The sequence below is a fragment of the Thermobia domestica genome, chromosome 1 (genome assembly GCF_964235325.1).
Source record: "Thermobia domestica chromosome 1, izTheDome1.hap1.1, whole genome shotgun sequence".
NCBI classification, from domain to species: domain Eukaryota; kingdom Metazoa; phylum Arthropoda; class Insecta; order Zygentoma; family Lepismatidae; genus Thermobia; species Thermobia domestica.
Window position 1 is genome coordinate 322,418,872 of NC_137454.1, and position 576,716 is coordinate 322,995,587.

The 576,716-nt window shown below is 35.9% G+C and overlaps 4 protein-coding genes across 10 annotated transcripts in view; 3 read left to right on the forward strand and 1 right to left on the reverse strand.

The window, feature by feature from the left end:
- The first annotated feature begins 5,444 nt into the window (after nt 1-5,444).
- On the forward strand, nt 5,445-154,192 carry LOC145667947 (venom allergen 5-like). Of its 2 annotated transcripts, XM_081735374.1 has the most exons (7): nt 5,445-5,581; nt 33,238-33,381; nt 43,022-43,156; nt 101,584-101,772; nt 114,395-114,479; nt 128,154-128,334; nt 153,764-154,192. In XM_081735374.1, exons 2-7 carry the CDS (start codon nt 33,325-33,327, stop codon nt 154,086-154,088), a joined length of 972 nt encoding a protein of 323 aa, XP_081591500.1. In that variant the 5' UTR covers nt 5,445-5,581; nt 33,238-33,324; the 3' UTR covers nt 154,089-154,192. The 2 variants fall into 2 exon arrangements, with proteins under 2 accessions (XP_081591500.1, XP_081591506.1); XM_081735380.1 differs by lacking the exon at nt 101,584-101,772.
- Nucleotides 154,193-172,089: 17,897 nt separating this feature from the next.
- On the reverse strand, nt 172,090-193,711 carry LOC145680846 (uncharacterized). The gene is made up of 5 exons (XM_081751962.1): nt 193,576-193,711; nt 181,246-181,464; nt 177,433-177,651; nt 176,466-176,688; nt 172,090-172,302 (listed from the first exon to the last, which is right to left on the reverse strand). The coding sequence occupies exons 1-5, from the start codon at nt 193,709-193,711 to the stop codon at nt 172,251-172,253; spliced, it is 849 nt and encodes a 282-aa protein (XP_081608088.1). The 3' UTR covers nt 172,090-172,250.
- Nucleotides 193,712-209,802: 16,091 nt separating this feature from the next.
- Nucleotides 209,803-335,725, forward strand: LOC145662871 (venom allergen 5-like). The gene is made up of 7 exons (XM_081728833.1): nt 209,803-209,937; nt 227,613-227,755; nt 234,185-234,319; nt 247,107-247,295; nt 279,102-279,186; nt 311,789-311,969; nt 335,300-335,725. The coding sequence occupies exons 2-7, from the start codon at nt 227,699-227,701 to the stop codon at nt 335,622-335,624; spliced, it is 972 nt and encodes a 323-aa protein (XP_081584959.1). The 5' UTR covers nt 209,803-209,937; nt 227,613-227,698; the 3' UTR covers nt 335,625-335,725.
- Nucleotides 335,726-365,898: 30,173 nt separating this feature from the next.
- Nucleotides 365,899-576,716, forward strand: part of LOC145662879 (venom allergen 5-like) — a 235,656-nt gene continuing 24,838 nt past the window's right edge. Inside the window, exons 1-6 of one of the 6 annotated variants that reach the window (XM_081728883.1) lie at nt 365,902-366,000; nt 467,123-467,424; nt 476,462-476,605; nt 495,666-495,800; nt 540,892-541,080; nt 568,282-568,366. In XM_081728883.1, coding sequence (XP_081585009.1) covers nt 476,549-476,605; nt 495,666-495,800; nt 540,892-541,080; nt 568,282-568,366 — 466 coding nt within the window. In that variant the 5' untranslated portion in view covers nt 365,902-366,000; nt 467,123-467,424; nt 476,462-476,548. Of the gene's footprint in view, nt 366,001-370,260; nt 370,692-466,828; nt 466,963-467,122; nt 467,425-476,461; nt 476,606-495,665; nt 495,801-540,891; nt 541,081-568,281; nt 568,367-576,716 lie in introns of those variants that run through there. The other 5 variants (XM_081728846.1, XM_081728872.1, XM_081728893.1 and 2 more) reach the window with 5 other exon arrangements.

Consider the following 576,716-nt stretch of genomic DNA (forward strand, 5'->3'; position numbering starts at 1 on the left):
TTTCTTAGGAAGTTGACTGCCATATGTATGCACACGGCTCTCCCGTGCAATGCCTCGTATATGATTTTCCATACACAAACAATATACAGCGGACTCTTTTTAATTCGAAGTCCAAGGGGACACGAATAAGCTTCGAATTATCCAAAATTCGAATTATCCAACAACATTTGTTTACATATATAACAACAAACAAACCAAAGTACTGTGCATCAAAAACATATTCATATGGTGTAGACTTTACCTTTAAAGCAGCTTATTATTTGCGTGATCGAATACCGCAAACTAACAAATGACATTGTCTCCACATAATTCAAACTACTTGTACAATGGAAAATATATTTACGTACAACACTACAACATACATTGAATAGCTCAAACAATTAAACACCAGTAACAATTTGAATATTCTGTTCTCACTTTTAAGAAGTCGTAAACCTCATTTGCTTAAATTTGATTGTTTTTGTACGATCAATAAATCCTGAATTTCATGTATTGCGTGGAATACGATATTAATAACATTTGTTTGACTTTATCAATAATTCATCTAAAATTTTCAACCAATTCTAAAACGAGATGAGATTGGCACACGTTCTCAATCTTTACTTCTTCCCCCACTCACCTTCATCTTTAGCATTACATAGATTTTCTATTTATCTTTTGTATTACTCTTCCCTATGGCTGCATCTGGATAACTGAAAACACGTTAAAACTGTATTTCTCTGTTTACATCTGTCCAACATTAAAAATTTTCAACTGTATTTAGTTCGAATTATCCAAAACATAGGTTCAAAAGTTCGATTTATCCACGAATTTTTACTATTGTTTTCAATACAGTTTTCAAGGGGAATGGACTTCTGTTCGAATTATCTAATATTTCGAATTATCCAAGTTCGAATTAACGAGACTACACTGTATTCCAAGTTTGTTGTGTTCGTGTTATAGGTGTGTTTGTAATTAGATGCATATGGCGTAGAAGTCAAAATTTAATGTCCACGCTAGGTATATGCAAAACTATTGACAAAGTAATTTATGATCAAAGAAATTTATTTCGCTAAAACAGAGGGCAAAAATAAAGAATTACTGGCGGATTGTTGCTCATAGTGCACAGATGATAACGGTTAACAGTGTTAAATTTAAACAAATGGAGATTTAATTAAGCACGAATTTAACTTACAGTGTACGGTGGGGAAGGCTCTGGAGTTCGCTAGGATCGTTACAATATCGAACACCGTGAAATGCACTGCAAACCTGTCTGCAAGCTCCTCGTAATGTTCAACAGATATTGTGAATTGATGCTGATTTCAGTGCAAACCTACATAGGCCTACGCACTTCAATACTCAACGCAGGTGCAGACTATTCATGAGTTGCAGTATTAAACTGTCTCACCTACTGTATTCTCCTAACATAACATTTTTTTGGTATCTCAACCACTTGCTAGTAGGATAGCTTTACCTAGAGACCTCTGTTTAACCTGGCATTGGATGTTTCACTTTCTTACCTTTGGAGTTGACAGTCATCGCTTGGACATTTCACACGCAAATATCTAATATTAACAACGTTTCTTCTATAACTTACTAATATTCTATTACTTCTTTGTATTATGCATTAGCTTGGCTAGGCTTGTTTAAACACTTTTCTCTTTCCACCTACTTATTACCTATACCATGGTGGAAAGACTACAAGGTGGTTGTATGCGCATGTCGCCTGGAGCGCTGTCGTGACTGTGACGTCATCTGGTTTGCAAGGGATAACGGGAAAAGGCGCGGCTTTAAGTGACAAGTGGAAATTCTTTGTTACTTTGTTATGTTAAATAATATCGAGAATGCCTAACTGTGCAGTGTACGTCTGTAATAATTATTACAGAAAAACTAAGGAAACTAATATAAAATACTTTAGATTTCCTCAAAAAGAGGGGGAATGTCTCCAGAAATGGATTTTAGCTTGCAGGCGACAGGACAAAATAAACCTAAAATGTGGTTTTACATAAAAATAATAAATAAATGCAATGTTAAATGAAGTTATTAAAAAGCGATTTCATTATGTAGTTCCTTTTTAGTATTAATAGTGTGTAATAATAGTATATCGGACTACAGCAGCTTGTGTTGATTCTGCATACAACAATCCAATAGTACGAATTAAAAAGACGAACTTTGAGGCAAGACCCGGATTTGAAATCATGAGGGAGGGGAACCGACAGAGGTGATAATTTCTATCATCATTTCCTTCTACATAAGATATTGAGACAAAATTTTCCCCACAGACGCAGACATGTAACTCGAGAAGGGAGGCACGATGATCTAGGAGGCTTACCTCCCTCGAGTTACGCAAATGGAGAGCATTGAACGCGTTAAAGTAGTTCAGGTCCCATTTCATTCTGGAGGTCTGCAATCCCTGTAGCCTCGGTGCTGAAACGGGACGTTGCACTTCAAATTAACTAACGAATGGAAGGTTCGTAATAACGATTAACGGTTACAAAGATATATAACAATGCATTAGATCTAGAAAATAAACTATCCACCTACCATGTCAGGGCGACATTGTCGGGACATTTTTACTCTCAGATTTTGAAATTTTTGTTCATTTTAATCATAACTTTGGATAATTATATATACATATTTACGGGGCCCCTCCAGAATTACAAAATTAAGAATGACTGCAGTAAATTTAAAAATATGGTAGATTCTCAACCAATCAAGGACGCACGGTGGCTCAGTGGCAGAAGGCTCACCTCTGGTGCAAGGGGTACTGGTCCGCTTCTCGGTCAAGTGAGTTTGTGGTGGACAACATCGTGTCCGTGAGTTTCTCCGGGTACTCCCGCATTCTCATTCCACCAAATTTCACATAATCATTTACTTGCATTTATCTTTTGCCTTTAGTTCACGGGACAGAAAAGGGAAAACTTATCAAGAAAATAAAGAAAATTATGTAATTTTATGGTTTATGTTTTCTAGTCTAGCTGTAACACCCATACATCGTCTTCACCTACGCCTAGTACCTTGTTTCTTGCTTGAAATAGTCATGTTGTTGCAATTTCTTTGTTTGAGGTGCTGTGTATATACATATTTATTTCTATATATTTCTAGAACTCAATAGTATATGTAACGTTCTATTTCGTACAAATGTTTAATAATACAGTTTGTTATGGCGTAAATTTTGACACTAATATTCAAAGAACTGTCAATTTCACCAAACCTTTTGTTCAAATACAAATTCTATAAATAAGCGATCAGCGATTTCAAATAAGATGATTTATATATCAAAAATAAAAACGATGTTTCAAATATTAAATACGTGCGTCCCTGCTCAATAAAGTTTTTAACTTCCCCTGAGATTCTGATGAAACTTACGTGGGAGCAACCTCTTTAAAAAATGTCCAAACATAACAAAAATATACGTACGTACTGTACATCTCTGTTTACGAAAACCATGAATTCTCCCTTGAGATATTCTAAAAATTTCTATGGGGTCATCAGTAAAGAATTCTCTTTCAAGAAAATAATAGTAAATCAAAACCGATCAATGTGTTACGAAAATATACTTGAGCATACATTAATATATAATAATGAAATGCATTAACGACACACTGTGTTTTGTTTGTTTCTAGAACCACTATTGTGGTTGTAAATAGTAGTTGCTGCAGCCATAAGCCATGTCAGCTATTACACTATAAATTGTCAAAAAGTTTCAAATTGTTTTAAGCACATTGATATGCACTATAGTTTGGAGAAAATGGCGCAGACATAATGCCCGAAATCGCCCGTGTTAAACTAATTGTTCTTCAGCTATGAACGTTGTACAATTAATATTAGTATCATTAAAAATGTCCACACTAAGAAAAAATTCGTAACACACTGCAAAAGAACTAAAAACGAACATTTGTATAAGAATAAAATTGAATTAAACAGGAGTTCGAGATGGCTGTTCCTACATCGAACGCCATTTAATCTCGAACCGACACACTGTGTTATAGATTATTCAGGCCTATACATACTTCAGATGTTTAAAAAAGAAAAGAAAAGAAAGAAAGAAAGAAAAGAAAGAAAGAAAGAAAAGAAAGAAAAAACAGAAAATGCAGTGAGCAATATGGGCTTGTTCAAGCTTCAAAGTTGTTTAATATGAACTGCTATTGCTGTTTCTTTTGCTATTGTAAATATCTTCCTTTGAATTCACTTAGCTTAAGCATTGATTACATTATGTTTATATAACTATTGTTTATACTTGGACTAAAATTTTTACTTTGTTGAAGATCACTATAAATAGAAAAGAAGTTTGCGTGTAAGATACTGCAACGAGCAAGCGCTTGTTAAAAGTTCATCTGACTCTCGTTGGCCACGTCTGCGACCAAGATGACGTCATGCGCCAGAGCGACAAGAATATAGCACTGCATTGCATCCACCTTGTAATCTTTCCACCATGACCTATACCTTAACGTTGGATAAAAATACACTAGCTCTCACCGGGAATCAAATCCAGAACCAATGCACTTCAACCGTTTGGGTACAACGAGGCACATTTAAAAACAAGTTTCGATTTTGTTAGGAAAATTGTGATTTAAAAATATATTTAAGAATGGGTACGGATGAAACGCACTGAATTTTCTCGCTCGAATTCTTAAACTGACTCGTGTTAGGCTGCAGCTATTACTGAAACATTTATTTGGGAAATGCGAATAAAATAATGTGTTTTGGAAAACTTTGTTCGAAGCAACTTATGTGCAAAACTAAAGTACCCATTGGTCATATTTCTATTAGAAATAACTTATTCATATATTAGAATTATTAAGGAAATAATTGTTTGTGAACTATGAGCAAAAGCGTCTGGGTACTTTCTGAGAAAATCGTCAAAAAAGTCGTCCCTAAGAATTAAATATCCCTTGTATATCTTTTCAGTACAAACGAGTTATGCTATTTATGAAATACGAACAAAATTGACTGAATCGTTCTCGACAAAATCGTAGGGTAAATCTTACTCCGAAAAGTAATATACCACTTCTAGCTTTTTAGGATGATGGAATTATATTATAACATTAGGTTATTTATATAACATTTATTTATGAAATATGAACAAAATTGCGTCAGGCGTTAATGAGAAAACCGTTAAGTGGGCCTCGCTATACACCTACACTACACTTACACTTTCTGTTACATTTACACGTACATACATTCCCTTCTTTTTTATACGCTTTCCTTTTTCATTTTATACTTCCCACTTACCCTTAATTTTTTGCCCTGTTCAACTTGGCTTTTCGCCCTCCATCCCTGTCTGAACTTCTTTCCCGATTTCGACCTTTCCCTGACTTTGACTATTATCCTGACTTGTTTCCTTTCTTCCCGATTGTGTCCTGTATTTTATTCTATTTTGTTTTTGAATCATAAATCCTCTGTTTGAGGTACACATTTGACCATTTAGCATTTGTAGCACATATGACTAGTGAGCTGGTGCACCTATCTATTTGACTGATAATAGTCATAAGACAAGACAAGACAAGAACCATATAACTATACAAAACTATATAAACTATATAACTATAGAACTATATAAAACGATAAAATTGATTAATTCTGGATAGAAACGTGAAAGGTAAACTACTTAAGTACAGATTTTTATTTTCATTGTATATTCTAAACATGGAGTCCTAGTTTAGGTTTCAACTAAACCTCATTAAGCTCAATATAATTCTTTGAACGCACTTCTTTATATGGTTCTATAATTGTTTTCTGGTTTGGAAGACGGAATTTTATCTCCTTGTTACATGTTAGTGTAGATGATAAAAAGGCCTATGTTTAGCCGAAGTGGTCCAGCTCTTAAAAAAAAAAAATACAATTTTGGTACCGGTAATTTCTGTTCACATTAGGTTAGTTTATGTTAGGTTAGGTTAGGTAAGTTTAATTTAGCTTAGGTTAGGTTAGGTTCATGTTATGTTAGTGTTAGGATCCAACATAGTTTTCCAAAAAATGATTGGATTTCATTTATTTCTACTAATATTAGGTTAGTTTAGATTAGTTCAGGTTATCTTAGGTTAGTTTAGGTTAGACTAGAGTAGAGTTGGTTACACTATGTTAAGTCTAAGTACTTGCATCGTCTATTTCTCCTGTAAATTTTGTTTCTTTACGAGCTTCTGATCCCCTTCTGCTAAACATACTCCGATAAAAATATTATTCCATGCACAGCTATAAAATCTACGAAATAAATTTCGTTGGACATATCTTTCTTTTAAGCAGACAATCTAATGCTGGTATAATTTTGGCGCATCACATTTTGGAAGATTTACAGCTAAAATTCAATACTTTGCATGAAAGTACATATTTATCAGGAAGAAATTTCCGTGCAGTTTTATTATACTGACCCATAGTACAAGTAGTAGTATCAGGGCCGGTTGTAGACATTTCTTAAATGTAAGCAAACAATATTTAGGAGCCCCCAACTTAATGATAATAGAAGATTAAAAAGTTGTAATGGGCAAAAATTCTCCAACTAATTGTTACAACTTGAAATTTGTTCAATATATGTAGTCTCCCTGTGAATATTAACGAAAAATGATGAAATTATAAGTAATTGACTGTGAATGAATGCTGAACAAACTTCCTGTTTTAATAATTAATAGCAGTTTTTTATTATTAAATAAACTCATGGCAAAACTAAGATATATACCTAACGGATAAGATGTGTTTTGACAAATATAATTTAAACACAGAAGTCGAAACAGATTAAAACTTATAAACTTCAAGTCTAACACAGATTTTATTTGGTAAAGAAGTATGCTCTCACGCTTTATTAAAAGCATAATTACATACAGTGGTATTTTCTAGTGATACGATTATAGTAATTAGCTTAATTTCTTGTTTCCTTTTTTACTGAAAATTTCATGTTAAAAAGTTCACTAATCTGACTTTATATTTGGCACAATCTCTTATTATTGTATCTACCGATTTCATTGAGTACGCCATTTTTAATTACCACCAAAGCTAGTCCATTTAATCGTTCCTGAAATATAGTTGATCTCAAATAATTCTTTATTAATTTTTAGCTGAATTGTTTAATACACAACAAATGACAAGCGTGTGTTTGCCTTAATCGATATTTAATTTATCTTCGATCCAGTGCCGGAACTTCAAAATTAGGCCCCCCTCCCCCGCAATTTTTCAGGGATCTTTAGACCTATAATTCAAATCAGTCCTTTCATGCCTCTTTCCAACATAGACACTTGAAATCAAGGAATGAGTAACACAATGTAAACACAAGCACCCAAGATACACCCAAGCAGTAGCCTACAAAATGCAAATAATTTTGTATACTTGCCCCCTGAAATTGTGCTAATTTTTCTAAAAATTAAAAATTCTGGAGAATCTACTCTGGGATCACCTCCGTCGGTGCATCCCTGAACAAGGTAACTAATAATTAAGACTACTTTGCATTAGGACTATCTCCAAATGTTTAAAAATATCACTCCATCTAAGTTTAATACGAGAGAATGGATTGATAATGATTATTATAATACATGTAATACAACGAGCATATGTATAAGCTGTTGTGATTAACAGTGAGAATCCTGAAAAACAGTGTTACTTATGTGCCTAATGACCTTTTGATTTCGATTACAACTACCCTTTGAGGTATATGCGCATATACTGCGTGAAAACTAATTGTATTCAAACGAATTTTGAAATACATTAAATTTAACTCAGACCCGTAACTGAAGAGGCCGTATCCATTTAATTTTAATGTAACCTGAAAGTGTCCTGAACCAGTGGCGGCGGTTGGACGTTAAAAGTGGAGGGGCAAGACATGATCTGAATATTTGCATATAAATGTTAATTTTCCTGCTTGTTTCTAATATTTTGTTTGACGAAAGGTTGTATAACTAATAGGATACTATATTTTTCAGTTAAAATACCGTATAGGTATATAGTATTTCATATATAGTATTTCATATTTTATTAAGTAAATTGACAAGAGCAACGCCAGTAGGTAGTAGCCCTTTGTACTCTTAAAGAACAAAAGTGTAAAAAGAGATTTGATTCCTTGCTCATGAACATCTTAAAATTCTGTTGGGAAACTGAGTGATCAGATTATTTGAATAACAAATTTGCAAAACAAATAAATAGAAAGGATAATATTAATCATAGTAATAAATAATGATGCTTGTTTTGCAAAAGTCATATTGAAACAGGGATTAATGAACAATTTAATTTTTAATTCCACACATGCTATTAAATGTATGTTATTACTCTCAGAAAATGAAAGACAGTAAATACTACAAGCATATGCTACGGTACGACATTTAAAGAAATATTTGCTTTTACAACTGCCAGAAACATATTCGTTGCCATTAGGTGCAGTTTTCACTTTCTTGGAGCACATCAAAACACAACAATACTTAGATTCACTCTATACTCCAGTTATACAAAATAACACTAAAACCTACAATTATGTTCACTTCACTAATTTTAATTGTATGTACACTCGTACACCCCTAACACCCACTTCACTCATATATTACACTACAAAACAATGGAAAAGATAGAAGTTGTTTCTTATTACGCTATTTTCCCTTACTTTAGAAAGAAGGAAAGACATTTTAGGAACTGTCAATTTTTGTGCAATTAAAAAATAACTTGTGAAATACTTTTTTTTCTTCTTTTGCGAAATGCTCTCTGAATTAGTTTCAATGCGGCTGACTGACATATCGAGCCCTTGTAAGAAGTGAAAGTATGCTAAAATTGTTGTGCTCCAATAAGTTAATTTTGGGGTTATTTTCTGTGGCAATTAAAACGAAATTCCTGTTGTTTTCTTTACTCCACGGGAAGACAACCAATACATACTCACGGAACGGCAAATATATGGCACCATTTTATCTATGAACCAATAATACATACAAAAACTTTAAACTTCTAAATGAAACTATATACGTTAATGGGTTACTTCAAAAAAGTGCGGGGGCAACTGCCCCCTTTGCCCCCCTAATCGCCGCCCATGTCCTGAACATCAAATAAATCCTGAACCTGCTGACGGGACTAAACATCAAGAGCTTCTTGGAGAAGCTTAAAGCAGGCCTCAAAAAGATCCAAGACGCCAAAGACCAAACAACCAAATTTACCACCATCCTAGAAGTTGTAGCTACAGTACTAGCGAAGGATGATGGCGCAAACTAAATCAAGAATAAACCGAGACATCAGAGTGGCATTATGGAACTCAGAAGGTTTAAGCAGGCAACGAGCAGAATTCACCGATTTTCTTCAAAGGAAAACGTATGGCCCTACTAAGCGAAAGCTTCCTGAAACCCCAGCACAGCTTCAGAATCATGAACTCCACCATTCATCGGGCGGATCGTCTAGACAGGAGAAAGGCAAGCACGGCGGTGAAAAACCAGATCGCCTACGACAGACTGTCACTACCAACAATGCTGTCCATGGAAGGAACGGCCATCACGCTTTACTCTCCAGACGGGCCACTACACATAGTAGTAGCATACAAGACTTCAACTTCTCCGAAAACTGGGACACCGTGGGCTTATAGCAGGAGACCTCAACTGTAAGCACTCGGCCTGGAATTCAAGAACCTCAAATGTAAATGGGCGCACACTTCACACTGCTCTACGGCAGTTGACCACCTGCTGCACCTCCGGAACGGACGTTCTTCCCATGAAAGGGATGACTGCAAGACGCCTTATATGACCCTATCGGCCGACAGAGCAATTCTAGAGGAACCCAGCGTACCCCATGACCTACAGTCAGACCACATCCCGGTCATGTTCAATGTAACAAGACAACATGTACCGGTTCGCCGACTTCCAAGAAGGTTTGAAACGGATTGGAACGAGTACACCCGCCAAGCAACCGAATTGGTCGATCCAAGACTACCACTCAACAGCCCGGATGACATCGACGCAGCAATCCAACATCTCACCACACCCATCAAGGTGGCATACGACCGTGCAACAAGGGAGCAGCAGGCCAGGGACACGAAGAAGCCAGAGGATCTTCGCACCACCACATTGATTCAAATGAAGCAATGGGCAAGGCGAAAGTGGCGAACAACGAGACATCCTCAGTACAAGACTGTGGAACTCCATGAACACAAGAGTCACGCATAGCATCCAACGAATGGAACACAAAGCTCCTGACAATGGATGTACCATCGCCAGAATACTGGAAGTTCCTACGCAACATGGCAAGGCCGCAAGCACCACCACGCATCCAACCACTCCGCAGCTCACAGGGCTTGGTACACGAGCCAGAAGCCCAAGCCACGCTCTTCGCTGATCACTTCCATTAAACCTTCAAGGAGAACACCACCCCTCCGGATGCTGCGACGGAAGAAGGAGTCTAGCAGAGTATACGCACCATCCAAGAAGATGCACCTTCTCCACCGGAAGATTTGGCAACCACTCGAGAAATCCAGCAAATCATCCGGAAACTACACAACCACCGAGCTGCGGACCCAGACAGAATACCTCCACAAACCCTAAAGAAAGCACCAAGAAGAGCCATCGTCCTCTTGACCCGGATCACGAACGCAATACTCCAACTGAACCACTTTCCAGCTGAATGGAAGCCCGCCTCACGATGATCCCGTAGGCAAAAGGAACCAGATCGGTCCGATCAGTCTCCTCTCTCACCTTAGCAAGGTGGCACAGAGAGTAATCCAATGCAGACTCCTGACCCATGTGAAGAACGAAGATCTTCTGTCATCTCACCAATTCGGATTCCGACCAGGACATAGCAGAACACTCCAGTTAGTCCGCGTAGTTTACCGCATTACACACCAATTCAACGACGACGGCCACACCCCAGGACTTTTCCTAGATATCGAGAAGACCTTCGACAAGGTGCGGCACCAGAGACTTCTACACAAGCTCCATCAGGCGGGCTTCCCAACATACCAAGTCAGACTCAATACATAGTTACTTCACCGGAAGAAGATTCAGAGTCTCGCACCTGGAACACACATCAGACTCAAGACCGATTAAAGCAAGAGTACCACAGGGGTCATGCTTATGGCTATTGTTGTACTCACTGTTCACAGCTGATACACAAACTACGCACTCCACAATGATGGCCACCCATGCGGATGACACGGCGATTTTTGCTAGCAACCACAACCATCGCTACGCAGAAGTCGCCATGCAACGACACATCAATCAGCTGGAAGAGTGGACACGAAGATGGAAAACCAAGATCAACCCTACAAATACAACCTTAGTGGACTTCACAAGGAAAACAAAGAAGAACTACCAGCTAACCTGGTCAGGCACCCAGCTCACTCTCCAAAACGAAGCAAAATACCTGGGGGTAACATTGGACAGCAAACTCATTTTCGCAAAGCACATCTCCAACACCGCCGACAGAGCAACGCAAAAAGTCCGATGGCTTCTACCAATCCTCCTGAGGCCGCAATTCGAACTCAACACCAGAATTAACATCTACTCATCCTTCATAAGACCGACGATACTGTATGCACACCCGGCATAGGAGCATGCAGCTGAAGTTCACTATCTAGCACTTCGAACAATCCAAACCCGAGCAGCACGGGCTACAACGGGTCACTCACGAGACACGCGTATAGCACAAATTCACGTTTACATGGAACTACCGATCCTCCGAGAAACAAGGGAAATCCTATCCAGACGATTCTGGCATGCAGTAACACATGAGAATCAGCTTGTGACAAACTGATACTGGAGACCTACGACGACGAGTCTATAGGATGCCGCGCCAGCCATGAAATAAGAACAAAGCCAAATAAAGCAAGAGGGCCTGCGACAGTTGCGGTCCCCCAACGACAATACGTACGCAATCAAAAGCTAATTCCAAAAATTCAAAAACAAATGAAAGGCAAGGGCATATGCCCAGAACTTCGTTCACACAAATCCGCCAGTACAAACGAAATGAAACGTACAATTGAATGATAACCTGTGATTTAAAGAATTGTGATTTTTTTCATAATGTGTTTTTTGATGTATATTCTCAACCGTTAAGGTCGTGTTTGAAGGAGCAATTCCAATTATTTTAACCAATTTGTAATATTAACCAGATTACTATAATTGACGCACTCTGTTTCATTAACCGAGTAGTCGGTTGTTCCAACATGCTAACTAGGTGACGGGTTACAAGCTACGGTTGGTAGTGGTAACTATGTGATCGGTTAGCGTACCCCTGTGAGTTATTACACAGTAACCTAGCAATATCATCCTGTAGCGCAAGGTTGCAATCACCTTCTCTGTTAACCTTTTTGGTTTGGTTGCTGGGACACATGGCTTTGTTGTGCCTATATTGACAAACTAACTTGGTTACTGTCCACCTTTTTCTTGTTTACTAGTAATCTTTCTTTTCTGCGTGCGGCTGCTGGTCGAAAACGCAGCAAGCTGCGTTGGTCCTTTTTTTATTTAAATATTTTCTAGGGATGCGCACGAGTCGAGTCGAGTCGAGATTTAAGCCTGTCTCGACTCGTCTCGAGAAAATGTCTCGACTCAAAAATATGTTGCTGTCTCGACTCGTCTCTAGACTCGACAGTCTCTGTCTCGACTCGACTCGAATTCGAGTCGAGACGTCTCGAAATTCGAGTCGAGACAAAACATACGAGTTAAAATATACACACACATCAGCCAGACCGTTATGACTACCTATCTAATTGTTAGTATGTCCACGTTTTGGCACGAATAACAACGGCAACGCGTTTTGGCATGGTCGCAATGTTCCTCGGTGGGTCGCTGGAGAGAGTTGGCACCACATATGCACATACAGGTCATCTAATTCCCGTAAATTCCGGGGAGGGTGTGATGCGCCCTCACGTCACTTTCAATCACATCCCAGAGAGTTTGGGGGCCAGCACATCACTTGGAACTCGCTCCTGTGTTCCTTGAACCACTCCATCACACTCCTGGCCTTGTGACATGGTGCATTATCTTGTCGAAAAATGCCACTACCGATGGGAAACATGGCCGTAATGAAGGGGTGTACGTAGTCTGCAAGCAGCGTGCGAAGCCTCGGCCGTCATGGTGCCTTGCTCGAGCTCTACTAAACACATGGATGCTCACCTGAATGTTCCCCAGATAATAATTAAGCTGCAGCCAGTTTGTCTCCGTTCCGCAGTACAGATGTCAAGGAGCTGTTCCCTTGGAACACGACGGATTCGCACTCTCACATCGTCATGATGAAGAAGATATCGGGATTCATCAGACAATGAAACGCTCTGCCATTGTTCCAAGGTCTAATGGCGATGGTCCCGTGGTCATTTCAGTTATAGTTGCCGATGTCGTGGTGTTAACATTCGCCATCGTTAGGAGTGTTCGGTGCACTGTGTGTTCAGACTAGTGTTGTGAAGGCCTGTTAAAAAAACGGAAATTTTGGGTAAAAAAGTTTTTTTTACTGTTTCCCCGAGCTGGGAAAAAACAGAAAATTTGGGTATTATCAGAATCTTCATTTTTGTTAATCACAGAATCATTTTAGTTAATATGTTAAATCAAACATATATTTCCTAGAGATATCTTCATTGTTCTATGTAAAATTCCGGAATTTTTGAAACCATTAGAAAAAATCATTTATTCGGAAATATTGGCAGAAACAGGAAAATGTTGTTTAAAAACTATTTGTTGGCCTGATGCTAGTAATCTTACTTGCTGTAACATGTCTGCAACATATACAGTGGGAAGTCGAAAATCCGAACTAATTGGGACCACAGCTATTCGGATTTTCATATTGTTCGGATTTTCGAAAATGACCAAGAAAATGCCATTTAGGCTTACATATACTCTACGGTATGTTCTTCTATCGATACAGTGGTTATTCAGTACATACAGTAATTACAATACCGTACGTAAGATTACTTACATTTAATGTTTCTGAAGAACTTGCTTGTATTCTAAATAACACTGTTCTTGTAAGTCACACTTAAAACTTTTAGGCCTACGAAAAAATAAAAATAAAAATACATGACAAACAATTACATATAAATGAACTTTTTGTAAAATCAATGACTTCACATAACGTCGATGGACACGCAATTGTTTGTTTATCGCCAGCGTTAAGACAAAATGTAAAAAGCTTCTAGGGACCGCGTTCGGATTTTTGACGTTAGGATTATCGACGTCCTACTGTATATACAATGTATTTCGCTAACGGAAAAATACTTAAAGCAATAGGTTTTAATTCTACTTTACACACATATACCGCACAAGTGAGTAAATTTGAGCAGCGAGAAATATATTAAGTGAAACTTCCGTTAGTTATTATTACAGAGTAGCAGAATATCCGTTCTTCGCACGGGGAGAATACGTTTCATTTTGAACACAAAGGGCACCAAAACTGTCACCAATGAACTTGTGGAGCCCCCAAAACTATGAATTTGACATTAATATCGATAATTTTCAATTATCTTTACATGTCACCATCCTCCTTACAGTACTAATGGGGCTGACTTTGTGGATTTAAACAGCATCTTCTGTTCATCTCAGCGAGTATGGATTCGAGGCCATTTTCGATCATATATATATATATATATATATACAGAGGCGGATCCAAGGGGGCTATAGCCCCCCCTTCACACTCAAGTATACACTGCATAAAATGGGCTTCAATCCTGCTTTACACTGGATAAAACTGCAAACTATGGTTTAGCCCCTCCCTTGATCATATCCTGGATCCGCCACTATATATATATAATGCTCAAAAAATTAGGGGTTCAGCTGAAATATCACACAAGACCTTAAGATAGTGTATGAATAAGCTTGTGTTTGACTCATATATATCATACAAGAAGGAATGCTTTAAGATACACTAAAAAAGTGGGGCACATAATAGTGTTGGGGCACGGACAACCTTGTTCACATGGCTCATGACACAAGACGATTATGTGTGCTCCTCTCGAACTGCTCACAAACAGGCAAGGCAACAACACTGGTTGTTCCTTAATATGTCACATGATAACTTCGAATAGCCAACAGAGCCTCGCACCTGCGTGGCATGGATTCAATCAGATTATCGACGAGTTCTTGGGGGATGTTTTGCCATTCATCCAGAAAAGCGACTTCCAGCTCTGGAATGGTTGTTGGATTTACTGGCCTAGCGGCAGTTCGTCTGCCAAGCATATCCCAGACATGCTCAACTGGAACGAGATCCGGAGAGCATGCTGGCCACTTCATCCGAGAGATACCCTCAGCATCCAGCATCTCATCCACTAACCGAGCTCTGTGAGGACGAGTATTGTCATCCATAAAAAGGAATGAATAACCAATGGCACCAGCATAAGGAAGAACAAGAGTTTTCATGATCTCATCCCTATATCTTAGAGCCGTCAAAGATCCATTTCGGATGATGTGGAGCTCAGTACGCCCACCAATGCTGATTCCTGCCTACACCATCAGTCCACCACCATGATACTGGGATCTTTCTCGCACAAACATGGGATTGTGTCGTGTTCCACACTCTCCAGATGATTACACGTCGATTATCAGGCTCTACACTGAATCGAGACTCATCAGAGAACAAAACATTGCCCCATTCATTGCGTCCCCACTTACGATGTTCCTCTGCCTACGCTCTTCAATCAACACGATGTCGTGCAGTTAATGGGACACACACCATAGGCCTACGTGCGTAGAGACCACCTTCTCGAAGGCGATTGCGGACCGTTTGAGTAGATATTGTGCGTCCTGTTGTTGTTCGGAAGGCTCGCGGGAGCAGAGTTGTATTCTGACGCCGGTTTCGACGGGCTGTTAACAAGAGATAACGATCGTCTCTGGCTTTGGTTGCTAGTGGACGGCTCTGTCCTTGTCTTCTTCGAACACTTCAAGTTGTTTGAAATCGATTTCACAATCGGGAAATCACACTTTGTGCCACTCCTATGGCATGTGCCACCTCCCGCCATGACTGACCAGCTTCCAACCTACAGACAGCTCGCCATGCCAACGATTCTGGCAAATTACGTTGTTGTGCAATTTCACTACGTAGATTTGTGACGCACTAAACACAATGAAAACAAAGGTATCCTGGAGCTGGAATGTGTTGGTAGCGCTACATTACAAAATGATATCTGGTAGCGCCACGTCACTGATCACGTGCACAGATGTTCCAAACGGTTCGTTTGCAAGTTGGGCCTTTATGATTTAATCTGAACTGGACAAGATACAGTGTTCTCACATTATTCGTAAGAAGTTTTACATGTGTTTTCATCTGATTCTCTAATTTTTTGATCAGATATATATACATACATATATGTATATATTAGCTAAATATACCCATTCTTCGCATGAATGTCAAGGCCTGTGGAAGTATTACTCTCATTTCCGCGACCGCGAAATCTATGGATCTGAGAATAAATCGATCATTTTGGATTACTTTTAGATGTCCGCTGACTCCTGTCCCGCATACAATGGTAGTTGAATTTGCAAGTGATCGCTAATGAAAGTGTCACAATTCATCTCAGCGACTGCCAAAACTATGGATTTGACACTAATATCGGTCTTTTTGGATTACTTTTACTTGTCTCGGTATCACCCCCGGGGACTTGCGGCCCACATACAGATGGTGATCAGAAAAATGGAAACACCTAAACGAAATTGCAACTTACCAGATTAATATGGTGTCGGGCCACCTTTCGCCTTCAGAATAGCCTTGGTGCGACGTGGGATGGAGGATAGAGGTCGTGAATGGTAGCAAGTAGAATTTTACACCATTCCTCGTACAGGGCATCGGCCAGTTCTGTGAGAGAGGATGGAGGTGGAAATCGTCGCCGGAGTCGTGTTTCCAAGACAAACCAAAGATGTTCAATTATGGTCAGATCTGGGGATTGGGCGGGCCAGGGGAGGTGTTGAACTTCATCCCGATGTTCCTCAAACCACGCTGCAACAACGCCAGCTGTGTGAATGGGTGCATTATCATCCTGGAAGATGTCATCAGTGTCCGGGAAAAACATCCAGACCATAGGATGCAAGTGGTCCCCTAAAATTGCGACATAATCGTTGCCAGTGATTCGTCCGCTAAGTGTGACCACAGGACCCAATGAAAACAATGATATTGCGGCCCACAGCATCACCGAGCCGCCGCCATGTTTCACAGTTGGGCGGAGACACTGCAGATCATAAGCTTCTTTTGGGCGTTCTCCACGGCCCGTGGTTGGGAATAGGGTGAAGGATAACTCATCCGACCATAACACGTTTCCAGTCCTCAACGGTCCAAGTTGCATGGTCGCGGCACGTTATGGTCCCTGATGAGTGGTTTGGCCCGTGCAACACGACCCCGTAAGTTCATGTCATGTAATTCGCGGCGGACTGTGATTGTCGAAACAGGGTGGGGGAGGTGCTGATTGAGTTTCTCCGTCACTTGCTCCGCAGTGGCACGACGGTTCTGCGTGACAATGCGCTTTAACTCCCGGCGTGACCTGTCACTCATGATTTTCTTCCGCCCACTGTTCCGCTTCCCCGATGTGGTTTTCCCGTGTGTTGTGTAGGCCGTCATCACCTTCGACACTGTCCCACGCGACACGCCTAACACAGTAGCCACTGCCGTCACACTCACTCCATACAACCGCGCACCAACAATTTGCCCTCTTTGAAAATCTGGGAGGTCTCCCATTTTACACTACCTCCGTCTGCTGCAGCCACTGGACACTGCTGTTCTACTGCGCCTGACGTAGTATGGAGACCGACCTAACACACCACCACCAGCGGTCCGGCGCTGCGGGCGCCACGACACCACTGCCAACCCATACATCTGACGTGTTGCCAACTACAGGTGTTTCCATTTTTTTGATCACCATCTGTACATTGTAGCTGAATTTGCAAATCAGCGCTAATGGAAGTGCCACTATTGATCTCAGCGACCGCGAAAACTATGGATTTGACACTAATATCGGTCATTGTGGATTACTTTTATATGTCTCGGTATCTCAATTCCCCTCCCTGGTGACCCCCGGCCCGGTGCCGCATAGCATGAATTTGGAAGTTAATGCGATCGGAGTTTCACCATTGATTTCAGAGACCGCGGTTCAACACTAATATCGGTTATTTTCTACTACTTTTACATGTCCCAGTAAACGACCCCTGAGACCCCTCTGGTTCGAATTTTGACAAAATCGTTTAACTCTGGTCTTGAGCCTGGACCAAGGTATTCGTGACTAAAATTTGGTAACTCTCGGTCAATTTGTCTGGTTCCCAAGCCGGTTCCGGTAACCCCCCCTGAGACTCCCCTGGTTCGAAATTTGAAAACAACTTTTCGTCTGGATTGGGGCCTAGGCCAAGGTACCCCTGACCAAAATTTGGTAACTCTCGGTCCACTCATCTGGTCCCCAGGCCGCACACAGACAGACAAACACACAAACAAACTCTTTTATTTTATGTATATTAGACAGCTGAATATACCCATTCTTCGCATGGGGGCAGTATTTGGAAGACAACGCCTGTTGAAGTATTACCATTCATTTCTGCGACCGCAAAAACTATGAATCTGACACTAATATCGATCATTTTGGATTACTTTTCCACGTCTCGGAATCCAACCAGGGGGTCTCAGGGGGCGTTTAAAGGGAAATGTAAAAGTGGTAGGAAATGGCCGAAATTACTTTCGAATTCATAGTTTTCGCGGTCGCTGAAATCAATGGTGAAACTCTCATCGCATTAACTTCCAAATTCACCCTATTCGGGCCGGGGGTACCGGGGGGCGGATACCGTCCCCCTGAGACCCCGCTAACTCCCGGCCCGCATACAATTGTAGCTGAATTTGCAAGTCCTCGCTAATGAGAGTGTCACCAATTATCTCAACGACCTCGAAAACTGTGGAATTGACAGTAATATCGATCATTTTGGATTATTTTTACATGTCTCAGAATCCCCCTGCTGACTCCCGGCCTGCATTGGGGGTCGCGGTGGCTCAGTGGTAGATCGTTCATCTCTGGTGCTTGGGGACCCGGGTTCGATCTCAGCCCCTGCGAAGTGAACTTTGTGGTGGACGAACACCGTGTGCGTGGGTTTTCTCGAGGTTCTCCCGTTTCCTCCCACTTTCTTCATTCCACCCTTTCACTAATCTCTCATCATCACCGTCTCCTTTAACCTAACCGGCATAACCGTGGGACGTAAAACTTAAAGTTTTTTTCCCGGCCTGCATACAATTATAGCTGAATTTGCAAATCATCGCAAATTGAAGTGTCACCATCGATATTAGCGACCACGAAAAAATGGATTATGGATTTGACACTAATATCGGTCATTTTGGATTACTTTTACATGTCTTTGTATCCCCCCTTCCCGTTGACTTCCGGCCCGCATGCAATTGAACTGAATTTGCATATTATCGCTAATGGAACTGTCACCATTGATTTCAGCGACCGCGAAAAGTATGGATTTGACACTAATATCGGTCATTATGGATTACTTTTACTTGTCTCGTTGTCCCCCCCCCCCTGGTGACCCCCGGCCCGAATAGGGTGAATTTGTAAGTTAATGTGATTAGACTTTCACCATTGACTTCAGCGACCGCGAAAACTATGATTTCGACAGTATACTAATATCGGCCATTTTCTACCACTTTTACATGTCCCTGTAAGCGCCCCCTGAGACCCCCTGGTCTTGATCTGGGGCCTGGGCGAAGGTACCCCTGACCAAAATTTGGTAACTCTCGGTCCACTCGTCTGGTCCCCAGGCCGCATACAGACAGACAAACACAAACAAACTATTTATTTTATTTATATTAGATGATAGATTCTTGCAAATTATGCCAGATTTTCATATTATCTTTCCGAACTAATTTTAAAGACCCGCTCCTACTTATCTTTATATATATACACAGTATATCTATATTTCTATCTATCTATATCTATATATGTATATAACAAACGCAGGAAATTACCCCCTAAATAACGCTCCTGGAGGACCCCTTTCTCAAAAAAATTGCTGGGGGAAACACTTGTAGAAACTTCAGTTTTCGTGCCGGACGATTACCGAGATCTGGTGAACAAAAAAAAAAAATCCTTTGGCGATCGAATTAATAAAATAGTTCTCTTCAGGTTAGTATTCACTGAGAAAATTGTTATAAAATTTAAATTTTATGGGTAAATCAGTAGACTTTGAATACATCCACATCGTATCCACTGAGTTGCGAAATTTTGTACCTCCAGACATGGGCGGCCAAAGAACATTTTCTAGGAGGGAATCTTCAATGTTTGATATATTAGTCTGGCATTTAATGTGCATGGTTTGTTATATTACGTATACATTTTCGTGAGCCAGGAAGGTTCATTCTTATCAAACACGGAGATTATGAAGAAGCATATCTACTGTACAAAATATAATAAAAACATCTCTTTCGGATTTCTATCACCCCGCAGTCCAACCCGAGAGGGAAACATAAAAGATAGGCTTGTTGTTTTTAAACAAGATAACGTGCCTAGCGAATGCTTTACATTGTGAAGATTATATTAGTGAAAATTAAACGAATATATGAAATGAAATTTTTGAGTTTTACGTCCCATGGTTATGCCGGTGAGGCTAAAGGAGACGGTGATTATGAGAGATGAATGAAATGGTGGAATGAAGAAAGTGGGAGGAAACGGGAGAACCCCGAGAAAACCCACGCACACGTAAACGAATATAATTTTACAACTTAATATACATAGTACTAAATGTTGAGCTCACAGTTGCTATGTGGTTAGCGTATCGTCTTTCTCGAACGAGGTTTGATTCATGGTAGGAGCTCATGTGTTTCAAATCCGACGTTAAACTGTACGTTCACGTCTTGTAGAGCTTTGCTCCTGAAAACGACGCTAAACTATAATCTAATTTAATATTACTAAATATTAAAAAATAATGACACCAAGGTGACGTCAATTTGGCAGTCATCAAATCCATTTTATAATTTCACTTGATCCAGTGGATATTAATATAACAATTACAAAACACGCGCATATAAATACTCAGAAACAAGCACATACACAAATATGAACACTTCAAATCTATTTAATACATCTGATGGACTGCGCTGCATCAAGCACTGTTATCTTCGTCATCATCTTCTCTTGTTTCTGCATTATTTGATTCATCCAGAGATTTGTTATTTGTAAGCATCATTCATTTTTGCATTTTCGGGAGGGTTCAGTGTTCTTTCTTCATTTAAAGAGTCGGTTCTCTGTATTAGAAAGTGAATCAGGATAGGAAGGGGGAATTTATACTTTATGAATGGATAACATTTTAAGAAATATATACAAAAGATGTCGCTTCCGACGCAGCACTGAAGCATTTCTTTTAGCGGTCATACCCTCTACTCTCTCAAGTTGTAAAGTGAGAAGGGACAGAAACATCCCAGACACTCAGGGTTCAGTTGACAATAATAAAACTATGGGTAAGTAAACATCTTGTGCGGCGTCACGTTTTGCTTATTTTTGAACATTTCTGTGAATTCAACAATACAACAGCGGAAATACTTACTGGTTTTATTACTCCAACCATCGCTTCAACTAAGGAATAATTCCCAACGGTCAGTGAACCATCTAAATTTTCGTTCTTTTTCTGTTCTCCAGAGGAAAGAGTCAGATTTTGCCAAGATACTAAAGTCAAGATGCTAGATGCTAAATAGGAGTGAATTATGCTAGATCTAGCACCAAGCCGTAGCCCGCTTGTTTAGATAATTGAATTCAAATATCAATTTACTGAATGCCCATATCGTGTATGCATGCATTTGCATGCATTAATTAATAAGTAAATAAAGTACACACAGAATTAATTATGGCAGTGATAAACGGTGTTTATTGAAAAAAAACCCTCTCCAAACAATGAAGATTAATTTTAGACTGGAGAAATGGTTATCCTTCGTTTTCATTATCATTTGGCCATGAAACAAACGCCTGACAGATATACAACCCCTATATACAACTATGTGATTTTGGAATATATAACTCATAGGGTATGATGCTGTACTTTTTCAAAAATTTCAGTACTTCTAGTAAATGAAATCTTTAGTTTTACATCCCACGCTTCTGCCGGTTAGGCTAAAGGAGACGGTGATGATGAGAAATGAATGAAATGGTGGAATGAAGAAAGAGGGAGGAAACGGGAGAACCCCGAGAAAACCCACGAGCATGGTGTTTGTCCACCACAAAGTCCACACGGCGCGATCTGGGATCGAACCAAGGACCCCAAGCACCGGAGGTGAACGCCCTACCACTGAGCCACCGCGCCCCCACAGTACTTCTTGTGTACCCCTATAAATGTAATAAAGAACTAATGGCCATGTTTTTTTAAATAAAAATATTGAATTAGAACTGGACAATTTACATAAAATTTGGAATCGACAAATGAAAACGGCACGTTTCCAGAACTAATGTTTTCGAGATCTCATTGTTGAAATAATTGGAGATAAACATATAAACTTTTCTTTGAGGAGAAACATATACGCGTGAATCTAGTATTTTAATATCTAGATAATAATTGGAATAGTTATATTTTCGAGTGCTATTTTTTAATATTCGCAATATTGAAATTTTTGAACTTACATTTTTCGCGTGTTTGAAAAAAAAGAGATATCATTACTAGTAAAATTAACCTAATACAAACATATTTATTTTTTCAATTTTTCCGGAAAATCGAAAAAAAAAGTTTTTTTTAAAAAAAAAACAGGTTCAAAATTTCCGGAAATTTGACAACACTAGTTCAGACACACTTGTACTTTGCCCAGCATTAAACTCTGATCTTGGTTCCGACGCAGTTTGCCGCCTGTTCTGTTTTACCAGTCTGCCCAGCCTACGACGTTCGACATCTGTAATGAGGTGGGGGCACCCAACCCCTCGACATTTGGACGTCTTTTTCCCTTGGTTTCGCCACTTGCTGAAGACAATCACCACAACACTCCTCAAACACCTGACAAGTCCTGCAGTTTCCGAAATTCTCGTGCCGAGTGTTTCTGAGCGAGCACTTTCTTCAAAATAATATTAAAATTTATAGAAAAAATTTCGAGACATTCGAGTCGAGTCGAGATTTTTACCAGCTGTCTCGACTCGACTCGAAAATTCGAGTCGAGAAATACGTTTGTCTCGACTCGTCTCGAATTTTACAAAGTGTGTCTCGTATCGTGCGCATCCCTAATATTTTCCCTTGTTTTTAGATGTAGAATCACCTTTGAAGTTTTTTCAGTCTTGTTCTTTTCCACCATATATATACATAGGGTGTTATTGAACTATCCCGACAAACTGTAAGAGATGATTCCTTACATCCAAATGTTCATATAGATCTATGGCAAAAAGTGCATAGTTTCAGAGCTAGGGCTGTCCAAAATCGTGAAAAAGCTAAATTTGATTAGGCCTTATTTCGAATTCCAGAAACTGTGGATGGTGGTTTTTATCTGCATAAAGGAAGACACGCATATATAATACAAAAGTCCATAATTCATCAATTGTCAATAGGTGTAGAGGGTACTCCCGATAGGGTGTAATTCTCAGATACGTTTTCAATAGAGTTTTCAGATATACACTGATTACAAGAAGTGTCCATAGTAGGTAGGATGTAAACCTTGACAAGAATGGACATCCAATGCTTCGGAGGGAAGGTGGAAGTGTTAGGGACAGACAGCTCCATGTTTCTTTGTGTTCGGACTAACGTGTGATGTTATGTATTTCGTCACGGTATATTTCACGTTTTCTTCACTTATAAGCATGAAAGAAAACATCTCAGCATGCGTTTTCCCCAGTATGAGAGACAGTGCTGCTGACGATCCCTAACACTTCCGACATCGCCCCAAAGGATTCCGTGTTCGCTGCTATCAAGGCTTATCATTTGCCTGCTTTGGACCAATCATAAAATCAGAGCATATTTCAAAATTCGATTGATGGCATGTCTGGGAATTTCAGTTTGAAAGGAATAATCTGTACACCCATTGAACATCATTGAAATATGCATTTTTGGATTGCGTATGCGTGATTTCCTTTACGCTGACCACCATCCAAAGTTTCTCGAATTCGAAATAGGGCTTCTTGAAATTTGGTTTTTCGCGATTTTGGACATCCCTAGCTCTGAAACAATGCACTTTTCGCCATAGATCCAAATAAACTTTTTCTCTTGTTTTGTTGTGAGGAATCACCTTTTAAAGTTTGTCGGTATAGTTCATTAACACCCTCGGGTGTTCTAAAGATGGCGCCCACGGATCACAGGGCAATATTCTGCAGGTCAAAATAAAGCAATATATATATATAATTATATACTTTTCGGATGGTCGTCTGTAGACGCGATTTCCACTATGTTGCCACATCGCATTGCAGATAAAGGAGCATACAATTAACCTATTACCAATAGTTACATCGATTCTTTCATTGGCAGTTAAGGTCTATAGCCGTCGATACTAGCACCATCTATTAGCATCGGTACAGAAATAAAACTTGCTAACAGAAGAACAAATATTTACCAAGTTAAACCAAATAGTATCTACCAAAATACGTATTCTAGCTAAATCAATGTAGTTGTATCTAGTAATTAATCCTAAATAAAAAAAAATGTTTAAAAAAGATAGTGACTCAGATCCAAAGACTTGTTAAATTCAAATAATAAACTCTACTTCATTGCTCATACTTATATGTTTTAAGAATACCTCCCTGAATTCTCTGTAAGATCTCAAAATATAGGCCTATACAGGTGTTAAAGTGCGGGGCAACGCGGAGGTACGCCGTCCCTTCACTTCCCGAAAATATCTGTGGTGTCTCCCCACTTTCTAAAATAATTAGAATGGGCAAATCTAGGCTCGGAGGTCGGCGTGACGTCATGCTTCCCCCTACCTTTTCATATTCACTTTTACCCCTGGGCCTATATATAAATTTTAAATATTCCTTCTAAAAAAGGCATAATTACATGATATAGATATTGGAAGTAATTACATTTATTATATAATTAGATCGTAGTAGAAAAAATAAAAATAGAAAACAGTGGGATTTGAACCACGTAGAAATGATCACTTAAAATTGTAAAATAAATGTACAAGAAACATGACTTATCACGCTCGACTACTAAGCCAACTCTAAAATAAGATGTTGTTTCACTATATTCTATATAATCTATACAACTATCTTTAGCTCTTTTATTCATTCATTACTGTCTTTGGTAAACAAAGTACATAAATTACCTTATTCTCAGGCAGTAAAGATTAAATAAAATTTTTGAAGGAAAATTTAAATATATTTTATGTAATAACAGAATATTTGCAATTCCAAAATTAGAAGTGGTGGAATGAATCTGTGAAGTTGAAACACATTTCAAAATTTAGAAAAGTAAATGAATATAATTGAGGCCCATTCCGGAAGAAGAGCACATAGACCGTTTCCGTGAATGGAGAAAAAAGAACCTTAAAGATTTTATCTGAGTATATAACAATAACACACGCTTGCAAACACATATAACAGGTTTTTTAATATAAAAGGCCTATTCGACTAATAAAAAGGTTGTATTAAATGAAAAATATATATTATTTTATCTATTTATAAACATATTTGTATAAAATGTTATGTGCCTTTTTTTCGAAAATCCTGGTTGGTTCAAGAAACAGCATACTATTAATGCATTACATTAATGAATTTATTTGAAATAAATAAAATATAAGCTATTGCACATGGTAATAAATGTGTTATGGATTTAGTCCTGTTCGTACTCAATCAATATACAGTGAATCAGGTCGCTGTCTTCAGCTGACAAAAACTTCATTAAGGATCGAACATCTTTCTGTTTATGTTCGCTCACTCCAACAAAAGGGTACTTTTTGAAAGATAAGAAAATGGGACATATGTTGGCGTGTGCGTGTTAGAACACAGCAGAACGCCTGATAGAGTGTACTTCATCATTACATACTGAATGATGGTATAGTTTGGAGATTTTGGTGTTGGGTTTTAACGAAAGCAAGGGGCAAGAGCTGTGTCCAAATCCTTAATAAAATTTTTATCCGTTGTCAGTTCAAAAGGAGATGGATTCTGTCGACAAGTATTGATGGCTTCTAACCATGGCTTCGATAGTTCTGACCGTAGTCAATCTCCAACATTAAAGGAGATAGACTTAGTTTACATTCACTATTAGTCGTCTGTGATTTGGAAATAAACTCGTCCTTCAAAGTTTTGCGTCTATCATCTTTCTTTTTATGAACTTGATAATGAACTTTACAAGGGTCACTAGGATAGCTAATATGTTTTTAGTCACATTCAGCACAAAAGTCACACTTGTCAGTTTTAGATTTAACAAATCCATACCGAAACTGCTGCTAAAATATTTTAAAGTACTTCACATACGATAGTTTCAATGCTTCATCGGTTTTATCCTTATAGTACCCTCGAAACATTGTGTACAATGTAGTGATGGTAAGATGTGAGTTTTCAAAATATTTCAGCTTTGATTTATGTCCACAATAATGACTTTAATCACTTGGAAACAACTGCAGGTGACTCTCCATCAGTTCTTAGATTATTAGATGTTTATTAATTTGTGTGGACGATTACTATATGTACCTCGTCTTTCTTGGAAATCAGCTCCATCCATATTTTGTATTGAATTACTCGCAAACGTTTCACTGAAATATTAAATAAACTAAGGATAAATTTCTGAAATAGCACAGTAGCCATTCCACCATCCCTAGCAAAATACAACAATGTGTGGAGCTGTGGTTTCTTTTCCTCACGGGTATATTTTGTGCTTTCCGACTTACTCATACACCATGCTAGGAACGAATATTGAAAAGACTTTTCTTTGGAACTATAAAAGGAATCATACAAATTAGACTGAGTTGGAAGGGAATATTTCGCATAGCACTTGTTTTTACAACACTGAGTAACCAAGGAGTTCATTCTTATTCCAGTTGAAGTTTTTTTCACCACAAAACTTTTTAGTTTTTGATTCTTCAAGTTTTAAATTCATGTTACTATAAACTACACGCGTCTTATACACAGGTTTACTTTCAGTATCCATTTTAAATTACTGCTACATTTTTGGGTTAATAATCACATCAAGGATTACATTAATCACATTGCAAGGATTACATTAAAAACCGCTGCTAAAGTCTGAATGTAAGCTGTGCGCCAAAATAGTGGTGCAAAGCCTTACAAAAATAATATTGCCAGGCGGCCAAAAATAAAGATATCGAGATAAAATTTTCACAGCACCTACAGTATAACATGGCAGTTCGTTTTAAATGATTTCCGGAAAAAGGGCACATAGGCTTATGTGCCCTTCTTCCGGAAAAGTCCTCAATTGTTATTTAGATAACTTTATGTTAACTTCTGTCTAAAATATAATTCCCATAAATTGCGAGCTCCTTCAGTAAAAAAAAAAGAGAACATTTATTGCGACGTACTTTTTAAATCATAACTTAAGTACCACGATGTGCAGTTTTACGAGCTGTCGTCTACTTTATGGTATTATTTTATTTCATTTTCTCTTCTTGATATCTAAATCCGTGCAGGTTTACTTTCGACGCACCACTCGAAACAATTGTAGCAGAAACATAATTCTTTCACTAATTTCCTTCTTATTGTACACTAAAATATTTGAAAATATCTCGCTTAACATAGATAAGATTCAAGGAGGCTACCAGAAGTAATCATTGAAAATTAACAATTCTTTTACTATTTGCGTATGAATACGGCTTTCGAATGTATGGCATAAAAACTACAGTGCAAAACCACAAACCAACCTGTGCTAGGTGAGTACTAAAATGCACGAATGCTATCTAACCGAGTCAGGGCAGGGCAAAGATGGTGTGCCAAAGTGGTAACGCGGGAGTGCGTTCGAAAGGAGTAGGCGCATTGGCGATGGTGGGTTTTGGCAATGATATAAGTTTCAATAGCACTTGGCATGGTTTCATTCTAGTAACGCTCGACTTGTAAACATTATATACAACTTCTGTAAACTATGCAGAAATACAACGCCGGTGAAAATAGCAACTAACAGTCACCTTTCTAATGTACTCACTTATTTTATCCTTCCTAATGCACTTGTAATGGTTTTACAGTAGTAATCATACTTGCATATCTAAAATACAGCTGCATTACTTTGTATTTAATTCTGTCGCCTGCAGAAATTTGTTACTTATAAATGTGTCTTTTCATGCAAAGTATTCAAATTTACCTGTAAATCTTCCAAAATGTAGTGCGCCAAAACTAAACCTGCGCCCTTTAATCCATTCTAGAGTGCTATTATCTTGGTGCATGTCCAAATAATTGTACAGATCAATAATATGGCTGCAAACTGTGCAAGCCTTAAAAATATTGTGAAAAACATACACCAGCCAGAGGCGTCATTTAGGGGGCAGGAAGGGGCAATTGCCCTCTTCTGAGATTGAGATTTATATAGATTTTATCAATAGAATAGTAGTAAATCAGTGAAAAACGCGAAATTTTGTTTGTATCAAGAGGTCTTGCCTTCCCCCCAAGCGAATTTTGAAATGATGCTCCTGGCACCAACTCTACAATAATTCTATATAAAGTCCCAATCACGACTGGACGAAACTTGCGAGTCTGTGCAGGGTTGAGCCTGTAGGGAGCAGGCGAAAAGCGACAGCGTATATAAGCGTAACTACTAAAGATGCTTTGGTAACCACAGTAGCTACCCATACTATGACTTAAAAACACTATTCTCTCTACTAAGGCCAAAAGTGTTAGAAATCTATTACCTTTCTCACTGGCCTTCGTGAGAAAGGAAATTTATGTCTTTCTTTAATGTATGTTGCTATAATATCACCTCGTATATCGAGTATATGTCTCCCTTACATAATTAATGTCTTATTAACTGATTTGTTTAAATCAATGTGTATCGAAGCTGTGATCATTTAATTCTTTTAGGAATACATTATTTAAATACTTTTAATTCTCATTTTATCTTCCCACTCGTACTCCCTAAGTTCACTTTGCCAGATGAGCGAGATCCCTTGGTTCAATCCCACCTCGCACCAAGTGAACTTTCTATGGACAAACACCCTGTACAAAGTTATCCTCTTTCCTTCCAATTTCTTACTTCACATTTCGTTCACTATCATCATTGTCATCGCCTCTCTTTACCTCGGAGCAAAATAGTGGGATACTAAACTGAAAAAAATGAAATCCACAGATATGTCATGTTTTATTCTTCTGTATGTAGAATGCACAACAAGCAATTTCATGCTAACGGTTTATTACAAGTTGAATAGTTTTTGTATGTACTAAAGAAAATATAATTTTAAAATCAGTTTACAAAAATGAAAACACTGTTACTAAACGAAACAGGATCGCAGACTCCGGAGGGGCACTCCGTACAATTTTTGTAGTTTTCTAAGCACCCCACAAAAACAAACAAAAATTATGAAACAGAAAATAAAAGAGCTAAAGCAAAAGAAAGAAAACTAAATGATAATCCAACGTAATTCCTAAATGCACAATGGATTCAGTGCACAATGGATTCAAAACCACTTTTGGTTATTTTGGTGATATTTTATACAGTATAACCCGTTAACACGAATTCGCTTAAGGCGAACACTCGGTTAGGACGAACAAAATTTCGGTCCCGGCATCGCTGTACGTTATCTTATAGGAAGTTTTATCGGTTAACACGAATTTCGATTACCATGAATTAAGAACTAATTTTTAGTCCCTTGAGTCAGTAAAGGTTTTCATTTAACACGAACTTTCAATCCTTTGGTATTTTTTTTTCAGATCATGTTTGTTGTTTCAGATTTCACTCCAGATCAGTTTTTGTCATACAGTATTTATACAGACGAAATCTGTCTTGTAAATAAGAGAAAAACCAGAAACAAATATCTTTCGTCTCTTATGAGGTTTTGATTCTGTCTTCCGTCAAGCGCTGAACATGCAGGAGCTTGGCAGACGAGCTTCTGGCGACAGCTCGAGAAAAAACATCTTCTCTCCCCTGTAACTCCAAACTGGTGACAGCAGTCATAAATACCTTTCCGTTACTAGCGGTACCCAACCTGCTAGCGGAGTTATCAATTTTATAACTTGACCTGGATTATCTGCGTGTAAGCTTTTATTAAAAAAAAAAAATATATCTTCGAAGATAGGATAATAATCTTACTGTAGTGTTTTCACTTTTCAGAGGATGGTACCGAGGCCGAAGCTAGTCTCGATCTCGATCTTAACTCGAATTTGAGACCGAGCCGTGCTTTTCGAAATCGAGACGAGGCCGAAACTCTCTGCCTCTTCTCGATACAATTCTGTGGATGGTATCAAGACGGAGAAGAGTCTTGGTCTCGTCTCGATACCATCTCAAGTGTTTTCTATGACACATAATATACTGTAGTGGTATGTATAGTCTGTATACTGTAGTGCATATGTATTGAGAAAATGTGTTCGAATAATAAAATTTTTGTCCCCGGTTAACACGAATTTTTTTAACACAAACTCCTGATTTTTCAGTCCCTTGGAATTCGTGTTAAAGAGGGTTTACTGTAGTTAAGATCTTTGTATGAAGCTGCCTTCATTGCTTGAAAGGTTCATATCCAGATATTATAAATACTTCTTATATTGTAGAAAACTGCTCCTTTTTCCATGTATACAAACTTTGTCATATTCATCGTAGTAAGCCTTTACCAACGAGGAGAATTAGTTTTGTGCATAGAGCCAGTAATTTCATTTTGACATTGTGCTGTCCAGTGGCGGATTAAGGTTTCTGACGCCATTAGGCACTCTGATGTAGGGCGTCCCCTCCCCAACATACACCTACGCACTTATCATAAAACACGAGCACAACTCATGTTTAAAATATATACATACTAGTATACAAAAACTCCGTTCATCACATTACATAAAACAAACATTTATGACGCTTTGAATCTTACAGTGGTTATAGGCTACATCCTTACATGTCATAATTTGGATGGTAACACTATATTTTTATCTTTGAACATCAACAGTTAGTGGAAATTGTAGGATATTTGTTACAGAGTAAAACTCTTCTTCCTGGCTTTAGCGTCTGCAAATAAACTATCAACGAGTTCAAAATCTATCTTTCTTAGCAGTTCGCTTCCAATACACATTTTACCAAGAGCTGAAAGTTTTTTGTGGTACATTCTGGACCGTAAATGATTCTTAACGCGTTTTAACGCAGAAAAAGATCTTTCTTCACTGAAGAGTTTGAAGTTGGCGCAGATATAAACATTCGTAAGCAAATATGTATATTAGAAATGATGGTTTTAAGTTTCCTTGTCCGAAAGAACTTCAATACTTTAGATGGAGTTTTGATGCCTACACTACACGCATTCAAGTGAGCTTTGAAATGAATACATTCATTCCAAAAACTGTCATTTAATGGAGAACCAATGCATTCGCTTTTGCTCGGATGGTTTCACAGTCCATACTATCCAGTTTTGCGAGGAAATTAAATTTTTCATCTATCGTGTTGTGTACCTTTTTCCTTGTGCACAATTCAGAGATGGGGGAATCCACAATTGCGTTAAATGCCTCCATACGAGATCATTCTCTTCCTGTAAACACGTATTCTCCCTCTTTTGTTTCATCAGGAGCATTTTTCCTACTTCCGTCCCTTGTCATGCAGATATTCCTGACATCCACTTATCTTCTTTGCTTCCTCTTCGTATGTATCGAACTCCGTACGAACAATTTGCAAATATGCTTCCAGTCCTGCAATTAGTTATGTTGCTTCACTGACATTAATATCTGTTGCTTGTAGTTTTTTATTGTCTGCATCGAATCGCTCCATGATCTTTGCTCCATGATCTTACACATCAATGCCGACTTTTAACTGTCGTAGTTTTCGCCAGTAATCATCAGCACAATACGAGTTTATGGTTTTTCATTGTCATCTACCGTGTAGGCGGTCGCCAATCTGCACTCACCCTTGGCACCATGCCTGCCAGTAGAGACTAATGTAGAGTTCATATTTGACCTTACTTATATCCTACTATATGAATAGTATTGTTATTTTTAATAGGACGTATAAAATTATAAGTAGCCTATAAGACGTCAGATAACAATGTAAATACGGAAATTGCGATGACATACAAATTAATTTGCAAAATTTTGATGTGGAGGTCTACTGTACGAACAAGTCATAAGTGCATCAGGTTATCATCAGTAATTCACTTTTCTTCAGTAATTTTCTTACCTTCGTTTCTGTAGTAGCATATGAGCCTCAGCATGAGTATCGGTATGACTACTTTCAAAATCTGTTTCACTATTTCGTTTCTAACTTTTTCCCTGTGAGTCCAAACTGTTTTTTTTTTTTTTTTTTTTTTGCCGGTCGTCTCAGTCGAACTTTCGGAATTTTTCAGCCACCGGAGTTACTGCAGAACTGCACGCATTAACCTCATTTGTACCACTGTCATTGATGCTCACGTTGAATTATTGCGGATGTCATCCGGAACTGTATCGTATCATGTGCTGACATGTTTGTTGTCTTATCACTTTCTCTGTCACCATAAAACGTTTCGAGTTTAGGAATTTTCTTCAGTTGCTCTCTTTCGTTTTCCTCCTCTTCTCTGTTTAACTTGCGCCTTTCTGCACCTAATAATTTCATTCTTAAACCACTCATAGTGATTCAATTATCGACACTACGTGTGCATAATAACAACGTAAACATAGAGCTAGATAACATTGTCTCGTTCTTTGTTATGCGAATGTAGGCCTACTTGAAACAAAAGTTGAAGTGCAGTGCTCCATCTACAATCCTTTAAAAAAATCCAAGTCGACAGCGCCCTCTGTTTAGTTTTTTAATCTGCTAGAGAACAGAAAGCAAGAGAATACGATAAGCGTACACAGGTGGGCGCGTCAGCAAATGAAATTGAATCTTTACTGACACCAAACCTGCACAGCGCTTTTAAAAATAAAGTGAAAGTGCAGCATTAGATTAGTGCTTTATTCTAAAATTATAAAATAACCCTATTAAGTGATCTTGTAAACAAAGACCTATTTCTCGATAACTGATTTTTTAAAATATATTTTTCTTGGGCGCCCCTTTACCTGTGCGTTAATCCGCCACTGGTGCTGTCATTTTGGACACATTTCTTATTAATTTGGTAAACATTTGCTCATTAAAACAAGTGATCAAAAGTCGTTGCAGTTTATGTCTACAAAAAATGTAAAAATTTTTATACTCTGTATATTCTAAAATCGAAGAAAATGAGGTAGATTAAAATTGTAACGTTTTGTATATTTGTGCCATCACAGGATTTGACTTAAAAACAATTTTGAACCGTGAGTTAATAAAATAACTCTTTTAATATTACACAAAAAGCCGTTACATATAATATTGAAGATGTTAATAATCGAGATATTAATCCTTACAGTTCATACTAACAAACCTAAGCGAGGGGCTTGGCTTGAGTAGCATAATACATATATGAAAAAGCGGACAGATATTCAGACATTGAGATATGTCGTTGCATCGATTAGCATGGTCAGTTAAGATAGCACTATTGTTGTGCTTACTGGTAAGTTTCATTTATTCTCTATTTAATTTATAGGATTATGTAAAGAGATTTTGTTAAGGACTTCTGAATTCAGTTTGAATGGACTAGAATCACTGCCTGTTGCTATGTCGATGTAATTTTTTTTCACAACACGCGCTAAGAAGACTATGTATAAGACAAAAAATATGGTGTATTATGTTCCGTATTGCTAAGTTTCTAATTAAACGAATATTTATTTATTTTATTGTTTGCCACAAATTTAAAGAAGAAACTAGGGTGGATCGGCGTCGGAAAGTGGAGCTCGCATCTCCCAGTTCTTCGGAACTGCAGTCAGCCATTGGTCCTCCAGGTTGGAGGTTGGGTAGGGCTGATTACCCTGCCAGTAAAACTCATCGCTCGATAGTAGCAACGCAAGCCTCGGATGAAGCCCGCTAGATTTTTGGATTTCGTACCACTGCTCTTTCCTGGATATGACTGGATTATTTGGATGATGCTCGGACCTGGGATCATGAGACGGCGGAGTGAAACGTGTGCGCAACCAGCGGGACCGGATGAAGTGATGCTCTGAAAGGGAACACTGGGAGTCTGCGACACAGGGATCTCCAATGGAACATGGATCTCTCCCCTAACACGGTGGGACGTGGGTCTTCTCAAGAGTACCCATCATTCGGCGGTGCATGTGGCCCTGGCCCCTTGTCAAGCATGACTTGGGATGACGGCTTAGCTTGCTGACAAGGGTTATGCAGGTAAGACCTGCCAGCCTCGTTGGCCGCTATGGAACTCAGACGGGGAAGTGGAGAAGATTTTGGACTTATGGCTTTGCATCACCCTACTTCGTCCGCAATTCCTAACCAAAGAAAAGTAGATGAGAATAAAATCATCCCTTGTTATCTAACAAATTAAAGGCAAACGTACAGAGACAGCTGGTTCTTTAGTAAACCTGTCGCCGTTGGTTTTGTATCGCCAACTCTGTCACATCGCCACGGGCTCTTTCCGGGATGGCCATATTAAGAAATTACGTAATGGCACTGTACTTGTCCATACTATCAGTGACAAACAGTCGCGGCTGCTACTGAAATGTGAGTCCATCGGTACCGTTCCTGTCCTGGTTGAAGCTCATAACCAGCTCAATTCTAGCAAGGATGTGATCACCTGCCGCGAATTGCAGGATGTGCCTATTGATGGAATCTGTGCAGAGCTCCGCGACTTGCATGTTACAGGAGTCCAACGGATCCACGTTACCAAGAATAGGAAACTATAGGCGACACATTCATATATCGTCACGTTTGACCTGCCAACCTTACCTCCTGCTTTGAAGGTTGGCTACCTCCAGTTGAAAGTCAGACCATACATTTCTTTGCCGCTCCGATACTTCAACTGTCAAGGATTTGGCCATTCTGCGCCTTGTAATAGGACGGCCACTTGTGGGAACTGTGGTGGCCCTCCACATAGTCCTGCTCCATGCACGATGGATCTGAAATGTGTCACTGTAGTGGTGTCCATCCTGCTTGGTCCAAATATTGTTCCAAGTTCAGAGAGAGAAGGTGATTAAGGACCTTATCGTGACTGAGAAGATATCTGCAGCCGAGGCCCGCCGTAGAGCTGCGGCTAAGGTACCTTTCAAAACCAGTTTATCTTCCTTGGTGAAATCCATGAACTCTGTAGGAACTCAGGCAACATATGCATCCACGCAGACAAGCCTTGTTCCAGCTTCTACTGGCTGTTGCACTTGTGGTGCCGTTTCAACGTCTCGTGCGACTCCATTGACTCCTGCTGCCTTTACTGTTTCTGAGCCTCGGTCGCCCGCCAGTGCTACAGCCTTGCAGTCCTCTTGTAAAGCTACTTCTGTTCGCTCACTCCGTGACCAGTTTCTTTAATCTTCTATTCCTCGCACACCTAGCAAGCCTCCGAAGAAAGAGCGACAGAAAAAGACGGTGATCCCAACTTCCCATTCAGCATCTTCTGACCACGCTGGCAAGTCTAAGTCCTCCCGTAAGTCCTCTTTGAGCCCTCCCGATGCAAAGAAGATTAAGCAGAAACCACGCAGTCCTTCTGCGAGTGGTGTTTCGTCTATGGAGGGGGTGGAGGATGACGATCCAGATGCATTTCAACTTGTGCCTGGTCGTAAGGGGAAGCTTGCATCGAAACTGTTTGTTATATATTTCGCTGTTTGTTAACTTATGGCTTACCCAGTTTAATCTCAATAGATATTGCTCTCACCACGCGGAACTTCGTCAACTCCTGTCAATGTTGGATCCAGTGATCTGTCTCCAAGAGACGCACTTCACGCCTACAACCACCTGTTTAGTCGCCGGATACACGCTATATCGTCACAAGATCACGGATGGTCGTAAGTCGTCGCTATTGGAGTATCTGACTGCTACCATTCCTCGATGCTACATGTCACGAGTCCTCTTCAGATCGTTGCTGTCCGTATCTCACTGCACCAGCCTATCACCATTGCTGTGCGTACATCCCCCGCACCGATGCCTTTACTGCAGCCGTTCTGGAACATGTATTTCACTAGCTTCCCGTCCCTATTGCCTTCGTGGGTGACTTCAACTCTTATCATGCCATATGGGGCTCTTATCGGACTGAACCTCGTGGTCACGAGATTGTAGCTTTTCTGGCCCAGCTGAACCTGATTCTGTTGAACGATGGCAGTCCCACACACTTCACTACTACTACTGGGACCTTTTCTCATCTGGATTTGTTCTTATGCAGCCCAGCTCTGGGAGCTCAACTTCTATGGCGTGTACATTCTGATCTTTGTAGCAGCGATTATTTTCCACTGGTATTTACAGGGTTTCAGCTCCCCCCAGCTGCACCGTCGTCAAGATTCAATCTGCGCCTAGGCGACTGGGCACGGTTCTCTGCCAGCTTTGACTTCACGCCAGATCTGCATCAGACCGTCGAGGTAGTGTGCGGCTTTTCAGCGGAGTATCTTGTTGGCAGCAGTAGCGGTCATCCCCGCCCACCATGGCTTCGGTCGCAAACGCGTCGTTTCTTGGTGGTCTGCATAGATTTGCCAGGCTATCCGTGCACGTCGACGAGCCTTGCGTGCTTTTCGTTGTGATCCTAGTGATGCTAAGGTAAAACACTTTCGCTGCATCCGTGCCCGAGCTACATTTGTCATTAAACAGGCCAAACGAAGCAGCTGACGCGTGTATGTGTCTTCACTTTCTGCCCAGAGTTCAATCTCTGAAGTATGGGCTAAGTTTTGTCGTCTACAAGGGCACTCTCCTTCTAGTGGGATTTCTGCTTTGGTTATTAATGGACTCCTGGTCACCAAGATATTATCTTTTCCGAATTGGGTCAACATTTGGCCGATGTTTCCAACTTTGTGAATTATCCAGCGGCATTCCTGCCCATCAAACATCGTGACGAGCATACGCCTCTTGTCTTCCGCTCTGCTAAGATCGAGAGCACAATACCCCGCTTACTGCTGCGGAGTTACCTGCTGTTCTACGCTCCATGAAGGACACTGCACCAGGTCCGGATCATATACCTTATGCCATGCTTCGGCATCTCCCGCCTGAAAGTCACGGCCATCTTCTAAATCTCTTCAACCGGCACTGGCTGGAGGACAGTTTTCCTGGTGCTTGGCTTGAGGCTTACATTCTTCCGATTGTAAAACCTGACAAGCTTGCAACGTCTCCTGCAAACTACCTACCCATCGCCCTTACCACCTGCCTTTTTTTTCGCCCTTACCACCTGCCTTTGCAAAGTTTTGGAAAACATGGTCAACAACTGTCTTGTTTGGTTCCTTGAGCATAACGACTTTCTTTCCAACTTACAGTGTGGCTTCCGACGCTATCGCTCCATGGCAGATCATCTTGTTCACCTGGAGACTGTGATCCAGGACGCCTGTCGCTACCGTGAACACGTGGCTATCATTTTTGATTTCGAGAAGGCTTATGACACTACTTGGCGCTATGGAATCCTGAGCCAACTGCATATTTGGGGCCTCCGTGGCCATATGGCTGCTTTTCTCCAAAACTTTCTTCGCAAGCGTTCCTTCCGAGTGAAGATTGGATCCACCCTTTTTACGCTGTTTCGACAGGAGATTGGAGTTCCGCAAGGCAGTGGGCTCAATGTAACGTTGTTTGCTGTGGCTCTGAATAGTGTGCTGCACGAACGTACACCTTTTATTCGTGGTTTGCTCTACGTGGATGACTTCACGATCTACTGCCGGTCCCATGATCTTCGCACAATTGCAAGCCAATTACAACTGACGCTCAACCGCCTGCATCAGTGGTCTCTTCGCTCTGGCTTCAAGTTCTCCTCTGCCAAAACCAACTGTGTGCACTTCTGTCGTCTCCGAAACTGTGCTTTTGATCCAGATCTTTCGTTGGGATCTGATCGTCTCCAGTATGTTGAGTGTATTCCTGGACCTCCAGTTTGATTACCGTCTTACTTGGAATCAGCATGTTCGCGCCTTGAAGTATAGCTGTCTCCGCTCCATAAACTTGTTGCCCCTAATTTCTAATACCACCTGGGGTGCTGAACGTGTTGTGCTGCTTCGCCTTTACAGTAGTCTCATTCGATCGAAGATTGACTACGGCTGTGTGGCTTATAGTTCTGCTCGTCGCAACGTACTACGCCACCTGGACATCGTTCATTATCTGCGTCTGCGAATTACACTGAGGCATTTCGTACGAGCCCCATCCTTAGCCAGTATATCGAAGCTCACGAGCCGTCTCTGTTTTCACCGTCGCCAAGTCCTGCATCTAAAATATCTACTTCATCTGAAGGCCATCCCTGATCATCCCTCTGGGTTTACGTTGGAAGCTGGTCCTCTCCTTCAAGGTTATCAGGCACAGCCTACAGTCACCAGGCCTTTTGGAATCCGTGCCTTGGAGCTTCTGGCAGATCTTGGTGTCGAACTACCTCCACTTGCTGTTTTGGGTTTCCAGCCAATTCCACCCTGGCAACTGCTTTCACCGACGATCAATTTCTCTTTGGTGCAGTTCAAGAAGGCCATTACTAGTACCAGAAGTGTCCTCAGGAATTTCTCTCTCTCATGGCCTCCTATCCGGGCTACCGCTTCATCTTTGCCGATGGCTCCCAGCAGGATGACTCTGTCGGCTGTGTTTTTGTTCTGGTAGTCCACTGTTCCCGAGTTCAGCTTTATCCCTTCTGCATCGACTACACCGCAGAATTGGTAACCATTTTAGAAGCTCTTCAACATGTTCGTCGCCGCCAGCTTCGCACTATTGTGATCTACTCTGATTCCAGCAGTGTCCTTTATAGCATTGCCGATGTCTCGTTTCCGCATCCACTTGTCCAGCAAGTACTACTTCAGTGCCATCGCCTACTTACTGAGGGCTATGATCTTCGGTTTTGTTGGTGCCTGGCCATGTTGGCATTAATGGAAATGAGCTGACCGACGACGCTGCTACGAAGGAGGCTGCTCTTCATGGTCGTCGTTGCCGCCTCCCTGTTCCTAGCACTGAGATTCTTCAGGTATTTTCTCGTCTTCTGCATGAGCGCTGGCAGTCATCATGGGATCAGCAGATCAACAACAAACTCCATGCTGTGAACCTCCGTCTTGTTGTCTGGTCGTCGAGCTCCCTCCCTTCACGATTGGCTCGTCTTCGGATGGGTCATAGTCATTTGACACTCGGATACCTTCTACAGAGAACTCGTTCTCCTGGCTGTCACATCTGTGGTCAACACTTGACTATTCGTCATCTTGTGGACTGCGTGCCTCGTGCGCCTGTGTGTGCTCAGTTTGGCCTGGCTGCTGACCTCCGAACTCTGCTCAGTGATGATCGTGCCATCGTCTTGAAGATGTTCCGATTTCTGTGACATCAGCAAGTTTTATCCGCCATTTGACTTTTCTGTTTGCCTCTGTGGCTGTGCAGTGTTCTGTTATGTGGATGCACCGCTTTTAACGTTTCATGCATTATTTATTATTTTATCTTGTGCTTTTCCTTTTCTGCAGTCAGCCTGGTGCTCTGCGTGACTGTTTAATGTATTCCTTATGACCTCCTCTATGGACAGTACGTTCTTTTAGCTGTGTGTTTTTGTGTCTCTTTGCGTTTACTGTGTGTCCTCCTACCTAGTGATGGGTGCTAAAAGACCTTCGTTGTCCGCGCACCCACCCCAACCTTTTCAATTCGATTCAATTCAAACTAGGGTGGAAAAGACTATTCAGTAATGAAGTGCAAATCAAAATTCAGGTTAGAAAGAGTTTATCTTTTCCCGTTGATCACTTTGTAAAGCTAAGTGAGGTAAGGGACGTGTGACTCAACACAAAAATGCAAAGATGGGTTTCTTGACAGTTTGACCCAGTTGCAGATATATATATAACCTCAAACACCAAGAGAGGGTGCTGATTAGCATTAAGTGACAAAATCGGTACAGTCATTTAAAAAGACTAGTAGTGCGAAGGCCGGTAGCCAGCACAGAAGTGTAGGGGGGCCAATGGAAGTTAGGGATGTCCCGACCCAACCATATTATACTTCATCACCATATCATAGTTCATTTGGAAGCCTACCGTGAAAATTTTTGGGGGGCCCGGTTCACCCTAGCCCCCCGTGGATACGGGCCTGCTAGTACGCAAGACAAGACGAGCACAAGGGAAGGCACACCAATTGGAGTGTCAGCAGTTGTTAGCAAGAACTCAAAATGAGTACCATGTAGGTCGATAAAACACTGTGAAAACTATCAGTCTGTCGAATTCTTCACAAAAAACATTAGCATACATACAAGATCCAAATGTTGCAACACTTCGGTGATGATGACTAACCACCGCCTATAATTTTGTAAGTTGTTACAAAACCAATGAAGCATGACTTTACATCAACTGTTTTTCTCAGTAACTAATCGTTGATTTAGTTAATGGATAGACTAAGAAACCAAACTGGAGTTATTAGAGTGATTCAAATCCTTATAGGATTATCATTCGAAAGTGCAGAGATATTATAAAATCATGGAATGGTGCGAAATTTTTAAGACTTTTTTTCATTGAAAGTACTCTTACCACAGATTGTTACACACAGTTTATTTAGGAAAACGTGTTTCCAAACATGTCCAATGAAGCTTTCCTACTACTTTTTTCAGAACAATGTCCCTCCTAGTTAAGGGTTCGTTAATAATTAGGTGCCAACTTTCCTGGTGCATGGATTGGTTGCTGTGGTTTCGTTGAGTGGTCACCGCGTTCTCCAGACCTAGCACCGATGAATTTGTAAGATACAATTCGCACGTTTATATATTCTAAACCAATAATAAGAAATGATAGTACTGTAAAATAAGGTCCCACGAGTTGACGCTGAAATCTGATTACCACATAGCACATCTGATAGAGCATCATGAGAAAAAAATGAAAATGAGCAAAATTTAAGGTGCTATGGTTCAGAAGGATGGGACCTATAGGGCTTTAACATTTGAATATCCTAAAATTATATCATGGAAGTATATGCATGGAAATAATGTCTGGTGAAGGATATGTTAGATATCCGAAACCATAATGCATCATATTTTAAAATACAATGCATTTTAAGTAAATATTTTGAAAACCGTTAAAGCAATCAACAGTTTGCTTGCTTTCCCTCTTGCAATCAACGGTTGCATTGGTGTTTGTACAATGGAGAAGAGAGAAAAAACATTGTTACTGCGAGAATAATACTGTATATAGTTTTCGATGGACTGTCGTCTACCTTGACGTGGGCGGTGCCTCTGTTACAGATGCATGAACTATTCCTAGTTGAAAAGCTTATAGGACACAGATTCTAACGAGGTAACGTTTGCCCCTCCCTTGTCCAACCCGTAAAAGAAGAAGAAGAAAATTTAAAACGTCAGAAAAAGTACATTTTTTGGAAATTTGTGGAGATAGGCACCACGGTTATTTTGTCATACGCACGAGGAAGAAGTTATCTCGTTGGAATCTATGTCCCATATGTTTTCCAACGAAGTATGAGTTATATCTCAGTGAGAATTGGGGAAGTCGCTAAGGCTGCCAACGTCCTGGTAGACCAAAATATAGCGAAAAATATTACAGGTGAGTCTCGTAGGATACACGTTCGGAATTTTTTTTCTCACTTCGTATTGAACTTTCGCTCTTCATTTTTTTTTTTACATAATTGTACTAAATGTCTGGCGTGCACGTGAGAATTTTTTCCTCCGTATTACAAGTAACAGTGTTTCCAGCCTCTCACAAATTTCCAAAAAAGAAAATTTCTCATTTTTAAATATCGTCTACGGTTGTGGTACGGGGACACAAAAGTTTGCTCATTATAATTTGTGTTCTATAAGCTTTACAATGATTTATGGTTAATGTCCCAGTGACAATTTATAAGGGGTCCTAGGGCCACCAACTTAAAGGTACACGATTTTCTTGAAATCCCTGTCGATCCTGTTTTAATTAGCCTTAAGAAAAGCTTAGAATTAAAGCAATGCTAGCAAAACTCTGGGGTCTAGGAAAAATAATATAAAATAAACAGATTCCCGTATCATTTGGCTAAAATATAAATTAGAAATGAAGATCTGGGTGAAATCATATTATTTTGTTTTTGTCATAATTATGAAGGTTCAATTCCTGGTCTTCGAAACTAGAATTACTTCTAGCTTACAGTCATTACGGATTCAGTAATTAATAAAAAAGAGGTCATATGTACTTATATAAAACATGCTTATGCAATCTGTAGGAGAAACTTAATACTTAAATAATGGTAATTATTATTATTACCAGTGGCGTATTTAGGGGGGGCTTCCGGGCTTAAGCCCCCCCGAAATCTTACTTACTATAGTAAAGTATATGAAATATCTTGCAGAATTTTCACATATTCAGGCAAAGCCCCCCCCGAAAGTTAGCAAAGCCCTCCCCGAAACAAAATCGTAAATACGCCACTGATTATTACTATTCTTTGCTAATGAGTTTTATATATACTTAGCAGTTTAGCAACCGTTTGCTCGCATACAAAATTCATAGGTATTATGTTTAAGTTTAGTATTTTTCTTTTGAAATACTCTAGAAACAATATGAAAAGGAAAAACTGGCAACAAGAAAACTCACCCTCACCGACTTTCCTTCGACCAGCCATGAATAACTCCCATATTGAGTTTGATGACAACCTCCATCACCCAGTGTGTGCGTCGCCATTGGATAGCAATTGTAAATGAGGATAGTGGTTGGGTTTTCTTGGGATTCTCCCTTTCCTCACAGTTTATTTATTTTTCCATTGCCATCCATCTTATAATCACTATCTTCCTGAGCATTGACGTATAATCATGGAATGTTAAAAAAAAAATATTAGGACCAACTTTGAAACCAGATTTTGGAAGATTAGTTAATATCATCTTAGTTGCAGTCCTATTACGTGACCTTTGAGAGATGCTCTTAATTTACCTTTGTACGGAATCTTACCATTTTTAAAAAAATCTAAACTTTTCAGACTAGAAAAATGGTTCTTTTTGTTAGACTTGTAAATTTTTTAACTAAATAAGAATTTTTGGATAAGAAGGTTTTCGGTGATCGAAAAAGATACCAAACAAAAATTCAAATACGTTTTTCTTCATAGAACCAACGTGGTGGTGAATCAGATAGTATAAGTGGGTGAAATCACCCAAACAGGTAAATAGAAAAGGCAAGTTGGATAAAGGATAAATTTTTGTTCAAGAAGTAAAATTTTTATTAGTGCTTCATTGTTACTCTCAGGTGCTGCTGGAAGGATATTTTGCAATTGAGATCACCATAAATATAAAAGAAGAAGTTATAAAGTTAAAAAAGAAATTGAATGAGCATTTTTGTAATATTTGCACTCGTCCACATGTTTTGTGTCCAACCAGTGAGGTAAGGTTTCATAAATTATTTTATAAGAGTAATTTATTCTATTAATAATGTAAATGTCAGTTTCTCTATGATAGATAATTAAAAATACGTTTAAGAAAAATAGCAACCCGTATTCCATTTCGTGTGGTACCTGGATTTAACTCCAGGCGTGAATAAATGTGATACAGATTCGATTTTAGTTAGGCGATAGCATTTTGTGCTCATCGTAAATTCAAATCCTGCCTTTTAGTTGTCCACTTATAACGCGCAATTCTTCTGAAATTACTAATTGTGTACAGTGAAACCTGTCAACTTGGCCACCTCTCTAAGTTGGCCACCTGCTTATCTTGGCCTAGTTCTTCTTGAACCTGCATTTTCCTATAAGATATTCATTACTTACTACTCTATACGTTGGCCACCTGTCAACGTGCAATCTCAATTGTCAACTATTGGCACCTGTCTGTCTAGGAAGCTGGCCACACTGAAACAATGTTTATTCTATGATGATAATGATAAATTTATCTGCGTATCATGGCCAAGCAAAATACCGCTTTATTATTTTTCTTAACTCTTTCGAATTCCCATATGAGAGGCAGATGTTCTGTATTTGTAACTGGAGAAAAGAAACAAGGATTCCCGCGATTTGCTCTTGGAGGTGAACGGCGAGAAGACTACTTTGATAAAAGGGTGGTGAAGGAAGATGTGAATAAGAAAAAGCACTTACAGTAATTCAGGAAATGGTTGTACGTATTTGTTTACCCTGACTGTTTTGGTAAAACCATTAGCTATATTGGCTCCTTTCATCAGTGGGGAGCTTTAGTAATTCCGGAAAATGCTCAAGGTTAAAACTAACCATCTCAATTGTTAACTATTGGCACCTGTCGGCTTGTCAAAAGATAGTGGAGTATTTGAGATATGAATTCCCTCAAGATTTTTTCAAAATATCTTTTGCTCCGAGGGAAACACTTCTAGCTCATTAAAAAGAGGTAGTTAACTACAACATTAAAATGTGCATATCTGCCAAAAAGAATAAAACAAATACGTCTAGAATGAACCACCAGTCAGTAACAACTGAAAACAAGTCATATAAATTACATATGAATTTCTCAATTTATAACGTAGCTCTTCTTGTTTTCAATCTGAATAACTCATTGTGCTATAATATCAATTTCAATAAAGTGCGGAAAAATAAACAAAACATACTGCGTTTTTTCTGTCGAATAAAAAAAAATATCCCGAAGTAAATTTCAAAACAATATTACGAACTTCCCATATTTTGTTCTTACGATGTTAGGCATATATATATAAACGAGTCAGATTCCAAAGGCGTGTAGCCACGGATGAAAGGGGGCCCTGTTTATCCAAACTATTTCCAACTCCAAAATGAGGTTCGTCTCGTATGTGTTTAATAAACTTATTTAATAGTTAAAACAAATGAGGGACGTTTATAATAAAATATGAAAATTAAAAAAAATCAAACATCATCAATACAGTTTCTGTACCTAATGAAAACAACTAAAGTTAATCATATGCTTTATATTCTCATTTCCCTAACTGGGAGCACATCGTATGAACTCACTACTAGATTATTGTATAATAATATCTGAGTTGATATTTTTTCAAGTTTTTTTCTTTACTATTTTAACCAATATTATTACAAAGTCAGATAAACAGACTGCTATAAACAGTATTTGTTTTCTTATAAATAGCTTATTGATTCATCTACAATCCGGTTTTCAACTTCAGTACTGTCAAGATCCGTCTTTTGATAAGGTAACATCGTGAAAATATAACATGTATATAGTACGTATGGTGAGTTAAAATGCTTTCATATTCTGAAAGAGATCATTTGTTCTCAATTAAATGTGTGAAAAGCTTTCCTCCACCTGAAGGTAATGTTCCCCTAGAACAACCTGCTGGTTACTCCCATGATTATTCTGTAATAAAAGTTGAGTTCTATTCCCAACTTGAAGAAAAATCCACTGGAAATTAGACGCGGGACTCATCGCTCGTTTTACTAATTGTTTTATATGGAAACCTTTAAAAGCGTGTATCATAACAACCAGTTGACATAAAAAGATGTAGTTTTCACGTATTACAACGACTCACCAAAGGTAGCCGTTAACCCTGGTTCAGTTATATAATATAAGTAGATCTTGAGTGGTAGTATTTGTTTACACATTAAAATATCTTCTGTGAGTACATTTACTTGTATTCTCACCTTTTATACTGAAATTACAAAACGGTGATACGTATTAAACAGTTTTATTCGTTGATTCTTTATGAACGAATATGCACATAGACTGCTTTCCAATCGTACATGTTTGTTAGGTAACTATCAACAACTACATAGCAACTAATTATATAATAATATATATTTCTTACATATATTAAAAACATTCTTCTTTTGTTATTTTTAAATTAACACTATATCAGGTATAGTGCTTGTGTATGAGCACTTTCTGCCCAAGGTACAGGTAATTATTAAACGATACAAAGTATCTCGTTGTATAAAAATGTCGCCCGACGATGGGACTGAATATAAAAGTTACAAGCGAGCTTGGCTTTTATATTTAAGAACCACTGGTCCGTTTACAATAATGGTATTACATTACTTATGTCCTTTACATTTTGATCGGCCCTCGTATATATATCTTCATTAAGCTTCATATTTATAAATACATTTATAATAAATCTTTCCTTCCATTATCATTTATCTTTTATTATAAAAACGTCGTCGTTTAATAATCTAATCAAATGATGGGTGCGAAGTCAAAATCGGTAAAAGGCAAATTACTTTTTAAAACATAAATCTCAATGATTAACAGTTTCAATCATTATTACAAACGGTGATGTAAAGAAAAAAATGTTTGATCTTTCCAGGGCGCATTATATAATAACTACATTAGATGATGTTTTAAAATATACATTGTATCAATAAAGCGTCAGAATATAGAAGAATCTTATTCGAGTAATATGTAAGGTAGCGCATAAAGACAGTCGTCGGATAAATAGCTTAATAGAATGAACCTTATTCTTAACATAATCTTTGACAACAAATTCTCAACACAGATCCATATAATATAAATAACCTTTGCTTTTAATCAATCACAAATCGAATTATAATTCTTCACATTAACAAGAGAGAATTAAAATCATTTGAAAATTATCATTGGTTAATGAGAATTAAAGAAAATTAAATTGAATAAAAATAAAATAAATGTTCATGAAAATCTATAGCTGATATGGGTTTAACCCTTACTTCATCAATTGTAGTCAGCTTAAATTCGTATTTGCATATGATTCTAATAAAGTACATTGTACAGCACAATCATGATTAGGTTCCGTACTATTTTGTACATGTATTGCGTCGTGATTCTGATTTTGATACGAAGTGCCATCTCTTGAACAACGATTATGTCTATACATAGGATTGATAGCATTCCTAGAATTTCGCCATGTATTTTGATTGTTTTTGTGTCTACTTCGGTTGAGTGATCTGACATAATTATTGTCACGATTGGTTAGGTTAGGTTGATTACCAACATATCTTTGCCTATTTTGCTCGTTCTGATTGCTTAAATTCACTCGATTTATGTTGTGCTCCGTATCGTTCACACTACGGATATTTAGATTCCGAACAGGTACAAAATAATCTGAATTATTTTTACTTTTACCTACTCCTGCTTGTTGATTCAGAGCATGGTATTGAGTTTCATAACATTGAACAAGCATTAATAAGTGGTTGAAACTCATACACTGGGTAGAAAACAGGATCTGTTGTAACTTGAACGGTAACAAATTTCGAATTGATGCTATGATTCTAGATTCTGATTGCAATGGATTTACGACTTTTAATTCATTGTATGTATTTACAACAAACTCGACAACGGATTTGTGCAAACGAGGATTGAAATGTTGGTTTCTAATCGTGGCATCTCTATTTGCAAGCAAAAAGTCATTTTCATAATTTGCGATTAGCGCTGCTTTAAACTCCTCATACGTACTAACGTGATCTCGTACTGCTTTAAACCATAAAGAACATGGTGGGAGTAATAAATGAGGGATTAATTTCATATATTGTGATCTATCTATACACATTATATTGCACTCGTCCTGAAATTTTTCTAGGAAAGAAGTAGCATTCTCATTACACTTACCACTGAACTTACTCATGGCACGTATTTCACTCATCTTTACGCTTAACTTTACCTTCCTTTTATCATTCCGTGTTCTTCTTGAGTGACAATTCCTATCTATGGCGTGATGTGTAGTTACACCGTCTCTTTTCCGCCCATCTGAACTCCTCGGATGAATTTCTTCCAAAATAATGTCCTCATCAGATACGGGTGAAGGCGAGGTCATCTCTGGCGAACAAGGGAATTCCACACGATCATTAATCGTGTTGTTGGGGTACGTGTTGTCCTTGATCTGTAGTGTCCTAATTTCCTCTTGTAAGATAGCTATCAACTGCGTGTTCGCGCGTATCTGATTGGAGTTATCCGTGACCTGGATTTTTTGTTGACGTACAGAAGATTCTATTGCTTCTAAATCCCTTTTTACACCACTGACTTCTTGGATTAGATGGCTGTGACTATCTTGACAATCCTCAGATATTCTTTTTAACTTTTCGTCAAACTGTGAGGTGATGTCATTCATCGCCTGAAGAATAAATTGTTTCGTCTCATCTGACTTCTGCTCCATCGTCTGCTTTATGGCTTCCATATCTTCTTTTCGGCTTTGTTCTTGCCGTTCCATATCTTCTTTTCGGCTTTGTTCTTGCCGTTGTAAGAGTAGTAATATTCGGTCTTCTAGTGTCATTCCTGGTGCTGCACTTTGTTCACCATTATCACTATCACTGATTTCTTTTTCCATTGTTTCCCCGTTCATATTTCTTGAGATTATTCTACCACTTCTCAGTCTTGTCAAGTTCGTAGTCATTAACTTTTTTGCAGAAGTAAATTCACCCTTACTTAACTTCGGGAATTGAATTTACAAGTTCCCGGGTGAGGTAAACCAAAATTTTTACAACGACTCACCAAAGGTAGCCGTTAACCCTGGTTCAGTTATATAATATAAGTAGATCTTGAGTGGTAGTATTTGTTTACACATTAAAATGTCTTCTGTGAGTACATTTACTTGTATTCTCACCTTTTATACTGAAATTACAAAACGGTGATAAGTATTAAACAGTTTTATTCGTTGATTCTTTATGAACGAATATGCACATAGACTGCTTTCCAATCGTACATGTTTGTTAGGTAACTATCAACAACTACATAGCAACTAATTATATAATAATATATATTTCTTACATATATTAAAAACATTCTTCTTTTGTTATTTTTAAATTAACACTATATCAGGTATAGTGCTTGTGTATGAGCACTTTCTGCCCAAGGTACAGGTAATTATTAAACGATACAAAGTATCTCGTTGTAGTATGTGTTCGTAATTCTCTTCTCTACTTCGTAAAGTGAGCAGTTGATGTGCTAATACAATATTTCTAATAAGCGTCTCTGGTATTGTCAAGATTCGCAGTAGCGCGAGAAGTCAGAGTGCAGAACTGCTTGTCGCGTTTTCAACACCGCTCAAAGCCAATTGGACGCCGCGTGAAGCCAACACAAGGCCATGCCGCTTATCATTTGAAACACACAATAAATTTAAAGTTGATACCAGATAAAGTAGTCGAAATATTAATCTTTAAATATAAATTGTTTATAATACAAAGTGCCGACAACTGAAATAATCGTACTTAATACTCCGTCGGTCTGGCTATCAAATGTTTCCATTTCGAACATTGTTTCACAATAGTTGGTATTGTGCAAAAATTATTTTTAGTTTCATTTCTAACTAATTTCAAATGTTCTCCATACTTGCTGATATAAAAATAATAGTTCATAACTCAAAATTAAAGATTTACCATCTTTAAATGGAAAGTAAGCACTAACAAGAATATATTTTTTGTCTCTTTCTGTTGAAGTAGTAAGGCACATGCTTTCTGCCTACATGACATGTAGTCCTGGTGTAAATACCCTGTAAAGGCATTTCGTCGCATAAAATCCAGATTAGAGATCTAGATTTCCAGTAAGCACTAGAACCTGCTTCAAAGAGCTTCGTGCTGAAAAGAACGGTGAACCTAAACCGAAAATAATACAATTTTTTTAAAATTTTAATTTATACAACGAAATACATGTCAATAAACAAATTCAAAATCTCCGGTTCAAAACGTACAATCCCAAAATAATTATCTCGATTTTAAGTCCTTATAACCATGTTATGATTATGATTACAAACAGATGTTACTAATACACGCTCAATGATGAATTTTTGAGTAGTCATTTGATGTGTTTGATAAGTATAACACGAGTTATAGGCAAAATATCCAATCTGTACTCTACCTCTAGTCAGATATTTTGCTACACTTAAAAGAGTTAGTGTCAACGGCTGATCTTATACGTTCAGGAAAATCGTCAGATTCGAAAAAAAATATGCCCTGACTCCTGTTGTAAATTGTTGAAATAAATATGCCAGGGATATGTAGATATTGCACATGCCCTGATATATATATATATATATATATATATATATATATATATATATACACTCCCATACATGTGTTGACCAGTTGACCAGTGAGTTGCATATCCTGCAAATAAGTATGACGTAATTCACTGCATGTCAGAATTCGTGGTTGCGTTATTAATTGTTTCGTTGATAAAGAAAGGTGTAAACACCAGCAAAAGTGCATTCACAATTTCTATTTTGATATCCTGCATCGTTAGACAACCATTCAATACTTTACGGTTCGCAGGTTGAAAACTACATAAGACGTTCTACAAGTACTCTTGTTTGTTCGAATAATGTCAGTGTAGCAAACTAAAAAAATAGAAAAATATCCATACCATTGAGACGAATAAAAAATCGGTTAGAATGCACAGTATGGTATTTACAGTGTGATTGGTTTCATGAGTGACTTACAGAGAAATTTTATTTAACCTTAGATATACCAAGGAAAAATCAATGTTGGTCAAACATTCATTTTATTTCACAGGTTATAGCAGTTTGTAAAATCTCCGAATGTTTTACATTATTCGTTTCAACGTTACCTTGAGTTTTGTTAGTTATCACTTTTAGTAACTCTACTAAAAATTTATGAAAAAATATCAGGTCCAGGTAGTTTGACTTCCATCATTGCTTTGTGAGAATATTTTTTATCAGCAAAATCATCCTAGCTTTTATTTTTTAAAAATGTATTATTATTATTATTTTTCATTTACACATTGAAGCTAACAAGAATACTTTTGGTGTTCTATTACTGATTTCCAGTGTGTTCGGAAAATGAAGCAGAAAAGAGAAATAACACAAACTAAAAAAAAAAGAATGACAACCTAAGATCTGAAGCGTGTCAGTTCAGTTTGTGAAAACCATTGCATCAGTAGAAAACATGTTATATGATTTAAATATGACAAATAGCCATATTTCGTGTGGACATAACATGAGTTTGTGTAATTTAATCTCCAATTAATGATACAAGCATGTATTTATTAGAAGTATATACCATATCAAAAGAATACAAGTTCTCTCTTGTAATACTTCGTAATATATCATTCACTATCTCTTGCTATATTATAAGTAATCGAGAACTGTAATTTCGGAAAGAAGAATAAATAAACATGAACTAAAACGTAATCAAATATGAATATCGACGAATGTTTCGGATCATATTTCAATTGGAGATATCTCCAATCTCTTTCTCTCGGTAAACATGATGAACTCATCTCTAGATGGAGAACTTTGTGCAAAGAGAAGTCATCATACACCCTCCAAGAACAAATTAAAGTTAAAAGTATTAAGTTGCCTTTGAGTATATTTGAACCCATGACCCCCGGATTTCTAACCAAGTGCCTATAATATCTAGACTATTCTTTCACTACTGCCGAAGTCTCCCAACTTGAGGGTTCTGTCATGAAATAATGATCGGAGGAAGAAAGAATGGAAACAAAACTTTGAGTTACAAAAAATAACTGAAACCTTTGGTTTGCCGAATGAAGGGTTAAGTACCCAAGTCTCAGTTAGGACAACCCTTTTGAAGAAATCTGAGTGTGACACAATATTTCTTTTCTACCGTAGAAACCTGTGTATCTTGGTAGGTATTTAATTAATTACGCTGAAATCTAAAATAAGAGTCTTGTGTGGTGAAATAATACATTAGTATCTGTCAAAAAGATTTTATCGCGGATCTGCATTGTTTAACCCTTCCTGGAATCTATGTTATGAACAATCAGTCCATACAATACGCATACTCTTCGTAATTTAATTATGCATAAGAAAGCTATTCAAGTTGCAAATATGAATAAAATAGTTATTTCTATTTATTTTAATCTTGTAGTTTAGACAACAAGCTGTAAAAATAAAAAAAAATGAGAGCAAATGTTCATACTTAGCACTTAACGTTAATACAAAAAATGTATTACAACTAGTCTGAGATATTATGTTTGTTACAGAAGTTTCTCTGTGTATCGTTGGGTGAATGGATAACGTACTTGAGCAGTGAGGTAATCATTAGGTGTCTTGTGTTCGAACCTCCGCACCAGCTTTCTTATGATTCCTTTTTTCTAATGCTTATTTAAAAAGAACCACAAATAGAAGGCAAGAATTTAGTCATTTGAATTTGGAGATGACCACGTAAACCTTGTGCTTCAGTACTACTTGTATGTCAAACAAACGTTTGTTTAGTGGCGGATATAAGTCCTTGACGGGAGGCAAAGAAACCTAATGTGAACACACTAAGGACGAATCTTTTACTGTGTAGTAATCGTGGTGCAGTGGTCAAATCGCTCGGCCAGTAATCTAAAAGTCGTTCGATCGAATCTACGGAGGGCAAGTGTTTCTTTTTAGTTTAGAATTTTTGGTGGCGATTGATCTGCGATTACACACATATTTGTTTTCAGTTTCAGATTTTGTATGCTCGGATGTTTCAATACTTGTACTACCAAATCTTCAGGTATAATAATAATAATAATAATAATAATAATAATAATAATAATAATAATAATAATAATAATAATAATAATAATTTCGTAGAAGATTAAAAGTTAGGAGATTATTATCGGTCAGATCATAACATTATAAGCAGAAATGTGACATTTGGCAAGAATATTTCGGTTTTGTTTGGTATTGCCCACGAGAAGAGGAATTTCTCATCTCGTTTCTCAAACAAAACAAACAAAATCGAGACGAAAAAAAACATTTTACTTTCGAGATAGGACAAGGCTAATTGTCGTCTTGCTTTAGAGGTGAGAATCGAGACGAGACGAAAAGTATCATAAATATTTCTCGTCTTATCTTGATTCTCGAAGTAGTGTATGTCCATTCTTTAAGCACCGATTGCCCTGCAGACTGAATCTTAAACACTATTTTGTTACTTTGCATTTCTGAGCTTATCAAATTATGGTCTGTGTACGTATTTTTGTGGCAAAGCTTTTGTAATTACTTCTGCATATCCTAGAAGTTAGTTTATTATATCCCTTACTTTTCAGTGATATTCAATTATTTTTATTACAGTTATTTTCCTTAAAACGTACAATAGAATACTTTCTACATGAAATTTTAGTGGAACCTTTCGTTCACAATTTTGGTAATTGCAGAGGTGTGTTCTGAAAATCCAGATCCCTCTCCGAAATCCCAATTTCTCTGTAAGTTTTGCCTAATTTTAAGGCAATTTTATAAAACTTTTATTATTATTATTATTATTATTATTATTATTATTATTATTATTATTATTATTATTATACGTATCTTTGGTGTGGGAGATCAGGGTTTGATTCCCAGCTGCAGATCATGTGCCTTGGGGCGTACATTCAGCTGTAGGTTCTTCTCATATAACCTCGCTGCTGAGAGAGGCAATAAACTCAAAATCAAATATATTATCGTTACTATTATACACATCTTTGGTGTGGGAGACCCGGGTTCGATTCCCGGTGGGCGCTCATGTGATTCGGGGCCTACGTTAAGCTGTAGATTTACTTCTCATATAGGATCGCTGCTGAAAGGAGCGCTAAACTCAAAATCAAATATATTATTATACGTGTCTTTGGTGTGAGAGATGTGGGCTTGATTCCCGGCGGGAGCTCATGTAGTTCGAGGCCTACGTTAAATTGTAGGTTTGCTTCTCATATACCCTCACTACTGAAAAGGCGCTAAACTCAAAATCTATTATTATTATTATTATTATTATTATTATTATTATTATTATTATTATTATTATTATTATTATTATAAGTAGGGAACTGAAGAAAGATTTGAGGGTACTAAATTTGGTGGGACATTTTATTTCTTCCCAGTATGGACTTTATTGTTGTTTTGGTATATCAGAACCATCTTAGATAGGTTTCTACGACCATGTCGCATTTTTTCACTTAAAAGTCTTAATAGCTCTCAATAGTATCAGCGTTTGCTAGAGTGTATCTCACAAGAATGCACTCACCTTCATTAGACATTGGCCATCACTTTACCCCGAACACTCTCACTTAGTATTTTACGAGAGGAGATGAAGTGTGTTCTCTACTGTTTTCAAATCGGTTTTGTCTTAGGCTCAAAATAGTGGATGTAAGCCATATATTGAATTACGATATTTTATTTTAAAAAGCTTGGTTGTATCCTCTTTTTAAAGATAGGTGATGTGTTCAAAAGTGAGATCTTATTATATCCCTTACTTTTCAGTGATATTCAATTATTTTTATTACAGTTATTTTCCTTTAGAAAAACTTGTCTGAAGAGAAATCAAAATAAGTTGAGACCATAGTGGGACACTATTTAGTATATCTTAGATCCTGAGCACGGCGATGTTTCAACTTCGAGGGGAAAGATACACCTAGAAAAAATACTGAACTCGCTGCCGACTGTAATCAGCATTCAGATTTGGGAACCTGCCTATTGAATATTTTGCTCATGCTCTGCCACACATTTGTGTCTTCAAAACATCATCAGAGGATGTAACTTCTGATGCAAAATCCCCATAATTTCTATAGCACGCCTAAAATTTCGATTTTGCAATACTATCACCATTGCTATACATCAATGTTTTCTGGGTCAGTATTATTGAAGGTGCAGTGCAGCGAAGTTCATTAACAATGAACCTTTGACCTCTTAGAAATCTGCAACTCAAATTCTCACAGTACCATTAAAAGTTGCACTGTTCCCCAAAAATTGACACATATCTAGATGGATTTTTTAGGTGATATCTTTTTAGTAGAGGTACCCAATAGAAGCTCGGAAATGCGCACCACAGAGCCGGATAGATTACGATGAGCTATCCGCTCTCTTCGACTCGGCTCAGATGAACCATCCTTTCGAGTCGGCTCGGTTGAGGTGCGCCATCGACTCGGTAGACGTGATATACAGTATAAGCGGTCTTTCTGAGGTCGGCTCTGTGGTGAACAAGCCGCGAGCCGACCCATTTAAACCAATTGCACAATTAGAGTCGGCACGTTTCATTCAACGAATTCAAATGGACGGAGTTTGGTCAATAGAGGTTATCGCGTTTATGGAAATGACTATATGTCCGGCTGAGTGAGTCTTCTTGTATCTGATCTCTCCTTAAAGAAATCCTTGGTTCGGCTGTGAAGAGGATTGTTACAAAACAAAGTTCTTTGAAAGTCAGGTGTAAATTGCCAACTCGATAAATTTCTTGTATAGCTATCTTAAAGAATTCATGGATTTACGTAGTGTTTAGTAGCTTTTATCGGTTCAGGTGAGTGCGGCCATGATTTTTGTTGGACATTTGAAAAACAAACACTAAAACCAACGATGTTTTTTTTTATTATTATTTGAAAATAAAACTTCACAGGTTTTGTTTACAGCACCATGTTGTGCATCCATTCAGCACCGCAGAATTTTCATTGAAATAAAGATGTTCAAGTGACAATTAACTCACATTTTCTTTACTCTTAATGCACTCTGCTGTTCTGTTGGAGATATCAGTAAAGTGTTTAATGAGTATCAATTTGGGCAACAACGACACGCTGATGTTCTCTCATGCTTCACAGCATAAACGTGAACATTCATGAATTATGAATTTTCTAAAAGTAGTACAAACTTTTGAATATATATAGGGTAATTTGAATGATGATATAGAAATATAGAAAGCAAAATGATGATATAGAAATATAATTTGAGAAAAACGTGAAATATCTTGTCAAGCGAAGCTACAATAGCTAGCTACACATTTTGTAGCTCTAGCTGTAGCTGCGCTACAAGTCTAAATCTGTAGTTTGTACCTGTAGCTGAGCTACATATTTTTATAGTGTGTAGCGAATTTTGCACTAAAGCTACAAATAAATATTTTCCAGGACGCAAAAGTATTTTGTAACTCCAACTTTTCCTCACAATTTTTAGTAAATTTTTGTATGATGATAGGGAGAAGATATGATTGTTTTCTGATTTCTGTCTCCAGTTATTTTACAACAATATTACAAGAAAATTTTCTGAAAGAAATTGCGTATTGATGATCGGTCAGAAGGATAGTAACGACTCATATACATTTTATGGGGGAGAGAGTAATATATATATATATACTTTATAAAGAACAGACAAATGCATACTTTACTGTGAAATGCAAATTGACAGACAAAACTTTTATGTAATATTTTAACCAAAGTTTTAAGTTCAGTTACGCATTTAGATGCCATGACACACACACACACACATATAATATATATATATATTATAATCCATGATGACAAGTAAGCTGTATTTGCGACAAGAGCTTAAGTAGCGAATACGTTTCTGGAAAACTAGCTAATAGTTGTTGCGAGTTACATTTTTATCATGTAGCTGTAGAGCAGCTACTTTTCAAATGTAGCTTTCCGATCACTGCTCATACTAAAATAATGTTGGCAAATGCTTAATATACTATATACTTACTTTCTACGTGTGCCTCTCGGGTCTATTATAGGCAATTTCGCTTTCCTCGGTTTCAAAAAGCGATAGAAGAAAATTTATCACCTTTCTCATTTGGTTTTCTGTATGCTCAGAAAACTCTTAAAGTTAAGGATATGATTTAGAGTACTCGGGTCATAACCAAAGAAGGGGCAAGAAAACAATGGCCCTATTCACCTGAACCGATGAAACTACTAAACACTGCTTAAATCGATTAATTCTTCACGATTGCTATCCAAAAACTTTATCGAGTTGGAAATAGTGATGTCAAGCGGCTCGCCTCGAGCCATGAGCCACCGGCTCAGCTTGAACATTGGCTCAGTTCAACCCGACACAGGTGAGCCATTCGCTAGAACGGGGTAGATTGAGATGAGCCACCGGCTCGGTCGGCTCGGCGAAGCTAGGCTCAGGTGAGCCATCGGCTTACGCCTGCTCCATTGGGGTGAACCATCAGCTCGGTTCGGCTCAGCTTAGGTAAGATATTGGCTTGAGGCAGCTCGGTTGGAATGAACCATAGGCGTGAGCCGGCACTGTTGGATGAGCTATTGGGTCGGCTCACTTCTCAGTTCGACTCGTTGGTGACTGAGCCGGGAGCCGAGCTGGTTTAGCTGTTGACAACACATATACTTTCAATCTGGAAAACACCGATTTAAAAGCAGTAGAAAACACACTTCATCTCCACTCGCAAAATACTCATGTGTGTTTAAGGTTAAATAAAATATCTCTTTAACTCTCTCATTATATCAATTGCTCTCTAGATACTAAACGGTGTCTTCTAACTGATATTTTTCGTTGCAGAAGCATTTATATTTTTCTATTTTTTGAAGTTTGCTACACTGACATTTTTAAAACAAACTAGAGCACTTGTAGAACGCCATATCTAGTTCTCAACCAATAAACCTGGGCAGTATTGTTGGTTGTCTAACGTTGCGGGATATGAAAATTGAAAGTGTGATTGCACTTACTATGCTCGTGTACATAGAATAGCTCTGTTATGCATTAGCTCACACCAAGCATCAATGTTTACATTTCCACGGATATGCACCATCCCGGTAGGTTATATTCCGGTTGTCCATATTCAGATACATAGGCTACACTCACTAACAATACGTGAAAAGTCTTTTTATTAGAAGATGCTACTTGGTGTAAGAAATACCTTACTATCTTCCAATTTATTATTGTTTGCAAACCAATCGCATGCATCATGGTCGTGTGATTTGGGTCCCTGAACAATACACACTTTCTAAACCTGGAACTCCCAACTATTCATAATACGCTGATCATTGTGCTCTTCACTACCTACAATTAACATCAACTTATCATACTGATTTGCTGCGTGATAGAAGGAAAGAAACACGAATGTTTTCAACTGTTTCTACGTATATAGATGGTCGCCCCATAATTATATACTTGTCCAGCAGTACCTGAAATGAGTTTTGTTAAAATGGTACTTGTTCAATATTTTGGCACTTCCCGAAAGCTACTAAATTGTGTTATAAGTAAATTCTATTACAATATATATATATATATATATATATATATATATATATATATATATATATATATATATATATATATATATATATATATATATATATAAAATTGAAAATCACTATGATTGTGACTAAATCTCCTGAACCGACCGACGGATCTCCATCAAATTTGTAACATGAATGAGGTTCGAGGCTGGGTTGGTTTTAGGGTATTCACTTTGTTTGTATAGCTCAGGGGGGAGGAGGGGATATATAAAAATAAATAAAACTTCATAACTCCTGAACTACTCGACCGATCTTGATCAAATTTTCTACATAGATGAAGTTCAGGCCAGGGATCGTTTTTATGATTTAAATTTGACGAAGCAACATAAGGGAGGAGAAGGAGGGGGAAATATATAAAATCAATTTATATAAGACTGAAAGTGACTATTTTTGAAACTTAATAACTCTTGAACTATCCGATCAAAATCAAATTTTCAAGATACATGAGGTTCTCATCTGGAAACATTTTTGTAATTTAATTTTAACGATAGATCCTAGGGGAGGGGAAAATGACGTATAAATAAAAACAAATGAAATATATTAACTTTTGAACCACCCAACCAATCTCGATCAGATTTTCACCATACATGAGTTTAGGGACAGGGATTACTTTAGGCTATTCACTTTGACGATGCAACGTAGGAGTGAGGGAGGGGGAGAGAAATTTAAAAATGATCAAAAATGACCGATAATAGCGTTGAGTCCATAGTTTTCGGGGCCGATGAGAGAAACAGTGACACTTCTAATGATGTTTCAATCCAAGTTCAGCCCTGACAGTTGGGGACGGGAAGGGTACAAAGTAGGAGAGGTTGATAAACATTTAAAGTGATAGAAAATGACTAATATTAGTGTCGAATCTATAGTTTTATGAGCAGCTGCGATTAACAGTGACAATTCTGATGCCGTGTGCCGCAGCACGCAGGAGGGGGACCTATATATAATAATGATCGAAAATGACCAATATCAGTGTATAATCCAGTTTTGGGTTCATTCAGATGAACAGTAACATTTCCGATCTGGTTGAAATCCAAAATCATCTCTTCCACTTGGAGATTGGGAGAAAGAGATATAGAACAATGATTGAAAATGGCCAGTATCAGTGTCGAATTTATAGTTTTCTGGATCACTTAGATTAGCAGTGATCCTTTCGATCCCGTTTAAATTCAAATTCAATCCCGCAACTTGGGGGAGGGGGAGGAAAAGATATTTAAAATTGATCGAAAATCACATATGAGTGCTGAGTCCACATTTTTTGGGGTCGCTGAGGTGAACGGTGGCTCTTCCGATGCCATGGTCCGCAACATGGGGGAGGGATATATATATATATATATATATATATATATATATATATATATATATATATATATATATATATATACATAGATATAGATATAGATATAGATAGATAGATAGATAGATGGATATAGATATATATATATATGGTCCAACATGACCGATATTAGTGTTGAGTCTATAGTTCTTGGGGTCGCCGAAATGAACAGTGACACTTAAGATGCTGTTTAAATCCAAATCAGTCCCACATCTTGGGGAAGGGGGAAAGAGAAATAAGTGAAACTGATCAAAAATAACCCATATTAGTGTCGAATCCATAGTTTTCGGGGTCGCTAAGATGACTGTTGACACTTTCGATGCCGTTCCCCGCAACATGAAAGAGGAGAAGGGGGAGTACAGTGGCGGATCAAGGATATGATAAAGGGAGGGGATAAACCGCCGTTTTATCGAGTGTAAAGTAGAATTGAAGCCCATTTTATCCAGTGTATAACTGAGCGTCAGCTGGGCTATAGACCCTATAACCCCCTTGTATCCGACACTGGAGGAAGATATATAAAAATGAGCAAAAATTTTGGGGGTCGCTGAGATGAAGAGTGACAATTCCGATCCCGGTTAAAACCAAATTTAGCACCGCAGCTTGGAAGAGGGGGAGATAATAAAATGATCAAAAATAACCAATATTAATGTTGGATTCATGGTTTTTCGGGTCATCGAGATGATCAATGATCTTTCCGATACGGTTTAAATCGATGCTATTAAAAACGAAAACAGCATATTTCACAGGTGCTAAACACATGAGATACGGAGTTGTGCATTTAAATTTTCATTTCAACCCAGCGAATCGTGTAATATATGCTAGTAGGTAGATATTTTGAATTACTGTATTAGCAGTAGATGTTTTGAATGACTGTATTAGCAATCAAGATACTACGACTTTTGTAGTCCATATCTTATAAACATGGGACTTCAGCTATTTCATAATCAATGCCTCTTATACAAATTACAGTTTGCAACAGTCATAACAGCATTTTCTTGTCCATAGTATCTGTGCCAAAGCTATCGTGAATTCATCAGCTTATAATTAATGCCTTATATGATATAATGATGGATCATTTATCTTGACGCTCTTGTAACTTTAATGGATACAAAGTGCGGAAATTTTCTATATAAAAACCTCAAAAAGGGAACATTGTTTGGCATAATCTACAATACAATCAAGTAACACGGATGGGGTAAAATCACAAACGACACGGACGAGGTAATGCACACCCAAAGTGCCTTAATGTTCAATATTAAATAGTTATTATATGATATATTTTGAACATATAGAAACAAAATTACAAGGAATTGATACTCTCACTTTATTTAAAGGAATTAATTTAGAAAAAGTGTTTACATAAGTATCACATCCAATTGCGTAGATGGTTTTCAATAGGATTAAGGATGATAATGCCGTTTACAGCGTTACGGAGATATAAAAAAAAAGTTAAATGCGATATATTGCTCAACATAAGAACTACGTAAGGAAAGATTTTGTTAGCCTTTAATTTAAACATAAATTATAATCTGCCCACCAACTGGCACTCTTTCTAAAAAAGGTGCTTGTAAAGCGAGGGACACTTCTCGATGGTACAGCCATATGGAGATTTACGGCTAAGGTGCTCCACCAACTTAGTCCGAAGCATTTTCCGGGAAGTATGCAACCAAGTTAGCTGTAAAGGAAGGCGGGTGGCATAATCGCCAGGAGCTGAAAATTCCAGTACACTTGGGCGAAATTCCCACTACTGTCTACAGCATCATTTCTCCAAAACGAAATAAATCTTAGACGTGTAGTTCTTATGGCAACCATATTACTTGATATTTGTCCTATTTGAGGCGACAAAAAGAAACAAAAAAATTAAAATCCAATCCTGCTGCTGTTGGAATGAACACTCTTTCAGTCGTTTGATCTGAAATTACTTTGCAGAGTCTGAATAAATATTCTGTCACTTCACGAGGGTAGGAAGAGCAGATACCCCCCTGAAAACACACACATTTATCAAATGCTTAGTGACAGTGAGCCCATTGGTATAGCACTTTTATGATTTCAAGTTTTGCTCCCAAGCCATCTTATGTCATAGCTGATGACCTTGGAGAACAAGAGATGCAAATATGATGAAAGAGAGATTCAGTCACAAGCGCAAATTTAGAATTTGAGACAAAATGATCGGATAGCATCCATATTTTGCCGAAAATTTTGGTTTTGTAAGTAGACATGTGAAAGCTCACCCGAACCTGAGGGCATCCCACTACCAATTGTTGAATTTAAATGGAGAACTCAGTTGAGAGTATCAGATGATTATAGAGGGGGAGAAACATCATCAGATATGGGAAACAAACAATTAAAAAATTGAAGCGCCATGAGCAGGACTTGAACCATCAAACTCACTATTATCAAACAACGACTCTACTCTCTCATCCACGGAGCCACACAGAAAGGTAGTCAGTCATAAATCAGACACAAAACGTTTGTTACTTGCGAAACGTTTATTTGTAAGGGGGAAAGGTAAACAAATTCCCCGTGTCTAGTTTTCTTTCCCTGACACTAACTTAATTACTGTTGTTCCAGCCTGAGAAGAATATTTTCCACCCCTCCATAAACTTTCCTAACAATTTTCTTACATTTATATATAGCAGCACAAAACATTTATTTATGTCTGTTCTGCACAATTATACTTACACAAAACAATTACTTCCAATTCTATTAATTCCAGTACCAAGTAAACAGAAATACTGGATATGAAATTCTATATCTCGCCAATACTCTTGCAGAAAATATCCAAATTCAATTTTTCTATTTGAAACACGGGGGACATACACGCAAGTTGCGCCCATGAGATTTATTTTGCGGAGGAGGGGACAGAAATTTACATTGAAAATGACAAAATCGCACGTTTAATTATAACAATTTTATTTTTAAGAACCCCAAATGCGAAGGAGAACGAATGTATTCTCTTTGGCTTGAAGGAATAAAATTATGGCTGAAGGTAGAAGTAAACAGAGACTGATGATGTTTAGGAAGAATGCGCCCTACCAAGCAGTGGCGTAGCCAGGAGGTTTGGAACCTCCGGACATTTGCACAAGTTGTTAAAATAAGGCCCAAGGGTAGAAACATACCGAAGAGACCTCGCGATCGAGGTCGAGGTGTCACTCTCGATACTGGCACAAACACATGGATTCAAATGCGGAATATGTACGCTACATTGCGACCTAGAGGTCGAATGCGAGGGTGAATCAGTGGTCGGGATGATAAACAACCGAGTAGGTTTTTGCATCAATGTTCAGCGGAAGCATCGCTGTGGCTCATGTTTTCTTTGGTTCTCCTTGAAGCGCTGCAAGGAATAAAGTCTTCATTTGTTTAAAATTTCGTCTGCAGAGGATTCTGTATGTCTATACTCGAGAGGTTTCGCTGGACTGTTAAATGTGATTATGAAAGACATATTAATAGAACTAGTGAGGAATGTTCCAGCGAAATGAGATAAGAAACACAAAAACATCACAGACAAGTTTAAATAGAGAATGGAAGAAAATGGCAACTGAAATGTGAATGTCGGGTAAGTTTTCATATTTATTTGAGAAATATACTGTAGCTTATTAGAAAAAAGAAGCTACTGTTAATTATATATATGCTTAAAAACTCCACTTCTTTCCCCCAATTCGGAGATTAATAAAAACGGTTTCTTCTAAATTCATTACCGATATAAGGTCAAGAATTACCTGTAAAGACAGGCACATATCCATAGCGAGAAAATGTCGTATAATGGAATTGCAGTGACGAAGCTTCATTTGCTACATTTAATACCGCCTCCAAACCGAAACCTCAAGACATACCTGTTTTTTTCAAGCCTCTGGAGGAATGGCCACCCCTGGCCTAGGAGGGAAAACGCAGTTTTTAATTTGCTAAGAGCTGGCCAAGAATCTAAGTTCTTTCCCCTCCAGAAAATCAGTAAACAAAACATTGGTTACTACTGTGTTAGTTAAGATTTATTTGAAAGAACCGTCTGCTAAAAACTACTACCAAATAATCAGACATAAAGCATAGCTAATATTCAAAAATGTCCGAAGCATGTAATATATGTGAAACATAACAGAGAGAGAGAAAGAGACAGAATTAGTCCTGTACATAATAGTGCCCTTCGGTTATAATTTTAAACAAAGGAACACTTTCCACCTCATCTTCCTGATCTTCCAAAAACAGCAAGCGGCACTACAAACTTATCTGTTTCTCTGTGCGTCTGTGATTGTCGGTCACTGACATACATAGTTCATGCTCGATTGTTTCATTCTGAGAAATTTACTTAAGGGAAAGAAACATTTGTTTCCAAAAAAAATATATACATATATTGTAGTTACTCATCCGAAATGTAACGCGAAAAAAGTAACGCAAACTAGGTACGTTGCTTAAAAATTTCTAACGCGTTACCCTTACAGTTACTTTGGAAAAATGTAACGCGTTACTAGGAAACGTTACTTAAAAAGTAACGCGTTATTTGCGTTACGTTACTTCCCAAGAGTGGTCTCAAGCTTACTTGCCTTGGGGATGAACCAGGCAACCCACCCATCAGATAGTTCAGTAGGCGGGGTCTCAGTTTCGATTTCGTTCAAGGTTACTGGAAATAACTGTACACACCTGTTCACAAAAAGCTGGAAACTCGTTCAGAAACTAAGTCCGAGAAAGTGAGCCTAGATCCATCACAATTCCCGCAGATCTATACACAGGGAATTGAATGTTCCCGCCGTTCTTTATATAGACACTAGCTACAAACCGTATTGTCATCCGAGCGATGTGAAAATGTAAAAACAAAATCAAACTACTTATTTTTGAGATTAATATTGATTGCACACCTCATACACAGTTCCAATATGCAAAATCATTATTTAAGTAGAAATTACTGAAAACGACAGAAAATGGATATTTAAACATCCAAGTAGAAACCTGTGCTGGAGCGATTCTATCAGTGGCGGCTAATGTTAGTGTTGCAGCGTTGCAAAACGACCAAAGTATTTCAAGAAAAAAATATTATTATCAATAGTATTAAAGAACAGAAACAAATACTTTTTAATACTCGCATATATACACTTTAAATAACATATTTTTTTACTTCCGTAACTGCCCGTTCCGTTAATCCGTTTTAAAAAGCGAAAAATAATCAGTCACAGAGTCTCTATTGTATATTGTGTTGCAGCGAGCAAACAACGACTAGATTCCTTCAGCGTGGCATTGGAGCAAATGTTAAGTCTCCTTTCCCCTATCTCAGAAGTTAAAGGGACTGGTGGTTGCAGAGCTTCTGCAACACAGCACGGTTTCCAGTGAACGAGAAGGTTTCTCGCGCTAAATAAGATTTCTGAATTTTCTTTCACTAGCAATTAACGAATTGAATTTGTTTTTATGCATTCATATTTTTGAATTACGGGATCATACTGAAGCAAATCAATATAATGACAATTAAGAAAAGTAATTGCAGAATTACAAAATAAGAAAGAAAATATTTAGTAGAGGAGAAAACAAATGAAAGTAGTCCCGCATTTACAAGTCAATTCTTAGCTTATATTGATAATGAAGGCTTTTTCTACAGTAATTTGTGAATCAAATATTAATAAGTCAGTATGTAGAATCGGTCCCCCCCTCTGTGGATGGTATTTTAGTATAAACATATTACTTTTATAAAATAAGTATATTTTATACTCTTGAAAATTTACACATAAAACTGTATGATGGGGAACTCCACATTGAATTTGGGACTAGTTAGCAATGCTCAGGGGCGTAGCCACGAGGGGGGGTCACCGGGTCCGGACCTCCCAAAAATTTCGAAACTTGACTAACATTTGTAGACTTTCTTAACGAACTATACTTGTTTAGCAGAGAAACGATTTTTGTAGGCTAAATATTTTATTTTACACCTCTTCATGAACTCTTCTTTTCTTATAAAAATAATCGTTCTATCATTTTTTCTGAAAAATATAGGTGACAGTAAGTAAGAATTAGTTATTGTCTTTTCGGGTGCAGTATAAGACAGGTTCCATATTATGTAGACGTATTGGACCTCCCTCAAATACTTTGGACCCCTCCCAGTTAACATTTCTGGGTGTAGAACTGGTAGTGCTCTTTGTTTTGATGTTCTTTGAATTTTGGCTTCTGTTACATGCTGATCCTTCATCTGGCGGGTTTCGAGGTTTCCTTTCCAGAACATATCACATTGGTAACCGTTGTTTCGCCTCATGTGGAAGTATATTGTGTTCATCGTGCATTGCGTAACAACCAAGACGGATGATTTGGAATGTAGTTTTTCTTTTACGCACATGTGTGTGTGTGTTGATGTATGAATATGTGACATTCGCAAATACCAGTACCTCTTTTGTATCAGCTGGTTTGGTTTTTAATTATTATGTTTAATTTTATTGTGTGTGCTTTAATTCTGAAAATAACCTACAAATTCTGAATGAATTGTACCCCATGACTTCTGTAAATAACTTACAAAAACATTTACCAGCTTTCAACTAAGGAAAAATTTGCAACTAAGGCTTAGACGAAACAAGCAAAGGGCAATTCAGAAGAGTGTTCGAAAAAAAATCCAGTTTAAATTTACAGGATATCTTGTGGCAGTAGTGTTGTTTGCACCAGATACATTTCCTAAATTTATTTTAAATTTTCCTGGATAAACTGTGAATAAAGTGTGTTCAATGTACATTTTTTATAACACTAATCTCTGTTACGAACTCTCTTCAGTCAACGCTAAAGAGGAATTCGGATCACTGTCAGGGACTGAGTTTGCTAGAATGAATTGTTCGCAATAATCTAGAAAAAATATTTAGTGAATCTGCAAAGTTTCTGAAATTAATATTAATTGTACCTATAGTGTCAGCAAAAGACGAAGAGTTTTTTTCCACATGAGAAAGAATTGACACTTTCAAGGAATTGATTGTCCCAAGAAAGGTTATCACCATTGGTTATGCTTTCCATCGAAAAAGACCTGACAATAAGAATACTAGAGTTCAACTAGCATGTATTAGACAGATTTGCTCCAATCAAAGACAGGAGAATGGACTTACTAATTAAATAAGGTGACTAATCGAATAAAATGTTCTGCATTTATTATTTTTTAAAAACAGAATTTTATTTAATTTAACATGTCACATAGCATTTGCATCTAAAGGTATGCTGAGTAGTCAATGAGTCAACTTTATATCTTCTGTCTCTTATCGTTCGTACTGCAACACCCGAAACCACAATCCCCCGGCCGCCACTGGATTCTATTATCAATATTATAACACATTCTCATGTAAGTTGTGTCTGTGGTCAAGCGGTTTTAGTACTGCTATTGACATTTCTGAAACGAAGGGCGATGGTTCGACCCTCCGTGCGGAAAGTTAAAGTTTCTCTTCCTATTTTTTAACTGAATATCACTCATTCTAGCTTTGGAACTTCTTGTATAAAATAGCAGACAAATTCTGACCAAAGCATATATTAACTAGTAAATAATAGCGTTACAGTTTCGGCAAATTAACTTTGCCTTGATCAGACACATTATCTGATGTGTCTGATGAAGTCAAAATTAATTTGCCGAAACTGTAACGCTATTATTTACTAGTTAATATATGCTTTGGTCAGAATTTGTCTGTTGTTCTATTTTTTAAATTTATGAGAACTTTTTTATAAATATAAATTTCTACTGTGAAGTGATTGGAAACACATTATCCGACAAACTGTCACTTTTCAAATCCCTGTTCCATTTACTAACACGCCATGTTCATAATTTATATACAAAAACGCTAAAAATGAGAATATGAACACAGTTGAATACCTAATACCACATGTCCAAAATGAAAATTATTCATATATATATTTCGGGGGGCTTTCCTAACTTTATTCTTGGAAATGTGAACATTCTACAAGATATTTCATTCACTTTACAATATTTTATTTGAATAAACAAAATTTCGGTGGGGGCATCAAGCCCGGAAGTCCCCTAAAATACACACACATATATATATATATATATATATATATATATATATATATATATACATGTATTTTTTGCATTATAAAAACTTAAGGTACCTCATAATCTGGATTCTTATAAAGCAATTTGAACAATTATTTAGAAAATATGTACTACTTAAAATCGGATTAAATCGCAATGCCAGTAATCTGTAATGTCTTACATTTTTATTTATTTACATTGAATGTCTACTTGTTTTATACTGTATAGCATAAATATTAGCTGCTACATAAGAAACAATTATCTATAATTGAATTTAAGTAGGAAATCGATATAGTTATTATAAGAAGTTTGTGAAAATGAAGTGTATAATAATGGTTGTATCTGAAATAGATGTTGCGTACTGGTGTAGTTGGTTACCCCGCCAGCTTTGGAATACTGGGCTCTTCAAACTGTCCATCTTTAGGGATGCACAGAGTCGAGTCGAGACAGAATTTTCCTGGCGAAATTCGAGTCGTGACACAGCTCTTCCAATAAAAAAATATACATTTTTCGAGTCGAGACATCACTTTTACAGCATATTGTCGAGACGAGACGGCCTCAAATTATGTCTCGTGCGCATCCCTTTCCAACCTACCTAGATAAATTCAATTTTGGATACGAATATTCAATTTCTTTTAACGTTAATTGTAATCTACGATACAGATTGAAGTAAGATATTGGCTTGAACTGGTTGAAGTGGTTTATTACCCACTTAACCTTCGTATACTGCAATGTTATCTAAGTTTGGCATAAATATTTATTATTATTAGAATGTAAACAATGAAGAATATATATTAACACACAATGAGGAAGAACTCAATGCTCGTAGTAATTAACAAATTGGTTGCATGTTTATTTAAAATTAACTTTCTTGAAATCTAAATCATCATTATTAGAAAGAAAGCAAGAGAAACGTTTTGTTAATTTGGACATATTATAAGAGATTGAGGAATGTGTATGTAATCGAACAGAATATATGAAACTAAATGGAATGGCATGTGGAACTGTACTTGAAAGAGGATAGGATGTGTAAATGAAAAATTAAAGGAAGCAATGGTTAACAGCAGTAGTCACTACTTACAGCAGATGAGTGAAATTAGCCCCCCCCCAAAAAAAGTTCAACAATTCTGAAACATAAAGGCGTCACATTTTCTTTTTTACCTGACAAAATTGAAAAATGGATTTTGCATATTTTTCGTCTATACCCCTTCAATATAGTTAGCTAACAAACCAAGTACGATCAACTGACTGGGCGTCACGTGAGTGAAATTTATATAGGAAGTTTCGATACAGCGTTCACCGAAGTGACGCAGACGTGATGAAGCTTCTGGTAGGTCCTATTTCGTAATGGATTTTAGGTCAGTGAGATTTCTTTATACGTATCAGAAAGCTCTTTAACTCCATACTAAAGGCGTGTCATATGACTTATTCAAATCGTCAGGTATTCGGATAACCATGAGCCCAATTCGTTTTGCTTCACTGCTCACAAGTTTAACGTGAAGCAAATTCTTACTTTCCCACGGAAGCGTAAACTGTTTGAATGCTCATTTTATTATGGGTGAAATTTATAATTCTACAAGTAATAAAATTTTCATGTCCTTCTCCGAGATTCGATCCCTCGTCCTTTGGCTCAGCAGTTCGACACGTAGGCAAATAGACTAATTGTCGTTGTGTAACACCTTGCAGGAAAATCGGTTTCAACTGCACGAAGGAAATTGAGGGCATTGGTTATAAAGTTCGTATTACTACTTGCTGTTTTTGGAAGATGAGAACAGCCTTAGGGAAATCACGTGTACTGATTGCAAGCACCTGGAAGATTTTGTCGTAGATTTTAACAGCTCCAAATCAATACACTCAGTGAGTGAATTAGGAGTGCAATGATACTGGTAGTCTATTTTACTTTGATTGGTGTTGTTTTTAAAAAGATGGAGAACGAAAATATTTTACCGTTCCAACATTTGAAAGAATACTTTTTTCTTAAGAGCTGAGGATGATGGTGGACAGAATTTAAAAGTAAATAGTCTGAACTGCCCCGGCGGAAAATATTTATCAACAACTAGGGTGCCATAATTATCGATTTATAGTAAGGGATTAATATGAATAAACTGTGTTCTGATAAGCAGGCCTACTTTATTACTAGAAAATAGTTTGCTGATGGTATGTAATATTGAAGTTCTTTCAGATCAGTTTGCTTATCCCAGAGATTATAGAGTTTGAAATTAGCTTTAAAAAGCATGTATCGATTTTAGAGTTACTGGCAAGTTTTGATTCACTCCCAGCTCATGTGTTCTCATTTTATTAGTTGTAGTGTAATGTTTCTCTATATTCTGTATTTTTCATTTTACATAACAACATTGTTATTATTATATAATTAGTTTAGCAGAATAATAATAAGCAACCACTTTTTCTAACGCATAGGGATGAGCACGAGTCAAGCTAAAACTCGACTCCACATGAATTCAAGTCGAGTTTCGAGTCAAGTCAAAGGTAATATCCTCGAGTTGAGTTCCTAGCCGATTCAGTTTTTCGCGTCGAGTTTCGAGTTCAGTCGAGTTTGATAAATGGTTCGTTCGTTTTAACTCGTCTTGAAATCATGGCCTGATTACACTGCAAAACGAAAGCCATGAGAAATGTAAGCTAAACAGTAATATGGAATACTTTTAGTGTTGCTCACGAGAGGGGACACTGCTCGCATCTCGTCTCGTCTCGATAGCGAAACCACAAGAGATTTTTCATAACAAACTCAGCTCGGATCGGCTCAACTGAGAAGATGGCTCGAGCCGGCTCACTTGGGGTGAACCATCGGCTCGAGCTGGCTTGGTAGGGATGAGCCATCTGCTCGGTTCGGCTCAACTGAGCCGAGGGCTCTACCCGAGTCGTTGGGTGAGCTGTAGGCTCGGCTCACTTCTCGGTTCGGGTCGATAGTGAATGAGCTGTGAGTCGTTGACAATTCTAAACTCGGACCGATCAGTTTTGAAGACATTTGGCCAGTGCGCTATAACTTTTAACAGTGTTTGGCTCGAGGCCGAATACTCAACGTAGAGCCTCAGCCCAAATTCAGAAGTTAGTGAACAATGTCCTTGACTCCTATTCTCGACTACCGAGGTTCTCATTTCACTAGTTTTTTAGTATTCAAATACAAACCGCCTATCTTTCATGTTCATGTTTACATACATAGTTGTTATAATTAATAATAATAATAATAATAATAATAATAATAATAATAATAATAATAATAATAATAATAATAATAATAATAATAATAATAACAATAATAATAATAATAATAATAATAAAAGATGTAGTAGTAGTAGTGTCATTGATAATAATTATACTGTCTATGTAACATACTTGAAGAATGTACTCGAAACTACATACCGGATTTGGCTCGACTCGACTCGAAACTCGACCCCAATTCGAATCGAATTGGAGGAAAATTTTCGAGCCTAGTTCTCGGTTCGAGATCAAAGATGTCTGTTTCTAGTTGAATCGAGTTTCAAAGAAAATTTGCTCGAACTCAGTTGTGTCCATCCCTACGAGTAGCAACACAGTATGGCATTTTAGCATTGCTACATTATATGTAAATGTTCATATATTGGTAAAATGTTACCGAAGAGACCTCGTGATCGAGGTCGAGGTATAGGTCGCGGTCGCATCCTCGATACTGGCACAAACACGGTGCCTCGATACTGGCACTGTTCACTGGAACAAACACCCATGTGAATTTGAAACACATAGATTCAAATAGGTATGCTCATGCCGAAGATGTACGCTACATCGCGATCTAGAGGTCGACCGCGAGGGTGAATTAGTGGTCACGATGATAAACAACCGAGTATGTTTTTACATCGATGTTGAGCGGAAGCATCGCTGTGTGTCATTTTCTCTTTGGTTCTCTCTGAAGCGCTGCACGGAATAAAATCTTCATTTGTTTAAAATTTCGTCTGGAGAGGATTTTGTATGTCTGTACTCAAGAGGTCTTACTGCACAGTTAAATTTGATTACGAAAGACATATTAATAGAACTAGTGAGGAATCCAGCAATATTGGATAAGAAACATAAACAACATCATAATAGACACGTTTTAAATAGAGAATGAAAGGAAATAGCAACTGAAATGTGAATGTCAGATAAGTTGTTCATATTTATTTGAGAATTATACTGTAGATTATTATTATATAAAGCAATGGCGGTTACAGGATGGGGGTTTTTGAGCTGAAGTCCGTAACGTGTGGAATTTCTACCGAAAAAAAATACTGTTAATTATATCTATGTTTAAAAACTCCACTCCTCTCCCCCAATTCCGAGATTAATAAGACAGGGTTTCTTCTAAATTCATTACTGATATTTAGGGAAAGGTGTTGCCGTGGATTCCCGCGCCTTTTTGTTATCTAGAATCGCTAAATAGATGCCTTATTTCGAAAGTAGAGTGGAAACATTAAAATAATGAATAAATATAAATGAAAATAGTATCAGTAATAACAATCGTAAATCTTGAGAGCTTTGGGGGCTGCAGAAAATGGTTTGGGGGGCCGCACGCGGCCCACGGGCCTCTATTTGCACAGCACTGATCTCGACCTAGGCATCGAGGTAGCGACCACTACTTAAACATCGACCTCGATCGCGAGGTATGTCTTCACCCTAAGATTCCGGTTTTATTCAAAATTTATCCGGGGCTGAACCACGGACTCCCCCTAAATGAACGTTTAGCCAGCAATCCTCCGAAATTAAATCCTTCTATGTATGAGACATGCAAATCAGTGTGGAATTCATTAGAGGAGGGAAGGAATCTCGTTAACAATTTAGGCACTCCTTTTCTGGTGGGGAAAGGAGAATAATAAATTTGAGAGAAAGTTCGTCCAACTACCTGGAGGGATGGTCACCCCTGGCCCAGGAGGGGAGTTTCAATTTTTAAGTTGCCAAGAGCTAGCCAAGAGTCTAAGTGCTTTCCCCTCCAGAAAATCAGTAAACAAAACATTCTTTACTACTGTGTTAGTTAAATTTTATTTGGAAGAATTGTGTCTTCAAAACTACTACTAAATAATCAGTCATAAAGCATAACTAATACTCAAAAATGTCCGAAACATGTGATAGTTGTGAAACATAAAAGAGAGAATTAGACCTGCAAATAATAGTGCTCTTCCGTTATAATTTTAAACAAAGGAACACTTTGCGTTAGGTTTCTTAGATGAGTGGTGAGCGTACTGAATTTCTACATAGACGGTCACGGGTTCGGGTCCATGCAAAGGACATTGTTTTTTTTTTAGCACATTTATTCTGAGCATTCCACAAGTACTGTTAGGACTTATATATAGTCTCAGGGAGTTTGAACCGAATTTATTTTCGAATATGAGACTTCTTATTATATGTTTTTCTTTTACTTGAATATTGCTAATTTGATTTCAAAACTTGCAAATATTTATAAGAATTGATGTAGTGTTTTATTGTACTTTCTGTCCTGATAATAGTTCTAAGACAAATAGATCCACAAATTCCGAGGGTGCACGTTTATAACAAATACCTCAAAATGCCAAATTGGTATTTAATTAATATTATAATCAATAATAAGGATCTGTGAAGCAACAACACGTGAATAGCTTAGGCCTGTCTACGGAATTAGTATAAATGAAGGGGAAAAAGTGGGACCATGGCTTCTCACAACGGGGGCAAGGGGTCGAAGTTGTCCCCACTCTGGATTTGTAAAACAATTTCGGTTCTTTCCAGATACGTGTCAAAATACATTAGATTTACTTACATTCTATACTAGTATTGAAGTATTTACTGTAGTTATGCAATGTGCGCAAACAATAGATGAGGTCGCTAGTTCCATACGCGCCGAGTGGTCTCTGTAGTAGACAAACATGGTGTGATGGGTTTTATTATGGTTCTTCCGTTTCCTCCCACCCTTTTGATTCCACCATTTCATTATTTTCATCATTGCTGTCTTCCTTAGCCTAGTCAGCATAATCATGGGACGAAAACCTGCAAGATTTCATTTTACATTAAGTATTATCTGATTCAAGGTCTGTGTATTCGCAACATAGGCTACGTCAAGTTTCTCAAAGACCACTTTCAGTGACCATGCTTCCTAATTCATGCCTCCATTGAGTTTCACGTGGCAGACATGTTCATCACAGTAAAACCAAGTGAAATTTCACCACTCATTTGCAAAATGATAAAATAATAGAAACTCGAACGTGGGATTGCTGCGTGGGAAGCAAGGAGTTTTTCAATACGCCATTACGACACTCTGCGATACATCTAATTTATATTCGTTTTAATTTGATAAAAATAGCGTACTACTTTCCCACAAACATCACACGACTTGCTGCCTCCAAATTGCAATTCACGTGGAAAAGTATAATATCTTTTCTCACGAACATGAACAATATCAGAAACGTCTGACGATTAGGAAAAAAAGCAGAAAAACCCATACCCAGAATCGAATATAGCACCTTCGGAACTGGAGACAGCCACTCTAACCACACGACTACGAAACAACAACTTCACAGCGCCCTTATTCAATTATTTCTAGCAACTATTTCCAACCACAAAATTATCTATTACACGTAACAAACAGCGAGGGATCATTTTGTTTATTGGGCACTTACATACATAACATGTAATGTAGTCACCTTGTTAGCAATGTTATGTTAGCTATTTTATCATACTATACACGCGTTCTGTTAAAACACTTTGAATTGTGCTACGAGAGGAAAAGAACGAAACGGTAGTAAAGAAACAGAACTGTCATAAATCACAATATACAAATCACAATGAAAAACCTTCGTAAGTTTATAATATAGCAACGAAACTTCCCGCATCTCAAGTCAATATGTATATAGTGTAGTGGTTACACCACGAGATTCCTGTTTGGCGGACTCGGGTTCGAATCCACGGTACTGTAGCTTGAATTTCTTCCTAAGTAAAAACACGTCATTCTTGAAAATATCTGCAACGCAATGTAGAAATCCGTCAGTTTCATGCAGAAAAACAACAATGCAGAAGTGTCCTATTCAACAACGATAGTGTGCAAGCCGAGTTCAATTACCTGGCATTTAATACATCCTACCATCATATCTGAGTGAGCTACTACTGGCCTTCCTTCCAGTGATCTCACCAATAAAGTGAAAATGACATAAAATTAGCAGAGGCAAACAGTACTTCCACATCATTTATTTGTCTATGTTTTCTTTGTAGAAAAGTTATTTGACAGTTGGCTGTACACAATATTACCAATATAGTTTAAAATAATTTGATCAGTCCGTCATTGTAGTAAATTTGAATTGCGAACGTGTAAGGGATGGGGGTACATTTTGTATTAAGAAATTGGTTTCCAACATTCGTCAATATTCGCATTATGTAAGTATGTAAGTGCCAAATTTCACAGAAGTAAATCCCCACGTTAAGCGGGTTTGCATATCCAGGCTCCTAACTATGAAAACATTTACGATCACTCCAACCTCAATCATTTCACAGATCAACCTGTTGTATATAAGTTATTAGGACGTAAATTTAAATGTAGTTAATAAGAAAAAGACTTTTATGCATTGCAAGACCTGTAACGCCCAAATATTCACCACAAATTTATAGTCGTATTTACATAAACAAAAAAAAGTGTGGAGCAGTAAACCACTTTACACAAGTCTAAAAAAAGCTCAGTGAAGACATACGAACTGGTCGAGTGGTTTGGGTGAATAGTCTATCAAACAGAAGTTTATGTGTTCAAACCCTGTAGGAAGTATTCGTTTTTTTTTTCTTAAAGGTCTGTTCCTATTTTCATCAGAGGACTGAGAACATTTCTTTGAATAAATATTTGGCAACACCTTTTCTCTCAAATTCGATTAGAAGGGAACATTGTATGAATTGCAAATCTAAAATCCACAGCTGAAAACAAACTATTAAGTATGTTCAATATTTCATTATTATCCTTTGATTTGTAATGAAAAACTAATTATAAGCATTGATGATTTCACAAGATTCTCCCCGGGTAATGATCAATATATTACAACGATAACGTTGTATGTTTCATTTTGTTTTATTATCAATCTGTGTCTATTTAATGAAAGGAATCAGAGGCGAATTATGTGAGCAATATGATGTATAAGGAAAAGAAAGATATATTGTGATTTCGAATTATTATTTAGGTAATCAGTAACAAAAATTAAGTGTGTGTTGATGTTTCTATAGCAACGTCGTAAAATAATATACATATAGGAAGACATATTAACGAGTAAGGAAGGGAATGTATGAAGGAACAAATATTTTTATTGTATATGTAGAAAAGTCGATTATGTACACTTACAAGTGATCAAATATTAAACGACAGTTAAGAAAGGGGTTAAGTTCCAAAGTTGGGCGTCCGTTTCCAGCAAAATTTTTAAAATTTACAGGAAAGATATGGATAATTTGATCGTTTGTGTGCTTGATAATATATAAGAGTCTCGAAAAATCTGTTTATTTGTTATATATAAGCGGTTATAAACATGGGACTATACGACGAACGGAGGGAACTACTTGGCGCAAGGTAACCGAACAGTTGCATTGTGGGAAAGAAACGAGCATTTATGTTATCAACATGGCGAATGTACAAGGGCAATGAACTAACAATTTTAACATTTGTGAAGCAATATGTTGATAACGAGCAAAATCTTTTAAAAGCTTGTGAAGAGCACGGATTAATGAACCTAATAACAAATTGCAGAAAGTGTGCAGAGGAGATAACAGCGAAAAAACGTGGCGAAAGCGGACGCCCAACTTCGGAATAAATGCCTAAGAAAGTGATGCAAGGCGTGTAAATTATTATGAAGATTAACTTTTAAGGTAAAACGAACCAGTGACCTCTTACAATATGAATGAGAGAAAACTGATATATATGAATGAAAAAAATATTATTAGTCCACTTTGAGCATGATCGAAGATATGACCACGAAGGGGGAAATTTCTGTCGACAGGGTCTCAAATTCTCCTACATGTCATGCCGTAAAATCGTCACTGTTTGAAAGGTTTCCTTAATAAATACCTAGGTAGGATATTACATTTATTTCTAATTCTACGTTTTGAAATGGCAAAATTATAATTTTAAAGAGAATTATAATACGATAAGCATAAAGATTTATAGAGTTAATGAAGTAAATATTATTGTGTAAGTTATTGATTTCTAATCGGATTAAAACAAGAATATTCGTTTGCATCGCACTTTAAAGTAAATCCTCTCTCTATATAATTCTTACTGGAAAGCATGTTTAATTCCAATTACGTAATCAATATTTTTAACAATATATTTTTATTGTAATATTTTTACTATTCAATGTCGTATACACTTAATTTTTCAAAGCAAAACCTCCAAATGTATAGTGGGCTAGTGAATGTTATCAAATAAATCATCATTTAGTTTACGTAAATACTGCAACGTCTGATTTGAAACTTCATACTTCAACTACTACTACTACTACTACTACTACTACTACTACTACTACTACTACTACTACTACTACTACTACTAATAATAATAATAATAATAATAATAATAATAATAATAATAATTATTATTATTATTATTATTATTATTATTATTATTATTATTATTATTATTATTATTATTATTATAAAATCATAGCCATATCTTACAAGAATTTCAGGCTTACTCAATAAATGAATTCAACGTGGTCTCTACTTGAAGTTCTATTTATACGAATCCGATAGAATTGCGAAGAGAAACTTCGAGAACAGGTAAAAAAAGATGTTACTTTGGTGGGATTAGAACTAACCTTTAAGAGTTCTTTACAATTTACAGACAAGTGCCTTACGCTCTTTGTTTCTTTTCTTTAAGTTAACTGATTCGCTGAACGTATCTGAGTAACTTGTCTCTATTTTCTGCTCGATTATACACGTTTTACAATAATTTCATTTAAGTTTGAACGCCAGGAACACGAATGCAAAACCATCTACAACAACAGAAATTCCTCTACCAGGAATCGAACCCGGGACCCCGTACATCAAAGGCACACGTGCTAGCCACTAGACCAGCGTTAAGAGCGAATGAAACGTACTTTGAAGTGTCTGAAGCTTATGCTTATTTCGCCCTGATGTAATAATTATGTCTATTGATGTTTTTTGTTTACCTTATTCGTTACTTTAAGGAATGATATATGCTATTCGTCCATAAATATTATATAAAGTATCAGAATTATTCATGATCTTTCATGGAAATTTACTGGTGCATGCACAGTAGACAGAGAGTGTAATTGGAAGGTGAGTTCAAGAGAGATTATGTATTTCGCCGACATTATTTAATAGCTATGTAGAAGAGATAACGAAAACGAGTCTACATAACGAAGATGGAATTTCGGTATTAGATAAAATGATGAGGTGTATACGGTTTTGGGTTAATATGGTTGTTGTTGCAGAATTTAAAAAGAAAATTAATAAGATGTAGAAAACTTGAAAACGGCTTTGTGAAGAATATGGGATGAAAATAAATGTTGGATGAAAGACAATGCTTCCATGGTGATTGAAACAAAGAGATCGGTGTCAAATATAGAAGTAGAAGCGGGAGAAAACAACAACTGACTAGTTAGCGAAATCTGAGTAATATTATTAGTGATGATACGACATGCGAACGTGAAATAAAAGCATGAAATGGCGAAAGAAGCCTTTAGGATGAAGAAAATACTATTTTATGGGACCTTGAATAGAATTGAAAAAATAAAGACTCACAAAATGCTTCGTTTACTGTATTTATAGGGCAGAAATATGGTCATTACGCAAAAATTATGAGAAACAATTTAAGGCTTTCGAAATATGCGCGTGGAGAAAAATGGAGAGAAATAGCTGGGTCGAGAGGAAAACGAACGAGAGAGTGTTAGAAATGGAAGGAAAAAATATTATTAAGAAGAGAAAGAAAAAATGGTTGGGATATTGGTTAAGAAGGAGCTGTTTCATGAGGGATGTGCTAGAGGGTATGGTGGCAGAAGAGATAGGGAGGGGTCGAATTAGACTATATATACACATAATTAGACTATTGGCAATATCAAAACAGAAAAATCGTATGTGGAGATGCAAAGGTCATCAGAAAATCGTGGAGCATGGCAGCTTCTCAGCCGCGGTAAGTGATCTGCTGGTAATGGTGGAATACTTCTGATATAATGATGCTGATGATGCACAGTAGAAACAGGAAGATCCACTTTACTGTCATTGCTAATACGAATCGCAATGCAAATTTCTAAAAGTTGTAGATAACTATCTGTTACTATGCGAGGGGAAATCATAGGTCGAGTAACTATGGGACCAACTGTCATTCAGATAGCTAGGGGTATAGGCCGTGACAAGAAAACAGTGAAGAAATTTATTTAGTGATATGAAGAAAGTGGTGAATATTTCACATATATGCCAAGAACTGAGAGACAAATAATAATAATAATAATAATAATAATAATAATAATAATAATAATAATAATAATAATAATAATTATTATTATTATTATTATTATTATTATTATTATTATTATTATTATTATTATTATTATTATTATTATGGATATTAATAACAGTATTAAAAGTTTTAAACTAATAATAAACTAACTTGTAGAATATGCATATGTAATTATAAAAACTTTTCTACAACAATATATACACAGACCGTAATTCGGTGAGCTCTGAAATACAAAGTAACAAAATAACGTATAAGATTAAGTCTACAGAGCAATTGTTACTGAAAGAGCGGCATACACTATTTCGAGAATCGAGATAAGACGAGAAATATTTACGATACTTTTCGCCTCGTCTCGATTCTCATCTCCAAAGCGAGACGATAATTTGAGTTAGCCTTGTCCCGTCTCGAATGCAAAATGTTAAGTCTTATCCAGATTTTGTTTGGTTTGTTTTAGAATCTAGATGAGAAATCCCTCTTCTCATGAGCAACATTAAACTAAACCGAAATATTTTGCCTAATAACACGTTTCTGCTTGTAATGGTATGAACTGAGCGATAATAAGTTTCTAATTTTTAATCTTCTACGAGATAATTATTATTATTATTACTATTATTATTCCTGAAGATTTGATGGTTCAAGTACTGAAACATCCGAGTATTCAAATATCTGAATATAATAAAACATGTGTCAACGCTAATCAATCACCATCAAAATTGCTTACGCAAATTTAAAAAATTCCCGACATGGATTCAATCCAAGAACCTCCAGATTATTGGTCAAGCGCCTTGCCCACTGAACCACGATCATTACAGTGGAAATGATTTGTCTTTAGTCTGGTTACTTTAGGTTTCTTTGCTTGGAAGGTTCTAGATTACTGGTCCCCCATGTAGGTTAGTAGCTGGGTTGGTTTGTTTCTGTACGAAATTTTATACATTTAATTTACACAGTATTACCGAGCGAGCGTTAGCAAGTGAAGGCGGGTTAGAGCCCCGCAGGGCACGATGTTTTCTGTCTTTCTTACTGCTCAATGGGAAGGGGGACCAGTAATCTAGAACCTTGCCTTCTTTGCCTCAGCTTGCAAAGTTGTATGTTATTTTTCTTCCTTTCAAAAAATCTCTCGTATTTCTTTTATGATGATATAAGATAACAATCTTCGGCAAAGTTTATATTAATAACATGAGTTGTTCTTAAACTTTTGGTTCACAAGTTTGTTTCTTCTCCACACGAAACTACAGATATGTCAGATTTAATTCTCATACTCTGCATTTGTTGCAAAAGCAGTCACCATTACGTGGTCAAAGATTTATGTCCGCCACGTTACATTTGCCTTTTTTCACTATGAGGTACACTTGCAAACAAAATGAAAACAATATATGTTATTAGGGACTCTCTCAAGACAAAACTGGCAAAAAATTGTGGGTGTCCCAGTTAGTCTCCCACTAATTTTTTTTTGAAAATTTCCAAAGATTTTTTGACCAATTTTCAACTCCAAAAAATTTCAAAAAAATATTTTCCGAATTTTCTCTTGTTGATAACACCTAACATGAAAATCGGTTGAGCCGCTCAGGAAAAAAAAAGATAATTTCTATTTTCCTTCCCCCTCCTAACACCCTTCCAAGAGCGCTTGGGGAGCTGAAAATTTTGGAAACTGAGTTTCTCATAAATGTTAATCGATACTGTAAATTTGGTGCAGATATGCTGGGAGGAAGATTTCACATGCTTATTCCGCTAGGCCCTTTACTACAATGACGGACTGATCAAATTATTTCAAACTATGTGGGTAATATTGTTTACAGCCAACTGTCCAATAACTTTTCTACAAAGAAAACATGGGCAAATAAATGACGTGAAAGTACTGTTTGCCTCCGCTCATTTTCTGTCATTTTCACTTTATTGGTGAGGTAACTGGACAGGAGGCCAGTAATAGTTCACTCACAAGAAGAAGGCACATTTTGGTAAGTGAACTTCAGAACTATTTTTTGCGAGGTGGTAGTGCACATTTAAAGAGTTAATATTACAAACTGGGAGAGCGCAATGAGCAAAAATGACGTAGAAAATCCGTCTTAAAGTTTTCTACTCGACGCATATATCGTACGACGCGCAAACTTATCAAACGACTGCGTGGCAGAGTGAGAAGAATCAGTGACTCAGGTGCAAAGCGTTACGGGTTCGATTCTCCTTCGAGTCAAACTTTTTTGTTTCAACCAATAAAGTAGGCATTTGTAACTATAAGTAAAATATTAATTCACCATATGTTTATAATGAATAAAACGATAGAAATTTTCAATCACTTGTAAATTCTTTTGATGTTCCATTTTAACTACGAACAAAATTTAATCTCTTCCGTGAATAATATTGTCACTGCAGTCGTTGTGTAAAAAATGTTCTTGAAGCTTCGTGTCTACACGAGTTGACAGTGTGAGAATTACAAGGGAAATGAGGGTGAAATCTGCGTTAGTTATAGCAACACCCAGTGTTAGCAAATGGGATTTTCTCCCTCAACTCCTTTGTAAATCGCACACTGTCAACAGATGTAGACACGAAGCGTCAAGAACATTTATTACACAACGACTGTCGTCAAGGGTGCCGATCATGGGGGCGACCCCCCAAGTTCATGTGGGCCCCATGTATTTTTATGAATATGTATTTTTATTGTTACATGTATTGTTGTATGTATTTTTTTATAAATGCCCCCCAAATTTACAGAGAAATCGGCGCCATTGACTGTCGTAGCCATAATACAATCGTGATATCGGTATATTTACGGAATAGATTCAATTTTCTTGCTAGTTTACATGGAACATCGAAAAATTTTACAAGTGATTTTAAAATTTCTATTGTTTTATTCATTATAAACATATGGTGACTTAATATTTTATCTATAGTTACAAACGGTTACTTTATTAGTTGAAGTGAAAAACAAAGAAAGATTGACTCCTACGGAAATCCAACCCGGGTACCTTTGCATACAAGTTGCGCACTTTATTCACTCTGCCAGGCCGTCCGTTGATATACTTGCGCGTCGAACAGTATATAAGGCGAGTAGAAAGCTTGTGAAGACGGTATTTCTCCCTTATTTTTGCCCATTGCGCTCTCCCAGTTTGTAATATTAACTCTTTAAGTGTGCATTACCTCCTCGCAAAAAATGGCCCCGACATTCACTTACCAAAGTGTGCCTTCTCCTTGTCAGATACGTTGGTAAGATGTTTGAAATTCCTGGTTATTGAACTCGGCTTGCACACTATCGTTGTTGAATAGAACACTTCTGAATCCACCATTGTTATTTTTCTGCATGGAACTGACGGATTTCTACATTACGTTGCAGCTATTTTCAAGAATGTCGTATTTTTGTTGAGGAAAAAAATTTAAGCTACACTGCTGTGGATTCAAAGCCGAGTATGCCGAACAGGAGTCACGTGGTCTAACCACTACACTACATACATGTTGTGTTATATAACATATGTTGCGAGAAGCTTCGTTGCTATATTATGAACTTATGAAGGTTTTTCGCCATGTTTTGTATAGAGTGATTGATGACAATTCTGTTTCTTTACTACTGTTTCGTATTTTTCTCTCGCAGCAGAATTCAGAGTGTTCTAACAGAACGCGCGCATAGTATGATAAAATAGCTAACAAGGTGATCGTAAAATGATCCCTCGCTGTTTGTTACGTGTAATAGATAATTTTGTGGATGGAAATAGTTGCTAGAAATAATTGAATAAGGGCGCTGTGAAGTTGTTGTTTCGTAGTCGTGTGGTTAGAGTGGCTGTTCTAAATTACGAAGGTGCTGGGTATGGGTTTTTCCGTTTTTATCTAATCGTTTCTGACATTGTTCATTTTCGTGAGAAAAAATATTATACGTTTCCACCTGAATTGCAATTTGGAGGCAACAAGTCATGTGATTATGTTTGTGGGAAAGTAGTACGCTATTTTTAACAAATTATAACAAATATAAATTTATTGTGTCACGGAGTGTCGTAATGGCGTATTGGAAAACTCCTTGCTTTCCACGCAGCAGTCCCATGTTCGAGTTTCTATTATTTTATACCTTTTGCAATTGAGTGGTGAAATTTCACTTGGTTTTACTGTGATACACATTTCTCTGTCATGAAATTCAATGGAGACATGAATTAGGATGTACGGTCACTGAAAGTGCATTTTTGAGAAACGTGATAACCTAAGTAGCGAATAAACAGACCTTGAATCACATAATACTTATTGTAAAATGAAATCTTGCAGGTTTACGTCTCATGACTATGCCCAGTAGGCTAAGGGAGAGAGTGTTGATAAAAGTAATGAAATGATGGAATCAAAGGAGGGAGAGGAAACGGAAGAACCCAAGAAAATCCACCACACCCTGTTTCTCTACTACAGAGACCACTTGGCGCGAGATAGGATCGAACTAAAAACCCCACTTACAAGAGATGATCCCTCTATCATTGTGCCATAGCGGCTCGCAATAGTTAATGTGAAAAAGCTATTATTTAAGCACATTACATAACTACAGTGAATGCGTTCAATACTAAAGTATTTAAGTAAATCTAATATGTTATGACACGTATCTAGAAAGAACCGAAATTGTTTTGCAAATCCAGAATGGGGGCAACTTCGACCCCTGCTGTGGGAAGCCATGTCTCACTTTTTCCCCTTCATTTATGCTAATTCCGTAGGCAGGCCTAAGCTATTCAAGTGTTGTTGCTTCATAGATTCTTATTATTGATTATAATATTAATTCAATATCATTTTGGCACTTTGAGGCATTTGTTATAAACGTGCTCCCTCGGAATTTGTGGATTTTTAATCCATTTCTCTCGGAACTGTTCTCAAGACAGAAAGTGCAACAAAACCTTACCTCAATTCTTAATAAATATTTTTACAAAGTTTGAGGTCCACACACCGCGAACCCTTCGCCTGGTTATCCCCTGCTCCCAGAGACACTTTTAATATCCTACAATTTCAGTAAATATTTCCTTCGTAATATATACTTATGCTAAATTTGTATGAAATTCCTCCAGGGGTCTATGGTGTATCGTACGAGCTAACAAACTTTTTTCTTAGTTACGTTTCCGCACTATATTTAAACGTATCACAGTAAGAATCAAATATTATAGTACCACCCGACTGCCGTCGCTGTGCAAAATTTCATCATAATCTGACGTAGGACAATGAGTGGATTTAACGTTATAAGTTTCAAAATAAAATTGGCAATATTGCAAGTAAAAGAAAAACATATAATAAGAAGTATCATATTTGAAAATAAATTCGGCTCAAACTGCCCGAGACTACATATAAGTCTTAACAGAACTTATAGAATGCTCAGAATAAATGTTGCTAAAAAACAATGTCCTTTGCGTGGACCAGAATCCGTGACCCTATATGTAAAAGTCCAGTACGCTAGCCACTCATCTAAGAAACCTAAGGGAAAGTGTTCCTTTGTTTAAAATTATAAATGAGGGGCACTATTATTTGCAGGTCTAAATCTCTCCCTTTCTCTCTCTCTCTCTCTCTCTCTCTCTCTCTCTCTCTCTCTCTCTTATGTTTCACAAATATCACATGTTTCGAACATTTCTGAATATTAGCTAAGCTTTAATTCTGATTATTTAGTAGTAGTTTTTAAGACACGGTTCATCCAAATAAAACTTAACTAACACGGTAGTAACCGTGTTTTGTTTACTGATTTTCTGGAGGAGAAAGAACTTATACACTTGGCTAGCTCTTGACACCTTAAAAATTGAAGCTCCCCTCCTCGGCCAGGGGTGCCGTCCCTCCAGATGCTTCAAAAAACAGGTATGTCTTGAGGTTTCGGTTTGGAGGCGGTATTAACTGTAGCAAATGAAGTTTCGTCACTGCAATTCCATTATCCGACATTTTCTCCCTATGGATATGTGCAAGCCTTTACAGTTATTTCTTTATCTTATATCAGTAATGAATTTAGAAGAAACCTTTTTTTATTAATCTCGGAATTGGGGGAGCGGAGTGGAGTTCTTAAACATAGATATAATTAACAGTAACTTCTTTTTTCTTTAGAAATTCCATAATTTACGGACTTCAGCCCAAAAGCCCGCTTCCTGTAACCGCCACTGCTTTATATAATAATAAGCTACAGTATAATTCTCAAATAAATATGAATAACTTACCTAACAGTCACATTTCAGTTGCTATTTTTTCACATTCAGTATTTATAACGTGTCTGTTATATTTTTGTGTTTCTTATCCCATATTGCTGAAATATTCATCACTAGTTCTATTAATATGACTTTCAGAATCAAATTTAACAGTGCAGCAAAACCTCTCGAGTATAGACATAAAGAATCCTCTGCAGATAAAATTTTAAATAAATTGAGACTTTATTCCGTGCAGTGCTTCAAGGAGAATCAAAGAGAACATGAGCCACAGCGATGCTTCCGCTGAACATCGATGTAAAAACCTACTCGGTTGTTTATAATCGCGTCCACTGATTCACCCTCGCGGTCGACCTCTAGATTGCAATGTAGCGTACATATTCCGCATGAGCATACCCATTTGAATCCATGTTTTGTGCTAGTATCGAGGGTGAGGCCTCGACTTAAACCTCGACCTCGATCGCGAGGTTTCTTCGGTATGTTTCTACCCTTGGAATTTATTTTAGACCAAAGAGAGCACACTCGTTCTCCTTCGCATTTGGCGTTCTTAAAAGTAAAATTATGTTATAAATAAAAGTGCGATTTTGCCATTTTCAATGTAAATTTCTGTCCCCTCCTCCGCAAAATAAATCTCATGGGCGCAACTTGCGTACATGCTCCCCCTGTTTCAAATAGAAAAATTGAATTTGGATATTTTCTACAAGAGTATTAGCGAGATATAGAATTTCATATCCACTATTACTGTGTACTTGGTACTGGAATTAATAGAATTGAAAACAATTGTTTTGTGTAAGTATAATTGTGCAGAACAGACATGGATAAATGTTTTCTGCTCTATATATAAATGACAACCTCCTCAGTTCGTGCCTTTCAAACGGGGATGTAATCGTTGAACTGAGAAGATCACCTTCCACTCACCATCTAGAATGAGTGGGTACGTTCCTATTTTCTATGCAAGAGGTAAAACATTTGAACCATGTTCTTATAGGAATTAACTTTAAAATGACAACTCAGAGATTAAATGGATATTTGACAGTTATATTTCTCATTACTTTGTGTTGCGGTGTAAATGTTGTGTTCTAATACGGATATCTAGAAAGTTTGCCAGAAGAGTAACGCATGCCAAGCATTGAGCAATTGATCACTGATTTTGAGGTCACACATACCTTGAATGTTGACTTCCGTTTACGGTCTTCGGCGGTCCTCTCCTGGGCTGGTCTCTGAGTGTCGATATCGCCAAGTTGATATCTATCCTGGATCGGTGTCTCTGTGGTCAAGACACGGCTAACATTGGTGACGTTGTTTCTCTGACCAATGTCCTCAGCAACTAACTCCCAAAATTAGTTTGTTCAAGATAAGCGATTTGAGACTCCCGTCTCAACTTCGTAATCGGATCTGTACTACTAAGTCACATACGAACGTCTCCGTTGTTTAGGAACTTCTTCCATCTAGAGACCTCTCGTCCTCTGGTTTTGTTCGAAATTCGTCCTCAGGAATTTGATGGTGTCGACTGACGTCAAGCACGTGTGGCCTTCTTTCTTTTGGAAAACAAGCTCGTTTCCTTGTTTCGCGAACAACAACTGCAATACTTGGAATGCTCTGATCTCATGATTCTAGACAATTTCTACATACCCGTGAATGTGTTTCGTGTTTACAATCATTATACAATAGCAACTCGATGGATTCTACAAATTGTTCTTGCTAACACATTTTCTAAATTTAGTTCCTGCATTCGCAGACAACAAATAATGTGCTTTACTTGTTTTTAATAGCTGACAAAAGAATTATATAAATTTCATGAGAATTGCATTATTAAGCATCTTAAGCTTGACATAAATTATATTCATTATTTTTCCTTCACCAAACACAAATTTAAAATCTTTCATAAATCCAATATTTCCGAATAAACATAAAATTAATCATTAAATTGTGAGCTTTGCTATCTGAAAATACAGGCTCCGCCACATGCCCCTTCTTGAGAAATTGTTAGCTACGCTAACAAACTAGATCTCATCGGAGATCGTGATTAAAAAAACACTCTGTAGATATATGAAAAATAATATGAAAATACAACATGAAATTAAAATATAACATTAACAAAAATAAAGGGTGTATAACAACATACATAAATATTTATAAGTCGCTTAAACCATTTCCAGACCCCAAAATTTACTTAATCTATCAATATTTAATCATTTGATTTGGTTAAGATATGATATACAAAATATACAATTAAAAAGTTTACGCTCACTCCATGTCGTGAGTACAACAAGAATCAGAACGAAAGCATAATTTGTTCTGTGTTAATTGCGTCTGAGGTAGTTCTTATAATTTGCATTTAAGCTTATCTGTTACTAGGTGAGCCGTGAAAATTTTCCATTGCTTCATTGTACATTCTTGCCAACTTGAATACTTGTTGGCTGGACGCGCAAAGTTTTTATTTCCACTTTTTCCACACTATATTCATTCTTCGTTTGGAAAACGAAACTTCTACACTAATAATAACATTATATGCACTTTTGTGATACTGTGATTGACAAAAATAGGTATTACTACATCATAACTTTATTCATTTTAAAAATAATAAACACTATATTTTCACTGGGAAAGAAGAAAATTGTTCTCTAGGCCGTTTGCAACTCCGGGGGAACTTTTAGTTGTGACCGCAAATTCAGCATTTTTGCACCAAGGTTAATCCGAACTTCCGTTGCAAGTTCCATTTGGGCGTCGCCTCGGTTGAAAGTTAGCACAGTGTTGAAACACAATGAAAATTTAACAGAATTTCCAACAGTTTTGTGTTTTAAAGTATTATCACGTCGCAGGGGAAGAAAGACTCCCTGTTGGCGTTGATCGTGCGTTCACTTTTTGCAAGATTTTCGGAATTTATCACAAAAATGTTCGATTCATTATTAGTGACGTGTCCCGTTTTCGTTTTGTGGTGTTCATCTAACCCATTATTTGGAGTGTGGTCTTCTTGTGTAACCTTAATTTCAGCATCATTGCTAGTGCCTGAATAAGTGTTGCTACAATCTGGCAAATTATAAAATATTGTGTTATTAGTGCATTGTGTTGTGTTATTTAGTGAATGTGCTCTTTTCTTCTTTGGTATTGTGACATATAGGGGAGAAAATTTTGAATGAACGTAAGTTTCTGAGTTGTCTTTACCTCTTATATCTAACTCAATACTAGATCTTACATTACCTTTTCTATTTCTATTTTCGTATTTTCTCTCTAACTTACGTAACCTTACTAAAATATAACTCGTAATAATAATTACAATAACTAATATACTTCCTAAAACTATTGTGGATGTTATAAATAAAATAGTTTCGATGTCCATTTTTCCTTGTTTTGGTTATAATTTGAAAATAGACGAGAAATAGATAAAGTCGGGATAGGCCTACTTAAAAATTGTAGAAAATTCTATTTGCTATAATTATTTTAAATAATTATTATTTCTAGCTTGTGTCTACTACACTTTTTGCGACTACATTTCGCGTCTTATTGAAGCAGGCTTATAATGTTCTCTTCTTTGTCTAACACAATTTGCTACATTCAGAGTAATATTCGTGAAAGACCAGTAAAACTGCAAAAGTGTGTAAAAACAGTGCTAAGCATGAACTATAGCTTTTGTTTTACACGTAAAATCTCTTGTTTTCGTCGTATTTATTCATTAAAAGCTGTGTTAAAATATACTCGTTATAACTCCATATATTTACACTTATATATATTCTAACGTACGTATTTCTACTATTTAAACCTTATTTTAATAATCAATATACATAAATATCATTAATTTTATTTAATTAAATTATTTTCCGTAGTTTAAAAATATATGTATTTGCTTTTTACGCTGGGCTTTGCTTGCTCGGTAGGATGCAATGCATTTCCTCCGTCTCTCAGATATTCGTAACCACTCGGACTCTCTCGGACCTGTTCGCTGTCGTCTGCAGTGTTCGCTATCGCCTGCAGTGGAGAGTAGATCTAGCCTCTCAGTGGGTCTCAGTCAGTTTTTAACCTCTTGGCGCTCAGAACTTCCGGATGGTCTTGACGCAAATGAATACAGACTCATGTATAATTATTGACTGTAGCGCTTGCAATACACATACGATGATTAATTAAATTATTCCAATCAATATTTTTACTCAATAACGATTGAGGGGTCGCGGTGGCTCAGTGGTAGAGCGTTCACCTCTGGTGCTTGGGGTCTCGGGTTCGATCCCACCCCCCGCCAAGTGAACTTTGTGGTGGACAAACACCGTGTGCGTGGGTTTTCTCGGGGATCTCCCGTTTCCTCCCACTTCATTCATTCCACCATTTCATTCATTAATCATCAACACCGTCTCCTTTAGCCTAACCGGCATAACCGTGGGACGTAAAACTGACAGATTTGTTTTCATTTCATTTTTTCAATAACGATTGATTATTACCAATTATATCAATAATGTATAAATTTATTTTCTCTTCTTTTTTATCTTTAAAAAAATAATTTTCTGTACGGAAAATAAACATTAAATATATTTAGCTCATTGTATTCAACTATTCTTCTGTACACTTCGTGTACTACTTCTCGTTGTATCTATGCTTATTCATAGATATTAACCCTTAAGTTTACAATGTAAATATTATAAAAATCTAATTATTATGTATTTTCTAATAATAATCGTAGTACTTACTTATACATTAACCACTAACACAATAATAATAATATATTTCTCTATTATCTATTTTTATCTATTAATATTATGAACTATTTATTACTATTATTATTATTAATTTTCTTTTATTTTCTACTATTATTTTCCTTATCCCTTTTAAAATTATTAGATGATCTTGACTTTATCTATCCTCCTTTGATGTTACTATCCTAGACTTATCTAGGTTATCTATTCTTATCTATTTCTATGCTTATTTTTTCGTTTTACAGCTGGAACGTAAATGGGACATCGTTCGGTTCGGTAATTCATTACGATCTTATACTACGTTCGGTCGGTTACTATAAACTATTATGAACTATAGACTTTATTTACTACTATCCATTCTTATATTTGGTGATGGTCTTTACTGTTGGTGATGGCTGGTTGGTGAGTGCTTAATGCATGTTTACTATGCAACATTAATACTTCCTAATTGTTTTGTTTACTTTTTTTTAACGTTTTTCCAATTCATTGGTTTCACTGTTTACTACAAAATTTTCTACGTGAGTTATCGTGCGCTAGAACATGAAGAAATTTTGTATTGTTTACTGCTATTGATATTATTATTATTATTATTATTATTATTATTATTATTATTATTATTATGCTTCATTATTTTCTAGTTTATATTTTCTCAGTGATTTATATAGTTTACAATATAATACCATTAATGCAACGACAGAAACTACCAAAACAAATATGATAGCTGCAATCACATACATTATGTAATATTGTTTTCATTATTAATTGTGGTACAGTTGTGTCCACTTTTAGTTTCAACAAATTTTTGGCTAGAGAATTTAATTCTTCAGAATGTAAACTGAAGTTTAACTGTTTTTGCGTCCAATTTCCTATTAGATTTAGATGTTTGTTGTTGACTGAAATTACTTTTTTCGTCGGTATGGCTAATTTTCCAAAAATTAAATTATCAAATTGGCTATAATTAATAAAATACGACCAATTGTTACCAAACATTACTTTTGTCGATGTAATCTCGTGATAGTTACCTAACTTAGTTATGTATCCTTCTAATAGCGAAGAATACAATACACCAGCATGAGTATATCTGTACACTACATTCCCTAAGTATCTTTCTGTTCTCTGTTGACAACCATGTAGTGATCCATTGAAAACAATATTATTAAGACATTTCGCTTCATCATCCAGTGTTATTAGTTCGCAAAAATAAAGAAAGCTTTTAAATTCACATTTGGATCTGTCCAAAGTATGATATGTACCATTAGCCAAATATACAGCCTGAGGCAGTTCATAATAAATACGAAAATTTCTAATCAAGTATCCCATAGAAATAACATTATACATTCTTGACACAGTGTTTTCATAAATGATAGGCGTTTTCAATAACAAGTCTATGTTATTTTCATTATAATGGTACTTCATCAAATATATTGATGAAACTCGGTAGAACATACCTATGTCTGATCTATATATTGAATGTTTTAAAATATCATGGGTACTTATAAATTTATTTACGTCATTATTTGATAAAATGTGATACGATAATTGATTATTTAGGACATCATTGATTATCTTAGTCACTCTTTCTCTAGCCAAGTGCGAAAATAAGTTTGTTAAAATCTTCCGGTGAGCTTGCTGCAAGTAACAATACGTTTCTTGCAGTTTGCTTCTTACATTTTGTAATATATGATGTACTTTTACTACAACTTCATGAATTATGGAAATTTCTTGGTTATACGAGTTTTAAGTTATGAATTTCTTTAGCTAACAAATTTTCATGCTCAGATAATTTCTGAACTGATGATGATAATTGTTGCGTATGAATTAAATTATATGCTGATAACCCAATAGAACTGAATCCTAATAAGAATGACAAAATAGATCTTTTGGTTCTCATTGAGTCAATACACTTCGAACAACCATTAACAAATACAAAATGGCACGGGATAGAATTAATGATGTTACTCCTAAATTGTTTCTCTCTTTCAGCATAGTCTTCCAAAATGTCATAAGTTTCACTGCATACGTTATGCATTGATAATGCTTCGTGGAAATTTACGTGCATTCTGATTGTTGTGTATACCATGTTAGAAGCATGTACCACCAAAGCGTCTTGTGTTAATGCTATCTCTACGTCTTGCATTGTTAATTGATGATGATCATCCTTTCCATATTCAAATATAAACAACCAATTTAGAATGATGAATAATATTCTTGATTCCATTTTACAATTATTTCCTTTTCCACTTTCGTATAACAGTTCTGAAATTAATAAAATCTACAATTACTTCTTTGCCCTATTCTTATTTATTCATTTATTATTATGTTTAGAAATACTTTAATGATTTATTGATTTATATGTACTCAATATTTTACTTTATGTTCTAGGCACATACTCGACATATACTGAATACTATACGCATATTGCATATATATAATTATTCTGAAATTTCTAATAACTATAATCCAAAAAGTGTCTATCGATTCGGGAATTCTCTGATGGAGATTAGCATTTCCTCCAATCTCGGAACAAGGGTTTGGTTGAGAAAAGTGCCCCCTGACTGACACTTCATCGGTAGACCCAATTTGTACCATAGTTACATTAAACTCTAACCAAAATAATTTTTTTCAACCTTTACTATTCGCCATCTGAAACTTGATCGTTATCACCAAAGTTTTCGTCTTTGTTACCAACAAATAATTTCAACTGTCTTATGTCTATAGTATCTATCTTAGGTTCACCCTTTTTAGTTTCGTACCGAACTTTATATGAATTATTATTGACCTTGTCAATAATTACACCTTTAATGTTATACCTGTTACCAAAACATGCAGGTAGTCCTGCTCTAGGCATTTCTCTTATTAAAACTATTTGACCAATATCGAAACTCGGTTGTTCAAATTTCTTTTCGATTTGTTTCTTCTGGGCTCTAAATTTCTTTTGTAAATTTTTATACTCAAGCTGACGTGCATCTTTTATGCCTTGAAGTCTCACCTCGTTCTCAACAAACTCGCAAGGGATATCTAAATCCTGTTCGAGAAATGTTCGTGGTTCAACTCCATGCAACAAGTAGTACGGTGAAAAGCAGTACCATCATGCACTTGTGTATTTATTGTAAATATCAAACTAGGTAATATTTCGTCCCAGTTTGCAAAATCTTTGCCTATATAGTGTTTCATTACTTGTTGTAACGATCCTATGGCCCGTTCTGCACTACCAATACTATAATGAGCACTCGTATTAGCAAAGTGTAAATTCATGCCTAATTTTTTCGACATTTCTTCCAATATTTTGCTTTTATGGGATGATAGTCTATCCAGATGGAGCTGGGGTGGGACTCCGTGTTTGGTAATGAGATCCTCGAATATCACTTGAGCTACAATACCTGCTGTTATCGCAAGTACTGCTCTTGCAATAATGAATCTCGTTGCATTGTCTACAAATACCAAAATATATTTATTCCTATTATTACGAGAAATCTTGAATGGTCCGACTTCGTCCATTACTACAGATTGGAACGGTGCATATGACGGATACGTTTGGACACGGAACGATACTCTGCCAGTTTTCCTCTTCTGCATTTGGCAGCTTATACACTGACCTACTTTATCTATAAAGAACTTCTTCATATTCGGGAAGTAAATTAACTTCAGCGCTCTTCTATAACACTTGGTATACGAAAACTTTCCACCACCATATATTGAACAATGAAGATTTCTAAACACTTGTTCTCTCAGAGTATATGGAATACACAAAAGTAACTTTGTACCACTAGCCATACGTTGTGTCTTATACAACTTATTAGCCTTAATCGTGTACCATCTGGCCTGTTTTTCTGCCTTGACATCTGCTTCCTCTGGATTTTCAATGGCTTTCATTATTGGACCAAAAAACGAATCTTGACGTTGCAATTCCCCTACATCAATATCTATGTCAAAAGTTAAATTAACTTGTAAATCTTCCGTGTTTACTTTTAATGTTTCCAAATCAACATCGTCTATAGTTGGTTCTATATCTGTGTTCCTGGACAAAATATCACTAGGATTTTTCTCTCCAGGACATTGCACAGGTGTATACTTGTATTGAGCCAAATCAAGACTCCATCTTACAAGCTTTGGTGCTAATTTAGGCGATGTTTGGAGATATTTCAATGCTTTGCAATCGGAGTACAACTCAAATTCTTTATTGAACAAATAGTAGTTGAAAGCTCGCAAAGAACTGATCACAGCTAAAATCTCTAGTTCTACGATGTGTCTAGTTTTCTCCTACGGTCTTAGTACTCGACTGTAATACGCAACTGGTGTCCATTCACCATTTGATTGCTTTTGCATGAGGACTCCACCAATTGAATTTGTTGATGCATCCGTGTACACCCTTGTTTCCAATTCCTCCCTAAATGGAGCTAACAGTGGTGCATTCATCAACGCGGATTTTAACTTCTCGAATGCTTGCTGATATGTCTCATTCCACTCAAATTTATGTCCCTTTTTTAAGATCGGCTGGAAAACTGATGTAATTTTAGCATATTCTCTACAAAACCTTCGAACATAATTTGTTAGTCCAAGAAATGTCTTTAGCTGTTTCCCAGTAGTTGGGGGTTTGCACGCTTTAATGGCCAGAATAATTTTTGGGCTCACTTCGTAACCTGCATCACTCACTATATGTCCAAGGGCTAAAATTTTCCTCTCAACGAACTGACATTTTTCTACGGACAACTTGAGACCGTAGTGCCTCAATCTCTTAAACACAGACTGTAATATTTCAACCATTTTCCCTTGTTTATCCGTGTATATAAACACATCATCCATATAGTATGATACAGACTCAGGATTAACGTTGGCTAGGGTCATCGCCATTATTTTAGTATATATTGCCGGTGCCTGTAAGTATCCCATAGGCATCACACGGTATGAGTAAGCTCCTACGCCAGGTATATTAAAAGCTGTATAATCTCTAGATTCTTTTGAGATAGGAACTTGGTAGTAAGCGGATTTCACGTCCAAAATACTGAAATATTTGTGACCTCCCATACATGTTAAGATCTGATAAATGGGTGGCAAAGCTATGCTATGTAATTTGACACATCGATTTAAAAATCTACAGTCCAAAACTGCACGGATACCTCCAGAAGGTTTCTGTATAAAAAGCATAGGAGAATTGTAAGTGCTAGAACTTTCCTCAATAATATTTTGTTTAAGCAAAATATTGATTTGCTCTTTGACCTTATCTTTAAGTGCTATCGGGATGGGATATTGATGACGTCTAAAGGGGACTTTAGTTTTTAATTCTATGTGGTGTTGAAAATGCTTAACCTAGCCTAACTCGTCCTCTTGCCAGGCAAAGACATATGCATACTTAAAACATAGATTTTCAATCTGCTTCTTAATTTCAGGTTTTGTTTCTTCTCCAAATTTTAGTCAAGACCTGTCAAAATTTTTCCTCGACTTTAAAACACCTTCTATTTCCTCATCCGACAATCCTTCTTGTTTTAACTCTTCTTCATCAATACATTCTACCGCCTGTCCTAGCGTTACATTAGCTCTTAACATTACAAATTTGTTGGACGGATTTACTATCTCTATCTTGTTATTTTGTTCCGATAAAAGTACACGTGGTATCAAAACATTATACTGGCGCTCTATATTCCTATCCGGTTCTAACAAGGTCCTTGTTATTCCACGAATTTATTAAATTGACCTCTACCGTGGTTTTCGTTCTAGGTAACAACCGTACCTTGTGACCTAAAACCCATTTTGGTCTAATGCTATATTTTAAACCAACTACTGCATTATCTGATACGGATACGGATTCCTGTCCTTCAGTCTTTCTAAATCGTGGTTTACCAAATCTCTGTAGCGTTAACTTGTTTTCTCCATAATTAATCTGACAGTTCTGGTTCTTCAGAAAATCATTTCCGATCAAAACCTGATACGGAAAATCTCTAACTGCACGAAACTCTAGATGAAACGTCTGACCTGCCATCTTAAACTTTAAAATTGCTACCTTATTCACAACTAACACATTCTGTGTTATACCACGCATTCTCGTCGATTTAGAAAGAATTTTAGCACTGATCGATATATGTGATCCTGTATCAATTAATGCATATTGTTTTCGCCCATCTACTTCAATCGGTACATATAACATATCGTTTTCATTTACTATAGAGGCTACAATTTCTTTAATTTTCCTCTTATCTCCTGTAAATGCGCCTCTGTCATTTACAGTGTTACTTAGTTTAAATTCTGTGGGTGTTGCGGATGGTAATACGTCGTTCCGTTTACCTGATTCGGTACAACCGGTACATACTGAACTTGTTGTTTCGCCTGTCCTTGATTATTACACCACGACTGACAATTATTTCTACTTACACAACAAATTCCACGTTGTTGCCAAAAATTCGTTCTACGTGCACCTCTATTACCACGCCAATTATTATTTCTGTTTCCTCTTCTATTACTATAATTCCCATTTCCTCTATTCCGATTGAAATTATTATTATCTCTATACCAACTCCTATTGTTATTGTTTCGAAAATAATTACGTCCTTTAGTACTAAAATTCCTATTTCCTCTATTATTGTTCCCGTTCTTCTGTTCTCTAGACGAACTACCTTGTCTTTGTTCTTTATCCTCATGATCTTGAAATTTAGCGGCTAAAGTTAATTGTAACTTTTCAATCTTCTCTAATTCGCCTAATTGAGTGATATTCTGAGGCTCTTGTTTGACTTTGACTTCGTCTCTATTCCTAATTTCCTTCTTTAATAGTAACTTATCTACTTCTAAATCACTATTTTCCCCTTCTACCTGCTCACGCATTTTCTTTAATAGATCTTTAACCGTGACCTTGCCATTTTGTCTTTTTACACGTTTATCAACATTGGATTTATTCTTTTCTATTTTCTGAAAGTCTTCTACAAATTTATCTATCGTCGAATATGAGATTGTTCCTACTTTCTCCAAAAAGTATGGCTGAAGGCCTCCTACGATAATTCCTATCTTCTTTTTGTCATCCATACTTGGATCCAATCGCTCACACAAAACCAACATGTCATACACGTAGTTAATAATAGGCTCATCCTCGAGATGCAACCTTTCTCTAATCCTTTCCTCTATATCCATGGTAACGTTAGTCCTAGTAAAGTCCTCAATTATGTTTCTCTGAAGTTCCTTATATCCTAAATCATTTACATTCCTTCGTTTCAAAAACACTTTTATCCATTGCCTTCCATTTCCTTTGAATACACTAGGCAAAACTTCTTTCCTTTTCTCTTCGTTTACACCTGCCATTTGACAAGCATCATCGAACTCGTCAAAGAACCCTACAATATCACTATCCGTTATCAAATCAAATTTAGGTAACTTATTCACGTCAGAATAAAACATTACGTTAGTCGTCATTTTGCTTTCTGTTGATGTATTATTCTCACTAATAGTTTGATTATTATTTACTATACTACTTTCAATACGAGAAATAGAATCAAAATCCTCCGAAAATGATTTTGTGACAGGACTTGATAGAAAATTCTCAACCGGTTCTACTTTTAAATTAGGCTTTTTACACTCTTGTTCGGCTACCTTCACTTGTTTCTTTTTACTTGAAGTTGCAATATTAAATAAACTACCTACTTTCACACCTCTAACTGCTTTCTGTGCCCTTGTGCGAATAACGTCACTCATTTATCTAATACTATAATTAATCACTTATTCTTATTCTTATACCACATATATTTTCGAGCATCTATGTTTCAGAGAGGGTGGGTGGGTGGGAATTATTTTTATCGCTAAAACCGAACAATTAATCCTTAAACATATTTCGTGAGGGGCTAAATTACAACTAATTAACAGTACAACTAAAATGGATCTCAAACTTAAATATTTCTACCTAAAACTATTATTAACCGATCGTAAAACCATGACCTTAGAGAGAGTTATTAAAAGTAGTAGGTAACTCGGGCTGGACTCGAACCTAATACGTAATCCACCATAACATGCCACTAACCAATGTATATACTAGTGAGGGCGGGCTTGTGGGACTTATATTTTTTATGTACTGAGATCAGAAACCCACAGCATCTCCAACCATGACAACCTCCTCAGTTCGTGCCTTTCAAACGGGGATGTAATCGTTGATCTGAGAAGATCACCTTCCACTCACCATCTAGAATGAGTGGGTACGTTACTGATTTCTATGCAAGAGCTAAAACATTTGAACCATGTTCTTATATGAATTAACTTTAAAATGACAACTCAGAGATTAAATGGATATTTGACAGTTATATTTCTCATTACTTTGTGTTGCGGTGTAAATGTTGTGTTCTAATACGGATATCTAGAAAGTTTGCCAGAAGAGTAACGCATGCCAAGCATTGAGCAATTGATCACTGATTTTGAGGTCACACATACCTTGAATGTTGACTTCCGTTTACGGTCTTCGGCGGTCCTCTCCTGGGCTGGTCTCTGAGTGTCGATATCGCCAAGTTGATATCTATCCTGGATCGGTGTCTCTGTGGTCAAGACATGGCTAACATTGGTAACGTTGTTTCTCTGACCAATGTTCTCAGCAACTAACTCCCAAAGTTAGTTTGTTCAAGATAAGCGATTTGAGACTCCCGTCTCAACTTCGTAATCGGATCTGTACTACTAAGTCACATACGAACGTCTCCGTTGTTTAGGAACTTCTTCCATCTAGAGACCTCTCGTCCTCTGGTTTTGTTCGAAATTCGTCCTCAGGAATTTGATGGTGTCGACTGACGTCAAGCACGTGTGGCCTTCTTTCTTTTGGAAAACAAGCTCGTTTCCTTGTTTCGCGAACAACAACTGCAATACTTGGAATGCTCTGATCTCATGATTCTAGACAATTTCTACATACCCGTGAATGTGTTTCGTGTTTACAATCATTATACAATAGCAACTCGATGGATTCTACAAATTGTTCTTGCTAACACATTTTCTAAATTTAGTTCCTGCATTCGCAGACAACAAATAATGTGCTTTACTTGTTTTTAATAGCTGACAAAAGAATTATATAAATTTCATGAGAATTGCATTATTAAGCATCTTAAGCTTGACATAAATTATATTCATTATTTTTCCTTCACCAAACACAAATTTAAAATCTTTCATAAATCCAATATTTCCGAATAAACATAAAATTAATCATTAAATTGTGAGCTTTGCTATCTGAAAATACAGGCTCTGCCACATAAATGTAAGAAAATTGTTAGGAAATTTTATGGAGGGGTGGAAAATATTCTTCCCAGGCAGGAACAACAGTAATTAAGTTGGTGTTAAGGAAAGAAAAACTATACACGGGGAATTTGTTTACTTTTCCCCCTTACAAATAAACGTTTCGTATGTAACAAACGTTCTGTGTTTGACTTATGACTGCCTACCTTACTGTGTGGCTCCGTGGATGAGTGAGTAGAGACCTTGTTTGTTAATAGTGAGTTTGGTGGTTCAAGTTTAGGGCGCATCAATTTTTTAATTGTTTGTTTCCCATATCTGATGATGTTTCTCCCCCTCTGTAATCATCTGATACTCTCAACTGAGTTCTCCACTTGAATTCAACTATTGGTAGTGGGATGTTCTCAGGTTCGGGTGAGCTTTTACATGTCTACTTACAAAATCAAAATTTTCGACAAAATATGGATGCTATCCGATCATTTTGTCTGAAATTCTAAATTTGAGCATGTGACTGTATCTCTCTTTCATCATATTTGCTTCTCTAGTTCTCCATTGTCATCAGCTATGACATACGATGACTTGGGAGCAAAACATGAAATCATAAAAGTGCTATACCAATGGGCTCACTGTCACTAAGCATTTGATTAAGGAGGACGGGGGTATCCGCTCTTCCTACCCTCCTGTAGTGACAGAATACTAATTCAGACTCTGGAAAGTAATTTCAGGTCAATCGAATGAAGGTGTTCATTCCAACAGCAACAGGATTGGACTTTATTTTTTTGTTTCAATTTATGTTCACAAATATGATAAATATCAAGTAATATGGTTGCCATAAGAACTACACGTCTAAGTTTTATTTCATTTTGGAGAAATGATGCTATAGACAGTAGTGGGAATTTCGCCCAAGTGTACGGGAATTTTCAGTGCCTGGCGATTATGCCACCCGCCTTCCTATACAACTAATTTGGTTGCACACTTCCCCGCAAATGCTTCGGACTCAGCTGGTGGAACACTTTAGCTGTAAATCAACATATGGCTGTACCATCCAGAAGTGTGCCTCGCTGTACTATAAACCATAGTTTTCAGATTTTTTTATAGAGAGAGATTTATCTAGATCATTTTGACCCGTACTTAAATTTAATATCTGTTTCTTCAGCTCGGGACGAGTAAACAGTGACAAATATGGTAACAAGTTTTTGATTGTTTTGAATGTTTGTTGAATTATTTTAGATAGTTTTTCACATGTAGAAGAATTTTAACATAAGTCTACAAACATCTCTATTGCTGAACACGAATTCATATAAATTACGGAACATTTCTTATACTTCGTACTACGTGTAACATTTGGCAACTTATTTACGTCTCTGCTTTATCAATAGTGTCATTTTGGCTCTATCCTAGCAAGAACAATCTGGAGAATTAAACAATAATTAACTAAAACATTTCAACAAGTAAAATTTCAATAGAGATTTAAAATTTAGGATTTAGAACAAAACTTACAATTCGTTAGAATGAAAATATGCTGCTCTGCTACCCCGGAATAACTTGTTCCTAACACCTTCCACGGGTAACGTTGTTAGATTTGTCTTGAGAATTCGATATATATATAGGGGGCGGTTGCTCAGTGGTAAAGCATTCACCTCCGGTGCTTGGGGTCCTTGGTTAGATCCCAGCTCGCGCCATGTGGACTTTGTGGTTGACAAACACCGTGCTCATGGGTTTCCTTGGAGTTCTTCCTTTTCCTTCCACTTTCTTCATTCCACCATTTCACTCATCTCTCATCAGAGTCTTCTTTAGCCTAACCTGCATATTCGTGGGACGTAAAACTTGAAGATTTCATTTTTCTATTGTGCTATAAATGTCTGGAGTTCTTAGAAAAAATTGAGTTCTGCTCAATGCTGCTTTGATATAATGTTTGGAGGATACTATCAAGTAATCTATAGAAGTATCAGGTATACATGGTAATTTTCAACATAAAATAGCAACACGAAATACGGCCGCTAAAACAGCGGGACTTTCTCATTAGTTGCAGTGGAAAATGACTTAGTCCGATTTATAGTGACAGGCTTCGACTCATTTTAGGATTTATGTCTTCTAACGAAACTCCAGAGGGTAAAGGTCTATACAGATGACGAAGTTATTCAATCATTTCTCTAATAATGAAGACACATTTAAACAAACTCCTTCGCTGTTGGAATGAAGATACTCAGATTTTTGGAGATTTAACAAGAAAATCCATGAGGATAATGGCTGATTCTCTTATTTCTGGTTCTTTCCTGTGAAATTTGCTATTTGTACTTGCTAAAATATACCCTACATCTACAAAAGAGAGATGAATAGCTAGGCTTCAGCATAATTACTCTATGTAAAATCGTTTAGAAAATATGTATCGTAGTTGATACGTAATGTTTATACTCAGTAGATGAGTTTGAGGAAATAGTATAATACTTTCTTATCTGAGATACTTCATTCAATGTTTCCAGTCACTATACAACATCAAAAGGCGATGGATAACTTTTGTGACTTGCGTACCAACCTAATGCTTTAAAATCAAACCTGAGAATGTGTTAGACTAGACAGTAACCAAACTGCTTAATTTCTTAATCATAAGGTTAAAACAAATACTATTGCAGGGGAGTACTATAACCTTTTGCCCTGGAGATTGGCTTCTGCTGGACGCTGGCTACGTGACTTAAAGGTATTTACAATACAGTAGCTCCCAACTGAACATGCAAGGGTTGCGATACGATATTGAGTATATACAGAAGGTGTTTCAAAACAACACCGACAAAGTTTGGGAGGTGATTCCTCACACCAAGATAAGATAAAAATTATAGACCAACCTGGGTGCATCAATGCTTCCTTTCGGAGTTATAGGCTGCCGAAAACGTGAAAAAACTAACTTTAAAGGTCGATAGCTTTAAAACTATGGGACCTACCGTAGTCGGGTCAAGAATTCATTTAGGAACTAGTATGTGCCCTATCAAAATATCAAAGTTTCAGAGTCCTACGGTACTTCCGCACTAATTTTTATAGAGGTAGTTAATGAGTACTTCAGATTATAAGCTGGTAGCTAAACTCTCTCTATAAAAATTGTTACCTGAGTACCTTAGGACTCTGAAATATTAATTTTCGGAAGGTCATTCCCTCAAAGCCAAGTCTGTAATCCATTGCTTGTATCCTATATTTACTCAATCCTTAAGTAGGCCGTAAATAATTTTGTCCGATAATTTCAGATACGTAACAAGTGTGTGAGTATGACAATTGACACAATGACTGGTTTTGAACAAAATTATGTTGTGCACCTTCATAATCAATTACGAAATAAAATTGCTGTTGGAAAAGAACCGCTAGATAGTGATGATGATGATTACAAAATTGCATATAAGAAATTTACATGGGGAGCAACTTCAATGATGAAGCTGGTAAGTATAATTACTACTTATTCGTAACTTAATATGAGCATAACAAATAGTGTATGTGTAACTGTTAGGATTATGTGTTACTGCTAGAAATATATGTGTGTCACGTTTATTAGAAGTTACGGTTGCCATATTTCAAAAATGGAAATCCGAGACGTTACTAAATTACGAGAATCTTTGAAATGCTTAAAATGAAAATAAATGTTTATACTAATTTACTTTCTTCCATAGATAGAGTTGTTATATTATTACGTAATCACATTTTGAGTCATTTTAGTAGACCTCCTCCCTAGTTAAGCTAGCGTAAGCAGATGATTTAACCAAAGTAGCATAGATACCAAACCACGAGCGCACTTTTTCCCTCCACCCCTAACTGTCTAAAATTATGAAGCCGCCACTGACCACAGTACTTTAACACAGAAGGATATCATAAAGTGAGATTGGGCAGGGTGCTTTGCGCATAGGCTTTTATGACACTGTCCCCATGGCGGGGTGTGTAATCAATCTTCTAGAACATATCTCTTATCGTCTACACAACTTAAAGCTAACTTATTTACTTGTATACTGAAAAAATCGTGCTTATAACTTCTGATTAAATTCATCTTTTCATAATATTCTTTTTGGTTGAATAACAGTCTTTATAATCGTTAAATGAAAGTTCTTTACTTATAACATTTTTCTTAACTCCTTTTGCTTTTTTTTACATTTATCTTTTTCGAACTTGATTGAATACATTTTCGATCTTAAACCAACAAATTCTTCTATGGTTGTTCCTTTAAGTTCATCTTTCATCTTACCAAGTATTTTCTTATTGACCTGTGGTATCTTATATCTGTTATCTATAGGGTAATCACTCGTGTCAAAGTAATCAATATAAATTTTTATATCCTCGTACACATCTTCTGTTTGAATATAATATATATATAGCTGTCAGTATCTGTATAACATACTTTTAATTTGCCTTGGTATTTTGGCTTCATCACATTATAATGAAAGACATACATTAAATATTTCGACAGATCTAAGATACTCATTCCAACATATATTGGTTTATTGAAAGTTAATTTCGTTTTATTGATTATAATTATACATAGATTCTCTGTATAAATAATTCTATCTTTAAAATTTGGTTTAGCAACTAGTTTTTCTACTCTTGTTGGATCACATTCTTTTTTTATTGGTTTACATCTTTTTCTAATATTTTCCATAGTCTTTCGAAAAACTGAATTTTTCATTAGCTTATAACAGTCTTTTTCAAAGTCATTTGTTGCTCTAGTTCTCATCTACGTGTTAAAATCTATGTAATTTTTTTTAACAAATCTGATTGTTGAAACTATTACACGACGAATTTTCTTAAGTTTTAATCCAAGTGATAAACATTGTTTTAAGTTTCGATAGTTTATTACATATTTTTCCTTATCGTATAAAGTTGTTAACAGTTTTGAGTGTTTTGAACCAGGTGGACACATTTTTCGAGGTGCTAATGGGTAGGGTTTGTGATAGTCATGTAATTCTTTAGGCTATTCAAGATCAACTTCTAAAATGTAACCATTATCAGAATCATCAGGTATATTTGTGAAATTGTTTCTTTTATCTCGTCTTCACTTAACCATCTAAATCCCTTAAATGGTAAGTATTGACTCATTGCCCATCCATACAAGTTGTTAGCATCCAAGTACATTAAGTAAGAATCTTCTTTGTTACCATCGTAACCTTTCATATACTTATTGTTTTCTTTTACATATCTTTACTACATTGTGAAATTCCACCTCTTACGCCTTTCTCTATCATCAAGACCATATTGTAATCTGTTAGTAACTCTAGTTATATATTTGTCGTCTTTAACATTGCATCCCAAGCTAAACCTGGTGCTGTCATATACCAAGCTGGATCAAGACCATAAGTTTTAAGACATGCTTCTCTAAAGTTCTCAAACACATCTGCTAATAACAACACATCAGTTTTTAGATATAGTTCATGGTACTTTTCGAGATTATTAACTTTAAATGCTTTCCATTCTTTCTTTGTATGCTTATAATCCTCAACACTTATATGTGTGTTATTAGGCTTGTTGAAGAATGCTTTCTTTGATGGTAATTGTCTAAATTTATTCCAGTCACTGAAATAATCGTACGGGTAAACACCTTTTCTTTTACAAGGTTAAATTTCCTTTCGATACGATAGAACTGTTGTGTGTGAGTCATTTGTTCTCTCGTTAGGTTTGATGATAATTTGTCTAAACTACATGTCATAAATCTAAATGAATCTACGAATTTTAATTTGATAGTTCCAACTTTTTTACTGAATGACATGTAACGTTGTTCATTATTAGGTATTAATTCTATTTGTTCTTTATTACATCCTAGTTCTTTTATGAACAAGTGAGAGTCATATCCTGATAATTTATATATAATCACTGTTCAAACTTAGGTATTCTAACTTTTAAATTACAGTTGTTACATAATGCAGCCACAAACTCTCCTGTTATATGATCGTGATGTTTAACTTTGTGGTTTTATGATATATATTTTACTTTACAGTAAGAGCCGGATTTGGATTTGTTGAAATCTTTTATCTGTTTACGTGTTAATGGTAGTTCATTATTTTGACTATATATGTTCGATATTTGTTTTGCTTCTTTCTTTAACATTCTTATGAACTTCTTAATTGCATCTTTACCTCTATACACGACAGGGTCTATTTTACTTCCATCACTTTTTACAATATAGTAACAGAATCCAGATGGCTTGTGCTGCTGATATTTTTTGGTATATGATTCATCTTCTGGATAACATTTTTTACATCCCATAACCTTATGTAACAGACATTCAAAATCAGCATAAATCACAAATGGCATCTTCATTGTATATTGATAATTTTGAAATTTAACGTATGTATCTTCTGTCTTAGCTGCATTTCTGTCTGCATTTCTATCTTAGCTTCTTGAGCAGAACAATCTTTTTCGTGTTTATCTAATGCACTTTGCGAGTAAAAGTATAACAAGCATCTATCACATAAGTATTTTCGTGCTCTTCATTTAGTTATTTGTGTACTAACTAATCCACTTAGGTCTTTAATCCAACAATAGTGTGTTTTCTTTTTTTACATATAATAAATCCACATGTGTGTCTTTTTTGTTTTAGTATGATATAAAACGTACACTATATTTTCTCCATCATCATCGTATGTATAAACGTTAAATGATATATTGAGTCATCTTTCAATTTTTGAGATGTCACTTAGTTTTACAGGGTAATCGATACTTTTTAATTTTTTTCTAAGTCTTTAACAACAGGCTTGTACTTTGATGGTCGTTGTGGGTCTTTTTCAACAAGATGTAATGCAGAAGCAATTGAAACATTTTTCATCTTTGTTCTTTACATTGATAACAGCCTGTTTTCTTTTGATTTCATTTGGTAGTTCTATGTATGATGATCCTCTATACGGTGCATATTTATTAAGAGCTAACTCCAGGTAGTTTATATTTGTAACAGCCCATCCAGAATCTCTAGCTTGGAACTCATCCATTCTTGTTCTGAATTTTTATTTAGCATCATTAATGAACTCTTTTAGATTGATTAATTGAAATATCTCTTTGTTATTAATATTGAAGTAAAAGTTAGAATTTCATTACCTTTCTTATATTGGTAATTTATAAGGAGATTAGCCTTTAACGATCTACGTTTTTGTAAGCTGATGTTCAATCTATTTATTAAAACCTTTGATGTTGAATTGATATATTGTTCTAGAGGATCATGTTCTTTATAAGTTGTTGTAAATCTCCATGTTTCTAATCTTGATTTGAATGCTGAGTTTTTGAGTTTTACGATGATTGGTAATGATTCAGGTTTTACTGTTGGTTCTTGAAATACGTCTTTTATTAAATGGAAACAGTTTTAAAGCTCTCTTCCTACCTATTCTCTTAGGTTTTGGTTTTTCAAAGATGTCTACTTGGAACGAAAATGTTTGCCTAAAGTTTAATCTGTTTTGTTCATCTTCATGTTCTTTAATACGGTCTATCAGTTCTGCTTTTCTTAATCGGGAATAACCTTTTATCCCCTTTCCTTTACATAAGTTTTTTTTAATTCTACTACTGTATGTTTAACTAAATTATTCATTATTATTCCCTCGTTTTTTATTCTATAAAAATAATTTTAATCATTTTCGTTATCTAATACAACAGCTAATATTCATGTAACGTGGGAAATCTCGATGTCTATTAGTATATTGTATTAGAATATGGCTTTCATGGGAATACCCATCAAAGTTATTAGTGATATAATAAAAGTTAATTCATTTTCGTTTCAATAATATAAATTTCTTGGTATTTCTACATCTGTGAACACTTCCCAATCAACTTTGTTTTTAAATTCTATCATGAATGATTTAGATAGTATATTAGTTCTATTATCACAATATTCTGCTATTATTCCCCAATCTATCTTGTCAGCATATCCCCTCATAATAGCCTCTGATAACTCTTGATGATATGATAAAACATAAAAGTCAAATCTATCATCATAATCTCTCATCTAAAAGGCATTGATGCTCTGATATTAGATCAAAGTTAATTTTATCATCGTATCTTCTAATCGAATCTTCAGACAAATTACCTATACAAATTGTATCCCAGTGTTCTTCAGTTAACGTTTCTAGTATATTAAAATCCATAGCATTAGACTTTAACATAAAACACTCTAGTTCTTTATTGTTTTCTGTTGTTGATTTTTTAAATAAATGATCTAGCATGTCTAATGATTTATTAAAATTAATTTTGTCTTCGATATTTAAATAATTACACACGTTGTCAAATATAGGCTTAGCAGCAAGTATCGACACCATCCCTTTGATTATAGAAAATAGAAAAAAATAATCATTTTCGTTATCTAATACAGCAACTAATAGTCATTGTGACATGGAAACTATGATGTTTATTAGCATATTGTATTAGGACAGGGCTTTAATGGAAATAATCCATCAAAGTTACTAATGATCTAATGAAAACTAATTCATTTTTGTTATTCTTTCTTCAAATTTACCTCATCACCATCATTTGTAGGCTCAAGTTCTTTGTCACTATCCCAATTTGATTCTGGTGTATATCTTTCTAGTACTCCATTCTCTTGTTCTTTTAGTAACATTTCCTTTTCTTTTAACAATATCAGTTTTTCTAATAACGCTTCTATTAGTTTAAGATCATTATGAAGAAGTTTAAATTGGTGGTTAATTAAATCGCAATACTTTTCCATGTTTATTATATAGAAATTTTTTACCCATTGTTATGAGGTTACGTTTTACAACTAATTACCATAAAAGACAAAACATATTAAACTACAACTCTAACCATTTCTTGTCTTAATCAGATGTTAACCGATCATATAAACAATCAATTTCTTTAACCAAATCTGCTGCTGATAGGAATGTCCAAAACTCATTACCCTTACCATTTACGAATATCTAGTTCTAAACACAAAACTCATTATTAGTTGTCTCTTATACTTAAAAACAAATCAATAACAATCTCATCATCTTCATCGATATTCTTTAAGTCTACATGACAACCATGCGAAATAATACAATCACTTTTCTTTTGCTTTATTTAAAAGATTGATTGAGTTTGGATCTTTCGTTCTAGACAATACAACAATGTCTGGATATTTTTCTTGAAGACATTGTAATCTTGTCTTTATACTACACTCTTGAATTCTTCCAACCCAATATCTGTAACTCTCATAGCTCTTTACTTGTTCTCTTTTGTGTGTATCGTAGTTTTCTAATATATTTTGTAATTGAGTAGGAGATAGATTCTTTCCAATGATAATAATTTTGTGTACTTTTTGTGGATGTTCTGTATGTTCTGCGGCTATTGACTTGAGCTCTCATATTTCTTGTGCTTGTTCTTCGTTTTGAATCCTTAATATCCCCATTGATTGTTCAATTTCTTCTACTCTTGATTGTAATTCTTCTTGGTTTCCTTGAATCTGTTTAAAACTAGAAACGAAAAAATCTTCGATTATATCATAACACTTGTCATAGAAGTCTTGTGATAACCAAAAAGCATTAGAGAGAAATATCTTCTTGTATACATATGTTCCTGAGATGATCGATTCGATTCTTTGTCTCCTCCTTTTACTAAATATGTGGTGAAGCAACTCCTGGAATTCCAGGAGTTGAATTTCTTATCATAATACTTTAATACTTCTTTTGATTGCTTATTTTCTAACCAGTTACCAAACCTTTTACCACCACTCTGACATAATTTAGTAGCATTGAAATATCCTGTACTCTTATCTATAATCAATTTGATACCGCCAAAAATACCATACCAATAATTGTCTTTAATCTGCTCGTAACAAATAGCGTTTAAACTAAGAGAATTTTCCATAGTGCTCATATTTGTTGTATAGAAAATAATTTTTTATCTTTATTTTCCTCGTTTTTGCGAGTTTTATTTCGTAAGTTGCTTTAATGAAAATCCTAGAATTAGAAGGATTAAGTTTTTGTTGTAAGAATTGATACGTTTTCTAACCAGCTATCATAGCACTTGTTATAGAAGTCATGTGATACCCAAATGATAATAGAGAGAAATCTTTTTTGTATACATATATTCGTGAGATAGTAACATTTGCTTTTGTATTTTCACCACGCTTTACTAGACACTTAGAGCGACTCCTATGATTAGAGGAATCGCTCATTTCTAGATCATAATAACTTTCAATATCAATAGCTATCTTTGTCCTGCTCGTAACATACCTCATTCATACTAGCCTTTTATGGTTATTATTCCACAAAATACAACATTTATATTTACATTAAAACATTACTTTTATCTATCCAGCTATTACTTGAATCATCAAATCCTAACCATTTAACGTATACTTTGTTACATTTCTATTTCAAAACATTTTCCACCAAGTATTCATCTTTATGTTTCGTCTTAAATAGTTCTGGTTCGTAAAATCTACCTTGAACATCTTCTTTTAAATCCTTTATTATATAAGTAGGTGGATTAGATGGAATAACTTCGCTAATAACAAATACTTCTGTTGACCAATTAGGTGTATATCCTTTCTCAAATAACCCTTTCCATTTACTTATACGAACATAATCACCAATCTTATACTTCGGCTAACACTTATATTCTTTCTTATACACTTTTTCCAATATTGTTTGCTCATTCTTCTCGTTAACTTCTATAGGCCTCAAACCAATTGTTCTATGTACACGATTATTATATTCGCTAACTAGTGTAGGTAATATATGTATCCATTTATAATTTCCTTGTGTTGTAAATTTCTTCCACATGTTTTGTTTAAGTGTTTTATTGAATCTCTCAACAACAGAAGCTTTCTTACCACTATAGGTTGAGTAATGATTAATCTTATTTTCCTCCATCAACTTCTTAAATGCTTTATTGTAAAACTCTTTGCCTTGATCAGTTTGTAAGTTATTAGGTTTTCTCATTCTTAATATGGATTCAAATGCTTCTCTAACATTCTTTCCGCTCTTATCTTTAACAGGAAAAGCAAACGCATATTTTGAAAATACTTCTATAATCGTTAGCAAATACTTATAGTTTTTGTTTAACTTGGAAACAACTTTTAATACACCACTATCCATTTCCACAAGATCTGCTTGCCATAAATCATCTATACCTTTAACAATAACACTTAACCTAGGATAATTCTTTCTGGAAGGTTTGTGAAGTTCTTCTATAATGTCTTCTCTAATACCTTTACCTTCTTCTAGTCAATCTTTCCTTTTAACGAATTGAGATTTAGTAACACCACATACAGAACAAATACCTTCCTTAATATATCTTCCATTCTTTGTTTTTTCTATTCTAATGGTATTTTTCTTAGTATCTGTTGATTTCTTACACTTAAGAAAATACATCCTGTTTATTATATAGAAATTTAAAATTCATCATTACCTAATACTACACTCCTAACATTATCATCATCACTTGATTCGTTTTCATCTTCTTTTTCTATATACATAATAAGCAAAAATAATTTGCCATGTTTTAGAATCTTTGGATAGCCTAATTGTTAATTGATCATTTATATTAAAATGTAATGGAAAACTTTCAACTAGAGCGTCATTTAAAAATATGTCTATAAGATATAAATTGAGACTTGATTCTATATGCATTAACCTACCTCTATAAAGAAATTTGTAGGCGGCAGCTAAATTATATACAAAAAGATTGGATTTTCAACATCATCTTCTGCCAATCAACATGGTAATTCTACAGTTTATTTTCGTACAAACTTTTCTTTTGCTGATTCAAGCTGTTCTAATATTACAGCATCTTTTTTATCGATGGCATTAGATACATTAACCAATCTTTTATTCTTAAAATCAACCCAGGGTGTATAATTAGATTTAAAAATTTCTTCTATTTTTATTTTATATTCTCTAAGCTCTTTATCTTATCTTAGATTATTTTATATTTTATCTTTCCCAACAAACGTTTGTAATAGCATCTTATTGCTTTCCTTACTTTTAATGTTAACAAAAATATCCACATTTATTCTATACCAAATGTTTTTTACGAAAGGTCTCTTTCTACATTACAACAAACAATAATTGTCGTTCTTCCATAGCAGAATATTTATTTGTTTTAATAGTAATTATATCGTTCTTGTTAAAGCTAAAAGGTAACTGTTCAATCAAATATCGCCCAAATATATATATATAGAAAATATTTCAAAGCTTAATTCCATGTGCATTATTTTACCATTATAGAGAGATTTGTAACCATTAGAGAGATTAAATATTCTAAAGATTGGCTCCTTAACGTTTTTAGCTCCCAATCGATATAATAGGGGTATAGTTTCTTTCTGCATTATTAATTTTTCGGTGTCTCTTTAACATCTGAAAGTCTTTTTGTGTGGCACACATCTTAGCGTCAATCGCATCTTTCGTGATATGTGTGTCTTGCAACGTTTTTAACACATCTTCCAATCGTTTTTTGTCGTTCTCTAATTGGCTAATAATACCGGCTTCTAATGATTGAAGTTGTTTTACGTTAACAACATTATTTAAGTCCTCTAATAGTATTAATTTATCTTCACTAATATTAATATCACTTAGGCTACTTTTAACATTACCAAAGATATCCGTATTTATTATATACAAAATTTTAACTATTTAACAGCGAGAAGAACAGTTATACGAGCTCCACCAAAATCAATAAAGTCACCATTCTCATCTCGAATTGAAACTTTGAAATTATTAAATTTGTTGTGATCTATTGGGAAAAATATCTTTTTTCTAGGCTCGTATATAATTGGTGCTCTAATTTCTGCATTTGTTCTAAACGTTGCAATTAAATCTGTTTCTTTATGTGTTGTACCATTCGGTTTTAAAATCATGCCTTCTGCTAAATCACAGTGAATATTTATAGTATCGAATGGGTGAAACTTTGGCATCTTATCTCCAACATGTTCTATGTTTTTAGCCAAGTTTTTCTCACTAAAACCTAATACAGTATTAATGGTATCTAAGGTTATATCACGATGCTTGTTAAATATTTTAACTCTATTTTTCTCTCTGTCCTCGGTAAATTTAATATTTTTAAAAACATCGAGGGAGTATGGAAGATTTGATTTAATATATTCTTCTAATTCTTTTAAACTATATTGACCAGGTTGAACTATGAGTTGCTCTGAAAGTACATTATTATCGCTACAAATTGTCAACTTATTATTTTTTCTGTAATTTTTGGTGTTAAATATGTTGTATAAAATCCCGCAACAACTACTTCTAAATCGTTTTCAAATGGATAATGCAAGTATATGCTTAGTACAGATAAATAACCGTTTAAATTAAATACTTACATTTATTATATAATAAAAATTGAAATGAATAAATGGGATATCCAGGTAAGGTTATCAGCCCAAAGTGTAAAAATGAAGAATAGTAAGTTTTACCTGATGATATAAGATGTGTAATAGTTGGTCCTAGTGGTTGTGGTAAAAAACACACTAATGATTGATAACTTTTTACTAGCGCCAGGTTCGCTTAAATATACAAATCTTTATATCTATTCTAAAAGTCTACATCAGCATATAAATATCAACAGCTAATACAACTTTTCCAAGACATAGAACGAGATATTAATAACACAATTGCAATTGTAAAAGGAAACAACGAAGAGATTATTCCGTTAGATGACTGTGAGAACAATTCTGTGGTAATGTTTGATGATTTCATTTTAGAACAACAAAACAACGTTAGAGAATATTTTACTCGAGGTCGCATAAAGGTTTGAACTGTTTCTATCTCGGACAAACATATTCTAAAGTACCAAAACAGGTAATAAGAAACAACTTAAATTTTCTTTGTACCTTTAAACAGGATAACACAAATTTAAAGCACATATATGATGAATTTGTTCGATCTGATATGTCGTCTGAAAAATTACCATCACTCTGCAATAAGTGTTGGGAAGAAGAGCATGGTTTCTTAACAATAGATATGACTAGGAAAACGAATAATGGGACATACACAAATAAAATTTAAAACTTTTTAAAACTAAGTTAAACGTAGATAAACGTGTATGTTGTATTACGTTAGGTTACGTTTCTATTTTTTCTTTATAGAATAAATGAGTCAGTTAAATGCTGCGTAAGCTAAGAAATATATAAAGTTAAAAGAAGAACTTGCTAAAAGATTTAAGGAAATTAAACAGGCAAATCGAAGTAAATATGAGAAATATAAAGAACAAAATCAACCTGTTATTGATGCAATTAAAGATTTAGGAGAAGATATATCAAAGTAGCAGTAGAAAATAAAAATATAATTCAACAGTTAATTCCAGTTGTAAATAAAAGCGCGAAAGTAGATTCAAGCTTATTAGTAACCCCTCCTATGTATGAGAGTTCAATAAGTGAAAGTGATGCGTCTAGAACAGAAGAAATAAAACATGAAAAAGCAAATTAGGCATAAAGTAGAAGGAATAGAATAGAACTACCCATTTTGGTAAGATTGCTTCGAGATATTATGCAATTGGAGATGATAAGTTTTGGAATACAGCCATATGGTGAAGATCGAAAAATCATACATATGATAGGGGATACGGAAGTTAAAATTCATGGTGATGATTTAGTTATTAATAATCGACAGTACACAGGAACAGAAGGTTTATGGAAATTACTAACAAAACATAACCCAAAAAATTATAATGAAGATGGTCTAGAAAAATATACACAAATAATCATTGATTCTAATGTAGGATTTCATAACAATGATCCAAATACAAGAACACAATGATCTAGTAGAAGCGAAAAATATAAAGCAATTATTAAACCTATTTGGAATGAATATATAAAACCAACACTAGAATCAACACCGCCAAGAAACAAAACACCAAATTCTGGAGAAGGAATGAAAATATACTACGAATTACCTAAAGAATATATATGGATGGATGATGTGAGAAAGTTAATTGATCGATTAATAGTTATAGATGGAGAAGAAAAAGCTGTAAATGATAACTTTTACAATTAGAAAGTAGGCATAATGGATATGATTAATTCTAAACTGTCACAATTTATTCCTAATGATCCAAAGGGTATATGTTATTTTACAAAGATATTGAATACGTTACCAACAAAAGTTTGGAATAGTGAGAAGTATGGAAAAGGACTAAGGAATAAGAATTTAAACATGAAGGGAATACCAGAGTTACATATACCAGGCTATGAATTTTGTGGACCTTTTACGAAGCTACAAGAAAGGTTAGAAAGAGGGGATAACTTACTAGATATTAACCCACTAGATGAAGCTTGTAGAAAACATATTTCCTACAGAGATAGTAAAGATACAGCTTCTAGACATATTGCAGACAAAGAATTAGAAAATAAAGCATGGAAAAGAGTTTTTGTTAAAAATGCTAATCTAGTAAGTGAGAAACTACCTGCTCTTGGAACTGATTTAGCTATGAACACAAAAGTAAGATTTGGTTTAGGTTTATAAGTTTTTGTATATTTAGGTTTATATGTACTTTCTATGGAATTTTTTCATAAGTTTTTAATTATATAATAAATATGAACTTGAAAAGTTTTACATTTACAATTCCTCAGGAGGAACTTAAAGAATTTAGTATTGATCACATTCTAACTAAGAAACAACTCAAACAAAAAGAAGAGAAACTAAGTAAAGAAAAATGTTTGTCTTTATCTCTTACTATACCACAAGTTAAGAAAATAAACAAAGAAATGAGGACAAAGTTCACTATAAAGGTTTTATATTTACTATTCCAACAATTTTAGCTTCAATAGGTGCACTTGGATCTGCTACTGCTGTAGTTGCTACTGTAGTCAAAACGGTAGAAGATGAAAAAAAGCAGAATTAGAAGAACAAAAGAGACATAGCAATGGAAGAGAAATAAGGTGGTAAGCTTTTAAAAAACTTAAAGCTCGAAAAAATAAAGAAATCGAAGCCTTAAGTAATTTGGATCTAATACATCTTGTTAAGCAGCTTAGGATAAGAAACTTTAGAGGTGTATTTATGAGTGATAAACATACTAGGATAAACATACTAGGATGTGATAATCAGTAACATACTAGGATAAATACTATAATTGGTACTTATATATTCGTTTGTATTCCCCTAGAAATGGAATGACGAACTTGCAAGTATGGCTGAGGTATACGTACGTCACTGTGTTGATGATCCTGATAGCGTATGCATGGTAACTCGTAAGTATCCATGTTCATACTTATTAAGTGAATATAGATAAAAGTAAATTAGATGCCTTTTGCACCGAGGTTATGTGAAACCTGAATTTACATATTTAATGTATATTGCAAATCACCCACTTTCCACCAGGAATCAAATCTAGGTCTCGCAAACGAGAAAGGAAGCGCTCTATGACATTTTCTTGGAAATTAAACACATTTTAAATACATTTGTTTGGAAAAATCTTGTATATATGCTGCAATTAATGATTTTCCTCCCGTGTTATATTTCCTTCCCGTTTTTGTCGCTCCACTTTGCGCATCCCATTCATTATCATAGGAGAAACAAGAAATGAAGTTGATAGCGAAGATAAAATAGCAGAAAGATGACGTAACATTCAAACGGGACAAAAACGCAATATATAAATATCAGAAAGAGACAAACCACTGAATAGCGTGGGAAGGAGCAGAGGTCATAGAAGCAAATAACATGACATTGGTGAGAAAACGGAAAGAAGCCAGGGAAATTATGAAGGCAAGAGACAAGGTGATGAATTGCAAATGCAGGATTCACGATAAATAAATAGGAGATAATTCTACTTAAAGAAGAAAAGAAAAGGAAGAAGAAAGAAAGAGAACAAATTAATAAGGGAACATAACAAGAATAATTAGAGGACACGAATGTATCAAGCAAAAACGTATATTTGTAATTGAACATGTGGGTAGCTGTACAAGTGAAAGCGAATAACACAAGTTATACTTTTAAATGAATGTGCGGAGCATAATTAAAAATTGATCTCCTGGAAGTATATAGAAGGCGATCAACTCCCGAGTAGTCAGAAGGAGTAGAAGTCCGATGAAGACACAGTTATTGTGTTGAAACTGTTACGTGATTGTATTTTATATATATTGTCTCATAGCTTTGCTTAGTGTATTGTGTTTCGTTTGACAATATGAAAACAAGCCCTGATAGAATAATTATGTTTAGTAGACTATATGGACACTCATTTTCAACCAAGAAACGCATCATTCATCTCCAGTTTCAGATTCTTCATTCAGTTCCTTGACTGGAAATTACTTCAAATTCATATTTCTTTATCTTCTGTTACCAAAACCTCCTGAGAAACATGTTTGCCAGGATGTACTCATTCACGTTTAATATTTGCATATCCCAAAGTTCCATACCCTCACGTATAAGCAATCTCTATAAATACATGCTTCATTCACAGCTACGTGCTATTGTGTACAAACATTTTTACCAGTAGACGATTGAAGAAGAACACCAGGAAGTCACAATGTTGGATCGAAAGGGAACCAAAGATGGACGACCCTCTCCTCACCTATCATCCCTTCAGAGGACACCTATAAAGAGAACCACAAGCGGACAGAAGCATCAGTCTACAGAAGGACATTAACCTACCAATGATCTTCTGGGGCCGCAATGGGCTATGGAGATGCCCTCTAAAACTTATCTCTGGAGGGCAGTTAGTGAAAGAGATACCCTACAACCACCTTTCTCGCGGGGCTGCAGTGAGCTACGGACTAATCCTATAACTTTCATGAGGTTGGAGTGGACAAAGGAGACTCCTTATAATCCCCTACCCTGGAGGCTGCAGTGAACGAAGGGATTCCTATTAAAACCTAAGACTAATAGAACCTATCTTTCCGAAGCCACCACTGTGTGCTGAAGATACGTTTGATATTAAAAACATGTTGTATATGACAAGGAAACTTATGGAAGGTATGGCCATATACACAGCGCATAGCAAAACATGGTCGTTGAAGCACAATAGTGGTTGAATGACGAAGCTACAGAAGCTCTCTTGTGGATAAGCGGCTAGCGTTTGCGCCTATGGCATGGGAGGCTGGGGTTCGATTTCCGGTGGGAGCTCATGTGGTTCGGAATCCACATTAACCTGCAGATTCACGTTTCATATAGTCTCACTGCTGAAATGGACGCTAAGCTGAAAATCAAATCAAATCACGAAATCAAACGAAGCTACGGGATAAGGACTGTTGGACCTTCAAGCGTATCGCAATAAGATTCTAGTGTCATTCAAAACAATGAGGTGGAAACAGTAAAAGAGTATTCATGGACATATTGCTATTGACAAGCAGCTAATAAATTACACGAGTGCACAAAGGTAACTTGCAAGATACAGTGCGAACAAAAATTGGACGTCGAAGGACTATCAACGTTTCTTTCTTTTCGAATGAATCATTCTTTACACTCTTTCCCAACAGCGAACACTATTTATCTGAAAAAACCATCTGAAGAATACGGTACGATGTTGAATGTATGGTGGCGTCTTTATTATCTGAGGCTCTATATCGTGTTATTCGGCAGTCCTCCTTGTCGCACTGTACGGTCGGATCACAGGACCGGTATGTAGAGAACTTTCGTTTAATAAGTTTCACCCAATGGTTCAAACTTTATTCTCAGACTCAACTGTCATATTCCAGGATGATAATGTCTCTATTCACTCTACAAGTCCTGTTCACAAGTGGTTAGAGCACACAATGATGAGGTTCAACGTCTTCCTTCGCCAGTAATCATCTTAAACGGAATATTTTTGAGTTTCTATGGCCTTTTTGCAAAACATTTTACGGTGTCAATTTCCAACTCCGTCATCTCTACCTCAGCTGGCTACTAATATGGAAGAAAAATGGCTGAAATTCCACTCACAATTATTCATGACTTGTACAGCTACCAAGAAATGTATCTATCTCCTAAGTGCTCTAATTCCATTATTTGGGTCCAGAGAATTTGCAGTTGTAAAAACGCCTTGACAGATGTAACACAACTTACACGTAAGTTTTCTCGGCACTGTCACCAGTTGGTAGCACTGATCCAGGTGTTTATGCAGTTAAAATTGTAGAGTAGGTGACTAACGAAACAGTTCTCCATTCTAAGATGAATCTCGAATTGTGTTGACCAATGAACATTATATTAATCTCAATGTTGCTGTGTTTATAATGTATTATTTCATTATATAGTGTATATTCAGAGAAATAAAAAAAAAACTGACAACGCATGAATCAGGAAATGCTTGAAAGTAGCTGCAAATATTAAATCTAGAACACCTGCAGGAAATAAGTTTGTAAATCATTGCCTCCACTGATAGAACTTCTCCAATTATCCTCTTTCCAACATTTTTCCTTCTGGGGAAGAGAAATTCTTGCTTGTCACACTGAGCATGCATTGCAATTGAAATTGAAACAGTTCAAAAAGTTTGACCCGGGCGGGGATTTGAACCCGAGTCCGGCGAATGGAAGTTCAATGCGCTACCTATAAAATACAATACAGAAGATACTAATGCTCTTATAACGAGACGTTTCTTATGTGAGTGTCACAATGACTTATTCGAGATTTCCTTGTTTAACTCAAAAATAAGTTATATGGACCTTCCCCAGTGACGAAAATATCACAAAACATTCTTCAAGTTGAGGCTATATAACATTTTCTAACGATTGCCCCGATTCACATTACATTTCTTCCCCACCTTAACTTCTAATTTCCAAAGAAGAAAAGACGTCAGATATTTTTGCATTCTTCGAATTGTATCAGCACGTGTAGAAATAGAGTTCTATATTTATCTTCCGTAAGTACTAGTTTATTTTCTTATATTTTTATGAGGAATTTGTGGCAGAATAGTAAAAACTCAGTTTCGAGTGGTAAAGACTCACAGAGACTCGGGTTCGAATCCATCGTGGCAACTATTTTTTAAAATCTTTTTTATGAGAGAAAGTATTGTTTAAGTAATTTTGTATTCTAATTCAGTCACTCCATTATTATTATTATTATTATTATTATTATTATTATTATTATTATTATTATTATTATTATTATTGTTGTTGTTGTTGTAAAGTAGACTTGGCTACATATTTTATATTTTATGAAGTTGCTGATTGGATTTCAGGTCTTTTTCTTGAACAATCAACACATATTAAGGAACTGGGGGATAATATCATGTTTTTATTTGTTTGTTATTTCCACGCTATACCAAGGCTGGATACTGCCTTTGACCTTTCTATATCTACAGGAAGTATCCTAAAGGTTTTGATGATCATAAGAAAGTAAGTTAATAAGTGACGAGATCAATAAACTTCGCTTATTAACAACATTTAAAGTATGAGATTGTCGGAAAAGTCATGACATATTTTGGTAAAATATGAAAAATGATGATTTGTGGCTATACTAGAGTTACTCGGATTCATGGAATGGTTCTGTCATGAATAGCTAAGAGGTATTAATATTATGAGTATTAATTTTGAGTATCACACTGCTCTTTGTTTGGTTTGGTTTTACAGATTTGACAACATATAGAAGATGCAAGAGAAAAATAGCATTTTCACCATATTTTATTGATTTACTTCAGAAAAGGGAAGAACGCGCGAAGAGTCTGTGATTTTTACTACCCTCAATGTTTTTGTGCTTTTGTCCCTGTTTTTAAAGTGTTACTGGAAAAACTGTTGAATCGAGTGAAACCAGAAAATTAAGTAAAACGCTTAAAATAGGAAAAATAAGGTACTATGTTTCAAACAATTATATGCATGTTTTCCCCCGAATAGTATTTTTACCCCTTGCTGCTATCGATGGTATGAAAATAAAATACTACACATTACTCCATACCATTTCGCCAGTAGGTTCCTATTTGCCGATCAGTTAAAACAGTATTCCTGGACATCGTAGCGAAAAATCTATTTGTTTTCTCGTGCATTGTACGAAAACCACACAGAGTAAACGCAGTGAAAACGAAACAAGGAAAGCTTCAATGTAACGTAAAGTGCTTTGACTCTCTCGAAAAATCACTCAATGTATCGCTTTCCTTGTAATCAGGTCTTGACGGGGTAATAGGTAACAACGTGGGCACAAGTTTATGGGGTGCTCACATCGATTCCCGCTGAAGATGTTTGTTTTATTTTCTTTACAGCAATAGAAGTCTTTAATTATTCAGTCATACGAGGAAAGGAAATTTTGTAGAAACACAACACTTCACTTTGGTATTCACATCGCGAAGAAATATTACCATTTCTTGAAGTTCAAACCCTAAACAATATTCAGTGTGTTGTCGTTGGGAAAGCTCCATACTGTAGATCTTAAAGTTACAAGTTTCTGACAAAAACAGAAAATTTATTATTATTATTATTATTATTATTATTATTATTATTATTATTATTATTATTATTATTATTATTATTATTATTATTAAACTGTTGGTAGGAACAGGAGAGGTATACTTTATACCAGATGCTTCTTGGGTTTTCATATAAACATACTAATAATATCACATTTGTTGATTGACAGATAGAATCATTATTTTGCGACAAGAAGAAATGGAATATAAATATTTGCTAGCTGGTAACAGTAATGAATTTTATTTCGCCTTCTTCTAGATGGGTTGAGTTTACTATGAGTTTAACGTCCCTTCAGCAGAGGGGCTATATGAGACGGGACACGGAGTCAAAGGCAAAATAAGTGAAAAAGGGAAAGAAAACGAAGACCGGACAAAAAGTGTAGGTTACTACGTGACTTGTTTAAAGAAACAGTAAAATGGAAAACAAGAGGATTGCGCTCATTGTTTATAGAAAAAGGAATAAAATATAAAATGCATTGAACAAAAGTAAAACCTTTGAATTTGTTTGGGCGTGAGAGAGAGAATTTTTCACTCGCGTTCACAAACATCTACAGAACATAATGAAATAAATTAAAACATCTCTCTTTGATATATTGAGGCAATAGTTACCTAACTATTAAAATATCATAAAACACATGCATGAAAAATACATGAAAATGTTTTCTATATAAAAAACAAATGATATTACTTCACTCTTATCAGAATTCTAGTCGAATTTCTAGTAATAAGCATACCAAAAAATTTAATTTGCCTCAGAACTTCAAAAGAAACAAGATAAAGAAAAATGAACGAAATGAAAATTTCATATAGGACTACATTAACAAACTGTATTTTAGTTTTCCGCAGTTGTGCTGGCTTTGATACAGAGGTGATGAAGGATGATGTATATAATTTATGACAGAATGGGTGGAATATTTCATGTGGGAGGAAACGGGAGAACAACGAGAAACCCCACGAGCACGGTCTTGTCCGCCACAAACTCACATGACGGAACCCATGGAATCAGAGATGAGCGCTCTGTCACTGAGCCTCCGTGCCCCCTATGACTATCCAGAAAAGAGAAAGAAGTATAGAAGTCAGTTTATGTTAGCATGGAGACATTAAAACAGCATAATCACCATTTGCGGCAATGACATTAGACAGGCGTTTCCTCATGTTGGCTACCAGATTGGAACACATTACCGAATGTACTTGGAAATAATCTCACAATTCCATCACGTGAGAATGAGGAAGTTCCTTGTCTCGGTCCTATGGACGTATTTCCCATTCTTGAACCATAGTATCCAAAAGAAGTTCTGTGGGATTAGGATCAGGAAATTTGATACGCCAATGAACAACACTATTGTCATGTACAAAAAAAGAATTCCTCCTGTTACAGGAAATGTCTTTGAAGGGACGGCAGCAGCGTGTTCTCTAATAATTGAATAAAGAGGCCATCCTCCCAGAAACATGTAGGAGCTCACTATTTCCCGCAGCTTTCACATAACTCCAAGATTGAGCTGAGACTCGGTCGGATTGCGAAGTTCCAACTACGTACTCCAAGTGATATCGTTTTTCAAATATAATATTACTCGGTATAATATTACTCTTCCGTGTTAGTCAAAACGGAATACCTTCTCGTCAAAACAGATGAGTAGGTTCCAATATTCTTGGCGACTGAGCCCATTCCAGACACCTTGCCTTGTGCTATTCTGTTAAAATAGTTTTATTTGCGGGATGACACAAATTAAAAAATAGTGATCGAACTTGTAATTCTAGCCACAAGAACGACTCTATTCAACTTGTCATCTCACTTTCCTATCTAGAAGAAGACCCTGGTCGGATTCCCGGCAGGCGCTCATGTGGTTCAGATTCCACACTATTCAGTAGGTTCCATCTCATATGCCTTCGCTGCTGAAAGGGACGTTAAACTCAAAGTAAACTCAACCTATCTATCGAAATAAAATTCATTACTGCTACCAGCTAACAAATATTTATACTCCATTTCTTGTCGTTAAACAATAGTTCTGTCAACACATAAATGAAATAATATTACGTTTATATGTAAACCTAACAAGCATCTGACGTAAAGTCTCTTCTGTTCATACCAATAGTTTCGACTAAATGGCTTTTTCTTCCCCTCTTTTGTCGTTCTAGTAATAATAATAGTAATAATAATAATAATAATAATAATAATAATAATAATAATAATAATAATAATAATAAATATACTGTCAGAAACTTGTGATTTTAAAACCTATACCGTAGAGCTTTGCCGACGACAACACCTGGACATTCTTTATAAAAAGACCGAGAAACATTATCACTAACTTATTGTTCACGGTTTGAACTGCAACAAATGATAATATATCTTCGCGGTAATATGAATACCAAAGTGAAATGTCGTGTTTCTAAAAAAAAAATATTTTTTCGTATGACTGAGTAATTAAAAAGACTTCTATTTTTGTAAAGAAAATCAAACATACGTCTTCAGCGGGAATCGATGTGAGCACCCCATGTACTTGAGTCCACGTTGTTACCTATTACCCCATTAAGACCTGATTACAAGGAAAGCGATACATTAAGTGATATGTCGAGAGAGTCGAAGCACTTTACATCGCATTGAATTTTTCCTTGTTTCGTTTTTATGGCGTTCACTCTGTGTGGTTTTCGTACAATGCATGAGAAAACAAACAGATTTTTCACTACGATGTCCGCGAATACTGTTTTAGGTGATCGGCAAATAGGAAGCTACTGGCGAAATGCTATGGGGTAATTTATAGTACTTTATTTTCATACCACCGATAGCATCAATTGGCAAGATACTATCCCGCAGAAAACACGCATATATGTATTTGACACAGTGATGTGGCCAGGATTTCCTAATGGGGGCTCTGACATGAAATGCTGTGGTTATCACACCGGACTCTGGAGCAATCTTAACTATTTTATTGGCAATGTATGTTGGTGTTTAAGTCAATAAAATGAATTCAAATATAGCAACTTTCCTTTCATTATGACTTCGACTATTATAAAAAAATGCATATCCACTATTATAAAAAGTACATATCCAATAATGTCTTATAAAATGTTTTCCAATTCTGCGTTCCTTTCATTGGTGAATCAAAAAGCTCCAGTGCACAGTGGTTCCAACAGGCACAAAAGCCCGACAAAAATGCAATTTTTAAAGTACGAATATCCTCGCTTTTCGACTGCGTACTTTCTCTAGTACGTGTGTCAGTAATAAAACTGAAGGGCACGGAGAGATAAGCCTCATGCCAGAGGGCGCTGATAGCTTGAAGTACTAGGTTCTGTGCGTGTGGTTTGCTCTCTGGCGTTAGTGTGGTAAAATACACGTTGTTTCAATAAAAGATACTGTCATCCGTGATTATTATTTCTGATGATTATTGTGTTGTATCAATTGACTTGTGTATTTTCTCTGATTATATCCATGAAGTAATGCATTTTAAGGTACACTGTTGGTTCTTGATAAGTTAATAAGTCCTATTCTTGTAATTATGCAAAGCTGTAAAATTTTCCCGATGTTTCCCGATGCTGAAATCTACTGTTATATGTTATACGATTTTTCTAGATCTACCTCCTAAAAAGCAAATTACGATGTCCTGCAATTTTAAATTGTAAATAGTATATGCCTATTCCAAATGAAGCAGAAGGAAAGTTGAACTCTGTAAGAAAACAAGAAAGTCATTTCTATCGATTTTTATTTAAGCACGGGTGTTATACTCCGTTTCCAATTGAATATAAACTGTCATTGTTCAGAATTAAGTATTGCAACAACATATTATTACAGGTAAATTTTCCTATACACAGGTTGAAAATGGAATATCGACGCCCACGTTGTATAGGATTTTACAATTACGTTCTGGTAGAAGGAAAAAACAAAGGGCTTTCTTGTTAAACCACCTAATACAAGAAGCAGGGAAAGAGGATTCAGACAAATAGGAACATATTGACAAGGATATTTCGCGATTTTGTAGCGAGTTGTTTCGCCAACTGGACAAGGTCGGTAGGAATTCACAGACATTCCTGAAAAACAACGCAAGGTGGTTCGACCAAGACTTTACTTCGCAAATTAATGTTCAAATTCTATCTTTCTCTACTTGTAACAGAGCAAGCGGACTTCAATTAAAGTTGTGTTAGACAGAGGAGAAAACTGTGGATCCGCGAGTTTCCAAGAGTACAGAATCTTAAACATTTGTAGCAGCTATGAAGAAAAGAGGAAGTGGCAACATAGACTCTGCAAAACTAATTGACGAAATTCAGATATCGTCTACATTAGTAATCAAAATTAGGAGAGCTTAACAGTCTGTTTCGAAAAGCCAACCTATTGGGAGCTACACAAAAGGTAACGCATTAGCTCTGTTCATCATTCTTTTTGTCGTTCCTTTTTGTTTCATCGTTCCTTACTTTTTTCATTTCTGTTTCTGAAGGTTGGGTGTCCTCGCGCCCCTTGGCACCGTGCCTGGTTTGATAGATAGTGCTAAGGAAGGTTCTTTAAATTATTAACTTTAAAAAAAATAAACCAGGGCCTGAAACACTAGATTCAAGTTGAGAGGAATGGTTGTCCAGTGCCGGTCCGTAGAAAATCAGCACCCGGGGCAAGAGTATAAAACGAGGCGCCCGCAAATATGAGTGAGGTCACTAGACAAGCTGCAAAGTGGTCATGGTTAGCGCGAAACGTAAGAAAATTTTAAAATATAAACCCTGCTTTTCCTTGATTTTGAGCACTCTTTTTACTTTCTATTTCTTTTCTTTTTCCTTTGAATTTACGTTCCCCACTTTGGCGCCTGGGGCCGTCGTCCCGCTCGCTCCGCTCACGGCACGGCACAGTGCCCGTCAAGGGTTCGAAGCCTTCTAAAGGCCAGTTTCTCCTTCATGTCCTTGCGTGTTTATATGTCTTTTGTTTTTCAATTTAGTGTTGAATTTTCTGGACTATTCTTTCTACATACCACTTTACTATTTTATCATGATTGAAGTCTGAGAGTTTCGTCTTTATTACATTGAAATCGTAAAAGTGTGTAATTTACTGAATTCTCTGCACTTCCACTTTTTTCCTTCTCCCAGAAAAGTGATGTCTTAGAGTAGTGGTTTAAGCGTTAATTTCCTTAATGGTAAGGTTGCAGATTCGATTCCCTCTGAGAAAATTAGGGAAATTGTTATCATTTGGAATATTGATACCTCTGACGTATGCTAACATGAAAAAATATTCAATTTCTCTGGGCCTAAGAGTTGAGACAGTTTCTTCACAGGTGAAACGCCAAAAACACAAAATTACATCATCCGTATCAACCTTGAGTCGTACTGTCTGGGAATGTAACGTGGTTACCCAAGAATTGATGAATGCTTAAGGCTCATCCTTACTGTTAGTATGGGCAGAAATGTGTTGTTTCCTAGGAATTGTTCCTACCTGTGCAGAAATTGCAAATAGTGATCAAACCTACAACTCTAGTCAAGAGAATGATCCTATTTAAGATGTCTCCTCACCTTTCTACTTAGAAGAAGGGCAAAACAAAATTCATTACTGTTATCAGCTAACAAATATTTATACTCCATTTCTTGTTGTCAAAAATTAAAATTCTATCTGTAAATTCATAAACATAATAATATAATTGCGTTCATGTATAAACCTAAGAAACATCTGACATACTGTATATCTTTTCTGTTCCTATGAATACCTTCGACTATGTGACTCTTTCTTTCTTTCTTTTGTCATAATAATAATAATAATAATAATAATAATAATAATAATAATAATAATAATAATAATAATAATAATAATAATAATAATAATAATAAAAGAGTAACAGAATTACAATACCAATTACGTACTCAATACCTTCCAGTAAAGAAAAAATAATAGTTGCCACGACGTGATTGGAGCCGGGTCACTGTAATGTGTTTTCTGCTGTTACACCTCACCATACATTTCTCATACGAAGATAACAAAATAAACTAGTAGTTATTGAAGATACAAATGGAACTCTTTCTACATGTGTTGATAGAATTCAAAGAATGTAAAAATAATTTCTACCGTCATCTCTTCTTTGGAAATTAGAAGTTAAGGTAAAGAAGAATTGTAATGTAAATTGGGACCATGACTGAAAAACGATGACGTAGCCTGTATTTAACAAACGTTTCGTGACATTCGCCTCATTGAGAAAGGTCTATATAACCTGTTTTTAAGTGAAAGAAGGAAATCTCGAGTGAGTCATTGAGACACTCATAGAAGGAACGTCTTCTTATACGAGCATTAGTATTTTATATAGTCTTACACGCAACCATTTTAACTAGCTAATAGTTTGGCTGGAAGATGAAATTTTTCAGTAGGTAAGTTGTTAGCACACTGAACTTCTATTCGGCGGACCAGGGTTCAAATCCCCACTAGGATAAAACTTTTTTCAAATTTTTCAATTTCAATGCATACTCAGTGTGGCGAGCAAGATTTTCTCCTCTCCAGAAAGAAAAAGATGTTGGAATGTGGAACCTAGTTTCAGCAGTGGTTCTAGATTTGATATTTTCATCTACTTTCAAGCATTTTGTGTCTCATACGTTATCAGTACTTTTATTTCTTTGAACATACAGCATACACATACAGTATATAATGAAATACATACACAGTAAAAATGAGATTAAGATATGGTGTTCATCGGACAACATGCTCCGAACCTTAGAAATTCATCTCAGAATTGAGAACTGTTTCGTGTATCATCTACTCACAATTTTACTTACATAAAGACCTGACTCAGTGCTACCAACTGCTGTCAATGCCGAATACTTCCTTCATTGTAAGTCATTTCCAAACAAAATCCGGGGAACTATGGAGGCTAGAGGTGGTATTACCTGGTATTAGTTCTGTTCTGCGGGGGACAATTTATTTTCTCGTGTGTGCTTATATATTTAACGATATAATGTATTGAAACAGTAATGTGTATAATGACTTAGATATTTACTTATTTTTAAATTGTTAAAATGCGAAATTAATAATACTTTTTTCATGCAATAATAATGGCTCTCTTTAGTACCAGAGATGTTGAACTTACAAGGGGTAATTCCGATTTCGTGAATTCAATTGCTGAAAGTGATTGCTAGCACTGGATTCAGCACCAAAAGGAACAGAGAAAAGAGGGTGTTTAGTGGGAGAGCGTATACAGGGTGGGAGATAAGTGAAGGCAAAGTGCGAAGATAGAACGTTGAAAATGTCTAGAAATCCAATATTAATTTTGAGACGAATAGAGGAATTGAGGTCAAATGTTAGATATGAGGAATGCATGTACAGCTCCACTGTATAGGAGTATGTGAATTTGGTGGACATCTAAAAAGCTGCCATGTTGGACTTAATGCATGAAAAATATACGGGAAAGGGGTCATGTAACATATGGTTCTTGGTGCACTGTGCAGGTTCTCCAAATACCATATCATAAACAAGGGTGTGAAATGAAGCAATACGGGACATTAAGCCTCTCGGGTGTTCTAAACACTAACAACACATTGTTCTGAATATTACTGATGGTTGAACAAGATAGACAATGTTTGCACTGTCAATATTCTCTGTGTGGAGAGAAACTAACCATTGATTCTAACAATAATATTAACCGTACACAATAAACAACATTCCTAGTAAGAGGTTTAAGGGATTGTTGTAAATAATCATGCTTATGCACACGAGACGAGACGACAAAACATGCACGAAATCATACGAGACGAGACGAAGTTTATCAACTCCAACATCATAGGCCGAACAAGACGAGTCAGACTGGCCTGTATTGAAAAGGAGATGAGACAGCCCAAATTATTGTCTCGTGTGTAAAACTACAATCAACAGTGTTTTAAACCCCAATTGTACGTAACGTTAATCGGTTGTGAGAAGAGTCACCAGTGTTACAACCGGAACCCTTAATGGGAGAGGTGTCTTTGTGAAAGGTACAACACCAGCATTCATCCAGTGAAACTAGTTCTAATTCCGTAACACGTTGCAAACATTAATCTTGATTTTCCAGGATTCGATTTTATCTCTTTCTACTTCTCGTGCATACAATGTGCTCATGGACCGTACTACAGTGTATTTAGTCCCTCATTCAAGTCACCTTTACGGCAGTATTGATACATTGCCATAGCTTGGAACACCTCCTGTTACAGAGGTCTCAAACTGTATTGACCACTATTGATTTCATTAGACGATGTGCGTCAAAGGTCATATCACATTACCCCTTTCCCGAATATTCTTCTTGCGCTAAGTCAAAAATTGCGGCTCTTCAGATGTCCCCCATGATTCACATTACGCACATAGAGTGGAGCTGTTCATGCATTCCTCATATTCAACATTTGACCTCAATCCCTAGTGCTGAACCCAGTGGTTTCTGTTAAAGAAGACCATCATTGTCAGCAATTGAATTCACCAAATCGGAATGGTCCCAATATACAGCAGAGTAACCTACCTCGCAGAGAGAGCTCGAAGCTAACAACTGAGACGTGAGCAAGAGTTTTTATATGTTAAGTGTTAATATCTCAGGATTGATGCTAATTATTGTCTGTGATTACAAGTTTTGGTTATTTACAGTTAATTATGACACCCTGATAACAATGCACCTAGTGTTTCCAGACATATTAAATCCAGAAATTATGGGACAAAAAAATATCGATCAAGGAATGTTACCACCTTTTAAAAGCTGGAAGGCCTTTATGCGGGAAATAACATATGAATTGAGATACCTGACAAATGATTTGATATCAAGTTCTAGGTGAGTAAATATTACAGGTCATGTACGTGTCAGCTTTTCATAACAGTAATCCTATCCTATTTTCCTAACAGGTAGAAGCGCTACGCCGAAATGAGGAGACGCACGACAAGTTTCAACAATATTTATACACTTATGCACAGTGGTGCTATTCTAATTTTTTAACAACCGGTTCTGTATATATAAAGTTCTAATTTTATTGATTAAGAGCATTTTTCATTAAATAAGTACAAGACATAACTAAGATATATACATAAAATGTATTTTGACAAGTACAATTGGAACATTAGAGTCGATACAGAATAAAACTGATGAACTTGAAATTTAATATTAAAACAGGTGTGATTTGACAAAGAAGTATGCTCTTATGCTTCGTTAAAAGTATATTTACGTAGTATTTTCTAATGATACGATTATGGTAATTAGCTTACTTTTTCGTTTCATTTGTTAGGGAAAATTTCATGTTAGAAAGACACTGTTCTGGCTTTCAACTTGACAAAATCTTTTATTATTGTATCCGTATCCATTTCATTGAGTGTATAATTTTCAATGATCATCGAAGCTAATATATATAATTGATCTAAATAATTTTTTATTAATTTTGGCTGAACTCGTTTCATACTCAACAAATGACAAAAGTGTGTGTCTTAAATTATATTTAATTTGTCTTTGATCCAGTGGCGGAACTTCAAACTAAGGTCTTCTACACAAAAATTCTCTTCAGGGCACCTTAGGCCTATAAAAGAATTAATTTCTTTCATGTATCTTTCCAACATAGAAGTTCGAAATCAGGCAATGAGTAACTCAATGTAAACACAAACAGTGGCGCACCCAAGATTTCTCTTTTGGTCTGAAGATTTTCTGGAGAAGCCTACAAAATGCAAATAATTTTATGTATTTGACCCATGAAATTGTGCTATTTTTTAAAATAAACGTTCATCCAGGGGGATCCTGACTCCCGGACCACCTCCATTGGTGCATCCCTGAATACAAGTAACTAATAATCAAAACTCGACTTTGCATTAGGATTACTATCAAATATTTAAGAATATGATTGTTATACTGTTATAATATTATGAGTATACGTACACGCTGCTGTGATTGACAGTGAGAATTCTAGAAATATGTGTTCCTTAAAATCTTAATGACCTTTCGATTACAGTTACTCTTTCGAATTATATACAATATACTGCGTGAAAACTCATAGTGTTCAAACACATTTTGAAATACATTAAAGGGCATGGGTGGATCAGTATAGTCATATGGCCCCAGATGAATCTTCGAACGACAAGTGGGTGGTATGTAGGTACTCCCAAGATATATTAATCCCTCACATTTCAAACCTCAACTCTCATTGGTTCATGAGAAATGGGGCAAGATCGGAAAAGTGGGATTAATTTATTTCTCAAGAGTGGCTCGATTAATTTTGTTCAAACTTGGATATATGTATAGGTGTATACAAGGGCTTTGTCTGAGAAAATTAACAGCTCCCCCTGACCATTTCCCCCCTAAAAATATCGATTCAGTTTTTTGAGCCCCTTTTGTTCTATGATGTCTGCGAGCACAATTATGAAAAACTAAATTTTAGATGTCGCTTTAACCCTGTAATAACATATATTTTTTTTTTCAAAATTGTATCGTGGGTACGCTATGGTAAAATTAGGCAAAATTAATCATACAGCACGTATAAGGGAGCAAATGCAAGAAGAACAGTTATTGCTGTAGCTTTGCATATTTGCTAAGTGAATTAATGAAAAATCACACCTGAAGTGTCGAATTCCCTGTTCTTTTTTCCGAGCGAGCCATTCTTGAGCAATAAATTAATCCCATTTTTCCGATTTTGCGCTATTTCTCATGAACCAATGAGAGTTGAGGTTTGAAATGCAAAGGATTAATGTATCTTGGGGTACCTACATACCAACCAGTTATCGTCCCAAGATTCATCTGGGGCCATTTCACTATACTTACCTACCCACGCCCTTTAACTGAGACCCGCTCCTTCACGTGGCGCATCCCGCGAACGCGTAGTTCGCAGGATTCAAGATCCAGCCCTGATGGTATGCATTTCAAATACAAATAACCCTCAATTCTACACTCATGTGATTCCAGTTCTCATTCTTGATATCTGGGCATTTGAGATAGACGCTTGAGTTTAAGAAATAAACGTATAAACTCTGAGAGATCACACTTTAAACTTTTAACCCTGTAGCTGTAAAAATTTCTAAAAACAAAGATAATTAAAGTAGAATTTACATCATAAGACGGTAAAATTTACTGTTATGTTTGAGTTTAACAAACGATTCTGCGAACTCAAAATGTTTTAACAACCGGTTCTAGCGAACCGGTGCGAAAAGGCTGAATAGCACCACTGCTTATGCATGAGAGCATTTACAGAATCCCTGATTCCCATTCATAAACCTAAGCGTTTCTTCATCTCGTCGTTCAACGCGTTTCATAAGCGTGTACCCCGTACTATGTACCAATACACAACGAGGCGTCAATATAAGCTACTCACTGTGTTTAGTTCTACTAGCCACAACAAATTTAAAGACCAACCACAATTATTTCTGTGGGACACTCTATGGTTTAATCACATGCGACAATTATATATTAGTGTCGCGAGGTGCTCATGCGCGACAAGATTATCAGTTGTAGCGTTCACGGCGGATGTGGCGTATGGGGCACATCTAAAGTACTATTGGCATTTACCTCGTATAGTCCTCAATGTATTCTTGTACGTAGAGACTCAGCATAATGTTATGGTACATTACGCCTCACTTTCACGAATGTGCATGAACAAGTCAGGTGGAATCTTGTATGTAACATATATACATCACTATCTGTGTGTATATGTATATTATAAGGTATTTGTGCTTTCTCTTAAGTGTTATTCATAAACTTAGTAAAGAAAGATGTGGCACTCGCGAGTACCTTAGTATAAAGCTCTCTAAAATACTGTAGCTCACACCGCTCTACACAGAAACCTAGAATCTCAACTACTAATATGCTACGTAAAGCATGGTTAAAATGTGGACTTGCCAAAAGACGTAATCTCATCTACTCGTCATACGGTCAACTTTAAATCCTCCGCGTTATTCTCCTTCTCACTCAAACTTTTATAATGCTCGTTACTGTACACCACAGCATAAACACAGAGACTGTAATTTTCGTACTCTTTGTTTATTCCCATTGCTATCAACAAATTGTTTGAGCCATACAATACCATTCTAAAATAGACAGGAAAGTAGATCACTGACAAAAAAAAAAAAAGTACTACATCGAAAAGAAGTAAGCAATCTTTTTATCTAGCTTGAGAATACACAAGGGAGGTTAGCTTGAGAGGAAGAAAAATAAAACTGCAGATTTATAAGACAATATATAAGCTAGGGATGGCCAATTCCGGAATTTTTACTTTCCGGAATCCGGAAAGTAGAATCGGAAAAATTCCGGAATTTAGAAGATTCCGATTTCGGAAAAATCCCGGAATTCCAAAAAATGAATTTCCTTTTTGTAATCCTAAGAATTTTGTTCAAATGCAAACGAACAAATTTCCTTTTCGTAATCCTAAGAATGTATGATGCAAGTTAAGCTGAAACTTAGATCCTGAAGTATACACTACTCAATCTTTCCATGGTTAATGAGATGTAGTCCAAAAGTACGATGTACTCCTAATATTTAATTTTTTTTTTACTGTGATATTGTCCAGAGATAAGACATATATCTTACCGAGATAAACAAAATGACATAATTAAGATATCATGCGTAGTATCCGTGAAAGTCATGAGAAACGAATTTTATGAAGTTGAAATATGCGTAGCTTGTTGCCAATGTGATGCAATTGATAACTTTTATGCTGCAATATTATTATTATTATTATTATTATTATTATTATTATTATTATTATTATTATTATTATTATTATTTTGTTTCTGGAACCCCATTTTGTTTCTGGCACATAAAATTTTATAGAGCACGCAAAATACACCCAAATTTTGTACACATAATCTGTATTATGTTTACCAGTGCTACATACCATGAAATTCAGATATATGCATACTTAGATAAAAATAATTCACATTCTCAAAAATAATTCACTCCAAATTCGGTCGTTTCAAAAGTAAGGTGGTAATGTGGAACCCCACTATCAGTATACTTAAAGAATTCAAAATTTTACCAAATGAAATACAGGCTGCTATATACAACAAATGTATTCGTTTATTAAGGTATCTAGGTTTATATTTCCCGTAATAGGTCTACGAAAGGCAATCCACACTATTGTCGATCATGTAGAAAAAGCTCTCTACGGTCTATTTACTGACAAAAGTCACAGATGTATATGTCCTTTTCACATTCCGAACAATCAACATGGCACCACAATTCACAACTTGCACATAGAATACACAACTCGCCTCTAGTGTCTTCAGAAAATGACTGTCTGCAAAACATACACGCTGCATTGTCAGTGTCGGGACAAATCTGTCTAACCAGGATACTTAAAGCTGATTCTCCAGAATCAATTGATTCCTCTTCAGACGCAGATGCAACTTCAATTGACAGTTTTCGTGTACATTTAGTTTTTGTCCTTTGTTCTGCATCTGTTGCATTCTTCTTTAATTTGAGAAGATTCTTCAATGGCTTTGCATTGTTTCCCTTAGCGTCGTCCAATGTCCACTTCAATGCTAACTTGGAAGGTGCAGCTGTAAGAACGAATGCACTGGATGCCTTCCGTCCTCTATTAGAATGCTTTCTCGTAAACTCAGGCATTGAGCTGATTTCTTGAGGTGACACGAGATCACTTATGAAGAAACTAGCTTCCTGTTCCCTTCGCTCGAACATCTTTGATTGCATGAATCATATTTTCACTATTCCATTTCTTCAAAACACTTTTCGGGTTTGGGTCTAGTTGTTTCCTGGGCATCTGGAATGACATAAGAACGCCAATTAGTGATTTGTGGAAAAGTTCTGAGGGTTCCACTTTACCAACATAGATAGGCTTCCACATTATCACCTTCGACATATTGGATTTTTACTTCTTCTTACACCTTACTTTTGAAAGATAACTTAGGTCATTAAGGAAAGGAAAAACCTATAACTATGATAGATTGCGATAAGCAAATCATTTGGTATATATAATCAGTAAAAGTACATCAAGTTACAATACGAATATTACCTTGCAAAAAGTTCACTAAAGAAGGAAATCAAAATAACTTCCTCCGCACACACATGTCTCATTAAACTGAACTCGAGCACTACAGTGGACTGTTGGACAACTAAATCCATAATTTCTCGCTCTCTCCATTAGGCTGCAGCGCTTAGAAGATGCGATATGCAGGGGTTCCACTTTACCAGTAGGGTTCCACAATACCACATTTACCTCTATTATTAGTTTACGTACTGTAAAATAAAAATATGAACCGTTAAGTAGCAGCTTTTATCTATGTTTTTTTTTTATCTTCTAACAGTAATACACACACTACTTGTAAATACGCAATGACTATCAAAGGCAAGGGCATATTAATGTAAGGAATACTTCGCAGACTAGCAATAAATAACATATAAACAATAGTTGCAAAAAAAGAACTATAATCTGTTTCACGTAACCTGATAGAAAAAAGTTGTTTTATCCCCCACCACGCTCAAAAACAGGTGAATGTTGGTGTTCCGTCTTCCACCATCAGCCCTCGCACACGGAAGTATTTAGTGTATCTAAATATGTCTAAATAATAGATTATAACTTTCACAATAACACTACGTATTTTAAAACACTTAATTATATTTGCCTGTATTTGTGAGGTAAGTAACATGTGTTATTATAATGGAAATTTTATTGAACAGTTATATTGTTTATTTTCCTTCTTCTTGGCAGTCGGGCTTGAGACATAATGTTGGAATAGCAAAGGATGGTAGGGTTGGTAATAGAATGGGTGTTTACTTATTAATACAATAATTTCATCGAAAACCGAAAATGAAATCTTTATAAGATTTATGTCCCACGATTATGCCGGCTAGGCTAAAGAAGACGGTGATAGTGAGAAATCAAAGAAATGGTGGAATGAAGAAAGTGGGAGGAAACGCGAGATCTCCGAGCAAACCCACGTAGACGCTGTTTGTCCACTACAAAGTTCAATTGGTGCGAGCTAGGATCGAACCAGGGACCCCATGCACCACAGGTAAAAACTCTACCACTGAGCCACAGCGGCCCCAAGCGTGCAGGATAGTCTAATGATGTAACAAGAGTTGATTAATGTATAAGGAAAAAAGAGTAACGATGAATACGAGTTTGTTCAAATTTACAAAAATAACGAATGCTTTGGTTTAGGGCTCAAAGGCTCATCGTAATAGAAACCAACATTTCCATTAGATTTAACATTTCCATTTTAACCTGCGAAAAGTCAATGTACCATATTTGTTATCAACCATCCTTCGAAGATCCGCTTTACATTGTCCGGAAGCCGAAAGCCCACCTAATAGTCTCTTTCTAATAGACTTTTTGAATAGGACTTGGTGACTTAGTGCTTATTTCCCATACAAGCAACGTGTCATGCTTATCTTATACATATTAACTTTACTATTTATATTCGTTGACCTGTAGTTGTTGTGAAATAAAAGCTTCTTTGGCGTTTTAATTCACCTGAATGTATGCCCATTTCACTCCAAATATTTTTATCAATATTTGGTTTTCGAAACCCCTCATTCGCGTTCTTGTATTCGTGTTAGGGATCAACTTCCATATTCATACACAACTGGGCAGATTGAGGTCTTATTGATTTTAATGTTTTCGATATTTGTTAAGACAATAAAATGTTGTACAGTAGGGTAAACTTTAGCATATAAATAATATGCAATACTTTTCTACACGACAAAAATTTAAAACAGTCGTTGGTTGTTACTCGCGGTTGATAGCTAAACGAACAGCAGTGTTTTCTCAACATGAGATGCGAGCGAATTGACATACGAATTTAGAGTTTACTCGATTCTGTTTATTAGAAAAGCTTCCCTCCCTGTGAGGGTCAGTGACTTGTTTTCCCCTTCTGCAGTGGTAAGTGGTGGGAAGTAGGAGAGTTTCCTATCAGGTTGCCTGGAACAGACTTTAACTTGGGCACGTTAGGCAGCACATCCACATTGCACGCACATAAAGTTCGCGAGAATTGAGGGACGCATTGAGGCTAACAAAGAGCGTGGTGTTACCGTGTTCGTTTGGCTAATTTTAATAAGGTGAGCCTGATGTATAAAGTTGTTAAAGTTATATTATTACGCCAAGAGCAGCATGATGGAGACATTAACGTTAATATTAATGGTATTAATGAGCACTTACATTGTATAGCGATTAACCTCATTTTTGAGAAGATTCTAGATGTGGGCCTATTGGCATGCAGTTACTAGACCGATACTCATCATTTAAAAGGTACAAGTTATCTGTGGAGTACTAACGATTTGCGTCACTATTGAACACTAACGTAGCACTAGCGACGTGTCGAAATTGGGGTCTGACGTAAGTGGCTTGTCAGCTGATGGCGTGTTGTTTGCCACGACTCGATTTTTGTGTTGTTTGCCACAATTTTGCCACAGTCTTTGCATTCCGATCTTATCACATCTGATTATCATGAAGATTCTTGTCTTGTCTTGTCTTGTCGTAGACCATTACCGGTCAAATGCGTAGGTGCACCAACTCGTTAGTCATGTGTGCTACGATTGCAAAATTGTCAAATGTGTACCTCACACGGAGGATTTATGATTCAGGAACAAAAATGAATAAAAGACAGGACACAATTGGGAAGAAAGAACACAATCGGGATAAAGGTCAAAGTCAGGAAAAGCTCAAAATCGAAAAAGAAGTTCAGACAGTGAAAGAGGGCTAAAAGCCACGTTGAACAGGGCAAAAAGTTAGAGAAAAGTGGGAAGTCTAAAATGAAAAAAAAAAAAAACAAAGAGTAGAAAAAAGAAGGGGATGTATGTACGTGTAAACGTAAAAGAAAGTGTAAGTGTAGCGTAGGTGTATAGGAGATCCCACTCAACTCTCTTCCTCCTAGAGCACCACCACACACGAGGCACTGGCCGTAACGGCACCTGTCGAACTCCGTGAAGATTCACACACACTTGAATAAAAAGGATGGGTTGCCAGACACTTTTGATTTTGATCCCTGAAACAAGTGGTAAGTGTTCTCACCTTTGGGACAAAAGAAGCCTCATTAGACTCTCGATGTGGAAAGTTACTTTTGTGTTCTGTATTTGATTTTTAGAGTTTGTATTCTCAAAAGTTTTGTTCCGATATGCCATCTAGTAGAAGAAATGAGTCCCGTCACACATTTCTTTGATAAATACTACTAATACTACTAATACTACTAATACTACTACTACTACAAATAATAATAATAATAATAATAATAATAATAATAATAATAATAATAATAATAATAATAATAATATACACTTTTCATGGAAAACTAAAACTTCTATTACTATTTCTAATAATTGTTTTCAATGCATGAACGTATATAAAATATTAAAAATGTTATTATTAAAACAAAACTATACTTCTAAAGATTAAAAATGTTCTTATTTCACGAAGACCATTTGTTAACCTCAGATTTATAAATACCATTTTTTTAAATATTTTCTTATAGTATGTAACAGCAGCAGGCAACTATACTTTCCATAAAAACAAATGTAAACATAAGATCACACTTCAAACTGATGAAATGCAGATAATACTTCCTGGCATGACTACGAACGCGTAACAATCCCTTCTAATTTTTTTTTTCTCAAACTATGATTAAATATAAATATATCTCAATAGAATCAACCTGTACGAACTCATTAAAACGTAATAAGCAATTGAGTACTGTCTAATATCAAACGAGCAAAAACGTAAATCAACTAAAATTGCTTAGGTCAAAGTGAAAAATAGAAAATTCAGATCTAATTTAAATTTTGAGAATAAACTAAAACACTCCTAAAGTCCCTTTGGAGAGAAATGTCTAATGCAGTGGTTCTCAAACTTTCCGATAACGCGAACCCCTTTTTCATTCGGAAAATAATCTGAGGACCCCCTTGCAATGCTACCTGAAATTTCACATAGTATTAAAATATACTAATTAGAATTACCAGTGATAAGAAAAAAATCAAGAAAAATAATGTAATAAGTAATTTATTCTAAAGGTACATGATTGTTTCGTAGTGAACGAAATTTCAATTGAAAATATAGTAACTTTCAAGACTGGAAACTTTTTTAAAGGGGAGGGAATCCAGTTGATAAATTCTTAAATGTGGGGTCACTAATATGAGAAATGAAATTCTTTGTGTTTTTCCCATACTTGCATTAAAATCTGAAATAAGTTTTGTCACCATCAATCTTAGGTCCCATTAAGACGATTTCGCTTTAAAATTTTGATACAAATATAGCAGAAAAATCTGCTCACAGAAGTAAGTGGTAGGGAAAGGCATCAAATGTTGCAATGTCTTTTTAGACAACTCTTCATACAGAGTACACGCAACCAAAAGAACGAAGTTCATTTTCTTTAAAAATATATTTCTACGAAGTACTACAGGATAGTTAAAATAGCTCTTCTTGTTCTGTGTTAGAGAGATTCATACGTTGTACAGTCACGAAAGAAAGTATTATTCAGTTGACAAAATTTCTTTTCATAATAACTCGACAAAAAATTAACTTATTAGAGTACCGATTTTGGCAAGTTATCAAGTTATAACCATTCTAAGGACAGCAACAAAAAGGTCAAAATTAATTCATTTGTTCCCGAGTTATTGGCAAATGAAAATTTGTCAACTGTCAAATACTTTCTTTACCGTGTGTATGTCATGGATTTCTACATTAGTGAAATGATTTTCAATCCAACCATTACCTGGTTGTGGAACAGGGAAATATTCCCGAAAACTTGCAGCTAATGCTTTCAAGTAACCTACAAGTGTTTCGTGTATTTCAGCGGAGCTTTTTCACTTGAAGAGTCACTGAAATCCTTGAGCACTGGAAATGATGAATAGTTATTGTTTTGCACTCGTACTGCCCACAACTGCAGTTTCTTGGTCTTAGAAATATTTATTGCATAATACCTGCAAGTATTATTTTATTACAACACATTTCAACCTTTAGGCCTCGCGGACCCTCTAGCTAGGTCCCGCGGACCCCACTTTGAGAATCACTGGTCTAATGAATACTCAAAACTAGGGTTACGGAATAGGAGCAGTACCCAATAATGTATTTGGAACCATTTGTACTCTATTTATTCTGCTTATAAATATAATAGATCTAGTTATTATGATATAGTTATCTGGCAACCCTCAGCTCATGAGTCGATTTTGTATAAATCTTCATGATTATGATATAAGATAAATCAGAGAGAACAATACCGTGACAAACTACACAAAAATAAGTCGTGGCAAACAATACCTAATGTGTCAACTTCATGGACATTATGTTTTCCTTATTCATAGAAGGTTTATGTCACCCTGGGCAAACATGAAATTCGGTGCCCCCTAATTTATATGTTTATCTATCTATCTACTCCCTTTTAGGCACCCCTCCAACCACACGCCCGGGGCACGTTCCTTCCCCCTTAGCAGTGGCCTGTATTCATATATCTCTATATTTGAAAAAAGTCCTGACTGAGTGAGTGTCTGACTCACTGATGAACTTTCAGGCCAAACAGCTTATGCTAGAAACTTGTAATTTGGACAAGACATACAGTAGGTACCAGTACCACTAGGAAAGGATTTTTGGAGATTCGACGGGACAGTAGCAGGAGAGGGATGGCAATTACTTTCTTAAAATGCCCAGATTAGTGTTACCTACGAAACGAGACGAGACGAGAAAAAAGGTTTATTGTCTCGTCTCATTTTTTGTACAAGTATCGCCTCGATTCCTAAACGGTTCTCTCTCGTCTTAAATCGATTCTAGGCGAGCCCTTTTTGTCTCCTTTCGAAAATTTCTCATCTCATGCGTCGTAAATACAGTAGACTACCAACTATCCGGTCTAATGTTGCCGAAGGGCAAGCCGGATAACAAGAATGCCGGGTACATTGGAGTACTATGATTGTTGCTCCACACATACCATTAAAAACACACTTTTTTAACATCACATTCCGTATTATTAATATTACATGATTACTTAGTACAGACAAGTAATTTATAAATATTTGTTAATATTGTAACATACGTTTAAACGATATTACACGAAAAGGAAGTCAAAAAGAATAAAAGGACAGAATAAATTTAATAATATCTAATTTAGTCGCAGGAAACATGTAAAAATGTAAATTAGGAGCACTGACATACTGCCGTAAGTAGTACGGATCACCCTTAGCTCCTCGCGATCAAAATTAACTAGGCCTAAAAGAGTCAAAAGATATAGTTTCTAGTTGTAGAAAATGTCCTTGATCGATGACTGTTTCTTCTTGGCACAGTCGCGTTTCTACGAAAGCGTTACAAGTTTAGTAAATCATTTACAAATCATTTCTCACTTTATTACGGAGTTTTCTCTCTTTCTTTCTTTTCCTGTCTCTTAACTAGGACGAATAGTGCAGGGTCTACTGTACTTTACCTTTGGAAATAACGCAACAGTAGTCTTTGTGGAATAATTTATTAATAGGATCAGTGGCGGTTCATTTCTGAACCCAGCATGAAGTATGCGCAACTAGCAATTTGCTTTGAAGCTATCCGCATACAATATTCTGATGGACTGTAGGATATCCCCGTGTACAATTCGCTTGATTTGCACAAAATTAATGTAGGAATTCGGGAACTTCTACTTTGACACATATCAGTGATAATAAAATATGCTCTGAGTAGGTGGGGGGCACTTGACCCCCGGTAGCTGAAAAATCGCCTTTTTTTTCCATGGTCTCCTGAGAGCAAGGACTCAATTTTCCACTGTCTCACGATACGCTATGACCCACGCCCCGTCAGCTCACGATCTTTTACGACCTCCATTTTAGGGGTGTATTCATTCCCTTTTATGAGCACTTTTTAGGGGGTGTACTCGTTCCCTTTTATGAGCACATTTTAAGGGGTGAACTCGTTCCCTTTTATGATCGTTTTTCCAACCCCTATCTTAATTACGAACACATAGAAGAGCAGATAACACATAAGAGTACGTAACACACAGCAGAGGAGATAACACATAAGAGTACGTAACATAACAAGGGTGTAGTCGTTTTCTTTTACGAGCATATTTTTCAACCCCTATTTTAACATAGGAGATAACACATAAGATTACGAACACATAGCAAAGCAGATAACACACAAGCCTACGTAACACTCAGCAGAGCAGATAACACATAAGAGTACGTAACATAACAAGGGTGTACTCGTTCTCTTTTATGAGCACATTTTAAGGGGTGAACTCGTTCCCTTTTATGGTCACTTTTTCAACCCCTATTTGAACATAGCAGAAATTACACTGAGACTATGAACACACAGCAGAGCAGATAATACATAGCACAGCTAATAAAAGAGTATGGCTCATTTTTCAACCCTTATTTTACCATAACACATATTACATAAGACTACGAGCACATTCTCCAACCCTTATTTAAACATAGCAGAGAATACATGGAGACTACGAACATAGCACAGATTACATAGCAGAGCTAATAAAAGAGTATGGCTTATTTTTTAACCCCTACTGTAATATAGCAAACACCTATGTAACATAGCAGACAATGAATACCAACATAATAGAGGGGTGTACTAGTTCAACCCCTATTTATACATAGCAGAGGTAATAAAAGAGTATGGCATATTTTCCAACCCCTATTCTAACATAGCAGAAATTACACTGAGACTACGAATACTCAGCAGAGCGGAGAATACATAAGATTCGTTCCACCCCTATTTGAACATAGCACAGCTAATATAAGAGTATGGCTCATTTTTGAATTCTTATTTTACCACAACAGAATTCACACAGAGAGTACGAAACATAGCGAAGATTAAACATAGTCCATTTTAGGGGGTGTACTCGTTTCAACCCTTATTTTAACATAGCAGATAATACATAAGACTACGTACTTTTTCCACCCCTTATTTACCATAGCAGAGACTACGAACACAGAGTAGAGCAGATAATCTTTAACACTTTTCCACCCCTGTTTTTACCATGGCAGATAATACATAAGACTACGTAACATAGCAGGGGTGTACTCGTTCCAACCCCTATTTTAACATAGACAATGAGCACATTATAACAAAGATTACTGAACCGTCCACCCACGTCCATCCACGGTCATTTTAAGGGGTGTATTCATTTTCCACCCTTATTTGAACATAGCAAATTCATTTCACCCCTAATTGAACATAGTAGAGATGTATTCGTTTATGGTGTATTCCTTCTCTTTTATGAGCACCTTGAACCGGCGACCCACGGTCTTTTACGATCTCCATTTTAGGGATGTACTTGTTCCCCTTTTAACCCTTATTTCCCACAGAGGCTACGGACAAAGCAGATTACATAGCAAACGGGGTGTATTCGTTCCAACATAGCAAAGAATTCTTTTTTACCTGGGTCTTATAGTTTATGTGGGATACGCCCTTTCTATGACAATTTTAACCGATTTGGATGAAACTCGGCATATGGGGGTTTTCGACCATGCTGATCACGAATATTATATTTATTTTTACCTGGGTCCTATAGTTTATGTGGCATACGCCCTTTCTATGACAATTTTAACCGATTTGGGTGAAACTCGGCATATAGGGGTTTTCGACCATGCTGATCACGAATATTATATTTATTTTTACCTGGGTCCTATAGTTTATGTGGGATACGCCCTTTCTATGACAATTTTAACCGATTTGGATGAAACTCGGTATATGGGCGTTTTCGATCATGCTGATTACGAATATCATATCTATTTCTACCTGGGTGTTAAAGTTTGTGGGATACGCCCTTTGTATGACACTTAAAAGCCAATCACTCATAAACGAAGCAACATATTGAGGTGGTGTTTCCACATTTAGCAATTGGTCATTAACTACTAAAAGTTCGAAAAATAATTACCATCGAGGTCAAAGGTCAAAATACTTATAACCTAATAACTCGAAAAGGGATCCTCATATTGAGGTGCTGTTTCCAAATGTAGTAATTGGTCATCAACTACTGCAAGTTCCAAAATAATGACCATCGAGGTCAAAGGTCAACATACGTAAAACCTAATAACTCAAAACCAGAGCCGCATATTGAGGTGGTGTTTCCACATTTAGTAATCGGCCACCAACTACTACAAGTTCCAAAATACTGATCATCGAGGTCAAAGGTCAACATACTTAAAACCTAATAACACGAAAACTGAGCCACATATTGAGGTGGTGTTTCCACATTCAGTAATCGGCCACCAACTACTACAAGTTCCAAAATAATGACCATCGAGGTCAAAGGTCAACATACTTAAAACCTAATAACACGAAAACTGAGCCACATATTGAGGTGGTGTTTCCACATTTAGTAATTGGTCATCAACTACTACAAGTTCCAAAATAATGACCATCGAGGTCAAAGGTCAAAATACTTAAAACCTAATAACTCAAAACCAGAGCCACATATTGAGGTGCTGTTTCCAAATCTAGTAACTGGTCATCAACTACTACAAGTTCCAAAAATAATTACCATTGAGGTCAAAGGTCAACATACTTAAAACCTAATAACTCAAAACCAGAGCCACATATTGAGGTGCTGTTTCCAAATCTAGTAACTGGTCATGAACTACTAAAAGTTCCAAAAATAATTACCATCGAGGTCAAAGGTCAACATACTTAAAACCTAATAACACGAAAACTGAGCCACATATTGAGGCGGTGTTTCCACATTTAGTAATCGGCCACCAACTGCTACAAGTTCCAAAATACTGATCATCGAGGTCAAAGGTCAACATACTTAAAACCTAATAACACGAAAACTGAGCCATATATTGAGGTGGTGTTTCCACATTTAGTAATCGGCCACCAACTACTACAAGTTCCAAAATAATGACCATCGAGGTCAAAGGTCAACATACTTAGAACCTAATAACTCAAAACTAGAGCCACATATTGAGGTGTTGTTTCCACATTTAGTAATGGGCCACCAACTACTACAAGTTCCAAAATAATGATCATCAAGGTCAAAGGTCAGCATACTTAAAACCTAATAACACGAAAACTGAGCCACATATTGAGGTGCTGTTTCCAAATCAAGTAACTGGTCATCTACAAGTTCCAAAATAATGATCATCGAGGTCAAAGGTCAAACTCTCAACGGAGCCAAATATTGAGGTGGTGTTTCCACATTTAGTAATAGTTCGTCAATCACTGCAAGTTCCAAAATAATGACCATCGAGAGCTAGTAAACGGAGCAACGGATAAATTTTGTACCAAGCAGAAAAATGTGAAGAATGAATAAATTTAAGTGACTTATTTGCTATTGTACTAACGAGAACAAAATCAAAACAACGCCATTTTTATCTAGCTCAGAATTTCTGTACATTTTTGGGTTATTCAAAATAAACGAAAAAAATAATTTGGATGGACTAACGAAAAGAAAGCAAAGATATGCGATTTGAACTAGCTGAGTATTTTATATCATCTTGTACTATTTAAATATACGGAAGAAGATAATTTAAGTGACCTATTCAATTTTGCAGCAACGAGAAATAATTGCGTATTTTAATCCATTTTGTACTATTTAAATAAACAAACAATCGGATAAATTTAACCGGGTCAGAAGTTCAATACTATCTTGTGCTATTTAATCAAACGAAGGTCTCTTGAGTGAGCTTTCCATTTTTGTAGCAAGAAGGACTATTTTCTAACTAACTCAGAATTTCATTTCATTTTGCAACACTCAAATTTGGATGGAGTATTTAGTTTTGTACGAACCAGAAAAATTTGATTGGATTATTTCCTTATGTACCAACTGGACAAAGTGAAGGGCCATTAATCAAATAAATGAAGGAATAAATTTGGGTAGAATATTTAGTTTTGTACCTAGCAAAATAAGAAAAAGAAGTGAAGAACGAATAAAATTTGGATGGACTATTTTCTTATGTACCAACAAAAAATGGAGCAAATTTGAGTGGCATACATACTTTTGTACCAAAGACAAAAAAGAAACCGAAGGAGGAATAAATTTCGGTGACCTTTTCAGTTTTGTACTAAGCAGAAAAAAATGAAGAATGAATAAAATTTGCAGCAGAAAAGCGAAGGAGGATCAGCATTCTATACTTTTCTGTGCCATTTATTGGGGGTATCCTATTTCCTTTTGTACCAACGAGGCCATTTTTAACTGACTTAGAATTTGTACCAAACTAAAAAAGCTACACAAATAAACAAAGCAATCAATTTTAACTAGCTCAGAATTTCTAGACGATGTTGTACTATTTAAACAAACGAAGATATAAATTTGTGTGACCTATTCAGTTTTGTACCAAGCAAAATAAGAAAAAGAGGTGAAGAACGAATAAAATTTGGATGGACTATTTTCTTATGTACCATCAAAAATGGAGCACCAACGACAAAAAAGAAACCGAAGGAGTACCTATTCAGTTTTGTACTAAGCGGAAAAAATTTGCACTAAAAAAGCGAAGAAGTTAAAATTTAAATAGCTCAGTATTTATGTACATTTTTGTACTACTAAAATAAACGAAGGAATAAATTTGGGTGTTCTACAGAAGGAAACAGAGAAGGGCCATTTTATGAATTTTGGACACTCAAACTATATACAAAAATATAAATTTGTGTGACCCATTCGGTTTTGTACTAAGCAGAAAATTTGTTGGCTTTTTTTGGAAAGACCATTTTATATTTTGTATTCATATTTTTTGGCTACTTTTTGTGCTCTACAAATAAACGGAGGAAATGTTGGAACGAGTACACCCCGTTTGCTATGTAATCTGCTATGTCTGTAGCCTCTGTGGGAAATAGGGGTTAAAAGGGAACAAGTACATCCTTAAAATGGAGATCGTAAAAGACTGTGGGTCGCCGGTTCAAGGTGCTCATAAAAGAGAAGGAATACACCCTAAACGAATACATTTCTACTATGTTCAATTAGGGGTGGAATGAATTTGCTATGTTCAAATAAGGTGGAAAAAGTGATCATCATACAGAATGAATACACCCCTTAAAATGACCGTGGGTGGACGGTTCAGTAATCTTTGTTATAAGGTGCTCATTGTCTATGTTAAAATAGGGGTTGGAACGAGTACACCCCTGCTATGTTACCTAGTCTTATGTATTATCTGCCATGGTAAAATAGGGGTGAAAAAGTGATCATACGAGTCCACCTCTTAAAGATTATCTGCTCTACTATGTGTTCGTAGTCTCCATGTATTCTCTGCTATGGTAAAATAAGGGGTGGAAAAAGTACGTAGTCTTATGTATTATCTGCTATGTTAAAATAGGGGTTGAAAAATATGATCATAAAAGGGAACGAGTACACTCCCTAAAATGGACTATGTTTAATCTTCGTTATGTTTCGTAGTCTCTGTGTGATTTCTGTTATGGTAAAATAAGGGTTGAAAAATGAGCCATACTCTTTTATTAGCTGCGCTATGTTAAAATAGGGATTGGAAAATATGCCATACTCTTTTTTTTACCTCTGCTAGGGGTTGAACTGGTACACCCCTCATAAAATCGAATGAATCTTATGTAATATCTGCTATGTTCAAATAGGAGTTGGAACGAGTACACCCCCTAAACAGTACTTATAAAAGGGAACTAGTACACCCTCTTAAAAGTGCTCATAAAAGGAAACAAATTCACCCTTAACATGGAGGACGTAAAAGATCATGAGCTGACGGGGCGTGGGTCATAGCGTATCGTGAGACAGTGGAAAATTGAGTCCTTGCTCTCAGGAGACCATGGAAAAAAAGGCGATTTTTCAGCTACCGGTGGTCAAGTGCCCACCACCTACTGCTCTGGCCCCGTGTGGCGTAGTCGCTAACACTCTTGTCTTTGGTGTGTGCGGTCCCGGGTTCGATTCCCAGTGGGCACACTCGGTGGAAAAAGTGTAACGGCTTTTTCAGGCCAGCCATTTTGAATGAGTTTTTTCCTGAGTTTCCCTCATGCACACTAGGAAAATGCCGGGGTGGTACCTAACATACAGTTTCCAAGTCGCATCCTTCCTGCCCTTTCCTCCGATAGTGTGCTCACCGAGGGACGTCACCTCATACGTGACGGGGTAAATGGCCATAGATGCCGACAACTCAGAAATCTAATCCTTAATAAAATATACTGGTTGTACCCTTTGTTAATATCGTCTGAAAGCTTATGTTTAGCACATTGTAGAAATATATGTCATAGGAAATATATTTTCTATTCATCTATTTTCATGCCTAAGACGTTAGGAAGCCAAAATATTATTTGATTTAACAAACTCTACTGCAGCGTAGCTTTCAATTCGGTCCCAGAGAACCCAAAACAAGTTGAAACATTAATGAAAGTGAGATATAAATTACGGTATTGTAAGTGAACATACAATAGAAGGTTGGTTCTAAAAATTCTGTCGTGTTGACTTACTCTTGAAGGTTAAGGAATATCACTAACGTCGTTCGGTTGTTGGGCACTACGAATTGAAGCTGATCCCCGAAGCAGTTCTGCGGAAAACAACACGAGAAGTTGCAAAGAAACTAGGCGTTGATCATTCGATTGTAGTATGGCATTTTGAGAAACTAGAAACGGTGAAAAGATGAATGAATTGACCAAGAACCAAAGAAATCGATTATTTAAATCTGCTTTACATTGCTGTTACTTATGAGCGACGAAAGCGATACATTTTTCGAACATATTCACAAAGGCATGGAAACTTAAATGTTGTACGGCGAACGACATCTCCTATCCATGTTTGAAGACTAGTCAACCTTTACCTAGGTTATGTCAAAATTCAGCATATATCAATAGATATAATAAGTCAGAGCTAATCTTAAACAATGCATACGCATCAAACCTACATTACTTGACTCATAACAGGTCAAGTAATCAAACCTATACTGCTTGAAACGTGTTTTAATACCATCCATCAACTGTAGCCATTTTCGCCGCTCCCTGTTTCTCCTGCCACCATATGTACTAGCAAGTTCTTCATGACGCAGTTCCTTTCAAGGTAATGTTCCAACCAGTTTCTCTTCCTCGTTTCTATTACACCTAAAATTGTTCTTTTTTTTTCCTACTATTTCTAACACTTTCTCATTTGTTTCCCGTTTGATCCAGCTAATTCTCTACATTCTTTACCAAAGACACATTTTCTAAAGCAGAAAGTGCTCCCTAAATACCTAAGCTCACTATTTTTAGGAGATGCACAAATTGGATACTGTTGTATCTACATGAATATTATATATGTCGATTACAGGAAACCGCTTCTCGCTATCTATTACGATATTTATTGTACTGTGATTAACGCCATAACCGGAAATGGTTGATTTGTACCGCTTTCGGTTTGAATATTACATTCATCAGGGAATTCGATTCTTAAGTATTGACTCCGTAGATCGTGGTCAAAATTGATGGTAATCCACCAAATAGTTCTTGAGACTCTGACGGGCTGACGGACAGAATCAATATTGGGCTATAGAGTTTTGATAAACTAAATTCATTAATGAGTGATTATGGAAGTAATACAAGAAAGGGAACCAAGAAACAACGCGAAAATTTGCAAACACAATATTAGCCATCGAAAATTCACATGACCTGGGTTAGAATACTATAGATAGAAACTCTACCACTGAGCCATCAATCACCTGCTTATTAGCTTTATTAATTATTATATTAATATAAATTAATGAATGCTTGCTTATGTTAATTATTGAACAATCACATTGTATACTTCGCAAAGTCAAAAATTATAAATTTGTATTTACTGTACATAAGTATGTTGAGAATGAGCGAATATTATTAGAATGGTTGTTGAGATTTCTTTACCTTTACTGCCTTTCGTCTGGTTAAAAAGTAGTTTGTAGTGCTTTGGAGCAGCTGCAGGCGGGAACACTATAATGTTTGAGAAATACTGGCGACTTTTTTGTGCATGACATAGACCTGCACGAGCCGGGCTTGGGCAGGCCGACACTGATTTATTTTAAGGTCTGGCCGGGCTGGGGCCGATAAGTTGCAATTCTTTAATATTTATTGACTTTCGTTAAACGATAATTACAATAAAGGCAAACGTTGAAGAAGTGTGCCCGTGAAAATGTTACAAAATGAAACTTTTAAAATTTATCGGGCCCGAGCCGGGCTTGGGCCAAGAATTTTAAAAAAGTTATCGGGCCGGGCCCTAGTGTGGCAATAACACCTTAATCATAAAGGAGTAAATAACTGCAGTAGCAATTCTCTACCTAAGTGATAAGACATCTCCAACTACAAGAAACTAATACGAGTTACAGTATATATTCATTATGGTGTATTTTTTATTTTAATTTTAACACCTACTAGCTAGGGATGGCCAATTCCAGAATTTTTACTTTCCGGAATCCGGAAAGTAAAATTTCCGGAATCTGGATCCCGGAAAATTTTGGCCATCCCTAGTTCTAATCTTCTTCCTGGCAATAGTACGTTTCAGAGTACCTCGCACACGTGGGATGACAAAACACAAACTCTTATGTTTTGTTATGTTCTAGTACCTGACACTCGTCATAAAATGAGTGATCTCAAATATCTGTACAAACTCACACATGGACAACTCAGGTCCGAAACGCTACTCTCAGAATTGTATTTCCGAATTCCATTAAGATGAACACGTAATACACATCTTTTTCATATGGTATGACCTAGGCTTTCGATAGTTCAACACTCACTGTTTTACAAGCTTCCTAAGTTATAGAGCTACAACGAAATGTCACACACGTCCGTAGATTTATTTAGTTCTGAACCTGTTTGTAACTTTCACTACGAAGTCACTTTAATGGATAACTTCTAGTCAGCTATTGTCAACCTTTCTTGTTACTACTTTCATATTATTATTATTATTATTATTATTATTATTATTATTATTATTATTATTATTATTATTATTATTATTATTATTATTATTATTATTATTATTATTATTATTATTATTGCTGTATGTTATCATCTCTTAGATTTGTTAGCTGTTCCAGTATAAACTGGCGTTGAAGTGTGTCTGAAATTATGTTCGTAAATAAATAGATAAATTAGAGTTGGGGGAGTTACCCATTCTCTTGGAGTAGCAGAAACCGTGTAATACTAATATACGGAAAGTGAGAGCTTCGATTACCGGCAAGAGAGCTATAGAGAACGTCATTTCACATCCACTGGATAGAGGGTGTGATGAAGATTGAGAAGGAATACTCCTACAGTAAAGGGAAACTGAAGACGATCAAACTAGAATACTTAAGCGGAGCACGACATCGAGTTTATTAATTTAAAATTCACTTTTATTTTTATTTATTTATTTTCTTCATTCTTCCGTATGGAGAATGAATAAATGGTTATTTCAACTCATTCAAGAATTTTGAGAGTCGACGTTCATGTCTCGGTTCAATCAAGGTAAGTCCATAGTAAATATGTGCGTATCTTATAGGAAGCAGCCAATCGCCGTGCTTGGTAAATACTTGCAGTAACTACAGCATCTTAGGCAGTATCTCCTACGGCATGAGAAATACTGTACCCACGAAAGAAATGATTATACTTAGTCTGCAGGAGACAAGTTAATGTGAGGCGAATAATGGAATATTTCAACAGTTTTATACCGTATTAGCAGTCTTGATAGCTTAAGAAGATATTTTTTTTGGTAAGTTTTGTTATTAGTTAACTCTCTACTGTATTACCTTAACACCCTTAGATTTATTGCTGTAAATTATCTAGGTATTAACATAATAAATGCCTTCTTAAAGGCGAGGGGCCGCGGTGGCTCAGTGGTAGAGCGTTCACCTCTGGTGCTTGGGGTCCCGGGTTCGTTCCCACCCCCCGCCATGTGAACTTAGTGTTGGACAAACACCGCGTGCGTGGGTTTTCTCGGGGTTCTCCCGTTTCCTCCCACTTTCTTCATTCCACCATTTCATTCATCACTCATCATCACCGTCTCCTTTAGCCTAACCGGCATAACCGTGGGACGTAAAACTCAAAGATTTCATTTAATTTCATATGCCTTCTTAAAGGCGTTTCCATATAGCCTGAAAGTAACTCACATTATGTTGGTACCTAACATAGTCATGTTTCTCGGCATTTCGTGTGAGAGTGATATATTAATTCCAGCCAGCCCCAAGATTTAGGAATTCGGAAGCTCATAACGACTTCGTTCATGATTTAAAGTTGTCCAAGAAGCATGTCGAACTTCTGGTGTCCAGACTAAAAGACTTGAATCTCCTTCAGAGTGATACTAAAGTGTGCACCTTTCGTAACACCAGGAACAATTTGAACGGTTTTTCTCTTAAGAAAATAATTTTATTTATTGTAAAAGTCCAGGAGCTCTTAGGAATACATTCGGCTGTGAACACAATCTTGAAGAATGGAAATTATTTATGAACTTTCTAAAAATTAGTTTTAAAGCAGTTATTTTGTAAAAAAAAAAAAAAAAAAAAAAAAAAAAAAAAAAAAAGGGCAATAAATTGTCTTCTGTGTTGTTAGGTCATGTACCTAACAAAGAAAATGTAAGAAAATCCAAACAATTCTCTTGTAGAAAATTTATTATGACAAATGCAATTGGATGGTATGTTATAACTTAAAAGTAAGTGCAGTGTTAATGGACATCTCGGATATACAGTTTCCTGTGGAAATGAACAGGTCAGTGGACGGAAATGTATGATATATCTTTTACTTGTAAACTCAAAGTTAATTCCCCCTGCAGTTCATATATAAGGTTTAGACTGGACGAAATTGGTACTGTCTTTCATTGCCTAATGGAAAAAAACCTTCGTGCAAGTGTTTCCTAAAATCAAGTAAGCCTATGGGACTTTTGTTGTTCCGCATACAAGATATTCGAAATGAAAAGCTCGAAGAAAGCATGGATGTCATTAAAATGAGTTAGTAATCTTTTTCAGGAAATTATAAAGCACCAAACTGCTTTCGTATTGTGGGTAAATTATTAAAGAAATTCGAAGATATGCGGTATAATATGTTCTCAAATTTCTTTTCTGGACTTCCACCTGTATTTTTTTTTTTTTTTTTTTTTTTAACGAAAATCTGGGAGTTGTCAATGTTGAATACGCTGATCGCTTTTACCAAGACAGCTTCTCTATGGAAAACAAAGACCCGTGTAAATAGAGTGTGAAAATTATTTGAGGTTGCTGTTCAGAAAAATGGGTTCAGGAAGGCGAAAGGAGACATAAATCTTCTCATAAAAAAAAGAAAAATTTTCAGAGACCAGTATTCGAGCTGTTGTATAAGACGCTACAGCAATACCGGTAGTGAATTAAAATGCAATACGTAGTACTAACTATACAAAGTTTAAAATATCTCTGTTTAGGTATTAGATTGAAGTAGTGACCAAGTGCATACACGTTCATTTGTCATTCCTGTTTTTATCCATTTTTTGTTTGTTTCTTGTTTGTTTGAGAGCTATCTCATGGCTAACGGTTAGCGTACGCTCCTTTTTTAGCATGGGAATCTCGGGTTCTATTCCCGGTGGAGTACATGTGGTTCGGATCCCACGTTAGAGCTGTAGATCCACTTCTTATATAGCCTTGCTGCTGAAAGGAACCCTAAACTGAAAATCAAATCAAATCTTGTTTATTTGATTTGCAATGTAATTCTAATTATTAGTAAATTTACTGAAGTGTATTTATTTATCATTACCTTGTTTATAAAAGTTGGTTAAAAAGTAATCTTCAACACAGCAGTAACGCTATTTATCTGTTTTGGACACGAGAGAAGAAATTTGGTTATTAGACGAAATTCAATTCGAGAAATTGTTTTTAAAGTGGAGAAAGGACGAGACGAGAGTATTAATAAATCCCGTGAACAACACTAGCTCACCTAATTTTAGAATTTCTGTCACTGCTTAATTCATAGTATAAGAACTATATAAATTAATAGTGTGATTATACGAACACAACGAAGAGTATTTATAGATATACAAATCACTATATACGAGGGTAAGTCGAAAATTATTTGCAACGTAGCTATAACTTTTCTCACATTATTCCTACTGACCTCTCTCCTTCTGTATTTTATTGTTATGCTGTTGTGACCATAGTATGAAAGTTTGATCCTAATTCCTCCGTTTGTCTTCCCTTTATTGCAAGTAGACCGCTCCATTAGAAGTTTGCACCAAAGAAGAACAACGAGCAATGATCCGGTTTTTGTGGTCGAAAGGTATATCAGAGGCGCAATCCATCAAAGATTTTCGGCACAATACGGGAACAGTGTCTTGCTGCAACGGAGTGCCTAGGAATTTATTGAAAAATTCAAAAGTGGTCGCACAAGTGTTACGAGAAGGAGCCGTACGAGTGACTTTATGAAACCCAAGTCTGTTGTGGATGATTTCGTACGCAAAATCATGACTAATTTCCAGACGATGTGCCACTTCATCAATAGTCACTCGTCTGTCTAACAGAACCATGTCACGTTCACTGCTCGTAGTTCCTCTTTGATGCAAACTTCTCATCGAGCGGCCATCATCCATCTGTAACAAAAGGAAGACAAATGGAGGAAGTAGAATAAAACTTTCAGAGCATGGTCACAACAACATAACAGGAAAATAAACGAGGACAGAGGTCAGTATGAACAATTTTAGCAAAATTATAGCTACAATCATAGGCGGAGCTATTGGGGGCATAGGGGGAGGCAGTGCCCCCCAACTTTTTGAAAAAAGATAAAATTGCCACCTATAAGATACTTCAATTCTTATTTGTATTTACCGTGCCCTCCAGCAGACAAAAGGTGTGTCCCTCCCAGGAGACAATTCCTAACTCCGCCCATGGATACAATGCGGATAATGTTTGACTTACTTTCGTAGTATACTTCAATAATGATTGTGGTTTACAAGTTCTTGTATCACACCCTTAACTGTACTTAAGGATCTTCTTGGACTGCCCGTGATGCGAAAGGATTCTGAAAACTTCTACATGAAACTAAGAAAAAGTCAGAACATAAATTTTAGAATAAATTTACAAAGCAAAAGGAGACGAGAAATAATTCTTCTAAAATCTAAATGGAGCAAGACCAGAAATATCTACGAGACCAGACTTGTAAACCTTACGTCTCGTCTTGTCTCGTCGATAAGACTAGACGTATCTGCAGGAACGCGCGAGATCACGTACTATGTTATAGGAGAAATTAAGTTAAAAAGACTTGTTGATTTTGATGAAAGAGGTGCAAAATAAGGTGATAAGTTGTTTCATAACTTATTAAGAACTATATTTAAAACTGAACTATATGTAATGCGATTTTCCATAGAGGAAGTGTTCGATTTCTTGCTCAGTAAGTGGAATAAAAATGTAAAGTTAATAATATTTGAAAATGAAATTATTAATATTATTTTTATTGCTGTTATTACAGGTATGATACGCCTCAGCCTGTGGCCATAGCTTTACACTACAACATAAGATATATTGGTTGTGCTTTTGCTCGAGCTATTGATGAATTAGCTATGGAAAATGCTGGTGATGAAGAGCCAGAAGATACGGATATCATGCTCTGCCTTTATGGCCCTGCTCCAGTAAATGATGTAGAACCAATATATGATATTGGTGAACCATGTACAAAGTGCCCAGATGGAACATACTGCACAATAAGACAGCCAGGTTTATGTTCAGGGTTTAAGCTCATATTGTCTAGTTCAGCAACGTTATGGTTGACAGGAATAATTTACTTATTAACGTAAAATATTCTGTTAGAGAGTTAATTCATTTGTTACCTTGTTGGTTATTTCAGTATTTGTAGTTTTGTGCAAGTTACTGATAGATCAATATATAAACTTAGCATGGAGTTGTGCAAAACTATTTTTTTCTTTTTCGTCTGTATTATGATCGTTACATATGAATGTATAAGATTAAAACCGGCGACAAGCGAAAGATACAGGATAAATTATTTTGTTCCGTGATACTAATGATGGTCATTGATAGTCACATTGGTAAAAATTAACATATTATCTATAAGGAAATTAGAACCGTTTTATCACTACAAACTTCTATCCAAGATTTAATACATATTTCAAGTTTACTTCCTTTAGCTTCTAGGGCTAAAATCATAATTTTTACAGATCTGACTTTCCTCAGGAGTCGAATCTGTATGAAAAATATTGGCAACACACAACCACCCTGGCAAACTTGCTTACAACATATCCAGGATAGTTAAAATTCCAAACGCTCTCCCACCGGAAATCGAACCCGGGACCCCGTGCACTAATGGCGTACGTGCTAGTCACCAGACCAGGGGGAAAGGCACCCATGGGACCTCTGTCAAAATTCACTGCACAGAAGTATATTCTACTTACTGTGTCTAGGAAGAACAAATTGGAATATCTTGAAAGTAACATTCTTGAACGAAAGTCTAGTCATGAAAAGCATACATTATTTTCTAGCTATTAGTCAGCACTATCACTTTTTGCTCCTTATTTCTCTCTCAAATCAATAGTAAACATAAGGAAAGGCGCACACTATTTTACTTTACTGTTATTATTCAATACAATATTTCACAATTTAGATAATGTTATAATGTTTTTGTTGTTTCTGTTCTCTATTCAACGTTTTGATCTATTCCGAACTTTAAATTAACTAATTATAAAACTGCCAGTGTGGCATTGCGCGGTGCAATCCTTAATCTATGGGATTCTAAATTCAAAGATCGTTGCTTCGAATCCTGCTATGGGATCTTTTATTAAGGCATCGTGCATTGATTCTTTGAGTTTGTGCGTAATTCATCTGTTAATTTTGGTGAAATCGCATACAACAACAACAACAACAACAATAATAATAATAATAATAATAATAATAATAATAATAATAATAATAATAATAATAATAATAATAATAATAATAATAGCTTTATTATTACTATCATTTGCAGGAAACAGCGCAATCCTCTTTATTGTCTTCTTCCTCACTCACTTAAAATTAGACTTCATATCAAACGCACATGGGGAAATAGGTCATATTTGAATGTTAGGTCTCATTCTTTATATGAACGTCTAGCAGATACTTCAGTTTCCCGATATAGCTGTACCCATGGTTGAGCAGTCCTTGTGGGAGCTCCAACAGTTATTGCTGCATGTGCTACACTGAAGTCGACTGTTACGAAAGCTAAAATGCGGTCTTTGGGATTCTCATCTGTTACCTACAACAACCTGGTTTGATTAACCTGTTATAACCAAACGATTGGAAAGAACCTGTGTGTGTGACAGATTGATATCTTCTCAACATATTGACAAAATGTCAGTCTCTATTTTAGCACTGAAGCTGCCCTTAGGCGGAAAATCACGTGGCCTTCTACTTGTTTCTGTGCCTTGTAAGTCGTAACATGGAGTTTTAAAAAGACAAACAGAAACAAGGTCAGTTGTTTAGTTCTTTGTAGAACAACGGATAAGACATTTTTGTCTTTCATACAAATCATAATTGCCAAATTGTTAAAAAAAAAACATATACAGAAGTAGGGAAGCCCACAGGAATTTTCATAGAAGAGTGAAAAAATATCTTTATCGCTCAGATGCTTTATTATCATTATTATTATTACTATTATAATTATTACATAATATTTCCTGTTAGTCTTCACAGCAATTAAGTACAAAGCTGGAGACTGATACCACAGTTAGTAGAACACTTTCTCTTTGTTAATAAAAATTGTGTTTTTGGCATTTATTAAAAACAATATGACTGTAATAGAGGCAGAAAAGAGGGGAACTTGAAAGTTAGTATTGCGACATATAAAAATAAAAAGTGTTGAACAATAACTACCTATAATTCATGGAAATGTTAAAATACGTATTGGTTACACCTTTTCAAAAGTAAAATTAATATAACTACAAAAAAAAGGCATTCATTGAAAAACGCAGGGGTTGCAAGTGCACTCTCTTAAATCCGCTTCAGAGCGTTCTGGTCTTAATTGAAATATAGCAAAAGCGTGGGAGATCCGGGTTCAATTTCTGGTGGGAACTCTGTGGTTCGGATTCCACGTTAATAAGTAGGTCCACGTCTCATATAGCCTCGCTGCTGAAAGGGACGTTACACTCAAAATCAACTCACTCAACTGAAGGAACGTTAAAAGAATGAGAAAATTTTTCAACTGTTTTGACGTATGCAATTCTACGTTAAATGAAACTACATATGTGATAATGGAAGCATCGTCAGAAATACAATATGTAATAAAGCAAACCTTTCGAGGAGGGTTTGTCTCAAGATAAATATCAAGTATACCTATCAAAAGTAGTTTAAAATGTGCGGAATACAGAAATTGTATTTTATCGTGTGTGAACTTGAGGTTTGTGGAAGCGCAAGTTCTGACCACACATATTAGCATCCATGATCATCGTAATATTGAAACCAATTCGTATTTCATAACATTCACAGATGGCGCTGTCAAGCAGTGAAACTATTAAAAACTTACTGAGTAATAATTAATGAGTAACTGTACATTTTCCGTTAAAGCTCATAAAATAAATTGCTACCCGTGTAGTGCGTGCTATTGTAATTCGTGATTTTAAAAAAATGTTTCTTTATAAAAAAGATTGAAAGGATTACAAGGGACTCGAACTGTCGCGTAGGAGGCATGTAATTTACTAACTCCCCTCGCAACCCACTTGGCCACACGGTTGGGTTAGGCTAATCTTAACCCTTATCCGGGCAAGACATTTTTGTAACGTAAACGGGCAACCGGGGCCTGTGAGGCCCAGTATATATTTTAAGTGCAGAATACACAAAATCAATGCCTATTGTCACTTACTGTTCAGACTAGTCTAGAATGTAGCCTACCGGTATATATTTTTGTCAAGTAGCGAAACTTCGTGTCACGCTTTTGTAAGCCGACCAAGCAGAAAAGCAAATCCGGTCCAGACATTTTTGTAACGTAAACGGGCAACCGGGGCTTGTCAGGCCCGGTATATATTTTAAGTGCAGAACACTCAAAATTCAATGTCTGTTGCCGCATACTGTTCCGACTAAAGGTTACAATAGTCACGTGTTCAATATATAATTATGTGACAATTTGATCTAATATTTGATAGGAATTTCACTAAAGTTATACGGGGCCTCCTAGGCCCCGGTTGCCCGGTTACGTCAGGAAAAGATTTTCAAATTTAAAAAAAAGCTTTACCAACTCTATATGTTCATGATTTTAACTTCGACGAAAGATAGAAGAATTCAGTATTTTATGTCTTCGAAATTTGTATGGTTATTGAGAAATTTTAGAAAAATGAAGCTACTGGGCCTGGGAGGCCCCGGTTGCCTGGATAAGGGTTAAATTCGCATTACCGATTAGGGTTTTCTACCGAGAATTATTGTGTTGTAACTTAATTTGGATATAAAATCCTGACTTAGTTATCATTGCAGTACTGTGTGCATTAAAATAAAAACAAAAATATTTTGAAATATCAGTTTCAAACTTCATGTCTACCTTGACTCCAAATATTTGTACTGTCATTTCTTTGTTCACTTAACGCTGGCAGAAACCGAACGTTGCTACTAATTTTTACTTTTTGCTTATACCATCTTTATTTCCCATTACTTTTTTGCAAAAAGAAAATTAATCAAATATTAGTTTCTAATTTCTTTCTCTCATGAACAATCAAAGAAAAATTATACGTAACAAAAACAATGATATTGCGGAAAAATGTAAGTTACAGTATAGTCGCCATATTTTCTGGGGACGGTTGTATCCTGGCAGACAGAAGTCATTGATCAGGTAATGGCGACTGCCTTGACACAAAACGACCCGCTCCGGAGAGTAATACTCCCGGAAGTACGTTTTTCCGTGCGCTACTCTAGACAGCTGTTTTACGCGCTATCCTAGCCAGTTGTTTTAAGTTGGTCACAAAATTTATATCATGAAGTACAAGGGGAACAAAACGACCCTATATCATTGAGTACAAGGGCATAAGTACTACAACTACTTATCTGCATAAAAATAAATAAATCACTTTTTTAAGTATTATTTTCATATTATTTTAATTTAATAAGTGTTCTAAAATGTAAAAATAAAAAAATACAATAAAAAAATCTTTCCTCGGACGGGGTTTGAACTTGCGCCAAAAGAGGAGTTTATTACTAGCATATAGCGCTAGTCCACTCGGCCACTGAGGCCGACAGCAGCAAGTGTTGGTTGTCTGCTATTTGAATGCAACGTGGCAAGAAGTGAATAACGCCAACCAATCAGAACTGTGTTTCTCGTTTCTGCTTCCGGGAGCATTACTCTCCCGAGCTAGTCCTGACACAAATGCAGAGTATGAGAATAAAATCTGTCATATCTGTAGTTTCATGCGGAGAAGAAACAAACTTGTGAACCAAAGCTTTAAGACCAATTTAAGTTATTAATATAAACGAACCAGAAGGTTATTAAGTTATCATAAAAGAAATACGAAAGACGTTTTGAAACGAAGAAAAATAACGTACAACTTCGCAAACGGAGGCAAAGGAACCTAACAGAACCAGACTAAAGAGGAATCAGTAACCGCATAAGGATCGTGCTCAGTGGGCAAGGCGTTCGACCAGCTGTTTGGATGTTTTTGCATCGAATCTGCGTCGAGCAATTATTTTTTTACTTTAGGATTCTTGATGGCAAGTGATCGACGATGACATGCGTTTTATTATATTCAAATATTTGAATACTCGGATGTTTCAATACTTGAACTATCAAATCTTCAGGAATAATAATGGTAATCAGTGGCGTATTTACGATTTTGTTTTGGGGAGGGCTTTGCTAACTTTCGGGAGGGGCTTTGCCTAAAAATGTGAAAATTCTGCAAGATATTTCATATACTTTACTATAGTAAGTAAGATTTCCTGGGGAGCTTAAGCCCGGAAGCCCCTCCCCTAAATACGCCACTGATGGTAATAATAATAAAATCATAATAATAATTGAGGAAAGGGGTCAAGAGTACGCAAATTTCAATTAAACTTATATATTTTCGTAAAAAATAGTTACATAGGAAAACTTTTACATGGAACACAAAACTTGAACTCTGCTTTACAAGATATGAACTCAACTTTTATATACCTCTGTCCTTGGAAGAACTAGAATTCGTATAATGAAAGTATTCAAATTCGTACTCTTACCTCCGTATGTGGGGAAGAGTACGAAATCAAAGGGGCAAGAATACGCACCCAAAACAGCATTAACACTAAACTTTTTTACGGCATACAAAATATTTCTACAACGTTTTTGAGTGTACTCAAAGAATATTTTCAGTATTATTTGGAAAATGTTTTCAACAACATATGGAATATATTTCCTTAAGGGAAATAGGATACATTTTCTGAGGGAAAATGATGGCACATTTAGAAACGTTCTGAAAATATTTCATTGCTGTGTGGGGCAATTCTATAGGCAATAATCCTTTTTTTAAATTCCTCCAGAATCTCCACGTTTACCCATCATGACACCCAGGCATAGGAACTATTAACACATGAACAGTTTAGTTCTAATTTCAAAAATTCTCCTTGTGAGGTATAAAGAGAACACTTTATATTTGTAGCCTATAGGATTGTATGTTCGAGGCACCTTTAGTTCTAGCCGTTAACAGTTTTAAAGAAGAAGAAGAAGAAGAATTCCTCCATTAATGCTAGAACTATATAAAAATGATAAAATTGATTAACTCTGGATAGAAACGTAAAAGGTAAACTACTTAAGTACAGATTTTTATTTTTATTGTATATTTTTAACATGGAGTATGGAGTTCTAGTTTAGGTTTCAACTAGACATCATTAAGCTCAATATAATTCTTTGAACGCACTTCTTTGTATGGTTCTATAAGTGTTCTCTGGATTGGAAGACGGAATTTTATGTCCTTACATGCTAGTGTAGATGATAAAAAGGCCTATGTTTAGAAGAAGGGGTCCAGCTCTTTTTTTTAAAAATACAATTTTGGTAATTTCTCTTCACATTAGGCTAGTTTATGTTAGGCTAGGTCAGTTTAGGTACGTTTAGGTTAGCTTAGGTTAGGTTAGTTCATGTTATGTTAGTTTTGGGATCCAACATAGTTTTCCAAAAAATGATTGGATTTCATTTATTTCTACTAATATTAGGTTAGTTTAGGTTAGTTCAGGTTATCTTAAGTTAGTTTAGGTTAGGCTAGGTTAGATTTGGTTACATTATGTTAAGTCTAAGTACTTGCATAAACCATTTTTCCTGTAAATTTTCTGTTTTTACGTGCTTCCGAACTCCTGCTAAACATACTCCAATAAAAATATTATTCCGTGCACAGCTATACAACCTATGAAATAAATTTCGTTTGACATACCTTTCTTTTAAGCAGATAATCTGATGCTGGTATAATTTTGGCGCACCACATTTTGGAAGATATACAGCTAAAATTCAATACTTTACATGAAAGTACATATTTATAAGGAAGAAATTTCCGTGCAGTTTTATTATACTGACCCATAGTACAAGTAGTAGAATCAGGGCCGGGTGTAGACATTTCTTAAATGTAAGCAAACAATATTTAGGAGCCCTCAACTTAATGATAATAGGAGATTAAAAAGGTGTAATTGGCAAAAATTCTTCAACTAATTGTTACAACTCGAAATTTGTTCAACATATGTAGTCCCCCTGTGAATATTAGCGAAAAATGATGAAATTATAAGTAATTGACTGAATGAATGCTGAACAAACTTCCCATTTTAATAATTAATAGCAGTTTTTTATTTTTGAATAAACACATGTCACAACGAAGATATATACCTAACGGATAAGATGTGTTTTGACAAATATAATTGAAACATAGAAGTCGAAACAGATTAAAACTTATAAACTTCAAGTCTGGCACAGATTTCATTTGGTAAAGAAGTATCCCCTTAAGGAATTCGTAAGCGGGCCCAGGTTGGACCACCAGACGTATTCGTTGGCCCGACAGCGACGGCCGCCTACGGCCCACCATGCGTTTTTGTAAAAAACCCACCTATTGAGCCGCCATGGCGGCTACAAGTAGGCAAGCCACCATGCAATAGCGGCTACAAGTTGGGATGTCATCGTGCAGCTGCGGGCCTACTTCGGGCCACCACATTGCAATAGCGGGCCTGCTTCGGCCCCCTCAATGTTGCCACTTTCAAGCCTCCATGGTGAGATGGCGTGCCGCCTTCGAGCCGCTCTTCAGCATATTTATGGAATCCTTTAATAAACTCATCAATTCTTCCTCTCGTATTGTGCGTACTATTTCTCCATTCTTTTATAACCTACAAACCTGTATCAGGGGAAATTCTTCTAGACACTACTCCATAAAGGGTTAAAGTTTGAATCGAAGGAGCCTCTTTAAATGAAACTTCGATTCAAACTTTAAACTTTTATGGAGTAGTGTGTGAAGTATTTCCCCTGGTACAGGTTTTTAGGTTATAAAAGTATGAAGAAATAGTATGCACAATGCGAGAGGGAGAACTAATGAGTTTATTACGGGAGATTTACAGCACAAGAAAAATATCTCAGGTATGAATTACATACGTGAATATGTGACAGAATTTGGTGCTAGACTAACTGCATTTACTGTAATCTTAATATAGCACACAGTAATTATTTGTAAATTATAAATTTTAGCAACATTAACATCTTTTTGCCAAGTAGCTAGTGCGCGTATATGTAATACACGATATTCATCTCGGTGCGAAAATTAAGTGTACTATTGCGGCCGGGTTGGTCTGTAGGTCTGAGTTGCAGTGCTGGACAACAAATATACAGATAAGATGTTTTAATGAATTAACAATTCAAGTAAACATCACTATGGTGGCACAAATAAATCATAAAATGGTGTAATAAAGTTTCTCAACCTTTGTCAAGCAGTAGCCAAGAAAGTGAGACGTCCCACTAGTAGTATATAGAACTCCTCTATCTGTATTAGATGTGTTCACTACTGTAACGTAGCAATTTTTTTTTTTTTTTTTTAAATATTAATTAATATTGAATTTCTATATTTGCTATAAACGTACACATACCATGAACGTTGGAAGGAAATTGTCTGTAGTGGACAAAGTCGGACGACGTTGAACCCAGTTATAAACACAGCATTAACTATGTAAAAGTTACATTAAAAATATTGAGATGGTATAATAAATAAAATGCATATTTCTAACTACTATATTTTTTATTAACACATACATATAGAAAAAAATAATATACACAGCTGCCATCTTTCAGTGGTACAATGATTATTTAAATACGTATATACATTCTCATAGACTATGCTACAATATAAAAAAAACATTCGTCGTCTGTGTTACACAAACTAAACTAAATATATGACTTTAATGTAAAAAGAAGACAAAGTGGGAAAACGTTTCATATCCACATTGGATGAAAATGAAACGAAGTCTTTAGTTTTACGTCTCACGATTATGAACATTAGAATAAAGGAGATGGGTGGTTAATGAATGTTAGTGATACTGAAATAATTGGTGAAATGAGAATGTGGGAGAAAATGAGAGGCGAGAAAATCCACGGATACGTTATTCTCCACCATAAACTCGTGCTACAGGAGACTGAAGTAGGGACTCCTAGTGCCAGAGGTGAGTGCTTTACTAGTGACTCATCATGGCCTCTATAGCTAAGTGAAATACCTCATTCAACATAATATCAACGTCTTTCGAAAAACTTCCTTCATGTTCAAGAACACGGCGGACGTTTGTGGGAGGCGTTATCAGAATGTTGTAATGTCTCCAGTGGTATGTTCATTGAATTCTGAAAAAGGGATTTAACTGCCATTTAATTAAACATATTTCATTATGAAATAAATAACTTAGGAACAGATCATAATTTAGTTTTGTTTTGTTCAAAATTTACATATAGAATTTCAGAATTTGATACAAGAGGGTGATCATACTGGTATATTTACTATCTAAGAAATATGATATCTGTACATATTTGCAAGCACTGTGCTGTATTTACATATACAGTGTGTTTCCTGGGGGACGGTGGTTCAGTGGACTTGCGATGGATCCCTGGTTCAATCCACGGGCAATGAGTTTGTTTAGACAAAATATTATCGTCTAGATTTTATCGAGGTTATTCCGCTTCCCCCACACTTGCATTCTACCAATTATTTCACACTCATTTACTTTCATCGATCATTCGTCTCCGCTATTCTAAACGACATAACCACGTAAAACTAAATATTTCACTCCATTTTTACAAAGTGTATCTCAATTGCTTAACAAATTACACCTTTTTATGACAAAAGAATGTTTTCAATTTATGTGATGTGATAATGGGATACACACAAACGGATCTTGATCGATGTCCACTGTTTTAATTTCCTGTTTAAGAGGTAAAAGAACGCACTTCCTTACTCCGTGAATATCGAAACTTGCAAGATCTGAAGGGGAACGAACTTTTAAAATCCCCAGCTTTGAAGATTTGCATGGATATGTAAAAAAGTCAGAACGTACTTGAAATTTAACACCAATGATTTTTATACTATTGTCAACTACTACAAAATTTTTCACTAATACAACATTCATGTCTGGTAAAATACAAACACTGTCTCTTAGTTGGGACACATTAAACTTATATCCGTTAAAATGTAACACTTTGTATTGTTTGCACCTTGGACATAATAAATCAATTAGTGGTCCCTCATTGTGTTCAACTCTACACTGAAAATTATCAGTTGTATTTGAAGAATAACTAACTACATTATTGCGTTCATTTATCCTATTGAGCAGTTGTTGCAGAGGATGGTGTGAAGCTCTAATTAATTTCTTTATAGTATGAAGAAAGCTTTCAAACGGAAAGGAACTAAAATTATCAAGAGAACCATATTTTTTACAATCACCAGGAATATGTATAAGTGAATGGACATTATACACTATCATTTCTATTCCATAATATGTTTTGCTTTCTTCTACAAATTTTCTAAACAAAATTTCTGAATAGTTACATAAGGCATCGTCCAAATATTTTTGGATTAGTATAAATGTGCCTACAAACAAAAGTAGAAAATGACGATACAATGTTTTCTTAAGAACGAATGAAAGAATGACAGGATTTATATACAAAAGGATTAACCTTAACTCTGTAGCTTTCCAACGATCAATATGGTCAATGCTCCGAGGGCGGCGGGCGAATTCTGAAGGTACCCAGGATGATGATAATTCCAAATAGTTTGATATTAATTTAACTTTTCCTGAATTTAACCGTACTTCTAATGGACCTTTCAGCCATGAATGGAAAAGTCTACGTGTAACGCCAAGGAGTATGAGGTGCATATAATCCAAGGGAAACTGGGAAACTAGTCCAAAACCTAACTGAACTAATGGTGAAATCCCTGTGTGATGATCTTCTTGACTGCGATTTAGAAAAGATTCGTCGGTACGGGCTAGTGCATTAAGTACAGGAAATACCATTCGTCCTTCATAAGACCCCTCAACACAACATTTCTCACACCCAAAGTATGAATTGTGAGGTTTGATATGTTTTACAAATGAACGAGCAGGGGCATCACACACAAAAAAACATTTATGCACTAACAAAGTATATCGTTTACCATCAACTACAAACTCATCTTTAACCAACGACTTTAACTCATGAACAAGGTCACACAAATATTGATCAACATTATGCGGCTTGGAATGACCGTAGAAAGCTGCTACAACAAAAGGTACACTAACACAACTTTCATTTATTAAGCACAAAATTGGCCAAAATTGACTTCTGGAACTTTTGGTAAGTGGGATTCCATCAATATTAAGTTTCAGAGAAATGCTTCTAGTACTCGGCGGTTTCAGTCCAGCACGAATTGCAACTTCAACTCCTTTTCTAAGTCCTATATAGAAGTACTGACCGCCAGCTATATCCTTAATAACATTATTATGTCTGGTCAACAATAAAGTACTGTAGTCAAGCGGCAAACCTGTATGTCCATATTTGTGCAGAATGTGGAGCAATTCATTTACTGCATGACACGTCACGTTGTTTTTCACCGCCCACTTTTGAATATCATTACGTATGTTTGGGGATTCAACGATGTTTGAGTCTTTTTCATCAGTTACAGAAATATTGAAAGATACATTATTCGAATTCTGTTCATTACTATCAGTATACTCAGGAACAGACAAAGACATGTTACTGCCACAATCAGACACTTCTATGTTAGGTATTCTTTCACCTGTAAGTCCAGCTTCAACGCTTCCACCATGGTTTGGTAATGAAACACCAACATCACTATCTAACGAATTACTTAAGTCATCAATATTTCTTTTCAGATTTTTATTAATATGATAGTAATCGTTTGAAGTTAAAAAATTTTCTTTCCTTTTCGGCATATTGCTGCCTTAAAAAAAAGTAATGAACACATATACACAAAGTCCTACAACTTACTTCCGAGTGAAGGCGCATACACTCGGTTCATGCTCCAAAATCTGGTTAGGCATCTGATGTGCTTGCGTGTGTTTCCACCTGTTAAAAAAAAATAAATAAAAAATAAAATAATAAGAATCATCAACATCGTATGAGCTGTACCTGCATAAATTTGAAAGAGAATTCATATTTGTTTTCATTTTGTGGAGGTTACACAATGCAAAAAATAAAATAGCAAAAATCTAAAAAGTGAAATAACAATGCAGAAATGATCACTTACTCAAGATGCTTCACGACATCACATGTAATTTAATTCTTCGATATTTCAGAGATTATCTATGTTTGCGATCTTATCTTTTAGCGAATCTTATACTTAAATAACTACAATTTTAAACATATGGAACATTGTAGAGTACCATAAATAATTCATTATTCCTTCTTCATTAGGAAAAATATTTTTTTTATCATAAATATATCTGTTAAAGCACACAAAAAAATTTCGAATTTCACTTTGTGTGTTAAATACAAGTAACCAAAAAAGTTCTTGCTGTTTCAGAGTAAGGATATACAAACTGCAATACGCTGGATGGTACGTATGTTTAGGTTTCGAAGTAATCTCCATCAGCATTCAACACCTTATGCCAAATTTCCCGGAGAATCAGAGATTTTTTTTTTTTAAAGCGTACCCGACACCGTGTTATATAAAGAGGAGATCCAAATCTTTCTATGAGTACAATCAGTACACTATTCATATTTTTATACTTGTAACAATATGTGTACAATGTACAAAACAATAATCATTGTACTTCACTTAATACGTAATTTATCATAATACAACTAAATAACGAAAAACTTTCTCATGCAATAACATGGCATGGATTTCTTTAACTTTGTTTTGCAACGATAATGCGGTGCCCCTCTAGCGGGCTTTAAATTGTTAATTAATCTAAATGCAACATACACTGAACACCGTGCTGTGCATAGCACACTACCCTACTAACCCACTAACCGTTAGTGCTTTATTCGGAATTTGGACAGAATGATCCAATAGTGACAGAGTGATTTTTTAATAGTTATTTATCGGCATTAATATGTGAATGAATGTGATAGTAAAATCTTGCTACAACAAGTACAACCCGGAGAGGAGGTCACCCTACCTGGTGATAAAAGTCGGCGACCTTCGATGCAAGCAAGTCCGTGAGTGCGTTACGCAGATCTTCCTAATTAGCGAATGATCTCCCACGGACAGTTCTCGAGGGAATGAAGCAGATGGTAATCAGTTGGCGCAAGGTCTAGTGAATATGGTTCATGCAGTATCTCCCAGCCAAGTTAATTAAGGACCTCCCGGGTCCTGCTTGCCACATGTAGTTTGGCATTGTCATGCAAGAACAACATACCCTTGCAACCTATAATGCTGTGTGTTCACATTGCCTGCAATACTGAAGGTCGATGGTCAGACTAACTCCCGAACGCTTGGCACGTAAGTCCTTTCGTTTCCTCTCTGTGAGCGCATGATGAATGGAACGTCAAAAACGGCAAGAACTTTTTTGGTTACCTTGTAAAATGACTACACCGTTAGTCAGGGATGTTTACCGTTGCATCAGTTTTAGAAATAACACAGGAATTCAATCTGCTTCTAAAACTTCATATTTTTTTCGAACTATTGCTCTTTTTACTATTATGCACCATTTATCAAATTGAAAATGTAAAAACTCCCCGCCCGCAATTGTTAAAATAGGTTCTGGATTCCTTTTGCGAAGCAACTACAATAAACAGTTGAGTACTCCAACCCTTGACACAGTCTCAATACTGAAATGGATGCTAAATTCTAATCCAATCATCTTACTACTTGTCCAAAACACTCAATGTCAAGAAGAATCGAATCGAATCCAGAAGCCTACACCAAATACAAGTACGTAAGGCAGTGGAAAAAAACAAATGATTAATATCCGACGTAAGAGTTTAAATATACCTATAAAAAATCAAAACACACAGACAGAATATAATGCGCAATTTACGTTCACGTCCCTTTTCAGCATAGCAGACAGAAAACGAGGTTTACAGCCTAACGTACATCCTAACCGGGAATCGAACCCAAGTCCTTCGCAAAGATAAAAATGGTGCTCACTTAGCTTTCGGGAAGCGCTCACGATTAACCAATTAACGAAACAAACTAAACCTGTGGAACTTACTTTGCGTCTTCTTGCTCGCCCTCCCTCTCTGTCCTTAGCACCTTTCAGCCATCGTTGTAAATGAGTAGATGTTTCGTACATGGAACTTCCGGATGCTAAATGTACAGCGTCTGGGAATTAAACAAACAAAAATTAGTTCGATATAACTGAGTGAGCAACAGTGTACATGTTAACAATGTATTGGGGAAACAAAGATGGCTGAGGAAAGTGTGGGAACAAAGATGGCTGGGAAAAGTTTGAAGATAATATTTCTGAAGTAAAATACATGCCTAAGAGAATACAACTTTTAAGACAAGCGTAAAAAGAAACTCGATTCGGACATCATTTAGCTACAATATGAGTTCGGAAATTAACACATATGTCACATTTATTTATTGTCTTTTGTCATAAAAAAAAATATATATACTGTATATATAGGTTCACTTCGTGGGTTGTGTAATACCAATTCCTTGTTTCTTGACAGCATTACAAATTAAGCACTTAAATTAAAAAATATATACAGTGGAACCCAATAACTCGAAGCTGAAGGGAATAGATAAAAATTTGAGTTATCGAATAATTTCAGCCATAAGAGAAGTCCGAGTACTCTTCAGAAATTCAAGTCAGCGACAGGAGACAACGACGTCTATTATTAACGGTGGTTTGAGGTGTATTGACGCTACTTCACCTCTATTTCTACAGAAATTCTACATTACTTTACAAACTGGTTCCTTTTCATCATTTGTAAATTAATACTTTTCTACTTTTTAGTGCAAATGGAAATGGAACTTAAAAAGTCATATTAGTTATATAAAGTACTGTCATAGAATTTTATTTTTTTAATTTCCAAATTAGTTAAAACCTACAAGTAAATAATAATAAATGAAAATGAAGTAATTAGACACATGGTTCTTATAATTTGGAAGATAAAGTAAAGAAATGGAAACAAATTCCTTCCCGGTAATTTATATGCCAGGGAAAAAATACGGGAATATTCCCATTTTTTATTTTCCTTCCCACCGGGAATATTCCCACTGCCCATCACTATGCTACTAACAAAACAATTAGCCCTTCAATTTAAGCGGTGATTCATAGAAAATGAATTAAATATAAAGCATAGAAAACCAAAGCATCACTAATTGTAGAGTCATTATAAAGGCGTAAATAGCTGTATATCCTTACCATATATACAAGACAGCAGTGGCGTTCCTTCCAACTTGTATTTTCCGTTTTTTCCTGTTAGATTAACAGTCATTGCTACTTCATTTGTCATCAATTTCGATAATATACCCCATACGTGCTGCTTTCCATCTTTTCCACCAATACTGACAAATATGGATGTCTGGAAGATATAAACAAAAACCAAGTTGAATAATTTAATTCCAAAACTAAGATATGTGAATAAAAACCACAACAAACAATAACATCATAATTCCCCTTAATTGTCCTCTCCCGCTTTTAAGTTTTCTAAATACAAGATGTTCATATAATAATTGGAGGTTTTTGTAAGTAAAATAAATAGGTATTTACTATCCTAAAGATTGTAACTTCTGATATTAGGAAGAGAAGCTGGTCAAGTTGCAGATACATTAAAACAATTCATTTACGTTTACTGCAGAATAACAAGGCTGAAGTATTTCTTACGAGGAAAATCGCTAGAAGCAGGCAATCTGGGCATGCAAGAATGCCACAGTGTGATGTCTGGAAAATACAAAGGACTGACACCCTAAGAGATTGCATTTTTGCATCTTAAACTTGATTGGCTCCTCTTCCGAATGGCATATTCACAGCCACGTAAATGAAACTAAAATTCTAATTCTACGCCCCACAGAATGCGTTTTAGACTAAAAGAGGCGGATGATTAATGTCAGCGACGATTAAATAACTGGTGGATTAAGCATGTGAGAAGAAACGAAAGAACCTGAGAGAACTCACGGACCAATGTTGTTCACTATAATCTTACGTAGCCTGGGATCGACTCCCCTAGAACAACCGTGCTCCTACAGCTGCGTGAAGTACGAGCAGATAACAACTGTCCTATTCACGTTCGAAACTGGCTCTTTTTTCATGAACACGCTGTATTTACAAAACGAAGTGTAATGTGATACAACTGAATACAGTGGGACCGCGGTTGCTTAGCGATAGACCTTAGTGGGTGGGGTTAACGGTTTGATGCCAGCTTTCGCCCAGTGGATTTATTATACGCAGTTATACGTAGTTCAGGGCTGGCTGCAATGAATCTTTGAAAACAACACGATTCCACCATCGAAATACATGTAAAAAGCCACCGTTTAATCAGAAATAACATAAAGCAAAAACTACTTCCATACAATGATAATAATACTTACTAAGTACTTTCTATTTTCGTCTTCCTCACATAAGCTGCTTAAGAATTGTAACTCCTCTATTGAATTGGCAGGTAATGATGGAAAATGTGGAGGAGCTTTAACTTTCCTACTTCCTTCATTCAAAGACAATAGCTTCACAAGCAGATGATTATTTTGTTCCACCGATCTTCGTAATATGTGCAGCATACGTAGAATATTATCCTGGGAATCTGAAATAATGTATTACAATATGAAAATTTGCTTTTTTCATCGTACACAAGATAGCAATATTTTTGTAGTAAATGTATTCAGAACACGTAATACGTTCATAAAGTAATCGTATAATCATTTGGCCTGTGTATTCAATTTATTTCCCTCCCTATATCTGAAACAGATGCAATATTTTTACAAATCATAAATTTTTTTCCATCACTTGCTTATTATTTCCCACGTTAGTTGATTGGTTAATTTGTGTATAGCGTCTCTTTCAGTACAGACTGTATGATACGTGGAACTTCAGCATAACGTGTAATCCAAGCCACATGAGATCCATTGGGAATTGAATCCGGATCCCCATGCTAACCATATAGCCACAAAAGAATGCATCACTTGCCATGTATTAAGTTCGAATACACCACGGGCCTCCGGTAATAGTTTCATAAGAAATAGGCGTAACTTTCTCAAGATGAACGTACGGTCTAAAAAGACGTTCAAAACTCATTCTTAGATTGTTGCTTCCATAAGTGTCATCTCAAGACATCATAAGGATTGTTGTTCATACATCTAAATGCTCATTAAATGAACATAAAATTATCTAATATGCATTCCAATACTTCAATTAATAATGCATATATCTTACGTCGCCGAATGCAATCGCAACATATAGCTCACGTGGTTTGAGTAGTTACTTGAAACCTTGCGATAGCCAGATCCGGCCAGCCATAGACATTCATGCGCTGTAGCGACAGGATGTTCATTAGTCTGTTTCAATGGGTGTAAAGACTAATGTACCATGTATCCCATATACCAGAGCAGATATACAAGGCTTGACATTTTTAAAAGATTTTTTCCTGGATCCATAACATACAACATATAGATGAGAATCTTTTCCTTCGTTAGTATAAACGATACTAAAATTCTTAATACTATGAGATGGTAAACATATAGCTTTTCTTTTTCTGAACAAGTTAGGGCAAGTGTGCCTAATTTCGCAGTACCACATAACGTGAAGAATTACGAACATGGGAAAGGTTATTAAAGTAGTTCTCCGCATGATTAGCTTTCTTGTGCTTTGAAAATTTGATCCTCTTTTACTTGATCTGTCATGTTCACCTAAGCCTGATTTGTTTATAGCCTTACTGAAGAACTCAATTCTCTTCGTGTTCTATTACTTAATATTGCAGCTAGGCCCTATTCCATCATGTGTAATGCTTTTGCATTGTTCTCAGTCGTAGTTTTTGTTGTTTAGCTTGGATAATAATTTATATGAAATAACTAACGTTGTGTTTATTTAATAATAATAATGATCAACAAAATGTAGCTATGATGAAAAAAAAAATATATATATATATCGGTGTGTTCACATTGTAATTCAGATCTTATCACTTTGTAACATTTATGTCAAATAGGCCTATAGAATAGTGAAATTAGAAACAAATAGGTAGTACCGCGAAATTGGGACCAATTGTATTTTGTACTTCGCCGGAACATTACTAAATTTCTAACCGCAGCAAGAAAGAAACAACACATGTATCTAGTCAGGTTACTATGTACCTCCAAAATAATCAAGTCTGCTGTTATTTTCCAATTTTATATTTGGTAATATATACGCAAATATGAAATTTATTGTGAAATTAGGCATACTTGCCTTACATTTCAAATATAAACTTACGTGTGCAATGTCCACAGGATTCAACTGCATACTGGCGAATTACTGCATTTACGTTCTCATACTCTCCAGATCCAGAAGGTTTGACATCACTGTTAGGTCTCCTCCGTTTAGGGAGTCTCTTGGCAATATATGTGCCTTCCGTACTCCTAGTCTCCTCTGGTGTAATATCAGACGTTTCTCCAGAAAGCCTTTCGCTTACGTTGGCTGTCACATACGTAGCTATAATGGAAACAAGACACTGAATGAGGTGGGAATTAAGTGCAATTCTTAAAATGAAAAATGAAAAAAAAAAAGTGCTTTTCCCATAACATCAGAAAACGGAACGATATTTTCCTAGGGTGAAATACCAATACAAATCCTTTCAAATGCCACATCTATCCAGGGCCGTATCTAAGGGGGGGCAAGGGGTCATGCCCCCTCACCAACTAGTGAAATGCGAATGTTACTATGTGAGGTGAACGTTTATAAAACCGAAAATAGGTGCGATCTGTTTTCTTTTCTCTCTCTTACTTCTCTTAACAATTTCGCTTTACACAAGTTAGACAAAACCTTCTGTCACTATCAATATTAGCCAGAGATTCTGGTTCTGGCCAGCGATCAGCTAAACTAAACATATTCTTTTTAGTACCGGTATTAAACTATTATATTTTATATATACTCATACAACGCGAAACCATATTACATGAAAGTAAATAGCAAAAAGATGCCCTATTAAATTTGAATGGTATATATATATATATATATATATATATATATATATATATATATATATATATATATATGGATAGATAGATAGATAGATAAAATTGAAAAATCACTATGTTTGTGACTCTAAATCTCCTGAACTGCCCCACCGATCTTGATCAAATTTGTAACATGGATGAGTTTCAAGGCTGGGGTGGTTTTAGGCTATTCATTTTTATGGTAGAACTGAGGGGAGGGGATGTAAAAAAATAAATAAAACTTAACTCCTGAATCACTCGACCGATCTTGATCAAATTTTCAACACAGATGAGGTTCAGGTCTGGGATCGTTTATATAATTTACATTTGACGGAGCAACGTGGGGGGGGGGTGGAGCAGGAGGGGGAGATATATAAAAATCAATTTATATAAGACTGAAAGTGATTATTTTTGTAACTTAATGACTCTTGAACTATCCGACCGATCTCAATCAAATTTTCAAGATATATGAGGTTTGGATCTGGAAACATTTTTGTAATTTCACTTTAACGGTACATCCAAGGGGAGGAGGACGTATAAATAAAAAATAGTAAAACCTAATAACTTTTTAACCACCCAACCAAATCTCGATCAAATTTTCACATATATGAAGGTCGGGATTTGGAAGTTTTTTATCGTTTCACTTTGACGAGGCAACATAGGGGAGAGGGAGGGGAAGATATATGTAAAAAAAAATTAAAATGACTGCCTTTGTGACCTCATCACTCTTGAACCACCCGACCGATTTAAATCAAAATTTCAACATACATGAGTTTAGGGGGAGATTACTTTAGGCTATTCACTTTGATGAAACAACGTAGCGGAGGGGGAGAGAAATTCAAAAATGATCAAAAATGACCGATATTAGTGTTGAATACATAGTTTTCGTGATCGATGAGACAAACAGTGACACTTCTGATACTGTTTCAATTTAAGTTCAACTTTAATAGTTGGAGAGGGAGAGGGTACAATGGAGGGAAGTGGAATAAACATTTAAAAATGATCGAAAATGACTAATATTAGTGTCGAATCAATAGTTTTAGAAGAAGCTGAGATTAACAGTGACAATTCTGATGCCGTGTGCCGCAGCACGGAGGAGGAGGAGGGGGGGGTATATATAATACTAATAATCAAAAATGACCAATATTAGTGTCTAATACATAGTTTTCTGGATTATTCTGATGAACTGTGACATTTTCGATCCGGTTTAAATGCAAAATCAGCTCCGCCACTTGCGGGAGAAGGAGAAAGAGATATATATAAAAATGATCGATAATGGCCACTATCAGTGTCGAATTTATATTTTTCAGAGTCGCTTAGATGAACAGTGGTACTTTCGATCCCGTTTAAATTCAAATTCAACCTCACAATTTTGGGAAGGGGGAGGAAGAAATTTAAAAATGATCGAAAATTGCCGATATTAGTATAGTGCTGAATCCACATTTTGGGGGGGGTCGCTGAGAATGAACAGTGACACTTTCGATGCCATGGCCCACATGGGGGAGGGGGAAATATACATATAAATGACCGGCAATGACCAATATTAGTGTCGAATCCATGATTTTTGGGGTCGCCGAGATGATCAATGATCTTTCCGATGCTGTTTAAATCGATGCCATTAAAAACGAAAACAGCATATTTCACAGGTACTAAACACATGAAATACGGAGTTGTGCATTTAAAATTTTCATTTCAACCCAGCGAAGCGGGTAATATATGCTAGAGTATAATATACTGAGTACGGCGCTGGCCTTTTCTTTCAAAAAATTGTGAAATGAAAAATGAAATGAAATTTTGAGTTTTACGTCCAACGGTTATGCCGGTTAGGCTAAAGAAGACGGTGATAATGAGTAATGAATGAAATGGTGGAATGAAGAAAGTGGGAGGAAACGGGAGAACCCCGAGAAAACCCACGCACACGGTGTTTGTCCACCACAAAGTTCACTTGGCGGGAGCAGGGTTTGAACCCGAGACCCCTAGCACCAGAGGTGAACGCTCTACCACTGAGCCACCGCGGCCCTCTCAAAAAATGGTGGGTACGGCCCAGCATCTATCAATATTCTTTTCGTACTGTGGTTGGAAAAATATCATTGAATCTTTCGATAGAAAAAGCGGCCTTTCCCTCTGTACTCCCCCTTCCCTTCCAAACCATAATTCAGAAACACACATCAATTTTAATATACAAAAAGCCTTGGTCTGGCTAATTTAAGAAAGGAGCATGAACATTATGATACACTGGCAGGGGTTTCCCCGGGATTTTAAGTCTGAGATTCTCTAATTTTTTTTCTGGGGGTGTGTGAAGCGAATTTCTTTGGGGGGGTGTTCATTGAAGTTCGAGGGCGTGTTTGGGGGAGTTGCAGAAAAATCTGACCATAGGAAAGGCCCTGGCCGATTGCTACATCCTATCTAATCCCGGCTTGAGCAATAGATGCGTAAATGCCATAAAAATTATTATTATTTACAAAAGCTCTCCAATCTTTTCCATTTTCAACTTGAAAAAATCGAAATAATATGTTTGAATTGGTATTTAGAAAACTAATAGAAAACTAAATTTCATACCCTCTCTTAAAAATACACATGATTTTTACATAATATATGAAATGTGTCGTAGAAATATAACCATACCTTTTCCTTCTTCTTGGAAAAATAGTTTTACAGTGTATTTCCTTCATAACTCCCAAAACCTACGGCAAAAAGTTGTAAACAATCACACTCGGAAGTATATTCACTCTCTGATAAAAGTTGATAGTGTTACACCGAAACAGTTTCTATTTGCTTCCTTGTTGAAAAGGGGAGAAACCCTCGCGGAATGGGTACATGTTGTCTTCTTCAACAATCTAGTGGTTACCGTGTGTTTATTTCCAGGAACCAGGAAGACGCATATTTTTTCTATCTTTAGCTGACCCTTCGGAGATAAACTGAACGAAAAAATATCCGGATATTGGCTGTGGCAAATGTCAAATCTTAAAAAAAAGTTGCAGTGAACAAAACAGGGCCTTTCTAAAATAGTTGTTATGAATCTGTAGTTCTCGCAAGGATGCTCGACAATTTTTTTTTCTGAGTAATGATTGCAATCTGAAACTAGGGAGGTGTTAAAGGTGTGTGGAGTGAATTTCTTTGGGGGGGGGGGGTCCATCAAAATTTTGGGGGGGGGTGTTAGGGGATGTAGGAAAATCCCTGCACACTGAGACATTCCCATGGTCAGAATCTCATCCTGAAATACACTAAAAGATCAAGGCTTTACATAGTGGTGGAGTAAGGGCGGGGCGAGCGGTGCCCCCGCCCCGGGAAGAAAAATAGCAGTGTATAAGTCGATAAGGGGACCCATCTACTTAACTGGCCCCGGGTACCAATTCACCTTACGCCGCCACTGGCTTTATACACTCGGCGCCCGAAAATTTCACTGCGGACAGCAGAGGTAAATATTTCCGTTTTGCAATGTAATGAACAAACTAGGGAATCCTAACCTGAGCTAATACAACCTATTTATAGCGCTCGTAACGATTTATAGAGCTTATGAGCAGTGATAGTCTATTACCGAAAGATAAATGCAACGATTTCACAGAAATACCTTGTTTCCGTGCCAAAAATATATAATACTAGATAAATAACAAACATGGGCATAGCAGGAAAACGTTACATTTTAAAAACTGAACTTACGGCTGCAATGTCCATAGGATTTCAACTACATGCTGATGAATTATTTGATCTACGTTCTCATATTCTCCAGATCTAGAAGGCGTAGTATCACTGTTAGGACTCCTCCGTTTAGGGAGTCTTTTGGCTATATATGTGCCTTCCGTACTCCTAGTCTCCTCCGGTGTTGTTATATCAGACGTTTCTCCAGAAAGTCTTTCGCTTACGTTCACTGTCACATACGTAGCTATAATGGAAACAAGAAAATCAATTACGTAAGAATTAACTGTATATCTTTAAAGAACTTCCTGTAATTGAAATAAGAAAATGAATGAGGTGGGAATCAAGTGCATTTAAAAAAGATAAATAAAATAAAATAAAATAAAATAAAAAAAAAAGCTTTTCCATAATATCAGGAGACGGAAGGATATATTCCTAAGCTGAAGTACCAATAAAAATCCTTTGAAATGCGGCATTTATTTATATTCTTTTCGTACTGTGGTTGGAAAAATATCATTGAACCTTTCGACAGAAAAAGCGGCTTTTCCTTCCGTACTCATTTTCTTTCCAAACCATAATCCATAAACATATTTCAGTTTTAATTTACCAAAACCTTTAGTCTGGCTAATTTAAGAAAGGAGAATGAACATTCTGACACACCGGGACATTCCGGTAATCAGAATCTCATTCCTGAAAAACACTAGAAGATCAAGGCTTTATACACTCGGCACTCGAAAATTTCATTAAGGAGAGCAGAGGTAAATATTTCCGTTTTGCAATGTAATGAACAATCTAGGGAAACCTAACCTGAGGTAATACAACCTCACTATTTATAGCGCTTATAACGATTTATAGAACTTATCTGGCGCAATGGTAGTTTATAATCAAAAGACAAATGCCGTGTTTCCATGTAAAATATTTATTTTACTAGATAAATAAAAAAAAAAAATGTGTATTATACGAAAAAGATAAATTTCAAATATGAACTTACGTGCGCACTGTCCACTGAATTCTACTGAGGGCTGAATAATTATCTGATCTAAGTTCTCATACTCTCCAGATCCACAAGGTGTGGTTTCATTGTTAACACCTGCCTGTTCTGGGTGTTTTTTGGTTATACAAGTGCCTTCCGTAGTCGTGATATCCTGTGTTTTTCTAATATCAGACAATTCTTTAGAAAGCCTTTCGTTGGCATTGCCTTCACACAAAGCTGTAACGGAAACAATAAAAATTATAATGGAAAATTTACATTACAAATAGTCTACATTGGCAGAACAAATTCTAAACAATGTGGTAAGAGAAAAATTGAGTGAAAGTATTTTTTTTTTCAACGTCGTGGGAGAAAAATCGTGTGAAAGTAATTTTTGTTAAGTTAATATGACTATTAACATATAAAATATGTGAAATCTGCATATAGATCTCACATCGCACAAAAAATCTTTACATCACTTAAAAATACATGCTTTACGTAAGGCACCTCTCTGCAACACTTCTATGATTATTTAATGTCACCTGATAGAATTGGTTATGGCCAGATTAAAATCAGTTGGCTATTTGGGGAGGGGGCAGAATTTGAAAAAAAACAGTTTTTTTAAAAAAAAAAGCCCAACCCACCTGGGCCCATATGGGTTTTTCAGGTATTTTCGGGTTTAATTGTTTTTTCGGGTTTAATCGGGTTTTTTCGAAATATCTCAATATTTTGATATTTTACATTGGTATGCCGCCAAAACCTATACAGGAAATTTAGAGTGTTTCGTGCTTGTATTCTGAAAATTTTAACTTGAAAGGCCAAAAGTTGTACCCTGTAGTGTGTGTGGTAGAGGCAGACAAACGAGTTGAGTTGATTTTGTGTTTAACGTCCCTTTCAGCAGCGAGGCTATATGAGACGGGACCTACTGATTAACGTGGAATCCGAATCACATGAGCTTCCTCCGGGAAGCAAACCCGGGTCCCACGCCGAAGACGCGTACACTAACCGCACAGCCATGAAGGAGCTTGGTACACAAACGAACAAATGTAGATCAAGTCATCCAGAAGCCTGACTGACGTTCGCCAAATATGAATACCAAAAGATGTCTATTAATTTAAAGCAAAGATACAATTCATGTTGTATGAAATAAATAAATGTTTTAAAATGTCTTATATGAAATTAACATCTTCTAGCATAAATAAACCTGACATATTTTCTCCATGAGGATACGGGACACCCCAGACCCCCTTCCCCTCCTCAACTTTCCAACACAATGCAATGAACTGCAGTCTGGTTATGAACAAAAGTATAATAGGTCGCGGTGCCTCGGTGGTAGAGCGTTCACCTCTAATGCATGGGGTTCCTAGTTCGATCCTAGCTCGCGCCAAGTGAGCTTTGTGGTGGACAAACACCTTGTGCGTGGGTTTTCTCGAGATTCTCACGTTTCCTCCCACTTTCTTCATTCTGTCATTTCATTCATTTCTCATCATCACCGTCACCTTGAGCATAGCAGACATAGCCGTGAGACTAAAACTAAAAGATTTAATTTAATTTAATGTTTTTTCAATAATATAATAAGCGAAAGTTCACTAAGCAGCAGCTGCTTTTCTCTGTTCGTACCCTGCAATTAATTGTATAGACTGAAATGCAATTAATTGTATAGACTGAAAATGAATAAAAACTTAAGATGTGCTATAAAAATGCTTTACAGGAAAACAATATGCAAATTATTTAAATCAGAGGTACAATCTATTTTCAATATTTTTCGCGCGTTTAGCAATATTTATTTACATGGCTGTATCTGCCAAAATTACGTTCGTCAATTTAATCTGATGAAAAGCTTATTTTTCTCCTTGTGTCACGTGTAATTGTGAGGACCAGATTTACATTTTTCTAAGACCTAGGCCAAAGCACAATTCTGTCCCCCTAGCCTCTGAAAAAGATTATAATTCTTGTTAACTTATCTAATGTGTTGCTGAAGAAAAGTTAGTCATCTTCCCTATGTTTGTAAATGTAGAAGCACTCAAAGCCATCTTTGTTCCGGAGTATCCGAGTTTCCATCAAGTGCAATGGAAAAAGTAGCATTGCAAATTTTGCTCGCTATCAAGTCGAACAGGGTGGTGTTATAACTTCCTCGAAACTGTTACATGCAACAGCGTACTGTTCATTCACTAATTACATGATTCCCAGCCAATGTAAGAATTTTTGGTTTTTACTTTTCGAATAAGCTGATATTGATAGCAGAGATGGAACAGAGTTAAAATACGGGACATTTCCCTGTTCCGACTAAATTTACGGAGACGCGGGACACTCGGGCCCAAAAACGGAACACTCCCGTTTTTTACGGGACGTATGGCAGGCTTACGCGTAAAATAAATAGTTTTATTGTTGAAGTATTCATTTCCGATCCTTCTGCGTTTAATTCGAAAATTTCCGGAGCACTTCTTTCACGGCGTGTACATCAAAACTTTCATTAGTACGGAAATTTGAACTCAGCACTTGAAATAGTAAGCGTTACATAGCCTTCGGAACCCCGAGCATTAAGCTTCTTAAATTGGACAAGAATTTTTACGCTATTGCTGGTGTTGATTCTACAGAATGCTTATTTGAAGAGTAGCAACAAATGACTGAATTAAACTATTTATTGTTGGAAAACCAAATTTTAGTTGAAGAACCTTGTGTTTTACATCAAAGGTAAGAAATAATACTAATAGTTTTACTGATGTATTACATATGTACTATTAGTACCGGCACCTATGACCTTAAACCCGTCAAACGTATGAGTGATAATGTCCCTCGGTGTCGCCAAGTCAACGAGCATACTATTCACGGAAATATTTTCTAAAGTACAAAATTGCTTATTTTACTTCAAATAGGCTATAAGCATAAATCTGTTCTATAACTATCTCAAGGTAAGGTAAGTTTTTTTTTTTTTTAATTCATTTAGTGAATTCAGAAGTTTGTAAAGGTCTTATGTTGAATGTTCTTGTATACCTTAACGTGAAAGCTTCTAATTAGCCCAAGGAAAGTCTAAAATCTGATAAAAATCACTTACAATGTGATCACCTTAGTTGTATCAATAATATACTAACAAATAGGTCAAAAACCCAGGTGGGTCCAACCCGAAAAAACCCACCGGGTTTTTTCGGGCTGGGTCCACTAGGGCAAGCCTTGGGAGGGGGCGACAACTCCTCAACTATATCGTTTGTCTTTGTACAGATCCCCTGCAGCCAATAAAAGCGCATCAATATGGAGTGAGATAGTATTATCTAAATGCAAATTACGCATATATTACAAACATTTAAACTAATCAATCTGCTTACAAAATTTTCTACGAATGCATTTCCGCGGAATAAAAGCGCATTTCACACTGTCGTATGTTCACAAGTCCCTATTTATATCCCTAAAAGCCAGGGCACGCCCTCCTAAAGTAAACCTGTACCCAGTAATTAAACATCCTTTCTAAACACTTTTACTTAGAGTAAATCTTTTGAAAAAAGAAATTAAAAGTTATAAAATTATGCTAATTTTTGCACCAATATTATTAGCACCCCTTTGCGAACGAAACGCCTGACTTATGATAAAAAGGGGTTCGTGGTGGACATCATCATGCCTGTGGGTTTTCCCAATTCCTTCCACTTTCTCATTCCACCATTTCTTTCATCATCATTCACTTGCTATTTCATCCATCTCCTTTGGTACTTTGCTTGCGTAAGTGTGGGACGTTAACCTACACATTTCATTTTTATGGTAAAAAGTCTGTACACTAAGAAAAAGTCAATATGTAGGGCTTTTTTTCACATATCTACAATGTAAATTTAAAGTTGGACTTACATGTGTAATGTTCACTGAACTGAAGTGACGATGGAGGAACTATTTCCTCTTCACTTTCATCTTCATCAGGTATAGAAGTATCGCTATCGTAACGGCGTACCGGTCTACGGCGTCTTCTTTTCGTAAAAGTGTCTTTTCTTACACTACTTTCATCCACTGTTGCAATATCAGAAGTATCTTCAGCAAGTCTCTCTTTTTCTTTGGCTTTCAAATAATCATCTTTCAAATAAACAAGAAAAAATGTGAGGTGAGAAGCAAGTACATTTCTCTACCGCTGAGAAAAGAAGATACCGTATTTACTCGAATATAAGCACTCTTCAAACGTAAGTGCACGTGGCCGGCTTTGAGAATTCATATATATTATATGAATACAAGCATTCTTCATAAGATTAGTAAAGAGAATTCACACAACTAGCAACTATCATCAGCTGCAAAACCAATGACTAGTAGGTTCAAGCAATACCTTTAACTTGCATGCAATGTTATGAATGAACTGAAAAGCAATCAATAAAAGGAATTTACATTGTCAAATTGTTGTAATGTTAGGCCTATTGTTGTTAAAGGCTATTTACTATCTAAAAAAAAAAAAAAAAAAAAAAAGTTAGCCACCTTTTGGCAAGACTAAATTAAACAAGGTAAAGCTAGAATTACAAACTAAACCAACTATTCCTATCAGTAGTAAATCTATCAGAAGGGCATTAGGGCCACGCGTGGAGTAGCAAATGAGTCAAATGTTGCCATCGTTACAAAGTTTGGCCACTTGTCATTGTCTTAAGGAGATACAAGATCATTGATCTTCTCTTCCCTTACAATGGGGCCTGTAGATCAGTGGCGGATCTAGAAGGTAAAATTTGGAGGGGCAGCCAGATTGCAGGTTATAATAAGTATATCTTGAGTTTACGCAAACCATTTTAATTTTAAAAAAGATTTATAACTGATAGCTTCGATTATTTTTGATGATCAAAACTTTAGGGAGCCTAGGCTCCCCGGCCCTGGGCTAGATTAGCCACTGCTGTAGATCTTCGCATTCAAGGAAAAAAGTTGATTTTGCTTGTGTGTGAACTTTAGTAGAGTCTTTTCAGTTAGTAGCAAAGGATAGTATATATATATATATATATAAAATAAAAAGGCAGAACAACAGCAACAATATAATAAGCTTAAGAAAAAGGTAACAATTAAATAGCATGTTCAGGTATTCCTACCACTTATACCAAAAAACGTTTTATGCGATTATACGTGCATGTCACGAATTTTACGCTTAAGACTTTAATAAATGTGGCACTTATATCCAAGTAAATACGGTACGTTAAATGTCACTCCTTAAGGGTTGTAAACATACATCATTGTACGTATTTTAATTTCAAAACCGTTCTACCTCCATTGTGTAAAGAATCTTCTGCTACTTAAAAAATTGAGATTGCTAATCTCACTTGTGAAATAATTTATCAGCTGGAAAAAAGCACAGTAAAGCAGTTATGTTTATACGTAGCAAAGCACGACAAAAAGGAGCTATCAGTAGATTAAATGATGCCATTGTTACAAAGGATTATTTGCTTGTTGCAGTTTAACATCCCATGGTTATGCCTTGGCGGCTAGGAAGACGTGGAAGTTACGGAATTCGAACCACTTTTTTCGGAAATCGAATCTGGGACCTCGCGCACTTAAGGCAAGCGTGCTACCTACCAGACCAAGCGGGGTCCTTAATTATTTGACACTCATCAGGAGGTACAAGAGGATTGAGCTCTCTTTCCTTCAATAACGTCAGCAGTACGTCATGTCTTTCACAAATTGTTGGTCTTTTTTGTGTGCGAACTATAAAATCCTTGGACCCACGCTTGGTCTAGTGGCTAGGACGCTTGCCTTCGGTACGCGTGGTCCCGGGTTCGATTCCCAGTGAGGGTACGGTTCAACGAAACAAAGTGGTTCGGATTCCTCTATAATCAGTAGGTCCAAGTCTCCTTTAGCCAACATGGCATAACCATGGGACGATAAACTCAATACCATATCTATAAAATCCTTATTCAATGCACATATTTGCATAATTTAATATTGGTACCAAAATAGGCTTTAGACATTATAGTTTTTGTGGTCCTCATGTTCGATTCAACATTATCATTCCACTAATTATATCATGATCAACTGTCCCATTTAGCCTACAAGACACACTGGTGGAACATAAAACGGCACAAATTTACTTTGGATCACTCAGTGACTTCAGCTCCAGCCCTTCGGCTGTCAAGGATGCCTTTTTTTGTGTAAACTTTGATAAAGGTAGAAAACAACGAGCCCTGCGGAGCTTGTAACCTCCTTCGCTAGCTCAGCAACATTTTGTTAATTATCATTGGAGATCTTACATGTGCCACCTAGAGTTACCCATAAAACTGAAGGAAATAGATTTTATATTAACGTCCCACGATTTATGCTCCGAGGCTAAAAGAGACGGTGCTAAATACGGAATGGTTTAATGAATAGTGGAAGTAAATGGGAGGACCCCGACAAAACTCACGCATCGGCGTTTGTCCACAACGAATGGGACCGAATCAGCGACTGAATACTGGATCTAAACTAACCTAATATTGCTGCTACTGCAAATACTACTATCACTCTTGCTACTACTATCTCTAAACAGTCCCTACTTTTCAGGGGAGATTGGAGCATTTTATCTTTGGTAGGTGGAGTTCTGGAAAACTGGTCCCCCTCTCCATTGAGTTGTAATTTAATATTGACAAAACAACGTACCCTGCGGGGCTTCTAACACGCCTTGTCTCGCTATCGCTCGCTCGGCAATACTGTGAGAATTAAGTATAGAGCTGTGGTACACAAAAAAAACCAACTGGCTATTAACCTGTATGTTGGGATCAGGGTTCTAGAACCTTCCCGTAATCTGTAGACGTAAAATAAGGTTTTAACTTTAGCAGAGAGCTCAGTAACTCTTCACTTTGGGTCGTACATTAGAAGCAGTAGTAGTAGGGCGGGTTAAAAGCCCCGCTGGACTGGGTTGTATTCTATTCTCGAAATTAATTGCACCAATAGTAGCAGTAGAAGTAGTATTGATAGCAGTAGTAGTAGTAGACGGCACTACCAAATTAAAAATTTATATGTCAATATATCTTTTTTAGGAATGAACATACAGAGAAAAATAAATATTTTATGGTGCAACTATTTAGTGAGGCGGGGAAGGTTCTAGTTTACTGGTGCCCCATGCAGGTTAGTAGCTGGGTTGGTTTCTTTCTGTACTAAAGTTTATACATTTAATTTACACAGTATTGCCGAGCGAGCGTTAGCAAGTGAAGGCGGGTTAGAGCCCCGCAGGGCACGTTTATTTCTTCCTTTATTACTCTCACTCGGCCAGGGAAGGGGGACCAGTAATCTAGAACATTGCCAGTGAGGCGGAAGGCAGCAGAATACCAATAAGGAAATTGCGTATAAAAATGACAGGAACTTTCAGTAACTGCGATTATTTAACAGAACAGAACCTACCCAAACCTAGGCTAACTGAACCTTCTTCTCCTGCTACTACTTCTACTTCATTCTATCTCAATAATATTCTAACCTAACGTATGGTAGAGCTGTCTGCTACCATAATGCCAAAATAAGTTACTGAAGAATGAACAATAACATGCACACTATTAACGTATGTCAGATTGTTAAGTAATTAGGACTTTCTTGTCCAGAGAAAACTGCATTTGGATGGCATTTAGTATCTCCGAGTACCTTGTTTTTGTCTAAATTGTGATAAAGGTAGAAGGACAAGGGCCCTGGGGGCTTCTCAGCTCAGCTCAGCTATATTTTGTAAAGTAAGTAACACATTGTAAATCTTATATGTTCAAGATTGGGGGAGATACTAAATATCATAGCCATTGTATTTCTAGTCATCCTTATTACGTTCTTTCTAAATTACACCTAATCTGACCCCTGCAACATCGCTTACAAAATACAGTTTTGGAGGTAGGCCCTACTAACAAATAAACTTTATTCAAATAGTAAGATATGATCTACTATTGTGTACACATATTCCCATTGACTAAAACTTGCAAAATGCAAATATATTAAGATTATATCTTAATCTATAATGGACAGCGGGGTGTGAATCCCATACTAATAATATAAACCGCCACGCCAATAATAACAAGGAACAAATATATACACCTACTTGTTGAATATAATACGTGACATTGATGGTTTGTCCAAGAAGTCTCCGGCGGAGTATGTAAAACAACAAATTTGCTCAACTTCGTTTTGTCTTTTTTCAGAATTGGCCATTTGCAATGGTTATTTATAATCCAACACTTGGGAACAGTACTTACGCTATTATCTTCGAAAGTTACTACAGCAAAAAGTTTACACATGTTGCTGAAATAAAGCGAAAAAATAACACAACACTCGATTCTTGACTGTGACTCTTGGTACTTGACCCGCCACTTCGATGCACTATGGGAAAAACAATTGAAAGGAAGGATGCGGTTAAAGTTGGTGGCATCTTTCTAACCGAAGTTAGTAATTGACAACGGATGGGATACAGATGGTTTCCAACTCGAAGCCGAAGTTAACAATTGACAATTGTTATAAGGGTGGTACATAGTTGGCTTCCAACTCCAAGCCGAAGTTAACGATTCAAATTTCAGATCTGGTGGTAGAAAGGACGGGGGCAAACCAGCGGCTGCCTACCAACAGCCACCAACAGAGTCGGCTCAAGAGGGGCCTGCCACACCTACAGTTTACCTCCTTAATGCCGACCTGTAGCCTCCATATGGTGGCACGTCGCCGTTGGCCCGCCATGCAAAAATTCAGGCCTTGGCGGCCATTCTGCAAGGGGATGCTAACACGCTTTATTAAAAGCATAATTACATACAGTAGTATTTTCTAGTGATACAATTATAGTAATTAGCTTAATTTCTGCTTTTCTTCTATACTGAAAAGTTCATGTTAAAAAATCACTATTCTGGTTTTCAATTTGGCAAAAATTTTTCAGGGACCCTTAGACCTATAAACTAATTCAGTCCTTTCATGCCACTTTCCAAGATAGACACTTGAATTCAAGGAATGACTAACACAATGTAAACACAAGCAGTGGCTCTCCTAAGATGCACCCAAGAATGTAGCCTACAAAATGCAAATAATTTTGTATACTTGCCCCCTGAAATTGTGCTATTTTTCTAAAAAAAAAAGTTCTGGAGGATCTACTCTCGGACCACCTCCGTCGGTGCATCCCTGAATACAACTAACTAATAAGACTACTTTGCATGAGGACTATCACCAAATGTTTAAAAATATCGCTCCATCTAAATTTAGTACGAGAGAATGGATTGATAATGATTATTATAATACATATAATACAACGAGCATATGTATACGCAGCTGTGATTATCAGTGAGAGTTCAGAAAAACAAAGTGTTACTCATAATCCTAATAGCCTTTTGATTTCGATTACAATTACCCTTTGAGTTATATACGCATGTCCTCCGTGAAAACTATTGTATTCCAACGAATTTTGAAATACATTAAATTTAACTCAGACGTGTAACTGAAGAGGCCGTATCTATTTAATTTTGAAGTAACCATTAAATTATTGCAATCCAGTGAACTAAACTTTCAGTTTCAAAAGTTTGTCGACTTGCAAATGTTTAGTTAACAGTAACTGGTATTGACAGCTCCCCCACCTCAACATTTGTAGGATTATCACTTTCGAAATTTTGTCCAGAAGTCGAAAGACATTTTTATACGGACTCTGCTTACCTCTCATCTTGTTTTAAGTTTCGTAGCTTTCGTTTCTGGTAAAATTCTCACTTTTTAAAAATCTTTGGTCATTATTACACGAAACAAAAGTATTATTGAAAAGTGAAAACACATCATTATAAATTTTAAAAAAGACGAAACAACTCAGCATAGAAACGAAAATGTTGAATGACAAATGGACTAACATATATTAACAAAGTGAGCATTGATCAATAGGCAGCGATTGTGAGTAACTGATATTAGGAACTTTAGTTAAAATTTCCATCAGAAATGTCAAAAATTCCATTTATATTACCTTTTTTAGTATTTCATACATGGACCAATCGACAAGAAAAGCCTAACTGTGGTCATTGAATCGAAGCACTATGCGGGGACTTGGAGTTTACTTTCTTTTATTTGTTGATCTATTCTAATTTCAAAAACATATATGGGAATGATGTTCTCTAGCAAGGTCGCGGAAGGGTTGTTGGGAAAGGAATGAACAGTCTGTTATATTTGTATTTTGTGCATATGGTGGATTATGGAAATAATGCCACAGCCTTTAGTCGTAGTGCTGTAGTGCTTAACATCTATTCAACAGCTAAATGTATCTACATTTTATCTCATATTCGTAAAATCTACCTTTTACCCTCCTTAAAAATATTTTCCGAAATATAAAAGTCTTCTTGAGCCGTGGGATGTTTTCCTCAAACTAGCATTACTTATGAGTGTGGCATTGGCATCATAAGTGTTTGAGTCCATTTTAATTGTAAAGGCGTTTTACAGCCAATCACGCAAAGTTTCGACTTTATCATCCTTTGATGTATTTTAAAAGTATCTCAGTCTGTACAATATTTATTTGAAGCTATTTGGAAAATTGTTTATCATAACATTTTCTTTAATAAATATTCACATTTAAAATATAATTCCTTTTCCAGTTTGGCGCCCTCTTCACCTGGCGCCTCCAGCGAACGCGTAGTTCGCAGGATTGAAGATCCGGTCCTGACTAGTAATAGTAGTAGTAGCAGGAACGGGTTGTAAGCCCCGCAGGGGTTGGTTGGGTTCTGTTCTCAAGATGAAGTGGGCAAATTAAACACTTGCCGATTTTTTTCTGTAAATTTTACAATCTATGAATCCATGTATTAACCAACAGTTTAGAATAAAATATAATTTGCTACTACGTAACGATCAGTTTGTTTCAATTAAACTTTTTAACTTTCGACTCGGAGTCCTGGTAACTCCGAAAGAAGCCAAGAAGATGATGATTTGCGCAATGGAATTTCAGAAGAAGAATTGTACTTTAGGAGGATGTAGTTTGGACGAAGGAGTAAAAGATAATATGATATAAAATATTTAAAAAACATTGTGACTTTTAATTATTAAATTTAATTACCTTGTATTGATATTGGTTTTAAATTTTTAATTATTTTTTTCAATTTTTAAAAACACTAATTTATTAACAATGGATTTAGTATTTAGTATTACACTTTTATGACAAATCTGAACATTACAGTAGATTAGAAAAATTTTGGGAATGTCGAAATGTAAGGAAAAAAATAAGTTACAGTTTGAATTATTATATGCTTACTTAAAACTGTTTTAATTAATCTTTGTTAGCATTTACAGAATTACCGCCACAATTTTTTTTGAATAGAATGTAGGTTCCACAAGAATAGTTTTAAATAATGAAGTAATTGGAACTTAATTAGTTAATTTCTCAGCCACTTATTGTTACTCCGTGAAACACTGGATTTGTAATTTTAAATTTTATTGCTACAATTGATTGCTTGACAATCCTTTGGTACGTAAATGTTTGAGATAAACACTGATAAACCTTGTACTACATTTCTCATTGCATATATTAAACAGTAAACAGGATAATTTTACTGTTTTGTCTGGACAGGCGTCCGTTAGCAAAAGTGCAATTAGGTTTAGATGCCCCTAACAAATAAAGAAAAAGAATAGAAAATTTTTTATTTACTTTTTTGTTTTGCAGGTTTAAAACGAGCGTATTTTATCATTAATTTTATTATAATAAAGTTAAATAACGAAGCACCTTCCCTTGCTCCTGCAAATTCTTATTCTATGATATTCATTAATTTGAATGGAAGAAAAAGAGGCAGAAGAGCAAAGTTGGCAAATCCACTCAACGCAACGCGGCTATTGCGACAGACTATCAATCAACATAAAACATATATACACAAGTAATTAAAGTATAGTTTAATTATAGAATTAAGGAGTATAGGTAAATTAATTCACGATGAGCTTACATTAAACAATCTGTAACGAACAGGGTACGTTACAGTTGTCCCCACGCATTGAAAAAGAACTCTCTAAGCATCTACCTAAATTTCGAAATACAAAAGATACAAATAAAACACACACTTTTGATCCTAACTAACTACATAAAGCAATTGACTGAAGACTATAAAATGAATACTATGCTTAACAAAGCAAAATTACTTAAACTATATCTTGATTAGGATACCGTGCTAGCAATTCCTTTTGTTTGTTGGCAGAACAATCAAATACGTTCAATTTTGGAAGTTTTGTGTACCTACCGATTTACCAGACAAACTATGCAATACTGCATAATTCTTTAGTTTATAACTTAACAGTAATTTAATAAAACAATTTAAGTACTTAGAGGTTTTTTTAACAGCAGACGAAAGCTAATGAGTTTTGACCATTACTAGTCTTTTTTTGTAAGTTTACTCCTTTTGTTTTATTTTTTGAGTTTTTTATTAGGGTTGTATTATTAAGTTATTATATATTTTTTGATTTTGTTTCTTTTGTAACTTTGGAGGTTAAGGAAACTGTTGCTTAAACGCTTTAGTTGCTGAGTGTGTGAGAAATAACTTAGCCGGAGTATTTTTAGTACTGTTGCAAATAGAATGATTGGGAAGATTTTGAGTCGTTTAAACGACTTTACTCCAACTTCCCTTTTTAGGATTACACTCCAATGGAAGAATTCGATTGACTTTTTTTGTGGGATGTTTTAGTTACTTCAGTTTTGCATTTGGCGAATAACTTGATGTTTGTTGATGTTTGATATTATGTTTACGACAGAAAGATTTTAAAGATGTGAGGTAAACTGAGAACCTTTATTAGACATGATGATTTGAGTGTATGGAAAAGAATAAAAGTATTTGTTATTGAAGATAGTGATATTTTTTTAGTATGCGCAGTGTTCAGAGGTAAGTAGACAACAAACCTGGAATAGATATTGATAATTGACCGAAGATAACAGTACCCACTACTACAGGGTAAATTTACTATTAAATTGATTTTTAATTTTTTGTGAGGCGCTTGCGCTTTTATTTAATGTTTTCTTAGCGATAATTTGATTGGCGAATTTGGTTTTAGCACAACGAATACATTTTTTTTACATATTTTAATAGAATTTTGCTGATTATGCCAATAGAAAAGTTTGTAACACAGAAACAGACATTTGTATATGCCAAAATGATCTTGTAAATGAACGGCTTTGACGGTACATCAACAAGACGTTGTGGCACAACTAAGACATTGATTAGTTTAAATATTCTTACGATACAAAAGACTGATATTTTTGAAATTTTGAAACCTCGGATGGATTGACGAGATATTTTTATTTTTTGACAAATCATATCCTTGGATTGACCGTGGGGAAATTTTGTACGATTTAGGAAGGAAAAATTAAGATTCGGCAAGAGATAGATTGAGAGATGCTTACTATCCCCAGGACGATGAGGAGGATATCCACTGAGTACATCTGCAATGAAATTATTTTTCGACGATAAGTGTTGAAATTGTAGATTGTATTTTTGAAGTTTTAATAGTATAAGAGTGGTACTTGAGTTTAAACTTTTTATAGTAAATGCATGCGTAGCTGCTGCGTTGTTGCAATGCACCACCGTCGGTTGTCGTAAAATATATTGCGAGAAATGGTCACAGAGGAAAAGAATAACAAGTACTTTGAGCTGTAAAATAGATGAGGATAGCATATGAGGCTTGACTCTTTTATTAGCATAAGCAATAACCACTGGCGATGATTTATATTTAGGATACTGCGCGAGGAACAGTCCTAAATTATTTTCACTTGCATTTGAGAAGATATTAAAGGGAAGGGAAAAGTTAGGCTGACTTAAAGCCGGAGGATGACTAACAAGCTTTCTAACTTTGTAGAAATGATCTAATAGATCCGTGTCGAAGCAAATTTTTTATCTTTCTTTAATAAGTTATATAAAGGAGACGTTAGAGCTGAAAAGTTTGCTATATATTTTTTTAATTTACCAAACCTAAGAATGTTTTTAATTGACATTTACTTTCTGCGACCGGAAAACAACGAAAAGGTTTTTTTTATGTCTGGGATCTACTTGGATGTTATTTTCACTGATGATATGCCCTGAGAAATTTATTTTAGATTGAATAAACTGGCATTTTCGAAAATTTAGCGAGAAATTTGCAGGAATAAATATTTCATAGGTTTTCTCCAAATGATTGAAGTGTTTTTAAGAGAAAAGATGGAAATTAAAATGTTATTTAAATTAATAGTGGTAAAGAATTTAGTTGTCTGAACGACGAAAGAATACATAGTATTTTAAACAATTGAAGGTGCACTTCTTATAAACATAGGTAATACTCACTTGACATACTGATGTCCTGCATAGTATACGAGTACGACGTAGGATTTAACTCAATTTCATAATATCCGGAAGAACAATTAAAAGAACTAAAGTGTTTTGGTGTGGAAATTTTTATACGATTAGATGAAATTTCGACAAATAAAACTAGGTTTTATTGTATGCGAGGAGACTTTAGTTTTAGAAGTTTGAAGCCTAACTTCATTTTTACTTCGATCGATGACACCATTGAATTTATCTAGGAACGGATATTCCAAAATAATGTCGATTTGTATATACTTCACTACGAAGATGGGAGTTCTGAGAAGATAATCTTGAAAATTTAACTTTTGCAATCCTTGCACTTGAAATTTTTGCTTTCAAAGTAAAACTTCCAAAGTAAATTTAGTGTATGGATGTAATTTAGCAGAGGGGAAAGTTTGTTGTAGACGTTTCCAAACTTCCCAGACAATCAAATTTAACTCTGCTTGAGAATCCACCGTTCATCTTATTTCTACGCCAGCAATATTTCCTTTTATCACAGGTGACAGGGAGAAATAGTATTTAGAAGGGGACCAGATATAGTTACTTTTTACCACAAAGTTGACATGGAATTTTAAAAAAATATTTTTAGAAACAGGGAATTGACGAAGTTACTGTACAAATGTTTTGTAAGGGGTTTTGTTTTTTGCAGCTCACCTGCCCCTTTCTCTTTGACAGCTTCGAGTTATGTTTTTTGAACCATTTATATATTTTTTGAATTTATAGGTTTTTGACTATCGTTACTAGACATTTGTCTGGAACCATTGTTTTTCCCCCACTTGATTGTTATTATTATTATTGTTATATCGATTTCCGCTATTTTGGTAAAGATTTCGTCTTCCTCGAAAGCGTCGATTTCGATTATTTCCTCGAAACGAATTTTGGTTATAGTTGTAATTATTATAGTTATTATTAGAATTCTGAGAATACTCGGAGTATCTCTTTTTAGTCTGACAACTGCTGTTAACTTTTTTATCTTGACTGAAATTTTGATTCGAAGATTGCATAACATTCGCCTGTCCAACAAACGATCTCTTCCTAGAAGGAGCCCTAAATTTGGTACGGGAACCAGTGACCGAAGACAAATTCCCAATTTGAATCATCAGATCAACTAAGGTCTGACTTGGATTTACAGACAACAATCTTAGATCATCAGAAGATAGACTTCCCAAGATTAAACCTGAAGGTTCTTGGAAATTAGGATTTTTTGTAATCTTATAATACGTCTCGACTGAGAAGCAAGAGAATTCAAGCAATGAGGAATACTTGCTTTTATTATACTTTAAAGATTGAAGGTATCTCTTTTGCATCAATTTTGTTTTCTCATTACAATACTGACTTTTTAACAATCGGATGCAATCATCAAATGGCCGAATTTCATGAGAAACGAACTGAATCAAAACTTTAGCTCCGTCTCGCAGATAAACTATGAAAAGCCCTAATCTTTTCCAAATCAGAGACAGAATATCTATCTATACAACGTTTAAAATTTCTAAGGAAGGCTCTGGATACATCAGGTTGTACCTCTCCTAAAATGTACGAAAATAACTTAGATATTTTAATGGAATCGGTTTAGATTCATAATTGTAATGTTGACTAGTAAACCTAGACCAACCAGAATTATTGTCAGACTTAAGTTGGATACATTGTAAAAGAGTGTTGAACACTGTCTCAATGGATTTATTACATTACTAAGGGAACTATGCCAACTAGACTGGTTAAACGAAGAATGCTTACGAATTGAATGACCTAGATTTCAATTAGACATAGTATATACCGGGGAACTATTGTTACCAAAAATGGGTACTGTTCTTCCAACGGTACTCGCAAGAGTATCAAAATTAAACAAAGACCTCATCGACGATAGATTAGGAAGAGGTTTTGTAAAACAAGAAATATTAGTTGCTGTGGTAACGCCACTAAATAAAATTCCATTTGAATGTGACATCGACTGGCCACAATGACCTACCTATTTTTTCAATAGATGTCCTATCCATTCCGACATCTGTAAAACAGACTCTCGTAGGAGCGACACCATCATCTCTCTCTTCAGTCTCATTTCTTACGTCTTTCGAAGTCAACGACTTAACTCTAGCCTCGTTCATTTCCTTCGGAGTTGATCGTAACGAAGCTCGAGTCTTTGCTGGAGGACCGAGACTCGTTTCGTCAAACTTCTATGTTCGCCACACCGGTTTAAGATGGTAGCAGTAGTTTCATAACCGTCCTTGATTGAAGCTATGTCTTTTCTATTAACATTCACCATCTCCGGTAGCTTTCCCAGTTCATTCTGCAGTTGTTCTGCATTTTGATTTACTTTCAAGAGATCGCTTTCGACATTTTGCTGTGGAGAATCTTGATCTAACTGCGACGCGGCTACAACATTGATTTGTTCACGTAATTTATTCGCTCCTTCCACTACTTCTCTATGTGCCTCTAATTTAACTTCATCAATTTTCTCTGCTAAAACTAAAATTTTGTCGTGCTGCCCATCGAGCTTTTCGTTTTATTTGTCCAATTTTCCATTAACTTCAACATGTTGTTTCTCCAATTATTCATTTAGGCTTTGAAAAAATTCAAACAAACGTGTTTCTATAGGATTCTATGATCCACCGATAGGAGACGAAGCACCTACAGAGGATTTTGGAACATCTGGTTACTCATTTCACTTTAACTTAACTAATCCAACATTATCAAAAGATTTTTCGCTTTTCCCATTTTCATTTGGGAGTTGGCAACCCTAGCACATCTACCGGTAAAAGTCTTGACTTATTATTTCAAACCTACTATCGGACTGATTTCGAAGCAACGGAAGTGATACCATCGGGTACACTTGTCACACATTACGGAATCTTTACGTTCAGCAGTTTCTGAAATTACAGATTTGAATCTTTGATTGCAACACGCGTACTCCCTGTCGAAGTCTGCACTAGCAACACTTCCACCGACGAAAGCTCCCTTAGACGTTGACATTTTGACCAGTTACACTACAATACCATCACCAGAAAATATGTATATTCACACACACACACTTCATATATATATATATATATATATATATATATATGTGTGTGTGTCAAACACGACCAAATGTCCCTCAGAGGAACCAATACCACCGGTATACGGCATCGAACCGGCCAAGTCTCATGTTCTCCTCTCTGTTCTTACTTTCTCCTACCACAATTCTAACGTCGCGTCGGCAAAATCCTGGCTAGGTCGTCAAAAACTGAATTAACCAACAGTCTAAAATAAAATATAATTTGCTACTACCTAACGACCACTTCCTTTTTAAACAAACTTATCAACCCCTGACTCGGAGTCCTGGCAACTCCGATAGAAGGCCAAGATAATGATTTGCACAACGGAATTTTAGAACCAGAATTTTCCCTCAGGAGGATGTAGTTCAGACGAAGGAGTAAAAGATAACACATTCACTTTCTAATTATTAAATTTAATTACCTTGTATTGATATTGGTTTTAAATTTTTAAATATTTTTTTTTTAATTTTCAAAATACTAATTATTTAACAAAGAATTTACTATTTAGTATCACACTCTTACGACAGAGCTGAACATTACAATAAACTTTAAAATTTCTCGGAATGTCCAATTGTAAGGAAAAAATTCAAGTTACAATTCGAATTATTATATGCTTACTTAAAACCGTCTTAATTAACTTTTGTTAGCACTTACAGAATTACCACCAAAAATCTTCCTGAATACAATGTAGATTCCACAAGAACAGTTTCAAATAATGAAGTAATTGAACTCTGACTAAAAATTCGGTTAATTCTCCAACCACTCACTGTCACTCAGTGAAACACTGGATTTGTAATTTCGAATTCTATTGCTACAATCGACTGCTTGACAATCTTTTGTTGCGTAAATGTTTAAGATAAACACTGATAAACCTTGTACTATGTTTCACATTACATATATTAAACAGTAAACATAATAATTTTACGTTTTTTTTTTTTTTCGCACAGACGTCCGTCAGCAGAAGTGCAACTGTTTCCTGACTCCGTTCAGGTGCCCCTAACAACTAAAGAAAAATAGCAGGAATTCTAACTTACTTTTCACTGTTTTCAGCTTCCAAACATGAGCGCACTTTAACTTCAGCCCTATTATAACAAAGTCAAATTAGACACATTTGAAATATTAAATACAACTTCCACATGCTCAGAATCCCGTTTAGCAATTTTAAAAGAAAAATTTTGAGAATCAGGCTTTGACGATGTCGTGAATTGTCAAAACACTCGAGAGGAAAACCACAGTAACACACTATTAGGTTAGCGAAACTCTAACTTCGTTCCCTCACGGGTGGATATTCATGCACAGGATGGACAAGTGGACGTGGATTGACAAAATAGACATTAAATAGATTCACGTGGACATTACATTTGCTTACAATAGATAATTAAGATTGATTTAACTTTGACAGACTTCACTGTACTATGTAGGAGAAAATTATGTTTACATCAGTTAATGCCAACCTTGACTGGACACGGGCCGACAGTTTATTAGCCCAGACATACCTCACCTTGAAGTAACAATGTTGCAATTCACCCGGCGAACATTACTTTTCTGTGAGAGAATAATACCACATATAATAAATATAATTAATAATATATATAATTAACTTATGTAATAATATGAACTTCTTTTTATATTTTGAACATTCCTTTATGTTACTAACAGGTACGAGAATAACTAAGATACTACCGTAATTTGGAGCTAGATATTAAACATCCGTCAGAACAGAGAGAAAGAGAGAGAGATAAACTTACATGTTGAGAGGGCTAAGCTGAACAGTTAAGGGGCCAGGCACCCCTGGAAAGGTTTCCTCCGATTATAAAGATTTATCTAAGCATGTTACAGTACGTAAGGCACCACTCAAACATACTTAAAATTAATATGACTATTTCAAACATTGGCGAAATTACAATATTTTACTATTAATTTTGTTGATATTTGATAGTCAGTCGAGCTTAATATTAATAAACTATGGATTTATTATCCTGAAGTATAAGTTCGTTCGTTAATGATTAGGTTGACCTTCACAAACATGTGACGAAGGTTTACTGGATTCTCGTTTTAATAGTTTCATTATTCGGACGAAGAATTCGTTTTCATGTAAATTCCGTCAATATCCTGTGTATTTGTAGAGTCAGGAACATGCATAAGATTTATAACATTGCCTGAGTTGCATCTTCAAAGCTACAAAGCCAACACGTCAGTTACCGCACAAAACTTTTCGCTAACAAAGCATAGAACCATGTGAGTATCGTTCCATTTTAAATATTTTCATTATCATATCCTTTGCGGAGACGATTTATGTTAGCTTCAATGTCATTAATTGTAGGTTTACTCCAGAACTTAAAACTTTCTTGATATTGTTTAAATTTACACTGATGCATTGAGATTTATTTAAATTTTGTAGAGAATGTTACACTAACATGTTGAATTTCCATTTTTTTTCAGTACACAGTATACACGCAGTTAAATCACCGCATAAAAATTTAATACTGAGAATTTTTTCTCTATTTGCTTAACAAAAAGTTCGGTAAAACTCCATATAAACCTTTTAATAACAACTAGATAAGTACATATATATATATATATATATATATATATATATATATATATATATATATATATATATATATATATATATATAACGTAAAATATTAAAAAAAGGAAGCTATAAATTAAGAAACAACAAATATAAGTATAACTAATTTTATTCTGTGAACTAGCTTCGTTGCGCACCTTCCCTTGCTTCTGCAAATTCTTATTCTATAAACATTAATTTAAATATAAAAAGAAAAATAAACAAATCCACCCACGCAACACAGCTATTGCAACAAACTAGCAATCAACATAGAACATATATATATATATACAGGGTGCGGCACGTAAAACCGGCCCGTAAAGTGAACACATAAAATGAAATGTAATGTATTGAATATGATTAACTACAACACATAAATGAAATGTAATGTATTGAATATGACTACTCACCTTCACAGCAGGATTCACAGCAGGTGCTGAAAGTGTCCTCCGCCCACTTCAACACACATGTGAGCACAATTGAGGAGATTCATATATACCCTTGTCAGTTCTTGTGTTGTAATGTTATTGGTGACATCCTGGATCTTGGTCTTGAGTTCTTCAATTGTGTGTGGATTTGTTTCGTATACTCTTCCCTTTAACAGTCCCCATAAGTAAAAGTCACACGTGGACAAGTCTGGTGACCGAGGAGGCCACAAGCCTTTGCTGATTGTCCTCTCTGGTGTAAACATCTCATGCACAAGGGACAATGATGCAGCTGATGTTTGGCATGTTGCACCGTCCTGCTGAAAGTAACATAACTGACGCTCCTCTTCGGTCAAGTGTGTATAAGGTTGACTTTCGAGGACTTCTTGTCATTATCTCCTCCCCCTGCATCTTTAATTCAGGTGTGCAGACAGATGGTCGTCTGTTCCTGGGAGCATTTTGAACCGATCCTGTACGCCGCCATTTTTCAATCAATTCCTGAATGGTGCTTTTTGCTGGCACAGAACGTCCTGGAAATTTCTCCCGAAACAAATTCTTTGTTTTCACAAAAAATCCAGTGAGAATGAACTCTTCAACAATGGCAACACGCTCGGGTATCGAATACGGCATTATCACACACTGACACTCACCCGGCTTAACACAACGAGGCCTTTTTCTCAACTGGTTTCGACAAGTTTCACTGGCTGCGGCTGCACGTGACTGCTGCAGGTCACGTAAGTCGACCCGACCTCAACACGCCATCTCTTGGTAGGAAGGTAGATTATTTAAGTGTTGCCAAAAACACAATATACCAGAATATTACGACGGGCCGGTTTTACGTGCCGCACCCTGTATATATATATATATATATATATATATATATATATATATATATATATATATATATATATATATATATATATATATGCAATTAATTAAAGTATAATTTAATTATAAAATATGAAAAGTATAAATAAATTAATTCACTATGAGCTTACATTAAACCACATGTAACGAACAGAGTACGTTACACCCGCATAGTAAAACTGCTCCAAAATTTCTGCAGCCGACAGAATTAAATACAAAGTATTACACCTATATTTGAGATTTACAAGTGTATGGTTAGTAATTTAAAACCATTACAAGTGCTTTACGACGAATGAAATGAGTGCAGAAGAAAGATGACTATTAAGTACTTCCCGCGGGACGTAAAACTCACAAATTTCGTTTCGTTTCTATTAAATTCCTAGTATTTTCCATTGGCGGTGTATTTCTGCACAGTGTACAGGAGTGGAGTGTTAGCGGTTTGAAACCATGACAACTGGTATGAAACTCGTATCATAATGAAAACCTACACTTTTCGCTACACTGGGTTACACGCATATCCACAGACGTTGACGCGCCTGCTTCCGCGTGCTATAACGTGGGACTACTAGCGTTCCTTTACTCTGACTCCGTTAGATAGCAATGGTGCTTTCTACCAACTACCTAGCACATGTTGCTGTGGGTGTCTTGCACTACTTTTTATCAGTGGTAAAAGTGGATTTGAAAAGGTAGGGGACAGATGACGTAACATCGTACCCCATTTAGGTCGTCGCCTTTGCCCACTATATATTTTTGAGAATTGAGGGACGCCATAGATTTTTTGGAAGCGGTGTAGTGGCGTCGTCCCTCATTCCTCCTCACTTTTACCCACGGCTTTATGAAACCAGACGCCGTATTTATATGCAAATCTTCAAGGAATTGTAATTTTCAACAATTGAGGAGTTTATTTCCAAAACATGCTAAATTCGTTTGGTAGAATATTTTAGAAAGGGTAAAAAAAACTATGGACGGTATTCAGAGAGGATTCGTTAATCGAGGGTTAGTCTCAGACTAGTTAGTAAAAATACTAACCCTTTACTAAGGAAGGTGCACTTTTTGGTATTCAGAGTCAACTTTGAGTATAACTAAAATGATGATTTCGGTATGATTAACTTATATAACCCTAATTCATCGGAATAGATATATAAATGTGGCAACTACGGAAAAGTAGATCAGCGCATGCGTAGTCTGTAAAAATGAAAATATATTAAATACGAAATACGAAATGTTGTTTCAAACGCTAAACCGTGGGTAAAAGATTAGCCTCTGCTCTAGATTAATTAGTCACATGTGATTAACTTCGTCAAATACTACGTCCTAATCACAGACTCTGAATACAATTTTGATAAGTTTCTATTAGTCAATCTCGTAGTATGGCGTTAATCAGACGTCAAAAGGACTCTGCATAAGGCCCTATATCTTTTTACATTAAGACGTTATCGCAAATATTAAAAAAAAACTACTTATAGACTCTAGAAAAAAGGATTATGCTGGCAAAATTTAAACTGTCAAAGATATAGAAGTTATGGTAATGAAACGGTTTAGTTGGTTCATAGCATGTTTTGGCAGCAAACTTGGCGTTTAGCATATTTTCAAAACAATATTTGAGAATTTAGTATTTTTTGACACTAAAGAGGCGAAGTACTGAACAAGGACTTCAGAAAGAACTTAATTTTTTAAACAAACGTATGGACTTCTCCAAAAGTGCATTACCACGTGCAATTCTTTTCCTGCAATAGTAGGCAACCAAAAACGACGGTCGTTGGGTTCGTTGAGAATTAGAAAATCGTTAAACCAAATCTCAAATTTGTTACAAATATATCAGTGTGGTAAACTGAAAATAAGAGAATAAAATAAAATGTTAAGAATGACGGATTTTTTTTATTGTGAGGGAAATGGATGACATAAAAGTTACAAAATGATCCTACTTAAGAAGTTCAAATAAGATGAATGGTAAGAAATAGATATAAGAGGAAAGCAGTTTCTTTCCTTTTTCAAAAAAACTCGTAAAAAAGAAAAAGTTACATAATGTAAAGGTTTAATAGAAAAGCCTAACAGCACAACAACAAACATCTACAAAAAGCGGAGAGACAAACACAGACTAAGGGACACCATTGGCATAGCAGAATTGCGGCCTCCGATGCAAGATAACGAGATGGGAACCTAGTTACAAACCTAATTGTTATAATAATAATAATAATAATAATAATAATAAAAAAATAATAATAAAATAATAATAATAATAATATTGAACAATTGTTTAGTTTTCAAAATCTCTGTCTGTGTAAGAGCATGTCTGCATATAGTGATCATGTGTGAACTTTTTTCAATGAACGGTCTCAAAGGCTAAAAGGGATGGAAATCTCCAAGATACACAGGAACAAAAAGCTTTCTTATAAAAAAATTCTAGGTCAAAGGTCGAAGCACTTGATTATGACAGGTACTTTTTTGTTTCTTTTTTTTCAGGATCAAACGTTTTGGCACCTAACAAAATACAGTATATAGTTAATTTGCATATGGATTTATTTACATTGCAGTTTATAGTAATAAAGGAATTGTCATTGGAAGACATTATTGTAAATAATTAACTTTTATTATTTCATCTTTCGCAAGTCTTAGGGTCAAATATTACCTCCTCTCCCTTTCCTTAGATCGATATCGAAAATTTAGTATATGGAATGTGCTTGAATCAACAATCAACATCAAAATGTGTTCTTCCATTTCCGTACCCAAGGTTGAGGGTATGGGGTTTAACCCGAACAAACAATTTAAGCCAAAAATTGATAAAAATAAGTATATTTCCCCTTAATAGAAAACTATTAATATATTTTATACTTCACCTCGGTTCCTGATTATCATCAGAAATCAACCACAGTACACATACTTTATGTAGTATGGCAGTATACTCTGTAATTTTTCACAACTAAGCAAATTTTTAAGATGAAATACCTGCGATGCTAAAGTGGAATGTTCTACAAAATAATCAAAATTCGTTGTTGTAACTTTTGTCAATAACATTCACATAGATTCAGAACTACATGACTATTAAATCTGGAAATGAGAGATTTAATTCCTTTTATTCTCTCAGGCTAAAAGACATCTGCATTTTGCTGAGATTGTCATTCTTTTAAAATATAAGTCCCCAATCTTGGGCTAATTCTGGCTACCGGGATTTCGAGGTAGTCGGTCCGGAAAGAATACAGTTTGTCGAATCTCAAATATTAAGTTTGTTAAAAGGGATTTCATTTCTCATGTTATTTTGTCGTTACGAAAATACTTCTATAGACTCTATTCATGGTGAATTACTGAATTTATACACTCCGCATAAAACAGCGACAGCTAACACCTTGCAGCTAGGCCATCCAATATAGAGCTTCTTATCCCATAATCGTGTTTGGTAAAGAGAACCCCTCTCCTCTTTTCCTCTCATATTGAAATCAGCAAAACATGAGCACAATTCCAATTTTTAAATGTACATGTATTAATAAGAATAAAGTGAAAGGATATAAATGAGACGAAACGAGAATCATAAGTTAATGTAGATAAAATTAAAACCAATAGATTTCTATTAGAGATACGAAGGTGAGACAGAGAGAGAAACGGAGATAGAAGAAGGAAATCAAAAGGCAGCACATATAAAAATATTGGATATAAACGTAGTAAAATATAAAGCTAACATAAAATTCCGGTTCCAGAAATCCAACAATAATATAGAAAAAAGGTTTGGTTTTTAATATTTTTAAAGAAATACATAGAATATATAGCTCAAGCATTCTCGAATGCATAGACAATGCTTGAAAAATTCATCAAGGTACTTGCAAAATGAATACGGAAATTGGTGGCCAAATTAAATACTCAATTTCCGGTGAAACTGTAGAGTTCCGAAACAGTATCATGACAAAAGTTTAACACACACCGTGTCTTTCCGCGTGGTTCGGTTGCATATTCGGTAATGTTCATTAAACTTACATATCTGAAATACATTTGAATAAACCTAGTAGATAGCGTAAATCATATCTTCCATTCCAGGCTACTAATGCAAAATAAAAAAAGGAGAAAGATAGAAAATAAGAAGAAAAATTGAATGAGTGCTATTATACAGCTAAATTTCAATCAGATATAGTATAGACTAAAAGACAGAATTGTATGAATGAAAAGTTACTAATGTTTAAAAAGAAAATTGGATGTCCCTTATAGACGTAGGAAATCTTGCATATTTCGAATTTCATACGTGGATAAAACAAATTGAACTATAGGATGGAAACGAATTTTATGTGAAATTAATATAAATAAAATCTCTTGAAATGACGAAAAATGGGTATTTTCTAGTTATTTCTGAACATTTGTTCCGAAATCGACTCTCAATTTCACTTATTGCGAATATAACGTAATTCACAATGGTAGAGTGAAAACGCTAGAGCTGAAGCGGGTCATCACACTGACACGCTGATTCGATTGGGAGTCGGTGACCCACAGGAAGAAGAGGGATATTTATTTCCTTGACATGAAGTGAGTATTTTTTGTGTGTGTGAGAGAGAGAGAGAAAGAGAAAAGAGAAAGATGCAATACATGTTAAGGAAATGTCAACACAGATGTATGAAGAGACAGAGAAAGAAAGACGAATAGAAATACAGAAAGTATTTATAATTACTCTGTATGATGAAGAACGCACATCCTGTTTATTCGGATTATCGCTATTGGTGCCTTGTAACTTCTCCAACCAAGACTGGTGGCGAATATTTTATGAAAAAAGATACTACCTGAAGGGGATTCGAACCGAGATTTTGCGCTTTCAAGTCGAGGACGGTACAAATACACCAACGATTACTCTACCCGAAACGTATTTAATAAAAGGTATAGTGTTTCTTTCTATGAACAGTAACATGAAAAGTTTATACTACAGACCAATTAAGTGTCCAAGTACCCCTGTAGTGATTATTTGCCCTTCCCAACCAACATTTGTTAATTGTCTCAATCATGATGCAGTGTTTGATTCTAAATTCTTACGGATTGCTCATTTAGTATGAGAAGTCACTCTTTCATTCTTCACGACTACTTTGTGAAAAAACTCTAGGCTTGACAAGGATTTGATCCTACGTTTTGAATCTTTACTATTCTTGAGTAAAGCACGCTACCGCTACACTAACCTGGCACCTGAAACTAAAACTCAAATCTTACTAAGTTCAGTTCTGCTCTTTCGAACGATCGGCTTCTGTCTGTCAGGTTATTTACACCAAAGTCTACGCTGAAATTAATTTATTCGACGACCTGGTGACAAATTAGTGCTCATTAATAAACGAAATATCATACAATACAGGAAAAATTACAGAAATAATTACATATTATGCAGTAACTACGCGGTGCAAGTTCAAAAGTACGCTTATACTACTACTACTACTACTACTACTACTACTACTACTACTACTAATAATAATAATAATAATAATAATAATAATAATAATAATAATAATAATAATAATAATAAAATAATAAATGTTCAGCTTCACTGGGTACTTGTCATTTCAATGAATAATAATACGATTATGCCGAGTCAATCTAAAGAACATTCTTTGAAGATTAGACAGTTACATTTAGTCTTCCGTTTTCAGAGAACACCATTTGGACACATTTCCTGCTGATGTTTGAGGGACACAATGTGCAAAAATGTCAATCAAGTATTTCGTTAAAATAATAGAAGCCTACGAAAACTTTGTATCCAAATGGTTGTAAATGACTTAAAGGGTTAAAGGAACAACTAAATTGATAATTTTAACGTCCAACAACTTTCCTCTTAAATGGAATTTCAAGTTTCTAATATAAACAGACTCAATATCTTTAAAATCCTTATTGTTGTTGGTTTATAATATCTTCCAAGGTCATGTGAAAGGAGAATAAGAAATGGGTGGCTGATTTATCCTCCCTGCAATGATGCATAACTACCACCTTTTTCGAAAAAGATTCAAATAACAGTGTCAAATCTTGTACAACAAAATTTCCACGTCACCCATCTCGAAAGTTAAAGTTGCTACTATTGTGTGTGTGTGGATTTTAAATTATGTGATCCTGTGTCAGCATAAGAATACCACAAGAAAAATCTGAACCCATTTAGTTCTAGTGCAACATCTTCAAATTTGAATTTTAATTAGCTCAGAATTTTGTCCAAATGTGTCTATTTTTTCCACACAAGAACAAACAAATTTTGTACGATTCAAATAAATGAGGAAAGGCGATTTCAAAGTTTGGTCACTTCGATCACCTGTATTACATCGTTAAATTCGAATTTTAACTGGCTCAGAATTTTGTCAAATTTTTGTCCATTTTGTCCACCCAAGAGCAAATTTTGTACCATTCAAATAAACGAGGGAGTCCATTTCAAAATTTGGCCACCTGTAGCACGCCGTATTCAAATTTGAATTTAACTAGCTCAGAATCTTTTCCAATTCTTGTCCATTGTTGTCAATCCAAGAAAGAAATTTGTACCATTCAAATAAACGACGGAGGATCATTTGAAAATTCATCCACTGCGATCACCTGTAATGCAACATCTTCAAACTTGAATTTTAATTAGATCAAAATCTTGTCTGACTTTTGTCCACCGAAGAAAAAATTGTACCATTCAATAAACGAGGAAGTTCCATTCCAAAATTTGGCAACTTCTAGTGCGACATCTTGAAATTCGAATTTTAATTAGCTCAGAATTGTGTCAAATTTTTGAACATTTCTGTAACACCAAGAAGACATTCTGTACCATTGAAATAAACCAGGGACGGTCACTTAAAAATTGGCCTCATGAGCCACCTGTAGCGAGACATTTTCAAATTCGAATTTCAACTATCTTGCTGGTACCAAAACCTTCAAAAGATAGGGAAAATTCTAAGCTAGTTAGAATTCGAATTTAAAAATGCCACATTACTGGTGATCGAAGTGGCGAAAATTTTAAAATGGCCTCCCTTTGTTAATTTGAATGGTACAAATCTTTTGATGGTACAAAAATATACCAAAATTAAACAAAATTCTGAGCTAATTAAAATTCTAATTTGGAAATGTTGCACTACAGCTAATCGAACTGGTCATTTTTTAAAATGGCCCTCTCTCGCTTATTTTAATGGTACAAAGTGTTTTGTTGGTGGTACATGAATGCACAAAAATTGAACAAAATTTTAAGCTTGTTAAAATTCGAATTTAAACATGTAGCACAACAGGTGATCGATGTGGCCAAATTTTAAAATGGCTCTCCCTCGTTTATTTGAATGGCATAGAAGTTTTTCTTGGACAAACAGCTGGACAAAATTCTGAGCTAGTTAAAATTCAAATTTAAGGATGTCGCACTACAGGGATCGAAATGGCGTTTATTTTGAAATGGCTCTCTCTCTCGTTTGTGGTACAAATTTTTCTTGGGTGGACAAAAGTGGCCAAAAATTGGACAAAATTCTAAGCCAGTTAAAATTCGAATTTGAAGATGTCGCACTACAGGTGATCGAAATGGCTCTCCCTCGTTTATTTGAATGGTACATTTTTTCTTGGGTGGAGAAAAATGCACAAAAATTGGACATAATTCTGTGCTAGTTAAAAGTCGAATTTGAAGCTATCGCACTACAGGTAATCGAAGTGACCAAATTTAAAATGGCCTCCCCTTGTTTATTTGAATGGTACAAAATTTGTTCTTGGCCGAACAAAATAGACAAAAGTTGGATAGAATTCTTAGCTAGTTAAAATTCGAATCTGGAGATGTCGCACTACAGGCGATCCAAGTGGCCGAAACTTGAAATGGCCCTCCTTTGTTAATTTGAATGTTATAAATATGTTTCTTAGGTGGACAAAAATGAACAAAATTCTGAGCTAATTAAAATTCAAATTTGAAGATGTCGCACTGTAGGTGATCGAAGTGGCCGAAATTTTGAAATGGCCCTCCTTTGTTCATTTGAATGGTACAATTTTTTCTTGGGTGGACAAAAATTGACAAAAATTGGATAAAGATGTCACATTACAACTAAATGTTCCCGAAAAATCTTCTACAACTTATCTTTTTAAAAGAATTAATTGAAGCTGAAAGATGTTAACAATTCAAGAAGAAAGTATATTTTGCAAAGTGTATGTTAAACAAGTAATATTTTCAAAGTAAGCTTGTTTTCAGAAGAAGACATTTCTGTTTTGTTCAACAGCAAAATCTCAAGCTTCAGCAGCGCTCTCTTTTTTAGCCTTCTTATATTTTCATATCAGTTTCAAGTCTGGTAAGGAGTTTAGAAACCATTGAAAAATGTATTTCGGGAAGAAATAAACAACCCTTTTGAAAATGAGTTCTAAATTAATTAAAATATTTGCTTTTCTTGTCGCAGCAGTTACTTTCTGAGATAAGGAGATAACCTCCAAAGTTTTTCTTTGAGTTCATGTAGTATTTAAATATAAGCTTGTGTTGCTTTTATACGTACCTCGGCCTCTCGAAACGAAACTTTCCTATTAAGTCTTCTGTTATGTGTACGATAATTTTACCTTCTTCCTATTCATGTTCCATGCCTCACTCAAATTATTTTATTCCATTTAAAATATCAATATTATACATTGTAAATTATTGCTGTTAGAAACGGACAATGTTACGCTAGAAGAAAATGTTCTAGGATTTACACATAATTGGATACTAAAAGTAATTTCAAGTTGATTTATCTTCATTTAAACAAGAACGTAAGGTTTGTGAAACATGCTTTTAATAAAGTAAAAACTGCCTTCAACGGGCCCCTTATTAAACATAAATTTATTTTAAACAAATATTTCATGGTTTCATGAATTTAAAGCTAAAAAAGATGGTTAAATTATCTTGATTAGGTGGAACCTGTGTTGAGAAAAACGTATGTTAAAATATACTTTTTAACGGAAATTTTTAAGTTCTGAAATGCAGCATTTAGAAAAAAAGTTTACACATTCTTTGAGAGGTTAGGTATATGAACTATGTTGTCTGTAAAAGTCTTCGTTTTCTTGTTACCCTACACATTTAACCTTTAGTCTACCGCCGTATAAGGCCATAAATACCATGCGACTTTTTGAACAAAGTGCAATTTACATAGTAATATCCAAATACCAATAACTCGTTCTCTAGTTGGTCTAGAGACATGGAACAAGGAGCATAATATACCCAATAGATCAAAAGTAGATGGATGAGCGTTGAAAAGGGCATAGCATATACTTTTTGTCATGATCTTTGAAACCGAATGTAGGCTTCATTTTGTTCACTGTAAGTTTTATGTCTATTAACTCGTAGCATAAATACAATTTTTGTAAATACTGTAATTGAATACGGTAGGCCTATGTACAATATTTTACTTTATCTCACTATGTCCATTATATGTAGGTACCTTATTTATTTTTTTCATTGATATATCTTCGTTAACTTTAAAATCTTTAACGGAAATTTTTGCGGGTCCTGTTCAATTTCGCTAGGCAGGCTTTATTATGCCAGAAATGTTCAATTACTTCTCTGAGTATATTTATTCTTTATTGACAGATAATTGGCCCACTCTTTTTTATTTGTAAATTAATATATATATACAGGGTTTTCATAAAGTCTGGAAGGATTTAATTTGCTTATAATTTTCATAAAAATGCTCAGTGGGAGGCCGCCAACATCGCCTGCAACAGTGAGCAGGGTAAGGAAAAGCATCATCAACAGCCCACAGAAGTCGATTCCTAGACGGTCCATGGAACTCGGAATTCCACAGACAACCGTGTTTAAGATAGCCAAGAAGACGATCAAGGCCAAAGGTTACAAAATCAAGATAGTCCAGGATCTGCATGATGAAGATTTGGACATCCGGTTCAACTTCTGTGACGCCATGCTCAAGCAGTTGGATTCCAGCGCCGCCTATGCGAATGTGTGGACGTAAATGGCGCCCAGTTGGAGGTGTGGCGGTGAATGAACTGAGCTGGTGCAGATTACAGGTAAAAATTTAATCATTCCGCTACCGTTTGCACTTTATTTGATTTCAATATGAGCATTTTTATGAAAATTATAAGCAAATTAAATCCGTCCATAGTTTATGAAAACCCTGTATATACGTAGATGTATTTTAATTTCACATACTGACTGTGAGCTGTTTGAACTCGAAGAAACCAAGTGTATTCAAGAAGCCCTGGACGCTTGCGGAGCTGAAAACATTAAAAGCGACCTTGCATGTATCAATACTCATTACAGTTCAATTTCAAAAATCATAACGAGATGAGAAGAGCGAAGATTAGGATAGTGTAGTGCATTTGAGTTGTTTGATTTAATAACGAAACAGTTGCCACCAAGACAAATCTCACAAGTATTTCTTCAAAACGGTCAATAGACGCGAGAAATCCTGGTATAAAATTATTGTCTAATGTAAGTAAAGTGTTCCTGGGAACAACGACTCATGAATCTCAGATTTATCAGCAATTTACATTGCTTCTATGAAATACTGTCCTTTAACCCGTGACACGGAAGGAACATTTTCGATGTACAGTAACGTTTTGATAGATGAATGCAGGTTTTTGCCAGAAAACACTGAAAACTAAATAAATGTGTATTTTAGATGGATGCATCAAATTTATACACCAATTATATATAGTTCAAATAATACAACTTTTTTCTCTGAAGATAATAAAATTCCTCATTTAACTTTAGCTTTTGATTGGTGCATATTTACAAATTTTAATGCACATTTGCATATTTTCAATGCATATTTTCGTGATTTTAGCACATATTTTGCCGTCTTTTAGTGCATATCGATCCGAAGTCTAATCATAAGAAAGTTTTTATGTTCCCCTCTCTCGGAGATTTCGATCCCATTTGGGCTTTGAGACCGCTCATTGACAAAAAATTGCACAGATGACCGCTATATGCAGAGATGCTCTTAGGCAGAGTCATAATTGTGGTGTGATGCCTACGTTATCTGTTTTTATTTTTCTAAACAGTTTGAGTATCGCTTTCTTGTTTTACAATAAACAAAATAAACTTACAAAATAGGTATACATGTGAGGATTTTGGGTACTTTACATTACCCTTGCCTTGAAATTTTGAGCACAATTCTATGTGCCAAAAGAAGAAAAAAAGGATTACTGTCCACCTGCATATGCATGAAAAGAAAATAATAATTAAATTCGTCCATTAATCTTTTAACACTCTGTATATGTAAAGTTTTCTTTTAACTCGTATGTATGTATATAAGTTCCACCACCAGCATTGTCCGTCACCAATAACATGTATGTTGATTGTATCACGAGTATTCTGCTGACAAAGTAATATTACAATAAATGCACGTTAATGTCACTGCATCCTGTTTGTAAGAAAGGAAGAAAAAAAGTCACACTGCGCACTCTGAATGAAGCAAAACACTGTACTTCCGTTTATTTCACTAGTTCTATGAGAGTTTGTGTTTTTCGTCGTCTGTTCCTTGCTATAGCAGAATACATGTTACTTGGAGGTATGTATTATAAATGACAAAATTATTAAAATGATTGCTAAGATAGTAATTATAGGGATGACGAAAGTATAATATGATTGCATTGTTGAGCGTACCTAGAAAGGCGAAAGAAAAAAAAGATTCAGAAAATGAAGTTGTTACTTAGTGACTCTTCTTTTAAATATACTTAGTATAATTTTAATAATAACCAAATATCCCCCCTTTTCGTTTTTTGAATTAACTAGTTTCTTTGAAGGATGCTTTGCATACCTATTGCCTAGTTAATCTGCTGTGAAATAGACTCTACTTGAAAATTTGCTTCGCAAAATTTATATTCATAGTCTACTCACCTTTTAATAACTTAATATTGTATTTCATTGTATATTTCTTTAATCATTTTCAGGCCTGTGAATATGATTATTTAGTTCAGTCATTATCTTATTCAGTTTGTACATTTTAATTACTAGAGCTACAATAAGAATTAGTAATACAAATCCTACTAGTATAAAAATAATTCCAATGCTATAAGTAATATGAGTATCAAAGAGAGTCCATACTGGCATACAGGAACGGGGCCAGAAACGCTTGATGGGGTGGGCGGAAAGAAGCGGACCTAGTTGTCGGGTGGGCGGACAATGAAAATGAGAACTGGGCAATGTAGACATGTTTTTGACAATAATTAAGTTTCATTTTTTATACTCTTTAGTTAGCTAAAGCTGAGACGGAAATAGGGGAGGAACAAGAATTTGGAAAACAGCTGTCTTGACCTTATAGAAGGTATAATTGCGGCATTCGCCTGGTGGGACTGAAGAAATGCAGGACTTAGGTGGGACTGCGGGAGTTCATGGCTATATGCTCGACCTACCGAATTCCGCGTGGCAGATACACTACCTCTATTTACAGTTTTTTTTTTAAAAAAAAAAACAATAACAACGGTATGTATTGTGTAGTTGATGAAGTTCAAGACAGCTTTACCTCCTCTTCCTCCAAGAATGCTCATGAATTCATAGAAATGAAAGGAGGTTCAAAAAGCACAGACTAACAGATAATACTCTACCTTTCGTTAATAACATAAAATACACAATAAGTAGGTAAAGTAAAACATTTTTTTGACGTGATCTCTATATGCAACAGCAAAGACCTGTCTTACTAAAAAAAAATAGGGAAATTCGACGTCAATGATTGTTTGAACATAGCTTACACATTTATCTTTCACACTGAAACTCAAGTTAGCAAAAAAATAAATAAATAATAAATAAAATAAAAATAAAAATAAAAAATAAATAAAACAATTATAATTTGGATAAAAAAGTAAATAGCAATTAACAAAACTTCATCATGATCCACATAAAGAACAATGTATTTTAAACTATGAAGAGCTGATCACATGATACGAACAAGCTTATAATAAACTTTTATACCTGCACTTTAATGAAGAGCTATGCATCGATTTTTATGTCCAGCATCGAATACGTTTACCACATCCTCTACGTCAATATTTATTACAAGTTTTCTTTCTACTGAGAGAAAAGCAAAGATCGCTTAGGCGACCGTCAGTGGCGGATCTAGCCCAGGGCCGTAGAGGCTTAGTCCGCCCAGTTTTCTGAATAATAAAAATAATTTAAGCTATTATTTATACATCTTTTGAAGTTTATAGTAAGCTCATAATACACCTATCAAAGTCTGAGGTGTGGCTGCCCCCCAGTTTTTACCTTCCAGATCCGCATCTGCCGACAGTTTGCCATTTGATTTCTTAGATATGTTTTAACCCGTCTAAGACACTAGAAGGATCGCTCACATGGTGAACTATATACAGGAATGGTGACAACAATTACGGCTAATTTGTGAATTTCATGAAAGCAATTTTGAAACTATCCCTTACTTCAGTAAACTGATTTAGATTTAGATTTCTGGGCTTTCGGCATCTATGGCCATTTAGTTCAGTAAACTGAGAAATGGAAGTAATTTTGCAAAATTTTCGGGAGACGTTTCAATTCCACCTCTACACTATCGACACTATCCATAATGACGTGCAAGTGAGAGGAAGTGTTCACTTATAGGGTGAAAATTGCTTATCCCACATAGAATACCTGTATTTTCTGTAAAACGCCTATTCATTTCTGCAAGTATTCTGTCAAGTACAGGAAGAAATATCCTATCTGTAGTCTTCTTGGGATTAGATATCTTCTTCCTCAACCGATATTTGCTCAGTCATAATATACAGACGTAAATGATGGGGCATTGATCATGTTCTGGACATTGGACCCGTTAGAAATATACCGTTACTTTCAACAAGACTCAAAGATTCATTTCAAATTTTTTCGAACTCCTCGACTGTGTTTCGAATTTCAGTAAAATAATCCACTACGCCCTTCGTAACTAAAACAGCATCAGCTAGTGTGCTCTCCTTATTTTGTAGATAATCTGACAATCTTTTCAACTTTCCAAGAAAAAGTGTGAGCAAGTTGAGTTGGAACACAAACTGAAAGTTCACTTCACTCAATAGACGTCTTGCTTCAGAAGAGCGATGCGATTTTTATTGCTTATCTCAGCAAGTGTTCGAACAACTGCCCTAAACGTTCTCCTCATAGCCACACAAGCCGCAACCTTAGATAAACGGGTAAAAAATATTTCGTTAGCGGTTCAGAAGATACTTAATGCCATAAATAATACTATATATTGAATACCATACGAAGATAGTACATTAGAAGCCGACATTTTCTGTGTAGTATCACTGACGACACCTCAGCAATACACAAAGGATGCGATGACCGATTAGTGGAAGGTCATTATGATGATGTAGTGTCCTGTCCGAAGGTCGATCTTTGGCCCGAAGTTCCCTAGGCAAAGGGAACCATGACGGTTTGCCATAGCCTTCCATGGAACGATGATAACCTCCTAACAATGGGACCTAGAGTAGGATCCAAATCACTTGTGTTCCCACTGGGAATCGAATCCGGAACTCACCGGGGACACTTGAAGGTCAATAGGAGCAACATTATTTCGCATCTGTTTATTTTCATGGTAACTGTGCGGACAAAATGTGGACCAGTAATAATCTTCGATAATTACAGCAGAAAGCTCGCGTTAATCCGAATATTTTATTGAGCTGTTCGGGTTATTAAATTGTTTAGCGTAAAAGGAAGTGCTCAAAAGCCACAAATCCAGTTAATACAAACAAATATTTGTCAAGGTTTAGGCCTATTTCTAATCTAAAATATGTACAGTACCGTATCCGTAGTTAAGCATTCAAAAGTCATTTGAAACAGTCTTGTATTCAAGAAAAGTGACCTGATTTAGTCACAATTCACAACAACTGTTTCTGTTTGAGCAACCAGTCTAAAAATATCAACCCAGCCGGCTAAATATCATTCGGACAAACGCAGGGTTTGGATTACGGTGGGTTTGGATTAACGTGAGCAGCCTGTACTGCTAATGTAGAAACAAAATACGGAAATGTGTAATTAAATGAGCTCGAATAAAAGTAAGTCACCTATACTCATGTCCAATGGAACAAGCTACCAATTACGTTTACATCATGCGAGGGGAAACAATGTTAGCAATTCTAGCCGTGCTAACTTTATTGTTCCACAGCAATTTGCGAATTATCTGGGAATGATGGGGAAATCCCCCTTTAAAACTAGACACACCATGTAAGTTTTATTTTTTTCGTGTTATTTCCGCCTGGAGTAAAAACTGGAATTAGAAAGGAATTTTTACATGGATTGTGATGTCAAATAATGGATATCAAGGAATAATAAACACATATTCCTCGTATCATATATTTGAGGAGAGGTGGGGGGGAGAAATTTTAGTTTTCTTTCCTAAAAGGAAATTTACAGTAACAACAATACAACAATACATAAAACAATAAAAATCAGGTATATGTCAATAACTGAAATTCAAGTAGAGATATTAACAAAAGTTTTTTTTTTTTTTGTTTCATGTGTCTGCAGCAATTACGAGTGATTATTTTTACATTTTTTTCCAACCCTACGAAATGAGTTTAAATGGTTTCGTAGTTCACGAGATGCTTTAATTTAAAGCCCGCGTAATTTAACCCACAAAAACCCAAACGTTGTTCAAGTAAGAATTTATGAACAAAACTTTCATGGTTCGCTAAATGAGGATCTTAGATAACAGAAATGTCCAAAAAAAAAAAGGCGTTTTTGAATGCATTAGAAACCCAATGTGATACCTGTGACTCAGCGAGGAACAGACGTAGTTTACAACTTTAATTTAGTACATGAACAATTACTATTTTACCAGAGTAATTATTGAACGAAACAAAGCTTGCTACAAAGGTTTGTGTGTGGCTTATAAAGTACAATGGGTATTTGTGTAAAACATTTTAAACTAACTTTATAAGGTCAACAGGATATCAATGTGACACCTGTGATACACTGGCGATTTGTGGGTTAAAGATTAATCACGACTTTTGGCGTCATTATACAAGTATTACTACAAGTATCTGTCTTAAAATCATTGTTCATTGCAGAGTTAAACAGGGTCCTAGAACCTTTTTCATTAGAATCCAAAGTAATACCTATTGCTTTTGAAGTACAGGATGTCACCTTCATTACTCTACTTCTGTTGGGGTGGGTGGATGGGTGGGCGAGGCCATCCATCGGGTGGGCGGTCGTCCACCCTCGCCCACCCTTAATGCCGTCCCTGCTGGCATAGTAGAGTTCACTGTCAAATTCGATAGCTGAGAAGAAAGGTTCTGTAATTTATTCAAGTAAAATTGGTTTCCTACATCCCATTGTGAAAATGAAAGATTTGTAGGTAACTCTATGGGATATGTAATTTCTACGGTATGTCTACTATCTAACAAGTAACACTTCACATCGTTGCTGCCGGTCTGACGCTAAACTATACATTTTCGGAAAGCACTAGTCCTAAATAGGATAACTACACAGTGCGACGGTCAGACGTTGCCGCGTTCAGGACTTATGGAGCGTCAAACATTAACATGGGGTTTATGAGAGTTACAGGAAACGAAGAAGAACACAAGGTTTGTGACGTTTGAATCGACGTTGTCTGATTGAGCACTTGTTTGCGTAAGTTAAAGGGTACAATCAATGTGCAAATCGTCGAACAGAGCATGAGAGATGCAAAGAGTGCGCTCACAGTGTGCACACTTGACGAACGGTAGTTCGCCGCACGTGAAGCACACGTCACCTTCGTCGAGGGAGTCAAAGCAGTACTCGTGCGGAGAGATCCACATTCCCGGCTCCTCGTCCAGATAGCCAGCCTTGTGGAAAGCGTACCGGATCAGGTTCTTGAATCGGGGTGCGCTGAACTGGTAGAGTGAAAACGACTGTAGTGCCAGGAATCGATCGCGATGCCAGATATCCATGACACTGTCCATGGCCAGTGTGTCGGTCACAAAGCGTACAAAGGACTTGTACTGACGGAAGAAATGCACATCTAAAGGCTGAATCTTTCCAGTGCAACCACCAGGAATCAGTCTCTTGTGCAACGCAACGTCGGCAGGCTTCAGTGCGTTCGATAGATTGTCGTCCTTGTTCAGAGTCCACGAGTCCAATAGCAAAACGATCTTCTTCCGATCATCAGGCATGCTTGGCCAGAACACTTGCTCGTAGAAGTCCTTAAGGTCGTCCCTGTTCATGTTGGACGTTTTGCCAGCAAATGATTTGATGTTCGGTGGATCTGCAGGCTTGTTTCCCGGAAACTTTCCACTTGGTTCCGACACCAGTACATACATCGGCCGCAGAATCTCTCCGGCCATGGTGATCACGGGCATGATCATGTAGCTGTGGGTTGTTGCGCTCATGGATCCCACAACCGCTCGCACGACTGTTGTTCCTTTGGTACGGAGAGTGCGAGTACTCTGCAACAACTTCTTGAAGCTACTCTGATCTGCATTGGCAACCTGCGTTGGTGGGATGCTTTCGCTTGCAATGAGCTCGCGAGTCGCTAATACGAAAGCATCAGCCTGCTGCTGCAAGTCCAACTCTTTCAGTTGCCAGGTCCTGCCGACCCTGTGGGTGATTGCACGGTCCACGATGTTGTTGCGCTTCTTGAATCTGTACACCCACGACGGTGATGCCTTGAACTTGAGACTCTTGTTAGGGTCCAGTTCATTAGCTGTTTGCCTAGCCCAAATTCGCAACGTTCGATCGTGAATGATAGCAGTGTGCTGTTTCTCCGCGAACATGCCCCGAACTGCCTCATTGATCTCTGCCATCAGCGTCTTCTTGTCATCTTTGCCTTGTGTTGCCCCAAAGTGACGTAGCACGCCAATGTTCCGAATATACCTGAACTGATTCTGCAGAGTCGAGTGGGTAGCACGACCGGTCTTTGTGTTCCAAGGCCTACCTGTTTTTGGATTTACCGTCCAGTAGGCATAGGCTTTTGCCTTGTACTCGCGCCACTGCTCTGGTGTCATTTTGGAGTCTTCTGGAGGCTGATCCTGGAACTTCGGCTTCTTCACAGGAGAGGGCAGGTATTCTGACGCTGATGAGCCAGATGCGGAAGACGTATGAGACTGCTGCGATGACGAAGGCATCTCTGCATCCTCCTGCTCTTGGTCTTCCTCGTCTCCAAAATCCATGTCTCCGTCCCCCTGGTCACCATCACTGTCACCGAAGCCGAGCGTACGAATCTCTTCAACGACTTCCATCCCGCTGGTCAAAAGAGACTTGATGTGTGCCACCATCCTTTGCTCTTCCAAATTTGGATTACGCTCATTTGTCCCGATCTCGGCCACCAGAGCCCAAACGACCACTTTCGGATCCATCTTACAACGCATACCTAAAAAACACAAAAACAACACAAATGTTAGCACAGAGTACAAATGCAAGACGAATTAGCATGAAATAATACGACTGCTACAACACAAATGTTAGCACAGAGTTCAAATGCAAGACGAATTAGCATGAAATAATACGACTGCTATGGTTACTCTCATAAACCCCATGTTAATGTTTGACGCTCCATAAGTCCTGAACGCGGCAACGTCTGACCGTCGCACTGTGTAGTTATCCTATTTAGGACTAGTGCTTTCCGAAAATGTATAGTTTAGCGTCAGACCGGCAGCAACGATGTGAAGTGTTACTTGTAAGATTATTTGATTTGCTACCACTGAATCGAACGCATTGTAAGATAAGAAATAAGCTCTGTGTTGATCGTCTGAATTATTTTAATAAACCGGTGTTTGGACATTTCTAGAGACAACATGAACAGTTGTTAATGCTGAGAACAAAATACCTACTAGGGTGAAAAGATAAATAAATTTGGAGTTCGTTTGAGATGCTTTTACTGTACATGATTGTGTCGTGTTTCTATACACCAGATCAGTTATACATCTAAAAACTGGTGTAGTTGATATTTGAGGTGTATCACATGGGAAGAGATAACTTTTCCAAATGCATTTTTCATGAGAAAGAGGATAGAGTTGTTTTTCATTCAAATAAGCCATTTCTGGTTGTTCTAATTTAATATGTTTGCCCTGATGTAAATAACCTAGATTTGAAATCTGGAATAAGGGACGTCACTGCCAGTTTCAAAGATTCAAATGATCCTTAAATGACGAGAATGACGTCATACTGAATTGAAAGAGCTTTATTAAAATTGTTTTTCATTTGTTGAAGTTCGAATTCCATGATTTTGTCATGACGTTCAACTACGTGATTTAGACCATGTAATTGATAAGCGTTATAGAAAGAAAGGGCCAAGCTTCCTAGTCCTAGTAAAGAAGCAAATAAAAATAGTTTGTTTATTTTAGACTGGCAAGTAACAGAGTTATTTTCCGAAATAATAAAATGACAAGGGATTAAATTTAACATCTGTTTTCTAACTTCGGTATCTGTTTTTTAGTCGATTCTAAATATTGGTGGAATCGCGTGTATGAATTCTTTTTTACCGTGTCGAACGGGAAATCAAAAGAGAATGCGAAACAGTTGATAGATATATTGGGAGACATGAATACTAAGTCCCCGCTGTGCTAATGCTATGCCAGATTTCCAATTGTGAATTGCGATTTCTGTGTCAAGGGGTCTTGTTGTGCTAGTGTATGTTGTAGTCATGATGGTCATGGAGAGAAAAAAATTAGTTTAAAGCAATTTATGTTCGTAGTATATTTTAATATATAACAACGACTAATTAAAAATAATATGAATAAATATTCTAAAAATTCTTTAAATATTTTATTTAATCAATCACTCTAAGTTTGTTGAATGTCTATAAATAGTAAATTCTCTAATTTCCTATATCGCGAAATACGAACGTTTTCGGCCTGACTAGCTTATCAAGGAGATAGAATAGTCCCAGGAAAAAAAAATAAGGGTATTGTTTCATTTGTGTTCGAAAAAGGAAACAGTAAGGCACTTACACTCACGGTGTCCGAAGAAGAAAGACTCGCGCAGTCTATTCGCACTTTGCTGAGTGAACAAAAAAAAATCAATACGAAAGGCTTTCACCAGAGTGACCTAATATCACTAATACTATTCTAGACTTACATATGATCCTCTTCTTTTCCCATGTACTACCTCTATATTCGTCCAGTGTTTCTTGATTTCGCTTCTCTTGCTGGTCAAATTTCGTTGATTGAAAATCTGGTTGACTTTCTCAAAGTTTCGACGTGGGAACATCTTAAGTTGATAGTAGAAACTTGTTTCATCTTTGGGCGTCGTTTGTGTCCACCGGCGTCTATGGTGTCATCTAGCGTCTTCGCTTGTCCTTTGGTGTTGATCACATCATTCATCATGTTTCTTAGCTGTAGATGTTTAATTGTTTTCATAGATGCAAATCTTGGAGAATTTTCTTCGTCCCATGTGTTGTTGAGCAAATTGCCTACTTTCCAGGCTAATGTATGTTTGTCACAGCGTCTTCTTCTTAATGATTCCTGATATAAAGTCTTGAGTTGAAAACTTTTTGGTCGTGGAACAATTATTCTTGTTCTTAGAGGAAGATACGTCCTCTTATGAATAACAAACTTTGGATCATATGCCTCTACCAATAAACAAAATATTGGCTCTGAAACCTGATGACCTGTATTACTCTATTGTGTGTTACGAGCAGGCTTTCCATACCTAAACAAAGATAGCATCTTATTGAGGTAATCAACATGGGCGTGTGGTTCTTATCAGCGTAAAGGAAGCCACGCATACACAATCCAAAAGTGCATATTTCATCAATTGTGAATAGGTGTAGAGGGTACTCCCTATACGGTGTAATTCTCAGATACGTTTTCAATAGATTTTTCAGATATACTCTGATTTCAAGAAGAGTCCAAAGTAGGCAGGATGTAAACCTTGACATCAGTGCAACGGACATCAGTGCAACGGAGGAAAGGTGGAAGTGTTAGGGAAAGACAGCCAGACAACTAGACAGATAGCAAGTTTCTTTGTTTTCGAACTAATGTGTGTATGATATACACATACCGTGTTGATATGTATTTCGTCACGGTATATTTAACGGTTTCTTCACTTATAATCATGAGAGAAAACATCGAAACATGCGTTTTCCCGAGTACGAGAGACGTACTGCTGACGATCCTTAACACTTCCGACATCGCGCCAGAAGATTCCGTGTCCACTCCTATCAAGGTTTATCGTTTGCCGGTTTTGCCACGGCTTATCGTTTGACACGGATCACAGATCACTATTCTGCAGGTCAAAATCAAGCAAAAAACATTTATAATTATATACTTTTCGGATGATTGACTGAAGACGCGATTTCCATTATGTGGCAACATCGCATTGCAGATAAAGAAGCATAAAAGTAACCTACTATCAAATAGTTATGTCGATTCTTTCCAAATGGCAGTTAAGGTCTATAGAAGTTGATACTGGCACCATCTATTAGTATCGGTACAAAAATAAAACTTGCTGACAGAAGAGCAAATATTTACCAAGTTAAACCAAATAGTTTCTACAAAAATATGTATTCTAGCTAAATCAGTGTAGTTTTATCTAGTAATTAATCCGAAATAAAGTCTAGGCGTCAACTTGACAAAAGGGCTCTCCTTTTCGAGTTTAAGGGCAAATCATGTAACAATTTGGCATCCGATATTTTTTTGAATATATACCCATCACTGATCACAAAATTTCCGGATGCCAGAAAAAGCACCTCGCGGGAGGGAAGGAGGATGGGGAGAAAGGCGAAATTTTAGTCGTTTCTAATATTCACTATAACTACGTAACCATTGGAGCTAGCGCATCCAAACTTTTTTTATTTTATTTGCCTAATTGTCTTCTACAATTTAATTCTAGTGTGCTTTGGGGCTAAATATAATGATTTTCTTGTTATTTTCATTTTTACTGTTTTGGTTGCGCATGACGTCAGTTTTTTAGCCACAAATTCTTTACAAGATGGAATTAGGAAAAAAATGTTTCCTCTGAACGTTTTTCGTCATTTTATGCTCTTTCAAAAAATGTATACTTATTTTGGTGTAAGACTAATAGTGCCTGAGTTATAAGCGATTTTATTCTGTCATGTGCGAAACTGATCACGGCGCGGCCCAAGTGTTACCTTCCCACAAATGGTAGATATTAGCAGCTAATGATGATTTATATATATATATATATATATATATATATATATATATATATATATATATATATATATATATATATATATATATATATATATAATCTTGTCTGCCTGCACGTATATAATCCTGATGATTAAGTCTGTCTATAATCTAATTAAAAATATCCATTTTTAATATCAGTTGAGGAGCTTTTCAGAAAATAACTCCTATCAATTTTTCTGAGGAACGATAAGAGAGCTTTCTCTAGTACACAGTATGAGAAACTGCAAATCATTTTATTTATACGCGTCTCTGATACCTTCTAAAACATACACAAAAATGCAGTTTTCTATTTATTTTTTCTGAAAAAATCTTGTTTCGACAAGGGTCGTTTTAGCTACAAGTCCTTCGATTTATGTACTACACTGGTACTGAGCGGAATAGAGCAGGAAACAGATTTCAGAATTGCCTTCAAGAGAGAATCATGAACAATTTTCCATTCATGTATTTTAACGTTTAAACTGTTAAATCTTATTTACAGAAGAAGCACTTGCCTATTATTAAAATTGTGTACAGCTGCTATAATACAATAAATATATAATAACAAAGGTAATAGAAGGAAACCATATACTTAAGAAATCTCGGACAACTTCACATTGGAATGCACAAGAAACCGCGATTCTTACATTTGCATTTCAAATTTACACACTCAAGTTTCTGATAGCTACAGATGGTAATCTTTAAAGAAGTTTTGGTAATATATTCGAATGTTTTCAAAACTGGTTTTATAATTTGGTCCTCAAAGTACCATCCGGAGTCTTCTGGCCTTGGTAGATAGATCTCACATTTATCAGCGTCTCCCAAATTGCTGTTTGGTAATGAGATCTCTTTTTATGTTATTTCAGAGCATCGCTAGTCGGAGGTTATCTCTCTAGGCTGCATTTTCCTAAAAATAGGAACCTAGCTCCATCACAGATCTTCAAATTTACCTTGAGGAGCATTGTGAAAAACAGTTCTGCAGATTCAATAGTGTTTGCTGATAAATGGGAAAATAAAAGGTCACAGTTCTCTGAGTAAGTAGACCATAAGTAGATAATGCATTGCTGAAATTATCACCTTCAAAACTTTCTTTGTTGTTTCCAGTAGTTTTAAAGATCAGAAAACTGTTAACTCAAAGTTCGAGATCGATGTTCAAAATCTTGAGGGGAAGCAGCTGATTCTAAAATGATACTTCATGCTGTGAATCACAATTCAGAAAGAATTGTTGTGATGAGTAGAGACATCGATGTATTCCTGCTGTCGATACATCATTATGACAGAATTTCTTGTAAATAATTGTACATGAGAGCGGGGTTTCAAAGACAAGAAGGTTTATTCGAGTTCACCACTTTTGCCACCAGTTATCTGAGAATGAGAAGAGAGGCAATGGTTTATCACGCACCTCTTGGATGCGGCAAAACGTCATATCCATCTGTAACATCAAAGATCAAGAACTGTCTACTTACTCACGTCAGAGAACTTTGACCTTTTATTTTCCTTAGCACAGATTTCTTTCTCAGCAAGTGATATTGAATATCCAGAACTGTTTTTTACAAATCTCTTCAAGGTTATTGCAAAGATCTGTGATGAAGCTAGTCTCCTACTTCTAAGAAAATGCAGCCTGGGGAGATTACCTCCAACTAGTGAAGCTCTGAAACAATATATAAAGAGATTCCATTACCAAACAGCAATTTGGGAAGCGTTCAAAATGTGAGATCTATCTACCAAGGCCAGAAGACTCCGGATGGTACTTCGAGGACCAAATTCTGAAGCCAGTTTTGAAAACACTCGAAGATATTCCCAAGGTTTCTTTAAAGATTACCAGGTGTAGCTGTCAGAAACTTGAATGTGTAAGTTTGAAATGCAAATGTAAGAATCGCGGTTTCTTGTGCACTCCAATGTGCTGTTGTCCGAACGAGTATACAAAATTCAATCAGTTAAAGAGTAGAGTGACGAATAAGACTGACTGATAAATTATAGACATCACAATTTTGTTTATCTTGTTTGAAATATAAAGGTAACCAAGAAAGTTCTGTCGTTTTTTGTGGAGGTCTGTGTTGAATTGGCCCTCACATTGTGAGTTGAATGCGAATGTAGATAAGGCGAAGGTCAGTTGTTGGTGTATGTATATCCAACATACTACCTGTTTGTGGCAGTTCAGTTACACCATGAACTTGCGAAGGAAAGGGTGAACATGGGACCTTCACAGAGCGTCATAAGGACGTGTATACTGTACGACTTCAAACTGGGATCAAACACCGCTGCAGCGGGGCGGAAGATATGCCAGCCCCTTGATGAGGGTGTCGTGACTACGCGGACAGTGCAGTGGTGGTTTAACAAGTTTAACGACTGTGACGAAACACTCTAAGACGCACTACTTGCCGGAAGACCAACACATTTACAAAACAAACGTCAGGCAGCAATTGGGGCGAACAGTGGCCAGACATGTCACTACCTGAGACTACAATTTAGTGTGAGTGGAGAAACCATTCGGCAGCACCTCCATCAACTTGGGAAGCACTACAAGTTGGGTCGATGGGTCCCACATAATTTGACTCCGGGCCAAAAGGCAACGCTTGCAGACAAATGTGTTTCTTTGCTGTCTCGTCTGAGGAAGGAGCCATTTCTGGACAGGTTGTTGGCATGTGATGAGAAGTGGGACCTCTACGAAGCTCCACGGTGCCGTCATCATTGGTTACCATTCCATAAACTGGATCCAAAACAGCCGAAACCAGCACTGCACCAGAAAAAAGTCCTGTGTGTTTATTGGACTGCTCGCTTCATCGTGCACGGGAACTGCTACCAGCTGGTCAGAACATCAATGCGACTGTGTACTGTCAGCAGTTGAGCCGTGTTCAAGAAAAACAAAACTCTCGAGCCAGCACTTCTGAATCGCAAAGAGGTCCTCCTATTACAGGACAACGCTAAGCTCTACGTAGCTAGGATAACCCGGAACACCAATCTACGCCTTGGGTGGGAAACACTATTGCATGCGCCATACTCCACAGGCATTGCACCGTCCGGTTATAAGGTGTTCTATTCCTTGGACAATCACCTTAGAGGACGCCAGTTCAAATCCCTAATAGAAGTGCAAAATGCACTTGATACTTTCTTCACTTTACAGCCCACCAAGTTCTACCGCGATGCAATCCAGGGCTTTCCAGAACGTTGGCAAGATGTCGTACATGTTGATGGGGGCTATTTTTGATCTTCCAGGTACGGAAATGTTTATGGGCATTTCCTCAGACTGTGTACTAGAGAAAGTTCTCTTTTCATTCTTCAGAGAAATTTTGTGTTTAGATAAGGGTTATTTTCCGAAAAGCCTCTCAACTGATATTAAAAATAAATATTTTTAATTAGATTATAGACAGACTTCATCATCAGGATTATATACTTGCTGTCGGACAAGATCATCATCAGCTGTTAATATCTACCGTTTGTGGGAAGATAACTTTTGGACCGCGCCGTGATCAGTTTCGCACATGACAGAATAAAGTCGCTCATAACTCAGGCACTATTAGTCTTACACTAATATAAGTTATACATTTTTTGAAAGAGCATAAAATTACGAAAAACTTTTAGAGGGAACATGTTTACGTATTCTATCTTGTAAAGAATCTGTAGCTAAAGAACTGGCGTCATGCGCAACCAAAACTGAGTAAAAATGAAAATAACAAGAAACTCATTATATTTAGCTCAAAAATGCACTAGAATTAAATTGTAGAAGACAATGAGACAATCAAAACGGAAAAAGTTTGGATGCTCTAGCGCCAATGTTTAGGGAGTTATAGTGAATAATAGAAACGACTAAAATTTCGTCTTTCTCCCCCAAGCGAGAGTAGTGAAAATAAGTGGGTTTTGCCAATGATACGAGTTTCAATAGCACTTGGCATGATTTCATACTAGTAACGCTCCACTTGTAAACATTATATACAACTTCTGTACACTATTCAGAAATACACCACCGGTGGAAAATAGCAACTTACAGAGGCACCTTTCATATGTACTCACTTATTTTATCCTTCGTAATGCACTTTTAATGATTTTACACTAGTAATCATACTTGTAAATATAAAATACAGCTGTATTACTTTGTATTTAATTTTTTTCCCCTGCAGAAATTTGTAACTTATAAATATGTCTTTTCATGCAAAGTATTCAAATTTACCTGTAAATCTTCCAAAATGTAGTGTGCCAATACTACACCAGCACCCCTTAATCCATTCTAGAGTGCTATTATCTTGGTGCATGTCCAAATAATTGTACAGATCAATAATATGGCTGCAAACTGATAAGCATTAAAAATATTGTGAAAAACATGCACCAACCAGAGGCGTCATTTAGAGGGCAGGAAGGGGCAATTGTCCTCTTCTGAGATTGAGATTTATATAGATTTTATCAATAGAATAGTAGTAAATCAGTGAAAAACGCGAAAGTTTGTTTGTATCAAGAGGTCTTGTCCCTTCCCAAGCGAAATCTGAAATGATGATCCTGACACCAACTCTACAATAATTCTATATATAGTCCCACCACGACTGGACGAAACTTGTGAGTCTGTGCAGGGTTGAGCGTGTAGTAAGCAGGCAAAAAGCGACAGCGATTATAAGCGTAAACGAAGATGCTTTGGAAACTACAGTAGCTACTCATACTATGACTTAAAAGCATTAATCTTTCTACTAAGGCCGGAAGTATTAGAAATCTATTATCTTTCTCACCGGGCTTGGTGAAAATGGAAATTTATGTCTTTTTTAAATGTTTGTTGCTATAATATCACCTCCTACTATATCCAGTATGTTTTCCTTACATAATTAATGCCTTGTTAACTGATTTGTGCAAATGAATGTGTATTGAAGCTGTGATCATTCAATTCTTTTAGCAATACTTTATTTATTTTTAATTCTCATTTTATTATCCCACTGTGAGGAAGATCCCTTGTTTCAATCCCAGTGAACTTTTTATGGACAAACACCCTGTACAAGGTTCTCCTTTTTGCTTCCAATTTCTTACTTCACTTTTCGTTCACTATCATCTTTGTCATCGCCTCTCTTGATCTCAGAGCAAAGTCGTGGAATACTAAACTAAAACAAAATGAAATGCGCAGATATGTCATGTTTTATTCTTCTGTATGTAGGAAGCATAACAAGCAATTTCATGCTAACGGTTTATTACAAGTGGAATGGTTTCTGAATGTAGTAAAATAAAATATAATTTTAAAATCAGTTTACATAATTGAAAACACTGTTACTAAACGAAACAGGATCGCAGACTCCGGAGGGGCACTCAGTAGAATTTTTGTGGGTTTCTCAGCACCCCACAAAAACAGACAAAAATTAGGAAAGAGAAACTGAAAGAGCTAAGGCAAAAGAAAGAAACCTAAATGATAATCCAACGTAATTCCTAAATGGGACATTCAGTGCACAATGGATTCAAATCCACTTTTGGTTATTTTGGTGATATTTTATAGTTAAGATCTTTGTATGAAGCTGCGTTCAGTGCTTGAAAGGTTCATATCCAGATATTGTAAATACTTCTTATATTGTAGAAAACTGCTCCTTTTTCCATGTATACAAACTTTGTCATTTTTTCTCACACCTTAGATAATTTAACTAAAATCCCTTGTGCTCTGAACACCCCAAATGATAGTAGCAACCGACATTTTCTTAGGGTGACAAAAGACATATAAAATTTGAGCTGAGATCTAAGCAGGGATGGAAAATCTGAAATTGTGATGCTAATGATGAAAAGGCAGCAAAAAATCATCTTCACTGGATTTTTGCTCAACGAAGTGGGTATTTCTTTAAATGACAGATTGAACACAATTTTTTGTTTCATATATCACAAACGACAGGCGTTGAAAATGGCGTGGAGAGAATTACGGTCGGGCTTAGAATATTCCTAGTTACACCGCATTACTCTCATCCAAGAATATATATTTTCCACTGTGAAAAAAAAGAAGAAACACGAAAAAAATCTATTCATTCAAAATACCTAAATTTACATTTTTAGAACAGCCAATTTCTAGAATTATTCGGGAAAGGCCCGTCCTATAAGTCTGAGTGGTTTCTGTATCCCTAGATTTCCAATCTTGAACAGTTAACTAAAGGACCCCTATTGATTTACTAAAGCCGGCACTTCTGGATCGAAATATTTCAGAGGATTGGCATTTTTTGGCCCTGTTTCACACAAAGTACTATCTTCATAATACTAATGTAGAAATGATAAAAAAAATGTTTTCTTCAATTGGCCTTTTTCTTCAATTTCTAGTTATACTATTTCCCCACAATAATATAAGTATTGACAAATGCATTTTATTGTTGTGACGTTAAACAAGTTAGTAACACTAGACTTGCTTCTGTATCAATCCGATGCGCCGTACGCGCCTTTGGCGCGGGACACCCGGGTTCGATTCCCGGCGGGATCTCAAGTGGTTTGGAGTCCACGCTAATCAGTAGGTCCACGTCTCATATAGCATCGCTGCTGAACGGGACGTTAAACTCAAAATCAACTTAACTCAATCCAATTTGTAAGTTCTGTAATACACAGACACACACACCACATGCACATACATTACGCTCGTTGTGACTTTTCTTGGACCATGATATAACGCTTCCGATGATAAGAGATGGCGCTAGTATCAACGTCTTTCACATTAAAGGAAAATACGGGAAATGACAACCTATTCTGCAATCCGGAAAGGATAAGCCAATGAAGAATGCTGAAACAGATGATCAGCCAATCAGCATGTTCGATATAATTCTCAGATACCCTTAATATGACTGTTATGAAATGTATAATATAATTTCCATTTACTAGCGCTTGTCAGCTGTAACTCCATCTGGCGACAATCGATGTAACTACTTAAAAATTTGTAGAGTAACTGCTTATGATATGTTTCAAAGTTAATCTACAATGCTGCCACATAGTAAATTTTCAGTTCTCTGTAGCGGCTGAAGGAGGCCGCGGAGGGTATTTCACCATATAGCATTTTCGTTTCATTTAGAGCTGTAGAAAAGTGCTCTATGGTGGTCCGTGGTCGCCATTTTTAGAACACCTGATATCTATATATCTATCTATCTAGGATATATATATATATATATATTAATGTAATATTTTGATATAATATTGAAGATGTTAATAATCGAGATATTAATCCTTACAGTTCATACAAACAAACCTAAAGAGGGGCTTGGTTTGAGTAGCATAATACGTATATGAAAAAGCGGACAGATATTCAGACATTAAAATATGTCGTTGCATCGAGGAGCATGGGCAGTTAAGATAGTAACATTGTTATGCTTACTGGTGAGTTTCATTTATTCTCTATTTAATTTATAGGATTATGTAAAGAGGTTTATTTAAGGATTTCGGAATTCAGTGTGAATGGACTAGAATCACTACCGGTTGCTATGTCGATGTAGTGTTTTTCTTCGGAACACGCGCAAAGAAGACTATGTATAAAACGAAAAAAAAAAGTTTATTATGTTCCTTATTGCTAGGTTTCTAATCAAACTAATATTTATTTATTTTATTTCTTGCAGCAGATTTAAAGAAGAAACTAGGATGGAAACGACTATTCAGTAATACAGTGCAAGTCAAAATTCAGGTTAAAAAGAGTTTGTCATTTCGCGTTGATCATTTTGTAAAGCTAAATGAGGTTAGGGGCGTGTGACTCAACACAAAAAGGCAAAGATGAGTTTCCTGACAGTTTGACCCAGTTGCAAATATATAACCTCAAACACCAAGAGAGGATGCTGATTAGCATTAAGTGACAAAATCGGTACAGACATTTAAAGAGATTAGTAGTGCGCAGGCCGGTAGCCAGCACAAAGAAGTTAGGGGGGCGCGACCCAACCATATTATACTTTATCGCCATATTATAGTTCATTTGCAAGCCCACCGTGAAATTTTAAAGCGCCAGTTAAAATTTAAGCGGTTAGGCCCACCCTAGCCCCCCGTTGATACGGGCCTGGTAGTGCGCAAGACAAGACTAGCACATTGGAAGGCATGGTGGAAAGACTACAAGGTGGTTGCATGCGCATGTCGCCTGGAGCGCTGTCGTGGCTGTGACGTCATCTGGTTTGCAAGAGACAAGGGGAAAAGGCGCGGCTTTACGTGACAAGTGGAAATTCTTTGTTACTTTGTTCTTTTAAATGATATCGACTAACTGTGCAGTGTACGGCTGTAGTAATTATTATAGAAAAACTAAGGGAACTAATATAAAATACTTTAGATTTCCTCAGAAAGAGGGGGAATGTCTCCAGAAATGGATTTTAGCTTGCAGGCGACAGGACAAAATAAACCTAAAATATTGTAAGTTTTACATAAAAGTAATAAATAAATGCAATGTTAAATGAAATTATAAAAAAGCGATTTCATTATGTAGTTTCTTTTTAGTATTAATAGTATGTAATAATAGTATATAGGGCTACAGTAGCTTGTGTTGATTCTGCATACAAAAATCCAATAGTACGATTAAAAAAGACGAACTTTGAGGCAAGACCCGGATTCGAAATCATGAGGTAGGGGAACCGACAGAGGTGATCATTTCTATCATCATTTGCATAAGATATTGAGACAAACTTTTCCCCACAGAAGCAGGCATGTAACGCGAGAAGGGAGGCATCATGATCTAGAAGGCTTACCTCCCTCGAGTTACGCAAATGGAGAGCATTGAACGCGTTAAAGTAGGTCAGGTCCCATTTCATTCTGGAGGTCTGCATTCCCTGTAGCCTCGGTGCTGAAACGGGACGTTGCACTTCAAATTAACTAACGAATGGAAATGTTCGTAATAACGATTAACGGTTACAATGGTATATAACAATGTATTAGATCAAGAGAATGAAGTATCCACCTACCATGTCAGGGCGACATTGTCGGGACATTTTTACACTCAGATTTTAAAATTTTTGTTCATTTTAATCATAACTTTGGATAATTACATATACATATTTAGAGGCCCCCTCCAGAATTACAAAATTAAGAATGACTGCAGTAAATTTTATAATATGGTAGATTCTCAACTAATAAAGGAAACACGGTGGCTCAGTGGCAGAAGGCTCACCTCTGGTGCAAGGGGTACTGGTCCGCTTCTCGGTCAAGTGAGTTTCTGGTGGACAACATCGTGTCCGTGAGTTTCTTGGGGTACTCCCGCATTCTCATTCCACCAAATTCCACATAATCATTCACTTGCATTTATCTTTTGTCCTCTTTAGTCCTCGGGACAGAAAAGAGAAAACTTATCAAGAAAATTAAGAAAATTATGTAATTTTATGGTTTATATGTTTTCTAGTCTAGCTGTAACACCCCTACATCGTCTTCACCTACGCCTAGTATTTTGTTTCTTTCTTGAAATAGTCATGTTGCAATTTCTTCGTTTGAGGTGTTTTGTATATACATATTTATTTCTATATATTTTTAGAACACAATAGTATATGTAACGTTTTTTTTTTCGTACAAATGTTTAATGATACAGTTTGATATGGCGTAAATTTTGACACTAATATTCAGAGAACTGTCAGTTTCACCAAACCTTTTGTTCAAATACAAATTCTATAAATAAGCGATCAGCGATTTCAAATAAGATGATTTATATATCAAAAATAAAAACGATGTTTAAAATATTAAATACGTGCGTCCCTGCTCAATAAAGTTTTTAATCTCCCCTAAGATTCTGACGAAACTTACATGGGAGCAACCACTTAAAACAACAACAACAACGAAAAAAAAACTGTCCAAGCATAACGAAAATATACGTACGTGCATTTCTATTTACGAAAACCATGAATTCTCCCTTGAGATATTCTCAAAATTTATATGGGGTCATCAGTAAAGAATTCTCTTTCAAGCAAAATAATAATAATAGTAAATCAAAACCGATCAATGTGTTACGAAAATATACCTGAGCATACATAAATATATAATAATGAAATGAATTAACGACACACTGTGTTATAGATTATTCAGCTCTATACATACTCGAGTGTATTACTTCAGATGTTTAAAAAAGAAAAGAAAGAAAGAAAAGAAAAGAAAGTAAAAGCAGAAAATGTAGTAAGTAATATTAGTTTGTTCAAGCTTGAAAGTTGTTTAATATGAACTGATATTGCTGTTTCTTTTGCTATTGTAAATATCTTCCTTTGAATTCACTTAGCTTAAGCATTGATTACATTACGTTTATATAATTATTGTTTGTACTAAAATTTTTACTTCGTTGAAAATCACTATAAATAGAAGAGAAGTTTGCGTGCAAGTTACCAGCGAGCAAGCGCTTGTTAATAGTTCATCTGACTCTCGCTGGCCACGTCTGAGACCAAGATGACGTCATGCGCCAGAGCGATAAGAATGTAGCACTGCATTGCATCCACCTTGTAGTCTTTTCACCATGGGGGAAGGCACACCAACACTGAGGAAAAAAATTGTAGGTGGCGTACTTAAAAAGATAGATTACATGCGTAATTCATGTAGTTTTTGGACTTAACGTACAGCAGACGTATAACTGAAAATTCATGTTTTATAATACTTTCTGTATAAGTGTACTTTCCGTATGAAACGATGTAGGCGGTCAGGATCTTACATAACATGGATGTATATAACATATAGCTGACGAAGGTAACATAAACATATGCATGTGATATACGGAAAACTGTTATATGTCAGACATCCTGCAACAGCATGATGTAACATCTTATGGCATTGCCTGTGTAGCATAAGGATAACGTATGCTCCATACAGATTTCTATAGTAAGCAAGAGGATACCGTATATTTGAACAATATACCGCTGTCCCGAAACGGATTTTTCTCTGTGAACTAGAGTGTCAGCAGTTGTTACCAAGAACTAAAAAAGAGTACCATGTACTTCTGTAAATCGATGAAACACGGTGAAAGCTATCAGCCTGTAGAATTCTTCACAAAAAACAGCATAGCCTATATACAAGATCCAAATGTTGCAACACTTCAGTGATGATGACTAACCAACGCCTATAATTTCGTAAGTCGTTACAAAACCAATGAACCACGACTTTGCATCAACTGTTTTGCTCAGTAACAACTCTTTTTTTTTTTTTTTTTTTTTTTTTTTGTTAATGGGCGGACTAACAAACCAAACGAGTTATTAGAGTGATTCAAATCCTTATAGGATTATCATTCGAAAGTGCAGAGATATAAAATCATGGAATGGAGCGAATTTTTAAAGACACTTTTTTTTTTCATTGATGGTACTCTTACCACAGATTGTTACAAACAGTTTATTTACGAGAACGTGCTTCCAGACATGTCCAACGAAGCTTTCCTAGTACTTTTTTCAGAACAATGTTCCTCCTAGTTAAGAGTTCGTTAATAATTAGGTGCCAACTTTCCTGGTGCATGGATTGGTTGCCGTGGTTTCGTTGACTGGTCACCGCGTTCTCTAGGCCTGACACCGATGAATTTGTAAGATACAGTTCGCACGTTTATATATTCTAAACCAATAATAAGAAATGATAGTACTGTAAAATAAGGTCCCACGAGTTGACGCTGAAATCTGATTACCACATAGCACATCTGATAGAGCATCATGAGAAAAAAATGAAAATGAGCAAAATTTAAGGTGCTATGGACTAGAAGGATAGGACCTACAGGGCTTCAACATTTGAATATCCAAAAATCATATCATGGAAATAGTGTCTGATGAAGGACATGTTAGATATCCGAAACAGTAACGCATTATAGTTTAAAATACAATGCATTTTAAGTAAATATCTTGAAAACCGTTAAAGCAATCAACAGTTTGTTTGCTTTCTCTCTTGCAATCAACGATTGCATTGCTGTTTGTACAATGGAGAAGAGAGAAAAAAAACATCGGACCTACGAGAATAATCCTGTATATAGTTTTCGATGGACTGTTGTCTACCCTGACGTTAGGAACCCTAGCGATGCCTCTGTTACACATTCATGAACTATACCTAGTTGAAAAGCTTATAGAACACAGATTCTAACAAGGTAACATTTGTCCCTCCCGTGTCCAACCCGTAAAAGAAGAAGAAGAAAAAAATAAAAAAGTCAGGAAAAGAACACTTTTTCGAAATTTGTGGAGGTATGGCAACATGGTTATTTGTCATACGCACGGGGGAAAAGTTATTTCGTTGGAATCTTTGTCCCATACGTTTTCCAACGATGTATGAGTTATATCTCTGTGACAAATAGTGGAGTCGCTAAGGCTGCCACCGTCAGGGTATCGATCAGGGACAAAAATATATCGAAAAATATGTGATTCTCGTAGGAAACACGTTCCGAATTTTTTTATCACTTGGTATTGAACTTTAGCTTTTCATTTTCTTTTTACATAATTGTACCAAATGTCTGACTTGCACGTTCGATTTATTTTTCCTCGGTATGACAAGTAACAGTGTTGCCAGCCTCTCACAAATTTCCAAAAATGAAAATATCTCATTTTAAAATCTTCTACGGGATTGGTACGGGGGCACAAAAGTTAGCTCATTAGAATGTGTGTTCCATAAGCTTTACAGTGATTTATAGTTCATGTCCCTGTGACAATTATAAGGGGCCCTAGGAAAGCCAACGTAAAGGTATACGATTTTCTTGAAATCCCTGTCGATCCTGTTTTAATTAGCCATGAAGAAAAAAAAAACATAGAATTAAAGCAATGCTAGCTAAACTTTGAGGTCTAATAAAAATAATATAAAATAAAAGGATTCCCGTATAATTTGGCTAAAATATGAATGAAAAATGAAGACCTGGGTGAAACCATATTATTTTGTTTTTGTCATAATTATGAAGGTTCAATTCCTGGTCTGCGAAATTCGAATTACTTGTTTCTTACACTCATTACTGATTCAGTAGTTAATAAAAAAAGGTCATATGTACTCATATAAAACCTGCTTATGCAGTCTGTAGGAGAAATTTAATACTTAAATAATGCTAATTATTATTATTACTTTTCCTCGCTAATCCCTTTTATATATATTTAGCAGTTTTGCAACCGTTTGCTCGCATACAAGGTTCATAGGTATTATGTTTTAGTTTAGTATTTTTCTTTAAAAAACTCTAGAAACAATACAAAAAGGAAAATCTGGCAACAAGAAAACTCACCCTCACCAACTTTTCTTCTATCAGCCTGAATAACCCCCATACTGAGTTTGGTGACAACCTCCATCACCCAGTGTGTGCGTCGGCATTGGATAGCAATTGTAAATGATGATAGTGGTTGGGTTTTCTTGGGGTTCACCCTTTCCTCGCACTTTATTTATTCTCCCATTGCCATCCATCTTATAATCACTATCTCCCTGAGCATCGACGTATAATCATGGAATGTTAAAAAAATATATTAGAGGCAACATTCCATTGAAACCAGATTTTGGGAGATCAGCTAAATCATTTTAGTTGAAGTCCTATTAAGTGATCTTTAAGAGGTGCTCTTAATTTATCTTTGTACGAAATGTTACCAGATTTTTTTACATTCTAAACTTTTCAGACTAGAAAAATGGTTCTTTTGTTAGACTTGTAAAATTTTTAAGTCAATAAGAATTTTTGGACAAGAAGGTTTTCAGTGATCGAAAAAAATACCAAACAAAAACTCAAATACGTTTCTCTCCATAAATCCAACATGGTGGTGAATCAGGTAGTGTAAGTGGGTGGGATCACCCAAACAAGTAAATAGAAAAGGCAAGTTGAATAAAGGATAAATTCTTGTTCAATAACTAAAATTTTTATTGGTACTTCATTATTGTTCTCAGGTGATGCTGGAAGGATATTTTGCAATTGAGAACACCATAAATATAAAAGATGAAGTTATAAAGTTAAAAAAGAAATCGAGTGAACATTTTTGTAATATTTGCAATCGTCCACATGTTCTGTGTCCAACTAGTGAGGTAAGGTTTCGTAAATTATTTTATAAGAGTAATTTATTCTATTACAGTTTCGCTATGATAGATAATCAAAAAATACGTTTAAGAAAAACAGTAACCCGTATTCCATTTCGTGGGGAACCTGGGTTTATTTCCAGGCGTGAATGCATGATACAGATTCAATTTTACTTTGACGATAACATTTTGTGCTCATCGTAAATTCAAATCCTGCCTTTTAGTTGTCCACTTATAATGCGCAATTCTTATGAAATTATTACTAGTTATGTGTGTACTTTTTGTCAGTTCTGTTATTCCTTCTTTGGTCCATCTTTGAAGTATGCACTGTGACGTGCCAAATAAATATGTTTCCGTTTTCTGTCCTTATTTGTTATGTTATTTGACAGAAGTGACAAATTGAAGAAAATGAGTAACTAAATTTAAAGCTGATACCAGATAAAGATGTCCAAATATTAATCTTTAAATATAAATTGTTTATAATACAAACTGTCGACAAGCGAAATAATCGTACTTAACTCTCCGTTGGTCTGGCGATCAAATGTTTCCATTTCGAACAGTGTTTCACAATAATTGGTATTTTGCAAAAAATATTTTTAGTTTCATTTGTAACTAATTGTAAATGTTCTCCATACTTGCTGATATATAAATAATAGTTCATAACTCAAAATTAAAGATTTACCATCTTTAAATGGACAGTAAACACTAACAAGAATATTTTTTTGTCTCTTTGTGTTGAAGTAGTAAGGCACATGCTTTCTGTCTACATGACAAGTAGTCCTGTAGTAAATACCCGGTAAGGGCATTTCGTCACATAAAATTCAGATTAGAGGTCTAGATTTCCAGTAAGCAGTAGAACCTGCTGGAAAGAACGTTCAACTTAAACAGAAAATAATACAATTTTTTGAGGATTTAAATTTATACAACAAAATACATGTCACTAAGCAAATTTAAAGTCCCCGGTTCAAAACGTACAATCCCAAAATAATTTTCTCGGTTTTAACTCCTTATAACCATGTTATGATTATGATTACAAAGAGGAGATGTTACAAATACACACACTCAATGATGAATTTTTGCAGTTATTTGATGTGTTTGATGAGTACAACACGAGTAATAGGCAAAATATCCAATCTGTACTGTACCTCTAGTCAGATATTTTGCTACGATTAAAGAGTTAGTGTCAACGGCTGATCTTATACGTTCACGAAAATCGTCAGATTCGAAATATATATACCCTGACTCCTGTTGCAAATATGTTGAAATAAAGGTATCAGGGATATGCAAATATCCCACATGACCTGATATATATACACTCCCACACATGTGTTGACCTGTGAGTTGCATATCCTGCAAATGAGTATGACGTAATTCACTGCATTCGTGGTTGCGTTATTAATTGTTTCATTGAAAAAGAAAGGTATGTACAATAGTTCTGTCATACATTAGCTCACACCAAGCATCAATATTTGCATTGCCACGGATATGCATCATCCAGGTATGTTATATTCCGTTTGTTCATATACAGACACACAGGCTACACAGTAACAATACGTGAAAAGTCTCTTTATTAGAAGATACTACTTGCTTTAAGAAATACTTTACTTTCTTCCAATTTCTTATTATTTGCAAACTAATCCATGCAGTATAAGCGTGTGATTTGGCTCCCTAAACATTTCAAACTTTCTAAACATAGAACCTCCAACTATTCATAATACTCTGATCATTGTGGTCCTCGCTACCTACAGAAACTGTTTCTACGTATATAGACGCCTCATAATTATACACTTGTCCAGCAGTATCTGAATCGAGTTTTGTTAAAAGGGTACTTGTCCAATATTTTGGCACTTTCCGGAAGCTACTAAATTGTTTATAAGGTTGGTTCTATTACAATCTATATATATAAAATTGAAAATTACTATGTTTGTGACTCTAAATCTCCTGAACAGCCCGCCCGATCTCGATCAAATTTGTAACATGAATGAGGTTCGAGGCAGGGCTGGTTTTAAGCTATTCACTTTGTTGGTAGAACTGAGGGCCATGGAGGTGAGGGGGTATATAAAGTAAATAAAACTTAACTCCTGAACCACTCAAATCAAATTTTCATCTGATTTTCTGGTCAAATTTTCTTGATCAAATTTTCAACATAGATGAGGTTCAGACCTGGGATTGTTTTTATGATTTAAATTTGACGGAGCAACTTAGGGTTTGAAAAGGAGGGGGAGATATATAAAAATCAATTTATATAAGACTGAAAGTGACTATTTTTGCAACATAATAACTCTTGAACTCTCCGACCGATCTCAATCAAATTTTCAAGATACATGAGGTTCGGATCTGGAAAGATTTATGTAATTTCATTTTAACGGTAGATCCTAGGACAGGGGGAGGGGAGGGGACGTATAAATAAAAACTAATAAAACCTATTAAATTTGGAACCGCCCAACCAATCTCGATCAAGTTTTCAACATATATGGGGGTCGAGGCTTGGGTGTTTTTTAATCATTTCACTTTGACGAGCCAACCGAGGGGGAGGGAGAGATATATGTAAAAAATAAAATTAAAATGACTGCCTTTGTGACTTCATCACTCTTAAACCACCCGACCGATTTAGATAAAATTTTCAACATACATGAGCGGGGCCGGCTTTAAGCCCATTGGACCGATTGCCCCCAATCTGGGCCCACGCTAGTGCCATTTACTCTACTTTCCAGTCTAATCTACTCTCCACTGCCGTTTTAAAGCATATTAGGCCCCAAAGCAAACAAGTGTGTTGTAGTCTCTATGATTAAATTTTGCTCGTAATACATGTAATTAACATGCCATTCTACTCGCGGGGCCCCCGATCAACGATTAAAGATAGCTTTGCTACTGTCGGTTGTCAAGTACACATACCATATTGCAATACAGGTGCATCCATGGATTCCACAGGGAGTGGTATGGCCTCTCCCTAATAAGTAAATGAAGAGTTTGTATTAAATTTCCGGGCATAAGCAAATATTTCCTCAATTTAATGTTGCAGCAGTTTCTTTATATTTTTACGTTTACAACTTCTGCTGTAAAAATAGGTATTATGTCCAGGGAGTAATCTACACACCCCTCACACTGCCCTAAATTTCCTTACACACATTCTTGGGCATAAAAATACATATCTTTTTTCTAGTTTGTATAAAAATGTATATCATTATTGTGGGTGCACACCTCCTATTATTTTGAACACCACACTAAGTAAAATTTTCTGTCGTTCTTACTGATTATGTCATGACTGTCGTGAATCATGCACGCAGCCTACGAGGGTGCTCTGAGGCTCCTGCATCCATACAAATAATCTTGTGGGTGTGGCGCACTCACAACATTTTTAGTTTGGACCCGGGTTTGAACCCGTTCCTCTTGTGTTTAAGTCAGCCGTGTTACCGACTAAGCAAAGGCAGCCCCAACGTATCCTTGTAGTAAAAGATATTTTGCTTTACCACAGCACAGCCCTTTAAGGCAGTGTTCACAAAAGATTTTAACTAAAAACAAATAAATCAAATATCGAGACTTCCCTGAAAACATATAGACTAACACGTCCTGATATTGATATGCTCCCACATAAATTTTGGAAAGTCGGCGCCGTTGTCGTGAATACTGAAATGGTATCAAATAAATCAGCCTCAATGCGACTTCTTTGTATATCCTTTCCCCTACTATAGCTATATTAAAAACATAAAACCAGAGGATAAACTTTGCTCTCTCCTCCGAAAAATACCGTGGATGTAATTTTTTAAAAAATGAAGTCAGGTTAACCGAATATATACTATACAAAAGTTCAGGTTAGGATCAGAACGGAAGTGACGACAGTTAGCAGGGTTGCCAGTACGTCACGTAGAAAATGTTGTTTATTCTAGTGTGTGAGCGTATATATTTCTGTACAGTAGTATGATTTTACATTAGTTCCACAGAACATCCATTTAGGTTTTCTTTTTCAATTTCGTCACAATGATCTTTAGATGTGTCAAATTATGCGTAAATATTTGAAAGAAGAATAAACAAAACAAGTGCAACGGTAGTTTTCTTTGTACCAAGTATTAATGAAGCTGTGTCACTTTAAGCTTTGAACGATATCAGTGATTACAAGAAATAAACACTATTTTATATCTGGGATTATGCTTTGTTGACATATGTACAACTTATTTACGATTATTCCTTATATTTAATTTACGTAGAAGCGGATCTGCAGTTTTCTCAACTCTATGTCATGACATTTGCCAAAATGCCGTGCGACTCCGGAAGAACTTGATTCACATACATCTACTATAGAAACAGAGATAATCTCTGCACCACTTTCACATTCAATTCTTAGACAATGTACGAGTTATTACGTTGAAAGGGATTCTTCAAGGGGTAACTGAAAAATAACTATCACACAGAAGGACTGGTGATGTGATTTGCACTCGACCTTTCATTTTGTCCCAGATTAAATGGAATCGGGGCGGGGTGGCTCAGTGGTAGAGCGCTCACCTCCGGTGCTTGGGGTCCCTGGTTCGATCCCAGCTCGCGCGTGTGGACTTTGTGATGGACAAACACTGTGCTCGTGAGTTTTCTCGGGGTTCTCCCGTTTCCTCCCACTTTCTTCATTCCACCATTTCACTCATTTCTTATAGTCTCCTTTAGCCTAACCGACATAAGAGTGGGACGTAAAACTCAAACATTTCATTTCATTTAAATGGAATCGGTTTGAATTACAACCGAATTCCTTAGCCATGAGATAGCAGATCAAGAAAAGTTTCCTTCTTCTCAAATATATCAACCTGAAGTGTGAACTGAAAAAAAAAAAGTGAGAGTTTCAACCTTATGGATTTGGTTGTTATTATTATTATTAATATCCTAGAGCTTCTATAGCATTGGTTGCTGGGCAATTAAGATCATGCTACACAAATACTTCTGACAAATGTATAGTAAATAATATGGGAACGTTTCCGCTGTAAATGGACTTCATATGTCACTATGGACGCAGATATGTTTTCAACATTGGTGAGACGGGCAAGGGCGTTCGCATAATCTACTTAAAAAAAAAAAAAAAAAAAAAAAAAAGTGGTTAAGATATTTATAAAGTTGAAAAACGATGTAGTGGAGGATCAGAGGAGCAGGATTGTCTTCTACATTTGCATTTCATTTTCAGAAATATGTGGAATAAAAAAAGAAATGTTTAGTGATTTAGCTCTTAAATAACATACAAATACATATGCATTTTTTCTGGTATATATTTCACAAACGAAAGAGAAAGCAGCCTCCTCCCCCAGTACTAGACAACCCTAAGTACAAGTTCTCGAAAAATATTAGTGCATGAATATGAAGTTTACAATTTTCACATTTCAAGGAATAAAGTTAGCAAAACCCCCTGAAACAAAACCGTAAATATTCCACTGTCCTAGTAAGGCAATCTCTGAGGAATCCCAGCACACCCTTTTAGCCAAATTCTAAGAAGAATGGTCATGCACTGGCAACCGTTCATTGACCGAGGGGTAGGCCCTTGTAGGGGTGGGTGTCAGTGTTGTCGGATTTCCCGTGTTGTTGTGTGTGATATATGGCTTTTGAACATGGATTCACGCAGTCTTTGCGGAAATCCGACAACAATGACCGGAGACGTTGCCACGGGTTGTCAATTCACTTTGACATTTTGGTGTCTTTGTAGGCGAGCGGTGGTGTGCCAAGTGTTTTATCTATTTGTATATTTGCGGTGGTGTTTAACATTTTGTTTTGTTGTGTTGTGTTTAATTGTTATTCCTGATTTTCAATTTGCGAATAAATCGCAATGGCTTCAAATTCTCCTCAGTGCTACAAACAGCAACGGAAACAAGGTAAACCTCTCACTGCAGGAGAGAAAAGAATCTTGTTAAATGTGTATACATACTTTCGTAATCAGGGGGAAAAGGGGGGCATGGAAACTGTTAGAGAGACTTTGAGAAAAACATCTGAAGCAACTCTCATTTCTCCCTCCACTATTATGAACGTGAAACGGGAATTTTTTAGTAATAATGGTCAAGTGTCCACTCCTAGGAAGAAGAGACCGAATGATAGGAAAGTGACTCGGCTACAGAAATATGATAAATTTACACAAGCAGCAATACGGCGCAAAATTCATAACATGTATAGAAAAAACGAACTCCCTACTTTAGCGAAAATTCAGCGCGTTATAAATGAAGATAGTGACCTACCGAAGTTTTCTATTTCTACTCTTCGAAGATTCATCATTGATATGGGGTTTAAATTTATAAAACGTGGCCGCAAATCGTTGTTGATTGATAGAGAAGACATAATAGCATGGAGGCATAGGTATCTCAGACAAATAAGAAATTATAGAGTTGACGGCAGAACTATTGTTTATACAGATGAATCGTGGGCGAATGCCGGAATAACCAAATCAAAAGCTTGGAAAGACACATCAATTAAAACGGCAGAACAAGCGTGGAAGGAGGGGCTAACTCCAGGTCTCAAACCGCCGTCGGGGAAGGGAGGAAGGGTCATCATAATGCATGCAATGTCCGAAAATGGCCTAATTTCTGGCGCTGCCAAATTGTTCCACGGTAAAAAATCAGGTGACTATCACGGCGAATTGGATGCTGCTGCGTACGAAAAGTACTTCAAAGAAACCTTATTGCCTAATTTGGCCCCCAATTCAGTTATTGTAATGGATAATGCACCAACGCATTCCGTGAAAGTTGAAAAAGTTCCTACAAAATCATGTTCAAAAAAAGTAATCGTCCAGTGGTTAGAAAGTAAAGGAATTGCGTGTGATCCGACCTGGAACAAATTTGAAGTAATTGAAGAATTGAATAAGACATTGCAAAACATAGAGGTACCGTATAAAATTGACATTTTAGCAAAGGAAGCTGGTCACGAAGTGCTACGGCTGCCCCCTTATCATTGCGAACTTTCCGCCATAGAGATGGTTTGGAGCAAAATTAAAGGATACGTAGCAGGGGAAAATCAAAATCGTACTAGTTTAAGTGTTATAGAGACATTACTTAGGGAGGGCATGGAAAAGGTTACAGCTGAAGACTGCAGAAATTACGTAAAACACGTAAAAAATGTTGAAAAGGAAATGTGGGAAGCAGACGGTCTTATCGAAATAATACACGACAAGATATTAATAAATCTCGAGAGTGACACGTCAACTAGTTCTGAAGAGGAGGATGATTGTGAAATTTGGGAGGGAGCAATTGATAATGCAGTGGAAGACGAAGGAATGGAAGACGAAGAGGACCTCGGAGTTAGTATTCTACAAGACTGACCTTACATGGTAAGTTTTTCGACGAATTTATTTATCTCATTTCATTTCCATAAATTTGCTTTACTTTCTCACAGAATGCAATTAAATTATGAAATTCATAGTTCACGTTAGATAACTTACTATGAAACTAATGTTACAGTGTGAACATAATTAATATTACTTGACCTTATATATATATGATCTTATATATATTTAATTTAGTCTCTGAAAACAAAACAGTGTAACTAATTTCTTCCCTTCCTTTTTTAACTGCCTGTTCAGTGCGTGACATTGGAACTCCGTGGTCTGAAGCAGACGACACCATTCTCTCGCGTTAAGCAGCGGCAACGCTGCACTTCGTTTCTCCTCACTTCCGCTTTGTTCCGAACTAAAGGTGAATTTTTGTATAGTGCGTACTGAATAGGTGGCTGTTTATGAAGGTTTGTCTTCTAACTCGAATAATCCAATGTAAAATGTGTCATCCATTTTCTATCAGTTCCTTAAGGTATGTAATAGTCTCAAAGCCATTTCATTTTGTCTGCAGTCGATAACGATTTCAAGCTATTGTACCCTTTCATGAGTACCTACCTGCGATGTTCTCACTAGCGTACATTACGTTTTCATAACTTGAATTATTTTCAAAAAGATGCAACTGTTAACAATGCTTTGGACCAACGAATTCATATCACTGCGCAGTTCATTATGTCTTCCAAATATACTACTCATAAGAAATTATGCACTGGTATTGTTTTATTCAGTCATGTTAAGACAATACAAGTAGGGTCTATTATTTAGACCTTAAAATGCAAAATAACTTTCGAAAGTCAATTTGTGAAAGGCCAAATTGAGAAAGAAACTATGACGTGTATACATAGTTATAAAGGTAACCAAGAAAGCTTTGTCGCTCTTTGTGAAGGCCTGTGCTTAATTGGCCCTCACACCGTGAGTTGAATGCGAATGGAGAAGAGGCGAAGGTCAGTTGTTGGTGTGGGTATATCCAACATACTACCTGGTTGTGGCACTTCAGTTACAAAGTCAACTTGCGTAAGGACAGAGTGAATATGGGACCTTACAAGAGTGTCATAAGAACGTGTATGCTGTACGAGTTCAAACTAGGGTCAAACGGCGCTGAAGCGGGGTGGAAGATATGCCAGGCCTTTGGTGAGGGTATCGTGACTACGCGAAAAGTGCTGCGGTGGTTTGACAAGTTTAAGGACGGTGACGAAACATTCGAAGACGCACAACATGCCGGAAGAACAACACATATACAAAATGAAAATCTTCAGGCAGCAATTGAGGCGATCTCTGGTCAAACATGAAAGGAACTGGGACTACAATTCAGTGTGAGTCGAAAAAACGTTCAGAAACACCTCCATTGATTTGAGAAGCACAACAAGTTATGTCGATGGGTCCCACATGATTTGACTTCGGGCTAGAAGACAACGCTTACAGACACCTGTGTTTCTTTGCTGTCTCGTCTGAGGAAGGAGCCATTTCTGGATAGGGTTTTGACATATTAGAGGTGGGTCGTGTAAGAAACTCCACAGAGCCGTCATCATTGGTTAGCATCCCATGAACCGGTACTAAAACAGCCGAAACCAGCACTGTACTACTAGAAGGTCCTCTTAGTGGACTCCTCGCGGCATCGTGTATCAATGCAACTGTATGCTGTCAGCAGTTGAGCCGTGTTCAAGAAAAACTCAAAACTCTTGAGCCAGCACTTCTGAATCGCAAAGGGGTCCTCCTGTTATAGTACAAGGCTAAGTCCCACGTTGCTAAGATGACCAGGGACACGATTCTACGCCTTGGATGGGAAACACTATTGAATCCGCCATACTCCCCGGACATTGCAACGTCCGATTATCACCTGTTCCATTCCTTGGACAGTCACCTTCGAGGACGCCAGGTCAAATCCTAATTTAGGTGCCAAATGCACTTGATACTTTCTTCGCTTCACGGTCCACCAAGTTCTATCGCGATGGAATTGCCTTCTAAGAACGTTGAGAGAAGTTCCTCAATGCTGATGGGGACTATTTTCATCTTCCAGGTACTTGTTAGGTGACATATCGAAGTTCGAAGATGGTGGGTGAAAACGCGACAACATTTTCTCGGTTACCTTTATATTATGACGCATTTAAGACGTCATTCTCTTATATTGTCCACAATATAAGGATTATTGGTAGCTTTTGCTAAATTTTTAAAGAACGTCTTAAAATATAATTTTTGTTGTATGCATTGTCGCCCGTAGGCTAGGTGGGCAGTTACAACACCTATATTTCGAAAAGTATTCAATTCTTCGAAATACATGTCAAACTTCTTAGATTGGCTTGCTGATACACTGCTGTATGTAATAGATTAGTATGAAATTCTATAGTATATTTCACGGGTACTAGACACATGAGATACGGAGTTCTGCATTTAAATTTTCATTTCTACCCAGCGAAGCGGGTAATATATGCTGGTAGGTAGATATTTTGAATAACTGTATTAGCAGTAGATGTTTTGAATAACTGTATTAGCAGTAGATGTTTTAAATAACTGTATTAGCAGTAGATGTTTTGAATGACTGTATTAGCAGTAGATGTTTTGAATAACTGTATTAGCAGTAGATGTTTTGAATGACTGTATTAGCAGTAGATGTTTTGAATAACTGTATTAGCAGTAGATGTTTTGAATGACTGTATTAGCAGTAGATGTTTTGAATAACTGTATTAGCAGTAGATGTTTTGAATAACTGTATTAGCAGTAGATGTTTTGAATAACTGTATTAGCAGTAGATGTTTTGAATAACTGTATTAGCAGTAGATGTTTTGAATGACTGTATTAGCAGTAGATGTTTTGAATAACTGTATTAGCAGTAGATGTTTTGAATGACTGTATTTGCAATCAAGATACACGACTTTTGTAGTCCATACCTTATAAACATGGGACTTCAGCTATTTCATAATCAATGCCTCTTATACAAATTACAGTTTGCAACAGTCATAATAGCATTTTCTTGTCCATAGTATCTGTGCCAAAGCTATCGTGAATTTATCAGCTTATAATTAATGCCTTATATGATATAATGATGGATCATTTATCTTGACGCTCTTGTAACTTTAATGGATACAAAGTGCGGAAATTTTTTATATAAAAACCTCAACAAGGGAACATTGTTTGGCATAATCTACAATACAATCAAGTAACACGGATGGGGTAAAATCACAAACGACACGGACGAGGTAATGCACACCCAAAGTGCCTTAATGTTCAATATTAAATAGTTATTATATGATATATTTTGAACATATAGAAACAAAGTTACAAGGAATTGATACTCTCACTTTATTTAAAGGAATTAATTTAGAAAAAGTGTTTACATAAGTATCATATCCAATTGCGTAGATGGTTTTCAATAGGATTAAGGATGATAATGCCGTTTCCAGCAATTTCACATCACAAACCATTACGGAGATATATAAGAAAGTGTTAAATGCGATATATTGCTCAACATAAGAACTACGTAAGGAAAGATTTTGTTACTTCATCAATATTCTACAGCCTTTAATTTAAACATAAATTACAATCTGCCCACCAATTGACTCTTTCTAATAAAGATGCTTATACCATAAACCCTAGTTTTCAGATTTTTTTCTTTTTTTTTAAGAGACAGATTTATCTAGAACTCCAAACGGATCATTTTGACATCTACTCAAATTTAATGTCCGTGTCTTCAGCTCGTGACGAGTAAACAGGACAAATATGGTAACAGGTTCTTGTTTGTTTTGAATGTTTGTTGAATTATTTTAGATAGTTTTTCATATGTAGGAGAAGTTTAACATAAGTCTACAAACATCTCTATTGCTGAACACGAATTCATGTAAATTATTGAACATTTCTTATACTCCGTACTACGTGTATTGTTTGGCAAGGTATTTACGTCTTTGCTTTATCAAGAGTGTCATTTTGGCTCTATTCTAGCAAGAACAATATGGAGAATTTATAATTAACTAAAATATTTCTACAAGTAAAATCTCAATAGAGATTTAGAACTTCGAATTTAGAAGAAAACTTACAATTCGTTAGAATGAAAATGTGCTGCTCTGCTACCCCGGAATAACTTGTACTTAACACCTTCCGCAGTTAATGTTGTTAGTTTTGTCTTGAGAATTCGATTGTGTTATAAATATATGGAGTTCTTTGAAAAAAGTTGAGTGCTGCTCAATGCTACTTTGATATAATGTTTGGAGGATATTAACAAGTAATCTATAGAAGTATCAAGTAAAGATGGTAATTTCCAACATAAAATAGCAAGACTAAATACGGTCGCCAAGACAGCGGGACTTACTCATTAATTGCAGTGGAAAATGGCGTAGTCCGATTTATAGTGACGGGCTTCGACTGATTTTAGTCGTTTTGTCCTCTGATGAAACTCTCCAGAGGGTAAAGGTCTATACAGGTGACGAAGTTATTCAACCATTTCTCTAATAGTGAAGATACATTTAAACAAACTCCTTCGCTGTTGGAATGAAAATACTCAAATGTTTGGAGATCTAACAAGAAAGTCCATGAGGATAATGGCTGATTCTCTTATTTCTGGTTCTTTCCTGTGAAACTTGCTAGTTTTCCTTGCTAAAATATACCCTACAGCTACAAAAGAGAGATGAATACCTAGGCTTCAGCACAATTACTGTATGTAAAATCGTTTAGAAAATATATATCGCAGTTGATACGTTTATATTCAGTAGATGAGTTTGAGGAAATACTATAATTCTTTCTTATCTGAGATACTTCATCCAATTTTTCTAGTCACTATACAACATCGAAAGGCGATGGATAACTTTTGTAAATTGCGTACCAACCTAATGCTCTAAAATCAAATCTGAGAATGTGTTAGACTAGACAGTAACCAAACTGCTTAATTTCTTAGATATAAGGTTAAAACAAATGCTCTTGCAGCGGATTACTATAACATTTTGCCCTGGAGATCCTGGCTTCTGCTAGACGCTGGCTACGTGACCTACAGGCATTTACACTAGAGTAGCTCCCAACTAAACATGCGAGGGTTGAGATACGAAATTGAGTATATACAAGGTGTTTCAAAACAGCACCGACAACGTTTGGGAGGTGATTACTCACACCAAGATAAGACAAAAAGTATAGACCAACCTGGGTGCATAAATGCTTCCTTTCGGAGTTATAGGCTGCCGAAAACGTGAAAAAATGAACTTTAAAGGTCCATAGCTCCAAAACTATTGGACTTACCGTAGTCGGTTCAAGATTTCATTTAGGAACTAGTATGTGCCCTATCAAAATATCCAAGTTTCAGAATCCTACGGTACTTCCGCATTAATTTTTATGGAGGTAGTTAATGAGTACTTCAGATTATAAGGTGGTAGCTAAACTCTTTCTATAAAAATTGTTGCCTGAGTACCTTAGGATTCTGTAATATGGATTTTTGGAAGTTCATTCCCTCAAACCCAAGTCTGTAGTCCATTGCTTGTATCCTATATTTACTCAATCTTTAAGTAGGCCGTAAATAATTTTGTCCTCTAATTTCAGATACGTAACAAGTGTGTGAGTATGACAATTGACACAATGAGTGGTCGTGAAAAAACTTATGTTGTGGACCTTCATAATCAATTACGAAATAAAATTGCTCTTGGAAAAGAACCGCTAGATAGTGATGATGATGATTACAAAATTGCATATAAGAAATTTACATGGGGAGCAACTTCAATGAGGAAGCTGGTAAATATAATTACTACTTATTCGTAACTTAATATGAGTATAACAAGTAGTGTATGTGTAACTGTTAGGATTGTGTGTTGCTGCCAGAATATGTGTGTGTCATGTTTAGGATGAGTTAGGGTTGCCATATTTCAAATATAAAAATCCGGGACATTACTAAATTACGAGATTCTTTGAAATGCTTACAATGAAAATAAGTGTTTATACTAATTTGCTTTCTTCCATTAGTTAGAATTGTTAAAGTATTACGTAATCACATTTTTAGTCATTTTATTAGACCTCCTCCTCCCTAGTTAAGCTAATGCAAGCAGATGATTTAGCCAACACCCTGCTAAGTACTTTCTTTTAAAAAAATTCTCAGGTTTTGTTATGTTTCGTGCCTTTAAGAGTCTGTTTTAGCTCATTCAAGATATGATGCTTCCTTTCACAATATATTCTTCTTCTTGAATAGTCAGCGGAAAATTAGCAAAAATATCAGTCAGGGATTATGGATTAAAATATTTCAAAAGCAAGATGCAGATTGAAACAGAACACTAAAGATAACAATAAGATTGAGCTGTAAAAACTTTTGTCTCTGGCCCCATGAAACGAATGCTTCGTTCAATGTCAGAATAGTTAAATCGTGAACTTACTTAAATCCATATTTTATGTATTCAACTTTTTCTTCAACCTTTGAATAGTTATATTCAGATGTTGAAGAAAACAATTATGTACCTAATCCTGTGAAAAACGCAAAATATATTCTTTTCGGGACGCCGGGACGCAGATCTCGTTTCCGTGGCGGTTTCGGATTTTCCGGTACGAATGAAAACCCTAGGATAAGTCAAGCAAAAGTATATAAAATATGCTTCTTAGTAGTCTATATTTCCCATAAACAGCACATAAATTAAGAATCTATTACAGCAGAATAAAAGTTATCAACTGCATAATACAAAATTTTTAGCGCCACAAAAAGTTGGTTCTTCTAGATTTTTTAAAAATTATATATCAGAATTTATCATTATCCGTGGATATCCGTGTCACAGTAGTTAGATCCTATCCGCGTCACGATACTAGGAGAGTGTGTTGACCGTCTTTTCTAGAACCATCGTAAACTATAATTAAAGCTCACAGTTCTTCTAGGGTGTAAAATTGTGCAAAATCATTATGTTGCAAAATTGTGCTTCTAGGTTCATAACACGCTCGAAGAATCCTTAATTATATTCTAAAAATCATGAGATAGAATCACCAATTCGTTTAAAAATATTGACTGGGATAATTTTTATAAGCTAAATTTTGAAAATAAATATCTGGAATTAATTACACAGATAATAAACTAATCTAGATTTTGAAACTATGTTCTTACTGACCACGCCTTTTTATAATTATTAACAAACAAGCTTTAATTTCCTTTCATCACGGGAAAATAAGTTTATGGAAGTACTGTTAGCAAAATATTTAAAACAATTCCCTCTCCAATAGATAGTATTTCAAAGTGAAATGACGAACACTGACAGCTGCATTTCAAGTGCTATGTTTAAGAATTGATTTTAAACGGTTGAAACGTTTCTTGCTTTGGTCATTTTATAACTATAAAATGGGTGTTAGTATTATGTAGCAATTGGACTTTCATCTCTGCATGCGGAATTTTCGAATACGATGGAAATCATGACCAGATAATGAGGAGGGTATATGCCGAGTTCATTTTCATTTAATAATGAGATGATCTGCGATACTCTCTTTTATTGTGTGCATGTTCAATCCTCTTCCTATTACTACTTAGTGAATGTAACATAATAAGAGCCAACCGCGAGTTGCGGATTAGCTATGCTTAAAAATTGATTTCAAGCGGTTCACCCGTTTTCCCGTGACGATCAGACAGAAAATCTCGATGTCATTTATATATGATGAAGTTTTTTTTCGGGGGGAACTCGCTCCTTTTTCCCCTTAAAGCAGATTTAAAAACAAAAGAACTCTGTTGCGTTTCCTCATGATTCTTATTACTTGTTTATATACGAAATTTCATCCCTTTAACATGACAAACTTGTCAGATGCTCTATTTTGGCATACATTTTAAATTCCCCATTTCCCGCATGATACACATTTCTGGAATGTAACAATAAATCCTGATAGGAGCCAAGTGCTAACTACAATATGTTAAAAAATATTCATTTCAAAGGGTTCACCTGTTCTCCTGTGATGATGAGAAAGACAACCTTGTCTTCGTTTAAATATCTATGAAAGTTATCGAAGTTGCCTCTATTCCCACCATTGGGAATTTCTAAAATTCTTGGGCGCCAGCCCACATGCAGTGTAGTAATTGCAGGGGGGGAAACAGTGAAATTCCCAGGTACCTCTGAACACTGCCCTGGAACCTCGTTCGCTTTGGGTTTCTAGTGGAACTTGGTAATGACATCAAACCTTGTAGATATGTTAGTTTTGTCTTACACAGGTGAATGGGGGACCGGTAAATGGTGAATTTGTCATTTCGTTTTCCAAGGCATTTTTGTTGTTTTTCGAATGGTCCATGTTAGCTTCAGAAGCACTTGTGGCACATTCATAATCCTTCCTTGTAAGAAACGTTTCCCTTATTTTTATAAAGGTAACTCAGAAAGTTATGTCGCCTTTTTGAAGATCTATGTTCAATTGGCCCTCATACTGTGTGTTGAATGTGAATGGAGATAAGGCGAAGATCAACTGTTCGTGTAGGTACTACAACGAACCATCATGCTACCTCCTTGTGGCAGTTTAGTTATACCGTGAACTGGCGTAAGGACATGAACATGGAGTGAACATGGACTTCCAAAAAGCGTCATAAGGGCTTGTATGCTGTACGAGTTCAAACAAGGATCAAACGCCGCTGGAGCAGGTTTTTGAGGAGATTATCGTGACTAGTGTTGTGAAAGCCTTAAAAAAAAAAAAACGGAAATTTTGGGTAAGAAACAGTTTTTTTTACTGTTTTTCCCGAGCTTGAAAACAAAAAGGGAAAATTTGGAAAAAATTGAAATTTTCGAATATTTTACTACATTATGTTTTCGAAATGAAAACCATTTTAAATTTACTAGTCTACAGTTAGGATAATTGAATGCTTATGGTTCTTGTATTACAAGTAGAATAGTGAAAATTTGTGCCAACAAATATATTTGCACACAACTTCGAAAAAAAAAAACTGTTCCATTACTAATAAAATTAATCTAATACAAAGATTTTTATTTTCCCATTTTTTTTGGAAAGAAACCAGAGAAAGTTTTTTTCCGACAGGTTCAAAATTTTCGGAAATTTTACAGCACTATCCGTGACTACACGGACAGTGCAGCGGTACTTTAACAAGTCTAAAGACGGTGACGAAGCACTCGAAGACGCATCACGTGCGGGAAGACCAACACAAAACGAAAATCTTCAGATAACTATTTATGCGAACAGTGTCCAGACATGTGAGGAACTGGGACTACAATTCAGTGCATGTAGAGAAACTACTCAGCAGCACTTCCATCAACTTGGGAAGCACTACAAGTTGGGTCGATGGGTTCCACATGATTTGGCTTCGGGCCAGAAAACAACGCGAACAAACACCTGTGTTTCTTTGTTGTCTCGTCTGAGTAAGGAGCCATTTCTGGACAGTGTTGACATGTGATGAGGAATGGGTCCTGTACGAAGCTTCACGGCACCGTCATCATTGGTTAGCACCCCATGAACCGGTTCCAAAACAGTCGAAACCAACACTGCACCAGAAGAAGGTCCTCCTGTTTGTCTGGTAGACTGCTCACGGTATCGTGCATCGGGAACTGCTACCAGGTGGTCAAAACTTCAATGAAACTTTGTACTGTCAGTAATTGAGCCGTGTTCAAGAAAAACTCAAAACTCTGGAGCTAGTACTTGTGAATCGCCAAGGGGCCTCCTGTTACAGGACAACGCTAAGCCCCACATGGATAGGATGACCCGGGATACCATTCTACGCCTTGGACGGGGAACACTATTGCATCTGCCATACTTCCCGGACATTGCACCGGACATTACATTATTACCTGTTCCTTTCCTTGGACAGTCACCTTACAGGACTCCAGTTCAAATCCCTAGTAGAGGTGCAAAATGCACTGGATACCTTCTTTGCTTCAGAGCCCACCAAGTTCTATCGCGATGGAATCCATGGCCATCCAGAAGTTTGACAAGAGGTTGTCAATGCTGATGGGAACTGTTTGTGATCTTCCAGGTACGTCTTAGGTGACATATCGATGTTCAAAGGCGGTGGATGAAAAAGGAACGGTAGTTTCTTGGTTACCTATATAATGAGCGAGTTTATATACAAAGTTTAATCCATGTAACTTAATGAGCTTTTGTACTACTGTATTTTGACACATAATTTGAACCCTGAAGATACTTCCTTTCATGAAAACAATGTAACAAACGCCGAAGCTAGGCCAGGGCCAGCTCAATTACTAATATCTATCAATATTGGTCCAGCAGCCTACGAGAAGTTCGAGAAAAGCATCGCTTCACTCTTTTTTTTTTAAATGATATACATTCATAATTCCAAGAATAGTTTCCATGTGTCATTTTGTGTTCTGTCGAACCGGAAGCTGAAATCTTCTGTCTCTGATTTTAACAATAATCGTGATAGTTAAAAGTGAAAAAGACTATAATAGATAGCAAGAAGCGGTTTTTTAATGATCTTTTAGTAAACCAAGAAGAGATTCATATTTTGTTTTTATTGTAATGAAAAGTGATTGAAATAAACTCTCACTTACAGTTTCGATATTGACTCTTTCATAACAAATACGGTAATATTAGCGAAGATTTGAAAAAAATGAAATCTTTGAGTTTTACGTCCCATGGTTATGCCGGTTAGACTAAAGAAGACGGTGATGATGAGTGAGGAATGAAATGGTGGAATGAAGAAAGTGGGAGGAAACAGGAGAATCCCGAGAAAACCCACGCACACGGTGTTTGTCCACCACAAAGTCCACTTGGTGCGGGCTGGGATCGAACCCGTGACCCCAAGCACCAGAGGTGAACGCTCTACCACTTAGCTAGTGATGGGTAAATTCCCGGGAAGATATTTTTCGGGAATATTCCCTGAGAATATTCCCGGGAAGATTCCCAAAATGGGAATTTATCCGGGAATTTATGTACAATCAGAAAGAAAATTGCATTCTGTTACTATATTATGATTTCAAAGTGGAATTAATATTTATATCACAGTATATTATTACTGTTGTCCACAGTGGATTGTTTAAGATGTATATTCTGAATGGTACTATGTTACTTTATTAACACTTTATTATATTTAGAGAGTACGCATAAATGTATATTTATTCACAACATGTTTTATCAATTAAATATGTATGAAAAAATTACATAGTAAATTATATAGTAACAGTTTAAATTCTTGACTCTATTACTGATATTATAAACACATTAAATTTATAAATGTTATAAACCAATTAGATTGGGTAATGCTAGAAGATACATGTCTCACCAATTTATCAACATTTGCGCATACATATTTATGTTCACAAAATTTGCAAGCTACTTACTTATCTTTATATTTTAGCACGTAACATTGCTATACAGGGCCTTTCATTCTACCTATTTCTCGAAATTCTATACGTTAATTCACATGTAAAAGAAGTGCGAGTACCTCTTCAGAAATTCGAGTCAGAGAGAGGAGACAGACTGACGCCTATTACTAATGGTGGTTCAGGGTTTATTAATAGCACCTCATCTCTATTTCTACATAATTCTAAATTACTTTACAAAATGGTTCCTTTTCATCACTTGTAAATTAGTACTTTGCTAATTTTGGCTGTTCTTTAGCATTGGGGGCCAGCTTTTGCACCTACTTTTTTGTGATATTCTATTCCGATGCGGTTGTTTTATGGTTTCACACGTTAAATTACGTTACCAACATTAAATTCAGATAGCATTGCAGAGCGAGCGTTAGCGAATGAAGGCGGGTTAGAGCCCCCCATAGCACATTGTTTTCTATCTTCAATATAAACAATTCACTTTCTTTTCTCACATAAATCAATTCCACATACCTTTCCGTTTTGTATAAATCACATACTGCCCTAAAAAAAATGTGTTCGATACTTTCTTGACTACTTGAACATCACTATCAACTCATTTCTTCCGTAAATCTTCCTACGTTTTACTAGTTTTTACCCCTCAATACTAAACAATTACCTTACTTTTTAGTGCAAATGGAAATGGAACTTTAAAGTCATATTATTAGTTATATAAAGTACCGTCAAATAATTTTAAATTTTTTAACCTCCAAATTCTTTAAAACCTAGAAGTAAATCATAATATATCAAAATAAAGTAACTAGTCATATGGCTCTTATAATTTGAAGATAAAGTAAAGAAATGGAAATAAATTCCTTCCCGGGAATTTATAGGCCAGGGAAAAATCCCGGGAATATTCCCATTTTTAAATTCCTTTCCACCGGGAATATTCCCACTACCCATCACTACACTGAGCCAACGCGGCCCTAGCGACGATTTGGTTGTATCCATATTAGATTCAAAATTTCAAGATTAGATTCCGTTTCAGATCCTGTTGTTCTAACGAAATTAAAAATTGAGGAAATCTACGATTTCTGGTTTAACCCTCGAACAGTATACCTCAATTTCTGTCACATTAACCGTACACTGGGGTATTGGATGCCCCAAAAATAAAAACGCTTTTTTTCATGGAAAATGTGAATTTATATTTAAAGAAAAAAACTATTTTAATATAATCTTTAGTTCTATAACTTCTGAAGAAAACATACTTTTACACGCTACTTCAGGGTTTACAAGTATGTAATCTATCAGAATAAAAAAGCTTACATTTTTGTACAAGTTTTGGGCGACTCATAATTTTTTTGGTCTTTTTCTATTTTTCTTCCTTGCAATTGGTACAAACATTTATGGGGGGTGTTTTGAAAGTAAACTTCTTACACTCAGCATATCGGGTGATGGTTTTTGTATCCTTGTTTCGCGGACAGGTACCGTATCTTACAAGATTACAGTTGACGGGTTCGCCTAATCCTTTTCTCAGATACGATATTTATGCATTTTCATAATCATTTCCTGGATCATTTGAACTACGTACATATTCATCTTCTAAGGCATCAGGTGAAAACACGTCTTTCGTAACATCATCTTCTTCCAAAAGGTCTCCTTCATTTTCACTTTTAGACTTATTGTCAAATGTCTAAGGTGCATCAGGCTTAGAAGAACATAGTGACTTATTTAAAATTTCTAGCTCAGTTTGTAGTTTATCCATTGCAACTAATAGTCTGCAACCAATACACAAAAACACTATAATACTGTGGAAATTAAATATGTATACGTGAAAAAACAACTTACACTAACTGTACACTGGGAAACTGAGTGCCCCAACAACCTTTTATAGACAAAACGGAATATACACGACCACAGTAAACAATGCAACTGATAACCCCCAAGGATGAGTAAAAGTCACGGGAGATGGCAGTGCTGTGTTGCCAACCCTAATCTACAGTTAAGGCGGATTTTCATGCCCGCGTTAGAACGGAAGCATCACATGTAGCGTATTCACCGTAAATTATTTTCGTGTTCATACATCCGTGCGTGTATTGCGCCAAATTACTACTCCCTAGCTAATGCGCATGCGTAAAATAGAAAGTTTGCGACTTTAGTTTGTGATAATGGATTCCCGAAGGAGAGCTATCGTTTTAGCTGGAATATATTATATTTCAAAACGCCGCCGTCGGAAGTATGTTAGGAAAATGTGGTGGGTTCACCCCATTTTCCAGCTTCGACGAGAATACGGAATATACAGGAACCTTTTCTTTGAATTAAAATCCGATCCGGATAAATTTTATAAAACAAATAAAAATATTTATAAATCATACTAAAGCAGTTTCAAATTACATTGCTTTTATTTTATATAGGAATTTATAATTTGTACATACCAGTTATTGTATGAACTATCAAATGTTCCCGGTAATACAACTAATTAACTACACAAATATAAAAGTACTAACCATCGATACCAATATTCCCAGCAATTTGATGCCATGTTTTTGTCCTTAATACTGAATCCTTGTATTTCGGATGCTTAAGGTTCTACAAAATTTCGTTTTCTCTTACTTGTTCTACGAGCAGTTCTTCAAACGTTCTTACCTCCGCCATGTTAGTCAGTGAATACAATAGTGTACGCGCGCTACTTCCGTCAGAATTGAACAAATTTCTACTCTGACGCGAGTGTAGCGCGCCATCTCCGATGCGTGATTTCATTGGCTGTTTAGCACAATCGCTCGCAACTCACGGAGGTAAAGGACACATGAAAATCCGCCTTAAAACAAAAATTCCCTGGGGCACTGAGTGCCCCATTGTATGTTTCCAGCGTTAAACACCTATCATCACAGTAAAGAAACTGTAACAGAGGCGAAAATCTATTTTCTTATATGGATTCAGCACCAATATATGTAGCAAGGTGCAAAGTTCTTTTATAAACAACTCAAAATAACATATCATTTTCTTCCATGAAAATCTATCACAAATTACAACGATCAACAAATTTGAGCAATATATTACATCCACAGAATAGAGTCTATATTGAAAGGTTCTTTAATGATTGGCAATAACTATTTCCATCAAATTTTATTTCATAGTTGAATATAGTCAAGTCTGTTATTTCTATGTTTATGATCATTCATTTTTCCCATGATAACTACTTTCAAGTTAAGTCGAAATTTCAGCTACATTAATATACTTTCTCATGCAGTTTCATGTTACACGCTCATACTCCTGTAGGTAAACTAACAGAAGTAAGAATGATTTTACGCCCTGAGACGGCTCACCTTTTTCATGCATTGTACACCTGATACGTGGAAGAAATGTAGTTACTTCTGGTGCTTTAAAAGCATGTGGTTCAAGTGTCTACCAAACAAGCTTATTTGAAATTTCAATGACATTTTCTAATTCATATCAGGGGCGGACTGGCAAACATAGGGCCCACCCTGCTAAATTGAAATGAGAGCCCACTGTATAAAAATGTAAAAAATATACTTGGCATTCTTCTTATGTATTACATATAAAAGTACATCTTCGAACCCATAAAATTTTGGCGAGAAAAAAATGTTGTAACCCACATACACAAACTCGTCTAAATATTGCTGTATAATCTCGAGGAAGTACGCCCCGCTCTTAGCAGACAACTCTCCCCCCCCCCCCCAAGCGTGTCAGGTGAGACAACAGACATGGCGTCAGTGTTGGAAACTTGAAAAAGCTGTAACTTTGTGGCATCAATGCAACACAAAGAATGCGATTGGAGGTAAATTTGCGATAGATTTCGAAACGCAAGATTTTCCTTGACATAAGTAAGTCATAATATCGGTACGGGATCCAACCTGGGTTGCATTTAAATGAAATCCAACACGTACAAAAGAAACAGATTGTGATGTTAGAGGGGGTGAAAAGGGGAAAGAAGGGAGTAACTTTCGGGATAGGTTAATCTACTCGCACTTACTTGCAGGTCTGATCGTTGTCCTCTCCATGATTCCTCCTACGGGCCGACGTCCGTCCATCCCTCTGTTTGGCTGGCTGGTCGTTCCAGCAACCAAGGTTAAGAGTTGGCGAAACCCGGACTGAGTAACCAACTTCACGAAGTCCGCAACTTTAGATAAACTTAAAACTTCTTCTTAAAAAGCAATACATCGTCGTTGAATCAAAGGTGCTCTCTAAGACAGAGCAAGGCTATTAATCGTAAATTTCAAATGAAGCTAGCGGTCTACATTCTAACTCGTCTCTCGCTCCATGTCGACTGTCCCTTCCAATAGTCTCTCAATCCCTTTTGTCTGGCGTTCCTTCCGGGTTCATATCCTCGGTTATTCACTTTGATTTGTGTCTCGATGAAAAAAGTGCATGCTCGTAGATTAACCAAGGTAAAGTGATGATAGGAATGCGGACGGGGAAGCAATCTGTTATTTTATTAATTGAAAAATTTACAACGTAAGAAATGAATGACAGACAGCAAAGGCAAATGAACTTAGAAAAAAAAGTCGAAAGGTGATTTAGTTTGAAACGAATGATGATGCTTTTGACTGAAATGTTCTTTTAAAATAAAATGTTCCATTGTTCAAAATAAGAAACTTTTCCATATGTCCAAATACACATATCTTCACATCCCCCCCCTGAAATCAAAGTCCCGAATGAAAACATTTCGGAGACAAACAAAAAAAAATCACTTTTTAGAATTTCTGTTTTTAAAAAAAAGTTAAGCATCTTTGTAGTTTCATTCAATGTTCATGATAGAAACACAGCAGCAAATATAGTCTGGAAAGAATCATATGATAAGAAATGATGAGTACAGCAAAAATGTTCACACACTAACACAGTTGATAGCAGAACAGTCAATGCCAAATGACGTAAGCACAGCAACGTCGATGTTGTAAACACAGCATCACTAAGCACAAATGTAGGTCTGGAAATCACAGGTACAATGTCCTTACACATCACATAACTGGAAAGTTCATTCAGTACAAGTAGATCATAGGAGTAGGGTAGACAGGTATGTAGTAGTAACATCACAAGATTTAGGGAATACAATCAATGACTGCCCAAAACACGTAAGATATGAGAATAGGGACAATAATTGGATAAAATAATGGAATGAATAAAATTGACGAAAAATCAGGGGGAAAAAAGCAAAATTAATAACTAAACCATAATTCATACGTATATATCTATATATAGTAAATAAAAACTCCAATTCCAATAAAATTGTACTCTATAATCAGAATAATCATTACGCGGTAGAAGAAAAATTAATCTAGCTACCCATAGAGAGAACAGATAAAACAACACAAAAGAATGTTGATTTCAGGTTTTAGAAAAACGAATTGTGGAGAATTTAGTTCCACAATGACCGACGTATTGGCAGAGTTATAGCCCTCTGCACTGGCTATTAAAACCTCAAAAGAAATCAACATGACAGACTATCACCAAACATATTCCTAAATCCCTAACTAATTATGCGCTAAAAGAAAAGAAACTTCTTTCTTCTTATATGAAAGTACAAGTACGTATACCCACAGGAAAATGTGGAATCAAGTCAAATCTTCAAATATACAAAAGTATATATCAAATAAGTACAAATCTTCGTCATACATAAATCCCAAGTCATCTTCATGATGAAATACGCAAGTTTACTATATACACTGCAGGCGATGAAAAATTGATCATTCCAAAAGATCACTAAAATCACACAAGAGGTTATAACAGTGTATATTCCTTTGAAAAGAATACATTGACTGAGTATGTTTCCAATAACTAATAACAAATCGTAGGATCAAATCAAAATCCAGGGAAAGAAAAACTTCATTCTTCTTTACATCCACATTTATATCATAAAATGCACCTTGAAAAATGCAAAAAACGTAAGAATTCCTTCTTCATCATTATCATAACATAGATAGTATACAAATATCAATTCATAGTCGCGTCTATCTCCCTAGTTTTCTTCTGCAAAACATAATGTATCAATAAGATGTTGATCTGGCGCCTAGATACTAATTTATTCAGTTCATAAGCTGTTCATAAGATGACCAGGAAAAAGAACGTGTTCTACAAAGTTAACCAACAGTTCTAAGTAACTGAAAAAACAATGATGTCTATATGAGTACTCCTTTTTCTCCTTATCTTCGTTGTAATTGTTATTGCCGGCAAGACTTAGAAATACAAACAAACCAAAACAAATTCCATAATGACATGGCCAGTGTCAAAACAAAATTCGTTACCAACTGCACAGATGTTCCTAATCCATCAAATCTTCCTTTGAGAACCGTCTTCTTTTTTCCTCTTTTTTTTTTAAAAAAAACTTCATTGCAGAGAAATAGCTTCCACTTCTTTTCCTTCTTCCAAGGGAAAATACACAGGTAAAAGACGCTGATAGAGATCCCAATTCTCCTTGTCGAAAATACACAATACAATACGGTCTACGTTGTCCACATGATCCTCTAAAAAATTTCGTGTACTCAACAATGCAATTCTCGCAGCAGGTTCCTTAGGGAAATGAAATGCACCAGCAGCGATGCAAGGAAAAGCCACAGTTGAAAACTGATTTTTCAACACAAAATCAAAACAATTGTTATAACAATTCTCCAAAGTCTTCTTGTTCGCATCTCTGGGACCACACGTCAATAATACATGATCAGCGGGGAGATTATAGCCTGGAGCAATCTTCACTTGTCCTGGTTTTAAAGAACGTATTTTCTCACAATCTTTACGAAATTCTTCTCCTGCAGCTTCTTGGATACTTCTATCTGCTCCTCCTAATGGAATAAGTAATTCATTCGTGGGATTGACAACGGCGTCAGCTTTAATCATAGCGATATCTCCTCGAAAAACACTGATTTTCTTGTTGATTGCAGAATTGGCACCAAACTTCGGTTTCAAACTGGAACAATTCTTCCCTGTTTCAGCCCAAGTAGGTAATTGGTTGGCAATCACAATCTCACGAAGATTCACAGATGGAATATCTTCTTTTTCTATCATGTTTACCGCAGGATTAAAAATAATCTCATAGTGTTCTTCTTTTTCTTTCTCTCTCTTCTGTTTTTCTTCCTGTTCTTCGGCACAGCAGGCATTCGCAGTAGCATCCTCGACAACGTCTTGTATATCCAAGTCAACATCATCTTCTTCTTCCTCTCCCTCGTTTTCCTTCTCCTGTTTCTCGTAGTACTTCTTCAATCTTTGTACTGCAATCGAATCAACCTTAAATCTTCCTCGTGCAGTCTTGAACTTAACAAAATAGGAATTTGGGTGGTCAATATCTTGAATGATTCCTGGAACAAAATAACGTCCACTGAAAGCTCTGGTGGATCCTTTCTTCATGGTGCTGTCCAAAATCCATACCTTGTCTCCGACTTTGAAATTGGGTTTCGAATGACGTTTGTCATAAAATTTCGTTGCTGTCTTATGTCTCTGGAACCATTTATCATGGGCTTTGTCTCGTATTTCTCCAAGTTGCTGTAAACGTTCAGCATTGTCCTGAAATTGACAAGGGGTGTCCAAAATTGCTTCGTGTAGCATTCTACATCTGAATCCATGCAAAAGTTCAAAGGAGCTGTATCCAGAGGATAAGTTAACAGTTAAATTGTGGGCTAACACAATAGATGGCAGCAGTTCGACCCATTTTCCTTGATCTTTATTACACAACGCAGATTTCAGTCTCTGTTCAATGTTTCGGATAGCTATCTCAGCAGTCTCGTTAGCGTAATGAGCTTGAACATTTACAAATCGAATCTTAGCTCCAATCATTGCACACAACTCCTTGAATAGGTTACTTGTAAAACATGGACCTTTGTCTGTGACTAATTCTTTGAAAATACCGTATTTCAAAATTACATTTTCATAAAGAAAACTACTTACAGAAGACGCTGTTATATCTGCTAATGAACCACAAATACTATACCGAGTAGCTGCATCGACTACGACAATCAAATACTTGTGTCTCAAAATATTACTCGAGGAGTACACCCCTCCAATGTCTACAAAAATGCGATAGAAGGGCGGCACTTGAGGATACGTTTGCAATGTACCAAAAGCAGAACCAGGTTTATTTTTGCTGGACTGGCAAATTAAACATTCTTTGCATTTCTGATAGATATATTGTTTCATATTAGGAAAATACACAGATTTCACTAAAAGATCATATGTCTTAGAAAAGCCTCCGTGACTTGAACCAATGGCAGAAGTATGAGCCGCATCAAAAACTTTATAGCGTAATGAAACAGGTACAGCAACTAAAAATTTCATACCACTAGATGTTTTTTGTTTTCTATACAAGATTCCTTCCTTAACCGTGAAATAAAATGCCTGTCTTTCAATTTTGGGATTTTTCTTTTCCTTGTTTTCTAACCAATCAAAAATATCCTTATAAAACGGGTCCTTCATTTGTTCAGTTCTGAGAGAAGGTTCGTCACTTAGCATATTGTTACACTCTGTAACAGTGGAAGAAAATACTCGAGGGTCTTCCTCATTTTGTTGCTCATCAGAAATGTCCCTGGGGGCACGAGAAAAACGTGAAAGTGCATCGGCTTCTATGTTAGATACCCCAGATGTGTGTTACAGTAAAGTTATACTGTTCAATAAAACTAAGCCACCTAGCAAATTTCCCTAAATTTTTGTCTGCTTTAAGAACAAAAGACTCTTACAATCGGTTTTCAGAAAAAAGTGACGTCCTAGTAAAAAATAACGAAAGGATCTAAAGGCATATATGATACTCAAAAGTTCAAGTTCATAAGGGTGTCTAGACTTCTCGCTTTTATTTAAGCTACGGCTACAATAAGCAATGGGTGCTAACTCTGGGTCATCTGGAGAGGATATAGGTTGTTTGAGCACGGCAGCCAGACCGCGAGTTGATGCATCACAGAACAAGTATACAGGGTGTTTCGGATTATAATGCATCAAATATGGCGATTTTATGATAAGGTCTTTAATTTTCTCAAAAGCATCTTGTTGTTTTTGTGTCCACTTAAACGGTACATCCTTTCTGAGAAGTGAATTCAAAGGCTCCGCAATTTCAGAAAAATTAGGTAAGAATCGTCTTACAAAGCTAGCTAATCCTAGAAAACTTTTCACATGTTTTTTCGTCTTCGGACGTTCATAATTACTAATGGAGTCAGTTATTTTCTTGGAAATGCGCAAGCCATCGTACGAAATATCGTGTCCCAAAACTGTTAATGAAAAATAAGCCAATTTCGTTTTTTCTGGTGCAAGTTTAAAACCACGTTCTCTAATTCGTTGAAATAACTTCTTGGTGAGATTGATAACATCCTCAAAAGTGTTCCCACCCCAAAAAAAATCATCAAGGTACCCGAAAATTTGTTCAGATTCTAATCCTTCCAATGTCATTTTCACTAATCTGTTTAAACCAGCGGAACTAGTGATAAGGCCTTGAGGAAGTGCTGTAAAACAAAAAGAACCCGCTCCTGGGATTGAAAAGGCAGTGACGTGTTGGTATTCTTCCGCGATTTTCACTTGAAAAAACCACTGAGCAAGTCCGAGCAGCACAGGTAGCGACACTTACTAAGACGCGAAAGAATGTCTTCTATCGACGGTACAGGAAAACTGTCAGGTGCAATGTGTAAATTGATCGCTCTACAATCCAAACAAAATCTATAAGATCCAGACTTCTTTTTCACGAGAAGAATAGGCGAGTTATAACTCGAGATGCACCTCCTAATAACCTTTTGTTTAAGCAAAGTATCAATCTGTTTTTTAACTTCTTCTCTTAAATGGAAGGGGATAGGAAACTGATTGGTGTGAACTGGGACGTTATCTAGCATTTTAATTTCATGTACGTAGCCCTTGGCCACTCCAAAATCATCCTCTGACCAAGAAAAACAATCCTTATACTCCTCTATTACAGAATAAAACATTTGCTTCTGATCGTCCGAAAGTTGAGGGTTAATGTCCACACGCTTGACATCAAAACCAGCAGGAAAGTTATCGTTGTCTTGTTTACTGGCTAAACCATGATTTTGAACACTATTTGTATCATTTGGGTAATGAGCACCCGGCCTAATGTCAATGGCTTCACCTAAATGAAGATTTTTCTCTAAACACAACTTCTTGTTGGTTGGGTTGACTACTCTAATGACAGGATTAACAGGATCCACTCTAGACTCATTAACAAAAATTTCGGCTTTAGAACAGATTTTCTCATTGGGTTGCAAAACATTTTTAAGTCCCACTAAATCATTAATTTTACGAACAGGTACTGAAACACTGGAATTTGGTGGCAAAGTAACAGATTTCGCCGTTATGAAATACGCTTGCATAAGGTTCGCTGTTTGTTCGGAAACTGTGCCTATAGCATGACTTTCAGGTAAAGCGTGATCAGTAGGCTTCCCAAACCTAACTATGTGAACTACGTGAATATCCTGGTTAATAGTGACATGTTGAGGAAGTAACCAATCATTTCCCAACAAAACAGAAGATGCAAATTTGTCAACAACTCTAAAAGTATGCGTAAATGAATAACCGTCAATTTTGAACTTCAGTACAGCTAACGTGTTAGTTTCAAGTCCTTTACCCGAGATGCCACGGATAATAGTACGCCTTTTAACAAGTCTAGTGTTTGGAGGAAGGAGCTCTCTAGTACAAATTGAAATTTGACTCCCAGAGTCCAACAACGCTTTATACTCTTTGTTGCCAATACTAATTTTGATACAAGGCAGAATCCTATCCCTAACAATAGGCGTAAGTAGTAGGCCCCGGCGTATGGCCAGCCGAGTCAGCAAAATTTTCTCGATTCTGATTGGCTGAGAGAGGTCACGTGACGTTAGGCCCCGCCCACGCGGGAAATTCAAATTTTCAGGTCACGTGGTATGACGTCATGAGTCACCCTGCGGGGAAATCCCTCACTAATTTGTTCCCTTTTACGGGTAAAATGTGTGTTTCTGATTGGTTGATAGCTGTCACGTGATTTTAGACCCTGCGATATTTGAAATTCGTTCCCTTTTACGGGTAAGATGAGTGTTTATGATTGGCTGATAGAGGTCACGTGATCTTAGGCTCAGGGATTTTTTAAAATTCGTTCCCTTTTATGGGTAAGATGAGTGGTTTGGTACCTTGAATTTGATTGGTTGATAGCGGTCACATGATCTTAGACCCTGGGATTTTGAAATTTGGGTATCCTCTTTGATGAGTACTTTGGTACTATGATACTGATTGGCTGATAGAGGTCATATGATCTTAGACCCCCCACCAGTCCATGAGGGAAATACAGAGCGATATGACGGCGATCCATCCTAGACCTGGATTTTAGAATTTTGTCCTTTTTTTATGGTTATCCTTAAAGTTCCCATGGAGGGTTCAACCTCCTCCTTAAATAACCCTTTTTGGTATCATGATATTGTACTGAAGTTTACATTAAATATTATCGTTCTTTTTGACAGATAAGATGATTCTTACCTTGATGGAGATCATGTCCTTGAATTAGTTGCCTATGTCTCTGGAAGTAACAATGGTGAAAGAGGGGTGTCGCTTGTAGATTTCTTATAACACATTGTTGTGAGTTTAAGCGATTTATTGCTCAGTAAGCGCTTCATTAATGGAAACAGTGTTGCCAGATTTTTCTTACCTAAACTGCTCCGATTCTTTTCGAAACGGTTCCGCAGAGTACAAGAAATTTTAAACTAAAAAATTTTTCGAACTAAAAAAATTTCAAAACTAAAAAAAATTTTAAACAAAAATTTTCAAACAAAAAATTTTGAAACAAAAAAGTTTCAAACAAAAAATTTTCGAACCCAAAAAAATTTTGAAACAAAAAAGTTTCAAACAAAAAATTTTCGAACCCAAAAAAAAATTTCGAACTAAAAAAAATTGAAACAAAATTTTGTCGAACTAAAACATTTTTAAAAACAAAAGTTTCGAACTAAAGATGTAAATCACATCTAAAAATTTTCAAATCAAACTTTTTATCGAACTAAACTTTTAAAATTTTCGAACTAGAAATTTAAACCAAGTTTTAGAAAAATCCTAAGAAATGTTTCTCCAGGAATCGAACTCAGGTCTTTCAAACCAAAGATGTGTATGCTAACCGCTTAAATGAATTCGGTTTTAATCGATCTTGGTGGGTTTCGAACCATGGTCCTTGAAAAGGATACACATATACTTTAAGAAAATAAATCTGACAGTGTAACGCTTCTCAAATCAAACTTTTTATCGAACTAAACTTTTAAAATTTTCGAACTAGAAATTTAAACCAAGTTTTAGAAAAATCCTAAGAAATGTTTCTCCAGGAATCGAACTCAGGTCTTTCAAACCAAAGATGTGTATGCTAACCGCTTAAATGAATTCGGTTTTAATCGATCTTGGTGGGTTTCGAACCATGGTCCTTGAAAAGGATACACATATACTTTAAGAAAATAAATCTGACAGTGTAACACTTCTCAAATCAAACTTTTTATCGAACTAAACTTTTAAAATTTTCGAACTAGAAATTTAAACCAAGTTTTAGAAAAATCCTAAGAAATGTTTCTCCAGGAATCGAACTCAGGTCTTTCAAACCAAAGATGTGTATCCTAACCGCTTAGCTATGAATGAATTCGGATTTAATCATGCTTGGTGGGTTTCGAACCATGGTCCTTGAAAAGGATACACATATACTTTAAGAAAATAAATCTGACAGTGTAACGTGGATTAAAATAAAATGCTGATAGACTTCTTTGTGTGACGACATAGAAGCACATATGATTGAAAAAATGCAAACGTCAGCGGATCGCATTACTTTAGTTTTACTACGAACGTGTCAGCATGATTCATGAAAAAAAGCAAACATTGACATTCTCGTATGGAATATGAGGAAAATGAAATGTCGTCACAGTTACGACAAGTAGTGACATGATCCTGACAGAAGGGAATTGGCATCGGAATTGCGATACTAGATGTTGTAACTATTGAGAAACTTGAATGACGTCACGATCGATTGTTACACATCGTTTTGGTTCGTGATTCATGACAAAAGCAGCGAGCGTTTTGATTGGTTCGTTGTGATGTCATTTTATAAATTTCCTCGTTTCTGATTGGCTGACGGTGACATCGTTTTCACAACGACCTAAATAAAAATCTAAATTTCATTTTTCAAATCCTACATCGCTCTCAACTATCGTGTGAGAAGGTTTGTTTTTTAAAAGTGTCTTTATTTAAGAAGCTTTACTGCACCGACTTTTTGTTCATTGAATTTGAGGTAAGTTCAGTGAGATTTTATTTTTCACACAAGATTCGAAAATCATTTTTATTTCATATTTGTGGGCGGATCACGAATACACTGTTTTACTTTTAGTACGAAATATTTAGACTATGAAGGAATTAGTGGAATGGGAAAGTGGGAGTACGAATCAGGAACCTCCACACATTAGAAGTAAGCACGATAAATGATATGGTTTAGCGTCCCTTCAGCGAGCACCCGTCGGGAATTGAACCATGGCCAGAAAAATGTGTGCGCTTAGTTTTGAAAAGAATACATTACAGAATATTAAAAACTATGTCTGAGAATAATATGGTTCGATACCCTTTGAAAGTATTAGCGTCCCCCCTTCAGCTTAACGTGATATTCGAGCAATCACCTGGGATTGAACCAAGGCCAGAGGCGTGTACGTCAATCATTTAGCTTAGTTTTGAAAAGAATGTATGATAACGCATGAGAATATTAAATTTCAGAAAAGACTTGACAGCGATCCGATGTGAAAAGCAAACCCCACCGAGGATTGAACCAGAGCCTTCCACGTTAGAAGCATGTACGCTAACCACTTAGCCACGAGTGCATGAATATTTGGTTAAAAGATTTACGCTATACAGATTTTGTTTCGACAATTACGTATGTGTATCGTTAATGTTTGATGAGTCTCTTCAACTTGCAAACGCATCATTTAAAGGTCGTTGTGAGTGGAAAAAAATGCTTACGCGTACTTTGTCACATCTCAGTACTGTTGAAACATTCATTCATTTCATGCATTCTTTTTATCACTATAGAATGGTAGGTCAGTTACATGCTGATGTAATGCTCTCGAGTTTGACAGCAATAAAACACACATTTCAGTAACATAATTATTTTTTTAAAAAACTTTGATTTCTAGTACATGTGTTTTCATAATGAGATTCTGAACGTCACCGCCAGGAATCAAACTCAGGACCTTTACATGAATTGCTTAGTTAAGAATTTATCATGAATGTTATGATTTCCTGTTTATCAGGTGATTAAGATTTTTCTTTCTTCTTTTCTTTTGTAGTAAATTCACGCTGCTCAATTCCTTTTTTCCCATTACATATTTGTTTTACCGTAATTGTACCTGTTTGTTTGTTTTCTCCTTTTATTAACCATGGCCGAATCGGGTTTTACTGTTCGCAATGAAATCACTCGTCATTATAGACGATTTATGTACGTTTATGTATTATGAGGTGTGCACGTCAGTCATTTAGCTTAGTTTTGAAAAGAATGTATGATAACGCGTGAGAATATTAAATTACAGAAAAGGCTTGACATGCCCCGACGTGGAAAGCAAACCCACCGAGGCTTGAACCAGGGCCTTCCACGTCCGAACCATGTACGCTAACCGCTTAGTCACAATAATAATAAAAAAAAAAATACGCTATACAGATTTTGTTTCGACAATTACGTATGTGTATCGTTAATGTTTGATGAGTCTCTTCAACTTGCAAACGCATCATTTAAAGGTCGTTGTGAGTGGAAAAAAAATGCTTACGCGTACTTTCTAACATCTCAGTACTGATGAAACATTCATTCATTTCATGCATTCTTTTTATCACTATAGAATGGTAGGTCAGTTACATGCTGATGTAATGCTCTCGAGTTTGACAGCAATAAAACACTCATTTCAGTAACATAATTATTTTTTTAAAAAACTTTGATTTCTAGTACATGTGTTTTCATAATGAGACTCTGAACGTCACCGCCAGGAATCAAACTCAGGACCTTTACATGAATTGCTTAGTTAAGAATTTATCATGAATGTTATGATTTCCTGTTTATCAGGTGATTAAGATTTTTCTTTCTTCTTTTCTTTTGTAGTAAATTCACGCTGCTCAATTCCTTTTTTCCCATTACATATTTGTTTTACCGTAATTGTACCTGTTTGTTTGTTTTCTCCTTTTATTAACCATGGCCGAATCGGGTTTTACTGTTCGCAATGAAATCACTCGTCATTATAGACGATTTATGTACGTTTATGTATTATGAGGTGTGCACGTCAGTCATTTAGCTTAGTTTTGAAAAGAATGTATGATAACGCGTGAGAATATTAAATTACAGAAAAGGCTTGACATGCCCCGACGTGGAAAGCAAACCCACCGAGGCTTGAACCAGGGCCTTCCACGTCCGAACCATGTACGCTAACCGCTTAGTCACAATAATAAAAAAAAAAATACGCTATACAGATTTTGTTTCGACAATTACGTATGTGTATCGTTAATGTTTGATGAGTCTCTTCAACTTGCAAACGCATCATTTAAAGGTCGTTGTGAGTGGAAAAAAAATGCTTACGCGTACTTTCTAACATCTCAGTACTCATGAAACATTCATTCATTTCATGCATTCTTTTTATCACTATAGAATGGTAGGTCAGTTACATGCTGATGTAATGCTCTCGAGTTTGACAGCAATAAAACACTCATTTCAGTAACATAATTATTTTTTTAAAAAACTTTGATTTCTAGTACATGTGTTTTCATAATGAGATTCTGAACGTCACCGCCAGGAATCAAACTCAGGACCTTTACATGAATTGCTTAGTTAAGAATTTATCATGAATGTTATGATTTCCTGTTTATCAGGTGATTAAGATTTTTCTTTCTTCTTTTCTTTTGTAGTAAATTCACGCTGCTCAATTCCTTTTTTCCCATTACATATTTGTTTTACCGTAATTGTACCTGTTTGTTTGTTTTCTCCTTTTATTAACCATGGCCGAATCGGGTTTTACTGTTCGCAATGAAATCACTCGTCATTATAGACGATTTAACATTGAAGGCAGAATGCTCGAAGTTCAATTCAACGCACCGCCCGTAGGAACCGATATCATACAGTATGTACATAATAGTTTCCAAGCAATGCTAGACCATTTGTTAGCCAATGTCGACGATGAGGCGATGGTTGGTTTATCGGTAATATCGCCACGTAACACGAATAAACCATTTTGGGTGAGTTTTCGCCAAGCACGAAACTTGACACTGGAAACGATGTGGGCCTCGTTCGAAAGAGTGTTACAAAGTAACAATGCATTTCTCCTGCACGAACCATTCACCGTGCATTTTCATCGTGTGGATATTCCACGTGGCTACGGCGGTGGTTTGCGGCAAGGAGTACTTCAAAATGAAGAATTATTACGTTGCAAGCGTGGGATTGTACGTGTAAAAAATCAAGATTCAAGGTGCCTGGCGTACGCCCTTGTTATTGCTATTGGCCTGAAAAAATACAAGAATGTAGATGTAAAACGACATAAGCAATATAAAGATCAATCAAAATGTGTTGTGGACCAAGAAGTCGATGCGCTATGTGCAAATGCAGGAGTCAATTTGGATCATGGTGCCAGTGTAAATGAAATTCGACAATTCCAGGCATACCTCAAAGAATATAAAATTACAGTGTACACCAGTTTCACAGGCCATGATATCATGTACGAGGGACCGAACGATGAAAATCGCACTCCCATAAATTTGATTTGTTTGGCTGGTCACTTTGACATCATCCAATCTTTAACTGCTTGTTTTGCAACCAAGTTCTACTGTGAAGCGTGCCATAAAAAATACAGTGAACGTAACAGACATGTGAAAAATTGTCCTGTAACATGCTCCAAATGTTTACAGAGACCTCTATGCGACAAGAACCAAACGCTAGTGGAGTGCAACGACTGCAATCGTCAATTTTACGGCGAAGAATGTTTTAACAATCATCGTAATATTGTATATCATCGTGGGGAACCTGTATGCAGAATGGTGAAGCAATGTACTAAATGCTACAGAGTTTATTCTTTTGTGCATACAGGACAACGACTTCATAACTGTAATGAGATCTTTTGCAATGTTTGTAAGAAGATTGTTCCGGGATCCCATCAATGTTATATGCTTCCTGATCGACAATGCTTGAAACCTGGTGTTCCTTCACTCATGCACGCAAAGAAAGCCTTATTGATATTCTATGATATAGAATCTATGCAGGACACGAATATTGGCGATAATACGTATGTACACATTCCAAATTTATTGGTTGCACAACAAGTATGTTATGCATGTGTTGAAAACAATAATATCCAGCAGTCTTGCAGTACGTGTGGTCAGCGCCAGCATATTTTCCAAGGAGAGGATCCAGTTTATGATTTTCTCCAGTACTTGCGGGAACGTCGTCCCAATATAAATAGGATTTTCTGTGTCGCGCACAACGCTAAGGGATACGATGGACATTTTATCCTAAAGACCATGGTAGAACAATGCCAATGGAGACCTGACGTCATATTAAATGGGACCAAGATATTGAGTTTAACGTTGAATAACCTGACGTTCATTGACTCGTTGAACTTCCTACCTATGGCATTAAGTAAATTGTCAAAAGCGTTCAATTTACCCGCAACCAAAGGCTACTTCCCGCATTTCTTCAACACCAAGGAGAATCAATCGTATATTGGACCACTTCCAGAAACAAAGTATTATGGTGCAGATGAAATGGCCGTCGAAGACAGAAACAAGTTCATGCAGTGGTACAACGATCATCGTAATGACACGTTTGATTTCCAGAAAGAAATTCTCAAGTATTGTATTCAAGATGTCAATGTACTGCGACAAGCATGCGTTTCGTTTATGACGTCATTTGAAACAGAAACCAAAGTGAATCCCTTCTTGGAGACGATCACGATTGCCAGTGCTTCCAATTTAGTATTCCGCCGGAATTTCCTTAAACCTAATACCATAGGAATTCTATCGGCACATGGCTATCGATGGAGAAGTACCCAATCGATCGCTGCAATACAATGGCTGGCCTACATTGAAAAACGCGAAGGAAAACAAATCTTACATGCGGCCCGACAAAAAGAAGTGTTTATTGCGGGATTCCATGTTGATGGTTACTACCAAGATCCTGAGACGTTAGAGGAGCACATCTACGAGCATGCCGGCTGCTTTTATCACGGGTGTAAAGTATGTTTTACTACAGGCCGTAATCAGCCCATCTACAACAATCCAGAAGACACCATGGAATTCCGTTATGAACGAACGCAACGCAAAAATGCAAGACTGCGTGAATTGGGGTACATTGTACATGAAATGTGGGAGTGCGAATTTAATCAGTTCTTAAAACAAAATCCTGCAATGGCGACGTATCTGAAGAATCACCCGTACATGAACCGCAGACCATTAAATCCAAGAGATAGCTTTTTTGGAGGAAGGACCAATTGCGTGAAATTGTACCACCAAGTCGACGAAAAAGCGGGGGAAGTAATAAAATATTTCGATATTGTCTCGCTTTATCCTTACATCAATAAGTGTGCTAAATACCCTGTAGGCCATCCACGAATTTATCTACAGGGTGATGAAAATATACCACCAATAAATAAAGTCAATGGTCTAATCAAAATGACGATATTACCAAGTCGCCATCTTTATCATGGTCTCCTGCCTTACCGATGTAACAAGAAACTACTCTTTCCACTGTGTGCTGCGTGTGCCGAAGAAATGAACCCAGACCCTACAGCAACGTGTACACACAACGACCAGGAGCGATGCCTCACTGGAACATGGGTATCATATGAAATCCAGAAAGCAGTAGAATTAGGATATCAACCAGTGGAAATTTTTGAAATTTGGGATTATGACATTGAACAATATGATCCCATCACGAAAACAGGTGGCTTGTTCACGGAATATATCAATACATTTTTAAAATCAAAAATGGAAGCGTCTGGCTGGCCTAGTTCCTGTGTGACCGAAGAAGACAAATCAAAATTCATACAAACCGTCCTGGAGCGTGAAGGTATTGCATTGGATCCGTCCAAAATTGAAAATAATCCTGCACGAAGAAGTTTATCTAAGCTTTGTGTGAACTCTCTATGGGGAAAGCTTTGCCAAAGATCAAACTTTAGCCAGACCACAATTATTGATCGGCCGGAAGAATTTTATGAAAAACTCACTTCCCCCGACATTAAACTCCATCAAATTGTACCCATCAATGATACGATGTTGTATGCGTTCTGGGAGTACAATGAACATGTGCCTGTTCAAAACCGAAACACCAATGTCGTGTTAGGTGCATTTACAACATGTCAGGCACGTCTGGAACTGTACAAGTACCTGGAAATGTTGCAGGAACGTGTTTTATATTTCGACACGGATTCTGTAATATTTACAGAAAAGCCCGGGGAGCCAACCATTGAACCTTCAACGTACTTGGGATGCTTATCGAATGAGATGGAATCTGACGGACCACGAGCATACATCAAGACATTTGTCAGTGGAGGACCGAAAAATTACAGCCTAGAAATATACAATCCGGATACCAACGTCACCAGCTACATATGCAAAATTAGAGGATTTACATTAAATTACAATGCAGGACAACAATTAAATTTCAATACGCTAAAAGAAATGATAACAAATCAATGCCGTGGACAAGTCACCATCACTATCCCCCATAAAATATGCAGGACCAAAGACCATACCATCGTCACACGCAAAGAAGAAAAATGTACAGTATCCAGTACACAAAACGTCGATTTAAAGAATTCAATTCTTATGATACGGTTCCGTACGGGTACGTTAAAAAACAGAAGATGGAACTGGAAGAAGAAGATGAAGAAGAAAAAACTGTAAATACCCAATAAGGCCGCCATTTCTTTTTTCCTTTTCCTTTTCTTCTTTCCCTTCCTTAACCACAAAGCAGCAACACCAAGAAGAAGAAAATGAAGTACCCACAAGAGTTCATAAACCACCACCAACACCATCAGTGGAAGAAATGCAGAATCCCGTACCGAAGGGGGGAACCTTGACCATAAAGCAGCAACACCTAGAAAAATGCAGTACCTAGAAGAGTTCGTAAACCACCAACACCACCATCGGTGAAAAAATGCAGTGATCCTGTACCCGAGGAGGAAGATGAGCCTAAGCACATCCATCATTTACGAGTAAGTTTTATTTCTCTCTTATCAATATTGACTCATTTTTATTGTTTCAGAAAAAAGAAATTCTTAAAGTAATCCGTCGTTTCTTCTTTTTCTTTACAGGATACGGCTACAAGATTCGAAGATGATGACGCGTCCAACATATTCATTAACTAGATCCTGTATTTATTATGTTAATAAACATGTATAGGAAGACCACATACTTTTCGTTAAAATACAACAAGTTGAAAAAAAAAATGTGTTTTATTATTTCTTGAAACCCTGAACACTTGTTTTCAAATCATGATAATCTTGAAAATTTAAGGTGAAAAATATATTCAAGATTTGGTTTACATGATTTTGTTCGAAAAATAATTAAAGATTTTTTAGTGTCCAAAATTTGGTTTTTAATTTAGTTCAAGAATTGATTTGAAAATTTTCAAATGTGGTTTACATCTTTAGTACGAAACTTATTTTTAAAAATTGGTTCGAAATTTTTTTAAAATTTTTAGTTCGAAAAATTTTGATTTGAAAATTTAGTTCGAAAGTTTTTAGTTTAAAATATTTTTTCGAAAAATTTTTAATTTTTTTAGTTCGAATTTTTTTTTGGGTTCGAAAATTTTTTGTTTGAAACTTTTTTGTTTCAAAATTTTTAGTTCGAAAATTTTTTGTTTGAAAATTTTTGTTTAAAATTTTTAGTTACAAATTTTTTTTAGTTCGAAAAAAATTTTAGTTTAAAATTTCTTGCACTCTGCGGAACCGTTTCGAAAAGAATCGGAGCAGTTTAAGTAAGAAAAATCTGGCAACACTGTTTCCATAATTGAAGCGCTTACTGAGCGTTTAAAAAATCGCTTAAACTCACAACAATGTGTTATAAGAAATCTACAAGCAACAACCCTCTTTCACCATTGTTACTTCCAGAGACATAGGCTACTAATTCAAGGACAGGATCTCCATCAAGGTAAGAAAGCTGGTAATCATCTTATCTGCCAAAGAGAACGATAATATTTAATGTAAACTTCAGTACAATATCATGATACCAAAAAAAGGGTTATTTAAGGATGAGGTTGAACCCTTCATGGGAACTTTACACATAACCATAAAAAGGGAACTAAATTCTAAGATCCCGGTCTAGGATGGATCGCCGTCATATCGCTCTGTATTTCCCTCATGAACTGGGGGGGCTAAGATCATGTGACTTCTATCAACCAATCAAAATTGATGTACCAAAACATTCATCTTACCTGTAAAAGGAAACAAATGAGTGAGGGGTATTCCCATGTAATCTGTTCACCGTGTGGTGGGTCTAAAATCATGTGACCTCTATCAACCAATCAGAATCGAGATACCAAAGTATACATCAGAAAGGACACCCTAATTTCAAAAATCCTAGGACCTAAAATCACGTGATCTCTATCATCCAATCAGAATCAAGGTACCAAAGCACTCATCTTACCCGTAAAAGGAAACGAATTAGTAATGGATTTCCCCGCAAGGGTAAAACATGACGTCATACCATGTGACCTGTTCACCGTGTAGCGGGTCTAAGATCATGTAACCTCTATCAGCCAATCATAAACACTCATCTTACCCGTAAAAGGGAACGAATTTTCAAATATCCCTGGGTCTAAGATCATGTGACAGCTGTCAACCAATCAAAACACACATCTTACCCGTAAAAGGGAACAATTTTCAAAAATCCTAGTCATAAAAGAGAATGAGGGATTTCCCCGCAGGGTGACTCATGACGTCATACCACGTGACCTGGAAAATTTGAATTTCCCGCGTGGGCGGGGCCTAACGTCACGTGACCTCTCTCAGCCAATCAGAATCGAGGAATTTTTGTTGACTCAGTTCGCCATACGCGGACCACTACTACTGCGTAGTTATCGTGTGGGTCTTAAAAACAGGTCTTTCACCATTCCCTGAACTATTTCCGCTATGTAAAACATTACAATTATTACTTCTCCTGACTTGCGCCATGTTGCACTCTAATGCTTTGGCCGGACAGTGTATTTTGTTATTCACGTGAGACGTACTATGATTCTGTTTGCGCTTGTTCTGTTCGTTCTTAGCAATAACAGAAGTATTCGTCACAGAGCCCATTCTATCATGCATATTATTATTATTCTCGGCACTTTTACATTCAGAGGAACAAAAAGAAAAAAAAGAGTTACATTTCTGTTGATGAGGCGGAATAGAATCTACTGACTGTTGATCACCGCATTCTTTCCCAGCGGATGAGATATGATAATGCAAACGTGCAAGCATTTCTTTTTTTTCCTGTTCTTCTTCGAGAGGAAATGAAACATGAGAATTATCGCGCAATGAAACATCAGCTATCTTGCGATAAATTCCGGTGTACTATACAGCAAGACTTGTTCTTTCGAATTAGATTTAATGAGCGTCTTGTAATTTACTATTAACTCAGCTGACTGTTCTTGTAATAAAAACTCACATAACGCATCAACAGATGGAAACGATTTGTTGCATGTAAGCTTAAAATACTGAGGCAATAACCCTTCAATAAGGAAATTAATTTGTTGTTGAATAGGCATGGCTTTATCAAAACTAAGTATGAGATCTAGCTTCTCATAAATATATGTCATAATAGGTTCCCCTTCTTTTTTATCTCTAGAACGAATGGTGTGTTCCGTCACCTTCTTAACTACAAAACCACCAAATAATGTGATCATTCGTCTCTTTATGTCTACATACGACAAGTTCACAAAATCATCTGTCCTAGTTAATGCTAGAAACCACGCTAAGGCTCCGTCCCTTAATAGATACGGAAGCAAATGACGCTTCTTTACTGCATTGAACTCATAAATGACGCAGTAAGATTCGAAATACTCAAAAAAACGAATGACGTCTTCCCCATACTTGCCGTGAAAAAATGTGGGGCGCACAATAGAATCAAGAGACGTAAGACTAGCTTGTGCCATAATGTTAGTATTCACCATTTTCTCTAAATATCTCTAAATAATATAACTAAAAGCACATAAAACAAAATAATACAACAAATTGAGAGGGTGGAGGGAGGGTGGTAAAACAAATAGAATTTCATCAAATTCTAACGGTGGGCGGCAAACAAATTAATGCAAAGTGAATCGAGGGTCGCAGACATGTGTGCATTCACACAAGTTAAAACCACATCTCCGCCATGTGCAGTCGCCCCTTGTCGGTCTGAGAGCTCAGATGATGTGTTAATAATTGACGTGTTTGGGGATGTCAGATCCGACAAGTTGCGCCCAGGATTTTGTAAATATGGAACTTAACAAAACACGAGGTACGGGATCCAACCTGGGTTGCATTTAAATGAAATCCAACACGTACAAAAGAAACAGATTGTGATGTTAGAGGGGGTGAAAAGGGGAAAGAAGGGAGTAACTTTCGGGATAGGTTAATCTACTCGCACTTACTTGCAGGTCTGATCGTTGTCCTCTCCATGATTCCTCCTACGGGCCGACGTCCGTCCATCCCTCTGTTTGGCTGGCTGGTCGTTCCAGCAACCAAGGTTAAGAGTTGGCGAAACCCGGACTGAGTAACCAACTTCACGAAGTCCGCAACTTTAGATAAACTTAAAACTTCTTCTTAAAAAGCAATACATCGTCGTTGAATCAAAGGTGCTCTCTAAGACAGAGCAAGGCTATTAATCGTAAATTTCAAATGAAGCTAGCGGTCTACATTCTAACTCGTCTCTCGCTCCATGTCGACTGTCCCTTCCAATAGTCTCTCAATCCCTTTTGTCTGGCGTTCCTTCCGGGTTCATATCCTCGGTTATTCACTTTGATTTGTGTCTCGATGAAAAAAGTGCATGCTCGTAGATTAACCAAGGTAAAGTGATGATAGGAATGCGGACGGGGAAGCAATCTGTTATTTTATTAATTGAAAAATTTACAACGTAAGAAATGAATGACAGACAGCAAAGGCAAATGAACTTAGAAAAAAAAGTCGAAAGGTGATTTAGTTTGAAACGAATGATGATGCTTTTGACTGAAATGTTCTTTTAAAATAAAATGTTCCATTGTTCAAAATAAGAAACTTTTCCATATGTCCAAATACACATATCTTCACAATATCATATCTTAATGTCGCAGAGAGATTAGATATCGTCTATCGTCTAGTGTAGTCCGCCCATTCCTCGGCTGGCTCCAACTTCTCTTTTCATATGAATACCTACTTTGCACATCACAAATAATTTTTACATTTTACTACACTTTTGTTTTAAATTAATTTTAAATAACTAAAGAGAAGTTAACATTTACACGATATACACACTGATTTGACTGACAGCATAAGTGTTCAGCACTTTTAGAAGTTACACCAACGCTTACTGAGCCCAGTGCCGGCAGCTAGTGCTCTCAAACGGGTCAGGTCAGGCTTCATCGGGTCAGGGCTCGAGTCGAACCTCCTTGGGTCACAGGTCGGGTCAGAGCTGCTCTAGCCACGGGTCGGCTCGGGTCAACTTTCTTATACATCGCTTCGGCTAAAACCTATTCGGGTCATGAGTCGGGTCGGGTCGACGTTCAACTCGACCCGACCCTCTCGACCCGAGAAGGATTTAGCCGAAACGGTGCATAGGAAAGTTGACACGAGCCGACCCGTGGCTAGAGCAGCCCTGACCCTAGCGTAGGTGACCTGACCCGACCCGTGTCTCAAGCAGGCTTGACTCGACCCGTGACCCATGAAAGCCTGATCTGACCCGTTTGAAAGCACTACGCGGCAGCAAACAGTTCAGTTAATTTCGTGTTCGCCTGTTAAAGTTGTGTAATTTCAAGTAAAAATAGCCATAAAAGATAAGCTGGAATTGACTGAAATCATCCAAAGACGTGGTGTATACTTTATAATTTATAAACACCTTAGACAGAAAAACAAAAAAATATCTGGCAACTGTCCTGCAGTACTCGAATGAGTTACATCATGTTCATTTGTTTCTTGGGGCTTCACAGATTCAAATAGCCTACAGTACGTTGTTTTGGGTCAGATGCAGCTTTTTCTAAATCACATCTTCGTTTGTGTTCTCGCTTTTTAGCACCACTTTCATATTTTTTTCTTTACAGTAATCTTACAATCACTCCTACCATCTATACTGACATAACCACATCTGACTTCCACGACAAACGACACGTAACTGGTGTTCCAATAATTGAATTGCTGCTATCGGATTTGCTCTTCGATGTAATATACAAATAAAACACGAGCCGAGGGCAGCAACTTCATAGTAATTGTTTGAGGTTTGTACGTACAAAACAATCGTTGATAGTGGCGACTAATTTCTTTTCGCTTTACCGCACTGAAAAAAAAAAAAAAAAAAAAACGAAGCCTGATCCGATTTCTTTCTTCGAAGCTTGATCTGAGGACAATGCAGTTCAAAAGCGTTCCGGCTTCACCTCCATTTTCCACAATAACAATATCTACGAAACTATTGTTTCTTTAAAACATCGCCACTCGCCGGCTTGTAAAAGGACCGGAGTAGGCAATGGTATCCAAATCCAATAACAGCCTGAAATCTACTGTGTTTCTTATATTTAAAAAAGTATGTTGGTATTTAACGTGCTCGTTTTTAATAGCTGCTGTATCACAAACCCCGCAGTGTTTTAAGGCCTGATTGTCTCATAGACGGAACCTTTTCAAGTCGATAAACGTGAAGAAGAATAAGGTCTGTTCATAAAAGTTTAACTTTACGTCTTTTTTATGCAAAACACAAGTTTGAGAGAGTTACCCTGCCATATTTTTGATGCTGGTAGGTTTAATTGAGCACATCTTTTTAAAATTGGTGGAGAGGGCCCACCTGTTCGGGGGGCCCACCCTGCATTTGCAGGGTAGCAGGGTGGACCAGTCCGCCCCTGAATTCATATAGTTAAGCTCATCTTACAAGAAAGACTGAATATTTGCACCAATGTATCATTAATATCCGCAAGTACTATTATGTAATATCATATCCCCAAAAGTCGTTTGGAGAGGCTTTTATCTTGTAAAAAAATATTTATTAGGAAAACTAGACTGGCTAAAATTACGTTTATTTCATGCAAATTTGAGAGCAAAGGAGGGAGATTTCTGACTTCCAATATCAATCTTTTTCTAGGCGCTTCCATGATATATCCGAAGAGGTTAGTTTCTTAAGTAATTGCAACATACTACAATAAATACTATAGTTGGTACTTATATATTCGTTTGTATTCCCGTAGAAATGGAATAACGAACTTGCAAGTATGGCTGACGTATACGTACGTCACTGTGTTGATGACCCTCATAGCGTATGCATGAAAACTCGTAAGTATCCATGTTCATAATTATTAAGTTAATATAGGTAATAGTAAATTAGATGCCTTTTGCACCGACGTTATGTGAAACCTGAATTTACATACTGACGTAGATTGCAAACCACCCACTTTCCGCCAGAAATCAAATCCAGGTCTCGCAAACGAGAAAGGAAGCCCTCTATGACATTTTCTTGGAAATTAAACACATTTTAAATACATTTGTTTGCAAAAATCTTGTATATATGCTGCAATTAATGATTTTCCTCCCATGTTAGATTTCCTTCCCGTTTTTGTCGCTACATTCTGCGCATCCCACTTATTGACATCGTAGAAACAAGAAATGAAGATGATAGCGAAGATAAAACAGCACAAAGATAACGTAAGATTGAAACGGAACAAAAACGCAATATATAAGTATCAGAAAGAGACAAACCGCCGGATAGCGTGGGAAGGAGTAGAGGTCATAGAAGGAGAGAACAGGACTTTGGTGAGAAAATGGAAAGAAGCCAGGGAAACTATGAAGGCAAGAGACAAGGTGATGAATTGCAAATGCAGGATTCACGATAAATAAATAGGAGAAAATTCTACTTAAAGAAGAAAAGAGAAGGAAGACGAAAGAAAGAGAACAAATTAATAAGGGAACATAACAAGAATAAATAGAGGACACGAATGTAACCAGGAAAAACGTATATTTTTAATTGAATAAGTGTATAGGTGTACAAGTGAAAATTAATAACACAAGTCTTACTTTTAAATGAAGGTGCGGAGCATAATTAAAAAATGATCTCCTGAAAGTATATAGGAGGTGATCAACTCCCAAGTAGCACGAAGGAGTGGAAGTCCGATGAAGGCACAGTTATTGTGTTGAAACTGTTACGTGATTGACTTTTATATATATTGTCTCATAGCTTTGCTTAGTGTATTGTGTTTTGTTTGACATTATGAAAACAAAGTCTGATAGAATAATTATGTTTAGCAGACTATATGGACACTCATTTTCAAACAAGAAACGCATCATTCATCTCCAGTTTCAGATACTTCAGTTCCGTGACTGGAAATTACTTCAAAATTCATATTTCTTTATCCTCTGTTACCAAAACCTGCTGAGAAACATGTTTGCCAGGATGTACTCATTCACGTTTAATATTTGCATATCCAAATGTTCCATACCTCGCGTGTAAGCAATCTCTATAAATACATGCTTCATTCACAACTACGTGCTATTGTGTACAAACATTTTTACCAGCAGACTATTGAAGAAGAACATCAGGAAGTCACAAAGTTGGATCGAAAGTGAAACAAAGATGGACGACCCTCTCCTCACCTACCATCACTTCAGAGAACACCTATAAAAGAGAACCACAAGCGGACAGAAGCATCAGTCTACAGGTCATTAACCTACAACGACCTTCCGGGGCCGCAAAACGTAATGGAGATGCCCTCTAAAACTTATCTCTGGAGGGCAGTCAGTGAAAGAGATACCCTAGAACCACCTTTTTCCCGGGGCTGCAGTGAGATACGGACTAATCCTATAACTGTCTCCCGAGGTTGGAGTGGACAAAGGAGACTCCTTATAATCACCTACCCCGGAGGCTGCAGTGAACGAAGGGATTCCTATTAAAACCTAAGACTAATAGAACCTATATTTCCGAAGCCACCACTGTGTGCTGAAAATATGTTGAATATTAAAAACATGTTGTATATGACAAACAAACTTCGTAAATCTTATAGATATTTATTTTTATAAGGAACTAGCATCAATTACCCGCTTCGTTGGGATAAATGATCAAAAATAGTGATATGTTTCGTTAGTCAGTCACTTTTTACTTACTATTACTAAAGCGCTCCTTGATATTGGTCATTTTCGACGATTTTTACATATACCCTCTCCTCCACATGTTGCAAGCCACGGCATCGGAAGAGTCATTGTTCATCTCAGCGACCCCGAAAAGTATGAATTCGACACTGATAATGGTAATTTTGATTTATATATATATATATCTCCCCTCCAACAATTTTTGCGGGGCTCAATTTGGATTTAAATGGCATCAGAAGTGTCACTGTTCATCTCAACAACCTCCAAAACTACAGATTCGTCACTAATATCTGTCATTTTCGATCATTTGTAATATGTCTTTCCCCTTCTTTAAGTTACATCGTCTAAGTGATATGATAAAAAGCATCTGATGTTCGAACTTAATCTAGGTTGAAAATTTGATCGAGATCGGTCCGGTGGTTCGAGGTATTAAGTTTTATTTATTTTTATATATCTCCCACTACTACCTCCTCCCCTAACTTCTATCGTCAAAGTGAATAGATAAATTCCGTTCCAGGCCCGAACCTCATCTATGTTGAAAATTTGATCGATTCGGTCAGGTGGATCAAGAGTGTAGTCACATAGACAGTCACTTTCATTTTTATTTTTTTTACATATATCTCCGTTTCCCCCTCTCCTACTTTGCACCGTCAAAGTTAAGTGATAAAAATTATTCCAAGCCCGAACGCCATCTATGTTGAAAATTTGATCGAGATCGGTTGGGTGGCTCAAGAGTTATTAAGTTTTATTTATTTTTATAGATTTCTCCCCTCCCCTTTCCCTCTTCTAAGTTCTACAGTTAAAGTTATATGATAAAAAGCACCTCATATCTGAAATTCATCTATGTTGAAAATTTGGTTAAGATCGGTCGGGAGGTTTAAACGTGATAAAGTCACAAAGACAGTCACTTTTATTTTTATTTTTTTGACATAAATCTCCCCGTCCCCTTTGTTGCATTGTAAAAGTGAAATGAAGAAAACATTCCAGGCCCGAACCTTCTCGATGTTGAAAGTTTGATTGAGATCGGTCGGGTGGTTCAAAAGTTCTCAAGTTTTATTTATTTTTATATATTTCCCCTCTTCCCCTCACCCTCCCCTAAGACCTACTGTCAAAATGAAATGATAAAGAAACTTCCTAGATTTAAACTTCATATATGTTGAAAATTTGATTGAGCTCGATTGGGTGGTTCAAAAGTAATTAATTCACGAACATAGTCACGTTTATTTTTATATTTATTGATTTTTGTATATCTCCCCCTCCATGCCCTTCCCCACGTTGCTCCGTCAAAGAGAAATGATAAAAATCATCCCAGTCCCGAAAATCATCTACATTGAAAATTTGATCAAGATCGGTAAAGTGGTTCAAGAGTTATTAAGTTTTATTTATTTTTTGTTTCTCCCCTCCTCCCCCGTCCCTCTAAGTTGTATAGTAAGGGACACTTCTGGATGGTACAGTATAGGACACTTCTGGATGGTACAGCTATATGGAGATTTACGGCTAAAGTGCTCCACCAGTTGAGTCCGAAGCATTTGCCAGGAAGTATTTGATCCGAATTAACTTTAAAACGCGGGTGGCATAATCGCCTGGCACGGAAAATTCCCGTACACTTGGGCGAAATTCACACTATCATCTACAGCATCATTTCTCCAAAAGAGATTAGTCTCAGACGTAGTTCTTAGGGCAAATTTATTACTTGATATTTGTCTTATTTGTGAAGATAAAATAAAACAAAAAATTAAAGTCCAATCCTGTTTCTGTTAGAATGAACTCTTTCAGTCGTTTGATCTGAAATGACTTTGCAGAGTCTGAATAAATATTCTGTCACTTCAGGAGGGTAGGAAGAGCGGATATTCCCCTCCTTCAGTGTGAATACACATACATTTAATCAAATGCTTAGTGAGAGTGAGCCCATTGGTATAGCACTGTTATGATTTCAAGTTTTGACCCCAAGCCATCTCATGCCATAGCTGATTACATTGAAGAACAAGAGATGCAAAAATGATGAAAGAGAGAGACAGTCGTCACATGAGTAAATTTAGAATTAGAGACAAATTGATCGGATAGCATCCATATTTTGTCGAAAAGTTTGATTTGGTAAGTAGACATGTAAAAGCTCACCCGAACTTGAGAGCATTACACTACCAATTGTTGAATTCAAGTGGAGAACTCAGTTGAGAGCATCAGATGATTACGGAGGAGGAGAAACATCTTCAGATATGGGAAACAAAGAATGAAAATTTTGAACAGCACTCGATCCATAAAACTCACGATTACCAAGCAACGACTCTACTCACTCATCCACGGAGCCACAAAGAACGATAGGCAGTCATACGTCAGATACAGAATGTTTGTTACTTAAAAAACGTTTTTGTAAGGGGGAAAGCTAACAAAATTCTCCGTCTCTAGTTTTCCCTGGCACTAACTTAATTACTGTTGTCCCCGCCTGGGAAGGATATTTCCCCCCTCCATAAACTTTCCTAATAATTTTCATACTTTTATATATAGCAGTACAAAACATTTATCCATGGCTGTTCTGCACAATTATACTTACATAAAACAATTCTTCCAATTCTATTAATTCCAGTACCAAATAAACATAAATACTGGATATGAAATTCTATATCTCGCCAATAGTCTTGCAGAAAATATCCAAATTCAATTTTTCTATTTGGAACAGGGGGAGATACACGCAATTTGCTCCCATGAGATTTTTTTTGCGGAGAAGGGGACAAAAATGTATATTGAAAATGGCAAAATCGCACATTTAATTATAACGTAATTTTACTTTTAAGAACGCAAAATGGGTAGGAGAACGAATGTATTCTCTTTGACTTGAAAGAATGAAATTATGGCTGGAAGTGAACAGAGACTGATGATCTTTAGGAAGAATATATGCTACCAAGCAGTGGCGTAGCTAGGAAGTCTGGAACCTCCGACATTTGCATAATTTGTTGAAATAAGGCCTAAGGGTCAGAAACATAGATACCGAAGAGACCTCGTGACCGAAGTCGGTCGCACCCTCGCCGTCGCACCCTCGATACTGGCACAAACACATGGATCCAAATGGGTATGCTCATGCCGAAGATGTACGCTATATCGTGACCTAGAGGTCGACCGCGAGGGTGAATTAGTGGTCGCGATGGTAAACAACCGAGTATTTTTTCTACATCGATGTTCAGCGGAGCGTCGTTGTGCGTCATGTTATCTTTAGTTCTCTCTGAAGCGCTGCAAGGAATAAATTGTTCGTTGCTTTACAATTTCGTCTGCAGAGGATTCTGCATGTGTATACTCGACAGGTCTTATATTCTCACTAATTAATAGAATTAGTGAGGAATATTCCAGCAATATTGGATATGAAACACAAACATCAATATACAGACGTTTTAAATAGAGAATGAAGGAAATAGCAACTGAAATATGAATGTCAGGTAAGTTCTTCATATTTATTTTAGAATTATACTGTAGCTTATTATTATATAAGGCAGTGGCGTTTACAGGAAGGGGCTTTTGGGCTGAAGTCCGTAAATTGCGGGATTTCTAAAGAACAAATCTACTGTTAATTATATCTATGTTTAAAAACTCCACTCCTCTCCCCTAATTCCGAGATTAATAAAAAATGGTTTCTTCCAAATTCGTTACTGATATAAGGTAAAGAAATTCCCGTAAAGACAGGCACATATCCATAGGGAGAAAATGTCGGGTAATGGAGTTGCAGTGACGAAACTTCATTTGGCACAGTTATTACCGCCTCCAAACCGAAACCTGAAGACATGCCTGTTTTTTTTTTTTAATTTTAATTTACTGGGAAATGATTTCCCGCCTGAGTGCTGAATGAGGGCATTTCATCACAAAAATTGAAAAATGTAAGTCTTTGATCTATTGATAGAGATAGACAAGAGATGAGAATCAAATATTTTAGCGAAACAAGAGAGAAGATTTATGAATTTCACATGTTTCTTCTGGTGTCAATCACTACCTATAAACTGTTTGGCCCTTCGAATTTCAAACTGTTGTTTCCAGGGAGTTTTAAGCAATAATTTCAGATGTGTTACAGTATTGTTTCTCCTCAAACTGAGGTTTACAACGGGGATTCGACCTCCTCGTTATGTGCGCCCTACCTGCATTTAGACCTAGGCATCGAGGTAGCGACCACTACTTAAACCTCGACCTCGATCGTGAGGTCTCTTAGGTATGTCTTTACCCTAAGATTGCGGTTTTATTCAAAATTTATCCGGGGTTGAAGCCCGGACTCCTCCTAAATGAACGTTTAACCTGCAACCCCCCGAAATCAAATCTTTCTATGTATGAGACATGCAAATCAGTGTGGGGATTCTTTTTCTTTTTTTTTTTTTTTTTGGCTCAGGCCCGTCTTTCAGATCCGGTATCTGAAAAATTAAACCGGAACGGGTTGTCATCATTGCCATTTTTTTCTTTTCTTTATTCCTTATCCATTATATTTTAGGAAAAGGGAAAAGGAAAAAGGGAAAAAGGAAAACAACCACAGCACACAACACACACACACACACACACAAAAGAAAACAACAAACAAAAAACAATAATTTCCCTAAGTGGTATATTCATTTGCATGTCTCTTAACTGCCTACCTTAGTTCCTAATTGTTTCCTATTCCTATCTTAATAGTTTATCAAAATTTATTAATGTTTATTATTTACTAAACTATCTTACCTAATTAAACCTAGCCTAACATGACTGTTATCTTTGCTAGTGTTTAAATATTCTATGGTTTTATTTATTAATATTTTTTAAAAAAAATTTTTAGATTGTTTATGCATATTTAGTTTTTTATTTATGGTTGTTTCGCATTTATTTATTTATTTATTTATAATATCAGTTATTTTTATTTAGTTTCCATTTCATTCCCTTCTTTTGTGTACTAGTTCTCCATATTTATACTTCTTCCATTAATTATGTTATTATATATTATTTATTCATTTTGTTATTTATTTATTTATTTATTTATTATTTTGGTCTCCTCTTCTTTCTGCGGTTTCTCCCTGTATGATTTTTGGTTAAGCCCTGTATGGTTTTGGGCTTCTCTCCTGTGTTTGACTAGAAAATGCACTAATTTACTAATCGATTTTCACTTGGTTTTTCCCTGTGTATCTTTTCTAGTTTCACCGTAAACACTGATTAATACTAGAATAACAACACTAAGCACTACCACTGGCTACAATCACATACATTTTTGCACATATTCACTCTTCTCACTATTTCAACACATTCCAATATAGTTATAATCATAGACGATTTCCCTATAGCTACATTAGTTTTAGCTGTTCCTAGTGGTTCATGCTTGTCCAATGGAGGAGTGTTTTCAGTCGAGTGTCCTTGTCGAGTAATCTCAGTGATACAGGTTTGAGGTCCAGGGCCCACTCAGAGCACTTAGTGTAGGCCCTGGTCCGTTGTGTCCTACCACCTATATCCGAACTGAGATCCGCACACCGGCTAACCTTTCCAGTCTGAGATACTCTTGCCATCCAGTCCCTAGCAGGGTAACAGTTCCTGTAGCACACACGCGCACACACAAGAAACACCTAGTATGAACACAAACACTCACACACACACATCCAGCGCATTCGGAGTTCCGATCCAGATTTAGCCCGGGAATGCACTGGCTCATCCACTCTTCCCCGGGGAGCACGGAATTCCGGTGCCTTGCAGAAGGTGCCTTCGGTCCCGGGGAGGGGTCCACTTTCTCCAACACGCATCCATCTCACTTTATCCATATTTGATTCCTACTTGTTTCCATTGTAATATTTTTTTTCTCCTCATTTCTGAGTATGCTTGTGTGATTTTGCTTAATATTTTGCAATCCCTTTCGCTGCTGATTATCTGTTCCAGCGTTTTTGTTCTTATACTGTCTCTTTCTGGTAACTCATCTTCCAACACTGGGCACCAAAGAACATGATGTTCAGGTGATCCTAGTTCTCTGCATTCACAGAACGGGTAAGTAAGTAAGAGTAAGGTAGAGTATGTAGAGTAAGAGTATGTAGGTAAGTTTCGTAGGGTCCGTGTCCACTGAGGAAGTGTATCAATCCTGATGCTGAGTCAAGGTATTTTAATTCTCTTCTCGTCTCCACTGTTGGTATTACATTGAATAACCTTCTAGATTTAGTCGAGGTCCTCCATTCTTGATCCCATATGTTTTCAATGGCTACCTCGATGTCATTCTTGGTTGTGGCCTCCTTGCCAATTAACTCTTTTATTTTTTCTTGATTATTTTTCTTTAGCCAATAATTGCAGGCTCTTTGTACGACTATGAGATTCAAAGGTTTAACCTTTAGCAGTATACATAAAGCGTTGTTTGGTGTAGTGTTGAAAGCTCCGCATAACCTTATAAGCAGGGCCCGGATTTTGTTGACAAGTCAACTTTTTTCTGTTACTCATAAGACAAAGCAAATTCTAATAAAAATGTTATCCATCAACTCTAGGTTCTAAAAATATATATTTTTAGGGTCAACTTTTGGTCACTTTTTGCCGTTTTGAAATTTCAGGTCATTTTTTAATATCTTAAGGTAACTTTTAGGTCACTTATGGTCTTTTTATTCTTTTTCTTGTACATAAGGAGATCTTTAAATGAACACGGTTTACAGTTGTGGAAAAGACGAAGCTGAATAATCTCTTTTCTTGTTTCCTGACTATTGAGTGTGGAAAAACTGCATTCTTAACAAGCTAATGAAAACTAAACTGTAACTGGTTAACGAAAGGTGGGGGTTGGTAGGTGTCCAAACAGATATTTTTGGGTTGTTGACCACAAAGGATGTGATCACGTGAATAACTAAAAATGGATTAGAAGGCGTACAAGGATTTTAAACAGGTTTTTATCTATTATTTTCATGTAGTCTGCACTTGCGAACTTTTATTTTTAAAAGTGCTTCCTAGTTTCAACTCGGGAGTGAATTGACGCTTTCAATACTTACAATGCCGTACAATGGACTGATCAACAGACATAAATGATCAATGGACTGCAACTAAGTGAAACAAAACTTCTTGAATATGAGCGACAAACGTTAATTAAAATCCAATGGATATTTTAAAAATGTCAATGTTTTACGAAATAAACATTTAAGGAAACGCAAGTTTTAGGTCAATTTTTGTGATTTTTAGGGGCGTTTTACAGGAATTTTAGTGTCATTTTATAGGTCACTTTGTAGAAAATTTTAGGTCAACAAGATCCGGGCCCTGCTTATAAGTAAGTTCCTCTGAGATCTGTCTATACTTTCTTTTATCCTTTTATTGTTAATAATTCTATGTGCCCATACACTTGCTGCATAAGTCATCGTTGCACAGAGTAAAGTTTCATGATATAATTTGAGTGTTTGGATGGGTAATTTATAAGTATTCATGACAATTGTGAGTAATTTATTTGTCACTCTATTTCCACGTTCAATAATATATTCAATATGCTTTCCAAAGTTTAGTCTGTCATCAATATTGACCCCCAAATACTTAAACTCTGTTTCTATTTTCTGATCTTCGATCTTAATTAGTGGATCTCTCTGCAGTTTTGTTCCGAATAACATGTATTTAGTTTTCCTATTTGATAATTTTAGTTTGGGGATTCATTAGAGGAGGGGAGAAATCTCGCTAACAATTTAGGCACTCTTTTTCAGGTGGGCAAAAGTAGAATTATAAATGTGGGATAAATTTCACCCAAGCACCTGGAGGGATGGTCACCCCTGGCCCAGGAGGGGAGCCGCAATTTTTAAGTTGCCAAGAGCTCCACTCAAACTTTGTAAAAATATTTATAAGAATTGAGGTAAGGTCTTATTGCACTTTCTGTGTTGAGAATTGTTCCGAGACAAATGGATTAAAAATCCACACGTTCCGAGGGGGCACGTTTATAACAAATACCTCGAAGTGCCAAATTGGTGTTGAGTTAATATTATAATCAATAATAAGAATCTGTGAAGCAACAACACTTGAATAGCTTAGGCATGCCTACGGAATTAGCATAAATAAATGGGGGAAAGTGGGACCATGGGTTCCAACTACGGGGGTCGAAGTTGTCCCCACTCCGGATTTGCAAAAAAATTTCGGTTCTTTCTAGGCACGCGTCAAAACACATTAGATTTACTTACATACTATAGTATTAAACGTATACACTGTAGTTATACAGTGTGCTTATGTAATAGCTGTTTCACCTTACGTATTGCGGGCCGCTATGGCACAATGATAGAGCGATCACCTCTTGTAAGTGGGGTCTTTAGTTCTATCCCATCTCCCGCGAAGTGGTCTCTGTAGTAGAGAAACACGGTTTGGTGGGTTCTCTTGGGGTTCTCCCGTTTCCTCTGGTCCCTTTGATTCCATCATTTCATTATTTTCATCATCACTGTCTTCCTTAGCCTACTCGGCATAACGTGGGACGTAAACCTGCAAGATTTCATTTTACATTACATATTATGTGATTCAAGCTCTGTGTATTCGCAACTTAGATTACGTCACGTTTCTAAAAAAAGCAGATTCAGTGACCGTACTTCCTGATTCATGTCTCCATTGAACTTCATGAGAGAGAACTGTATATCACAGTAAAACCAAGTGAAATATCACCACTCAATTGCAAAAAGGATAAAATAATAGAAACTCGAACGTGGGACTGCTGCGTGGAAAGCAAGGAGTTTTCCAATATGCCACTACGATACTCCTTGACACATTTAATTTATAATCGTTATAATTTGTTAAAAATATCGTATTACTTTCCTACAAACATAATCACATTACTTGTTGCTTCCAAATTGCAATTCACATGGAAACGTATAACATTTTTTGTCACGAACATGAACAATGTCAGAAACAGTTAGAAAAAACATAAAGGCCCACATCCAGAATCGAACCCAGCACCTTCGGAACTTATGACAGCCACTCTCACCACACGATTACAAAACAAAACCTTCGTAGCATCCTGATTCAATTATTACGACACAGTAATAAAGAAACAGAACTATCATCAATCACACAATACAAAACAAGGAGAAAAAGCTTCGTAAGTACATAATATAGCAACGAAGGGTCTCGCAACATAACACAACATGTATGTAGTGTGGTGGTCAAGCCATATGACTCCTGTTCGGCGCACTGGGCTTCGAATCCATAATAGTGTAGCTTGAATATTTTCCTCAACAAAACGACATCATTCTTGAAAATAGCTGCAACGCAACGTAATGTAGAAATCCGTCAGTCGCATGCAGTAAAATAACAATGCAGGATTCAAAAGTGTTCTATTCAACAAAGATAGTGTGCAAGGCGAGTTCAATTACCAGGCATTTCAAACATCTTTCCAAGATATCTGAGTGTATAACTGGCCTCCTGTCCAGTGATCTCACCAATAAAGTGAAAATGACATAAAAGTTCTTTCACGTCATGTTTAGCCCATGTTTTCTTTGTAGAAAAGTTATTGGACAGTTAGGTGTAAACACTATTACCCACATAGTTTCAAATAATTTGATCAATCCGTCATTATTGTAAAGGGCCTAGCGGAATAAGCATGTGAAAACTGCCTCCCAGCATATTTGCACAAAATTTACAGTATCAATTAACATTTATGCGAAACTCAGTTTCTAAATTTTGAGCCCCCCAAGTGCTTTTGGAGGGGTGTTAGAAGGGGGGAAAGTAAATTGAAGTTATTATTTTCTCCTGAACGGCTCAATCGATTTCCATGAAGAAAATATGTTAGGTGTTCTCAACAAGAGAAAAGTCGGAAAATATTTTCTTGAATTTTTTGGGGGTAGAAAATGGGTCATTTTTGAAATTTTCAAAAAAAATCAGTGGAAAACGGACACCCAAATTTTTTTTTGTCAGTTTTGTATTGAGAGGGGTCCCTAACAACATATATTGTTTTCATTTTGTTTGCAAGCCTACCTCATAGTGAAAAAAGGCAAATATATCGTGGTGGACATGAGTCTTTGACCAGATAGTGGCGACTACTTTGAAACAAACGCAGAGTATGAGAATTAATATGTCATATCTGTAGTTTCGTGTGAAGAAACAAACTTGTGAACCACAGGTTTAAGAACAACTCATGTTATTAATATAAACTTTGCCGAAGATTATTAACTTATATCATCATAAAAGAAATACGAGAGACTTTCTGAAAGGAATAAAAAATAACATACAAATTTGCAAGACGGTCGTTGTTGTGTCTTATAGTCGCGGGTTCAATTCCCGTTAAGGGTCCATTAAAATTTTACTTGAACTAGAATTTATTTGCATGAATCACCCGTCTTCTTTAACCTAAACGACTTAAACGTTTAGAAAAGTATATGGTAAAAGTGAAATAAATAATAAGACAGTAACAATGCTATTAATCAGTATCTATCTACATAGGATATAAATGAAAAAGAGGTCGCCTATCAGAACAAAAAATGGCTTAACTGTTTGAAATGGTTTTTATTAGTTAACACTTTCACCTACCTCTGACTCATGGGCACCCGAAGGGGGCAGGGTGGGCCGCCCTCTGACTCACGAAATAAAGACAGAGAAATACCAAACATAACATATAACAACCATGAAGATAGCCCCTCCTAGAACATTTTAGGGTGCCATGCGCGGACTGGCTTGTTTTCACGCCATTTTTATTAAAATCCGTATTCTAACAGAGGAGAGGAGTTAAAATTTATGCCAAAGATAGAATATCTCACATTTGTGAGATGAAGCTTGACCCCGTGCCGTTAACGTCGCCAATATCTAGTGGCCCACTTGCCGGTAAATATCGATCGTCGATATAGCGACGTATCGAAAGATTGCCGTTATTGTGTCCCTGGCGGCAGGGTTTCGTCGACTCGAAACAGACATCTTGAATAGGGGTCTTGTAGTTACCAACACGTAGCGGCGATAACTTCTTTTCGGTCCATCTTTCGATTCGTCGCGGAGAATCGCCGAAGGGACCGAAACGACTTATCGCCAGTCATGTGCATGTGTTAATTATTATATATTTGTTTTTCCTGACGAATGTTCCTAAAGTGAGCTCCGGGGTCAAGAGTAACCCATGCTTCTATATCACAAGCTTGCTGTTTCGCGCTATTCCGGGAGAACTTTATATATAGTTTGTAAGTGCTCTCAACGTAAATGAATCATGCATATAGGCTATTTAACATATTTTGATGGAGTAATTTGTAATTCATTGGCATTTCTTCGCCTCTCTGCTACCGATGGCTCACTGGTGTTATAATTTTCAAAACGGAAGTGGGTACACCGACGCTTATAGCACGGGGTAACTCTAAATTAAATTCGGAAATCACTATAGTTGCTAGTTTTTGAAGAACTAGTTTTTGAAGTTGCAATGTGTAATATTGGTCTTTTGAGGCAAACATTTCCTAAGTTAAACTTCGACTATCTTCGGGAAACAGTAAACCAAAGATTATAGGTTCGAACTCACAATCCAACGTTCACAATCGAAAACATTCTGTAAATCTGTGTGTTTCTCTTTTAAGTGTAATATGTTGATCCGTTATTAACTGTACTGTTGAAACAATTCATCATTGTAATACTTAAGGATAAAGTATTTCGAAATTATGTATACATGAGAGCACATGGTAGTTGCCTCAATCCAGCTATAATCAATGCCTTCAATTTCCTTCGTGCAGTTCAAACCGATTTTCCCGCAAGCTGTTACACAACGACAATTAGTCTGGTTGTCTACGTGTCGAACTGCTGAGCCAAAGGACGATGGATCGAATCTCGGAGATGGACATGTAAATTTTTATTACTTGCAGAATTATACATTTCACCCATAATAAAATGATCATTAAAATAGTTTGTGTTTCCATGGAAAAGTAAGAATTTATTTCAAGTTAAACTTGTGAGCAGTGAAGCAAAACGAATTGGGCTCATGGTTGTCCGAATACCTGACGATTTCAATAAATCATACGACACGCCTTTAGTATGGAGTTAAAGAGCTTTCTGATACGTATAAAGAAATCTCACTGACCTAAAATCCATTACGAAATAGGGCCTACCAGAAGCTTCAATACCACGTCTGCGTAACTTCGGTGAACGATGTATAGAAACTTCCTATATAAATTCCACTCACTCTAGTCTGTCGATCGTACTTGGTTTGTTAGCTAACTATATTGAAGGGGTATAGACGAAAAATATGCAAAATCCATTTTTCAATTTTGTCAGGAAACGAAGAAAATGTGACGCCCTTATGTTTCAGGACTGTTGAACTTTTTTTTGAGGGGGGATAAATTTCACTCATCTGCTGTAAGTAGTGACTACTGCTGTTAACCACTGCTTTCTTTCATTTTTCATTTACACATCCTATCCTGTTTCAAGTTCGGTTCCACATGCCATTCCATTTAGTTTCATATATTCTGTTCGATTAAATGCACATTCCTGAATCTCTTATAATATGTCCAAATTAACAAAACGGTTCTCTTCCTTTCTTTCTAATAATGCTGATTTAGATTTCAAGAGAGTTAATTTTAAATAAACATGCAAGCAATTTGTTAATTACTACGAGCATTGACTTCTTCCTCATTGTGTGTTCATATATATTCTTCAGTATTTATATTCTAAGAATAATAAATATTTATACCAATATTGGATATAATTGCAATATACGAATGTTAAGTGGATAATAAATCAGTTCAAGCCAATATCTTACTTCAATCTGTATCGTAAATTACAATTATCGTTAAAAGAAATTGAATATTCGCATCAAAAATTGATTTTATCTACGTATGATGGATAGGGATGCGCACGAGACAAGATTTGAGACGTCTCGTCTCGACAATATGCTGTAAAAGTGATGTCTCGACTCAGAAAATGTATATTTTTCTATTGGAAGAGCTGTGTCTCGACTCGAATTTCGTCAGGAAAATTCTGTTCCGACTCGACTCTGCGCATCCCTAAGGAGAGACAGTTTGAAGAGCTCAGTAGTCCAAAGCTGGAGGGGTAACCAATTACACCATTACGCAACATCAATTTCAGACACAACAATTATTATACACTTCATTTTCACAAGCTTCTTATAATAACTATATCGATTTCATACTTAAATTCAATTATAGATAATTGTTTCTTATGTAGCAGCTAATATTCATGCTATACATTATAAAACAATTACACATTCAATGTAAATAAATAAAAACGTAAGATATTACAGATTACTGGTCTTGCGATTTAATCCGATTTTAAGCAGTACATATTTCTAAATAATTGTTCCAATTGCTTTATAAGAATCCAGATTATGAGGTACCCTAAGTTTTTGTTCTGTAAAAAATATACAAGCTTATATATATATATATATATATATATATATATATATATATATATATATATATATATATATATATATATATATGTGTGTGTGTGTGTGTGTGTGTGTGTGTGTATTTTAGGGGATTTCCGGGTTTGATACCAACCCCGAAATGTTACGTTTATTCAAATAAAATATTGTAAAGTGAATGAAATATCTTGTAGAATGTTCACATTTCCAAGAATGAAGTTAGCAAAGCGACCCGAAATATATATATGAATAATTTTCATTTTGCACGTGTGGTTTTAGATATTCAACTGTGTTCACATTACTCATTTTTAGCATTTCCGTATATGAATTATGGAAATGGCGGGCTAGTAAATGGGACAGGGATTTGAAAAGTGAGTTTCTGGGATAATGTGTTTCCAATCAATTCACAGTAGAAATTTATCTATATATATAAAAGAGAACGCACAAAATCCTTTGTCCGCTCATCACGCTAATACGGCTGAACCGATTTCTTTCATTTTTGGGGGGTTGTTAGGATTTGGACCCTAGATGGTTTTTATCATATCACTTTAATTTTCAATTACCAGTGTCTTGAGATAATTGACCAATCAGGTGTAAATACGTACAAAAAATCCTTTGTCCGCTCATCACGCTAATACGGCTGAACCGATTTCTTTCATTTTTGGGGGGTTGTTAGGATGTGGACCCTAGATGGTTTTTATCATATCACTTTAATTTTCAATTACCAGTGTCTTGAGATAATTGACCATTCAGGTGTCCATACGTAGAAATCCTTTGTTATTAGTTCATCATAGGTATAAAAATAAACGTATTTATATGCAACCCGCATGACCCTGTGACTCGGCGGGTTAACATAACTAACAGGCGCTATAAATCACTTGAAAGCGAAAAAGTAAAAATTATCTAAGTAACAAAGTTTATTGCGTTCCGGGGTGACCGCAGCGAAGCGGGGTGAACGCTGCTAGTGTTCTTAAAAAAAAGTTCTCATATATTTAAAAAAGGAAGAAAAACTTTGACTTTCCGCATAGAGACTAGAAACGTCGCCCTTCGTTTCAAAAATGTCAGCAGCACTACTAAACCCGCTTGACCACACACGCAACTTACAACACATTGTGTTATAATATTGATAATAGAGTCGCTCCAGCACAGGTTCCTACTTGGAGGTTTCAATATCCATTTTCTGTCGTTTTCAGCAATTATACTTAAGATAATGGTTGATTTTGCATGTTGGAACTCTGCATGAGGTGTGGAATCAATATTAAACTCAGAAATAAGTAGTTTGATTTTGTTTTTATATTTTCACATCGCTCGGGTGACAGTACGGTTTGAAACTAGAGTCTATATAAAGAACGGTTGTTATCATGCAATTCTCTGTGTATAGATCTGCGGAAATTGTGACGGATCTAAGCTTACTTTTTCGGACTTAGTTTCTGATCGAGTTTCCAGCCTTTTGTGAACAGGTGTGTACAGTTTTTTCCAGTAACCTTGAACGACAGGGACACGAACACAGATACATCGAGGACATTTTATATTTCAAAGGCTCTCCCACCGGGAATCGAAACTGAGACCTTTCCTACTGAACTATCTGATGGGTGGATTACCTGGCTCGTTCCCAAAGCAAGTAAGCTTGAGACTGACAACATTGTGCTCGTGGGTTTTCTCGGGACACTCCCACTTTCTCATTCCACCAATTCGTCCATTATAATTCATTGCTTTAATCATAGTCTTTCTCAACCTAACCCACATAATCGTTGGACATTAAACGTAAAGATTTCTTTTTCAAACTGTTAACCCAAACCAATACGAATCGAAAAACAGTTGTATTTTCTATTGCTCATTAACGTGTTTTCACAAAAAATATATAGAGAAAAAACATGGGGAAACGTAATCCCATTCAAAAGTGAAACAGCACACTCACAATACCTTAACCTAAAAGGAAACCATCATACATCGTTAATTCATATATCGTTAATTATATTAATCTTCTACGAGATAATAATTATTATTACTATTCTTGTTCCTGCAGGATTGATAGTTCAAGTATTGAAACATCCGAGTATTCAAATATCTGAATATAATAAAACGTGTGTCATCGCTGATCAATCATCATCAATATGCCTTAAGCAAATACAAAAATTGTCGGACTTGGATTCGATGCAAGAACCTCCAGATGCCTCGTCAAGCGCCTTGACCACTGAACCACAATCATTACATTATAAATGATTTGTCTTTAGTCTGGTTACGTTAGGTTTCTTTACCTCCGCTTGTAAAGTTGTATGTTACTTCTCTTCGTTTCAAAAAGGTTTTCGTATTTCTTTTATATTTGATATAAGTTAATAATCTTCGGCAAAGTTTATATTAATAACTTGAGTTGTTCTTAAACCTTTGGTTCACAAGTTTGTTTGTTCTCCACACGAAACTACAGATATGACCGATTTAATTCTCATACTCTGCATTTGTTTAAAAGAAGTCGCCATTACCTGGTCAAAGACTTATGTCCGCCACGATATATTTGCCTTTTTTCACTATGAGGTAGACTTGCAAACATAATGAAAACAACATATGTTGTTAGGGACCCTTTCAAGACAAAACTGGCAAAAAATTGTGGGTATCTGTTTTCCACTGTTTTTTTTAATTTCAAAAAAAATTAACTTCAATTTTCAACCCCCAAAAAATTGCAAAAAAATATTTTCCGACTTTTCTCTTGTTGAGAACACCTAACATATTTTTTTCATGAAAATCGATTGAGCCGTTCTGGAGAAAAACAATTTCAAATTTCCTTCCCCTCTCCAAAAGTGCTTTGGGGCTGAAAGTTTTGGTAACTGAGTTTCCCATAAATGTTAATCAATACTGTAAATTTCGTGTAGATATACTTGGGGGCAGTTTTCACATGCTTATTCCACTAGGCCCTTTACTATGACGGACTGATGAAATTATTTGAAACTAGGTGGGTGAAATTGTTTACTGCCAACTTCCCAACAACTTTTCTACAAAGAAAACATGGACAAATAAGTGACGTGAAAGTACTGTTTGCCTCTGATCACTTTATGACATTTTCACTATCGTTGTTAAATAGAACACTTCTGAATCCTGCATTGTTATTTTTCTGCATGGAACTGACGGATTTCTACATTACGTTGCGTTGCAGCTATTTACAGGAATGATGCCTTTTTGTTGAAGGAAAAAGTTCAAGCTACACTACTGTGGATTCGAAGCCGAGTGCGCCGAACAGGAGTAACGTGGTTTAACCACTACACTACATACATGTTCCGTTATGTTGCGAGAAGCTTCGCTGTTATATTGGGAACTTGCGAAGCTTCTTCATCGGGATTTGTATATTGTGATTAACGATAATTCTGTTTATTTACTACTGTTTCGTATTTTTTTCGCAGCAGAATTCAGAGTATTCTAACAGGACACGTGTATGATATGTTAAAATAGCTAACAAGGTGATTTTAAAATGATCCCTCGCTGTTTGTTATGTGCAATAGATAATTTTGTAGTTCGAAATAATTGAATGAGGACGCTACGAAGTAGTTGTTTCGTAGTCGTGTGGTTAGAGAGGCTGTCTTAAGTTCTAAAGGTGCTAGGTTCGAATCTGGATGTGTCCCTTTATGTTTTTTCTAATCGTTTCTGACATTGTTCATGTTCATGGGAGAAAATATTATAAGTTTCCACGTGAATTCCAATTTGGAGGCAACAAGTAATCTGATTATGTTTGTAGGAAAGTAATACAATATTTTTAACAAATTATAACGATTATAAATTAAATGCGTCGCGGAGTGTCGTAATGGCGTATTGGAAAGCTCCTTGGTTTCCACGTAGCAGTCCCACGTTCGAGTTTCTATTATTTTATCCTTTTTGCAATTGAGTGGTGATATTTCACTTGGATTTACTGTGATGCACTTTTCTCTCTCATGAAATTCAACGGAGACATGAATCAGGAAGTACGGTCACTGAATGTGCTTTTTTTAGAAACGTGACGTAATCTAAGTTGCGAATACACAGACCTTGAATCACATAATATGTAATGTAAAATGAAATCTTGCAGGATTTCGTCCCACGTTATGCCGAGTAGGCTAAGGGAGACAGTGATGATGAAAATAATGAAATGATGGAATCAAAGGGGCAAGAGGAAACGGGAGAACCCCAAGAAAAACCACCACACCGTGTTTCTCTACTACAGAGACCACTTGGCGGGAGATGGGATCGAACTAAAGACCCCACTTACAAGAGGTGATCGTTCTATCATTGTGCCATAGCGGCCCGCACTACTTAATGTAAAACAGCTATTATTTGAGCAGATTGGATAACTACAGTGAATACGTTCAATACTACAGTGTGTAAGTAAATCTAATGTGTTTTCACACGTATCTAGAAAGAAATGAAATTATTTTGCAAATCCAGAGTGGGGGCAACTTCGACCCCCGCAGTGGGAACCCAAGGTACTACTTTTTCCCTTTATTCATGCTAATTCCGTAGGCATGCCTAAGCTATTCAAGCGTTGTTGCTCCACAGATTCTTATTATTGATTATAATATTAACTCAACACCAATTTGGAGCACTTTGTGGTATTTGTTATAAACGTGGCTCCTGGAAACTTGTGGATTTTTAATCCATTTGTCTCGGAACTACTCTCAAGACAGAAATTGCAACCAAACCTTACCACAATTCTTATAAATATTTCTATAAAGTTTGAGGTCCATACAACCCGAACCCGTCCCCTGGTTATCCCCTGCTCCCAAAGATTCTTTTTGTGTCTTATCACTTCAGTAACTTTCTCTTTGGTAATATAGACGTATGATAAATTGGTATGAAATTCCTCCAGAGGTTTGTGGTGTATCGGAAGAGATAACAATCTTGTTTTTCTTAGTTACGTTTCCGCACTATATTTAAACGTATCACAGTAAGAATCAAATATTATAGTACCATCCGACTGACGTCGCTGTGCAAAATTTCATCATAATCTGACGTAGGACAATGAGTTGAATTAACGTTGTAAGTTTTGAAATCAAATTTGCAATATTGTAAGTAAAAGAAAAACATATAATAAGAAGTCTGATATTTGAAGATAAATTTGGCTCAAACTGCTTGAGATTACATATAAGTCATAACAGAACTTGTGGATTGCTGAGAATAAATGTTGCTAAAAGAACAATGTCCTTTGCCTGGACCCCAACCCGTGACCCTATATGTGAAAGTACAGTACGCTAACCTCTCATCTAAGGAACCTAACGAATAGTTTTCCTTTGTTTAAAATTATAACCGAAGGGCAATATTATGTGCACTAATTCTCTCTCTTCTTCTCTCTCTTCTGTTTCCTAAATATCACGTGCTTCGTGCATTTTTGAATATTAGCTATGCTTTACGTCTGATTATTTGGTAGTAGTATTTAGCAGACGGTTGTTCCAAGTAAATCTTAATTAGCCCAGTTGTAACCAATGTTTTGTTTACTGTTTTTCTGGAGGGGAAAGAACTTAGATTCTTGGCTAGCTCTCGGCAACTTAGAAATTGCGGTTACCTTCCTGGGCCAGGGGTGGCCATCCCTCCATGTGCTTGAAAAAACAGGTATGTCTTCAGGTGTCGGTTTGGAGGCTGTGTTAACTGTAGCAAATGAAGTTTCGTCACTGCAATTCCATTATCCGACATTTTCTCCCTATGGTGATGTGCCTGTCTTTTTTCAGGTAATTCTTCACCTTATATCAGTAACGAATTTACAAGAAACCCTTTTTTTTATTAATCTTGGAATTGGGGGAGAGGAGTGGAGTTTTAAAGCATATATAAAATTAACAGTAGCTTCTTTTTTCCTAATAAGTTACAGTATAATTCTCAAATAAATATGAATAACTTACCCGACATTCACATTTCAGTTGCTGTTTTCTTCCTTTCTCTATTTAAACTTGTCTATTATGATGTTTTGTGTTTCTTATCCCATATTCCTGGAACATTTCTCACTAGTTCTATTAATATGTCGTTCATAATCACACTTAACAGTGCAGCGAAACCTCTTGAGTATAGACTTACAGAATCCTCTGCAGACGAAATTTTAAACAAATGAAGACTTTATTCCTTGCAGCGCTTTAAGGAGAACCAAAGAGAACATGAGCCACAGCGATGCTTCCGCTGAACATCGATGTAGAAACAAATTCGGTTGTTTATCATCGCGACCACTCATTCACCCTCACGGTCGACCTCTAGGTAGCGATGTAGCGTACATATTCTGCATGAGCATACCCATTTGTATCAATGTGTTTGTGTCAGTATCGAGAGTGACACCTCGACCTCGATCGCGAGGTTTCTTCGGTATGTTTCTGCCCTTGGGCCTTGTTTTAACAGCTTGTGCAAATGTCCGGAGGTTCCAGACCTCCTGGCTTTGCCACTGCTTGGCAGCATCCCTTGTTCCTGTTCATAATCAGTCTATTCACTTCAACCTTCAGCCATAATTTTATTCTTCCAGGCCAAAAAGAATGCATTCATTCTATGCATTTGGAGCTCATGAAAGTAAAATTATGGTATAATTAAACGTGCGATTTTGCCATTTTCAATATAAATTTTTGTTCCCTCCTCCGCAAAAAAATCTCATGGGAGCAAATTGCGTGTATCTCCCCCTTTTCCAAATAGAAAAATTGAATTTGGATATTTTCTGCAAGACTATTGGCGAGATACAAAATTCATATCCAGTATTACTGTTTACTTGGTACTGGAATTAATAGAATTGGAAGAATTGTTTTGTGTAAGTATAATTCTGCAAAACAACCAGGAATAAATGTTTTGTATTGGTACATATAAAAGTATGAAACTTATTAGGAAAGTTCATAGAAGGGTAGAAAACATTCTTCCCAGGCGGGGACAACAGTAATTAAGTTAGTGCCAGGGAAAGAAAAACTAGAGACGGAGAATTTCGTTAGCTTTCCCCCTTACAAAAACGTTTTATAAGTAACAAACATTCTGTATCTGAGGTATGACTGCCTATCGTTCTTTGTTGCTCCGTGGATGAGTGAATAGAGTCGTTGCTTGGTAATCGTGAATTTCATGGATCGAGTGCTGTTCAAAATTTTCATTCTTTGTTTCCCATATCTGAAGATGTTTCTCCCCCTCCGTAATCATTTGATGCTCTCAACTGAGTTCTCCACTTGAATTCAACAATTGGTAGTGTGATGCTCTCAAGTTCGGGTGAGTTTTTACATGTCTACTTACCATATCAAACTTTTCGACAAATATGGATACTATCCGATCATTTTGTCTCTAATTCTAAATTTACGCATGTGACTGTCTCTCTCTTTTATCATTTTTGCATCTCTTGTTCTCCAATGTCATCAGCTATGGCATGAGATGGCTTGGGGTCAAAACTTGAAATTATAAAAGTGCTATACCAATGGGCTCACTCTCACTAAGCATTTGATTAAATGTATTTGTATTCACACTGAATGAGGGGGATATCCGCTCTTCCTACCCTCCTGAAGTGACATAATGTTTATTCAGACTCTGTAAAGTCATTTCAGATCAAACGACAGAAAGAGTGCTCAATCCAACAGCAACAGGATTGGACTTTAATTTTTTTTCAATTTATCTTCACAAATAAGACAAATATCAAGTAATAAGTTTGCCATAAGAACTACAGGTCTGATTTCTTTCATTTTGGTGAAATGATGCTTTAAACGGTAGTGGGAATTTCGCCCAAGTGTACTGGAATTTTCAGTGCATGGCGATTATGCCACCCGCCTTCCTTTATAGCTAATTTGGTTGTACACTTCCCGGCAAATGCTTCGGACTCAGCTGGTTTAGCACTTTACCTGTAAATCTCCATATGGCTGTACCATCCGGAAGTGTCCCTTAGTGTACCATCAAAGTAAATAGCCAAAACACTCACAGGCCAGAACCGCATCTACGTTGAAAATTTGATCGAGATTGGTCGGGCGGTTCAAGAGATTAAGAGTCATAAATATAATCACGTACAATTTTATAATACAGATATGTGAAGATCTTAATGGCGATTCTGTTTTCGTTAGATTCTATCAAGATCATTGCAATATATTTTTATTTTTTATAGTATTTCTTGATAAGATTTTTGTCCAGAGAATACTCTCCGTTTACTAACATCTCACCTTTAACCAAAAGCTCACCAGCGCCTCATCCGCCATCAATTACTCTATCGTCATCCAATAACAAAAACTGAACATGAAGAACAGATGCGCATTAATGGCGGAGTCAATGGAGCCCAGGCTCCGGGGCCCTCCAGCTCAGGGGGCCACAAAAATTCCTCTCTTTAACACTAAAATTTAGCAATCTATTTATTATATTATAGGCTTCAGACCGATGATAATTTTTCCCGCTTGCTACACTCGGGGTATTCTTAGAGTTAAGTCTTTTTCTACTAGCGTCTTCACGATACTTATTTTGTGAGGGGGTGAGCTATTCTGGGCCTCCATTACAAACCGAATTATTAGCTTGTGGTGACAATTCCTTTGCAATATCTCTGTCATTTCTGTGTCGTTTAATGACATAATAGAATCCTTTGCAGAGCGAATATGTAGGATGAAAAGTTTTCTAACATTATAGATTTGTACAGCTCTTTTACTAAAAAAAGTTATAAATAAATAAATAAAATAAAATAATGAGGAATAAAATAATGTGGAATGAACTGTATGATAAAAGTGAAATGTAGTGTGGGATTAACTGTGTATGATGTTCACTTTCCTTAGGATTATGGACTGTGTAAATGTATTACTGATTGGTGGTCGCGAAATTATTGACCCCTTGGTCGCGAACTTATTGACCCCTTTTAGACATGCTACCAACAATCACCAATCCATCCACCAAGCCAGATGTCCACGGAAAAATGGAACTCAAATTTGCCCAAGGAAGATAATTCGAGAGCCTCTTCAATCCACCATAAATTACAGCTCGGCATCCAGGCCTGCCATCATCCCTAACCCTTCATCAAAAAGGTTATGAACCACAAACTTCCGACACAAGATGTCGACTTCCCAGTTCTGTTGGCAATGAGGACTACAAACATCTGAAGTTACGGCTGTAATAGCCCTAACAGGAAAAACAATCCACAATAACTTCCCAAAACAAAATTTTGTGCAACGGAAGAAAAAATCCAAGCTGAAAATTTTGAGAAAACTCAAACAAGAAAAGCTTCACAGTATTTGGTCGTCTCTTACGTCAGTCACACCAAGAAAACGTTTATACTTGAAACTTGTGTAATATCTTGTGTAAAGTTAAAATACCTCTCATACTGCTCATGTATTTTGCACCTTGACTACATATCTAGGTTTTACTGAATATATTATTCTAGTTTAATACACCTTTTTAATTCCCAATTCTACTTGAAAGGAAAATTGTCAGATTTCAACTTCTGTATTTTATTCAAGAAAACATCTTGTAGATTTATACAGATGAAATAGATACATCTTGAACAATATTGAAGGGAAAATTTAAAAAAAAATCATTCATATTAATGGTTCTATAGGTTGATATTTGATATTAGGTTTGACAGAAAAATCTGGCAACACGTATTTAATGTTCCCATTTATGTAATGTAACCAAATCTTTAATTGAATCAAAACATTTTCGAGGAATAAAAATATCTTAAAAAATCATGTTGACATTGGAAAATCAATATTGCTAATAACAAACTGACTCTAAACCGACATCCATATACGTAATCATTTTCGTTTATATAACTACTTAGCAGGTGACTGGTGGGCTAGAACTTTTCAAGTTTACTGTATTTTATTTTTACCTTGTGTCTTTTCACAGTGACTCCGACGGCAGGATTTACGCACATTTTCTCTACCTGCGCTCTCACTTTGTTATGTCTTTTAATTTTTTTATTTTTATCACAGACAGTTTGACACAGTAAAAATACTATATATCAACACATAGTAAAACTTAGCCTACACCTAACCTAATCTAATCTAATCTAAACTAGCTTAACATACTACAATAGAAATTTTATCACACATTTAACATTCCTAGCCCCAACATCACACCTGAGTTACAAAGACGTACGTAATGTTAACTTACTGATCAGTCCGAAGAAGTTTTTTTTAAATATATATATATATATATATATATATATATATATATATATATATATATATATATATATATATATATATATATATATATATATATATATATATATATATATATATATATTCAGACGAAATTAATAAATACAGTACTAAATATTTTAGTTATATTCTCTTCAAACGAGATTGGATAACGTCCACCAACTATTGGAAAGGAAATCTGTTGCCAGAAGCTACCGCGATGCACCCACAAAGTATTTCTGCACCAGGTTTTCAAAGTAAATATGACACGTAATTGGGAATTTTAAATATTTTTCATTCGAACTTACTGCTAACAAGCCAAAAGAAGTTCTTTAATTTTGTGTAAGTTAGGAGCAGTATCTTTGTTAAAGCAGTATAAGCTGGAGATTCTAGTGAAGTATTTTTCTCTTGAATTACGTTGTCAGAATGTTACAAAATAATACTGGGAGGAGACTTGCACTCACGAGGAGCACCAGCCTAATTATTGCGACAACCAAATCAAACATTTTAAACCCCCTTTTTCCCGGCTTATCCGCGTAGAACCCGTGTACAAATGATAGACGGATGTGATCGCAGTATCTAGGGAAACATGATTTTCATTTTAAAACTGCATGATGATGTCATGCACGAACACTATGCACATGCAAGCCATCACGTCGGTCCAAACAAAATTTTGAGGTTAAAAAGAACGCTAAACCACAATTTAATGTTCATGTGGAGATGTACAGTGCAACAGCCTAACGTTTCCATGCAATAATTAACTTACTGCCGACTTCTCCGTATATCTTCACATCACATTTGACTGAGTAGAGAACAGGAAAAGCTTTTACCTTAATTTCTTGCACAGGTCTTCAATATAGAATCCCCATCACGGTGCATTCAAAAAATTTTAAAGAGAAACGTATATCTCGAAACCTATCCGCGACAGCCACTCTACACCGATGCTAATTTGTTTAACTCTTCACTTCACCATCCATTGAGGAGTGCATCAGCGCAAAAAGGTCTTATTTTGTCAAATTACAGACCACTTAACACCAGTCACAATAATTATCATAGACGTTTACACAAAACTTTCCACATTCTACACAATTTCGACGAGAAATTGAACTGTATGTCCAATCTCCAACACGGCTTTAGGTAAAATACAAAGAATAACAAAGGGAAGAGAGAGCTAATTGGTTCTTTGGTGACACAACAAAAAGATAACACTTAAAATCTGGTCATATCAAAAGAAGCCGAACCAATGATAAAATCTGGAATGAGCCTCAAACCAAACTGAGATTTCTTTGCTCCAATGAAAAATAATTTTTGCCTAAACAAAGGGATGTGCCAAAAAGACATCATAGCCGAATTTCAGAATGAAATTTTGAAGAAATTACAGAATAAAAATTTTAGGAGTTTCCTTTCGAAGATTCCCTACGTCGAAATTCCCTTGAAAATAGTACAAAACCTTAAAGAAACTACAAAATACACGTCTTTGAACCACATAACTTAATAATAACAGAATATACAATTATAATAAAATATATGTAATTTTTATAGAAACTACTTCTCCTATATTATTTTGACGAAATATTACAATTAAAAGCTGAACGCTAAAATATAATAATGATTTACGAAATTTTCGATTGTCTTTTGAAACTAAGTATAAAATAAATATACAGGTGGTTCAAAAAATCAGGGACCATGATAATTATACTTAGGTATAATGGAAGAGCTTTATCTATTTGTATATGATTTTTCTCCTTTTACTCCGTTAGTGTTTTTGCTGGAATAGTTGATCATTTAGCTTGTATTTGGCATTTGTGTGTTACAAGGCAGTGTATGAGCATTTACCTATTATTAATGAATGTAATTGAACTAATTATGTAAACTTGGAGCACATTACAATATTACACCATGCTTCTCGGTGTTTCGATAAGCCTTTGAGGTTGTAGAACGCAGAAAAGAAAATTTATGCGCTGGAATTATTCTTAACAAAGAGCCCCCTTGAAGTAATCGCCTCCAATTCCCAAAACCCTTAATCCACCTTTGATGAAGAACATTAAGATATTTGCCAAGAAGAGCCTACCCACGAGCCTCTTCGAAACAGATCATATCCCTTCGTCCTTAGATGTATACTTACATCAGAGAAATACTGCAAAATGTGGTAAGTTTCAATAAAACATGAATAATTTCTAACTGAAAATCAAAACATATTGAAGAAATATCGCAAAGTATAAGTCTTTTTCCTTTAAAGATGTGTGGAGTATTCTCAACATAGATTATGCACACTTTGCATATATCTACCGATATTGGACAAAGCAATACAAACACTTGTTAACAGTAGGACATACTCTTACTATGTCTGTTAACACTAAGTACTGCGTAAATCACTCATCTTTTGTTGTGAGTAGCAGGTAGTATGGACTTGCATCAGATAGTATGACGTTACCAGTCGAATGAGGCAGTATGGTTATGAATGATGTGCAGATGTAATGAATGATCAGTAAGTCAGACCTGATCGAGTGTCTAGAGTTTCAAAGAGGTCTAATTGTTGAAGCATATCTAGGTGGATCTTCGGTTATCAAAACAGCAACGTTATGTATGATCTCGAAAGATATGGCCATATACACAGTGCACAGCAAAACATGGTCGTTGAAGCACAATAGTGGTTGAATGACGAAGCTACGGAAGCTCCATTGTGAATAAGCGGCTAGCGCTCGTGCCCATGGCATGGGAGGCCGGGGTTCGATTTCCGGTGAGAGCTCATGTGGTTCGGAAGCCACATTAACCTGTATATCCACGTTTCATATAGCCTCACTGCTGAAATAGACGCTAAGCTGAAAATCAAATCAAATCAAGAAATCAAACGAAGCTACGGAATAAGAGCTGTTGGACCTTCAAGCGCATTGCAATAAGACTCTAGTGTCATCCAAAACAATGCTGTGGAAACAGTAAAAGAGTAGCCCTGGACATATTGCTATTGACAAGCAACTAATAAATTACATAAAAGCACAAAGGTAACTTGCAAGATCCAAGTGCAAGGACGTCGAAGGACTGGCAACGTTTCATCTTTTTGAATGAATCACTCTTTCCCAACAACGAACACTATTTATCTGGAAAAAACCATCTGAAGAATACGGTTCGATGTTGAATGTCTTATCCCGACTGCCAAACATAGTGGCGTCTCTATTATCTGAGCCTCTATATTGTGGTATTCGGCAGTCCTCCTCGTCGCACTGTACGGTCGGATCACAGGACCGGTATGTAGAAAATTTTCGCGGAACAAGTTTCATCCAATCGTTCAAACTTTATTCTCAGATTCAACGGTCAAATTCCGGGATGATAATGTCACTATTCACTCTACAAGTCCTGTTCAGAAGTGGTTTAGAGCACATAGTGATGAGGTTGAACATCTTCCTTCGCCATTAATCTTTTTAAACGGAATATTTTTGAGCTTCTATGGGCTTTTTGCAAAACATTTTACGGTGTCAATTTCCATCTCCATCATCTCTACCTCAGCTTGATACTATAATGGAAGAAAATTGACTGAAAATCCACTCACAATTATTCATCACTTGTATAGCCACCAGGAAAAGTATCTACCTCTTGAGTGCTCTAATTCCAATACTTGGGTCCAGAAAATCAGTTGTAAATTGGGACCATGGCTGAAAAACGATGACGTAGCCTCTGATTAAAGAACGTTTTGTGATATTTGCCTCATTGAGGAAGGTCTATATAACCTGTTTTTAAGTTAAAGAAGGAAATATCGAGTGAGTCACTGTGACACTCACATAAGGAACGTCTTCTTATACGAGCATTAGTATTTTATATAGTCTTACATGCAACCATTTTAACTAGCTAATAGTTTGTCTAGAAGATGAAATGGTTCAGTAGGTAAGTGGTTAGCACATTGTACTTCTATTCGCGGACCCGGGTACAAATCCCCACTAGGATAAAACTTTTTTTCAATTTTTTCAATTTCAATGCATAATCAGTGTGTCCAGCAAGATTTTCTTCTCTCCAGAAAGAAAAAGATTTTGGAATGCAGAACTTATTTTCAGCAGTAGTTCTAGATTTGATATTTTCATCTACTTTCAAGCGTTTTGTCATTCATACGTTATCAGTGCTTTTATTTCTTTGAACATACAGTATATAATGAAATATATACATAGTACACATACACATTACATATAATGAAATAGATACACATACAGTATATGATGAAATACATACACATTAGATACACAGTAAAAATGAGATATATGGTGTTCATCGGACAACATGCTCCGAACCCTAGAAATTCATCTCAGAGTTGGGAACTGTTTTGTGTATCATCTACTCACAATTTTACTTACATAAAGATCTGACTCAATGCTACCAACTGCTGTCAATGCCGAAAGAAGTTACGTGTAAGTTGGGTTACATTTGTCCAGGCGTTTTACAAACTGCTTATGATCTAAACTCCAAGTAATGGAATTAGAGAACTCGGGGAGGATATACTTTAACTGATGGCTGTATCGGTCTATTCCGTCCAGCATTTAAGCTGTATTGCGTGCAAAAGATGGACCAATGCAAGATGTTACAACTCCCACAAAAATTTCCATTATTTGGTCGAATACCTGTATATACTTTATTCTAATGTTTTTCTGATCTGCTTATATGTAGAGACATATTATTATATCTTAGAACGCATGACAATATAAGCACACCCGACAAGAATCAGTTAGTTTTTGTAGAACTAATATTGATCGACTTCTATTCTTATAGATGGCATCCGACTTGCTGATACATGACCATTACAGTTACGTGGAACCATGGTGCTATTTTGTTTTTGAGAAATGTATCCTTTACTGTAAGACGTGAACAAATGGCAAAAACCGGTTATTGTAATTTGACGCTTGCCTAGACAGACAGTAATTGAAGTTGCCGGACTCATTCATGTTTTCAAGGAAACTGTCCTAAGTATCTAGTGTGTGTGATCTGGTTGAAAACTATGATTTAAAAAAAATCCTAACTCATATGATCATTCAACGAGCTTCGCGCTTGGTCAAAATAATAGTTAAAAGCCTGATAGGAATTGCGGCAGTCTCGGGATACATGTCCATCCCAATGTGAAAGGAGCTTTGTGCAGTAGATATTCGAAGTCAAGAAAAGCAAGAGAAGCCCTTACTGTGGCATATGAAGCTGCACATCTTCTTTAGGCTAAAAGCACATGACAGAACATGTTGGAAACGTGTGTTATAGTCTTAAAAGATGCTTGTATTACAAGGCGTCTAGTGCACCAATGAAATGTTTCACCTCAGTACGTGAAGGGTTGCTTCAAGATTGACAAGGTTTTATTAAGTTATAGGTGTGTTTCTCGTGTGATGACTTTAGCACAATCATACAAACGAACATATACCTCACGTTTGTTTGAACATTCCTAGTGATAAAGTATTAAATTTCTCAGTATCTATATGATACACAAGAAGTGGACATATTTATATTCCAAACCGACAACTTTAGCGTTCACAAGACTTAAAGCGTTTTCAACATATTTTGAGGAGCGTTCAAGCACCCTATCGCACATAATTTGGAATGACAAGTTTCACATTTAAATGAATGTCGAAAATCTGTGGATATTTTTGAAGTAGCAAGAAAAATGCAGAAGTAGGCGTTCTTGTACTATGCTGAAACTACTGTATTTATTGATGAGTGATTAAATTAACATATGAATGTGGCTTACTTGCTTCATTATAAGTCATTTCCAAACACAATCCGGGGAACTATGGAGACTAGAGGTGATATTACCTCGTATTAGTCCTGTTCTGCGGGTGACAACTTATTTTGTCGTGCGTGCTTATATATTTTAATGATATAATGTATTGAAACAGTCATGTGTGTAATGACTTAGATATTTACTTATATTTAAATTGTCAAATAACGAAATTAATAATATTTTTATTTTCCTGCAATAAAAATAATGGTCCTCTTTACGTATCAAAGATGTTGAACTTACAAGGAGCCATTCCGATTTGGTTAATTTAATTGCTGAAAGTGATTGCTAGAACTCGATCCAGCACCAAAAGGAACAGAGAAAAGAGGGTGTTTAGTGGCAGACCGTATACAGGGTGGGAGATAAGTGAGTGCAAAGTGCGAAGATAGAACGTAGAAAATGTCAAGAAATGCAATGTTAATTTTGAGATGACTAGAGGAATTGAGGTCAAATGTTAGATATGAGGAATGCATGTACAGCTCCACTGGATAGGCGTATGTGAATCATGGGGGACATCTGAAAAGTTGCCATGTTGGACTTAGCGCATGAAAAATATACGGGAAAGGGGGTGATGTAACATATGGTTCTTGACGCACCCTGCAAGTTCTCCAAACACCACATCACAAGCAAGGGTGCGAAATGAAGCAATACGGGACATTAACCATCTCGAGTGTTCTCAGCACTAACAACACATTATTCCTAATATTACTGATGGTGCAACAAAATAAGCAATGTTTGTACTATTAACGTTCTCTGTGTGCAGAGAAACTAACCATCGATTCTAATAATAATATTAACCGTACATAATAAACAACGTTCCTAGTAAGAGTTTAAAGGATGGTTGCAAATAATCATGCTCATGCACACGGGACGAGACGAGACGAAGTTTAGAAATACCAAAATCATAGGCCGAACGAGACGAGCCAGACTGACCTGCACTGGAAGAGATGAGACAGCCCGAATTCTTGTCTCGTGTGCAACACTACAATCAACAGTGTTTTAACCGTCAATTGCATGTAATCGGTTGTGAGAATAGTCACTAGTGTTACAACCGGAACGTTTTGTTACAGGGTGTCATTAATATATCAGAACCCTTAATGGAAGAGGTGTCTTTGTGCAAGCTACAACGCCAGCATTTATTCAGTGGAACTACTTCTCATTCAGTAACTCGTTGCAAACATTAATCTTGATTTTCCAGGATTTGATTTTATCTCTTTATACTCCTCGTGCATAGAACGTGCTCATGGACCGTACTACAGGGTCTTTAGTCCCTCATTCACGTCACCTTTACGGCAGTATTGATACATTGCCATAGCTTGGAAAACCTCCTGTTACAGAGCTCTAAAACATTATTGGGCACTATTGATTTCAATAGACGATGTGCGTCAAAAGTCATATATCACATGACCCCTTTACCGTATACACTTCTTGCGCTAAGTCCAACGAGCTTTACAGATGTCCCCCATGATTCACATTACGCACATGGAGTGGAGCTATTCATGCATTCCTTATATTCAACATTTGACCTCAATCCCTGGTGCTGAATCCAGTGCTAGTAATCATTGTCAGCAATTGAATTCACCAAATCGGAATGGTCCCTTGTTACAGCAGAGTAACCTATCTTGCAGAGAGAGCTCGAAGCAAATAACTGAGACGTGAGCAAGAGTTGTTATATGTTAAGTGTTAATATCTCAGGATTGATGCTAATTATTGTCTGTGATTACAATTTTTCGTTATTTACAGTTAATTATGACACTCTGATAATAATGCACCTAGTGTTTCCAGACATACTAAATCCAGAAATTATGGGACAAAAAAATATCGATCAAAGAAAGTTACATCCTTTTAAAAGCTGGAAGGCCTTTATTCGAGAAATAACACATGAATTGAAATACCTGACAAATGATTTAATATCAAGTTCTAGGTGAGTAAATATTCCAATTTATGTATGTGTTAGCTTTTCATAACAGTAATCCTATCCTATTTTCCTAACAGGTACAAGCGCTACGCCGAAATGAGGAGACGCACGACAAGTTTCAACAATATTTATACACTTATGCACAGTGGTGCTATTCTAATTTTTTAACAACCAGTTCTGTATATATAAAGTTCTAATTTTATTGATTAATAGTATTTTTCATTAAATACGTACAAGACATAACTAAGATATATACATAAGATGTATTTGACAGGTATAATTGAAACATTAAAGTCGACACAGAATAAAACTCATGAACTTGAAATTTAATATTAAAACAGGTGTGATTTGACAAGGAGGTATGCTCTTATGCTTCGTTAAAAGTATATTTACATAGTATTTTCTAATGATACGATTATGGTAATTAGCTTACTTTTTCGTTTCATTTGTTAGGGAAAAGTTCATGTTAGAAAGACACTGTTCTGGCTTTCAATTTAACAAAATCTATTATTATTGTATCCGTATCCATTTCATTGAATGTATCATTTTCAATGACCATCGAAGCTAGTATATATAATTGATCTCAAATATTTTTTATTAATTTTTGTTGAACTCGTTTCATACTCAACAAATGACAAAAGTATGTGTCTTAAACGATATTTAATTTGTCTTCTATCCAGTGGCGGAACTTCAAACTAAGGTCTCCTACACAAAAATTCTCTTCAGGGCACCTTAGACCTATAAATCAATTAATTTCTTTCATGTCTCTTTCCAACATAGGCGTTCGAAATCAGGCAATCAGGCAATGAGTAACACAATGTAAACACAAGCAGTAGCGCACCCAAGATTTTTCTTGTGGTCTGAAGATTTTTTGTAGAAACCTACAAAATGGAAATAATTTTGTGTATTTGACCCATGAAATTGTGCTATTTTTTTTAAAAAAATATAAAAGTTCAGGAGAATCCTGATTGCCGGATCACCTCCGTTGATCATCCCTGAACACAAGTAACTAAGAATCAAAACTCTATTTTGCACTAGGACTACTATCAAATGTTTAAAAACATGATTGTTATACTGTTAAATTATGATGAGTATACGTACACGCTGCTGTGATTGACAGTGAAAATTCTAGAAAAATATATTCCTTAAAATTTTAATGATCTTTCGATTACAGTTACTCTTTCGAATTACATACAATATACTGCGTGAAAGCTAATTGTGTTCAAACACATTTTGAAATACATTAAAGGGCATGGGTGGATAAGTATAGTAAAATGGCCGCAGATGAATCTTGGAACGACAAGTGGGTGGTATGTAGGTACCCCCAAGATATATTAATTCCTCACGTTTTAAACCAGAACTCTCATTTGTTGATGAGAAATGGCGCAAAATCGGAAAAGTGGGATTAATTTATTTCTCAAGAGTGGCTCGATTAATTTTGTTCAAACTTGGATATATGTATAGGTGTATACAAGGGCTTTGTCTGAGAAAATTAACAGCTTCCCCTGACCATTTCCCCCCTAAAAATATCGATTTAATTTTTTGAGCCCCTTTTGATCTATGATGTCTGCGAGCACAATTATGAAAAACTAAATTTTAGATGTCGCTTTAACCCTAAAATCACATATATTTTTTTCAAAATTCTATCGTGGGTACGCTATGGTAAAATTAGGCAAAATTAATGATACAGCACGTCTAAGGGAGCGAATGCAAAAAGAACAGCTATCAGGCCCGTAGCCAGCCTCGAAATTTAGGGGGGGCTAAATGTAAATTAGGGTGGGCACACACACACACACACACACACACATATATATATATATATATATATATATATATATATATATATATATATATATATATATATATATATATATATATATATATATAATGTCTGTCTCTGTGTGTGATGATGAATAATTTCTTATCCTCTTAAAACTAAAACTACAGCCTGAAGAAATTACTATTAAAATTTTCCTCTATAGCGTTAGTACAATTGTACCTGAAAGCTAGAATACTATGTGTTTCCTTTTTATTTCTTGTTATGGCAACAAAATATTTCTTCCGTTTTCTTATCTTCAAGGAAGTAAAAAAAAAATTTAAAAAATATTTGGCCGAACGAACCAATCATTAAAATTTCCAAAGAATTAGTACAGGAAATACGTTTTAAAATTTTTGATGGACTGAAAAAATATTTGTGAAACTCGAAAACATCTAGAAAGTAATGAGATTTAATACTATCTTCAAAGAGATTCTACAGAGGAGGGTCTCAAAATCTTAAATCAATATTTTGAAATACATGTGGCCTAAACAAATATATGCATATTGGAAAAATGAAATTAACATCTTACCTGTATTATTATTTACATGTCCTTAGATACGAAACTTTACATTTCTTCAAATATTACGGGCTTTATTTTACACTTGTACTTCTAAACATTTTTTGATCAGTTTTTTATGGTGATGTTCGAAAGAAATAATGATATGTTTATGGGTTTTTGCTATCTACAAATTTATAAATTTTATAAGATTAAGAAACACAAACACAACACCTCATGTTGGCACAGTATAGTAGAAACAAGTTGAACATTTGAACAATCACTAACAACACAATCACAATATGTCTCCTTGTTTTGGATGCTGCCAATCTTAGAACAATTGTGTCCAGATCGAGATTTCTGGTGATGTCATTGTTGTAACTCAACAAAACAAGATCGGCACGGTGCAGTTAATGTACAACTCCCTTTGAGAAAATACCCTAACAAAGAAGGAATTCCTCTCACCTGAAGTAGTCCTACATAAAGGTTGACAGGCTTCAGGGCAGAAATTTAGAAAAGAAAATATTCAAATTTACAAACGTAGGTATAATTTCTAATTGCTGTCTTTTTAGTAACTGAAAAAATACATTTTGCATAACAGCTGTGAGTTCCATTTTATCACAACACGTTTCAATTTTTAGACGTCGCGGACACCGTAGCCAGGTCACGCGGACCCCCGGGGTCCGCGGACTCCAGTTTAAAAACCACTGCTCTAGACTCTTTGGAACATACTATCAATAATCATTTAGGACGATTGCTACTAAAGTCATGTTTAAGTAAAAATAATATGTTATGTTTTGGTACTCGAGCATTCATATAAGAAATAACTCCAAAAAAGTTCCCTGTTCTAGCGCAGTTACCTTCTTTCTCGAAACGAAATTGACGAGAGAAGTAACAATTCATTAAATTTTCTTTGTATAGTACAATTCATATCAAAGTATACATGAAATTCTTCTTTACATTGTAGAAATAAGAATTCGACATCAGTTGCTTTCGTAGGTACTAAAAAAGTTTAAGTTAAGAACTAATGATTTAAACAGCTATTTACTTATTTCTATTGAAGATATCTCTTCTTCAAAATGAAACTACATTAGCAAATTGTTACTTTTGTGGGCTACCCCGTAGCCTCATGGGTACAGCGCTCGCCTTTGGCGCGTCCGGTTTCGGGTTCAAACCGTACTGGGAGTCCTCGGATTCAAACCGATAGTGATTTGGATGTTACTTTAAGCTATAAGTCCCGTGTCTACATAGTCTCCCTGCTGAAGAGGGACGCTAAACTCCCCAACGCACCCTGTTTTAAGTCAAAGGTCAAATTTCAAATTTATAAAGCATTATACATACTAGGAATGCAATGGATGTACCCGATTGCAATGAAGTGAGCTGAGCGAGCTTAAACTACGTAATCATTCCTGGCCATTATGCAATAATAAATGCCATTTTTAATTGTTGACAAAAAAATCGCGTGAAAACTTTTTCCCCATGTTAAGTCTATGCAAGCGTTTTTCGGTGATTATTCCTCGATGGTACATCGGATTTTTGATTTCGACCTATGTTGTCACTCAGCACGACATACTCTATCAGCGTGCTAAGTTTGGTTGAGATCGGCCAAACGGTCTAGGAGGAAGCGTTTTTCGGTGATTATTCCTCGATGGTACATCGGATTTTTTATTTCGACCTATGTTGTCACTCAGCACGACATACTCTATCAGCGTGCTAAGTTTGGTTGAGATCGGCCAAACGGTCTAGGAGGAGTTCGCGGACAACCAAACGGCTAACCCGAGTATAAGAGCTTCGCTTCGCTCAGCTCAATTATCATCCAATAAGGTTCAATTTTTAATTGAAAATTCTGTTTTTCCTATAAGTGCAACTACTACCTCCGTTTAGTTTGCTACATTTTTTGTTTACATACCAGAAGATTGCAAGGTATTCTTTTACAAAATAGTAACTTTGGATGATTAGGTTTACGTCTGATTATCTGCATAACATTTGATTCTGGCACCAAAGATTGGCAACAATTATTAAATTATTTTAATAAAGTGTCTAATAATTCATCCTCGAGAAAGATTAAGTGAATCGAACTTATCTTTAGTTTAAAGATATATTAAAAGTATTATTTATCTATTCCAAGTTATTTAACAAATAGTAAAGTTGCTGATACACTACAATTCTCATTCTTCAAGTCAACTTCGGTGCATCTTCAGAAACCTGTATAGATCAACTTTCAATTACAACCATGTTCAAAAACACAACAAAAGTAAACACAATTCAGAAAAGGAAACTTTTCTTACTCCGTTATCACGTGACATAAAACGTAGTCAAAATTCCCCCCTTTCTCTCCATGTCCAATATATACAAAACAAACCCATACACCTATGTGATGATTAGAACGAAGCAGTTGCATCCCCCTGTTGAGGGATGCTGTCTTTTCAATCTCTCGCATATTGACCGAAAGCCAATGACTCACAGCAAAAGGATGTTTTCAGTTGCAAATTCCAAGAAGGACAGGAAGAAGTAAACCATAGCCGTCTTTAGATAGCTCTATGAGTAAACTCTTCGCCCGCAGATTAAGGTAAAACTATGTTGTTTCTGAACACAAATGCATGTTTGCCGATAGAAAAACCATAAATTATTTTTCTCCTGCAGCAAGGGTCGTTTGCACACGAAGCATTAAAAAAAAAAAAAAAAAGATAAATAAACCAGTCTCACGCTCAAAGAAATATTATAATAATTCAAAGAAGCGTAGCGCATAAATAGGCCAATACTTTAAATGAGGATAATAAAAGTAAATTTTAATTTAGCACTCTAAAGTACATTTGGAAATACAATTTCTTCCAACATTTCAGTCAGGGTTCGAATTAAAAGTTTCGAACGAGAGGGTTATGTTTATGTATTGTTGCTGTAAATGTAGAAGGCGAAAATTTATCCCAGAAATGGATGTTATGTTACTTCTGTGATACGAGCCGGACATACATTTTTACCGAAGGGGAATTTCCCCGGCATCCCCCGTTAATTTGAACTATGACTTTAGTAGGGGGCTGCAAAAAATTTAGGGGGGCTGAGCCCGCCCTAGCCCCCCCTTGACTACGGGCCTGACAGCTATTGATGTAGCTTTGCATATTTGCTAAATGAATTAATGAAAAATCACACCTGAAGAGCCAAATTCGCTGTTCTTTTTTCCGATCGAGCCATTCTTGAGAAATACGACAGGGTATCAAATGAAAACATTAAAAATTTATTATAAATTTTGAAATGTTGTGCTATTGCTTTGAAAGTTGGCAATATTGTTTCTAACAGCATTCTCTTTCTTCAGTAGTTGGCAGAAGAGTATAGTCAAATAAGCGCCAGCACAGGAGCAGTTTCAAGATGACCGCCTCACAGTCCACATGCCCCGCATTACAACAGCGTTCGGTGATCCGGTTTTTGAGTACTGTAGGTGTGAAACCAATTGAAGTTCATCGCAGGATGGCAGCAAAGTATGGTTTTCGCGTTTATCCCTGCAGCAAGTATACGAGTGGTATAGGAAGTTTAAAAGTGGCGTAACATCTGTGGAGGATGCTCCTCGACCGGGACAGGCTCACCGTGTTGTGACCGACGACAACAATGCGCTAGTGGAACAGCTTGTAGAGGACAACAGGCGTATTACCCTGAAAGAAATCGCAACAATAATGAAGATTAGCTTTGGTTCAGCTCAACACATTGTACGTAATGTTCTGCATTTCAATAAGGTATCAGCAAGATGGATCCCACGTCAGTTGACTGCTGAATTGAAAGATCGTCGCATCGATACCTGTGAAGAATTTTTGCGTCGTTTCAACGCCGAGGGTGATGCATTTCTGGACAGGATTGTTACAGGCGATGAGATCTGGCCTCACTATCATCAACCAGAGACCAAGAAAGCGAGCAAGGTATGGCGGTATAGCTCTTTGCCGAAACCAAATTCCTCACTCGACCATCAGCAGGAAAGGTCATGCTCACTCTTTTCTGGGATTCTAATGGAATAATTTTAGAATAGTACATGGAAAAAGGAGTAACAGTAACCAGTGCCTCGTATTCAAACGTGCTGAAAAATCAACTTCACCCTGCCATCAGGGGCAAACGGCGAGGACTTTTGTCCTCAGGAGTAGGCCTACTCCTACAGCATGACAATGCCCGACCGCATATTGCTTGTTTGACAGTTAGGACTATCGATGACATCAAATTTAAGTCTCATTTATCCACCCTATTCACCAGACCTTGCCCCCAGTGATTTTCAATTGTTTGGAGTACTCAAAGAAGCGATAGGCGGCCAAAATATCAATAGTCATGAGGAGGTGAAAAATGCTGTGCACGAGTGGCTACAATCTCCATCAAAAGAACTCTTCCACCGAGATATTCATGCACTTCTGAAACGGTGGAATACTTGCATTGAACATCAAGGGGACTACGTTGAAAAATAAGAGGTAAGATTTCCGTTTCATTCGTAAATTAATCCCACTTTTCCGATTTTGCGCCATTTCTCATGAACAAATGACAGTTGAGAATTGAAAAATGAGGGATTAATGTATCTTGGGAGTACTTACATACCACCCAATTGTCGTCTCTAGATTCATCTGGGGCCATTTCACTATACTTATCTATTCACGCCCTTTAACTCAGACTCGCCCCTTCACCTGGCGCCTCCCGCGAACGCGTAGTTTTCAAGATTTAAGATCCAGCCCAGATGGTATGCATTTAAAATATAAATAACCCTCAATACTGTACTCAGTAGAGGATTTACGATGTTCTCGTAGTGGTCTGTTGAGTCTAGCCAAAGTTAATTGAAGACGAGGGTTATTGTTATTGTTTACAATAGGTTTTTGTTGACAGGAATGTCGTTTGACCTTGACTACACAGGTGTACGTTTTGGATTTTCTAAGAACAAGTCGACTTTATTGTTCTTTGTTGACAGATATGTCGCTTGACCTAGAATAGTCCCGTACACAGGAGAAATTGTTTAGGGGCGCAGGTGCATGTTAATTTTTCTATTGTTGAGAGAGATGGCGTTCGAACTTGAGTATACACACATGTACGTTTTGAAATTTGTAAGAACAAGTCGGCTCTCTAAGTTCTTTGTTGACAGGAATGTCCTTCAACCTTGAATGATCACGTATGAAGGAGAAAATTGTTTAGGAGCACAGATGCATGTTAGTTTCTTCTATTGTTGACAGAAATGTCGCTGGAATGATTACGTGACCAGATGCATGTGCGCAGAGGTTGAATGTTTTGATTAGAATTAGGAAAGTAGATGGAATGACTGAACACGTGGGAAAAATTCCAGAAATTTCTGATAATAGAGCGGATGACAAGAAGGAAGGTAAAATATTTAAATAATTGTAGGCAATGTAATTAATGGAGTGAGAGGGGATTGCACCTAATTGCCAGTTGGAAGAATAGCGTGTCCTTCTGTTGTGGTATTGGTTATTGATATTTTTAATGATAGGTATATAAAATATGCATATTATGTCTAGAGAACATTTTGATAGAAGAGAAGAATATATAATTAATTATGTTAATTTGTATTCATTTATGTTTAAATTTTCATGAAATATAAGCACTTTTTGGTTCTTATGAGGTAGGAGAATATACTGCTGTAAGAGGTAGTTATTTCTGTTGTAGCTTGTTTGAGGTTCGAGGTAGGAGGTGGAGTTTAACTTGTAAAGTAAGACTCCAGCAAATGAAAAACGATAGGCGGAGAATGGTTTTACAACTTTTCATTCTGCCCAGAAGCTTGTAGGAACCAATAATAAAAGGATAGAGGTGGGATTAGCTAAGAACGAGGAACGACTGATAATTTGTTTCCCATTTCTTGAAGGAGGTCCTTTACGGCTAAAAGAACCTTTTTTAATTAGCCTGTCCCCTGTCAACCAGCTTGTTTTATGAACCTTCCTTACCTGTGTTTAATTTTATTGCAGGGGGTAATAAACTCTTTACCAGACTTTCAGTTTATTGCAGGAGGCAATAAAGTATATATTGTACATACACATATTGGATATCGTGGGAGGAAACAGACGCAACTTTAAGAAAATTTTATTACGCAGTTTTCACTGAATGTCACGGGATTTTATTTAGCATAAAGTATCATCTTTTCATTGATTTTTGGATATAATCCTGTACGAAACTCAGATAAATCAAAAATTATATATGTATATGAGTACTTTTTCTCAATGGACGTATGCATCCATGTTCTTATTGATATGTGGACAGCAATATATATATCATGTTGCATGCATATCTTCCGTATGATCCGTGTGGTACATATCATCATCTTGAGTGTAATGTTGGGTTGGGTTGCATAACCTCTTGTTATGGTTGTAATATTGGGTTGCATAACTTCCACCTTTTGGTTTGTATTGTATGCTATATATTGTGACTCTTTATGCATGTAAGTGTTTTAACCATACCTTGAATGTAATGTTGGGTTGCATAACGTGACTTTTTGTTGTAATGTGGCTGCACAACCTCTTCTTTGTGGAATGTTTCGTTGCATGACCTTAACTTTTGTTTGTAACGTTGGCTTAAATATTGTGACTTTTTACGTATGTTTTAACCATGTCTTGTTTGTATTGTTGGGATATACTGTATATTGTGACTTTACGTAAGTGTTTGTTAGACATGTCCTAGTTGTATTTTAAGCACATATAATATCAATTCATTTTCTTATTTTTAACTTTTAACTGAAGCCTTTAATCTTTATAAATAATTTATTTGTGCGTTTCTGTAGAAGACATTATGATGTCATTGATTTATTATAGTTTACAACATGTTGATTTATCGTAGGATCTGCGTAACTTAAAGTATTATCAATACGTACAAATAACCTTAAATGAAGCAAACCTATTTATTTTTATCTTATAGAGAATACATATATTTTTTGATAAGATACCAATATTTTGTATAAAGATTTGAGTGCCACATAAAGGATTATTAAAGCACGTAAATAAATTTAATTGTATGATTGATAAATATTTAATATGACGCAGTATATGTATTCTTCCTTTATCTTATACAGAATACACATACTTATTGATATGATACCAATAATTGTTTTACGTAGATCTTCTTTTGAAATAAAACATGTAATTGAAATGTGTCTTAATTGTTTATTAGCATTAATTCTTGTTGTATGATATGCATGGTATATTATTGATTACATGTATTAATTACATATATTTAGGTGATTGATATATTTATAAGTATTAAATATAATAAAATAATTATATATTTACAATATTCTTTAAATAAGATACAATATTTACATATTTACATAATTTGTAATATTTACAATAACATTATTTACAACATACTATTTACATATTTATAATATTTACAATATTTACATATTTGCAATATATACATGTAGAAAAGTGCCAATTGACGGGTGTCGTGAAAATATTTATGAAACTTGCCACTGTAACGTATCCGAAAATATCATGACTATGTCAATATCTTAGAACCACAAGGAATGATTGACATGCTGTTTCCCTTCACATTTGCATTCATTATTTACATAAGATATATACAAATATTTGCAACACACTCATACAAGTAATACCAATCATTCAGCACACCTAATACTTTTATGGCCGTATGGCAATGTCCTAATGTCGGTCAATCTGTTAGGATGAAGACTTCATCTTTTATTGTCAACCTTTTGGTGTCTTAGTTTCGGGCCTGGACACAATGACAAACCCCGGTTTTCGAACAATACTCCCTGGGTTGTTATCTGTTTCGTGACAACTTTATCGCGAACTAGATTATAAAAATGATCGCGAACTAGATTATAAAAATGATCAAAATTAATTTCCTGTCGCGTAAGATAACTTAAAGTTATTCCCCTAATATTAAATGCAATCCACTCTTCCCGTCTCAATTTCTTTCAAACGGTACGCGTAATTCTTTGGTCCTAATTCAATAAACGCATTAATTTCCCACCCCTCAGGAACTTCGTTAGTTAGTTCACCCAGGTAGGAACCCAAGGAAAGAGGAGGTTACTTATTACGCGGCTGTACAAACATAATACTATCAGTGTCGCAGTACAGCATGGGGACAGGCCCCACAGTTGTCAATAGGTCGTAAAGTTTTAGACTTGCTCACGATGTGATGAACGCTGCAAGGACAACATTCGAGAACTTCCACGGTTTGTTTTTGTTCTCGATGTTTTTGTACGTTACAAGGGATTGTCGCTTTCCAATAGGCAATAGAGTTTGCACCTCATATTGCGGTGTACACAGATAAGTTAAAAAAAAAATTCTAGGGTATCGAGAATTACCGATTACGATAAATGCGTTTGCTGTTACCATTTCCCATACAACGTATTGAGGAACGTTTTAGAAATATACCTCAATCCCCGGTTCAATTCAATGTTTTCTTCTGTTAACTGAATGCCTTCATGGGCATTATAATCTGCAATGTATTTCTTTTTGTCTACAAGAAGCAGGATATCCCAAAGGTTCCTGCTTAATTTGAAGAAAGGAACTCAGACAGTTTATAAAAAGACCATCTGAATCCCCCTTTTCAGGATCCATGAATTCGAATTCCCATATCTCAATTACTTGCAGAATTTTATATCCAAGCTGTAAAGCTCCATGGAGTTTGGGAGTACAGTAAGTGTCCTCTTTTTAATTCTTTGTAATTCTTTGTGTTCTTCCATAATTGTATTGAAATCTGCAATAAGTTTTGTCACCATAAATCTTAGGCCTGATTCCACATTAAGACGATTTCGCTTTAAAATTTTAATACAAAAAGAGCAGAAAAGATCTGCTCACATAAGTAAGTGGTAGGGAAAGACATCAAATGTTGCAATGTCTTTTTAGACAACTCTTCACACAGAGTACACGCAACCAAAAGAACGAAGTTCATTTTCTTTAAAAACATTTTTCCATGAAGTACCGCAGGATAGTTTCAGTAGCTGTTCTTGTTATGTGTTAGAGAGATTCATACCTTGTACAGTCACGTAGGAAAGTAATGTTATTCTTCAGTTGACAAAATTTCTTTTCATAATAACTCGACCAAAAATTAACTTATTAGAGTACCGATTTTGGCAAATTATCAAGTTATAACCATTCTAAGGACAGCAACAAAAAGATCCAAATTAATTCATTTGTTCCCGAGTTATTGGCAAATGAAAATTTGTCAACTATCAAATACTTTCTTTACCGTGTGTATGTCATGGATCTCTACATTAGTGAAAGGATTTTCAATCCAACGATTACCAGGTTGTGGGACGGAAATATTCTCGAAAACTTCCATCTAATGCTTTCATGTAACCTATAAGTATTTTGTGCATTTTAGCACAGCGTCAAGTCAATGTGAAGAGTCAATGAAATCCTTGGGCACTGGAAATGATGAATAGTTATTGTTTAGCACTTGTACTGCCCACAACTGCAGTTTCTTAGTCTTAAAAATATTCATTTCATAACACCTGTGAGTTCTACTTTATTACAACATATTTGAACTTTTAGGCCTCGCGCCTCTCGTGCTCCGTTTATATCAGCTGTTTCGAAATCCATTAAGACTTTTGTTGGATGAAGGGTATTCCATGTTTAGTGCCATAGTTCTGGAATACTTGGTAAATGCGAGAATATGTATTTCCAGTCTTTCTGACAGTGAGGCAATGGGTTCACTCGAGCAGATGTGAAAACAAAATTTAAAGTAACAAAATTTATAGTAACAAAAGAAACACTGACCAAAGCTTAAAACACACTTTATTTTAAATTATAATTCGTAACGATTTCGGATATGTAACATATCCTTCTTCAGACAATATCGAAAATAAATGAAAATACAGACATATATATAGTCATTGTTATGGCAAAGTTTAAATTCTTTAACAGTCATATATATAGTCATTGTTATCAAAAAGCTTAAATTCTTCTAACAGACACATATATGACTGTTATATTCCACTTTTTTCCTTCTATTTGTTGAGGCCTTCAGCCAATCCCGTAAGTCTTCTTGTTCACTTTCCAAATAATCATGTTTCGCCATTTTTGGTTCTTATAAGGGTCTTTTCTATTTTCTTCTTGTCTATGTTATCCAAACTTCCTTGCCATAATTCATTGATAAGTAAGCCTCCTGTCCAGTTCATCAATTTATCTCTTCCTACCTTCTTTATCCAATCTGCTTCTTTCCACTTCCTTATTATCATTCTTTTCTCCATCTCCAATACTTCCGTCTTATCCCAATTAATTCCGTGATTCGTCTCCTTAACATGTTTATATATGGCATTGGTATATTTCTTCCTCCTAACATCATCTTCATGTTGTTTTAATCTTTCTTTCACTCTCTTTCCTGTCTCTCCTATATATGACATATCGCAGTCCTCACACCATACCCTGTAGAAGATTCCTTCTTCCTCTTCGTTAATCTTTTTGGTGCCTTTTCTATTTTTCTTCTTTATTGATCATAATAAATTTTCTCCACTCTTTGTATAAGTTCTGATCCCTCCATTCTTCAATAAATTCTGCAGTTTCTCCGTTTCTTCTCCCATACTTTCTATACTATGCCATTTTCCACTCTCATCCTCTTCATTCTTCTCTCTCCCTCTCTTCCTCTTCTTGCGTTCTTCTTCCTTCTCTAACTCTTTCTTGCTCTAACCGTTCTTCTCTAACTTGGTAGAATTTCTGTATGCTCTCCTTCCTTCCTTCCTCTTCGTCCTCCAGCATTTCTATTCTTATCATATTTGTTATGAAATTTCTCTTTGTACTCCTATACACGTCGCTCCACTCATGGCAGTACACCCTCGCTGAGCACTCTTTCTGGTACCACCTCGTAACCAGCCCTTTTCCTTCTTTTATTATGTCCATGTCTAAAAAGTTTATTCTTCCATTTTCTTCCAACTCCATATCCAAGCTTATGCCTTTTTCTTTATCTTCCACACTATCTTTGAAGTTCTCCAATTGTCTCCTAGTCCCTTTCCAGAAGCCTAGACAGTCATCCGCATACCTACAAAACATGATCAAGTTCTTACTTACTTCTTCTTCTTTCACCTTTTTCTTCCATTTGTTCATAATTATTTCTGCCAGTACTGGGCTCAGCCTCGAACCTATACTGATTCCTTTTCTTATTTTTACCACTTTCTCCCCTATTATACAATAACTGTTTTCCCATATTACCTTCAAAGCCTTAACTACCTTCTCCTTTGTCCATCCTTTTATACTTTTACTTCCCATTTCTTCCTCTATGACACTTATTATTGTTTTTCTACTAAGGCTCGGGAACATAGCCTTAACATCAAGACTAAACATAAGTTTTCTGCCTCCACTAAGATCCACTCTCCTTAACACTTCCGTGGCTTCTTCTGTGTTCTTCACTCTGCACGATTCTTGTTCTTCTCTTATGCTTTCACAAATCTCCTTCAACTCCTTCTCTAGTGGCTCTCAGTATTCCCTCTACAGTCTAGTACTGGTCTAAGCTTCACCTCTTTCTTGTGTAATTTTAGGAAACCTTTCATTCTTGGAATCCTTCCTTGTATTTTATCCATTTCTTGACACCTCTTCCTTCTTTCATTACTTTCTTCAATAGATCATCTTCCTTCATGTCCTTATCCCCTATAATCTCATATGTATCGTTACATAAATCTTCCAGTTTCTTCTTGTACCATTCTTTCTCCATAACTACCACTGCTCCGCCTTTGTCCGCCTCTTCTATTACTATATCCTTCCTACTTCTCAACATCATAAGACTGCTTTTTTCTTCCTTCTTTAAATTCTCTTTCCTCCTTTTCTTCATGCTGTTCTTCACAACCGCTACTGCTCTCCTCCTTATCTTCTCTCTCTGTTCTTCTTCTTTAACGTCCGTTAAGGTCTCTTCCACTGAATAAATCAGCTCTCTAAAGTCTATTTCGTCTTCTTTCACCTTGAATCTGTGACCTAAATTAAGAAGTTCTCTCTCCTGCCCCGTTATTCTCACATCTCCCAAGAACACTACTCTTATTTTTTCTCTTTCTTTGCTTTTTTCTCTACACCATCCTAATGTTTTCCCTTTTTTCATCAGTCTCTCTTACACTTTTTCTTTAAAACTTCTCTCCCACTTCTCCAAATTCTTCATAACCACTTCTCTTACAAACACTGTCAGTTCGTCTTCTATTTCACTTCTTATTCTCTCTGTAGTCTCTCTACTCCTTCGTTCTCCTTCTTTCTTTCCAGAAGATAAGGAGGAGAGCAGTCCTAGAAATAGAAGAAATAGAAGGGAAAAAGTACAATAACTATATATATGTCTGTTAGAAGAGTTTAAAACTTTTGATAACAATGACTATATGACTGTTAAAGAATTTACATTTTGCCATAACAATGACTATGTCTGTATTTTCATTTATTTTCTATATTTTCTGAAGAAGGATATGTTAGACATCCGAATCCGTTACAAATTATATAATTTAAAATAAAGTGTGTTTTAAGGTTTGGTCAGTGTTTCTTTTATTAAAATAATCAATCCAAAAAATTATAGGTAAAATACGATGTTAAACACTTTTCGTAAAAGAAATAGAGTGTGAATATAAGTAATTTGTGTCATTAGATATCATATTGAAATACATTTTGAATGGGAGTGAACGTATTCTAAGTGTAACTATTTACTGAAGCGGAAGACTGAAGAATACAAAAATTCGAAAAAGGTGGAAATAAACGGCGGGAATGTTCTGTTCGAGTTAGCAATAGACATTTCTGATGAATATACTGCAAACATACGATTTTATTACAAAGAATTGTGTGATAAAGAGCATCATATTACAAAGTTTTTGCAGCGTCATGTTATGTTGAAATGTACAATCAACTATGCGAAGTGTGGAAAAGAAATAAAAAATCAAAACAGACGAATTTCTCCTCGCAGCGGGCTATTTGTACCCGGGAAATCAGTGAAGCCATTTTGAAAGTAAGAGTTATTTCGATTATTTGTTTTTGAAGGTGAAAATTATTGCGGATATTTTATGTATTTTTCCACAACCCTTGTTCATGCGTATGCCCCCGTCGCTGACGCGCCTGCTCCCTGCGGACACACCCCCTCGCTCGCTCGGGCAGCCCAGCTGCGCTCCTGCCCTGACTCTGTTAGATAGCATTCGTGCTTTTAGTACCACCTAGCACAAGTTGGTTCGTAGTTTAAGCATTAGCTCCTTATTTCGTGCATGCTCTGCAAGAAGAGATCGGAAAATGTAAAAAATATGTGGAAATTTGGTGGAGCCGTCTGCTCGAGTAATGCCGAGACAATATACGAATGGAAAGCAATGATCCATAAATATACCATATATTGTAAAAAGCTGCAAAAACAATCTAGGTACAGTTTTAAACGTATCGTCGCAAAGTAATATATCACTTTGAGAGAGGAGCACAAAGTCATTATGGGTAAACCACATTAAGATTCGGTTTCGATCATTCAGTCCAGAATCAAACCGGAAGAAGAAGAAGATATCGCCGACCTTACTAACTGTATATGGTGGAACAATCTCACATTGCTGAAGGTTTTGGGGCAGACGAGAATGGTTGTGATGCTAATGACGCCGTACAAACTTAATGGAGCAAAAATGTCAAATCTGTACTTCTATAGCAGTGTAGCAGGTATTTAGCCACTATAATTATAATCTAAATAACATAAACGTTCTAGAATATTTAATAATGTAGTATATCCAACAGAGTCTTTGTTTAACGATGGGAGGCCAGCTTTTTCATCTACTTTTTTGTGATTTTCTACTCACATTCGGTTGTTTTATGGTTCTGTGAGGTTAGGATAGGTTATTTTCATCACACTTTACTCAAAAATCGACTGCTGCTCACAACTATTATACCAATTGATTTCCTCTTAAATCATCCTGTTTTTGCTAGTTTTGGCACTCATCTCTAAACTGTTACCAACAACTGTTTTATACACCCCCAAACACACAATATTAAGGTGGAATACAATTTTCTGTCTCAGTGTATTCCGTACTTTGTACAGCTGACATCTATTTATGGGATGATGGTTTATAAAAGGCCTTCTGGAGAACCTTTCCATCTATAAAATAGAATGCTTGTAGCGACAAAAATAATTATTTACACATTTTATACCCATATCTTTCTAAGATTTTCTAATTTTTAAAAATTTCTATACATTAAATGTTACAATTTAAATTATTCGAAAAGTTTGTAATAAAAATTACTTTTAGAAAATTATTTTTTTAAAAAATGTTATTGTTTTTCATGATTTATTTCACTTGTTTGATTTCAATATTTTTGTCCTTGCTAGTTGTTAACTTTGACAGGTTCGCTGTTTTTGACAGGATTTCTTTATCTGTGCTCTTTTAAAGATGAAATGTTGAAGCATAATACAGCATATTTTTCTAGATTTGGTAGTTTCTATAAAGAAAATAAATAAAAAATAAAGCTAAAATCAGATTCATTGTCCCTTCATTTAATTTTATTTTCACACGTTCTCTTGATGATAAAGTTGTACGCAAAATACCGTTTCCCTAGCTGCAACCAACGGTGTGAAATGAGTTTTCCAATCAGCCATCTTAGATTCAAAATACGCTGGGGGCTTGATCGCTTCGAGCTTTGTTCCCAGACTCTTTCCTGTCTGAAGCCACAGGCCCAAGTGTCTTTGGACTAAATGTCTCTGGACGTAAAGTGCCTTTGGAATATATCCTTCGAACCTAAGGTCCTTTGAACCAATTTGTCTCTTGAACGAAATGCCCTTCGGATAAGTGTCTTTGGAGCAAATGTCTCTACACGAAATGCCCATTAGGCGAAACTTATTTTGGACGAAATGTCACTGGACCAATTGTCTTATGGACCAAACGTCCTTTGGATCAAGTGTTTTTTGGACGAAATATCATTTAGACTAATTGCCTTTTGGACGAAATGTCACTGAGCCACTGGTCTTTTGGACCAAATATCCTTTGTTTGGACTAATTGTCTTTTGGACGAAATGTACTTTAGACCAAATATCTTTTGAACTAATTGTCTATTGGACGAAATGTCACTGGACCAATTGTCTTTTGGACCAAACATCCTTTGTTTGGACTAATTGTCTTTTGGACGAAATGTACTTTGGACGAAACGACCCCCAACCTTTTCAGGCGTGTACGTTTTACTGAATAACTCAGTATATATTTGTTCTATCGAAATGATAATTGCTTAATAAGTCTCTATTTCAAATTTCCTTTAGAAATAAGAAGCTACTGAGTCATAATGTTATAGGCATCACTTTTACTCTTCTAATAGTAACAAACCCCAAACCCCCAAGCGTTACCCGACCAAATGCCCTTGGACGAATTGTGCTTTGAACTAAACATCCCTGGACGAAATTTTCCTTGGGCCAATTGTCTTTTGGACGAAATGTCCTTTGGGCCAATTTTCTTTTGAACGAAATGTGTCTTGGGCCAATTATCTTTTGGACGAAATGTCATTTGGGCCAATTGTCTTGTGGACGAAATGTCCTTTGAACCAATTGTGTTTTGGATGAAATGTCTTTTGGACAAATGCCTTTTGGACGAAATGTCCTTTGGACCAATAGTCCTTCGGATCAATTTTCTTTTAGACGAAATGCGCTTTTTACCAATTATCTTTTGGGCGAACTGTTCTTTGGACGAAATTGGACCAAATGTCCCTGGACCAAATGTGTTTGGACTAAATGTCTCTGGACGAAATGTCGATTGGACGGAATGACCCCCAACTTGAATAAATGCTTATTTCAACTCACTCAAGGGTTTTGAGATTCGATGTTCCTGCCTCGGTTCAATCAAGGTAAGTCCATAGTAAATACATGCGTATCTTACAGGAAGCAGATAATCGCCGTGCTTGGTAAATACTTGCCATAACTACAGCAGCTTAGGCAGTATCTCGTACGGGGTAAGTGGATGAGAAACACTGTATCCACGAAAGAAATGATTATACTTATTCTGTATAGGAATGATTAGGAAACAAGTTAATGTGAAGCGGATACAGGATATTCTAACAGTTTTATACAGTCTTATTACCAGTCTTGATAGCTTCAGAAGATACTTTTGTTTTGTAATTTTTGTTATTAGTTAACTCTCTACTGTACTACCTTAACACTCTTAGATTTCTTGGTGTAAATTCGCTAAGCATTAACATAATTAATACCCTCTTAAAGACGTTTACATATAGCCTGAGAGTAACTCACATTATATTGGTACCTAACATAGTCATGTTTCTCAGCATTTTGTCACCCAGGTGTGAGAGTGATATATTAATTCCAGCCAGCCCCAGGATTTAGGCAGCTCATAACGACTTTGTTCATGATTTAAAGTTGTCCAAGAAGCATGCCGAACTTCTGGTGTCCAGACTAAAAGACTTGAATCTTCTTCACAGTGATAATAAAGTGTGCACCTTTCGTAACACCAGGAAGAATATGAAAAGTTTTTCTCTTAAGAAAATAATTTTATTTATTGTAAAAGCTAGGAGCTCTTAGTAACCCACTCGGCTGTGAACCCAATCTTGAAGAACGGAAATTATTTATAGACTCGCTGAAAATTAGTTTTAAAGCAGTTATTTTGTACAAAGGCAATAAATTGTTTTCTGTGTTGTCAGCTTATGTCGCTAACAAAGGAAATGTAAGAAAATCCAAACAATTCTCTTGTAGAAAATTTATTATGACAAATGCAATTGGATGGAATGTTATGACTTAAAAGTAATTGCAGTTTTAATGGACTTATATCTCGGATATACAGTTTTCTGTGGAAATGAAAAGGTCAGTACATGAGAAAGGAATGGCCAAAGCGTGTTCTAGCTTACGGACGGAAAGTATGTTATATCTTTCACTTGTAAACTCAAAGTTAATTCTCCCTGTATTTCATACATAAGGTTTGGACTTTTCTAAAACTTCGTAAAGGCGATGGACGAAATTGGTTGTCTTTCATTGCCTAATGGAAAAAACCTTCGTGCAAGTGTTTCCTAAAATCAAGTAGGTCTATAGGACTTTTGTTGTTGTGCATACAAGATATTGAGTTCGAGATGAAAAGACGAAAAAATGCATGGATGTCATTCAAATGCGTTAGTAATCTTTTTTAGAAAGTGCCAAACTGCTTTCGTATTGTGGGTAAATTATTAAAGAAATTCGAGAATATAGGGTATAATATGTCCCCCAAATTTATTTTCCGGACTTCAACCTGGATTTTTTTTCGAAAATCTGGGAGTTGTCAGTGTTGAACAAGCTGATCGCTTTTACCAAGACAGCTTCTCTATGGAAAACAAAGAGCATTGTGTAAATAGAGTTTGAAAATTATTTCAGGTTGCTGTTCAGAAAAATGAGTTCAGGAAGGCGAAAGGAGACATAAATCTTCCCATACAAAAACGGTCACAACATAACAGTAAAATAAACGAGGAAAGAGATCAGTATGAACAATGTAAGCAAAGTTATAGCTACAATCATAGGCGGAGCTATTGGGGGGCATAGGGGGAGGCAGTGCCCCCCAACTTTTTGAAAAAAGATAAAATTGCCACTTATAAGATACATCAATCAGTGGCGGCTAATGTTAGTGTTGCAGCGTTGCGCAACGACCAAAGTATTTCAAGAAAAAAATATTATTAGCAATAGTAGTAAGAACAGAAAAAATACTTTCTAATACTCCCATACATACTTTAAATAACATATTTTTTTACTTCTCTAACTGTCCGTTTCGTTAATCCGTTTTAAAAAGCGAAAAATAATCCGTCACAGAGTCTCTAATTTATATTGTGTTGCAGCGAGCATGCAACGACCAGATTCCTTCAGCGCGGGAATTGGAGCAAATGTTAAGTCTTCTTTCCCCTATCTCAGAAGTTAAAGGGACTGGTCGTTGCAGTGCTTCTGCAACACAACACGGCTTCCAGTGAATGAGAAGGTTCTTCGCGCTAAATAAGCTTTCTGAATTTTATTTCACTAGCAATTAACAAATTGAATTTGTTTTTATGCATTCATATTTTTATATTACGGTACTTATACTGAAGCAAATCAATATAATGACAATTAATAAAAGTGATAGCAGAATTACAAAATAGAAAAGAAAATATATAGTAGAGCAGAAATCAAATGAAAGTAGATCCGCATTTACAAGTTAATTCGTAGCTTATATGGATAATGAAAATTTCTTCTACAGTAATTTGTGAACCAAATATTAATAAGTCAGTAAGAATCCCCGCCCCCTCTGTGGATAGTATTTTAGTATATACATATTTCTTTTATAAAATAAGATATTTTATACTCTTGATAGAACTGTATGGTGGGGAACGCCACATTGAATTTGGAACTAGTTAGCAATGCTCAGAGGCGTAGCCACGAGGGGGGTCCACCGGGTCCGGACCTCCCCAAAATTTCGAAACTCGACTAGCAGAAATGATTGATGTAAGTATTTTATTTTATGCCTCATCATGTACTCTTTCTTTTCTTATAGAAATAATCATTCTATCATTTTTTCTAAAAATATAGGTGACAGTAATTAAGAATTACTTATCTTTTCGGGTACAGTAAAAGACAGGTTCGTTATTACGTAGACGTATTGGACCTTCCTCAAATACTTTGGACCCCTCCTAGCTAACATGTTGTTCCTATATCTGGCGGGCTTCAAGGTTGCTTTCCAGAACGTTGATAAACATTGTTTTGCCTCATGTGGAAGTATATTGTGTTCATCGTGTATTGCGTAACAACAAAGACGGATGATTTGGAATGTAGTTCTTTTTTTCTTTCACGCACAATTGTGTGTGTGTTGATATATGAATAGGTTTGCCAACTCTGTAAAATAAAGAAAAAAAACGACACTTCCTCAAAATTCTCTGTGATATAGGTCTCAGCGTGAAGTATCTTCGTTCGAACCTATCTATGGAAAGGAAATGTACTATCATGAACAAAAGTGCATTTACACATATATTCTGTATGCCCTTAGAACATTCACTAACAAGCTTAATAGATACATTGTGCTATAAATGAGAAACTGAAATTGATCAATCGGCATTGATCAATTTATTGTATTTACCAGTAACTACCATTCCTTAAAATTATCGAAACAGATGAACAAAAGTATAATAATCTTTACGTGACAATTTTGGATTTGGAAAATGAAATTCACTCTTTAAACATATAGTCTCTACTTCAACTATAGGAAATTGCTTTAAGAAGTCCTTTTCCACTCTTAATAAATGTATAAAATTCCTTGAAAGTAAATTTCAAATTTTCCCTGATACAGTCCCTGTCATCTCTCTAAAATTTTCTAAACAGATGAACAAAATATATTAATCGTTGATACATGGTGAAAGGTAACAGTTTTGAGTTTACAGAATGACAGCTACTTTTCAATATCTATACTTCGAACTAGATACAAATTTGAAAAAAAAAAACGGTTATAAAGGGGCTGGTGAGAAGTTTGTACCCGTCACCGGCTTTAATCAAAATAACAGCAATTTTTCCGGCCAGGCCAATGAAAAGCCGGGCAGTTTACAGTCCTATGTATGAATATGTGGCATTCGCAATTCATATACTAGTATCTCTTTTGTATCAGCTGTTTTGGTTATTAGTTATTAGATTTAATTTTATTGTGTGTGCTTTAATTCTGTACATAACCTACAAATTCTGAATGAATTGCATATCATGACTTCTGTAAATAACTTACAAAAGAAATATTGCCCAGCTTTCAACTGAGGAAAAACTTACAATTAAGGCTTAGACAAAACAAGCAAAGTGTAATTCAGGAGAGTGTTCGAAAAAAAAAACTGTTTAAGTTTACAGGACACCTTATGGCAGTAATGTTGTATGCACTAGGTACATTTCCACAATTTATTTGAAATTTTCCTAGATAAATTGCGAATAAAGCGAGTTCAATGTACATTTTTTTATAACATTAATTTCTGCTACGAACTCTCTTCAGTCTACAGTGAAGAGGAATTTGGATCATTGTCAGGGACTGAGTTTGCTAGAATGAATTGTTCACAAAAATCTAGAAAAAATATTTAGTGAATCTACAAAGCTTCTGCAATTAATATTAACTGTACCTATGGCATCAGTAAAAGAAGAAAAGTTATATTTCACATCAAAAAGAATTGACACTTTCAAGAAATTGAATGTCAAAAGAAAAGTTATCACCATTGGTTATGCTTTCCATCAAAAAAGACGTGACAATAAGAATACTAGAGTTCAACCAGCATGTATTAGGCAGATTTGTTCCAATCAAAGAGAGAAGAATGAACTTACTAATTAAATAAGGTGATTAATCAGATTAAATGTTCTGCATTATTTATTTTTTAAAAACAGATTTTTATTTAATTTGACATGTCACATAGCATTTGCATCTAAATTTATGCTGATTAGTCACTTTATATCTTCTGTCTCCGATCGTTCGTACTGCAACACCCGAAACCACAAACCACCGGCCGCCACTGACTTCAATTCTTATTTGTATTTACCGTGCCCTCCAGCAGACAAAAGGTGTGTCCCTCCCAGGAGACAATTCCTAACTCCGCCCATGGATACAATGCGGATAATGTTTGACTTACTCTCGTAGTATACTTCAATAATGAATGTGGTTTACAAGATCTTGTATCACACCCTTAACTGTACTTAAGGATCTTCTTGGACTGCCCGTGATGCGAAAGGATTCTGAAAACTTCTAGATGAAACTAAGAAAAAGTCAGAACATAAATTTTAGAATAAATTTACAAAGCAAAAGGAGACGAGAAATAATTATTCTAAAATCTAAATGGAGCAAGACCAGAAATATCTACGAGACCAGACTTGTAAACCTTACGTCTCGTCTTGTCTCGTCGATAACACTAGACGTATCTGCAGCAACGCGCGAGATCACGTACTATGTTATAGGAGAAATTAAGTTAAAAAGGCTTGTTGATTTTGATGAAAGAGGTGCAAAATAAGGTGATAAGTTGTTTCATAACTTATTAAGAACTATATTTAAAACTGAACTATATGTAATGCCATTTTCCATAGAGGAAGTGTTCGATTTCTTACTCAGTAAGTGGAATAAAAATGTAAAGTTAATAATATTTGAAAATGAAATTATTAATATTATTTTTATTGCTGTTATTACAGGTATGATAAGCCTAAGGCTGCGGCCATAGCTTTACACTACAACATAAGTTATATTGGTTGTGCTTTCGCTCGAGTTATTGATGAATTAGCTATGGAAAATGCTGGTGATGAAAACCCTGGAAATACGGATATCATGCTCTGCCTTTATGGCCCTGCTCCAGTGAATGATGTAGAACCAATATATGATATTGGTGAACCATGTACAAAGTGCCCAGATGGAACATACTGCACAATAAGACAGCCAGGTTTATGTTCAGGCTTTACGCACATATTGTCTAGTTCAGCAACGTTATGGTTGACAGGAATAATTTACTTATTAACGTAAAATATTCTGTTCATGAGTTAATTCATTTGTTGCCTTCTTGGCTATTCCGGTATTTGTAGTTTTCTGCAGGTTACTGATAGATCAATAAATAAACTTGGCATGGAGTTGTGCAAAAATATTTTTTTTTTCTTTTTCGTCTGTATTATCATCGTTTACATGTAGGAGTATAAGATTAAAACCGGCGACAAGCGAAAGTTACAGGATAAACTATTTTGTTCCTTGATACCAATGATGGCTATTGATAGTCACATTGGTAAAAATCAACATTTTATCGATATAAACCAAGGAAATTAGAACCGTTTTATCACTACAAACTTCTATCCAAGATTTAATACATATTTTAAGTTTACTTCATTTAGCTTCTAGGGCTAAAATCATAATTTCTACAAATCTGACTTTCCTCAGGAGTCGAATCTGCATGAAAAATATTGGCAACACACAACCACCCTGGCAAACTTGCTTTCATATACATCTTTAGAACTGCCCACTAAAACAACCAGCTCCGATACTATGAATATGTAACTATATTCATGTTTTTTTTTTTTATTTTGCTTCCTAACACGTAAATAATCGATTAAAACCCAAGAGTATGCAGTTTGTAATGCTTATGTCCAGGTAGGATAAAAATCTAATCCTAAATTACTAAAAAAAACACATACTGGAAAAATAATTCATACAGTACCTTAACTCTTTAATGTTAGCGCGGCTTTAAATGCGACCAGTGCTACTCAACCGGGGGTACGCGAAAATGTTTCTGGGATACGTAAATCTGCTTCTCGGGGTCTGCTGGAAATGACTGTTGACAGTTCGCTGCAAATCAAATTCGATAACTTGTCAATTTCTGACTTTTGTATTTATGCTCGAAAAGAGTACAATGAAATTAGTGACAGAGCTAATTCACAACTTCTTGTATTTCCATCAACTTATTTGTGTGAACAGAGTTTCTCTGTATTAACATCAATAAAAACGAAACAGAGAAATTTCTTGAATCCAGAATCGGCTCTGATCCTCGCACTCTCGAAGATTCGACCATCCCGGAGAAAAGCTCAGTCATCTCATTAACAGATTAAGTGTAAAGCTACAATTAGTTGTTTTTTTTTTTTTTTAATTTTTTACATTGTCCTTAGTGCACGAATTAACAGGGAAGATGAGGCGAAAATCCTCCTCAGTAGAACTGGATGTCTCCCATATGTTTGAAAATATCTCATGTTAATTCTTTCGGATTGCACTTTATCTTCCTATAAAGAATATTTTGATTGGCACAGTGATTGTCCTTTTGTTGGGTCTCTATTTGCCTTCTTTTAAATCAACAGAACATGTGTATTAAGTTTAATAAGTTCATTTCGATTTAATTCCTCTTAAACAGCTTCAGGGATACACAATTGGATGTAGAATTGTGTCAAGGGGTACGCGAGGAAAAAATGGTTGAATAGCACTGGGCTACAGCATCTAAGAACGCACTTAATAAAAAGATTTCTCCGTTCTCAGACGTACTTTACGCACACCTGAAATAGCTTCTTTATCAATTTCGACATTTCGTGGTCATAAGTTTCAAGGATCAACTGTCCCTCCCAACCGTTTTTCAAGAAAAATACGAAACGCGGAATCCCTTACTTTACGTCTACTATGTTTGCATACAATTTTATTCCCTTCAGTCTACTTTTATGTATATACAACTGTCCCGAGAAAAATTGGCGCGTATACTGTAACTTACATTTTTCCGCAATAATTTTGTTTTCGTAAGTTTTTTTTTTTCATTTGAGTGTTCATGGAAGAAAGATGTTAGTAACTAATATTTCTTTATAATTTTATGCAAAAATAGTGGGAAATAAAGTAACATAAGCGAAAAATTGAAATCAATAGCAACTTTTGGCTCCAATCAATATTGAGTGAACAAAGAAATGACAGCAAAGGTATTTGCAGTCAAGGCAGAAGTGAAATTTGAAACTTGGATTTCACGATATTTATGTTTTTATTTTAATGCGCATAGTATTGCAAAGTCCTTGAGTGCTAATTAAGTCAGGATTTTAAATCCAAATTATGTTGCAGCACAACAATTCTCGTTAGAAAACCCGAATCGGCAATGCGAACTTAAGATTAGCCTATACTTTGGGTACCATGAAAAAATATAAATAGTATAACTTAACTGTGTGGCCGAGTAAGTGCATTTCCCGCTGTATAGTGGCTACCACGTGCACCTTTGGTGTATCGGGTTCCAGATTGGATTCCCGATGGGAAAGCCTTTGGAATTTTAACTGTCCTCGATGTTTTTGTGTTCATATCCCTGTTATTCTACTTTAATAGAGAAGCGAGTTAAGCGAATAAAACACGTAAAAAGATAGTAATAAGTGGTTAAGCAAGTTAATGAGGCATGTTGTGTGAATCATTTAACTCTTGAGGGAAAAAAGTGGGTTGCGAGACGAGTTAATAAATTACATGTCTTCTACGTGGCAGTTCGAGTCCACGTCAGTCCTATCATTTTTTAAAGAAATATTTTTTATCACGAATTGCATTAGCACAGGTTAGATGGGTGACAATTTATATTATTATGAGCCTTAACGGAAAAGTGAAGGCACTTATTAATTATTACCTAGTAAGTTTTCAATAGATTCCGTGCTTGATCCTACCGTCTGTGAATGTTACGAAATATGAGTTGGTTCTAATGTTATGATAATCAAGGATGCTAATGCGTGTGGTCAGAACTAGTGGTCCCAGAAGCTTCAAGTTCACACGCGATAAAATACCATTTCTGCGTTACGCACCTTTTCCAAAACTTTTAATAGGTGTTCTTACTATCTATCTTGAGACAAAACCCATCTCGAAAGGTTTGTTTTATTGGATACTCTATTTCTGACGTTGCTTCAATTATCAAATATGTAGTTTCATTTAACGTAGAATTGCATACGCCACAACAGTTGAAAACTTTCTCATTCTTTTAACTTTACTTGAATTTTGATCCGAACACTCTCAAGTGGATTTAAGAGGGTGCACTTGCAATCCCTGAGTTTTTCAATGAATGCAATTTAATAATTATATTAATTTTACTTTTGAAAAGCTGTAACCAATATTTGTTTACTTACAATTTCCTTGATTGACATGTAGTCAGTGTTGAACACAGTTTTCATTTTTATACCTGCAATAGTAACTTTTGAGATCTCTTTTCTGCCTCTAGATTCAGCCATATTGATTTTAATAAATGCCAAATTACGAGTTTTATCAACAAAGAGAAACTGTTCTACTAACTCTGGTATAAATTTCCTGTTGATTATTAATTGCTGTAAAGAGTAACAAAAAATATTATGCCAAGAAGGATCCAGGTGGATATTAATGACTAGGAACATTGGATCTCCTGTTAATTGGATAATGAAAACAGCCCTTTTCAGGGCTAACAAATATATTCCAGAAGATTTCTAACTTGGTTTGAATGCAAAGGTTCCGGATTCAACCACTATATAGAAAAACCATGTTTTTGAATAAAATCTCAGCTCTAGGAGATATTAGAAATCTAAATACCTTGATTTCAAGCTCAGCGCCTTTCCTCTACCCCATTTTTTAAAGATCAACCGATCATACCTCAGTTTCCTGAGCAACCCGAGTTTTCACGTATACAAGGCCTCTTTTATCTTTACTAAATTTGACAGGGAGACGAATATATACATATCCAGGACCGTTAAAATTCCGAAGGCTCTTCCACCGGGAATCGAACCCGGGACCCCGTACACTAAAGGCGTAAGTTCCAGTCACTACACCAGCGGGGAGGGCATCAAAATTCCATCAAAATTCACTGGACAGAGGTATATTCTACTTACTGTGTCTAGGAAGAGCAGACTGGAATATCTTGAAAGTAATATTCTTGAAGGAAAGTCTAGTCATGAAAAGCATACATTATTTTCTAGCTATTAGTCAGCACTATCACTTTTTTCTCCTTACTTCTCTTTCATATCAATGGTAAACATAAGGAAAGGCGCACACTATTTTACATTACTGTTATTATTCAATACAATATTTCACAATTTAGATAATGTTATAATGTTTTTGTTGTTTCTGTTCTCTATTCAACGTTTAGATCTATTCTGAACTTTAAATTAACTAATTATAAGACTGCCAGTGGCATTGCGCGGTGCAATCCGTGATCTATGGGATACTAAATGCAAAGATCGTTGGTTCGAATCCTGCTATGGGATCATTTATTAAGGCATTGTGCATTGATTCTTTGAGTTTTGTGAGTAATTCGTCTGTTAATTTTGGTGAAATCACATATAATAATAATAATAATAATAATAATAATAATAATAATAATAATAATAATAATAATAATAATAATAATAATAATAATAGTAGTAGTAGTAGTAGTAGTAGTAGTAGTAGTAGTAGTAGCTTTTTATTACTATCATTTGCATGAAACAGCGCAATCCTCATTATTGTTTTCTTACTCGCTCACTTAAAATTAGTCTTCATATCAAACGCACATGGGGAAATAGGTCATATTTGAATAGTAGGTCTCATTCTTTATCTGAACGTCTAGCAGATACTTCAGTTTCCCGATATAGCTGTACCCATCGTTCAGCAGTCCTTGTGGGAGCTCCAACACTTATTGCTGCTTGTGCAATGCTGAAGTCGACTTTTACAAGAGCTAAAATGCGGTCTTTTGGAATCTCCTCTATTACCTACAACAACGTGGTTTGATTAACCTACGTTATAACCAAACAATTTGAAAGAACATGTGTGTGTGACAGATTGATAGCTTGTCAACATATTGACAAAATGTCTGTCTCTTTTTTAGCACTGAAGCTGCCCTTAGGCGAAAAATCACGTGGCCTTCTACTTGTTTTTGTCCCTTGTAAGTCGTAACATTGAGTTTTAAAAAGACAAACAGAAACAAAGTCAGTTGTTTAGTTCTTTGTAGAACAACTGATAAGACACTTTTGTCTTTCATACAAATCATAATTGCCAAATTGTTAAAAAAACATATCCAGAATTAGGAAGCCCACAGGAATTTTCATAGGAGAGTGAAAAAATATCTTTATCATTCAGATGCTTTATTATCATTAGTATTACTATTATAATTATTACATAATATTTCCTGTTATTCTTCACTTCACTTCAATTAAATACTCAGCTAGAGATTAATACCACAGTTAGTAGAACAGTTTCTTTTTGTTAATAAAAATCGTGTTTTTGGCATTTATTAAAAAGCAACATGACTAGTAATAGAGGCAAAAAAGAGGGGAACTTGAAAGTTAGTATTGCCACATATAAAAATGAAAACTGTTCAACAATAACTACCTATAAATCATGGAAATGTTAAAAAAACATATTGGTTACACCTTTTCAAAAGTAAAATTAATATAATTACAAAAAAAGCGATTCATTGAAAAACTCAGGGGTTGCAAGTGCGCTCTCTTAAATCCGGTTCAGAGCGTTCTGGTCCAAATTCAAATATAGCTAAGGCGTGGGAGATCCGGGTTCATTTTCTGGTGGGAATTCATGTGGTTCGGATTCCACATTAATAAGTAGGTCCACGTCTCATATTGTCTCGCTGCTGAAATGGACGTTAAACTCAAAATCAACTCACTCAACTGAAGGAACGTTAAAAGAATCAGAAAGTTTTTCAACTGTTTTGACGTATGCAATTCTACGTTAAATCAAAGTACATATGTGATAACCGAAGCGTCGTCACAAATACAATATGTAATAAAGCAAACCTTTCGAGGAGGGTTTGTCTCAAGATAAATAGCAAGTATACCTATCAAAAGTAGTTGAAAAAGGTGCGTAATGCAGAAATTTTATTTTATCGCGCGTGAACTTGAGGTTTGTGGAAGCGCAAGTTCTGACCACACATATTAGCATCCATGATCATCGTACTATTGAAACCAATTCGTATTCATAACATTCACAGATGGCACTGTCAAGCAGTGAAACTATTAAAATCTTACTGAGTAATAATTAATTAGTAAATGTACTTTTTATATGAAAGCTCATAAATAAATTGTTACCCGTGCAGTGCGTGCTATTATAATTCGTGATTTTAAAAAATGTTTTTCTTTATAAAAAAATATATTGAAAGGATTACAATGGACTCGAACTGTCGCGTAGGAGACATGTAATTTACTAACTCGCCTCGCAACCCACTCGGCCACACGGTTGGGTTACATTTTACATTTTTATATCCTATCTAAAGTATAGGCAATCTTAAATTCGCATTACCGATTAGGGTTTTCTAATGAGAATTATAATGTTGCAACAGGGGCGTCATTTTGGGGGGCAGAGGGGCAATTGCCTCCCCAAGAGTTTGAGGATTACATATAGTTTCATAGATTGCCTACTAATATACTAGTACAAAATGTGAAAGTGTTATGTCGGTGGTACTCTGGCACCCGCAAGCGAAGTCTGAAATGACGCCCCTGTGTTGCAACTTAATTGGATGTAAAATCCTGACTTAGTTATCATTGCAGTACTGTGTGCATTAAAATAAAAACATAAATATTTTGAAATATCAGTTTCAAACTTCATGTCTACCTTGACTCCAAATACTTGTACTGTCATTTCTTTGTTCACTTAACGTTGGTAGAAGCCCCAAGTTGCTACTGATTTCTATTTTTTGCTTATAACATCTTTATTTCACAAAATTTTAAACAAATATTAGTTTCTAATTTCTTTCTCTCATGAACACGTAAAGAAAAAGATATACGTAACAAAAACAATGTTATTGCGGAAAAATGTAAGTTACAGTATACTCGCCATATTTTCTGGGCACGGTTATCCTGGCAGACAGAAGTCATTGATCAGGTAATGGCGACTGCCTTGACACAAATGCAGAGTATGAGAATTAAATCTGTCATATCTGTAGTTTCGTGTGGAGGAGAAACAAATTTGTGAACAAAAGCTTTAAGAACAACTCAAGTTATTAATGTAAACTAAGCCGAAGTTATTGACTACTCATAAACGAAAATCGAAGAACGTTTTGAAACGAAGAAAAATAACGTACAACGTCGCAAACGGAGGCAAAGAAACCAAACATAATCAGACTACAGAGGAATCAGTCACCGCATAGTGATCGTGTTCAGTAGGCAAGGCGCTCGACCAGTTGTTTGGAGGTTTTTGGATCGATTCTGCGTCGAGCAATTATTTTTTTACTTTAGGATTTTTGATGGCAAGCGATCGACGATGACATGCGTTTTTTTATATTCAAATATTTGAATACTCGGATGTCTCAATACTTGAATTATCAAATCTTCAGGAATCATAATAGTAATAATAAAATAATAATAATAATAATTGAGGATAAGGGGTCAAAAGTACGCAAAATTTCAATTAAACTTATATATTTTCGTAAAAAATAGTTACATAGGAAAACTTTTACATGGAACACAAAACTTGAACTCTGCTTTACAAAATGTGAACTCAACTTTTATATACCTGTCCTTGGAGGAACTAGAATTCGTATAATGAAAGTATTCAAATTCATACTCTTACCTCCGTATGTAGGGAAGAGTACGAAATCAAAGGGGCAAGAATACGCACCCAAAAGAGCATTAACACTGAACTTTTCGAATGGCGTACAAAATATTTTTACAACGTTTTTGAGTGTACTCAGATAATATTTTCAGTATTATTTGTAAAATGTTTTCAACAACATATGGAATATATTTCCTTAAGGGAAGTAGGATACATTTTCTGAAGGTAAATGATGGCACGTTTTACAAACGGTTTGAAAATATTTCATTGCTGTGTGGGGTAATTCTATAGCTAATAATCCTTGTTATAAATTCCTCCAGAATATTTACGTTTACCCATCATGGTACCCAGGCATAGGAACTATTAACTCATGAATAGTTTAGTTCTAATTTCAAAAATTCTCCTTGTGAGGTATAAAGATAACACTTTACATTTGTAGCATATAGGATTGTATGTTTTGGGCACCTTTAGTTCTAGCCGTTAACAGTTTTAGAGAAGAAGACGACGACTTTTTCCAGGAATGGTAGAACTATATAAAAATGACAAAATTGATTAATTCTGGATAGAAACATAAAAGGTAAACTACTTAAATACAGAATTTTATTTTCATTGTATATTCTTAGCATGGAGTCCTAATTTAGATTTCTACTAGACCTCACTAAGCTCAATAAAATTCTTTGAACGCACTTCTTTATATGGTTCTGTAAGTGTTCTCTGGTTTGGAAGACGGAATTTTATCTCCTAGTTACATGCTAGTGTAGATGATAAAAAGGCCTATGTTTAGAAGAAGGGGTCCAGCTCTTTTTTTTAATACAATTTTGGTAATTTCTGTTCACATTAGGTTAGTTTATGTTAGGTTATGTCATTTTAGGTAAGTTTAGGTTAGGTTAGTTTATGTTATGTTAGTGTTGGGATCCAACATAGTTTTCCAAAAAATGATTGGATTTCATTTATTTCTACTAATATTAGGTTAGTTGAGGTTATATTAGGTTAGTTTAGGTTAGGCTAAGTCAGATTTGGTTACATTATGTTAAGTCTAAGTACTTGCATAAACCATTTCTCCTGTAAATTTTGTGTTATTTACGTGTTTCTGAACCCCTTCTGCTAAACATACTCCGCTAAAAATATTATTCCGTGCACAGTCATACAATCTACGAAATAAATTTTGTTGGACATATCTTTCTTTTAAACAGAGAATCTGATGCTGGTATAATTTTGCCGCACCACATTTTGGAAGATTTACAGCTAAAATTCAATACTTTGCATGAAAGTACATATTTATAAGGAAGAAATTTACAGTCATATTATGCGTGCAGTTATATTATACTGACCAATAGTACAAGTAGTAGTATCAAAGCCGGTCGTAGACATTTGTTAAATGTAAGCAAACAATATTTCTCCCTGTAAATATTAGCGAAGAATGATGAAATTATAAGTAATTGAGTGTGAATGAATGCTGAACAAACTTCCCATTTTGATAATTAATAACAGTTTTTTTTATTAAATAAACACATGGCACAACAAAGATATATACCTAACGGATAAGATGTGTTTTGACAAATATAATTGAAACATAGAGTAGATGTCCGGGCGGATAGATGGCCGAGTCAGCGAAATTTGATCTTGTTTTCCTAGAAATCGATATCATTTCCTGGAATTGGGAGGCAAGTTTCGACAAGCCTTTGGTTGTTATCTTCATAGCCTTTTACGGCTACCACAGAAGCCCGTGGGAAAATTTTGGTTTATTTAAACCCCGGCACCCCCTACTCCTCCTGGAAAGCCAAAGAGCATAAGCGATTTAGCCCCTTGGTCCTATTCCCACGAAATGTCTGTAGGTTATGAACTGAAAGCATGATATTTAAATGATCGAAGCTTCTCAGCAGATTGTATGAAATTGGTCTTAGTTGCTAAGATAAATATTATATTTTATGATTTTCTTTTAAAACGTGGGATTAGACACAATATATGAGTCTCATAACGAAACACATACCCATGCAAAATCGTGTTGCTTAGCCCTTGGTCCTATTCCCACAAAGTGTCTGTAGATTATGAACCAAAGACGTGATATTCAAATGATCAAAGCTTCTCACGAAATTGACTTAGTTGCTAAGGTAAATATTGTATTTCACGATTTTTTTAACACGTGGGACAAGAAACAATATATGAGTCTCATAACGAAACACATACCTATACACTCCTCCCCCAGACCTCCTGCGAATGGATTCCAATGATTGAGCATATTCTAATAGGGGAAGCTTCTCATAGCATATCATATTGTTTAAAAACGTAGGATGTGAAATGTATTATATGGATATTCACATGATGATGTCTGTTATGACAAGTAATTAGAATCACTTATGTAGAGAAATTAAAGATCAGATTATGCCAAATGAATTTGCTGCTAAGCCGTGACGAGAAATTGCAATATAACATATTCCCATAGCACAAGAAACTACTCCAACGAAATTTAGAATTGAAATACAGTCCCATATAGATACCTGTGTAAACAAAATGAAACATGACTTTCCCAAGTCTTGATGTGAAAGATATTATCTTATGTATTGAAATCGTAACGAGATATGTTTTCGATTATGGTAGGCATGATCGAACTTGTTGAAACGTGTTTCTCTAAGGCAAGCATGTGTGTGTGTGTGTGTGTGTGTGTGTGTGTGTGTGTGTGTGTGTGTGTTTGTGTGTGTGTGTGTGTATGTATGTATGTGTACAGAGACCATTTGTGATTCAGTGTTTGAAGAGTAAAGTGCATGTCGATCCTCTTCCGCGTAAAAACTTTCACTTCATATCGTCGGCGGCAATTCAAAACCTGCTATGTGCATTTTGCAGGAGAAGCGAAAAACAGTATCCTGGTTAGATTTTTCGCTTTATAAAAGTGATGTTATAAGTAATATTTGATGCTGCACGTAACTGGTACCTTCTCAAGTTACTTGAAAAGGTATCAAGTTACGTGCAGCATCAAATATTACTTATAACATCACTTTTATAAAGCCAAAAAGCTAACCAGGATACTGTTTTTCGCTTCTCCTGCAAAATGCACATAGCAGGTTTTGAATTGCCGCCGACGATATTTGAAATAGTGAGTGTGTGTGTGTGTGTGTCTTTGTGCGTGGTTGATCCGTTGGATGACTAGAGTTGTGAATAAGTGTTATCATAAGACGATTTTATTAAAATAGGTAAGTAAAAATATATTATTAAAAATATTACGGTCTATGATTATTCCTAAAAGAATAAAACAATATGTTAGGTCTTCATTTAACTATAAATGTACTTCAGACAATGTATTTACTTCGCGTTTCCGTGTTCGATAGAGATGAAATTCTAACTTTATAAACACATACATATAAGCGAGTTTGTATGATGCTTCTGTTCACTGTACGTTGATTTCTAAGAAAATGATAAGATGGAATTCTTGAATGTTTTCTGACTCGCATTGCAATTAGATATCAGCTGACGCAAGACCTGGTGTTTTAATTTTGATAATATGATGCATACCTGTCTGTCTTTCTGTCTGTAAATGAAATCTTTGAACAATGAAATGAAATCTTTGAGTTTTATGTCCCACAATAAAGCCAACAAGGTCTGTCTGTCTTTCTCGGGGTCGCTGTGTTCAATGATGATACTCTGAACTGAATAACACATCATCTAAGGGGGTTGATGTTTGGGGGAGGGTCTTCAGGGTTGATATCGAGACACGTAAAAATAATTTAAAATGAACAATAGTAGTGTCAAATACATAGTTTTCGGGGTCGCCGTGTTGAATAATAATACTCTGAACTGAATAACACATCATCTAAGGGGGTTCATGTTTGGGGGTCTTCAGGGTTGATATCGAGACACGTAAAAATAATTTAATATGAATAATAGTAGTGTCAAATACATAGTTTTCGGGGTCGCTGTGTTCAATGATGATACTCTGAGCTCAATAACACATCAACTAAGGGGGTTGATGTTTGGGGGTATTCAGGGTTGATATCGAGACACGTAAAAATAATTTAAAATGAACAATAGTAGTATCAAATACATAGTTTTCGGGGTCGCTGTGTTCAATGATGTTACTCTGTACTCAATAACACATCATCTAAGGGGGTTGATGTTTGGGGGGTCTTCAGGATTGATATCGAGACACGTAAAATAATTTAAAATGAACAATAGCAGTGTCAAATACATAGTTTTCGGGGTCGCTGTGTTGAATGATAATACTCTGAACTCAATAACACATCATCTAAGGGGGTTGATGTTTGGGAGGTCTTCAGGATTGATATCGAGACACGTAAAAATAATTTAAAATGAACAATAGTAGTGTCAAATACATAGTTTTCGGGGTCGCTGTGTTCAATAATGATACTCTGAACTGAATAACACATCATCTAAGGGGATTGATGTTGGGGGGTCTTCTCGGTGTCGCTGTGTTCAATGATGATATTCTGAACCAATAACACATCATCTAAGGGGGGTTAAAGTTGGGGGTCTCCAGGGGAATAAGTATAAAATTCACGTAGAGAGCGTTTATACATTAGACAATACACTTGAAGCAAACTGTGAACATACATTTGTTTCACTCCCCCATGGAATACGAAAAAAAAGTTACAATTCATTTTAACTACTTAAAAGGTATGCTATTTTTTCCTTTGAAATTTCTGCTTTTTCCGTATAATGAATTGAAATTTATGTGTATATATACTGTTTATATTTATTTGGAATATGGTAATAAGTAACCAATTCATTTCTTTTTTTCTTTTAGGTTGAATACAAATAATGATAACTGTATCAGACTTTCCTTATCCTTACCGATATTATTATTCCATTGTTAATAACTTATATATAGCCCTTTTTATTTATTCATATATTCTTTTAAAGCGCTTTTATTTATATTCTATTTGAAATAATACTTATATATCCACTATTTACATATACATATTGGAAAATTTTTGTTTTGCATTACGTATATACATCCGGGGAGAAAAATGGAAAACAAGTGTACGCAAGAGCTATTAAAAGAGATTACTGCATTTATTAACGACATAGAAGAAGAAGAAGAGGAGATTGTAGTAAATAAAGAGACGCAAGTTCTTCTAAAGGAAATAGATGCCGTAATCGGAATAGAAGAAGATGATCATCATGAAAGGAAGGAAGAAGAAGATGAAATGAAGAAAGGTACACAAAAGGAGGAAGAACTCATAGAAGAAGAAGAAAAAGAAGAGATGATCATCAATACCGAAGGAAAAGAAGAAGAAAGAGATGCAGCTAGTGAAATTCAAGTTGCAGAAGAAAAAGAAGAAGAAGAACTATTAGTAATATTGGAAAGTGTAGGTAATAGAATGATAGCAGAAGAAGAAGAAGAAGCATCCGAACGTATTGCCCAAATTAGAAAATGGTTACAAGAAGGAGCAAAAGAAGAAGAAAACGTCGAAGAAAGAACAAAAGAAGAAGAAGAAGAACAATTGCTAAATCTAACGTTCTCCCAAATAATAGGAGAGATTTACAATGAGGAAGAGAAGAAGAAGACAGAAGAAGATGAGTTCTACGAAACTGAGCTAGAAAAATGGATTACCAATTTATTTCCTAATCCTAAAACAGAAGAAGAACATGATCAGCAAGAAGTAATATATCCAACAATTATGGAAATATTAGCTGAGGCTAATACAGAACATACAGAAATAGAGATCGATTTATACCAAATAGAAAAAAGAATGGACGAGTTGTTATCCGTATTTGCAGCAGAACGAAACTCAAATATACAAGTAGGATTTGGAAATAACAGACGTAATGATGAAAACAATAGATTTCATATAATAGAAGAACGCAGAAGACAATACAGAAGATTCAATATGGCTGGTACAATGTTAAGATTCCGTCTAGGCACCGTGCGTGCAGGTGAAAATCCTTTTACTGCAATTGAAACAAGTCTACGTGCTTTAATAGATTATTTGCTACGTGATGTGGACCAGCATGATTACGTAGGAATAACAATCACAAATGAGAGAGAAGGACACCGCCCTTTTTGGTTATCGTTCAGAGAAGCAAGAAATCTCTCAGCAGAAGTTCTATAAACTAGTTATGAGAAAGTACTGCAAAGTAATGCGGCTTTTCTTATAAATGAAGATTCCATCGTAAGTTTTCATCATGTACGTATGCCAAGAGGACAAGGTCCTTTGAAACAATATGTTATGAATACTGAGGAATATGTAAAGGCAAAACGTGGTATTATCACAATTAAGAATAAAGACACAAGATGTTTAGCACATGCAATCGTCGTTGCCATAGGACTGAAAAAATACAAGGGAAGAAATCAAACTAAATACATCAGATATGTAAAAAAATCAAAGTAAATATATCATAGAAAAAGAAGCAGAAGATCTGTGTGAAGCTGCCGGTGTAGATCTTAGTCATGGTGGTGGAATTCCTGAAATTCGTAAATTTCAGGAATATTTAAAGGATTATAAAATTACAGTGTATAGGGGATTTTCAGGAAGTGATGTTATGTTTGAAGCACCACCAAGTGATAACGAGAGAACTGCTTTAAATTTACTGTTCATAGATAACCACTACAACGTCATTGAAAGCTTGACATCATGTTTTAGCTGTAGTTATTATTGCGAAAGCTGTCATAAGAAATATGAAAAAAGGAAGTACATTTGAAACATTGTACAGCAGTATGGTTTCGTTGTCACCAGAAGCCACCATGTGACTTTAAAGAAACCCATATTACTTGCAATGATTGTAATCGAGAATTTTATGGCCAGTCATGCTATGATTATCACAAGTCAGCGCCGTATCAAAATGGAAAGCCTTTATGTTCCATTCTGAAATGTTGTGTCCAGTGTTTGAAAATTTATGTAGTAAAAGAAAAAGGTTCTCATGTATGTGAAGAAACTTATTGCAACATTTGCTATGCTATAGTACCACCCAATCATGAATGTTACATGAAAGTGAATGAAAGAAGAAAATTAAAAAAAGCCAATGAAAAAATTATCATGGAGAAGAAAGCAATGATTGTGTTTTATGATATTGAATGCACACAAGATACGAAAATAGAACATGAGGACGCAAACATGTGTATAGACATGAGCATATACCTAATGTCTTGGTTAGTCAGCATACATGTTACACATGTTATGAAGACAATGACATAAAAAAATGTTATCGTTTGTGGAAAACGAGAAAATATATTTGACGGAGAAAATGTAATAGAAGACTTTCTAAATCACCTTCAAGAACGTCGTCCAAACATTAAATCAGTAACATGTGTGGCCCATAATTCTAAGGGCTATGATGCACATTTCATCATTAAGACCATGGTTGAGAAGATGAATTGGACTCCAGAAGTAATCATGAATGGAGCGAAAATTAGGAGCGAAAATCTCTTATAATAGGGAACGTAACATTCATTGATTCACTAAGCTTTCTTCCTATGCCCCTAAGTAAATTAAGTGGTGCATTTGGTCTTCAATCGTGCAAAGGATATTTCCCACACTTTTTCAATCGACGTGAGAACCAAACATATGAAGGTACACTTCCAGACATTAGATATTATGGAGCAGAAAGCATGAAAGTAGACGAAAGACGCAAGTTTCTCCAATGGTATACTGACCATCGAAACGATCGATCTCATCAAATATTGTGTACAGGATGTTGAAGTATTACGTCAAGCATGTATTTCCTTTATGAATACATTTGAATCTGAAACAAATGTAAATTCCTTACTTGAATGCATTACAATCGCCAGTGCATGTAATTTGGTATATCGTAGAAATTTCTTAAAGGAAAATACGATTGGTATTATACCAAAGAACGGGTATCGATGGAGAGATGTCCAATCAGTTGAAGCAGTACAATGGATAGCTTGGGAAGAAAAAACAAGAAACATACAAATTACCAATGCTGCTCGTAGTAAGGAAAAACGAATTGCATCAATGAAAGTAGATGGCGTATGGACAGATCCCAACACAGGAAGAATACACGTGTGGGAATATGAAGGCGATTTTACACATGGCTGTATTTACTGTTACCCTAACGACAGAGATAAACCCATCTATAACAATGCTACAGATACCATGGAATTTCGATATGAAGCAACAAAGAAGAAAATCCAGAAATTAAAAGATTTTGGCTGTGAAGTGCATGAAATATGGGGCTGTGAATTTAAAAAACAATTGGCAGGAAATGAGGAGATGAAGAAGTATGTTAGTAATCATCCGTATACAAAGAAAACATCATTAAATCCTCGTGACGCTTTTTATGGAGGACGTGTGAATGCCATACGTTTGTATCAAAGAGCACAAGAATCTGAAGGAGAAACCATTCAATATAAAGATGTTATTTCGCTTTATCCATATATCTCTAAGACTAAGAAGTTTCCAATTCGTCATCCTACTATCTATCTGTCTGGAGATTCAAATATTCCCACCATTGAAGAAGTTGAAGGATTAGTTAAACTAAGTATTCTACCTCCAAAAAATCTCTTACATCCAGTTCTTCCTTACAAGTCAAATGATAGATTGATGTTTCCACTTTGTCGTACATGTTGTGATGAATTAAATCAGTCATCTTGTAATCACAGCGATGAAGACCGAGTTCTACATGGTACATGGGTAGCAGATGAAGTAAGAAAAACATTAGAAAAAGGATACAAAATAATAGATATTCATGAAATTTGGGCATATGATGTTGTTCAATATGATGAAGAAACAAAAAGTGGCGGCTTATTTGCAGAGTACATAAACACCTTCCTGAAAGCAAAAACGGAAGCTAGTGGATGGCCAGCATGGTGTGAAACAGATGAGCTAAAGCAGAAGTACATTCAGCAATTTTATGAAAAGGAAGGAATACCTCTCGATGAAAATAAAATTCAACATAATCCAGCACTTAGAAGTTTAGCTAAATTAATGTTAATTTCATTTTGGTGAAAATTTGGACAACGTGAGAACATGGGTCATGTAAGCATTATTAATGATCCAAAGGAATTATATGAGAAATTAACATCTCATGATATAGACGTTCATCAGTAAACGTCGTCATAGCCGCATACACAACAACACAAGCAAGATTAGAATTGTACAAGTATTTAGATCAACTGCAAGAAAGAGTATTGTATTTTGATACAGATTCAGTCATTTATACGCAAAAACCTGGTGAAACTACAATTCCAACTAGTGACTTTTTAGGCGATTTAACAAATGAAGTACTCGAGTATGGTAAAGAGGCCTATATTTCAGAATACGTCTCGGCTGGACCCAAGAACTATGGATTACGTATTTTTGACCCCAGTACGAAGAAGGAGTTTCAAGTATGCAAGATACGGGGCTTTTCATTAAACTATGAATCTTCAAAACACCTAAATTTTGATGTAATGAAGAAAATGATAGTAGATAGTGAAGAGGATGCGGAAGAAGAAGAAGAAGAATCTCGTCCCACTGAAGTCAAAATTACCAATGAGAAAAAAATTTGCCGCATGAAAGACCATACTATCGTCAGCATGCCCGAAACAAAAATTTATGAGATAAATTATATTAAGCGACGTAGAATACCAAATTCATATGATACTCTTCCATATGGCTAAACTACTTCCAACAAAAGAAGAAGAAGAGAAATGTAATAAGGCCCTTTATAAATATACGTATGAAGAAAGAATGATCATACTCTTTAACATGGACACGACGTGGAAACATCCCTTTTCATGTATTGTTGCCGGACCAAGTGGATGTGGAAACACTTCCTTTGTAATACGATTCCTGTCCAATTTATCACGTATGGTTAATACATCGTTTCGTCATATTTATTGGTACTATGCAGAATGGCAAAATGCATACAGAGAAATATCGACAAAAGTAGAATTTATTGAAGGATTACGTCGAACAAAAGACTTTTTACCTGAAACTAGACCACATCTTATTATTGATGATGATCAAATGTGTGAAGTGATCCGCAATATAGTTGATTTCTTTACAAAGGGTTCTCATCATAGAAATCTTAGTGTACTATTTATTACACAAAACATATTTCATCAGGGAAAAGAAAGCAGAGATATGAGCTTGAATTGTTCTTATCTCGTATTATTTAAAAATCCAAGAGATAAATCACAAATTAAACATTTAAGTTATCAACTAACTCCTAAGAATCCAAAATTTCTTGAAGAAAGTTTTAACGAAGCAACAAAGTTACCATATGGCTATTTGTTTATTGATTTAAAACAGGATACGTCAGATGAACTTCGTTTTCAAACAAATATCTTTCCTGATGATATTTATCATTACGTTTATGTTCCAGCGAAATAGAAGATGTGCTTATAATGTTTGTTTTAAACTATGTTTCTTCATTCTGACAATATGTCTCCAAGAGTAAAACACGGAGATCTTCGTACGCTGAGCAAAGCAAATCCTAAATTACGTAAAGCTATACTGGCCAATGCAGACTCTTCTGTGATTCGAAGTATTTGCGAATGTTGTTATAATATATTAAAAGGGAATGTACCTCCTACAAAGACACAGAAAGCAAGATTAAAGCGATACAAGAGGACGCTTCGATATCTTGTGAAGAAAGGAAACTCCATCCAAAAGAAGAATAAGCATTTATTAGTGCAGCAGCAGGGTGGATTCCTACCGGCATTATTAGCTCCTACTTTAACTGGTGCATTATCAAGTTTACTATTCCGTTAGTACAATGGAACACGCAAAGAAGATGATTTTAGTTCCACCCGAAGTTCTGAATCGTATACAAACACCAGCATCATCATCATCATCAGCCCTGGAGAAACGTGAATCTAATTTGGATCAAGAAATGCAAGAGATTTTACAGTTATCTTCGCTTAGTGATGAAGAAAAGTGGAATCAGTATAATAATATTCTTCAAAAATATTTACATTTAATACGAAAACAAGAAGAACCTGTGACACTTTCAATTACGTCAACTAAATCAGAGAAGCCTGAAGTAGAAGAAGAAATATTATTATCTATACCCAAAATGTTTCGTAAAAGAGCTGAATTACTACTACATAGAATGAAACATGATGATAATATCACGTGGGATAATAAAGGAACTGTTTACATCAGAAGTGATAAACTAGAAGGATCTCACATTGTAGATTTAATTTCTGATGTGTCGGGACCCCGGAAACACACAAATCCACCGGGATGGGAGAAATTTTCTAATTATTTATCTTCTAATAACACACCTCAAGAACTTATTGGAAATCCAAAACGTTTGTCATATATTTTACGACGAACTAAAGCATCACCAACAGCATCACCGTCAAGGGAAAAAATACCTCTGAAATCGTTTCCAGAAGACGACGAAGAAGAAGTAGAAGAAGAAGAAAAGGAAAAAGTAGTATCTCCTATAAGGAAAAGGAAACGTACCTGTAAACGTCCAGTATGGTCAAGGTGGAAACCGTAAACAAACAGTTAAGCAAGATTTACTACAACCCTTCACATCCTGCCTCGTTTTCAACTGTTAAAAAATTGTGGATAGCTACAAAGAAGAAAATTCCTATACATTGTATAAGAAGATGGTTACTGCAACAAACAACATATACGTTACACAAACCTGTACGTCGTCGTTTTAAAAGAGATTTCTATGTAGTGAATAACATTGATGATGAGTGGGAAAGTGATATTAATGATCTTCAATCTCTTCATAAATTTAATGATGGATATCGTTATATTCTTACAGTGATAGATGTGTTCAGTCGATATGCATGGGCTGTGCCATTAAAATCTAAAAGTACAAATGATGTCTTAAAAGCATTGAAACTTGTGTTCAAAGACAGAAAACCAATTACATTCCGAACGGATAAAGGAAGTGAGTTTACTAATAAAACAATACAGAAGTACTTAGAGGACAACAAAATAAAACATATTACAACTAAAAATCTTGATATAAAAGCTAGTATTGTAGAACGTTTTAACAGAACTCTAAAAGAAAAAATGTGGAAGTATTTTACAAAGTATCAAACGTATAATTATTTAAATGTATTACCTCTTCTTGTGAAATCATACAATGAAGGTTATCATTCAAGCATAAAGATGTCACCTGCAAATATTTCTCAAAATAACCTATTACAAGTATGGCATAATCAATATGATAATAAAATAAAGAAGAAGAAGAAGAAGAATCCAAATTTCTCAAAACATCTTAAGATTGGTGATACAGTACGAATTAGTAAAACTAAACGTACATTTGATAAAGGATATATGCAAAATTGGACTTGGGAAATATTTAAAGTGAAGAAGATAATACCAAGAGATCCACCTGTTTATGAAATTGAAGATTTAAACAAGGAACCACTGGATGGATTATTTTACAGAGAGGAATTACAACCTGTGACGTTATCAAAGACATTTTACATAGATAAAATCATACGTACAAGAAGAAAAGGCAGCAGAAAAGAATATCTTGTTCATTGGAAAGGACATCCTTCTTCTTTCAATTCCTGGATACCTGCATCATCCATAAAGAAGATCGAGAAGTACAATGGAACCTGATGGAGATTTTTACGTTACGCTTCCCAGTAATAGTTATATAGAATATTTTCATGACAACACCTTAACATCATACACTACGAAACTTCATCAAAGAATGGAATTCCATGATAAGTGGGAAGTGGCTATTGTTGAAATTCATTATCCTCATTCAATATTAAATATTAATGAAGAAAATAATAAAATTTTTTACAAACCTGCAAAAAGTGATGAAGGGAAATTTATAACTATTCCTGTACGTTATTACACTGACATATCCGAATTGATAAAGATAATAAACACATACAACAGATTCACAAATTTACATATTTCATATACTCGTGTGAGTAATACCTGTTTTATACGACGTCTTCATAAAGACATAGATGTAGACGTTGCTATATCACCAAGTGTTAGTGCGATGTTGGGGTTTGATCCAAGCGTTGATTTAAAGGATATGCAACAAGACCAAAGCATTCCAAATTTACGTTTAGGACTTCCATCTACAATGTATGTGTATTGTGATATAATTCAATCTGTATTTGTTGGAGATACAGTAGCACCATTATTACGTATCATAAATATGAATCCTGTGAATCATACATTTGGAAGTAGTGTTATAGAAATTTTTAATCCTCCACATTATGTGCCTATAGAGAAGATGCATTTTGAGCACATCAAAATAGATATAAGAGATAGTACAGGCTCTCCACTGGCATTCACTTTCGGAACTGTATGCGTTAAACTACATTTTCGACCAGTGCGTCAACATCGACAAATATGAATAATCCATATTTACAATATTATCAAAAACAAGCTCTTTCTGGAACTGGAAACGTTTCTGTTGGATCCCCTTATCAAGTTGGACATGGTATTGGAAGTTTCCTTGGAGGATTATTTCGTTCTGTCATGCCACTAGTGAAACAAGGAGCTAAAACAGTAGGAAAGGAATTATTAAAATCTGGAGCAAACGTTATTACTGATGTCATCATCGATAATCAACCTATTAACGAATCCTTTCATCAACGAATGGGTGAAGAGAGATCCGTCTTGCAAGATAAAGCAAAAAATAAACTGAAATCTATGCTAGGATCTGGATATCAACGAAGGAAAAGAAGAATTACACATCATTCCATCTTTAACCCTTCATCATTACACATCATCAAGCGCAAGAAGAAGAAGGGCAAGAGGAAACGTACACAGAAAAGAAAGAAAAATCAGTCTTATAAGAAGAGGAAGTTATCACACGGTATCTTTGATTAAATCATCACCATCATGGCTTTCTTACATCATCAATCCTGCAAGTGTGTAAAAAGTGAACTAGATATTTTTTCTACAAAACCAACGCAAACCAGTATATTGGATAATCATGTTGTTACATACAAACCAATCAGTTCACTAGCTGATAATGCTCCTATAGAGTTTGTCATCCCAGGAACAAGTGATGAATACATAGATCTACCACATACTCTTCTTTACATTGAAGCTCAAATCGTTAAGCTTGATGGATCAGCATTTGGTGAAAGTGATAAAGCTGTGGCTCCTATTAATGACGTTTTAAATTTTCTGTTCAGTGAAGTGGAAGTGTATTTAAATAACAAACTGATTTCATTTCCATCTCATAATCATCCATATCGATCATACATTGAAAAACTGTTAAATTATGATGATTCTGCTAAAAATACTCATCTTCAATGTGCATTCTGGTTTCAAAATACTGCTGGACATATGGATGAAACATCTAGTGGTAATAGAGGATTTCAACAACGTTATGAATTAACAAAATAAAATGCAAAATTCGACATGGTTGGACATCTTCATTCTGATATTTTTAATCAAGATAAATTTTTAATCCAAGGAGTAGAATTACGTCTCAAGTTAATTCCTGCAAAGCCAAACTTTTGTCTCATCGCTAGTGATGCGTCTGTTGAGGCTAAAGTGAATATTTTAGACGCTGCTTTACATATTAAAAAGATTATTGTTAGTCCTACAATAAAACTAGCACATAAAAAGATTCTACAATCAACAACAGCCAAATATCCTCTCACAAGAGTGCAAATGAAGTCATTCGTCATTCCAAAGGATCTTCAATCAAAAACAATTGATAATTTATTTATGGGAGTATTACCAACTCGAGTGATTGTGGCGTTTACACAAAATGATGCCTATACAGGAACAATAACTTCAAATCCATTTCATTTCAAACATTTTGACATCAATTTCTTCTCTCTATACATTGATGGAAAAGCTGTACCTTCAAAACCATTACGACCAATTTTCGAAAACAACCTCTATGTTTCCTCATATCATACCTTATTCTGTGGATCAGGTATTCACTTTTCCAATCATGGCAACAATATTCCTCGCCTTGACTTTCCTCAAGGATACACTATCTTTGTTTTCGACATTACTCAAGATGGAGAAGCCAGCGCTGTGCAGCATTGGAACCTTATACGTCACGGCTGTGTTCGTCTGGAAGTTCATTTTACGAAGCCTCTACCAGCACCTATCTTCTGCATTGTGTATGGAGAATTTCAATCTCTCTTAGAAGTGGATCATCAGAGGAACATCATCATGGATTTTTAAAGGTACGTTATTTAAATATCATATCATATATGTACATGTCTGCATTTTTATACATGATGTCCTCTACACTAGATTTATTGAATGCTTTGCAAACAAATTCTTTATTTCACAATCATTTCGTTGGCGTATATGCAGCCAACCAATTAACAACACATGTTCCACTACCTGCAGCTATCATCATAAATACAGATCCCTCGAACAAACTTGGCACACACTGAATTTCCGTATATATTCATACTGATGGACGTGCCCACTACTTCGATACATTTGGATTTTCTCCATATGTAATGCAACATATTCAATTTCTACGTAGAAATTCTACTTCTTATACATTTAATAATAAACAAATTCAAAGTGTGAAATCGTCCCTATGTGGTCATTATTCATATCTTTTCCTATGCTCCAAAGCTAAAGGAAAGTCCTTAAATGAATTTCATTACACTTTCTCATCAACTCCACAAAAAAATGATTGTCGCTTGCTGTATTTACGTTTACAGGTAATCATATCATTCATTCTTCTTCTTCGTTTGTTTTGATTACTTTTTTCATATTATTGCAGGTAGTCATTTCTTCTTCTTCTTCTTCTTCTTCTTATTTATTATAATGTGTTTCTATATATTATCATTTGTTGTTTTTATTTGTTCATGATTATAGATAAAATAAATTTTAAGTTATGTTTTTTAATTTTTTTTCATTTCAGAGACTAAAAGATCGTCATCGTGTGTATGAACATCATCATTGTACAGAATGACTTCTATCTACGTTTCATCACCATCACCAACAGCAGTAGTATCATTAATTGAACTGTATATAGTCATCATCAGTGAACAGTATATGGCAGTTGTGAAGTTATCATCACCTGAACAATGAAAAAAATCTAACGTTCTTTTAAAAATGTACTATACTTAGCGTCGTTTTAATTGCGTAAATAGTTTCATCAGCAATAAACACTTTGTATTCTTTTTTCTCTTTGAAAACAAATGTTTTGTTTCTTATTTTCTCCATTTCCTAATAAATAAATATGTTTTATGATCAATTATGTAATTAAATACACGTATCATAAAACATATTTTTAAGTCATTGAATTAAAGAATTTCATAGTGTTTTTTAAAAAAAAAGATTCTAAAACTGATTTTTAATTCAATGATGTAATCACATAACTACATAATAATAATGAATTCAAATACTTAATCAGTTATTCTTTCGTAAATTAAATCAAGTATGTGAATTCAATATTATTATTATGATAGGACTTTTGTTTTTAAAATTTTAATATTAATTATTTAGTTCCTTTTTTTAAAAAAAATAAAAAAGCCCTATCATACTTAAGAAAAAGTTGTATAATAATAATAATAATTTCAAATACTAATTTTTATTTTAACATTCATTTCAAGAATTTGAATTCATTATTATTATTATTATTATTATTATTATTATTATTATTATTATACGTATCACTTATAATATACGAGGAAAAATAAGTTAGGATTTTTTCTTATAAAAAATTAAAAATCCTATCATATTGAGGTGTATGAAACGAACAAAAAAACACACAAATAAAACATTTCACTTTCACTATATATATTTTTATTACATTTGATATTACGTTGTTTAGTATACATGAAAAAAACAAATCAATTTTCTTCTTCTTTATGAAGAGACGTTCACTTCATTGATACCCTCCGAAGGTTGAGTATCGGTTTCCCCCCACCATGGCTGTGTCGATACACTATCAAATAAATCAGCCATAATTGAATCTATGAGTTTTTGTTTGCAAAATACTTTCATTTCCAATTTTAATCGTTCACCATCAATGTTCACATCACTGTTCTTATCAAGAGAGACACTTGGAAAACTGATGTTCATACCATTAATAATACTCTGTTCATCTACACAGGTATGGATTCCGGCAAGTCCTCTGCATGTAAGATACTGCGATTGTACATGATTACGAATAGTATCTGTACACAAGTCAAAATATTCACGTAGCACAACACTACAAACTTTACTGTTTTTCACAGCATGTTCAATACACGGTAATATTTCCAAGAAATAAAGCCAATCACTTAAAGTTAAGTACACAGTGTTTCGAGGAGCATGAAGTGTTCCTTTCTTCTCTGACATCACTAATTTTTCACCCATTAGTTTTCGCACCACCAGTTCGTTTTTTCGACCAAGAGATTTTATAAATGTAATTTCCGCTTGAGAATTTAAATAGTCCGTAACAAATGGGGTCAAATGTACAAGTTTCTCCCACTCTGCCAAATTTAACTCCACTCCAAACACAAGTCCTTTGCCAACACGAATCACTGGTTCAAATGTATCACTATCCAGTCCAATACAAATTAATTTGGTTTTCATTGAATTAAGTCCATATTCAACATTTAACAAGTACTCTTTCTTGGTGTCCATAGTTGATGCACAAGCACTCAAAGACATGTTACTCCAGTCGCTGCCCAGCACAGAATAACGACACTATGCATACAGATGACTGTGTATGCATGAAGAGGAAGGGGGCGAAGAGGAAAATTCATGTTTCATCTTGTTTGTACATGCTACCACACATTTACGATGAGTAAACCAGTTCAGTAAATTCAAGATCGTGCATGTTACGTCCAGATACATTAATCTTGATTCCTTTATATATTAAACAGACATTCCCACTTTGGAAATACGTTAATAATGCACCATTATCTGCTTCCAATTTTTCAGTAAACGTCCAGGTAAAATCACTTTTTCGCCTCCTTCAAATGTCACACATGCCTTCCTACCATATACCGTTGTAATTATCTCACAGTTTACAATACGAAATGGTACTCCAATCTCCAAATCTCGCATTTTTGTAAAGGGTACCATTGATGGCTTATTAAGCTTATCTAATAAACTCATTGACGATGACATCTTTAAATTTTGACGTTTCTTCCTTTGCAACAGCTGCTAACAGAATGATCTACACAAGCACATATGTTCCGCTTACGCTCTTCGCAGGAGGGGTGGGGGTGGGGTTTGGGGATTCAAATTATTAGCCAATACACGACAAGAACACGAAAAAGGCATGTATTATCTTGTTTCTACCTCTGGTAGGCGTCCAAGACTATGAGCATAGCAACAGTGGGTTCTAACAAACCAACACAAAATTTTCCCACGGGCTTCTGTGGTAGCCGTAAAAGGCTATGAACATAACAACCAAAGGCTTGTCGAAACTTGCCTCCCAATTCCAGGAAATGATATCGATTTCTAGGAAAACAAGATCAAATTTCGCTGACTCGGCCATCTATCCGCCCGGACATCTACTCATAGAAGTCGAAACAGATTAAAACTTATAAACTTCAAGTCTAACACAGATTTGAATTGGTAAAGAAATATGCTCTCACGCTTTATCATAAACATAATTACATACAGTAGTATTTTCTAGTGATACGATTATAGTAATTAGCTTGATTTCTTCTTTTCTTCTATACTGAAAAGTTCATGTTAAAAAATCACTATTCTGGTTTTCCATTTGGCAAACTTTTTTCAGGGACACTTAGACCTATAAACCTATTCAGTCCTTTCATGCCTCTTTCCAACATAGACCCTTGAAATCAAGGAATGAGTAACACAATGTAAACACAAGCAAGGCTCTCCCAAGATGCACCCAAGAAGCAGTAGCCTACAAAATGCAAATAATTTTGTATACTTTCCCCCTGAAATCGTGCTAATTTTTCTAAAAAATAAAAGTTCTGGAGGATCTACTCTCGGACCACCTCCGTCGGTGCATCCCTGAATACAACTAACTAATAAGACTACTTTGCATTAGAAAAATCACCAACTGTTTAAAAATAACGCTCGATCTACATTTATTACGAGAGAATGGATTGATAATGATTATTATAATACAGATAATACAACGAGCATATGTATATGCTGCTGTGATTATCAGTGAGAGTTCAGAAAAACAAAGTGTTACTTATAATCCTAATAGCCTTTTGATTTCGATTACAATTACCCTTTGAGTTATATACACACATACTGCGTGAAAACTAATTGTATTCCAACGAATTTTGAATTACATTAAATTTAACTCAGACCTGTAACTGAAGGGGCCGTATCTGTTTAATTTTAAAGTAACCATTAAATTACTGGAATCCAGTGAACTAAAGTTTCAGTTTCAAAAGTTTGTCGACTTACAAATGGCTAGTTAACAGTACTGGTATTGACAGTTCTTCCACCCCAACATTTGTAGGATTATCACTTTCGAAATTTTATCCAGAAGTCGAAAGACATTATTTATACAGACTTTGCTTATCTCTCATCTTCTTTCAAGTTTCGTAGCTTTCTTTTCTGATAAAATTCTCACTTTTTTAATGTTTGGCCATTATTATTACATAAAAAACAAAGTATAATTGATAAAGTGAAAACACATCATTATAATTTAAAAAAAACGACGAAACATCTCAGCATAAAAACGAAAATGTTGAATGACAAATGGACTAACCGATATTAACAAAGTGAGCATTAAGCAATAGGCAGCGATTGTGAGTTACTGATATTAGGAACTTTAGTTAAAATCTCACTCAGAAATGATCAAAAATTCAATTTGTATCGCCTTTTTTAGTATTTCGACGCGGACCAATCGACAACAAAAGCCTAGTCGCTTGAACTGCGATATTTGCATTTCATTTACGTTGATGTTTCTCAACCCTTAACTGTGGTCATTGAATCGAAGCACTATGCGGAGACTTGGGATTGACTTTCTTGTATTTGTTGATCTATTCTCGTTCTAAAACATATATGGGTATGATATTCTCTATAAACGTCGCGGAAGGGTTGTTGGGAAAGGAATGAAGAGTCTGTTATATTTGTATTTTGTGCATATGGTGGATTATGGAAACAATGCCACTGCCTTTATTCGTAGTGCCGTAGTGCTTAACTTCTATTCAAAAGCTAAATTTCCCTACATTTTATCTCATATTTGTAAAATCTACCCTTTACCCTCCTTAAAAATATTTTCCTAAGTCTTCTTGCGCCGTGGGATGTTTTCCTCAAACTAGCATTACTTATGAGTGTAGCATTTTCGCCATAAATGTTCGAGTCCATTTTAATTGTAAAGGGGCGTTTTACAGCCAATCACGCAAATTCGACTTTATTATCTTTTTATGTATTTTAAAAGTATCTCAGTCTGTACAATATTTATTTGAAGCTATTTGGAAAATTGTTTATCATAACATTTTCTTTAATAAATATTCACATTTAAAACATAATTTCTTTTCCAGTTTTGCGCCCTCTTCACCTGGCGCCTCCAGCGAACGCGTAGTTCGCAGGAGTGAAGATCCGGTCCTTAGTAGTAATAGCAGTGGCGTATTTAGGGGGGGCTTCCGGGCTTAAGCCCCCCCCGAAATCTTACTTACTATAGTAAAGTATATGAAATATCTTGCAGAATTTTCACATTTTCAGGCAAAGCCCTCCCCGAAAGTTAGCAAAGCCCCCCCCCGAAAGAAAATCGTAAATACGCCACTGAGTAATAGTATAAGTAGTAGTAGTAGGAACGGGTTAGAAGCCCCGCGTTCTTAGAGGTCAAATTAAACACTTGCCGATTTTTTTCTGTAAATTTTACAATTTATGAATCCATGTATTAACCAACAGTTTAGAATGAAATATAATTTGGTACTACGTAACGATCAGTTTTTTTCAATTAAACTTTTTATCTTTTGACTCGGAGTCCTGGTAACTCCGAGAGAAGCCAAGAAGATGATAATTTGCGCAATGGAATTTCAGAACAAGAATTTTACCTTAGGAGGATGTAGTTTAGACGAAGGAGTAAAAGATATTATGATATAAAATAATTAAGAACATTTTGATTATTAAATCTAATTACCTTGTATTGATATTGGTTTTAAATTTTAATTATTATTTTCAATTTTTAAAAATAATAATTTATTAACAAAAGGATTTAGTATTTAGTATTACACTTTTATCACAAAGCTGAACATTACAGTAGATTTTAAAAATTTTGGGAATATCCAATTGTAAGGAAGAAATTAAGTTACAATTTGAATTATTATATGCTTACTTAAAACTGTTTTAATTAACCTTTGTTAGCATTTACAGAATTACCGCCACAATTCTCTCTGAATAGAATATAGATTCGACAAGAATAGTTTTAAATAATGAAGTAATTTGAACTTAATTAGTTAATTTCTCAGCCACTTATTGTTACTCCGTGAAACAGTGGATTTGTAATTTTAAATTTTATTGCTACAATTGATTGCTTGACAATCTTTTTTACGTAAATGTTTGAGATAGACATTGATAAACCTTGTACTACATTTCTAATTACATATACTAAAAAGTAAACAGGATAATTTTACGTTTTGTCCGGACAGGCGTCCGTTAGCAGTAGTGCAATACTGTTTTTTGACTCCGTTTAGGTGCCCCTAACAAACAAAGAAAAAGAATAGAGGAATTTTGTTTTTTACTTTTTTGTTTTGCAGCTTTAAAACATGAGCGTACTTTAACATTAATTTTATTATAAGAAAGTTAAATAATAAAGCACCTTCCCTTGCTCCTGCAAATTCTTATTCTATGATATTCATTAATTTGAATGGAAGAAAAAAAGAAGAACTGCAAAGTTCACAAATCCACTCAACGCAACGCGGCTATTGCGAAGACTAGCAATGAACATAAAATATATATACACAAGTAATCAAAGTATAGTTTAATTATAGAATATAAGAGTATAGGTAAATTAATTCACTATGAGCTTGTATTAAACCATCTGTAACGAACAGAGTACGTTACAGTTGTCCCCACGCATTGAAAAAAAAATATCTAAGTATCTACTTAAATTTCGAAATACAAAATATACAAGTAAAACACACACTTTTGATCATAACTAACTATATAAAGCAATTGTATGAAGATATAAAATGTATACTATGATTAACAAAGCAAAATTACTTAAATTATATCTTGATTAGGATACCTTGCTAACAATTCATCATTCGACAAAAGCACTCTTTACGATTTGTTCTTTTAATAGGTGGGGCATGCTTCATGCTGCTGTTCTAGCTACTCTACCAGGAATAATTAATCTTGGAGCGGGCGTTAGCTGGGTGCCTAAGTCACGAACTTTGTACATCAATAATTTCTGTGCCCCACTTTACACATCATTGAAAATATGTTTTAATGGAAATCCAATGAGGTATAAACCGTGCTTATATTGTAATTTTCGTGGAAGTTATATGTGATTTTATCTGCACTAATGAATATGGTAAAGTGAACAGTATACATAGCATATTTTTACATATGTTTATTTTTCTAGAAAGAATAATGCGATTTTATGAAACTTAGAGTGCTTACTAAGTATAAATCAAGCTAACATACAATACAATTTGTGTGTTTATATACCTAAGGGTACCCGAGCTACAGGTGCAAAAATTGTTTTTTTAAAAAAGGAAATTTGACGGGAAATTTCCCGAAAATCCCTCTGTCATGGGAAAACTGAGGGTGGTGGAGAAAAACTTTTTGCAGATTCCAATTTTAAGTGTAAAGTTCTATTAAAATCAGGTATTTTCATTTCTGTGCCAAAATCTTGTTGACTAGTTAATCTTTGTGATAAATTCCTCCAGAATCTCCACATTTACCCATCATGGCACCCAGGCATAGGAACTATTAACATATGGACAGTTTAGTTCTAATTTCAAAAATCCTCCTTGTGAGGTATAAAGAGAATACTTTTATAATTGTAGCCTATAGGATTGTATGTCCGAGGCACATTTAGTTATAGCCGTTAATACTTTTAAAAAAGAAGAATTTGTCCAGGAATGCTAGAACTATATAAAAATGATAAAATTGATAAATTGTGGATAGAAACTTAAAAGGTAAACTACTTAAATACAGAATTTTATTTTCATTGTATATTCTTAACATGGAGTCCTAGTTTACGTTTAAACTAGACCTCATTAAGCTCAATATAATTCTTTGAACGCACTTCTTTATATGGTTCTATAAGTGTTTTCTGGTTTGGAAGATGGAATTTTATCTCCTTGTTACATGTTAGTGTAGATGATATATTATTCCTTGCACAACTATACAATCTACGAAATAAATTTCGGATTGAGTATAGCCCGCTCCCCCCAGTGATTTTTAACGAATCATAGTGATTCTAACGATTCATACTAGTTCATAATGAATCGGAATCGCATGTTATAAAGATTTAAGATGTAAATCTTGCGATAAGGAAGCTCTTTTAGTATAAGTAGTAGTAGTAGTAAGTAGCAATAGTAGTAGTTAGTAGCAATAGTAGCAGTGGTAGGAACGGGTTAGAAGCCCCGCATGGGATGGTTGGGTTCTGTTCTCGATATAAGTAGTAGTAATAGTGACTCTTCCAGTTCAGGTGACAAAGAACTGGGGGGAGCGGGCTATACACAAGCCTAAATTTCGTTGGACATATCCTTCTTTTAAGCTTATAATTTGATGCTGGTATAGATAAGAATTTCAGATAGGCATCTCATTCATTTTCTCGATCCTTGATCCAGTAACCTGTTCCGCTAACTTGCTCCCTTGTACGGAGTGATGTGGTTGAAGGTAAAGTTCAAGGTACAAGATTGTTTGAACTTGGGGCTCAAGTTTAGAGTTGCCCCTCTAGTCTGAAGGTGCCCTTGAACTTTGCAATATACAGAAAACAGTGCTTAAGGTATTAAAAATTGTTACAGTTCACTTAACTTTAGTACTCCGTGGGTTACACAAAAATTTAAAAGGTTTTCTTCATTATTTTTGAGTATGTTACACCTGTTCGCCATATTCGCCATATTGTACAACTACCATACTGCTGAAACCTTCCGCGAATGCTTCCGCATCTGGCAAATATTACTGACTTCCACATATCTTTTCTTGTATTAAACATAACTCTCATGCCCAACTTACATTCCTAAACATGAAATAAAAAGCTTCAAATTATAATTTCTTACTCATTTCTCCTGTAAATTTTCCTGATTTTTATAAAAAGCGGAGGGGTAACTCTAAACTAGTGATGTGAGGCGGAAAATTTTCCGGAAAATTTTCCGCTATATTTTTCCGGAAAATTTTCCGTTCTAAAAAAATATCAGTAATCAAGTAACAATTCCTCAGCAATCATGAAATTGATTGAATTCATGTATAGAAATGTTAAAAACTGAAAGATCGTTTAAAGAATCTGAAAAATTTTCATGGCTCAGACAATTTTCAGTACTATGTAGGAACAAGTTAACAATTGTTCATGAATCGAAATATTTCCTGCCTTATATGGAAAAATTGAAGAATTTTTTATGAGTCGGAAAGTTTACATCATTTCGAAGCAAGAAGTAAAACAACTGTTTTCTGAAACGGAAAGTTTTATTGCTCTGTAGAAACAAGTGGAAAACACTTTTCATAGGCCTGACAAATTTGTATATTATATATAGTGATGTTAGGTGGAAAATTTTCCACTATATTTAACTGCAACTGCACATAGAGCTACAAAATTGAATTTCAGTAGAGGAAAGTTAGTCAGCAACAAATTATAATTTTCCAATTAGCTTTCGGGAAACGGAAATTTTTTTTATTTCAAGTTGGGAAATAAACTTCTACCACAGTTTTTCTCTCTATATATAGAAGAAATTTTTCACCTCACATCAACGATGTAGGAATAAGTGGACTATTCTTTTACGAATCGGAAAATTTTCCGTTTCAAAATTTTCCGGAAAATTTTAATCACTGTACAGGACAGACAATTTTTCGATTCATGGAAAATTGTTCCACTTGTTCCTACATAGTACTGAAAAATATCTAAACCATGAAAATTTTCAGATTCTTTAAACGATCTTTCACTTTCTAACATTTCTATATATGAATTCAATCAATTTTATGAATACTGACGAATTCTTACTTAATCACTGATATTTGTTAAGAACGGAAAATTTTCCGGAAAAATATAGAAGAAAATTTTCCACCTCACATCTCAACTAGGAATAAGTGCAGTATGTTTTCATGAATCGGAAAATTTTCCGGAAAATTTTCATCACTCTAACAGGACAGACAACTTTTCCATTAATGAAAAATTGTTCCACTAGTTCCTACATCGTACTGAAAATTGTCTAAGCCATGAAAATTTTCAGATTCTTTCAACGATCTTTCACTTTTTAACATTTCTATATATGAATTCAATCAATTTTATGAATACTGACGAATTGTTACTTAATCACTGATATTTGTTAAGAACGGAAAATTTTCCGGAAAAATATAAAAGAAAAATTTCCACCTCACATCTCAACTAGGAATAAGTGAAGTATGTTTTTTATGAATCGGAAAATTTTCCGGAAAATTTTCATTGTACAGGACAGACAATTTTTCGATTCTTGAAAAATTGTTCCACTAGTTCCTACATCGTACTGAAATTTGTCTAAGCCATGAAAATTTTCAGATCCTTCAAACGATCTTTCACTCTTTAACGTTTCTATATATGAATTCAATCAATTTTACGAATACTGACGAATTGTTACTTGATCACTGATATTTGTTAAGAACGGAAAATTTTCCGGAAAAATATAGAAGAAAAATTTCCACCTCACATCTTAACTAGACAACGATGTAGGAATAAGTGGAGTATGTTTTTATGAATCGGAAAATTTTCCGGAAAATTTTCATTCTACAGGACAGACAATTTTTTGATTCATTAAAAATTGTTCCACTAGTTCCTACATCGTACTGAAAATTGTCTGAGCCATGAACATTTTCAGATCCTTTAAACGATCTTTCACTCTTTAACGTTTCTATATATGAATTCAATCAATTTTACGAATACTGACGAATTGTTACTTGATCACTGATATTTGTTAAGAACGGAAAATTTTCCGGAAAAATATAGAAGAAAAATTTCCACCTCACATCTCAACTAGACAACGATGTAGGAATAAGTGGAGTATGTTTTTATGAATTGGAAAATTTTCCGGAAAATTTTTATTCTACAGGACAGACAATTTTTCGATTCTTGAAAAATTGTTCCACTAGTTCCTACATCGTACTGAAAATTGTCTAAACCATGAAAATTTTTTAGATTCTTTCAACGATCTTTCACTTTTTAACATTTCTATATATGATTTCAATCAATTTTATGAATACTGACGAATTGTTACTTAATCACTGATATTTGTTAAGAACGGAAAATTTTCCGGAAAAGTATAGAAGAAAATTTTCCACCTCACATCTCAACGAGGAATAAGTGGAGTATGTTTTTATGAATCGGAAAATTTTCGGGAAAATTTTCATTGTACAGGACAGACAATTTTTCGATTCATGAAAAATTGTTCCACTAGTTCCTACATCGTACTGAAAATTGTCTGAGCCATGAAAATTTTCAGGTCCTTTAAACGATCTTTCACTCTTTAACGTTTCTATATATGAATTCAATCAATTTTACGAATACTGACGAATTGTTACTTGATCACTGATATTTGTTAAGAACGGAAAATTTTCCGGAAAAATATACAAGAAAAATTTCCACCTCACATCTTAACTAGACAACGACGTAGGAATAAGTGGAGTATGTTTTTATGAATTGGAAAATTTTCCGGAAAATTTTCATTGTACAGGACATACAATTTTTCTATTCATGAAAAATTGTTCCACTAGTTCCTACATCGTACTGAAAATTGTCTGAGCCATGAAAATTTTCAGATTCTTTCAACGATCTTTCACTTTTTAACGTTTCTATATACGAATTCAATCAATTTTATGAATACTGACGAACTGTTACTTGATCACTGATATTTGTTAAGAACTGAAAATTTTCCGGAAAAATATGGAAGAAAATTTTGCACCTCACATCTCGACTAAACAACGATGTAGGAATAAGTGGAGTATGTTTTTATGAATCTGAAAATTTTCCGGGAAATTTTTCCGTTTCAAAATTTTCCGGAAAATTTTCATCACTGCTCTAAACTTAACCCGAACTTGGAATTATGGATATGGTGTGAAGTTATCTTCTGTGGCAGTCTTCAATAGTGCACGTGGTTTCTTGAGTGCCTGCTTCATTCATCTTGGTGTGGTCCTAGTACGTGATTTCTCTGCTACATCGTACTTTCGTTCTTTTTGTATTGAATGTTAGGTGTGACGTCATGTGGTTGTGTGTTTGTAAGCGTGGTGTGCCAGTGCTGTTTGTTTTGTTTTGCTGTAGGTTGTGCTGTGCTCTCTTCTTTGCTGTGTATGGTTTGCGTGGGCGATTTAATGGCAAACGGTGTTGAAATTTTATATGAGGATAAAGAAATCGCTAATTTAAATTTGTGTAGGCCAGAAGCTTTGGTGGTTAATAGTGAAAAGAAAAATAGCTAACGCTTTTGTTTCTCAGTTGGAATTTTAAAGTTAGATAAAGATTGATGGATGGCGTCATTTGACGGTTAACCATTCTTCAAACTTCGTTGACCGAGTAAGTGGTGACTACACGCATGGTATTGAGTGCATGATGTCATGATGTTGCAATTTGTATATTATCTATGGTGGAAAGTATTTATTTTTTATGAAGCATGTTGGTGAAGAGTACACTTCAGTTTAGTCTCAGGTATGTTGTTCTTTTATATAATTGTTTAAGTTTTGATATGTTGGTAGTGCTTTGGGGGAGGTTAGTGGGTTTGCTTCCCCTTGTGGTACAATTTACCAGTACTTAACGCCAGGACATTTTTAAGCTATCTTTTTGTATCCAAATGAATACCCTTGGATACCCAGGCCCACTAATTTGGATACCCAGTGTATTTCATAAATCTAAATTACTGGAAGAGTACTTGAACAATACATTACTTGAATTACTATACATTTAAAATTACTTAAATACATTTTGGTTTTGTGACTATATATATTAGCTTGTATTCTACATTTAAAATTACTTCTTTTTTTTTTTTTTTTTTTTGTGACTATATGTATTAGCTTGTATTCTATGAATAGGTATAAAGTTGAAGAATAGGTATAAACCTTCATTCTTGAAATTTTAGATATTTTCTCTTTCCGTCGTTTCGCATATTCATTTGTCTACCTCGAGATCTTTGCACTTTCATTCTACTCTAATACAGACAAAGTTAATAGACAAACTAAGAAATGTTGGAATCAAACTCTCACATGTAACGGTCCAAATGACGTTTGGTTTATATACTTTTTTAATAGTATCTGAGAGAAAATAACAGAAGAAAACAACTTGCTATTTGGAGTTGAGTTGATTTTAGTTTAGCGTCCCGTTCAGCAGCGAGGCTATATGAGACGTGGACCTACTGATTAACGTGGAATCCGAACCACATGAGCTCCCGCCGGGAATCGAACCCGGGACTCCCGCGCCAAAGGCGCGTACGCTAACCGCTTAGCCACGGAGGAGCTCAACTTGCTATTTGGATATTTAATTTTTATGAAATGGAATTTTTACATATCTTTAGCTTACAACATTGTTTTGGTTCGTTGCAATTAAGATATTATTTCTGATAAAATATTGTGAATAGAACTTTTACACTTTTGGGAAACGCTGTCTTGCGACGATAGCCAGTTGTGTTCCTGACGTGGCAACCTTAGATTGAAAACGGCGAGATGTAGAGCAAGGAGGAGCTGCTGTTTTTGGAGTGTTGACGCCGATGGTCTTTTAGTGAAAATCTTTCAAAGCCTGGCTTATCGTCTGTCATCTTTAAGATCTTTAGAACATCATCTTTAAGATCTTTTGAGGCTAAGCTAACTTGTCTATTCAGGGGTTATGGTAAATAGGAAGGAACTAGAGAGACAGAATTAGTTAGGCTAGCCATGTTTTTTATGTTTTGCTGCTTGCATGTTTTCTGGAAATACTTGAATATCGAGTTTCATAGAATTCATTTCCGTTTTATTGAGAAGAAGCGATCACACACTATTTTTCCTTTAAAGTCAGATTGCCTTTTATTCTTTAACACTATGTGATTGTTTCACACATCCTACCATAACACCAATCTACTATGCACTACCTAGGTATATGTTGATATTCATTTAATGCGACGCATATTAAGTTATAAACTTTGATAAAACAACTTTTGACTTTTTGTTTAAGTTGAGTTATATTGAGTGCATTGATTATACATTCATATTGTTAAGTCTTTATTTTAGAGGCTGTTGAGACTAGCTTTCAGCTATTCTTGAGCTACACTCGTGCATTCGTAATTTGGTTCGGTTTCCAAAGATTTCCAATTCTCATTATCGCCCAATTCCAGTCTTCACAAAAATTATTCTCTTTAACCTAACCTGTTTTATCCTGGCCTAACATTTCCTGCCAACCACACATTTCGTGTCTGTTATGGGTAATATTGGTATTTGCGATATTTTCAGGCAAATCTTCTGACATAATTAATAGGTGGCACAAACTTGTAAGAAAGTAAGGGATTATGCATTAAGCGTAAAGAAGTATTTTAGCAACTACACAGTTAAAATTTACCTTCAGTGGAGGATTTATGCCGGCGGGCAAGGGGGCTGAGCTCCTCCAAAATTTTAGGATTTCTATAGAAAAGGAATCAAATGTTACTCATTAACCTTCAAACCCCTCAGCGTAATATGTTGGGATTTCTAAACACGAAGTATTCCTAAGAGAAGCCCCTACCAAAATATCTTTTTAAATCTGTCACTGGTTACTTTTGTGCCTATCCCCTTTTTTTTCTTATACTCAGATATCAGAAGCTCTAATACTCTGATTATAGTCACTGTGTATTTTTCGTGTTTCTTCAGCTTCTTAAATATTGCCAGAAGCTTTTCCTTTTCTTTAGTAATTTTACGATCAGTGAGATGCTACGAAATGATTGAAAGTTTGTGACAGTTAAATGGATAAAAAGAATCCCTTATGTCACAAAGCGTAACAAATTGTAAACCTTTCTCATGCTCCGTAGCGTTTGAATTTTGCTGTGTGTGTCAAGGATCCTTTTGTTTCTGGATACCTAGTAGCGATTTCTTAAAAAAAATGCACTGAAACATAATGTTGAAAGACAAGGTTTTTTTTCTTCTTGAAAACGATCATACATGCATGAAAAATATATACTTTTAAAACAATTTCCAATTTATGCAAAGCTACAAACAAGTGAGAAGTGCCATCTTGTAGCCACTATTCATCTCTTCGAATCAGAAAACTATGAATTTGACACCAATATTTTTCGTATCTTATTACATGATTTTACTTGTAACCCCTTTCCCTCCCTGGAATGGTTTCAGTGTTTTAGTCCCCATAGTAGATTGTTGAGATGGTAATTCATACGTATAGTAAATTCGTTTGAAATTCCTCCAAGAGTCAATGTTGCACTGTACGTTTTTTCCTGAGTCAAACTTTCTAAATATATATACATACATTACAGTAAGAACTGAATTTTATATTAACGCCTGACTGTCGTCGTTGTGCAAACATTCATGATGATATGCCGTAGAGAAATGAGTTACAGTAAGGTTGTAAGATTTAATATCAAGTTCGAAACATCGCAAGTTAAAGAAACGCATGTTATAACAAATATCATATTTGAAAATAATTTCGAATTAAACTAGCTGTGACTACATTACTTCAAAATTAAACTTCTGGAAAGCACAGTATGAACGTAACTCAAAGAAAATAATCAATAAGAATGGCCTTGATTCGAAGCTCGGACCATACACGTAGGAGTAACTTACATTAACCATTCACCTAACAGACAATAACGCACAGGAATATGAAATCAAATCTTTAAGGTTTACGTCCCACGATTATGCCGGTTAGGCTAAAGGAGACGGTGATGATGAGAGATGAGTGAAAAAGGTGGAATGAAGAAAGTGGGAGGAAACGGGAGAACCCCGAGAAAATCCACGAGCACAGTGTTTGTCCACCACAAAGTCTACGCAAGCTGGGATCGAACCAGGGACCCCAAGCACCGGAGATGAACGCTCTACCACTGACCCACCGCGCCTTTTTTGTCTATCGTTTTGCATATACGTAGCGTGGACATTAAATTTTGAATTCTACGCCATATGCATCTAATTACAAACATACCTATAGAACGAACACAACAAACTTGGAATATATAGTTTGTGTATGGAAAATCATACACAAGGCGCTGCATGGGAGAGCCGTGTGCATAGATATAGCAGTCCAACTTCCTAAGAAATTTAAAATAATAATAATAATAATAATAATAATAATAATAATAATAATAATAATAATACATCGGGTCCCTTTGTTGTTAGTTCCAGCTTTCTAGACCGGAAGCAATTATTCCCGGTAGAAAATACAAGAAAATATACCTTTCTATTACTATTAAAGTAAATAATTACACTCATTCCCTCAAGATGATACTTGTTTGTTTAATCGTATACAGACAGCTGATCCGTAGAAGAATCGTTGATAATAATACATAAAATAAACTCGACAAATATTCTTGTAAATAATAGGTTAAAGTTTGCGTCACACTGTTAATTTTGCTGGGCACGCCAGTGTGCCGCGTTATCCTGTTGTGGCACACTGGAATATAAGGTATGGCTTTCTATTTTTTTCCCAACTATTTTAACTGCTTCAATTGGAATGAATCTATAATAATAAGAGAATGAATTTAGTCTTCTTACCCTTGCATTTAGAAATAAGGTCCGTTAGAATTGTATATATAAAAAATAATAATATTCAGAATTTTATAGAGTAGTTTGTTTTATTCAAAATGACATACTTCCTGCAACTGTTTGGGTTGGAATTATTTGAAATCAAATCTTTAAGCTTTACGACCCACGGTTATACCGCCTAGGCTAGAGAATACGGTGATGATGAAAAATGAATGAAATGGTGGAAAGGAGAAAGTGGGAGAAAACGGGAGAATCTCGAGAAAACACCACATGATGTATGTCCACCAAAAAATTCACTTGGTGTGAGCTGGGATCGAACCAAGGATCCCATGCACCAAAGGTGAACGCTTTATCACTGAGCCACCACGCCCCTTCTGAAATTATTTATAGGAGAGAGTGACTATTTTATAAAAACTTGATATCGAACACATTTGTTTAAAATACCAGCTTTTTGTGAAATATTGCTTAATATTCACGAAAACTTTAGTCAATAATAAAATAATAATAATAATAATAATAATAATAATAATAATAATAATAATAATAATAATCTTAAATTAAAAATTCTCTGGACCTAGTGCATTGGCACAATTCCACGAATTAAAAGAATTTGTTAACTTCTCATATAAGTGTAGAAGGACTTAATCGCTGTTGCTTTCAACATACGAAGAAAGTGTCCAACTGCAAAATGATATGCTACATAAAATGGCCTATGCAACATAATGTAGTATAGAGTCATCATTTCTAGTAGGGATGGTATCGAGACGAAACGAGACGAGACTTTATACAGTCTCGGTCCCGTCTCGGTTGATAAATAGCGGTCTCGATCTCGTCTCGAGTCAACAATCGCAGTCTCGGTCTCGAAGGCCAAGGTATTATTATCGTATAGTCTGTCGTTTCCGCTTCTTATTTTTTGCTTGATTCTTGACAGAATTATGGTGTGATGTATCTCTTCGTAGCTAATTTGCTAGCGCTAATGTTTTCCATGTGTGTGTTCCAGCTTTAATCATCAGTGAGTATAACATACCTGGGATAAAGCAACAATAGTAACCCATATTTCACTTTCAGCAATAGACTTTGTCTCAAATAGCCTCAGTACTGCCTATACAATTAAACTCTATTAAATTAACTCCAGTACTATACAGTAGTTTATTTCCTTCTTTTGAATCAAAATTGGTCAATACCTCCTAACGGATAACGCAACATATAGGAGTACGAATGTATTTAATCGCGCCGAAATTGACATTTACAATTTCTCAGTTATTATCCAATACATTTTGCTTTGACGGTCATTTTAAAAACAGAATATAACGTTCATTATCTTAACAAATAGAGTAAATTATAACTACTATATATTTTGTTTCAAATTGTCCAAATGCTTTATTACCGTTTCACATATCAGTGTTTAAGTGGCACTTTAAAACAGGAACTTGTTTAACCTTGTGGTGGGAGCTACGGCATTCATCTTTGCTATCTGTGGTCTCGAATTGGATCACCAAACAAGTTAGATTCAAAGTCCGACGTTTCGTATAGTTCGCGTCTCACTTTTAAGTACATTCTGTTTCTTATACAAGTTCATAAGGTCGTAATGTATTACATAAGCATATATCCAGCGCCGTAACATAGATTAAGCTTATTCCTGAGCTCTCAGCCGTGCATGTGGTATTTATTCGAGAAAACTAATCGTGCGAATCAAAAATATTTTTTTTCGCTGTACGAATTTCGTTAAATTTTGGATCCGTTTTTACCCTACTTTACCTAGTAAAAGTGATATATACAAGGGCAGATCTAAGGGTGGGCTACGGGGCTATAGCCCCCCTTGACGCTCAGGTTTACACTGGATAAAATGTGCTTTAATTCAGCTTTACACTGGATAAAACGGCAAATTATGGTTTAGCCCCTCCCTTGATCATATCCTGGATCCGCCACTGTGTATATATATATATATATATATATATATATATATATATATATGTGTGTGTGTGTGTGTGTGTGTGTGTGTGTGTGCAGGCACGTATCCAGCCCAAAAATTTGGGGGGCGGTAGAAGTTAGGGGGGCACGACCCAATCATATTATACTTCATCACCATATTATAGTTCATTTGCAAGCCTACCGTGAAACTTTTAGGGGGCCACCCAAAGTTTAGAAGGGGCCCCCTAGCCCCCCGTGGATACGGGTCTGTAGGTATGTATGAACTTTAATACTGTTCTTTCTAGTGGTGTAATGATGTTAAGTCTAAAAGCATCCTATTACTTTGTAACTACTTCGTATAGTTTGAAAAACAGTAGGCTACTATAGGTCTTACTTAAGGAACCGGTTTTTCGCTTCTCCTGTAAAATTAGGAAATTATGACTTGGTTTAGTTTATCACTGAGGTCCAGATATAATAAAATCATCACCATAATCATAATCAACCATTATCAACCCATTGCTGGATGAAGATCCTTCCAAGTCTTCACTACAACTATCTATCTTGAGCAATTCTTTTTCAGGTTACTCCCCAGTTGTAATTGATTTCGTCAAACGTACTTGTACAAGGACGTTTTATAGGCTGTTTTTATCTCGTGGTATCCTGTCTAGAATTGTTTTTGTTCATCGATCATAATTTCTTGCAATATGTCCAGCACATTTTCTACACTGAGAAAAATCCATTATCCGGACAGCGGTATATTGTACAAATACAAGGATTCGTTATGTTTACTAAGGAAATCTGTACGGAGCGTACTTTATCCATATGCTACACAGGTATTGCCTTTTACCCGCTTAGATATTACATCATGTCGCTGCAGGATGTCTGACATCTAACAATCTTCTGTATTTTACATACGTATACGTATGTTAAATACTTCAGCTATATGTTATATACGTCCATCTGTGTTTGAGGTCCTGACCTCCTATAGACACCTCTTTCTTGCACCATAGATGACGTCATGAAACAACGGTCGTTTGCTTGCGAGTTGGTTTATAAACGAAGTTGTTTACAAACGGAAAAGAAGAGTGGAAGGAAACAAAAGCCTGGGTAAGTGCAATAGTAAACTATCACTTTAGTTAAATATTCCATTAATTATATATTCCTTTAGTATAACTTGCTTTAATATAGTACTAAACAAGTAATGTGATTTATGACTACAATTCTTACTATTGTAACTCGTTAATGGTTGAGGAGAAAGGAATGGATTAATCTGAATTTTGAGAAATCTTTGAATATTAATGTTTTGTAACTTTTTACATTTCAATGTACTCAAAATGAATGTTATGTGTTTATTCATTCCTTTTTATATGTGACGGTTTATTACTTGATGGAGATTTACTACAGGACTGCTTAACATAATTGCTAAAAAACCGTTTTCAGCGCGAACATTTTCTTGTGTAGTGAATGAAGATTTAGGATTTAGATTTCTGGGCTTTCGGCATCAATGACCTTGTTAGCCCGTCACATGTGAGTTATGACGTCCCTCGGTGAGCACACTATCCGGGGAAAGGGAAGGAAGCAAACGGCCTGGGACCTATATGTTGGGTACCACCCGGCATTTGCCTGGTGTGAAATGAGGAAAACCCAAGAAAGCCTCATTCAGGATGGCTGGACTTAAAAGCTTTTGATACTTTTTCGACCGAGTGCTTCTACCGGAATCGAACCTGGGTCCGCTCGTACCGAAGGCGAGAGCGTTAGCAACTACGCTACGCGGAGCCACTTGTGTCTAGAAAATTTATTTTTACTAGGATATTTGCAACAAAATTTATTTCATTTCTTTGTTTATTTTTCTTTTTCTTTTTGTTTTTTAACAATAAAACAAAACATATTTTACAGCCTCACTGAAATTTAAAAACAGCAGTCAGTTCTTTTTGTTTTGTTTTGTTTTGCTTGTTATGTTCTCTAGTTAACTAATATTTGAGTTACTGAGAATTAAAACATTATTATTATTGTTTCATAATTTTGGAACCAAAAATTAGATGTTTTTCTTTTTTTCCTTGTGTTGACGTCATTGTGGCAAGTTGGGGTGTTTGTATCGTACCTTGGCATTAATTTGGTTACTAGCACTTAGTTTCAAGGTCATAAGTTGCAGACTGCTTGAAACAGCTACTACACAGCTTGAAGAGTTAGGAGTGTCAGGCGTTTGACTTGCAGCTTTCGTTACAGCGTCTAAATTGCAGTATTGGATTGCGTCCAGCTTCTATCGCTGGTAAAAAAGTTATATCGCTTTCGTAATATGGTAAGAAATACAATGTAACAATTAGGTATAGTATATATGACTAGTTTAATCAGTCGGAAATTACTCTGTTTCCTTGTCTTATTCTTTCGATTATGTTTAAGTACTGTGACTTCATAGTATTGTTTCACTATTTCTAGAAGGAATTAAGTATTAACGAAGTAAAGAATAAGCAGAAGCCCACTTTGATTGACGTTTACTATTTCTCATACTTCATTGAGAATGTTTTGATCCCCAATTGCGCAAAGTTCTAGTATATGTATGTATGTATGTATGTATGTATATATATATATATATGTGTGTGTGTGTGTTTGTTTCTTTTTTTGTTGTTGTTGTTGCTTACACTGCTTTAGAGATGAGCTCCTTCATGGCTAACTGGTTAGCGTACGCGCCTTTGGTGTGGGAGACCCGCGTTCGATTCCCGGCGGGAGTGGTTCGGAGTCCATCAGTAAGTCCACGTCTCATACAGCCTCATTGCAGAAAAGGATATTAAAATCAACTCAGCACTGCTTTATAGATGGAGTTGTTTGATTCAGGGTTCGAATGAAGCTTTTTACGGGAAGCAGGCACGTAGCCGAGGGGTGGGTCCAGACCCCCCTTCCTTTGGATCCAGAAATGAAAAATATTAAGGAAAGATGAATCAGCCTCAAAAATATAAAGCTACAAGAAGCGTTTGGTTACTCTTTCTTACGAGGAGCTTTGTGTGGAGGAAACGGGGGGTATCAAGTTGAAATTGGATATTATTGTAACGGAACATTCCGAATTCCATCTAGCTCCATGTTAACCCTATGCAGCGGCGCAAATCTGTCTTCAACATTGAGAGGGACATTCTCATAATTTTTTTAAATATGTTCAAAATATTTATGAAGTTGAAAAACAATGCTGCGGAGGATCAGGGGAGCAGAGTTGTCTTCAAAATTGTGAGGCGGGCAGATTGAAGGCTTATTCTGGGGTGGGGACATCATTTCATCTTACTTTCCTTTGTGGCAATCGGACACAAATCATCACATTTCTCCCCCAAAAACGCATTTCAAATCGGATTATTGAGGGGAAAGTCCCCCCAGTTCTAAGATTGGAGGGAACATGTCCTCATCCCCCCGGGATTTGCGCCGGTAACCCTATGGACTAAAATGACGATCGATAAACCGGTTCTTTCAGATAGCCTGTCAGTTAGAACTTAAGCAATGCCCAGAATTACCAATAATATGAACCATTTTGATTTTCGCGGCAACACTAATCCATTTTATAGGATGTCTTTACTCCCGAAAGAGATCTCGTTGCTATCCTTGACGGCATTAAACTAAGATAAGAGAAATAGAAAGAAGACGAGAAGAACCGAGTTCGAATGACCTCGGAAGACTATGTCTTTGTTAATACTTTTTTCTATTCTTTTACGCAAGATTTCTTGATAATTCTTTAATTAAAATACTTACTAACATATCCTCATTTTATTGTCCTAACAAATCAATATGGATATGTTGTCAGTAAAATAGTTTAGATTGATCGATCCCCTGCTGTTGTAACCACAGTATTTCAAGTCACGCACCCCCTTCCATTACGAAATCCTGGCTAAACGAACGAATATATGCTACCAGTAAAATAGTTTAGAATGATCGAACCCAAACGAAGCAGGTAATTAACACTAGTACTAGGTATGTGTATACTAAATGAGGTGATTTGCTTCGTGACCCTTCGAACAATGTACGAAGCGGATGCAAGCAGTTAGTACATGGAGTTAGCTTACCTAAATTTAGATTTTGCTTTCCAAAATCTTAATGGATGTATTAAGTGATTTCGTTACTTACACTCTCAATCTCTAAATACAAGGATTCAAAACACATTTTCGATTCCAAACTATGACTCTGCTAGACAAAGAAAGCATAGTCCAGTGTATGTTTTACTTCATTTTCATATACGTGCTTGTAGGTTTTCTCGGGGACTTGGTTTCCTCCCACTTTCTCATTCCACCAAATATTCCATAACCATTAACTTGCTTTAATCACCGTCTCCCTTAGCCTAACAGCATAATCGTGGGACATTAAACTCAAAGACTTTATTTTTATTTTCAAGTAATTACTTTTCTCTCCCTTATTTATTTTTAATTTAATTTCTCTTTCAATTTCCCTCTTTTAGGAACATCAACATAATTTGCAATTTTTTCTCATTATAATAACACTATTAAAAGTCCCATATGCAGCTTACCACGTTGTAACCCAGCGGAAACGGATGAACAAGGAATATTGTCGAAAATATGCATTGCTTACAGCGGCGTAGCGAGCATTACAAGATTGGGAGGGGGATGAAACTTGAAATTGCCAAGTCTTGGTTTCTTTTTTTAAAAAATGTCAAGTCTTGATATAAAAAAAAATTGCCAAGTGTTTCGAAAATCTTACAAACCCTGTGGAAAACTATTACAGGAACCTTATTTTCATATTCGTTCCATTCCATGCCCTGTCTGAGACACGAATAATAACAGCCCTTGTTCCGCTCTCGAGTCCAATTTAACATCTAACCTCAGGATCATTATCATCACCCACGATGCACAACTGTTAATTTGATAACTCATGGCTATGTTAGGTAACCTCCGCCAGCTAATCTTCACGAGAACCTTTAAAGTTACAATCAGTTGTAGAAATGCATTTAAAAACGTAGAATAAGGTAGGTTATATTTACTGTTTGTGATGTAGGAGTGCCTAATGTACTACCATGAGCAAAATAAATGACGCGTCTCTTTATTTTGAAGTTTTTTGAAAATATCTCCGTTTTCTTTATATGTTCGAAATTTCGGAAGGTTTCCCCAGCAGGACAGGTTAATAACAAACCCGTCTTTAATATTTGTGTTAGATATTAGCTTAAAATAAAGAAATTAGAAGCAAAAAACATTAAATCGACAGAAATCTCGAGAATTACCAACTCTGCTAAAGTGGGAAATTTTCAAGAACACGAGGGAATTCTGCATTTCAACACGAAGCAGCGACATCTATGTCATTGAGAGAAATGTGGATTAAATCTACAAATTAAACTTTTAACGAATATTTCTAGTATGTCTTATTATATGCATTATCTGCAAACTCCAAATATATGAATATATGCTAAGTATTAACATAAAGATAGAGCAATTAGTGGAAATTATCTATGGAAAAGGACGAATTGGTAGGACGATCGTAATGAAATATCGTCTTTACCGGAACAGGCTCAGTTCACGTAAAAAAACAAATAGCTCAGTTAGTTAAAGCAACGAGTCTGTATGCTGAAGGTAGCGGGTTCGATCCCGTGGAAGTGCCGTTATCATTTTTATCACTACACTACGGTTATTTTTTTTATTTTTTTATTTGGGAAAGAATCAAATTGTAACGTGTGTGTAAAACTCATGACGATACCAAAAAAAGAAAAAAATGCTGTTGTCGCAATTGCATTAGCGTCCCTAATTTTGTTTGCAAACAGTTTCGTAATTATTTCCCCTGTGCTCACAGCTCACCATATGCTCGCTGGCGCATAACGAATGTTTCCCAGTAAATGTTAATTCTAATTTGGAGAATTTTATAAAGTTTCACAATATTTCTCACTAGATAGTCTTCTATCTACGTGTTTGGATATTTTGATAACAGATTTCCCTATTAAATGTTTAATTTTCCCTAGATGTTTAATTACGGAAAAGTTTTACAATGTATTTGTATTGAATTGAAATTGTTTTGAATTTACTACATAAGGTAAGTAGACCGAAGGAGGAGAACTCAAGTAATTGATATTCTACGTAAAAGCAACCTATTGTAGAATGATGATGCTTCTTACCTTCAGCACATAATCTTTACGTTAGAGAGTCAGAGAGAGAAAAATCCTGGTTTTTCCTCCTCTATGACCACCCATCTTAAACCTCTACATATCATTGTTCGTCTCATAAAATTTCGGTGCTCCAAAAACATTCAAATAATAATAATAATAATAATAATAATAATAATAATAATAATAATAATAATAATAATAATAATCCTGAATATGCCATCCTTACATAATGTAGGATATCTTAGTTTCCTAGTTTAAATCTTAAATATCTTAGTTTAAAATGCTTTCTTTAGTACTTATTTGAGCAACCATGTAGGAGGGGGTACGACTTTTTATTTTGCCCCTCTCATTTCAGTAGCCTTCCAACAGAAAGTATTTTTTGATAAGCAGGACAGACAAAATGAATAAGAAATATATTTACAGCATCCTCTCCCCTTTCATGATTGGAATATCACGTAATATTTTTTATTCTACGAAAGATGGCCCTGTGCGGTTAGGGGTAGGTAACTAAAAAAATACCTAATATATAGCGCCCCTTGATTGTAATATTACCGCTTCTTTATTTGTACGAGGGAGCCCCTACACAATCAAGGGTGACAAAAAGAATAGGAAGAGTGTCTATTGATTCCAGTGGTGGATCCAGCACGAACTCCTGGGGGAGGGGAGGGGAAGTGAAACATTCTTTTGATGATGATAAGCTGTCACAAATTACCAGTTAACTAAACTAAACAATAGTGGGGGGAACTGGAACCCAGTCAGTTTAAATTGATGTAAAAGTTTAATTTTTGGATTCATATTAAAGTTTTGGTTTCAAATGAGAATTTCAGTCCAAGTGGTCAATGATCAAATCTCGTGGGGCTGTTCAGTGTAGGCTAATACGGCTCCCTTATGAGAAAAGGTAAAATTATTAACATGTTTATAACTTTCGAATTTTTCGTCTATTTTAAAGAAATATTTTGCTTCGTATTAAAGTGTTGGTTCCAAATGACAAACTCAGTCCGAGTGGACAATGATCAAATCTCCGGGGGGGGGCTCTTCAGTATAGGGGGCTACGGCTCCCTTATGGGAAAAGGCAAAAATATGAAAATGCTTATAACTTCAGAATTTTCCGTCTACTTTAAAGAAATTATTGGCTTCATATTAAAGTCTTGGCTTCAAATGACAATTTCAGTCCGTGTGGACAATGATCAAATCTCGGAGGGCTCTTCGGTGTAGGGGTTTCGGCTTCTTTATGGGACAAGATTCACGTAGTTGATATTGCAAAATTGTTTTGTATATATAAGTGGAAACTTGCACCATTTGGTTAATTTTACCTCTTATGTTTTGCAGATTCATATTCCAAGCAATAGTTACTTCGCAAAGCTAAAAGAAGGCACTTACTAGTTTTATTAAAATGAAATGTCTTTTATGAGAGGAGCAGACGAACGAACAGGCACCCAAACGTTGGTTGAGTCGTACGTTTGAAGCTCGTTAAGCTCGCTTCAATTATTATTATTATTATTATTATTATTATTATTAATAATAATAATAATAATAATAATAATAGTAATAATAATAATAATAATAAAGCTTTGCAGGGACCTTTGTGCAGGGGGTCCGTGGCTCGATTCCACTTCGTGCCAAGTGAAATTTGAGGTGGACAAATACCGTGTGCATGGGTATGTGTTTTCTTGAGATTTTCCATTTTCCTCCCACTTTCTTCATTTCACCATTTCATTCATCATCATTCTCCCTTAGCGTAGGTGCATAATCGTCCAACGTTAAACTAGATATTGCAATTTCAATAATAATAATAATAATAATTAATTCAACTGAAAGGACTGTAATTTATGTGGACAGCAATTATCATAAATATGCAACCATTATAAAAACAATGCTTTGAGTAGAAAGATAATCCTTCTCAAGTGTTAACGAATGCGCACGAGATAAGACATGTCTCGAGAAAGAGACAAGACGCGCTTTGTGACATCCAAGATAATACGAGGCAAATGTTTTGGACACGAGATAGCTTGTAAAATGTCTCGTCTTGTCTGGAATGTCTCGAAAACAAAAGTCTAAGTTTTAAAATTATTTTTCAAGATCTATTCTCTCAGAAGTAGTTCTCTGCCTTAAAATTAATAACGACATTTGTGATTTAAAAAAAGATAAACAATGCCTAAAGTTAATAGTTAACTTTTCGAAAATAAGCTTCATTAAGGCTGAACCTGAAAGATGTCCACAAACTTCGGGAGGTGATTCGTGACATCAAAAGGAGACAAATGGTCCTCTTGCAGTTTTCGAATTCAGCTTCGTTGTCGAGATACAGGGTTGCCAACTGGTCGTGTTTGAGAAACTCACTGGGAATAAATTCAAGTCCAAGAATAAACTACTACTCATATATTTTTCAGGTCAATTGACTTATACCATGTTGTAAGGTCAAATATTTATTTATGAAGTGTGTACAAAATTCGCCAGGGTCTTTTCTGAGAAAATCGTCGAGAAAAAGTCACCTCCAAGAATAAACTACCCCTCGTAAATTTTTCTAAGAGAAATATCTGATACTGCAATATAGGGTTGTTAATTAAATATTGATTAATGAAAAATAAACAAAATTGTTAGAACCATTTTTGAGAAAATAGCGTTTTTCGATTTTCGGCTGTTTGTAAACCACACTTATTTTAGGTGGTAGGAAAAAATGGAAAAGCTCCTGTAATAATACTAAGTAAACCCTAAGTTTAAAATTTGGTGTAGATAAGTTGAACGGTATGGCCTCTAGGCGAGTGCATATAAAAGTGTGCCGAACGGACGGACCGGAAGGACGGGTGTCGAAAAGTCACATTTTCGGTATGTAGACGCCATGAAACATGTAAATCCGTTGAAATCTGAATTTGATATTATTTTCACAATCACTATATTTTCTTCTCTCTTTTGTCGCTCGAAAAAGAAAAGCCTGAGTTTACCACAAAAAGCTAGGGAGTTTCTCAAAAAATATTCAATTACAGGGCCACCGCACTAAACTTTTTCAATTCAATTTCTTAACTGTGTTAGGCCGCAGTTGTTACTGAAGTGTGTATTTGGATAATACGAATAAAATTATCGTATTATTCAAATACATCGAATGTCAGATTATCAAATAAAAAACTTCGATTGAAGAAAATCCATACTACAAAACTAACTCACACTTTGAGCACATTTTCATTAGACATATAATAGACCAATTAATGCAATCATTGCTTATGAAATATGAAAAAAATCAAATGTCACTTTGGGAAGGTCGTTCAAAAAGAACACGTCAGAAGTAACCTACCTCTTGTGAATAGTTTCGAACAATGAGTTAAGATATACTTTTGGTTATTAATGAAATATTTATTTGCGAAATTTGAACAAAATCGCCTGTCGTTCGAGAAAATTGTCGGGGAAAAAACCTTGACCCCAAAAATAAACTATCCGTTGTAATTGTTTTTCATAGAAATGACTTATACTAAAATATAGGGTTATTAATGAAATACTTATTTATGAATTATCAATAAAATTGTCCGAGTAATTTTTGAGAAAATCGTGAGGGAAAAATAACTCCCCGAATAAACTATCTCTTGAGGATTCTTTCAGGGTAAGCGAGTTATTCCATATTACTAGGTTTTTAATGAAATATTTATTTCTGAGTACGAACAAAATTGCTTGACTCATTTTTGAGAAAACCGTGGAGGAAAAACACCCCCAAGAGTAAACTACCCCTCGCATATTTTTTTCAGGACAAACGAGTTTTGCCATATTGTTCGGTTATTAACGAAATATTTATTTTTGAAATATGAATAAACTCTTTTGAGTCGTTTTTGAGAAAATCGCCCAGACAACACTCCACCAAGAATAAACTACCCCTCGCATTTTTTTTAGGACAAACGAGTTATGCCATATTGATAAGTTATTAATGAAATCTTTATTTATGAAATATGAACGAAAACATTTGAGTCCATTTTGAGAAAATCACTGAGAAAAAACTCACCCCCTTAGTATAAACTACCCCTTGTAGATTTTTCTCAGATAAATGCCTTATACCACAAAATAGGGTTGCTAATTAAATATTGATTTACAAAAAAAGAAAGAAAACAAGATCGTTAGAGCCAGTTATGAGAAAATATCTTTTTCTTATTATCATCGTACAGGAAACTACCCTTGTTTTGGGAGTAGGAGGGAAATAAAAAAACTATAGGAAATACTATGAAAATCTTAAACTAAAATTTGGTGCAGATAAGTTGAACATACCGTACATTTTTCAACTAATTTACGGTATGTTCAAGTATGGCTTCTAGGCGAGGTATGGCTTCAGGTATGGCTTCTAGGCGAGTGCACAGAAAAGTGTAGCGAACGGACGGACGAACTGATGGACATGTATCGAAAAATAACTTTTTCGGTGTTAGGGGCTATAATACGTGTAAATTCGTTGAAATCTCAAATTTGATTTTTTTTTCGAACACCATACTTTCTTCTCTCATTTGTCACTTCAAAGTAAAAGGAACTCAGAACTACAGATAAAAGACACCTACTTTTACACATAGACATTTATTGATTTAAAACTGTTTTAGTTTGTGTCATTTCACTTCCAATTGAAAGGTTTTACAATGATTAACGGCATACTAATGACGAGACGGAAGTTTTCAGGAAGTAAATGCATTCAGAAGTCTAGACTGCATTACAGCCTGTTTTTATTTCTGCAATTGTTAACAGCTGTAATTTCGTCCAAACGCTACATGAAATAATTTTTGGTTGACGTCATTGTATTACTATTTTAGTATTATTCTCTTCAGACTTGGTTGAAGTTTTGTCTTAACGGTTATACATTTTTTCTTTCTTATTTCATCGTTACACATAAGAACAAAATGTTATGGTGAGTGGATAGATTCGAACCTACGAACATTGAGTTTATATTCTTCCAACACTTTACCAATGGACCAAGCTTTGTCTTCACGTTAACGCCCGGTTACAAGGTTTACTACGATTTAAATAAAATGGCTGGCTGTTAGAATTCCCTGCTCACATATTTCGATAAATAATTTTCATTGCTTCGTAGATACGTAGAGCAAGCAATGTTTAGATACACATTTTAGGAGAGTGAATTTTGGTGTATATAATAATTTCATGCCAGGTAAAAGCTAGATAAGTTTTGATAAAATGTTTCATATGTAGTTCTCAATAATAAGCTTGCTGTTCGGAGTGAAGTTCCAAGGTTCAGCATTGCCTAGCAGTTTTTGCTATTAATATCCCTTCTAACAATATTGGCAGTGGACAAAAGTAAGCCCGTGTTGAGCTTTTTGCTCCTAATTTAGTTATTTTACTTATTTAAGGAATATATTGAAAATTGTCAGCAGGCACGTATGCAGTAATTTATTTCCGACTTCAATATTAGGATAAATTATAATAAAATTTAAAAGATAATCCTTAAATTTAGGCTAAATTTACAGAGAAGTTGGGATTTCAGAGGGGAGTCCGGACCACCTGGACCCACCCCTAAATGCGTCCTTGTTTGTCAGTAACGTTTCCTCATTTTGAAACCCTCAAAAACTTCGGATATATAAAGGAAAACGAGTTATTTTCGATAAAATATCACTTCAGAAGACGCGACAGTTTTATTGCACATGGTGGTATCCCAAGTTCACAAGGGCAAGAATTCATTAATTTTGATTCTCTGTCATTGTGCTCTATCGAAAGGTTAGGTTTGTAACATATTACTCCTACGAACAAGCATGACTGGCAGATAGGAATACTGAACACAACTCCAGAGAAATGCATGCTGAACTTACGTTTATAGCTACGCTTTGGTGATTTGCCCTCAAGGTCAATCGAGTGGTAATTCAGTTCCATTCCTGTTCTTAAGCCATGTTCGTATTACTTCGAACAGTTTTGATAATGAAAAGCATGCCTCTTAATATAACAGACTTCTTTCGCGTAAGAAATCGAAACTCAGTTGGTCAGAGCAACTAGTCTGTAAGAATTAGGTTGTTAGTTAGTTAGGAGCCCAGTACGAGTAAGGGTTTTTATTACTATTGTTTTTATCTTTTTTATGTGAGGAAAAATCAAATTGTGACATCGCGATATCAAATGTATTTGATTAGGTAGCTTTGTCTTAGCTAAACTTTAAACATCAGTAACCGTCGAAATTATTTCACCAACTGATCACTTACTGAACATTTCAAACACGTCAAACCAGTGGCATAACATGAAGGTTAACCTCTCCTCCGCAGTCCTTAGTTATGCATCCGTACTTTCAAGGGCGGACTAAGGGCCGGGTGACTGCCCGGGGCGCCAGAGAAAGAGGGGCACCAAAACGAGCCTCAAAAAGTAAATTTTATAATGTGCTTTCTACTGACGTTTTTGGTTTATATTCTTGTAAAGTAGTGGCAATTATATGATCTTTTTCCATTTCACTATGGAAGAAGAGAGTTTCATAGTACTAAGGGGGCTGTATCGAAAAATTGAGAGATGGCATGTAGAATAAAGAGTGCCGGGAATTAAGTATTGTTTGTTTGTTTGCTTGAGTTTAGCGTTCCACGGTTATGCCTTAATGGGCAAGGGAGATGTGGATACTAATTATAGTGGAATCCAAACCACTTTTATCGTTCAACAGTAATCCACCGGGAATTGGACCCGGTACCACAGAAGGCAGGCGTGCTAGCCACTAGACCAGGGGGGGTGGAGTTGGTATTGTTTATAGCGGGCCATATTCTTTGTGAACTTTTCCTAGGTAATGGATTTCTTTTTGAAAATGGGTTTAAAACAGGGGCGTCATTTAGGGAGGGCAGGGAGAGGCATTTGCCCCCCGTGAGTTTGAGATGTATATAAATTTTATCATTAGAATAGTAGTAAATCAGTGAAAAACGCGAAATTTTACTTATATCAAGAGGTCTTGTTCCCCCCCATAGCAAAATCTGAAATGACGCTCCTGGTTTAAACTATTAAAAACACTATGATAAAATGTAAAATATAGGCTACTACTAGGGGAAGGGCGCCAAAAAGTCACTTTGCCCGTGTGAAAATTTGGCCTGCTCCGCCCCTGCGTACTTTCTGTATATTTTTTGATCTTGCAGCTTGTGCGGTCCCCACGCCACATTGTTGCGGGGGCGCTATTTACGCCTACCCTTCGAACGTAATTCAATAACTGTTTAAGAAATTCTACCATCAGCGTGAAAACGGGAATATATTTTTCTAATAGTCCCATAGAACTTTCACTCAGAATGCCAGATGCAATTTTTCAGAGTGGGCTCTGGCTAAGTAGAAGGAAGATCTGTTTCCTAAGTAAGTTCCTTTCAGAAAGTTTGCTATTTCTTTAACAGTGATGTAAATAAATATACTTATCGTTATTAGCTCGACACCAAACCATCCTGGACAAATCCCTCTAGAACAATGATCGGCAAAAGTTATTCTGCATAATTTTATAAGCGACTCAAGGGTGAAACACTTGTTAACGAAAGCAATGTTGTGTATATACTGCCTTGTTTCTGACAAAATATAAAGTCTTTTGTAATCTTTAGACACTTTTCCTATTCTTTTTGTCACCCTTGGTTGTGTAAGGAAGCCTCGAACAAATAAAGAAGAGGTAATATTACAGATAAGGGGCGCTATAAATATATTAGGTATTTCTTTTGTTACCTAACCATAACGGCCTAGGGTCGTCTTCAGTAGAATAAAAAATGCTACGTGATATTACGTTCACGAAGGAGGAAAGGATGCTCTAAATATATTTCTCATTCATTTTGTCTGCCCTGCTTCTCAGAAATCATATACCTTCTGTTGGAGGGTGCTGAAAAGAGAGGAGGGGAAATAAAACGTCGTGCCCCCTCATACATTTTAAATTTTGTGACGTGGTTGCTCAAATTATTACTAAAGAAAGCACTTTAAACTAAGACGTGTAAAGTTACATTATGTAAGGGTGGCATATTCATTAATAATAATAATAATAATAATAATAATAATAATAATAATAATAATAATATTTTGGTCTAGGACATTTTGTCTGCCCTGCTTCTCAGAAATCATATACCTTCTGTTGGAGGGTGCTGAAAAGAGAGGAGGGGAAATAAAACGTCGTGCCCCCTCATACATTTTAAATTTTGTGACGTGGTTGCTCAAATTATTACTAAAGAAAGCACTTTAAACTAAGATGTGTAAAGTTACATTATGTAAGGGTGGCATATTCATTAATAATAATAATAATAATAATAATAATAATAATAATAATAATAATAATAATAATAATAATAATAATATTTTGGTCTAGGAATTAATTCGTGCGGTTGGTACGCACACATTGAAGCTGTAGTACAAACACAAAATACATAAACACCTTAAGAAAAATATTGTCCATCGCTAGCCACCACTTTCGCCCATCTGTCAGGCAATGTACGGATTCCGTGGCGAAAGAAGTCCTCATCCTTGGAAGCGATCCAGTCAGAGACCCATGTTTCGATATCTTCTGAAGAAGTAAACCGCTGTCCAATCAAATCGTTGTTCATGCAATCGAACAAGTAGTAGTCCGAAGGAGCAACGTCTGGTGAATACGGCGGGTGGGGTAAAACTTCCCATCCGACATTTTCTAAATAGGTTTTGACCGGTTTTGCGACATGTGGGCGAGCGTTATCATGTTGAACAATAAGTTTATCATGTCTTTTCTCCCATTCTGGTCAGAGCTTGCTTCAAACGCATTAATTGTCGTCGATAACGTTCTCCATTCATAGTTTCACCCGGTTGCAGCAGCTCATAGTACACCACACCTTTCATATCCCACCATATGCACAGCATAACCTTTGCACAGTGAATATCTCGTTTTGGTTGTGATGGACCTGGTTCACCTGGTTTCACCCAGGCCTTTTTTCGTTTAGGGTTCTCGTAATGGATCCACTTCTCATCACCCGTAATAATTCGATGCATAAACCCCTTTCTGCTCTGTCGTTGAAGCAGCAATTCGCAAATGGTTTTTCGTCTTTCAACGTCTCTGTCTTTCAATTCATGTGGAACCCAATGTGACATCTTTTGAATCATTCCCATGGCTTCCAAGCGTTTGGAGACTGTTGTTTGATCAACTCCTAATGCTGCTGCAAGTTGTTCCTGCGTTTGACACGAATCCTGCTCGAGCAATGCTGTCAATTCTTCGTCTTGGAATTTTTTTGGCTGTCCAGCTCGCTCCTGGTCTGCCAAGCCGAAATCACCACTTCTAAACCGTGCAAACCACTTCTGACACGTTCGCTCAGCTAGAGCATGGTCACCATACACTTCCACCAAAATACGATGACTTTCAGTCGCACTTTTCTGCATGTTAAAGTAATGCAGCAGGACACCCCGCAAAAACACTTTATCAGGCACAAATTGCGCCATGTTCACTTAACTACAAACTGGTGTTGTTGACGCTTTAATCCACTGCCCTATACTACGAACGATACGCGATGACAGGGGTTTGCAACACATGTGTGGATACACGGAACTGTGGGACGCTCCGTTCGTTGCGCCATCTCTTGTCCACCCGCACGAATTAATTCCTAGACCAAATAATAATAATAATAATAATAATAATAATAATAATAATAATAATAATAATAATAATAATAAATATGAATGTCTTTGGAGAGCCGAAATTATGTGAGACGAACAATGATATGTAGAGGTTTAAGATGGGTGGTCATAGAGGAGGAAAAACCAGGATTTTTCTCTCTCTGACTCTCTAACGTTAAGATTATGTGCTGAAGGTAAGAAGCATCATCATTCTACAATAGGTTGCTTTTACGTAGAATATCTATTACTTGAGCTCCCCTCCTTCGGGCAACTTTGCTTATGTAGTAAATTCAAAACAATTTCAATTTAAGACAAATATTTATAGAGAAAATTAAACATTTAATAGGGAAATCTGTTATCAAAATATCCAAACACGTAGATAGAGGACTATGTAGTGAGAAACATTGTGAAACTATAAAATTCTCCAAATTAGAATTAACATTTACGGGAAAACATTCGTTATGCATCAGTGAGCACAGGGGAAATAATTACGAATCTGTTTGCAAACAAAAATTAGAGACACTACTGCAAATGCGACGATATTTTCTCTTTTTTTTTTTTTTTTTTTGTATCGTCATGAGTTTTACACATATATTACAATTTGATTCTTTCCCAAATAAAAAATAAATAAAATAACCTTAGTGATAAATATGACAACAGCACTTCCACGGGATTCGAACCGTCTACCTTTGGTATACAAAATCGTTGCTTTACCTAACTGAGCTATTTGCTCTCTTACGTAAGCTGAACCTGTTCTACAGTAAAGACGATTTTTCATTACGATTGGGCTAACAATTCGTCTTTTTCCATAGGTAATTTCCACTATTTGCACTATCTATACGTTAATACTTAGCATAGATTCATATATTTGGAGTTCGCTGATAATGCATATAATAAGACATACTAGAAATATTTCGTTAAAATTTTCGTTTGTAGATCTAATCCACGCTTCTCTCAATGACATAGATGTCGCTGCTTCGTGTTGAACTGCAGAATTCCCTCGCGTTCTTGAAAATTTCCCACTTTAGCAGAGTTGGTAATTCTCGAGATATCTGTCGATTTAAAGTTTTTTGCTTCTAATTTCTTTATTTTAAGCTAATATCTAACACAAATATTAAAAACGGGTTTGTTATTAACCTGTCCTGCTGGGGAAACCTTCCGAAATTTCGAACATATAAAGAAAACGGATATATTTTCAAAAAACTTCAAAATAAAGAGACGCGTCATTTATTTTGCTCATGGTAGTACATATTAAACATTCAATTGAGGGGTTCAGTGAGGACCAGGCTAACCTACATCCAGGTCAAGATTGAGATTTTGACGGAACAGCATACCAATGTCATTAATTGACCTTTGCCTCAACCACTTGTCGGTGTAGCTTGTCCTGAGTTAGGGGCCGATCCAGGGAGGGTCTATCGCCCCCAAGAAGAGGAAACTTTGTGTATTTTAATATAAAATAAAATCCACCCAGAGTTGAATCTCTTAAAAGTAGCGATAGCTTGTAAGTAGTGGCATTACAACCCACCGCCCCCCAGTAGTCCATCCTGGATCCACCCCTGTTGTATACTAAGCCAAACTATGAATATCAGACGTATCCTTTGTAACGTGCTGTTTTCATTTGTTTCCTTTTCTTCCAGAAAGTTAAAATTGTCAGTTAGCCTAGTCTCTCGCTAAACTGTCAATTGTGACAAAACACACCAATAATTGTTGATGCCAACTAAAACATACATATCTAAAGCCTACAAAATATATCACATTATGTAAGTTTTTTTTTTTTTATTGCTTGCAATGTTTTTCTTCGTGCTTAGCATCCGAATGTCATCTTGAATTCTGACCTTCTCATTTCACTACAATTCTTTGAAGTGTAAAACTGCACAGCTTTTTTTTTTTTGTTTGTTTGTTTGTTTGTTTTTTCCTCTCTCTCGCTCTCTTCAGTCCTTCAGTCTCCTCCACTTTGATTTCATGATTTCGCACTCTGATGAAAAGTATTAAACACCAAAACGGAAAAGTACTAATATATAACCTCTCTTTTAGTAGCCCCTCCAACCACGCGCCCGGGGCACGTGCCTTGCTTGCTCGGCCATAGCTCTGTGAGCTATATAAGTAACATAGGCCTACAATGCGCGCGCATATGTAAACTTGGTGCCAGCTTTGATTCTCGCTGAGAGAGTATACATATAATGTTGGTTCGAATTACATCAAACCATAGGCTCATTTTTGTGTAACCTTGGTAGTGAAGAAGACAGTAGACTTCAACAAATATTCCTGTCGGGCCTCGATGGCTCAGTGGTAGAGCGTTCACCTCTGGTGTTTGGGGTCTTTGATTTGATCCCAGCTCGCACCAAGTAAACTTTGTGGTGGACAAACACCGTGTGAGTGGGTTTTCTCGGGGTTCTCCCGTTTCCTCCCACTTTCTTCATTCCACCATTTCATTCATTATATCATCATCAGCGTCTCCTTTAGCCTAGCCGGTATACCCGTCGCACGTAAAACTCAGATTTCAACAAATATTCCCTTTTCACCAAGACATTAGGTTAAATTGGAAACAACGATCTAGATCACATACTTCCAACTTCATTATTGATACAACTATTATATACAGGATGCATCAGAAGTCCCTTGTCATCCTTTCTGAAATCTACAGGGATGTAGTTTCATTGAATGCGAGATAAGAGATACACATTAGGCCCAGAGGGATACTTTCGGATTACATCACGCGGACGGTCACCATCTTATATTCGAAATTGTAATACGGATGATAAGTGGGTAGTGTGATATATGGCCATGCACTAAAATGTTCTGAGGATGTCAAATGTGCAATCAGATATCATTTAACTTATTCTGGTGAAATGTTATTGGCAGTGAACCAAGTGAGACTATATGTAGTGGTATGTCATACCCTTCTGTTTTTTTTTCAGTGATAGAGACATACCGTTTCTGGTTTTTTAGTGATCAAGATATACCTTCAGGGAAGAATAAATGCTAAATACCTTTAATAAATCCATTTTTATATATTGACAAAGATTTTATTTCTCATGTAGAAGTAACTTCTAAGTTGACAATACTGACATTTTTTTACCTTTTTCTACCTTTTGTTTGTAAAATGAGGTGTTTTCAAAGAAGTTCATTAGTTTATATTTTGATGTGCCATATTGAATTGTTTCTTTCGTATGTTGGTATGTGTTGTCTTGTCTGAAGTCTTATAAGCGTCGTGGTTTGAGCGTGGGCGGATTTAGGGGATTGCAGTGGGGACGAATCTTACGGGAGTTTGAAATACCCCTCATTCGAGTGTGTGGTCCAGGAGTTTTCCCGCTGGAAATTGTTAATATTAAAAGTCGGTTTTTGAGCACTTTCGTGTATAATTCCCTGATACAAGGTAAGGGGCTATTTTTATTTATTTTTTTTTCAGAAAGTTGTTCACGACGGATGGATCAGTCTCTCCATTTTTTCTCCGTAACTAAAGAGGCTTTCCAGTGGTTTTCAGACATTATGTAAATAGAAATGCAATCTTGTAGGCTTCACACTTCACTGCATTTGAACATTTAGATAGCCGATATGTCGAGTCAAAATCGTAATAAAACGCACCGCCTCTGATTGTTCCCACTTCGAACACATTTCCCTGTTATAGTCAGGGGTAAAAGCGAGGGGGACACAGTTCCTCACCTCGAAAAACATGTACGGCGTCTCCCAGACCCTAAAATGGTACAATGGGCAAAGATAGGCAGGAGGAACGGCGTGGAGTGATGCCGCTACCTACCGCCCCCCCCCACCTTTTCAGGTCCCCTTTTACCCCTGGTTATAGTATATGTTCCACATGTTCCTACTGAGCAATAAACATTTGCAGAAGCTTCTTCCAATTAATGTGGACACAAAGTAGGATATAGGGTCAAATTCGTGCACAGACGATGGCGATACTTTGTTCTAGATGATAAAAATTATGAATATTTACTGCACAAACCATAGGCTTAACATGTCCACAAAGCTAGAAATTGAACAGCGTTAGGTCCGGTGATCGGGCAGCCATTCAACTGCCTCTCGTCGATCAACCCATGTTTTAGGGAATTGTTCAAGTAGTGACGCACCACGAATCCATAATGAAGAAAGCGCCATGGTGTTGAAAAAACTGCGAGAATGTACCATCCTCGGGCATCGCAGCTCGCAATATCTATCCCTGTACGAGCGTGAGGTATTATTCCGCAGTTAATTTTATGGAATGAAAAAGTGACTGATTAGACGTATTCCTCATTTATCTGCCAACACCATAATTAATTTTCTTTGCGCTGGTCATGTTGGAGGGGTCTTGCACGCGGGGTTGTCAGGTGACCAATTGTGCATGTTCTGCCTATTAACCTTCCTATTTACGTAGAGGTCAGCTTCATCTGAAAAGAGTATTTGCATAAAAATGTTAGAGTTTAACCATAATTACTCGATAACTCGGTCACAAAACTGCACTTGGCGATCAAGATCGTTCTCGTGGAGATGTTGCTTCATTTGCACCTTGTACGGATGCACTTATACACGCGCAGACCCTATGACTCAACCCACATTGCATTAATAAATGACGTGTGCTCCTTTGTGGCCACATCGAGAAGGAAGTCAGCACTGCCGTAGGCGTTGCTTCATCTGTAGCTGTCTACGATCGTCCGCTACGACGTATGTCTACGAATGTGCCCGTCTCCTCAAATTTAGTTAATTACTGTGACACTGCAACATGTAACACAGCCACATTGTGGATGATTCTGTTTGCAATCGGTAACCACTGGACAGGCACTCCTCCCGCCCCACAGTTTGAATATTTCGATACATTCCTCACGTTCTAACGGTATGGTTCTACATCTAGAAGAAAGAGGTAAATACAACGTTCAATTGGCAATAACTTTTCACCAAATTGAGCTTCATGGAATCTGATTGCATATTTGACATACTGAGAAAATTCTAGCCCGTGGCCATATATATGTATCACATTACCCACCAATTTATAACAAACAAATTTAATCCAAAATGGCGGCCATCTGTGTGAGTATTCCCAAGCGGCCTGATGTATCATCCATCTCACATTCAATTAAGCTACACCCGTGTAGAATTTAGAAAGGAACTTCGTATGATGTATACAGGGTGTTTCGAAAGTCCCCTGACACAGAGTAACTCTGTTATCAGAGTTACAACAAAATGTAAGAGGAAAAACCATTTCTAAATATGTTGTTTTCAATCTAAAGTGAACACTTTTTACATCGGAGGAGCCGTTTGGGCTGTACTCTTTATGCGCCCAATGTGGAATGAAAATGCAATGTTACCATTTACCTGGACCCACAACATATGTGAATGAAGTTACTGTTTGAAATGGGCCATCGACATGTTAACGTAAAAGACAGTAACTTCATTCACTTATGTTGTGGGTCCAGGTAAATGGCAACGTTGCATTTTCATTTAACATTGGACGCATAAAGAGTGTACAGCCAAACGACTCATCCGATTTCGAAAATTCTTTCAACTTACATTGGAAACATCATATTTGGAGACGGTTTCCCAATTACATTTTGTTGTAACTCTGATAATAACCGAGTTACTTTATGTCAGGGAACTTTTGAGACACCCTATATATCTTATGGAATATATGTTTGATGTCCCTATAACTGTAGTATAATTTTGTTTAAATTTACAAGTTATTACAAGTAGATTCTGACTTACATGCGTATGAGTTTGTATGTAACTAACTAATGAATTGTATTTCATGAAATTTACATTAAAATATTTAACACAAAATCTTTTATATTCATGCTTAGTGACTTGGCTTTGGACTGCAACTGATTATTGTACCCCATTATTGCTTGAGAAGAAAACCGATGTCCGAATCTTCATTTGGAGAAACCAAAGTTCTATTGGAATGCTGAGGATTGCAATTATTAATTTCTAGACTTCAAGGTGCGTAAATTATATCTAGGTATATTCTGTGTTTATTGTTATAATTACTATTACTATTATTGGGTTTAGAATCAATCAAGTACTTCATGATATTTTAGAGGGATCAAGATGGCTGCCAGATAGATAAATATATGAGCGTCAGGCCCTTATTTCTTTTCAATTTTATATTTAATCAATGTCTATTTTTCCCCCTCATTATTCCACCAAATCGTATTCCAAGATCATCAATATTCAATACTCATTTGTGACTGTCAGCATACACAGCATAACCGTAGGACGTAAAACAAAGATTTATTTTTATTTTTCGTTTTCATGTCTTTTCTTCATAGCTGTGAAAAATAACGCCTTCAACATCATAAATTTGTATGGTACTTGCCTGCATTCGAGCACAGTAATAAACTATTTGGACATTACGAAGCAAAGCAGGTCTACTTTGCAGTTAGCATAGTTTTGAAAGGACGTGACATAATGATATTGGTGTTGCGATGTTCAGCACCGTAGATAATTAAACAGTGCTAGTAAATAAATCTGTAACAATTGTATTGGTGTTTAGCTTACATGACCTCCAGACGGGCCATTTTTTTTTACAACATATTGTTACTTGTACTCTATATGAGGGGCCGCGGTGGCTCAGTGGTAGAGCGTTCACCTCTGGTGCTTGGGGTCCCGGGTTCGATCCCAGTCCCCGCCAAGTGAACTTTGTGGTGGACAAACACCGTGTGTTCTCGGGGTTGTCCCGTTTCCTCCCACTTTCTTCATTCCACCATTTCATTCATTACTCATCATCACCGTCTCCTTTAGCATACCCGGCAAAATCGTGGAACGTAAAACTCAAAGATTTCATTTCATATAAACTTTGGTGCAAAGCAACCCCATAGATGAAGATATTTTGCACCACATACAAAAAAGCATGTTCAACATACTAACATAATGTTTGTCTGCAATGTTTTCTCTCCTGTATTTATACATTTCACTTTTTACACAAAACTGCATGCAGTCTACAAATATTGATGTTGGAATTATGGTACCGGTATCAGTACTTAGTATGAATTATCGATATTTGTAAAGAAAATTGTGTATTTTCTGGTACCGAAATAGGAGCCACATTCTGATAGTTTAGCATGGGCCACAAAAATGGCAACTGAAAAACAGAAAAAATCTCCGTGAACAGATTTGCCTTGGTTGCTCTTTATATCCAAGAATATCATCTCAACCGTAATCAGTGGAAGATTTACGGGATTTGGGGCTTTCAGGCTGAAGCCCACCCAAATTGCAGGATTTCTTTTTAAAAAAATCTAATTTAGTCATTCCTATGCGTATGCCCGTCAAGCCCTTCAAAAAGTCTAGTGATTTCTAAATAAACGAAGTATTTCTGTGTGAAGTCCCTCTCAAACTATTCTTCTGAATCCGCCGCTGTTCGTAATTTATTTACCAACAAGAAATCCATTTCGACATCTACCTAAAGAGGAAATTTTCCTAAAGTTAGACGGGAGGAGGTGCCAGTAGTAAGAATTTCCCATTTAAGGGGTTACGTTGACCCGGTGCAAAGTAACCACGATTTGAGGCTCAAAACAGCCTTCTCCCAGTTTTATTTTTTCTATGACTTTACAATGTTTCACCCTTCAGTTTCAACTATTGCTTGGAAGTCCCATCATACACAGTAGAATTCTACGAAACCGACTTAACTTTGACGGAAATTCTTGTAGGTGATATCTTCCAAATTTTGTCTGCATTTACAGTGAGTGCTTTCCATACCTCTACAACAACAAACCCTCCAGGTGATTAGAACTGATGTTAACCGCCAACATTATAGCCAATATCCAGTTAGATGTTCTATCTTACGGTGGCAGTTGAAACTTTCTCTTTACAGTTCATGGGTTTACCGACGGAAGACTGTGTAACTTTTTTCGTATTTTGTGCGAAGTTAACCCTGAAGTGCAAAGTAACCCCGTCTTAAGGTACTTACAGATTACCTAGGTAGTTAGCAATTTTCACATTCTTTTTTAAGGTGGTAACAGTTGGAGCCAAGGAATGTGCGGGTCTAGGTCAAAAACCCCACAGCCAAAACCCCCACACTCAAGAAATGTCAAAACGCCCACACGATCGGTCATAACTCCCACACAAATGGACAAATCCCCCAAACGCACGAACGGTCAAAACCCCCACAGCCAAAACCCCCACACTCAGGAAATGTCAAAACGCCCACACGATCGGTCATAACCCCCACACAAATGGACAAAACTCCCACACATAGCAACGGTCACAATCTCCACATAAATGGACAAAACCCCCACACAAATGGACAAAACCCCCACACAAATGGACAAAACCCCCACACAATCGGACAAATCCCCCACACTCTGAAAATATCGTGATTGCACGTCTTTGTTGCGGCTCTTTACGACGCCCACTTTAGTGTTTCTGTCATTACAAAACAGTGCAAGAAGAATAGTTGCAACATCGGTTTAAGTGGAATAAAAAATGTTATTAAAAAGTACAAGGGCAAGACATACAACCAGGATCATTTCAGAGTGTGGGAGATTTGACCGATTGTGTGGGAGTTTTGTCCATTTGTGTGGGGGTTTTGTCCATTTATGTGGGGATTGTGACCGTTGCTATGTGTGGCTGTTTTGTCCATTTGTGTGGGAGTTATGACCGTTGGAGGTTATGACCGATTACCAGTGTGGGGGTTTTGGCTGTGGGGGTTATGACCGTTCGTGTATTTGGGAGATTTGTCCATTTGTGTGGGGGTTATGACCGATCGTGTGGGCGTTTTGACATTTCTTGAGTGTGGGGGTTTTGGCTGTGGGGGTTATGACCGTTCGTGTGTTTGGGAGATTTGTCCATTTGTGTGGGGGTTATGACCGTTTGTGTGGGCGTTTTGACATTTCTTGAGTGTGGGTGTTTTGGCTGTGGGGGTTTTGACCGGTTCCCGAATGTGCGATATTTCGATCGAACGATTAATATTTTCAAATATCAAACTATCGATATCGAAATTTTTGACCGATATATCGATGTTTTTGATCTTTATCAATTTCTATATTTTCGATTTTTGATATTGCTTATATTTTGATATTGCTGTATTTTTTGATATTTCGAACAAGTTTCAATAGTATTTCAATTTCGATTATCTATTTCAAAATTTGGATATCACAAAGCCCTATCGAAACCCCTCCGAAATGAAGTTTTTGTCTATGCCCTGATCAGGGTTGCGCACGGCACGAGACTAGACAGAATTTTTGTTACGAAATTCGAGACGAGACATAGCTCTTCCAATAGAAACAGATACAGATTTCGAGAGGAGACAACTTTCGCGACATCCTTGCGAGAGGTGACAGTCTCAAATCATTTCTCGTGCGCACCCCTAGCCCATATCGTGCGTTATCAAAAAGCATGTTAATGAGAAATAACAACATGTAAATGCAATGTAGGTAGTTAAAAACATTTTTGTTTTCATTCTTCAGTAATGCATTATTATTAACCTCAGTATTTTATAGTCCCTTCTTAATCTTAAGGTGATGTATAATTAAGTTTTGAATTCGGTTAACTGATTTTGTTTCTCAAATTGTTTTAAAAATGTATGTACAAACATGTTTATTTTCATTCTTGAGTGCTTAAAGTCACTATAGTTATTAAACATAGTATTTAATATTGTACTCTTAACGTTAAAATAATATACAGTTAACTTTTGAATTCAGTTAACATTTTTCTTACTGAAATTGCTTTAAAAAAGTATGTAAAAACGTTTTTATTTTCTTTCTTGAGTGCCAAAAGTGATGCACAGTTATTAACATTAGTACTTTATACTCTATTCTTAATTTTAAACTGATAAACAGTGCGTTTCTGAATAAATTATGTCAAGTTATTTGAGTGGCGAACACTGGTAGAAAATTCTGACTACTACTGGAACATTTTGATTTTAAGCTGACGACTACTGGTGCAAGGATTTTAAAATATTGGTTTTCCTTCAACGGCTACTCCTTTTTGAATTCTGACTACATGGTCATTATAGGAAGGATCAGTGAGTCTTTCCAACTATGGTACAGCTCCGACAGATTCACGATGCTCAGAGAAGAGACAAAATAGTATGTTTTCAACCTTAAAGTGAGAACCACTGGCGTTTTTACCCTGCTATGCAAAAGTAAGTGGGTACTCCAATGGGGTTCCAATGCGGTACCTAATTTCTGCATTTTAGATATATGGAAATGCATGTGTCTAAAATGTAAAGAACTGATATTTGTTTACTGAAAACTGCAACTCGGTAAGCCTTACGGATACCGAGATATGGGAAAATACAGAGCGACACGATATGTATGTGGGGCTTGGGGCTTGCATACTTGAAGGTACAATTTGGAAAATGAATTAAAATATGACTAAGGCTTTCAAGATATTGTCAAATAAAGGGAGGACCAATACAAGTATGGGATTTTCGTGTTAGATGATAAAATTTCCGAAACCGGTCATGGAAAGTTAATAAGCACCAGTAGCAATTCCATCTTCAAGTAATTAGATATTTCCATGGGGTGTTAGAACATCTTACAGTCTACTAAGATTAAATTTTAAAAGCTTTTGAAAATATAACTTGACATTTGTAAAGAGTATTAGAAATATGTAAGTATAAATATGTTTACCTAAAACTTTCAACCAGTACATCTAACATATAGAGAAACACCGTAAAATAAAAGAGTATGAGATGTTGAAACTTCGGAAAAATTATTGGTCCCAACAAAATTAAATAAGATGGTACTTCTATGGGTTAAGTGAGTACCTCATTACAATTTCGATGGAAAGATTAGTTCTAGGTTTTCTTCAGGCAGTTCCAAAGGTTCATCGAGCCGTGTAAGAGAGTGAAAATTCCCTGTGAATATCTAATATAGTAACCAAAATATAACGAGTCATATGTTTTATGACGTAAAAATAGAGATCTTTTAGGATTTGTACTTCTGGGTCTTTGCTATAAGAAAGAAATTCAAAAACCTACTGTATATACCTTAATAGACTATTAAATCAGTGAGGACACAGTAACTTCGTGGTGGGGTGTTTACCTAGTATGTTTTGCAGAAACTACACTGGAGTATTCTCTTAATCCACAGAGATACGATCACACTTAACCGCCCATTTAATTTTAAAATGAAATTAAGGCAAATGAATGTTGATGATAGAATTGATGGAGTGCAAAGGTGGGAGGAAACGGGAGTACCCCGAGAATACCCACGAATACGATGTCGACTACAAACTGACTTGGCCGCTGATCGAACCAGGGACTCAATACACCAAAGGTACGCACTCTACCACTAAGCCACCGTGCCTGCACCCATTTAATTGTCTATTAAGGTATATACGGTAATTTTCTGAAATTTCTTCTTCTTACAGCAAAGACTCAACAGTACAAATACATGTGGGTCTCCATTTTTACGACGTCATAAAATACATAATTACTTATATCTCGGTTGCTATATTAGATATTGACAAAGAATTTTCATTCTTTTTGTACGCTAGGAATTATCACGCTTGGATTTACCCGAAGAAAACTTCGAGCTGAATTAATCTTTCGATCGGAATTGCCCTGACGAGTGTGAGGTACTCACTTCACCCATATAAGTACCATCTTATTTAACTTTTATTAAGATCAAAAGTTGTTTTATGAAATTTCAAGATCTAATACTCTTTTATTTCACGGTGTCTCTCTAGCTGTAAGACGTACTGGCTGGAAGTTTTGGGTAACTCTATTCTCTTTTCTAATACTCTTTACAAATGTCAAATTATATTTTCCAAAGCTTTTAAAACTTAATCTTTTTAGACCCATGATGTTCTAAAACCCCATGGAAATACCCAGTTACTTTAGGATGAAATTGCTACTGGTGCTTATTCAGATTTCATGACCGGTTTCGGAAATTTTACCACCTGACACGAAAACCCCATAACTGTGTGGGTCCTCTCTTTATTTGACAATATCTTGATAGCCATTAGTCATATTTTCATTAATTTTCTAAACTGTACTGTCAAGTATGGAAGCCCCACATACCTATGGTGTTACTATTTATTTCACCATATTTCGGTAACTGTTAAACGTACCGACTTGCGGTTTTGGTAAACACACACCTGTAACGTTCTTTATAAGTTTATTAAGATATATTTTAGAATGTTTAGAAATGGGAGGTCTGTGAATGCCATAGTACCCGAAAACCCCCATAAGGACGTGTGTGTAGTGTATTGAATTGAAACTACTTTTGAGGTTGTTGTTAGCTCTCAGTAATTAAGTTTTCGAAACTGCACAATCTGGTACTCAAACCTCACACTTCTATGGTGTTGTTCTTTATTTTCCCATACCTCGGTATCCATAAGGCTTACCGAGTTGCGGTTTTCTGTACTAAACAGATATCAGTTCTTTACATTTTAGAGACATATATTTCCACATATCTAAAAATGCAGACATTAGGTACCCCATAGTACCTCGAACGCCATTGGGTACCCACTTACTTTTGCATAGTAATACATTTCGAGTTGTTCAGCATCAATAAACACTTTTTTTTAATTAATCGTTTTTCTACCAGAAACCCAAAAGTTCATACCTGACTGAACAGATTTTGTCCATTTAATTTAAAAAAATGTTAAATATTTTAAAATGTAATATTTTAAATATTTTTTGGATTTTTGTTTCAGGTATTTCATGCATCAAAACAAAACCAGGATTCTGTATGAAAGACAGCGAAAAGAAGCGGTGTAATTTGTGGCTAAAAGCACGTCCTTTCTGAAGACAGACCCGATTATATTTACATTCTTTTGTACGAATATGTAACCTTAATAAATATACTGCTCCACAAATTATTTCTTTCTTCCATAAATTAGAATAAATGTATGTCTGTTTAAAGAAAATGTTTGTTAGCGTTAAGTCCTTTCAACTCTTTTTCTCTGTAAATAAGAACATTATACCTTGCAACATTTTTTTTATCATTGCGCAATTCCGATTGGATAAAGTATCTGCACGAAGCACTATTATTTCAGACATACATTAATAACTAATGTATTGTTCTGTGAATAAGGCAATGGTATAGTGAACATGTTTTAACATAAAATCTGTAACTCAGCTTTTCAGTAGTCAACTTTATTGAGAATCCGAAGAAAGAAAGAAAAAATGTTGGACTTAATAACGAATTTCAAAATTATTTTTGTTCGAATTCTGGACTAATCCAAATTATCCAGAGAAATCATTTATGTTGCTCTCTACAGATGTATCCTTCATCCAAATCGTATGAAAAGGAGACTTCATACATCGCTATATTTTGTATGAACTATGTTTCGTATTTATTTAATCACTTTGTACCTTTCTCTAGTGTTGACAAGGCCGCAAGTGTCAATCGAATAATTTAGTGTTTCACTCATGTAACCTTGTGACTAACGTACGTCCTGTCGGTATATATATGTTACTGGGTTCGATTAGCGACAAACAATTTTTAGTGTTAAACAAATACAAAAATCTACACGCAATGAGATACGATTATCTTTGCCTCATAGACAATACCAAGCAACTAACGGTACTGAGTGTGGTTGAGTTTACTAGTGGTATTATCTGGCTATAATCAGTGTTCCGAGAGCTATACTTCTTTTTGTACTCTGAATTGCAAACTTTGATATAACCGTTTTAAATTATTGTATATCTATCTATCTATCTATCTATATATATATATATATATATATATATATATATATATATATATATATATCATATAAAATTGTAAACTAGAAACTTCCGAGTAGTTCTGAGAATCATCGCTCTTTCTTTAAATAATGTATGAGACTATTACACTGCTCGTTACTTAAAATGTTGAACTAAGAAGGATACATCCAGGAAAGTCCATATTTGCAGAATGTATAGAGCAGGGAAGGATAAATATGTTTGGTCGATGGCTGCACAGCTTCTCATACCTGTGAACTCCGCCAGCTACAGTTGATGAGCTGTGGCATTGGATCGTAAGACGCATGGCTTACCATACCAGAAGAGAATATCCTCTCGATGTCTCGCTGTGTTACAGTCGTTCTGGTTGTCAATGTTGGGTCAGTTCTGCTCCTTTGTCACCACGTTGTCACAGCGAAAACAGCGGTAAGTTTAACCCTTAACGTACCAAGCCTAAGTCGTCAAAGTTGTTTACCAAGCTGGAGTCTTCTGGAGACCCCAAGTATTATTTTAATTTCTCAACATAGTATTGCAGAGGGTTACTCCAACTATTATTTTTTTGGATGTCTAGAAGCATACTTAAGTTAAATGAACATTGTTGACATCAAATATTATGTATATTTGAGCACTATTCAGTTCTTCATACAATTTTATATTTTTGTGTTCGTAAATCTGAAACACAGGTTTAACAATGGAGTTTTTACATTTTCAAGTGTGTTTTTATTTTTTGTATTTTTTAAAGAAACGAGTCGTTGATCTAATCATGTAATTAATATCTCAAAGGGTTGCAGGATACATATAAAAATTGAGAATAAATTGATTCTTATGATTGCGGCAGTATCACTAAATATCACTCTCTGGGGTCCCTAGAGTACCCCGCTTGGTATGTTAAGGGTTAAGCATATTCGACACTTACTATTAGATATCGGCTTGGGAACTTTGGCGTAGCTACCCTGTCTCCCTGAAGTTGCATTTTTAATGGCAAGTACTGTAGGAATCATCTTGTGAGGGAACACGTTTTCAGCTGACACCATGTTTTTAATTATAGCGTCATTTAAAAAATAACTTATCTGTTAATTAAAATGTGCAGAGAAGTTATTTCTGGAAAATCCTATTCACGCCTCTTGTGGTAACAACTTCTGCATTTTGGAAGAGGATATTATTAAGGAAAAGAATGAGGTAAAGTCGTCTTTATATAGTACACACGGAAAAGAAAGTATTTGACAGTTGACAAATTTTCTTTTGCCAATAGCTCGGGAACAAATGAATTTATTTGGATCTTTTTGTTGTTATTCTTCGAATAATTATAACTTGACAACCTGCCAAAGTCGGTACTCTAATAGGTTAATTTATTGTTGAGTTTCTAGGAAAACAAATTTTGTCAACTGAAGAATATTTAATTTCGCGACTGTACAAGCAATGGATGATAACGGCTTAATAAATGACTGTACGTAAGTTTGTTTGAGTTTGAACATAGGATTGTACATGGCTGTGCATTTTGCATTATTATTGAAGTGCTGCAACTAAGTTATTGCAAAAGGTATGATAAATTCTTACAGTAATATTGTCACATATTGATTTACTCTGTATGAAAACTAAAATAGTTTAACATATGGTTAACCTCCTTTGTGCCAATAATTTTAAAATTAACGCTTGTGCCACTTTTCAACCTTGGCTTTGCAGTAGCTTTCCAAAGAATTAGCAGGAAGTCCAAACTTACACCCTGCAGGTAAATACATTTCTCTGGACATTTCACGGCTCCAAACTAAGATTGAAAAGTGTAGTATTTTTAATTTTATTATTATTGGCACAAAGGAGATCAACCATATTTTAAGCTATTTTTGTTTCCATACAGAGAAAAACAATATGTGACAACATTACAGTAAGAATGTATCATGCATTTCTCAGTTAGTTGCAGCACTTCAATAACGGTGCACTGTACGTACAATCTAGATCCTGAATATGTCCAATCCATATATTACAACAAGGCAATACGTATGCGATACAGGTAAAATCCGTATATTTCATACGGACAATCTATAAGCTACATACATCCAATCCATACATTACATATGGCCAGCCTGTACGCGACATGCGTATAATCTATATGCTGCATGCACACAGTCTGTAAGCTGCATATGTGCACTCTGTATGGTGCATACGGTTATTCTGTATGCTCTATCGGGACAAGCTGTGTGCGACATAAGGAAAATCTGTATAATACATACGTACATGACGCATACTGTATCTAGTCGTACGTACGGGGCACAAGTACAATATAGATGCTGCCTCGGGGTTGAACGCAAGAAACACACGTACAGAACGTATATTGCATACTTCTTGAAATTATGCTCCGTCCTGATAGTCAGTGAGTGTCGTCATTATTAACCCACATGCTACATACGATCGTGACGTCACAAAGCTAGATATTACATCCGTATATACTTGTTACTGCAGATGACGTCACACGAATGACGTCATTGCACTTATGCAGACAGTATGTATAATACATACTTTTTCAGCTATACGTTTGCTGCAGGATGTTATATACGGTTGTACGTTAAGTCCGGAAACTACAGGAATTACGAATGTAACCTACGTTTTTAAGTATGCCACCTACATTTTTTTTTCTCAGTGTAGTCCATGTTAAAAATCATTACATTAGTACCAGTCTTTAGTTGCCAAATAATTCATTTCTACTGTACATATTTGGCCAACAAATAGTTCAAATCCGCAATTTTTGGAGCACAGACACGCTAGTTTTTTATCTTCGAATCTGACAACACTGACTCAATGATTTAAATCAACACAATGTGAGGACCTCCATTTGGTCTAGTGGCTAGCACGCTTGACTGATACTGAAAAGTTATCAGTTACATTTAATTTTAGTTACAATTTGCATTTAGACGCATTGCAGGAACCAAAACTTTGACATTAACGTTAACATTATAAAGACTACGAAAAAAATCGTCCTTTGAAAACATTCTTGCACCATAAAACAAATTACAAGTAATTTTAAAATATTTTACAGTTTAGCTACGTTATTTGCACTATATTTAGAATATTATTTAGCAATTTATTTAAGTTGGCAACACTACTTAAAATAATGGAACTGTGACTTGTAATTAAAATCACCAAAAACTATTGTTGTAATGTTATAGAAGCAAACTAAAGCAACAATCATTATAAAAATTTAACACAAATACGTTATTTTAAGCAGTATAACAATCACTATCCATGTGTTTGCTATCTCTGAAACGGTTTGAAATAACAATTGTTGTAAATGACATTATGATCACTTAAGTCTTTTGGAAGCATCTACATGATGAGACGTGATATGGCAGCGCGTCATCGAAGTAAAGTCTTTAGAAAAAGTTAAAATTTCCATTTCTGGTAACTTTGTTCCTTCCTTCATTCAAAATACATTATAACACGATCATAGTGTTTGACGCTAAGATACAAATTAGCGATTAGATATTAGAGACTCCAAAATGTTGATGTCGGTGATACTGTATTGTCCTTTGTTACACTGAATAATGTATGTGGTATTGTGGTTTTATGTAAGATCTAAATTAGAAATAGGTAATACCTTACATAGTGCAATTTGAAAAAATACAACTTTATTATGCGTTGGCAACACTGCTTGTTTATCTAGTAGTATTGCAGAGTATCTGGAAGAATTTTTCCTTCAATATTTCACACAACATGGCACAAATTTTCAGCATTTTTAATTATATATATATAGGCGCGGATCCAAGGAAAGAGCTATATCTTCCCTTAACGCTCAGGTATACATTGAATAAAATGAGCTGCAATCCTGCTTTACACTGGATAAAGAGACAAAGTATGACTTAGCCCCTCCCTTGATCATATCCTGGATCGATCATATATACATATCTATATATATGTATATATATATATATGTATATATATATATATATATATATATATATATATATATATATATATATATATATATATATATATATAGAGAGAGAGAGAGAGAGAGAGAGAGAGAGATTGAGGATTATATACAACAGCAGTGGATTTTGTTTCGGGAAAGGCTTGAGGAATGGGTAAGAAACAATTGTGTTGTACTTGCAATGCAAAAAAATAAGAAATTTATTTCGGGAGGGGCTTGAGCCCGACACCTACCCCCTAAATACGCCATTGTACATCAGTCAACAATTCCCATATTATCTCACACAGCAACGAAACAAATTTTGAGTAAAGGCAAAATAGCTGTCAATATTCGAGACGAGACCGAGACTTTCGAGACTGACCAAGGTCTCGTCTCGGTATCGTCTCGATTTACAGAGGTCTGTCTCGGTCTAGTCTCGGTATGTAAAAACCCGTCTCGGTCTCGTCTCGTATTATCCAGACGAGACCGAGACGATACCGAGACTAGTCTCGGTCTCGGTACCATCCCTAATTTCTAGGTTCTTTAAAGAACAATTTGTTTTAGCAAGAAAGGAAGAAAATAAAAACTGCTCATTTTTAACCTTGTAGAAAGTTTGCAGATTTAAGGGAAAATGCACAGAGTTGTTGGATATTAAATGTAGTTCAGATTAATGGAGTAAGACATCATAAATAGTATATTGTTTGAAATATACTGGGAGTGACCAAGCCATTACGTATGGAAATATTGAAAGAGATACTTTAATGGTAGCAGTAGTGCCCCTCTATGTCGAACCGAGTCACCAAAAATTTTAGTGACGTCATAGGTCAAAGGTCAGTGCCCTTGGCCCGGGGTCAATGACCTAGAGGTACTTAGGACCACCACCTCTAGATTTTGGCAGAGATACCTTGGCCCACGCCCTAAATTTGCCAGGGGTACATAGCACCAACCTCCTTAAATTTTAAAAATTGCCAAATTTAAAAATTGGATATGGTGCCTAGGTTCATAGTATTTACATATATTAGTATTGGGGGTCCACCTCGTTCACTTTCATGGGTAAAAAAATTGCCAAAAAATCAAATTTCGGGGTTTTCTGACCTAATTTATCCCCTTTGATGAAGTTTAATTACCTTATATACTTATATGGAAGTATACAGGGGCCAATTACCTATCATAATACATGGGTATATTGATGCACCACTTTAAAGTTTTGGGAGGGGTACCTAGGCCCACCCCCTAAATTTTGGAAATTGCCCAATTTAAACATTTGGTATCATAGTATAGAACCTTAATATATATCATGATAAATTTGGATGGTCCACCTCGTTCCCTTTTAGGGGTACAAAATTGCCAAAATCTAAACGTAAGCAATATGTTGTACCACGTGTTTGGTTTTTGGTCCATTTAATCCCTTTTGATGAGGTCCTATTACCTTATATGGTTATATGGTCATGTATAGGGGTCCATTGCATATCATAAGACATGGATACATTGGTGCACCCCTTTAAATTTTTGGGAGGGGTACCTTGGCCCACCCCTTAAATTTTGGAAATTCTCCAGTTTAAGCATTCGGTATTATAGTACAGGAACTAAATATGTATCATGATAAATTTGGATGGTCCACCTCGTTCCCTTTCATGGGTAAAAGATTGTTGAATATTAGTATGACAACGTGTTTGGTTTTGACCTAAGTTATCCCCTTTGATGAGATCCTATTATCTTATATGATTATATAACGGTCAATTATCTTACATAAGACATAGGTATATTAGTGCACCCTTCTTAAAATTTGGGAGGGGCCCACCCCTTAAGTTTTGTAAATTGTTTAATATAAGCATTTGGTATTATAGTATAGGACATCAATATGTATCACTATAAATTTAGGTGATCCATCACGTTCCATTTCATGGGCAAAGAACTACCAAAAAATCAAATTTCGGAGGTTATTGACCCATTTGATGAGGTCTTATTACCTTATATGATTATATAGGCATGTATAGGGGTCTACTCTATTTCTTAAGATATAGGTACATTGGTGCATCCTTTGAAAAATTTGAAGGAGTACAATGGCCCCAACTTAAATTTTGGAAATTACCAAATGTAAACATTTAATATAGTATTATAGGACCCTAATATGTATTAGTATAAATTTGGGTGGTCCATTTTTGTTCCCTTTTATGAATAAAAACAATTGATAAAAATTCAAATTTCGGAGGTTATTGACCCCCTTTGATGAGGTTTTATTACCTTATATGAACATATGAATGTATTCAGGGGTTTATTTTCTTTTATAAGACATGAGAACATCGATGCGTTCATCGTAAAATTTGGCAGAGGTACATTTGCTCACCCTTAAAATTAGGAAATTTCCCAATTTGGTGTAATAATATAGGTTCTTATAAATTTCGTTTCCTTTCATGGGTAAATAATTGTCAAAATTGTAAATGAGCCCTTTCATAAGGATGAATGTGTACAGAGGTTTATTACGTTTATATTTTTATGTTCCCTTTTAAATTTGGGAATTATCAATAACAAGTTGATGTCCCTCTTATGGACAAATATTCATATTTTAAATGTTATTGACCTACTTTATCTTTTTTGATACGCCTTTTTTTTGAATGAGTAAGGATTTATTACTTTTTTTCATAAGACACAGGTGTATTTGTGTACCAATCTTAAATTTTGGGGGGTACATTTCTTATTGTTAAATTAATATATGGTAATTGTTCTTAGAATTGGGTGGCATCTCATTCTTTGTTTAAATCATTGTCAAATATAAATATGATCACGTGATCTGTTGTTGACCTATGATGGGATTAGCAGTCCACAACATTGGTACATTGAAACTTTGTAGGATAATTTGAGAATTGTCAAAATGAAATTACGTCATTGGTTTTGATTATTCCCGCCAAATATAGACGTAAGCAACACGATGTACCATGTATTTGACTTTGATAAGGCAGCGTACAGGGATTCATTTCCTTTTCAAAATTCTTGGAAGTTATCAAATAACACATTTCTAGACAACAGTTGGTTCTGCTAAGGTAAACAATTGACGGAGATTATTGACCTTACTGAACATGTAATGATATGGTTAATTCTAAGAGAGGTTATTTCGAGAGAGGTACGTAGGACCATCCTTTAAATTTGCGAATTGTGATAAACAGAATTTTAGTATGACGCGCGAAATTTGAAACAATACTTTGAAGTTTAATCACACCTCATAGTCTAAGATCATTGGTGTTGGTTGATTTGATCTTGAGCTTTAGAAATCTGATGGCTAACCTTATTGCATCGTATGACTCATAATGTAAAATCCAATACATGCTACAACACTGAATTTAGTCACAAGGTGATGTAATCTGACACTGGCAAAATTATTGTTGATGCAATTTGATTGGATGATCACTATCTTTCGTGCAATCTGATTGGTTGATCACTATCTTTCTCGCAATCTGATTGGTTGATGATTTTCAAATCTTTGCTGCATTCAGTTTTAAGTTTTGTTCAACATTTATCGATTACTGCTAAAAAAGATATTGGTTTGAATATTTTCGTTCAATATATTACTCACCGATAAATATGATCAAAACCGTTTGTTTGTTATTCGAATAGTTAAGAACCGGATGAAGTTTGATGGTTAAACATGAAACAAAAAATTTTTACTTTGAAAAGTTTGAAATTTTTGTTTAAATTTTTTTCAAAATTTTTTGAATTTTTTTTGTTTTTTTCAAAATTTGCTTGAAATTTTTTGTTTGGAATTTTTCGTTTCCAAATTTTGTTTCAAAATTTTGCTTGAAATTTTTGTTTCAAAATTTTTTGGTTGAAATGTTTTCGTTTCCAAATTTTTTGTTTAAAATTTTATTTTGAAAAATTGTTTAAAATTTTTTGGTTTCCAAACTTTTTGATTTTTTTTCCAAATTTTGAAATTTTTTCAAGTTTGTTTGATTTGTTTTGTTTGAAAATATTTTTGGGAAATTATTTAGTTTCAAAATTTTGTTTAAAATTTTTGGTAAACTTTTTGTTTGAAATTATTGTTTGGAAAAGTTTCTTTTCAAATTTTTGTTTGGAAAATTTTCGTTTCAAATTTTAAGTTTGTGCACTCTTTGATAAAGAACCGGAACTGCTTAGAACAAAACCATTATTTATTATGATGCAATAGTACACGTCAGAACATGGGGTTGTACTTGAAAAACACAAATCATTGAAATGGATCATTTTATTAAGAATGTATTTTGAACTTCTTGCACTAGTTTGTGTTTTAACATATATTTTTAATTCCAATTGAAGCCTTTTAAGGTCTATTGCAATATCAATAGGTGGAAACCCAATGTCCATTCGATCACAAATAAACTGTTTATGATTACGCATCCACGAACAATGTTGCCAACCATCACAGCATTTAGATACATGTTGTATAATATGCATGACACATTTTTCAAAATAGTACTTTTTCAGGAATATACTTGTTTTGTTGCACACTTCCACTGAATGTTTTACACACTGGAATACGTTGATGAATTTGTTCCATTCCGTTTGCGTTAGAAACACCATGTTGCGAGGGACATGCAATGTACTCTTTTTACGTAACAGCACCATCTTCTAGGGACCGCGGTGGCTCAGTGGTAGAGCGTTCACCTCTGGTGCTTGGGGTCCCGGGTTCGATTCCAGCCCCCGCCAAGTGAACTTTGTGGTGGACAAGCACCGTGTGCGTGGTTTTTTTCGGGGTTCTCCCGTTTCCTCTCACTTTCTTCATTCCACCATTTCATTCATTTCTCTAAATCACCGTCTCCTTTAGCCTAACCGGCATACCGTGGGACGTAAAACTCAAAGATTTCAGTTTTCTTTTCATTTTTTCAGCACCATCTTCTTCTCGAGGACTGTACGTAGCACAACTTCATGATTTGAGCCTAATGATTTAACTATGGTCACATTTAGCTCATCCTGAAAATAATCATTCATTTGGTCGATTCGTGAACATAATATTTACCCTTCTTCAAAGTTCAGTTGTACACCAAATTCTGCTTTGCCCAATAGAATCTCAGGATCAAACGTTGTAGCAAAGATATCAACCACGACATGTTTTGTTTTAAATATATTTATCGGATAATAGCTTGCGAAAAGGGTTTCTTTATCGTTAAAGGTACACATAATTCCTCCTGAAACGCACTTGCTCGAATAATTTCATGGGCTGACACGGAATTTGCTGATTTCATAGAGTTATTGCTGACGTCATTGGAAAGGAATGTGACGTTTGAATTCATGATTTCATCACTATTGCTGACGAAACCAAGTTCACAGATCCGGCCGTGCGCTAAATTCAAATTGATGATTCCGTCCAAAGAGCCTTTTATAGCATAAAGATACAGATCCAGTGTTAAGGAAACGTAATAGTTCTCCTTGTTTATATGCTTCCATGGTTAAATATCTTGCTGGTAAAATTATATTCTTATCATTTTCAAGCTTCACTACTACTCTTAATCCCAATTTTATAGGGTTCATTTGGCTAGCTAAGATTCTATTCTGTTGTAAATCAGTAAATGACTTCATCACATCACGTGTGTTTACAAACTGCAGACAAGTAGCCATGATGACGTTATGAAGAATACTAACTCGAACGATGATGCAAAACTGATGACTTCCAATTACCATGTTCAGACGTGTATTATTGCATCATGATAAAGAGTATTGCGAGATGTTTTTGTTCTAAATAGTTCCGGTTATTTAACAATGAGTGTACAAACTTAAAAATTTGAAACCAAAATTTTCCAAACAAAAATTTCAAACAAAAAGTTTACAAACATAAATTTCAAAAAATTTTTGAAAAGATATTTAAAATTTTACAAAAAAATTTTAAACAATTTTCAAACAAAATTTGGAAACGAAAAATTTTTTCAAACTAAACAAAAAATTTAAACAAAATTTTAAAACAAAAAAAAAATTCAAACAAAACTTTTAAAAAGTTTCGAAACAAAATTTTAAACAATTTTTCAAAATAAAATTTTAAACAAAAAATTTGGAAACGAAAAAATTTCAACCAAAAAAATTTCAAACAAAAATTTCAAAAAAAATTTTGAAACACAATTTAGAAACGAAAAAATTCCAAACAAAAAATTTCAAAAAAATTTTGAAAAAAAATTCCAAAAATATTTCAAAATTTTCAAAACAAAATGTAAACAAAAATTTCAAACAAAAACTTTTCAAATTAAAAATTTTACGTTGCAGGGTTAACCGTCAAAATTTATCCGGTTTTTAACTATGCGGTTAAAAATAAATGGTTTTGATCATATTTATCGGTGAGTGTAAAATGTCGATTGAAAATGTTCAAACCAAGATTTTTTAACAGTATCGATAAATGTTGAACAAAACTTAAAACTGAATGCAGCAAAGATTTGAAAATCATCAACCAATCAGATTGCGAGAAAGATAGTGATCAACCAATCAGATTGCACGAAAGATAGTGATCATCCAATCAAATTGCATCAACAATAACTTTGCAGGGTCAGATTACATCAACTTGTGACTAAATTTCAGTGTTGTAGCATGTATTGCCTTTTACATTATGAGTCATAAGATGCAATAAGGTTAGCCATCAGATTTCTAAAGCTCAAGGTCAAATCAACCAACACCAATGATCTTAGACTATGAGGTGTGATTAAACTTCAAAGTATTGTTTCAAATTTCGCGCGTCATACTAAAATTCTGTTTATCACAATTCGCAAATTTAAAGAAAGGTCCTACGTACCTCTCGCGAAATAACCTGCCTTAGAATTAAACCATATCTTTATATGTTCAGTAAGGTCAATAATCTCCGTCAATTGTTTACCTTAGCAGAACCAACTGTTGTCTAGAAATGTGTTATTTGATAACTTTCATGAATTTTGAAAGGAAATGAATCCCTGTACACTGCCTCATCAAGTTCCATCACATTGTATATCGTGTTGCTTACATTTATAATTGGCGGAAATAATCAAAACCAATGACGTAATTTCATTTTGACAATTCTCAAATTATCCTACAAAGTTTCAATGTACCAATGTTGTGGACTGCTAATCCCATCATAGGTCAACAACAGATCACGTGATCATATTTATATTTGACAATGATTTAACCAAAGAATGAGATACCACCCAATTCTAAAAACAATTACCATATATTAATTTAACAATAAGATATGTACCCCCCAAAATTTAAGATTTGTACACAAATACACCTGTGTCTTATGAAAAAAGTAATAAATCCTGTACTCATTCAATAATTAAGCCGTATAAAAAAGATAAAGTAGGTCAATAACCTTTAAAATATGAATATTTGTCCATAAGAGGGACATCAACTTGTTATTGATAATTTCCAAATTTAAAAGGGAACATACAAATATAAAGGTACTAAACCTCTGTACACAGTCATCCTCATTAAAGGGCTCATTTACAATTTTGACAATTTTTTACCCATGAAAGGAAACGAAATTTATAAGAACCTATATTATTATACCAAATTGGGAAATTTCCTAACTTTAAGGGTGACCCAATGTACCTCTGCCAAATTTTAAGATGAACGCATCGATGTTCTCATGTCTTATAAAAGATAATAAACCCCTGAATACATTCATATGTTCATATAAGGTAATAAAACCTCATCAAAAGGGGTCAATAACCTCCGAAATTTGAATTTTTATCAATTGTTTTTATTCATAAAAGGGAACAAAAATGGACCACCCAAATTTATACTAATACATATTAGGGTCCTATAATACTATATTAAATGTTTACATCTGGCAATTTCCAAAATTTAAGTTGGGGCCATTGTACTCCTTCAAATTTTTCAACGGATGCACCAATGCACCTATATCTTAAGAAATAGAGTAGATCCCTATACATGCCCATATAATCATATAAGGTAATAAGATCTCATCAAATGGGTCAATAACCTCCGAAATTTGATTTTTTGGTAGTTCTTTACCCATGAAAGGGAACGTGATGGATCACCCAAACTTACAGTGATACTTATTGATGTCTTATACTATAATACCAAATGCTTATATTAAACAATTTACAAAATTTAAGGGGTGGGCCCCTCCCAAATTTTAAGAAGGGTGCACTAATATACCTATGTCTTATGTAAGATAATTGACCGTTATATAATCATATAAGATAATAGGATCTCATCAAAGGGGATAACTTAGGTCAAAACCAAACACGTTGTCATGCTAATTTTCAACACGTTGTCATACTAATTTTCAATAATCTTTTACCCATGAAAGGGAACGAGGTGCACCACCCAAATTTATCATGAAACATATCTAGGTTCTGTACTATAATACCGAATGCTGAAATTGGAGAATTTCCAAAATTTAAGGGGTGGGCCAAGGTACCCCTCCCAAAAATTTAAAGAGGTGCACGAATATAATCATGTCTTATAATAGGGAATGAATACCTATAGTAGTATTTGCATGACCTGATCGAACTTTTGATTATCCAATCTGGGGCCACCATGGACCATAGCGAATGAATCAGGGATGCTTTGGCCCAGGATTGCGTCACCTATTGAAATTTTGCTTATGCTTAATCAGGGGCCATGCACGCTGGTGCGAATGAATCACAGGTACCTTGGCCCTGCTATGACGTCATTGAATTGGGTGTTTTGGATTAGAGGTTATGATGATTCTTTAAAATTACTAAAAATTTGGTCTTGATGATTCATTACGTTATGAAATAGTACAGGTTTATGAATGCTTTTTATTTTTCGTTCCCTTTTATGATATAAAATTTGGAGATTATCCCTTTGATGAGATGCACTAACAGTGGTGCAAATGAAATCTTTAGTTTTACGTCCCACGTTTATGCCGTTTAGGCTAAAGGAGACGGTGACGATGAGAAATGAATGAAAGTGTGGAAGAAAATTGGAGTATTCCGAGCATAATGTTGCCCACCACAAAACTACTTTCGCGGAGTTTGAACCAGGGAACACATACAGCAGAGATTACCACTGAGCCTCCGCACCCCTACTGGTATGAATGAATTAGAGGTATTTGGTTCGAGCTAATATGTTCGTTTGACGTCACTGAACTGGGATTTTTAGCTTGGAGGTTATGATGGCTTGTTTCGTTCCCTTTTATGGGTATAAAATTACTAAAACAAGGTTTGATCTCTTTCTTGATGATCTATTACATTATGAATAAGTAGACCCCAGTAATAGTATAAATTAGTATTAGTATTAATATGAAACTCGAAAACTTTGGAGTTCCTCCGTGGCTAATCGTTAGCGTATGCGCCTTTAACGTGGGAGACCAGGGTTCGATTCCCGGAAGGAGCTCATGCGGTTTGGATTTCACGTTAATTAGTAGGTTCTATCCTCCTGCTGAACGGGACGTTAAGCTAACTCGAAAACTTTGGGAAGAATACTTGATTTTGCTTAAGGTTTAGTTTCATTCATGGAACTTATGGGATTCGAACCACGATATTCAATTGTCAAAAAGTGTGTCCAGGAAAATATAGATTTATTTGAGACGTATAACAGAGGGGAAGGGCGATCCCGGACTTGGTTAACAATAATAATTTATATTGTATTCGTTTGTGGATTAAATAAAACTGTTGGAAAGATTTAAAAAGCTTCTTTGTGTATTGACTTATAATCATATGTTGAAAAGGAAACGTCAACTATATCGTGTTATCTATGCTTACGTATTCGTTATCACAGTATCGTTGGCATTGTTTGTTTGAACAAGTACGGTGTTTAATTATCAAATAGTGTGTAATGGTTTACTTTGGAAAGATACAGGGGTTCATTTCATATCATAAGACATGGGTATATTGATGCATCCTTTTTAAAATTTGACAGGAGTCCACCCCTTCAATTTAAGCATTTATAGGACCTCAATATGTATCATGATAAATTTAGGTGGTCCTTTCATGCGTACAAAGTAGTACAACCCTGTGTTCGGTTATTGACTTAGTCCATTTCCTTTGATGAGTATCAATGATTGATTTTGGAGCCTTATTACGTTATATGATTATTTGGAGGCGTACTTAAGATTATTCCTTAAATTTGATATGTACTTCGGGATCCACTTCGTTTCATCTTAGGGATGAACATGGATATCTTACATATGCTTATTACTATGATATAGACATTGCAATCGTCCTGAGTTCGATTCTTGGTGCTAGTTTCAGGAAACTTTAAGTTTAACGCCCCGCAAAACAATGGTGATGAGTAATGGTAGGATGAAAACAAGAGAAAACATCATAACCTTACTTGGTTGTGAATTGAAGCAGAGATCTTACACATTAGAGACAAGCGCTGAGCCACCATACTCCATTGAAAAGTTTTAGTTTGTTGATTATTACGTTATAGACATTGCAAACGTCTGAGTTCGATTCTTGGTGCTAGTTTCAGGAAATGTTGAGTTGAACGCCCCGTCGAGGCTAAGGGAGACGACGATGATGAGAAATGATAGGATGAAACAGGAGAAAACATGAACTTGCTTGCTTGCAGCTTGAAGCAGGTACCTCACACATTAGAGACACACACTTAACCATCGTGCACCATTCGATGTGAGCAATTTCACGTATGAAAAGAAACATGGACTTGTTATGTTACATTACACATTTTCTACTCGTTGTTATGCATACGAGTTTGTCTTGAAATTGCAGAATCTGCTTTTACGAAGAGTATAATATCAGTTCGTTTATTGAATATCTCTAAGAGGTGTAAAGGAGGAACGATTCCGGACCTGGTTAATAACATTAATTTATATCGTTTTCGTTCGCAGATTAAATAAAAATGTTGCAAAGTTTTAAAAAAAAAAGCTTCTTCGTGCATTGGCTTATAATCATATGTTTAGAAGCAAACGTCAGCTATATTGTGTTACATGTGCTTACGTATTCGTTGTCAGTATCATTGGCATTCTTTTGTTATTGCATATTGAACATATACAGTATTTAATTGTCAATGGTTTACTTTGAAACGAGATATTTATTTTGAGATGAATAAAAGGGATGAAATGATGTGATTTTGGACCTAGTTAGTACCTCTCGTTTCTGTTCGTGGATTAAATAAAAAGCTCTTTGCTTAAATCTGATTAGTTCATTGTTCGAGTGATTTTTTTAAACGCTTAGCATTTGTTGATCAGTAAGCGCGTCATTGATGGAACCGATGTTGCCAGATTTTGAAAATCTAAACTGCTCCGATTCTTTTTGAAACGGTTCCGCTGAGTTGAAGAATTTTCAAAACTAAAAATTTTTCGAATAAAAAATTAAACTTCTCTAAACGAAAAAAATTTTTGAATTAAAATTTTCAAACAAGATTTGAAACGAAAAAAACATTTTCTAATTAAATATTTCAAAAAAATTCAAACAAAATTTTTAAACTTTCAAACTAGAAAGAAAATTTAAACAAAAAAATTTAATCAAATTTTGGAAAATTAAATTCAGCTTTTCGAATTAAACTTATAAACTTAAAAAATATTCAAACTCAAGATTTCAAACCGAATTTTTGAAAACAAACTTTTCAATTTGAAAAAGAATTCGAATCGAAATTCAATTAAAATTTTAAAATCAAATTTTTGTGGAAAATTAAAATTCTTAAATTAAACTTTTTTCGAATTAAACTAATTTTTCAAACTTTTCAAGTCGAAAAAAAATTCGAATCAAATTTTTCAAACAAACTTTTCGAACTCAGAAAGTTTCAGATTTTGATTTAACTTCTCGTTCAACAGGAAGAATCGGACCTATTGATTAACATAGAATCCGAAGCACATGAGTTCCGTCGGAATCGAACTCAGGTTTTCCACGCCAGACATGGCAAGTTTACTTTTCTAATGTTTGATTAATCGTAACCATTTGGCTGGACATAAACTGCAAGTTGTCCAGGAATGAAAAAAAAACATCAAGACGTGAAACTTGATCATTACAGCAAGCATAATATATGATTTACTTATTGCGAATCAAACCAGGATCGTCTACGGATTTATTCGCAGATGTGTAGATTCTTAGATAAGTTTGAGGAAAAAGTTGAGTTACTTAGGAATTTAATATATGTTTAGCAACCAATGGTTGATTTTTAAGGCACTAAATCAATTCATTGTATGAAAAATAATAAATCTTATAAAGTAGATCATATTCTGATAGAACATGATAAAAATAACTTTTTTATTTCGAATGTTATGTTAGAAGTAAATAAAATAAAAAATTTAATTAGGATACTTACTTATTTTCTAATTTCGTTTTCGAACTTTTGAAACATAGCATTTCCGATTACAAAACGCACAATGTTTCATTGGGTAAAGATTTTGAGATGTTTTGTAATAATCACTCGTGTAAAAGTAATAAATGTTATTTCCTATTAAAATTCTTTCAGGACCTCGTTTTTTTTAATATCCTGTCGTAACTGTAATACAGATTTGTCTTTCCGTGTTCACACTTTGGTAACAAATTTTCGATGTTGAAAAAATGATGTTTCTTAAATTTTTTCACCTTTACGCATTCATTTGCTTTTAGGATTAAAAAACATGTATGATACACAAGGCACGACATATTGTGAATGAAATTACACTTAAAGGTAAGTTAAATTAAAATTAATTTTACCTAATATCCGGTGTCGTATGTTAAATTTAGATGAAACAACAAATAGCTGATTATTCAACTATCATGCTAAATTCAGGCATTCTTGAAATTTTATCATTTAAAGGTGAGAAAAATAAGATGACATGTTCACTGCTTATGATTAATTTTGTTTCTATAATCATGTAATTGGATCCTGTATTTCCTTTGTATTAATTTAATAAACTGTGTATTGAGCAGATCTAAATGCTGATTAAAATTGAAATTTTATATAAAACATCCTTTTAAAGTTTCAAGCTATGTGTTGAATAATGATTATCGTATAAGCTTCTTATATGTTAATGCTGATTTATACTTTTACGAAATTAAAGTTTCGTTTAACAGTAACACTCAAATATTAGATTAAGAAATATTTGCCAATATTTCATTTTAATGCATACATTTCGTACAAATTTGCAATATTTTAGTAAATAGCTCATAATTTGAGAATTCATTCTGTCCTAACAAAATATGTGCTTACAACTAATTTATGTGGAAATCAACGTTATTGTAATTATGACAAATTAAAATATGTGAATGCTATGCTTAAGAAATCCTTAATAAACGAAAACAAAATTTTCATTAATGATTACCTACAAACAAGATTTACTTTGTTAAGAAGTTAGCATATTTATTGATTTAATCATATAAAAGGAATTTCTTATTGTACTGACAAACAAATTTTAATATTTTTATGTGTTATAGTGATGACAAATAATTGTCACTTACATTATCCATATCAAAGTTCAGAATTTATATTACTTCATTGTGAGGAAATAAAATTAATGCGTCAGTAATATATTTGTCAATTTTATGATTTATTGGTTAAGAATGATGTCACATATTGTGAAATTAAGTTTATCCAATTAATTAAATAAATGAATATGCCTATGATTTAATATAAATACTTGCTTCAAACAACTTCAAAGCATTACAAAAGTCATCATCAACAGCTACCACATTAACCATACATGCAAGTATCAAAATGGCTTCATGTTTACAGTTTTTAAATAGCAAGAATACATTAAAATTTACGAAAATTGATCTGGAGACAAACATACCATATCTGATTTTGTATGCTGAAAAGATAAAAACAAAGTTTGGAGAACGTTTCTTATTACACATGGAAAGAAATGTAAACATCATTTTACCTAAACGATTCTTCCCAGAAGATACGTCAAAGCAAGAAGTTATTAAAGTTTTTTAACGCTAGTGACGTGTCATTATATTACGAAGGCCTCGTTAATGGCACTCATAGACTAAATTTTAAACAACATCCGTCTGCTTCAAGAATTTAGTACAAATTGTGAAGAAAAACTCATAATGTACAAGTGAATGAAAATTAAGTGTCTTAAATATAGTGTAATGTATTATAATACAGTGTACTGTGTTAGTGCTTTCTAAATCTGTTTTTTATGAATTTTGAGTGGGTACCTTTATTTGTTTCATTTATAAAATATACAGTTTATTTATAAATAAATCACGATTTACTATAAATGTTAATGTTTATTTCTATTACGAAGTTATGAACTTGATTCTCTAAATCTAGTAATCTGCTACACAACAATGACCTAATGTTGAAGAGTAATCAGAAATAACTTAAAGGATATACTGAAACTTGCAAACTAATCCTTTCAGCTGATCGACTTTGCTTGATTCATATCAATGAATGGTCTGTACGTGTGTGTGTGTGTGTGTGTGTGTGTGTGTGTGTCTACATGATGTTAGCCTAAATAACGGTCTTTCCTTGAATGAACTTTAATTATCATTGTAGCATCTGCTTTCCAAGAACATCTGAGGACCATAATAATAACGCCGAAAATCGAATCTGGAACTTGGCCACTGAAATCTCAAATGGACCTAAGGAAAGATTTTATTTTTTTATTTTTTATCGTAATGCATTTAACTTGGAAGATGCTGATTAGCACTTTGTCCTTCAAGTGAGAGGAGTGAGAGGTAAGGAAATACTTCCGTGCTTGACATCACATGAATGAAATTCTGTCAATCCTAACATTTTGTTTGTTCTGTGCTCTGAACAGTAAGCTGTTATCCGTTTCTTACAAGTTCAGTGCTATAATGACTAATATTTATTAACTCACGCCTTGACGTTTCTGTTTTTTTTTTCATTCCTGGAGAACTTGCAGTTCATGTCCAGCCAAATGGTTACGATTAATCAATCATTAAAAAAGTATACTTGTAATGTCTTTGGCGTGGAAAACCTGAGTTCGATTCCGATGGAACTCATGTGTTTCGGATTCTATGTTAATCAATAGGTCCGATTCTTGCTGTTGAACGAAAAGTTAAACCAAAATCTGAAACTTTCTGAGTTCGAAAAGTTTGTTTGAAAAATTTGATTCGATTTTTTTTCGAATTGAAAAGTTTGAAAAACAAGTTTGTTTAGTTCGAAAGAAGTTTAATTGAAGAATTTTAATTTTCCAAAAAAAATTTGATTTTAATATTTTAGATTAAAATTTGATTCGAATTTTTTTCAAATTAAAAAGTTTGTTTTCAAAAATTCGGTTTGAAATCTTGAGTTTGAACATTTTAATTTAATTTTCCAAAATTTGATTAAAAATTTTTTGTTTAAATTTTCTTTCTAGTTTGAGTTTAAAACTTTTTTTTGATTTTTTTTAAATATTTAGTTTGAAATTTTTTTCGTTTCAAATCTTGTTTGAAAATTTTAGTTTTAAATTTTCTTCGTTTAGAAAAGTTTAATTTTTTATTCTAAAAATTTTGTTTTCAAAATTCTTGAACTCAGCGAACCGTTTCAAGAACAATCGGAACAGTTTAGATTTTCAAAATCTGGCAACATCGGTTCCATCAATGAAGCGCTTACTGATGAACAAATGCTAAGCGTTAAAAAAATCACTCGAACAATGAACTAATTAGATTTAAGCAAAGAGTAATCTTTTTATTTAATCCACGAACAGAAACGAGAGGTATAACTAGCTCCAAAATCACATCATTTCATCCCTTTTATTAATCTCAAAATAAATATCTCCTTTCAAAGTAAACCATTGACAATGAAATACTGTATACGTTCAATATGCAGTAACAAAAGAATGGCAATGATACTGACGACGAATACGTAAGCACATGTATCACAATATAGCTGACGTTTGCTTCTAAACATATGATTATAAGCCAATGCACGAAAAAGCATTTTTTTTTAACTTTGCAACATTTTTATTTAATCTGCGAACGAAAACGATATAAATTAATGTTATTAACCAGGTCCGGAATCGTTCCTCCTTTACACCTCTTAGAGATATTCAATAAACGAACTGATATTATACTCTTCGTAAAAGCAGATTCTGCAATTTCACAACAAAGTCGTATGCGTAACAATGAGTAGAAAATGTGTAATGTAACATAACAAGTCCATGTTTCTTTTCATACGTGAAATTGCTCACATCGAATGGTGCACGATGGCTCAGCGCGTGTCTCTAATGGGTGAGGTCCTTGCTTCAAGCTGCAAGCAAGTAAGTTCATGTTTTCTCCTGTTTCATCCTATCATTTCTCATCATCGTCGTCTCCCTTAGCCTCGACGGGGCGTTCAACTCAACATTTCCTGAAACTAGCACCAAGAATCGAACTCAGACGTTTGCAATGTCTATAACGTAATAATCAACAAACTAAAACTTTTCAATGGAGTATGGTGGCTCAGCGCTTGTCTCTAATGTGTAAGATCTCTGCTTCAATTCACAACCAAGTAAGGTTATGATGTTTTCTCTTGTTTTCATCCTACCATTTCTCATCACCATCGTTTTGCGGGGCGTTAAACTTAAAGTTTCCTCAAACTAGCACCAAGAATCGAACTCAGGACGATTGCAATGTCTATAACATAGTAATAAGCATATGTAAGATATCCATGTTCATCCCTAAGATGAAACAAAATGGATCCCGAAGTACATATCAAATTTAAGGAATAGTCTTAAGTACGCCTCCAAATAATCATATCACGTTATAAGGCTCCAAAATCAATCATTGATACTCATCAAAGGAAACGAACTAAGTCAATAACCGAACACAGGGTTGTACTACTTTGTACGCATGAAAGGACCACCTAAATTTATCATGATACATATTGAGGTCCTATAAATGCTTAAATTGAAGGGGGGTGGACTCCTGTCAAATTTTAAAAAGGATGCATCAATATACCCATGTCTTATGATATGAAATGAACCCCTGTATCTTTCCAAAGTAAACCTTGACACACTATTTGACAATTAAACACCGTACTTGTTCGAACAAACAATGCCAACGATACTGTGATAACGAATACGTAAGCATATGTAACACGATATAGTTGACGTTTCCTTTTCAACATATGATTACAAGTCAATACACAAAGAAGCATTTTAACCTTTATTTTACGGCTGTCAGTACACTGTCAGAATAGTAAATCCGTTCTTTCCCGTGTGGCACTGTACTGACACAGGCGAAATGTTTACTTTGACCCGCGAGCACACATATTCTTTTTAAATGATGTGCCTTATTGTATGAAGAGATAGTCCATAGTGAAAGGAGCCAAAAACGTTGGTTCTCAACCGGTGTGCTCGCGGGTCAAAGTAGACCTTTCGCCTGTGTCAGTACAGTGCCACGCGGGAAAGAACGGATTTACTATTCTGGCAATGTACTGACAAGCCGTAAAATAAAGGTTAAATCTTTCCAACAGTTTTATTTAATCCACAAACGAATACAATATAAATTATTATTGTTAACCAAGTTCGGGATCGCTACTCCCCCTCTTTTATACGTCTCAAATAAATGTATACTTTCCTGGACACACTTTTTGACAATTGAATATCGTGGTTCGAATCCCATAAGTTCCATGAATGAAACTAAACCTTAACCAAAACCAAGTATTCTTCCCAAACTTTTCGAGTTAGTTTAACGTCCCGTTCAGCAGCGAGGATAGAACCTGCTAATTAACGTGAAATCCAAACCGCATGAGCTCCTTCCGGGAATCGAACCCTGGTCTCCCACGTTAAAGGCGCATACGCTAACGGTTAGCCACGGAGGAACTCCAAAGTTTTCGAGTTTCATATTAATACTAATACTAATTTATACTATTACTGGCGTCTACTAATTCATAATGTAATAGATCATCAAGAAAGAGATCAAACCTTGTTTTAGTAATTTTATACCCATAAAAGGGAACGAAACAAGCCATCATAACTTCCAAGCTCAAAATCCCAGTTCAGTGACGTCAAACGGATATATTAGCTCGAACCAAATACCTCTAATGCATTCATACCAGTAGAGGTGCGGTGGTTCAGTGGTAATCTCTGCTGTATGTGTTCCCTGGTTCAAACTCCGCGAAAGTAGTTTTGTGGTGGGCAACATTATGCTCGGGATACTCCAATTTTCTCCCACACTTTCATTCATTTCTCATCGTCACCCTCTTCTTTAGCCTAAACGGCATAATCGTGGGACGTAAAACTAAAGATTTCATTTGCACCAGTGTTAGTCCATCTCATCAATTTTAAAGAATCATCATAACCTCTAATCCAAAACTCCCAATTCAATGACGTCATAGCAGGGCTAAGGTACCTGTGACTCATTCGCACCAGCGTGCATGGCCCCTGATTAAGCATAAGCAAAATTTCAATAGGTGACGCAATCCTGGGCCAAAGCATCCCTGATTCATTCGCTATGGTCCATGGTGGACCCAAATTGGATAATCAAAAGTTCGATCTGGTCATGCAAATACTACTCCTATACATGACCATATAACCATATAAGGTAATAGGACCTCATCGAAGGGGAAAAAATGGACCACAACTCAAACACGCGGTTGTACTAAAATTTGGCAATTTGTACCTTGAAAGAGAACGAGCTGGACCATCCAAATTTATCGTGATACATATTGAGGTTCTGTACTATGATACCAAATGCTTAAATTAGAGAATTTCCAAAACTGAAGGGTTGCGTTTAGGTACCCCTCCCAAAAATTTAAAGGGGTGCATCATTGTACTCATGTTTTATGATAGGTATTGGACCTCTATACATGACCATATAACCATATAAGGTAATAGGACCTCATCAAAGGGGATGAATTGGACCAAAACCAAACACGTGGTACAACGTATTGCTTACGTTTATATTTTGGCAATTATGTACTCCTAAAAGGGAACGAGATGGAGAATCCAAATTTTTCATCATGCATATTAGGATCCTGTGCTATGATACCAAATGTTTAAATTGAGCAATTTCCAAAATTTAGGGGTGGGCCAATGTACCCCTCCCTAAAATTTAAAGTGGTGCATCAATATACCCATGTATTGTGATAGGTAATGGACCCCTGTATACGCCCATATAACTATATAAGGTAATTAAACCTCATCAAAGGGGATAAATTAGGTCAAAAACCCCCGAAATTCGATTTTTTGGCAATTTTTTACCCATGAAAGAACGAGGTGGAACCCCCAATACCAATACTATGGATCTAGGCTACCATGCCCAATTTTTAAATTTGGCAATTTTCAAAATTTAAGGGGGCTGCTATGTACCCCTGCCACAATTTAGGGGGTGGGCCAAGGTACCTCTGCCAAAATCTAGATGTGATGGTCCTAAGTACCCCTAGGTCATTGACCCTGGGCCAAGGGCATTGACCTTTGACCTATGATGTCACTAAAATTTTTGTTGACTCGGTTCGCCATAGAGGGGCCACTACTACTATGGTGTTAGTTGCAAACTGTTGTAGAAATAAAAAATTTAAGGAAATCACTAAAACTCTGAAATCACAGATGCAAATTGACTGACAGTTAATTAAAACTGCTAAATGTGACTAAAGCAAAAAAAAGTATTAATGACCTGTGTTACAGTTTCAGACATATCATTCTCATCTCAAAACTACGATAGAAGTAAATTATGAATAAAGGTGAATTTACAGTTCTGGAACACCAACAATGATTTTGTTAGATGCAAATTTTGGAAAAACTTTTCTATATTGCTTTAGATTTATTTATTGGTTTGTTTGTTTATTAGCTTCCTCATAAAGTAAACGACGCCAAGACCTAGTGGCCCACTTGCCGGTAAATGGCGTTCTTCGATAAAGTGACGCGTCGAAGGATTGCTGCTAGTGTGCCACTAGTGGCAGGAATTCGTTGAGTCGCGTCAGATATCTAGATTCGCGGGTATACCCCAGGAGGGAAAACACAGGAAAACCGTATCTCCCACCGGGAACAAATTGAATGAATGGATGCACATTCAACCTAGGGACTGGAAGAGGATTTCCGGTGCAAGAGTGTGTGAAGAAGCATGCGTGAAGTGGAGAGTTGTGGTGGGTTTACGGGAGGGAATAGGTAACGATAAGAAAGGACATAACAGAAAACACCTCATTTACCGTTCGGGCGCCAGGGAAGGTTGGTGAGGATAGCACTGGGATACAACGGGCCGGAGTCCACACTAAGTGCTCCGAGTGTACCCCGGACCCACTCTATAAGAACCAGCCAAGATACCAAGGAACGCAAAATGAGCGGTTAAAACTATAAATAAATAATGAATACAGTAATAGAGTTAAACGAAAAGATAAATTTTTAGTATACGGAAGAGTGAAAGTAAACAATAAATGGAAAAACATACAGGCTGAAAAACTAATTGCTTAAGTTAAGCCAGAAATTCGTGTGGTGCAAGGTGAAGTTAAATATATACATATATTTAAATAGAAAGTGATATAGGTGAGAAACAAGTATCAGTGATTATTGGTGTTAGTGACAGCAAAAGCCTACAGTGTAGTGTAGTGTTAAGAATATTAGTTTTGGTGCAAAACTGTTAGTGTGGAAACAAAAGTGAAAACCATTATTGAAGTGAAAGAAATAGATGAATACCAAAGAAATATATTTAAAAATATGTATATATGTGTTTGTATGAATATGTATATAAAACATATTGGTGAAAGGCCTAAACACACATGGAAAACCTGCAAGAAACAAGAAGAAGCCTAAGGTAAAAGAAGAAGAAGCCAAAAGGTAGAAACATAAAAACATAAATGCGCAGAGAACACAGATACCAAACACACATACAGAAATAGACAACAAACAAGCAATCTAGATTTAAACTCTTTTGTTAAATTTTTATAGTTTGTTTTGTTTTGTTTCGTTTCGTTTATGTAAATTTTTCCTTTTTGTAATATCTTTTCCTTCCCCATCCTTTCTCTCCCAAATTTTCCTATATTTTCACTTATGGAAATAAAGAAAAAACAAAAACTACCATAGAAATAATTCGCAATAATGATAACTCGTCGGTTTTCGAATGCTCTAGGTAACCGACTAACAGTAAGAGTAACGCGACTGAGCGGGTGTAAACAAAAAATGGGATTATTGAAGTTATCACCGCGTAACGTCGAGGACTTCATTTTGATCCGCGCTTCTTTGATTTGTCGCGGAGAATCGCAAAGGGACCAACACGAACTATCGCCAGTCATGTGCATCCGGTTATTATATATTATTTTTTCCTGACGAATTTTTATTATAAGGACAATACTTAAGCTCCGGGGTCAAGAGTAACTCCTGCCTTTACATCATGAAGTGAAAATTCTTGAGATGGGTGCGTACAATTGTATGAATGTAGATGGCAACTGTCGTCGACCACTAGCAAGTGAATATGGTTGAACTATGAAAAAAGTAAATAGACGTTTGCTATTTTCTTATAAAATTACCGGGCGAGTGCATTTGATCTGATTCCAAACAGCTATAGTCAAATAGACACGGTTAAAGGAGCACTCTGATTAGAAATATTAAAAAGACTTCAACGATTTATCTCTCTACAAGCTGTGTCTCCGGAATCGCTTCCGTGGCGAAGTCGGAAGTAGGATACACGCACCCGTAAACCTAAGGATGGTGGTTCGCGTCCAGCTCAGGGCAGTTTTTTTTTATTTTTTAAAATTGTTTTTAGACTCACCTTAATGACAACAAATTACGCATATAGGCGATTTAAGGTATTTTAGGGGAATAATTTTGTGGCTCGTTGGAGTTCCGTTGCTTCCTTGCCGCTGGTAATATAATTTTCAAAACGGAAGTGGGACCACTGCCGATCGTCGCTGCGGGAACGCCAATTTTTGGGGACATGTCGCTAGTTGCCTATCGATGGTCCACCGACGCTTACGGCATGGGGTTGTCCCCTTACAAGTGAGGCAGATTGTAATCGACCAAGAGTGTTTTGGAAAAATTGGGAACATCTTCCGACTTCGACTTCTGAATAATTCGTTTATGATCAAGTCGAATCAAGGCTGCCGCACAGGAAGGTAGAACAAGTGAGGCAATCTTTCGAAGCACTACACTCGAAAGGCCTCCGTCTCATTCAAGACTTAAACTCTTGAGGAAAAGTAACAAGTTTATTACTTGTAATTTATTCTTTGAGTCAAAGTATTTTGCAATAAACCATCGTTTTGTAAGATATTTTTACGATTGTATACTATTAATTTCGAAAATTGTACTCATAATATAATTTCCCATCATGGATTTCAAAAAATCAAAGTTCGAACAAAGAAAGATATCCGATCCACATGTCTCTTCATATTTGATATGGAAGTCTCGTCTTCATTATTGACCCTTAATTTATTTTAGTCCTAGGCAACGCGAATCGACGGGATGGCTCTAATTGAAAACATTCATTTAGATGGTTAAGTAATCAGGAAATTGCTACCGTTATTTCACGAAACAACAGATCTTGAGGAAAAAAAACAATTTTGCTTACCAGGGAGAGGAAGTAAATCATGTGCTTACGTTTGCTTAACTAGGAAGAAGGCAAGGGCGCCGATCCTGGGGGGTCGGGGTCCCCCCAAAGCTCATGCGGGCCTCCTTTCTATTTATGAATATACAATATTGGCATAATTTGAGTGCTATTTGTCTTAAAATCCTCATATATATATCTTCTGCATTTGAATGGGCCCCCCAAATTTACAGAGTAATCGGCTCCATTGGAAGAAGGTCTAGTGAAACGAATAAAAATGTGATAACGTAATACTTGAACAACTCTATCTAATGGAGGAAAGTAAATTAGTAACTTTTTTCTTTCAATTTTAGTAGAAACACTTCTTTCAATTTTAAGCATTTCAAAGATTCTCGTAATTTAGTAGCATTTTTGAAATAAGGGAACTCTATGTATACCTTAACGTGGGAATCGGTTTCGGACCATGCACTTAAGTTGCTTTTCCACAAGAGGCACATAGGAGTTTTTCTTTCGATTTCCTTAGAAATATTGCGAATGGTATGACTTTTAAAACTATGTTTAAAAAAGAATACACATCGACACAATAAGATGATAATCTGATACCTAGGAAATATATTGAATTGTTTTTAATTTGTTCTCCCGCTAGCAAAACAGTACTTACGCTTTTTTTATTCCAGCCTTTTATTATAAGCATTTCACACTATTGTCTGTTCTAGGACGATACAATTCTAGTTCATGTATATGCTAGCTCTGGAAATACAGTAGAGTTTCGCTTATCCGATATAAACAGGCAGGCAGAACGCCGGATAATATGAATGTGTTAAGAAAAGAGCTATTAAAAGTAAAACTTATGATATAATTTATATATTATCCATCTAATAATCATGTTTTATATAAAAAAAATAAATGCATTGCACTGAATCAGGGACGTATCCAGCGTGAGGGCCTGAGGGCTGTCCCCCTCCGAAACTAAAGCACTTTTTAATAAATTGCTTTTACCCTTTTGAGGATCTTTTATATCAGTTTACTTAGAGTCAGTGTCCAAACTTTGGGCAATGTGCTGTTGTCTTGTTATAATTCTAAGAACATGCCGTAATGTCATTATACCAGGTGGAATTAAAGAACAGTTTTAAATAATATTAACATTTCGATTCCGTTCTGTTTTTAACTTTAATATATTAGAACGATTCACTCAAAGTCTTCTTGCTATTTTTCTTATGTGATATACGTAGCAGACAATTTTCTTTAGTTGCATTTCTCTCGAAAATATGTTTCTATTGTTTGTGCTATAATGCAGTTTCCAAAGTAAACCGGTTTATAAATGAAAAGTAGGAAAAAGTTTAAGAGAAATACAGAACTATTCCATTATTATTATTATTATTATTATTATTATTATTATTATTATTATTATTATTATTATTATTATTATTATTATTATTATTATTATTGATATTTTTAAAACATTAGAATTACGTGCTTACGAGGATTCGTGTTTTACCCCCTCCGAATAGAAAACCTGGATACGTGTCTGCACTGAATGATAGACATATGAGTCAAGGTGTAGACGGGCGCGCTAGGCGATAGACTCCAGAGCATGAAAAATATATTAAGACCACAACTTGGAGTTCTTCTTGCCGATTGATGGTATCTGCAATGATATGTCGGATCATACGGTATGTTGAACAAAGGAAGGTCGGATAAGCGAGACCATGTTGTATTGGTGTTTCACGCATCTAAACCTGTAAAATGTTTGTATAAACAATTATCTTTCACTCCCTAGCTAAACTTGTGGGTAGGATCACACACCTTGCTTTATAAAGTATAGTCTTATAAAGAAAAAATATTTTTTAGCTAACAACTAAAGAGAAGCCAACTTCAATAATTTACTTTAGTTTTTTTTTCATAATGGCAAACTAGTCCATTTCATCACGATAAATCACGTTTGGTACTAAGATATCTTTTTCTGTCCATATATATCCTTCACACTTTGTTGGAGACAAAATTGTTCTTTTCCCAAGGAAACAGAATGAGAGAAACTATACAACAACATGAACTGAAAACAATAGCTATTACCAATAGTACTCTACTACTGGATAAATACGTCATTGCAGCAAAATATCAATAAGTTATGTCCTTATTATACTGCTTCGTTTCTTATTAACATGAAAATTATAATGTTTTGTAAAAAAAAAAAGGATGGGATGGGATTCGATATAGTGTCAAAATGGCGTAAGAACTACTAATCCACCACGCTACCCACATAACCACAGAAACTAATTTTTGCTTGGTCTCCTTTTCTTAACAAATAAATGCTAATATCCATAGCACATGCCACTTCCAACCACAAGACAGGAGATTTCCTCTTTGTTTCTATATTTCCGTACGACATCTTGGTTACAGAAGCTAATTTATATTTGGCAGATAATCTACACACTAGGGTTTAACCAATAAATGCAACATTTTACTACACTATCCAGTTCCTTGATTCAACTTCTCGACTCTCCTACTGAATTCCTCCCGCAATCGTGCTCTGCTACTTAAAAAATCCCTAGAAATCATGATTGCCAGTATACACAAAACCAAGCATAATTTTGTTTTCTGCTTATATTTTTATTATTTTGTTATATTTTTTGGAAATATCTCCTTAGATGGGGTGCTTTCTATTACCTCCACATACTAATAACTGAATTTTACCCATAAACGTAAGGAAAATGGAATAAGTGCGAAAAATCGTGAGTTACAGTATACGCGCAATTTTTATTGGGCATGGGTGTACATGGCGTTTACATTTAAAATAAGAGTAATTAAGGTGGCATTTATTTGGATATATTTTTAAACTAAAGGAATAACAATACGTAAAGACAAAAACAATTACAGATACTAAACATTATCAGTAATAATTACTACGAAAGACTGAAACGAATAGCTGAGCTCTTAATGACTTGACTAACACTTTTTGCTAAAGTATTTTAAGAACCACTTTGTTCTATAGTCCCCTGCGAAATTGGGTCCATGTCCACGCGCACAAGACGTAAGTAAATAATTTTGTAACGCTGCACACAAGGCATGAGTAATTCGACAATAACATGAATAGTACTCGTCCTTACTTTTATGTATACATAAGATCGATCCCATCTAATGTCATACGGACATCATGGTGAATAAAACCATTTGGATACATTTCCTGCTGATGTTTCAGGGACACAATGAGCAAGAATGTCAATCAAATGTTTCGTTAAAGTAATAAAAGCCTACGAAAACTTTGTATCCAAATGGTTACAAATGATTTAAAGGGTAAAAGGAACAACCAAATTGATAACTTTTTAACGTCCAACAACTCTCCTCATAAATGGAATTTCAAGATTCTAATATAAACAGACTCAAGATCTTTAAATGCTTCAGTGTTGTCGGTTTAGAATATCTTCCAAGGTCATGTGAAAGGAGAATAAGAAATGCGTGAGTGATTCATCCTCCTGGCAATGATGCATGACTATCACCTTTTTCGAAAAAGATTCAATAACAGTGTCAAATCATGTACCCACGTGCGCAAAAAATTCTTCGTATACTGTAACTCACGATTTTTCGCATTTATTCCATTTTCCTTACGTTTGTCAGTAAAATTCAGTTATTAGTATGTGTAGATGATAGAAAGCTATCCATCTAAGGAGATATTTCCAAAAAATATAATAAAATAAAAATATAAGCAAAAGACAAAATCACGATCGGTTTTGTGTATACTGGCAATCATGCTTTCGAGGAATTTTTAGTAGCAGAGCACGATTGCGAAGGGAAATTGACAATAGACAGTGAACGAGGGGCCATAGGTGAAGGAAGGAACTGGAAAGTGGAGTAAAATATTGAATTTATTGGTTTAAACCTAGTGTCTAGATGGTTTGCCAAATATAAATTAGCTTCTGTAACTAAGATGTCTTACGAAAATATAGAATTAAACAGAAAACATCTTATCTTCAGGTTCGAAGCGATACGCACCATGGTTATGACACTATTTGTTAAGAAAAAGAGAACAAACAAAACGTAGACTGCGTGGTTCGGTGGATAGAGTGGTGGACTACCAGTTATTTTATTATTTTGACACGAGATCAAATCCCATCCCATCCCATATATTTTTTTACAAAACATTATAGGAAGTGTATAATTTTGATGTTAATAAGAACCGAAACAATATAATAAGGAAATAACTTATTGATAGTATCCTTTAATCGACGTATTTATTCAGTATTAGAATAAGTGTAGGCCTACTATTGGAAACAGCGATTGCTTTCAGTTTATGGTCTTGTATGTTAACATGTCTCCTGCCCGTTCTTGAACAGCAGACAACTCACTTCAGATTTGTGTGCCAGGAATAGGAAATAGAACATACGTGACCTTGACAGTCTTTCCAGTCTTACCCCTTGTTACATCGACCTGATGTCAAATTATTGTTTATGTGTGTGTGTGCTTGTCCTTTTTGCTTTTTAGAGTATTGACTTTCTCTCTCTTTTTTTCATATCCACAAGTCCAAGAATGCTTTCGTTGAACGTAACTAAATTATACAGATCTATGTATGCGGAACACGAATATTTTCAAACGATAGCATGAATATGAACGATAATTATGCCATATTTCTACATTATATAGTAGCGTGAGAAACTTATATTAAAATGATATAACAAACAGGCATAAGCTTTTTTTCTAGAATGGCAACACCTTAAACATAAATCATTAAATTTTGGGTATTACAAATTATCACCTTATGTGTCCTATTCCTATTCGTTTGCACGTTCGAGCGACGAAAGAAGAAACTGTAGTGATAGTGATAAAATTGCATTCGAGATTTCAATGAATTCAAGTTTCACGCCCCCACATATCACAAAAATGATTTTGATGTCTGTCCATCTGTTCGTCTGTCGGTTCGTCACAGTTTTACATGCATTCAAATAGAGACCATATTGTTCGACGTATCTGGACCGAATTCTAGATATGAAGTTTTTATAAAACTTTATCGTTTCGAATTCTATATCCTCCGACACCTAAAAATAAAGGTAGTTTACTGAAGGATGAAAATTTAAAATAATTAAATTGTTTCAAAAACAGCTGTAAAGATTTTGCTTATTTTTTACAAATATATATTTTATTAATAACCCTTCACCGTAGTATGAATCATTGCTCTGAAAAAATAAATAAGATGTAATTTACTGTATGAGATGCGTTTTTTCGAACAATTTTCTCAATTACATTTCATAAATAAATGTAGCAGTTGCGAGAAATTTTTAAAGCGATCGTTGCTTGTTTTCGTACCTTTGACACTTGACCAACAGTTTTTGGTAGTTGCGATTACCACATATTCTCCTAATTCCTTCTTATTATTCTTAATGTACACGTGCACATAGTACCATTTGCAAGCTTGGTTTATCCTGAAGTGAATGGCATATGAACCAAGATAATCAAATAAACAGAATTGAAGCAATAGCTACTTAAGTAAAAGACCAAATAGAAAATTCAAGAATATAAGTGTCAATACTACTAAACACACATTTCTATCGATTACACTTAAACACGAACCAATTCATCATTTTAATTTTTATTTTCGTATTCAGCATCCTCATTTGCATAAGAAAATGTACTTTTCTTTTCCGAAGCATTAAAAAAGTTAAAACTTCTTGTCCAGTGAAATTATTTGTTGGCTATCCAATAATTACAACAAACATTAGTCTTTTCGGATTCGATTCCCAGTGAGAGGACATTAAAATTCAAATGCGTTACGTCACGTCTCATATAACCTAAGTACAGCAATGGGATACTAAACTCCAACAACCAACATCAGTAAACATTCATTTTGAAAAATAATTGGGAATTTATAAAAGTAACACACATTAAAATTAGAATACCCTTTTCCGCTTTCTTTCAAAATAATTCTTCTTCTTTTTGTAATACTGTGGAATGATGATTGAAGAATACACCTAAAATAAAATGGTAGTTCGGTGACTTATCCATTGGCGGATTTGTCCATTGGCAGATTTGGTAATTGGCGGATTTGTCAATTGACAGATATGCTAATTGGCAGATTTGGTAATTGGTAGATTTGTCAATTAACTGATTTGTCCATTTTCGCAATTGGAGCATTTGGTCATTTTCGAGTTTGGCGCATTTGCCAATTGGCAGATTTGGTAATTCGCAGATTTGTCCATTTTCACAATTGGCGCATTTGGTCATTTTCGCGTTTGGCGCATTTGGTAATTCGCAGATTTGTCCATTGGAGGATTTGTCCATTGGCAGATTTATCCATTTTAACGATTGGCGCATTTGGTCATTGGCAGATTTGTCCTAGACCCACTTGAACGACAGGGACACGAACACAAATACATCGAGGACACAATTTCATAGGATCACCCACCGGGAATCGAACACGGGACCGCGAGCACTAAACTATCAGAGGGGTGATGACGTGGGTCAATGAACAACTTGACCAACCACCCATCATGACCAACGACCCACCATGACCCACACTCACAGTGACCCACTCTAACCCACCACCCAACATGACAAACTCTGACCCACCCCGACCCACCACCAACCGACCTACTCTGATCCACCACCCACCATGACCCACTCTGACCCACAACCTATCGACTCACCACCCACCAGAACACATCGTCATCAACTTTGACACATGATTTACGCCCTCTTCTTTACTGACTAAAGAGTTTATACCTGTACTAAAATTATGTTAAATTCTAACTAATCAGAGTTTGAATTGAGTTATTTTTACAAATCAACCCACTATCAATTTTGCATATATACCAACCCACTATCAATTTTGCCACCCGTATCATAAAGAAGAATTTTAAAAGATGCTATGTGACGTTCTGTTCGTTTTCAATAAAGAGTTAATATACTGAAATTTAGCTCTGTAAGTTTAACAGCTTGTGAGATACTCAACTTTTTACGCAAAAATTCGAATCCCCACTACCCCTTAAGATATTATTATAATGAAACTGATATGTTAACATCCCACTTTGGATTAAGACCTAACTATATACCAAAAGTCGTTTCATTTGACTTTGCAGTTTGTCCGTGATGATCAGGCACACATAGTTACATCCATGTTTTATGTAGTAATAATAATAATAATAATATATATATATATATATATATATATATATATATATATATATATATATATATATATATATATATATATATATTATGGTGATCCAAAAACGTATTTTTTTTGAATAGTTAGCTCCTCCCTCATCAGGAAATCGCGGTCAGAAAGAGGGATTGCCGCCGTGGACAGGGACGTACGGAAGGGGGGGGGACACGGGGGTCCGGACCCCCCCCCCCCGAAATTTCGACTTTTTAAAAATTTAGCCTAATTTTAGGGGCAATTTTAGCAATTTTAATATAAAATAGCTTCATATTTAGTTTGAACCCCCCCCGAAATAAATTCCTGGGTACGCTACTGGCCGTGGACAGCGGCGGGCCGCCTCAAGGAGCCCGCAACAACACGACGATCTATTTGTTCAAAGTTGCTGACCTTTTGCCGAGGCGGCAAGCGGTCGAAAATCGTAAAATAAAATGCCCTTTGCCGACTGTTGCCGACCGACAGAGTCGGCAAAACAGTCAGAGAGTCCTCTTTTCAACCCTCTGCCGGCCTCTTTTCGACGGTGGTGCCGGCGCATTTACTGCGCCTTTACGGCTCTTTGCCGGCTCGGCAAGACAACTATTCGTTGCGGTCGAAAACCGCTCTGAAAGAGGCCTGCGTCCAGCGCCGGAAATCTTGCCGCGGCATCTGGTCGGCATGGACAAATTGTCCGATTGTAGGCGGCAGAATCCTGGTGGGGTCTAAAACCTAATAGGCTGTGTGTTTTAAAACGGGCACGTAGCCAGAATTTCGTGAAGGGAAGCTCCGTGACATGAAATACTATGGTCATCACACCAGAGGCTCGATCATTCTGAACCATTTTGCTGGAACAAATATTGCTTAGTTTAACCAGGATTTCGTAACGGGAGGGGTGCATGACATGAAATTCTGAAGGACCAGGAGCTCGATGAATCTAAACTACTTTACTATCGATATGTATTGGTTTGTTAGCACAATAAAATGACGATATGTTTGAAAGTATTTTAATAACAAACTACGAAGAAATTTCGAGTAAAATAATAGAAAAAAGTATTGAAAAAAATTTTACAATATTTACGTGCTTCGTCTGTTCATTCAAATATAACAATTTTCCTTTCATTAAGAGCTCAACTATTATAGGAACTACATATTCACTATTACCGTGAAATAGTGAACATATGAATACATATGAAAATAAGTCGACACATGTTTTCTTTATGTAGCAATTGCTCGTTTGTTTGACTGACTTTTAGGTCATCTATTCATTGGTAAAAGTTCATTCGCTATTTTAACACTAGCCGTTTCCTACCTATGGCGTATTTTATAGTATTTCAGGGGGCACCTTTAACCCTTACAATATTTCTCCGCATAAACAAAAACACGTGTAGATTTCTGTTTACTTTTGGTGTGCCAAATTCGAAGCAAATCGGAAGGGGACAATTGGGGAACACGAATTGCCTTATTTTACATATACAATATCTACACACAATTTCATTCGCTTCGATCCACTCCTTCCTGTACTTCTACGATTATATTTACTTTTTCCGGAAAAGGTCTTGTCCTCAACAGTGCTTCCCCACACAAAATAAAAACACATGTTCGCTTACTTTTTGCGTATTGTCCTTACAAAAGTTTCGTTGCAATTCTCTATGTCCTTTAGGCACTTCTGACGTATAGGTATTAGCACTTTTGATAATTCGTACTCAAAAGTTTGGAAGGGCTTGTGCCCCACCCAACTTTTTAAAGGAAAATATGAAACACATATTCTTTCATCTTACGTATACAGTATCTGTACACAATTACATTCACTTCAGTCCACCTCTTCTTGTCTTTAGGGCATCAAATTTCACAATTTTTGGTGGGGTCTTTTGCACCCTAAAACAGTTTTTCCGCAGAAAACGAAGAAAGAAACAAAAAACAAATATTCGTTTCCCTTTTGCGTATAGGAACTAAGTACAAGTTTCTGATTTTTTGCAGTTTGCGGTTGTCCAAACGTACTGGTGTATGTATGATGTATTATAGTAATAGGAGAAAATTGTCACTGTTGGAATTAAAACAGAAAATTGAAGAAGCAGCTGAGGTTAAATTGAAATCATGGCAGTCAAAGTGGAACAAAACGAGCCCTGCAGGGCTTCCAACCGGTTCCTACTACCACTACTATTATTACTGCTTATACTATGGATTCGTGTAGCAAAACTGCAAGCGTAACGTAAGTAAATCACTTTTTGAGTATTATTTATCTTATTTTAATGAAAAAAGTGTTATAAAAGAAGAAAATCCTTGGCCCGGGTTTGAAGCTTCACCAGCAGCAATTATAATTACTAGCCCATTGGGCCAGTACACTTTTTTAAAACTTGATTTATTGACAGCTTAACAATACATTTGTGCAATTTAACAAAAACTACAAATTATACAACATAACTATTGATCAAAAACTGCCCCAAGTTATGAGGGGGAAACAAAAACTTCAAATAATTAGCAAAACATCCATAAGAAGAAACATTTTGACATTTGACATGCGCATCGTATATAAACAATTTGTATTGGTATTCTGAATAATCTACATGAGTAACTAGATAGTACACCGTATAAGCACACAATCAGAGCATCGAATTTTGTTTAGGCTGCGGCATATAGCAAAACTCAGGAAGGCGTGATAAAGTATCTGGGAATGCTTGAATTCCACAATGGCATATATATCCTAACATGGTCCGTAATAAATGCCATATTGGTAAAACCTTAGAACACGTCGTGAGACGCTGTTGAGAATCATCTTCCTGTCCACAATAGTGACATACGTTGTTTGCAAGTAAGTTAATGCGTACTAACCGAGCAGGTGTAACAAGAAGATCATGTACGACTTTATACCACTCAATGCGTATATATTGTGATATGACAGGACTATTTATATTTTTCCAAATTTGCGTCCAGCAAGAGGTGGGACCTATTCTTTCGATACGGGAGACTATGGTATTGTCAGATAGTAATCTTGTATTGTACAAGTTTTTTGCAAGCTCTCGAGAAGAAAGAGTCGGATCTCGTTTTAAATAACTGCCCTGCAATAAGAGTTCTTTTAAATAAGAGACAGATGGGAGTAAGTTACCTATATTTAACGGTGCAAGTATACCGACTCTTTCATACCAGAATAAGGCCCACTCTTTAGTGAAGGAAGAAGATTCCTGATACAGTTTACAATCCATTTTGTGAAATACAGAACATAACACTTTAAACGGATATTGATCAAATTAAACCTCCACTCTCCTTCCTTTTACACAATATTGAATAAGGCACACGAAAGATTTGCCCTTGCCAAATATACCAAAGACTCGAAGATTGAATTTGACGGAGACTATCCTTCGGAGCAGGCAAAATTTGGGCAACATGCATTAATTTTGTATAAATATAGATATGACAAATCCAGATTCGTTGTTCCAAATTAAATGGTCGAAAACGAATATCCTGAAAAAGTAACTTTATATTAGTGACCACTCTCTTCCAATTAGAAATAATCATTGAGGAAATATTTGGCTGGTAGACTATACCTAATATAGAGACTTGCAACACAACGGATATAGTAGTCGGCAGATAAGTCGGAGTTGTAACACCAAACTGTAAATATTTACATTTATGCATATTTAGACTAGCTCCAGCAGATGTTCTAAAATGAGCCATAACCTGCATAACTTGTTGATAATCGTCTTTTGAACGGATAATGACACTAATGACATCTGCATAAGATCGCAATGCAAGTTTAGTGCCGTTTATTGGAATTCCAGTAAGCTGGCGATCGAATTCCATAATAAGAGGCAGGAGATATATATACTAAACAACACCGACGACAAGGGGTCTCCTTGGCGTATGGACTTACGAATTGGGAATGCTGGTGTCAAGAAACCATTGACATGGAGTCTAGAAGCTGCATGTAAAAACAGAGTTTGGACTTGTTGAATGAATTTATGAGGTAACCCTATATGTTGCATAACATGAAATAAATAGGAATGTCTCACATTATTAAAAGCTTGACAGAGGTCTAAACTCAGTAAACCACCCATAGTACCAGTGGTATCAAACCAAGCAACTGTGTCGCGGAAATTCCATTAGAACATCTAACATTTTGTTACCAATACTAAAGCCACTTTGGGCGTCATGCAATAGATCAGGCATGAAAGGTTGCAATCTATGAGCAAGACATTTCGCAATAATTTTGTAATCACAGTTGAGTAGTGTAATAGGACGATAATCACTCAAGACCTGGGGTTTATCTTTCTTCGGTATTAAAACAATGATCCCCGTAGCAAATGTGGTAGACACCTGACCCGTCTCTAGAATATAATGAGCGACTTCAAGAAAGTCCGAGGCAATAATATCCCAATAACATTGATAAAAAGTATACTGAATTCCGTCAACTCCTGGACTACTCAATGTACTAGAAGATTTAACTACTTGGTGGATTTCGTTCATTGTATAAGGTTGGGTCAAGAGGTGTATTTCAGAGGTAGGAAAATTCACTTGCGGCAGAGGAAATGGCGGATCAGACTGAGTAGGGTCAGGTATGTCATTAACTTTATTTTGGTATTCGGAGAGAATATAAGCCGCTATATCAGGTTGCTTCTGAAGGACATTCGCATCCCCTGTATGAAGAGAAGGAATACTGAGACGTTCTCGTCGGCGAGTTTCTTTTATATGTTGGTACATGGATTAACCTTTCGTGTGGAATCATCAGACGAGCACGTCTTCTTGCCGTAAACCCTTCTAAGTTTTTGCGTTACAAATTTAAAACTTTTGCTTTAAACAATTGCAGTCTTTGATATTGATCTGGAAGATCATTCCTCTGACTCAATTCTTGAAGACATTTGTGATAAAATTGCAAAGTATGTGTAGTCTGTGTAGCCTGATCTTGTGCGATGCGCATAAAGAAGGTTTTGATATTGGGTTCAACCATTTTCTCCCACAAACTCAGAATAGAGTTGAAGTGGGGCTTACGTTCACACCATTTAATCCAACAGTTTCGAAAGTTTTCTTTAACTTCAGGTAAATCTAACAAAGAAGAGTTTAATTTCCAATAAGATTTACCTATTAACTTTCGTGAAGGGATCCATATTTGTACTGCAAAATGATCGGAGAAAGAATTACCATGCACATCATACATCACTTGTGGTGTACACAACCTATCACTAAAAAAAATCTGTCTGTTATACTCTTAGTAGTATTACTACGGACATACGTGTACAAATGATCTTTCTTTTTAAAAATAGCAACATCCTGTAACCTAAGTCCATCGACTAAATATCGAAATTTAGGACTATAACTAGTGTCTCCTGTGGCATCTTGTCCAGGTCGAATAATACAATTATAGTCTCCTCCAAAAATTACATGATCATATGTCAGATTAAACATATATACTAACGTTTCATTAAAAAATATCTTACGTTCATTTATTTTAGTATGCCCACTAGGAGAATATATATTAAGAAATAATATTTTGTTTCAATGAAAACCAATAACACGGCCATCTGGTGTCATGCGCAACTAGAAATCTCAAATTCGTGCTTGATCAAAATTGCAGTACCTCTCCGGTTCACTCCCAAATTTACATAAGATTTATAACCAGTGAGATAAGCGAAATTATCTTCAACAACCTCTTGCAAAAAAAAAACAATAATATCGGGATCGTGGTCAAATATAAACTGTTTAAATAGTTGACGTTTCGTTTCGGAACTCATGCCATTAACATTAACAGTAACACAACTCGAAAGTTACAGAAACACAATTTAACAGTAACACAGTCCCACCAGGTCCAAGATTGGGGGGTTATGTCCCCCTCGTCCCCCTCGGGATTTGCGCCAGTGGTGGTACTGAGAGTTTCAAAAAGGAAATTTCAGCCTTCAGGAAGCTCAAAGGTCAGGTCGGCCATCTTCTACTGTGACTGAGCAAAATATTGCTGCAGTAAGGAAAATAATTGAGACAGATAGACGAAAAATGAAATCTTTGAGTTTTACGTCCCACGGATATGCCAAAGCAGACGGTGATTATGACAAATGAATGAAAAACTGGAATGAAGAAAGTGGGAGGAAACGGGAGAATCCCGAGAAAACCCACGCACACGGTGTTTGTCCACCACAAATTTCACTGGGCAGGAGCAGGGTTTGAACCCGGGACCCCATGCACCAGAGGTAAAAGCTCTACCACTTTTTTATTTTCTTTATTGCAGTAGAGTTACATATAAAACATAAAGTACAGTCAGATTACATGAGTATCAGAGAACAGTTCATTGGTTTCTATTAGTAGAGTGACAGAGATCAGAATGCACGATTACATAGTGGTAAGACGTCCAAAGGTGAGGGCGTTTGTTACAAGCTTGAACAAGAGCTACATCGAGGAAATGTGCAAATAAGGTTTTTCTTCTGGTTGGTGGAAAATGCCTATATCTGGTATACAAGTAATCCTGGTATTTGGTGATACGGCGTAACTCAGGAGTAAGGATATAATGAACAGTACTCGATATTAACCACAGCACTGAGTTGTGTTTAGCGCTGGGAAAGAGACGGAAATCAGGAAATAAGACGAGATCACTGGTAACAGAAGCTGGCACTGTACGGCAAATAGTACTGATCATTCGTTGAAACTTTGCCCGAATATGAACTGCATTACAACAGATTGTTAATCGATGTTCCAAATCATCGACACGACCACGCTTGATACAAAGGGCACTGTCACTGAAATGTAAGCGATGTCGTTTAGCACGAGTGTCCACAAGCTCGTTCACCACAGCGTACCAACTCGAGATTGTCGGTCCAGAAAGGTGAGAGGCAAAGATATTACTCCATATTCTCGTCCATTGTCGTGCGGGGTGCTTTTCGTAGAGGCGATGAGGAGGGAGAGAAAGTTGTCGAAGTAAATACTGATACAAGTCTTTCACTGAACTAGGCAACGCAGCCGTCAGACCGGCAGTCATATAAGCATAGGAACAAATAACATCACTATAATATCAATAAATATCAGGAATATGGCAGATATTAAGTGGAAATGTATATGAAACAGTGTCATGACAGTAAGAAAGAAGGGCATGGCTGATTCCCGTAAGGCTGGTTGTAAGGCTCTGGAAGTCTCGGAGCAGAAACAAAGCCCGAGCTTTTAGAACGACGTGGATAAGGTTCAGACCACCAGCTTTTGGTGAGAGGCATGTGAAGGGATACTTAACTCTAAAGACGTGACCATGCCAAAGAAACCAATTAACAACACTCGTAATGCGTTGAGCAATATCGCTGGGCATAGGAAGCAGCTGACACACATACCACAATTTGGTAGAGCATAAGTATTCAGAAAGTATATCCGAGACAATAAGCACAGCTGGCGTGAACGATGATTAACTGAAATTTTTAACTGAGGCACTACGTTAGTGATAGATGGATACTCAGAAGAAGCTTGTGTGCCAAGAACCAAAAGCTTAGTTTTCGACTGATTGATCTGAGCGCCAGATAAGACGGTATATTCCATCAAACAGGTATCAAGGGAGCGAATATAACTGGAATCGTGGATGAAAACTGTCACATCATCAACATAACTGAAGACTCGTAAGGTATGACTATGAAGGGAAAGGCTGAGAAATCCACTGATTTTAAGTTTACTTTGAGTATTGTCGTACTAGATACGTATCGAGCGAATGAACTGCTCCCCGAGACCTAAGCTGGAGAGTATACGCCACAAGTAATCATGACGGACGCGGTCAAAGGCTTGGTGGAAATCAAGTGACAGGAGAGCATGACAGGCAGAAGAGTCTTCAAGGGTAGCAATAACGTCACGAATGCACTGTAAAAGATGGTAGATCTTCTTGTTTTCAACACACGCATATTGGTGAGGACCCACTAACTTGGCTAAATAGGGGCGTAAGCGGTTGTTCAAGCAGCGAGCGAGAATCTTGTAGTCAAAGTTCAGCAAGGTGATTGGCCTGTAATGGGAAAAGGTAGTAGGATGCAATTGCTTCGGTAAAAAGATAGTCACGCCAGCCGCCTTATATGGGTTCCTTGCAGCAGGAGCAAAATGTTCGTTCACTATAGCAGTTAAGGTATCCCCAATAAGTGGAAAGAAACGTTTGTACCACTCAGCTGGAAGGCCATCAATTCCAGGAGATTTTCCAGACGAAGCACTCATAATTGCGGTTTGCACCTCTTCTTTGGTGAATGGAGTTTCCAGTGATTGCGCTTCACGTTGATAGAGCACACATGGGAGGCGATCTAAGAAGGAAGATGGTCTGTCAACGGTGCCCGATGTGCCATATAAGGTGGAGTAATAGGTGTAAAAAGTCCGCTTAATACCTGCAAAAGTATGGTGGATGTTGCCTTCGTCATCCTTGATGTTCTCAATATAATTGCGTGTACCTCGTTTATATTCTGCCAAGACATGGTAGAGAGACGGTTCTTCTTGAGGGCCGACGACTGTCGATTTGCTGCGGATTTTCTTTCCTTTCATGCGACGGCGGGTCAGACACAACAATTTAGCTTGATACTGCTTCATGAGAGGTAAGGCAGAAGGGTTATGTAGAACAGCACTTTTAGCATCAGCCAAACAACGATAGTAGAAATGGAAAAGAGTTCGGTGATGACGCTCCCTCTCAGCAAATACCAGCGACAAAAGCTGGCAACACGTGGTTTGAGATATTGATACCACCAGTCAGTAACAGTCCGAAAATGTCTCTGCTGGGTTAACCACGTGACCCACTTAGTTACAAAAGATTCGCAAAATTCATTATCCTCAAGAAGAGAAGTATTAAAATGCCAATAACCAGGCCCGCGTTCAACCTTGACATCAGGTATACGCAAGGTAACAATATAAGCACAATGATCAGAAAATATGGTAGGCACAATTTCAGCGTCAAATATGTTGCGAATCAGCATGGGACACATATACATGCGGTCGATGCGAGAAGCACTATTACGGCTAACATAAGTAAAGGCTTGGTGACGTGGAGAGGTAGACAGCCAGCTATTTTGGAGATGAAGACCTTGTGTTAACTCCTGCAGGGTCGGACTATAATTAAACCCCGGAGACTGGTCTCCAGGATTTAAAACACAGTTAAAATCACCAGCAAGAAGAATCATGTCACTGTTGGGGAGAATGCAGGAAGCCACATCAGATGCAAACAAAGTGTTACGAGTCACACGTGCCTGAGAGCCACTAGGAGCATATAGATTGAGAAGGTGAATATTACCGAGCCGACCACTAATAATACGGCCAGTTGGGTGTAGTAATATGGGGGGAAAATGAGCATGATGCTGAGCAACAATTGCCGTTCCAGTGCCAGTGACAGTAAAATTATTCTAAACAGTAAAATTAGGACCAAGGTCTGACACTTCCAGCCCAACTTCTTGCAATAACGCGATATCAATATGAGCTTCTAGTAAAAAGTCACGCAGCGAGAAGAGCTTGGTACTACTACGTAAATTATTAATATTAATAGTAGCAATCTTCAAGGTCATAGAAAAGAGAAAAAACATACATAGAAACGAGAAGTGTGCATGACAGGCACGCTCACATCACAAAACTTTCAAATAGGCACTGAAAACAAGGGCGGAACACAGAGATTTAAAAAAAAGAAAAAAGAGGCAAACAATAACACATTTGTCACAAGTCGCACTAAGCGCCAGCACTGCAATACACACACACAAAAAGCAAACAACAGTATCAAGACATGTGCCAAAGGAAAACATGATTACCTATAAATATTATAGCATCAAAGTTGATTCTGCGAGGAACCATCTGGTTGAGAGTCAACAACAGCAGTGACAATTGGAATATCAACGTCAGGAAGGATCTCAGCCTCTCCTTTATTTTACTTGAACAGTTTGTCACTGAGGTCTTGGCGCCTCGAACGTTTAATTCGAGACCGTTCGCCAGTACCAGAAGCAGAAGTAGGAGAGTTCACACTAGCGCCCACAACTTGAGGTTCCACAACGAGAGGAGAAGGAACAGCAGTAACAGTGGAGGGTGACAAATCGTTCTCACCATCGACCCTTTCTGGGTTGCCAGATCCGAGAACGCAGAAAACCACAGGGACCGCCGGCGCCATAGAGCTGGTAGAAATTGGCAAAATATTCACAGAAGGGAGAGTTCGTGCACTGAACACACTATCACTGGTCGTCATACCTGTGGTGGGTAAAGCCGAAGAAATCGCAGGGGCCAATCGGACGTCGGGAGTTGACGCCGCTGTAGCACAAGTATGCGGAGAATCACTGACGACCAAAGATGACAAGGATGAGGAGACTAGCGGTGGACGATCATCGACAGATGTTGATAAGCTGCTCTGTGCGACAGACGGAGCTGAAGAAACATCATCCGGAGGGATGGCAATAGAGGGGAGAGAGGGATAGGCGCTATCCTGAAGACGAGGTGCATGGGGCTCATGAAGATTATCTGTTGTTGGAGGAACAGTAATGTCCATGGAGATCTGATGGGACTGAGGTGCCTCAGATTGTAATAGGTTGGGAACCCGAGCCTGAGACTTCACTGGTAGGCTGGAGAATTGAGGAACAAAAGAATTCACTGCAGCATCCAAACTAGTAGTAGAAAGGGCCACTTTACCCGCATAACTATTAGAACTGCGAGGTGCGTTATTGAGACGTTGGGGACAATTCGAATGTAAATGCTGGGTTCTGTGACATCGTATGCAAGTTTTCTCCTGTCCAGGATAAGTGACCCAGTAACGATGCTGTTGAATCAGTACGAATGATGGAATCGATTTCTTTAATTCCATTTGTACTAATGTCCTCCCAGTTCGAATTTGGTAAACATGGTCACTAGAATATAGTTCATCATGAATATTATAAATAGTACCATACAGACTCATTACATCCTTAATGGTGTCATTGGAGAGTTCCATTGGAATTACATGTAAGCGCACAGTAACAACCTGAGTATCAACCCAAGAAATCCGTATATTATATGTGCCTGAGGGATCAGTAAATTGAACTACACCACTAGTGTCCTTCAAAACTTGTTCACATAACGCGAGAGACGAAAGTTTGAGGAACACACACTTACGGTAAATATCCAGTTCAAGACTCAAAACCTGTTCAACAGGAAAGGCAAAACGATCATATAACCATTCATGAATTGTCAGAGAGGTAGGCCGCTGGCTAACCGCTCCGAAATCAAATTTCAATGTATTCACTCGACGTGTAGACATATTCAAGTTATTCGCAGTCACAAACCAGAAGAAAAACACCAAAACTGTCACCGAAAGATCCACAAAAAGTACAGTAAAAAATAACACGAAAAAAAGGAAAAAAATGCTTCACTTAATGGGTGAGTTTGACTCAGTTCACACAACACAAGCGTAGCAGCAGAGAGCACAGAGAACGTGTTTACTCGACAACGTTCACAGCGCGAATCAACCACTGAGCCACCGCGGTCCCACAGATAGACGAGTTACATACCGTCAGATAAAGGTACGCTTGGGCAGTTCGTATTACTCTCCGCGACAGGGCCGGCCTTAGGTAGTGCGAGGCCCAATTGGGAACATTTTCCGGGGCCCCAGTTTACAACTAACTTGCACCAAGGACTATAGAACCTATATATAGGTCCAGTGTTTAGCGCGTGTTCCTGTTATGTATACCACCTGCAATTATCCTTTTCTTTCGATAGTACGCAACCCGAAAAGCTCGGTCGTTGCGTTGGTTGAGAATTCGAAAGGCGTTGGGCTAAATCTCATTTCTGTCAGAAATATATCAGTGTGGCAAATTGGAAAAAAGAAAATTAAGTAAATTGTTATGAATGACGGTTTTATTTTTGTGAAGGAAATGGATGATACAAAAAGTTACAAAATGATCTTACTTAAGCAGTCGAAACAAGATGAATGGTAAGAAATAGATATCAGTGGAAAGGAGTTTCTTTCCTTTTCCAAAAAAAAAGAAAAGAAAAGAAAAAAAGAAGAAAGAAAAATAAACTCGGGAATAAGAAAATAGGTTACATAATGAAAAGGTTTAATATAAACGCCTAACAGCACAGGAAACGGAAAGAGACAAACATAGACTAGAAGACACCATTAGCGTAGTAGATTTGCTGGCCTTTCATGCAGGATAAACATACGGGACCCTACTTTTAAACCCAATCGTTATATTATTAATAATAATAATAATAATAATAATAGTAGTAGTAGTAGTAGCTGAACCTGCGCTCTCTGCAGAGCGCATCATTCACATATAAGCATGAACTTTCTTGTTATTCCTCACATTTGTACATGTCCCTTTACAGACACAGGTGAAAGACGTCTTGATAAAAATTGTCAAGAGATGCCATAAAGGGAGATTTTGTCGATTACTTTTTCAATATCTCGCACCGTTTGCAAGATTTGAGCCTACTTCCGGTTGGAGTTTTTAATTCATGGATCCTCAGTGTTTTCTCTCTCCTTGCATGCAGTATGTAATAAGCAAATACATTACATACACAATTAATTATAATGTCAGTTATATATGGTGTTCATTGGGTTAAACACTCCAAAAATAAAGGTTCATCTTTGACTGGAGAAATAGTGATCCTTCCTTTTTCATTATTATTTGACCATGGAACAAACTCCTAAGACATATACAACCCATATATACAACAATGTGGTGTTGGAATGTATAATGCGTAGGATATGATGCTTTAGTTTTCTTAATTTCATCCCTTCCAGTATACCCGTAAAAATGTAATAAAGGTATAGTGGCCATCTTTTTTAAATATTCAATTAGAACTCGACAATCTACATGAAATTTGCAATCGATCAGTGAAAACGTCATCTATCTAGAGCCTGTAGTTTCCAAGATCCCATTGTCGAAAGTATTGGCCGCAAACATATAAACGTCCACATACTTATAGTTTATAAGGACTTCAAAGATGGCAGCACAATTCATTTGCATTGATTTTGGAGAAGGCTTATTAAAATACAAAGGGTTTGAACAGTAGCTTTAAAACATAAACTGTATAAAAAGGATGTGTTTAAATAATAATTTATTTGAGTACACATACTTTAAAATATTGTCTTTGTTAAATGTGAAATCACAAATAGCCGTAAATCAAAGGTTTGAAATCCAAAGTTAGAGGTTGAAGTTCAGGAGTTTTTATAGCTGTTGTAGCATTTAAATAGATAGATTATATTGCAAATTTTCAAGTGGATTTATCTACATTGCTATTTGTGGTAATAAAGAAACTGTCAATGGAAGACATTATTGTAAAAATAAGTTTTGTTTCGTCACCCTTCGCAAGTCTTATGAGCACCCTATGCCTCGCCCCCCAAGATCAATGTCGAAAATATAGCATATGGATATATCGCTGTTGATATATTTGCGATATCGAATGTTGATATGTATCAATATCGATATCGATATATCGACATATCGCACAGGCGTAGATCCCAAAAATGAACCTTGAAATACACTGGGATCAATAACGAAAATCAAATATGTTCTTGCATTCCGTATCCAACATTGGGGGAAGAGGGTGAAACCGAACGAACATTTTAAGCCACAAAAATTGCTAAAATGAAAGTAGTTATACTTCCCCATAATAGAAAACTATTACTGCAATTAATCTTTTACTTCTGTTTCTGATTATCGTCAGAAATCAGTGACAGTATACATACTTTACACAGTATAGCAATATACTCTATAATTTTTCACAACTAAGCAAACAGGAAGATGAAATTCTTGTGATAATAAAGTGGAATGTTCTACAAAATAGTCATAATTCATTGTCCTTATTTATGTAAGTAATTTTGACACAGACTCTGAACTACAAGATTAATAGAACTAGAAATGAGAGATTTAATTCATTTTTTTCTCACACACTAAATGACGTCTGCATTTTCCTGAGATTGTCATTTTTTAATAAATAAGTCCCTAATTCCGGGCTCATTCTGGCTAATTGGTACCGAAAAGTGTGGTTTCGTGGTAATTGGTACCGAAAAGTGTAAAGTTCGTTGACTCTCAGATCTCGACAGTTTGTTAAAAGAGATTTAAGAATTCATATTGTTATTTCTTCGTTACAAGACACTTCTGATCGACTGTATTCAAAGTGAATTACTGAGCTTATACACTCCGGATAAAAAAAAGCGACAGCTAACACTGACAATATTCTAAGTGAATTACTGAACTTATACACTCCGCATAAAAAGCGACAGCTAACACCTTGCAGCTTGGCCATCCAATATATACCCTCTTATCCACAATTGTGTCTGGTAGAGAGACCCCGCTCTTTCTCCTCTATTCCTCTTTCCCATGTTAAAATCAACAACGTGCGCATAATTCTAATTTCAAAATATACATGTATTAGTGTCAGTAAAGTGAAGGAATAAAAATGAGACGAAACGAGATTCATAAAATGAAGTAGAGAGAAACTTAAATATATCTCAATGAAAAATTGAAACCAATAGATATCCGTAAACGTTTGTCAGAACTATTCAAATCAATACATAGAGGGTGTTTGAAAAATTCATTAAGTCACTTTCAAAATGAATACCAAACTTGATGATCAAATTAAGTATTCAATTTCCATTGAAATTGAAAAGTTCCGAGACACATCTAGGATTATGCCAAAAGTTTAACACACATCCTGTCCTTATGCGTGGTTCGGTTGCAAATTCGGTAGTGTTCATTAAACGTACAGATCTGAAATACAATATAATAAACCTAGTAGGTAGCTTGGTCATACCTTATATTAAAGACTATTAATGCAAACTGAACAAGAAAAGGAAAGGAAAGAAAATATAGAAAAGGACAGAAAGAACAACTGAATGAGTCCTTTTTCCTGCTAAATTTCTATCAGAAAGCGCGTAGCAAATCATAGTACCAGATGGGGATTCAAACCAAGATTTTCCGTTTCCAAGTCTAGGACGGTACCAATACATCAATGGTTACTCTACCCGAAACATATTTAACGAAAGTTATATTCTTTCTTTCTAAGAACAATAAAATGAAAAGTGGATACTACAAATCAATTAAGTGTTTCGTATTGTCCTAGTAGCCCCATATTTATTATTTGCTCTTAAAAGCGTCTCTATCATGATATAGGTATTTGCTTCCACATTCTTACGAATTGCTTGTTCAGTATGAGAAGTCACCCTTCGATTCTTCATGATCACTGTCTGGAAAAAAAACCTTTGTCTTGACCAGGATTCGAACCTACGTTTTGAACTTATACTACTCGTGAGTCCTAGACGCTACCCCTACCCTGCCTTTTGAAACTATAGCTCAAATTTTAATGAGTTCAGTTCTCCTCTTTGGAACGAACCGGCTTCTTTCTGTAAGGTTATTTACACCAAAGTTTATGCCGAAATTCATTCATTCGACTACTTGGAGACAAATTAGTGCCAACTAATAAACGAAATAACATACAATCCAGGATAAGTTACAGAAATAATAACATGTTATGCAGTAATTACGCTGTGCAAGATCAAACCCCATACCGTGAACGTCGCCAATACCTAGTGGCCAACACTTGATGGTAAAGTCGATCGTCGCTATAGCGACGCGTCGAAGGATTGCCGCTAGTGCGCCACTGGCGTCAAGGTTTCGCCAAGTGGAAAGAGATAACTAGAGTTGGAGCATTGAAGATATCGCAGCGTAGCAGCGAAGATTTCATTTCGGTCCGCGCTCCTTCGATTCGTAGCGAAGAATAGCGAAGGGACCAACACGAATTGTCGCCAGTCATATGCATGCAATTACTATAATATATTAGCTGAGTATACTCATTCTTTGCGTTGTAGCAGTATTTGAAAGTCAACGCCATTCATTTCAGTATTTGTGGGACTATCACCATTGATTTCAGCGACCGCGAAAAGTATGGATTTGACAGTAATATTGGTCAGTTTGGGCTCTTTTTCCATTACTCGGTTACCCCCCCTCCCGTTGCCCCCTGAGCTTTATAAAATTGTAGGTGAATTTGCAAGTTATCGCTAATGGAAGTCTCTCAAATTGATCTCAGCGATCGCAAAAGTTATGGATTTGACACTTAATGTCGGTCAATTTGGATTAGTTTTACATGTCTCGGTATCCCGTCCCGGTGACTCCCGGCCCGCAGCCAAATAGGGTGAATTTGGAAATTAATGTGATCGAAGTTTCAGAATTGATTGATTCCAGCGACCGAGAAAACTATGAATTCGACAGTATTATCGGTCATTTTCTACTGCTTTTACATGTCCCGGTAAACGTTCCCCCTGGTTCAAATTTTAACAAAAGTGCTTCGTCTTGGTCTGGGACCTGGACCAAGGTATCCGTGAAGAAAATTTGGTTCCTCTCGTTCAAATTGTCTGGTCCTCAGGTCGGTCCCGGTAAACGCCCCCGTGAGACACCCTTGGTCGGGTTTTGATAAACATGCTTCGCCTTGGTATGGGGCCTAGAGCAAGGTACCTGCGACCAAATTTTGGTAACTGTCGGTCCACTCGTCTGGTCCCCAGACCGCATAGAGACAGACAAACACACAATTTTTTTTTATTTATATTAGATTATTTGTTCCTGACGAATTATTCCTAAACTTAGTTCCAGGAGTAAAGAGTAACCCCTGTGTCTACATCATGAAGTGAAAAATCTTGAGATGAGTGCGTATAATTGTTTGAATTTAGATGCCAACTGTCACCGATCATATGAAAATGAATGTGGGACAAACATGAAATAAAGTAAATAGAAGCGCTTCATTTTGTTGAAAAAATTGCATGGCGTGCAGATTTTATCTGATCACAAAGGTTATCGTCGAATATACACAGTGTAAGCAGCCTACTCATTTGTCAATTTTTCACGAGATGTCGCTAGTTGCCCATCGGTGGCTTACCGACGCTTTCGGCATGGAGAAAGTACGCTTATAATAATAACAATTATATCGAAATAAATTCCATCATAATTACTGTTATTTTGAGTGCAAACGCCATTTACAATTCAATAAAAGCAAAAATTTAACGTTCCGACGTAGCAGTAAAAAGTAAAGAACAAAGATATGATTATTGGGGTTCGAACCCATTCTCATGGACATCAAGAATATTACAACGAGCTGCCGAAAAACGCTTGGCCATGATGATTACGCTTATCAACGCCCAATATATTCAGGTTTTGTATTGCTCCTATTGGGAGTGTGCGTTCAAACACCAAAACTTCGACTTTTTGTTTGTTATTAATTTTTACAGCTACGTCGGAACTTTAAATGCCTGTTCTTTATCAATTGGAAATGGCGTTTGCATTCAAAATAACAGTAATTATGATGGAATTTATTTCGATATAATTGTAAAATAAAGAAAAGAATAAAAACAATACGCAAGGACCAAAATTAGCGGTACTAAATATTATCAATAATAATTATTACGGAAGACTAAAACGAACAGCAGAGCTTCTAACGATGAAACTTACACGTTTGGTTAAAGTATGTTAAGATCCATTGCGTTCTATAGTTCCCAATTTAATTGAATCTATGGCGCCTCTGCAGCTACAATCTGTGGTGGCCCCACTTCCGTTTTGATCATTATACCATCAGCGGCCCACCAGCGGCAGAGATGCGACGAAACGCCAATGAACCACAAAAATTACTCCCTAAAATATGTTAAATCGCCTAAGTGCGTAATTTGTTTACATTAAAGTGAGTCTAAAAAATACATTTAAAAAGTAAAAAAAGCATGCTGGGCTGGTCACGAACCACCAAACCCTTGATTACTAAGCGAGCGCTCTTTCGTCTTGGCTACCGAGGCGATAAAGGAAACGTCGCTTGTAGAGGGATAAATCGTTGATGGCTTTTGAATTTGGCTAATGAGAGGGCTCCTTTAACTGTGTATATTCGACGATAATTGTTTGGGATCAGATAAAATCTGCTCGCCATGTAATTTTACAACAAAATGACGCGCGTCTATTTACTTTATTTCATGGTTCTCCCATATTCACTTTCAAATGATCGGTGACAGTTGCCATCTAAATTCAAACAAGTATACGCACTCATTTCAAAATTTTTCACTTCATGATTAGAGGCAGGGGTTACATTTGACCCCTGGAGCTAACTTTAGGAATAATTCGTCAGGAAAAAATAATTAAATATAAATAAAAATAAAGAGTTTGTTTGTGTGTTTGTCTGTCTGTGTGCGGCCTGGGGAACAGGCGAGTGGACCGACAGTTACCAAAATTTGGTCGCAGGTACCTTGGTCCAGGCCCCAGACCAAGGCAAAGCATTTTTATTAAAATCAGAACCAGGGGTGTCTCATGGGGACGTTTACCCTGACCGACTTGAGAACCAGAAAAGTTGAACGACAGTTACCAAATTTTGGTCACGGATACCTAGGTCCAGGTCCCAGACCAAAGCGACATACTTTTGTTAAAATTCGAACCAGGGGGCCTCAGGGGGAACGTTTACCGAGACATATAAAATTAGTAGAAAATGACCGATATTACTGTCAAATTAATATTTTTCGCGGTTGCTGAAATCAATGATGAATCTCCGATCACATTTACTTCCAAATTCAACCTTATTGGCTGCGGGCCGTGGTCACCGATCAGGATACCAAGACATGTAAAAGTATTCCAAAATGGCCGATATTAAGTGTAAAATCCATAATTTACGCGGTCGCTGAGTTCAATGGTGACACTTCCCTTAGCGATGACTTGTAAATTCACCTACTATTGTTGAAATGAATGGTGATATTCCTACAGGCATTGACTTTCAAATACTACCACAATGAGAGGAATGGGTATATTTAGCTAGTATATAATAATGACCGCATGCACATGACTGGTGATAGTCCGTGTTGGTCTCTTCGCGATTCTCCGCGACGAAACGTAGGAGCGCAAACCGAAATGAATTCTTCGCTGCTACGCGGTGATAACTTCAATACCCCAACTCTAGATATCTCTTTCGACTTCACGAAACCCTGCCGCCAGTAGCACACTAGCGGCAATCCTTCGCGCGTCGCTATAGCGACGATAGACATTTACCAGCGAGTGGGCCACTAGGTGTTAGCGACGTTTACGGCATGGGGTTTGAACTTGTGTGGTCGTTCAACATACAAGGCCGTTCAACGAGCACATTGCCTGGTAACGAGAGCAGCGTCCGCGTGCTTTACCTGCAAAGTATCTAGATGAAACTGGATGATAAATTCTAGGAATGCAATTAGAAACGAAACACATCGTTCAACTTTCAAGAATATATTGGCGAATTATACATTTACAAAAGTTAAAAAGATATTTTGGAGAAGGAAAAGAAAAAAATTAGTCAGCTAGTTAGCTTTCGGAAAGTCTGCTGGGCTGTTAGTCCACTTTCACTTTGCCGATTATAATGTCTTCTTACACAAGTTCAGCAATGTCACTTTGCAATAATACATTTCAAACTAGAGTTCGCAGGAGACGCAGACCCTTCGTAAACTTCATGTCACTAGGATCTTCTATGGGCGGTCTCCTCCGCTGCTGCCTGCCGGACTCGTAACCAAGACGAAGAAGAGCGAGTCATGCTTGCACTGCACTTGATAGGTTGTGGGCAGCACGTGACTAGGAGTTTGCCAGATCCCTCGCCGAGAACGTTTGGTACCAGCTCCTACCACACAATGGTGTTTCCAGGGGATGACATCCACCGGACATGGCGAGAACTCACGGTTAAGCTCTGTGAAAATTTGAAAACACATCATTTAGCAATTTTGATACACAAACTATATACACAGTCAGTACATCTTCACAGTTGACCGTAATATCTTTTTTCTTAACAAAGGATGATAATAATAAAATTGAACACACTAGTAAGAGCCACACTTCCTACTATTTTGTCCATCGTATGATATGTATTTACACGTAAGGTCTCAAGTTTGTTTTTACTAACATTCACGCATTCTTCTTAAACTATGTAACACTTAGTTTCTTTACTGTCACTGACACAAATTTTTGTTAAAGTTAGGAAGCCTTTGTAACCCATAGTTTTTTTTTCGATAACAAGTTCACAGATAACTTGACACTTTGGGGTATCCAATTCAAGTCTAGACTCTTCATACTGTTAAAATCTCTATCTAATTTTCAAAATAATCTATATTGCACTAACAGACTTCCTTATGGTAGCTACAATAACTTTTGGGATGTGGAAAGACGATGGGAGATGGTGCAGAGAGAGAAAAGTAGAGGAAGTTTCAAGGTACGTTCTGTATATTTGCCATCTTCTCCTCCAGTTGTCGAAGTATATCCCCTTTCACGCATTTTGTAGCGAGTTTCAAACAAGCCAACTTGGTTGAAGGTAATGGGAGCCACAACTTCATCTTGTGCACGCTATGAGTTCCTATTGATTTCCCTGTAAGCGCGTCGCAGAGCTCGGATACTTTGGTGCCTACTTCTCTGAAACAAAGATACGATCCCCGAAACATAGAAAAACTTCGAAATTTTGGGTCAAGAAAATTATTCGTCCAGTGCTGACGGAGGAAGAATAGATCAAATATTTCAACTTTCTGTTCGTTGTCTTCTGCGGCATTGATTCGTTCATTTCGCCTGCGCTTGCGATCTCTTCTTCTAAAGTCTGAACGAAGTAGTTTGTGATCCCATGTTTTTGTCTGATCCTTGCGATTGTGGTTATTCAGTAGGACTTTAAAATATTTCTCAACATCCCCCACGGGATCCTGATTAAGATGAAGATCGGCGGAAGAAATTCCCATGGATGCTGACACTAAGCTGCTAACCAACATTACGATTTGTGCAACATACTCAGGCAATTTTTTCGTGTCTCTCTGAGCAAAGAAACGGAATAAACGGGAAATGTTCGAGTGTTCCCTCTCCATAGGACTATTTTCAGGATGGTAGGGGGAACAGTGTTTTATTTTGACACCATGTTTCTGCATGACCTCAAGAAAACTTTTCGATCTAAACTGTTCCCCATTGTCAGTCAAAATAATTTCAGGGGTTCCGAAACAAGTGAAATAAAACGGCTCCAAATAATTGGCAATAGCAACACTAGTGGCAGACTTGAAACAGTATGCTTGCAAATATCTTGTATAAACATCTAGCACAGTCAGCAGGTATTTTTCGCCTCTGGTTCCACGAAGGAGAGGGCCATACAAGTCACACGAAACCAATTCACTTTTGCGAGAAGGTGTAATAGATTGCATTGCCAGAGCAGCTGGAATTTTATGAGATCTGCTGCGCATGCAGATCACATAGTCCCTCACATAATTACGAATATCTCGACTCATGAATCGCCAGTGAAACGCTTTTGAAATAAGGTTGAAACATCTATCTCGGCCAAAATGGCCATTGTTATGTAACATTCGATTACTTTGCTGACAAGGGCACGAGAAAGACAAATTCTCCAGCGTTCCAGGTGATGGAAATCTCTTATGAGTAATACACCACGTTCCAACTTGTATAGGTCTTTCCAGTTTCGCCTGCCAGCAGTAGTGGGAACACAACATTCTTCACTCGTCTGACTTGACGTAAAGAAAGAAATTTTATCCACTTACTCTGGATCTTCGCGCTGTGTTTCAATTAGTTGTTGCGTTGATACGTTGATGACATCCTCTCTTAAAATTTAAAGGGCGTGTGCGCGAACTATTAAGTGTTCGGGGGTTAGCAACACGCGCGTAAGAACGTCTGGGTTATCATTCAGCCTACCTGGGATGAATTCGACGTCAAAATGGAATTTCTGTAACTTCAGGAACCAACATAACAAACAATTGTTCCATGTTTTTATTTTCTGCAGATACTGTAAGCTTTTGTGATCACAGCGGATTGTAAGCGGGTGTCTGTCCAAATGCGATTCCCACTTTTTTACTGCGTATATAATACTAAGGCATTCGAGTTCAGAAATTGAATAATGGGATTCACAGTCAGTTAATAGCCTACTGACGTAATAAATCACTCGTTTGTCTTCTCTTTCATACTGATACAACACTACAGCAATCGCCCGTAAATTGGCACCACTTTGCAAGTAGAAGCGTTTCTTGAAATCCGGATATGACAAGATTACATCTTTGATGACGACGTCTTGAAGCTGTGCGAAAGATTCATCGTGAGCACGAGTCCACTGTTATTTCTTCTTTGCTTTGAGAAGATCATACAAAAGTAGAAGCAATGATTGCGAATCCTTCTATAAAACGAGAATGTCACGAGAATATGCCTAATACGTACCTAAGCTCCTTAAGATTAGTGGGTTTAGGAAGAGTGTTGATAGATTGCACTGTGTCCGGGTCTTTCCTATATCAACTAGGGGAGACAATAAAACTAAAGAACTTAAGTTCAGGCACAAAAAATGAACATTTTGTAATGTTCAGAATCATGCCAGCTACTTTTATCTTTTCAAGGAGATTGCCCAATGCACTCAAGTGATCATCTGTTGACTGACTTACGAAACAGACATCATCAATATAACGAATACTACGTATTAAACTTTCACCTTGAACCTGTTGGAAATACAGGTTTGAAACGCTAGAACCATTTTTCTGACCAAAAGGCAACGAAGTGTATTGTAACAGTCCTCCCTCAAATAAAAATGCGATGAAAGGGCGGGAGTTTTCAGTAAGAAATAGTTTTAAGTAGGAATTACAAAAATCGAACGAAGAAAAGACTACGTTACCATAGAAACGGGCTAATAGATCTTCTATACGCTCTGACCTAACATGTTGTAACGGTGTCACTTCATTCGGTGCTCTTAAATCCACTACAAGCCTACAAGATATACTATCAGAGACAGGGTTGGCTTTTTGGAACAACATGTAAAGGATTCAAATTACACAACTTAGTAGGTTCCAAAGTACCCAATGATTTTAATCTGGATATTTACTCTCTTACCGCCTCCCTATATTTATGAGATATGGGGTACGAGCGTCGAACGATAGGCCTTGTGGCTTGAATACCAAGGTCATACTCGAAATTAACACACTGTCCCGGGAATGTAGCAAACACTTCCCTGTGCGTCATCAACATATCTAAAATATGTTTCTTGTCATTTCCGGTAGCCAGTTGAGATCGAGCCACCGTTTCAAAAATCTCGTCAGGCGCAAATAATTCAGAGCACACATGAAAATCCATGCTCTGCCATTAAAACTATTTCCTACAGATTTACTTTCGCACTATTTTCATTAACAGAACGCGACACAGAAATATTGCAAATAATTTCGCGATCTACACTCAAAACTTCTTCATGATGGGAAGGATGACTTTCGTCGCTTAATGGTTCCTTGTTTAAAAAATCTATATTAGCATTGACGATTTCCACAGGAGGGGATGTTTCAACGCTTTGTATGCCTACGTTATTCACTGGTTTCTGAGGACCAGCCACAGGTATAAGGCAAGAAATAGCTTCTAATCCGACAGTTGGAAATTGCACAGTCTCATCACAAAAATTAAGTATTGAGCGTAACTAAGACATTATATCTAACCCCAGAAGAATATCTTCTCACAAGTCCGTCACTACAAGAAAGTATGCGAATAGCTCAATCTCACCCAAATGAATAGGTAAAAGAACTCGTCCCTTGACTATACTTTTCTTTCGCCCTGAAAAATCGACAAGAGTGACGTTACGTGCTGATGTGAGCCGTGGCGAGGAAACAAATGAGCTAACAATTTTCCAAAACTTTTGCTTTATCTCCAGAGTCTCTTCTCCATTTCTACTCTGGCACTCATCACTAATGTCATCCTCATCATAAGAGAGATCTGCACGCTGCCACAATAGTGCAGCCCTTACCTTATAAGTGATTGAATTCACACTTTCTTGTATTTCTGAAGATGAGGGATTGTTCTGACTTGATAATGAAGGACCCGCGGTAATCCTCTTACCCAAGCCATTTACTAGTATAAATTACGTGAGTAGAATTTTGAGTTTGTTGATTTGTGCTAGTGAATGTTTCGCTCGTACTAGAGGGTTCCGCGTCAGGATCAGTTGAGTTGGAACGATCAGACCCCAAAAAATAGGAACTTCGTCGGTTGCAATTCCTGTTCCGGTGACTCCGACGAGGTGTGTTAAAGACAGGATGTGTGTTAAACTTTTGGCATGAAACTAGATGTTTCTCGGAAGTTTTCAGTTTCAATGGAAATAGAGTACATAGTTTGATCACCAAGTTTGGTATTCATTTTGAAAGTGACTTAATGAATTTTTTAAGCACCTCTACGTATTTATTTGAATAGTTCTGACAAAAGTTAAAAAAACGTTATTTCTATATTACTGTTGGATTTCTGGAAACGGAACATTATAATGTTAGTTTCTTTTCTTACTACGTTTAAATCCAAAATTTTTATCTGTGCTCCATTTTCCTTTTCTTCTTCTATCTTCTTTTCTCTGTCTCACTTCCGTACCTCTAACAGATATCTAATGGTTTCAATTTTTCATTGAGATATGTTTAAGTTTCTCTTTAAATCAACTTATGAATCTCGTTTCGTCTAATTTTTATTCTTTCACTTTATTAACACTAATACATGTGTATTTTGAAATTAGAATTGTGCTCATGTTAGTGCTGATTTTAATATGGGAGAGAGGAAAGGAAGAGAGAAAGGGGGACTCTACCAGACACGATTGAGAGATAAGAAGATAGATATTGGAAGGTCCAGCTGCAAGGTGTTAGCTTTTCTATGCAAAGTGTATAGGTTCAGTAATTTACCATGAATATCGTCAATTAGAAGTTTTTCGTAACGAAGAAATAACAACCCGAATTGTTAAATCTCTTTTAACAAACTGTCGAGATCTGAGAGTCAACAAACTTTACACTTTTCGGTACCGATCACCTCTAATTCCCGGTAGCCAGAATGAGCCCGGGATAAGGGACTTATATATTTAAAATAATGGCGTATCTCAGCAAAATGCAGACGTCTTTTAGTGTGAGAGAAAGAAAAGAATGAAGTCTCTCATTTCTAGTTCTATAATCTTGTAGTTCTGAATCTGTGTCAAAATTAGTGACAGAAGCAAGGACAGTGAATTATGATAATTTTGTAGAATATTCCACTTTATTATGACAAGAATTTCATCTTCCAGTTTGCTTAGTTGTGAAAAATTATAGAGTATATGGTTATACTATGTAAAGTATGTGTACTGACGCTGATTTCTGATCACAATCGTTAACAGAAGTTAAAGATAAATTACAGTAACAGTTTTCGATCATAAGGAAGTATAACTACTTTCATATTAACAATTTTCTTTGGCTTAAAATGTTTGTTCGGGTTCACGCCGTTCCCCCTCAACGTTGGATACGGAATGGAAGAACATATTTACGTTTTGATTGTTGATTCCAATATATTTCAAGCATAGTTTCTCGGATCTACGCCTGTGCGATATGTCGATATATCGATATCGACATTGACACATATGAATATGCGATATTGCAAATATATCAACATCGATATAACCATATCCAAAATTTTCGATATCGATCTTGGGGGGCGAGGCATAGGGGACCCATAATACTTGCGAATGGTGACGAAAAAATTATTTTTACAATAATGTCTTCAAATGAAAATTTCTTTATTACCACAAATAGCAATGTAAATAAATCCTCTTGCAAATTTGCAATGTTATATACTGTAATTTCTTAAGCGCCAAACTTTTTCTCTTCCCGAAAAAGAAAAAGAAAAAAGCACCTGTCAAAAACAAGTGCTTAGAACATTGATCTAGAATTTATCATAAGAAAGCGCTTTTGTTCCTCTCTCTCGGAGATTTCCATCCCATTTGGTTTTTGAGACCGCTCTTTGACAAAAACTGCGCACATAACCGCTATATGTAGACATGCTTTAGGTAGAATAAGAGATTGGGAAAGGAAACGAGTTTTCAATAATAATAATAATAATAATAATAATAATAATAATAATAATAATAATAATAATAATAATAATGGTAATAATAATAATATAACGATTGGGTTTACAAGTAGGGTCTCATGGTAGTAGTATTTTGCATGGGAGGCCCAAAAATCTACTATGCTAATGGTGTCACTTAGTCTGTGTTTGTCTCTCTTTCCGGTTTTTGTGCTGTTAGGCGTTTATATTAAACCTTTACATTATGTAACCTATTTTCTTATTTCCGAGTTTTTTTTTTTTGAAAAAGGAAAGAAAGTGCTTTCCACTGATATCTATTTCTTACCATTCATCTTGTTTCGACTGCTTAAGTAAGATCATTTTGTAACTTTATACGTCATCGATTTCCCTCACAGTAATAAAATCGTCATTCTTAACAATTTACTTAATTCTTTTTTTTTCTAGTTAGCAACACTGATATATTTGTAATAGAATTAAGGTTTGGTCCAACACCTTTCGAATTCTCAACGAACACAATGGCCGAACTTTTTGGGTTGCCTACTATTGCAGGAAAAGAATAATTACAGGTGGTAATGCAATTTTGGAGTCGTGTATGCATTGTCCGGAGGCCAATTCCCGGTGAGAGAGCACACAAAATGTAATTTCATAATCACTCCCTTTCATTAATCGTCCATCTCCTAAGAACAAGTCCTGGGACGCCAAATAAAGGAAACATTTCGTTTCAAACGTTTAATAGACATTTTGCAGTCAGAATGAAAAGCAATCAAAGTATGTGCTTAAATAGTGAGTGAAATTTAATAAACTAAACACATATAAGATTAATTTTAATATAAAATTATATGTAAATCTACAACTCACAATATTAGTATATCATATCTGAAAAGGACAGAGTAATAATACTACTAGTTTTAGTGACCTCCTCGAAATTTTGAAAAGTTGTTAAAATAGAATTTAAAATTACATTTTCAGTCCCCACATAACTAAACATTACCAAGCTCTGAGGGCCACCACACCCCCTGAAAATTTTAAAGCTGTTAGAAGACACCCTAAAATTGCGTTTTAATTTCCGCATTGCCGAAAGCTTTCCTCGGGAGGGCCCCCGGACCCGTCCCGAAATGAAATCCTGGCTACGCAATTGTGCATATATTAAATATAAGAAATATCTATAACACGACAGAATTTCCTACTAATCTATTAAATACAAGTGTGTATCACCAAGCCTATCTAACAAGTTTTGATATTTCGAAGAATTGAACACTTTTCGAAAATATAGGTGATGTAACTGACCCCCTTTCCTTATCCTGTGGGCAGCTACCAACAATTCTTCTTATATTGTGAAAACATACGAAAATGGCGTCTTGAATGCGTCACAATAATTACACAGGGCTGCAAATGAAAATTATCTGAAAGTTGTTTTCGTTTTGACAGGTGAATTTAATAGTTTCTTGACTCGCTGATTCTAAAAATGAAGTCCGTTTTTTCTTATCATCCTACGTTTTCCCGCTAATTGACTTTGAAAATCCAACCCAATAACACAATATTTATATGTATATATTATATATGCGAACAGATGAAAATCCAACCCAATACCACAATATTTGTATGTATATATTATATATGGGACCAGAAATACTAAGGAACTGAATATGCATACAACCCTACATCTGATGAATATGTAAGAAAAAAAATACTTTTCAGTTGTTTTTCAAATCCTTTTCTTTGTAAACTTTGGTGAGTTTCTTATGCTTTTCTTCCGCCGTTTGTCTGTTTATGCTGCAGCAATAGACCGCCATCATGCTAACACTCCACCTCTATATCTCTCATATCTTACGGTTAGTAAATTCTCATCATGCTTCTCACTTACTTGATCAAGATTTTCGGGAATCTAATCCAGATGTCGCACCCATGTTCTTGAAATTTCAACAACATATTTTCCACAATATTCTTATAATCTGGACTTTTGCAATTACCGAGAAAATTATCTTACACTTTTGAATGCCACCTAGGCATCTCTCTCAGCTGGATTCATTGTTGCTTTAAAATCTCTGTTGTCCATAAGTTTCGTATATCGGGGCCAATAAATATGCTTTCTTTCTCTTTTTCATAGGAAAAGGATGGAAATATATTATATATAAATTTGAAGGAACTGAAATTATGCAGCCGATGTAGGTATGTGGAAAGAAAATTAGTTATTTAAATATAAATTTAGTCCATATAATTGACATTTATTTTTATCTACAAATTAAGTTGTATAACGTGCATAACAATGTCCCAGACAATCTCTGGTATAAATTGTTGTGTAGGTCATAGATTGATTTTCTTTTTTCAGTGTATGGATGAATAAATCAACTTGCGTAACATTAGGATTTTAGTTGGATTTGCTTCTTCTGTGATCCTGTGCTGTATACCAGAGACGGATTTAGATTTAATGGAGCCCTTTATATGTCCAATTGTCCATTGTCAATGACAAATTACATGTACTGCATGCTACATGTTGCTAATCCATAGAGAACGTAAGCACCCTGTGTTCTGAAATGGGCAAACCAATGATTTTTTGGGAGCAGACTAGCAGAAGGGGGCCTATTACTTACATCATAGGAGCTTACACAACACAAAATACTGTTGATGCGTGTAAGTTTTATAATTTGTATTTTTTATTCTATAGTTTGGGAATGCACATCTTCTTTCTGTAATTTTTTCAGGCCCCCAAGAGATTGGGACCCTAATCTATAGCCTATTTAGCTTATACGTAAATCCGGCACTGCTGTAGACAAAGAAGAAATGGCACGTCGTGGTTGTAAATCATTATCGAAGAATCTCGAAATCGAAATCATTATCGCAGACTTCTGTACGATTGACACAAGATAGTCCTTAACATGTGGCACACATTTGTGAACAGGCCACTCCTGATTTTAAATATTTACAATATTTGTTATTGCATAATATTTTAAGTACACAGAACACTTGTTTCAGCATTTCGGATGGTGCAGGTTGTTTTGAAAAAAATCACGAGATTCTTGATCATCCATTCCATAATGTTGGGTCTAGCATGGTCCCCATCCAATGTTTGATTTGTAAATAGGCCCAGTATGAGTGCTGTGAAGCCGCATCACTGGTCGATGAAAGCATCAATTGCTCGATATACTTATTTGGCTACTACATGACTGTACCTGTAATACTTCAAATTATGCAGGTTCTCACTCTTCTTACAACCATACAACTAAAGTAGGACATTTTCTCCTACTGAAGTCATTTCATCTTTCAAAGTCGAAGACACATTGAAAATCTTTAAAGTCGACCGAAGTTCGCAATCTTTCTGAAGAATATTTAGACCTTTTATTTTACTTTGTTGTAGAGGCCTGAAATGGCTTCACATCCAGGAATAGCATGAGCAAAATAAAGAACACCACAAACCTCACGCAGAAAAGCCTTTTGGTCTGGAATATTGAACAGTTTTTGCATTTTTTCATGCTTTGAAGCTGGTTTCAAGAAATACATTTTGTCAGACAGAGAAGACTTAGCAGTGAGAAGATGAAGCAAATCAATATCCTGACCAACCATAACGCTATTCGTTCCAGTGTTTACTTTATCTATGGCTACTGAAACAATGATACTGTCTGCACCAGATTCTGCTTGATAAATATCTGTGTTTGATTCACGACAGTGACTTGTGGTGAAGAGTTTAGATTTATAGATGTTCTCTTAGCAGCTCTTCTTCGCTATTCACATCTCGTTATGGTGGGATTGGTTGGATATCCATCAAAAACGATAGTACCGTACATGATCCTCCATAATGTGATTTTATGTAGGAAATATAGCTTTTGAAAATATTATCATAAGTTGTAGGTCTGGGTCACACCACACAATGAAGTAAGTAATCACCATCAACAATGTGAACGCAGTCTTCGGGAAAATACGACATATCGGTAGATTTAAAACATTTGAAAAGAGACGCCTTTTTATTTTTTTTAATGTTACTCTGTCAAATAAGGATGATGGTTTTGGTGCAAGCTCGTACTTGAAGCACTTTCTCAGTTCCTGAGGATCTTTAACAACAACAATTATCCTGCTAAAAAGTTGCTGCATATTGATAGGTATTATTTCATTGTTTATGATAATCCCAGAGTTTAATGTTGTAAGGGGAATTACTTTATCTTTCCTGTGAATGATTACAGTCTCAAAATCTTTTCCCTCTTTTGCTGCTAAGGAAGCTTTCTCTTTTCTATGACTTCATCATAAATTATTGTATCATCTGCAACTAGTCTTGACGCGATGTTGATTAGTTCTTCAGATTTGTGATGAAATGGATTATGTTCCAAGAGTCACTTGCAAAACGTTTCCGCCTCCATGTAATCACGAATCTGCCGAGAGATTCGTTCTTCCTTATGCTGCTCAGAAGATGTAAAAGTTGGTTAGTGTCTTTACTGCTTTTGATATTTCCGTACTAAGTGGTAAGGAAGAAATCCATCGTAACAAAGTCTGATTTGTTATGCCTCTACCATGAGTAAGTCCACCTACAGATTTAGTCGGTCAATTCGGTGATTGCTCTATAACCATATCAGTTGATACTCGCGACCAATATCTTTCAGAATAAGGAACGGAGAAGAATCTTTCTTTTGTAAGCTTTTCGAAGTTTTGTGCTGACATTCGATGTTCGTATTCAAGTGTCAACTGAAGATACAGGTGAGCACCTTTTGCGTACAAATTGTGGCTGATGCATGAAAGGTAGGGATTATAAATTTAACTATTTCCACATGCTTTCTCCAGTTTCCAGTTCTTTCCGCTGCAATGGAGTCCATGATCAGTATCAAGTTGTTCATATACAGAAGCCACAATTTTGCAGTTCGACTTTTTTCCTTTGCTCTTTTACAGGTTTTATTTAAGTCATCTACCACTTAGACACTGCCTCAGGCAATGTTAATTCTGCCAATGACTTTTCATTCGTAAGTACCTCTTCACTCTCTCTTGTTATTGTATTAAAATAATTGCTTTTTAATTCACTATATCTTTCATATAAGTAATAGAACAATGCACAAAATATTAGATGTTCTCTCAAGAATCGAGGGAATGCATGACTTTAGCATGCACACTTCATCACAGTTCCTCAATTTTGCTGCCTCTCATGATATAACATATCGAAGCTAAGAAACTCATTAGTAAGTGAAAGCCACCTAATCGTACACTGACTGTTGAAAGTGGGCTCCCAACCTCCGCTGACATTATAATTTCACATGCTTTTACAAAAAGAGGTTGGTCGAAAGTAACAATATACGATTTGTTCTTAGCAATTCACTGCTCATTTCGATATTTTGTATCTTCAAATCATTTAAGAAAGATATAACAGGTTTCTTGTAATGCATAATTTTTATACTGTTCAGTTCAAGGCTTATTTTCTTTTTGACATTTCGAATATTAGGCGATAGAGTTGATACTGCTTGAGTTGAGGTCATGCACTTTATGGCACCAAAGATGTGAACAGCCCCCTTACCATGTAGAGTTTACATCTGCATTGACAAACATAAACTGCATGAAAGAACTGTCTTCTATGTCAGGTTGGGCACTTTCGATTGCACAGTTTTATTGGTGTCTATTTACAATATTTTGATCTTGTTTCCACGCAGTGTTGCCTCCCTATAACAGCAATAATTCAAAAAGAGAGCATTTTTACAGTTAACTTTCCAAAAATTCCCTCCAGTACTTCCTTATATTAAACACTTTAAACAACAACGGCACACCAATTCAATGTCCATTTTATTGTGATTCGAGAGATGAGTAACTCATTTATAGGTACAAGTGAAATGGTGAAAAAAAATCTCTTTACGAAACGTTATTCTAAAGTTCTTTACGCAGATCAGACAAACGCAATTACTATAAGAACTGCAAATTATTATTCCCTTTTGTTTCGTCGGAATGATGTGTAACTTTCATAATATATTTATTATATATTATTGTACTTGCACAATATATTTGTTTGTGAATTCTATGCAGTGTTACCATGTTACAGCTGAAAATATACAAAAAAGGGAATTTTGGCCACTAAATCTTAAATATTTCCCGCCATTACTTCCTTTTAATAGGTAATACAGACAATTGCTATATATCGTATGAAAGCATATTTTATTGTGATTCTAACGAGGTATAATTTATACCAATTGACCAATTAGTGTGTGTGTTATATTATTTTAAACCTAAACCTGCGGCTTCCTTCATAAATATTGGGTGTTCCGCCATTTTCCAAGATGGCGGTTTGAGCACAACTTTTATTTTTGGGGACTTCATATATTTTGAGTCCTAAAGGTATATACAATGTTTGTATAAAGTTCCTTGCTTCTAAGATTTTTCTAAACCTTCATGTTTGAACCAATAATGACTGGACCACTTCTCGAGATGAAGAAAGAGTGAGATTAGATGACGCGAAAGTGTCAGAGCAGGTGAAATCCCAGAGAAGAATCCTCCCCCTCTTCCATGGTACCAGCGTCATGCCATCTGGTCAAACACCTGAAATTGGTGATGAGGAGGCGAGAAGTCTAGCCTTATCCTCTTGACTGTCTGCTTCCTGTAATAACACTGATTGATATAATTTGATGATTGACTTGTCCCAAATTGATTTCGAACTTCTGCCCGTTATTTCAGGAGGGCTTAAACCAACTAGTTTAGACCAGCCAGATATGCAGCCTTGGACATCAGATTATGTGTGAGGCTCATTCAGTTGGTAGAGGAGTATCTCAATGGTATGCCGGGAGCCATAGAACGACGCTAAAAATAAACAATACGCCAAATCGACAGCCCGACGAATACCAAGACGTCCAGAATCAACTAGAAGGGAGGCCTGCATCCATGCGTTGCTATTTAAGTTACAGTTGAGTAATGATTCCAGTCCACATTTCAGAACGGTGTCAAACTTCTCTAGTAAATCGACTTCACGCCAAGAAGTAGAACAGCGTAAAACAGATTATTCTTGGTATGGAGAACAACGCACGAAGGAGATAAAAAGTTGAATTTGCGGAGACTAGGGCCAGACGTGACAAGAAAAATCTAACTTTTTAGTTTTCTCGACTAACAAATTACGTGTTGCCTCAGGTGAAAGGGCTGCACCAAGTAGAAAGGCTGACGAGGTTGTGATAAGTTGTATTCCCGGTGCTGAATTTTTAAATTGTGAATATAACACTTCCATTTGACCTTGCGAAATTCCTAAAAATCCTACTTCACAGTTCATAAAATTTAGGTGTAGTCCCATGTCTGCTGCCATAGTTCGAATATTGCGTAGTTCACTTATAACTGTGTCAGGATCTCCTGCTGGTATAGACACTATGGACTGAATTGTCATGGTGAACAAAGCGGGACCTAGAGGATCGCCTTGTTGTACTCGAGGTAACGAGAGTATAATCTTATCAGCTAGAAATAGGTTTCTTAGTTGCGCATAACATTGATACACATAGTGATAAATCGATGGAAAATTAGTTTTAATTGTGAGTAAAACCGCATTGAGAACGCATACTCCCAATTGATGAGGGTAAAGGAAACTTACGACGGATTCTTTAATTCTGGAACATATAACTTTTGCTGATATTCTTCTCCAAATGTTCCCCACTGCAATTGGTCGAATTCCACCGCTCTTCTTATTAAGCGCAATAAGTGATGCTCCAAAGAAGATTGGTCTTATTCCCTGAGGTATATTACCTGAAAGGATTAAATGAAGTAATTCTAGAATCATCGTATTTAATCTTTCTTTTGAATCTGACTCATGATGTAAAAGTAGATTCTTAAGAATCGATGGACGGAGACCATCAATATCTGCAGCTGATCCAGATGGGAAGAATTTTACAGCGTATCGTAATTCAAAAACTGAAACTATTGGTATATTAGGGTGATCTTTAGGAGGATCTGGTAATGAAAAGGTGTCTGAATGTGAAGGGTGCTTCTCCTTAAGTGCTTTTAAAACAGATGCATTAGGTGTGGCGATGATATCTTCAGAAATTATTAATCTGACGGCACCTCTTATGTCTCCATCGTTGAGTTTGTTTTCGACTCTTTTGGTGTTAAAGGATGTTGAGTCAGAAGAATGTTGAGATTTGGTTTGTATTTTTTTTTCAATAATCATGGAGTTACGCATCTCGGTGAGAATTATCCCATTCGGCTATCTATTATCCTCAGCTATTATTCAACTATCTTCAGCTCTTTTATTCATTCATTACTGTCTTTAATAAACAAAGTAGCCTACATAAATTACTTTATTCTCAGTCAGTAAAGATTAAATAAAATTTTTGAAGGAAAATTTAAATATATCTTATGTAATAACAGAATATTTGCAATTCCAAAATTTGAAGTGGTGGAATGATTCTGTGCAGTTAAAACACATTTCAACATTTAGAAAAGTAAATGAATATAATTGTTATTTAGATAACTTTATGTTAACTTGTGTTTAAAATATAATTCCCATAAATTACGAGCTCCTCCGGGAAGAAAACAGAAAACATTTATTGTGGCGTACTTTTTGTGGAAGAATAACGCGTAATTTGTATTCTTAAGTGAAACTGACACCAAATTTTCAAATCCTACTTATTTATTTACAGTTTCAAGAATAACAGGAGGGTATCATTTTTGTTTATTCATAACTTAAGTATGATGATATGCAGTTTTACGAGCTGTCGTCTACTTTATGATATTATTTTATTTAATTTCCCTTTCTTAATATCTAAATCCCTGCAGGTTTACTTTCGACGCACCACTCGAAAGTTTGTAGAAAAAACATAATTCTTTCAATAATTTCTTTCTTATTGTACTCTAAAAGATTTGAAAATATCTCGCTTAGCATAGATAAAATTCAAGGGGGCCACCAGAAGTAATCGTTGAAAATTAACAATTATTTTACGATTTGCGTATGAACGCGGCTTCCGAATGTATGGCATAAAAACTACAGTGCAAAAAATACAAACGAACCTGTGCTAGCTAAGTACTAAAAAGCATGAATGTTACCGAACCGAGTGAGTGCAGAGCAAAGCTGGTATACCGGCGCGGTAGTGCGGGAGTGTGTTCGAAAGGAGCAGGCGCGTCAGCGATGGTGGTAATACACATAAGTGAGAGTAGTGAAAATAAGTGGGTATTGGCAATGATAAGAGTTTCAATAGCACTTGGCATGGTTTCATACTAGTAACGCTCCACGTATAAACATTATATACAGCTTCTGTATACTATGCAGAAATACACCACCTGTGGAAAATAGCAACTAACAGAGTCAGCTTTCATATGTAGGCCTACTTACTTATGTTATCCTTCGTAATGCACTTTTAATGATTTTACACTAGTAATCATACTTGTAAATCTAAAATACAGCTGTATTACTTTGTATTTAATTCTGTCGCCTGCAGAAATTTGTTGTCTTTTCATGCAAAGTATTCAAATTTACCTGTAAATCTTCCAAAATGTAGTGCGCCAAAACTACACCAGCACCCCTTAATCCATTCTAGAGTGCTATTATCTTGGTGCATGTCTAAATAATTGTACAGATCAATAATATGGCTGCAAACTGATAAGCCTTAAAACTATTGTGAAAAACATAGGCCCTACACCAACTAGAGGCGTCAGTTAGGCGGTAGGAAGGGGCAATTGCCCTCTTCTAAGATTGAGATTTATATAGATTTTATCAATAGAATAGTAGTAAATCAGTGAAAAACGCGAAATTTGGTTTGTATCAAGAGGTCTTGCCTCCCCCCAAGCGAAATATGAAATGATGCTCCTGGCATCAACTCTACAATAATTATTTATATAGTCCCTACCACGGCTGGACGAAACTTGCGAGTCTGTGCAGGGTTGAGCCTGTAAGGAGAAGGCGAAAAGCGACAACGAATATAAGCGTAAACGAAGATGCTTTGGAAACTACAGTAGCTACTCTACTATGACTTAAGAGCACTAATCTCTGTACTAAGGACGGAAGTATTAGAAATCTATTACCTTTCTCACCGGCCTTGGTGAGAAAGGAAATTTATGTCTTTTTTTAATGTTTGTTGCTATAATATCACCTCTTACTATATCCAGTATGTTTCCCTTTACATAATTAATCCCTTATTAACTGATTTGTGCAAATGAATGTGTATTGAAGCTATGGTCATTCAATTCTTTTAGCGATACTTTATTTATTTTTAATTCTCATTTTATCATCCCACTCCTAGTACACCCCAAGTTCACTTTGTCAGGTGAGCGAGATACCTTGTTTCAATCCAAGCTCGCGCCAAGTGAACTTTTTATGGACAAACACCCTGTACAATGTTCTCCTCTTTCCTTCCAATTTCTTACTTCACATTTCGTTCACTATCATCATTACCATCGCCTCTCTTGATCTCGGAGCATAATCGTTGAATATTAAACTGAAAAAAAAATGCACAGATATATCATGTTTTATTCTTCTGTATGTAGGTTGCGCAACAAGCAATTTCATGCTAACGATTTATCACAAGTGGAATAGTTTCTGAGTGTTGTAAAAGAAAATATAATTTTAAAATCAGTTTACAAAAATGAAAACACTGTTACTAAACGAAACAGGATCCCAGACTCCGGAGGAGCACTCCGTACAATTTTTGTAGTTTTCTCAGCACCCCACAAAAACAGACAAAAAATAGGAAAGAGAAAATAAAAAAACTAAGGCAAAAGAAAGAAAACAAAATGATAATCCACGTAATTACTAAAGCTGGCGCTTCTGCATCGAAATATTTCTGAGGATTGGCATTTCTTGGTCCTGTTTCACAGAAAGTACTATCCGCGTAATACAAATGTAGAAATGATCAAAAATGTTTTCTTCAATTGGGCTTTTTCTTCAATTTCTAGTTATACCATTTTACCACTATAATATAAGTAGCCTATTTACAAATACATTTTATTGTTGTGACGTTAGTAACACCAGACTTGCTTCTGTATCAATCCGATGCGTCGTACGCGCCTTTGGCGCGGGAGACCCGGGTTCGATTCCCGGTGGGAGCTCAAGTGGTTCGGAGTCCACGTTAATCAGTAGGTCCACGTTTCATATAGCCTTGCTGCTGAACGGGACGTTAAACTCAAAATCAACTCAATCCGATGCGTAAGTTCTGTAACACACACACACACACCACATGCACATACATTATGCTCGTTGTGACTTTTCTTCGACCATGATATAACGCTACCGATGCTAAGAGATGGCGCTAGTAATAACATCTTTCAGATTAAAGTAAAATACGGGAAATGACAATCTATTCTGCGAACCGGAAAGGATAAGCTAATGAAGAATGCTGAAACAGATGATCAGCCAATCAGCATGTTCGATATAATTCTCAGATACCCTTAATATGACTGTTATGAAATTTATCATATAATTTCCATTTACTAGCACTTGTCACTTGTAACTCCATCTGGCGACAATCGATGCAACTATTTGAAAACTTTTTGAGTAACTGCTTATGTTTCAAAATTAATCTACAAAGTTGCCACATAGTAAATTTTCAGTTCTCTTTAGCGGCTGAAGGAGGCCGTGGAGAGTATTTTACCAAATGACATTTTCGTTTTATTTAGAGCTGTAGAATGTTGCTCTGTTGTCCGTGGGTACCATTTTTAGAACACCTTATATATATATACTTTTTGATGTAATATTTTGGTATAATATTGAAGATGTTAATAATCGAGATATTAATCCTTACAGTTCATACTAACAAACCTAAACGAGGAGCTTGGCTTGAGTAGCATAATACGTATATGAAAAAGCGGACAGATATTCAGGCATTGAGATATGTCGTTGCATCGAGAAGCATGGGCAGTTAAGATAGCACTATTGCTATGCTTACTGGTAAGTTTAATTTATTCTCTATTTAATTTATAGGATTATGTAAAGAGGTTTTGTTAAGGACTTCGGAATTCAGTTTGAATGGACTAGAATCACTGCCTGTTGCTATGTCGCTGTAGTTTTTTCTTCACAACATGCGCAAAGAAGACTATGTATAAAACGAAAAAAAAATTGTATTATGTTCCTTATTGCTAAGTTTCTAATGAAACGAATATTTATTTATTTTATTGTTTGCAACAGATTTAAAGAAGGAACTAGGGTGGAAGCGACTATTCAGTAATACAATGCAAGTCAAAATTCAGGTTACAAAGAGTTTGTCTTTTCGTGTTGATCATTTTGTTAAGCGAAATGAGGTAAGGGACGTGTGACTCAACACAAAAAGGCAAAGATGAGTTTCCTGACAGTTTGACCCAGTTGCAGATATATATAACCTCAAACACCAAGAGAGGATGCTGATTAGCATTAAGTGACAAAATCGGTACAGTCATTTAAAGAGACTAGTAGTGCGTAGTTCAGTAGCCAGCACAAAAATATACGGGGGGGGGGGGCAATAGAATTTAGGCGACCCAACCATATTATATTTCATCATTATATTATACTTTATTTGCAAGCCTACCGTGAAAATTTTAGGGGGGCCGGCCCACCCTAGCCCCCTCCTGGATACTGGCTTGGTAGTGCGCAAGACAAGACTAGCACAGGGGAAGGCACACCAACTAGAGTGTCAGCAGTTGTTAGCAAGAACCCAAAAAGAGTACCATGTAAATCGATAAATCACAGTGAAAGCTATCAGTCTGTCAAATTCTTCACCAAAAAAATAGCATACATACAAGATCCAAATGTTAAACACTTCAGTGATGATAACTAACCATTTGCTATAATTTTGTAAGTCGTTACAAAACCAATGAAACACGACTTTGCATCAACTGTTTTGCTTAGTAACAACTCGTTTTTAGTTAATGGGTGGTCTAACAAATCAAACGAGTTATTAGAGTGATTCAAATCCTTATACGATTATCATTCGAAAGTGCAGAGATATTATAAAATCATGGAATGGTGTGAAATTTTTAAGATTTTTTTTTCATTCAAGGTAGTCTTACCACAGATTGTTACAAACAGTTTATTTAGAAAAACGTGTTTCCAAACATGCCCAATTCCTAGTACTTTTTTCAGAACAATGTTCCTCCTAGTTAAGGGTTCGTTAATAATTAGGTGCCAACTTTCCTGATGCATGGATTGGTTGCTGTGGTTTCGTTGAGTGGTCACCGCGTTCTCCAGGCCTGGCATCGATGAATTTATAATATACAATTCGCACTTTATATATTCTAAGCTAATAACAAGAACTGATAGTACTTTAAAATAACATTTTGTACTAACAAGGGATGGTCCCACGAGTTGACGCTGAAATCTGATTACCACATAGCACATCTGATAGAGCATCATGAGAAAAAAAAAATGAAAATGAGCAAAATTTAAGGTGGTATGGACCAGAAGGATGGGACCTACAGGGCTTCAACATTTGAATATCCAAAAATTATATCATGGAAATATGTGCATGGAAATAGTGTCTGATGAAGGATATGTTAGATATCCGAAACCGTAACGCATCATAGTTTAAAATACAAATGCATTTTAAGTAAATATCTTGAAAACCGTTAAACCAATCAACAGTTTGCTTGCATTCCCTCTGGCAATCAATGGTTGCATTGCTGTTTGTACTACTATGAGCAAAATAAATGACGCGTCTCTTTATTTTGAAGTTTTTTGAAAATATCTCCACTTTCTTTATATGTTCGAAATTTCGGAAGGTTTCCCCAGCAGGATAGGTTAATAGCAAACCCGTTTTTAATATTTGTGTTAGACATTAGCTTAAAATAAAGAAATTAGAAGCAAGAAACATTAAATCGACAGAAATCTCGAGAATTACCAACTCTGCTAAAGTGGGAAATTTTCAAGAACGCGAGGGAATTCTGCAGTTCAACACGAAGCAGCGACATCTATGTCATTGAGAGAAGCGTGGATTAGATCTACAAACGAAAATTTTAACGAAATATTTTTAGTATGTCTTATTATATGCATTATCAGCGAACTCCAAATATATGAATATATGCTAAGTATTAACGTATAGATAGAGCAAATAGTGGAAATTACCTATGGAAAAAGACGAATTGTTAGCCCAATCGTAATGAAAAATCGTCTTTACTGTAGAACAGGTTCAGCTTACGTAAGAAAGCAAATAGCTCAGTTAGATAAAGCAACGAGTTTGTATACCGAAGATAGACGGTTCGAATCCCGTGGAAGTACTGTTGTCATTTTTATCACTAAGGTTATTTTATTTATTTTTTATTTGGGAAAGAATCAAATTGTAACATATGTGTAAAACTCATGACGATACCAAAAAAAAAAAAAGAAAGAAAGAAAAAGAGAAAATATCGTCGCACTTGCATTAGTGTCTCTAATTTTTGTTTGCAAACAGATTCGTAATTATTTCCCCTGTGCTGACTGATGCATAACGAATGTTTTCCAGTAAATGTTAATTCTAATTTGGAGAATTTTATAGTTTCACAATGTTTCTCACTACATAGTCTTCTATCTACGTGTTTGGATATTTTGATAACAGATTTCCCTATTAAATGTTTAATTTTCTCTATAAATATTTGTCTTAAATTGAAATTGTTTTGAACTTACTACATAAGCAAAGTTGCCCGAAGGAGGAGAGCTCAAGTAATAGATATTCTACGTAAAAGCAACCTATTGTAGAATGATGATGCTTCTTACCTTCAGCACATAATCTTAACGTTAGAGAGTCAGAGAGAGAAAAATCCTGTTTTTCCTCCCCTATGACCACTCATCTTAAAGCTCTACCTATAATGATTCGTGTCACATAATTTCGGCTCTCCAAAGAGATTCATATTTATTATTATTATTATTATTATTATTATTATTATTATTATTATTATTATTATTATTATTATTATTATTATTATTATTATTATTATTCCTGAATATGCCACCCTTACATAATGTTGTAACTTTAGACATCTTAGTTTAATGTGCTTTCTTTAGTAATAATTTGAGCAACCACGTCACAAAATTTAAAATGTATGAGGGGGCACGACGTTTTATTTCCCCTCCTCTCTTTTCAGCACCCTCCAACAGAAGGTATATAATTTCTGAGAAGCAGGGCAGACAAAATGAATAAGAAATATATTTAGAGCACCCTTTCCTCCTTCGTGAATGTAATACCACGTAGCATTTTTTTATTCTACTGAAGACGACCCTAGGCCGTTATGGTTAGGTAACAAAAGAAATACCTAATATATTTATATCGCCCCTTAACTGTAATATTACCTCTTCTTTATTTGTTCGAGGCTTCCCTACACAACCAAGGGTGACAAAAAGAATAGGAAAAGTGTCTAAAGATTACAAAAGACTTTATATTTTGTCAGAAACAAGGCAGTATATACACAACATTGCTTTCGTTAACAAGTGTTTCACCCTTGAGTCGCTTATAAAATTAGGCAGAATAATTTTTGCCGATCATTGTTCTAGAGGGATTTGTCCAGGATGGTTTGGTTTCGAGTTAATAACGATGAGTATGTTTATTTACATCACTGTTAAAGAAATAGTAAACTTTCTGAAAGGAACTTACTTAGGAAACAGATCTTCCTTCTACTTAGCCAGAGCCCACTCTGAAAAATTGCATCTGGCGTTCTGAGTGAAAGTTCTATGGGACTATTAGAAAAATATATCCCCGTTTCCACGCTGCTGGTAGAATTTCTTAAACAGTTATTGAATTACGTTCGAAGGGTAGGCGTAAATAGCGCCCCCGCAACAATGTGGCGTGGGGACCGCACATGCTGCAAGGCCAAAAAATATACAGAAAGTACGCAGGGGCGGAGCAGGCCAAATTTTCACACGGGCAAAGTGACTTTTTGGCGCCCTTCCACTAGTAGTAGCCTATATTTTACATTTTATCATAGTGTTTTTAATAGTTTAAACCAGGAGCGTCATTTAAGATTTTGCTTTGGGGGGGCAAGACCTCTTGATATAAGTAAAATTCCGCGTTTTTCACTTATTTACTACTATTCTAATGATAAAATCTATATACATCTCAAACTCAGGGGGGCAAATGCCCCTCCCTGCCCTCCCTAAATGACGCCCCTGTTTTAAACCCATTTTCAAAAAGAAATCCATTACCTAGGAAAACTTCACAAAGAATATGGCCCGCTATAAACAATACCAACTCCACCCCCCCTGGTCTAGTGGCTAGCACGCCTGCCTTCTGTGGTACCGGGTCCAATTCCCGGTGGATTACTGTTGAACGATAAAAGTGGTTCGGATTCCACTATAATTAGTATCCACATCTCCCTTGCCCATTAAGGCATAAGCGTGGAACGCTAAACTCAAGCAAACAAACAAACAATACTTAATTCCCGGCACTCTTTATTCTACATGCCATCTCTCAATTTTTCGATACAGCTCCCTTAGTACTATGAAACTCTCTTCTTCCATAGTGAAATGGAAAAAGATCATATAATTGCCACTACTTTACAAGAATATAAACCAAAAACGTCAGTAGAAAGCACATTATAAAATTTACTTTTTGAGGCTCGTTTTGGTGCCCCTCTTTCTCTGGCGCCCCGGGCAGTAGCCCGGCCCTTAGTCCGCCCTTGAAAGTACGGACGCATAACTAAGGACTGCGGAGGAGAGGTTAATCTTCATGTTATGCCACTGGTTTGACGTGTTTGAAATGTTCAGTAAGTGATCGGTTAGTGAAATAATTTCGACGGTTACTGATGTTTAAAGTTTAGCTAAGACAAAGCTACCTAATCAAATACATTTGATATCGCGATGTCACAATTTGATTTTTCCTCACATAAAAAAGATAAAAACAATAGTAATAAAAACCCTTACTCGTACTGGGCTCCTAACTAACAACCTAATTCTTACAGACTAGTTGCTCTGACCAACTGAGTTTCGATTTCTTACGCGAAAGAAGTCTGTTATATTAAGAGGCAGGCTTTTTATTATCAAAACTGTTCGAAGTAATACGAACATGGCTTAAGAATAGAGACGGAACTGAATTACCACTCGATTGACCTTGAGGGCAAATCACCAAAGCGTAGCTATAAACGTAAGTTCAGCATGCATTTCTCTGGAGTTGTGTTCAGTATTCCTATCTGCCAGTCATACTTGTTCGTAGGAGTAATATGTTACAAACCTGACCTTTCGATACAGCACAATAGCAAAAGAATAAAAGGGAAGGAATTCTTGCCCTTGTGAACGTGGGATACCACCATGTGCAATAAAACTGACGCGTCTCCTTGAAGTGATATTTCATCGAAAATAACTCGTTTTCCTTTATATAGTCTATCCGAAGTTTTTGAGGGTTTCAAAATGAAGAAACGTTACTGACAAACAAGGACGCATTTAGGGGTGGGTCCAGGGGGTCCGGAACCCCTCTGAAACCCCAACTTTTCTGTAAATTTAGACTAATTTTGGGGATTATCTTTTAAAAATTTATTATAATTTATCCTAATATTGAAGTCGGACCCCTCCCGAAATAAATTACTGCATACGTGTCTCTGACAATTTTCAATATATTCGTTAAATAATAAAGTAAAATAACTAAATTAGGAGCAAAAAGCTTTAACACGGAATACTTTTGTCCATTGCCAATATTGCTAGAAGGGATATTAATAGCAAAAACTGCTAGTCAATGCTAAACCTTGGAACGTCATCCCGAACAACAAGTCTATTATTGAGAACAAGAGAGAAACATGTTATTAAAACTTATCCAGCTTTTATCTGGCGTGAAATTATTATATACACCAAAATGCACTCTCCTAAAATGTGTATCTAAACATTGCTCTACGTATCTACAAAGCAATGAAAATTTTTTATCGAAATATATGAGCAGGAAACTCTAACAGCCAGCCATTTTATTTAAATCGTAAAAAACCCTGTAACCGTACGTTAACGTGAGGACAAAGCTTGGTCCATTGGTAAATTGTTTGAAGAATAAAAACTCAATGTTCGTAGGTTCGAATCTATCCAGTCACCACAACATTTTATTCTTATGTGTAACGATGAAATAAGAAAAAATGTATAACCGTTAAGACAAAACTTCAACCAAGTCTGAAGAGAACAATACTAAAATAGTAACACAATGACGTCAACCAAAAATTATTTCATGTAACGTTTGGACGAAATTACAGCTGTTAACAATTGCAGAAATAAAAACAGGCTGATAGCTGTAATGCAATCTAGACTTCTGAATGCATTTACTTCCTGAAAACTTCCGTCTCGTCATTGGTATGCCGTTAATCATTGTAAAACCTTTCAATTGGAAGTGATATGACACAAACTAAAACAATTTTAAATCAATAAATGTCTATGTGTAAAAGTAGGTGTCTTTTATCTGTAGTTCTGAGTTCCTTTTACTTTGAAGTGACAAATGAGAGAAAAAAGTATGGTGTTCGAAAAAAAAAATCAAATTTGAGATTTCAACGAATTTACACGTATTATAGCCCCTAACACCGAAAAAGTTATTTTTCGATACATGTCTATCTGTTCGTCCGTCCGTTCGCTACACTTTTCTGTGCACTCGCCTAGAGGCCATACCGTTCAACTTACCTGCACCAAATTTTAGTTTAAGATTTCCATAGTATTTCCTATTTTTTTTTATTTCCCTCCTACTATCAAAACAAGGGTAGTTTCCTGTACGATGAAAATAGAAAAAAGATATTTTCTCGTAACTGGCTCTAACGATCTTGTTTTCTTTCTTTTTTTATAAATCAATATTTAATTAGCAACCCTATTTTGTGGTATAAGGCATTTATCTGAGAAAAATCTACAAGGGGTAGTTTATACTAAGGGAGTGAGTTTTTTCTCAGTGATTTTCTCAAAATGGACTCAAATGTTTTCGTTCATATTTCATAAATAAAGATTTCATTAATGACTTATCAATATGGCATAACTCGTTTGTCCTAAAAAAAATGCGAGGGGTAGTTTATTCTTGGTGGAGTGTTGTCTGGGCGATTTTCTCAAAAACGACTCAAAAGAGTTTATTCATATTTCAAAAATAAATATTTCGTTAATAACCGAACAATATGGCAAAACTCGTTTGTCCTGAAAAAATATGCGAGGGGTAGTTTACTCTTGGGGGTGTTTTTCCTCCACGGTTTTCTCAAAAATGAGTCAAGCAATTTTGTTCGTACTCAGAAATAAATATTTCATTAAAAACCTAGTAATATGGAATAACTCGCTTACCCTGAAAGAATCCTCAAGAGATAGTTTATTCGGGGAGTTATTTTTCCCTCACGATTTTCTCAAAAATTACTCGGACAATTGTAATGCCCTTTGTCGTACCGGACTACACAGTATGGTAATTTATATAAAGATGTTATTATACAAACCTTTCTGAAACTGTTCTGCTGTCATATGCATTTTACAAATAGACGTCTAGTGATGTTATGTTGGATCCAGTTTCTTTGCAGTACGACAACACAGTTGTTAGGTTTTACAGTTTCACAATTTGGTTCAGTTATTCTACTTCTGTGCTCGATTCTACAATGAATCACGTTGAACGTTTCCCAGCATGAACTGAGCTGAAGTTTGGCCCATGGCAACGGTCGCCATCCCACTTGCGGGAAATTCCTAACGGTTAAAGTGATGAGAAGAACTATTTCTTGGAGAAGTAAAATTTGAACAGAGTAATATGTTATGCAAGATTAAACAGAAAAATGAAATCTACGAATTAAATTTTGCATGTGTAAAGTAAGTATCATTTAGATTAAGTACACATACCAGTTAAGTACAATTTTCCTTATTTATTGCCTGTTTCCAAATTATTACATTCAGCACATTATTATAGGCGATGAATACATAGATTACTAAAAATGTTGACACATGGATATATTAATGAATCTCTCTTTTTATTCAGGTATACCACGATCTACATCTCTTCCCATCGAATCTAATGCAATATGAGGTGGTAAGTATATCATTTCTTTTCTCTCTTTCTTCTTTATAATATTTATATATTTTACTGTATTTTATTTATTTACTTATTTATTCATTCATATTCATTCTTACTTATTTTACTTTCTATCTATATTATTATTATTACCATTATGTTTATATATTTCTCTTCTCATTCGTTGATTAATCTAAAATATATTTTTTTCTTTCTTTCAGATCGATAGCTTCCACCTGGACATATTTATATTCCGATTATAAACAAGAGATGCATATATATACCTACAGTATTCAATTGGAGATAATTCCCAAAATAAATTGTTAATTGATGTTCCATGTCCACAGTTTAACTTAGATTATCAATCATTATACATATATATATATATATATATATATATATATATATATATATATCCATAGGTTAGCACTTGTCCTGAAATCTGTGTATAAGAATTACAAAATAGCCACTGAATTTTATTTATACTTAAAATTTAGAATAATTTGTTTTCAAGTTTGTAATATTATTTACCTCATTGTTTACATGGTGATTGATATTGAGGGAGAGAAAGTCTCCCCGAATCTGTTTTTTTTATCGCTGCATATTATTTTTATTTTCAAAACTCACTATTACGAATATCCATTATAACACCATTTTTCTACTTATTTATATTTATCGATTCGAAAAAGTTTATATATTTTAAAAACTTTATATCTTTAGATGCGAACCAAAATCCTTATTGCCAATTTACATATCATGTAATGCGCTATGGTGCAAGTCTAGAATAGCGGCGCATTACAGACTCCCCTTTGTCTAAAAGAAAAATTTTGTCAATAGATAAAATTTTTCAATACGAATTATGAAAATTTCTTATTTCACCGAATTATAATTTTCTCCATCAGAATGTTTAGGGGTTTGTAATTCCTTTCGACTAATCCATTTGTTATATGACTATTACATTTGGATTTGAATTTAAAGTCATCTAATTCCATGGGTATGAAGTTAATTTACATTCATTGCTGTATACTTATGAATAACATAGTTTTGGAAAATAAACAATAATAGATTAAATTATGAAACTTGAATAAATAGATAACGGTAATAACTGATTCAACTTAAAAATGGCACTTGTCCAACATAACACATTTTTAAAATTCGAGGATTATTCTTGACTAAGTTAACCAGTATCAAATACAAATTGCTGCTTCCGTATTTGAAACCAGTGTTTTGGTTTATGTATTTTAGTTTTCCCTCTTCTTTGTCCCTTCTGGATGTACCAGGTCTTCTTTCTTCTTTTCTTCCTACGTGTTCCACCAATTGTTAACTTCTCTCTACGTTTATATTTCTCAGGTACTTCAGAAGACCTTTTCCGTTTCAAGTATTTTACACTCATCTTGATGAGGTTTGCTAACTTCTTTTTTCTCTTTTTACACCTTTTCCTGTTTCCAGTTACCTTTAATTTCAGCCTTTTCTTCTGATTTTGAAGTCTAGACATTGAAGGTTTCTTCATTTTTCCTTTCTTCAACCAATATCCACTACTTGGGTTTTTCTTTTGCGTTTTCTTCAATTGATGTCTACTCCTATAGGACTTCCTCTTTTTCTTTCTCTTTAGTAGGTGTCTGATACTGCTTAGTTTTATCATTCTTCTTTTCTTTAGTTGAATCCGATTACTACGGTTTCTCCAAATCCTCTTCCTTCTTTTGATTGATAACAGTTCATCCATTTTTCCTTGTATCCTCTCGCTTCTAGTATTTTTCCTATTTCCAGACATAGGATGCTCTATCTCTTCTTTCTGGCTTCCTTGTGTAAGTATGATTTCTATCTTCTGTAGTTCTTTGTTATCCTTACATTCACATTCCTTTCCTGACTTCTTATCATCGTATTCGTTCTCTACTTCTTCCAAGACTTGAACTTCCTGATCTGCCTCATATGATTCTTTTTCTTCTCCTATATTATTATCTTTTCCTTCTGCATTAACTATACCATTTACATCAAGGAGTTCTTTCTCTTCTTCCTCCTTAATTGTGTTTCCTGTTTCTGTCAGGTTTTCGCCACACTCCATTTCTTTTCCCTTCATTTCGACTTCCATTTGACGAAATTTATTGTCTATTCTTTTAAACAAATTTGCTGTAAAATTCACCATTTCATTTTCAAGTTCGGCTACTTGAGAGTACCAGTAGGTGGATAACTGGCTAACAAATAAATTTTCAAATTCCTTAGATTTCTTCTTTCCTACTTTTTCTTTATCATTATTCCCTTTCTTCTCCTTGGTTGCTTTCTTTTGTACATCACTATCTTTCCTCTTATCTTTTTCTGAATAACTATTGGTTTTCGATCTTGGTTCCTTTTTCTTCCTCTCATCCGTTGTATGATGGTGAGCTCTTTTCTTTTCCGTTTTAACTATTTCTTCGTCAGACATAATTATGACCTCCTCTTTTCTCACTTTCCTTCTCGCTATCACGGTTGTCACTGTTATGGGATTTTCTCTTTCGTTCCCTAGAATCATTTCTGGTAACTTTCTTTTCTTTCTTTTCTTCTCTATGTCTATGCTTTCTGTTTTCCTTATCCTTTGATTCACCTTTACTCTTACTATGATGTTTATGACGTCTTTTATCTTTCTCTTTCCTTTCTTCCTTGTTGTCACTTTTATATTTTCTCTCCCTTTTCATGTCTTCTGTATCACTTTTACTTTTCTTCGATTTCTTCTTATCCGTTACATGTTTTGTTTCATCTTTCACTATTTTATTTTCTCTTTCTTCGTTCTTTTCATCTTCTATGCGGATGTGTCTTCTGTTTTCTTTATGTTTTACATTTTCTATTTTATCCTTTACTAATTTCTTCTCTTTTTTCTTATTTTCATCTTCAACAACATCTTTTATTATTTTCCTTTCTTCTTCCATATTTACCTTATTCTTCTTTAATATTATTATCAATCGGAAGAGCCTTATCTTCTTCCCTCTTATCTATCACCATTTAATACTTTTTTTTTTTACAAAAAGTATTCATTTATTTATGTAATCCACAGTAAAATTTTCAAAATCTCTCCAAGTTCTTGTACCATTCTCCTTTTCACAACGTTTTAATCAATCCAATCCTGAAGACTGGGATCGCCATTTTTACTGTAATGCCCTTTGTTGTACCGGACTACACAGTATGGTAATTTATATAAAGATGTTATTATACAAACCTTTCTGAAACTGTTCTGCTGTCATATGCATTTTACAAATAGACGTCTAGTGATGTTATGTTGGATCCAGTTTCTTTGCAGTACGACAACACAGTTGTTAGGTTTTACAGTTTCACAATTTGGTTCAGTTATTCTACTTCTGTGCTCGATTCTACAATGAATCACGTTGAACGTTTCCCAGCATGAACTGAGCTGAAGTTTGGCCCATGGCAACGGTCGCCATCCCACTTGCGGGAAATTCCTAACGGTTAAAGTGATGAGAAGAACTATTTCTTGGAGAAGTAAAATTTGAACAGAGTAATATGTTATGCAAGATTAAACAGAAAAATGAAATCTACGAATTAAATTTTGCATATGTAAAGTAAGTATCATTTAGATTAAGTACACATACCAGTTAAGTACAATTTTCCTTATTTATTGCCTGTTTCCAAATTATTACATTCAGCACATTATTATAGGCGATGAATACATAGATTACTAAAAATGTTGACACATGGATATATTAATGAATCTCTCTTTTTATTCAGGTATACCACGATCTACATCTCTTCCCATCGAATCTAATGCAATATGAGGTGGTAAGTATATCATTTCTTTTCTCTCTTTCTTCTTTATAATATTTATATATTTTACTGTATTTTATTTATTTACTTATCTATTCATTCATATTCATTCTTACTTATTTTACTTTCTATCTATATTATTATTATTACCATTATGTTTATATATTTCTCTTCTCATTCGTAGATTAATCTAAAATATATATTTTTCTTTCTTTCAGATCGATAGCTTCCACCTGGACATATTTATATTCCGATTATAAACAAGAGATGCATATATATACCTACAGTATTCAATTGGAGATAATTCCCAAAATAAATTGTTAATTGATGTTCCATGTCCACAGTTTAACTTAGATTATCAATCATTATACATATATATATATATATATATATATATATATATATATATATATATATATATATATATATCCATAGGTTAGCACTTGTCCTGAAATCTGTGTATAAGAATTACAAAATAGCCACTGAATTTTATTTATACTTAAAATTTAGAATAATTTGTTTTCAAGTTTGTAATATTATTTACCTCATTGTTTACATGGTGATTGATATTGAGGGAGAGAAAGTCTCCCCGAATCTGTTTTTTTTATCGCTGCATATTATTTTTATTTTCAAAACTCACTATTACGAATATCCATTATAACACCATTTTTCTACTTATTTATATTTATCGATTCGAAAAAGTTTATATATTTTAAAAACTTTATATCTTTAGATGCGAACCAAAATCCTTATTGCCAATTTACATATCATGTAATGCGCTATGGTGCAAGTCTAGAATAGCGGCGCATTACACAATTTTATTGATAATTCATAAATAAGTATTTCATTAAAACCCTATATTTTAGTATAAGTCATTTCTATGAAAAACAATTACAACGGATAGTTTATTTTTGGGGTCAAGGTTATTTCCCCGACAATTTTCTCGAACGACAGGCGATTTTGTTCAAATTTCGCAAATAAATATTTCATTAATAACCAAAAGTATATCTTAACTCATTGTTCGAAACAATTCACAAGAGGTAGGTTACTCCTGACGTGTTCTTTTTGAACGACTTTCCCAAAGTGACTCATTTGATTTTTTTCATATTTCATAAACAATGATTGCATTAATTGGTCTATTATATGTCTAATGAAAATGTGCTCAAAGTGTGAGTTAGTTTTGTAGTGTGGATTTTCTTCAATCGAAGTTTTTTATTCGATAATCTGACATTCGATGTATTTGAATAATACGATAATTTTATTCATATTATCCAAATACACACTTCAGTAACAACTGCGGCCTAACACAGTTAAGAAATTGAATTGAAAAAGTTTAGTGCGGTGACCCTGTAATTGAATATTTTTTGAGAAACTCCCTAGCTTTTTGTGGTAAACTCAGGCTTTTCTTTTTCGAGCGACAAAAGAGAAGAAAATATAGTGATTGTGAAAATAATATCAAATTCAGATTTCAACGGATTTACATGTTTCATGCCGTCTACATACCGAAAGTGTGACTTTTCGACATCCGTCCTTCCGGTCCGTCCGTTCGGCACACTTTTATATGCACTCGCCTAGAGGCCATACCGTTCAACTTATCTACACCAAATTTTAAACTTAGGGTTTACTTAGTATTCTTACAGGAGCTTTTCCATTTTTTCCTACCACCTAAAATAAGTGTGGTTTACAAACAGCCGAAAATCGAAAAACGCTATTTTCTCAAAAATGGTTTTAACAATTTTGTTTATTTTTCATTAATCAATATTTAATTAACAACCCTATATTGCAGTATCAGATATTTCTCTTAGAAAATTTACGAGAGGTAGTTTATTCTTGGAGGTGACTTTTTCTCGACGATTTTCTCAGAAAAGACCCTGGCGAATTTTGTACACACTTCATAAATAAATATTTGACCTTACAACATGGTATAAGTCAATTGACCTGAAAAATATATGAGTAGTAGTTTATTTTTGGACTTGAATTTATTCCCAGTGAGTTTCTCAAACACGACCAGTTGGCAACCCTGTATCTCGACAACGAAGCTGAATTCGAAAACTACAAGAGGACCATTTGTCTCCTTTTGATGTCACGAATCACCTCCCGAAGTTTGTGGACATCTTTCAGGTTCACCCTTAATGAAGCTTCTTTTCGAAAAGTTAACTATTAACTTTAGGCATTGTTTATCCTCTTTTAAATCACAAATGTCGTTATTAATTTTAAGGCAGAGAACTACTTCTGAGAGAATAGATCTTGAAAAATAATTTTAAAACTTAGACTTTTGTTTTCGAGACATTCCAGACAAGACGAGACATTTTACAAGCTATCTCGTGTCCAAAACATTTGCCTCGTATTATCTTGGATGTCACAAAGCGCGTCTTGTCTCTTTCTCGAGACATGTCTTATCTCGTGCGCATTCGTTAACACTTGGAAAGGATTATCTTTCTACTCAAAGCATTGTTTTTATAATGGTTGCATATTTATGATAATTGCTGTCCGTATAAGTTACAGTCCATTCAGTTGAATTAATTTTTATTATTATTATTATTGAAATTGCAATATCTAGTTTAACGTTGGACGATTATGCACCTACGCTAAGGGAGAATGATGATGAATGAAATGGTGAAATGAAGAAAGTGGGAGGAAAACGGAAAATCTCAAGAAAACACATACCCATGCACACGGTATTTGTCCACCTCAAATTTCACTTGGCACGAAGTGGAATCGAGCCACGGACCCCCTGCACCAAAGGTCCCTGCAATGCTTTATTATTATTATTATTATTATTATTATTATTAATAATAATAATAATAATAATAATAATAATAATAATAATAATAATTGAAGCGAGCTTAACGTGTTTCAACCGTACGACTCAACCAACGTTTGGGTGCCTGTTCGTTCGTCTGCTCCTCTCATAAAAGACATTTCATTTTAATGAAACTAGTAAGTGCCTTCTTTTAGCTCTGCGAAGTAACTATTGCTTGGAATATGAATCTGCAAAACATAAGAGGTAAAATTAACCAAATGGTGCAAGTTTCCACTTATATATACAAAACAATTTTGCAATATCAACTACGTGAATCTTGTCCCATAAAGAAGCCGAAACCCCTACACCGAAGAGCCCTCCGAGATTTGATCATTGTCCACACGGACTGAAATTGTCATTTGAAGCCAAGACTTTAATATGAAACCAATAATTTCTTTAAAATAGACGGAAAATTCGGAGGTTATAAGCATTTTCATATTTTTGTCTTTTCCCATAAGGGAGCCGTAGCCCCCTATACTGAAGAGCCCCCCCCCGGAGATCTGATCATTGTCCACTCGGACTGAATTTGTCATTTGGAACCAACACTTTAATACGAAGCAAAATATTTCTTTAAAATAGACGAAAAATTCGAAAGTTATAAACATGTTAATAATTTTGCCTTTTCTCATAAGGGGGCCGTACTAGCCTACACTGAAGAGCCCTACGAGATTTGATCATTGACCACTTGGACTGAAATTCTCATTTGAAACCAAAACTTTAATATGAAGCCAAAAATTAAACTTTTACATCAATTTAAACTGACTGGGTTCCGGTTCCCCCCACTATTGTTTAGTTTAGTTAAGTGGTAATTTGTGACAGCTTCACATCATCAAAAGAATGTTTCACTTCCCCTCCCCTCCCCCAGGAGTTCGTGCTGTATCCACCACTGGAATCAATAGACACTCTTTCTATTCTTTTTGTCACCCTTGATTGTGTAGGGGCTCCCTCGTACAAATAAAGAAGCGGTAATATTACAATCAAGGGGCGCTATATATTAGGTATTTTTTTAGTTACCTACCCCTAACCGCACAGGGCCATCTTTCGTAGAATAAAAAATATTACGTGATATTCCAATCATGAAAGGGGAGAGGATGCTGTAAATATATTTCTTATTTATTTTGTCTGTCCTGCTTATCAAAAATTACTTTCTGTTGGAAGGGTACTGAAATGAGAGGGGCAAAATAAAAAGTCGAACCCCCTCCTACATGGTTGCTCAAATAAGTACTAAAGAAAGCTTTTTAAACTAAGATATTTAAGATTTAAACTAGGAAACTAAGATATCCTTACATTATGTAAGGATGGCATATTCATGTTTATTTTATTATTATTATTATTATTATTATTATTATTATTATTATTATTATTATTATTATTATTATTATTATTATTATTATTATTTGAATGTTTTTGGAGCACCGAAATTTTGTGAGACAATGATATGTAGAGGTTTAAGATGGGTGGTCATAGAGGAGGAAAAACCAGGATTTTTCTCTGTCTGACTCTCTAACGTAAAGATTATGTGCTGAAGGTAAGAAGCATCATCATTCTACAATAGGTTGCTTTCACGTAGAATATCAATTACTTGAGTTCTCCTCCTTCGGTCTAGTTACCTTATGTAGTAAATTCAAAACAATTTCAATTCAATACAAATACATTGTAAAACTTTTCCGTAATTAAACATCTAGGGAAAATTAAACATTTCATAGGGACATCTGTTATCAAAATATCCAAACACGTAGATAGAAGACTATCTAGTGAGAAATATTGTGAAACTTTATAAAATTCTCCAAATTAGAATTAACATTTACTGGGAAACATTCGTTATGCGCCAGCGAGCATATGGTGAGCAGTGAGCACAGGGGAAATAATTACGAAACTGTTTGCAAACAAAATTAGGGACGCTAATGCAAGTGCGACAACGGCATTTTTTCTTTTTTTGGTATCGTCATGAGTTTTACACATACGTTACAATTTGATTCTTTCCCACATAAAAAAATAAATAAAATAACCGAAGTGTAGTGATAAAAATGACAACAGCACTTCCATGGGATCGAACCCGCAACCTTCAGCATACAGATTCATTGCTTTAACTAACTGAGCTATTTGTTTTTTACATGAACCGAGCCTGTTCCGGTAAAGACGATATGTCATTACGATCGTCCTACCAATTCGTCCTTTTCCATAGATAATTTCCACTATTTGCTCTATCTTTATGTTAATACTTAGCATATATTCATATATTTGGAGTTTGCAGATAATGCATATAATAAGACATACTAGAAATATTCGTTAAAAGTTTAGATTGTAGATTTAATCCACATTTCTCCCAATGACATAGATGTCGCTGCTTCGTGTTGAAATGCAGAATTCCCTCGTGTTCTTGAAAATTTTCCACTTTAGCAGAGTTGGTAATTCTCGAGATTTCTGTCGATTTAATGTTTTTTGCTTGTAATTTCTTTATTTTAAGCTAATATCTAACACAAATATTAAAAACGGGTTTGCTATTAACCTGTCCTGCTGGGGAAACCTTCCGAAATTTCGAACATATAAAGAAAACGGAGATATTTTCAAAAAACTTCAAAATAAAGAGACGCGTCATTTATTTTGCTCATGGTAGTACAATGGAGAAGAGAGAAAAAAAGCATCGTTACTACGAGAATCATCCTGTATATCGTTTCCGATGGACTGTCGTCTACCTCGACATTGGGAACCCTAGCGATCCCTCTAACTGTTACATATGCATGAACTATTCATAGTTGAAAAGCTTATAGGACACAGATTCTAACAAGGTAACGTTTGCCTCTCCCGTGTCCAACCCGTAAAAGAAGAAGAAGAAAATCAAAAACATCAGGAAAAGTACATTTTTTGGAAATTTGTGGAGATAGGCAACACGGTTATTTGTCATACGCACGAGAGAGAAGTTATCTCGTTGGAATCTATGTCCCATATATTTTCCAACGAATTATGAGTTATATCTCTGTGAGAATTGAGGAAGTCGCTAAGGCTGCCAACGTCAGGGTAAACCAAAATATATCGAAAAATATGTGCAGGTGATTCTCGTAGAAAACACGTTCGGATTTTTTTCTCACTTTGTATTGAACTTTCGCTTTTCATTTTTTTACATAATTGTAGCAAATGTCTGGCGTGCACGTGAGAATATTTTTACCTCCGTATGACAAGTAACAGTCTTGCCAGCCTCTCACAAATTTCCAAAAAAGAAAATTTCTCATTTTTGAATATATTCTACGAGTGTGGTACGGGGACACAAAAGTTATCTCATTATAATTTGTGTTCTATAAGCTTTACAATGATTTATGGTTCATATCCCAGTGACAATTATAAGAGGTCCTAGGGCCGCCACCGTAAAGGTACACAATTTTCTTGAAATTCCTGTCGATCCTGTTTTAATTAGCCTTGAAGAAAAGCTTAGAATTAAAGCAATGCTAACCAAACTCTGGGGTCTAGTAAAAATAATATAAAATAAACAGATTCCCGTATCATTTGGCTAAAATATAAATTAGAAATGAATATCTGGGTGAAATCATATTATTTTGTTTTTGTCATAATTATGAAGGTTCAATTCCTGGTCTTCGAAATTCGAATTACTTCTTTCTTACAGTCATTACGGATTCAGTAATTAATAAAAAATAGGTCATATGCACTCATATAAAACCTGCTTATGCAATCTGTAGGAGAAACTTAATACTTAAATAATGCTAATTATTATTATTACTATTCCTTGCTAATCACTTTTATATATACTTAGCAGTTTTGCAACCGTTTGCTCGCATACAAAATTCATAGGTATTAAGTTTAAGTTTAATATTTTTGTTTTAAAAAAACTCTAGAAACAATACAGAAAGGAAAACCTGGCAACAAGAAAACTCACCCTCAGAGACTTTCCTTCGACCAGCCATGAATAACCCCCATATTGAGTTTGCTGACAATCTCCATTACCCAGTGTGCGCGTCGGCATCGGATAGCAATTGTAAATGAGGATAGTGGTTGGGTTTTCTTGGGATTCTCCATTTCCTCACACTTTATTTATTCTTCCATTGTCAACCATCTTATAATCACTATCTTCCTGAGCATCGACGTATAATCATGGAATGTTAAAAAAAATATTAGGAACAACATTCCATTGAAACCAGATTTTGGGAGATTAGTTAAAATCATCTTAGTTGCAGTCCTATTACGTGACCTTTGAGTGATGCTCTTAATTTACCTTTGTACGGAATTTTACCATTTTTAAAAAATTCTAAATTTTTCAGACGAGAAAACTGGTTCTTTTTGTTAGACGTAAATTTTTTAAGTAAATAAGAATTTTTGGACAAGAAGGTTTTCGGTGATCGAAAAAAATACCAAACAAAAATTCAAATACGTTTTTCTCCATAGAACCAACGTGGTGGTGAATCAGATACTATAAGTGGGTGGAATCACCCAAACAGGTAAATAGAAAAGGCAAGTTAGATAAAGGATAAACTTTTGTTCAAGAAGTAAAATTTTTATTAGTGCTTGATTGTTACTCTCAGGTGCTGCTGGAAGGATATTTTGCAATTGAGATCACCATAAATATAAAAGAAGAAGTTATAAAGTTAAAAAAGAAATTGAGTGAGCATTTTTGTAATATTTGCGATCGTCCACATGTTTTGTGTCCAACCAGTGAGGTAAGGTTTCATAACTTATTTTATAAGAGTAATTTATTGTATTAATAATGTAAATGTCAGTTTCGCTATGATAGATAATTAAAAAAATACGTTAAGAAAAATAGCAACCTGTATTCCATTTCGTGTGGGACCTGGGTTTAACTCCAGGCGTGAATGCATGAGATAGAGATTCAATAATACTTTGACGATAACATTTTGTGCCCATCATAAATTCAAATCCTGCCTTTTAGTTGTCCATTTATAACGCGCAATTCTTCTGAAATTACTAATTGTGTACAGTGAAACCTGTCTACTTGGCCACCTCTATAAGTTGGCCACCTGCTTATCTTGGCCTAGTTCGTCTTGAACCTGCATTTTCCTATAAGATATTTGTTACGTACTACTCTATACGTTGGCCACCTGTATATCTAGGAAGTTGGCCACACTGAAGCAATGTTTATCCAATGATGATAATGATAAATTTATCTTGGCCACGCAAAATACCGCTTTGTTATTTTTCTTAACTCTTTCGAATTCCCATATGAGAGGCAGATATTCTGTATTTGTGACTGAAGAAAAGAACCAAGGATTCCCGCGATTTGCTCTTGGAGGTCAACGGCCAGAAGACCACTTTGATAAAGGGGTGGTGAAGGAAGATGTGAATAAGAAAAAGCACTTACAGTAATTCAGGAAATGGTTGTACGTATTTGTTTACCCTGTCTGTTTTGGTAAAACCATTAGGTATATCAGTTCCTCTCATCAGTGGGGAGCTTTAGTAATTCCGGAAAATTCTCAAGGTTAAAACTAACCATCTCAATTGTCAACTATTGGCACCTGTCGGCTTATCAAAAGATAGTGGAGTATTTGAGATATGAATTCCCTCAAGATTTTTTCAAAATATCCTTTGCTCCGAGGGAAACACTTCTAGCTCATTAAAAAGAGGTAGTTAACTACAATATTAAAATGTGCATATCTGCCAAAAGGAATAAAACAAATACGTCTAGAATGAACGACCATTCAGTAACAACTGAAAAGAAGTCATATAAATTACATATGAATTTTTCAATTTATAACGTAGCTTTCCTTGTTTTCAATCTGAATAACTCAGTGTGCTATAATTTCAATTTCAATAAACTGCGTACATACGCTTCTATTTCATGATTGTTTGTGTTATTGTGTTTTAAATCCGAATAATCCAATGTACCAGAATAGTTTTGAGGAAGAGAAAAGTATGCACATACATTAAACATTAGAGATGCATTCGAGACGAGTCGAGTCGAGATTTAAGCCTGTCTCGACTCGTCTCGAGAAAACGTTGTCTCGACTCGAAAATATGGTGCTGTCTCGACTCGTGTATCGACTCGACAGTCTCTGTCTCGACTCGACTCGAATTCGAGTCGAGACGTCTCGAAATTCGAGTCGAGACAAAATATACGAGTTAAAATATACGCACACATCAGCCAGACCGTTATGACTACCTACCTAATTGTTAGTATATCCAACTTTTGGCACGAATAACAACGGCAACGCGTCTTGGCATGGTCGCAATGTTCCTCGGTGGGTCGCTGGAGAGAGTTGGCATCACATATGCACACACAGGTCATCTAATTCCCGTGAATTCCGGGGAGGGGGTGATGCACCCTCACGTTACATTCAATCACATCCCAGATGTGATCGATTGGGTTCAGATCCGGAGAGTTTGGGGGCCAGCACATCACTTGGAACTCGCTCCTGTGTTCCTCGTACCACTCCATCACACTCCTGGCCTTGTGACATGGTGCATTATTTTGTCGAAAAATTCCACTACCGATGGGAAACATGGCCGTCATAAAGGGGGTGTACGTAGTCTGCAAGCAGCGTGCGACACCTCTGCCGTCATGGTGCTTTGCTCGAGCTCCACTGGGCACATGGATGCTCACCTGAATGTTCCCTAGATAATAATTAAGCCTCCGCCAGTTTGTCTCCGTCCCGCAGCACAGATGTCAAGGAGCTGTTCCCTTTGAACACGACGGATTCGCACCCTCACATCGTCATGATGAAGAAGATATCGGGATTCATCAGACAATGCAATGCTCTGCCATTGTGCCAAGGTCTAGTGGTGATGGTCACGTATTCATTTCAGTTATAGTTGCCGATGTCGTGGTGTTAACATTCGCCATCGTTAGGAGTGTTTAGTGCACTGTGTGTTCAGACTAGTGTTGTGAAGGCCTGTGATAAAAATGGAAATTTTGGGTAAAAAACAGTTTTTTACTGTTTTCCCGAGCTGGGGAAAAAACGGAAAATTAGGGTATTATCAGAATCATCATTCTTGTTAATCACAGAATCATTTTAGTTAATATGCTAAATCAAACATATATTTCATAGAAATATCTTCCTTGTTCTATGTAAAATTCCGGAAATTTAGAAACCATTAGAAAAAAATAATTTGTTCGGAAATATTGGCAAAAACAGGAAAATGTAGTTTAATATTATATTCCCAAAATCATCAAACGATGAAAAGTTTTAAATTATTAAACACTAATATACATCGTGATTTCTCCTTGTGAAAATTCTATCAAGATTAACAATACGATACAACCACGAAAAACAACACGTCCTACGCAAACGGATTTTTCAGTGGCATCAAAACATAAAAACCTTGAAAGTGATAATATCAAGCTTATTCAAGGTGATGGTGTCCAAAACATATTAGTTAAAATCTTCAAGGTGTCTATTTTAAATTGAAAAAAAACATATTTTCCAGAATAAACAGTGCCTTGTTAAAACTAAAACAGTTTTTAGTGATACTATAAAACCAGGCATTTTTAAAAATTATCATCATTCGACCTACACCTGCTAAGAGTGTGGTATGGTACAATTATTCTGCGTCCAGAGGAACCACCCAGGACTGACAGCGGTGATGGAAGGCCTGTGTTTGTGAGTATGAGCTTTGCGCTGATGAACTTTTACATGACATAAATGTCGTGAGGGGAGGACTACAAGACATTATAAACACACGAGAGTATCAGGGATTTCTCCTTGATAGACCCTACCATCGTACTACTTATATTTCACATCATGATATTGTAAATATTGTTTGTATCGTTTACATTTATGGTGACGGTTTTAATAAATACCACAAATATATGACACTTGTCATTTTATTAAAATTCTGACTACTTAACGTGACAGTTTATTGTTGCTACATTCAGTAACATAATTAGTATCATATTATTAGTAACATATTAAACATATTATGGCTCCCCCAGAGGAATCTCTCTCGTGTGGTTCTTAGTGTCTGTGTTCCTCTTTTCACACATATAAGGCACTTTTTTGCTTTGTTAACTCCATTGTGGTCATTTCATTTCTCACATTCTCTTGTCATGCACACGACTCGCAGTCAGGCTTCTTTCATTCCCTTAAACACACCTCAAGCTCAAAATTCAAACAATATGGCAGGCATTTCTTCCATCATTCCCGATATATACAGTGCGTCCAAGGAACAAAGCGCGGATTTATTTTTACAAAATTTTTTGAAGATCGCACTGGTCAATAACTGGGATGACTCAAAATGCATAAAGATTTTCGAAAAGTCCCTTTCTGGACCCGCTCAACATTGGTTCTCCACCCAAAATCTCTCTAACCTTCCCTGGTCAACCGTCCAACAAAAATTCCTAAAACAATTTGGCGACGAACAGGTTCCACGATCTCGCATTCATCAGTATAGGGCTCGAGTTCAACTCCCTAATGAACCACTTTCTCATTACGTTTTCGCAAAGAAATTTCTGGCAGATCAGGCATACACGCAATTAGATTTTCAGGAGTTTCTTTTAGAATGCGTGTCGAGTATGACACCCGAGAACATACGTTGGTTTGGCACTCGCACCATATCTGACTATCCCACATTTATTGATGAGGTTACAACCTTAGAACGCACTCAGCTCATGGCCCAAAAGCGAGAAACGGACTCTTCCTTTTCACGCCAAACTTCAGATGTCCCAACTTCTAGCGCCATTCAAGAACTAACTCATCAAGTTTCACAGTTACAGCTTCATCTCAACACCCTTTCAAATTCTCAACCTACCTCTGTTCATTTCGCTCCTACCCGTTCTCGTTCTCCTAGTCCTCACAATCACAACACCCTCTCTCCTAACCTTAAATCCCTTCCCTTTCCACGGTCCCTCTCACCCCATCCGCCGTCCTCCTGTCTCCAACATTCTCATTCCACCAATCCGACCTCTTCTTCTTCTAACTCGTGTACTCATTGCTCCATACACCCATATCATTGTTGTCAATGTACCGCCTCCTCTCATTGTCAAACTGTCCCTCAGTCTCCCCCAACTCGTAACACTCCACGAAATGATCACAATAACGGCTCTCGTAAAGGCAAGAACAATAAGCGTTTTAATACTAAGCATTCTTCCCAACCGCAAAACGTCTATACTACACAACAGCCAACCATACCCATTCCCCCATATCCATTCTATCATCCCTTTTTTCAATATCCTACCCCTACCCACCTACCCTCACTCCCCTCCCCTTCCCCTGTCTCCACAAACTCTCGTACCAATAAACCAAAAAACGCCAAAAATTAGCGCGAGAGCGCACCAGTCTCCTCGCGCTTAATTCTCCCTCATCCCCTTCTTCCCCTCCCTCTTCCTCAGATTACCTCCAATTACCGTTGCATTTCAAAGGCAAATTACCTTACGTAAAAGCCCGTTGCATGACCAAGGATGTTTTCTTTTGCCTTGACTCTGGTGCTGAAGTCAGCCTCTTTCCAGCCGACCAACTCGACCCTTCGGTTCGTACTTTTAAGCTTCACACGGTTCTAAATGGTCTTTCATCATCTCCGGTACATCTCTCCCGTGCTACCATCCTCAACTTGAATTTTAATGGTCATCAATACTCTGTACTTTTTCGTTTGGTTCCTTTCAAAAACTTTCCTGCTATCCTTTCCAGTAAATTTCTTCAAGACCATCAAGCAACCCTTGATTTTGACAAAGGCATCCTATCATTACGTCATCTAGGTCGCATGCCTCCAGCCGATAATGCAATACACAGCGTAAATACAAACACATTTCACTTTTTCAAAAAACATCCCACTCCTCACATTGTTTTTCAAGCACGTAGGAGACTTGTCATACCACCCCGTTCAGCTAAAGCAGTTCCTCTCAAGGTTAACGGTCACTTTCCAAATACATCCTTCCGGCTACATACTCCTATCTTACGAAACTTAAGTAACTGCTATATGACGCATGCTGTTGTCTCCATAGATAACCTTGTTTTGCCACTTGCAAACGTCTCGTCTCGTCCCCAGATTATAAAGGCCAATGCTCCCATTGTTATTGGTTCCATATTTTCACCACCGGAACAAAACACTAACGCTTACACCATCAGACAGGTTCATTTTCCCACGGACGAGGACGCTTCACGACACAAAGCACAACGCCTTAAAGAAATCGGTCATCTCATTGACATTAACAAATTTCACTTTTCTCCTGACATGAACGAACATCAAACTGCTCAAATGAAGGCGCTACTTTCTGAATATGCTTTTCTTTTTCAATGGCACGACAATGATTTTACAAAAATACCCACCTTTTCGGCCACGTTAGACTTAGAATCAGACGTTCCTTTTCAGTCCCCCCAATTCGTCATTCCACACAGACTTAGACCGCGAGCAAGAGAACTCGTCCTGCGCCTCATTAATCAAGGAGTGTTTGAACAATCAGATTCTCAGTATAGAAATAACATATTATTTGTTTTAAAACCAAATTCCAAAACAGAGCTAAGGGCCGTTTTTGATCTCAGGGGCCTTAACTCCCGTTCCAGAACAATAGCTTCTCCTTTAGAACATATACAGGACGTTCTAGAGTCTCTTTCTGACTCAGTTTGGTTCAACTCCTTTGATTTACACTCCAGTTTCTATCAATTAGACTTAGATCCCAAGGACAGACCGGCCACTGCGTTCTCCATTAAGGGTCTTTCTCTCCCTTTCAATCACCTTCAGTTGACATCTGTTCCTCAGGGTTTCAAAAATGCCTCCATTTTACTTCAACAAGCTCTTCAAACCATTTATAGGGACATCTTCCCCAACAATATTACATCATTCGTTGACGACATGTATGTCCACGCAGATTCATTCGATCAGATGATGATTGTGCTTCGTGCCTTCTTTCAGCAAGCCGCCAAACATTCTCTGCTCTTTAACATTAAAAAATCAGTTCTCGGATCAAAAAGAATTAAATGTTTAGGCCATATTATTGACAATCACACTCTACAACCTGACCCTGATAAGATTTCGGCTTTAGCTCAGGCACCCAGACCGGCCACTCTCAAAAGCCTCAAAAGCTGGTTAGCCAGTGCAAATTTTTTCCGACGTTTTTTCAAAAATTTTTCCATCATTCTTGCACCCCTTTATCAGGCTCTGTCAAACAATCCTAAAAAGCTCATCTGGACTCCTGAGCGCGTTCAAGCGTTTGAAACAATGCAGAAACTTCTAACCTCACCCCCCGTACTTGCTCTATATTCAACCCGCAATACACACCACATTCTCATGACAGACGCCGCATCAGTAGGCGTCGGGGCGGTGTTATTACAGAAAGATCTCACTACTAACGTTGTGCAACCTGTTTGCTATGTCTCTTCCAGACATCCCAAAACCGTTTCCCCCCTTCCCATCTTCCATCAAGAATTATATGCAGTGTACTTTTCTCTTCGGAAATTAGAAAAATATTTGTTAGGCCACCATTTCACCCTAGTTACTGACAATATTTCTCTTCTTGCCGTTCGGAAAACAATTGTTCCATCCCCAAAAATTTTGAGATGGTTAAACTACATTAATACATTTGACTTTACAATCAAACATGCAAAAAGCCATCAGAACCCCATAGCTGATTATCTTAGTAGGCATCCTGCTCCTCTTACGCAAGACACGATAGATATGGACAATGAGGTTGTGCCTGATTCTGTACTTTTAACTATCGATAACAACTTGGACCTATCTCGCCTACAGGGTGAAGATAAATTCTTCTCCAAAGTTATCGAGACTCTCAATAAACGAGACGAGACAGATCCTTCATTCCAACGTCTAAACAAACAATACGTTATTCACAAAGGCATACTTTACAAAAAACTGTACCGAGTACCTAACTCTCGATTACTGCTCTGCGTACCCGATAGTCTTAAACCAGCTTTATTCGATGAGTATCATGACTCAATGACTCACATAGGTTTTACCAAGATGTATTGGATGTTGCGATACAAGTATTTCTTTCCGCGCCTAAAATCATGGCTAGCTCAGAAACTTAAATCATGTAAAGGCTGCGCCATCTTTAAACGCAATTACATGCCTAATAACCCCACAATTCAGCGTTTTCCTCAGTCAGGCCTATTTGAAACATTTTCTTTGGACCTAGCAGGCAAGCTAATACCCAGCGATCCCGAAGGTTTCCAATACTTTTATGCAGCTACGGACCACTGTACTGGATTCACCATTACTCATCCCATAACAACTCCTAACAGCGACAACTTCATCAATTTCATCACAAACCATATCATTCTTCCATATAATACTCCTCGCACAATCTACTTAGATCTTCAGAGTTCACACCGGTCTACAGTATCGTTAAACTTCCTCAAGTCTCTTAACATAACAGTTAAGTACGGCCTACCCTATCAACATCGTTCTCTAGGCACAGTCGAACAAAGATTAGGCTCCTTGCAAACGAGTCTCAAATTTCTGTGCCAAGACAACCAGAAATTTTGGCCTCGCTTCCTTGCGCATGCCACTGCGGCTCTGAATAAATCACCCTTAACTTCCATTGGTCTATCTCCTCATTTTCTCCTCTATGGCGTTCATCCCACTTTACCATTAGACAATTTGCTACATGTTCAACAAGAAACTTTGAATACTAATGATCGCCTACTTGCACTCAAAGAAATGAGGGACCTCGTTGAATTTCGAAAACACCAAGTTTTCACTGATCTGAAGAAGCGCATTGAGAAGGTAAAAAATCCAACACAGTTCTTCCCTGACAGTTTAGTTATGGTCTTAGATACCTCAACAAAACCTAACACTTGTAAGCCATTATCCCGTCTTTATAAGGGACCCTACAAAGTGATTTCGAATGTCTCGGCTGATGAGTATCTTCTAGATATTGATGGGAAGCCAACGGTCATTGCTAAGACCCGTTTGAAACTGTACATCCCACCTACAAACCCAGACCCCGAATTTGAGTATAAGTACAAGCGCTTCCTCAGTACATCTAAATAGGATCCGACCACACATTACTTCAAAACCCAACTACCAATTACATTTCACGTTATGTTTTGATTATCTAATTTAACGTTCCTAGTGAAACATGATCCCTTTCTGTAGTACCACACTGGCAAAACTTCCGACTTTGTCTCTCGTTATGCCATAATTACAGATACAGGTAGGCAACACACATTACAGGCAATATTTCTCCCGTGCGGAATTTTTTTCTTCCGGTAGTTCATTATTATTGCATATGCTTCGTCTCCTGTTTTTAGGCAACCCGCTGTACATGTACTATTTCTCCCGTGCAACGACTCCTAGTTACGCTCATAACAAACTCTACGCTTTTCCTTCTCCCCATAAGCAATATACCGGCATCATTCATTATTCACGTCATTTTTCTTTCCTAGGCGCGCAAGGAAAGACTCTCCATCTCATTTCCTTCTTGCGTCCTTTTTTGGGAACGGCTGGTCCGACCCCACTTGATATCACTAAGGTCGCTAGGACGAAATGCTTTCTCTCATCCATACACAAGGTTTTTGGTACTTACCTCGTACTCTGTCCTCCGCCATTTTCATTCCTCGTTCCACATATCTTAACAAACCCTCTCATTATGATGATAATAAAACACAAAACTACCACCACACATTCGCGAACGGCACACATTAATTACCATTGCCACTCGCGTCTCCATTTTCTTTTCTCACCACCCGTATACAGGCTCATTTTGCTCACAACTGGCAAACCTCACGCAGTTTCTCCCGAATCATTTGTCTTCCAGGTCAACTTACGGTACCTTGGCCAGGAATAAACTACGTCTCACTGATATATATATATATATTTTGTCCTACTTAATGGCAAAATTCACTCTTCATTTCTATACTTCTTCTACTGTAACGGAATCTTTCGCTATCCACGACCATACTTCCGTCCACACCACATACAATAGTATTAAACATGATCATAATAATAATAAAAAAAAATAAATAAATAAACATAAGGGTCTCGCCTTTTCACACACCCCGGAATATCCGCATCTCCCTAAAGATTGATCAGGTGCCTTCTTCATTACAGTTCGCCATTATACATATTTTTTAGTTATCCATTTTGTTCCTTGTACGTTTTTTTTTTTTTTTGCAATAGCATTACTCTTCTTCCTAATTTTCTCTTCTCCCTTTTCTTCTTTCTTTTAGTCCTTTTTTTTTTAAAAAAAATACGTTTTCACAATGGTCTTTAACAAGTAATTCAGTGCCTCCTGTCATGTAATTTCTTTTCCGCATCCGGCCTATTTCACAAACGCACCTGGGCTACCCATCATCTTGCTACCCGTTTCCATGGATGATGCCTACCAGTCGCAGTTTTTCTGGATGATGGACCTCACGACTTCCAGACAACAAGATGCTGTCCATTTTGGCTCAAGGATCAAGCCTTCCAGATAGCAGACTTCCAGGAGATAGCCCTTGACTCTCGACGTGCTGCACCACCACGATCAGGATTTCCCGAGTTCCAGCCTTCCCGGATACACCATTGGGATCACGCTCGACATCTACACGGACCCAGCAGTTTTAGTGATTTTTTTTTTCTTGTGTGTGTGTTTACTAGTGCCTCCTTCCTCTAGTGTTTTTTTCTTTCTTTTGTGCACCAGCCTCATGGTTATAAAAGTCAAACGATGAAAAATTTTAAGGGATTCCATGTCACTGGTTCTCATGAACAGTTGACCATTGTACTTTATTAAAAGGGGGATTATTATATTCCCAAAATCATCAAACGATGAAAAGTTTTAAATTATTAAACACTAATATACATCGTGATTTCTCCTTGTGAAAATTCTATCAAGATTAACAATACGATACAACCACGAAAAACAACACGTCCTACGCAAACGGATTTTTCAGTGGCATCAAAACATAAAAACCTTGAAAGTGATAATATCAAGCTTATTCAAGGTGATGGTGTCCAAAACATATTAGTTAAAATCTTCAAGGTGTCTATTTTAAATTGAAAAAAAAACATATTTTCCAGAATAAACAGTGCCTTGTTAAAACTAAAACAGTTTTTAGTGATACTATAAAACCAGGCATTTTTAAAAATTATCATCATTCGACCTACACCTGCTAAGAGTGTGGTATGGTACAATTATTCTGCGTCCAGAGGAACCACCCAGGACTGACAGCGGTGATGGAAGGCCTGTGTTTGTGAGTATGAGCTTTGCGCTGATGAACTTTTACATGACATAAATGTCGTGAGGGGAGGACTACAAGACATTATAAACACACGAGAGTATCAGGGATTTCTCCTTGATAGACCCTACCATCGTACTACTTATATTTCACATCATGATATTGTAAATATTGTTTGTATCGTTTACATTTATGGTGACGGTTTTAATAAATACCACAAATATATGACACTTGTCATTTTATTAAAATTCTGACTACTTAACGTGACAGTTTATTGTTGCTACATTCAGTAACATAATTAGTATCATATTATTAGTAACATATTAAACATATTATTAAAAACTATTTGTTGGCCTGATGCTAGTAATCTTACTTGCTGTAACATGTCTGCAACATATACAGTGGGAAGTGGAAAATCCGAACTAATTGGGACCACAGGTATTCGGATTTTCAAATTGTTCGGATTTTCGAAAATGACCAACAAAATGTCTTTTAGGCTTACATATACTTTACGGTATGTTCTTCTATCGATACAGTGGTTATTCAGTACATACAGTAATTACAATACCGTACGTAAGGCTACTTACATTTAATGTTTCTGAAGAACTTGCTTGTACTCTAAGTCACACTTAAAACTTATAGGCCTAAGAAAAAATAAAAATAAAAATACATGACAAACAATTACATATAAATGACGACTTCACATAACGTCGATGAACACGCTATTGTTTGTTTATCGTTAGCGTTAAGACAAAATGTAAAAAGCTTCTAGGGACCGCGTTCGGACTTTTGACGTTCGGATTATCGACGTCCTAGTGTATATACAACTAGCAGCGTTCACCCCGCTTCGCTGGGGTCACCCCGGAACGCAATAAACCTTGTTAATTAGATAATTTTTACTTTTTCGCTTTCAAGTGATATGATAAAAACCATAGTAGATTGCAGTAAATGTTAACATTATATCGCCTGTCATTTATGTTAACCCGCCGAGTGACACGGTCATGCGGGTTGCATATAAATACGTTTATTTTTACCTATGATGAACTAACAAAGGATTTGTACGTTATGGACACTTGAATGGTCAATTATCTCAAGACACTGGTAATTGAAAATTAAAGTGATATGATAAAAACCATCTAGGGTCCAAATCCTAATAACCCCCCAAAAATGAAAGAAATTGGTTCAGCCGTATTAGCGTGATGAGGGAACAAAGGATTTGTGCGTTCTCTTTTATATATAAGATGTATTTCGCTAACGGAAAAATACTTAGAGCAACAGGTTTTAATTCTACTTTACACACATATACCGCACAAGTGAGTAAATTTGAGCAGCGAGAAATATATTAAATGAAACTTCCGTTAGTTATTACAGACTAGCAGAATATCCGTTCTTCGCACGGGAGGAATACGTTTCATTTTTGGACACAAAGGGCACCAAAACTGTCACCAATGAACTTGTGGAGCCCCAAAACTATGAATTTGACATTAATATCGATAATTTTCAATTATCTTTACATGTCACCATCCTCCTTAGAGTACTAATGGGGCTGAATTTGTGAATGTAAACGGCATCTTCTGTTCATCTCAGCGAGTATGGATTCGAGGCCATTTTCGATCATATATATATATATATATATATATATATATATATATATATATATATACAAAGGCTGATCCAAGGGAGCTATAGCCTCCCCCTTCACACTCAAGTATACACTGCATAAAATGGGCTTCAATCCTGCTTTACACTGGATAAAACTGCAAACTATGGTTTAGCCCCTCCCTTGACCATATCCTGGATCCGCCACTATATATATATATATATATATATATATATATATATATATATATATATATATATATATATATATATATATATATATATATATAACTGTATATATGCTGTATATAATGCTCAAAATATTAGGGGTTCAGCTGAAATATCACACAAGACCTTAAGATAGTGTATGAATAAGCTTGTGTTTGACTCATATTATCTTACAAGAAGGAATGCTTTAAGATACACTAGAAAAATGGGGCACATACTAGTGTTGGGGCACGGAAAATCTTGTTCACATGGCTCATGATACAAGACGGTTATGTGTGCACCTCTCGAACTGCTCTCAAACAGGCAAGGCAAAAACACTGATTGTTCCTTAATATGTCATATGATCACTTCGAATAGCCAACAGAGCCTCGCACCTACGTGGCATGGATTCAATCAGATTATCAATGAGTTCTTGGGGGATGTTGTGCCACTCATCCAGGAGAGCGACTTCCAGCTCTGGAATGGTTGTTGGATTTACTGGCCTAGCGGCAATTCGTCTGCCAAGCATTATCCAGACATGCTCAATTGGAACGAGATCCGGAGAGCATGCTGGCCACTTCATCCGAGCGATACCCTCAGCATCCAGCATTTCATCCACTAACCGAGCTATGTGAGGACGAGTATTGTCATCCATAGAAACGAAAGAATCACCAATGGCACCAGTATAAGGAAGAACAAGAGTTTTCGTGATTTCATCCCTATATCTGAGAGCCGTCAAAGAGCCGTTTCGGATGATGTGGAGCTCAGTACGCCCACCAATGCTGATTCCTGCCTACACCATCAGTACACCACCATGATATTGGGATGTTTCTCGCACAAACATGGGATTGTGTCGTGTTCCACACTCTCTCCAGATGAAAACACGTCGATTATCAGGCTCTACACTGAATCGAGACTTGTCATAGAACAAAACATTGCCCCATTCATTGCGTCCCCACCCATGATGTTCCTCCGCCTTCGGTCTTCGATCAACACGGTGTCATGCAGTTAATGGGACACACACCACAGGCCTACGTGCGTAGAGACCACCTTCTCGAAGGCGATTGCGGACCGTTTGAGTAGATATTGTGCGTCCTGTTGTTGTTGGAAGGCTCGCGGCAGCAGGGTTGTATTCTGACGCCGGTTTCGACGGACTGTTAACAAGAGATAACGATCGTCTGTGGCTTTGGTTGCTAGTGGACGGCCCTGTCCTTGTCTTCTTCGAACACTTCCAGTTGTTTGAAATCGATTCCACAATCGGGAAATCACACTCTGTGCCACTCCTATGGCATGTGCCACCTCCCGCCATGACTGACCAGCTTCCAACCTCATTGAGGGCCGCGGTGGCTTAGTGGTAGAGCGTTCACCTCTGATGCTTGGGGTCCCGGGTTCGATCCCAGCCCCTGCCAAGTGAACTTTGTGGTGTACAAACACCGTGTGCGTGGGTTTTCTCGAGGTTCTCCCGTTTCCTCCCACTTTCTTCATTCCACCCTTTCACTCATCTCTCATCATCACCGTCTCCTTTAGCCTAACCGGCATAACCGTGGGACGCAAAACTTAAAGATTTTTTCCCGGTCCGCATACAATTATAGCTTAATTTGCAAATCATCGCAAATGAAAGTGTCACCATCGATATTAGTCACCGCGAAAACTGGATTTGACAATAATATCGGTCATTTTGGATTACTTTTACATGTCTCGGTATCCGACCCCCCCGGTGACCCCCGGCCCGAATAGGGTGAATTTGTAAGTTAATATGATCAGAGTTTCACCATTGATTTCAGCGACCGCGAAAACTATGAATTCGACAGTAATATCGGCCATTTTCTACCACTTTTACATGTCCCTGTAAGCGCACCCTGAGACCCCCTGGTTCGAATTTAAAAAAAAAAAGATTCGTCTTGATCTCGGGCCTGGGCCAGGGTACCCCTGACTAAAATTTGGGAACTCTCGGTCCACTCGTCTAGTCTCCAGGCTGCATACAGACAGACAAACACAAACAAACTATTTATTTTATTTATATTAGACTAGATAGATTCTTGCAAATTATGCCAGATTTTCATATTATCTTTCCGAACTAATTTTAAAGACCCGCTCCTACTTATCTTTATATATATATATATATATATATACAGTATATCTATATTTATATCTATCTATATCTATATATGTATATAACAAACGCAGGAATTACTCCCTAAATAACGCTTCTGGAGGACCCCTTTCTCAAAAAAATTGCTGGGGAAACACTTGTAGAAACTTCAGTTTTCGTGCCAGACGATTACCGAGACCTGGTGAAAAAAAACTCCTTTAGCGATCGAATTAAAAAAAAAATAGTTCTCCTCAGGTTAGTATTCACTGAGAATATTGTTATAAAATTTAAATTTTATGGGTAAATCAGTAGACTTTGAATACATCCACATCGTATCCACTGAGTTGCGAAATTGTGTACCTCCAGGTATGGGCGGTCGAAGAAAATTTTCTAGGGGGCATCTTCAATTTTTGTTATATGAGTCTTGCATTTAATGTGCATGGTTTGTTATATTACGTATACGTGAGCCAGGAAGGTTCATTCTTATTAAAACACGGAGATTATGAAGGAGCAGATCTACTGTACAAAATATAATAAAAACATCTTTTTCGGATTTCTATCATCCCGCAGTCCAACCCCGAGACGGAAACATAAGAGATAGACTTTTTGTTTTTAAACAAGATAACGTGCCTAGCGAATGCTTTACATTGTGAAGATTATATTAGTGAAAATTAAACGAATATAATTTTACAACTTAATATACATATCACTAAATGTTGAGCTCCCCGTTGCTATGTGGTTAGCGTATGCGCCTTTCTCGAACGAGGTTTGATTCATGGTAGGAGCTCATGTGTTTCAAATCCGACGTTAAACTGTACGTTCACGTCTTGTAGAGCTTTGCTCCTGAAAACGACGCTAAACTATAATCTAATTTAATATTACTAAATATTAAAAAATAATGACTTACCAAGGTGACGTCAATTTGGCAGTCATCAAATCCATTTTATACTTTCACTTAATCCAGTGGATATTAATATAACAATTACAAGACACACGCGCATATAAATACTCAGAAACAAGTACATACACAAATATGAACCCTTCAAATCTATTTACATGTGGTGGACTGCGCTGCATCAAGCATTGTTATCTTCGTCATCATCTTCTCATGTATCTGCATTATTTGATTCATCCACAGATTTGTTATTTGGACGCATCATTCATTTTTGCATTTTCGGGAGGGTTCAGGGTTCTTTCTTCATTTAAAGAGTCGGTTCTCTGTATTGGAAAGAGAATCAGGGAGGAAGGGGGAATTTATACTTTAAGAATGGATAACATTTTAAGAAATATTTACAAAACATGCCGCTTCCGACGCAGCACTGAAGCATTTCTTTTAGCGGTCATACCCCCTCCTTTCTCAAGTTGTAAAGTGAGAAGGGACTGAAACATCCCAGACACTCAGGTTTCAGTTGACAATAATAAAACTATGGGTTAGTAAACATCTTGTACAGAGTCACGTTTTGCTTATTTTTGAACATTTCTGTGAATTCAACAATACAACAGCGGAAATACTAACTGGTTTTATTACTCCAACCATCGCTTCAACTAAGGGATAATTCCCAACGGTCTGAGCCATCTAAATTTTCGTTCTTTTTCTGTTCTCCAGAGGAAAAAAAATGAGATTTTGCCAAGATGCTAAAGTCAAGATGTTATATGCTAAATGGGAGGGAATTATGCTAGATCTAGCACCAAGATGCTAGATATGGCTTCACTGGCGGGCTTCGATATCTACAGAACTTTCTGCCAAAGCATTAAAAAAAAAAGAATAGCACAATAGTTTCGATAACATATGTGTGGTCCTTCGGTAGGCTACACATCTGGTAAGAAGCTCATCCCAAAGAGTAGTTTGGACAAAAGACTCGTAGCCGGTTTATTCAAGTATCCATTTACTGAATGCCCATATCGTGTATGCATGGATTTACATGCATTATTTAATAAGTAAATAAAGTACACATACAATTAATTATGTCAGTGATAAACGGTGTTTATTGAAAAAAACCTATCTCCAAACAATGAAGATTAATCTTAGACTGGAGAAATGAGTATCCTTCGTTTTCATTATCATTTGGCCATGAAACAAACGCCTGACAGATATACAACCCCTATATACAACTATGTGATGTTGGAATATATAATTCGTAGGGTATGATGCTTTACTTTTTCAGAAATTTCAGTACTTCTAGTGAAATGAAATCTTTAGTTTTACGTCCCACGGTTATGGCGGTTAGGCTAAAGGAGACGGTGATGATGAGAAATGAATGAAGAAAGTGGAAGGAAACGGGAGAACCCCGAGAAAGCCCACGAGCATGGTGTTTGTCCACCACAAAGTCCACACGGCGTGATCTGGAATCGAACCAGGGACCCCATGCACCGAAAGTGAACGCCTACCACTGAGTCACCGCACCCCCACAGTACTTCTTGTGTACCCCTATAAATGTAATAAAGAACTAATGGCCATGTTTTTTTATATATAAAAATATTCAATTAGAACTGAACAATTTACATAAAATTTGGAATCGACAAATGAAAACGGCACGTTTCTAGCACTTGTGGGTTCGAGATCTCATTGTTAAAAGGATTAGAGACAAACATATAAACTTTTCTGTGGGGAGAAACATATACGCGTAAATCTAGTATTTTAATATAGAGATAATAATTGGAATAGTTTTATTTTCGAGTGCTATTTTTCAATATTCGCAATATTGAAATTTTTGAACTTAAATTTTTCGCGTGTTTGAAAAAAAAAAGAGATATCATTACTAGTAAAATTAACCTAATACAAACATATTTATTTTTTCAATTTTTCCGGAAAATCGAAAAAAAACAGGTTCAAAATTTCCGGAAATTTGACAACACTAGTTCAGACACACTTGTACTTTGCCCAGCATTAGACTCTGATCTTACAAGGGAACCTTCCGAAAATGATAGTTGCAGGGAAAGATGTGGCCTATGCCAATTGAAAGAGTTGTAGCAGACATGTTCAGTCCCAAAAAATTAGCTGCCCATAGCAATAGGTTCAAGAAATATAAGGGGTGGAAGTTCGGGAAACAGCAAGGTTGGACAAGGGGGGAAAAGTGCAAGTTCCGCAAAAAAGGTGGGCACGGCAAAATGCAATGATGACAAGTACTGTATAGAAAGAGACTTGCCACAATAGGGAACAAAACAAATGAAGGCCACCAGTGAGGTTAACAATGTTGCCAACTGCAATGAAAAGTACATATTTTGCAAAGAGCACTATATGAAATGAGTGCAATATTCAGTGTCAACCTGTAATGTAGAACATAAGATATGACGTGTATAATCAGTGGTACAATATAACAAAAGACAATAGAAAAAAGAGAAGTACGAAAAATACGGAAAAGACGGAGTTGGCCATAATGCGCTACATTTGATCACGAGCTGTGCATATTAGAATGAACAAAACAAGAAGCACCAACTATGCAGGGAACCGACGTACCTAGAGCCGAAAAGAAAAACGAGTTTTAAAGTTGCAACACTGGCCATGAACATCCAGACAAGTCTAATATAGTTAGGTCACTCGCTTCACAAAAAGAAAATTCCGGCAACAGGCATCACTCGGAATGCATCAATGCTAGAGTGATTGAGGCATTGTCAAGTCGGGGAACATGAAATGGTTGGGTTGAGCCAACAACCGATAATAGAAGTAGTGAACATTATTTCATGGTTGGATCGTATGTGGGAATATACAGGGTGTCCCAGCAAGCTCTGTGACCTGCAAGATTTGTGAAACGAACAAAAATGTGACGGATCCAGTTGTGCAGGAATGCACTAATGTCAGGGGGTGATAAAGTCTGTGAGAAGCAAGTGCCCCCAGGATCGCCATCATAAGGCTCGAGGTGTCAACCGCAACATTTCAAATGGGAAAAGGGGGTGGATGATATTTCTCTGAATAGATGCAACACGGCCTTTAAGAAACATTTGCTATATGAAGCACGGGTTTCAAAATGGCCGCCAAAATGCACGTTGTTCTTGTCTCCGAGCAGATATTTTGGCGGCCATTTTGAAATCCCATATAGTAAATATTTCTGATATGCGTTGTTGCACATTCCAAGATTTATCGAAAGAAATATAACTCGGAAAGAAATATATATTTGAAATTTTGAAGTTGGCCCCTAGGACACTATGATGGGGAACTTGGGGGTACTTGCGTCTCACAAAAGTTTGTCGCTCGCTGACATGGGTACATTCCTGCACAACTGGATGTGTCACATTTTTTTCGCTTTGAAACTATTTCAGTCGCAGAGTTAGGTGGGACACTCTGTATATATCATATAGGCGGTGATAGTACTGCAGACAGCAGCACACAGCAGATCAAGCCATTGATTATGTTTGCTTTCTACAGGTGTGGATATGTGATAGAAAGACCACCAAAGGTTCCGACACGTCTAGAGTACTGTTTCGAGACATTCACAGGCGATCATTCTACCATGTGTGACGGATTGGCAGTATTCCACTGTGCTCACTGCAAATGTATCTTCTGTTTAGACCATTGTCTCATCGAACAATTGCACGTACCATGTTGACGGGCATGTACAAATGATGCGAAGGCTAATGCCTGTAGCCGGAATTTTCTTTTTGTGAAGCGAGTGGCCTAACTATATTAGAATTGTCTGGATGTTCATGGCCAGTGTTGTCAACTTTGGTACTCGTTTTTCTTTTCGACTCTAGGTACGTCGGTTTCCTGCATAGTTGGTGCTTTCTTGTTTTGTTCATTCTAATATGCACAGCTCGTGATCAAATGTGGCGCATTATGGCCAACTTCGTCTTCTATTTTTCGTACTTCTGTTTTTTTCTATTTTCTTTTGTTATATTGTACCACTGATTATACACGTCATATCTTATGTTCTACATTACAGGTTGACACTGAATATTGCACTCACTTCATATAGTGCTCTTTGAAAAACATGCACTTTTCATTGCAGTTGGCAACACTGTTAACCCCACTGGTGGCCTTCATTTGTTCCCTATTGTGGCAAGTCTCTTTCTATTCATCACTTGTCAGCATTGTATTTTGCCGTGTCCTCCTTTTTTTTTTTCGGAATTTGCACTTTCCCCCCTTGTCCAACCTTGCTGTTTCCCGAACTTCCACCCCTTATATTTCTTGAACTTATTGCTATGGGCAGCTATTTTTTTGGGAATGAACATCTCTCTTACATCTCTTTCAATTGGCATAGGTTACATCTTTCCCTGCAACTATCATTTTCGGAAGGTTCCCTTGTTAGTTCCGACGCAGTTCGCCGCCTGTTCTGTTTTACCAGTCTGCCCAGCCTACGACGTTCGACATCTGTAATGAGGTGGGGGCACCCAACCCCTCGACATTTGGACGTCTTTTCCCCTTGGTTTCGCCACTTGCTGAAGACAATCACCATAGCCCTCCTCGAACACCTGACAAGTCCTGCAGTTTCCGAAATTCTCGTGCCGAGTGTTTCTGATGGAGCACGTTCTTCAAAATAATATTAAAAATTATAGAAAAATTTTCGAGACATTCGAGTCGAGTCGAGATTTTTACCAGCTGTCTCGACTCGACTTGAGTCGAGAAATACGTTTATCTCGACTCGTCTCGAATTTTACAAAGTGTGCCTCGACTCGAATTCGAGTCGAGTCGAGTCGAGAATCGAGACATGTCTCGACTCGTGCGCATCCCTATTAAACATGCTATAGTAATATTTTCTAGTACTGTATATTTTTATGATTACTCTATATACATTTTATAAGTAGCTGTTGTGCCACTGCTTATTAAAATTTTACAATCAAGTAATCAAGTAATCCTATTCTAAAAATACACAAATCACACTTATTTTCTGTAAGTTGGCCACTTTTCGATGGAACCGATGGTGGCTAACAGACAGGTTTCACTGTACTTTTTGTCAGTTCTGTTATTCCTTCTTTGGTCCATCTTTGAAGTATGCACTGTGATGTGCCAAATAAATATGTTTCCGTTTTCTGTCCTAATTTGTTATGTTATTTGACACAAGTGACAAATTGAAGAAAATGAGTAACTAAATTTCAAGTTGATACCAAATAAAGATGTCCAAATATTAATCTTTAAATATAAATTGTTTATAATACAAAGTGCCGACAAGCGAAATAATCGTACTTAACTCTCCGTCAGTCTGGCGATCAAATGTTTTCATTTCGAACATTGTTTCACAATAGTTGTTATTGTGCAAAAATTATTTTTAGTTTCATTTCTAACTAATTGCAAATGATCTCCGTACTTGCTGATATAAAAATAATAGTTCATAACTCAAAATTAAAGATTTACCATCTTTAAATGGAAGTAAACACTAACAAGAATATTTTTGTGTCTCTTTGTGTTGAAGTAGTAAGGCACACGCTTTCTGTCTACATGACAAGTAGTCCTGGAGTAAATACCCTGTAAGAGCATTTCGTCGAATAAAATCCAGATTAGAGATCTAGATTTCCAGTAAGCACTAGAACCTGCTTCAAAGAGCTTCGTGCTGAAAAGAACGGTGAACTTAAACCGAAAAAAATACCTTTTTTTTTTTTTTTTTTTGAGAATTTAAATTTATATAACAAAATACATGTCACTAAGCAAATTTAAAGTCTCCGGTTCAAAACGTACAATCCCAAAATAATTATCTCGATTTTAAGTCCTTATAACCACGTTATGATTATGATTACAAACAGATGTTACTAGTACACACTTAATGATGAAGTTTTGCGCTGTCATTAGATGTGTTTCATAAGTACAACACGAGTAATAGGCAAAATATCCAATCCGTACTCTACATCTAGTCAGATATTTTGCTACACTTAAAAGAGTTAGTATCAATGGCTGACCTTATACGTTCACGAAAATCGTCAGATTCGAAATAAATATGTCCTGACTCTTGTTGTAAATTGTTGAAATAAATATGTCAGGGATATGCAAATATCGCACATGCCCTGATATATACTCTCACTCATGTGTTGACCAGTGAGTTGCATATCCTGCAAATGAGTATGACGTAATTCACTGCATGTCAGAATTCGGGTTTGCGTTATTAATTGTTTCATTGATAAAGGAAGGTATAAACATGAGCAAAAGTGCATTCACACTTTCTATTTTGATATCCTGCAAAGTAAGACAACTAACAATACTTTTAAGGTTCGCGGGTTGAGAACTACATAAGGCGTTCTACAGGTGCTCTGGTTTGTTCGATACATGTCAGTGTAGCAAACTTCAAAAAATAGAAAAATAACCATACCACTGAGACGAATAAAAAATCGGTTAGAATACACAGTATGGTATTTACAGTGCGATTGATTTCATGAGTTACTTACAGAGAAATTTTATTTAACCTTAGATATACCAAGGAAAATCAATGTTGGTCACCATTCATTTTATTTCACAGGCTATAGCATTTTGTAAAATCTCCGAATGTTTTACATTATTCGTTTCAGCGTTACCTTGAGGTTTGTTAGTTATCAGTTTTAGTAACTCTACTAAAACTTTATGAAAAAAGATCAGATCGAGGTAGTTTGACTTCCATCACTGTTTTGTGAGAATATTTTCTTTATCAGCAAAATCATCCTAGCTTTTATTTTTTTTAAATGTATTATTATTATTATTATTATTCATTTACACATTAAAGCTAACAAGAATATTTTTTGGTGTTGTATTACTGGTTTCCAGTGTGTTCGGAAAATGAAACAGAAAAGAGAAATAATACAAAGGAAAAACAAAAAGAAAAAAGAAAGACAACCTAAGAAAGTAAAAACAAGATGTGCAGCGTGTTAGTTCAATTTGCGTCAGTAGAAAACATGTCATATTTTCAAATATGATAGAAAGGCATATTTTGTGTGGCCATGACATGAGTTTGTGTAATTAAATCTCCAATTAATGATACAAGCATTATTTATTAGAAGTATATACGATATCAAAAGAATACGAGTTATCTCTTGTAATACTCCGTAATATATCATTCACTATCTCTTGTTATACTATAAGTAATCGAGAACTGTAATTTCGGAAAGAAGAATAAATAAACATGAACTAAAACGTAATCAAATATGCATATCGACGAATATTTCGGATCATATTTCAATTGGAGATATTTCCAATCTCTTTTTCTCTCGGTTAACATGTGCATGATTCTTGCATCTTATCTCTAGATGAGGAACTTTGAGCAAAGAGAAGTCACCATACACCCTCCAAGAACCAATTAAACTTAAAAGTATTAAGTTGGCTTTGAATATATTTGAACCCATGACCAATGGATTCTAACTTAGTGTCTATAACACCTCGACTATTCTTTCACTACTGCCGAAGTCTCCCAACTTGAAGGTTATGTCCTGAAATAATGGACGGAGGAAGAAAGAATGGGAACAAAACTTTGATTTACAAAAAATAACAGAAACGTTTGGTTTGCCGAATGAAGAGTTAAGTAACCAAGTCTCAGTTAGGACAACCCTTTTGAAGAAATCTGAGTGTGACACAATATTTCTTTTCTACAGTAGAAACCTGTGTATCTTGGTAAGTATTTAATTAATTACGCAGAAATCTAAAAGAAGCGTCTTGTGTGGTGAAATAATACATTACTATCTGTCAAAAAGATTTTGACGCAGGTCTGCATTGTTTGCCACATCCTGGAATCTATGTTTTAAACAATCAGTCCATACAATACGCATCCACTCCTAATTTAATTATGTTTAGCAAAGCTATTCAAGTAGAAAATATGAATAAAATAGTTATTTCCATTTATTTTAAACTTGCAGTTTAGACAACAAGCTGTAAAAATAAAAAAATCAGAGCAAATCTTCATACTTAGCACTTAACGTTAATACAAAAAAATGTATTGCAAATAGTCCGAGATATGCTCGTTACAGAAGTTACCTCTGTGTATCGTTGGGTGAATGGATAACGTACTTGAATAATGAGATAATTATTAGGTGTCTTGGGTTCGAACCTCCGCACCAGCTTTCTTATGATTACTTTTTTCTAATGCTTATTAAGAAAGAACCATAAATAGAAGGCAAAATTCGGTCATTTGAATTTGGAGGTGACCACGTAAACCTTGTGTTTCAATAATATGTCGAACAAACGTTTGTTTAGTGGCGGATATAACTCCTTGACCAGGTAATGGGGACTGCTTAGAAACCAAATGCACAGTATGTAAATTAAATCTGTCATATCTGTAGTTAGGTGTGGATAAGAAACAAAATTGAGAACCAAAGTTTTAAGAACAAATCAAGTTATTAATAGAAACTAATCAAAGATTATTGAATCACATCATCATAAAATAAGTACGAAAGGCCTTTCGAAACAAGAGAATAACAGAACTTTGTAACGGGAGGCAAAGAAACCTAATGTGAACACACTAAGGACGAATGTTTTATTGTGTAGTGATCGTGGTTCAGTGGTCAAGGCGCTCGGCCAGTTATCTAAAAGTCGTCCGATCGAATCCACGGAGGGCAAGTGTTTCTTTTTAGTTTAGAACTTTTGGTGGCGATTGATCGGCGATCACACAAATTTTTGTTTTTATTTTCAGATTTTGTATGCTCGGATGTTTCAATACTTGAACTACCAGATCTTCCGGAATAATAATAATAATAATAATAATAATAATAATAATAATAATAATAATAATAATAATAATAATAATAATAATAATAATAATCTTGTAGAAGATTAAAAGTTAGGAGATTATTTTCGGTCAGGTCATAACATTATAAGCAGAAACGTGACATTTGGCAATAACATTTCGGTTTTGTTTATGTTGCCCACGACAGAAGGAATTTCTTATCTCGTTTCTCAAACAAAACAGACAAAATCGAGACGAGAAAGAACATTTTACTTTCGAGATGGGACAAGGCTAATTATCGTGTTGCTTTAGAGATGAGAATCGAGACCAGATGAAAAGAATCGTAAACATTTCTCGTTTTATCTTGATTCTTGAAGTAGTGTATGTCCATTCTTTAAGCAACAATTGCCCTGTAGACTGAATCTTAAACACTATTTTCTTACTTTGCATTTCTGAGCTAATCAAATTATGGTCTCTGTACGTATTTTTGTGGCAAAGCTTTTGTAATTACTTTTGCATATCCTAAAAGTTAGTTTGTTATATACCTTACTTTTCAGTGATATTCAATTATTTTTATTACAGTTATTTTCCTTTGAAACGTACAGTAGAATACTTTCTACATGAAATTTTAGTGGAACTTTTCGTTCAAAATTTTGGTAGTTGCAGAGGTGTGTTCTGAAAATCCAAGCCCCTCCCCGAAATCCCGATTTCTCTGTAAGTTTTGCCTAATTTTAAGTCAATTTTTAAATAATAATAATAATAATAATAATAATAATAATAATAATAATAATAATAATAATAATAATAATAATATGTATTATTATTATTATTATTATTATTATTATTATTATTATTATTATTATTATTATTATTATTATTATTATTATTATTATTATTATTATTATTATACGCATCTTTGATGTAGAAGATTCGGGTTTGATTCCCAGTTACAGCTCACCTGGTTTGGGGCCTGCGTTAAGCTGTAGGTTTACTTCTCATATAGCCTCGCTGCTGAGAGGGGTACTAAACTCAAAATCAAATATATTATCATTATTATTATACACATCTTTGGTGTGGGAGACGCGGGTTCGATTCCCGGCGGGTGCTCATGTGGTTCGGGGCCTATGTTAAGCTGTAGATTTACCTTTCATATAGCATCGCTGCTGAAAGGAGCGCTAAACTCAAAATCAAATATATTATTATACGTGTCTTTGGTGTGAGAGATGTGGGCTTGATTCCCGGCGGGAGCTCATGTAGTTCGGGGCCTACGTTAAGTTGTAGGTTTTCTTCTCATATACCCCCACTACTGAAAAGGCGCTAAACTCAAAATCTATTATTATTATTATTATTATTATTATTATTATTATTATTATTATTATTATTATTATAAGTACGGAATAGAAAAAAGGTTTGAGGGTACTAAATATGGTGGGACATTTTATTTCTTACCAGTATGGACTTTATTGTTGTCTTGGTATGTCAGAACCATTTTAGATAGGTTTTCACGACCATCTCACATTTTTTCACTTAAAAGTCTTAATAGCTGTCAATAGTATCCCCGTTTGCTAGAGTCTATCTCACAAGAATGCACTTACTTTCATAAGACATTGGCCATCACTTTATCCCGAACACTCTCACTTAGTATTTTACGAGAGGAGATGAGGTGTGTTCCCTACTGTTTTCAAATCGGTTTTGTTTGAAATTCAAAGTAGTGGATGTAAGCCATACATTGAATTACGATATTTTATTTTTAAAAAGCTTGGTTGTATTCTCTTTTTAAAGATAAGTGATGTGTTCAAAAGTGAGATCTCTTTCACATTTTCCTATAGCAAAACTTGTCTGAAGAAAAATCAAAATAAGTTGAGGCCATAGTGGGACACTATTTACTATATCTTAGATCCTGAGCAGGGCGATGTTTCAACTTCGAGGGGAAAGGTACACCTAGAAAAAACACTGAACTCGCTGCCGACTGTGTTCACCATTCAGATTTAGGAACCTGCCTATTGAATATTTTCCTCATGCTCTGCCACACATTTGTGTCTTCAAGACATCATCAGAAAATGTAACATCTGATGCAAATCCCTATAATTTCTATAGCACGCCTAAAGTTTCGATTTTGCAATACTGCCATGGATAACATGAATGTTTTCTGGGTCAGTATTATTGAAGGTGCAGTCCAGCGAAGTTCATTAGCAATGAACCTTTGACCTCTTAGAAATCTGCAACTAAATTCTCACAGTACCATTAAAAGTTGCACGGTTCCCCAACAATTGACACATATCTAGATGGATATTTGAGGTGATATCTTTTTAGTAGAGGTACCCAATAAAAGCTCGGAAATGCGCACCACAGAGCCGGTTAGGTTGCGATGAGCTATCCGCTCTGTTCGACTCGGCTCAGATGAACCATCCTTTCGAGTCGGCTCGGTTGAGGTGCGCTATCGGCTCAGTAGACGTGATATACAGTATGAGCAGTCTTTCTGAGCTCGGCTCTGTAGTGAACAAGCCGCGAGCCGACTCATTTAAACCGATTGCACAATTAGAGTCGGCACGTTTCATTCAACGGATTAAAATGGACGGAGTTTGATCAATAGAGGTTGTCGCGTTTATGGAAGTGACTGTATATCCGGCTGAGTGAGTCTTCTTGTATTTGATATCTCCTTAAAGAAATCCTTGGTTCGGCTGTGAAGAGGTTTGTTACAAAACAAAGTTCTTGTAAAGCCAGGTGTAAATTTCCAACCCGATAAATTTCTTGTACAGCTATCTTGAAGAATTAATGGGTTTACGCAGTGTTTAGTAGCTTTCATCGGTTCAGGTGAGTGCGGCCATGCTTTTTATTGGACATTTGAAAAACAAACACTAAAACCAACGATGTATTTTTTTATTATTGAAAATAAAACTTCACAGGTTTTGTTTACAACACCATGTTGTACATCCATACAGCACCGCAGGATTTTCATTGGAATAAAGATGTTCAAGTGAAAATTAACTCATATTTTCTTTACTGTTAATGCACTCTGCTGTTCTGTTGGAGATATCAGTAAAAGTGTTTAATAAGTATCAATTTGGGCAACAACGACACGCTGATGTTCTCTCATGCTTCACAGCGTAAACGTGAAGATTCATGAATTATGAATTTTCTAAAAGTAGTACAAACTTTTGAATATATATAGGGTAATTTTGAATGATGATATAGAAATATAGAAAACAAACTGAGGATATAGAAATATAATTCGAGAGAAACGTGAAATATCTTGTCTAGAGTTCAATCTGTTAGTTAAGTTACTTTTAAAATGTATCGCGTTACTTTGTCATCAACTTTTCGTTATATACAGTATATGACACAAGTTATACTAGGTGATAATTGTTAATAATAGAACTCATAGTCGGTTCGTAAGTAGCGCGTTATTTGTAGCGAAGCTACAATAGCTAGCTACAAATTTTGTAGCTCTATCTGTAGCTGCGCTACAAGTCTAAATCTGAAGCTTGTACCTGTAGCTGAGCTACATATTTTTATAGTGTGTAGCGAATTTTGCACTAAAGCAACAAATAAATCTTTACCAGGACGCAAAAATATTTTATAACTCCAATTTTTCCTCACAATTTTTAGTAAATTTTTGTATGATGATGGGGAGAAGATATGATTGTTTTCTGATTTCTGTCTCGTTACTTTACAACAATATTACAAGAAAATTTTCTGAAAGAATTGCGTACTGATGATCGGTCAGACGGATAGTAACGACTCATATACCTTTTATGGGGGAGAGAGTAATATATATATATATATATATATACTTTATAAAGAACAGACAAAATGCATACTTTACTCTGAAATGCAAATTGACAGACAAAATTTTTATGTAATATTTTAACCAAACTTTTAAATTCAGTTACGCATGTAGATGCCATGATATATATATATATATATATATATATATATATATATATATATATATATATATATATATATATATATAATAATCCATGATGACAAGTAAGTTGTATTTGCGGCAAGAGCTTAAGTAGCGAATACGTTTCTGGAAAACTAGCTAATAGTAGTTGCGAGTTACATTTTTATCATGTAGCTGTAGAGCAGCTACTTTTCGAATGTAGCTTTCCGATCACTGCTCATACTAAAATAATGTTCGCAAATGGTTAATATACTATATACTTGCTTTCTATGTGTGCCTCTCGGGTCTATTCTAGGCAATTTTGCTTTCCTCGATTTCAACAAGCGATAGAAGAAAATTTATCAACTTTCTCAGTTGGTTTTCTGTATGCTTAGAAAACTCGTAAAGTTAAGGATATGATTTACAGTACTCGGGTCATAATCAAAGAAGGGGCAAGAAAACAATGGCCCTATTCACCTGAACCGATGAAAACCACTAAACACTGCTTAAATCGATTAATTCTTCACGATTGCTATCCAAAAACGTTATCGAGTTGGAAATAGTGATGTCAAGCGGCTCGCCTCGAGCCATGAGCCACCGGCTCAGCTTGAAATTCGGCTCGGTTCAACTGAGCCAACAGCTTAAGTCGGGTCGATTGGAATGAGCCATTGGCTCGGTTCCGCCCGGCACAGGTGAGCCATTCGCTAGAACTGGATAGGTTGAGATGAGCCACCGGCTCGGTCGGCTCGGCTCAGCTAGGCTCAGGTGAGCCATCGGCTTGCGCCTGCTCCGTTGGGGTGAGCCATCAGCTCGGTTCGGCTCAGCTCAGGTAAGATATTGGCTCGAAGCAGCTCGGTTGGAATGAACCATAGGCGTGAGCCGGCACTGTTGGATGAGCTATTGGCTCGGCTCACTTCTCAGTTCGACTCGGTAGTGAGCCGGGAGCCGAGCTGCTCTAGGTGTTGACAACGCGTATACTTTGAATCTAAAAAACACCGATTTGAAAGCAGTAGAAAACACACTTCATCTCCACTCGCAAAATACTCATGAGAGATTGTTTGGGGTAAGATGATGGCCAATGTTTCATGAAACTGAGGGCATTCTTGTGAGATCGACTCTAGTAAGCGGCGATACTAATAAGAGCTATTAAGACGTTTAAGTGAAAAAATGTGAGATAGTCTTGAAACATATCTAAAATGGTTCTCATACACCAAGATATCATACACTCTAATGGTATAACCAGTGCCGTAAGTTATATTTTTCTGGGGGGACAAGCATTAATACGCGTATTAGGGCCCCATAGAAGAGCTGTTTTTCTTATTCTTGGGCTTCCTCTTTCTCTTATTCTTTATGGACCCCCGGAGCTTGTGGACCCTCCCGCACGGCAAGGTTTGGGGACCATTAGTTGCGCCCCTGAGCTCGTTTCATACATGACAAATTAATTAAGAGGACAATGTTGACAAATCTCAATTCCATACTAATACATATTATTTCTAGGGCACCTAATAGTAGATATTTTTTACTGAAATGGACAATAGACTCGTTTTGTTTTATTTACCTTTTGTGTGCTGTTTTGTTTATGTAGTATAGTGAACCTGTTTGATGCTTCATTTAATAACTTCATGTTCGTATCGTATATGCAGTAAAAAAAGTTTGACTTAAAATAGGTCCCCATCCAACGGCGGAAAGCTTCCCTGGGGGCAGATGCCCGGTGCCCCCACAAGTTACGGCCCTGAGTGTAACAAGAAACTGGGAGGAAATAAAATGTGTCACCAAATTTAGTACCCTCAAACCTTTTTTCTATTCCCTACTTAATAATAATAATAATAATAATAATAATAATAATAATAATAATAATAATAATAATAATAATAATAATAATAATAATAATAATAATAATAATATGAATTGCGTTCGAGTAGTGATGAAGGAGCTATTAGGGCTGATAGTGATCTGGACACTGTAACTCCGGATTTATTTTCAGGTTTACGAAAATCATACGGATCGATGCAAGAAGTAATTTGCACTAAGGAGGGATCACACTGGGATGTATAGAAAAGGTTTAACCCTGTACATCTTCTTATTTCTTGATAAATTAGAAAGTTGTCCATCACCTTCGTGTAATACATATACTATAAAAGTGTACGGCACAAATAAATAAAAAATTACAAAATAAAGAAAAGGAAGAGCATCGAGTGGGATTCGAACCAGGTTCAAAAGTACTGCGCACAGAAAGCAAGAACTTAGCACTCATTGTTATCGAAAGAACTATGAAGTTCCATTTCCATTTTATGGATACAGAACGAATTTCTTAACAACTCTCTCTCCTTTTCCTTAACGAATACTGTGGTCGAAAAGCGTGTGTGCTTTGCTTACAACCAAGCTTTCTGCATTTACCAAGTACTATGATGTTTTAAATGTATCATTACATTAAATTATAAAAAGAGAACTGAATATTTCAAACAGCAAACTGTGAACTGTGTTCGGAAGTCTCGTTACTTTTTTCCTTTGACTTGCCCTATCATTAAGTCGACTGCGCTGTTACCAAACCTACAATTTTAAGAGACTTAGAAAAATTCGGACATGCAATTATATTTTGGAGAAGTGTATTAAAATAGTATCCACAGAGAGGGGATTCTATTATTGACTTATTAATATTTGGTTCACAAATTACAATACAAGAAGCCTTGAGTATCTATATAAGCTAAGAATTAAATTGTAAATGCGGGCCTACTTTCATTTGTTTGCTGCTCTACTACATATTTTCTTTCTTATTTTGTAATTCTTTAATCACTTTTTTAAATTGAAATTTTGTTGGTTTGCTTCAGTATAGTCCCGTGATTTAAAAATATGAATACATAAAAATAATGTCCATTTCTTAATTGGTAGTGAAATAAAATTCAGAAATCTTACTTAGTGTGAAAAACCTTTTAGTTCACAAAAAGCGTGCCGTGTTGCAGAAGCACTGCAATGACCAGACCCTTTAACTTCTCAGATAGGATAAAGGAGACTTAACATAAGCAATACCTGCCGCGCAGTAGAAATCTGGTCGTTGTGTGTTCGCTACAAAGCAATATAAATTAGAGACTCTATGTTTGATACTTTTTTCGCTTTTTAAAATGGATTAACGGAGCGGACAGTTATGGAAGTAAATAAAATGTTATTTAAAGTATTTATGTGAGTATTAGAAAGTATTTTTTTTCTGTTCATTACTACTGCTACTACTCCTAATATTTTTTTCTTAAAATACTTTGGTCATTGCGTAATGCTGCAACACTAACATTAGCCGCCACTGATCAAACAAAAATGCGAGTACAACTAGGCTTAAAAAGTTAAAAATATCCACGTATAAAGCGAGATTTGAACGTACGACACTCACAGCGAGCGATCTACACACCAGAATACAGGGATATAGTTGCGGCTGAAAGTAAGGAAAAGTATGACAGAGGTTTATTCGACTTAGTCTTGAAGCATAAGAATCACGTGATCAGTTCCAAATGGAAATTATTGAAGTTTTAATTTAAGTTCAAGTAATGATTCAAGTTTTTTTAACAAGCATTACAAAAAATAATCATCAAAGAGACTGGGAGAAGATTCGAACCCAAGACACCTAATAACTATCTCACTATTCAAGTACGTTATCCACTCATCCAATATTACACAGCAGAAATTTCACTCGTACATAATATCTCGGACTAGTTTTAATACTTTTTTGTATTAACGTTAAGTGCTAAGTATGAAGATATGTTCTGATTTGTTTATAACTTGTTGTCTGAACACCAACATCAAAATAAATATAAATAACTATTTTATTCGTATTTGCTACTTGATTAGCTTTGCTAAACATAATTAAATTACAAAGTAGATGCGCATTGTATGGACTGATTGTTCATAGCATAGATTCCAGGAAGGGTTAAACAATACAGAACCGCGACAAAATCTCTTTGACAGATAGTAATGTATTATTTCACCACACAAGACGCTTCTTTTAGATTTCTGTGTAATTAATTAAATACCTACCAACATACACAGGTTTCTACGATAGAAAAGAAATATTGTGTCACACTCAAGATTTCTTCAAAAGGGTTGTGCTGAGACTTGGCTACTTAACCCTTCATTCGACAAACCGAAAGTTTCTGTTAATTTCTGTTATTTTTTTGTAAATCAAAGTTTTGTTTCCCTTCTTTCTCCCCCGATCATTATTTCATGACATAACTCACAAGTTTTGAGACTTCGGCAGTAGTGAAAGAATAGTCGAGGTGTTATAGGCACTAGGTTAGAAATCCGGGGGTTATGGGTTCAAATATATTCAAAGCCAACTTAACACTTTTTACTTTAATTTGTTCTTGCATATGACTTCTCTTTGCTCAAAGTTCTCCATCTAGATGCAAGAATCATGCACATGTTAACCGAGGGAAAGAGAGATTGGAAATATCTCCAATTGAAATATGATCCGAAACATTCATCGGTATTCATATTTGATTACGTTTTAGTTCATGTTTATTTATTCTTCTTTCCGAAATTACAGTTCTCGATTACTTATAGTATCGATGTGATAGTGAATGATATATTACGGAGTATTACAAGAGAGAATATTCTTTTGATATCGTATAATGTTTGTATCATTAATTGGAGATTTAATTACACAAACTCATGTCCACACAAAATATGCCTTTTTATTATATTTGAAAATATGACATGTTTTCTACTGACGCAAATTGAACTAACACGCTGCACATCTTGTTTTTACTTTCTTAGGTTGTCTTTCTTTTTTCTTTTTGTTTTTCCTTTGTATTATTTCTCTTTTCTGTTTCATTTTCCGAACACACTGGAAACCAGTAATACAACACCAAAAAATATTCTTGTTAGCTTTAATGTGTAAATGAATAATAATAATAATAATAATAATAATAATAATAATAATAATAATAATAATAATAATAATAATAATAATAATAATAATAATAATAATAATACATTTTAAAATAATAAAAACTAATGGTTTTGCTGGTAAAAAAATATTCTCGCCAAACAAAGCTGGGAGTTAAATCATCTCGATCTAATATTTTTTCAAAAAGCTTTAATAGAGATTCTAAAACTGATAACTAACAAAACTGAAGATAACTTTGAAACGAAAATAAAATATTCAGAGATTTTACAAAATACTGTAACCTGTGAAATAGAATGAATGTTTGACCAACATTGATTTTTCCTTGGTGTATTTAAGGTTGAATAAAATATCTCTTTAACTCTCTCATTATATCAATTGCTTTGTAGATACTAAGTGGTGTCTTCTAACTGATATTTTTCGTTGCAGAAGCATGGATATTTTTATATTTTTTGAAGTTTGCTACACTGACAATGCGATATATTGCTCAACATAAGAACTACATAAGGAAAGATTTTGTTATTTCATCAATATTCAACAGCCTTTAATTTAAACATAAATTATAATCTATCCACCAACTGACCCTCTTTCTAAAAAAGGTGCTTATACCATAAACCCTAGTTTTCAGATTTTGTTCTTTTTTTTAAGAGAACGGATCATTTTGACCCCTACTTAAATTTAATGTCTGTGTCTTCAGCCGTGACGACTAAACAGGACAAATATGGTAACAAGTTTTTGTTTGTTTTCAATGTTTGTTGAATTATTTTAGATATTTGAATTATTTAGAATTATTTTAGAAGTTTAACATAAGTCTACAAACATCTTTATTGCTGAACACGAATTTATATAAATTATGGAACATTTCTTATACTCCGTAATACATGTAACGTTTGGCAACGTATTTACGTCTCTGCTGTATCAAGAGTGCCATATTGGCTCTATCCTAGCAAGAACAATATGGAGAATTAAACAATAATTAACTAAAATATTTCAACAAGTAAAATCTCAATAGAGATTTAGAATTTAGAATTAAACTTACAGTTCGTTAGAATGAAAATATGCTGTTGTGCTACCCCAGAATAACTTGTGCTTAACACCTTCCGCAGGTAACGTTGTTAGATTTGTCTTGAGAATTCGATATATATAGGGGGGCGGTTGCTCAGTGGTAGAGCGTTAGTAGTAGGGGCCCCGTTATATGCAACTGAGTCAGCAAAATTTTTTGTGACGTCATAGGTCAAAGGTCAATGACCTTGGCCAGGGGTCAATGACCTAGGGGTACCTAGGACCACCCCCTCTAAAATTTGGCAGGGGTACCTTGGCCCACCCTCTAAATTTTGGCAGAGGTACATAGGACCACCCCCCCTAAATTTTGGAAATTGCCAAATTTAAAAATTTGGTATGGTAGCCTAGGACCATAGTATGTACCTCTATCAGTATTGGGTGTCTATGTCGTTCCCTTTTATGGGTAAAAAATTGCCAAAAATTTAAATTTCGGGGGTTTTTGACCTAATTTATCCCCTTGGATGAGGTGTTATTACCCTATATAGTTATATGGGCGTATACAGGGGTCCATTACCTTTCATAAGACATGGGTATATTAATGCACCCATTGAAAAATTTGGGAGGGGTACCATGGCCCACCCCTTAAATTTTGGAAATTGCCCAATTTCAACATTGGGTATTATAGTACCGGACCCTAATATGTATCATGATAAATTTGGGTGGTCCACCTCGTTCCCTTCTAGGGGTACAAAATTGCCAAAACTATAAACGTAAGCAATACGTTGTACCACGTGTTTGGTTTTCGACCTAATTTATCTCCTTGGATGAGGTCCTATTACCTTATATGATTATATGGTCATGTATAGGGGTCCATTACCTATCATAAGACATAGATACATTTGTGCACCCCGGGAGGGGTACCTTGGCCCACCCCTTTAATTTTGGAAATTGCCCAATTTAAACATTTGGTATTATAGTATAGAACACTAATATAGATCACTATAAATTTGGGTGGTCCACCTCGTTCCCTTTTAGGGGTACAAAATTGCCAAAATTTTAGTACAACCACGTGTTTGGTATTTGGTACATTTTATCCCCCTTTGATGAGGTTCTATTACCTTATATGATTATATGGTCATGTATAGGGGTTCATTATCTATCATAAGACATAGGTACATTGGTGCACCCCGGGAGGGGTACCTTGGCCCACCCCTTAAATTTTGGAAATTGCCCAATTTAAACATTTGGTATTATAGTACAGGTCCTCAATATGTATCATGATAAATTTGGATGGTCTACATCGTTCCCTTTTAGGGGTACAAAAATTGCCAAAATATAAACGTTGTACCACGTGTTTGTTTTTTTTGGTCCATTTTATCCCCTTTGATGAGATCCTATGATTACAAGGGTCCATATCCTATCATAAGACATGGGTATATTGTTGCACCCTTCTTAAATTTTGGCAATGGGGGTCCACTGAAATTGTCCAATTGAAGCATAGTACAGGACCTCAATATGTTTCGGTGGTCCTATTTTCAAATTTTTAAGTACAACCACGTGTTCGGTTACTGACTCAATGTATTCTATTTGATAAGGTATGGACGGTATCTCCTTTCAATTTGGTAGTACCCTTCGGGTGTAGTACGGTCACGTGATCAATGATTTGGTTTTGATGCGCGACGAGGTCCCTGGTCAATGTTCTTTAGGAATTAGGTGGAAACTTTGTCCAGGGTTCTCGTCTTATATCACACAGTTTTTTAGGAGAATCTGATACCGTTGTATATGGAATGGACAATAAAAACACATAAATAAGTATAAATTGTATTTTATTCATTTTTCTGGTTTCTTCTTTTTCTTTCTTATTGACAATGTTTGTATATTGAGCTGGGTTTCTTCATTAGACCGCCTCCTCTTCTTGATTGTAATGATTTGTTTCCATGTTTTGCAGCATAGCACCCGTTTGCAAAGCTTCGTATTGTGAATTCTGTAAAAAAGAACGAGGAAAAAGATGATTAGTATAGAAATAGATGATGATTAAACAATACATTTACAATGATAAATATGATAAAATTACCTGGAAGGTATATTGCAGCAGTCTACGATCATTAACCGTGGGTACTGTTGTGAACAATATTGAATTTCACGCAGAGATTTTCCTTGGGCTTTACAGCACAAATAAAAATAAGCATAATAGCCACATACGGATGAACCAAGACTTTGCATTTGGCTATTATTATATTTATAGTACATACAATGAAGTTTTAAGAATGCAACATGTTGTGGTACATAAGGAGGAAGGCCATAGCTGTCAAAATATTCTCCAACACCGCGATGATCAATATAAATTGCAATCCAATGACTTCCTAGTTTTGTAGATGGATCTGTATTTACAATCATTGCCAGAGGAAAAGAAATCCGTGAGGGCAACTCATCGCTTGCAAATACCCCGGTAAAATGATTTCTGAATAATGGACTACCGTGTAAAGCACTAGCTAATTGTAATGTATTCAACATCGTGAATGGAAATTATACATAACGTATACGTACCTTGTAATTTAAAAGTCCAGGATAATGTTGCGCTGGTGGTCGATCTCTAGGAGTGAGGAAAACTCTCCATACACAATACAGTTTGCAGGTGCTGCTAATTTCTCTTGGAAATGAACTTCCAATCGGATGGCTCCATGTCGTTGTAAATTCCAATAGTGACAATCTCCAGCAGAAGAATCGGGAGTTAGGTCAAATACAAACAGTGTATATCCATTCTTGTAGTCGGCTCTTGAAATTGTATTTCCAGTATTGGTAAAATGTATGCCAGAGCCTGAGAACAATGTGTGGTACGATGAAATGTAGAGATTTTCTTCAAAGTTGGGTTGCAACGGTTTTGAAGGTACAGCTTTTCCATCCACGTACAGTGTAAAGAAATTAATGTTTAGATGTTGAAATTCAAATGGATTGGTGGTAATATTTCCACTGGATGCTTCATTCGATGTAAATCCTACAATAATACGATTTGGCAATGTTCCCATAAACAGGTTATCAATAGTTTTGGATTGTATATCCTTCGGGATGGTAAATGATTTCATTTGAACCCTTGTCAGAGGATAATTTGCCGGTGTAGATTGTAAAATTTTATTGTGTGCCAATTTAACACTAGGGCTAATGTTGACTTTTTTCACCTGCAACGATGCATCTAGAATATTGATTTTTGCATTGACACCACTTTCACCGGCCATGAGACAAAAGTTTGGTTTTGCAGGAATAAGTTTCACACGTAATTCCACTCCATGAATTAAAAATTTATCTTGATTAAAAATGTCACAATGAAGATGTCCAATCATATCGAATTTCATACTTTGTTTTGTCAGTTCATAGCGTTGTTGAAATCCTTTGTTCTCACTTGTGGTTGCGTTCATATGACCAGCCGTATCTTGAAACCACATTGCTGTTTGTAAATATGTATTTTTAGCTCCATCACTATAATTGAGCAGTTTTTCCATGTACGAACGATATGGATGATTATGTGACGGAAATGAAATCAGTTTATTGTTCAAGTAGATTTGTACTTCACTAAACATAGCATTTAGAAAATCATTGACAGGTGCAATTGCTTTATCCGTATTGGTGAAGGAGGAACCATCTGGTTTCACAATTTGTGCTTGGATGTACAATAAGGTTTGTGGCAAATCAATATATTCATCACTGCTACCACTCACTACAAATTCTATTGGTGAATTTTCAGCTATTGAACTAATTGGTTTGTAGCCTATAATACGATTGTCCAGAACACTGGTTTGCGTGGGCAACGTTGAAAAAATGTCCAATTCACTTTTTACACATTCACAGGATTGATGATGTAAGAAAGCCATCGTTGAATTAATCAAAAATATCTGGTGACGATGCCAATGATTTCTTCTTCTTCTTATGTGATAATTTACGTCTCTTTGTAGGATTGATGGTGTTGTTGATCGTTGGAAGGTCAACCTCAAACTGAGAGCAGTCATCCCATTTTCGTTTATGATATCCACTTCCCAGCATAGTTTTCAACTTATTTTTAGCTTTTTCTTGTAAATTTGATTTTGCCTCTTGCATACGTTGATGAAACGATTCTTCCAGCGGTTGATTCGAGATCACAACATCATTAATCATATTGGCACCTGATTTTAATAATTCTTTTCCCACAGTTTTAGCTCCTTGCTTCACAAGTGGTAACACTGAACGAAATAAGCCACCAAGGAAACTTCCAATGCCATGCCCTGCTTGATAGGGACTTCCCACATAGACGTTGCCGATACCGGACAACGCTTGTTTTTGGTAGTATTGCAAATACGGATCAGTCATGACGACGACGACGGAAATGTAGTTTTGTACACACCGTTCCAAAGGTGAATGGCATCCGATGACCTGTGCTATCCCTTATATCGATTTGTATTTGCTCAAAATTCATTTTTTCCACCGGAACATAATGTGCAGGATTAAAGATTTGTACTGCATGACTTCCAAAAGTATGATTCACAGGATCCATGTTGACAATTCGTAGCAATGGTACCATTGTATCTCCAACAATGACAGATTCAATAATGTCACAATAGACGTACATTTGTGATGGTAAGCCTAATCGTACATCCGGTGTATATTGTCCCTTTTCCATATCTTTTAAATCACTTTTCGGTTCAAATCCAAGCATTAAACTAACACTTGGTGAAATTTGTACAGAAGTATGGATTTCCTTTTTGGGATGTCTTATGAGGCATATATTATTAGTTGCGTCATGAGATATAAATAAATTGGTTTCTTTATTATGTATATTAATTGCATGAATAAGATCCCGTATATTGTTATAATAGCGTACAGGGATCGTTACAACCTTCCACGGTTCTTGATCATTACTACTTGATGATTTGTAATATATTTTATTGTTTTTACTGTTAATGTTCAGCAAAGAATGTGGATAATGAATCTCTACAATTGCCACATCCCATTTCTGGCGAAACTCTACACGTCGTTGTAATTTCGTAATATATGAAGTCAATGTATTTTCTGGGAAATAATCCATGGAACTATTACTGGGAAGTGTAACGTAAAAATCTTGATGAGGTTCCATTCTTGTTCTTCTTCAATGAAGTTGCAGGGATCCACGAATTGAATGAGGAAGGATATCCTTTCCACTGGACGAGATACTCCTTTCTGCGACCATTTGTTCTTGTACGTAATATTTTATCGATGAGGAACGTCGAAGGGAGCGGTACTGGTTGTAATTCTTCTCTGTAGAAAACACCATCGATGAGTTGATGATTTAAATCCTCTAGTCGATACACTGGTGGGTTTCTTGGTACAATGGCTTTTACTCTGAATATTTCCCAAGTCCAGTTCTCGAGGTAACCCTTGTCAAAGATACGTTTTGTTTTACTTATACGAACAGTATCACCAACAGATAAATCCGTATCTTGTTTTGAACGTTGTAGCTTTTTGTCGTATAAGTTATGCCACACCTCCAGTAAATTGTCCTGAGAAACGTTTGCAGGTGCCATTTTAATACTGGAATGCAGACTTTCATTGTATGCTTTTACAAGTAAAGGCAATACTTTGATGTAATTGTATGTTTGATATTTGGTAAAGTATTTCCACATACGATGTTTCAATGTCTGATTAAATCTTTCTGCGATGCTGGCTTTAATATCTGGATCCTTTGTTGTAACATGTTGCACGTTGTGTTTCCTGAAAAACTTTTGTACTGTCTTGTTGGTAAATTCAGTTCCTTGATCACTACGTAGTACAATTGGTTTCCTCTCCTGGAAAATCATTTCAAATGTATTCACTATATCCTCGGCACTTTTTGATTTTAGTGGTACAGCCCACCCGTACCGACTAAACACATCAATCACTGTAAGAATATAGCGGAATTGTCATTATAGTTTTGAAGTGATTGTAAATCATTTAAATCACATTCCCATTGATCATCAATATTGTTGACAAGATAAAAATCTCTACGGAAACGACGACGTACAGGACGATGTAACGTGTAGGTAGGTTGTTTGTTTAACCAAAGTTTTATTTTGGCTAGAGGTATAGATTTTCCTGTGGCTTGCCATAATTTCTTTGCAGTAGAAAACGATGCAGGATGTGCTGGATTGTAATAAATGGATTTCAACTTTTTGTTCATGGTTTGTACGTTGACCATTGTGGAATGATACGTTTTCTTTTTGGTCGGACTTCTAAAACATCATCATCATCATCTTCTTCTTCTTCTTCTCCGGAAGAAAATAATTCAGGTGCCGGTTTTGGTGGTGCAGATCCTTCAGATGCTGTTGTACTATTATGCTTGACAATATAGTTTAATCTCCGTGGATTACCGATCAATTCTTGAGGTGTGTTTGACGATGCAAGGTAGTTGCAAAACAATTCCCAGCCTTGAGGACTAGAATGTTTCCTCAGTCGAGTCACATCGCACATTAAATCTACAATATTGGATCCATGTAGTTTATTATCGTTGATGTACACTGTTCCTTTATGATCCCACGTAATTGCGTCATCTTGTTTTAAACGACGGAATAGTAGTTCGGCTTTCTTACGATACATTTGTGGTATTGCGGCTAAAATTTCTTGTTTCGTGCTATCGTCAACATTCGGGACGTCACCATCAGGTTTCATTGATGTAATTGTAAGTGGTATTGGTTCTTCTTGTTTACGTATCACATAAAGATATTTCTGTAATATTCTATTGTACTGATTCCATTTTTCTTCATCACTTGGATACGATGTATTCAATATAGATTGCATTTCACGATCGAGATTAGATTCTCGATTTTCACTCACACGGGATGATGATGCATGCATTCGTTGAAGCATTTCTGGTGGGACTAAAACCATCTTCTTGCTATGTTCCATGATGTTTATTGTTTAAACAAAATACTGGATAACACACTTCCTACAATAGGTGCAAGTAATGCAGGTAAGAATCCTCCTTGTTGTACGGCTAAATGTTTCTTCTTTTTATCCAATGATTTTGTATTGTCTACGAGATAGCGGAGCGTGTTCTTGTAACGCTTTAATCTTGACTTCTGCGCACTTGTCAGTGGAACATTGCCTTTTAAGACATTATAACAACATTCACAAATACTATGAATTAATGAAGCGTCTGCATTGGCAATAATAGCTTTACGCAATCTTGGTTTAGCTTTGTGCAGAGCACGTAGCAGATCAGCGTGTTTCACTGTAGGAGACATCGTGACAGACTAAGTCATTCTTTTCGCATGCACAATAATATAAACATGTTTTGTTGGTACGTAAACATAATGATGCAAATCGTCGGGAAAAATATTTGTACGAAATCGCATTTCATCGGGTGTATCTTGTTTAAGATCCATCAGTAAATAACCATGTGGATTTCTTGTTGCGTCTGCATAACTTTCTTGTAGAAACAGTGGATGCTCAGGCATGATTTGATAACTCATATGCTTGATTTGTGACTTGTCACGTGGATTTTTAAACAACACCAAATACGAACAATTTAAACTCATATTTCTATTTGCTTTACTTTGATGAAATACATTTTGTGTTATAAAAATCACACTAATATTTCGATGATGTGATCCTTTTGTGAACATATCAACAATATCACTATTCACTTCTCGCATATGGTCATCAATAATAATCAAATGTGGTCCATCGTGAGGCTGAAAATCTTTCATTCGTGGAAGTCCTTCGTGAAATTCTACTGGAACTGGCATTGTTGCATACACGTCTTGCCATTCTGCATAATACCAATATATCTTACGAAATTTTGCATTGATCATGGTTGGGAGATGTGACAGTAATCGCTTCACAAAATACGTTTTTCCACACCCACTAGGCCCTGCGAGAATACAGGTAAATGGATGTTTCCACTGTGTATCCATGATGAACACTAACACCTTGTTTCAAAAATGATGCGTATTTAAAGCGAGTACAAATTTTCTTTTTGTTTTAGATTGTAAACTCTTGCACTCACTGGTGTGAAAAGGTTAAAACCGTTCATCTGTTTATCGAGTAGTTGAAAACCGTTTATTTGTTAATCGAATAGTTGAAAACAGTTTATTTGTTAATCGAATAGTTAAAAACCGGATAAAGTTTAACGGTTAACCGTGAAAGCTGATCACTGTTTGATTTAAATTCTATTTGAAAATTTTTCGTTTGAAATTTGTTTTGTAATTTTTGTTTCAAAAATTTTGTTTAAAATTTTTTTTGTTTCAAAATTTTTGTTTCAAATTTTAAAAATTTTTTCGTTTGAAATTTTTTTGGTTGAAAATTTTTGTTTTGAAATTTTTGTTTTCAAAATTTTGTTTGAAATTTTTTTCGTTTGAAAATTTTTAATTTTTTTTGTTGCAAAATTTTTTGTTTAAATTTTTTTTGTTCGAAATTTTTGTTTTGAAATTTTTCGTTTCCAATTTTTTTTTGTTTAAAATTTTTTTGTTTCAAACTAAAAAACTTTTTGTTTGAAATTTAAGTTTAAAAGATGTTCGAATTTTTTGTTTAAAATTTTTTGTTTGAACATTTTTGTTTCGAAATTTTTTCGTTTCAATTTTTGTTTTCATTTTTTTTTTAGTTTGAAAAGTTGAAAAAAAAAGTTTTAAATGCCAAGAATCTTTCCTAGAGAACATTGACCAGGGACCTCGTCGCGCATCAAAACCAAATCATTGATCACGTGACCGTACTACACCCGAAGGGTACTACCAAATTGAAAGGAGATACCGTCCATACCTTATCAAATAGGATACATTGAGTCAGTAACCGAACACGTGGTTGTACTTAAAAATTTGAAAATAGGACCACCGAAACATATTGAGGTCCTGTACTATGCTTCAATTGGACAATTTCAGTGGACCCCCATTGCCAAAATTTAAGAAGGGTGCAACAATATACCCATGTCTTATGATAGGATATGGACCCTTGTAATCATAGGATCTCATCAAAGGGGATAAAATGGACCAAAAAAAAACAAACACGTGGTACAACGTTTATATTTTGGCAATTTTTGTACCCCTAAAAGGGAACGATGTAGACCATCCAAATTTATCATGATACATATTGAGGACCTGTACTATAATACCAAATGTTTAAATTGGGCAATTTCCAAAATTTAAGGGGTGGGCCAAGGTACCATTCCCGGGGGTGCACAAATGTACCTATGTCTTATGAAAGGGAATGGACCCCTATACATGACCATATAACTATATAGGATAATAACACCTCATCAAAGGGGATAAAATCGACCAAACACCAAACACGTGGTATAACGTATTGCTTACGTTTATATTTTTGGCAATTTTGTACCCCTAGAAGGAAATGAGGTGGACCACCCAAATTTATCATGATACATATTAGGGTCCGGTACTATAATACCCAATGTTTAAATTGGTCAATTTCCAAAATTTAAGTGGTGGGCCATGGTACCCCTCCCAAATTTTTCAAGGGGTACATTAATATACCCATGTCTTATGAAAGGTAATGGATCCCTGTATACGCCCATATAACTATATAGGGTAATAATACCTCATCAAAGGGGATAAATTAGGTCAAAAACCCCCGAAATTTAAATTTTTGGCAATTTTTTACCCATGAAAGGGAACGACATAGACACCCAATACTGATAGAGGTACATACTATGGTCCTAGGCTACCATACCAAATTTTTAAATTTGACAATTTCCAAAATTTAAGGGGGGTGGTCCTATGTACCCCTGCCAAAATTTAGGGGGTGGGCCAAGGTACCCCTGCCAAAATTTAGAGGGGGTGGTCCTAGGTACCCCTAGGTCATTGACCCCGGGCCAAGGTCATTGACCTTTGACCTATGACGTCACAAAAATTTTTGCTGACTCGACGCAATATAACGGGGCCACTACTACTGCGTTCACCTCCGGCGCTTGGGGTCTCTGGTTCGATCCCAGATCGCGACATGTGGACTTTGTGGTGGACAAACACCGTGCTCATGGGTTTCCTTAAAGTTCTTCCTTTTCTTCCCACTTTCTTCATTCCACCATTTCACTCATCTCTCATCATCACCGTCTCCTTTAGCCTAACCGGCATAACCGTCGGACGTAAAACTTAAAGATTTTATTTCATCTTTCTATTGTCTTGATGGAGTACTTAGAAAAAAATGAGTTCTGCTCAATGCTACTTTGATATAATGTTTGGAGGATATTAACAAGTAATCTATAGAAGTATCAAGTAGAGATGGTAATTTCCAACATAAAATAGCAAAATGAAATACGGCCGTCAAAACAACGGGACTTTCTCATTAGTTGCAGTGGCAAATGACGTAGTCCGATTTATAGTGACTGACTTCGACTGATTTTAGGCTTTTTGTCCTCTGACGAAACTCTCCAGAAAGGTCTATATAGATGACGAAGGTATTCAATCATTTCTCTAATAGTAAATATACATTTAAACAAACTCCTTCGCTGTTGGAATGAAGATACTCAGATTTTTGGAGATTTAACAAGAAAGTCCATGAGGATAATGGCTGAATCTACTATTTCTGCTTCTTTCCTGTGAAACTTGCTATTTTTGCTTGCTAAAATATACCCTACAGCTACAAAAGAGAGATGAATAGCTAGGCTTTAACATAATTACTATATGTAAAATTGTTTAGAAAATATGTATCGCAGATGATACGTAATGTTTATACTCAGTAAATGAGTTTGAGGATATACCATAATTCTTTCTTATCTCAGATATTTCATTCAATGTTTCCACTCACTATACAACATCAAAAGGCGATGGATAACTTTTGTGACTTCCGTACCAACCTAATGCTCTAAAATCAAATCAGACAGTAACCAAACTGCTTACTTTCTTAGACATAAGGTTAAAACAAATACTCTTGCAGGGGAGTACTATAACCTTTTGCCCTGGAGATCCTGGCTTCTGCTGGACGCTGGCTACGTGACCTACAGGTATTTACACTAGAGTAGCTCCCAACTAAACATGCAAGGGTTGCAGTACGAAATTGAGTATATACAAGGTGTTTCCAAACAGCACCGACAATTTGTGGTAGGTGATTCCTCACATCATAATAAGACAAAAAAGTATAGACCAACCTGGGTGCACAAATGCTTCCTTTCGAAGTTATAGGCTGCCGAAAACGTGAAAAAATGAACTTTAAAGGTCCATAGCTCAAAAACTATGGGACTTACCGTAGTCGGTTCAGGATTTCATTTAGAAACTAATATGTGCCCTATCCAAATATCAAAGTTTCAGAATCCTACGGTACTTCCGCATTAATTTTTATAGAGGTAGTTGATGAATACTTCAGATTATAAGCTGGTAGCTAAACTCTCTCTATAAAAAATTGTTACCTGAGTACCTTAGGACTCTGAAATATTAATTTTTGGAAGTTCATTCCCTCAAACCCAAGTCCTTAATCCATTGCTTGTATCCTATATTTACTCAATCCTTAAGTAGGCTGTAAATAATTTTGTCCGATAATTTCAGATACGTAACAAGTGTGTGAGTATGACAATTGACACAATGACTGGTCTTGAACAAAATTATGTTGTGCACCTTCATAATCAATTACGAAATAAAATTGCTTTTGGAAAAGAACCACTAGATAGTGATGATAATGATTACAAAATTGCATATAAGAAATTTACATGGGGAGCAACTTCAATGATGAAGCTGGTACGTATAATTACTTCTTATTCTTAACTTAATATGAGTATAACAAGTAGTGTATGTGTAACTGTTAGGATTATGTATTACTGCTAGAAGTATGTGTGTGTCATGTTTAGGATGAGTTAGGGTTGCCATATTTCAAATATAAAAATCCGGGACGTTACTAAATTACGAGAATCTTTGAAATGCTTAAAATAAAAATAAGTGTTTATACTAATTTACTTTCTTCCATTAGATAGAGGTGTTAAATTATTACGTAATCAGATTTTTAGTTATTTTAGTAAACCTTATCCTCCCTAGTTAAGCTAATGCAAGCAGATGATTTAACCAACACCCTGGTAAGTACTTTTTTAAAAAAAGAAAAATCTCAGGATTTGTTATGTTTCGTGTCTTTAAGAGTCCGTTTTAGCTCATTCAAGGTATGATGCTTCCTTTCACAATATATTTTTCTTCTTAAATAGTCAGCGGAAAATTACCAAAAATATCGGTCAGGGATTATGGATTAAAATATTTCAAAAGCAAGATCCAGATTGAAACAGAGTACTAAAGATAACAATAAGATTGAGCGGTAAAACCTTTTGTCTCTGGCCCCATGAAACGAATGCTTCGTTCAATGTCAGAATAGTTAAGTCGTGAACTTACTTAAATCCATATTTTATGTATTCAAATTTTTTTCAACCTTTGAATGGTCATATTCAGAAGTTGAAGGGAATAATTATGTGCCTAATCCTGTGAAAAACGCAAATTATAATATTCTTTTCGGGACGGCGGGACGCAGATCTCGATTTCGTGACGGTTCTGTATTTTCGGGAATGAATGAGAACTCTAGGATAAGTCAAGCAAAAGTGTATAAAATATGCTTCTTAGTAGTCTATATTTCCCATAAACAGTACATAAATTAAGAATCTATTACAGCAGAATAAAAGTTATCAACTGCATAATACAAAATTTTTAGCGCCATAAAGAGTTGGTTCTTCTAGATTTCCTCAAAAATTATATATCAGAATTTATCCTTATCCGTGGATATCCGTGTCACAGTAGTTAGATCCTATTCGCGTCACGATACTAGGAGAGTGTGTTGACCGTTTTTTTTTTAGAACCATCGTAAACTATAATTAAACATCACAGTTCTAGGGTGTAAAATTCTGCAAAATTATTGTTGCAAAATTGTCCTTCTAGGTTCATAACACGCTCGAAGAATCCTTAATTATATTCTAAAAATCATGAGATAGAATCAACAATTCGTTTTAAAATATTGACTGGGATATTTTTGTAAGAAATTTTTAAAATAAATGTTTGGAATTAATTACACAGATAATAAACTAATCTAGATTTTGACACTATATTCTTACTAACCACGCCTTTTTCCAATTATCAACAAACAAGCTGTAATTTCCTTTCTTCACGGGAAAATAAGTTTATGGAAATACTGTTAGCAAAATTTTTAAATCAATTCCCCCTCCCCAATAGATAGTATTTCAAAGTGAAATGATGAACCCTGACAGTTGCATTTCAAGTGTTGTGTTTAAGAATTGATTTTAAACGGTTGGAACGTATCTTGCTTTGGTCATTTTATAACTATAAAATGGGTATTAGTATTAGGTATGTAGCAATTGGACTTTCATCTCTACATGCGGAATTTTCGAATGCGATGGAAATCATGATCAGATAATGAGGAGGGTATATGCCGAGTTCATTTTCATTTAATAATGAGATGATCTGCAATAGTCTCTTTTATTGTGTACATTTTCAATCCTCTTCCTACTACTACTTAGTGAAAGTAACACAGTAACAGCCAACCGCGAGTTGCGGACTAGCTATGTTTAAAAATTGATTTCAAGCGGTTCGCCCGTTTTTCCGTGACGATCAGACAGAAAATCTTGATGTCATTTATATATGCTGAGAATTTTTTGGAATTCGCTCCTTTTTCCTCTTAAAGCAGGTTAAAAAAACTATATTGCGTTTACTCATGATTTTTATTACTTGTTTATATACGAAATTTCATCCCTCTAACATGACAAACTTGTCAGATGCTCTATTTTGGCATACATTTTAAATTCCCAATTGTCCGCATGATACACATTTCTGGAATGTAACAATAAATCCTGGTAGGAGCCAAGTGCTAACTACAATATGTTAAAAATATTCATTTCAAACGGTTCACCTGTTCTCCCGTGATGATGAGACAGACCAGACAACCTTGTCGTCATTTAAATATCGATAAAAATTATGGAAGTTGTCTGTGTTCCCACCGCTAGAAATTTCTAAAACTTTTGGGCACCAGCCCACATGCAGTGTAGTAATTGAAGGGGGGAAACGGGGAAATTCCCAGGCACCTCTGAACACTGCCTCGAAACCTCGTTCGCTTTGTGGTTTCTAGGTGAACTTGGTAATGAAATCAAACCTTCATGTATAATTGCAAAAATTAAATTTATAAACAAATAAGAAAACATCAGTGTTGCAACTTCTACTAAGGAATCTGTATCGAAATGGAATCCACTCCGAGAAGACAGAGTACCAAATTTTAGTACAGTGTGTTATCCGAAACGCTGGAAAGTGGGTGAAGTTAGATTTACATTGAAATTGCACCAACCGATCATGACGTAATGTCACGTGGTATTATCATGGGGATAAAGGTGGAATAAAACAAGACCTGCGGGAATACAAACCCCGTTCGTTCGCTGACGCTTGCTCAGGTATGATTCGTAACGTAAGTAATTAACTTTTCTTTTAATCAATAAAGTTGTGTGTGAAAAGTGGACTAATAACACGTGACATTACGTTCAGGATCGGGAGGTGAAACTTCAATGTAAATTTAACCTTACCCTCACAATCTGAACAGTGAACAGACTGAGGTATATTGCATTCTCTCAGGTTTAGTTCTGTGTTTCGTTGAAAACTGTTTTTTACTGCGAACAAGCCAACAGGAAAGAAACTCGATTTCAGATTTGTTTAAGGTGTCAAATTACGAGTTACAGCAAAAAATTTATACTTGTATTTCTAATCGCTTATTTGCGTTATTCAACTTTGTACCTAATTTTTAACAAATATCTGTTCTATGTTTTGTGTATAATACTGCTATTTTAAACTAGAAGATAAACTACTTTGAATCAGGGGCGTCATTTCAGACTTCGCTTGAGGGTGGCAAGAGCACCACGCACATAATATTTTCACGTTTTGTACTAGTATATCAGTAGATAATCGATGAAAGTATATGTATTCCTTAAAACTCTTGGGGGGCAATTGCCCCCTCCTGCCCTCCCTAAATGACTTCCTTTCTTTGAATAAATGTTCATAATAATTACAGCTATGCATATTTGTAACTTTAATTTAACATGGTGTTTTAGTGATTGCACAAATTATAATTATGATCATACTTCATGGAGACTCTCACAGAGGGTACCCAAACACCTCTATACGCTATGTACAGCGAACCACAAAAGCATCTAACTCATAAATGCTCTAATTCCATTACTTGGGGTCCAGGTAATTTGCAGTTGTGAGAACACCTAGACAGATGCAACCCAACTTATACGTAACTTTTCTCGGCACTGACAGCAGTTGGTAGCCCTGATCCAGGTGTTTATGCAGATAAAATTGTAAAGTAGGTGACCAACGAAACAGTTCTCCATTCTAAGATGAATCCCTATGGTTCGGATCGTGTTTTCCAAAGAACACCATATGTTAATCTCAATATTGTTGTGTATGTAATGTATTATTTCTTTATATATATTGTATGTTTAGAGAAATAAAAATACTGACCACACATGAATCAGGAAATGCTTGAAAGTAGCTGAAAATATCAATCTAGAACAATTGCTGGAAATAAGTTTGTAAATGATTGCCTCCATTGAGACACCTTCTCCAATTCTTCTCATTCCTACATCTTTTTCTTTCTGGAAGGGAGAAGACTTTGCTTGTCACAGTGAGTATACATGTATATTGAAATTGAAATATTTGAAAATGTTCGAAACTGGGCGGGATTTGAACTCGGGTTCGCCGAATATAAGTTCAATCCGCTAACCACTTTCCTACCGCGTCACTTCATCTCATCTAAACTATTAGCTAGTTAAAATTGTTGCATGTACTACAAAATACTAATGCTCGTATAAGGAGACGTTCCTTACGAGTATCACAATGACTTACTGGAGATTTCCTTCTTTAACTCAAAAACAAGTTATATAGACCTTCATCAATGAGGAAAATATCACGAAACGTTCTTCAAATTGAGGCTACCTCATCGTTTTTAACTGCTTCCGATTTACATTACTACTATTCTTCATCATCGTAACTTCTAATTTCCAAAGGAGAAAAGCCCGCAGCACTTACGTCGATCACAAGAGTTTCAGTATTCGCGCGCTACCCTGTATTATTTTTCACGCGCTACCATAGCCAGCTTTTTGAAGTTGGTCATGTAAAATGGACAGAAAAATTTGGGCAAGAGAACAGAACCTAACCAACCTCTGTAAGGCTTCTAACCCGTTCCTACTACTACCACTACTACTACTACTACTTTTACTAGAGATCCGTATAGTAAAACTGAAAGCTTATTTTAATAAAACGAGTGTTATAAAAAATTTAAAAAATAATCGGTAAATCACTTTTTTGAGTATTATTTTTAATCTTATTTTAATGAAAAACGTGTTATGAAAATTTAAAAAATAAGAAGATTCCTTGTGCAGGGTTTGAACCCACGCCAAAAACGATTTTCCTTACTAGCATGTTGCGAGAGGATGCTCGGCTACAAGGGTCGACAGCAGTTGGCCTTTACTTTCCGCTTAATTTAGGTCATGACTCTTGATGTCTTATCTGTATCGGCCAATAAGATCAGAGAAAAGATTTGTGTGGGGAAAAAAGTAATGGTATAATTTTTATAAGGAACAGGAACACGTACTATAGTTATATATGTTATTGGCACATATCTGCCTCATAAAATACCTTTTTTGAAATTGAAGACCACAGAAAGAAGGACTCAATTCAAGCGATCAAGATTTATGGATGGCTTATTTTGTTCTTTTATAATATTATTTGTATTTGTTTTGTAACATTATGAAACATCAGCGTATTATTTTCTGTTAAGTAGCATTTAGTTTATATCAAAAGCAATGGCGATCTGCGGACTTCTTTGTGTAAACAGGCATAATATTGTTTAACCATGTTTAAAAACCGTAAAGGATTTAGGGTATTTTTCCATATTATTGTTTATTGCAAAAAAATAATTTAACTAAGTTAAGAGTATAATCTTGCACTTATATTTATTTCGTAACCATGTACGATTTTGATTTAGGTCATTTATATCTGTACTTCATTCAATTAAATTCTCCGTGTTAAATTTTGTATATTAAAAATCAAAGACGATTATGAACGAATTCTGAACATTTTTGACATAGTTCAGTGCTTCGATTCAGCAACGTCCTATAACATTCCCATTCATTGGATCTAACATTGCTGAAATTGGTCCGCATTTACGCAGTCCTGATGGAACTCACTGTTTATTATCAACTTAAACATATTTGTGTTTCATATGGTGAAATTCTTACTGACGAATTCTATTCAGATAGACAGTATTACAATGTATGTACTGCACGGAAATTACTTTAAAAAGTACTATAAGTATCCCAAATTCAATTGTAAGATGAAGAAATTATTTTGGAATTTATATAAGAATGAAGCTGTGAACAACTTAGTTGTTTACAGAATTAAAAGAGCTAACGCAGAGACCACGCCGTACGCAGAGGAAGTACTACAACAAATACTTTTTAAGTACTTACATAAGAAGATCTGAGCTAAGCTATACGAAGTAATATGATCATTCTATGAAGTTCATAGGTTCCGGAAAGCAAGGAATCGTAGAAAATACCAAAGAGTAGCTCTCGGTCGAAAGCTAAGAGAAAAGCGGCAAGTGGTTGCACCTAAAGGTTCATCACATCAAGTACATACACAACATTTACAATATTAGGATAAGTATAATAGTTAAAAACTAGCGTTTTACCATCAAGTAGACTTTGTTTATCAATATAACTCGAATCCTATCAGACTGTGGAGTGATGTCAAACCTCATTGCAAGTTAAGTCTAGAACTATCATTTATTATCAATGCCCAGTGTGGAGGGTACGTGGAAATAATAGTATAAAGCATAAGTGATGCTTATGTAAATAAGATGATATAATATTGAGGTAAGGAAGATTAAATCTTGCACCGTGACTTTCTTCCCTGGCGTAAAGAGCCACCACTACCTTTATTCAATATCAGCTTCCAGTCTACACACAGAGACTGGCCCCAAGGTACAGTACTGAATTACATCCATTAATATAAAATTCTAGTTAGGTACCTTAACATACTAAAGTAAGAAGGATGAGGTGTGAGATTCAATTTAGAGAAAAATAAAAAACATACTCAACAATTTCTTGTAGATAATAAAAATGCTGCAGCAAACTTAAAGTGTTTTGCCAGTCCTTCTTATGTAACCAACTATTCAGTACCGTCCAATTCATATATTTTTCTCTTTCTCTTGCCCCGTCAGTTTCACCTGGAAATTTAGAGAAAACCCTTGTAGCATTAACCTGTAAAAGAACACGTAAACATCAAAGAAAACAGCCAGGCTACTCACCAACTCGATGAAAAGAAAACAGGAACATCCAGTCGTACTGTAATGAATATTTTAATATCGTCCGTAAAAGCATACAAAGCACACATATTCACAAACTAGTAAATATTTGCCACGGTGCACCACCAGAGCCGTAACTAGAGATTTCGACGCCCGGAGCGAAGTAGAATTCGGCGCCTCCATACATTTACCATATCAGACTTTTGCGGTCTCCTTTTCTAATGTAAGAGAGCAACATTTGTGTTATGTTATGCTGAATTTTTATGAAGCTGCTTGGATAGAACATTTGCAACATCCAGAAACGATCATTATGAATTCTTTTACAAATAAGAACTGTTTTCAAGAGGCTTTTTTGGACTAAAACTTTACAAAACTACTTTTATTCAATATCAGCAATTTGTTATTGATTGACTTTCGTTTATTACTCTTGAAAGTTGGTGGTGTGATATTATTGTCTTAAATGTGCATGGCCCAAAAGAAGATAAGGATAAATATATATAAAAGACCGTGTTTACGGAGAAGTAGTAGAACAAGTGTTCGTCCTACTCCCGCGATATCGTATGAAAATCCTATTATGAATTTCAATGCAAAAAGGAAAGAAAGTCTGCATAACGAAAGTAATTACAACGGCGTTAGAATCATGGCCTTAGCAACATGAAAAACCTTATCGTGAAGAGTACAAAATTCCCATATTGCCATGTTCATCAATATACATTGACCTCGCCAGATGGAAGAATACACAATCAAAATTCATCACCTTTTAGTAGATAGAAAAAGACAGTCCAGCATAATTTATGTTTGGTCGTTCAGAGAACTTGACTGACACTGATTACTATCCGGTAGCAACGATAATAAGAAAGAGATTATTGCTGAATAAAGGAAATATTCAAGATATAAAAATGAAGACGTTTAATTTAAAGAAATTAAAGAAGAACCAGGCTAGAGAGGAATACCAGATTGAAGTGTCGAATAGATTCTTTAGGTTTTGACAGCACTAGTGTTGAGGAGACTTAGGTTCAAATTAGGGATAGCACTAAAATTTCAGCAAAAGAAAAAATGGGGTAGGCGGAAATACGTAGGAACAATCCGTAGTTCGACCAGAAATGTATCAAACTAGCGGAGAAGGGAAAACAGGTGAAACTGCGTTGGGTACAAAATTCGAACGAAATAACTACACAAAATTTCGTTGATCAGATGAAAAACTTCCAAAATGTATAGATCATAGAAACGAGATTTTTTAAAGGTTAAAATTAATGAACTTGTAGATAACAGTAAAAAAATTGAGATATGTAGAAGGGCATAGTCGAATTTAAGAGAAGGCATCAACCTCGCGCGTATACTTTGACTGTGAATCCAATAGGAAAACGTCCATTAGGAAGGCCTAGAGCCAGATGGGAGGACACTATTAAGATGTATCTCGCGAGTAGAAACTGGATCCAGTTGAGTAAGGATAAAAGTCATTATAGAGGCTTTATGAACGCGGCTTGAACCTCCGGATTTCATAGCCATAAAGTTAGTTTGTTCTTTTACGGTAAAAAAATCGTGAAGTATAACGGAAATTCAAAAAGAAGCTTTCTTTGTGAATAGCGATGGAGGTGAATATGTTTAATGTTCGCATTTAAAATCCAAAATATAGTTTGACTACTACATGTGTTTGAAAGTATAGTAATTACTTAATTCCTTAATGAATGGAATTTCTGAATTTAATATTACTTATTATTAATTAATATATTAAAGGTGCATTAACACAAATTCACACACACATTATATATATAGGTTGTTCAGCGTACGTTTGGCTGATTTCGTTCCTTCCCCCTCCCGGGCAGAATGGACTCACCCCACCTGGCTCGTGGCGTCCTGCAGTGTTCTGCAGTGGCTTCCTGGGAACGGAATTGTTTTTTCGCGCGGACGACAATAACGCACAATACAGGACCATTGTTGTGAGTGTTGTGTTAAATTTGTTTCCAAATGTGTGGGTTTCCGTTCTCTGACCAAAATGCCGCCCAAACTAAGCCGGTTTTGAGAAGGCTATGTTGCGGCTCTTTATGACGTCCATTTTAGTGTTTCTGTCATTAGAAAACAGTGCAAGAAGAATGGTTGCAACAATTTAAGTGGAATAAAAAAATTATTAAAAAGTACAAGGGCATAAAGCTACACCATTTGGATCACCAACGAAGTTGCCTAAGACCAAGCAAGCCACTTCCACCATGCAGGGGAAACTTCACACAATGGCAATGCAAGAAAATCCGCCAACTCAAAGGTGTATGGCTAATCGTCTTGATGTGTCTTTGAGGACTGTGAGCTGGACGTTACACCATCAACTCAAGCTGGAAAAAGTCATGAAAGCTCGCGGCCATCTTCTCAGGGATGCCCACCAAAAGGAACGAAAGTGAACGCCCGGAAGCTGTACGAACGGCATCTGGCAAAACAAAGGTGGATGTACGTCGTAACGCTCGATGAAGCATGGATTTACCTTTCCGACCTTTCCGACTTACCGAATCGACAAACCGAGAGCCATCACGTACCGAGAGAAAGGCGCCAAGAACTTCAGAAGGGAGTCCATGTCTGTAAAGAATCCTTCACAAAAGGGTTCATGGTCGTTACTGGCTACTGTTATCGAGGTAAACTGAAGATTCGTAGGGTGGCGAAGAACTGCAAAATAAATTCGCAGTATTTTCAGGAGCAGATCATGCGGCCGATCTACGAGCATGAGATTCCAACAATGTACGGAAATGACGCCAATCTGGTGCGCATTCACATGGACAAGGCCTCATCACATACCTCATGATTGTCCCTTGCATTCTACAGCGAGATGGAGGAGACAAGTGGTATACAGGTGATACCTTTCAATGAGGTACCTGTTATATCTCCAGATGCAAGTCCTATGCACTACTGTGGATTTGGATTGCTGAAGCGGGCTTTGAGAAAACGGCGTGTGACAACTGTGGAAGGACTTTGGAAAGATGTGCAAAAGGAATGGGACAAGATCTCCTCCCAGTTCTTCAGAGAAGCCTATTACAGTGGAAATTACGCTGTTGGGTTATTGTTAGGAACCAAGAGAAACACATCGAGCACTTACGGACCTGGCACCATGGATTCTTCTAAATTTTTAGGTAAGTCAAAATTGGCCAAATGTAGACTGAACAACCTTTGTGTATATATATATATATATATATATATATATATATATATATATATATATATATATATATATATATATATATAAAATAGAAAACATAACTAGATACGTATGCACAGAAAAGAATATCCTAGCGATAACAGTAGTTAATGGAGAAATGATCCAAATAAATTCCTTCAAATTGGAAGCATTTTGAATGTCAATGGAATAAGGAAAAATCACTCGTAGTTATCAGTCTTTGAAAAAGAAATTCGTTGTTTTAAGTTCTGACCCCTTAAGCCCCTATTCTACAAGTTCGAAAATTTTATTATACCGTTGTTTCGTTCATTTTTAATATTCCCGCGCAAAAAACAGCTTGCATGTGTCTCTTCTCTCCTCTCATTTTCTACATTTATTCCCACCATCGTGATTAATCCGATTGGATAGAAAAGCATGATTTACTTAGCAACATCTCCATCACGACGCCGAACACGTATTTCAGACTTTGACCGTTTCTGATTTTGAAAACACTCCTGCGTACACTATAAGGCATTACTCGGTAATTTGTATATTTATTTTATTTATTTATTTAAAGAAGAAAATTAATATATTGGATGTATCCAATATATTAAAGAATATACATAAAAATACATAAACATATTAAATTATAAAGTAACAATATACAAAATATTAACGAAAATAAAATAAAAGAATAAGAAAAATAACTGTTACAGAAATTAACAAGTAAATTTTCTACTTCCTAGGAAATCGGACTTCCTAGATTCCCTTTATTAGTAGAGTTTAACGTACCCGGTATTCAGAGATGACAGGACTTCGGACTTCCAGAAGTCATGTCTATCTCCCAGTGTCGGGTAACTTAATTCAATGCACTTATTTCTATATTGCGAATTTTTTGTATTTTTTATGCAAAGAATAAAAAAGATAGAAAATGGCTCACATTAGCAAATGCTTGTGTGTGAGCCTGATTCTCATGTTTTATTTATTTTATTATCGTAACATATGAGGTTTATTCTTACTTTTAGCTAACAATAGTTTTTTAAAAACACTTTTTGATTCTTTTAACCACTGTAAAATTAACCTTTTATATATTTTGAAATTACTTTCATCTTTGATTCGGAGTGGGAGTTCATTATAGATATTCGGAGCTCTGTAATATGTTTGGTATTGAGTTATAGATTTACTCGTTGCTCTAATTTCTAAATTTTTGTTTGTCACATTTCTGGTTATATATGTATGTTTTATTACTTCCAATTTGTTTATGTTCTTTTTAACATATATTAATACCTTCTGCAAATATCATTTTGAAAGTCATTAACAAATCATAATAATAAGTAAAATTTTTTGTGACTTATTGAAACGTGTGAATTGCGAGCGGAGCAAAAAATAAAATTTTTAACAAATTTGTTTCTTTGCGAACCGACAACACTATTGATTTAATAGAGCGCCAATACTTCTACGGGGCACCGCGTCGCTTGCTCTTTTCCAACACTTTTTCATTCTTCTTGCTCTTTCGGCGCTCCCTTGCTATCAGCGCCCGAGGCAACCGCCCGCTGGCCCCACTCTAGCTACGGCTCTGTGCACCACCTAATAATATATTGAAATATTTAATTAATTGTTTCACTTGATTTAGAAAACATCACACTGAACTCTTATATTTAAGATAAAATATAGATTTTGATAATTTTCACAGAAATTGCGACACTGATTGAGCAATTAGAAAAACGATTTCAAACAAATGTTTAAGGTATCAGATAGCTTAGCACGCGATTAGAAATGTTATGAAAAGTTCACTGTCTTCACAAATTACTTTATTTTGTTCTGCCGTGTTAGTACTATCACTTCCATCTTCTCAAGGTGCAAACTATAAAAGGTTTCCTCTAGGAATCAGTGTACAAGAAGTCCTCCTTCCTTTCTTTCTGAAGCCACGGTTCTCTGCTTTAAGGTGAATCTGCTGTCACTGGACCATCTCTTTACTTGAGAAAGTAGTCAATCATCGTTTGTACAAAATGTCAGGATGTCAACTCACTTACAGAAACTATGGTGAGTTTCCGTGCAGAAGTAAACAGGTACACGATGTTCTTGGACTGATCGTCGAATCGTAGAATGTCCATTGGTGAAGAATTAACTATATACATTCCATCTACATTGAAAAGGTAGAAGAGTCTCACTCAATGCAGTAAGTTTCGTATAAAGAATTTTCTCGGTTTCTCAAAATCACATACGAGACGGGATATTCACATACTCTTCACAAACAGTAAGTGTACAAATTAGAATCGCTGTAATGCTGTTTCCGGATATTTTTTATGTTTTTCAAAGACAATAACCTACCATCCCAATAGTGCTGTCTACCACTTTCAATCGCATGCAGCAATCTACTCAACGTTCAGGAAACCACTTAATCAAAGAACGGTATCAAAAGGTATTGTATTGTTCTTTCGTACTGTATATTTCCAATTGAACTGAAACTTGCATCGTTTCTTACTTACATCGTAACAAATTATTTAGATTCGTTGTCTTCATATTATGGTCAAAATTGGATAGATTTGGTCACGCAAATCTTATGTTATCTGGACAAAGTTTATTTCCCAAGTCGAAGAGTAGTCATACTATTTCGGATGATAAATGCATATTGTAATATACGACAAGCTTTTCCTTGCAAAGACCTGATACGTACTTCTGTTTATAAACAACAGCCATGTGTACCTGACGATGGAGTACTGCAAGTTACAGACAATGAAAACATCATTGACTTCTACAGTCACATAACGACGAACGAACAGCCTCCTCTCGCAGCGCCTATATAACGGAAAATATTCCATAGACAGTCACCAGTCTGCAATTGGTTACCCCTCCTTTAGCTTGCCTGAAGATCTAGGAAGCACCCAACCCAAAGCCTTTAGTTTGCTTCGAAATCTAGGCTTTTCCTTTCTTCCCGCTTCGAAGCTCTGTCGGGATTCCTAACCTAAGTCACTTAATTTGTTTCAGAGTTCTATGACTTTCAAACTCCCTCTCTGTTCGCTTCGGAGCATTGGGGATTACTAATCGACTCCACCGAGCTTGCTGCGGAGCCTCGTGGACATCCTGCCCCAGGTTGCTCGGGCCTTGGATCATCTTTTCCAACCGTATATTTTTTAAAATACGCTATTGTACTATTCTTGTAAAATACTGTTTGTAGTGGATTTTGTAATAAAAACCAATAGTAGAAAAATCAAACATATTTTTTTTACTTTACCAAGCTCCTTCTACTCCTTCACAGGGAGAATTTTAATAATATACATTAAATGCTAATGTGACTATTGTTTATCGAAGGTCTATTTAATTACCAAGAAACTGATATTATTCATGTCTCACCAATAAATACACTACATGCTACAGTAATTAGAAAAATTAGCAATTTTTCAACTTGTAGATTTGTTAGTTTTGTCTTACACAGGTGAATGGGGGACTGGTGAATGGTGAATTTGTCATTTCGTTTTCCAAGGCATTTTGTTGTGTTTTTCGAATGGTCCATATTACCTTCAGAAGTACTTGTGGCACATTCATAATCCTTCCTTATAAGAAACGTTTCCCTCATATATATAAAGGTAACCAAGAAAGTTCTGTCACCTTTTGTGGAGATCTATGTTCAATTGCCCCTCATACTGTGAGTTGAATGCGAATGGAGATAGGCGAAGTTCAATTGTTCGTATAGTTATATCCAACATACTACTTGCTTGTGGCAGTTCATTTATACCGTAAACTTGCGTAAGGACAGCGTGAACATGGGATTTCCACAGAGCGTCATAAGGGCGTGTATGCTGTACGAGTTCAAACAAGGGTCAAATGCCGCTGGAGCAGGGCGGAAGATATGCCAGGCTTTTGATGAGGTTGTCGTGACTAGTGTTGTGAAAGCATGAAAAAAACGGAAATTTTGGGTAAGAAACAGTTTTTTTAGCGTTTTTTCCCGAGGTTGCAAAAAAAAAAAAGGGAAAATTGGGAAAAATTGAAATTTTCGAATATTTTACTACATTATGCTTTTGAAATGAAAACTATTTTATATTTACTAGTTTACAGATAAGATAATTGAATGCTTATGTTTCTTGTATTACAAGTAGAATAGGGAAAATTTGTGGCAACAAATATATTTGCACACAACTTCGAAAAAAAAAAACTGTTCCATCTAATACAAAGACTTTTATTTTCCCATTTTTTTCGGAAAGAAACCGGAAAAAGTTTTTTTCCGACAGGTTCAAAATTTTCGAAAATTTTACAGCACTAGTCGTGACTACGCGAACAGTGCAGTGGTAGTTTAACAAGTTTAAAGACGGTGACGAAACACTCGAAGACGCATCACGTGCGGGAAGACCAACACAAAACGAAAATCTTCAGATAGCAATTGAGGCGAACAGTGGCCGGACATGTGAGGAACTGGGAATACAATTCAGTGCGGCAGCACTTCCATCAACTTGGGAAGCACTACAAGTTGGGTCGGTGGGTTCCACATGATTTGGTTCCGGGCCAGAAGGCAACGCGAACAGAGACCTGTGTTTCTTTGTTGTCTCGTCTGAGTAAGGAGCCCTTTCTGGACAGTGTTGACATGTGATGAGGAAGGGGCCCTGTACGAAGCTTCATTGGTTAGCACCCCATGAACCGGTTCCAAAACAGTCAAAACCAGCACTGCACCAGAAGAAGGTCCTCCTGTTTGTTTGGGGGACTGTTCCCGGTATCGTGCATCGGGAACTGCTACCAGCTGGTCAAAGCATCAATGAAACTTTGTACTGTCAGTAATTGAGCCGTGTTCAAGAAAAACTCAAAATTATGGAGCTAGTACTTTTGAATCGGCAAGGGGTTCTCCTTTTAGAGGACGCTAAGCTCCACGTGTATAGGATGATCCGGGATACCATTCTGCGCCTTCGATGGGGAACTATTGCATCTACCATACTCCCCGGATATTGCACCCTCCGATTATTACCTGTTCCATTCCTTGGACAATCACCTTACAGGTCTCCAGTTCAAATCCCTAGTAGGGGTACAAAATGCACTTGGTATGTTCTTTGCTTCACAACCCACCAAGTTCTATCGCGATGAGTGAATGTCACGGGAGATGGCATCGCTGAGTGTTACCAACCCTAATCTACAGTAAAAAAAAGATTCCCTGGCGCACTCAGTGCCCCAGCGTACGGTTCCAGGGTTAAACACCTATCGTCATAGTGGAGAAACTGTAATAGAAGCGAAAATCCGTTTCCTCATATAGATTCAGCACCCATATATGTAGCCAGGTGCAAAGTTCTTTTATAAACAACTCCAAATAACATATCATTTTCTTCCATGAAAATCTATCACAAATTACAACGATCAACAAATTTGAGCAATATATTACATCCACAGAATAGAGTCTATATCGAAAGATTTTCTAATGATTGGTAATAACTCTTTCCATCAAATTTTATTTCATAGTTGAATATAGTCAAGTCTATTATTCCTATTGCTAAAACCTTAAAGATAGGTTTGCAATCTACCTCAAACGTGACCGGTTTTGTGACGTAAAAGGCAGTTAGAAACTTCTGGAGGCATGTCGAACGGAGACCTCTTGTCTGGGTCGCAAACCCCAAACAATTCTCATACATGAAAACTACTGAATGGCCTTAACATCCACCCAGTTCCTCCAAGAAGTAATTTAAACTAATGCAAGTCTTGGGGGCGTAGATAGCGTAGCTCAGAATTAGAAACATGGGAGTAGAATTTCAAAGATAAAATTCGATAACACAGAAATAATTTAGAACAAGAATTTAATGAACTGATCTTGAATGACTGAAAAACTACAGAGCATGATGTGGACTGGTATGACTTAAAGACTAGAAAAGACAATGCATAATCACTTACTTTTGATAACGATGACGAGCAGAACCTCTGATGGACAAAATGACGGAGTGACAGAAACTAATTATGAATAATTTGACTCGCAGAGTTTCGACGTCAAAATAGAACTTCTCCTACCCGGAAGAGAATCCGGTAGTATTTATATGATTTTTCCGTCATGTCAACATTCTTGCACATTCTTTCTGAGTCTTCCTAGTTCTAGAAGTCATCGCCGGTCATTTGCATTGTAGAAGTCAAGGCACTCTAAATTTTCCATTGGATTATGAATCCTAAAGAATATTCAAACTGCCTTCACTTCATACATTGCCTGTTTTATACAAATTTTAAAATCCAATTAAATATTATGTTTCTTTACATTGTGGTACACAATATTCCCTGTGCTTTAATTAAATATTTTGTTTCTTTGGTGGTTGAAACAAAAGCTTGGAGAAAAAAATAAAAAGTTAAACCAAAACCAAAAATTACATAAAATGATAATAGTAATAATAATCAATTCTTCTTAAAATATTGACCCATAAATTATGAAACACCCTATATGTTATATAAAGTATCCTATACGTAATACATGATGTATAAAATGAACATCAAAATAAATAAAAGAAAAATAATGCTTGAATGAAATTTAAAAAAAATGTTTTGAAATATTGTCCACATTGGATTATCCTGTATATAAAAAAAAGAATATTTTATTGTAATGGTAAATAAGTCTTTGCAATATTGTTAGTTAAAGTCTGTTAAAAGCAGACACATAGCAGTTCAGGAACGTAGAATAAGCAAAGATGGTATGAAGTCATGTTAGATAACAGATTATTTTTCTGTCGACTTATCACTTTGTCTGTGGGAACAAACAACCATTCTCTGTTGTTGGCTCAGAGACCAAGTTCTCAAGAATGTTCACAGCGCGTTGCCAACTGCATTTAAATTCACCAAGTTTTAATCACTCAAAGTATGTGGATATACACAACTTAAGAAGTATATAATCACTGGAATAAGCGCTTGCACACAACACTAAAATATATTGTTTAGGGACATGCATTCACTCACTTATTTCATCACTAAGTATGTGTAAATAATACAAAAAGGTAAATTAAATCACTTCACTCAGTAACTCTAGGATATTTAGAGTTAGCAACACTCTTTAATATTCACAGTTGATAGCGGAAATGCAGCGTAGTAGTATTCAATGACAGCGGAAGCAGGGGGGGAAAACTGGAGATGCGTAGAATAACACTGATTAGTAGAATCCCCTCGTAAGATGCTACAGAGCTGGTGCTGAATGCATCTTGTCTTTATTTGTCTGTGTGTGAAGTCAGTTAATAGTACAAAGTTTGTTAAAATAATAGTTTCTGTTTTCGGTGTTTCTTATTTTATTGTGTTATTGGTGCTTTCAACATAATATAGTGATGGGTCCTTTGTGTTTTTTAAAGTTCTAGTGGATTGTGAACAAAAGTGAAAAAAAAAAATCGTGAATTCAATTACAGTTGGAAGTGTTGTGCATCAAAGTGAAACCACTGTTTCCCTTTTCTTTTTCCATCCTCACTTCTTTTCATAGCTAGTCCTGCTATAATTATCTTGTAGAAATCATCCTCTAATCAATCAGTCATGTTGCTTTTAGTTGTTAAAAAAAATTCGTGACCTGCATTGCCTGGGAAGGATATATAGGGTAAAGGAATGCTCTGTTTTAGATAATAGTCATTTGCATATCGCAAACGGCTAAGCGAGTTTTATTCAAAGAAATTGAAGTAAAGTTATTACTGGATAGAGGAATATTAGAAACATAATTACTAGGAATAGAAATATTGACATCGTCATATAAATGTAATGAATTTGACGTAGATGCAACAATAAACGCATTGTCACGTGAGTCGAATGACAGATTAGAAACGTAATGAGGTACGTGAGGTCCAGTGGGTTGCGGTGTTGCCAAGTTTCGCATACAACATTTCGAGAAGGTGCAATCATATTTGAACAACAGTCTTATAAATAATATAACTGCAATAATTATACAAACTAATGTCGTGGCTTCGATGATAAAAATAATTTGTCCGTCCATTCTCTGTAAAAGAAAGAGAGTGAAGGGACTACTAAATATTTTGACCATAACGAAATAAAATAACATAATATCTATAACAACTACAAGCAGTAATAAAACTTATTTCCTATTTCTCAACTACTTTCTTTTGTGTTCTCTCCGTCTGTCTGAACCTTAGAGATCAACTATGAAGTTTCTATAAGCATCATATACAAAAGGTACGTTATTCAATCTTAACCTAGCTCAGGATAGTGTAAATCCTGAACAGTCTCAAGCCTGTAAAATAGGGAGAGAGGTTGAATCTCGTGCCTCAATACACTAGTCTTACTATTAATATCGTATATCCTTAATAAAATATTCCAATAAAAACTAAATGTTCCCTGCGCTTTAATACGCAGACCAAAAATAACATACTCTTAACATGATTGCATGAAAATAAGACTAACAAATTTAGCATGACGTCTCACACCTTGGTAGCCTTAGATCATGAATTGAGTTAATTCAAATAAAAATTAATTACATATATGAATTATTATCATAGTCATTCTATCTTAAATTATTTAAAGGAAACTTAAAAAACTCAAAATCAATACTGAACTTTGGAATGAGGTGTGGAAGTGTACTTGTGCATCATGCAAGGTACAATGCCCACATTCCTATGAACTATCTCTATTAACTTACACTACTAACTTATTTCTACTAATATTTGGAAATATTTAAGTAAAAGAAAACTAATATTTTGTTTCTCTTTTCTTTTTTTTTTTAAATATATTTTCCAGGTATGTATGCTGTTACTGATATACATAATAAACTTAAATACATAAATATATTGATAAGGATAAAATAAATACACATAGTTCGGTAAGTAGTTCAATGATTACTACCTTCAAGATTGTTTGCATGTGAGTTAGCGTAATTTTTCTCTAGTTTTCTCAATTTAAAAAATAAATACAACAATAGAGCAAGAAACAAAACTAACATAATCGGGATTACAATTGAAAAAATGCTATGCAAGTTGTCAAAATGTAGCATATGCAAACTATTTTCATTGAGTTTGAGTGATTCTAATTCAGCACTGATTTGATCTAAAGATTTAATTGCATACGTTACATTTAAATGTGGAGCTGAGATATTTATTGTCAAAACAACATTCGTGTTGACCACATTAATAGTTTGCCTTGAGCGCAATACAGTGTGTTTTATAAAGATGTTTTCAAAGTTTTCATACAAAATAAATTGTGTTTTGTTGTTACCATAGACTAATGGTTCAGTATGAAGAACATTATGAGATGTTCTTTTTGTAATGTGTCCTGGTATTAGAGAATTAACTAATAATCCTGCAGGAGTATAAAGATGACTATACTCAAACTTATGTGAAATAGTTTGAACTTCGCAATTAGTAAATGATTTATTGAAAACCATGTTCGTTAAACATTTCGATGGGGAAGTGACTCGTAAACTAGACGTCTCGCATAAAAATAAAAATGAATGCCATTTACATAACAACTTATTGATTTCCATGAATTTGTTGTCGCTTTCATATACCTGTTCTGGAATATTATATTTCACAAGCTTATCAGAATGTAACATTCCTAAATTGGAAACTTGAAACAATTTTGAAATTTTGTTTGGTGTTACTACTGGTGTTTTCAAAACTAAATCTACATTCAGTGTTTCAAAATTGAAGTTAACCAAAAATACAGATGAAATTGAATAAAATAAACCTATATCATGGATATACAAAGTATCTTTTAAAATTGCATGGTTTTTAACTAAACTTAAAACTTGCTTTGAATTTAATATTTCGTGAGTCACTCTATTTTGAAGAATATCAGATATCATTTTCATAATCCTTTGCTGTGATTGATAGTACGTAAACATTGCAAGCAAATAGGTTTCTATGCTAACTACTTTGCAAAATCCTTCTTCTATCTGTGATTTCATTTTCAGCATAGTGTGTTTGACTGTTAAGGCTACATTCTGTACAATTTTAACTTCATGATTAAAAGCTTTCTTGAGATTTTGAACCTCAGTTGTTAACAAATGATCATGTTCCTGTAACGCATTTACAGATGCCTTTAATTGACTAGTTTGATAAAAATTATAACCTGAAAGACCTAAAGATGTAAGACCAAGTATCCAAGATACAATTGATCTCCGATTACGTTGTTTAGGTACACAATGAACTGAATTGTTCGAAAATTGGAAAGCACATGGTATAACGTCTCTAATTTCTGCAAAAAATTCTCTTTCATGTTCCAATAATTCTTGCCTGAATTGAGTCCAATCTGTACAACTATCATTGTGTGGTAACGTGAAATTAATATCCAAATGAATCCGAAGCGTAGTATAGATGTTCTCTGCATCATGAACTGCAAAGCCTGCTTGCGAAATAGCAATGCCTAGTTCTGCTAAAGTATTTTGTTGCTGAGGGTCAAGATTTAGCTCACAGTAGCTACTCATGGACCATACAAGAATCAGAGTCATGGAAATCCAATTCATCTGAAATGAATAAAAATTTCCACTAAGCGGCTTGTTGAAAATGAAATCTCAGATTTAAAATTTATTTATAGGATGTTCTCTAATCTAATATTTACTTTACAGGATCATTTTTTTTTCTCTAATGTTGATTCGTTTCTCTAAGTATGGAAGAAAAATCCATAATTCCTAATCTAACCCAAAAGGATAGAATAGAAAACGACACAATTGAAGATTATTAAATTACGTTTTGATATTGAAATTTAGAAAATGTTAACATATTTCTATGTCAACTTCCGTCGATTGTCTGGACTTGGTTGAGGTTCAGCGTCCAGAATTCGCTGAAGCATATCAAAACGCAAAATAATAAGATAGTCCACCACCAGTTAATACCTATACTAGATAATGTTATATTTCATAAACTCTTTTTTTTTTTTTTTACACTAACGTTCCCATTTGGCAATTGGAATCTTCGTAAAACGGACGTAGTCTTCTAATGTCAAATGAATCCTCGACTTCTTCATTTTTCGAATTTCGATAGCGAATTCGATACGAATTTTCATTCAATTTTTCAACAATTGTCCCTTGCGTCCTAAATTTGTTTCCAAAGCAAGCCGGAACTCCTTTCTGCGGGTTAACATCTTGGATTAGGACTTTCTGTCCTAAATGAAATTTTTGATCGGAGTATTTTCTCTGAAAGTATTGTTTCTGCGATTCGAATCTCTTAGAAAGATTTTTCGCTGCAATCTCCCTCGCATCCTGTACATTCTTGATTCGGACTTCGTTCTCCACGAACTTGCATGGAAGATCTAACTTCGCATCCAACATCGTTCTCGCTTCAAATCCGAAAAGAAGATAAAAAGGCGAAAAACGGGTACCTTCATGTTTGTGGGTATTAATACAAAATGTTATATTTGCCAAAGCCGTGTCCCAGTCATTTGATTTCTTGTTTACAAAATGTCGAAGGCATGTTTGTATTTTGTCGTTAAATTTCTCAGCTAATCCAATGGTATAGCTACTAGCTGTATTCGCAAACTTCAACTTGATGTTGAATCGTTCTGCCATTTCTTCCATGATCTTCGATTTGTGGGATGTCAATCTATCTAAGTAAATTAATTGAGGAATACCAAACTTGAGAATTATTTCCTCATAAATGGCATTAGTTATCGTTTCTGCCGTAATGTCAGGAAGACTTTTAGTCACCAAATATCTTGTACAAGCATCCACCATTGTTAAAATGTATTTATGTCTGTGTGTAGCCGATAAGGGAAAAGACCCACACTCGTCGATCACTATTGTACTCATAGCAGAGTATGCTGGATAGGTTTGTGGATGTAGAGGTGTTCGACCAGATCTTCGTTTGTTCACCTGACAAGATATACACTGCTGACAACGTTTCTGTATGTACTGCTTTAAGGCTGGCATGTAAACTTTCTTAACTGCGGCTGAATACGTTTTTGAAAAACTTAGATGTCCCCCTCCTAGATTAGAAGAATGAACACAGTCAAAAACATAGTCTCTCAAAGAAGAAGGAATACATAATAAATAATTAATTCCTCCAGGATGTTTTTGTTTACGAAAAAGGCGTCCATCCTTGATCTCAAAGTAGTACGATTGTCTTTCCGTCTTCGCGTCCTTCGGTTCTTCTCCTTCCAAAACTCGGATGATTGGACCGCAAAAAGAGCCCTCCCTCTGAAGTTTGCCGACATCAACGTCCTCCTTGAATGAAATGAATGTATTCAGGTCTTCAACATCAAAGTCCTCTTTTGTTGGTTGATTATTTGTTTCCCTGGAAAGTACATCTGCCACATTGTCTGAAGACTTAACATGAATAGGAATATACTGATATTCTGCTAGCTGTAGTTGCCATCTCGCTAGCTTCGATGGTAGGTTAGGAGTATTTTTCAAGTAGGTAATTGACCTATTGTCACAAAGCAATTTGAACTCTCGACCAATTAAAAATACTCTAAGCGCTTTGAATGCACTTAACACTGCGAGTAACTCTAAAGAATAAATGTCCAAATTCTTCTCACTGTCTCGCAAATTCCTGCTGTAGTAGGCTATTGGATACCACTTCTTATCTTCATCGCATTGCATCAAAATTCCACTCACAGATTTTCGGGAAGCATCTGTGTATAAAGCTAGAGGTTTCTTCGCATCGTACGGCTTCAATATGGGTGTCTTCATCAATTCCGATTTTAATCTATCAAAACTTCTCTGGTGTTCGTCTGTCCAATGAAATTTCACATTTTTTCTCGTCAGTTTTTGAAGAGGGTCCACTATTTCTGCATAGTCCTTTACGAATTTCCTAACATAATTCGTAAGTCCCAAAAATGATTTTAATTTTTTAGTTGATGTAGGTATCTGAAATGTTTTGATTGAATTAATGATCTTGTCCGAAATTTTGTAACCAAACCTGGATAATTCATGTCCTAACGCTATTACTTTATCGTGGATAAACTTACATTTCTCAACAGAAAGCTTCAGACCTACATTACGTAATCTTTGAAACACTTTTTCTAAAATCTCAATCATCTGTTCCTGAGAATTGCTTGAAATCAGGACATCATCCATATAACACATCACATGTTCAGGATAAACGTTCGCTAAACACATAGACATAATTCTACTAAATATTGCTGGAGAATTTAAGAAACCTTGGGGAATTGAACGATAACGAAATGACCCGATTTGAGGCAAATTAAAAGCTGTATAAGGTCTAGATTGTTCTGCCAAAGGAACACAATGAAATGCATTCTTGATATCTAACGAACAATAGTACAGTCTTCCTCCTATAGTAGATAAAATGTCATGTATTGGTGGTAAAGAGACGGATTGTAACACTGCGTGAGAGTTAAGGAGACGCGAGTCCAAACATAGACGTAAATCTCCATTTTTCTTCTTTACAAACAGCACGGGCGAGTTATATGGGCTTTCACTATATTCAATAACTTTTTGGTCTAAAAGAAGATTGATTTGTTCTCTAATTTGTGGTCTAAGGGCCGCAGGAATGGGATACTGTCTTCTATAGAAAGGAACCTGTGTTTTTAATTCTATTACATGCTCATAATTCTTAATTCTCCCTATAGAATCCTCTGACCAAGCAAAAACGTCGGCATATCTATAGCATAAATCAATCAATTGTTCTCTAATCTCAGGTTTAACCTCTGTACCAACATCTAGTTTTGTACTATCAAACAGTTTCTGATCTTTCAACAACTGCTCTGAATCTACATCCTCTGACTGTACATTGAAACATTGAAAATCACTTAAATATGCTAGATCTTCGGCATACCCTAAAATCTCATTTTTCGTTAACGAAATTGAAGACACAAAAGGATTAATAACTTGTACAAAGTGTTGTTTGGGAGATAAAACTGTCCTAGGAATCAAAATTCCTGTCTTGTCTTGTAATGATTTGTTTGGTTCAAGTAACCATTCTTTTCCTGTCTTTGAATTCGCTAATTTTACTTCAACAAATTGTTTCGTTCGAGGCGGAATAGTAACATCATTAACCAAAACAAACGCAGGGTTCATACTATTACAAACTAAATTATTAGCCTGTGGTGATAATTCCTTTGAAATATCCCTGTTATCACTTATAACAAACCTAGGAGGTTTTCCAAATCTACGTAGCAACAAAACATTTCTATTCAAGTCTATTTGTGCTCTCTGGGATACTAAAAAATCATTCCCTAACAACATGTCTTGGGAAAAATTGTTTAGCACGCGAAAAGCATGATGAAATGTTCTCCCATTAATCTTAAAACGAACAATTGCTATTTTATTTATCAAAAGAGAATTTTGAGTAATTCCTTTTATGCGTGTATCAATATTCAAAATCTTAGCCTTTGGTGAAACTAAATCTTCTCTAATTATTGATATCTGTGAAGCAGAATCTAACACAGCATGAGCATTCTTATCTTCTATCAGTATTGGCATTAAAATCATATTGTTTTGAGTGGTAATGGAGGCTTTTACAACATGACCCTTTTTCCCGAATACTGCGTTATCTGTAAATGTACCTCCCACATTTACAGACATTACGCGTTTAAAGACTGCTTCCGCAATAAACATGTATCCTCTGTGTGAAAACCATGACCACAAACAGAACAAATGGGATGTGTTTGTGCCTGAGTCGGATAATGTTGATAATTACTACCATACATAGGTGTTTGGAACTGGTAATTATGAAAATTACCTCTAGGATAAAATTGATTTCTCGACTGGCCTCTAAAATTTCTATAGTTACCACGGAATCGACCTCTAAAATTTCCTCTTTGACTAGAGTTATGATTCTGATTTCCTCTATTTTGTCTGAAAAAGTTATTCCCTTTTCCTTGAAAATTCTGTCTGTTTTTATTACCATTGTTTTTATTACTACTATTACTGTTATTCTGATCAGATTGTTGCTGACTAATCTGTAAAGTTAATTTCTCTAACTTTTCCTCTAACGACTGCAATTGATCGGAGCTAACTGGACTTTGTGCCTGATTACTTGATTGACTCTGCACTTTCGGTTCACTAGCCTCCTGCTTAACTAACTTTTTCTTTTTCTTCCTCTTTTCCTGATTGTTCAGCGGTTTCACCTCTACTTCACTATCTGACTCGACCTCGGAAGAATCTGCTGTTAATGAAGTTTTCAACTTTGGAAGTACGGATTTCCAAGATTGTTTCGTAACGGAAGTATTACGTTCGCGTTTTTCCCTTCTCTGTACACGAGCTTTATTTTTCTCAAGCTTAACTAAAACACCTAACATTTCTTCTACAGTTGTAAATTCATATACTCCAATGCGCTCTAAATAATAAGGTTGTAATGCAGAGGCTATAAGAGCAATCACCCTTTCCTCTGACAACTTGTCATCAAATCTCTGAATCAGCAAAAGCATGTCATACACAAAGTTCGTAACTGGTTCATCAGGTTTTTGTATTCTTTCTCGCAATTGATCTTCTATGTCTAAACCTAGTGTAGATCTACCAAATTCCTTAAAAATAAGTGTCTTTAAATTGTCATAAGATTGTCCTCTTCACTTTGTCTCTGTAAAAATACCCGTAACCTTTTTCTAAATTGCCCTGTAAATGCTAACGGTAACATTTCCTTTTTCTTAGTTTCGTCCCAACCATTGATCCTACATACGTCATCATATTCTTCCATAAATAAACGTATATCATCACCACTTTTGACATCGAACCTCGGAATAGGCAACAAATCTCGAGCAATCTCAACCTTAACCGAATTGTTTGCCGGAGTTTCTGTATTCGTTCCTTGATTCATTTTGCTGTTTAGCCTAGTATTATATTTATGTGGAAATCTTGTTTGCGTTTGCGCTGACTTTTTCTTTAATTTCACTACATGTAAATGTATATCATCTAACAATTCTGTTAACTCATCAATGGGCATGAGCAAAATAAGGCAAGAAAATAATCTTTTAATTTAAATAACTAATATAACATTGTACTCTATGTAATATAACCATAAATTTCTAAACCACCTTAAATACAACCTTAGCACTTAAATTCTAAAACGTTTAAATACACTTTGAAATATGATTGCACACTCCCGCTCTTGGTGAAACATTACGATACCGAAATCAATTTGAACAGTGAATTTCAACATACAAAATAGCTTGTAACACTATCCAAAAAACCGCGCACTCCACCATGCTAAAACCTTAAAGATAGGTTTGCAATCTACCTCAAACGTGACCGGTTTTGTGACGTAAAAGGCAGTTAGAAACTTCTGGAGGCATGTCGAACGGAGACCTCTTGTCTGGGTCGCAAACCCCAAACAATTCTCATACATGAAAACTACTGAATGGCCTTAACATCCACCCAGTTCCTCCAAGAAGTAATTTAAACTAATGCAAGTCTTGGGGGCGTAGATAGCGTAGCTCAGAATTAGAAACATGGGAGTAGAATTTCAAAGATAAAATTCGATAACACAGAAATAATTTAGAACAAGAATTTAATGAACTGATCTTGAATGACTGAAAAACTACAGAGCATGATGTGGACTGGTATGACTTAAAGACTAGAAAAGACAATGCATAATCACTTACTTTTGATAACGATGACGAGCAGAACCTCTGATGGACAAAATGACGGAGTGACAGAAACTAATTATGAATAATTTGACTCGCAGAGTTTCGACGTCAAAATAGAACTTCTCCTACCCGGAAGAGAATCCGGTAGTATTTATATGATTTTTCCGTCATGTCAACATTCTTGCACATTCTTTCTGAGTCTTCCTAGTTCTAGAAGTCATCGCCGGTCATTTGCATTGTAGAAGTCAAGGCACTCTAAATTTTCCATTGGATTATGAATCCTAAAGAATATTCAAACTGCCTTCACTTCATACATTGCCTGTTTTATACAAATTTTAAAATCCAATTAAATATTATGTTTCTTTACATTGTGGTACACAATACTATGTTTATGATCATTCTTTTTTCCCCATGATAATTACTTTCAAGTTAAGTCGAAATTTCAGCTAAATTAATATACTTTCTCATGCAGTTTCACGTTACACGCTCATACTCCTGTAGGTAAACTAACAGAAGTAAGAATGATTTTACGCCCCGAGACGGCTCGCCTTTTACATGCATTGTACACCTGATACCTGGCAGAAATGTAGTTATTTCTGGTATTTTTGTAGAGAAAATAAAATTAATTAAAAGCATGTGGTTCAAGTGTCTATCAAGCAAGTTTATTTGAAATTTCAATAACACTACCTGATCCATATAGTTAAGCTCATCTTATAAAAAAGACTGAATATTTGCACCAATGTTTCATTAATATCCGCAAGTACTATTATGTAATATCATATCCCCAAAAGTCGTTTGGAGGGGCTTTTATCTTGTAAAAAAGATACTTATTAGAAAGACTCGACTAGCTAAAATTACGTTTATTTCATGCAAATTTGAGAGCAAAAGAGGGAGATTTCTGACTTCCAATATCAATCTTTTTCTAGGCGCTTCCTTGATATATCCGAAGAGGTTAGTTTCTTAAGTAATTGTGCCGCAGCACTAAATCAGTAAAATACTGGGATAAATATTATAGTTGGTACTTATATATTCGTTTGTATTCCCGTAGAAATGGAATGACGAACTTGCAAGTATGGCTGAGGTATACGTACGTCACTGTGTTGATAACCCTGATAGCGTATGCATGAAAACTCGTAAGTATCCATGTTCATACTTATTAAGTGAATATAGGTAAAAGTAAATTAGATGCCTTTTGCACCGAGGTTATGTGAAACCTGAATTTACATATTGACGTAGATTGCAAACCACCCACTTTCCACCAGGAACCAAATCCAGCTCTCGCAAACGAGAAAGGAAGCGCTCTATGACATTTTCTTGGAAATTAAACACATTTTAAATACATTAGTTTGTAAAAATCTTGTGTATATGCTGCAATTAATGATTTTCCTCCCGTGTTAGATTTCCTTCCCGTTTTTGTCGCTACACTGTGCGCACCCCACTCATTGACATAGGAGAAACAAGAAATTAAGATGATAGCGAAGATAAAACAGCACAAAGATGACATAAGATAGAAACGGGACAAAAACGCAATAAGTATCAGAAAGAGACAAACCACCGGATAGCGTGAGAAGGAGCAGAGATCATAGAAGCAGAGGAGAGGACATTGGTGAGAAAATGGGAAAAAGCCAGGGAAATTATGAAGGCAGGAGACAAGGTGATGAATTGCAAATGCAACCAAGATACGCATCATTCATCTCCAGTTTCAGATTCTTCATTCAGTTCCTTGACTGGAAATTACTTCGAAATTCATATTGCTTTATCTTCTGTTGCCAAAACCCCCTGAGAAACATGTTTGTCAGGATGTACTCATTCACGTTTAATATTTGCATATCCCAATGTTCCATACCCACACGTGTAAGCAATCTCTATAAATACATGCTTCATTTACAACTACGTGCTATTGTGTACAAACACTGTTACCAGCAGACGATTGAACAACACCAGGAAGTCACAATGTTGGATCGAATGGGAACCAAAGATGGACGACCCTCTCCTCACCTATCATCCCTTTCAGAGGACACCTATAAAGAGAACCACAAGCGGACAGAAGCATCAGTCTACAGAAGGACATTAACCTACCAATGACCTTCTGGGTCCGCAATGGGCTATGGAGATGCCCTCTGAAACTTATGTCTGGAGGGCAGTTAGTGAAAGAGATACCCTACAACCACCTTTCTCCCGGGGCTGCAGTGAGCTACGGAGTAATCCTGTAACTCTCCCGAGGTTGGAGTGGACAAAGAAGACTCCTTATAATCACCTACCCCGGAGGCTGCAGTGAACGAAGGGATTCCTATTAAAACCTAAGACTAATAGAACCTATATTTCCGAAGCCACCACTGTGTGCTGAAAATACGTTGAATATTAAAAACATGTTGTATATGACAAACAAACTTCGTAAATGTTATAGATATTTATTTTTATAATTAACTAGCATCAATTACACGCTTCGCTGGGATAAATGATCAAAAATAGTGATATGTTTCGTTAGTCAGTCACTTTTTTATTATTATTAAAGCGCTCCTTGATATTGGTCATTTTCGATGATTCTTATATATCCCTTCTCCTCCCAATGTTGCGGGACACGGCATCGGAAGTGTCATTGTTCATCTCAGCGACCCCCAAAAGTATGAATTCGACACTGATATTGGCGATTTTGATTTTATATATATATCCCCTTCCCTCCAGCAATTTTTGCGGGGCTCAATTTGGATTTAAATGGCAAAAAGAACTATAGATTCGACTCTAATATCTATCATTTTCGATCATTTGTAAATGTCTCTCCCCTCCTTTAAGTTACATCGTCAAAGTGATATGACAAAAATCATCTCATGTTCGAACTTAATCTAAGTTTAGAATTTGATCGAGATCGGTCCGGTGGTTCAAGAGTTATTAAGTTTTATTGATTTTTATATATCTCCCCTTCCTACCTCCTGCCCCAAGTTCTATCATCAAAGTGAATAGATAAATTCCATCCCAGGCCCGAACCTCGTCTATGCTGAAAATTTGATCGAGTTGGTCAGGTGGTTCAAGAGTGAAGTCACATAGACGGTTACTTTCATTTTTTATTTTTACATATATCTCCGCCTCCCCCTCCCCTACGTTGCACCGTCAAAGTTAAATGATAAAAATTATCCCAAGCCCGAACGTCACCTATGTTGAAAATTTGATCGAGATCGGTTGGGTGGTTCAAGAGTTGCTAAATTTTATTTATTTTATACATTTGTCCCCTCTCCTTCTCCATCTCTAGGGTCTACCGTCTAAGTGATATGATAAAACCCAGCCCAGGTCCGAACTTCATCCATATGGAAAATTTGATTAAGATCGTTTATGTAGTTAAAGCGTGATGAAGTCACAAAGACGGCCAATTTTATTTTTATTCTTTTTACATATATTTCCCCCTCCCCCTCCCCTAGGTTCCACCGTAAAAGAGAAACAACGAAAATATTCCAGGCCCGAACCTTAACTATGTTGAAAGTTTGATCAAGATAGGTCTAGTTGTTCAAGAGTTATTAAGTTTCATTTATTTTTATAGATTTCTCCCCTCCCCTTCCCCTTTTCTATGTTCTACAGTTAAAGTTATATGATGAAAACCACCTCATATCTAAACTTCATCTATGTAGAAAATTTGGTTAAGATCTGTCTTGTGGTTTAAACGTGATGAAGTCACAGAGACAGTCACTTTTATTTTTATTTGTTGACATATATCTCCCCCTCCCCCTCCCCTTCGTTGCATTATAAAAATGAAGTGAAAAAACATTCCGGACTCAAACCTTATCTATATTGAAAGTTTGATCGAGATCGGTCTAGTGACTCAAGAGCTATTAAGTTTTATTTATTTTCATATATTTCCCTTCTTCTCCCCCTCGTCTAAGATCTACTGTCAAAATGAAATGATAAAAATACTTTCCAGTTTGAACTTCATATATGGTGGAAATTTGATTGAGATCGATCGCGTGGTTCAAAAGTAATTAATTCACGAACATAGTCACTTTAATTTTTATATTTATTGATTTTTGTATATCTCTCCTCCATCCCCTTCCCTCCGTTGTTACGTCAAAGTGAAATGATAAAAATCATCCCAGTCCCGAACCTCATCTACATTGAAAATTTGATCAAGATCGGTCGGTTGGTTCATGAATTATTAAGTTTTATTTTTCTGTCCCCCTCTTCCCCCTTCCCTAAGCTATACCGTCAAAGTAAATAGCTAAAACCACTCCCAGGCTAGAACCGCATCTACGTTGAAAATTTGATCGGGATCGGCCGGGCGGTTCAAGAGACTAAGAGTCACAAACATAGTCACTTTCAATTTTATAATATAGATATGTGAAGGGCTTAATCTCGATCTCTTTTTATTAGACTCTGTCAAGATCATTGCAATATATTTTTATTATTTTATAGTTTTGCTTTGGACGATTTTTATCCATACAATACTCTCCGTTTCCTAACTACTTACCTTTAACCATATACGGAAGGAAAAATGCAATAATTTTGAAAAATCGTGAACAATAATGTATAGTATTAAGTAGTTACATTACTTTTGTGCATTGGTTTATATTCATCGAGAACAATAAATAGCCTATTTTATAGGAACTTCTAAAAAATAATTTTTATTGTTAGACACTGTACAAGATTTTTTATTTCTTTAGATCTCGCACGTGTTCAACCAGCGCCCCATCCGCCATCAATTACTCTATTGTCATCCAATGATAAAAATTGGACATGAAGAACTGGTGCGGATTAAGGGCGGAGTCAATGGAGCCCAGTCTCAGGGGGGCACAAAAATCCCTCTCTTTAACACTAAAATTTAGCAATCAACTTATTATATTATAGGCTTCAGACCCATGATTTTTTTTTCCGCTCGCTACACTCGCGGTTAAGTCTATTTCCACTAGCATCTTCACGATACTTACTTTGTGAGCAGGTAAGCTATTCTGGGCCTCCATTACAAACCAAATTATTTGCTTGTGACAATTCCTTTGCAATAGCTGTCATTTCTATGTCGTTTAATGACATAATAGAACGCTTTACAGAGCGAAGATGTAGTGTGAAGTAGCTATGTATTAGATGTGAAGTGACCATGTGATAATTGTGTAAACTCTTAACTTACTTCGGTTGACACGGAATATTTAAAATTGCCTGATGAAGTAACCCAGGTTTAACACCAAAAAGACATTCAAATGGTGAAATTTCAAACGATACGTGGGTCGACTGATAAGTTCTCTGCCCGACCCCCTTTCGAATGTACTATCTTGATGTAATCGATGCCATATGAAATGCTGATCTTTTATATGTTTAGGTACCAAATTTCACGATTCTACCATGAACGGTTTTTATTTTACAGATAATTGAATGAACCAGGGCGGAGCCAGATGTCAAATTCACCAAAGAGGAGTTGCGAGGTGTAATAAAGTTCTTCCTGCAACAAAATTCGTCCTAGGAAATCCATGGTTGTATGCTGGACATATTGGGTGGACAGTGCCCTTCATACTCCACTGTGAAGAAATGGTGTGCGAACTTCAAGCGTGGTGAATTTTCAACAGAAGATGGTGACAGGCGTGGTAGGCCTGTGTCAGTGTCAACTATGACCTGATTTTGAGCAACAGACGGATTTCGCTCAGGAGATAGCTGACAAAGTGCACATATCCAAGGAACGTGTTGGGTCAATAATCCATGATCAGTTGGACATCCGCAAGCTTTCTGCGAAGTGAATTCCAAAATGTTTGAACGCGGATCAGAAACGCGAACGTGTGAGATAATAGCAGGTGATTTTACGGCATTTTGCGAACTCCAAGGACGATTTTTTGAATCAACTTTTTACCCAGGATGAAACGTGTTTCCATTACTTTGATCCGGAAACCAAACAACAGTCATGCGAGTGGCGCCACTCAGGATCTCCAAGGCCCAAAAAATGCAAAGCACAAAAGTATGCAGGGAAGATGCTTGCCTCAATATTCTGGGATAAGAATGGTGTTTCGCTCTCAGACTGCCTTCCAAAGGGCCAACCGTAACTGCAGAGTACTACTGCAGTCTGCTGGATAAGGTAAAGGACACTATTAATGAAAAGCGCCGAGGAAAGTTGACACGAGGTGTCTTGTTCTTGCAGGACAATGCTCCCGTCCACAAGGCTGGCAGAACAATGGATTTTCTGAGGGACCTATGGTTTCAGGCATTGACCATCCACCTTACTCGCCATATCTTGCCCCATCTGATTATTATCTGTTTCTCAAACTCAGAACAGCACAGAGAGGACAGAAATTTCTCAGTGATGAAAAGGTGATAACAGCTGCGGAACAGTTTTTTGCAGACCTTGAGAAATCTTTTGAGGGGTTGGAAAAGTTGCAGCATCGAAGGGGCAAGTATGTTGACCTTCGAGGGGACTATGTTGAATCGCCTCAAACTTTCATGCCTGCAACTGAAGTCCTTCTGGGTCGGACCGAGAACTTATCAGCCCTACGCTCGAAAAATTCTTGGTGACGTTAAGCGAAAAAACTATGGGTTGTAAGAAGTCAATCCGTTCTCCTAAACCTTTGTCACATAAAGCTGATTTCAATCGTTGTTCTATGTTCCTAACACTAATTTCACAAACACCATTACTATAATGCCCATGTACATTTACAAAACGCATGTTTGCTCCAATCATAACATAATTCTTTAAATAGGCAACTAGTGAATTCAGAGCCTTTGTCTAAGACAATTTCATAGAAAATTCCAAACTTTAAAATTACTTTATGATAAAGAAATGAAGCCAAATTACTTGCTGTAACGTCAAGAAGGAAATCTGCAATTGTGTATAGAGTACACTGTCTACTACTACTACCAAATATTTATGATTTAACATATTATTGGGAGAATAATTCCCACCTATTCCCACCTCTTTTTCCTTCTTCTTGACATTACATTTAATACTTCGTCAGGGGTGAAAGGCACATGGTAGTGTGTTGACATCAGAGCTTTACTGTACCTTTTTATTTTTAACGCTGGTAATTCTTTTTGTCGTTTCTTTTCGTTTCATCATTCCTTACTTGTTTCATTTCTGTTTCTGAAGGTCGGGTGTCCTCGCGCCCCTTGGCTACGTGCCTGGTTTGATAGATGCTACTAAGGAAGGTTCGTTAAATCATCAACTTTAAAAAATAAACCAGTGCCTGAAACACTAGATTCCAGTCGAGAGGAATAGGTGTCCAGTGCTGTGCCGTAGAAAATCAGCGCCCGGGACGAGAGTATACAACGATGCTCCCGTACATATGAGTGAGGACACAAGAAAAGCTGTGAAGCGCCACCGTGGTTAGCGCGGAGCGTAAGAAAATTTCAAAATATAAACCCTGCTTTTCCCTCATTTTGAGCACTTTTAATACTTTTTATTTTTTCTTTTCTTCCGAATTTTACGTCCTCTACTTTGGCGCCTGGGGCCGTCGCCCCGCTCGCTCCGCTCACGGCACGGCACAGTGCCTATCAAGGTTTCGAAGCCCTCTAAAGGCAAGTTTCTCCTTCATATTTTGCGTGTTTCTATGTCTTTGTTTTTCAATTTAATGTTGAATTCTCTGGACTATTCTTTCTACATAACACTTTACTATTTTATCATGACTGAAATCTGAGAGTTTCCTCATTATTACATTGAAATCGTAAAGGTGTGCAATTTACTGAATTCCCTGTACCTCCACTTTTTTCCATCTCCCAGAAAAATGATGTCTTAGAGTAGTGATTTAAGCGTTACTTTCATAATGGTAAGATTGAAAGTTCGATTCCCGCTAAGGTTATTAAGGAAATTTTATCATTTGGAATATTGATATTTCTTATGTATACTAACATGAAAAAGTATTCCATTTCTCTTGCTCTCAGAGTTGAGACAGTTTCTGTTTCTTCACAGGTGAAACGCCAAAAACACAAAATTACGTCTTCCGTATCAACCTTGATTCGTACTGACTGGAAATGTAACGTGATTAGAAAAGAATTGATGAAGGCGTAAGGCTCATCCTTACTATTAGTATGGGCAGAAATGTGTTGCTTCCTAGGAATTGTTCCTACCTGTGCACAAATTGCAAATACTGATCGAACTTACAACTCTAGTCACGAGAATGATCCTATTTAAGATATCTCGTCACCTTTCTACTTAGAAGAAGGGCGAAACAAAATTCATTACTGTTATCAGCTAACAAATATTTATACCCCATGTCTTGTCATAAAATGAAAATTCTATATATAAATCCATAAACATAGTAATATAATTGCGTTCATGTATAAACTTAAGAAACATGTGACATATATATATATATATATATATATATATATATATATATATATATATATATTCTGTTTCTATGAATAGCTTCGACTACGTGACTTTTTCTTTCTTTCTTTTGTCGTAATAATAATAATAATAATAATAATAATAATAATAATAATAATAATAATAATAATAAGGGAGTAACAGAATTACAATACCTTCCAGTAAAGAATTTTTACCTTCATTTCTTCTTTGGAAATTAGAAGTTAAGGTAAAGAAGAATTGTAATGTAAATTGGGACCATGGCTGAAAACGATGACGTAGCCTCTCTTTAAAGAGCGTTTTGAGATATTTGCCTCATTGAGGATGGTCTATATAACCTGTTTTTAAGTTAAAGAAACAAATTTCGAGTGAGTCATTGTGACACTCACATAAGGAACGTCTCCTTGTACGAGCATTAGTATCTTTTGTGTAGTCTTCCATTAAACAAATTTAACTAGCTAATAGTTTGGTTGGAAGATGAAATGGTTCAGTACGTAAGTGCTTAGCACATTGCACTTCTATTCGGCGTTTCGGGTTCAAATCTCCGCTAGGATCAAACTTTTTGAAATATTTCAATTTCAATGCATACTCATTGAGGCGAGAGTGGGGGCGCGGTGGCTCAGTGGTAGAGCGTTCAGCTCCGGTGTTTGGGGTCCCTGGTTCGATCCCAGCTCGCGCCGTGTGGACTTTGTGGTGGACAAACACCGTGCTCATGGGTTTTCCCGAGGTTCTCCTGTTTCCTCCCACTTTCTTCATTCCACCATTTCATTCATTTCTCATCATCACCGTCTCCTTTAGCCTAACCGGCATAAGCGTGAAACGTAAAACTTGAAGATTTCATTTCATTTTCATTTTCATTGAGGCGAGCAAGATTTTTCCTCTCCAGAAAGAAAAAGATGTTGGAATACGGAGAATTGGAGAAGTTCTGTCAATGGAGACAGTGATTTGGAAACTTATTTTCAGCAGTTGTTCTAGATTTGATATTTTCAGCTACTTTCAAGCATTTCGTGATTCATACGTTATCAGTGCTTTTATTTCTTTGAACATACAGTATATAATGAAATAATACATTACATACACAGTAAAATTGAAATTAATATATGGTGTTCATCGGACAACACGCTCCGAACCTTAGAGATTCATCTCAGAATGGAGAACTGTTTCGTGTACCATCTACTCACAGTTTTACTTACATGAAGCCCTGACTCAGTGCTACCAAC

Bases quoted from the DNA above. Each gene is read 5' to 3' on its own strand.
- LOC145680846 (XM_081751962.1), bottom strand. From the start codon at position 193,711: ATGAACGAGGCTAGAGTTAAGTCGTTGACTTCGAAAGACGTAAGAAAT. The intron at 177,652-181,245 runs GTAAGTCCAACT...TTTCCGTTACAG, and splicing joins GTTCAGTGAACATTACACAT to CTTTGTGTGAAGGCAATGCC. The intron at 172,303-176,465 runs GTAAGTTCAGTT...TTTCCATTATAG, and splicing joins ATCCTATGGACATTGCAGCC to CTACGTATGTGACAGCCAAC.
- LOC145667947 (XM_081735374.1), top strand. From the start codon at position 33,325: ATGTCGTTGCATCGATTAGCATGGTCAGTTAAGATAGCACTATTGTTG. The intron at 33,382-43,021 runs GTAAGTTTCATT...TGTTACTCTCAG, and splicing joins CACTATTGTTGTGCTTACTG to GTGCTGCTGGAAGGATATTT. The intron at 128,335-153,763 runs GTGAGTAAATAT...CTGTTATTACAG, and splicing joins GATTTGATATCAAGTTCTAG to GTATGATACGCCTCAGCCTG.
- LOC145662871 (XM_081728833.1), top strand. From the start codon at position 227,699: ATGTCGTTGCATCGAGGAGCATGGGCAGTTAAGATAGTAACATTGTTA. The intron at 227,756-234,184 runs GTGAGTTTCATT...TATTGTTCTCAG, and splicing joins TAACATTGTTATGCTTACTG to GTGATGCTGGAAGGATATTT. The intron at 247,296-279,101 runs GTAAATATAATT...GTATTCCCGTAG, and splicing joins CAACTTCAATGAGGAAGCTG to AAATGGAATAACGAACTTGC.